This window comes from Molossus molossus, unplaced genomic scaffold (assembly GCF_014108415.1).
Source record: "Molossus molossus isolate mMolMol1 unplaced genomic scaffold, mMolMol1.p scaffold_m16_p_17, whole genome shotgun sequence".
NCBI lineage: Eukaryota > Metazoa > Chordata > Mammalia > Chiroptera > Molossidae > Molossus > Molossus molossus.
The window spans coordinates 40989532-41566247 of NW_023425352.1; the positions used below are offsets into that span (position 1 = coordinate 40989532).

At 40.9% G+C, this 576716-nt stretch overlaps 2 protein-coding genes, 1 long non-coding RNA gene and 3 pseudogenes across 3 annotated transcripts; 2 read left to right on the forward strand and 4 right to left on the reverse strand.

Annotated features, from left to right (window-relative positions):
* Window positions 1–15732: 15732 nt before the first annotated feature.
* LOC118632734 lies at window positions 15733–17135 on the reverse strand (annotated as a pseudogene).
* Window positions 17136–35743: 18608 nt separating this feature from the next.
* LOC118632722 lies at window positions 35744–35956 on the reverse strand (annotated as a pseudogene).
* Window positions 35957–106513: 70557 nt separating this feature from the next.
* Window positions 106514–362470, forward strand: BICC1 (BicC family RNA binding protein 1). The gene is made up of 21 exons (XM_036265773.1): window positions 106514–106703; window positions 189306–189352; window positions 255056–255125; window positions 327184–327263; window positions 328744–328902; window positions 330863–330916; window positions 331912–332106; window positions 332559–332810; window positions 335040–335171; window positions 337265–337451; window positions 339292–339453; window positions 340044–340240; window positions 340371–340503; window positions 341014–341170; window positions 343798–343957; window positions 346457–346496; window positions 347048–347202; window positions 350254–350410; window positions 352385–352545; window positions 354915–355014; window positions 360065–362470. The coding sequence occupies exons 1-21, from the start codon at window positions 106514–106516 to the stop codon at window positions 360193–360195; spliced, it is 2919 nt and encodes a 972-aa protein (XP_036121666.1). The 3' UTR covers window positions 360196–362470.
* Window positions 111096–111373, reverse strand: LOC118632645 (small nuclear ribonucleoprotein E-like). The gene has a single exon (XM_036265873.1). The coding sequence runs from the start codon at window positions 111339–111341 to the stop codon at window positions 111096–111098; it is 246 nt and encodes an 81-aa protein (XP_036121766.1). The 5' UTR covers window positions 111342–111373.
* On the forward strand, window positions 192199–197909 carry LOC118632565. The gene is made up of 3 exons (XR_004960045.1): window positions 192199–192216; window positions 195914–196090; window positions 197786–197909. It is a non-coding gene; the product is annotated as an uncharacterized LOC118632565 (long non-coding RNA).
* A 41831-nt stretch (window positions 362471–404301) lies between the features above and the next one.
* Window positions 404302–408007, reverse strand: LOC118632736 (annotated as a pseudogene).
* Between the last annotated feature and the right edge of the window lie 168709 nt (window positions 408008–576716).

Here is a 576716-nt window from a genome sequence, read left to right on the forward strand (position 1 = left end):
GAGAAACATCAATGTGTGAGAGACACATCAATTGGTTGCCTCCTGCACAACCCCTATTGGGGCTGGGGATCGAACCTGCAACCCAGGTATGTGCCCTTGACTGGGAATCGAACCCATGATCCTTCCGTCTGCGTGCCGATGCTCTAACCACTGAGCCAAACCGGCCAGGGCTAAACTCTGTTTTGCACACTCACAGCTGTAAACCCACTTTTGCTCCACCCTCTTTAGCAATAAAGTCAATAAAATATGTTCCAAGTTTTTATAAGTATTAAAAAATAAAATTTTATTGGAAATATGAAGAAGAATAAATCCCTACTCAAAGTAGTAAAAGTCTCTCAATTTTTTTTAATTTTTGTTTTTTCTTTATTGAGTTTTAGAGAGAGAGGAAGAGACAAAGAGAAAAATCGATGAGAGAGAACATTGATTAGCCACCTCCTGCATGCCCCCTCACTGGGGATCAGACCCACAACCTGGGCATGTGCCCTGACTGGGAATTGAACCAGCGACCTCTTGGTGCATGGGTCTATGCTCAGCCAGAGCCACACTGGCTGGGCCTGTCTCTCAATTTTGAACCAAAGCTAACAGGGCTGCTGTAGATTCATGCCCACCTCCTCCCCTATCTCATTTCCTAGTCCACCTAACTCACCTCATTTTACCCACTTCTCACCCACCAAGCCATATGCCCACTCCTGGAGTATACTTTTCTCTCTTCTTTCCTTTAAGCCTTCTCCCAAATGTCATCTCTTCAATGACAAGAACACCCTTTAAAATGGCAACCTGTGCCCTGGCCGGTTTGGCTCAGCAGTTAGAGCGTCGACCTTCGGGTCCAGAGAGACCCAGGTTCGGTTCCCTGTAGGGGCGTGTACCTCGGCTGAGGTTTGTCCCCGGCCCTTGTTGGTTGTGTGGGTGGCAGCCACTTGATGTGTCCCTTTCACGTCGATGTTTCTCTCTCTCTCTCCCTCTCTCTCGCTCCCACTCTATCTGAACAAAAAATGGAAAAATGTCCTTGGGTGAGGATAAAAAAAAAAAATGGCAACCTATATCTCCAGCCTCACACTCCCATCTCCTCTGCTCCATTCTTTTTTTTATTTTGTAGACCTCAGTACCTTCTAAATACTGTATAATCTACTCATTATGTTTAGTATTTATTGCCATTAAGATTTCTGTACTTTGTTTTGTTCTCTGTTGTACCTAGAATTGTGTCTGGGTACTCAGCCCTCAGTAAATGCTGAATAAAGGAATGATTGAACGTAGACTTAGAACTGAAGACTGTTAAAGTTAGTATATATTTGTGTCTACAGTTTCTCTCATTAAACATTTTAACCCTTTCTTGGGATTTTCCTGAGGGTACCCTGTCTGAAACAAAACCAAAACCAAAAACCTTTCAGTTCCAAGAGGTTGATTCAGTGTTTTTGAGACAAAATCAGAACTTTCTATATATGATGGAATTCAGGAATACTCAGTGTAGCCACTGGAGGAACCAACTCCAGGGATAACACAGGGTCTAAATAGGAGACAGAATTCTGTAAAGCTAAATACTCTTCTTCCTTACAACGAGAATGCCAACATTAGGAGGGAAAGTAAATTTAGGATGGGTTATATAGATGCGCTGTTGAGTTGCCCAACTTGAAGTACAGTACCATTAGGGCAGAAACGAAATTCTTACAGCCACTAAATAGATGGTTCTTCACATAAACCGAAAGGGCAGAGCAGATGTGGAGCAGAAGGGGAGACAACTTGGAAGCAGGAGGTGTGGGGGGAGGATGTTAACTTTCCTGTGCAGCTTCTGTTACCTTTCAGCTCTTTCTTTGTATAATGTGAGAGCTGTATGCTTTCAGTCACATCATTGAAACTGTTTCTCGGAGCCTCTCTCATCTCCAAGTCAGAGGAAATGTGTTATAGCTTAGGTCGATTTCTGTACTGCTTACGTTAGGCACCCAAACCCTGGAAATGGAGGTAGAAAGAACTGGGTCAGAGGAAACCGGCCCAGTTGTAGGGTTATTGTCAACATTTATTTTATTTTTACATCATTTTTAATTTTTGAATTACAGTTGACAAACAGTATTATGTTAGTTTCAGATGTACATACCCGTGATTAGACATTGTAAAACTTACTAAGTGATCATCCTGAAAAATCTCATACCCATCAGACACCATACATAGTTATCAGGATAGTATTGACTATATTCCCTGTGCTGTACTTTACACCACCATGACTACACTACAACTACTAATTTGTACTCCTAAATCCCTTCACCATTTTTGCCCATCCCCCACCCCCTCCCATCTGCCTACCATCAAAATGTTCTCTCTATTTATGAGTCTGTTTCTGAACTGCTTTTTAAATATCTAAACTAGATCCTACAAATCTCCTATTCAGTATCTTTGCCTGTTAAACAAAGTCAAATTTTACACCGGCATTCTAGTGTAGAGTTTGAATTTGTTTCTACTTGGCATATATATTCTACTGGACATATATAGTTCAAGGTTTCCTAATGTGTGTCTTTTTAAAAAAAATTATTGTTATTAATTTATTTTTGTTATAGATGTTTCTCCTTTTCCCCTATTGACACCCTCCTCCCGATCCCCTCCCCCACCCCATCCCCAGCACTGTTGTCTATGTCCCTTGGTTATGCATACATGCATATGGGGTTTATATCTTTCCTCTCCACCCTACAGTTAGCATTTAAAGGGGCTACTGAACTCTGGAATAAATCAAGTAGACAACAGTCTCTTAGGAGGTCCAACCCAATGACTCAATTAAGGGTGATGGTGAAGGTGAAATGTACAGTATTCAGAAGTAATGTAGACAACAGGCAATACTTAGAGATGAATTGAAGCAACAGTAATCCTCAGGAAGCCAGACAGAGGTAGGATAGACAAACACCCAAGAGAGGGTTTCTTGGGCAAAGCCTTGGCAACAAGTCAAGAGAGGCAGGGTGTAAGCAAGGACTCCAGTTCCAGCAGGGACTATCAAGACTCTATGCATTTGCAGGGACAGACCTCTATGCTTTTTCCTATACCACTACATATCATTCTCTCCATCAGCTCTAACAGTACTGGGGAGGCCACAGAGCATTCAGATTTGAGAGCCCTTGTTCTTAAAATTAACTAGGATATGGAGATTTCAATTCAAGATGGATGTCAATTAGGATCAGAAGTCTAACTTTGACAGCAATATTGGGAATCAACATGGCATAGCTGACTTATTTATAGTATTAATTGAAATTTAAATTAGTTATATTTATAAAGTATTTAGAACAGTACCTTACTACACTATATATCAGAAAACATGTGTCTTATAATAGTACAGCATTTTGTGAAAATGTAGTACCTAAGTTCTCACCAGTCTAGTATGTAACAAAGGTTACATTGTATTTTTCTGAATAAAATATAAATTTAGGAAATATATTAAGTAATTTGAACTCTTTAAATTGCAAATGAAACTATGACTATTAATGGATTTGAAAAATATTATAGAGCTGATGGAGAGAATGATAAGTAGTGGTATAGGAAAAATGCATAGAGGTTGCCTGTGTGTTTGCACCTATTTTGCCTGAATCACATCTAAAATCAAACAAAGAAGTAAATGACAAAATACAATCAATGATGCAATGGATGATAAGAAAATAAAGATAATTGACAAAACAAGTTACAATATTCTTGTATTGTGCACATGAACTGCAGTGTATACAATACATAGAATAGTATTATTGATTATGTAAGGGAATATCTATTTCATGTTGTTCTCTGAGAAGAAACATGTAAATAAAGCAGATAAAACATCCTTAAGCCATAAACTTAGCAACCAGTTGTTTTGTGCATATATATCCAGCTTTCCATCTGTGAATAATTCTGGGTAATCTACAGTTATCTAGGTTACAGTTCCATTATAATTATTAGAAAATAATATAGATAACCTCAAGCTCATAAGGACCACAGTATGAATATTCATGGAGGGGCTTGCTTCCAGAAACAAATTTGCCAATGAAAAGTAGCCAAATTTTAAGGCTCTTTGAAGTTTTAACTTGAGACCGAATGGCATCGCTGGATCCCTCTCTCATAGATCCTGGATCGGACTTCAACTCCATGAGAAGACTTCAGTTCATCCCACTTGCTAGTTCTGTGAGTATGATACCATTGTTTCTCAAAGACTGGGCCAAGGGTCTGCTGTATCACAATCACCTTTTGTGCTTGTTTTTTTTTTAAAAAAAATGCCAAATGGGCATAAGATTTTAACACATAACTCACTGAAGAAGGAATACAGATTGGCAAATAAACACATGAAAAGCTGCTCCTTGTCAAATGTCATCAGGGAAATGCAAGATACAACAACAATGGGACACCACTACATGCTTAATAACATGGCTGAAATCCGGAGCACTCATGGCACCAAATGCTGGCGAGGATGTGGAGCAACATTGCGGTGGGAATACACAGTGGTACAGCCACTTTGGAAGACAGTTTGGCAGTTAATGTTGACAAAAGTACTCTCACCATGCAATCTAGCAATCGTGCTTTTTGGTATTTGCTCAGAGGAGCTGAAAATGGATCTCCACACACAAGCCTGCACATGGATGTTTATTCACAGCTATTTGTAATTGCCCAAACCTGGGAGCAACCAAAGTGTTCTTAAGTAGATGAATGGATAAATAAAATGTGGGACATCCAGACAATGGAATATTATTCAGTGCTAAAAAGAAATTAGTTTTCAAGCCATGAAAAGACATGGAGGATACCTAAATGCATACTACTAAGTAAAAGAAGCCAATCTGAAATGCTACATACTGTATGATTCCAACTAGGTGACATTCTGGAAAAGGGAAAACTACGGAGACAGTTAAAATATCAGTGGTTTCCAGGGGGCAAAGGGGAGGAAGGGATAAGAAGATAGACCACACAGGATTGTAGGGCAGTGAAACTACTCTGTATGATACTATAATGATGGATACATGTCATTATACATTTGTCCAAACCCATAGAATGTGCAACACCAAGAGTGAATCATAACGTAAACTATGGACTTTGGGTGATAATGATGTGTCTCTGTAGGTTCATCAATTGTAACAAATGTACTGAGGTATTGATAATGGGGAAAGTCTTGCATGTGTGGGGGCCTGGGATATATGGGAAATCTCTGTACCTTCCTCTCAATTTTTCTGTGAACCTAAAACTGCTCTACAAAATAAAGTCTGTTTTAAAAACAACCAACCCCCACCCCACCCCCGCCCCGCCACCAGTTCCAGGTTCCAATCCCAGACCTACTAAGTCACAATCTCTTAAGGATAGGTCCTTTAAATCTTCATTTTCAGCAAATAATCCAGATGATGCTTACGTCTACTAAAATTTTAAATCTACTGTGACGGGTGGGTACGGATGAATCTTCCTCAGCTTAGGCTGCACACAGTTCAGGAACCGCTCAGTATCCACTGGCTGAGGCTGAAGGCATCTGAGGTGGACAGCAAACTGGATTGGACTCTGGATGTCTTTCATCCAGCGGATATTCTTCCCAGGTCCTCTCTCTCACTTTTTAACCTCAGATTGTAGTGTAATATGCATACTATTCTGCACCTTGTTTTTTGTTATTATTGTTTTACATTTAGCAGTATATCAGGACATACAGAGATGCTACTACTTTTTTTTTTAAGGCTGCACTCTACTCCATTGTGTGGCTATACCATAACATCAGAACTGGTTCCCTAATGATGGTTTCTAAACATTTGCTTTACCAAAAAAAAAATGCTTCCATAAATAGCGTGGTACATGTTATTTTGTACCTCTGCAAGTATATCTGTAAGATATATTCCTTAAAGTGGAATTATATTCCTTAATGCTGGATTAGAGGTGTAGGTATTTATACTTTTGGTTTGTGGTGCCAAGTTACCCTCCACAGGTATAGTACCAATTACATACCTGCTAGCAATATGTATGTACTATATAATTTTTAAATGGCTGGATATTATTCTATTGCAGGGATTACCATAATTTATATAATCTGTCTCCTGTTTGTGAATATTAAAACTGATTCTCTAGCCCGCATTTATTTAGCTCTCAAAGCTACATTATTTTATTGTGCTATGACCTAACTATTCAACGTGGGACATTTGACACCCTTGGGAGGGTTTTTGACGTTGACTTATTATTGTTGTCATTATCATAACAACAGCACTGCAAACTCTTTTCTAAGTGTTTCTCCATCTCTGATCTCACTTTTGTGGCAAAACCTCACCTCTCGCCCCTGGGAATTTCTTCTGTGAACCCAGCAGGATGACATCCCTTAAGTCAAATTCCAAAGCTTTGAAGTTGATCAGCAGATCAGGGCCCCCTAATGACTGATTACACACAGCCCTGACCCCACACAGCGTCAAGCTTGTTGTTGTCCACAGCCTTTCATCCCTACGTCCTGAAGATGAGCCCATCTTTTCCCCAGTGGGAAAGCAAACAGTGGAGTGGGCAGAGCATGATGCATGTCCCCAGGCTGTACAGAGGGGAACTCTCTGATCTCTGCAGTGACTTGTTTGCAAAAGCCTTTCCCTTCGTGACTGAGGAGGACCCAGCGGGGAAGAGGGAATGGGGACAGCTCTGGCATTGGGAAGCAGAGGCTTATCTGTATGAAGCAATGTAAGAAGTGGTTTCTGCAGAGCGTCTCCAGCTTGTCGTATTAGTTCCGCACTAGCCTCAAACTTGGATGGCTTTGTACTGTTTGTCAGAGTTCCCAAATATTTAGAAGTTCTCAGGGATGGTGGTCTTAGAGACATTTTTCAAAAAGAGTGCTACAACACCAGTCATGATAGCCTTTTCTCATTACCTTCCTTGGCTTCTCTAGCTTGGATCCAATTAGAAATCAGAGTGAGACTGAGATGCTACTAGAAATTATTTTGGCCAAAGACCCATGAATATTTAAATCCTACTAAAGAGTCACCAATAAAGGCATAGAGTCAAGGAAGATTAGCAAAAGAAAACAGAGTAACGCTTGATTGATAAATGTGCTTTTGGCTCCCAACCCCATTGCAGACAACTCACATAAAATTGTCTAAAGAGAAGGCCTATTCTAACCCAGCTTCATGCATCTAAGGGTCCCAAACCAAAGTTCTGGTTTACCACAAGATGGCTGTGAGGGAAGGAGAGGGGGAAGAGGGAGATGACTGATTGACTCTCTGTGATCAGGGACCCTGGACCTTAACATTTTAACAGCTTGGAAGGAAGACAGGAGAGAGCCACACTCCCATGGGTGCGACACTGGGGAAAAGCGTGTTCCAAGCATCTTGTTAAGATAGATTACAAACCAAGAACAGTCAAATTAACAATACTGACAATCAGTTAAACTCTTTTATTGGGAGTTCTCACTTTGATCTATAATTTGTGTAAATGATTCATAATTTAATTGATCATCTGTCTTCTTGATCATTGCATGAACCACCAGGAATACGTAAAACTTCCCCACTCTGATTGTGAAGAAAAAACAACCTATATCTAGAGATCTGAGCAATGACACCTTGGCAAACTTGATCTGGATGGCAACTGGCCGCATCAGTTGGAAGTACTTTTGGTGTCTAATTCAGCGTATTTTCCCGTCTCCATGAAGTTTAGACAGCCATAGCTGTTTACCCCGGAAAACTACATCTCGATGCATTCTTTCATCAGGCTGTGCTTCAGCATTTCTCAAAAGCAGTTTATCCCACAAACATCAGAGGGCAGCATTTGATAAGGATTCCAGGAGTTTGCCACTCTCCAGGTCAAACCTGCCTGAATGCTCCACTGGGCTAGGCTTTTCCTTCTTTTTTTCTGGTTCTACTTTGTTTTCAAGCCAGGAAATGCCTTCACCTCTGGTTTTTTGCTACCTCTGCCCCTTCTTCCTCTAGGACACAGTGCTGGCTGGGGTTCAGAGTGGAACAGCGCTTCAGCATCCCTTCTCCCTCCTTTTGGGATGCCTCTCTGTACCACATGGGCTGAAAAGCCACAAACTCTCTTCCCTTATAGTTAAGGTTCCAGATGTGATTGAATCTTGATCAATCAGATGCACTTGTGGGACATCTGGAAGACAAATGTGTGCATGGAGAAGTACTGTTGCTGCTTCTGTTTCCCGCAGGCTCGCCTGGGGTGCAGGTGTTGGGCTCTCGGCTGTAGCATCACAAGGTCCAGTCACCAGTTAGCTGCATGGGTGTCAAGGCATCAGTGCTGGACATGCAGTTTTGGCTGATGCCAGTCTAGCAGGAACAGTGTGACTCTGGAGGCAACAGCTGCAGCCGTGGGGCATCGTGATTTCCAGCTACTGTTCAGCCTGTGAGTTTCTGGAGCTAACAATTCCAGGACAGTTTCCTGATTCTCTGTCTTCTTGATTATGGCAGAGTAGCTGGTTCCTTGGCAGGACAGTTCTGTCATTTGGGAGCCATCCCTGGAGGGCCCACCTCAAATTTGCTTCTCCAGCCCTTCCAATATTTTATGTGCTCTCAATTCTTTGCATTTCTTAAACCCCTTCCTGCTTAAAATAGATGAAGTGGTTTCTTTTTTCTAACTGACCCCTGAATGATGCACTGGCTGAAGGTAAGCAACAGCTGCAGCCTAAATACAGCACCGTGACCCCTCTCTCTCTCTAATCTTTGCAGCCATCAGGTGAATTGAAATGCAACACCAGTGTGAAATCCCTGGCGTTACAAGTACCTTCTTCCTGTGTGCCTGGGACAACCCCCCAACCCCCGCCCTCCAATGCCACTAATATAATGGATATGAGGTGGTGATCAAGCTCTCAGCTATAATCCGTTCAATATTCATTTACCTAACATGACATGAGACCATTTAGAAAGGCTCATTAGGAACCTTCCTAATCAGGGCAGCTTCCCTGGTCCCACAGATACAAATTGGCTGAGAGGTTGTGAAATCAGTGGCTTGAGGAACCTACAGATCCAAGGATGCCTCAGCTATTCTACATACGTGTATTCTTTTTTTTTTTTTATCCTCACCCGAGGACATTTTCCATTTTTTGTTCAGGTAGAGTGGGAGGGAGAGAGAGGAACAGAGAGAGAGAGAAACATCGATGTGAAAGGGACACATCAAGTGGCTGCCACCCGCACAACCGACCAGGGCCGGGGACAAACTGCAACTGAGGTACGCGCCCTTAGCGGGAACCGAACCCGGGTCTCTCAGGACCGAAGGCCGACGCTCTAACCGCTGAACCAAACCGGCCAGGGCTACATACGTGTATTCTTTGTGGGTGAGGCAGAGCTGGGATATGTTCCCTGACTCTTCTCACACACCAGCATGAGAAATCTCTAAACCCATCTGGCTCACAGGATAGCTTTTAAACAAAGTATATTCTACTTCTCTATGCTTTTCAATAGCTTCTCTAGGGCTATTTGAAGTCCAAGGGTCCTTTTTGTGAATCCCTAGGATACCACCACTCTTAGATGGCACCCAGTCCCTCTAGCTGGTATATTGAATATAGAGTCTCTGGGTAAATGGACTCTTTAATAATAAACATCCAGATTTTACATAAGATACTTGGAAAGACGGCAAATTCAACCTCCAACCTCAGAGTTTGATTTTCAAGGAGTCACAAGTGGAAATTCCTCAATTTTCTGTGACTAGCATTCTCTAAGAATCCCTAACTCTTGTAACTTTAGGGCTGAGATTGCTGTAAGAATTGAAAAGGAATAGGAGATTTCCAAGTACTCAAATCCCTCTTAAAAACTCACCATTGAAATGTCATTGCATACGGAAGCAGGTCTATCTTCCTTAGCTACAGAAGCACTCTTTTGTTTTTTTGCCAACCTGGAAGCTCTCTTCCAGGGGGAAGCTAATGATCCCCTTTATGCTACATCTATTTTCAGCAGGTTGGGGATTAGGACCAGATCCCAGTTTTCCTGGGATTATAGGCGAAGCTGGACACTTCAAAAGAAAGTTTACATTCTGAAAAAGTTGTACCAATGGGCTAATTTATACCAGCAAAAATATGGTAAACACTTTGTTTAGGAATGGATATTGGGGTTACTTGGCTCAGAAGCATAGATGATACTTTTAGAGAGGGTCAAATTTGTTTGTATAGGTCCGTACCCTACAGTTTGCTCCCTGGAATCAATGTTCATATCTGTTAGGATTCTTCAGTCGTAAACAACATAAATCAACTCTGGATAACTGGAATAGTATGGTGTTTATTAAGTTATGCTTTCCTGGGGACAAATTCTGACTCTTTAACTTACTAATTAATGTCAACCAAACTAATCTCCATCTGCTCTTTGTAAAGGGGATAATAAGAATTCTACACACTTCATAAGGCACTGTGAGGAATAGGTGGAGAATTTCATGTGAAGAGTCTGGCCATAGTAACTATTTAGTAGATTTCAACTGTGATTTTATTTCTAGCTGGACTTCCTTAAATCTTTTCAAAGGAATTGTTAATGATCATTGAATAAGTAAATCCCTGATAACAAATAAGCTGTTTCTATGTGAACACTTGTAATTCGCAGTGTTGGCCCTTGTGGTGTTGAATTTAGAGATCATACTTCAAACCATTGGTGTCATTTGGGTCCTAGGGTAAGCAGACCCTGAGACAAGTTTTGGAGTGCAAGAAGTTTATTGGAAGGTAATGTCTGTGAAAGATAAAGGATAAAAGAAGTGGTATTTGTGATGTAGCTCTGACACCTGTGAAGGGAGAGGAGGAAGAAGCAGGATTAGGTAGGGAGAGCCTCAGACCATGATTCAGATTTTCTTTTTTTAACTTATTTTTATTGTTGCATATATTACAGATGTTCCTCATTTGTCCCCCATGACCCTCTCTACGCCATTTCTGCCCCCCTCCTGCCTTTCCCCACACTTTTGTCTGTGTCCATTGGTTATGCATATATACACATAAATTCTTTGGTTCATTTCTTCCCACCCCCAACCCCTCTTGCCTTTGAGGTTTGTCAGTCTAACAACCAATTTGTAATTCTTAATCCCTTTACCTTTTTCACCCATTCCCCCAACCCCTCTCCCATCTGGCAACTAACAAAATTTTTCTGTATCTATGAGAATGTTTCTGTCCTGCTTGTTCATTTTGTTTGTAGATTCAATTGTCAATAGCTGTGTATTCACTGCCATTTTGTTTGTTCATATATTTTATCTTTTTCTTCAAGAAGACCCTTCAACATTTCATATAATAATGGTTTGGTGGTGATGAACTCCTTTAGCTTTTCCTTGTCTGGGAAACTCTTTATATGGCTACTGATTCGAAATGACAGCTTTGCAGGACAGAGTAATCTTGGTTGTAGGTTCTTGCTTTTCATCACTCTGAATATTTTTGCCACTCCCTTCTGGCCTGCAAAGTTTCTTTTGAGAAATCAGCTGACAGCCTTATGGGAACTCCCTTGTAGGTAACTAACTGCTTTCAAGAGTCTCTCTTTGTCTTGAACCTTTTGCATTTTGATGATCATGTGTCTTGGTGTGGGCCTCTTGGGGTTCATCTTGTTTGGGACTCTCTGTGCTTCCTGGACTTGTGTGTCTGTTTCCTTCACCAAGTTAGGGAATTTTTCTGCCTTTATTATTTCAAATAGGTTTTCAATTTCTTATTCCCTCTCTTCTCCTTCCGGCACTCCCAAGATGCAAATGTTGGCACGCTTGAAGTTGTCCCAGAGGCTCTTTACACTATCCTCATTTTTTTGGATTCTTTTTTCTTTTTGCTGTTCTGATTGGGTGTTTTCTGATTCTTTATATTCCAAATTGATGGTTTGCTTCTTGGCTTTACCTACTCTACTACTGAATCTGTGTCAATTATTCTTTATTTCAGTTAGTGCCTCCTTCATTTCTGACTGGTCCTTTTTTATGCTCTTGAGGCCCTCACTAAGTTCACTGAGGTTCTCACTATGTTTATTGAGCATCCTTATAAACAGTGTTTTGAACTCAGCATCTGTTAGGTTGCTTATCTCCATTTCGCTTAGTCCTTTTCCTGAAGTTTTCTTCTGTTCTTTCATTTGGGACCTGTTTCTTTGTCTCCTCATTTTGGCTACCTCCCTGTGTTTGTTTCTATGTATTACTTAATGAGAGGTATGGGGATAGCTGAGACCAGATGCTGCTTGTTTGAAAGAATTTAGGAAAATGTGAAGCAGGATCTAAGATAGGCCAATCCTATGGTAAAGCAACTGGCCACAGCTTGGGTGGGCCTGAAAGTTGGGTGGGGCTGGGCCTCAGGGAATCACCGGGTGAGGCAAACAGTGTGAGCCAGGTTGCTGGAGTCTCAGATATGGTGGCTGTCTGCCATCTCAGGGAAGGGCTCACCAAAGGAACAAAGGCCTCTGACAGCACGTCTGTCCAGGAGAAAGCCGCCTCTCCAGCCCTTGCTCCCATGCCAAACAACTCATTCTTCCCCATATGACTCTGGTGCCTTTCAAGCTGCCTCCCCTACACTGGAGTCTGGAGGATGAGAGTCCGAGTGAGTCCATGCGTGGGCCCGTTAGGAGCTGCCTGGGGGCTCCAGCTGCCTCAGCCTCAGTTCCCACTGGTTTTTCAGCCAGAAGTTATGAGACTTTTCTTCCTGGCACTGGAACCCTGAGCTGGGCGCCTGGTGTGGGAGGGGGACCCCTCGGTCCTCAGGGAGGACCTTCCCAGCCGAGGTGTCCTCCTAGTTTTTATCTGCCACAAGTGGATGTGGGACCAGCCCATCGTGCCCACGCCCCTCCTACCAGTCTCGATGAGGCTTCTTCTTTAATTTTGTAGTTGTAGGACTTTCATCCAGCTTGATTTCAGGCGGTTTTGAATGATGGTTGTTCTGTAGTTTAGTTGTAACTTTGATGTGGTTGTGGGAGGACGCGATATCGCGTTTACCTACGCCGCCATCTTGACCGGAAGTCCCATGATTCAGATTTAACAAAACCTCAGCCAACTCAGCAGGGATCTGCAGAGCAAAGACTGTTCATTACATGCTGAAATAGCCAGGCCCCAAGTGTTTCCTCTGCACTGTCATAGGCTGGGGAATGCTCTGGAAGAGTGTGGCTTCATCTTGAAAGTTAAAGCAGATCCTGAAAGCATTAATAGCTGAGACTGCCAGCAAGTTCTCTCTTGAAGGGAGATTGAAGCGGCAAACCCCCGTGGTTGCCACAGTCCACCTCTGTGCTGCATGGCAGCAGGTTCTCCAGGGTTCCAATGAGTCTCCCTTCCTCATGGGGAAGTCAGGGGCTCCAACTGATATCCATCATCTGTCCCCCTAGCGTCCATTCTAAATTCCCCTCTCCTTCAGCTGCCACCTTTCTGGTCTCAGTGGCTTACTTATTGGTTTGATCCAAATACTAACTCCTACGGAGTTTGAACCTCAGGGAACGATATTCTTCTAAGGTCAGGTTTGCTGCACTTGTCCATTCACTGTCACAGTTAGACAGGGAGTGACCGGAGTGCCCTGGTGGATCACCTGGGTTCCACACATTTCTCCCTGTCCTAATTGAGTAACAACAGTCCCATCTTCTACTGATTGAGGACAATAACCCCTGTTAAGGCAATAAGTCCTGTTTGTTTCCGATGGTCCTAGATATGAGTCCAAAGTACCCAAATCACAGCTGTGTTTTATAGACCAGTGGAAGCCTTGCTAGGTCCCTTTGCGAGGATTTTTTGGAACCAAGATCTCTAATCCAGCAGAGCCTAGCACTGGGACAGAAAACACAAAGTCCCCTAGTGAGTCATTGCAAATGATGTTAAGCGGGGTCATGCCTGTTTCCACCCCTTGTTTCTTGGCCCCATGAATTCTTCATATTGGGGATATAGCACCATATAATCTTTGATGCAATGTGTACACTAAAGTAAAGAGGATGGTACCCTGTCCTTGCAGAATATTGCCTGAGTTAGTACTTCAGCAGGTCATTTTATTATTCTATCTTCTGTATGGAGCACTCTGTGATATGTGGATCACATGGTCTTGGCCCTCTCCTCTACCTTCAGTGGGTTACCTGACCGGATGCTATATTATATAGGACTTTAAGACTGTAGATCAGCCCTGGCCAGTTTGGCTCAGCGGTTAGGGCGTCGGCCTTCGGTCCGGAGAGACCCGGGTTTGGTTCCCGCTAAGGGCATGTACTTCAGTTGCAGTTTGTCCCCGGCCCTGGTTGGTCGTGCGGGTGGCAGCCACTCGATGTGTCCCTTCACATCGATGTTTCTCACTCTCTCTCCCTTCCTCTCTCTCCCTCCCATTCTATCTGTACAAAAAATGAAAAAATATCCTCGGGTGAGGATAAAACAACAACAACAACAACAACAACAAGACTGTAGATCAGTTGTTCCCTAGCCATACCTTTCGAATCTGACTCCTTTTTTTTTTTTTTTTTTACTCATAGACTCCAAGGTTGGAAAAGACTCAGAAGTCATCTGTTAGTTCAGGTTCTATCTGATCCATGTTTCACATCACAACACCCTTGATAAGAAATCAATAAGCCCAAGGATGACAAAATCCATGATACCAGTGCCATTGTTCCCCCTTTAATGTCTCATGGTAGAAATCACTAATTTTTTTCTTGTATTAGTTTCAGGTATGCTGCTTAGTGGTTAGGCAATCATATACTTGAGAAAGTGTTCCCTCTGATATTTCTAGTACTCACCTGGTACCATACATAGTTATTACAATATTATTGACTATATTCCTTATGAGGTACTTTACATTTCCATGACTATTTTGCAATTATCAATTTGTAGTTCTTAATCCCTTCACTTTTTCATCCAGTCTCCCAACCCCCTCCCCTCTGGCAACCATCCCTCTGTTCTATGTATCTATGAGTCTCTTTCTATTTTGTTTGTTCATAAATTTTGTTTTTTAGATCCCACATATAAGTGAAATCATGTGGTATTTGTCTTTCTCCGACAGACATTTCACTTAACGTAATACTCTCTGGGTCCATCTATGCTCTTGCAAATGGTAAGATTTTATTTTTCTTTATTGTATATATATGTACCTCCACTTTTCTATCCACTCATCCATTGATAGGCACTTAGGTTGGTTCCATAGCTTGGCTATGGTAAATAATGCTACAATGAACATAGGGGCACACATATTCTTTCGAATTAGTATTTTGGGTTTATTTGGATATATGCTCAGAAGTGGCATTGCTGAGTCATAAGGCAGTCCATTTTCAATTTTTTAAATTCTTTTGCACAGTTCTACTACATTTGCAGTCTTCCCCCTTCTCTCCCCCACCCCCCTGCCCCATATTGCATTGCTGCTCTTCTGCTCTATGTTGGTTATATAAACCTGTATTGAGAGAGTTGAAAACGTCCCATGGCTGACTTTGTTGTTATTCTTATGGATGTTGAGCACTTCAGCCTGGGCTAAAGTTCTTACATATATTAAAATAGCTACTGGTCACAATATTGTCCAGGAACTTGAGCCCTGTAATCTTCAAAGAATGATGTGTCATTTTGGCTCTGTGACTAGTATGGGATCCCTAAATGTATCTGTGATCTTTGGTTTTATGAATATGGTATTTTGGGTAGGAAATGCATGGTTTGTATACAAGGAGACCAGCTTACACAGTCCATCAAATACTTCTGCTTCCCATAGCCAAGGAGGTATTCCACCTCCTACTGGAATATAATTTAAGGGAGAAGTACATTGTATGAAGTATACGCCCTTGCTTTGACCTGCTGCCAACATCTTGAGAAGCATTATTTGTTTCTAATAAAAGTAATGGCTTCCTCAATTAAAACAGCCATTTTAAACTAGATAGGTAGTTTTATTAAATGCTTTATCTTAAGAATACTCCTTCAATTCCTATTTCTGATGGCCTACCCACACCCACATTAACAAAGTACCATGTCTTCTTAATGGTGTAGAATGACATTGTCATTATTGCCCTGTAGAGCATGGAAATGGGGGACAGCTTGATTGGAATACAGACAGCCTGGGGAATCGCTGGGTCAGCTGCATGCATTGGTCCATTGGTGCTTCCATGAAAGTATAATTGGAGATGTTAAGGGAGGTGGTCAAAGAGAAAAGACAATCTCAATGACAATAATTTGCTATGAACCCTTTGGTGGCAATGATTACCACTTGTGCCAACCCAGACCCCAGAAACTGATGAATAGCTGGTGATAATGGCAGCGGTTCTTGCAAGAAAAAAAGGAATCACTGCCATTATTGGTTCTTTTTTTTTTTTAATTTATTTTTGTTACAGATGTTTCTCCTTTTCCCCCCACTGATTCCCGCCTCCCCCTCCCTCCCTGCCCTGTCCCCAGTTTTGTTGTCCATGTCCATTGTTCATGCACACATGCATATAAGTTCTGTGGTTTATCTCTCCCCTACCACCCCCTTTTCAGGGGATTGTCAGTCTGTACCCCACTTCCACGTCTCTGGGACTACCTCATTCCTCAGACTGTTATGTTCATTATATTCCACAAATAAGTGAGATCATATGATACTTGTCTTCTCTGGCTTGTTTTGCTTAGGATAATACTTTCCAGGTCCCTCCATGTATTCTCAAAGGATAAGAGATCTTTCTTTCTTACAACTGCATAGTACTTCACTGTGTATATGTACCACTGCTTTTTTATCCATTCATCTACTGATGGACATTTGGGCTGTTTCCAGATCTTAGCTATTTTAAATAGTGCTTCTACAAACATGGGGTACATATATTCTTTCTGATTGGTGTTTCAGGCTTCTTAGGGTATATTCCTAGAAGTGGGATCACAGGATCAAATGGAAGTTCAATTTTTAATTTTTTGAGGTAACACCATATTGTTTTCCATAGTGGCTGCACCAGTCTGCATTCCCACCAGCAGTGTACTAAAGTCCCCTTTTCTCCACACCCTCACCAACACTTGTTGTTTAATGATTTGTTGATAGTCACCATTCTGACAGGTGTGAGGTGGTACCTCATTATAGTTTTCATTATTGGTTCTTAATGGCAGGGATGGCTTCCCTCTGTTCTTGGGAAGAATAGTGGCACTGCTCAGGGGTGAGGGTCACCACCAGCAGGGAACCATGAAGACAACATCTAGTCTGGCACAGGTGTCCTCAAGCTGAAAATTCACCCCAGAATCTCTGTGTCCTTTGACCAGTATCTCCAGGAAAAAAAGCCTAAGTTCTTCTGGGGGTTATTATTCCAATCCTTAGCCACATCCAACAGGTTGAAGTAAAAGACACCTTGAGTCCATGTTACTGTTCTCACTAGCTGCACCAATTGCATCCCCTCCAACAGTAAATAAGGGGTCCCTTTTCCCACATTCTGGCCAATATTTGTTGTTTATTGATTTATTGGTGATAGCTATTCTGACAGGTATGAGTAATATCTTATTGTGGTTTTAATTCGCATTTCTCTGATGATTAATGACATTAAGCTTTTTTTTTTTTTTTTATCCTCACCCGAGGACATTTTTCCATTTTTGGTACAGATAGAGTGGGAGGGAGAGAGAGGAAGAGAGAGAGAGAGAGAAACATCAACGTGAAGGGACACATCGAGTGGCTGCCACCCGCACGACCAACCAGGGCCGGGGACAAACTGCAACCAAAGTACGTGCCCTTAGCGGGAACCGAACCCGTGTCTCTCCAGACCGCAGGCCGACGCTCTAACCGCTGAGCCAAACTGGCCAGGGCAAGCATTTTTTTCATATGTGTATTGGCCATCTGTATGTCCTCTTTGGAGAAGTGTCTATTTAGCTTTTTTGCCCATTTTTTAATTGAACTGTTTTTTGTTGGTTATTATTATTATTTTTTTTAGGTGTTAAGTTGTGAGTTCTTTATAAATTTTGGATATTAACACCTTAACAGATGTATCATTGGTGAATATGTTCTCCCATTCAGTGGGTCATCTTATTCTGTTGATGGTTTCCTTTACTGTGCAAAACCTTTTTAGTTTGATGTAGTCCCATTTGTTTATGTTTTCTTTTGTTTCCCTTGCTTGAAGAGATATATCAGAGAAACTATTGCTAAGAGAAATGTCAAGGATTTTACTGCCTATGTTTTCTTTTAGGAGTTTTATGGTTTCAAATCTTACATTTAAGTCTTTAATACATTTTGAGTTTTTCTTGTATATGGTGTAAGTGGCTGAGTTTCTTTCCCTCCCTCCCTCCCTCCCTCCCTCCCTCCCTCCTCCCTCCCTCCTTCCCTCCCTCCCTCCCTCCCTTCCCCCCTTCCTTCCTTCCTTCCTTCCTTCCTTCCTTCCTTCCTTCCTTCCTTCCTTCCTTTTTAAAATTTGTTTCTGTTATAAATGTTTCTCATTTTTCCCCCATTGACACCCTCCTCCCCTTCCCCCCCACCCCATCCCCAGCTTTGTTCATTGGTCATGTATACATACATGTAAGTTCTGTGGTTTATCTCTTCTCCCCCAACCTCCCTTCCTCTGAGGCTTGTCAGTCTGTACCCCGCCTCTATGTCTCTCGGTTAATTTTGTTTAGCAGTTTGTTTAGTTCATTATATTCCACAAATAAATGAGATCATGTGATATTTATCTTTCTCTGCTTGGCTGGTTTTGCTTAGCATAATACTCTCCAGGTCCTTCCATGCCATCTCAAAGGATAAGAGATCTTTCTTTCCTTCCTTCCTTCCTTCCTTCCTTCCTTCCTTCCTTCCTTCCTTCCTTCCTTCCTTCCTTCCTCTCTCTCTCTCTCTCTCTCTCTCTTTCTTTCTTTCTTTCTTTCTTTCTTTCTTTCTTTCTTTCTTTCTTTCTTTCTTTCTCTTTCCTTCCCTCCTTCCTTCCTTCTTTCTCTCTTTCTTTCTTTTTGTTGCATGTGTCTGTTCATTTTCTCAGCACCAATTATTAAATACTGTCTTTACCCTATCATATGTTCTTTCCTCCTTTGTTATATATGAATCGACCATATAGGCATGGGCTTATTTCTGAGCTCTCTATTCTGTTCCATTGATCTATATGTCTGTCGTTTATGCCAGTACCATACTGTTTTGATTATTATAGCCTTGCAGTATAGTTTGATATCAGGTAGCATAATACCTCTGACTTTATTCTTCTTTCTCAAGATTGCAGTGGCTATCCAGGATCTTTTGTGGTTTCATAATATTTTTAATTTACTTGTTCTAATTCTGTGAGAAAACTCTTTTGGTATTTTAATAGGAATTACATTGAATTTATAGATTGCTTTGGGTAGTATGGACATTTTAATGATGTTAATTCTTCCTATCCATGAGCATGGTATATGCTTCCATTTATTTGTATCTTCAGTTTCTTTCTTCAGTGTCTTATAATTTTTTGAGTACAGATTTTCTACCACCCTGGTTAAATTTATTCCTAGGTATATATATTTTTTGATGCAATTGTAAATGGGATTGTTTTTCTATTGATATTGATAGTTTATTATTGGTGTATAAAAATGTAATCAAGTTCTGAATATTTGTTTTGTATCTTGCTACTTTACTGAATTCATTGATTAGTTCTAGTAGTTTTTTAATGGAGTTTTTATGATTTTTCTATACAGTATCATTAAACATCACTCATTTTTTACAACATTTCTTTTTTCTGCTGAGTCCAGATCGGGCTTTAGAATTCTTTTCAACAAATTCTGGAAGCAGATAACATTAAACCACCTGGTCTGTCACAGAGTTTAAATCTATGAGCTGTTCTGATCTAGCCTTTTACCCAAGAGCCAAAGACTGGGAATGCATTGCTATTTGCAAGAGCTAGCTTCATTTCTGTAAGAACATACTGTCTTGTTTCACTTTTGAATCCCCTATAGTATGTATATAAATGCTTAATACTTGTACAATGAATGAATAATATAAGAGATTTACAGAAGTGTTTCATAAATTGCTTCAGGTCGCCCAGAAACTTTGTTGATTCATCAAACATTTATTGAGATCTAGGAGCTGGCAGATGAATTGAGATTAATAACACAGACAAGATGCTTATCCTCATGGAGCTTATACTCTGGTAGGTATTGACAATAAAGATAATGAGAATAGGTAAAGAACAAGAAAGTACAAGTAGTAAAAGTGCTATGGTGGAAATAAACATGATTTTGTGATAAGAATGATTGGGAGTATGGTTCTTTTTGTGAGGTCTTCAGGAAAGTATACAATAAAAATATGCTTTTTTTTTTTTATTGTGGTGAAATATACATAACATGAAAGTCACCATTTTAACCATTTAAAAATGTACCGTTTAGAAATTTTCAGTTATCACTACCACAGAAGACAAGCTCTCCCATTCTCCCTTCTAGCCATAACCCTAGTGGTGATCTCTATCCTGACTTCTAATGGCATAGATGAAGTTTGCCTAGTTTTAAACTTTATATAAATGAAACCACACAGTATTTACCCTCTTTTTCTATACTTTCTTTTGCTCAATATTATGTTTGTGGTATTCATCAGTATTGTTGTATATAGCTATATCTCTTTTATCCTCATTGCTGTGTGGTATTCTACCATGTGAATATATCACAATTTATTTATCCCATTCTGTTGGTAGGTACTTAGGTAGTTTATGTTTTTACCTATTATAAGTAGTGCTGCTATGATCATTCCTGTACATGTATTTTGGTGAACATATGAATGTATTTATATTACCTATATTATATATTATATGCATATATAAAATATATGCATATAGACTATGAATATATAATATAAACGTAGTTTACATAAATGTGCATGTACATATATATTCAGAAGTGGAAATGCTGGGTCACAGAGTATGTATATGTTCAGCTTTAGTAGCTTTCCAAAGTGGTTTATCCATTTAGAAAGGGTCCCATTTAAGCTGTGGCCTGAAGGACAAAAGGGAATGGAAGCTGCGTTGCGATGTCTATACTAACATGTCCCCACTACTCTGCCGAAAATGTGTCCTTTCTTAAAGTGGTTAGAGTCGAAGGGGACAAGTCCTCCACCTCTTTTCTGCTGTGGTCTCCCAGTGACACTTTAGTGAGGGGAGCCTCTGTCATTTTGGTCAGACACAGGGAGACAGAGGATGAGGACTGATGACTCAGCCTCCTCGGCTCCACTTCCCAGAGCTCCACTCACCACATCAGTGTGGCTGGCACTGGGGGAGACATAAACACAACCATGGTGTTGATATCAATTCTAGCAGAGATGTCAAGAGCCACAGCTTGAGAAGAGGAGGAGAGAATCAGGTAAATCTGTCAAATGAAGGCCTCTATTGCTAAAATAATCAGTGGTACCTGTTTCAGATTCCTAAGAATCTTTATGTTTTTGGGAGGTCTTGGGATTCAGGGCTTTGCCAATTGTGTGTGGCCTGGGATGAAAACCATAAAGAGAAGTTGAAATTTTGGGCTTTCTTCTCAACAGAAATGAAAAGAGGTCAAAAAAAAAAAAAAAAAGGAAGAAACTTGGCCACAGTAATGCCTATGGAATGCTGTGAGGGTATGAGGGTCTGCCTCCTGTCCTAGTTCATGAAGTATAAACAAAACTGGTAGAAATGGGTCATTTTGGGGAAAAGTTTCCAGTGGGAAAGAGGAGTCTAGTTGCATGGACCGTCAGTGTTTTAAACAGTGTACAGAGAGATTCCAATGAACTTCTTTCAGGTGCTGCTCATTAAGTCCTGTTCTTTAAAGAAAAGAAACGGGGACTTCCGGTCAAGATGGCGGGTAGGTAAACGTGGTATCCATCCTCTCACAACCATATCAAAGTTACAACTAAACTACAGATCCACCATTGTTCAAAACCGCCTGAAATCAAGCTCAATGTAAGTCCTACAACTGCGGAATTAAAGCAGCAGCCACATCCAGACTGGTAGGAGGGGCGGAGGCGCTATGAACTGGTCCCACACCCACGTGTGGTGGGTAAAAATCAGGAGGACACCTCGGCTGGGAAGGTCCTCCCTGAGGACTGAGGGGTCCCCATCCCACACCAGGTGCCCCGCTCAGGTTTCCAGTGCCAGGAAGAGAATCCCCATAACTTCTGGCTGGAAAAACCAGCAGGAACTCAGGCTCAGGGAGGCTGAGGTCGCTGGAACCCCAGGCAGCTCCTTAAAGGGCCCGCGCATGGACTTATCAGACTCACTCCCTCTAAGCTTGGAGGGGAGGCAGCTCGAGGGGCACCAGAGACTTACAGGGAAGAACTGAGCTATTTGGCACTGGAGCGAAGGCTGGAGAGGGGGCTTTCTCCAGGACAGGAATGCTGTCAGAGGCCTTTGTTCCTTTGGTGAGCCCTTCCCTGGGGCGGCAGACAGTCGCCATATCTGGGACTCCAGCAACCTGGCTCACACTGTTGTCCTGCCCTGGTGATTCCCTGAGGCCCAGCCCCACCCAACTATCAGGCCCACCCAAGCTGTTGTCAGTTGCTTAACCATAGGATTGGCCTATCTTGGATCCTGCTTCAGGTTTTCCTAAATTCTTCCAAACAAGCAGCATCTGGTGTCAGCCAGCCCCATACCTCTCATTAAGTAATACACAGAAACAAACACAGAGAGGCAGCCAAAATGAGGAGACAAAGAAACAGGTCCCAAATTAAAGAAAAGAACAAAACCCCAGGAGGAGAACTAAGCGAAATGGAAATAAGCAACCTAACAGACGCTGAGTTCAAAATACTGCTCATAAGGATGCTCAATGAACTTAGTGAGAACCTCAGTGAACTTAGTGAGAACCTCAGTGAACTTAGTGAGGGCCTCAAGAGCATCAAAAAGGACCAGTCAGAAATGATGGATGCACAGTCAGAAATGAAGGAGGCATTAGCTGAAATAAGGAATAATTTACACAGCTTCAATAATAGAGTACGTAAATCCAAGGAGCAAACCATCGATTTGGAATATAAGAAAGCAAAAAATGCCCAATCAGAACAGCAAAAAGAAAAAGGAATCCAAAAAAATTAGGATAGTGTAAGGAGCCTCTGGGACAACTTCAAGCGTGCCAACATTCGCATCTTGGGGGTGCCGGAAGGAGAAAAGCGAGAACAAGAAATCGAAAGCCTGTTTGAAACAATAATGGCAGAAAACTTTCCTAACTTGGTGAAGGAAACAGACACACAAGTCCAGGAAGTACAGAGAGTCCCAAACAAGATGAATCCCAAGAGGCCCACACCAAGACACATCATCATCAAAATGCAAAAGGTTCAAGACAAAGAGAGAATCTTAAAAGTAGCAAGAGAAAGGCAGCTAGTTACCTACAAGGGAGTTCCCATAAGGCTGTCAGCTGATTTCTCAAAAGAAACTTTGCAGGCCAGAAGGGAGTGGCAAGAAATATTCAGAGTGATGAAAAGCAAGAACCTACAACCAAGATTACTCTATCCTGTAAAGCTGGCATTTAGAATCGATGGCCATATGAAGAGTTAAACAGACAAGAAAAAGTTAAAGGAGTTCATCACCACCAAACCGTTATTATATGAAATGATGAAGGGTCTTTTTGAAGAAAAAGATAAAATATATGAACAAACAAAATGGCAATGAATACATATGTACCGACAGTGGAATCTACAAACAAAATGAACAGGCAGAAGAGCAACATTCTCATAGATACAGAGAACATATTGTTGGATGCCAGATGGGAGGGGGGTTGGGGGAATGGGTGAAAAAGGTGAAGAGATTAAGAAGTACAAATTGGTTGCTAGACTGACAAACCTCAAAGGGAAAGGGGTTGGGGGGTGTGAAGAAATGAACCAAAGAACTTATATGCATAACCAATGGACACAGACAATAGTGTGGGAAAAGGCAGGAGGGGGGCGGGAGTGGGGAGGAGGGGGTCAATGGGGGAAAAATGAGGAACATCTGTAATACACTCTATATTCAACAATAAAGATTAAAAAAAAAAAGAAAAGAAAAAGAAATGGCAAAAATGATTGGTGTGGCAAGGTGAGGTTTCTTCTTATATACATGGGGCCACAAGTGACTCATTGCTGATTGCTTTTTGGATTGCATGCTGTGTCTTTAAGGTGGCCAAACTTCCTTTAACCACAAAGCCCAGAGCTAGAAGGGATTTCTTTTGGTTATTTTTTTTTCCCCCTTTACTATGTACAATAGATAAGATATTTTTAAAAATTAAAATAATTAAATTATAAGTATTGGGTGACAGTTAATAAAAGTATATAGTTATCAAGTGTATATTCTATATATATTATCTGTACATTGCATTATTTGTTGGCCACCCAAAGTATCTCAGGGTCATCATTCTGAACTTTAGTTAAGTGTTCAAGGATATATTAGAGTTGTAGATGTAGAAAGTAGTGAATGGTGGAATGTATATATCCTTAACAGTTGTGTATGTGTGTGTTCTAATAGAATTTCTTGTATGGGGTAATTCTCTTTGATTTATTTGTTTTTCCTAAGAGTTCTCTGGGAATATAAAAATTAAGTAACAAAAATTCTGATTAGTTGGATTCCACTTATATTGGTTTCCATGAATATAGGGATACAGAAGAGAGCAAGGGAGAAAGCCCATTTAAACATGGAGCCCCTGGTCCAGTTTGTGTGATGCCTCACATTCAAATAAGCATAAGTTTGACAACTGAAACTAATCACAAGGTAATTCAAATATTTACCAGGGGCTTTCAAAGAATGTCAAAAGAATATCTAAGGGAAGTTTTAAAAATGATTTCTTCATCTCTTATTCTATTCCCTACCCACTCTGAGGTTTTTCCCAAATACTGTCAGCACACCAGATTTCTTTCTTATCCCTGCATGCACCATGCACTCAGGGTTCTGGTCTTTCTGCCCCCCTTTTTTTTCTCTTTCTGAGGGGAAAAAAAAAACAAATACACATACACACACACACACACACATACACATATATATGTGTATACACACACACACACACATATATACACATAGATAGACACAGATACACAGATACACATACACACCTTTAGTCTGTCTCTTATCTTCCAATTTTCAGATCTTTTATCCATGGTTCCTATTAACTTCACTGAAGGCCTGGAGGCAAGCACATAGTCAGAGAGGGGCAAAGTTGTGAACTCTTTTTTTTTTTTTTTTAAATAAATATATATATACACACACATATATGTATATATGTGTATATTTTTATTTTTTATTTTTTTGCATTCATCTTCAGATAGAGTGGGAAGGAGAGTGGGAGGAAGAGAGAGAGAGAAACATCGATGTGAGAGAGATACATCGACTGGTTGCCACCCACATGACCCCAGCTGAAGCTGGGTGTGTGCCCTTAGGGGAACCGAACCCGGGACTCTCTGGTCCACAGACTGACGGTCTAACTGCTGAGCCAAACTGGCCAGGGCTAACGTTGTGAACTTTTATACAGTAATGCTTTTAGCCCTGACTGAAGATTGAACCCGCAACCTAGGTATATGCCTTGACTGGGAATCGAACCCTAAAGGCTCCAGCCAACTGAGCCACTGGGCCAGGGCAGGACAATAACTTTTTAAATATAATTTATACAACAGACCATTTTCCAGTAACTAAATGGCAAGACCTTTTTTTTTTCAATAAGTGGAAAGGCCAATAGAGTTATCAAAATCCACATTTTTGAAGGCTGGAGGAAGGGATGAGGGAAAGAGCTGAAATGTGGTATAAGAGGAGCAGCATCTTCCCGCAGATGTACAATTCTGCCTAGACCTGCCTTGTTCCCTCCTCTGATGACATCACACCTGCTGATGATGTCCCCTGGAAGCCCTGTTTCTTGATCTTAGGATTGTAAACCAATAAACCATCTCCTTGGAAATTTACTTACTTTTTAAGAACATAATTTCAATGTCAAGTTTGGCCATTTCTCTGCTACCTCATGTCTACTGCCTGAGAATTTCTTCATGAGGAACCCATTTCTTTGTTAAAAATCAATCCAGGGCTGGGATGGGCCAATGCCAGCATTTAATACTAACCTGAAGCTAGGACAGCTAAGGTGCTTTACTGCACCATCCAAAAACCAGAGAGGCAGAGCAGAAGTCTAAGAGCCTACAAGGTAAAAACATATAAATAGTATGATTCAATAAGATATAAGCTCGCCCTGGCCCATTTGGGTCAGCAGTTAGAGCGTTGGCCCACAGACCAGAGAGACCCAGGTTCAGTTCCTGCTGGGGGCATGTACCTCGGTTGCAGTTTGTCCCCGGCCCCGGTTGGGGTCGTGTGGGTGGCAACCAGTCGATGTATCTCTCTTGCATCGATGTTTGTCTCTCTCTCTTCCTCCCTCTCTACTTCCCATTCTGTCTGAAGATAAATGCATAAATGTCTTCATGTGAGGATTAAAAAAAAAAGAAAAGATAAAAGCTCAACAAATGTTAGAAAAGAAAAAAATATTAACTACATGTTCAATAAATGTAACTATGATGAAGAAATTGCCAGGTAAGAGTGTTTTCATAGTATTGCAGAAGAAAGAAAAATGTTTCTTCAACAAATGGTATAGTTAGGAAATTTCCATGTCATTTGTACTTGTCTAGAAAGAGTTATTTCAAAAGTACTTAGATGTCTTGGAATTAAACTGCCCAGCCCTTAGGGAAGGAAGCAGTTGCTTCTTCATTCATTAATTCATTCATTCACTAAAAGTTATTTAAATAGATTTACTATGTACCAAGCACAGTATTAGGCACTAGGAATGGGGCATAGAATATGAACAACATGGTCCTTACCCTCTTACAGACATTGAATAGGTTATTACTCATTCAGACATTGACTGTATGCATTGAGGGTTATGATGGAGAAGAGCCTGGTGTTAGTGAAGCTGGTCAGTTAAGGAAGACTTTATGGAAGAATATGATTTTAAAAAAGAGGACAGAGTTGTCTTCCTTTCTTCCTTTCTTTGACATATTAAAACAAGTGAAGATCTGTTGAGCAATTCAGGTGCCACTGGGCATGGTCATTCTCTTTTGCCTGAAAAGAATATATTAACATCAGATTAAGCAAAGCGCTCATAAAATGCATGACGGCACACTGACCAATCAAAACATACCAAGCATTCTTTTCCAGGGGATTGGGAAAGAGATTCATTTTGAAATAATTATCTGTAATAGGTTCAACCTGAAAAAAATAAACATGAAGCCATAATTATTTTTCAACAGAAGGAGACGTCCTCATCCTATTTTCTGAAGTTGTATATCTATTTCATAGCTCTGGAAGCTCAATGCCATGTTTTATGTTCTAAGGGTAAAAACATGATGTCTGTTTTATTTCACAACATGAATTGAAAGCATTTGTGGGGCAGGATGTTGTTTTGGTTCAATAGGTTGTTCAAGGTTCCTTCGGAGTATATCCAGTAACTGCTTTCAGCTTTAAGATATTAATGTTTCCATTTGGTTTTCAGATCCAAAGACTGTGTAAGCAGATTTTTCTGTTTTTGATGCCTTATCCTATTCCTAGTACAGTTTAAGGTAATCAATCATATAACTGAGAGTAATAAAGGACTCTGGCTAAAGGTTTTTACACAAATCACACTTGCATTGGTTTGAGTGGGGATGGCGATTATTCAAGGATTGCAGGAATAGTTTGGAGTCAAACCTCAAAAATGTCCCAGATTTGCAGCTCATGTGCTGGCTGGGAAGGCTGTCCCTCATGTTAATTCAGGTAAGATGCTGGCGGGGCTCATGCTAGGAAAAGGAGAGTACCGGCTGGGAACAATGAAAATGACTGACTCCCTTGGGCTACTCAACAAGTCTCTCCCTGTTTTTCTGCCAAATTCCAGGAGGAAAACCTCCTCTCTCCAACCTTTCTCTGGAGACCCAAGTCCAGGGTTTGTGTTTAGGAACACAATGAAATAAGTAAAGTCTGTCCTAGACTCTTCTCACATCGATGTTTCTCTCTCTCTCTCTCTCTCCCTCCCACTCTAACTGAACAAAAAATAGAAAAATGTCCTCAGGTCAGGATAAAAAAACACAATGAAATAAGTAAAGTCTGTCATTGACTCTTCTCTCAGGGCCTCTTCCGGTCCCCTTCCTTTCCCCTTCATGGATCGATTGCTCCTCTCTCCTAGTACTAAGAACTTTCCTACTGCCCTCTAGAGGGCCCCTAGAGGCCCTGGGTTCGCCGCTGTGGAGAATGCCAGTCTAGAGGCTTCCCTCCAGGCTTGTAGCTCCCTTCCCTGTTCAAAGCCAGCAACAGACCTTTGAGTCTTTCTCAGGTTGTATATTTCTGAGTTTGCTTTTGTCATCACATTTTTTTTTTTTTTTATCCTCACCTGAGGACATTTTTCTATTTTTTGTTCAGTTAGAGTGGGAGGGAGAGAGAGAGAGAGAAACATCGATGTGAAAGGGACACATCGAGTGGCTGCCACCCGCACGACCAACCAGGGCCAGGGACAAACTGCAACCGAGGTACATGCCCTTAGCGGGAACCGAACCCGGGTCTCTAGGGACCGCAGGCCGACGCTCTAACCGCTGAGCCAAACCGGCCAGGGCTGTCATCACATTTTACTCTGACTCCCACTTACCTGCTTTCACTTTCATGTATTATCCTTGTGATTACATTGAGCCTACCTGAATAATTTAGGAGAATTTACCCTGTTTTATTTCTTTATTTTTAAATCCTCACCCTAGGATATGTTTTCTTTATTGTTTTAGAGAGAGAGGAAGGGATAGGAAGAGAGAGACAGAAACATTGATCAGTTGCCTCGTGTATGTGCCCCAACCAGCAATCTAACCCACAACCTGGGTATGTGCCCTAACTGGGAATTGAACCCAAGAGTCTTTAATGCATGGGGCAACGCTTCAGCCAACTGAGCCACCCTGGCCTGGGCAGTTTCCCTATTTTATTTATTTATTTTTATTTATTTATTTTTTTGGTACGTGCCCCTAGTGGGAACCGAACCCAGGACTCTCTGGTCAGCAGGCTGATGCTCCAACCACGGAGCCAAACTGGCTAGGGACAGTTTCCCTATTTTAGAGTAAACTAATTAGCAACCTTAATTCCCCCTTGCCACATAACAACATATTTATAGGTTCTGAGGATTAGGACATGGACATTTTTATGGGGTCATTAGTCTGTCTACCACACTCACCTTCATTTCTACTATAAAAACTTACATTTATATTCTTCAATGACACTCTACTAATCTGAAAAGTAAACCTGATAATCGAACTCAACAGAAGATGTTAAGGGCAAATATTGTTAATAGACTAGAGTTAATAAAATTGTACTGCATATTTGAAAGTTGCTAAGAGAGTATATCTTGAGTGCTTATCACAAGAAAAAAAATGTTTGTAACTATGTATGGTGACATATGTTAACTAGACTTATGGTGATCAATTTATAATATATTAAAGTATCAAATCATATATTGTATACCTGAAATGAATATAATGTTATATGTCAATTAGACCTCAATTTTTAAAAAAGGCAAATATGGCCCTGGCTGGTTTGGCTCAGCGGTTAGAGCGTCCGCCTGCGGTCCGGAGAGACCCGGGTTCAGTTCCCGCTGAGGGCATGTACCTCGGTTGCGGTTTGTCCCCGGCCCTGGTCGGTTGTGTGGGTGGCAGCCACTCTATGTGTCCCTTTCGCGTCGATGTTTCTCTCTCTCTCTCTCTTCCTCTCTCTCCCTCCCACTCTATCTGTACAAAAAATGGAAAAATGTCCTCGGGTGAGGATAAAAAAAAAAAAAAGGCAAATATGGCCCAGCCGGTGTGACTCAGTGGTTGAGTATTGACCTGTGCACCAAGAGGTTGCTGGTTCAATTCCCGGTCAGGGCACATTCCCAGGTTGTGGGCCCGATCCTCAGTGGGGCGCATGCAGAAGGTGGCCAATCGGTGTTCTCTCTCATTGATGTTTTTATCTCTCTCTCCTTCTCCCTTCCTCTCTCTCTAAAAATCAATAAAAAAAATTTAAAATAATAAATAAAATAAAAATGGCAAATATGTTGGACATGTCCTTACTTATTCTTCTACATTTGTTTACATACCATGTGTCAATTGTGTTCTTTTTCTATACTGAATCTACATGAGCCTTCAGAATCCTTTTTAACAGAGTATTCTTGGCAACCACTTCCAATTGATCAGATTTAGCATTAAGATGAAACTTATTTAATATCACTGCTTTAATGGGCCACCTTTTCCTTGTAATTGAGAACTTCTGGAGCTATAATGTTTTAACCCCAAAGAATGCTTTGAATGTTGAACTTTACAGCACCAGTAACTAGCCTGCAGAGACAAAAGTACTTGGGAGGTTTTCCTAGAATCTTTCAAGATATAATGTATGTGTGGCTTCTAGTTCCCCCTCTTCCTAAGGTAACCACGGCACAGGGAATGGGAATGGATGACCTAGCACAGGGTGTCTCAACCTAGCACAATTAGGATGGAGTAATTCTCTGCTGTGCAGGCCTGTCCTGCACATTGCAGGAAGTTGCGTAGCATCCCTAGTCTCTACCCACTCGATGTCAGTAGCACTCTCCAGTCAAAAATGACTCCAGGCATTGCCAAATATACCTTAGGCAGCAATATAACCCCCAGAGGAGAACCACCACTCTAGTAGAATGAAGTATTAACTACCTATTTCTGTCATTAATCAGTTAGAAGGATATACTTTTGTTGTGCGTGTGGTTTTTTTTTTTTTTTTTTTTTTAACTTCCCTTTGGTTTGTATTTAATGGCATTCCTTTGCCAGTGGAAGACCTCACTGACAATAGCATTTATCCAAGTCCTCATTTCAGATATCCAAACCGCAGATCAGAGCAGAAGGCCTTTCATCAGCAAGGACTCAGTGTAGCATGAGAAAAAGTACTGCTTCCACCCATCTTTAAGGCTCAACTCAAGCCCACTCCCTCCAGGAACACTTCTGTGCCTACCTCTTTGGGAGCACCAAATTCCGCTTCTGAACTCCTGTTGGCTAAACCTCCATCGACAGTTGTCATACAGCTGGTATCACTGGTCATTTTATTTATGGATACATGTCTGATACTTCAGCTAGAATGCCCAAGTTATAAGGGCTTGGAAAATAGTTTCTATATTGTATTATATATAGTGCCCTACACATAACTCGGTACTTAACAGTTACTTGAAAGACTTTAAAAAAAAATGTTTTCATTGATATTTTAGAGACAGAGGAAGGGAGAGAGAGAGAGAAACATCAATGTGAGAAACATCTATCGCTGTCTCCTGCCTGCTCCCTACTGGGGATCAAGCTCTAAACCCAGGATTTGAACCAGGACCTTTCCGTCCATAGGATAACGCTCAATCCACTGAGCCACACTGGCCAGGCTTAAAAGAACTTTTACATTATTTCTTTTAACACAATTGAAACTCAAATAAATCCCTGAGGTTTGTTTATGGAAAGTGAAAGGCCTATTCCTCTCTCCTACCCCTTACCCCATTCTCTAAAAACCTAGGTATTTACCTCCATGTTGCTAAACAATGTAAATGTATCGCTACCACTTGATTTTTCAATTTTAGGCGATATTTATATAGCTATTTATTAGCTTTATACTATTTATTAGCGATATTTATTAGCTTTCTTTACATACATACAAACTTACAAACTTCAGGAAATGAAAGTTATTAAAGTGTACTCTCAGCACAGTCTTCCCAGTATGGTTATACCATTGTTTTGAGTTGACTAAAATTCAATGTTAATGTTATTGTTTCTATATAAATGCTGTCCACAGCGGAACTGCATAGAATATGATGATTACTTTTCTTTTATGCATATTTTTAAAATTAATACAAGTTCACAGTTTCTTATTTGTAAATCCAAAATTCAGAAAACTCTGAAAACCAAAACAAAATGAAACAAAATTTTATATTGGTAGCAAACTTTGTATTGTTCTTTAGATTCTATATAAAAGTGAAGTCATGTGGTATTTGTCTTTATTTCATTTAACATAATACCCTCTAGGTTCATCCATTCTGTCACAAATGGTAAGATTTTATTCTTTTTAATGGCTGAGTAATATTCCATTTATATATGTACCACCACCTTTTTATACACTCATCTATTGATAGGCAGTTGGGCTGTTTTCATATCTTGGCTATTGTAAATAATGCTGCAATGAACATATGGGTGCACATATTCGTTTGAAATAGTGTTTTGGGTTTCTTCAGATATATACCCAGAAGTGAAATTGCTAGGTTATAAGGCAGTTCTATTTTTAATTTTTCAAGGAAACTCCATATTGCTTTTCATGGTGATTGCACCAATTTGCATTCCCACAAACAGTGCACTAGTGTTTCTCTTCTCCACATCCTCACCAACATTTACTGTATGTTGATTTATTAATGGTTGCCATTCTGACAGGTGTGAGTGATATCTATCTCATTTGGTTTTAATTTGTATTTCTCTGATGATTATTGACATTGAACATCTTTTCATATGACTATTGGCTATGTGTATGTCCTTTTTGGAGATATGTCTATTTAGGTCCTTTGTCCATTTTTTAATTGGATTGATTTGTTTTTTGTTTTTTTTTTCTGTGTGTGTTTAGTTGTATGAGTTTTTTAAATAAATTTTGGATATTAATTCCTTATTAGATGTATTATTGGTGAATATGTTCTTCCATGAAGTGGATTGTATTTTCATTTGTTGATGTTTTCTTTGCTGTGCACAAACTTTTTAGTTTGATATAGTCTCATTTGTTTATTTTTTCTTTTGTTTCTCTTGCCTTAGGAGATATATCAGAAAAAATATCATTAAGAGAAATGTCCGATTATTTAACATAATACTGGAAGTCTTAGCCACAGTAATCAGACATGAAGAAAAAATAAAAGGGATCCAAATTGGAAAAGAGGAAGTGAAATTGTCATTATTTGCAGATGACATGATACTATACATAGAAAACCCCAAAAACTCCATAAAAAATTTACTAGACTTAATAAATGAATTTGGAAAAGTAGCAGGATACAAAATTAACATCAAGAAATCAATGACATTCTTATACACCAATGATGAACTCACAGAAAGAGAAACTGATAAAACAATCCCATTTACCATCGCGGCAAAAAAATTAAGATACCTAGAAATAAACTTAACCAAAGAAGGACCTATTTGCAGAAAACTACAGGACACTGAAAAAAGAAATAGAGGAAGATATAAAAAAGTGGAAGCACATATCTTATTCATGAATTGGAAGAATTAACATCATTAAAATGTCCATACTACCCAAAGCTATCTATAGATTCAATGCAATCCCAATCAAAATACCAACAACATACTTCACAGAACTAGAACAAATACTTCAAAAGTTCATATGGAACCAAAAAAGACCTCAAATAAACACAGCAATCTTGAAAAAGAAGAACAAAGTTGGAGGGATCACATTACCAGATTTCAGGTTATATCACAAAGCCACTGTAATCAAAACAGCCTGGTACTGGCACAAGAACAGGCATATAGACCAGTGGAACAGAACAGAGAACCCAGAAATGGACCCAAGGCAATATGATCAATTAATATTTGACAAAGGTGGCAAGAGCATACAGTGGAGTAAAGACAGCCTCTTTAATAAATGGTGTTGGGAAAATTGGACAGCTACATGCAAAAATATGAAACTAGACCATCAACTTACACCCTATACAAGAATAAACTCAAAATGGATAAAAGACTTAAACGTGACTGATGAATCCATAAAAATCCTAGAAGAAAATGTAGGCAATAAAATTTCAGACATCATACACAGCAGAATTTTCACTGATACACCACCTAAGGCAACAGAAACAAAGGAGAAAATGAACACATGGGACTACGTCAAACTCAAAAGCTTCTGTACAGCAAAAGATACAACCATCAAAATGGAAAGGCAACCCACAGTATGGGACAGCATAATTGCCAATGATATATCAGATAAGGGGTTAATTTCCAATATATAGAGAGTGCTCATACAACTCAACAAAAGGAAGACGAAAAACCCAATTAAAAAATGGGCAGAGGAACTCAATAGACACCTTTCCAAACAGGACATACAAATGTCTAAGAGACATATGAAGAAATGCTCAACATCACTAATCATCAGAGAGATGCAAATTAAAACAACAATGAGGTATCACTTCACACCTGTCAGAATGGCTGCCATTAACAAATCATCAAACAACAAGTGTTGGTGAGGGTGTGGAGAAAAGGGGACTCTAGTACACTGTGGGTGGGAATGCAGGCTGGTGCAGCCACTATGGAAAACAATATGGTGTTACCTCAAAAAATTAAAAATTGAACTTCCATTTGATCTCGTGTTCCCACTTCTAGGAATATACCCTAAGAAGCCTGAAACACCATTCAGAAAGAATATATGTACCCGCGTATTTGTAGCAGCACTATTTACAATAGCTAAGATCTGGAAACAGCCCAAATGTCCATCAGTAGACGAATGGATAAAAAAGCTGTGGTACACATACAAAATGGAGTACTTTGCAGCTGTAAGAAAGAAAGATCTTTTATTCTTTCAGACAACTTGGAGGGACCTGGAAAGTATTATCCTAAGCGAAACAAGCCAAACAGAGAAAGACATAATCTCACTTATTTGTGGAATATAATGAACATAACAGTCTGAGGAATGGGGTAGTCCCAGAGATGTGGAAGTGGGGTACAGACTGACAATCCCCAGAAGAGGGGGTGATAGGGGAGAGATAAACCACAGAAATTACATGCATGTATGCATGAACAATGGACATGGACAACAAAGCTGGGGACAGGGTGGGGAGGGAGCGGGAGGGGGTAATCAGTGGGGGAAAAAAGAGAAACATCTGTAACAAAAATAAATTAATTAATTTAAAAAAATAAAGAGAAATGTCCTAGATTTTACTGACTATATTTTCTTCTAGGATTGTTATGGTATCAGGCCTTACATTTAAATATTTAATCCATATTGAGTTTATTCTTATATATGGTATAAAAAAGTGGTCTAGTTTTATTTTTGTAACTGTCCAATTTTTCTTGCAACATTTCTTGAAGAGACTGTTTTCACCCCATTGTATGTTCTTGCCTCCCTTCTCAAATATTAATTGACCATATAGTCATGGGTTTATTTCTGGGATCTCTATTCTGTTCCATTAATCTATATGTCTGTTTTTATGCCAGTACCATGCTGTTTTGCTGTAGGATATTTTGGCCTTATAGGATATTTTGATATCAAGTAGCATGATTCCTCCAACTTTGTTCTTCTTTCTCAATACTGCTGTGGCAATTCAGGGTCTTTTGTGGTTTCATATAAATTTTTTGGATTATTTGTTCTAGTTCTGTGAAATACATCATTGGTATTTTGTTAGAAATTGTGTTGAATCAATAGATTGCTTTGAGTAGTATGAATATTTTAACATTGTTAATTCTTCCTATCCATGAGCATGGTATATGCTTCCATTTAGTTATATCTTCAGTTTCTTCAGAAAATTTTCTTATAATTTTCTGAGTACAGATCCTTTAACCACCTTGGTTAAATTTATTTCTAGGTGTGTTTTTCTTATGCAATTGTATTTAGGATTTTTTTTATGGTTTCTCTTTCCCATAGTTTATTATTCTTGTATAAAAATGCAACTGATTTTTGGATACTTATTTGGTATCCTGCTACTTTACTGAATTTCTCAGTTTTCTGATGGAATCTTTAGAGTTTTCTATCCAAGAATGTTTTTTGTAGTTTATGGATCCAGTTCAGAATCATGCATTTATTTGTCTAGTTACTTTAGCCTCCTTAAATTCTGAGTTCCTCAATCTTTTCTTGACTTTCATGACTATGACAGTTTTACTGATTATATATGCCAGTTATTTTGTAGAATGTCCCTCAATTTGAGCTTATTTGATGTCCCTATTAATTAGATTTAGTTTATGCATCTTTGGCAAGAAAATTATGAAAGTTATGCTATGTTTTTTTATTGCATTCTATCAGGTGGCACATAATTTCTTTGTTCCATTATTGATTTCTTGATTAAAGTGACTACGTCAGCTAGACTTCTCAACTGTAAACTTACTCTTCCCCTTTATAGTTAAATTTTTTAAAAAACATTTAATACAGTTCAGATCAATGTGTCTGGTTCATTTCAGCTCCTTCACTGCCAAACCTGTGGGCAAGGACTGCTTCAGTTTCTCTGCCTTCTCTTTGTCTGTAATGACCAAGGTATAAAGGTTTCTGCTGCATCGGACATTAAACTTCACATCAAACTTATTTGTCTTGATCTTGACAGACTTGGCATCCTTTCACCAGACTGTGAGCAGGAAGTCCTTGACTTCCTCAATTTTGCAAGACATGGCTACAAGGTGTGGAGAGAGCACGGCCAGCACAGCAAGCCTTGAGAAGTAAAGAAGATGAAAAAGCTCCCTTTATAATGAGTAGATATTTGGTGGGGAGATTTTTTTTTTTTTTTTGCATTTTATCTTGATATATAGAGTGGGAGGGAGAGAAGGAGGAAGAGAGAGAGAGAGAAACATTGATGTGACAGAGACACATAGAGTGGTTGCCACCCACATGAACCCAACCGAAGCTGGGGACAAACTGCAACCAAGGTACATGTCCTTAAAATGAACCGAACCCAGCCTCTCTGGTCCCCGGGCCGACGCTCTAACTGCTGAGCCAAACTGGCCAGGGCTGGTGGGAAGATTTTTATTTTTATTTTATTTTTATTTTTTAAATCTTTATTGTTGAATGTATTACAGATGTTCCTCATTTTTTCCCCATTGACCCCCTCCTCCCTACTCCTGCCCCCCTCCTGCCTTTTCCCACACTATTGTCTGTGTCCATTGGTCATACATATAAGTTGTTTGGTTTATTTCTTCCCACACCCCAACCCCTTTCCATTTGAGGTTTGTTAGTCTAGCAATGAATTTGTACTTCTTAATCCCCTCACCTTTTTCACCCATTCCCCCAACCCCTCCCATCTGGCAACCAACAAAATTTCTCTGAATCTATGAGAATGTTTCTGCTCTGCCTGTTAATTTCATTTGTAGATTCCATTGTCAATAGATATGTATTAATTGCCATTTTGTTTGTTCATATATTTTATCTTTTTCTTCAAAAAGACCCTTCATCATTTCATATGATAACGGTTTCGTGGTAATGAACTTCTTTAACTTTTTCTTGTCTGTTCAACTCTTCATATGGCCATCGATTCTAAATGACAGCTTTGCAGGATAGAGTAATCTTGGTTGTAGGTTCTTGCTTTTCATCACTCTGAATATTTCTTGCCACTCCCTTCTGGCCTGCAAAGTTTCTTTTGAGAAATCAGCTGACAGCCTTATGGAAACTCCCTTGTAGGTAACTAACTGCTTTCAAGAGTCTCTCTTTGTCTTGAACCTTTTGCATTTTGATGATGATGTGTCTTGGTGTGGGCCTCTTGGGGTTCATCTTGTTTGGGACTCTCTGTGCTTCCTGGACTTGTATGTCTGTTTCCTTCATCAAGTTAGGAAAGTTTTCTGCCATTATTGTTTCAAACAGGTTTTCAATTTCTTGTTCTCTCTCTTCTCCTTCTGGCACCCCCAAGATGCAAATGTTGGCACGCTTGAAGTTGTCCCAGAGGCTCCTTACACTATCCTCATTTTTTTGGATTCTTTTTTCTTTTTGCTGTTCTGATTGGGTGTTTTTTGCTTCCTTATATTCTAAATCAATGGATTGCTTCTTGGATTTACATACTCTACTATTGAATCTGTGTAAATTATACTTTATTTCAGTTAGTGCCTCCTTCATTTCTGACTGTGCATCCATCATTTCTGACTGGTCCTTTTTGATGCTCTTGAGGCCCTCACTAAGTTCATTGAACACCCTTATAAACAGTGTTTTCAACTTAGCATCTGTTAGGTTGCTTATCTCCATTTCGCTTAGTTCTTTTCTTGGGGTTTTGTTCTGTTCTTTCATTTGGGACCTGTTTCTTCGTCTCCTCATTTTGGCTGCCTCCCTGTGTTTGTTTCAGTGTATTACTTAATAAGAGGTATGGGGCTATCTGAGACCAGATGCTGCTTGTTTGAAAGAATTTAGGAAAACCTGAAGCAGGATCCAAGATAGGCCAATCCTATGGTTAAGCAAGTGTCGACAGCTTGGGTGGGCCTGAAAGTTGGGTGGGGCAGGGTCTCAGGGAATTACCAGGGCAGGGCTACCAGTGTGAGCCAGGTTGCTGGAGTCCCAGATATGGCGGCTGTCTGCCGCCCCAGGGGAGGGCTCACCAAAGGAACAAAGGCCTCTGACAGCACTCCTGTCCGGAGAAAACCCCCTCTCCAGCCCTCGCTCCAGTGCCAAACAGCTCAGTTCTTCCCTGTATGTCTCTGGTGCCCCTCGAGCTGCCTCCCCTCCAAGCTTAGAGGGAGAGAGTCCGGTAAGTCCGTGCGCGGGCCCTTTAAGGAGCTGCCTGGGGCTCCAGCCACCTCAGCCTCCCTGAGCCTCAGTTCCTGCTGGTTTTTCCAGCCAGAAGTTATGGGGATTCTCTTCCTGGCACTGGAACCCTGAGCGGGGCCTCTGGTGTGGGACAGGTACCCCCAGTCCTTAGGAAGGACCTTCCCAGCCGAGGTGTCCTCCTGATTTTTATCCGCCACACGTGGGTGTGGGACCAGCCCCTTACACCCCTGCCCCTCCTACCAGTCTGGATGTGTTTGCTGCTTTAATTCCGTAGTTGTAGGACTTGCATTCAGCTTGATTTCAGGCAGTTTTGGATGATGGTTGTTCTGTAGTTTAGTTGTAACTTTGATGTGGTTGTGGGAGGATGGATACCACGTTTACCTACCCGCCATCTTGACCGAAAGTCCTCCTAGTGCGGAGATTTTAAAAATTTTTTTTTTTTTTATTGATTTCTATAGAGAGAGGAAGGGAGAGGGAGAGAGAGAAAAAAACATTGATGAGAGAGAACATCAATTAGCTGCTTCCTGCATGTCCCCCACTGGGGATTGGGCCCACAACCTGAGCATGTGCCCTGATCAGCAATCGAACCGGGACCTCTTAGTGCATGGGTTGACGCTCAACCACTGAGCCACACCAGCCGGACGGTGGGGAAATTTTTTGATGACATGAAAGTATCCCTTTTAAATATCCCACAAAACTTGCATCATTTTTGTTTTTAAATTTATATTACTTTTGAGTCATGATTTACAAGTTTACTCAATAGGGTATAGTGCTTTAATATATTATTTATCGTGATGTTCAAATTGTTTCAGACTTGACCAGTGGGAGCTCTTTAGGATGGTTCTTTGCAGTTTTGATATATCGTTATCATACTTTGAGCAGTTCCGTATTTCCTGACACAAGAAGAAAGAATGTTCCAGGATAATGTACTTTCCCTGACTTCACCCTGGAACTAGCTATTGCTCCAAGAAATTTCACTCCAAGATTATATTTAGTAGATGTTTAGAGAAGAAGATCTGGACAGTAGGTGTGTGCTCATTGCCATTGAAGATGTTATTGCTCCCATACCCTTTTAGTGGACACAGCTAGAGAATATATGTATGTGTATACATACATTTACATGTATATATATGCACATATATGTATGTATAATATAGGTCTATATAATATTCACACATAACATTTACACATTTACATCTATATTTATGTATATTTATCTATATTTATATTACATCTAAATCTACATGTTAAAAACTCTGAGTTCACAATGATAACTCTAATTTTAATTCAACATCACAGAATTCATTCTAGTTTTCTCTCTTTCTACATTTTTACTCCCTTTCTCCTAACAGGAACTACTTCCCATTATCCATAACGGATTTACTTCATTGATCAATCTTTTGTCTGCAACCAGTCTCCCATCACTGCTATTGGTCCCTTCCCCACCTTTAAGCTCTCATCATTTTACTGGTGCTCTGACACTGGGCAGTGAGTCTGTGACCAACATTATGACCCTTTGTGATCCCTCCATTATCCCCCTCTCTAAGCAACTCTATAGATTAATTTGAATATTTTAGATTTTAATGTAAATGGAGTCATACAGTGTATACTCTTTCATTCAGAATAAGTGATTTAAGATTTACCCATGTTGTCATGTCACTAGTTCATTCCTTATTATTGATGAGCAGTATCCCATTATATGGATATACCACAATTTGTTTATTTGTTCACCTATTGATGGATTTTTGAGTTGTTTCTATTATATGACTATTAAAAGTGAGGTACTATAGCCCTGGCTGGTTTGACTCAGCGGTTAGTGCATCAGCCTGTGGTCCAGAGAGACCCGGGTTTGGTTCCCGCTAAGGGCATGTACCTCGGCTGCAGTTTGTCCCTGGCCCTGGTTGGGTCGTGCAGGTGGCAGCCACTCGATGTGTACCTTTCATGTCGGTGTTTCTTTCTCTCCCTCCCACTCTATCTGAACAAAAAAATGGGAAAATGTCCTCAGGTGAGGATAAAAAAAAAAAAAAAGTGAGGTACTATAAACATTCACGTGCAAATCTTTGTATGGACATATACTTCCATTTCTCTTGGGCACATACATGGGAATCAAATGGATGGATAATATTATATATATATATATATATATATATATGTTTAACTTTAAAAGAAACCAGTCTCCCATCACTGTCATTGGTCCCTTCCCCACCTTTAAGCTCTCATCATTTTACTGGTGCTCTTCCAAGGTGATTGTACCATTTTACATCCTACAAGCAGTGTATTTCAGGTTTTTCTACATCTTTAACCATACTCGGTAAGGTCAGTCTTTTTAATTTTAGGCATTCTAATAGGATGTAGTAGTACCTTATAGTGATTTATATTTTCATTTTACTTATGACTAATGTAATTGAGCTTATTTTCATATGCTCTCTTTATATGCTCTTTGGTGAAGTATTTAATCTATGGTGATAAGAACTTTAAAATAATTTTAAATTGTGTTGTTTGTTTTCTTATAGTTGAGTTTTGAAAGTTCTTTATATATTTTGTAAACAAGTCCTTTAGCAGATCTATGCTTTGCAAAGACTTTTCCCACTATGTGGCTTGCCTTTTCATTCTCATCAAAATAAATTTTTTTTCTTTATTGATTTTAGAGAGAGAGGAAGGGAGAGGGAGAGAGAGATAGAAACATCGATGAGAGAGAACATCGACTGGCCACCTCCTGCATGCCCGCCACTGGTGATCTGGCCCACAACCCAGGCATGCGCCCTGACCAGGCATCGATCCAGCAACCTCTTGGTGCATGGATCCACACTCAACCACTAAGCCATACCGGATGGGCTTATTTTTTAATTTCAATTTCATTCTTTCATTTTAAAAAATCGATTCTTTAAAGAGCAAAGTTTTAAAATTTTGAGTAAGTCCAATTTATGAATTTCTTTGTTATGAATTGTGTTTTTGGTGTCATATCTAAGAAATCTCTCGTATTTCAAGGTCACTACAAATATTTCATATTTTTGTTGTTGTTATAATTGGTAATGCTTTTCAGTTTCCAAATCCTTTTTGCTAGTGTATAGATGTATAATAGCTATGTAGTCATCTCATTTATGTTAAGAGGCACTTACTGCCTACTCTTAGTCATGCTAAGATTGGAATTTAGATAGTGTCAATATGATCTATCCATTAAAAAGTTCCCTGTCCACCTTTCACTTAATATTTCTGGACCTCTTACATTGCCTAGATGAATTCTTCCATTAGGGGTTACAAACTGGTGGTTTTCTAATGTTCTTTCTAGCTTTATAAAAAAAAAACTTTGCTCGGTCTCTTGTTTTGTTAGCCTGAAGTACCGTGTAGGAAAAGCAGTGTAAAAACTTTATTCTTTCCTTTTATTTATTATTTTAGAATGAAGATTTTATGCTCTAGCAACTTCCAAAAGTGATTGATGAGTTTTTATTTTAGTAGTATCATTGTGAACACATGGATTTGTGTATATTTTATGTACTTTGACTCATTGGAGCCATTATTTTTTAGATGCTTGAGTTGTCCCTTCTTTGGCCAGTATGAGCCCCTTCTAAGTGGCTCCTGTGTACTTTCAGTATGACTCTAGTAACTATTATTAACTTTCTTGCTTTCAGGCCAGACAAGATGTCTCACCTTCATCCTGTATATTTCCTGTTACCGATTTGAAATTGTCGTTTCTATCAGGTGCCCTGGATGTCCCTAGATGATAGAGACACTCATTAGTCCAGGATTGTTGTGTTTCTTTTAATAGTGTATGTTCATAAACAGAAGTATTTAATTTAAATTTTGTCAAATGTATTAATATATTTTTAATATTAACTTTATCCGTTTTTGTGTCTTGTTTGAGAATATTTCTTTATGGTAAAGTTCTAAAAATAGTCTCCTATATTATTTTCTAAAAGAGCTTTTTGTTTTGCCTTTCCTATTTAGCACCATGGGCTCACTGGAATTGACTTTACTGCATGGTAAGTGTTCCAGTATCACTTCTCACAAAAATAATGCTCAACTTTTCCACCATTACATATTAAAAAGCTCACTCATTTCTAACTACTTTGCAGTACTCCCCTTGTCATAAATCAAGTATCTATATATGTGTTGGTCAGTTTCTGGAGCACACACAGTTCACTTTATTGTTCTATTTGTTTGTCCTTGCACCACTACCTCATTCTTTTAAATACTAGAGTTTAATGTCTTCATTTCCAGTAGAGACAATCTTCCTACTATAATGAGTTCTTACGTGTTCTCGATTTTTTGTATTTTATATATATTTTAGAATTGGCTTGTCAGTATCCCTCCAAAAACCTATTGAGATTTTGATTGGATTGCATTGATATTCTAGATAAATTTGTGGAGAATTGTTATCTTTACAATATCTTGTCTTCCAATCCCACTCCATAGGCTATCTCTTTATTTGTTTAGGCCTCCTTTAATTTTATTAAAAATTTTTAGTCTTTGCCATGTAAGTCTTACAAATTTTAGGTTATAGGTATTTCTAGTTACTTAATATTTTTGGTATTATAATAAATGGCATAGTCTTTTAACTTTTGTTTTCTAAATATTTGTTGCTCTATATAGAAATAACAAATTATATTGATTTTGTATCAAGCAACCTTGTTAAACTGAATTAATCATTTATCTCTAGATTATTTTTAAATCAATTATATTACCTGCAAATAATGCCATTTATATTTCTTGTTCAATCCTTATATATCATATTTCTCTTATTTTATAGTTTTGGCTAGGATCCCTAGGGCAATGTTGATAAGAAGTGGGATGGTGGCATCCTTATTTTGTTTCTTATATCAAAGACATAATTTTCAGCATCTCCTCATTAAAACTTATGTTTGCTTGTGGGATTTTAAATCTCTGTTTAATCTCTTCTGCTTAGAGTCTGCTCTACACATACACAGTTCAAGGATCAGCCCGAGATGCAGGGAGAATTTATATGTAGAATCTGGGACTCTCTCTCTATGGACCTCTTCTTTCCTAGATTTCTCCCCTCACTTTTCAGCTACTGTGTTGGCCCCAAACCCTGTTCTTTGTTTTTCTTTTCAAACCATTGAGATTACAGATTTATATTAGAGTTTTAGCCAACTAATACTTGCCCTCATATAAAAATTTATTTAAAAATGAAAAAGTCATCAGTTCTATTACCTTCATCTAAATGTAGACTCCTCATCAATTTCTGCCTGCTTTTAGTTGCTTTCTAGTTCTTCCAAGGAGTTCTTTTTTATAAATTTTTCCAAAATTTTAGTTGTTATATTTGAAGGGTTAGTCCAATAGCAGCTATTTAGTCATTACTGGGAGCAGAGTATCCATATTTTTTTTTTATTTTAGATTGTATTAGTCTTACATCTTGTATAACAAGTCCCCTCACCTTAGTCTTATTCTCCAGAAGTGTCTTAGATATTCTTGTGTAAAACTTATGTCTTCCCGCCCTGGCCGGTTTGGCTCAGCGGTTAGAGCGTCGGCCTGCGGTCCTGAGAGACCCGGGTTCGGTTCCCGCTAAGGGCATGTACCTCGGTTGCAGTTTGTCCCCGGCCCTGGTCGGTTGTGCGGGTGGCAGCCACTCGATGTGTCTCTTTCACATCGATGTTTCTCTCTCTCTCTCTGTTCCTCTCTCTCCCCCCCACTCTGCCTGAACAAAAAATGGAAAAATGTCCTCGGGTGAGGATAAAAAAACAACAACAACAACAAAAAACTTATGTCTTCCTTAGTACACTCCTCTGCCTCCCAGGTATAAATTAAAGGACTTTGGTATTTGTCATGTCAAATGGAGAATATGCAAAATATAGGGAAGGAAGCTGATTTTTCATGCTTTGAGAGGCTCAGACATGATATACTTGTGCATGTCTGGTGTGTTAAGGGAAGGCCATTTAATTACCAAGACAAAATATTTGAGGACAAGGAGTATTTTAGGTGAATGGGAAGCACCTGAGAAGTCTGAAAATGGAAAGATTGATGAGTTAGTAGGCTAGTTCAGGAGACCGGTGGACTGAAAAGCTGAACTCAACCAGTGTCAGTGGGAATGCAGAAAGGGACCAGATACAGCAGAGGATTAAAAATGAATAAATCTTGCATTCAATAATATGGTGAGAAAGGAGATATGTATAAGGATAAGAAATATATTCTCCCACCACTCAAATTACAGCATGTGTCAACCTCTTACTTTGCTTACACATGTAATAACACCATAGAAAGTCTAGAAAAAGGAAAAAACCCCACAAAATTCTACTATCCTTATAAACCTACAAATATTTTATATTCCCTTCGAGACCTTATTCAGAAACAAACTTTTTTTTTTCACAGATGTAATCATATCTCATGTTGAAGGTCTTTGATACATCATAATTTTGTATTATTTTTATCTCATACAAATAAGCAGTTCTCTCCAGTCTTCATAATTCTATCCATTTTAATGTCTGCACAGTATTCCATTATTTCATGCACCCCAACTTTTTGAACTATTATTCAACTTGTTGGAAATTTGTATTGCTACTAACTCTATAAATAATGCTTCATGAACATGTTTATGTATATAATCCATCTTTCCCTTTTGTGGGGGATAGATGGTCAGCAGTAAGATACTGTGGTACAGTATATTCATTTAATATTATTTTATCTATATTAATATTTACTCACTAGAGCCCTGATATTACAAAGCTTTAGAGTGATATGTGTGAGAATCTCTGTATTTCAGGTCATTACCGAGAGAAGAGACTTTGCCTTGTTTATGATTGTAGCATCTAGCATCTAGAGTAGTGCCTATTATTAGACTCAGAATAGCTTGTTTGGAATGAATAAATCAATGAATAAGTAGATGATTTATTCAGTTGCCTTGTGAGGAGTTTCAACCTGTTGCTTGCCATATAGTGCAGAATGCAGTTGGATTTCAAATGGACTCTATACTATTGGTAAGATCTTTAGAGCCATTTAGATAAAGAATTATTCCTGTGAACTGGATTTTACAGAAATCTGGAATGTCGCTCTGAGAACACAATCTACAACAGTATCTGTCTGGGATTTTTGCTTTTGCTTCCTGGATGACTACAGACCCAGGAATTTCCATAGGCTCCCTTTTCTTTCTGAAGGGAACTTTCCCATTACTTTTTACCTCAGTGCAACAGGTCCATGCAGGGCAGGCTAAACTTGGGCCAGAATATTTGAGTGTCTTGGTTCTGTTCTGTCCTGGGCTTCAGAAAACAACTAGGTTCATGCTCAACTTGAACTCAATTACTGTTTCTGTTTTGTTTTGTTCTGTTGTTTGATGACTTTTTCTTTGTGAAGGGAGAGAAACAATTTTGGTTCAGACCAAAGTGTAAAAGAGAAATTTGGTTTGGGATTTAACTAATCAGAGTCATAGACTTATGGAAAGGAGATCCATATCAACATCATTTGTCTTTTACTAAGAATAATAATTACTTTTATGGCACTTTGGCCAGGCCCTATTCTAGCACTTTCCTTACATTTCTCACTTAATCTAATTATCACAACAACCCTATGAAGTAGATATTATTTCCATGTTGTAAATTAGGAAAATGACGCATGAGGATCCGATGTCACCTTTCCATAAGCACACAGTAGTGGAGTCAGGATTCAAAGCTAGGTTCGTCTGATACCAATGTCTATGTTTGTATATCCACGTACAAAGCACTTTCATGTACATTCTACTCTCTAATTCATAGTTGCAACATTAGGAAGGAGACCGTGATGAATCCTGCCTGGCAGAGGTGGAGACAGAGAGTCGGAAATGATGTTATTTGCCAACCAAGTTCACACAAAGAAGCGTTATTAGAGCTGGGATGTGAATGTGGACTTCCTGGTCCTCACCTCATGCCCTTTCCACTGCTCCCACTGCCTCCCTGGAGATCTTCTCTCCACATCCCTCACTTTATAGTTGAGGAAACGGGCTCAGAATTCTGCAATGATTTACCAAGGTCATACAGCTAGTTAGCAAACTACAACTAGAGCCCAGATTTTCTGCCTCCCAATCTAGTGTCTTTTCTATTATGTCTACATGGCAAATGAAAGCTCATTGTTCAAGAATGTTCAATGTGAGTTATATTCCAAACCATGAAAGACATTAACACAGGCCCTCCAGTGCAGAGAACGTCAACTCATCGTTTTATTAAAATGTCCTCCATCATTTGATATACCTAGTGAATCTGTTAATCATCAAATATATACCGAATGACTTGTGTATGTGCTGAGCACTGGGGGCCAGCCCCTAAGTGGGGTCTCGGTTGTCAGTGTATGAAAAGTCGCAGGATTAGCAACTCTCCCTCTCCCAGGGTAGACCTCAAAAGAGCCAAAGTAAATAGAACTTTCCGCCTCAACAGCTGTATTTATTTTGGGCTGTGTCTTCACCTATAACACCCATTTGCTGTCCTCAGAGCTTCTGAACCTGTTTATTTTCAACCTCCCAGAGACAGCCAGCTGTTGTATGCCTGTGTCATTGCAGAAAGAAATCAACAAGTTCTTCTGGAGGAAAGCAAGCATTTCAAGAGCTTAAAGGCTATAACCCAAAGGCAGTTTACCAACTGCAGCTATTTTCTGAGCAAGACACCAACCCTACTCTCAAATGTCCCTTCAAGTGGCCCAATAAGATAAAATCAGAGACAGAACTTGAGCATTGAAAATTATACAACAATTAAAAAAATGCTAAGGAGCAATAGAAGCTCCATGTCTAAGTGATATCGAGTAAATACAATTGAACAGACTCCTAGTCAGTGGGCTGGAGCAAGCTCAGAAATATTTTGTTTGGGCTCCAACTTTGTTTATGTATGCTTGTTGTTCAGTGAGCCAATATTTAAAAATTGAGAACTTTAACCTCCAGATTTCTGACTTCTTTTGAAAAAACAGAGGATCTGTTCATATGGCTTTGTCTTCATGTGGGACAAATATGGGCTGGAGTGGTGGGTGTGGTAGGTGGAACACACACCTCCCAGTTTGCCACAGTTCTTAACACTCTGTTTTCTTCCCAATGCTAAAGCCAACTCCCAATTGCCTTATATCCTGAATACGGCAGTGTTATTTTTCTTATACTCACTGACTTCAATTATGTGCTTGGCCCCATGGGCATCTTAACTGGGGTCATCGAATTCCATAAGCTCAGAGGCAGATGAGACCCTTGAGGAATGGAGTGGATGTCACACTTGTTGAGTGGCTTCTATAATGTGACAAACACTATGCTGAACATAGTAACTCATTAGCTACTCACAGCAAACTCTACCAAGTAGGTATTATCATTCCAATTTTACAAATGGGAAAAGTGGGGCTCACAAGGTTTATGAGGTGGGCCAGAAGTCATCTAGTTAGTGAATAGGTAGTATTCAAGCTAGGGATGCCTCAGGTCATTCCGTCTATGGGCAGCCTCCTGGAGAAGTAGAAAGTGATAAAGCCAGGCCTTGAAGCCAGACAGTCTGACCCCAAGCCTAATCATTGCCATTTTAAAATGTCATACTACTCCAGAGGCTCAGACTCTGATGTATACAAAGGAGATAGCAAGCAAATACCTTGTGATGAACCAAGAGCAGCAAGAAGAAAAAGAACCATTTCTGGGAAATGACTTACATACCCAGCAATAACTTCTGAAAATAATATATTGCGACAATCCTTAAGTTGTAAATAGACCAGCCCATCACCAAGCAGTTGGCCTGTGCTTCACTGAGTATTTTGATAGGAAGGATTAAATCTTGTGAAGAAGCTAAATAAAGACTACAAATTCCAAATGGTTTGGGCAGATAAAAGAGCAGTAAAACCTATATTCTAAGCCAACTATTACCTGGGCAGCGGCCACCAGAAGCTGGACCTCAAAGAGACTGGAGCTCTGTGTCAAAACTCATCACTGTACTGAAAGCTTATCCTGGGTAGTGAAAACAAAAGATTCAAATATCATTTATTCTGTTCTATGTATATATTTTTTTAAGTTTTTATAAGTTTCAAAGCTTGGGTTCAAATCCAGGACTTTTTGGGTTCTTTTCATTATAAGCTGCCTTTCAAAAAACAGATGGTAGAAAGGGGAGAGAAAGACATTCCAGGTAGAGGATGCAGTGATAGGAAATTTCTGATTCTGTTTGGGCAGAGAACTAAACAAAACAGCAGAGGTCGAAGGCTTTGACAGCGGTCACCAACTTTGTCATTTACCCTGTCACCACAGATTGCAGAGGACGAGCCCTGCTGCTCCACTGAGATTCCCAGGGACCACATCTCTAATGACCACTGGCCTTTCCCGAGCCATGGCCATTTGCCCCACCTGCAGGATCCATCCTACTCCAGGCTTTCAGATAAATCCTCTTCCCGGTCAGGTAAGTTGCAGGCTAGTAGGTAAAGCATAAGGAAGCTTTAATTTGAGTAATGTTTAACAATAGCAACAAAAACAAAAATGACAATTACTATAACCATAGTAATAGCAATTACTTTTACCATGCTATTTTTGTGTTCTAAAGACTTTAAAAATATTTATATGCTTTATTCTATTTAATTATTATATCAGCTTGTGAGGTATATATTGTGGAGAGACAATTCTCTGTAGGTCTCTTGCCTTTCTGCACATCTTTTTAGTGAGGCACTGGCTCCTCTTTGTTCCAGATGACTTTTTTTTTTTCCTAAGTATTTAATTACTTTTTAAAATGAAATTTAATCATTTTATTTTAGATGACTTTTTTGAAGGATGCTTGTATGACAAATAACCTTGGAAGGTGGACATAGTGTTTTCTGTCAGAACAAAGGACAGGAATGTTTATTGACCACTATAAAAGAATCAAGTTCCTTAAACTCTTGGTTCCTTTTTGGTAACACAGCCCACTTTGCATCTCTCTGGGAAAGGGGCTCAAGGAGCCAGCACAGAGATGCTGATCCTCTGGCTACTGCTGTTGCCATATATCATAAGTGGTCCTTTGTCTCTGACCCAAGAATCTTGTATCTTCCACCAGCATTCGTGAAACTGAGGTAGGCTAACCTATTAACTTGCAAATAGGAACTCTACATGGCCCTCTGAAATATTCTATTCTTCCCATTTTATAGACTAGAAACTGAGATTTGAGGAGCAGTGTTCAACTGCTAGTATTATATTTGATCTTTTACTTCAGTCTACAGCTTGGATATTCTGCCTTGCAATGGAGATTAAATCCCCATTTTGAAACATTTCTGACAACCAAGTCCTAGTTTTAGTCTCTGTTGATGAGATAGCATCTGTCCATCTAGCTCAATATTTATTCAGGATGTAATATCCATCTTGTTCTCATCAGTTCTATAGGGAATGATCTTTCTTTGAACCCCAATTCTTATAACTTATAGGATTGTGATGGAAATTAAATAAAAATAATAGATATAAAAACATCTACTACAAATGATTCTCAAACTTTACATTTCATCTGAAATACTAGGATACATATTTTTTATTGAATTTATTGGGATGATATTGGGTAATAATATACAGGTTTCAGGTATAAAATTCTACAATACATCATCTGTATATTATATTGTGTGTTTACTACCCCAAGTCAAGTCTCCTTCCATCACCATTTATCCTCACTTTACCCTTTTCTACCTGGGATACTTCTTTTAAAATATAGAACCCCAGACCTCATCCTTGGAGATTCTGAATCACAGATCTGGGTTAAGACCAAAACTGATATTTTTCTAAAGCAAGAGTCTCAGGTAATTCTGGTGCATTTGCATCCTAGGCTTCTTTGAAAAGCACTGCTCTGTGGGATAAAATGAAGCTCCTTTCCAAGGCACTCCAGGATCCTGCTATCCAGTCCTTCCTTAACCTCTTATCCCGCTGTCATCTTGTGCTTCACATTCTGGCAACTCCTAAGAGTTTGTAATTCTTCCTACTTCTACTCTTCTATACTTTGGTCATCTTTCTTCTCTACCTAGACTAGCCAACCCCTACTCATTCTTTAGCTCAGGTGTCTGCTCCTCTAAGAAGCCTTCCCTAGCCCAGATGAGAAGAGATCCCTTTCTTAACCTCCCAAACTTTGCTGTGCTTTCTTCTGCCTTTTATTAAAATGATCTGTTCATGCGTCTGTCTCCACTACCAAATTAAACTATTTGAAGGCAGATGATGTATCTTCTTTATTTTTATACTTTATATAGAAGGTGTTTGTGGGGTAGTACAATATCTCGTTAACAGTAGGCATTTGAAATCAATTTTAGTTAAATGATTGAGAGAATGAATAAAATGCTTGAATGAATGAAGCCATTTGTTTGCAGATAGCTTTCAACATAAAATCCTATTAATGATACACTCTTGATTTTCTTAAAATCATTGATTTCTTCTGACATAAGAAAAGGAATGTGGGGAAAGGGGGAGAGAATGAAGTTAAAATTTAGCATGGAGTAAAGATTATATACCCTGACTTCCCCATTTTATTGAGAAGCAAACTGAGTTTCAGAAAGGATAAGGGAGTAACTCAATCTCACACAGCTTGTTAGTGGCGAAGCAAGATCAGAAGTTTTGTCTCTTGGCTGTCAGTCCCAAACAACTCTCTCTAGACTAACCACAGTTCCCCCCTTATACTAAGTTATGACCCTAGTCAAAACCCAACTAAAGTTTTCACCTTCTGGCTTTTATTGACCTCATTTGATATTGATAATGCTGTTACTTCACATTATCTGAACAATTCCTATACCATGTTTTCATTACATAAATTTGCTTTCTCTGATGTATACCCACTTTTGGGGGTATTTTTTAAAATATTTTTTATTGTGTTTATCCGTACTGTTTAATTAGATATTTTAAATGTGTGTCTCAAATTTGCTTCTTCATCTTGACTGACTAGTTTTGATCTGCTAGATTGCCCTAAAGAAATATCTCTTTCATTAGGTATTTAGGGAAGGAAAATGTGGTATATTAAAGAATAACATCTCCTTGGTTTTCCAAATTCATCCAAAGCACAATCAATCATCTCCATCTGTGTTTCTTCTTTCACTTTTTATAATCAGACGTGGAAAATATTTAACATCCCATTGAGTCCTCCAGTTTAAATCAGTACACATGATAAATTGCAAGGGGGTATTTAATTTGCTTTGCAGTGGAAACCTTTATCTCTGCCCTGCGGCCTGACTGTAGTTCAGTAAGAGACAAGCCCTTTGAATAATAGATCTTGTGCAATCTGGGGGTCCCAACTAGGTCTATGAATAATTTATTAGGCATGGATCTCATTTCTGTTTATGAAATAATATTCTGGAGACCATTAGGGCTAGACCTGTGTAGTAGTCACAAAGTCCTTGAGTTCCAGCTAGGAATGTGCAGAAAATTGTTGTTCTAATTCATCAAACATATTGCTAAATTCAGGGAATCTGTTAACTTCTTGTGTTGCATCCAAAAGTTTCCAATTATCAACAAATGATGGCATACCAATCCAATTACTCTTGATGGATTCCGGTTAAGGATTCCAAGTAACCATAGTTGTGTGGGCGTATGTGGTCTGAAATAACAGGAATCAGTGAAAACTTAAAGGGTAAATACACAACGGAGATCATTTACATATCACAACCAGACAAATGTATCCCACTGAGCCGAATGTGCTTTTAACAGGAAGCAGGCATTTTTGGGCCTCCTCCCAACCCCGATTCCCAGCAGTTGTAAACTATTTGAGATACATTTTGTTTCCAGTTTTTCAACAGACTTCTCCAACAGCTTATTTGCTTCATGTGTCAACAAACTTCAAAAAAAAACGTGTTGCCTCTTACATAAGATCATCAGAAATGTGAAAAGCTATTGTTAGTGACCTGGTTACCCTCAAAACTTGGACAATGATATTACAGATCATGCTGTGGAAGCCGTCTTATCTCAATGAGCCTTATTCTATCCCTTTAATTCCTAGACAACTCTTATATTCATTGGAATGAGTTGGTTTGGGATGTTTTCAAAGGTTGTTTATATAGAGTAACTCTCTGAGCCAATACAGCAAAATAAGAAAGGGAAAAGAGAACTTTGCATAACTTCAGAAAAATAAACGCTGTCTGCTTTGGAGGCAAATCATCCCCAGGGAGGAGGCCACAGGGAGAGTCCTGAAGGCAAAGCCCTGATGGCCCAGGTGCTGTGGCCACACACACCATTACCTTTATCTTTCCAGATATCAGCAGAAATTACCAAGCCTGTCTGTGAAATTGGCAATAATTCAAGCTTGATATTCCCAAAATGCAGCTCGGATTATGTCACTAAATATTTATGGTTCTTCCTGATTGATAAAATCAAGTGCAAACTCCCCAGCTTGGCTCTCAATGCCTTCCCCAAATAATTTTACAATCTTATCTTCCATGAATCATCCCAATTCTCCTAAAACCAGATTGCTGGCTAGTTCATGAAATAGCCCGTCTTCCCTGTTTTGTTGTCTTTGTTCATATGGTATTACAAGTACTACTGATAGCAGTATCATTATTAAGTGTAGTACTAATTTGTTGAGTACTTACTGTGTGCTGAGCACCACATGATGACTTTCTATGCATTAACTTATTTAATTCTCATAACAACCTATAAGGTAAGGACATAAAATTACTAATTAATTGCTTAAAATCACAGGACTAGTAAATTGGCAGAGTACTGCATCTGAATTTATATCTCTAAGAGTTCATTTCCTCTATCATTTAAAAAAATCACTTAGCACCCTGGCCAGTTTGGCTCAGCGGTTAGAGCACTGGCCCATGGACCAAAGAGTAGAAGGTTCGATTCTGGTCAAGGGCATGAACCTTGGTTGCGGTTCGGTCCCTGACCCTGGTCAGGGTTGTGTGGGAAGCAACGAGTTGATGTGTCTCTCTCATGTCGATGTTTCTCTCTCTTTCTCTCTCTCTCTCCCTCCCACCCCACTCTATCTAAAGATTAAAAAAAGAATCACTTAGCAACCTTCTGATCCCCTCCTTCACTACATGGTGAGCTGGTAGAGAGTGGGGATCACAGCTTTGTTTTTCTGTATCCCATGCAACACCAGTCTTGTGCATAGTAGGTTTTCCATTGGTTCTAGACAAACTACCTGTTTACCTGGAGATTAGAAGAGGACTCTGAAAATGAAAGCAGAAGGAGGAGTTGGTGAGGCTGGTCTCTGGCATCCCAGCCTTCTCTCTCTGTGTCCCTCTTTTCCTCCTGAGAGAAGGGCCCACTCTCCAGGGTGAATTGGGAGGCAGAGGATATTAGGGTTCTATCCGGTCCAGGCAGTGGGGCACAGAAGCTGGTTTGTACCAGCTCATGTGAGTCAATAATAAGTATGCTTTCTAAATTTCATGTTTAATAATGTAACTTTGGAAATTTGAAATTGGCTATGTGGTACTATTTACACCATGGAAATCAGCAAACACTGTGAATCAGCCCCCACCCCAACCCCTCTACGGAGAGCTGGTTTGCCAATACACCAGGGCCTGCACAAAGACCAGTAGGACCCATGATCCCAATTGCCTCTTGTCCTTTCCCTGCTTCCTTTGATGCCCTCAACTTTTGGATCCATATAATTTTGTTAAGCAAATACTCTGCCAGGTGATATAAAGAACACCATGATTTCCCCGCCAGTGTGGCTCAGAGGTCACCAGTTTGATTACCGGTCAGGGCACATGCCCAGGTTATGGACCCAATCCCCAGTGGGGGGTGTGCGGGAGTCAGCCAATCGATGTTCTCTGTCATTGATGTTTCTCTCTCTCTCCCTCTTCCTTCCCCTCTCTCTAAAATCAATAAAGAAAAAAAAATTAAAAAAAAAAAAGATACCATGATTACTGCCATCTGGTTCCTCACTGAGGAACAGCTTCATCAGTGGGAAATAACAAATACACAAATAACATGAATAATTGCTAACTGATGATCTCATTTGGCTGTTTTCACCTCATTTGTTTTTAAATTTAAGTATCCAAATTTACACATATGAAAATATAGAAAAAAAAATGTAAGTGCCATGTAGACAGGAAATTTACCTTTTACTACTCTTGCCCAAGTGCTAGAACAGTGTGAGGCGTGTGGTAGGTGCTAAACAAATGAATGAAATTATACATTAACAAACTAAGAAGACTATATTAAAATACTAATGATGCTTATTGATAAATAATGGGTCATGGGTCATTTTAATTTTCTTCTTTTTTCAGGGGAGTTGGGGACCTTGCAAATTTTTAGTAATGTGTATGTATTAGATTGGAAGCCAAATAAAGAGAAATAGCACCAGGAATTTTGCAAAGTGGCAAACTTAAGAACCAGAAGGCATAACCCTCACTGAAGTCCAGTTGCAGGAGGCTTGCAGAGAGGCTTCTTGAAGGAAGTGACGCTTGAGAGGTTTAAAACCTCTTTCCCTCAGAGTCATTTTAAGCTAGCTGTTACAGAAGAAAAACCAGGTAAAATAATTCACACGGAGAGCTGAGAGACTGGCAGCTGATGACACCATCTTTCCCAAGTGTCAGGAATCCAAACTGGTGGATTATGTGGTGGCAATTTTTTATTCACTTCACTTACCAGTCACTGAGAAAGGGACATTTAATCTCTCATATGGTAGTGGATTTGTTGGTCTCTCCTTCAAATAAAGTGCTTCATTCTGTACAATTTTTTCAGATCCTTTTTCCAAGTCACTAATTCTCCCTTCACTTGTGTCTAAACCAATGCTTAAAACTAACTTAAAAAAATTTTTTTTCTTTATTGATTTTAGAGAGAGAAGAAGAGAGAGGGAGAGAGTGATAGAAACACTGATGCAAGAGAACATCAATTGGCAGCCTCCTACATGTCCCCAATTGGGGATTGGGCCCACAACCTGGGCAAGTGCCCTGACTGGGAATTGATCTGGTGACCTTTTAGTACATGAGTTGATGCTCAACAACTGAGCCACACCAGCTGGGCTTAAACCTTCCTTTGAGGTTCACATTTTAATTATTAAATTTTTTATCTTAAGATATTTTATTTGGTCTTTTTTCACTTTGGCTCACTAATGCTGATACAGTAAATTCTTTTATAGTTCTTTAAACTCATTTTATCAGTAGTATCTGGTAGTTCCATGCTCTGCTGTCTGTCTGGGGCTGATTCTGCAGTTTTTTATTTCATGATAATTATAATTTGTTTTCAAATATGCTGAGACTTTTTAACTTTTGTACTCAAATTTCTATGGGACAGCTTTAAGGCCTGTCTTTAAGTGAGTTCCCCAAGAAAAGATTGTCTTTTGCTTCTTTCAGATGTTTTATAATGCCCTCAATCTGAGCCTGGTTGGATAGTATTAAGTTCTAGGTCCAAACCTGTTTGAGGGTGGGCTCATGGTCAAGTAGGAATTGTGAGGGAGATCATTTTCTTTTATTCTGCTCTATCTAGAGTAGGACTGAGATAGCCAAGTGTTCCCCCCACTCATCTCTTTTTTTCTTTTTGCCTTCTTCTTCTTCCTCTTCTTCTTCTCTCTCTTTTTTTTTTAAATAAATTTATCTTTATTGTTAAAATACTACAGTTGTCCCTCCTTTTTTTGCCCCATTGACCCCTCCTTTCTGCTCCTGCCCCACCCCTATCTTCACCACACTATTGTCTGTGTCCATTGGTTATGCATGTAAGTTCTTTGGTTTATATCTTGTTATTTTTTATTTTCCCCTCTAGTTTATTTATGTATTAAAATATGAACTGTGTATTTTAGAATCATTTTTAGGTGTTCTATACTGGGAGGGCTTCTCTAGAATCTAGATTGCCTTAGTGTCAAAAAAGGATGTCCTGTGTCCAGATAGCAACTTGCTATCTTGGGTAAGAGGAATTACTGTCCTTATCACCCTTTCCTCCTCCACAAATTTTATCTGTCTTCATCTTCTCCTCCTCATCTAATCTAATCCAACTAATAAATAAAAAGTGCTTCCATTTATGTGAATACTTGCTATGTGCTAGTCACTGGTCTAAGCTCTTTACCTGTTTTATTTAGTCTTTAGAGTAGTCCTGTGATGTAGGTAAAGTTTTAATCTCTATCTTGCAGAAGAGGAACCTGAGGTTCAGAGAGGTTATATGTTTCCACAGGAGTCTGCATGCTTTTCCATCAAACCATACTGTCTGTCATGACTAGTTGATGAGCAAACTGATGTGATATTCCCAAGTGTTTTGAACTCAAATAAGTTTAGAAAACACAGTTCATTAAAATTAAATGGTTTTCTTTGCAGAGAAATCTCAGAGCCCTTAATATATTAAATGTGCACTGTGATTCTTTAAGGGAGTAGGTCAAGTGTGTAGGTTTTCCCAAACTCTTTCGACCAACATCTTTTGGGTCAACAGAACTCTTTTTCCCCCCAACATCTGCCATAGAACACAATTTCGGAAATGTTGCTCCTAAAATAATGAAATTTAATCCTCTCCTATATATTTAAGCATCAAAATTTTGGGAAAATCTGGAGAAAGATAAAAATAATCTTTAACCTGTGTAGTAATAGTGATGATGCTAATGCTAATGACAATAAACACCAAATTAAGGTACCGCGCTTGATCATTCTTCTAGTCATGTGATTTATTGTAAAATGATTTTACAATATTCACAACCAGCCTCATATGATTCACTACCAAGGGCATTCAAAAGACGGTCAGTCTATAGGGAATTAGTTACTAAAGGGGATTACCTCAACTTCCTAGCATATGGTCAGCTCTATTGGCACAAGTACAAGCCTCAGAGTGTCACTGAAGGGGCAACCCTCCCTGGGAGATATATGTTCAGTGATGTTAAAACCCTAAGAAGTCTCAGCAACAAGAATACACAAAAATATTAATACTGATTATCTTTGTGTGGTAGGATTACTTTTTCTTTAAATTTACCGTGTGTATTAAAATTTTTTTTCTTTATTGATATTAGAGAGAGAGAGAGGAAGAGAGGGAAAGAGAGATAGAAACATCAGTGAGAGAGAACATCGATTGGCTGCCTCCTCATGCCCCCCACTGGGGATCGGGCCCACAACCTGGGCATGTGCCCTGACCGGGAATTGAACTGGCGACATCTTGGTATATGAGTTGATGCTCAGCCACTGAGCCACACCAGTTGGGCTACTGTATGTATTTTTAAACATTTCTACCATATTAGGTATTATTTTTAGGATAAGAGAAGTATTTTTCAAAAAGGAATCTCATAACTGCTTAAAAGGGAAGATGAATTTTTAAATTGAGGAGTCTGAAACTGAGAAAGGAAGGTGATTTTTCCAAAGTCACACAGTCTGTCAGTGGTCAAATTGGAGTTCTTGGCTCCTTGACTGAGACCACGCATTGTCCAATAATCACCCAGAGTGAGCCACTGCTGGGGCTGTTTCTCCTCAGGAAAGGAGTCCCCAAAAGAGGAAATACATGGGTCTTCTGGGCAAGTAAGTTTCCTCTCTCTCTGGACAAACAGGGCGCTATGCTGCAAATTCCATGGGGTTCTCTTCATGTGCTTCAGTGTTTGCTACTAATTTTCTCACTTGGGGAGGGTGTCGTGACGGAGGGGAAGGGCTCACATTAGGAGTGTGGGAGAATTACTCTCTTTCAAGGAAACCAACCTATGATCCATGGAGCATGGTTGCTGCTGGGTTTTTTTTCAGGATGTTTATTGCTATTGAGCACCCCCAGAAGACATGGAGAAAGAATGTCACTTGGCTCCTCCCCTAGGGAAGAGTGGCTGAAACCACCTAAGATGAAAGTTTGCAAATCTTTGGCTGGTGAGGTAGGGTGATTGGGAGGTCTGTGGTGATTCTGGAATTTATTTTACAAAATAGACAATGAAGTAATTGATTGGTTCACTGTTTTCAATTAAGACTGCATTTTTGTGGTTTTTCTTGTGGAAATAAAAGCTCATAGGGATGATGGTGTAACACTGGAGAAAGGATTTTGTAACCTCGCCCACCTGTATCTGCCTTCCTGTACAACGTGAGCAGTGGACGCTGGAACGTGGGGGGTGAAATGAGGACTGGGAGCAGATGTCTTCTCTCACTGTGACATAGGATTGGAAGGGGCACTCTGAAAACTGGGTGTCAACCCTGTCATTTTTCATATGGGGAAAATAAATTATACAGATGAGAAAATGGTAAGTATTTAAATACATACTGAGTATCTAGTATGTACTAGATACTAAGCTAGGCATTGAAGAAACAGCAGAAAACAATGTAGATGAGCCTCTGCCTTCTGCAATCTAGAGACCCAGGAGATAAAATTACAAAACAAACTCCCAGCCAGATTCCAGATCTCTTAGGTCCTAATTGGTGATTTTTCTTTTTAAAATATGCTTTTATTGATTTTTTTTTTTTTTTTTAGAGAGAGAGAGAGAGGAAGATAGAAACTTCAATGTGAGAGAGAAACATCTATCAGCTGCCTCCTGCATGCCTCCTCCTGGGGATCGAGCCCTCAACCTGCACATATGACCAGGAATCAAACCAGGATCTCTCAGTCCCTGAGCCACACTGGCGGGGCCTAATCAGCAATTTTCCTTACATTTTCCATCTAATATACTTTAGGCATCTAAGATTTTCTGTATGATTTTGGGCACTCATTAAACACTTGTAGGCTTCAGTCTTGATACATACAGAAAGAAATTTACACATTACCTGTTAGATTTTTTTTAAATCCTCACCTGAGGATATTTTTCCCATTTATCTTCAGATAGAATGAGAGGGAGAGGGAGGAAGAGAGAGAGAAACATTGATGTGAGAGAGACACATTGACTGGTTGCCTCCCGCATGACCTGAACAGCAACTGAGGTGTGTGCCCTTGACCGGAATAGAACCTGTGACTCATTGGTCTGTGGGTCGATGCTCTAACCACTGAGCCAAACGGGACAGGGCACCTGTTAGATTTTTATTTACCAAATAGTTACTGAGAACCCTCTATATCCCAGCCATACTGCTAACTGAACTCATTAGAAAATTTTTGCAGAGAGTTAAATTTTCTTCTGTCGCCTGGTCTGTGTGGCTCAGTGGCTTGAGCATCCTCCTATAGATGGAGAGGTCCAGGTTCAATTCCCAGTCAGGACACATGCTCAGGTTGCAGGCTTGATCCCCAGTAGGGGGCATGCAGGAGGCAGCTGATTGATGTTTCTCTCTCTCCCTTCCTCTCTTTCTAAAAAAATCAATAAAAACATATTTTAAAAAAATTTTTCATTTGTCAGCCATTCTCTCCGAATAATAACCAACAGATAGTTGGAAATTTCAGTGTTGGCTAAATTTTCTTTTTGCTATTCAAAGTTGGCTTCCTTCCCCAATTACCTGACTTGCAACTCGATTTTCTTTTTCCCTCCTTCTTTCCTCCTCTCCCTCCCTCCCACTCTCCCTTCTTTCTTCCTCCTCTCTTTTGTTTCCTCCATCCCTTCTCTCTCTTCTTTCTATTTGTCCATCTTCTTTCTGTTAGAAGTATAAGCCTCAACACCAGTGAATTTATTTACAACAAGAGATTTCAACATCAGAAAACTGGACACTTGCATTGACACAGTTAGTATATTCTTGCTTTGCAGCTGCTCCACAATCATGTAACTTTTAGTTATTATTCCCAAGTGATAACTTCTCCTAAGTCTTACGATTTTATTTAGCACAGTGGATGTCAATACTGGGTTATATCCACCACCATTTCAGGAAAACATGTTATTGGCATGAATCCCAAAGAAGGCAAGAGCAAGAGGGAGAAAAAGAAAAAAAATGCAAAATGACATGACTGGTTCTTGACAAGTCTAGATAAAAAGGAAGAAAAAAGTACTGGTCCTTATCAGGGCAAATATTGTTATCTCCCACAGTACATAAGAATTTTCAATATTAACCAACCTGTACCCTTCAAAAGACATTTTCTCATAGCTGAAGAATCGCACTCATGTTGGCAGCTGATTTACAAGTGCAGGAATGTGGTTTCTTGGACCCTTGCCTCATTAGAATTGAGAAAGTGTAGAAATAAGTGGTACTCATCTGTTCGCTTTTTTCAGTTCACTTGCATGCAATTTTTTCTGTCAACTTTCAGGAAATGTATGGAAAGTGGTTATTTGAAATTAGCAAGAGTTTATGGGCATACCACTAAACACGGCATAGCAGCCCTTTTGGGGTTTTATTTCAATAACCGAACATGGTACGCATTTTTTTTTTGACAATCACTGTTACATCAGCCCAAAGACTGTCCACCTCATTGAGACATTTCTCCTGTGCAACTGGGAGCTTTCTCAGGCACTCTGTATCCATTCACTGCTCATGGTGTGTGTGTGTGTGTGTGTGTGTGTGTTTCAGAAGGCACCTGGGGCCTTCAGCAAGTGCAGATGAGGGATCTACGGTCTAATTGTTGGCCCCCTGTCTTGGTGGGATATTTTTGTGGGAAAAAACAACACCACGACAATTCTTTTGGTCCCATTTTATCCTAGAGCAGAAGGCTCACACCTAGACACTCGGCTGGGAAGAAAACGGTTCTTCATAAAATTTCACTTGATATTCCAAGACCTGTGTTTTCATTTCACTCTTTTACTTAACGTCTGTACTTCTGTTTTCTCATCTAAAAAACTGTGCTCTCGTATTGTATATGCAAATTCTTTTGCAGAGTGCCACAGGTAAGTGTATAGTATCTCTCAGCCACATTTACCACTACTACTACCAATACTACTACTACTACTGTTACTATTACTGTTACTGTTACTGCTATTACTCCACTACTGCTATTGTTACCACTGCTACTACTGACATTCTTTCTAATTACTGCTCTGGGCATCTCAACAGCTAGAACTGTTTAGACACCCAACAACTACAATATTATTTTGAACTCCAGAAAACTATGATGTGTTGGAAGTCTGTATTTAAGTAACAGAAAGCTCAACTCAAACTGGCTTAAAAACAAAAACAAAAAACCCTAAGCATTACAAGGCTAACAATACAGTGAGCTAAGAGAACCTGAAATCTTCCCACTACAAACCAAAAGAAAAGCTGGATACACTTTCCCCCCCAGAAGATCTTAAACTATGAATTCAGCTTCTTTAATAGTTTTGAACTAATCACATTGTCTTTTTCATTATCAAAGAGTTTTGTTTTTTGTGGCTTTTGAGGAATTGGTCCGTTTCATCTAAGTTGTGAAATGTTTGTGTGTAGAATTTCTTACAGTATCACTTCATTCTGTTACTGTCTACAAGGTAATAGTGATATTTTCTCTTTCATTTCTGATATCAGTAATTTATGTCTTCTTTCTTTCAATGTCAGCTTTGCTATAGGTTAATTTATATTTTATTGATCTTTTTACAGAACAAGATTTAGTTGTTTTGACTTTTTCTATTTTCCTCTTTTCAATTTTATCGACTTCTGCTTTTATCTTTAGGATTTTCTTCCTTCTGCTTGCATTTGATTTATGTTTCTCTTCTCTTTCTAGTTTTTTAAAAATATGTTTTTATTGATTTTTTAGAAAGAGAGATAGAAACATTGATGTGAGAGAGAAAAATCGATTGGCTTCCTCCTGCACACCCCCCACTGGGGATTGAGCCTGCAACCCAGGCATGTGCCTTGACCAAGAATCAAACCGGGACCTCTCAGTCCATGAGACAACTCTCAGTCCACTGAGCCACACCAGCTGACCATCTTTTTCTAGTTTTTAAAAGACCTTTCTATGAACATTTAATGCTATGAATTTCCATCAAAGTACTGCTTTAAATTATCACACAACTTTTATGTTATATTTTCCAGTTTAAAATATTTTCTAACTTCCCTTGAGACTTCTTTGATGCATGAATTTATTTATAAGGGTGTTGTTTAATTTCCAAGTGTTTGGAGTATTTTTGTTATCTTTCTATTATTATTATAATTTCTATTTTAATTCCACTATAGTCAGAAAATATACTGTTTATGGACTTCCGGTCAAGATGGCGGCTTAGGTAAACGTGTCCTCCCACAACCACATCAAAGTTACAACTAAACTACAGAACAGCCATCATTCAAAACCGCCTGAAATCGTGCTGAATGGAAGTTCTACAACTACGGAGTTAAAGCAGCAGCCACATCCAGACTGGTAGGAGGGGCAGGGGTACAAGGGGCTGGTCCCATACCCACGTGTGGCGGATAAAAATCAGGAGGACACCTCGGCTGGGAAGGTCCTCCCTGAGGACTGAGGGGTCCCCATCCCACACCAGGTGCCCCGCTCAGGGTTCCAGTGCCAGGAAGAGAATCCCCATAACTTCTGGCTGGAAAAACCAGCGGGAACTCAGGCTCAGGGAGGCTAAGGCGGCTGGAGCCCCAGGCAGCTCCTCTTAAAGGGCCCGCGCACAGACTTATAGGACTCTCTCCCTCTAAGCTTGGTGGGGAGGCAGCTAGAGGGGCACCAGAGACGTACAGGGAAGAACTGAGCTGTTTGGCACTGGAGCAAGGGCTGGAGAGGGGGCTTCCTCGGAGACAAACGTGCTGTCAGAGGCCTTTGTTCCTTTCATGAGCTCTTCCCTGGGGCGGCAGACAGCCACCATATCTGGAACTCCGGCAACCTGGCTCACACTGGTAGCCCCGCCCTGGTGACTCCCTGAGGCCCCGCCCCACCCAACTTTCAGGCCCACCCAAGCTTTTGCCACTTGCTTAACCATAGGATTGGCCTGTCTTGGATCCTGCTTCAGGTTTTCCTAAATTCTTTCAAACAAGCAGCATCTGGTCTCAGATAGCCCCATACTTCTCATTAAGTAATACACTGAAACAATACACTGGAGGCAGCCAGAATGAGGAGACAAAAAAACAGGTCCCAAATGAAAGAACAGAACAAAACCCCAAGAAAAGAACTAAGCGAAATAGAGATAAGCAACCTAACAGATGCTGAGTTCAAAATACTACTTATAGGATGCTCACTGAACTTAGTGAGAACCTCAGTGAACTTAGGGAGGGCCTCAAGAGCATAAAAAAGGACCAGTCAGAAATGATGGATGCACAGTCAGAAATGAAGGAGGCATTAACTGAAATAAAGAATAATTTACACAGATTCAATAGTAGAGTATGTAAATCCAAGAAGCAAACCATCAATTTGGAATATAAGAAATCAAAAAATGCCCAATCAGAACAGCAAAGAGAAAAAAATCCAAAAAATGAGGATAGTGTAAGGAGCCTCTGGGACAACTTCAAGCGTGCCAACATTCGCATCAAGAAATCGAACAAGAGCCCTGGCCGGTTTGGCTCAGTGGTTAGAGCGTCGGCCTGCGGTCCCGAGAGACCCGGGTTCGGTTCCCGCTGAGGGCATGTACCTTGGTTGCAGTTTGTCCCCGGCCCTGGTCAGTCGTGCGGGTGGCAGCCACTCGATGTGTCCCTTCACGTCGATGTTTCTCTCTCTCTGTTCCTCTCTCCCCCTCCTACCTGAACAAAAAATGGAAAAATGTCCTCGGGTGAGGATAAAAAGAAAAAAAAAAAAAAGAAATCGAACAAGAACAAGAAATCGAAAGCCTGTTTGAAACAATAATGGCAGAAAACTTTCCTAACTTGGTGAAGGAAACAGACATACAAGTCCAGGAAGCACAGAGAGTCCCAAACAAGATGAACCCCAAGAGGCCCACACCAAGACACATCATCATCAAAATGCAAAAGTTTCAAGACAAAGAGAGAATCTTAAAAGCAGCAAGAGAAAGGCAGCTAGTTACCTACAAGGGAGTTCCCATTAGGCTGTCAGCTGATTTCTCAAAAGAAACTTTGCAGGCCAGAAGGAGTGGCAAGAAATATTCAGAGTGATGAAAACCAAGAACCTACAACCAAGATTACTCTATCCTGCAAAGCTGTCATTTAGAATCGATGGCCATATAAAGACTTTCCCAGACAAGAAAAAGTTAAAGGAGTTCATCACCACCAAACCGTTATTATATGAAATGATGAAGGGTCATTTTGAAGAAAAAGATAAAATATATGAACAAACAAAATGGCAATGAATACATATCTACCGACAATGGAATCTACAAACAAAATGAACAGGCAGAGCAGAAACATTCTCATAGATACAGAGAACATTTTGTTGGATGCCAGATGGGAGGGGGGTTGGGGGAATGGGTGAAAAAGGTGAAGGGATTAAGAAGTACAAATTCATTGGTAGATAGACTGAGAAACCTCAAAGGGAAAGGGGTTGGGGAGTGGGAAGAAATAAACCAAAGAACTTATATGCATAACCAATGGACACAGACAATAGTGTGGGAAAAGGCAGGAGGGGGGCGGGAGTGGGGAGGAGGGAGTCAATGGGGGAAAAATGAGGAACACCTGTAATACATTCTACATTCAACAATAAAGATTAAAAAAAAGAAAATATACTGTTTATGATTTCAATTCTTTTAAATGTGTTAAGGTTTGCTTTATGAAAGAGGATATGATCTATCTTGTGAGTGTGCCACATGCACTTAAAAAGAACATGTATTTTGTTGTTGGTGGTGGAATGTCCTAAAAACTTTAGTGGGATACAGTTGGTTGATGGTGGTATTCAGTTTATCTGCATCCTTGCTAATTTTCTATTAGTTCTATCAACTACTAAGAGGCAAGTTGAAGTCTCTGACTTATAATTGTGGATTTGTCTATTTCTACCTTTAGTTCCATCAGTTTTTGCTTCATGCATGTTGAAGCTCTGTTAAAGATACAAACATGGCCCTGGCCAATTTGCTCAGTGGTTAGAGTGTCAGCCTTTAGACCAGAGAGTCCTGGGTTCAGTTCCTGCTGAAAGCATGTACCTTCATTGCAGTTTGTCCATGGCCCTGGTTGGAGTCTTGTGGGTAACAACTACTTGGTGTGTCTCTTTCACATTGATGTTTCTCTCCCCCCCGACTCTATCTGAAGATAGATGCAGAAATGTCCTCGGGTGAGGATAAAAAAAAAAAAAGATATAAACATAGCCCGGCCAGTGTGGCTCAGTGGTTGAGCATCGACCCATGCACCAGGAGATCACTAGTTCACTTCCTCGTCAGGGCACATGCCCAGGTTGTGGGCCCAATTACCTGTGGGGGACATGCAGAAGGCAGCCAGTTGACTCTTTGGTGTTTCTGTCTTTCTGTCTCTCTCTCCCTCTCCCTTCCTCTCTCTCTAAAATCAATAAAGAAAAAAATATTAAAAAATATTTTTAAAAAAGATATGAACATAATTAGGACTGTTACAATTCTTGGTGAAATGACCCTTTCATCATTACGTAATGTCACTCTTTATTCCCAGTAAATTACTTTGCAGTCTACTTTGTCTGATACTAATACAACCACTCCAGCTTGCTTGCCTTCCTTCCTTCCTTCCTTCCTTCCTTCCTTCCTTCCTTCCTTCCTTCCTTCCTTCCTTCCTTCCTTCTTTCTTTCTTTCTTTCTTTCTTTCTTTCTTTCTTTCTTTCTTTCTTTCTTTCTTATCCTCACCCGAGGATATTTTTCTATTTTATCTTCAGATAGAGTGGGAGGGAAGAAGAGAGAGAGGGAGAGAGAAACATCAATGTAAGAAGGACACATCGACTGGTTGCCTCCTGCACGACCCCAACCAGGTCTGGGGACAAACTGCAACCGAGGTACGTGCCCTTGACTGGAATCAAACCCGCAACTCTTTGATCCACAGGCCGACGCTCTAACTACCGAGCCAAATTGGCCAGGGCCCAGCTTTCTTTTGATTAGGGTTTTCATAGAATTTCTTTCTCTATCCTTTTACTTTTAACCTAACCTATATCATTACATTTGAAGTAAGTTTCCTGGAAACCAGCATATAGTTGCATCATGGTTTGTTTGTTTGTTTTTTTAAAATATGTTTTTATTGATATTTTTTTTTTTAGAAAGAGATAGAAACATCTATGTGAAAGAGAAACATCCATTAGCTGCCTTCTGCATGGCACTTACTAGGCATCGATCCCACAACCCAGGGAGGTGCCCTGACCAGGAATCGAACCGGTACCTCTCAGTCCATGGGGCAACACTCAATCCACTGAGCCACACTTGCCAGGCACATCATGTTTTTTTCATCCACTCTGACAATCTCTGACTTTTAGTTAGTATTTTTCAGCTGAGGATGTTTTTGACACTTCCTTCATAGTGACAAACAGAAATGTCTCGAGATATTGTCAAATCTTCATCCCTCTCTCTCAATCTCTCTCGGTGACATTTATTTATTTATTTGCCAAATATCTCTTGATGGACGAAATTGCACCCAGTTGAGAACTATTGCTGTAGAGATTTTTTTTTTCTCTTTTTAAATTTTTTTATTGTTGAAAGTATTACTGATGTCTCCCTCTTCCCCTCACTGACTTCCTCCTTCCTGCTCCCACCCGCCTCCTGCTATCCCTAACCTAATGTCTGTGTCCATTGATTTATCTCTTTTCATCCCTCCCACCCCCTTCACTCTGAGGTTTGTTAGTCTGTTCCCTACTTACATGATTCTGGATCTCTTTTGGTTGACAGCTTATTTTGTTCATTATGTTCTACAAATAAGTGAGATCATGTGATAATTGTCTTTCTCTGACTGGTTTATTTTGCTTAGCATAATACTCTCCAGGTCCCTCCATGTTGTCTAAAGGGTAAGAGATCTTTCTTTCTTACAGCTACATAGTATTCCATTGTGCAAATGTACCACAGCTTTTTTATCCACTCATATACTGATGGGCACTTGGACTGTTTCCAGATCTTAGTTATTGTAAATAGCACTGCTGTGAACATAGGGGTGCATTTATTCTTCCTGATTGTTTGAGGCTTCTTAGGATATATTCCTAGAAGCGGGATCACTGGGACAAATGGTAGTTCCATTTTTACTTTTTTGAGGAGACACCATATTGTTTTCCATAGTGACTGCACCCACCAGTCTGCATTCCCACCAGCAGTGTACTAGAGTCCCCTTTTCTCCACACCCTCACCAGCACTTGTAGTTTAGGGATTTGCTGATGGTCACAATTCTGGTAGGCGTGAGGTGATATCTCAGAGTTCTTTTAATTTGCATCTCTCTGATGATTAGAGATATTGAGCATTTTTTCATATGTCCTCTGGCCATTTCTATGTCCTGTTTGAAGAAGTGTCTATTCAGGTCCTCTATCCATTTTTTAATTGGATTCTTTTTCTTCCTTTTGTTGAGTTGTATTAGTACTCTATATATTTTGGATATAACCCCTTATCTGATGTATTATTGGCAAATATGTTCTCCCAGAGAGTGGGTTCCATTTTCACTTTGATGCTGGTTTCTTTTGCCGTGCAGAAGGTTTTTAGTTTGACGTAGTCCCATTTATTATTTTTTTCCTTTGTTGCTCTTGCCCTAGGTAATGTATCAGTAAAAATTCCGCTACGTATGATATCTTAGATTTTTCTGCCTCCAATTTCCTCTAGGATTTTTATGGTTTCATGGGTTACATTTAAGACTTTTATCCATTTTGAGTTTATTCTTGTGTATGTTATAAGTTGGTGGTCTAGTTTCATTTTTTTTTTTTATCCTCACCCGAGGACACTTTTTTTTGCATTTATCTTCAGATAGAGTGGGAGGGAGAGAAGAAGGAAGAGAGAGAGAAAGAGAGACATTGACGTGAGAGAGACACATTGAGTGGTTGCCACCCACACGACTCCAACCGGGGCCAGGGACAAACTGCAACCAAGGTACATGCCCTCAGTAGGAACCGAACCCAGGACTGATGCTCTAATCATTGAGCCAAACCGGCCAGGGTTAGTTTAATTTTTTTTTGCATGTAGCTGTCCAATTTTCCAAACACCACTGTATGCTCTTACCTCCTTTGTTGAATATTAATTGTGCATACTGTCTTGGGTTCTCTGTTCTGTTCCATTGATCTATATGCCTGTTCTTGTGCCAGTACCAGGCTGTTTTGATTATGATGACTTTGTAGTATAACTTGATATCTGGTATTGTGATCCTTCCCAATTTGTTCTATTTTTTTGAGATTGCTGTGGCTATTTGGGGTCTTTTATTGTTCCGTATAGACTTTTGGAGTATTTATTTCTAGATCTGCAAAATATGCCATTGGTACTTTAATAGGGATTGCATTGAAGCTGTAGATTGCTTTGGGTAGTATGGGCAGTTTATTTTATTAAAATTTTTTTTTTGCTTCTAAAAGTATTGACTTTTAGAGAGAGAGGAAGGGAGTGGGAGAGAGAGATAGAAACATCGATGAGAGAGAACATCGATGGGCTGCCTCCTGCGTGCCCCACACTGGGGATCAGGCCCACAACCTGGGCATGTGTCCTGACTGGGAATCGAACTGAAGACCTCTTGGTGCATGGGTCAATGCTCAACCACTGAGACACACTGGTGGAATGCCAAATTCACTTATTGTATCTAGTAGATATTTGATGGAGTCTTTCGGGTTTTTTATGTACAATATTATGTCATCTGTGAATAAGGACAGTTTCACTTCCTGCTTTCCAATTTGGATCACTTTTATTTTTTCTTCTTGTCTAATTGTTGTGGCCTTTACTTTTTCTTTCCTTCTACTTGCTCTAGGTTTTTCTTTTTGTTTACTTTCTAGTTCTTTAAGTTGTGGGTTAGATAGTCTATTAGAAATTTTTCTTGTTTCTTGAGGTAGGCCTGTAGTGCTATGCACTTCCCTCTCAGAACCGCTTTTGCTGTGTCTCAGAGATTTTGTGTTGTGTGTTCAGTTTCACTGATTTCCAGGAAGTTTGTTATTTCTTCCTTGATTTCCTTGGTAACCCATTAATTATTTAATAACGTGCTATTTAGCCTCCATGTGTTTGAATGTTTTTTAGTGTTTTTATTGTAATTAATTTCTAGTTTCATGCCATTGTGATCTGAGGAGATGCTTGATATGATTTCATTCTTCTTCAACTTGAAGAGACTTAGTTTGTGTCCTAACATGTGGTCTATCTTTTAGACTGTCCCATGTGCACTGAGAAGAATGTGAATTCTTCAGTTTTGGAGTATAATTCTCTGTAAATATATATTTTTTAATTTTTTTATGTTTTTGTTTTTTTTATCCTCACCCGAGGACATTTTTCCATTTTTTGTCCAGACAGAGTGGGAGAGAGAGAGAGGAAGAGAGAGAGAGAAACATCTACGTGAAAGGGACACATCGAGTGGCTGCCACCCACACGACCAACCAGTGCCAGGGACAAACTGCAACTGAGGTATGCGCCCTTAGCGGGAACCGAACCCGGGTCTCTCTGGACCGCAGGCCAACGCTCTAACCGCTGAGCCAAACTGGCCAGGGCTGTAAATAATTATTAAATGCATTTGATCTAGTGCATCATTTAGAGTCTCTGTTTCCTTGTTAATTATTTGTCTAGAGCATCTATCCAGTGATGTCAGTGGGGTGTTGAAGTCCCCTGCTAAGATTGTATTGCTGTTGTTTTCTCCTTTGTGGTCTTCCAGAAGTTTTTTTTTATTTTTTTTTATCCTCACCCAAGGATATTTTCCCATTTTTTGTACAGATAGAGTGGGAGGGAGAGAGAGGAAGGGAGAGAGAGTGAGAAACATCGACGTGAAGGGACACATCGAGTGGCTGCCACCCGCACGACCAACCAGGGCCGGGGACAAACTGCAACCGAAGTACGTGCCCTTAGCGGGAACTGAACCCGGGGCTCTCTGTACCGCAGGCCGACGCTCTAACCGCTGAGCCAAACTGGCCAGGGCTTCCAGAAGTTTTTAAATATATTGTGGTGCTCCTATATTGGGTGCCTATGTGTTTACCAAGGTTATATCCTCCTGTTGGATAGATCTCTTCGGTATTATGTCATGGCCTTCTTTGTCTCTTGTTATGGCATTCATTTGGAAGACTATTTTAAATTTATTTTTTATCAGATATGAGTATTGCTACCTTAGGTTTTGTTTTTGTTTTTTTCATTTCCATTTGCTTGAAAATTTTTTTCCATCCCTTCACTTTCAACCTGTGTAAGTCTTTTGTTGTGAGGTGTGTCTCTTGTAAACAACATGTATATGAATCATGCTTTCTTATCCATTCAGCTACTCTGTGTCTTTTGATTGGAATATTTAATCTATTTACATTTAAGGTTATTATTGATATGTACTTATTTATTACCATTTTAATTTATTATGGCTTTATTTATCTCTATTTCTTTTGCTTATTACAGCAGTACTTTTAACATTTCTTGCAGCTGGTTTGGTTCTTATATATTCTTAGCCTTTTTCTTTTTGCCTGGGAAGCTCTTTAGTTTACCTTCTATTTTGAATGACAGCCTTTCTGGATAGAATAGTCTTGGGTTCAGATCCTTGTTTTTCATTACCTTGAATAATTCTCTTCTGGCCTGTAGTGTTTCTATTGAGAAATCAGCTGATAGACTTATGGGGGCTCCTTTGTAGATAACCTGTTGCTTTTCTCTTGCTGCCTTTAAGATTCTCTCTTTGTCTTTAATTTCTGGCATTTTAATTATGTCGTGTTTTGGTGTGGGCCTCTTAAGGTTCTTCTTACGTGGGGTTATTGTGTTTTTATTATAACTTTATTATAACAATCCTCTGTGGGCTTGTGTTGTTGTTGTTGTTTTTATTGATCACCGTTCCTACTTCATTGTATACATTATACATTTTGACTATATCAGCATTGTGTATAAAAGAACTGGGGACACTTGCAACGATATCTTCCACTAGTGAGGAATCCTCTTTTTCTTCTTTAGGCAGATAGGGCCAGGGCTAACTACCTCAATTCAATCATATAGACTGAGTTGAGGTGAGCTGGATTTACAATTTTAGCAAGATTCAGTCCACCCTTGCTTTCTCCTTGTCCTTTACTCATGATTTTACCAGGCTTTTGATTGAGAGCCTGGAATATTTATGTCTTCCCAGCCCTAAGAAGGGTTTTCCCCCTGGACTTTTAGTTGATTTAATTCTCCATAGCTCTTTGATGTCTTTAACATGTTCTTTTTTTTTTTTTTTCAATTTTTAGTTGTTGCAGCAAGAGCTTTGACCTGCTTTGACCGCCTGCCTTGCATCTAAGAGCAGAAGTGTATTTAATCTGTTATCTAACAATATTTCAACAAATAATCTTACACATGCTTTGTTTCATTCAAATTCAAGTACAGTTATGGGATGAAGTCTTAGCTCAAAGATGTGTGCATTTTTTCACTTTGGTAGACATTGTCAAACTGCCATCCTTAAAGATTGTACCACTTTGCACTCCAACCAGCAATATCTGAAAGTTCTTGTTTCACAACATCATTACTTACACTAGGTGTTAACTTTGCAGATTGTGCGCATAGGCGTGGCATGATCAGAGCTTTGCATTAAGAAGGTCGATTCAGGGAAAATCTGAGATTGATGGGTAGAAAAAGGCCAAGGACAACATTTACTTACCTCATAGTTTTGCTTTTTTCCTAATCATCTATCAAGTGAAAGCCAAGTATATTCATGCTTGAAAACATTCCCCCAACTTCTCCTATCAGGCTTCTTTTTAGCTAGAAAGTTGATAGCTCAAAGTCCTTTTGTGGGCTCCCTACATATGTTAGAAGATTTTTAGGGGCTGCAGTGTAATACATCTGTTTGTCACAACAATCTCAGCACCGGAGTCAGGAACAGCCAGTTTGGTGAGTCAAGAATAGAAGAGTTTCCCCTTAGGGCTTTAGCAGAGGAGACAACCTAGGGACAGTACAGATCACGAGGTGGTATCTTTTTTAGAAAGAAATCTGTTCCTGCCTCATTCTTGGCCCCAAAAGTCATAAGTCTGATAAAACAATGTTGCATGTTAGTTTCAGGAATGTAACTCAGCCATTTCAGTGTTTCCTTTCTGGGTCTCTGTGGATTTCTAACCCTCACTTTAACAGTAAGGCTATATTATCCTCATTTTCTCCTGCCATCATTCGGCTGTTTTTCTTTCTCCTCGGTTCAGTGAATCATTTCCTCAAGTCTTCCCTGGTTTGGATTCAAATATTTAGGATTATCATCGAGAGCTGTCTCTCTCCCCTTCAGGCTTGAATTCCTCTCAGTGTTTGAGACCTTTTGCTTCCCAGTGTCTGAGGTGGGTAGGCTCCAGCTAATATCTTGCCTTAAATCTTGGTATGTGTTCTAGAGACAGCCTGACAGACAGATCTTGAGAAAGAGGTTACAAAATGAATGCTTCAGGGGGATGGTGGAAGGGAGGGACAGAGGGGGCGGGAAGAAGGGGGAGGGAGGGAGAGAGAGAGAGAGAGATCCAGACCCAAGCTTCATCAAGTCACTGATATGGGTGCATTATTAAAATACTTAAACTAGTGGACATTTCCTTAGAATAACATAAAAACTTTCAATCCTTTATGAGAAACTTGACATATTTTTCTATTCTGCCTTCTAGGTATTCATATATATATATATATTCATTTAATATATATATTCATTTAATATATATATTAATTTAATATATATTCATTTAATATATTCATTTTATATATATTCATTTTATATATGTGTGTATATGTATATCTACATATATACACCTTGTGTACACACACACACACACACACACACACACACACACCCCTAGTGTAGTTGTTAAGCACTTGAGTCCTGAAATGAGACAGATGTAGGTTCAAATACTGTCACTACCACCTTCTAGCTAATGACCATTGGACCAGTGGCAGCTTATTTGACCTGCATGTGTTCGCATTTTCTTATCTGAAAAAAATGGAGAGTACAATACTATTCATCTCATAGGACTGGTGGAGCAATCACACGAGGAAGCCACATAGGAAGTGCTCCATAAATTGCAGCCATTATTATCATTCCTATGGGAATTTAATCTATGCCTACCATTTGCTCTTATGTTTTTCTGGGATTTTCACATGGTATTTAATAAATAACTAGTTCGAGATCCGGTGTCAACAAACAACAGCTCACTGGCCAAGTCCAGCCCTCACCCTATTTTTATAAATAAAGTTTTATTGGAATGTATCCATATCCATTTGTCTGTATCATCTGTGGCTGTTTTGGCTCTGCTGTGGCTCAGTTGAGTAGGTGTGACAGAAACCACATGTCCCTCAGTGCCAAGAATATTTACCACATGATTTTTATTGGAAAATGTTTGTCAGTCCTTGATCAAGATGGTTATATTTTAAGTGTTTTAAAGCAAAGAAATAGTTATGGACATATCTGTAATTCTGTGTCTCGGTTTCGCTCACCGAAAGATGCATATATGAGGTAAAATGACTCCTAAATTGGATCTTTCTAGAACTATTGCTGTGTCATTGTAACTTGTAGAGCCTGGGAATTTGCAATTGACTTGGTCTTTCTGGTGGGCTCTTCTAGAAGCTGAAAGGAGAGATAAAAAAACAGAAAGCAACCCTCAGTAACTTAGATGTCAAATATCATGTCAAATTATGAGAGGCGATTTATTCCAGAGAGAGGGAGGCAGTTTTGTGAGGCTTTAACGTTGTCCCCTGCAGCCAGGTGCAGGAGATCTTGGTAAGTATTGGGTCCCTTCCTGCTGGTTTAACAGTTTTCCTAATTCTTTGGCTTTTTTCTTTTTTTAATCATTCTTTCTGTCTCCCTACTGCCTACTCTCCACATCACTTCCTCTCCAGTCTGGCCCCCGCCTTTTTGTTTTCCAGCCTGACTTCTTTCTCCAGTGGTTTCTCAGCTCTTAGTTCTCCACCCTTTCACTCCCCAAAAGTGAGGGAGGTGGGCTGCCAGGTCTCCCAGCCACCCTCAGCCTCCCATTGTACCGCTCCCCACAGGGCCTCAGCTCACAGGGGGACCAGCGAGTCAGAGGAAAGGGAAATACCACCCACGGGTAACTGTGTCCTTTGAGGCTTAGGGCTGGGAAGCAGGGGAGCCTGGGAGGTGTTTGACAGTTTGCAGTAGGTGCCTGGGGATTGGCCTTAGGCCCCGAGACAGGACGCTGTTTCAGTTTAGCTCCAAACCAAGTGCAGAGCCCTTGGGTTAGTCCGTTGTTGTCCTGCAGCCTTGTTTCTCTTTCTAAAACAAAAATAATTCCTTTCTTGCTTTTCTCACAGGACTTTTATGATAGTCGTGTGTATGTGGAAGAGCTTTCTTTTTGTTTTAAATCAATATTTGATTTATATTTTTTCCACTTCAAAATCACCTCATGCTTATGTCATAGAAGGATACGGCCACCCAGCAGTATCCACTACCTTTTACTCCAGAAACCTGATTTCCTTTGGGGAATGAACCTACCACCACTGTGTATAATCCTTTAAAAAAATTTTTTTAAATCCTCAACTGAGGGTATGTTTTTTGTTTTTGAGAAATTGGAAGCGGGAAAAAGAGAGAGGGAGAGAAACATTGATGTGAGACAGCAATATTGATCAGTTGCCTCCCATACATGCCTGGACCGGGGCTGGAACCTGCAACCTAGGTATATGCTCTGACCAGAAATCAAACCTACAGCCTTTTTGGTGTAGGGGACGACACTCCAACCAACTGAGCAACCCAGCCAGGCCACTGTGTATAATCTTACTAGGATAGAAAACCCAACTGCTTGTGCCCCAGAGATCCAGATTATTCCTTTCCTGCCTTCTGCAGCTGGGAAGGTGGGCAGTGTCCTCACCGCAGCCCATGGACACTCTCTGCTGGGGTTGTGTCTTTGTGTGAAGTTGGGTGAATGCAGGGGTTTTCATTCTTTTACCCTGGCAGTAACATCCCTACCAGACGGCCTCACTACCAGACCAGTCCTATAACTCCCGCTTTCTAGCTCCTGAAGCTGAATTGCTTTCTCCCTATTTCTAAGGCCAGTTCTCCAACTTTTCTGCAGTGTTCTCAATGAATTTCCTATTGTTTAAGTTGGCCAAAACTCATTTATGTCACCTGTAATCAAAAACTCCAAATGGTATACGTGCTCTATGTGGAGAACCATTTAGGGAGCACTTCTTATGTGTGGGGTGATGTAGTTAGACCCCACATATACAATATTTAAATTTATTGCATGTATTATTTAAATCAATCCTCACAAAAATCCTAACAGGTAGACATTATTATTTCCGAGTGACAGATGAGGGAACTAAGGCGCTGTGAGGCAGAATAATTTACCCACATTAGTATAAGAAGCCAGAGACAGAACTGGGTGTTGGAACCAAGGTTTGAACCAAGATGTCTTTGTCTCCAACATTTTAACCCTTATGCCATATTAAATGGTATGATAGTGGGCATTTGGTTTTGTAGTCTGTGCTTTGGGATTAGCAATTTATTATGAACATCCCCATGTCAATTGTGTTCTTGAACAATAAGGCATAGCATGACTACCTAAAAGGCCATTATCTCACCAAAGTCATAGTGTCAGACATTATACAATGCACTGTAGTAAATAGTCTTAAACATTACTTTTTATACCTATTGCAATTTTTTTCTTTAAAATAAGTGGGTTTTTTTATTTTTTTAAATTGATGTTATAGAGAGAGAGGAAGGGGAAAAGAAAGATAGAAATATCTATGAGAGAGAACACTGATTGGCTACCTTCTGCATGTCCCCCACTGGGGACTGGGCCTACAACCTGGGCATGTGCCCTGACCAGGAATCGAACCGGCGACCTCTTGGTGCATGGGTCGATGCTTAACCACTGAGCCACACTGGCTAGTAAAATAAAATTTTATATATGAAATTTGAGGTTTAAAGCTCCTGCATGATACTAGAGTTTTTGATGCATTTTGACACATTGCCCACCAGAGATTTTACCAAGTTTTTTTCCTGTCTACAGTGTGTTCAGGTGTCAGTGAAAGGGCTTTCTGATGGAGGAAAGTGCTAAAAATAGTTGCTAAAGACCACATTAATGAATGCCTCTCCGAATTATATCTACTACAATGAATCAATATAGAAATAAAAATAAATAAAGGTCCAAAATTAAGGTACAATCTGAAATGAGATTAATATTCAAAGTGTAGGCATTGGGTTCCTACACAGATTACAGAGGAAGGGAATCACTTTCATTCTGGAGTGGGTTTTTTTTAGCAGCCAATTCAAAGAGGGAAGCAGGAGGATGAGGATTATGATGCTAATGGAGAGGAAGAGGAGGAGGATGCCACAGTGTGGCTGTGGTGGTCTAGTAGCTGCTTGGATTGACATTGCCTCTGCATTCCTGCAGGAGACATAGGAAAGTGAGGTTTCTCCCCAGACTTTTTGTAGCCCCTGTGGTAAGAAGGCAGTTGGGCCACCCAGGCTTACATATTTGAGGCAATAAATAGTGATCAAAGCAGTATGATTTGAAGGGAACAACACTCTTCCTCTCTGTATACCACCCTCTTTATTCCTCAATAAATGCACATTGGTTTCTTTTGTAAGAAAGCCTACATTTAGATGAAAATCTGATATCTGAACATTTTACTGCCCACTATGAAAACTCTAGCTATAATTACATCATAAATTTTTTTCCAATCACTTAGTAAGACCTAAGAGACGGAATTATTTTCAAAGGGATAGGGAAACTTGAAAAGTAAATATTATCATGGTTAGGAGTAAGAGATACTTCTGGAAAGTTTTATAGACATTTGGGAATCAGGTGGGAGCTTGAGGCTTTGGGAGCCTGGAGTGGGGGTATGAAGAGCAGTGGATAGATAGAAAGTGGGATGCAAACAGGGAGAAATAAGAAGGAACTTTCCGCTATGTGATAGAATAGCACAGGTATGTTGTAGCAAATGCCAATAACGTGTCAGGGTTTAATGTAACAAGTAAGTCTCCCAACAACCTCAAACACTGCATTTCATTGACTCTAGGACCCATGGTGCTTTGCAATTGAACATCTCTGAATCTGGCATGCATCATACGATCAATGGTATGTCATGCTTTAGTTGGCAGCATTTTTTCTTTATTCATGGTACATAAAGAAATGGTGCATATTAAAAGCATTGTGTCTTCAACTTGTGTGTGTATGTATGTGCACACGTGTGTGTGAGGGAGAGGGAGAAGGAGAAAGAGAATACTGTGTCATTACAGGAAATGTCTGAAAGATTATCTGTTGACTACTTACTCCACTTACCTTTAATAGTTGCTATCCTATTTACTTACTTATTGAGAAACAATCTTAGTGATCACTGAACCCAATGTTTTCATTCTACTGATTTTCTTTCTTTTTTTTTTTTTTTTTTATCCTCACCCGAGGATATTTTTCCATTTTTCGTACAGATAGAGTGGGAGGGAGAGAGAGAGAGAAACATCGATGTGAAGGGACACATCGAGTGGCTGTCACCCGCACGACCAACCAGGGCCGGGGACAAACTGCAACCGAAGCACGTGCCCTTAGCGGGAACCGAACCCAGGTCTCTCCGGACCGCAGGCTGACGCTCTAACCGCTGAGCCAAACTGGCCAGGGCCATTCTACTGATTTTCATTCTACTGATGGAGAAATGGGCCTTTCATGGTAGGTAACTTTGTCCCCATCACATGTATTTGGGGAGCAGTGGGTTGGAATGAGTATTTAGAGCACATCTAAGTGTTCATTACTTCCCCCCCAAAATTATGCTGGGTTGGGAGCCCCAAGCAAATGGATCTGTTTGGCTCTGGAAGGACCAAGAGTTATGACAGCTGTGTCCTGTGAAAAAGTGGTCAAGCCACAGACAGGGATAGAGGAGGGAGACACAGATCATGGCCCGGGGGAGTCAGCAAGTATTAGACTGGTTCAGTTTTGCTGACAGAACATTTTCCCCTCTCTCCTTCCCGATTTCTCTCCCTCCCCCACCCTTCTCTCCTCCCTCCCTCCCTCCCTCCCTCCCTCCCTCCCTCCCTTGTCTTCCCCTCTTCCTCCTGCTACTCCTCATCCTTCTTCTTCTCCTTCTCCTTCTCCTTCCCCTTCTCCATCTCCTTCTCCTTCTCTCTCTCCCTCCCTCGCTCCCTCCCTCCCTCCCTCTCTCTCTCCTTTCATTTTATTTTATTTTATTATTATTATTTTTTTATCCTCATCCGAGGACATTTTTTCCATTTTTTGTACAGACAGAGTGGGAGGGAGAGAGAGGAAGAGAGAGAGAGGGAAACATCGATGTGAAAGGGACACATCGAGTGGCCGCCACCCGCACGACCAACCAGGGCCGGGGACAAACTGCAACCGAAGTACATGCCCTTAGCGGGAACCGAACCCGGGTCTCTCCGGACCGCAGGCCGACGCTCTAACCGCTGAGCCAAACCGGCCAGGGCTCTCCTTTCATTTTAAATGGCTGTGAGGCATGATAAGATAGTGGATTTAGTTATCCCTAAAGGAGAATGAATGCCTTTTGCCTTCTCCGCCACAAAGGAGACACCTGTTGTCCTGTTCTCTCCTTCCACTTGTGGGAACAAGTCAGAGTTGCGCTTGTTATTTCAATGTGGACTTGGGTTCAGATGAGACAGAATGGTCACATCTTCCCTTCCAGAGGGCCCTAAAAGTGTCCTACCTTATTTTTAGCCCTCTCACTGCAATGGATATTTTAACCTTCCTTCCTCATGGTTTCTCTTTCCCAGTTAGATGGTACCTGCCATTCTCGAGTCACACCAGGGCCCCGCCGGCCAGCGCCTGAGGATCCCGTTTCCAGTGCTGCTCCGTTGTGTGCACAGGCGCTGCCTTTCAGCCACGCGCTGGGGACGAGACACGGTTTGCTCGCCAAACGTAGGGATGTTAAGAAGATGAATATAACGATGCCCCTAGGTTTTTCATTTCACAATGCCAGGCACATAACAAATATTTAATAAATGGTCACTTTTTACAAATTAGTTTCTTGTGGTAGTCCCTCTTCTCCCTCATCAAGCACTGTGTTACAATTCTTTCACCCGTATAACAAAATGTATTCTCTGTAAGTGTATAGGCGTTGATATTAATTACGGCTAAATGTGTGCTTTTAAAGTGTTACTCTCCCAAGCATTTCTTTACTTCCATTTATTTTCACAGAGCATAATGAGCCTGCTTGTACTGAAAGAAGTTCAGTAAAGTCATTTCATAGGGTCCATTGGGGGGGGGGGTGTCTCCCCACTTATTCTCTCCCACCTCCATCTTCATTTAAGACTGATCCTGTTTCTACACAGACGTTTCCCCTGGTTCTCAACGCCCACTCTGTGACAATCCCAATCTTGTGTACACGGATTGTACCTCCTGTCTTCCTGAAGGTAACTCACATTTCACTCCTCTGTTCCAGAAAACCATTCTAGGTCTTTGAAAGCAGAAAACTTTTATTTATTTATTTATTTATTTATTTATTTATTTTTCACTACCACCGACTTCCTTTCTCCTGATGATGATAACGCAGCCGAGATTCCACTCTGATATTTCCACCTCAGACACATCTCTCACGTAGCTCAAATCCTCTTTTTTTTTTTTTTTTTTTTTATCCTCACCCGAGGACATTTTTCCATTTTTTGTTCAGGTAGAGTGGGAGGGAGAGAGAGGAACAGAGAGAGAGAGAGAGAAACATCGATGTGAAAGGAACACATCGAGTGGCTGCCACCCGCACAACCGACCAGGGCCGGGGACAAACTGCAACCGAAGTACGTGCCCTTAGCGGGAACCGAACCCGGGCCTCTCAGGACCGCAGGCCGACGCTCTAACCGCTGAACCAAACCGGCCAGGGCTCAAATCCTCTTTACCCCTCTCTTTCCATCTCTGCACAATCAAGTGCACTCTTTCTTTTATTTGTGAATCAAAAAATAACTCTGATTATAAATAATGAGTACAAGAGACTGTGATAAGACAACAGTACCCAGGGAAAGGAAACTGAAAATATTTTTGTATTTTTATTGCTTTTATTCAGATTATAGGAGTAATGCGTGGTGGCTTAAAAAGTTTAAACACTATAAAAATGTATGAAGGAGAAAGAGAGAGTCTCCCATGACCTCCCCATCAAGAGGCAACTGCTAATAACAGATTGGGGCTTATTGGTTCAAGGTTTTTTTATGGTGTTAACTTTTGGGGTATAGTTAGGCATAATGGGGAAGAACTGGTTTCCTGAAAGTCTAAAAACACTTTGAAAATACAGACGAATTCTCAGGAATCAGCACAAAACCTCCAATAAAATCTGTTCTTCCTCAAGCCAAACATCCAAAATACATAAAAAGAGTTCTTATTTGATTTACTATTTTGTTTAATAACTATCATTACTACAGTATTGCATTGCACTATTTTCTTAAAAAACAAAGAGGAGTTCAAATTTATAATAGGTAAAACAAGCCTCATCTTGAAATTCAGCCACCATTAAAAATATTATTTCTGTAAGAAAATGTGTACTGACAAACTTTGGGAGGATAATTCAGGCACAGCCAATATTTACCTCCAAGTGAGTGCAGCTTTGGGTCAGAAGTATGCAGAGAAGGACCAGATTTCACTTTGTTACGTGGTAAAGAAAACCTGGCTTAGGACCCAGCTCTGGCTTAGATGATACAACCTTGGGCAACTCACTGAACTTTGCTTGATTGTTTGGATCTTGCTATGTAACATTGTAGCAGATACCACAGGTCTTTATGAACGTTACATTGTGGCCACCAGAAAGGCAACTAATAATAGCTTGAGAATTGAAAATGGACTTTTGTTTGTTTGTTTTTGTTTGTAAGTTTAGTCAAATTATTTTAGAAAAAAAAAAAAAGAGTTGATTTTAGGGCTAAAACTGGCAAGGGGCAACAATTTCAGAACCATTGAGCTAAACAGACAATGGAAATAAAAACCTGGGAACTGAGGCTATCCCCCTCCCTTTCAAAGGCAGCATGGTCTGCCTTCTGTTCTCTGTTATTGGTACCCTTGCTCTCCCCTAACTTGAACTAAAATGTGATGACATTGGCTAGGAGCTTGACACTGATCCAGATATTAATGTCTTGGAAACTTGGCTTCCCCAGCTAATTGCTAGTCACGTTCAGCGTCCCGATTTCAAATTCCCAGGATGAAAAAAAAATGTGGTTGGCCCAGTGTCAAATGTCCACTCATAATCCAATCCATTGTGATTAGGGATGCAGTGGGGGCCGGGGCGGGGGGTAGATTCTCTTAGAAAAGTGTGTGGCTTAATGGCTACCATCTTTGATCTAACTTAAGAGAAAAAGAGAGGAAGGCTTCATATCTTCTAGTTCTAATTCTTTGAAGGACTGGTACTTCAATTTAATTCAATTCAACAAATACTCAGGTCTCTTCCATTCTAAGACACACTTTTTCATAAATTAATGTAACTGATATCTAGTCATGCCTCACAAGCAATGTGTTCATTTAATAATTTATGTTGTAGTAATTCTTCTTTCGCCTTCCCCACAGCCAAAAACTATTATTGAGCTGGTGAGATTTTAAAATCAAGGAAATAGAAACACAGCATTTATGATTGACAGGGTATCAATTTCTTTCCATGGAGGATATAATAAAGTTGCCATTAGATATGTGACTGGGTTGGGAGACGGGGAACTATTACAGAGGCTTTTTCCACCACTCCTCAAATCTTGCACCAAAAGAAAATACCTTTGCTTAAGAGATGAACTCCATTAAAGATTCTGAGGTGGTCTCAGGATTTACAGTCCTGAGACGCAAACATTTATTTTATAGAATAATAACTATCATTGCTGACCGAGCAGGAAGGCAATACGAGAGCATGTGTGGGCGCTAAATGTAGCTTTGTATGCAACCGAATTCCAGGCAATTGCCTCGTCTAATTCACTCAGAATTTTAAAAAATACTTCATTTGGAACTGATGTTCTTTCTACTTGGTTTCAGCCCAGAGGTGAGCATTTTTTTTTTTTTTTGAGGAGGTTAAATCTTTTCAGATGTTTTTGAGGTGTACACAGAGGAAAAGTTAAACCATCCTCTATTATGCATACTTCTAGCTTCTACTAACCAAATTGGTTTGAACTTTACTATTTTTATTCTATTTTGCCAGTCTCACGATCTGCTAAAAAAGTAGCTTATGGAAAAGAATTCTCAAATAAGTCTTGAAAGTAGCTCCTTTTGTGCTTGCTGAGAAGAGTAAACTTTTCAAACTATGTGAGAGGTACAATAAGGTAAGGCCTATATATAGAAACTCATCAATTGGAAAACTGGCAGATGGAATCTATTAATGTTCCAGAAAGAAAAAAACAAAACAAAACTTGAATCAAGTTTTAAAAAAATAGTTAACCTTTAAAGCATCCACAGATTGGAAAAACAGAGCATTCAAAATAAGTATTCAGGTTGCATTGTGTAGTGGGTCAGCTTTGATGCTTATGAACTGTGTGTGGTTGGTTAAATTGCTTTCCCTTTCTGTGTTTTAGGTTTCTCCTCTCATATAGAAGGCGGTCATGATAAAAGAATCTATTTCAGAAGGTTGTTGTGAGCAAATAAGTAGGTAATAAACATAAAGCACTTAGAACAGTAAGTGGCACATTGTAAGTTGTCAATAAATATTTTTTATTAATTACATTAAAATCTCCTTCTGATGCAAAAATGGTATCTAAGAGATACCATTAAATTAAGAAACAAACATTGTCCCTTTGGTGATCACTTGGTATTTTAACTCACTACTTTGTAACTCAATGGCCTTAAAAAAAAATCTCAGTGATTTCAAATTTTTCTTTGCAGATGGCGTAAGTTCTCCCTGCCAAATTGCAGATATTGGACCATCTGGACATGGGACAGTTTCTGAGTATAAACATTCAATATCCATAGTAAAATTCCATGCTACTCACTAGACTGCACATTTGTAGATCCTCTTCTGACATTTGATATGACTCTAGTAAAACAAAAGATGACTCATGGGTCATGACCACTCCCAGCAGACCTTCCTGGGCCCATCCACCCCCACTACCCCCAGAATTAGGTTTGCCTAAGAACCATAAAACGTGGGTCTCACAGATGCCACCACAACTTTAAAGGGCTTAGAAATTTCTTTTGTATGATGATAACAGATTCCTGATTTTTCATTTTAAGGCTGGCTAGGCCATAGCTCTGTGTTTATCATCAATGACTGTTTTGCAAAGTGACCTGAAACAAGACAGACACTCAATTTGTTCAATGTGGGACAGTTTCCGCTATGATGAATGTTAACTTCCATATTGTATGTGTTTCCCTAACAACTGTGCTGTGCACTAATTGTTTATAAATAAAATATGTATCATATTGCTGTTTCATTGACTTATAATTTCAGATAACTTATACTTTTCTACAAACATTGAACACTTAAGCTTTAAGCATTTCTTCCCTCTTCTTGTTTTGCAAGCTCCCAACACCCTCCTTCTCTTTTCTGTCCAGAAGTTTGTGATGCATGAGTACCTATCTCTTTTGAATTAGAATAATCAGCCCTCTTCCCCCAGATTTTAATTTTAGTTCTCGCAGATTTTAATTTTCAAGTGACAGCTTGTCTTAAAGTAGGGGAAGATTTACAAATATGTTTACAAATAGAAAATAAATGTCAAAGGTAGCTAATGTCTCAAATTTTGTAACCCTTAAATAAGTGATTAACAACAGTATGAGTCCTAAGGAAATAAAAGAAATTTTGGGGTAAAATCTCGTAAATGTAGCACACAAAAAAAAAACCTCGTTACATTTATGACACAAAAACCAAGCTACCTATTTTCCCTTGGCACTAATAATATGTGTTGCCTGGCTAGAAATGGTTGTAATTATGTGGTATACAATAAAAGGTTCCATTGATGCCAAAAACAGAAAAATGGGTGAACCAGACCAGAAGTCACATATTGAGTAAACAGCTTCCCAGACAAATGAATGTAGCTGATTTTTTAAAAACAGCGTCTTTTACTTTCAGTTTTATGATCTTTATGGATAGATTCAAACTCTTTATTAAAATTTTTGAGGTACAAGGGTCAGTATCTCATATCTAGAAACCATGAAACAGTGTAGTCACAAGTTTAACAGATTAAATGGACTACACTTTGGGATACTATTTGCAGGACTTTAAATACCAAGCAACTTAAAGCCAATCTTTGTACAAGTTATAAAACAGGGTAGGGAGCTGGTTGGATTATGCTTCAGGAATGATGACATTGATATCTTAGGGTTTTTCTGCTTTGCTTTTTTACTTCTCAGAAGAAAATTCTAATTCTATTTAATTATCTTTGGTAGGAAGATGAATAATAATTATGATTTTGCAAAAAGTCTATCTGATCATCTGGGATTCAATATGTATATGTTTAAAATTTAAAATTTAACATAATATATACTTTCTTCTTTTATTTTTTTAATTATTTATTTATTTTTTTGTTATAGATATTTCACCTTTTTTACCCCATTGGCACCCCCCTCCCCACCCCACCCCCGCCCCGGCCCCAGCTTACTTGTCCATGTCCATTGGTCATGCATACATGCATATAAGTTCTGTGGCTTATCTCTTCCCACCCCTCCGACACCCTCTTCTGAGGGATGTCAGTCTGTGCCCTACTTCCATGTTTCTGGGTCTACTGTATTCCTCACATTTTTATGTTCATTATATTTCGTATATAAGTGAGATCATTTGGTATTTGTCTTTTTCTGCTTGGCTTATTTCACTTAGGATAATACTTTCCAGGTCCCTCCATGTCGTCTCAAAGGATAAGAGATCTTTCTTTCTTACCGCTGCATAGTACTCCATTGTGTATATGTACCACTGCTTTTTTATCCATTCGTCTACTGATGGACACTTGGGCTGTTTCCAGATCTTAGCTATTGTAAATAGTGCTGCTATGAACATGGGGGTACATATATTCTTCCTGATTGGTGTTTCAGGCTCCTTAGGGTATATTCCTAGAAGTGGGATCACTGGGTCAAATGGAAGTTCAATTTTTAATTTTTTGAGGTAACACCATATTGTTTTCCATAGTGGCTGCACCAGTCTGCATTCCCACCAGCAGTGTATTAGAGTCCCCTTTTCTCCACACCCTCGCCAACACTTGTTGTTTGATGATTTGTTGATGGCGGCCATTCTGACAGGTGTGAGTTGATACCTCATTGTTGTTTTAATTTGCATTTCTCTGATGATTAGTGATGTTGAGCATTTCTTCATATGTCTCTTGGCCATTTGTATGTCCTGTTTGGAGAGGTGTCTATTCAGCTCCTCTGCCCATTTTTTAATTGGGTTCTTTGTCTTCCTTTTGTTGAGTTGTATGAGCACTCTATATTTATTGGAAATTAACCTCTTATCTGATACATCATTGGCAATGATGTTCTCCCATACAGTGGGTTGCCTTTCCATTTTGATGATTGTTTCTTTTGCTGTGCAGAAGCTTTTTAGTTTGATGTAGTCCCATGTGTTCATTTTTTCCTTTGTTTCTGTTGCCTTAGATGATGTATCAGTGAAAATTCTGCTCCGTATGATGTCCGAAATTTTGTTGTCTAGATTTTCTTCCAGAATTTTTATGGATTCACAGGTCACATTCACAGGTCTTTTATCCATTTTGAGTTTATTTTTGTGTATGGTGTAAGTTGATGGTCTAGTTTCATATTTTTGCATGTAGCTGTCCAATTTTCCCAACACCATTTATTAAAGAGGCTGTCTTTACTCCACTGTATGCTCTGGCCACCTTTGTCAAATATTAATTGAGCGTATTGCCTTGGGTCCATTTCTGGGTTTTCAGTTCTGTTCCACTGGTCTATATGCCTGTTCTTGTGCCAGTACCAGGCTGTTTTGGTTACCGTCACTTTGTAGTATAACCTGATATCTGGTTTTGTGATCCCACCTACTTTGTCCTTCTTTTTTAAGATTGCTGTGGCTATTCGGGGTCTTTTTTGGTTCCATATGAACTTTAGAAGTATTTGTTCTAGATCTATGAAATATGTCATTGGTATTTTGATGGGGATTGCATTGAATCTATAGATTGCTTTGGGTAGTATGGACATTTTAATGATGTTAATTCTTCCAATCCATGAACAGGGTATGTGCTTCCACTTTTTTATATCTTCCTCTATTTCTTTTTTCAATGTTCTGTAGTTTTCTGCAAATAGGTCCTTTACTTCTTTGGTTAAGTTTATTCCTAGGTATCTTAATTTTTTTGCCGCGATGGTAAATGGGATTGTTTTTTCAGTTTCTCTTTCTGTGAGTTCATCATTGGTGTACAAGAATGCCGTCGATTTCTTGACGTTAATTTTGTATCCTGCTACTTTGCCAAATTCATTTATTAAGTCTCGTAGATCTTTGATGGAGTCTTTAGAGTTTTCTATGTATAATATCATGTCATCTGCAAATAATGACAGTTTCACTTCCTCCTTTCCAATTTGGATCCCTTTTATTTTTTCTTCATGTCTGATTGCTGTGGCTAAGACTTCCAGTACAATGTTAAATAAGAGTGGTGAAAGTGGACATCCCTGTCTTGTTCCTGTTCTTAATGGAAATGTTTTTAGTTTCTGTCCATTGAGTATGATGTTGGCTGTAGCTCTTTCATATATGGCCTTTATTATGTCGAGATATGATCCCTCTATTCCCACATTGCTGAGCATTTTTATCAGAAATGGATGCTGGATTTTGTCGAATGCTTTTTCAGCATCTATTGATATGATCATGTGGTTTTTAGTCTTCATCTTATTTATGTGGTGTATCACATTTATTGATTTGCGAATATTGTACCAGCCTTGCATCCCTGGAATGAGTCCCACTTGGTCATGGTGAATAATTTTTTTGATGTATTTCTGGATTCGATTTGCTAATATTTTGTTCAGGATTTTGGCGTCTATGTTCATCACGGACATTGGCCTGTAGTTTTCTTTCTTCGTAGTGTCTTTTTCTGGTTTTGGAATTAGAATTATGCTGGCCTCATGGAACGTGTTTGGAAGTCTTCCTTCTTCTTGAATTTTTTGAAATAGTTTGAGGAGAATGGGTGTTAGTTCTTTTTTGAATGTTCGGTAAAACCCCCCCGTGAAGCCATCTGGGCCTGGGCTTTTGTTTGCCGGGAGAGTTTTGATTACCTCTTCAATTTCCTTAGTTGTTATTGGTCTGTTCAAGTTTTCTATCTCTTCCGGGAATAGTTTTGGGAGACTGTGTGTTTCTAGAAATTTGTCCATTTTGCTTAGATTGTCGAATTTGTTGCCATATAGTTGTTCATAGTAGTTGTTAACAATCTTTTGTATTTTTGTGTTGGTTGTTACTTCTCCTCTTTCATTTCTGATTTTGTGTATTTGGGTTCTCTTTGTTTCTTGGTGAGTCTAGCTAAGGGTCCATCAATCTTGTTTATCTTTTCGAAAAACCAGCTCTTTGTTTCATTGATCCTTTGAATTGTTCTTTTGGTCTCTATATCATTTATTTCTGCTCTGATCTTTACTATTTCCTTCCTTCTACTTGCTCTGGGGTTTTCTTTTTGTTTGCTTTCTAATTCTTTCAGTTGTGAGGTTAGACAGTCAATTAGAAATTTTTCTTGTTTCTTGAGGTAGGCCTGTAGTGCTATGAACTTCCCTCTCAGAACTGCTTTCGCTGCATCCCATAGATTTTTTGTTGTTGTGTGTTCATTTTCATTGGTTTCCAGGAAGTTTTTAATTTCTTCCTTGATTTCCTCGGTGACCCATTCATTGTTTAATAACATGCTATTTAGCCTCCATGTGTTGAAATGTCTTTGCATGTTCATGTTGCAATTGATTTCTAGTTTCATGCCATTGTGATCTGAGAAGATGCTTGATATGATTTCAATCTTCTTGAACTTGTAGAGATTTAGTTTGTGTCCTATCATGTGGTCTATCTTTGAGAATGTCCCATGTGCACTTGAGAAGAATGTGTATTCTGTAGTTTTGGGGTGTAATTCTCTATAGATATCTATTAAATCCATTTGGTCTAGTGCTTCATTTAGAGTCTCTGTTTCCTTGCTAATTTTTTGCCTAGAGGATCTATCCAGTGCTGTCAACGGGGTGTTGAAGTCCCCTGCTATGATTGTATTGTTGTCGATTTCTCCTTGGAAGTCCTCCAGAAGATTTTTAATATATTTTGGTGCTCCTGTATTGATGCATATATGTTTATCAAGGTTATATCTTCCTGTTGGATAGATCTTTTCAATATTATGTAGTGGCCGTCTTTGTCTCTAGTTATGGTCTTCATTTTGAAATCTATTTTATCAGATATGAGAATTGCTACCCCAGCTTTTTTTTGCTTTCCATTTGCTTGGAAAATTTTTTTCCATCCCTTCACTTTCAACCTATGTGAGTCTTTTGTTGAGAGGTGGGTCTTTTGTAAACAACATATAGATGAGTCATGCTTTCTTATCCAATCAGCTACTCTGTGTCTTTTTATGGGAGCATTCAATCCATTTACGTTTAAGGTGATTATTGATATGTACTTATTTATTGCCATTTTTGTTTAGTGTGGTTCTATTTTTCTTCCCATTTCTTCTGCTAATTACAGCCGTCCTTTTAACATTTCTTGCAGTGCTGGTTTGGTGTTAATGTATTCCCTTAGCCTTTTTTTGTCTGGGAAGCTCTTTATTTGATCTTCTGTTTTGAATGATAGCCTTGCTGGGTAGAGTAGTCTTGGATTCAGATTCTTGTTTTTCATGACTTTGATTACTTCATGCCATTCCCTTCTGGGCTGTAGTGTTTCTTGTGAGAAGTCAGCTGAGAGCCTTATGGGGTTTCCTTTGTAGGTAACCTGTTGCTTATCTCTTGCTGCTTTTAGGATTCTCTCTTTGTCTTTAATTTGTGGCATTTTAATTACTATGTGTCTTGGTGTAGGCCTGTTTGGGTTCTTCTCACTTGGGACTCTCTGTGCTTCTTGAACTTGAATGCCTTCTTCCTTCACCAAATTAGGGAAGTTTTCTCTCACTATTTTTTAAATATATTCTCTATCCCTTGCTCATTTTCTTCTTCTTCGGGGACTCCTATGATGCGAATATTATTACGTTTCCAGTTGTCCCACAGTTCTCTTAAGCTGTCTTCCTGTTTTTTAATCGTTTTTTCCTTTTGTTTTTCTGATTGGTTGATTTTTTCTACCCTGTCTTCTAATTCACTGATATGGTCCTCAGCTTCCTCTACTCTGCTTTTTAAACCTTCCAATGTGTTTTTCATTTCTGATATGTCATTTTTTATCTCTTCTTGATGGTTGTTAATTTCCAATGGGCTTATTTTCAATGTCTCTATGTCCTTACTCATGCTGTTCAGCTTCCTCAAGATCATGGCTCTGAATTCTAGCTCTGTTAACATGCCTAATTGCTCCACATTGATCTCATCTTTGGTGGAGGTCTCTTGCTCTTTCATTTGGCTTCTGTTTCTGTGTTTCACCATTTTGGCTATCCCTGTGGGCTTTGGAGCCTGTCAAGTTTTCCCTTAGGTGTTGGTGTTCTGCTGTTTGTGGCTCCCTCTCCTGTGTTTAGATGAGCGAGGGAGGACCCATGTTAAACACCACTGTCAAGTCTTACTTTCCTGGTTAAAGTTGCCAGCCCAGGAAAGGTACTGTTATCCTCCAGCTTTTTGCCTAGAGGCTAGCAGTCGAGGTTACTTGATAAGTTTTGGGTTGTCAGTTGATTGAAAAACTCCCTCAGGTGCTCAGCACAAGGGGATTTCCCGAGGGTGGGGCAGATGCTGGTTGTTAGTGAGCCTCAATTAGCACTTCAATGGCCCACAGGGTGGGGTTGGATCTCCGAGGGAGGGGCTGCTGCCTCTCCCCAGAGCCCTGGGAAGGAGCAAGATGGCCACTGTCCTGAGTGGCTGCACTCAGCCAAAGCTCTGAGCGCCCTCCAAACTCCGAGTGTCCCCACACAGCTCCAGTCCAGTCTGCCCTCCCTCTGCCGGAGCCCAAGGTGAGTGGCTGTGGCTGTTTCAGCCTCTGTCCCGGCTCTGCACTGTGGAGCCGCCTGGGAGTGTAACTCGAGGGCGCTGCTCCCAGCTGAGGCCGCTGCTGAGCTGCCCACCGTGGGCTCCCAGCCCCCGTCTCGCGCCTTCGCAGTCCTACCAGGGTCGAGTCAGTGTCCCTCGTTATATGGTCCTCGCAAGCTGATTTTCTGTTGGTTTTTCCCGTTGATTTGTCTGTGTTATAGTTGTAATTCCAGTTTGGTTCTGGGAGACGTTCTGTGTAGCTTCCGTTCACTCCACCACCATTTTTCTGGTCTTTTCTATACTTTCTTAAAATATAAAATAGAAGATACAAATATGCAAAACATTTTTTAAAATGTATAATCTTCTTCACCCAGAGATAATGTGTTAACTGTTATCTTTAATACATGTACATCCAACATCTCATTCCCCCACCATTTTACAATCAAGATTGTAAAGAATAGCATATATTTATTAACATAATACCATAAACATTGTTTTGAAATCTGCTTTTGTGACCTAACCTATACAGTATGGACATTTTTCCGTCACTCTTTGGAAGTGTTGGCATTTCCTTATTTATGTGCAGGACCCAGCAAATCTGGGAGAATTGGTGGCTCTGGACAGTTGGCATGAACATTAGCACTGAGGTGTCTTCAAAGCAGTTGTATGAGCACTAGACATGGATAAATGGGAGCTAGAACATCACCCTGTGGAAACCTCTAATAGATTGTGCCAATAGGTTGATGTGTGACCATGTATAATGTTTTCTTTGAGGCAGGACTTAAGTCCTGCTGTAGCAGGTGAGAAAGTGCTTGTTTAATATACATATGACCCCTATTTGCAGTCACAGTCAGCTGAATCCTTGTTTCCTTATGTTTGAATTATAAATTTCTCAACCACAATCAAATAAGTATCAGAGCCCAGTTAAGAAAACAAACACAGAAACAAACAAACAAACCACACTAGTTAATTTTAACAGAGGCTCTAGTCAAAGAAATTGATTAAACAGTATTGCACTCAGGCAAAAAGGGAATCTGCTTTTGAAATCTGCTTTTGAAATTAAGGCAATGCAGAAAGATACGTGGAGGGAGCAACCGTGACCCCCAAGGCGGGGGAGCAAAGGGAAGAGTTAGATTAGCAAAACCTGCAACTTGGAGCCACGCCTCCTCTCCCTTCCCCCACTGCTGTGTACCTGTGAGTATGAAGCTGGTGGAAATAGCTCACCAGCAGTGATGGAAATCGCTCAAAACTTGAACTAAACTGTGGTGTTGGAGCAAAGGGACATTGCTGGGGCAGTGATGACCGGAACAGGGGGCACAGGAAGGAGCAGATCCCTTCGTGCTCCTCCAGCTTTCTGGTCTCCCTCTATTGCTTCCATCTGCAGAACCTTACAGAGAGGGCTCTCACAAAAGAGAAAGGGCATTTGCAGAGCCCCTAGCTCCATGAAGTAGAATATAAAATGGTGAGTTTGTAGCTGAGAGACAGTAGTTTAATCCAGCACAGGCAGAGCTTGGACATAAGTGTGATTTCCATTTGGTAGTCAGAGGGTTCGGAAGGAAATCTGGACATTCCTGTTTTTCCAGCAATGAGTTATTAATTCACAACCACAAAGAAGTCCGGGAAAAAGACAAGTTGTTTCAGCAAGTAAGCATAAGTTCATGGTAATTGAGTTTTCTATTAATCTAGGCTAACTCTGTAAATTCAACTGAATTGTCAATACACTGATAGCAGTAGTTTCCAAAATTATTTTTAAAACCATGTTGATAGGGAAAAAAAAACCCCTAAAATTGAAAATATTAATATGTCAGTTTTAAAAATTAAATTGAGGGAACGTTTAATTATCTGACTTGAGAATTTGAACATTTATCCAACTTTGAATTCTACCAGACGTATCAAGCTGGGAATAAATGGCTGTAAAGTGTGACTGCGCATCACACTTTATGCAACGAGGGTTATCCTCTTTTTCTACGTCTGTTATTTAATTTCCTCCCTAAAGTGGCTCTCCTTTTAAAGTCCATAAAAGCAAAAAACAGCCAGTCACTTGAAGAAAAAAGCAAGAAAGAAATTATATTAGTTCTTTTAGGTTTGAATAGAATTCCTGATTTTTATTTTTTATTTCTTTTACTTTTTATTCACTGTGTTGGACAGTATACCATTAGTTCATTCACTTTATTGAGTGTCTTCAGTGTGTCATGTTTGTTAAGTGCCCAGGATATAAAGATAAAGATAGACCCTGCTCTTCAGGGATTTCTAATCTAATAGACAAGATGGGTATGTATACGGTAACTAATTGTCAGAGATACTATGACAGAATCAGGTTGACACTGCCATGAAGGCACATTCCACCTTTGGGGGGATGGTTAGGAAAGTCTCTACCGAGGACGTGACCTTTGAGTCTTAAAAATGAGACTATATCAAGCAGACAGTGAATATAGGTGAATAATCTCCACTAATTCTTCTTTCCAACACTCCCCACCTTTTTTTAAATGTGTGAATCAGATATTGTATGTGGAAATGTCAGAGGTATTGTGCGAGTGTAAGAGTAAGGACAAAACCATAGTGGTATCAGGGCCAAAAGAAGAATCCAGAAATATGAAGATCTTTGCCAAGCAAATCAAATTTTTTTTTTTGAAATTTATTGTTGGTTTTTATTTTTAAAAAGACTATGAAATTGGATACCTTATCACTTTATTAAAAGACATATTTCAGTGTGACTTGAGCTCTAGCCAGCAAGACCTGGGTTTAGAGAAAGGGATTACACCTGGACATGCCGATTATGTTTTGTTGGAGTAAGAATTTAGAATATTGATTTTCAAATGACTCTGGGCCTTCTGGAAAACATGTTACTATGTAGATTCTCAAGCATTCTCCCAAAATCTCCCACTGTGAGATTCAGATTCAACTGGTTTGGAGAGAGTCCCATAAATTTGCATTTTTTTTTCCATTTTTTGTTCAGGTAGAGTAGGAGGGAGAGAGAGGAACAGAGACAGAGAGAGAAACATCGATGTGAAAGAAACACATCGAGTGGCTGCCACCCGCACAACCGACCAGGGCCGTGGACAAACTGCAACCGAAGTTCGCGCCCTTAGCGGGAACCGAACCCGGGTCTCTCAGGACCGCAGGCTGACGCTCTAACCGCTGAGCCAAACCAGCCAGGGCTAAATTTGCATTTTTAATAAGCACTCCAAGTGATTCTAATAAAGGCAGCCTTGGACTATACTTTAAGGAAGGGATCATAGAAATTTGGAAATTTTCATATCTGAAATTTCTTTTTCATAATACAGAATATAGAGCTATCAACAGGCAAAAGACTTGCCCCGGCTGGTTTGCTCAGTGGTTAGAGCGTTGGCCTGTGGTCCAGAGAGACCTGGGTTCATTTCCCGCTAAGGGCACATACCTCAGTTGCAGTTTGTCCCCGGCCCTGGTTGGGTCGTGCGGGTGGCAGCCACTTGATGTGTCCCTTTCACATCAATGTTTTTCTCTCTCTCTCTTCCTCTCCCTCCCTCCCACTCTATCTGAACAAAAAATGAAAAAATGTCCTTGGGTAAGGATTTAAAAAAAAACAAACAAGGCGAAAGACTTGAAATAATTCTTAAAACTATTATTATCACCAGCTTACACTAAAGAAAGAGGACTTTCCTAGCTTAATTAATGCCTGTAAGCATGAGGGTGATGATTGTGTATGGTCTTGTTGGTTGTCTTATTCCCTTTCTTCTCTCTCTTTAGATTTTTTTTTTCATATATTTTCATTCTTCCTCCTTTCTTTCAGTTAGTTGTATTGTATTTACATTGTAAGTATACAGAGATATTGCATATTACATTATCTCCTTCATAACCATCATTTAATCTCAGTTCTACAGTCAATATATATTTAATATTCAGTCCTTATGTTGGATATCTCCCAAGTCATTTTGTGTGCTGAAAACTTAAAGTAGATTCTTTAGAAGATTCTGTTAAGAAGGGTTCATGGGAGCAGTGTTTCCTAAGTATATATATTCATAGCCGTTTATCTGTAGCCTTTTTATACTAAATTACTTTTTATAGTAAATTAGTTTAGCTAGAAATGAAATCCTTAATATTTAAGTATTCTTATTTTTTTCCTTGAATACTTTAATTTTTCTCTTCTTGAATACTTTAAATATACTATTCTTTTGTCTTGTGGCATAAAGTGTTGCTGTTGAGAAATCTAATGAGAATCTTGTTTTCTGAAATTACAGTTTTTAGTGTTTGTTCTGCCCTTTTGCTTTAATTATCTTATTCAGAGTCTCTCTCCCCATGTTCTGTCTCTACCTCTTTTAAAAATATTCCCTTGGCCAGTGTGGCGCTGTGGTTAGAGCGTCAGCCTGTGCACCAAAGGGTCATGGGTTTAATTCCGGGTCATGGGTTTAATTCCTGGTCAAGGGCACATACCTGGGTTGCAGGTTCGATCTCCAGCCTGGTCAGTGCACATGAGGGAGGAAACCAATTAATGTCAATTGATCTCTCTCTCTCTCTCTCTCTCCCCCTCCCTCCCTCCCTCCTCTCCTCTCCCCCTTCCTCCCTTCCTCCCTTCCACTCTCTCTAAAAATCATCCTATTTTTTATTTCTCTTCAGGTATTTTCCATCGTGTTCATTTGCTCTTTTGTTTCTTCTTAGTGTTAATACCTTAATTTAAACTTATTTATTTTAATTATTTTCTAAGTTTTTTATCCTCTCTTTCAAATCTCCATTTCCCCCATTTGTATTAGAGTTTTATCCATTCTGATTTATTCTTTTATGGCTTCTATTATTTAAAAACAGTTCTTTTTGCTTGTTTAAAAATTTTAAGTTAGTTTTCAAACCTTTGGAGGGCATGTCTTCTAGCATGTTCTCATTATCTTTATGAACATCTCCTACATTATTTGACTCCTTCCTTCCTTCCTTCCTTCCTTCCTTCCTTCCTTCCTTCCTTCCTTCCTTCCTTCCTTTTCTTTTCTCCTTCCTTCCTTCCTTCCTTCCTTCCTTCCTTCCTTCCTTCCTTCTTCCTTCCTCCCTTCCTTCCTTCCTTCCTTCCTTTTCTTTTCTCCTTCCTTCCTTCCTTCCTTCCTTCCTTCCTTCCTTCCTTCCTTCCTTCCTTCCTTCCTTTTCTTCCTTCCTTCCTTCCTTCCTTCCTTCCTTCCTTCCTTCCTTCCTTCCTTCCTTCCTTCCTTCCTCCTTCCTTCCCAGTTTATTTCTGTTGTGCATTTGTAAGTGAGAGTAGATTTCTTTAGCAAAGACATAAAAATAGCCCTGGCTGGTTTGGCTCAGTGTTTAGAGCGTCGGCCCACGGACCAAAGACTCGTGGGTTCGATTCTGGTCAAGGGCAAGTACCTTGGTTGCAGTTCATCTCCAGCCCCGGTCGGGATTGTGTGGGAGGCAACCAGTCGATGTGTCTCTCTCACATCGGTGTTTCTCTCCCTCCCTCCCTCCCTCCCTCCCACTCTATCTGAAGATAAAAAAAAAAAATGTCCCCGGGTGAGGATTAAAAAAAAAAGACATAAACATATATGGTTCCATACTTCTAAGACTTGCCTCTTCTGTTTCTGTCTGCTGTGTGTGTCTTGGCCTTCTTTTGCCCTTGCCCATGTCTCTGCCCTGCTTAATTTGATCCTGTTTTCAGAAGTTTCTCCTCAATACAGGCATTTGGCTTGGAAGAGCACGTTGCTTTCTTAGTTTTGAGCATTCTTGGGGTCCACTCAGTTCAGCTGAATCTCAGGTTAGCTCTCTGTGCCTTCCAATGAGTAGATGATGGCAGTTTTGTGTTTCTCTTGATACTGTCTCCATCAGCCTCTTTTCTGAAGTTTTTGGGGATACATAGTCATCTAATTTTCTTGTGTTTATTCTTGGTGGGTTTTGGTTTTTCAAATTAGTTGTTCTGTCTGGGTTTTTTGTAGGGAGGGGGCAGGGTTCAGGGAGTTTCAGAAAATACACTGCTAATCTCACCTTAATCTTTATTTATCTTTTTCAGGTATAGGGTTATGCCTTCTTTCCTCAAGCAGATTTCTCAATTTCTTTAGTTATGCGCAAAACAGTTATTAAAAGTAATACCCATTCATTACTGAGTGCTTACTATATTCTAGGTACTAAAGAAATTAAATGCTTTATAACATAGTCATTGATTTTTACAACAAACTTTGGGTGTAGCTACTTTATGCCCATTTTAAATAAGGGGTAACTGATGTTTGGAGAGGTAAAATATTTGGTTCCAGGTGGGGTAAGTTGGAATACTTCTAAGATGCCAATAATGATCTCTGCCTCCTGGTATTCATGCCTTTGTATAATCCCTTCCCCTCAAGTGTGGGCTGGGTCAAGTGACTTGCTTCCAAAGAATAGAATATGGAAAATGTGATGATATGTCACTTCTGAGATTAGCCCCCACACACATACACACACACACACACACACACGCAAAGATTGTGGCTTGGGCACTCACTCTCTTTTGTTTTCTTTCTTGCTCATTCTGATGGAACTCAGCTTCCATGTTGTTTGTTGCCTTAGGAGAGGCCCATGTAGAAGAAATTGAGGGTGCCTTCCAACCAACAGCCAGCAAGGAACTAAAGCCCTCAGACCAGCAGCCCAAGGGTAAGTTGATCCTGTTAATAGCCACACAATGGAAGTGGATTGTTCCTCAGTTGAGCCTTTGAATGAGACCAGAACTTCACTTGACACATTGATTGTAGTTTTGTGAGAGCTTTTGAGCCAGAGGGACCCAGCTAAGTTATACTTGGATTTCTGACCCACAGAAACCCACAGATAATGTTTGCTGTTTTAAATTGTTAATTTTGGGGTAATTTGTTAGATGGCAAGAGATAGCTAATACATAGTTCATAAAAGTAATGTGTCCCAGTAGGCCTGGAACCCATGGACAACCTCTGTGTGACACTGTCTTTGATTACCCTATGCCTTTATGAACTACTGTTTCTACCACATTGAATTCCGGTTCTTTGATTCTACTCATTCAAAAACCTTTTCTAATTAAAAACTGCCTGTTGCCGAGCGAAGTCATAGTGAGCACTTTCTTTAAGTCACAGTAATTGAGTTAGAAGAAATATGAAAATTCACATAGTCTAAATCAACCTGTCCCCAATTTTTACAAATGAGGAAATTAGGCCCAGTGACATTAAGAGACTTGCCTAAAGTAACAGAATTAGTGAAAGAAGGGGGATTAAAACCCAGGTTTCCTAATGTCCAATTTTGGGACAGTGAGCAGGTCCATACTTATAGTTCTACATGGACATAGCTCATTCCCACATCCTGAACCTGGAGTAGATTCAGTTTGATTCCCCTTCATTTTTACTGGACAAAAACACAGGGATTCTGAAGGGAACAGCTGATAGAAAATGCCTAGTATATTTCTTTCTTTTCCTCTTAGGCTCACTTGCCATGAAAGGGGGGTCAACAGCCTGGGTCCAAAGGAATGACTATCATCTTCCAATCCCTTAACCACAGCTCTGGATCCAACATGGCAATGAAATTCCATACTGAGAGCCAACTCTAAATGATTTGCCTTGGCTCCTTGGACTGCTCATTGAGAAGCACTTCCTGAGCCGGAGTAGAAGGAGACTGTGATCCACTAGTAATGTCAGCCATGAGAGGAGGTTGAGGGTGTGGTGGAGTGTGTGCTATTTGCACACTGGCACTTCTGCAGATTTGGGGCCTTTTCCTTCCTTTGATGACCCATTCTTTTCCTCCTATGAACCATTTTTGCCACACAAGCTGCCCGGGAAGGCTTACTTTCAATGCTCCATTGGCCCTCATTTCTGGAATCTTTTTCTTCTCATTTGATGTGAGGTTTAGCACATAAGTGGCATTAGTGGAATTTACCTTGTAACTGAGTGTAGTGTTAGAAGCAGAGCCAGTTCTCACATCCCTGATGGTTGGATGCTTTTATGGCTTTGTAGACATCTTTTTCTGGCTAGATCTAAAAGTCACATTGCCAGCAGACTGTCATCAGGAAAGAAAAAAAACGCAGGAAGGTAGAATTTTGCATATGCTTACTCTGTTGTCTTTTGAAGACATTACCTCAGTCCCAGGAGGTCACAAGAACAACTTTGCATGTGAGTGTTAGTCCAGGTATCCTGGATGACAGGGCAAACTATTGGAACTGTAGAGCAAACGCACAATTAACATGTGCTTGGACACTTGTGGACAACTGCGGAAGCTGGGAGGCTGGGGCTTACTTATCTCCATGGGTGGTGCTTTCAACATAGTACTGCTAGGTTTTTGTTTTTTTAATTTTGGCCAAGTCAAATGTTGGGCAATGTTAGAATTTAGGTAAGTGACTGGGAAAGTTTATTTCCTTCTATTCTTCTGCCTGCTGCTTAACTTTTTCTTCCATTTTGATCCATTTTAATCTTTTTTCAATGACCCATGTTTCTGTATTTACTATTCAGCATTGAGGTGTTGAGACTTTGATGAAAATTTTACTTTTCAGAATTTTTTTTTTTTTAATCAGAAGCCTAATTGTTTAATTGTTGAAATAGTAAGAGAGTCCTAGGATGTCCTAGATATCCTCTGCCTTTGACTCATGGAAAGCAAAAGCCCCCTCCCCTTGTGATGGAAAAGCAATGAAAACCTGCACATAACTTGATGCTTTGAGGTGTGGAATTTGGGCAAGTCAGTTTGGTTCTATTATATGAAAGAAAGAGACGAGAGAGAGAGAGAGAGAGAGAGAGAGAGAGAGAGAGAGAGAGAGACCCCTTTGGAACCCTGATTATGAAAGAAAAAGGTTGAGCTAGTGAGAATCCTCAGTCCTTTTTCAACCAGAACAACTTTGTAATTATTAGATTTCTGTAAGGGCTTTTTGCATTAGAGTTTATTTGAAAGGCAGTTTCTGTTTTTTAAATGTGAGCACTATCAAAATCAATGAGCTTTAGGCTCCTTCCACCTCTAACGTTTTACATTATCTGCATGTAATCAGGTAGCCCCAGAGCAAGCCTGTGCAATGGTTAAGAGTATCACCGCTGTTAACTGGCTCTGTTTAAATCACAACTACACCATACTGTGGGTCTCCAGGCATGTTATGCTCTTAAGACTTCAGCTATTCTCTTCTTTAAAATGGAGATAATAGCCCTGGCCTGTGTGGCTCAGTTGGTTGAATGTCGTCCCATGCTCTGAAAGGTCACCAGTTTGATTTCTGGTCAGGGCACTACCCAAGTTGTGGGTTTGATTCCCTGGTCGGGGTGTTTATAGTATGCAACCAATCAATGTTTCTTTCTCATTCCCTCTTTCTATAAAATCAATGAAAACATATATAAAAAATTAAAATTAAATGGAAATAATAGTTATATCAATCTCATAAAATTGTGGTGAGAACCAAATGAGATACTTAACAGTGTCCAGCAAATTGTAAATATGCATAAATACTCAATAAATATTAGGCATTATTATTAGTCTGAATAAACAGTAGCATTACACATGGTACGCTCATCTTCTTTTACTACTTCATTTCTGTTTATTTTAAATAAGCCTTCTCCTGCCCTGGCCGGTTTGGCTCAGCGGTTAGAGCGTCGGCCTGCGGTCCTGGGAGACCCGGGTTCGGTTCCCGCTAAGGGCATGTACCTCGGTTGCAGTTTGTCCCCGGCCCTGGTCGGTTGTGCGGGTGGCAGCCACTCGATGTGTTCCTTTCACGTCTATGTTTCTCTCTCTCTCTCTCTGTTCCTCTCTCTCCCTCCCACTCTACCTGAACAACAACAACAAAAAAAAAATGGAAAAATGTCCTCGGGTGAGGATAAAAAAATAAATAAATAAATAAATAAATAAATAAATAAATAAGCCTTCTCCTAGAACCAACTCTAAAGGTATTAAAATTGAATATCTAATACTTTGCTGCTCTTTTAACTTGACATTGCAGGAAAAATTTATATGATTTTAGAATGTTTGCTTAAGAGCAAACTGATCTCCAAAATATACTGTACCATACCATGGCTATGTAGATTTTTGGCCAAGAAGTTTCAGTAAAAAATTAAAATGAAAAAAAAAAAAGTAAGACACACACACACAAAAAAGGTTTCTGTGGATGATACTTTGCCCAAAAGCAGCTATTTTATACATCGTAAGCATTTATTGGCCTCACTTTATTTTTCTTTGAGTCTTTGGGTCTCATTTTCTTGAGCTGTGAAGTAAGAGGACTGAACCAGATCATCTCTCAAATTCAACACTGATGATTCTGTTTATTTTCATGTAATGTGGCACTGTGATCAATTTGTCTCATTTCTCCGGGCGTCCGTTTCCTCGGGTGTAAAGTGAGAAGAATGTTTCTACCTATCAACTGCCTTTAATTCTAGCATCAGAGGGTTTTGTTGTTGTTGTTGACGACACTATTACAGATGTCCCCCATTTCCTCCCTAGCATTAGAGTTTTAACTTTTTTGTGTGTGCTCCTCCCCAATTTAGTTAGAATAGTTAGATCTCTGGTTGCACAGTCATCCAAACTGTATCACAAAATAATTCTAAGCACATGTTTCTAGGTGCATGGTTAAAACCCATACCAGGCTACTGCTGGGTGCTGGAGACACAACAGTGAAAAGATACATTTTCTACCTTCAGGAACTCTGACAGTAGACCTCTAGTAATGATGATGATTATTGTGATAATAAAGGTAATAAATGCAAAGACCATTGCTTTAATGGGAATAAGCACAGCATTCACTGGAAACAGCAGATAGAATAAAACTCAGCCTAGCACCAGGTGTTTGTGAAGGTCAAGGTAAGAAAATGGGAAAATGTATTCAAGGCTGGAGGGACACTGTACAAAGCACAGCATCTAGATGAGAGAACAGGACTAGACCAGGAATTACAAACTGTTCAGCATTATTGGTGTGTGAAATGGAAAAAGAGAGCATGGTAGGATTCTAAATAGGGGCCCACTAAGAGCTTTGTATGCCATCTAACTGAAAAATAGCTGGCCATATGTTAGGATTATTCAAACATCATCGTCATGTAAAGGCCTTAAATTAAAATAGAAAAGTATATTTAATGTACACTTCTGACACTCTTAAAAAATGCATAAGTTCAGGATCAATAGTTTTGTATTTTGCCTTAGAAGAAACTGATTCAGGGGAACTAATTAAGAGTGCCTGTGCATGTATGCGTAACCAGTGGACATAGACAACAATGCTGGGGCGGGGTGGGATGGGGAGGGATGGGGAGGAGGGTGTCTGGGGAGGAAAAGGAGAAACAGCTGTAACAAAAATAAATTAATTAATAAAGGGGGAAGAAAAAGTGCCTGGAAACAAACACCAATCCATTTTACTTTATTTTAATTATTTATTTATTTTTGGTGGTACGTGCCCCTAGCGGGAATCGAACCCGGGACTCTCTGGTCCACAGACTGACACTCAACCGCTGAGCCAAACTGGCCAGGGTGCAATCCACTTTACTTTAAAATGTTCCCAGAAGAGTGTTTTTTCCCCATCAGATGAGCATGTCTGATGCTAGAATTAAAGGCAGTTGATTGGTAGAAACATTATCTTCTCACTTTACAGCCGAGGAAACAGACTCCTGGAGAAATGAGACAAATTGATCAGAGTGCCACATTACATCAAATTTAGACATGTATTTCCAGAGAAAATCTAAGATAAAAATTACTTCTTGTTTTTTAAAATTTCATGGATTTCCACATTTTTGTGAACCTGAAGATTTAATGTAATATTAGTTATTTAAATTTTTCCAAATGATTTTTCTTTTTGAGAGCCTTAATCTATAAAAATCTATCTATCTATCTATCTATCTATCTATCTATCTATCTATCTATCTATCTATCTATCATCTATCTATAATTGATTACTTGACATTTGACCTCTTCCTATACTACTTTGAATAAATTGGAAATTACATTTTTCTTAAATGATACAGGAAGATAAAGACAAAGCAAATATGCTTTATGAAAACAAAAAGATTTTCAATTATGCCAACTGAAATTCAATTTTTGTAGAAAGAACACAGGACTCTGAAGTTGTGAATTCAAGGTTCTGTGATTTGTTTATCATTTCAATAATGATATTACAATCATTTGTTACTTAATTTGCTTTTCTAAAACTTATATAGCCACATGGTTTAAAGAATCAAATTGTTCTAGAAGACTTGTATAACAGCCAGAGCACCATATGCCTCCCCCGCCCCCCGCTCCCCGTTTCCCACTTTTACAGGCAATCACTTCCAACACTTTCAGCTTGACTCTATTTTTACTGCTATATCTCCAAATAACATGTTTATATGGCCAATGTTTGATTTTTAAAAAGTTTTAGTCATTCTATTAACATTACCCTAAAGCAGATGAGGTATCACTGTTTCACCACTGCCCCACCCCAAAAGCCCCCATTACACACACGCACACTTTCCCATCCTCCAAAGTCCTAATCTAGTTCTATTTATAGTTTAGTTTTGATCAGCATTCATGGTTTACATTACTACAACTACATAAATACTAGTTACAGCTCAGCCAGGTAGCATATTCTACTTTGACTTTGTTACGTAATATTTTGTTATACTTAGAGTTATTGATTGCCTTTATTTTTTGTACCATACTTTTCTATGAACCAATCATGAATTTAACTCCAAAGTCTCCCACCCACTGTCTTAATCTGCTCTGAATATGTTCTTACTCTTCAAGAAGTCTATCTATTTAATCTAGAAGAAATTTCTATCCTGAGGCTTCTGACTTATTCCGATTTTTGTTCTCCTTACACCATCATCCTGAGGAACCCCTTTGCCTCTATCATGTGCTGGATATCTTGTTTTCCATGTTTCATGTTTTTCTCTTCTTGATTTACTCCCTTGTTTTAGTGGCACAAAGTCTTCAATAGCTGGCTCAGGTAGAGTATAACGAAAGTAATATTTTTTGAGACCTCCCATCCCTAGGAATGAATTTGTCCTCATGTTTGGTAGTTGTGCTGGGTATATAATTCTATGTTGAAAATTATTTTCCATCAGGCACTACTCCATTACCTTCTAGCTCCTGGTGTTTCACTCATTTGGCAGGACTCTTATGTTTTCTCTGCGCCTTCACACAAGAAGCTTAGCACTGGTAGAGAAAGTCAGGACAAGCAGGCTAGTCCCAATACAAATTTATGACTACCAACATCAACTGGACTCTCAATAGTACCAATTCATTCTTTTTCAGATACAAATCTGATTTTAAAATCTCTGAAAACAAACAAAAGAAACTTTTCTACTTTCCTCAAACCTCTGGCAGCTCTTCTTCCTCTACACTTTCAACAGATAACTTTGACTTTTACTCTTTTGGGGAAAACAAAAGCCATCAGATGAGATTCTTTGTGTTCTAGAAATGAAACCTGCAAACTGACCTACATTTATACCCTTTGTTCATCTTCCAATGAGCTGTTTCTCCTCTACTTGTTCATGCTTTCAAAGCCCTGTGATACTGATTCCTCCTTTTTCTTTTCTTATATATTTACTTTTTGTTAACTGGATCAATTCCAGTGCTCAAATCTCACACATTAGATCAATCACTTAAGCTACCAAGCCAATCAGCCTAATAAACAATAAAGAGCTCTTTCTTCTTTTTTTGTTCAGATAGAGTGGGGAGGGGGAGAGAGAGAGAGAAACATCGACGTGAAAGGGACACATTGAGTGGTTGCCACCCGCACGACCCAACCAGGGCCGGGGACAAACTGCAACAACCAAGGTACTTGCCCTTAGTGGGAACCGAACCCGGGTCTCTCTGGACTGCAGGCTGATGCTCCACTGCTGAGCCAAACTGGCCAGGGCAAAGAGCTCTTTCTTTACCTGCATTATCCTTCAGCTTTTGCTCTCTCCTCCCTTTTTCAGGGAAACTTCTCCAAAATCGTTGTCTGTATTCCTCATCTCATTAATTATCATTCAGTCTTTCACCACTCTATTCTGGCTTTCTCGCTGAGATCCCAATGACCTCCATCAACTTGACCTCCCTTACTGTACAAAGATGATCATACTTTTCTTTTGGAAATAGTCTTTTTCCTGGGTGTACATGGCAAAACTTTGTTTTTCTTCTCTTACTAACTCCCTCTAGATCCGTTCCCATTATACTGTTATCTACTGTTAGAATTTGTATAAGTCTCTTTCTTTGATTCTCTTTTATTTTCCCAGACTGTCCTACCCATGCATATGGTTAAAATGACCATCTACAAACAACACATTTGAATTACCGGTCAAGATCTCTTTTTCTGAACTCCAGACCCATATATCCAATTGCTTACTTGACATACCTTCTTGAGGGTATCCATGGCACCTCAAACTCAGTATGCCCAATTCAAGTTCATCTTTCCTTCAATATAGTAAGTCCTCTTCCAGTGTTTCCCATTTCAGTTAGTGGTACCTATCTTTCTACAGCTGTGTTAGCCAGGATCTTAGAGTCATTCTTGACATCTCCCTCTATCACCTTATACTGAATCCGTTACCAATCTAGTTGGTGATATTTACCATAAAAATATTTCTCAAATCCTTTCACATCTCTCAATTTTTCACCACTCTAGGTAAGCTACCAGTAGCATCTATTATCTAGATAGTCTCTTAATTGGTTTAACTACTTCTGTCCATGTCCCCCAACCTGTTCTCTATACTATAGCCATAGTTATTAAACAAACAAACAAACAAACAAACAAGCAAACAAACGCAAGCAAATCTAAGTACACTATCCTCTATGTGGCTTCCTTCTGTTCTAAGGGTAAAGATAACAGCTCTTTAACTTGGTTTATAGGGCTACATGCTCTACTCTTTATCTCTCCTGCCTTAGTTAGCACCATCTAATTATTTGTTTTCTTATACCAACTATAGTGGTCTTCTTTTAGTATCTTCATGGAAGAGTGCATACTGCCTCCTCCAACCACAGGATCTTTGCTTATGCTGATCCTATTAAGAGGCAATATAAATTAGTGACTAAGTATAGAGCACCCGAAGTCTAATTTTCAAAGAAGAAAGCCTGGGTTCAAATCCTGATTCTATAACTTAGTTGTGCAACCTTGGCTAAGTTATTTCGCTACCTGTGCCTCAATTTCTTCAACTGAAAAACAAGGATAATTGTAATATCTACCTTTAGGGATGTCATAATTGAATGATCATTTGCAGGGAAGGCTCTTCCTTCTCCTTTCTCACCTAGTTAATTTCTTTGCAAACTTCCATTCTCAGCTTCATAGTCACTGTTTCTGAGGAGCCTCCACTGACCTCTCTGAGGTCAGTCCAATTACTCCTTTATAGGATTTCTCATATCTTGAGTCTCTTATTTGTAATGCTTAATGTAGGTGCAATTTAATATTTTTCTGAGTTATTTATTTATTTCTGCTTAACATTCTATCTTTCTCATTAGAATATCAGGAATGGTGTTTGCTTTCGGTCACTATTCTTTGGGCTTAATACAGCGCTCAGGACATAGTACGTTCCCATAAAATATTTGTTGCCAGAAAAGATGGTAAATATCCCTGATGCAAGGCTCCTTGGTAACTTCTTTTGGTGCTTGAATTAGTGCCTTGCATAGTAATTAATAAGTTCAGAGAAGGAACATATGGTGGTGAATCAAGCAGTTAATCTGTACTTCTGCTCTGGGTTCTTCAGCAGGTGACCAAGCCGGAGGGTTCTCTGCTCAATAAGGCAGGGTTTGTGAAAATTGTGTGTCAAATACACACACCTGGGTTTGATTCTTAGTTTTGTTAGCTGTTGCTGTGTGACCTTAGTCATGTCTTTTGACTTCCCATAGACCCAGTTTCTCATTTGTCAGTTACTACACCCTTGTACCCAACCAGAGTCAATTGTTAACCAGACAACAGAACCTGTAAGAATTTTGATCAACCTTAAGCATAGTACATGATTATCCATGGGCCCACGCCAATGATATGGCTTGCCTCTCATGTATGTTAGTAAACTTCCCTCTGTGGTACAGTGAAAATCTACTATCCAATACCCCCTTAAAAAAAAAAGTAATATCTTTGGCTTATGGTCACAAAACAAAAGAGGGTAGGAATCAGTTGAACTAGAAAAATAGAATTCCAACGGCATTCCTAATGCAAACAAGTTTTTTCTTTCCTGATGCTTCCAGTCCAAGTTTGAGAGTGGCAGTGAGTGGGCTGGCCAGGACAGGTAGGATCAGAGGTTCATTTCTGGTTATCATCTATGGCTCTGATCTCGAGAACAGAGAAGAGCCCTCAGTCCCTGACAAGACAGCCCTGGGTCCAGCTGATCATCACTGCCATCTCAGAGCCCCCGCCCCTCTTCCTTTTTAAATCAGCTGAATCCATTCCTTGGGAATCACATAGAAAACGACTCCATCCTCATCTCATTCAAGAATAAATTCCCTTTGCTGGCAGTAGAAAGAATAATCCTCTTGTCCACCTCTTGTGCAGCTGGCCACTTTGCTGGGATGAGTGAGAGGAGCGATCTAAGTTTGAACCCTTAGTGGAGGAATTAACTGCTTGGCAGCAATGACCATAGTGATGCCTGTGAGAGACGACTTTATTTCTCCTGCAAGCCTTCTCCTTTTCTCCCTCCTGTTTCCAACTTGTGGGGTGGACTGGGGTTCTGGGTTTTAGGGTGTAATGTATTGTAAGTAGAAGAGAAATTGTGTGTGCACTTCATGTGCGTTCAGGAGGCTTGCTGTGCTTGAACTTGGCGAGTATCTGTGTTTGCAGCATTATGAAAGTATGTGCGTGGGACAAGACCTATACGTTTAAGTGCAGAAAAGTGGTAGTGCGTACGTGCTGAGTGTGTGTGCACGAGTGTGTACAAGCGCCAGGGGCCGCCCGCCCGCGCGCGTCCGCCCGCCCGCCTCCCCGTGGGCCGGCCGGGCCAATGAGCGCGCGGCTGCAGGGGCGGCGGGCGGGAGGGCGCGCCGGAGCCCTGCGGATGGATGCGCGGGCGGCGCGGCGCGCTCATTTGGCGCGGGCGTTGCTGGCTGGGGGCGGTGCAGCCACTGGCCGAGGACCGGGGCCGGGACCCGGGGCGGCAGGCGGCGTGGGCGGCGCCCGCGGCTGGGATGCGCCGGGGACTCCGTGGCGGCGGCGTTGGCGGCGGCGGCGGCTGCGGGCGGACGAGGTAGCGCCGCGGCGCGGGGAGCCAGACGAGCCCGGCCGGCGAGCGGAGGCGGCGGCGCAGGCACAGCGGCGGCCGCAGCCCGAGCCCGAGCGCCGCACGCCCACCATGGCCGCCCAGGGCGAGCCCGGTTACCTGGCGGCTCAGTCGGACCCGGGCTCCAACAGCGAGCGCAGCACCGACTCGCCCATGCCTGGCTCCGAGGACGACCTTGTCGCCGGGGCGCCCCTGCACAGCCCAGAGTGGAGCGAGGAGCGTTTCCGCGTGGACAGGAAGAAACTTGAGGCCATGTTACAAGGTAGGCATCCCCCTGCGTTCTCGGACTCCCCATTTGCGCCCCCATCTCCTTTCCGGACATCCCCGTCGCGCGCCCCAGCGCCCGCCACTCCGGCCCACAGCCGACTTAGTTCCCCGGTCCCTTTCCCCGCGGACCTGGGGAACACCCAGGGAGTGGAGATCTAGCGGGACTCTCCACCCGTCCACGCTTCTCAGGTCTCTAGGCACCGGAACCCTGTGTTATTAACTTGCCGGCTTCAGAGAAGCCGAAGGCCGACTTTGCACCGCGCCCAAGTTGCATTCTGGACTTGGAAGATACAGCTTTAGTCCGGACACCTGGGTTGTGCCATCCGGACCCACTCAGATCGCACAGAGTACGTGGGACTCTCTCCCCACTCTCTGGCAGCTTTGAATTCTAGCTGTGTGTCTGTATCTGTTTCTGTCTTTCCTCTTGTCAGTATCCACTTCCTCCAGCTGAGGGGCCTTGCCTGGCTATTGAAAACTCTCTGCAGATGTCAAGGCTTAAGACAGGAGTTCCCGCCCCCCATCCTCCACCCTGGAGTAAGAGGGGCCAGGATGGGGGTGAGCATCCAAAGCTGGGGATTGTGTCAGGGCTGTGCTGCTGGGTTGGAGGACAGTGTGTGTTCATCTCCCGACAGGCTTATAAAACACATCTTGAGTTACACTAAGTTCATAAAAATCTTCCTGTACTATGGGTGTCCGTGTCTTTCACAACTTGGGTTTCTTTTTTTGTTTTTGTTTTTAACTCCCTAGTTTCTTTGGTACTTTCCCATGCGTAACAGCTTAACCATTATCAGACTGGAAACGAATTCTGTATTTTAATAGGAGGATTGGGGTTCTCAGAGTGAATGCTAAAATGTCCAAGGTCATTTTGGCCCTCCTTAAAATGATAATGACTAGCCTAACTGTAGCCACAGATGTAGCTTGTTTCCTTCACCTGGAGAAAGAAGGTATTTTGAATGACAGTCATTCTTAAAACACTGTAGAGAACCAGGCATTAGTTTCACTAAGGGCAGTAGTGGATTCATTCAGTAGCTGGTGTTCTTATAACAAGGGAGCGTTGGAGCTTTCCAACATTTTTGTGTGGCTTTATGCATAACTTACTTTGACTTTATCAGTCCATGCATCACAATATGGGAGCTATTTAGCCCCTGGAAATGCAGTGGCTTTTTAGAACATTTAAGCAGGTTATTTTAAGAGAGAACAACATGTTTTCCAAAACAATAACTTGGTGGAAACAAATAGCAGGAGTGTTTGGCAGGCGTTTTTGGATGAGCTACAAATTCATCTCCCTTGCTGCTTATTTTTATTGATAAACATCCCTAGTGCTTGTCATGTCTCTCTCTCTTTCCCCCCTTAAATTATGTGACTTTTTAGGAGAGTTAACTTCTGTGATGAACTATTCAAATAAAAATATTGCGGAGTGGGTTTGGAAATTAAAGCCCCAGTTGCATTTTGATAACCCATTTTAGTTATTTGTCTTATGATTTTTTTTTTTTGGCCTAGTTTCTGGTTATAAAACAAAATGTCACATTTATTCAGAAAAATATTGTTGTGAGGTTGTTTGGATTTAACGGGTACACCACATACCCACCTTTTCAACAAGTTTCCATTTTGGTTCCTACATGAATATGGAGTGACGGTGATGTAATAATACTACGGCTTCCTTACCTGTTTTTCCCGTGTGTATATATATATATATAACAACAGTGATGTTAGCTTCCAGGAAGCCCTCATCCATAACTTGATTTGTAGAAGTGGATTTCTTTCTTGAAATCATTAATTTTCATGTAGAATACAATGAAATATGGGTGAGGCATTTTAAAAATTTGAAGGTTCTCCCCTTTGTATATAATGGTATTGTGACATGAGATGGTTTAATACTGCTTTGCAGTGATAAGGTTTTATTTACAGAAAGTGTTAACAGAGTTAACATTTCTTCACCAGCCAATATGTAATAAAATATTCACATGTTAACCCCAAAAGAATTATTTAATGATTGAACATAGTGCTTTAACTTTCCTAAATTACCAGTAAATGAATTATGCCTTCTAAGAAAGTAAATTTTGAATACGTTTGGCAATGCAACACAGTGCACAGTGTACGAAGGCATTTTGTGATGTGTGGTTTCTAGTGGCAAATTATGTAGAACCACCATATTTGAAGGAATAAGACTAGTTTTTGGAACCAAACATAATTATATGCCTTGTTGCTTTATATCAGGTGGTTATAGCAAATGTAGGCACTGGAATCACACAGACCTAGGTTCAAATAAATCCCTGTGGGACATTGGGACAGTTCCTAGGCCTCTATTTCAGTTATCCCATCTGTAAAATGGGCCTGAAATTAGTATCTTACCCTTAGAATTTTGTGAGAATTAAAAGAGATAATGACCAATAAACCAAAACTTGCCACACTGTTTGGCAAATGATAAGAATGTAATATATATCTATTTTATTATTATTAATAATAAATATTACAAAATGGATTCAAAAGATTTCTAGTGCCCATCACAATTTCTGACATATATATATATATACTTAAATAATGGGAACAGAAGAATTTTGCAATTTCATAATTGCAGAAATAAAATAGATACCAGGTAGGGGGTTTGGCAAGTCAACAGATATTATAATAGTGTTAGCTGGAAAACCTTTCATTTGAAAAGTGTTAAGTAAAGTCTGCATTTGGTTGGGTTTCTGATTATTGTGAATTTGGATTTGCCGTTTTTCTTTTCAAGTTGCCTTAAACTATGTGTAGGCTTCCAATTTAAATCAGGATAAATACGATTATCTGCCTTTCAGTCTACATAGTGCAAATTGGTGATTGTAATGCTTGGAATTTGTTTCCAGAGAGAGTGTCCTGGGGGCAAGTTAATCTTTAATGGGTTGTATTTTTATTAGTAGAGAAATTCTTCTACGCAATGGACCAAAAATTCAGTGAGGTTAAAATATGGGCAGTGGAGTAATGGTCAAAGAAATGAAATACCATTGTTGGATGATCATTGAATCCCCAAAGATTTAATACACATAAACCACCAGGCTGGAAATGTAGGGAAGGAAAATCACTAGTTTTTCTTTTCTTCTTCTTTTTTGACTTTATAACTACTTTGGAACAGCTATACAGAGTAACAGACATTTTTGTTCAAATCTAAATGAAGATTGTCAGTTTTATTAGTCAACAGTTTTGTAAATGGGAATTTATTTTTAAGTTTAGTTTAGACATTCGATGGGTATAGTCAGCCTTGGGATGGATACCATGGACAACATTGTTTAATGATAAAGAAAAATTGTTTTTAACTTATTTACTGTTCATCTTCAGAATTTAGATTTTATGCTTCATGTGAGACCATAGTGTTGATTCATGTAAGTCAATTAATGAGTTATGATATATACAGAGGAGGAGAAGCATAGGGGGAAATGTGAGAGAGGTAGAAAAAAAAAATGGGTCAAAAGAGTCAGAAATAGTCTTAATGTGTTTGCCAGAGTCCTGAGAGGCAAACATGGAATTTGTATATTTTAATTTTAATTTTTTTATTTTCTCTGGTTGTTTACATCTTATTGTTATACTTTTCTTTTTATGTTGAAAAACACACATGTACAATTCAATTAAAAATTCTTACATAAAATATAAAGCACAGGTATTTTCAAAGTTCTGAATCCCTTGAGTTTCATCATAGAAAGAAGGAAGTGTTTAAAGGGGGGAAATGCCCTATTTTCATGAATTGAGGTTGACATCTGCTGGGCTTTTAGGATATTGCTGTTAAAGACTTTAAAAACCGTGTTGCATTTTTACAATACTAGGCACAACTGGGGTCATTTACTGCTGCTTGCATGAGCCGCAGAACTAAACAGGCTATCACACATCATTGATTAAAAGTAAGAGCAGCAGTTGTGTTATCTCTTTAATTTGGCAGAAGATTGTCCTATGATTTGTGAATAGATATTTTCTTTTAGATGTTTTGATGAGAGTAAGGAGAAATAAGCAAAAGTAAATGAAAATGGGGGAGTACTGGGCATGAAGATAAAATAAGAACTGAGCTTAATATAGTTTTCTAGCTAATGTTTGATTAATGCTAGTAAACAACATGAACAAACCACTTTCTGATGCTTAGTGGTTAAAAGTTCAGTGCTCTGGGCCGCATCTGGATGTGAATCTCTGTGTTTCCTTTTAATAGGCTAGCTCGGGAAAATTTATTACCTATAAACTCATTTCTTTTCTTTTTCTTTTTTTTTTTTTAAATAAAAACAATTTGACATCATTTATTGTCATTTGGTAGTAACATACAGGTGATGAAAGCAATATGAATAAATGTTTAAGAACAGTACTCCCAGCAAAGGACACCTGAAAAACACAAGCTGTATTGCTTCTCAACAATTTCTCACTTCATTAGTCATTTCTGGTTGGAGACACTTTGTAGCAGAGTAATATTATCTCCTTTTGGCATGATCCGATCTAGTTGTATCCTTGACTTTGTTTTAGAATGACTCTCTTCTGCATCATCTAATATGAAGTTCATAACCTCATCAAAACCAATGATACAGCCCTCTATCTGCATATTCACTCGCTCATAAAGCCACACCTGAATCCGAGATCTATTTTGCAAGTATCTGAAGATGAAGTTGATGGGCTGCACCATCCCTCCTGCTCTTTTTGACCCTGGCCATGGTACGCCAGCCATGGCAGAAGCTAACAAAGAGCACGCCGAACCGCGCACAACCTCAGAAAGCCACTTCTAGAATCTGTAGACTCATTTCTAAAAGGGGGTGTTGATAATAGTGCCTGAATCCTTAGGGAAGTGCGATAATTAAGAGAAAAAAGATGTATGTAGAACATCACAGTGCTGGCCACATAGGAAGTTCCGAATACATTAATAATAATCATATTCATTAAACCATAGTTCATAAAATTCACATTCTTATATTGAAAATGAAAATCAACTATGTTGGAAAATGAATTAAATGGTCTTATGATAAATGGACATTCTCAGCTCTGAAAGTATTGTTGACCTTCCAGTGGCATAACAGTGTCCCTTGTAAAGGTGATTGAAAACATACTGAGTAAAAGTATATTAAACATTAGTGTGGAATTCTAGATTTTCCTCAAGATGGGAAGGCGTTACATCCTCTTTAGTTATAATTGTTCCTGCCTTGAGTATATTTCATTCTTTGAACAGCCGTGAGACAATCACTTCTGATATTTTTACTAAAGACTAGCAGAAAAATCAGTGAATTTCCCTTCTAATTTTATGTTGCCCTGAACTTGTCATTTACAGGTGTCTAGAAAGAGACTTTTCAAAGAAAATGCTGTGCCTGGGCTAATGTGTTGTCTTTGCTCACTCGTAAGGTGGGGACAGTGGTAGTGCCATCTTCTGGGATGCTGTGAGCACCAAATGAGAGACCCTTGGCCCAGTGCCAGCCAGGCACATGGTGCTTGGTGGACATTAGTGCAGTGGCAGCACGTGCCATGTGATAGGTGAAGATTTCAAGACACTAGGAAGCAAATGTTTGTCAGGTTTGGTTTTTTTAACTGCATATGAATCCTTTTTTCTTTAGCATAAGAAGTGATTTATTTTTTAGTGAAAGTCTTCTTCCAATTCGAAAGTTTATTGGGACAGTTGCAGTTGAGTCAGAGAGCAGAACTGAAGGTTTGAGATTACTTTACAATCTAAATGAAAAAAATGCACCCGAGATTGCGTAGCTTGGCAGTAACAAGCTCAGAAGCTGCCACCAGACCGCCTTGGCTGGGGGTCCTAACGTTTGCCTCCCGTGGAGCCCTGTGAAGACAGAAGGAGGTGGGCATTGTAGCCCTGCACACACGGGCACGGTTTAAGCTCCCTCAGTAACTGTATAAACTTTCAGTAACTTATCTCTGTGAAGACTTGCAGGGGTTTGGTTTAGTTGATCATTGATGAATTAAAACACTGAAAGGTTTGTCATATCAGTGAGTTTAACAGGCAGGAATGTGTTTGGCTGCGATTAACAGAAAACCCAACATAGAGTGGCTTAAACAAGTTGGAGGTTATTTTCCTCAACTAACAAAATCTGGGGCTAAGAGGTCCAGGCCCTGCCCCCACAGCTGCTCAAGAAGCCCAGCGAATCCCCTTCTTGCCTCTGCTGCCCTGAGCCTGTGGTCTTTAGCCTCATCATTGTAGTCTGGCTGTGCGGTGCCTTGAGTTGCACTGTGGTCTGTGCAGGGAAAGGGGCGGGGGCGGACAAAAATTGTTTTCTGTTCAAGGTTTTGCCTGTTTATGTAATACAGAGTTCTCTCTCCTGGAACTTCCATCTGTATTTTTTTGGCCACTCTTTGCTACAAGAGATTCTGGGAATGTAACTTCTTTTCCAGCTTCTCTAGCAGTAGGCAAGGAAGAAGGGTGTCCAAATGGGTGCTGAGTGATGCAACGCAGTTTCCCTACATGGGCAAAGCAGAGGGCATTGTGACAAAAATTCCAAGTTGTGACTGAAGCAGAAGCTTACCTTACTGGACACTTTGACATGTATTGTTCATCCCTTGAAATTTAGATTATTTGGTAATATTATAAGTGGATGGATTTTTTTTGGGGGGGAGGGGTGTGCATATTCCAGGAGTAGTAAATCTGGTTGCTCTCATCTTGTTACCCCTTTTACAAATAGGACCTAGGGTCACTAAGTACTGTAACTGTCTTTTTTCCCCTCCACTGTTTTCTCCATATCAAATTTCTTTTTCATTGAAAATTACACAATATAAATGCCCATTTTACCTTTTATTACTCTACGATATTCTTTCTTCTCTCCCTATTCCTTCCCACCCATCACCCATCTCAAATTACTGTTAGAATCAGCAGGTTCAATGTAGTTCAGACTTCTGCCCTTTGGCTTTTTTGTAGATTGTTCACTGAAGTATAATCTGGCCAACAAAGTCAGAATTTGTTCAGAAGATGAAGTCAATTTGGAGGCAGTTTGATAGTAGAATTATCAGATTTGTGCCATGTTTTGCTGTTTGAAATGGTCCAGAATGATGAGCTAATTAAATATCACAGTTGGCTCATCCTGGGTTTATGCGAAAATACAGTTCTTAAAAAAAGCATGGGATGATAGTGACCATGTAGATTCTTTGATGTAAAATGCCTATTAATAAACTACCAGAGATGAGGCACAATTGTAATGCTAATTTATAATGGCTTTTGCAACTGTGTGGGGATGATCTTGGCAAGAAACCCTCTTGTTGCAGAAGCCGTCACATTTGGTTTTTAATAATTCTTGTGCTAGCATTTAGGAGAGTGCACAAATCATGGATAGAAACATTATGTAGATGTTATACATTTCTAAATCCATTTCTTCCCCACTAAGCGACTAATAACTGTATACCTACAGTTAAACATAAAGGTATTTATGTTTATAACAAGTATAAATCCCATTTCATTTAGGATACTGGCATATAAAAAGAAAATGATCACTTTCTAGCTATGAAGTAGTTTCTTTGTTATAGTGAATATAGTAAAGCACATAATTAGTCTGCGTGTTGAGTTGGTCTGGAACTTGAACTACATCTCATGTATAGGAAGGTGCTTAAACATAGGAATTGAATATTAGCCATTACTTTTATTTGTGATTATAAAAGTAATACAAACTTATTACAGAATGCTTAAAAGTACAAGCAGATGTAAAAAAGCAAAAGCAAAAGTCACCCCTAAGTCCCCAGTCCTGCAATAACCACTGATAACATTTTGGGCATTTTTTTCCCTGGTCTTTAAAAAATCTGCCTGCATGTAATTTATTTTAGTGATAGATATTGATATGTCATGTACAGTGTTAGGCTTTGGAGATGCAGACAAAGCTAAGATAAATGTAGTCCCTACCTTTGTGTGACAAGGGTCCCTTACATTCTAAACTGGGATCACACTTCTCTTCTTTTTCACTTCAGATTGCATCATGGGTATTTCCTATGTTATTCAAGATTCTTGAAGAACATGGTGTTAAGTGACTGTATAATAATATTCCCTTGATATATCACACTTTGCTTCAACTTTACAACATTTTATAACACTTTTTAGGTGGGTAGGCAGTGGGAAGAGCCTGATGTTTGGACTCCAAATGCCTGAGATTCAGACCCTGGCTTTGTCATTTATTGGTTGTGTGGCCTTGGTTCACGTTAATAACTTCAGTTTTCTCATTTCTAAAATGGGGGTTAAAGTAGTTTCTAAGTTGTGAGGGTTACAAATACTGTATGTAAAGCATCCACCAGGGCCAGATGCAGTGTGCATATTTAAGAAAGGGCAGATAATGAATATGAGTGCTGCTGCCTCAGACATTTTGCCTAATAACCTTTTTTGCATCCTTGATTATTCTCATAGGAAAAATTCTTACCGGTGAAATGTTTGGGGCAAATGGCACGGACATTTTAAAGCTATTGATACAGTTTGCAAAATTATTTTTGGGGGGGAAAGATTCACAGGTTAGGCAGAAGAGACAAGAGATTTGCAGGACATCTGTTCCTTTTACATTCCCACAACCTGGTTTATTTGAGCTGGTGGTTGTGAGAGAAATTAGGAAATAATTGAATTACCAGTTCAGAGTTAGAGTTCTGTTTATTTTCTTTTGCTGAAAATTTTGAATGATGTCTGCGTATCAACAGTTTGTAATATTTGTGCACAGAAAAACCACCCGAGGAGATTGTGTAAAATGGCAAACTCTGGGCCTTTCTCAGAGATTCCGGTTCTGTAGATTTGAGGGTTGTTGGTGGTAGGAATCTGGATTTTGAAAAGAATCTTGTGTGAATGTACTGTAAATGGTCCTCGGACCACACTTTGTGAAACATTGCTAGATAGAGAATGATTGAAATTAAGGAGTGCAGATTCTTTTCTTTCTTTGATCCCCTTTACTCTTTTTTTTTTTTTATCCTCACCCGAGGACATTTTTCCATTTTTTGTTCAGGTAGAGTGGGAGGGAGAGAGAGGAACAGAGAGAGAGAGAAACATCGATGTGAAAGGAACACATCGAGTGGCTGCCACCCGCACAACTGACCAGGGCCGGGGACAAACTGCAACCAAGGTACGCGCCTAGCGGGAACCGAACCTGGGTCTCTCAGGACCGCAGGCCGACGCTCTAACCGCTGAGCCAAACCGGCCAGGGCTACTCTTGACACTAGTACTTTTTTTTTTAAAAATCCTCACCTGAGTACATTTTTTTTTTTTTGTATTTATCTTCAGAAAGAGCGGGAGGGGGAGAGGGAGAAAGGGAGAAAGAGAAACATCCAAGTGAGAGAAACATACCGACTGGTTGCCACCCACACAACCCCAACTGGCGCTGGGGACAAAACTGCAACCAACGTACGTGCCCTTAGCAGTAACCAAATCCAGGTCTTTTTGGTCCACAGGCTGACACTCTAACTGCTGAGCCAAACTGGCCAGGGCTAGTATGGACATTTTAATGATGTTAGTTCTTTCCATCCATGAATATAGTATGTGCTTCCATTTATTTGTATTTTCTTCAGTTTCTTTCTTCAGTGTCTTATAATTTTCTGAGTACAGGTCTTTAATCACCTTGATTAAATTTATTCCTAGGTTATTTATTTATTTATTTATTTGAGGCAATTGCGAATGGGATTGTTTTCTTAGTTCCCCTTTCTGATGGTTCATTATTGGTGTATCATAATGAGACTGATTTCTGGATATTTGTTTTGTATCCCGTTCCTTTACTGAATTCATTTATCAGTTCTAGTAGTTTTTTGGTGGAATCTTTAGGGTTGGGTATATGCAGTATCACATCATCTGCAAATAATGAGTCTTACTTTTTCCTTTCCATTTTGTATGCCTTTTATTCTTGTCTAATTGCTGTGGCTAGGACTTCCAGTACTATGTTGAATAAGAGTGGTGAAAGCGGACATCCCTGTCTTGTTCCTGATCTTAAGGGAAGTGCTTATAATTTTTGCCCATTGAGTATGATGTTGGCTGTGGGTTTGTCATATGTGGCCTTTATTATGTTGAGGTATATTCTTTCCATTCCCACTTTGCTGAGAGTTTTTATCATAAATGGATTTTATAAGCTTTTTCTGATTCTATTGATATGATCATGTGGTTTTTATCCTTCATTTTGTTTATGTGGTGTATCACATTTATTGATTTGAGGATATTGTATCAACCTTACATCCCTGGAATAGATCCCTCTTGATTATGGTGTATAATCTTTTTAATGTATTGCTGGATCTGGTTTGCTGGTATTTTGTTAAGGATTTTAACATCTATATTCTTCAGGGATGTTGGCCTATAATTTTCTTTCTTTGTAGAGTCTTTATCTGGTTTTGAAATTAGGATAATGCACCCTGGCTGTTTTGGCTCAGTGATTAGAGCATCGGCCCACCGACCAAAGAGTCGCAGCTTCAAATCCGGTCAAGGGCATGTACCTCAGTTGCGGTTTGGTCCCCGGCCCTGGTTGGTGTCATGTAGGAGGCAACCTGTTGATGTGTCTCTCTCACATTGATGTTTCTCTTTCTTTCTCTCCCTCCCTCCTTCCCCCTCTATCTGAAGATAAATGGAAAAAAATATCCTTGGGTGAAGATTAAAAAAAAAAAGGAAACTAGGATAATGCTAGTCTCATAAAATGAGCTTTGGAGTCTTCCCTCCTCTTGAAAATTTTTTGGAATAGTTTGAGAAGGATAGGTGTTACTGTATTTCTTCTTTGAATGTTTGGTAAAATTTCCCTGTGGAGCCATCCAGTCCAGGACTTTTATTTGTTGGGGGTTTTTTGTTTTAATCCTCACCTGAAGATATGTTGATTGATTGATTGATTGATTTTGGAGAGAGACAGAGAGAAAGAGAGAGAGAGAGAGAGAGAGAGAGAGAGAGAGAGAGAAAGAAACAGATCAGAAACGAGAGTATGTGCCTCAACCAGAAATTGAACCTGCAACCTTTCAGTGTATGGGACAGTGCTCCAGCAAACTGAGCCATACCAGCCAGGGCTGTGGGGAGTGTTTTTTATTTTTATTACTGCTTCAGTTTCATTAGTTGTGTTCTGTCTATTCATATTCTCTGATTCTTCCTGATTCAGTTTTGGAAGATTGTATGTTTCTAGGAATTTATCCATTTCATCCAGATTGTCCAGTATGTTGGCATGTAGTTTGTAATATTTTCTTACAGTCCTTTGTATTTCTTTGATGTTGGTTTTACTTCACTTGTTTCATTTCTGATTTTATTTATTTGGGTCCTCTGTCTGTTTCTTGTTGAGTCTGGTTCAAGGTCTGTCAGTGTTATTAATCTTTTCAAAGAACCAGCTCTTGGTTTCATTGATCTTTTGTATAGTTTTTATTTTTAGACTCTATTTTGTTTATTTCTGTTCTTTATTAGTTATCTCTGTCACTCTGGGCTTGCTTTGTTGTTCTATTTTTAGTTCCCTTAACTGTGAACTTTGTTTATTTGAGATATTTTTTGTTTCTTGAGATAGGCATTTAATGCTATGGATTTCCCTCTTAGGATTGCTTTCGCTGTGTCCCATCGATTTGGGGTTGTTGTGTTCTCATTTTCATTAGTTTCAAGATATCTTTTGATTTCTTCCTTGATCTCATTGTTAACCCATTTATTGTTCAGTAACATGTTATTTAGCTTCCATGTCTTTGTGTGTTTCTCATTTGTATTCTTGTGATTGATTTCTTGTTTCATACTAGTATGATTGGAGATGATGCTTGATATGATTCCATCTTCTTAAATGAATGAGACTTGTTTTGTGTTATTAATGCGTGGTCTATTTTAGAAAATGTTCCATGTGCATTTTTTAAAGATTTTTTTTTTCCTTTATTGATTTTTAGAGAGAGAGGAAGTGATAAGGAGAGAGAGATAGACACGTTGATTGGCCGCTTCCTGCATGCCCACCAATGGGGATCGGGCCCACAACCTGGGCATGTGTCCTGACCGGGAATTGAACCGGTGACCTCTTGGTGCATGGGTCGATGCTCAACCATTAAGACACACCAGCCGGACTCCATGTGCGTTTGAAAAGAATGTATATTCTGCTGCTTTGGGGTGAAATTCTCTGAAGATATCAATTAAATTTATCTGATCTAAAGTATCATTCAAGGCTGCTGTTTCCTTGTTGACTCTGTCTGGAAGATCTGAGGTGTTAAAACCCCCTACCATGACTATATTAAGTAAGGTCTATCTCTTTCTTTATGTCCATTAAGATTTGCTTTATATATTTAGGCGCTCCTATAGTAGGTGCATAAATGTTTACAAGGGTTATATCCTCTTGTTGGATTGCTGCTTTTATCATTATGTATTATTCTTTGTTTCTTACCATAGGTTTTGTTTTAAAATCTATTGTCAGATATAAGTAAGGCTACCCCAACTTTTTTTAAATTTCCATTTGCATGAAATATCTTTTCTATTCCTTTACTTTTAGTATGTGTGTATCTTTTGTTCTGAGGTGGGTCTCTTGTAGACAGAATATATATGGGTCTTGTTTTCTTATCCATTCAGGTACCCTATGAGTTTTGATTGGAGCATTTAAACCATTTACATTTAAAGTGATTATTGATAGTTCTGTATTTATTGCCATTTTATACTTTTAACTATGTACCTCTTCTTGTTCTCCTTCACCTCCTCCCCCTCCACTTTCCACCTTGAACATCACTTGTAATACTGATTTGGCACTAATGAACTCCTTTAATTTTAAATGATAGCCTTGCTGGGTAATATAGTCTTGGTTGTAGGTTCTTCCTTTTCATCATTTTGAACATTTCAGGCCGATCCCTATTGGCCTGAAATGTTCCTGTTGAGAAATCAGCTGTCAGTCTTACGGGAGTTCCCTTGTTGGTTACTAATTGTCTTTCCCTTGCTGCTTTTAAGAATCTTTCTTTTTCTTTATCCTCTGCCACTTTAATTATGATGTTTCTTGGTGTGGGCCTCTTTGGATTTCTCTTGTTTTGGCCTCTCTTAACTTCCTGGTCTTGTGTGTCTTTTTTCTTCACGAGGTTAGGAAAGTTTTCAGTGATTTCTTTAAATAGGTTCTTGATTCCTTGCATTCTCTCTTCTCCTTCTCATACCCCTATAATGTGGATTTTATGCTTCATGTGGTCCCAAAGACCCCTTCTACACACCTTATTGTTTTCAGCCACTTTGTCTTGCAAATTGCTGATTCTATCCTCTGCTTCATTCAATCTACTATTTATTCCTTTTAGTGTATTCTTCATTTCAGATACAGTGATACCTCGGTTCTCGAACATAATTCGTTCCAGGAGGACGGTCGAGAACCAAATTGTTCGAGAACCGAAGCAATGAAACCCAATAGGAAATAATGGAAACTGGATTAATTCGTTCCAAGCCCCAGAAAATGCCTATTTACTGGCCTAATTTGTATATAATATGTAGAAAAACATAAGTCTAAACAAGAAATAAAAGTGTACAGTATGTATTAAAAAAAATAACAGCTTTATTCTTAAGGAAAGTAGAGATGGTTGATTTTGGCACACCATACTCAGCAGACAGATCCGAAACACGTGTGCCCTGTTCATATTTGGCAATGATTTCTTTCTTCAGCTCAATAGTTGTTCTCACAGCTTTCCGCTTACCTTTGTCTGCATTACCACTTCTGGCTTTCTTTGGACCCATGTCTAAGGGTTAAATTCAGTGTAAAGCGTGACTCTCTCCACAAAGCGTGACTCTCTCTGCACTCACACTGATGACGCAAGCAAGGCGCGCTGGGCTGAATGAACGCCATTCGGCTCAACTCGGCTCATCTCGGAAGTTCGAGTTCCAAATATTTGTTCGGATTCCAAGACAAAAGTTTCTCGAATCTCCTGGTCGAATACCGATTTGGTCGAAAGTCAAGGCGTTCGAGAACCGAGGTATCACTGTACTGTGTTCTTTGTTTCTGACTTGTTCTTTTTTATGGTTTCTGTTATTTCTCGTGCTGTTGTAGTTCTCACTAAGTTCCTTGAGCATCCGTATAACCAATTTTCTGAACTCTATATCTATAAGTTGCTTGCCTTCATTTAATCTGACTCTTTTTTTCTGGAGATTTCTCCTGTTCTTTCATTTGGGGCATGTTTCTTTGTCTCCCCATTTTGGCTGCATCTTTGTGTTTGTTTCTATGTATTAGGTGGATCTGCTACACTTGTCAAGGTGGGGCCAACATAGTATATTAGGCACAAACAGACCAAGATTTGGCTGTGTAAAGGCAGGGTTCTGCATCAGTGAGGAGTGGGTGAAGGTGGAGGGAGTGGCCCCTTCTTCATAACCACACAATGCAGTCTGTCCTGGATTCTGCCCAGCCCTGGGCATGGTGGAGTCACCAGGAGTCAGGAGGGTGGGGCTAGTAGATCTCCCCTGAGGGGAGGTACCAGTCAGGTTCATGGTAAGGTGGGGGAAATGGCCTCCACCCCAAAACCATACAACTCAATCATTGACACCCCCTGAGTTGCTCACATCTCTTCACCCAGGCCCAGGTAACTGATTCAGCAGAATGTGAGCTCTGCAGCATGGGGTGGCAGGGAGTCCAGAGTGTTGGGCTGTTGCATTCCTCCAGGCTGATGCCGTATGGAGGGGAGTGCCCCACCCAGGAAAGATGGCATCTGTGGTGTGGGAGAGGGACCCAGCAGAGGGATCCTGGTGGCTGTCCTTTCCACTTTCTCCCCAGAGCCACAAACCCTAGTCTTTCCTCATGCGATTCCAGTCTGTTCCTCCCTACCTCTGCTGGAGCCCAGGGTAAGTGGATGTGAATGAGATTTTGTGTGTTGGCCCTTTAAGATGGTGCCTCTTTCTCTAGCAGACTCTTGCCTCTCCGACTGACAGAATCCCCACTGATTTTTATAGCCAGCTATTATGTAGGTGCCTCTTCCCAGCTTTGGTGCCCTGGGCTGGGGAGCCTGGCTTGGGGTCGAGACCCCACAATTCTCAGGAGGAACCTTTGCAGTTTAGTTATCCCTCCTGAATCTCAGCTGCCGTCCATGGGAGCGTGGCCAGCCCTTTTCACATTTCCGCCCTTCCTACCAGGCTCTGTGGCTTCTCTGTGAATCCTTGCTTATAAGACTTCTTTCGGCTAGTCTTTATTTTGTTGTTCAGGTTGATTGTTCATTAATATGTAATTCCAGTTTGGTTTTGGGACGAGGTGAATGTACCTTCCACCTACTCTGTTGCCATCATGTATCTTTGATGAGAGGATTTTTTATTTTTATCTATTTATTTTTTAAATTTTTATTTCCTATATTGATTTTTTAGAGAGAGAGGAAGTGAGAGGGGGAGAGAGAGAGATAGAAACATCGATGAGAGAGAACATCGATTGGCTGCCTCCTGCATGCCCCCCGCTGGGGATCTGCCCAAGAATCCATCCGGTGACCTCTTGGTGCATGAGTTGATGCTCAACCACTGAGCCACACTGGCCAGACAATGAGAGGTACTTTTAAAAAGAAAAACAGTCATGAGTAATTTGACCATCTAACAGATATTTTCATTTTTCTGCCTTGTCTAGTCCTTAACTGTTTACATTGAGTTTATGTAGTTGCTCTTATAGCTTTAACTACTGTTTTGTGTTCAACATGTTAATCTTATATGTTATATATTTTTGTATTTCAAAGTAGTTTTCAGAAGTAAAATTTTATGGCTGAGTCATAGTACATTTATCCATATTTTTTTTTTTTTTTTTACAGTTGTAGACCACGTCATAGTGAAAATGAATTGTGTGGCTTTTCTTTCCTTTGGAACTATATTTTGAGGAATATGGTTACTGAAGAATGGAGATGTTTTTTGAAAGTAGTGGCTGACGTTAACTGAGCACCTACTGTTCTGTCCTGTCATCTTAGTCTCTCATTCACCAACTGGTGAGATACAGATGCTGTTGGGATCTGTGTTTTCTAGACAAAGACGGCTGTAAATCCTTTAAGCTTGGACCTGGATTTCTTTTTAGAATTCTGAGTGGATCTAAACACTCATTTTCCTCTTTGGATTATTACAGAGCTGAAACTCTTATATAGTATGGAGACCTCAAATTTGAATCTAGGATGATACGCTATACTCCAGAATAGATCGCTGTGCTTCCCCAGTTGGAAATGCGGTGGTAGGCACTGAGGTGGTTAGAGTTCTCAGTGAGGATGCAGACTGCCACAGTTCTGCCTTCTCCTAGCTTTGGTTCAATTTTCTCAGGTTTTTCCGTCGTGGAACTGGGGATAATAATACCACTTTCCTAGGGTTATCATGCAGATTATATGATACTGTGTATAAAGTTGACTCATAGTTGGTGTCCTGTTTCAAATTCATCTCCAGCTTCTAGCCCAGTGCTATGAAAATATCCACGCTGCGTACAGAATAAAAGTTCCATGATGGATCTGAATTAAAAACTGCCCCATTCTGAGCTGGTGGACTTCATGGAACTTTAAAGCTAGGGCATGTGCTTGGCCTTAGGAAGCACCAAATAGTTCTGCCTCACATAGTAAGGAAGAGGAATAGCCCCATGTGAGGAAGTGTTTTTCTACTCTCAGGCTAGGGGCTGTATAGAATATTGAACTCTTAGTGATAGTACATTAGTGTGGAGCTCTGAAAGGATATGCAGAATTTAATTTAAGTGAGGTTAATGCTGAATAATTTTTATTTGTGTCTGGTCTGTGTTAGTTTTATAAATAGAAATTTATCAAGGTCAATACAATTTTTTAAAATTTTATCCTCACTTGACATTTTTTCATTTTTGTTTTGTTCAGAAAGAGTGGGAGGGAGAGAGTGGGAGAGAGAGAGAAAGAAGAAACATCGACGTGAAAGGGACACATCGAGTGGCTGCCACCCGCACGACCAACCAGGGCCGGGGACAAACTGCAACCGAAGTACATGCCCTTAGCGGAAACCGAACCCGGGTCTCTCTGGACAGCAGGCCGACGCTCTAACCGCTGAGCCAAACCGGCCAGGGCGAAGGTTAATACAATTTTTAAATTTACTTGCAAGCCCTGGGTTATTTTACTCTTACAATAATACGCCTCTGGATACTTGTTTAAATGTGATTTTAAAACATCTCAGATAAGAGATGATTCACTTTTAAAAGTGCTCATTCATGCTAGTTTGCTTATTTCCCTAGGATATTCATTGCAATATTATGGGTTCAAAGGAAATAGTCCAATCCTCTCAGTGGAATGGGAAACTGGGAGTCAGGTGACTTGAACTCGTGACCATCTGGCCACTGACGCTGTCATCTTGGACAAGTCATTTAACCTCTCAGGGATTTGGATTAGTTGCCCCTAAAACCCCTGCCAGCTCCAGTGTTCTGAGTCTTTGGCACAGTAAACAATAGAAGACCAATAGTATTTGGCACGTGGTGTTGGAGGCTGACTCAGCTCTACATAGTGAGTACTTTTGGAAGGAATTTGTCTTATTTTGTGCCCCACACATGAACGTTCATGGCAAATGGGGAAGGTGGTAGAATGAGGACAGCTGGAGTGTCTTGGCTTTGGAGGATCAAGTACTCCCAAGCTCTGTTTTCTGACACCTTGGCAGTAAGGTTGCAGTGCCCTGTTTTCTGTGGGCTACACTGTAGCTAATTTAAGGTTTTCTACAGTAATTGAGCAGGGATGACAGTGTAAATCATAGTTGAGACCTGTTGGCGTTGACATACTGTGTTAAATGAGCAAAGGAGATTGTATGCTTCCTAGAGTAGCATCTTTTTGTCACTTTTTCCTTCCCCTCTGCCAGCATGTCCAGTTATCAAGGTACATGTGCCAGGATTATATCTGTCATCCAAACCACTAGAGGAACATAGCAGGGAAATGTAGTAATGTTCATTAGATTAATATCTCAATTTAAAAGACGTTGCTGGCCTTGGCCGGTTTGGCTCAGCGGTTGTTAGAGCATTAGCCCATGGGCCAGACAGACCTGGGTTTGGTACCCACTAACGGTACATACCTAAGTTGCAGTTTGGCCCTGGTTGGGGTTGTGTAGGTGGCAACCTGTCAGTGTGTCTCTCTCACATCGATGTTTCACTCTCTTCCTCCTTCCCTCCCGCTCTGTCTGAAGATGAATGCAAAAATGTCCTCAGGTGAGGAATTAAAAAATAAATAAATAAAATAAAAGACATTGCTGTGTCTGTGGCTGAGTGGCTTAAGTGGTGGGAGCATCATCCCATACACCAAAAAGTTGTGGGTTTGATTGCTGGTCAGAGCACATACCTAGGTTGTGGGTTTGATCCCTGGTCAGGGCGTGTAAGAGAGGCAACTGATCGATGTTTCTCTCTCTCTCTCTCTCTCTCTCTCTCTCTCTCTCTCTCTCTCAAATCAATCAAAACATATCCTCAGGTGAGGATTAAAATAAATAAATAATAAATAAGACATTTCTATGTCCATATTTTAATAATTTTCAGGATTATTTTAATTGCTTGTTGGTTATTCAGAGCCAACACAGTATTTCTGTTATCTTGTACAGAAGACCACTAAAGCTTATATTATCTATGTCTTGCATTGATCCCATATTCTAAGCTTTTGAAGTGCCATTCAAAGCAAAGTCAATATTTTGGTAAGATTTTATTTTTTAAATTGCTTCATTATAATGATTTAATTAAAAAGCCAGAAAAACATATGTCTAGTGTAAGTGTTACAGGAAGACTCATATAAAGAAGTATTTATTTTCATCCAGGGTGAGTGTTCTTCTTAAAATATTTTTTATATGGGAAAAGGAAACTCAAGATGAGCATAGATTTATAGAATTTTAATTTTTTTACAGGGATCTAAAATTCAGTAAAATATTGGTGGTAGTCATATTGTCACCTAAACAGAAATCTTGTCTTCAAAAGTATATTTAATATTAGTGAATGAACATCTGGGATGCATTATCTGTGGAAAGTATATTGATCAAGTCAAAATAACCGGGCTTGAGCAACAAAATATTATAAAAATGGATTTGAATTTGATGGAAGTTCTGTATAAGTGATTAGCTTTTACGCTTATGAAAATTGTCTCATAAATCATTTGGAAATAGTGAGGCCATCTGAAAAATCCAATGGGAAATTGTATGTGCTTAAAAAATCTTATGGGAGGTTGTATTATGAGTACAGAAGTGAATATGGCCTTACACCTTTAAGAGGAATACTGTCTAGTGTAGGAGAGGAAACCTATTTGTACTTATTAACAGAAAGTGAAAGGAGGTCCCGTAGAGCAGGGTGGAGAATGTCTGGCCTGCGGGCCATAAAGGCCTGTGAAATCAATACCAGCTAACATCACACGCCTCACCAAATTAGCCTGACCAAATAGAAAGGGCTAATTTTTAAGTTGATAATTTTGTATGGCCTGTGAATGACTTAAATATCCAAATGGCCCTTGGCAGAAAAAAGGTTCCCCACTCCTATCATGGAGTAAGGTCCTACTTAATGTGTGCCTTAGTCTGAGGCCGCTTACCTCTATCCCACAAGACAAGGGCTTGACAGCTAGTTTTATTTAGAAAGTGCTCCTAAGGAGCAGAAGTGAGGGAATAAGGAGTCACACAGAGAAGAAGGTAAAGCCAATGCTATGATGCATTATTGAGTTGGTTACCTCTGAGGGTGACTGAGTGCTGTTTCTGGTAAGTCCCAGAGACTGCATCCCTAAATCATTTATCTAAGTGACTAAAAAGAGAAGCATTTGTTTATCAGCTTCTGTCCCTCTTTGAAGAGGATTGAGGGTTGCCCCATGGGAATTGCTTCCCCTGCACTTCTAGGTTACATACATATAACACCTACCAGCCCCTGCAGGCGACCAACCAGCTCCCAGAGCTGGAAGTGAGAAATATATCTGGTGTAAGCTTGCGATGAGGTATTATCAGCACAAAGTGGGTTGTTACCTGCACAGAACCATGTACTGTAGCCTGGCTGGAATCAGAGATGAAGCTAGTGGAGGTGAGGTGGTGTGCACAGTTCACTATTTTTATATACTCGAAATGCAAAAAATAAAATAAAATTCAGAAAGGGAGTTATAGAAGTAGGTGTTTCAGATATTTCATACATTTCTAAATCAAAAAAAGTCTTTACTGTAAATTTTTGATGAGTACTGTTGTGTGTTTCTGTTGTTTGCTGTAATCTGAGATTATAGAAATAAACCTATCTGTGTTCAGCAAGATGGTAGAATAGAAAGCCCCACACCTTGCTCCCCCATGGAAAGACCAACTTAATATATAGTCACCCAGATTGAAAACCAACAACAGCTGCATTGAAATGGGTAAGAAAAATAGGTTCATTTCATTTGCATGAGTTTCTCTCCCAAGTCAGCAAAACTAGCAATTGAGAAAAATGCCCAAAGTGAGACTTCTCCCTTCAGGAGGAAAGAGAATAGTGAAATGTACATCTAATATTCCATCTCTTTTGGGGGCAACCCTAGGGATTGATTTATATTTCACCTGACTTGGAGTATTGGAATAAATGCCTGGGGACCGCTGAGAAAAAAAGGAAGCGTAACAGCTTGTGGCGGTGCCGCAGAACCTCAGTACTGCAGATGGACACCAGAGGTAGCAAGAGACTAAAGCCTCATGGAGAAGAAACCAGCAAATCCTTTCCATTTGGAAAATTACACAAACAAGCCCAGAGAATCCTATGCAACCTTGTAAAAGATCTGAGAGACACCCCCTCCCCCCCCCCCCGAATCTCTAGCTGGGCTGATTGGTTAACATCTTCCTCTGTATGAATCCAGTCTGTAAAGACTGGGAGAGATGGCTGTCTATTTAAATGCAAAGATCACAATAAAAAATAACAAGGCACATGAAAAAGCAGGGAAACATCACATAATCAAAGGAATAAAATAAATCTTCAGAAATGGACTCCAAAGAAATGGAGATCTATTAACTACCCAACAGAGAGTTCAAACTAATTGTCCTAGAGAAGCTCAGTGTGCTTCAAGAGAACACACATTAAATAAGCAAATGAATTAAGGAACGCAAAGAATGACCAGAATGAGAATATCAACAAAGAATAGAAACTATGACAAAAGAACCAGACAGAAATTCTGGAGCTGAAGACTACAGTAACCAAATTGAAAAATTCACCAGAGAAGCTCAGTAACAGACTTGATCAAGCAGAAGAAAGAGTCCATAAACTTGAAGACAGTTCATTTGAAATTGTTAACTCAAAGGAATGAAAAGATAAAAATGAACAAAAGCAGAAATAGACACGTGGAGCGACATTAAACTTAAAAACTTAGCTGCAAAATAGTCAATCAGCAGAGTAAAAAGGCACCCAACAAAATGGGAGAAAATGTTTACAAACTATATACCTGATAAGCAGTTAATATCCATAATATATAATGAACTGCTATAACTCAAGAACAAAAATCATTGTAATCAAAAATGGGTAAAGGAGCCCTGGCTGGTTTGGCTTAGCGGTTAGCGTGTTGGCTTGCAGTCCAGGGAGACCCAGGTTCAGTTCCCGCTAAGGGAACGTACCTCGGTTTCAGTTTGTCCCCGGCCCTGGTTGGGTCGTGTGGGTGGCAGCCACTCGATGTGTCCCTTTCACATTGATGTTTCTCTCTCTCTCTCTCTTCCTCCTACTCTATCTGAACAAAAAATGGAAAAAAATGTCCTTGGGTGAGGATTTAAAAAAAAAAATGGGTAAGAGTTGAAAACACATTTCTGCAAAGAAGATATAAAAATGGCCAACAAATATATAAAGATACTCAACATCAAATAATCATTAGAGAAATGCAATTCAAAACAATGAGATATTACCTCACATCTGTTAGGATAGCCATTATCAAAACACCAGAAAATAAGAGTTGGCAACAATGTGGAGAAATTGGAACCCTTGGGCACTATTGTTGGGAATATAAAATGATGCAGCAGCTATGGAAAACAGTATGAAGGTTCCTTGAAAAAATAAAAGTGTTAATTATGTGATCAAGCAATCCTACTTCAGGCTATATATTTGAAGGAATTGAAAATAGTGCCTCACAGAAATACTTGCACTCCCATGTTCATTGCAGCATTATTCACAATAGCAAGAGGGGGAAGCCACCCAAATGTCCATCAATAGGTAAATGGAGAAAGAAAATTTGGTGTTGACATACAGTGGAAAGAAGGAAATCTTGACATGTGCTGCAACAAGGATGAACCTTCAGGACATTATGCTAAGTGAAAAATGAAATAGACCATCACAAAAAAGACAGAAACTGCATAATTCCACTTACGTGAGGTATCTACAATAGTGAAACTCTTGGAAACAGCAAATAGAACTTGCCAAAGGCTGGGAGTTCGGGGAGGAGGGAAGTTGTTCAGTGTATTGAGTTTCAGTTTTGGAAGATGAAAAACTTCTAGAGATCTGTTGCACAACATTGTGTGTATAGTTAACACTACTGTACTGCACACTGAAAATGGTTGAGATGGAAAATTTTATGTTACATGTTTATCACCACAGTAAAAACACAAAAGAGAAAGAATCCTGTATGCTGTTACATGATTTTTTTACCTGGTGGGACAGATTTGCCTTCATGAACAGGCATGATCTTTTAAAAATGGTTCACAAGTTTTATAAATAAAAGAACAAAGGCACTTGAAGAGTCAAACTGGTTATCTTTTGCTAATAGTTTAAAAGGGGAGCACTTTCCATATTTCATAAGGGTGAGAGCATTCATCCATTGAAACCTAAACCATCAGTATTTCCTTCTGAGAGATGCATAAAAATAAGTCTGTGTGAAGGCAGAATCCTGTGGTAACTGGAACCTCATAATAGCATTTACATTTGGGGTTACCATGCACATAACAGGAAAAAAGGATTCAATTATTTTCAAGTTCTCAAATCCCAAATGTGCTGAATAGACATTTCCTTTAAAAATAAATATACAAAATGGATTTGTGTGACTTGAAGTTTAAAAGAAATGTTCTTGCATTCCATAGTTAACAATTGTAACAGTATCACTTTCTCAAGTTTCTGTATTTTTAAAGTGGACTATCATGGTTTGGCTCAGCTACTAAATTAAATTATTGCTGGCTTGCACATTCCTGTTGGTTACACTGTAATCTTTACCTCCATTGGAAAATATGCCCTATTTTGAATGTTTATTTCAGGCTTCTTGGCTTGAAACACCTCTGTTTAGCAATAACGCATGGATGTATATGTGTGATCTGTGTTATTTATCTAGAAAGAAATAGAAATGTGGCACACTGTGTTAAAAATACACATTAGGAGGGCTACAAGGTACTTAAAAATGGTATGAAAAAATTCAGTGTAATTCTCAATAATTGATAAGAATGGTTCTAGTTATATACATATGTATATATAATATATATACATACACTGTACACACATACATATTTTATGTTATAGAGGGAATTATGTCCACCCAAAATTCATATGTTGAAGTTCTAACCCGCAGTATCTCACAGTGTGACCTTTGGAGACAGAGTCTTTACATAGGTAATCCAAGTAAAGTGAAGTCATTAACACGGGCTCTGATCCAGTGTGATTGGTGTCTTTATATAATAAGGGAGATTGGACGCAGTGACACATAGATGGAAGACAATGTGAAGAGACGTGGGGAGAAGCTGGCCATCTCTTACAGCGCCTTGATTTTGAACTCTCAGCCTCCAGAACTGAGAGTCAGTAAATTACTGTTAAACCATTAGTATGTGGTACTCAGTATGGCAGCACTAACAAACTAATATGACATATTCCTCTATTATGCTATAAATCAGGAAACTCATTTAGCTGTAACAGATAATTTAGTCTTTGAACAGTTTAACATTTCTTATTATCTTGTAAGCACTCTTAAAAATTAGTTTTCCAGTTTTGCAAGTTGAGAAATTAAGGTTGACTGTGATCATGAAGCAGTTAGATTTGCAAAGTGGATCCAGGACCTCTGACCCTACTCTGCATAAGGACAAAGACCTTTTCTTATTCAGGAAATTATTGAGTTTGTGCAATTTGTAGCAGAGCCAGAGTCCACCAGAGACCTAATAGGTTGGAAAGGTGGGATCAGCAGCAAACAAACCTACTCTCATCCACCACCAAAATTAAAAAACAATTCTTAAAAGTACTCGTATTGGAATGAAACTATCTTGAGATTCGAAACAGATGTCTTCAAAAGACCAGTTTTCCACTGCCCCAAGGTGTAGGTGACTTTTTATTGCGCTCATCCTGTTGACAGTAGAGGGACACGTGAATTCAGCGCTGGGAAAAGTGGAGACGGAGCGTCCCTTCAGCTGTACCCTCTGCATTCCGGGGCCTGACCAGGCTTCCTATACCTGAGTAAACCCATGTGTGGGTTTACTACTTCCAGCTGGTGGGAGAACACAGCTTGCCTACTCAGACCTCTCACTGGGGAAATTGCAGTTAATGATAAAGAAGAAAGCTATTTAAAAACGTTATGTCCTTTTGTTGTTGCTACGGAGGTTAGAAGAGGTTACTCTTTGGGCAAAAATGTTGTCTAACGACTTGAATTTTGTAGACAAATGTAGTGAAAACTGTTAAACTGGCCTGACCAATGATTTCCCCAGTGATTGTTAATTAAGAAAACAAAAGGAGCTGGGGTATAGAAAGCTAGCATTCTTCCAGTCATGTCATTGGCTGTTTATGTTGTCCACTATTCTAGTAACTCAGAATATACCAAGGAGTGTCATTTAAAAGTCTTACACTGATGTTTAATATAAAACTACACTTTTTGGAGTAATAAAGAACCCAAACCTTGTGGAGAAATTGACTTAGTCTTTTATTATCTATTCCAAAATGTAAATTTTATATTTAGAAAATAGCTAATCAAGGGACATTATATAACTTATTATGCTTATGAATTTTTTTGATACTAAATTTTGGGCATAGAATTATTCTGTGTTTTATCACCGTATGTATTCTTTCTAAATACATATGTTTTTTGTTCTTTTGTTATGACTATTTTTATCCTAACATTTCTTAACCCGCAGTGTTTAGTTGTAAACTAATGTAGTCAGTTCAAAGTAGTTTTTTGTTTTTGTTTTTAACATTTTATTTATTTATTTATTTATTTTATCCTCACCCGAGGACATTTTTTCATTTTTTGTTCAGGTGGAGTGGGAGGGAGAAAGAGGAAGAGAGAGAGAAGAGAGAAACATCGACGTGAAAGGGACACATCGAGTGGCAGTCACCCGCATGACCAACCAGGGCTGGGGACAAACTGCAACCGAGATACGTGCCCTTAGCGGGAACCGAACCTGGGTCTCTCGGGACCGCAGGCCAATGCTCTAACCGCTGAGCCAAACCGGCCAGGGCTGTTTTTAACATTGTGAAGTATAACATAGGTACAACAAATGTAGCAGGAATGAACAATAATACATTCCTTACACCACTCACGTCAAGAAAGACGACATTGTTAGTACCCCAGTGGCTCTCCATTCACTCCCACCCTCACCTTTGGAGGTCACAGCTCTCCTCCTCTGTGTGGTAATATGTCTTAGTTTGCCATATAGTTTTACCACCTACAGGTATATGAATCCCTAAATACCTTGTTAGGTTTTGCTGTTTTTGAAACTTCATGTAATCATACAATATATAATCTCCCTCAAAATTTGAAATTCATCCGTATGTATATTGCTGTAGTTTATTGATTTCCATAACTGGATGTTTTCAGTGGTATTAACATACCACAGTTTATGCTTTCCACTCTGACCATCCTTGCCTTTTGATTGGAGTGTTTAGTTCTACATATATTTAATGTAATTACTGATATAGTTGGATTTAGATCTATAATTTTGCTGTGTGTTTTATGTTTGTCTCATCTGTTTCTATTTTATTTTGTTTTAATTGTCAACAGACGTTTTTTTAGAGCAGTTTTAGGTTCACACAAAAATTGAACAGGGAGTACAGACTTTTTCCATGTATTTTCAGTTTCCACACGTGCATAATCATTACTGACGTCTCCCACTAGGGTGGTGCATTGGTTCCGATTGCTGAACATACACTGACTTACCAAAATCACCAAAAGTCTGTAGTTTACATTAGGATTCACTCTTGATGGTGTATATTTTGTGAGTTTGGACAAATATATAATGACATATTCTCTGTTGTTGTTTTTTTTGTCGAGCCACAGTACACTGTTAACAATTTTTTGTTTTAAATAGCCATATGCATTGTAAAGAAATTAAGAAGAAAAATGTATTTATGAATTGTTTACATATTTACACTCCTTCTAGAACATTCAAGTTTCTCTGTAATATTTACCTTTATTCTGAAAAAAAAATATGTCTTTAGTATTACTTGTAGTGCAATTTCTACTGGAGACTAGTTTTCTTAGTCTTATCTGAACATGTCTGTTACTGCACATTTGTTCTTTTATTGCTCTGGAGTATACCGTTGTATGCATATGCCACAGATCATCTATTCTGACAGTTATTCACGTTATTTTTATTGTTGGCTATTATGAATAAAGCTGCTATGAATGCTGTTGTGCATACCCTTTAGTCGACTATTTTTTATTTTTTTTGGCTGTGTACCTAGGGTTGAAGTGATATATACTAAGAATGTTTTGTTTTCTATCCTCACCCAAAGATATTTCTCCATTTATCTTCAGATAGAGTGGGAGGGAGGGAGAGAGAGAGAAACATCGATGTGAGATACACATCGACTGATTGCCTCCCGCATGACCCCGACCAGGACCGGGGTCAAACCGCAACCGAGGTACGAGCCCTTGACCAGAATTGAACCCGCAACTCATTGGTCTGTGGGCCTATGCTCTAACCACTGAGCCATACAGGCCAGGGCTTAAGAATAGGTTTTATTTTAGAAGGTATCACCGATGAGTTTTCAAAAGTGGTCTGCGATCTTGCACACTATCTGTAATCTACGAATTTTTCAGTTGTTCCATAACCTTGCCAGTGATAGGTATTGTCAATCTTTTTCTTTGTAGCCATTCTGATGAGAATTTCACTGTGTTTTGAATGTGGCAGTATTTGATTTTGTTTTTTTATTTTATTTTATCCTCACCTGAGGACATTTTTCCATTGATTTTTAGATAGAGTGGAAGGGAGGGAGGAAGAGAGAGAGAGAGAGAGAGAGAGAGAGAGAGAGAGAGAGAAACATTGATGTGAGAGAGACACATCGATTGGCTGCTCGACCCTGACCAGGGCTGGGGATTGAACCTGTAACCCTGGCACTTATGTGCCCTTGACTGGAATCGAATCTGTGAGCCTTCGGTCCGAGGGCTGATGCTCTGCCTGCTGAGCCAAACCTGCCAGGGCTGATTGTGGTTTTTTTTATTTGTTTGTTTTTAATCCTCACTCGAGGACATTTTTTTTTGATATTTCGTTCAGATAGAGTGGGAGGGAGAGAGAGAGAGGGCCGGGGACAAACTGCAACTGAGGTATGTGCCCTTAGTGGGAGCTGAATCTGGGTCTCTCCGGACCGCAGGCCGATGCTCTAACTGCTGAGCCAAACCAGCCAGGGCTGCTTGTGGTTTTAATATGCATGTCCTTGATTACTGATTGGGTTGAGCATCTTTTCACATGTTTGCTGGCTATTTGGATGGGCACTTCTGTGACACACATGTTCATTACGGTGTAACCTCACCTGACTCCAATGCCTGATTCTCTAGCTTCTGAAAGCTGAGAGGTTGTCAAGAGCATGACTTGGGTTCTCAGATGCCTGCCCCACGAATCAGAACATCTTCCCATGGAAAAGCCCCCAAATGCTGCCCTCACCTCCCACTGTATCCTGGCTTGGCAATTCTTCAATCTCTTGTAATTCTCGAATGCCTTTAAGTATGTTTTTCTTTCCTTTTCTTTTTAAAAGTATTTTCATCCTCTCTAGTTAACCACATGGGAGGGGTCCATATTACTTTGGTCTGTCATTACTGGAAGTGGAATTTCTCAGAAGTCTCTTATTTTATTTTATCAAGTGATCCCATTTTTCTAATCTTAATTTTAAAGATATGGAAGAAAACATAATGTCATGAGACATTAATTTTTACAGGGAATAACTTTTAAGGGAATTTATTTGGAACTTCATTTGTGGTTTTGTTACGAATTATTCCTTGGCTTTGAAGGAATTTCTCATAAAATAAGCCGTACTTATATTTTTGTTTTCATTTTGCAACCTTCTTGATGTTTTTAGAAAGAAAAATACTTTGGTTAGAATTGAACTTTAAAATAGTCTAGATATATAATCAAGGCAAGAAGTAAAACATATTCTTTCATAGTAACTTATTCTTAAATATCAAGATATCTGCCCTTTCAGTTGATTTGATGTTGTGTGCCTATTTAGGCAGACATGGACTGTGTTCTCGTGGTACTTACAAAATTAATAGAGTGGCCTGGGGGAGCTGGAAGGGAGATGGCAGAGGAGACAGCCAAGGGACCGGTGTCTCCTAGACCACAACTGCAGCAGCAGAGTCTGTCAACATGGATGAACCTTGAATACACTGTGCTAAGTGAAATAAGTCAGTCACAACAGGACAGATGTATAATTCCTCCTATTTGAAGCACCTAGAGTGAAGTCAGAGAGACAAAGTAGAATGGTGGTTGCCAGGGGTTGTGGAAAAGGGAAACCGGGTTAGTGTTTAATGGGTTGAGATTCAAATTGGGAAGATGAAAAAATCTTAGAGATGTTGGTTGCACAACAGTGTGAATGTACTTCATGCCAGTGAGCCGTACTCTTAAAAATGGTAAATTGTATGTTATGTGTACTTAACCACAATTAAAAAGACATTTTAAAATGTAATCCCATGCATTAGAACACATATTATTAACTCTTGTTCCTCAAATATCTAAATTAAAGCATACTTTTTTCTTTTTAATCCTCACCTGAGGTTATTTTTCCATTGATTTTTTTTTTTTTTTAAGCTAGGGAGTGGGGGAGAGGGAGAGGGAGAGGGAGAGGGAGAGAACTATTGATGTGAGAGAGACACATTGATTGGTTGCCTCCTGCATGACCCTGACCAGGCCTGGGGATCAAACCTGCAATCAAGGTACGTGCTGTTGACCAGGAATCAAACCCATGAATCTTTGGTCCGTGGGTTGACACTAACCACTGAGCAACCACCCAAGGGCTAAATTAAGCCATAATTTGAATGTATTTTATGATGTAACTATTTAAAGAAATCATACAGCGAATATTTTTCTAGTAAAGCCTACTTTTGGAATGGAAACCCATGCCTAATTTTTGTGTTTGATACTTTTATATATTTAGTTTCTGTAAGTGGGACCTGTTGTCTTGATATGACATACAGCTCTTTTATGTGATGAAGTCTTCTCAAGCTAATAAATTAGTCCTTTCCTGGTTATAAATTATTGCAGAAAGCTCTTTCTAAGTTGTAAATTAAACATGGGATATTGTGTTTGTGCATTCTTGAAAATGGTGTGGCCATCGAGAAGATTGTGTAGCATGTGTAGTGCTACTTTTCCTAACCTGAAAATATGCCACCTTAATACTTTTTCTGGAGAAACTGTATAAAGCCTAAGCAAATGAATGAATAATTGAAAAACTTGTTGGTTAATCTAGTACCAAATTTAAAGCTCAGAAACAATTTACTTTGAAAATATAACACTGAATTAATCAGTGTCTCTAGGTACTGCAGGCTTTTTATAAATTACACTTGTTTTACTGTAAAAGTAGTATATGGCTAATGTATGGCTATTCTGCTTGCTTTAGCTTTTGCCTTTTAGATGGTTTAGTCATATTTTACTTTAAGACACATAGGTGTGTTATTGCAGTATTGTTTTTTATTTTTCAATTAATTATTTTTTTAATCCTCACCCGAGGATATTTTTCTATTTATCTTCAGATAGAGTGGGAGGGAGGGAGGGAGGGAGGGAGGGAGGGAGGAAGAGAGAGAGAGAGAGAGAGAGAGAGAGAGAAAGAGAGAAACATCGATGTGAGAGAGAGAAACATCAGTTGGTTGCCACCAGCACAACCCCAACCGGGGCTGGGAATGAACTACAACCAAGATACGTGCCCTCGGCTGGAATGGAACTCGGGACTTTCGGGTCTGTGAGCCAATGCTCTAACCATTAAGCAAAACTGGCCAGGGTGCAATATTGTGTTTTAAGTCAATATTGTAAATATTATATTTATGCTTTCATAAATCCCCTCTTGCAGGTTGATTTAAAAGTTATCCTTTTAAATGTGGATATATTTTTAAGAATAATTTTATTCTTTGAGAAGTAGAAAATTTCAGCTTTGTTGTCCTTAGAATATATATCACCCTGACCATGAGTAGTTTTGCTATTTTGTGACTCCTTTATTAGATGTGAAAGTACATGTTTCTATATTAACTTGCAGTGTTTTTCTGCATCCGAGATTTGCTCATGGGCCTCTCAGATTTGAATAGTTGTAACGAACTTGAACTAGTTTGACTTCAGATGTTTTCTTTACATTTATGGGAGTTATATAATAGAAGTAGATAATGTCAAGATAAGTGGGTGCTCCTTTCGGCTTAACGATTTGGCTCATATTCTTTAGATAATTGTTGGACAAACATTGTCTGGAGAGGTGAGCACTGCGTGGGGGCAGGGTGGAGAACTTAGCCCTCTGCTGGCAGCTCCAGGCCTTCTCAAGACGTTTTGCTGAGGCCCAATTCACATATTCCCCCTCACGAAACAAGCCCACCGGCCCTAGAGGACTCTCCCTAGAAAACTCTTTAACAGGTCCTTTGTGGAGTTCACTGTCTCTCCAAACAAGATTATTAAGTTATTCTCTCTAGAACATACAGCATTCTTTCTGAGTCGGGCTCTGGTAAATAGCATTTTCTGTGTTTTATGCATTTGCTGATGTGTTAGCGCATTAGAGATTCAGTCTCTGAAGGGGTAGCTCTCTCTAGGCAGCAGCCCAGTTTGGCTGCCCTTTATTTCAGCTCTAAGAGAAGAAGTCTGCACAAGTGACCGGGGTTCTGTTCCTCTTTGTCTCCTGACCATCCATGATTTGTTCTAGATTTCTAAAGGTATATGGGAGTTAGCAGTGTGTGTATTTGTATCTTGTTTTATCTGTTACATATCCATCTTCATCCATGATTGTTTTCCAGACCCAGAATTAAGTGCTAATACTGTCTTAGCACTTTTAGTAGGGCTGCCCATTATTACCTATAAATTTAGAATACTTCTGGGTTATGAAACAAAAATAATATTTGTATTAGCTGACAGATATTGTCTCCATTTATTGTTTTTCTAACCCAGCAGGAATAGGGTGGAAGGTTGTAGAGACATAATAAGCAGTAAGTGAAGTGGGCTGGGATAGTAAAAATAGGGAGTGGTGGGGTTAAGGGAAAGTGGAGAGGCTGTGCCTGACCTAACGGTGCTGCCTCTGCTATATCAGGTTGTTGCTGTGGGTATGCAGGCCAGGTGTGGCCATAACATCCTATTGTTTAAATGAAAAGGTAGAAATCTGAATTTTTACATGCAGTATCCCAATTTTTATTATTGGCAACAAGTTTATATTAAAGAATATATGGACCAATTAAAATACCACCTGTTCTCAGCCTCCATTGTAGAGTATGTGAAATCAGCATGTTGCTCCTTTAAGTAGCAGGTGATGCTTATAGAACATCACCCCCACTGAGGCATCATGGACTAGTCCTGTTGGAGTCAGCTTGAGAGGGTCTCAGTATTGAAAATGACTTATGTAGTTGAAGGAAAAACCCACATCCAAATGATACCCCCGGCTGACCTCTGTTTTTACCTAAAATGAATTGTGCTCTTATTATTGTAATTTATTTTGTTATCCTGTTATCAGTTCCAAATGCTCAAGAAAAAAATCAGTATTAAAAAGTGTCAGTTTTGTAATCCAGAGAATGTTTTTAGTAAAAAAAAAAAAAGATAGGGAGACTTAAAAAAAAAAACATATTGGCATCCTGCCTAGTAAATGTATCAGCTTTTATTTTATTTTTAACTACATAAGGACTGAATCAGAGGTTCAGATATGCTAAGTTAATACCTAGAGAAATAATGGAAGATTCTTATTTTCTTCACTGGTAAGAATTTGTAATTTATTCTAATAGAATTTTTTATTTAAATAAACTTTATTTTAGGGCAGTTTTAGATTTACAGAATAGTTCCAAATATAGTAAAGAGAATTCCCATACATCCCACACCCAATTTGCTCTCATTATTAACATTAACACTAGTATGGTACATTTGCACAATTAATGAACCAGTCAAGATGCATTATTATGACCCAAAGTCCATATTTTATTTAGATTTTCTTTCTCTCTCTCTCTCTTTTTTTTTTTTTACCCAGATACCACACTACATTAATTGTCATGCCTTTTTAAGCTCCTCTTGGCTGACAGTTCCTTGGACTTGTCTTGTTTTTGATGATTTTGACAGTTTTGAGGAGTACTGGTTAGGTATTTTGTAGAATGTACTTCAGATGGAATTTTTCTGATGTGTTTCTCATGATTCCACTGGGGTTATGTGTTTTGAGGAGGAAGACCAGAGAGGTGAAGTACCCTTTTTATCGGATATCATATCAAGATTACACACTACCAATATTACTTGTTACTGTTGATGTTAATCCTGATCACTGTTTCTTCATTGTAATGGTATTCTTTTTAAATTTTCCCTTTTCCATACTGGACTCTTTGGAAGGAAGTCATTCTGTGCAGTCCACACTTGAGTAAGGAGTTATGCTGTACCTCCCTGAGAGGAGAGTACCTATGTACTATTTTGGAATTCTTCTGCATGGGAGATTGGTCTCTTCTTTTATTTATTTATTTATTTATTTATTTATTTATTTATTTATTTATTTATTTATTTATTTATTTTATACTTTGGGTTATAGTGCAATTCTGCTTAGTTTTACTGCTCAGGTTGTTCCAGCTTTGGCTATTGGGAGTTCTTTGTCCTGTGTCCTTTCAGCATACCCCCATTGTTGTGCCTTTCTTTTTTAAAGCACTTTCTTACTTTCTGGCACTACAAGATGGTCATGCATATATTTTATATTCCTTGCCCAGCCCTAGAACCAGCCATTTCTCCAAGGAGCCCTGGTTTCTCTTATTGGAGAGGTATTGGAAACCAAGATCTGGTGTGCTCATTTCTACTGAGATGTGGTGCTTCCAGGCTTTTTCAGCTGACTCAGCAAAGACCTATATTGTGTATGGTGACCCATGTATATACACATATTTATAAGTATTTCCATTTGTGGAAATGTACTTATGTTTAGCTATACATGAGTTTATACTGATCATTCCAACTCGAGTCTATGACCACATGGATTATTGGAGCGTTCTTCCCTTGCTTGTGTATAAACTCCTGTTCCAACATTGAGAAACCTGGCTCCCACGGTCCACCATTAATCTACTTACTTGTTCAATTCTAGTATACACTATATAATTGTTTAGAATTATTTGCTAATACCCCCTGTGAGAAATGATTTTGTCAACAGAGCTTATGTGCTTTGCCTTCAGCCTTATACACTGGACTTACTCCTAAGGATACTTTGGGTAGCATCTTTCCTCTTCCCCTTTCTGTGAGTTTATTTCATACATTTTAAAGATTCCTGTGTCACAGTCTGCATTCCATCCTGGGATTCCGTAACCTCCTAAATAATTTAAAATAAGCACACATTAAGGTTTGCTCTGTATGCTTTGACAAATGCATGATATCCTGTATCCACCATTATAGTAATACAACTTTACGGAAAAGTTTTCCCACCCTAAAAAGTTCAGTGTGGGTATTTACCTAGTCATCTCTCATCTCTTCCCAACTCCTTGGCAGTAACTGAACTGTTTACTATCTTTATAATTTTGCTTTTCCCCCCTAGAATGTTGCATAAATGTAATCATGTACTATGTAGCCTTTTTAGACTGACTTTTTTTACTTAGCTATATGCATTTATGATTCATCCATGTTTTGGCATGGCTTTATATATTTTACTCTTTTTACCCCCTGAGTATTCCATTGAATGGAAGACTACAGTTTGTTTATACATTCATCTATTAAGATTGTGTTCATTTTTTGATCATTATTAATAAAGATTCAAAAAACTTCTGCATGCAGGTGTTTGTGTGAACATACATATTGTTTATCGAAGACTTTTTAAAAATAATTTTTTATTTTTCAACTATAGTTGATAATACAACTGTATTAGTTTCAGGTGTACAACATAGTGATTAGACATTTAAATAACTTATGAAGTGATCACCCCGATAAGTCTAGTACCCATCTGACATCATACATACCTATTACAATATTATTGACTATATTTCTTGTACTGTATTTTAACATCCCCATGACTATTTTTATAACTGGTAATTTGAACATCTTAATCCCTTCCCCCTTTTACCCCTCCTCCAAACCCCCTCCTATTTGGAAACCATCAAAATGTTTTCTGTATCTGAGTTTATTTCTGTTTTGTTTATTTTGTTTTTAATTTATTTATATTTTTTAAAAAATGTTTTTATTGATTTTTTTTATAGAGGAAGGGAGAGAGAGAATAACATTGATGTGAGAGAGAAACATCGATTGGCTGCCTCCTGCAAGCCCCCTTCTGGGGTTTGAGCCTGCAACCTGGGCATGTGCCCTGACCAGGAATTGAACCAGGACCTCTCAGTCCACTGAGCCACATTGGCTGGGCTGTTTATTTTGTTTTTTAAAGCTCCACATATAAGTGAAATCATGTGGCATTTGTCTTTCTCTGTCTGACTTATTTCACTCAGCAGAATGCCCTCTATGTCCATTCATGTTGTTGCAGATGGCAAGATTTCATTCTTTTTTTATGGCTGAGTCATATTCCATTGTATATATATGTACCATATCTTCTTTATCCATTTGTCTGTCAGTGGACAGATAGGTTGATTCCATATTTTGGCTATTGTAAATAACACTGCAGTGTACACAGTGATGCAAGTATCTTATTGAATTAGTGGTTTGTATTTCTTCAGGCAAATCCCCAGAAGTGGAATTGCTGGGTCCTTCTTTCTCTTGCTATAACCTTTGTTTTAAAGTCTGTTTTGTCTGAAATAAGTATTGCTAATTAAGCTTTTTGTTTGTTTGTTTCCATTTGCATGAAATATCTCTTTCCCTCTTTTTACTTTCGGTGTCAGTGTGGGCAGTATATGTATGGGTCTTTTTGTAAAATCCATTCAACCACCCTGTGTCTTTTGATTGGATCATTTAATCCATTTACATTTATAGTAATTATTGATAGGTAGGTAGTTACTGCCATTTTATTATTCATATTTTTTATTTATTTTCTTTTTCTTCTTAAAGAAGGCCCATTAGCAACTCTTGTAATACTGGTTTGGTGGTGATCAACTCCTTTAGCTTTTTCTTGTCTGGGAAGCTCTTTATCTGTCCTTAGATTTTAAATGATAGCTTTGCTGGGTAGAGTAATCTTGGTTATAGTTCCTTGCTTTTCATAACTTTGGTATTTCTTGCCACTCCCTTCTGGCCTGTAAAGTTTCTGTTGAGAATTCAACTGACAGTCTTAATGGGAACTCCCTTGTAGGTAACTGTCTTTCTCTTGCTGCATTTAAGATTCTTTCCGTTTTTAACCTTTGGAATTTTAACTATGATGTGTGTTGGTGTGGGTCTCTTTGGGTTCCTCTTCTTTGGGACTCTCTGGGCTTCCTGGACTTGAATGTCTATTTCCTTCACCAAGTTAGGGAATTTTTCCATCATTATTTAAAAATTTTTTTTATTGATTTTAGAGAGAGAGGAAGGGGGAGGGAGAGAGAGATAGAAACATTAATGAGAAAGAACATCACTTGGCTGCCTCCTGCATGCCCCCCACTGGAGATTGGGCCCACAACCTGGGCATATGTTCTGACCAGGAATCAAACTGGCGACCTCTTGATGCATGGGTCGATGCTTAACCACTGGGCAACACTGTCTGGGCTCCATCATTATTTTTTCAAAAGTGTTTTTAATTCCTTCTCTTTCTGGTACTCTTACGATATGAATATTAGTATGCTTGATGTTGTTCCCTTAAACTATATATTTTTGGATTCTTTCTTCTTTTTGCTGTTCTGATTGGGTGTTTCTGCTACATTGTTTTCTAAATGGCTGATTCAATCCTCTGCTTCATTTAATCTTTTGATTCCCTCTGAAGCATTCTTCGTTTCAGTTATTGTATTCTTCATTTCTGACTAGTTCTTTGTTTTCTATGTCCTTTTTTGTGTTTCCTTTCTCTTTGTTAAACTTCTCCTGAGTTCATCTTCTTCCCTTAAGTTTTTTGAACATCCCTTATAACCAGTGTTTCGAATGCTGCACCTGGTAGATTACTTGTCTCTGTTTTGTTTAGTTCTTTTTCTAGAGTTTTGTTCTGTTCTTTCATTTGGGACATGTTTCTTTGTCTCCTCATTTTGGCTGCTTCCTTGTGTTTGTTTCTATGTATTAGGTAGAGCAGTTATGTCTCCTGGTTTGGGTAGAGTGGCCTTATGTAGTAGGTGTCCTTTGAGGCACAGTGTGCAGTCTCCCTGGTCACCTGAGCCAGGTGTTCCAGGTTTGTCTCTTGTGTGGGTTGTGTGTGCCCTCCTGCTGTAGTTGAGCCTTGATGGCCATTGGCACATCAGTGGGAGGAATTGATCCTCAGGTTGATTGGCTGTGAGGAGTGGCTGTGACTAGCAGAGAAGCTGCTGTGTAGAGGCTGATTCTGTGGAGCATGATTCGCTTTAGTGGGGCTCTGGTGTGGACCAAGTCTGCCCCTTGTGTGTGTCAAAGTGGTTGGGTGGTCCTCTGGTGTGGTTTGAAGCTGGCTCCTAGGTGTGTTGGTTCTGGGGCTTCCTGGGAGGGGCTCTGGTGCAGGCCAAGGTCAGCCTTTGCCTGTGCCCAGACTGTAGCAACCTGGTAAGAACTAAAAAGTGATCTGCAGGTGGTTGCTGCTGGTGCTGGGCTTCGAGGAGCCTGGGAGAGGCTAAGCTGTGAACCAAGGCTGGCTTGGCACTAGTGCCAAGCTTAGGGCTTCTTAGCAAGAGGGCCATTCCAAGGTCATATGCTGCTTGTTTGGGTTTGTGAACCTTTGAGATATTTTAGGAGAGTTCGAAGCACAAGCCAAGGCAGGCCATTTGTGTGGAAAAGCTACTGGAAACGGCTTGGATGGGCCTGGCAGCTGGGTGGGTTGGGGTCTCAGGAAGTCATCACCGTGAGGAGAACAGTGTTAGCCAAGTTGGTGGAGACTCAGATATGGAGCCTGCCTGCCGGCTTAGTGGGCAAGAGCTCCGCAAAGGAACAGTGGCCTCTGCCAGTACAAATGGCTGGGAGAACGCTGCCCTCCAGTCTTTGCCCTGATGCCAGACAGTTCCGTTTTTCCCTGTATGTCTCTGCTGCCTTTTGAACTGCTGACGCATTGCTGGAACTCAGAGTGAGTGAGTTCGAGTACGTCTGTGTGCGGGTCCTTTAAGAGCAATGTCTGGGACTCCAGCAACCCTCTGCCTCACTCAGCCACAATCCCTGCTGGTTTCACAGCCAGAAATTATGGGGACTTCTCTCCCAGGCACTGGAACCGTGGGCTGGGAGGTCTGGTGTGGATCTGGTACTCCTTAGTCTTCTGCAGCCACGATATTTCTCCCAATTTTTCACCACCATGTGTGGGTGTGGGACTAGCCATTCTGCATCTTTGCCCCTTCTCCCAGTCCCGACTTGGCTTCTGTGTATCATCTCTGTTCAGCTAGACTTCAGGTGGTTCTGTAGCGTGGTTGTAATTTTGATGTGGTTTTGGGGGAAAGTGAGCACAGTGCTTACATACTTACTCCACCATCTTGACCAGTGTGGACATACATTTTCAAATGAATTGGGTAAACACCTAGGTGTGCGATCACTGGATTGTCTGATAACACTACGTTAAGCCTTATGACATTGCCAAAGCGTATTTCAAAGAGGCTGTGGACTGGTTTGCCTTCCCAGCAACAATGAAGGAGAATTTCCGTTGCTCTGCATTTTCACCAGCATTTGGTATTGTCAGTGTTTTATATTTTAGCCGTTCTGATAAATGTGTAGTGGAATCTTACTGTTTTAATTTGTATATCTTTAATGATGTGTAATGTTGCACATCTTTTCATATTTTCCATCTGTATATCTTTGCTGAGGTGTTTATTCCGCTCTTTTGCCCATTTTTAATTTGGGTTTTTGGTTTTCTCATTGTTGAGTTTTAAATTCTTTGTATATTTTGTATTCAATTCCTTTATCAGATATGTGTTTTGTGAATATGTTCTCCCAATGTTTGCTTGTCTATTCATTCTCTGAATAGTGTGTTTCACAGAGAAGTTTTAAATTTTATCAAGTTCAACTTTTTTTCCATAGAGCGTATAGTTTGATATTGTGACTAAAAACTTATCACTTAAACCATGGTCTGTCGATTTTCTCCTATGTTTTCTTCTGGAAATTTTATAGTTTTGCATGTTACATTGAGACCTGTGATTGATTCATTTTGTGTTATTTTTTGTAAGGTGTAAGGTCTTAGTCTGGATCCTCCCTCCCTCCTTCCTTTTCCTCCCTCCCCCCCCCCCCCCCATATGGATATCCAATTGTTTTAGCACCATTTGTTGAAAAAAGACTACCCTTTTTCCATTGAATTACCTTTGTACCTTTTTCAAAAGTCAGTTCCTATATTTGTATGGGTCTATTTCTGGGATTTTTTTTATGTTTCATTGATCTATGGCAGTGATTTTCAACCAGTGTGCTGCAAGAATTTTTAAAACATGCAATACCTGACTGTATTGTATACGACTCACTACTCATCAAATAAAAATTTGACAACAGTCAACACAACAGTAGCTGTCCAGTGTGAATGAATAAAATTATACCTATTCTTTTTGTCAGATCAGCAAAAAATGTAATATATTTTTTGGTGGGCTGCAGAATTTTAGTAATTTGTTTATGTGTGCCAAGAAATGAAAAATGTTGAAAACCACTCATCTTTGTGCCTATTCTTTTGCCAGTTCCACACTGTCTTGATTGACTTAGTTTCAGAGACTAGATAATCTCTTAAAATCTCTAAAATTCTGATTGATAATGACTTCATTCCTTGTGGCTTATTTTACGAGATGTTTTCTTCAAGATGATATTTGAATATGTAGAGTATTACATGGCTGCTTGTGTCATTTTCAAGGCTAGCTTTTGAGAAGTTTTGCAAATAAAGTACAATTAAAGTACAATTATAAGAAATTTGGCCCTGGCTGGTTTGAGTCAGCAGTTAGAACATTGGCCCATGAACCGAAGGGTCTCGAGTTAGATTCCCAGTCAAGGGCTCGTACCTGGGTTGCAGGTTTGATCCCCAGCTCTGGTTAGCGCTCGTGCGAGGGGGCAGCCAATCAATGTGTCTCTCTCACATCGATGTTTCTCCCTCCCTCCCTTCCACTGTCTAAAAATCAATGGAAAAATATCCTTGGGTGAGGATTAACAAAAAACAAGAAATTTGAATTTGTTGGTCTGTTGGGTCTTGATGAAAGAGAGTTCACTACTCAAGTGATAACTGTTTTAGCTTCTTGGTTACATGAAATATTTGGGGGGAATTGTGATCGATAGAATTAAAAATATTGAATAATTTATATTTGAATTTGGACTAGGTTGGATAGTTTAGAATAAGGTTTTATTTTCAAAGTAATTTTAATTTAAAAAATTAATTTTTATTATGTATATTTAAAAATAGTTAATATTAAAATGAATTATGTTTTCTTGACATTTTAAATGATTTCTTATTGGGTGACAAGTGAAAGGCAGGAATTGATTGAATTCAGAATGCTATCTCTTATTAGAATTAGAAGAAGCTATGAAGATTTGTAGAGGTCGTACTAATTCCATGTTAAGGAAAACTGAGATTCAGAGAGGGTAGTTTAAGGAATTAGCTCACGTTATCTTGCTTGGCTTATTGTATAGAATCCTGAGCAGAATTTAAGTTTCCGGGCTTTAAATGCAGTCCTCTTTTCCTGTCTTGCACACAGAGGTAAGGGAAAAATTGGAAAATTTTAAGCTATTAAAGTTGAACATCATTGCTTCAGTCAATTGTGTAGTTAGCGTACTTTTTTTTTTTTTATCCTCACCTGAGGACATTTTTCCATTTTTTGTTCAGATAGAGTGGGAGGGGGAGAGAGAGAGAAACATCGACGTGAAAGGGACATGTCGAGTGGCTGCCACCCACATGACCAACCAGGGCCGGGACAAACTGCAACTGAGGCATATGCCCTTAGCGGGAACCGAACCCGGGTCTCTCTGGACCGCAGGCCAATGCTCTAACCACTGAACCAAACCAGGGCAGTTAACGTGCTTTTTATAAAGAGCCTGTAGTATATAGGTTCTCTTTCAAATATATATATATATATTTTTTTATCCTCACCCGAGGATATTTTTCCACTTTTTGTACAGATAGAGTGGGAGGGAGAGAGAGGAAGGGAGAGAGAGAAGCATCGATGTGAAGGGACACATCGAGTGGCTGCCACCCGCACGACCAACCAGGGCCGGGGACAAACTGCAACCGAAGTACGTGCCCTTAGCGGGAACCGAACCCGGGTCTCTCCGGACCGCAGGCCGACGCTCTAACCGCTGAGCCAAACTGGCCAGGGCTCAAATATATTTTTATAATACAGGTGCCATAGAGCATTCTTATTTTATTCTTCAGTTTCTGAATTTTCTGCTTTTTGTTTTTTCTATGATGTAACTAAAAATAGCAGTAGTTTTGAAAGTTTAAAGAAAGGGCAAGAATCAGGCAAAGTGTTGATTTGTTTCTTAGGACAGCATGTACAAAATAGGAATTACGTTGTGTTTTGGACTCATAAAATATGAACATTTGATATGGCAAAAATGAAGGACCTGAAATAAGAACATTTGATATGGCGAAAATAAAGGACCTGATTGTAAAACTTAATGTTGGATTAAGTATCTGATTTTTAAAGTTCTTGCATGAATTACATGTGAATTTTTTGCTTCCCTAGCTTTGTTAGAATTATATTTAATTTTACCATAAATTCTTCTTCCTCTGTAATGCATATTACTATACTATTTCCTCACAAGATTAATTCTGTTGTTTTTTGGTCTTTGTATCTGATCACGAACATAACTGTAAATTCTGAACTCATTATTTTCAATTTGCATGTTTTTCCAGATTTTGTGATATTTTAAAGGCCTTCTTTCAAAAGTACAAGTACTAATAATAATAAGTAACTCACACATATGGGGAGAGTAAAATCATTATTTAGTTAAATGGATTATCTCTAGGATAATTACTTGGGGGAAAAAGGCATTTTTGAGATACTTTTCCATATTTTTGCTTGAATTACCTTTAGAAGCAAACTTCTGAAACTTGATATAATGCACTTTCTTGATTTCTGTTGTGACCACTTCATGGATATTAGAATTCTGTTTTACAGCTGAAGAGAGTGGAGGCTGCTGGGCATTTTGTTTGTTTGTTTTTTTTTAGGTGGTTGGCCCTAGGACATGAGTAGCATACTGAGTTGCAGTTTGTGGTCCTAGATATTTCACCTATTTGATTGAATCCATTAGTCCTTAACAGCATTAGCATTGCTTTGTGTAGTGTCAGGGAGTAAGTCGACCACCCAGTCCTAAAATCGTCATTGTAAATAGGCACAATTTCTCTTCTGATCCAGATCAGAAAAGGGAAGTTGAGGTCTAGGTAATGAGATTCTCTGTCTGTGGAGTCAGTTAATTTTAAGAGAGCAGATCAGCATTCTTATCTTTTCTCATGATAATGATTAGCAGCCCTTGGTAAGGGAAGTTTCAGTGAGTGCTTGCAAAATGTGGGTCAGTCAGGTCTCTCACGTGAAACTAAATGTTGTTCTGGCATCTGTGGAACTCACAGGATGGCCAGATGGGTTTAGCCTCTGTTAAAGAGTTTTAATCATTAATTGGAAATGGATGGAGTTGAAAAAATATAATAGCTTCAAAGCCATGACGTTGGTTTTTAAATAGTCTCTAACTTTGGTTACAGGCCAGTCAAGTGACTATTTTACCACAGGTGTTATCACTAAAGAGATCAGTTCTGTAAATGGTCCTAGTTTCTCTAAACATGGTATTCTACATTAATGATCAGAACTGCCATTTCCAGTTAGGTAGCATTGGGATGGAGACCCAATTCTATTTATTTGCTTAATTATAGTTATTTAGACAATTTATAGAATATAGAATGAGAAAGCCTGTTTTTAAGGCTGTGGAGCCCTGGCCAGTTTGGCTCAGCGGTTAGAGCGTCGGCCTGCGGTCCAGAGAGATCCTGGTTCGGTTCCCGCTAAGGGCATGTACCTCGGTTGCAGTTTGTCCCCAGCCCTGGTTGGGTCGTGCGGGTGGCAGCCACTCGACATGTCCCTTTCACGTCTATGTTTCTCTCTCTCTCTTTCTCTCTCTCCCTCTCACTCTATCTGAACAAAAAATGGAAAAATGTCTCGGGTGAGGATTAAAAAAAAAAAAAAGACTGTGGAACTTGTATTTATGTGTTTGGAGATGGTTAACATTTTGACAAATTATTAACTTGGAATGAAAGTTATACCTCCTAGATTGTGTTCAAAATGTGTCTTTTATTGCTGCATGGAAGCCTTGATTCTGTCTAATTTTTATTGGCATGTATGCATGCAAGTAGAGAAATGATTAATTTTACTCATTTGCAGCCTTTTAAATTTGAAATCACATTACCAGTTCTAAAATAAATATTATAATAGGTCAATTTCATCATGCATTGAAGCATTTCATGTAAGGAAAAAATGTCTGTGTTAGATTTACTGAAATTCTTGATGGGCCATAAATCCACGTAGCATAAAAGTATGCAACTTGGTTAAGAGTATGAAGGGGAAACGAACTTTATCAAGAAATACTGCTTACAGAATATTGACGTAGATTTAAGCTAGCTTGATTTTATTCTCTTTAATGCCAAATGTATCCTTAGAATTGAAAGTAATTTGATTGATAAACATTTGATGCAGGCAGGAAGGCAGGCACCTTGGGTTTTTTAAATTCACTTTTCTCATTGCTTGAGTATTTTTTAAACGGCATTTACAGTATTATGGTTATGTAAATATTGTTTGCTGTAGGTTCAAGGAGTATGCTCAGAGTGGTTAAGAAGAAAACAATCTTAATTTTTTTTCTTTATTTTTAGAGAGGAAGGGAGAGAGAGAGAGAGAGATTGAAACATCGATGAGAGAGAGCATCGATTGGCTGCCCTCCTGCATGCCCCCCTCTCGGGGTTTAACCCACAACCAAGGCATGTGCCCTGACCGGGAATCGAATCGGCGACTTCTTGGTGCATGGGTTGATGCTCAACCACTGAGCCACACCAGCCGGGTGAAAATAATCTTAAATTACTAAATCTGTAGGTCAAAGGAGAATGTCCCAGGCATCCAAATTCAAAGGAGTCTTACTTAATTTTTTTCATGTCTGTTTCTTCTGAGCCATTTTCAGCTTCCATTTTTTAAAAAACCGTGTATTTTCATGCATTAGTTTTTTGTTTTGTTTTAGTGGAGCATCTTTTTGAGCAATTTCTTCATATGGAGTATGTAGGAGACAGAATTATAGCCTCCAACCACTCCTCACCCCAAAGATGTCTGTGTCCTCATTCCTGAACCCTGTAAATGTTTCCTTACAGGTGTGATTAAGTTAAGGATCTTGAGATGGTGGGGTTATCCTGGATAATTATTTTTCTTCTATTATTTGAAGAATTTCCTTTAACGTTTCTTGTCCTTTAACTCTTATTTTGCCTTAATTTTTGAAAGATATTTTCATTGGGTAAATAATTCTACATTGGTAGTTTTTATTTTCTTTCATTACTTTAAAGACATTCCATTATCTTCTGGCTTATTTTGTTTCTAATGAGAAATTGGCCATCATCATTATCTTTATTGCTCTGTAAATAATGTGTATTTTTTTCCTCTACTTATTTTAAAGATATTCTCTTGAACACTGGTTTTGCGTTTTGATGATGATATATGTCAGTCAGTATTGTTTTATTTATGTTTCTTATGCTTCTTGAATTTATGGGCTTATAGTTTTTATCTTTTTTAGAAAATTTTCAACCATTATTTCTTCAAATATATTTTTTTTCTTTTTCTACTCCTTTGGTGACTCCATTTACGTGTACATTAATTGCTTGAAGTTGTTCCAGAGCTTACTGATGGTCTGCTCTTTTTGTCCGGTGTTACTTAACACTGTGTTTTATTTTAGATAGTCTCTGTTACTGTGACTTTAAATCCACTCATCGTTTTTTCCCCTGCAACACCTAATATATTGTTAATTCTATCAAATGTATTTTTTTTGCCCCAGACACTATAGTTTTTATCTGTAGAAGTTCAGTTAGGATCTTTTGAGTATGTCAAAATTTTCAAATTTTCCTTAAGCTTTTTGAACACATAGCCGTTTTCTATGACCTCATATTTCAGTTCTAACATGTAACATGTCTGGTTCAGATTTACTTAATTGATTTATCTCCTTATTATGGATTGTGTTTTCCTGCTTTTTTATATGATTAGATGCCAGATATTATGGATTTTTAGCTTGTTGGGTGCTGGATTTTTTTTGTAATTTTCAGCTATGTTATGGGATGTAGTTAAGTTTCTTGGAAAGGGATTGAGCCTTTCATGTCTTGCTTTTAAGCTTTCTGAGGTGGGACAGAGCACCATTAATCTCAGGCTAATCTACTGAGGTAATATTCTGCCCAATGTGCTGTTAATTACGAAGTTTCCATTCTGACTAGTGGGAACAAGAAGAGCTTTAGATTGCTTCCTCTAATTCTTTCAGGTGGTTCTTGGGTCATTTTCTCTCACACCTGGGCTGGTCAGCTGAAGCCTTGCGGAACCCCAGCACCTCTGCAGAGTTCTCTGTCTTTGCAGCCTTCTCCTCTCTGGTCTTGGGCTCTGGGAACTCTGGAGGCTTTGTGGCCCCTTGAACTCCCGTCTTCATCTCAGCGAGACCCCAGGCTCTGCCTGACTCCCTGCTCTTAGTTCCACCGTCTGGAAGCTTTTCAGGCAGTAAGCTTGGTATGGTCACCTCGCTTGTTTCCTGTCTCTCATGAGTCACTGCCCTTTGTTGCTCAATGTCCAGTATTTTAAAACTATTGTTTAAAATGTTTTGTCCATTTCCTCAGTTGTTTAGAATGTGTGGATCTGGTCCCTGTTTCTTTATCTTGGCTGGGAGAGGATGTCTCCTGCCTGTGAGATTTTAATGATGTCCAAGGAGTACTCCTAGGATTGCCTTTGTGTCGTCGTTAACTTCATAATGCATCTTGTGTAGTAAAAACACCCAGACTTTTACTTGGGGCCTGAAAAATAATGTCTTTCTATATTTAGGAGGATTTATTGTGAGTTATCTGAAGGTCTGTAAAATATAGTAAAAAAATCTTCAGAATTCAGTCATAATGGTGAAATGCATTACATTGTGAGTTCTAAATGACTTATAAAATAAAAGAAATGGTAGCATATCTATTCACTTAAAAAATTAATATTGAAATGCAGCCATTACATGGGTTGTATGTATCTGTTTTCTGGAATACATGAAATTTTAAATTCAGAAACAATGGTGTATTTCAGAGTTTCCTTTGGCGTCTCTTAGCAACAGCAAACAAATAATTTTCTTTGGATTGCATTTTTATAAGTGATAAAATTTTTAGTGATGTGACGAGGTTATTGAAATTTCTTGAAAAAAGTTGCCAGTTTTTTTCCCTAATGTATGCTATGAGAAATAGGTTGTATATTTGAATACCCAAAGACATGTATTTAATTATAGAATCTTGTGCCACATTTATTACATACAACTTTTTCTTTTGGCTTTTGTAAAAAAAAAAAAAAAAGAATAAAAGCTCCGCGCTATTTTGTGATAACTATATGATCAAAGTGTGAGATGAGTGAAAGCTGATGACATATTTTAGGCTGATTTCAATGAAAAATCCCTTTGTTTTAGCTTTATATTTTCATTATATCTAAGCACAGCCCAATAATTTTGGGTCATTTTCAATCTTCCTTTTCCCTCTCTCTTTATGGGCTGTTTTAAAAATTAAACAGTTTTGAAGCAAAGTCTTTCATAAAGTACTTTGCTCTCAGTTATTGTTTATTTGCCATGGCTCTAAATCAAGTCCATAAATGAGAAAATGGTTTTGGCTCCCTGAGTGAGGCCAGAAGTGCCGATGGCAGTGTCTGAACCAGCGGGGCTCTGCTCGGCTTTGCGGGCGGCGGGCACTGCATGTCGGCCATCTCCCGGTTACAGAAAGGGACCCGATCCTCCGGGAGGTCACAGTGAGCCATCCCCTGGGTCACTCCACTAGTGAAGGGGCTGACTCTTTGTGGACTCGTGACACTCAGGACAGCATGCTGTTTTCTACTTTTTTCCTTGCGCACGAGTAGAGGCAACTATTGGCTGTCCTGGTGGCCCTGGTCTGTTGCCATAGAGGCCACTGTGTCATCAAGGATAGCGCTGGCAGTGCAGGGTCTCCAGCTAGTCTGTAGGGAAGCTCCGCTGCTCTAATAACCACTATACCTGAGTTTAGAGGTAAATGTGGACGTGAATGTTTCTGGCTATTGACTTACGAAAAATCTGTCAAGTGTACTTTTAGGAATAAAGAATATCTATAAAATGACATGCTTTTAGATATAATTTTGTCCTTCCCATTTTAAACAATATTGGATATGAGAGAGGGGGACTAGGAAAGAACCACCTATTCAAGAATGCTGCCCTGGCTAGTTTGGCTCAGCGGTTAGAGTGTCAGCCCTCGGACCGAAGGATCTTGGGTTCGATTTTGGTCAAGGGCACATACTTAGGTTGCAGGTTTGATCCCCGGCCCTGGTCAGGGTTGTGTAGGAGGCAACCAATCGACATGTCTCTCTCACATCAGTGTTTTTCTCTCTCCCTCTCTTCCACTCTATCTAAAAATCAATGTAAAAATAATCTCAGATGAGTATTAAAAAAAAAAAAGAATGTGGATGCTGGCTATGTCTGACACCCTTTTAAAAAATTCTTGTTCAATTTACCTATGTACAATTTTTGCTTCAACTCACCTAGCTGTTGGAAAAACCTTTGCTGTAAAGCAAATCTTTCATCACTTTTCAGTCACTAATTCGTCTTGCTTCAGAAGGTGATACCATGATAGGTCCATTTTACATTTAGGATTTTATTGACCCTTGTACTTAATATATGGCATTTCAGAAGGTAGGTACATGTGAAGGACCTGTATTGATCAATCATTAGATATTGATGTTGTATCCATTAAGTCCACACGTCCAGGAATACAGTATGAAGACGGCAGATGTGGCTGTCATCTCCAAAGGCTTGTTTGCAGTCATGGAGTGCGGGAGTCTTAGAACTTGGAAGAGATGCTGAGCAGAACCTCTTTTCATCCTGTTGTCAGGAGAGCGGGTCAGTTATGTGGACCAAGATGCTCTGCCTCTGTGCAGCCTGTCCCTTGGGGGTTTAAGAAAGAGGGCAAGCCTCCAAACCAGAAAGCAGATCACCCCTCATCCTCCCAGCAGCTGGACACTACTGTGCCCCTGCCTCCCACTGCCTGCCCCAGGAGGACAGTGTTAAATGCTAATGGAAAGACGCTTCTTTAACTGGGAGAATTTTGTCATATTAAGTAGATCTGTCTTTGCTTGGGGTTGTAAAATTGATGACCATTCTGAGGGTTCCTGATAGGTCAGTCAGTGCTAGCTTCTTTTGGCTAACCTATAAAAGAAGGGGGCACGTGGCAGTTTAAAACGGGGGTTACAGTGAAGGCTGGTCCAGGTGAGTAGGGCAAACCTTGATTTTTTCTCTTTCTCCTTCCTTTTTTCATTTTTTTTCTTCTCTTATTCCCGGTTTTCTCCATTTTTTCTCTCTCTCCCTTTCTCTTCCCATAAAGCGAGAGAGATAAGAAATGCATGAGTGGCCTGGCCATTGTGGCTCAGTGGATTGAGCGTCATCCCATGGACTGAGAGGTCCTGGTTCGATTTCCAGTCAGGGCACATGCCAGGGTGGCAGGCTCGATCCCCAGTAGGGGGCATGCAGGAGGCAGCTGATCGATATTTCTCTCTCACATGGATATTTCTACCCCTCTTTCTCTAATAAATAAATAAATAAAAACATATTAAAAAAAAATAAAAAGAAATACACGAGTGTTATCTGTTCTGTAATCCCCATCTGTGAATGGCAAAGTAATGCTTATGTGAATGAAATTTCAATGAGGAAAAAAGTAGGGATTTATTTAATTATCTTTTGGGGGAGTGAATATACTAATGCTAAGCTTACTTATGTTTCCGTTCTTTGGACTGTGTTTATTATTTGAGTGTGATTTGCACACATAAAACTATTAAATATTGTGTATCTGTGCGTACATGTCTGATTATAATTGTATTAAATTTTTTATTTATAAATGGTCAATGATTAAAATACCAATTCCAGGCTATTTCCCAGAAACTCACAGGGTCAATTAGTAAATTAATAATCAGAATGTTGCTTGGTAACATAATAGAACAGATTTTTTTTTTTGAATCCTCACATGAGGATATTTTTCAATTGATTCTTTTTAGTTAGAGTGGAAGGGAGGGAGGGGGAGAGAGAGTGAGGGAGGGAAGGAGAGAGAGACATCGATGTGAAAAAGACATCGATGTGAAAAAGACACATGCATTGGTTGCCTCCTGCATGACCCCGATCAGGGCAGGGATTAAACCTGCAACCCAGGTATGTGCCCTTGACTGGGAATCAAACCCTCGACCCTCCAGGCCAGTGGTTCTCGACCTTCCTAATGCTGTGACCCTTTAATATAGTTCCTCATGTTGTGGTGACCTCCAACCATAAAATTATTTTCATTGCTACTTCATAACTGTAATTTGCTACTATTATGTCTTAGGCGACCCCTGTGAAAGGGTCGTTCGACCCCCAAAGGGGTTGCGACCCACGGGTTGAGAACCGCTGCTCCAGGCTATGGGCTGACTCTGTAACTACTGAGCCAACAAACAGGCCAGGGCTATAGAACAGATCTTTAATTTAAACATAAAATTGGAACAGTTAATAAACTAATGTGGCCTTTTAGCAGAAAGGGGTATTTAGTAAAATCACTGTTAACCCTTGATTTTAGCTTAATAGTGTTAATTTTTTTTTCTTTTTCTGTGACCATACATATACTTAATGTACAAATGTCAGGGTCCTATTAAGCATATTGTAAAACTTTAAACAAATGTATTTTAGGTGCCCCTAAAATTCTTTATACGCATCTCTGCCTTCCTGAAAGCACTAACTTTCTTATTTGAAGATCATTCTTTTTTACTGTGTGGTTGGTGTCTGCCATTTTACTTTTATCTTTCCTATTCTGATGTTACTCTGTCTCCTAAAGTTAGGACCCTAAGGTATCCTCTCTTCTACTGAGTGGTTCACTTGTGCTGTGACCTTGTTTAGCAGGTAATTAACTACGTTTTTTTGGAATGTTATTGAGTAAGATTCAAAGAGAGGATATAAAGAATAAAGAGGAGAGTTCTTGCTGAGATTCGTGGTTTTATGTCCATACATGTCCTTGTGGGAGGCTGAAAAATAGCCCTCCAAAGATGTCCATGTCCTAATCTCTAAACCTGTGAATGTTACCTTACGTGGGGGACTCTGCAGATACAATTAAACAAAGGACCTTGAGCTGGGGGGAGAGGCCTAGTGTAATCATCAAGGTCCTTGTAAGAAGAGGGGTAATAGTGATAGGGAAGGGGACGGATGACAGCGGAGGTTGGAATGACCTGCTTTGAAGATGAGGCAGAGGCCATGAGCCAAGGCACATGGATGGCCTCTGGTTACTGGAGAAGACAGAGAAATGCTTCTTAGAGCCCCAGAAGGAACATATGTCTGCCAACACTGCGATTTTAGCTGTAAGAGCCATTTAGGATTTCTGACCTCTAAAACAGATAATACATTTGTGGTGTTTGAAGCCAACTAAGTTTGTGGTGATTTGGTATAGCAGCGATAGGAAACTTAATATACTCTCCAGACAGTGAGGTTTTTGGAGGGAGAATGTCTCTCTTACATTTTAAAATTCAATATATAATTTAGTGTATGCTAACTAAAGGTACAAAAGAAAAAATTGAGCAAATGAATGAATGAATATTGACTTCAACACTTGACTTTTTAATCTTAGAGTCTTGGGGTTGTCCAAACTGACAAGAATGAAAGTGTGCAGTAGTGAGTTAAAAAAATAAATAAAAGCCTTCCTTAAATTTAAAGGAATTAGTAACAGATAATCTGTCAATTTATTGAAACTCAGCTGTGCTCAGGGATGTAATTTCCCTCTTTAATTAAACAATGCTTATTTATTTTACAACACCCTTGCAGCACAAAAAGTGAAACCCTTTTCTCAAGGGAGAAAATTCATATGAATACTGACTTTTCTTCAGTCTTACCAAGAAGTGGCTGGAGACACCAAGAAGGGAACTTAGTCATTGCCAGCTGGTGCATAATCACTATCAATAGCTGTAGCCGGAAAATGACTCTCAACACATTCTCCTGTTTCATAGGTCAGTTGAATTACCTAAGCCAGAGTTCTGTGCTGTAGTCACCATCCATGCCTTTGCGATTCTGGCTGCGGTGAGAAGTGGTTAATGGGTGACGGTGCCATCGTGGCATGGCCACTCCTCGCAGTCATGTACTGTCCCCTCTGCTTGTCCTGTTGGCAGGTAACCCTTTCCTACCCATTTATTTATGAGAAAGTCACTTACTTGGAACCTGTGTGTATTGTTATTCACAGTTTCAGCGGCTTTGTTTACTTTGTATTTCAGTCCACAGCCAGCTAGAAGTGGCATGTTGGAAGCTCGGAGAAGGGATACTTAGGCCAACTACTCTGACATCATCAGCATGAAACACAGTTGCAAACCTGCCTGGAGAATTATAAAAGGTGTAAAAACTGACGGTAGTCTGGGGCTGCTGCTGCTCACACCTCTGAAAGCCCTGTAGCCTTGTCATTCACGTTCACGACGATGACCTGGATTAGACCATGTCTCCTGCACCTTATGAAAATGGGAAAAAGTGTTTTACATGTTCATCGAACATTTTCTATTCGTAATGGCTAATTAAAATTTTTTCTTAATCCTCACTGAGGACTTGTTTTTATGGATTTTTGGAGAGAGAGGAAGTGAGAGAGAGAAACATTGATGTGAGAGAAACATTGATTGGCTGCCTCCCGTATGCACCCTGACCGGGTGTTGAACCTGCAACCTAGATATGTGCTCTGACAGGGAATTGAACTCACAGTCTTTTGGTGCATGGGACGACACTCCAACCAACTGAGCCACTCTACAGGGCAATGAGTAATTTAAATTTTGTTGTTTTAAGGGTTAAAACTTCAGTTAAGGGTATAAACTTTAGTTTTCTATGATGATCCAGTCCTAGAAATTCCCCAAAGCTTTTATCATAAGCCCTGAAAAATGATTTGAACTCTTTTCTCCCTTGAGGAGAGCTATGAAGAGAGAGAGAGAGAGAGAACGCGAGAGGGAAAAGAAAAAAAAGATTTGTCATCTCTCTCTTTTTTTTTATCCTCACCTGAGAACATTTTTGCGTTTATTTTCAGATAGAGCTGGAGGGAGAGAGGGGGGGAGAGAGAGAGAGAGAAAAACATCGATGTGAGAGAGAGAGACATCGACTGGCTGCCACCCACATGACCCGAACTGGGGCCGGGGACAAACTGCAACTGAAGTACATGCCCTTAGCGGGAACTGAACTTGGGACTCTCTGGTCTGCGGGCTGACGCTCTAACTGCTGAGCCAAACTGGCCAGGGCAGATTTGTCATTTCTTAAAAAGTATGTATTTTCTCTCTCTCTCCTCCCATTGTTTTCTTATTTGACTTTAATGCTGCGGTATTTGGTTGATTTTTTTTTAATTTAAAATTTTTATTTATTATTTTATCTCCTGCTGAATGTTATGACCAGAGTTGCATAGCCAACTAAGTCTTAAGATAGGCATGGGCAGTTTCAAGCTGAGATTTAAATAAATTGCTTATAGTTCAAGACATAATTTATAATAGCATTTTTCAAGTTCCTGGTGACTGCGGGTCCCCTGACCAGTGGGGCCCGGAGGGGCCATGAGGGCTGCTGGGGAGGAGATAACATCATGTGATTCTGAAGTAAGCTTCTTAAGGACATTCAGGCAGAGAGGCACCTTCCTCAGGAAAAAGACTGGGGTGTTGGAAAGGGCATGGTCTATTTGGAGAATACTGAGAGATATTATATGATCAAAGTACTGCAGGGAGGAAATCGGAGGGGGACAAAGGAAAGAAAAAGTGAACCTTCCCTCCTGGAGTGGGAATTATGCAGGCAGTGACATCTAATCCTGACATCTTTTGAGCCGTGTGAGTTTAGGTAATTGATCTAGTGTCTCTACCTTGGTTTCATCACCTGTACAATTAATGGTGCGCAAAGTGTCCGTAGGATAGCTCTTGTAAGGACTAGAAGCCTCCAGCACACTGCCTGGAATGGAGTCGTCTACACGAGATGTCCTTCCTTTTCCTCATTCTCCTCAGGACCCCGAGTGGTCATCCCTGCTACTTTCAGGAGGCCAGTCCCGACTGGCAGGTGCCAGACCAGTGCCCCATGAGGGGAACAGTCTGGCCTGAGAATGCCCTTACGTAAGCAACATTTGGTTCCTTTCACAGAGGAGTTCCCCTTGAGAGCATCACAGCCTACACCCAGGTCAAGTTTGTTCCAAGGCTTTCTAAAGTGAGTTCTGTGTTATATAGCACAGATTTAAATGTTCTAGCAGGTTATCTCTTCACCCCAAAGTTTAAACTCAGAAATCCTTCTGGCAAGGCTGAAAGGAAAGGAAGAAAGATCTCTGGCCAGCAAAAACAGAAGAGAAGAGAAACTTGTGCACAGATCACCCACATCAGCACACCACATCCACTCCAAGGAGGCAGGAGGTTTCTCAATCCCCAAAATCCAGCCAGGGTTTTTTTAGGTAAGGATTGGTCTTTGTGTTCACTGTTTGTCTTGGACTTCTTCAGACTTTTTCCTATTCCTGCTGCTCCATCCCCTTCTCCCCCCCTCACCCGCCTTCTCTTAACTCAGTGGATTATCAGGAGGGAGAAGGGAAGAATCATGTTTGAACACCCTTCGTAAGAACTACATGAAAACACCAAGGCCTTTCTAAGGAAGGGGAATTTCGCCCCACAGTGCTGGGCTTTGGCTGGCCATGCAGTGGAATGCAGAGACTGCTCAGGCCTCTCCTACATTACCGTCTCTTCCTAAGGAAAGAGTTTTGTAAAAAAAAAAAAGACAAAGCAAGACATCACTTGTTAGGTTATGCTTAAGAATTCTCAGTTTGAACTTGGAAAATTTTTCCCTTCCCAGTAGCACAGGTAGGGAAATGAACCTGGATAGATTTGGTAAAAAGGTAGTACACGTGCTGTGTGTGTGTGTGTGTGTGTGTGTGTGTGTTTTCATGTTACCCTGAAAGAGGGTGAAGAGCGCATCAAGTCAGGTGTAGAGTACATTCATTTGGAGACGGTGTAACTCAGTGTTTGTCTGCACAGTGTCCTGGAGGTTTTCCAGTCTCCGCCTCTTTAGTGATACTCTGTTGTATGTTTCTTCTTGTTTCTGTTCCCCTCACCATAAGGAACATGAGTCCATGTCATAATATTTAAACATCGTTTGAAAGCTCTAGACGTCAATTGAAATGGAATGTCAGGGATCTTTTTCAGGGAAGTATTTATTTTTAGGAATATCCTTCAAGCCTATGGCTTTGGGAACTGTGACTTCTTAATCATCTGTCGTAATCAGTAATCAGCAACATGATTGCCTAGCAGAGAGCAATGAGATGAATGTCTATGCATTCCTTGGTTCCAGGAAGCACAAAGCACCTTTGTAGGAAAATTTACTTGAAAAGAGTAGGTGCAGTGTCTGGTGCCGATGTCAGGGTTCAAGAAATTGCCTTTGTCTAAGGTTATCTTCTGTCTTGCAGCATTGAAATGCATGCTGTAGGGTGATGCCTGCATGCTCTTTTCCTGGCTTGCTGCTCTCGTAGGTTTAGCCCTGGTAGACTTAGCGGTTCTCCAAGTTGGCCAACCCTCAGGATGAACTCTCGGAGTGTGATAGGCTGGAATCGGTGGCAGGAGCAGCCAAGATGACTGCAGCTATGATTCTGGTGTTGAAAGAGGATGAAATGGAGCTGTTCAGAACAGATGCAGAGTTACTTGTTTCAATTGATCCCATCTTTGTAGGCTTCTTTTCAACTTTAGAACTGCTTCTTACTTTGGCTTTGTATGTTTATCTTTCCCTTAACTTTCTGGGCATAACCTCTTTGAGCCAGAGGGACTTAGCATTTGTGTGAATACAGTTTGGAAACCTAAAGGTCCGGAAAGTTATGTGTCAATAGGAAATTTAACCTAAACCAGAACTGTGTGTGTATGTCCCAGATCTGAACCCATTTAACCTGGACTCACTAAGCCAGCTGCTAGTTTAGTATTGGTACAGCCTAATCAGACATAAGGGGGTAGCGAGCATTGCTATGGACAGATGCTTCTGCTTTATGTGAAATAAAAAGGGGTCTTAATCACCTTTGCTTGTGCGGTGTTTCATAACACCGTTCCTGTTTTGGGTTTGTCAAAATACTGCTGTTGATCTTATTTTGTTCTTACATAGAAATGTTTGCTTGATTCTGGTTATTTGTAGTGACCAGCAAAGGTATCTGCTTCACCAGTTTCTCATTTCCTTTATGTTCATCTGTCATTGCTATCCAGTACATTTTAGACTTGTTTGTAAGCAGTACATCGAACAATTTAAATGGCGAGTCTGACTTCCCAGTTTTATTATTTCTGCTTTGTATACTGCACGATTTTAGAAAGGCACAGATTGGTCGAAGCTGCCCACTTCAGAATGAAGTCACAAGGATTTAGAGATGTGCGTGATTTTATTGGAAGCAACATTTGTCTTTCTATTGGGCCTGTCAGAATGCCAGCTAATGGAAAATGCTGCATTAAATACTTGTCGAATTGAACTGATCTGGTCAGCCAGTGCATGATTTTTATAGATGTACTTTATGGAGGCCAGATTTATGGAGATTACCTGGAGGTGAAGATTATATTACTTCCATGGCACTTCTATTAATCTAATATAAAAAATTGTTGCCCTGGCTGGTTTGGCTCAGCAGTTAGAGCGTCGGCCTGCAGTCCAGAGAGACCTGGGTTTGGTTCCCGCTAGGGGCACATACCTCGGTTGCGGTTTGTCCCTGGTCCCGGTTGGGGTCATGCAGGAGGCAGCCACTCGTTGTGACCCTTTCACATCGATGTTTCTCTCTCTCTTCCTCTCTCTCCCTCCCACTCTCCTGAACAAAATAGAAAAATGTCCTCGGGTGAGGATAAAAAAAAATTGATTTGAACAAATTTTATTGAAAATAGTGTGTGTGTATTTTTTCTCACCCAAGGATATTTTTTCAGTTTTATTTATTTGTATCCTCACCCGAGGACATTTTTCCATTTTTTTTTTTTTTTTTTGTGTGTGTTCAGATAGAGTGGGAGGGAGAGAGAGGAAGAGAGAGAGAGAGGAACATCGACGTGAAAGGGACACATCGAATGGCTGCCACCCTCACGACCAACCAGGGCTGGGGACAAACTGCAACCGAGGTATGCGCCCTTAGCAGTAACTGAACCCGGGTCTCTCTGGACCTCAGGCCGATGCTCTAACCGCTGAGCAAACTGGCCAGGGCTTTAGTTATTTTTAGATAGAGTGGAAGGAGTGGGGGTGGGGGAGAGAGAGAGAGAGACATCGATATGAGAGAGACACAGCTATTATTTGTCTTCTGCATGACCCCCAACCAGGGCCAGGGTTTGAACTTGCAACCCAGGAACATGCCCTTGACCAGGAATCAAACCTGTGACCCTTTGGCCTGGAGGCCAATGCTCCAAACCACTGACCCAAACTGTCAGGGGCATGTAATTCTTAACATACTTTGTGCATTAAACTGAAAAGTAGAAAAAGTCTCCCTTAAGCATTTATTTCTCTCATATGTATATCTGTATTTACATATAGGTATTTAGCATATGTATCTGTATTTGAATATATATAGAAAAAACTAGAGGGACAGAATATCAACGAAGGTTATCTCTGGTATTGGGAAGTGTGAGAAAAACAAACAGTAAGAGGAGAAGAACACCATGCTGTATGTAGCTGGTAGTGTCCCCACCTTTTGGGGAGGGATGGGGAATGCAACATGGTAGACATTTTTCATTCTCATTTGGTATTGATGGTGTGTTTTTCTGTTATATGGTATTCCATCATATGGATATTTGGTTTATTTTGGTTATCTTCATCAGTGTTAATGACATAAAACCAAAGCAGGTAATTCATATTTTGACTTTGGATTCTATATTACCTTAAGTTTGGGCCTCAGTCATAATAATGACACAACTTGTGAGCCCTTCGAGGCCGCTCTTAGCAGTTAGATAATCGTGATGGACAAGGTGGAATAGGCATTTCTGAGGCCCAGATGCTCTGAAAGAGGTTGTGTTTATGCTCCGAAGCTAGTTTGCTGGTTGATAGTTTTTTAGTTCTTTTTGGAAGGGATTCATAGCCTAGTAGATAGCACAGGTGAGGGCTGTAGGTTTTCTCCTCAACAGCCTTCATACCAAGTAATGTGTAGCGACTAAAACAAGTTTCACATGGAATTCTGTCTCATGTGCAAATACTTATTAATGAGCAGGGACCAGTAGGACTGCTCCATAAGCTCAGCGAGGACATAGTTGTCTGTCCTTTTGTCTTGTAGGGGTAGGGGATGCTCACTAGAGGCAGAGGGGAGTTGTTCAGGCCCCCTGATTGCCATCTGCTCATCCCTGATACTGGAAATCCTAAGCCTGGGGGCGATCCAGAAGGGGTTGGGCCATTGAGCTCTCACATGGGCAGGAGTACCCTACAGTATTTCTAGCCAGTCCACATTTAAAAACATTCTATTTCACCCATGAAAATAATTTTTCACATCCATTTTGCTAATTAACCAAGCCTCTGGTATTTATGAAAGAGAAAGAAAAAAGTCAGACTCCTTCTCTGGACTCTGGAGTGTGTCCTTCTGAGTGGAGGCTCTCAGATGCTAACGAGCATTCGTGGGGTGTGTTCTCAGCTGGAGTGACCACCCATTCCTAGGGTGGGGATCAGAACCCACCAACACGCATTTGTCACAGGAGCTGTGCTGAAGTCTTTTAAATATAATTACAGACAACACAATAGGAGGATGCTTTGTGATTATTCTAGTGTGTGAGAACCAGATTGGGAGATGCATTTGGACACAAAAATGTTGAAGTATAAGGAACATTTTTGTGGTTGATGGGAAAAATTGGAAACACATTTGACATTAAGACGGGCCTGGAAAACCTGGGACACATGGTTGCCAGAGGACTGGCCCTTTCCATGCTTTTTCCTGGGCAGAGGCAACTTGGAAGTGAGATAAAAGCACAGAGTACAGGCTAGTACACTTCTTCTTTGCATAAAATATAAATGCATACTAAGGTAATATGTATTAATAAATACAAACTTGATCATGTGTATGGATAGCATATTAAAGCACACACAGTCCTTTTACCCTCAGCAGCAGTTTTCAGACATTTGGTCTTATGAGGCTTTTACATTTTAAGAATGATTAGGGACCCCGAAAGAGATTTCATTCGTCTGGGTTGTAGCTATTGATATTGACTGTGTTAGAAATTAAAATTGAGAAATTTTAACGTGTCAGTGCAGTTAAACATAACTCTAAACCCATTGCATTTAACAAAAAAATTTTTTTTTCGTGAAAATGTCTCTATTTTTTCAAAAAAGAAAGTTAGTGAGCTGCATGACCATTATGTTACATTTTTTCAAATCTCTTAAGTATCTTGTGGATTCTCATGCCTATTTCTGTGTCCAATCTGTCGCCCTATTTATTCCTCTTCAAGTAGCCTCTGGAAAACTCTAGTGCACATTTGTGAGGAAGTGAGAATGAAAAAGGCAAAGAATGAGTTAGTAGAATTATGAAAATCGTTTTGATCCCACAGACCCCCTGAAAGGATATTAAGGTTTCCCAAGGGTCCTGGACAACAGTTTGAGAACCTCTCCTTCAAAGTTTCAAACTGCACTTTGTTTGCTGTAATTTGTATCTGCCTTTTATGCAGAGTTCAGGGAGAGTGAAACATTGCTCACTATGAGATAAGTTGTTTGCAGAGCATTATAGTTTTGGGCAATTTTTCAAACACTCTCATGTTAAGTTTTCAATGTAGTATTTTTATCTATTATCTATCTATCTCTCTATCTCTCTATCTCTCTATCTCTCATCCGAGGAAATTTTTCCATTTATCTTCAGACAGAGTGGGAGGGGAGAGGGAGAGAGGGAGACAGAGAGAAGGAGAGAGAGGGAGAGAGAGAGAGAGAAACACTGATGTGAGAGAGATGCATAGACTGGTTGCCTCCCGCATGACCCCAACCAGGCTGGGGACTGAACCACAACTGCGGTACATGCTCTTGACCGGAATTGAACCCACGACTCTGGTCTGTGGGCCAGTGCTCTAACTACTGAGCCAAACTGGCCAGGGCTTCAATATAGTATTTTAATGCTTGATGAACATTATGACAAGAGTAAGTGATAGTGTTTACAGTGTGTTATTTTTTACTGTATGCTTTAAATATGTTATTTAAGGACAGTTGTTTTATTTTCTCACCTTATGTGGATTATATTTCACACCTTAGGAGCAAGTGGTTTTGGCAGTGTCGCCTGGCTCCTAATTAACTATATTTACACTCTCCACAAACTTGTATCCTTCATGGAGGTCAAAACAAGTCTCTCTCCCAAGTCTTTCACGAACAAATCTATTGTTTAACATCTGTGTTTTGAAATTTAAAGTTGCAGTGGACTGATACTTTTTGTTCAGTGAAGATGAATTGTGAGAAAAATGAAAATTGCTGGAAAAACAACAAAGGCAAGCCCCATTTTTTAAAATTCTTCTATTCCATATATATGTCACTACTCTTTCAAGTTGCTGTAAAGGTTTCTAAATGTTTGCCCTCAATTTCTGCGTTATCTGTGTTGTTCTGTGCTCATCCCCTCCCTGTCTGGGAATACCCAGTTCACATAGCGGAGGACCGACGTCCATTACAGCCGCCGAGCCTTCTCATGTAATTCAGACCTGGACCTTGACCCATTTTGCTTCCTGCCTCCCACCCTCAACCTCAGTTTAAATGAGAGAATTCTTGTTTATTATTTTTTGCCTCCCCCAACAATATTTTAATAGTGTTGTACATTGCAAACGCAAGGTATTTATATTTGAAGTATAATGTTAAAAAGGACTATTACTATTACAAAAATACACTCAAACATAAGTTTAAATAACATTGTTCTGAACCTTATTTTCTGACTTAACAAGCTACCAGCTCTGACTTATTTGTTTGAAGGGACAGAATAACAAGTTAGAGAGAAAAACACAGTTGTCCCAGATCACTGAGTCAAGGGACAGAATGAGTGGTCTCTCCGTTTCTCCTTATAGGTTCTTACATAGTTGTTTTGTTGATTTGTGGATGAGGGGAAGAGAAGACTACAGTAGGTCAGAGGGGTAGCAGTTGGGAAAAAGAGGGAAAGCAGGAACAAACAGGTCTCCCCGGGGTAGAGGAGGCTGTAGTAGGAAAAGCCACGTTGGTTTCCAGGTTGTCCACTGTCAGCTGGATCTGTGGTTATCACCCTTCGTGCCGGAGTTTCTCTGGGCACTTAGCATTTATTGGGGGCCTACACTGTGCCAGGCAGGGGGCTGGTTCCTTTTCATGTAACCTCACTTACTCCTCATAATAGATCCAAGAAGGGAGATAAGAGGACAGTGAGGCTCAGGAGGTAAAATATTTGTTCAGGAGCACGCAGCTAGCAAGTAGGGAGGCTGAGATTGGAACCCACAGCAGCGTGATGCCAAAGCCCCTGCTTTGTCCAGATCTGCTGCAAATGTGAAAGACCAGGAGCTGAGACTGAGGTGGGCCCCCAGGAGAGCTGCGGCGTGTCTGGGACTTCGTCACGGCAGTCCAGTTTCCCACCAATTCCTGCCTACCTTCTCCAGATAAAGAAGATGGAAGATCGTGAAGTATCTGTTTCCAGAAACATTTTTAAGGAAATCAGAGAGAGGCCAAAAGGGACTTAAGTTTCTCCAGAGAGGAAGTTGAGAAACTCAAGTATAGCAAACCACTAATGCCAGATGTTATTTATCCAAAGGTTTTTGGCTACATTGCAGTACTTTCTGGATCTCTGCTAGTTCTCCGCAATCTTTCTGAAGCTGCTTTGAGTTTTAAAAATATACGTACCTGAACTTGAAACCATGGTCATTTACTCCAAAATATGTTCCTAAAACCCTAAATTCTTGTAATAACAATGGTGGAAGCACACAAGGAATCATTCCAAATGATTATTGGAAGTATTATTTTATTCCAAGTGGAAAAACATATTTCAGAATTGGCCCCTATTTCAGCTAGAGTAAGCTGTGTTTTTGCTTTTTAAAATAATCACATTTAGCACTTTTTACTACATGCACAGGGAATGTTGCCTACTTAAAATTTTGTTTTATTCTTTACAGAAGGCTAAAAGGAGATTTCACCGTCTTTGACTTTTCTACTTAACTGGTAACAAAAGCTTTTATATTTGGTCATAAAGCAAAAAATAGTACTGATTCCCCTGTGAAGGGTGTGGAGAGGTGGATGGGTTAGGGCAATTACAACTTTCATGTATGAGAAAGACTCTTGATTTGTGATCTCAATTCCCTAATTATCCTTTTCCTGTATGATATTTTCAGTAACATTCCAACTTTAATATCTTTACTTTGCACCATTTTTCTCTTCATTTAGAGAGTATTTCCCGGTTATTATTTTTTGTTCTTGAGACATTAGGCAAAGATTGGTTTTTATTTTTCTACCAGGACATTCTTCATCCTGCCTTTCTGTTCTCCAATACAACCATACAGCCCCTGGTCTAGGGCCCAATTTATATTCCAATACACCTCCCCAACTGATTAAAAAAAACTTGGAATGTGTTCTTCTGGCTAATCTGCTTTCTTAGTAAAGAGTGATGCAGAGAATTTTTTTTTTTTTTTTTTTGTCTTCTTGACTCTGGTGTTGAAAATGTTCCTAAAATAATAGCCCACATTCCTGCCTTAGTGAGCACAGTGGAAATGATTGTCTCCTGATGGCTGAAAACCTTGTAGTGTCTGAGAGCAACTTTCCAGATACCACGTCTTGCTGTGTGGTAAATGGAGATTTGAAAGGAGCCGAGAAGAGCAGCTTCTGACGTAATTGCCCGGAGGCAAGGGCTCTGGTTGCCTGTCCCCTCCCCTCCATCCCAGGAGCTCCCTCCCACCTGCGTGTGTAGGCGTTGCCGGCGCAGAATTCTCTCTGCTTCCCTTTGCTGCTGCCTTGGGGAGCACGCATCCCCTCTCCTCCTGTGCGTGTGAAGGAGGGGCGGTGTGCCTTGGCAGGGCCTCTTTACACACTGAATGGCCAGGAAGTGGTTATTTTGAAATCCATCTTTTAAGATCCCAAGGTTTCTTATGAGTTGATGCCTCAGGACAATTGGGCTGATGAGGACCTGATGAAGAGCCCAAAGCTCCCCTCACACTGGACTGTTGATGGTCAAGCACACTGAACCCCCATTGTGCTGCTCCTGGGACCAAAGGGCTGCTTCCTGGTGAGCTCACCCTTTCTCTGGGCTGCCTGTGCTGGGTCATGCCTCTGGCTTCACCGGGACTTCCCTCACAACTGGTTCCAGTGAGCGCAGTGGGTGTCCACAGGGGACCAGTCTACTCCATGCTGCGGAAACATACTTGAAGATCTTAGTCACTGATGGAGTACAAACGAGAGAAATGAAGCTCAGTGCAGACAAAGCGAGTGGTTTTTCAAGGTCACACAGTGTCAGAGGAATTTTGTGTTTGGGTTTGTATCTGCTTAGGGTGTCAGTCATGAGAGTAAACAAAAACTCATGTGACAGCTATTGAGTTTGATTTCTGGAAAGGTTGTAATCAGGAGGAGAGATGTGTTCAAAATTTGAAGTTGAGGACTTTTAAGATCTACTCAGCAACTTACAAATATGCAGTGCAGTATTAGTAACTGTAGCCACCATGCTCTGTTATTTTCCTTTTAAAAAATACATAGTGGCTTTATTTCTTGTTGCCCTGAAATCAGTAAACTTTTTTCTGTTGTCCATACTCATTAATTAAAAGAAGTAATAAGTATCTCTTTACAGTCCTGTTTTTATAAGGATGATACAAAGTCTCAGATAATTGTGCTCCATAATCTTGAAGGTTTTATACATTGAAGCATGTCTTCAAGTGTTAATTGAACTATTTTTAATAATAGTGCTTTCCCTAAATTCGATTACTTCATAGAGCCACAAAAAATTTAAGTGGTAATATTTATATTTAGGATATTTATTAGTTTATAATGATATTAAGTTATTCATGGCCAACTTCTTTGCTATTATAAACTTAGTACTATTTTTAAATGTTTCAGTTTTCTCGATGCACAGGTATTGATTGATATGGTCCTTGAGAGAAAATATAAAAAATACTCCCAAGTTTGTTTCCTTCCTTCCTTCCTTCCTTCCTTCCTTCCTTCCTTCCTTCCTTCCTTCCTTCCTTCCTTTCCTCACTCAAGGACATTTTTCCATTTTTTGTTCAGATAGAGTGGGAGGGAGAGAGAAATATCGACGTGAAAGGGACACATCGAGTGGTTGCCACCCGCACGACCCAACCTGGGCCGGGGACAAACTGCAACCGAGGTACGTGCCCTTAGCGGGAACCGAACCCGGATCTCTCTGGATGGCAGGCTGATGCTCTAACCGCTGAGCCAAACCGGCCAGGGCTATTCCCAAGTTTTTTTAAAAAAACTATTATTATTTGTTAATCCTCACCTGAGGACATTATTTAAATTTTTATTTTCACTTTATTGATTTTAGAGCCAGAGGAAGAGAAAGAGAAACAGCCATCCCTTGCCTCCTCTGTGTTCCCCAACCAGGAATCAAACCTGAAAACTTTTGGTGTAGGGAACAATGCTCCAGCCAACTGAGCTACCCAATCATAGCAAAAATAAATACTCCCAAGTTTTTCAAAGAAGTCATTCAACTTCTCATGTGCCTCCATTTTGTGATTTAAAATAAAATAAAAACAAGCAAGGGATGGATTTTGACTGTTCATTGTACTGTATTAGAAATAAGCAGGAGAAAAAGTGCTAAGGGATCCCTTTCCCTTTCATTTGGGGAGATTGGGAAAAGCATATCTTTTTGTTTCGAATGGGTCGTAAATACACACGACAGATTTCAAAAGATAAAAAAAATACACATTAAAAAGTATAATCTCTGTATTTCTTTAGTCAACAAATTACTCAGCCCCTCCCCCCTTTTAAGATAACTACTTCTGTCAAGTTCTTGTGTCCTCCCGCCCCACCCCTAGGTCATCTGTGTATATATAAGCATATCTTTATATAACCTTGTTTGTTTCCAAACAAAAATTGTCGCATTCTCTACACACTTTCCCTAGCTTTTCATTTTTCACTTAATATCTAGAATATTGTCCTTTATCAGTACTCACTCTTTCTAGTGTCTGGCTGGATGTGCTAATGTGACTGAGCTGGTGCTGCGTTGGTGGGCATTTCTGTTGGGTTCAGTTGATTTTACGGAACGTGTGTAACAGTTTCCAATGATGTTACAGAGTGGCGGTCCACGGATTCGCCAGTGTATATTCACGGCAGTAACGTGTGAGATTGCCTGGCTTCCTGCATTCTCACCAGCATTTTGCAGACTGATTTCTTGACCTTTGTTAATCTGGCAAATGAAAACTCGTATTTCATTGTAGTTTAAATTGGTATTTTCTTTGAGTGAGGTTAAACATAAAAGAATACCTTTGACTGCCAAGATACTAGATTTGATCACCAACCTCTTGGGCCCTTTTCTTTCTAGTTTATAGTCTCTGCCTAGATGATGATATATATTCCTATTCAATTATCATCCACTTAGATGTCTCAAAGGCCACTTGTATTTGTTTCCTATTGCTGCTGTAATAAATTACCACAAATTTAGTGGTTTTTAAAACAACCCACATTTACTATGTTACAGTTCCGGAGGTCAGAAATCCAAAACTGATCCCACTGGGCTAGCAGTGTGTTGGCAGGGCTGAGACTCTTGTAGAGGTTCTTGGGAGAATCTTCCCTTGCCTCTTCCAGCTGCTAGAGGCGGCTGCATTCCTTGGACTCGGGCCCTCCCTCCACTTTTAAAGCTGGCAGCGAGGCCTCTTTGACTCTCTTACTCTGACCAACTCTCCCATCTTCAAGGACCCTTGTGATTGCATTGAGCCCATTCAGAGAATCCAGAGCAATCACTTTATTTTAAGGTCAGCTGTTAACATCTTAATCCCACCTGCAACCTTCATTTTTTCTCTCTGTGGAACCTTATATACCACAGGTTTCAGAGGTAGAACTTGGGGGCCTTTCTTCTGCCTACCGTATCACGTAAATCCCACAAACCGAAATAGAATTCATGGTTTTCCCACCCTATACTTAGTCGTCTTCTAATGTTCTGTGTTTTAGTAAATGGCTCCACTATCTATCAGTTGAGCAAAGAGATACATCAGAGTTATCCTTGATTCCATTTTTGTTTTCCTCACTTTTCATATATAATTTATCATCAGCTTTTGTGGATTTCACTTCCAACACAGATTTCAAATCAAAGAAGGACATCTGTTTCCACAACAATATTAAGATACCTTTGATCTCTCTCTCTCAAACCACTGTAGCAACTTCCTAACTGGTCTCCCATTTTGGTGGTTTTTATTTTTTTGTTGTTTGCTTTTCTTTGGTCATTTTGATTGCTTTCCACCTTATTATTTAAATTTTCTACAACTGGAAAAGGATAGTTTATACATGCTAGTAGTAGAAATTTAGTCACATGCAATTTTCTTTGAGGATTAAATCCATTGTAAGTAGAATAAACAGTTATTTCTTAACCCATTACTCATTCCTTCAGCCATCCACTTAATGCGCATTATATGTCTCCTCCATTTCACATACTGTCATGGATTGGGGGATGAATGAGTAAAAATAAAGTGACTCATTTGATGAATTTGTTTTGTCCAGATGAATTCAAGCTCCACAGTTGAATAATATTGGAACCCTTTTCTGAGAAGCAATTACTGAGGACTTTCTGGGTCAGGCACTGTTAAGTGCCCAAAATACAATGGGTATGAGATCTGCACAGATTTCCTTTTCTCACATGACATATAGTAGAGATAGACACACAACACACACATACAGATATATGCACACACTGCATACATATATACATGCACATATGTACATAGGCACACAAGCATATAATTACATACACATAAACATGTGTATACTTTGGAAAGGGGTGTGTGTTTAAATGGATGAGTTCATTGAATTGTGGGTGACTTCCGGAAATCAGGTATCAGCCAACATAAGTAGCTTGAAGCCAGGGTCAATTCTGGTCTAGTTTCCAGGGTGTTCTCCCATCTAGTTTGCCCAATTGTTCTCTGTGGGGGAGAGACAGGGATCTGCCAGTTAGCCTGTTGACAGTTGTGTGTTTAATTTCTGTGTTTTGTGCAGAGGAAGAGAGAGAGCGGGGGTTACCCTGGGTGGCGTGTGTAAGACCTCATGAATATCGAGTGCCACATGTCTCATGTACAATTTATGCGCCATGAATAGTTCGTGCCTCATGAATTTTAGGTGCCTTTTGGTCTTCCATCTCTTTCTGTGCTCACATGTTCAACTTGATCTAACATGTCTTATTACCCATCTATCCTTAGCAAAACATAGGAGTTTCTTCTGTCCTTTTACTTTCTTGTGTTATTGGGTAGATTTTCCTGCCCTGTTGAGCAGAATTGAATTTTCTCAAACAATATAGCAAGTATACATTACAGCTGCCCTGTTATAAAGTTCCATGAGCTACTGCCCAGAAACTTCAGGGAAAGGAAAAATATTTTTCATTTAAATTCCAAGTCAGTACATACACTGTAGATATTTTCCAATGTAGGAATTTTTTAATAAAAGCTTGAATATAATAAAGCTAAAAAATGAATTGAAATTTTTATGAAAAATACAATATTCTTGGCAGTAATTGATAAGATGGTTTGTTCTGTGTACTGTGGGAAGTAGTTCATTTCATTTCATTAGTAACTTGTCAGAAAAGGACCTACAGTCTGCATCTTTTCTGCCACCTTCTGAGAGGGTCTCACATAGATTGTTTGCCAAGGTATCTTTGAATAGACACACCAGCCACCCCACATATACCTAGAGAAGTGTTTGTATACAATACAAGTACTGTTCCTATATATTTTAAACCAAATAAACTTGGATACATGGGGGAATCAAGTATACAAACTGTAGTCCATGGCTCAGCGGTTGGAGCATCAGCCTGTGGACTGAAGGGTTGTGGGCTTGATTCTTGGTCAGGGGCACGTTCTTGGGCTGCAGGTTCGGTCCCTGCCCCAATCGGGGTCATGCAGGAAGCAACCAATTGGTGTGTCTCTCTCACATCAATGTTTCTCTCTTTCTCTGTCCCCTTCACTCCCTTCCATTCTATCTAAACATCAATGGAAAAATATCCTTGGGTGAGGATAAACAAACAAACAAACAAAATACAGACTATAAATATTATACTCTTGAAATATATACATTTACCTAATTTTGTTTTGTTATAGGGCTAAGGCCTTTTCTGCAAATGAGGGACTGATTAGAAACTCATGGTTTGGAGATTATTTATTTGACAAATACATTGGGAAGAAGGGCAGTGATGTGGAGGTAGATTAGGAGAGCTGCCTCTGCTGTGTTTGACACCTTCATTTCTCTTTTGTGTCTAATTGAAGCTGAGAGTCTCTGCTCCAATCAATAATAGAGCAGGTGAGAGCATTTACTGTACAAGAGGCTCTCTCTGGTGGCCTGAATGGAGTTATCTAGCAGACTGAGCTCGAGGGTGCGATGCCCACCAGGTGGCACAGCATGGCACAGGCACTGCATGTTGCCCGTGCAGGAAGAGCAGGTCATGATTCTCGCGTGGCTTTGAGTGTACAAGAAAACCTACCATCCAGCACTGCCTGAGTGCGCCCCGGCTGAGCGCTCTGCGTGGAGGAGCACCTCTGATCCTCGTGAGCCCTGCCCATACTTCTTGCCACTCAAGCACCGGGTAGGGTGACCAGCTGTCCTGGTTTGTTGAGGACTAGGGGTGTTCCTGGGAGTCTGGGCTTTCCGTGTTGAAACTGGTTGGTGAGTTGGCCCATCTGACTCCTGTGAGTCCTGCCCGAGGGCACCTCGTTGAAGGGAGCTTACTCGTATCAGAGGCACCTCTGAAACAGTGACAGGCTAGAAGTAGTGGGTGAAGACCAGCCTCCGAGCCCCTGGGGGGCCAGCTCTGAGGCATCTCCGCCATCTCTGAGAGGGCCCCTCCGAGCTGGCCCTGTGGCCGCAGAGGGAGCCTGCTCACACACCCCTCGCGCTCCCTGTTCACCGTCCGCCCGTGCACAGGCTCCCCCCTGCCAGTGCCCTGGGACCAACTTTTGCATAAATCACTTTCACTCAAAGACTTGTCACTTGCTTCTGGAGAATCCAGTAGAGAACATATGAGTAGGAACTGTTTTTGCCCCCATTTCACATTAAGAGGAAAGCAAGGTGCAGGGAGGTTAAGTCCATGTGCTCAAAGTTGTCCAGCTGGCACCTGGCAGAGCTCATAATAGACTCCTAATGACTACATTTGACACAGCTGTTGCCCCATCTTCACACGTTTGTCATTATCTCCAGATAATCTGACATTTTACTTATGTATACGCAGTTAACAAGCAGCCATCAGCCCAGGGGATTATGGATGGGATGCTGGTACTCTGTTGCCCTTAACTTTATCGCCAGAGGATTGAGTGTGGAGCAGAAGACAACTCAGAGGGGTTTTGGGCTGTTTTTACTAAGGAGAGATCCATCTGCTCTCCATAGAGTTTCCAAACCCAGCGTGGTTGCTGACTAAGGGTGCAGTGCTGACCCCCGCCCCTGGCCGCGAGCAGGGCTTGGGCCATCTCCAATCAGACGGATGTACACTGCCTGGTTGTGCGAAGGAGCTGTGTCTGCTGGCTCTTGGCTTTCATCCTGGAGTTCTCTATCTATGAGATGGCTCATTATAAGGAAGTCGATAGCAAACAAATCTCTCCCTGTTTTAGAGCATCTCTTAAATGTTTTTCCTTAATTAAAGAATTTTGGTGCTTTCAGTTCCAGTTACTGCCAAGAAGTGTCGTATGCATTGAGGAAGGCTGTGAGCATTGTAGTACTTGCATTTCTTGTAAAGGTGGGTGCTTTGGAACATGAGTGTATTAACCTCTTCCTTGAAAAGCAAGCAGCTTGGGAGTTATACCAGATGTTAAAAAATTTTTCTTTCCCCAGAGTCTAAACAAAAGTGTCCCAAGTTTCGCTAATGAGAAATAAAAATGAATCCACTTATCTGCGCATTTAAGATTCTTTCCCATTCTTGCCCTGACCGGTTTGGCTCAGTGGTTAGAGTGTTGGCCCGCCAACCAATGAGTCGCAGGTTCAATTCCGGTCAAGGGCATGTACCTCGGTTGCGATTTGTCCCCGGCCCTGGTTGGGTCGCGCGGGTGGTGGCCACTCAGTGTGTCCCTTTCACATCCATATTTTTCTTCTCTCTCTCCCCCCACCCCTCTCTCCCACTCTATCTGAACAAAAATGGAAAAATGTCCTCGGGGGAGGATGAAAAAAAAAGATTCTTTCCCATTCTCAATCTTACAGTTTTATTTAGATTATCTATATTTTTTAAAAGTGGGTTGGCAACTGCCTGGCACATGATCCACAGAACTAAAATGAGATTGTGCAGAAGTATAGAATATAACCACAAGCCCATGTTTAGGTATCTGGGGGAAATATTTTACTTAAAATTTTTTTACTTTAAAACAATTTTGCTGTAGAGAAACGGATCTTTGACCAGATCTGCTCAGTGTGATTGAAAACGGGCTCGCCTTTTCTAGTCTGTTGATCTCCTCTGCTTCTTCCTCCCGTCCAGGATCTAAGCAGACACTGCCCAGTGTTGGAAAATCTCCCCTCGTTATTCACACCTGACTCTGCATTTCCAGCTCCATGCCTACTTTGCATCCTGCAAGTGCCACACACACACACACACACACACACACACACACACACACGTGCTCTTTCACATGGCTTTATGTGCTGTGGAGGCATGAGAACACATGCGAGGAGGGTTCAGTCTGGTGTAGGCAGGACGTGAGGCCTCTTCCCTTGATCTTGGCTGGAAAACACATTCATTTTACCTGTTGCTTGGTAAATAGTGTGGGAAGTTAAGCCCTGGCCGGTTTTTTCAGTGGTTAGAGCGTTGGTCTGCGGCCCAGAGAGACCCGGGTTCGGTTCCCACTAAGGGCACGTACCTCGGTTGCCGTTTGTACCCGGCCCTGGTTGGGTTGTGTGGGTTGCAACCACTCGATGTGTCCCTTTCACATCGATGTTTCTCTCTCTCTCTCCTCTCTCTTTCCCTCCCACTCTATCCGAACAAAGTATTGAAAAATGTCCTCGGGTGAAGATAAAAAAAAAAAGTATGGGAAGTTAAGCTTAACTGGTGGGAGGTTCTAAAAGGCAGAGAGATAACTATATTGCCAGGTGCTCCGAATATTAGGCACGAAGAGTTATTTTATAAAGGCTGATGTGACCTTGGGAGTAAGAGAATATTTTCTTATGAGAATATTCCTTCATAAACTGAAGCTACCTGATTGTCTCCCGACCAACACTCTGACTCGAACCAATGCAAATCTGATGGTCTTTCACAAGATCTAGTAGAAGAGGGATGGGAGGGAACACCTGCGTCTCTCGATAGTTTGTCATCCGTTACATTTTTGGAAGTCCTTTGGATAAACGTTGCTCAAGAATCGCTTCAAGATGCATCCACTGAAGCTCAGGTTATTGTTTCCTCACTGCGGGCGGTGAACTTTTCCTCCCTTTGCTCTCCTTGTCCCTGCAGGTGGGTGTGAGGGGGTTTCTCATGCTTCATACAGCAGCACTATTTTGAGAAGTTGACTCCCAGACCGTGCTGTTATAACAGGCACATAACATAGCACCCCATTTTTCAAAATCGTTTTTGTTGGCTTGTGATTGTGCTTGTAAAAGGTGCTTACTTGGAAGCCTGCAGCTGTAGTGTTCTGTTATAACCTCTGAGTAGGTGCAGTTAAGCCGACTGAATTGCACATGGGGAGAGCTCAGAGGGACGCGGGGCCAGAGAGTGGGGAGGCTGAGGCTGTCTCAGCACCATGGTGGGAGTGGCTTGGCAGCACCTTCCAGAAGGCAAGCCTTCTAGCTCAGGTAGATATTTGAAGAATTTGGGCAAAATCTACTGTTTTGTATATTTATTTTGGCTTTGAAATATCCTTTGGAAATCAGACTTTACTGGGGTTAGATATATGAGAAAATACAAATTCATAGAGTTACTGGGGTTAGGTATATGAGAAAATACAAATTCAGAGAGTTACTGGGGTTCGGTATATGAGAAAATACAAATTCATCGAGTCCTAATTTTCTCACAAATACTGTAAAAATGATAAGACTTAATGATAAAAATTTTTAAGTGGCCATTACTTTTATGGGTTTGAGTAAGCTATATCCCAAGAAAATTTGGGAAATAAAGAAAATATAATTATACTCTTTCTTAGTGTACACATTTTGCCTTAGTTTTTGTGTGTTTATTTAAAGAATAATAGTTACAATCATATTGCACATAGTTTTATGACCCACTTAAAAATCATACCTTCTTTTCTTTTTTTTTCTTTTTAACTGGATAGTTTATTATAATCATTTTTTTTTATTACTACTTTAAGATTTTACAAATCACAAAAATTATTTTTTCAAATGACCATAAAATATTTGAATAAGCACCTATATCTACATTTTTTAAATTCTCATATTTTTACTTTAAAAAATATTTTCATTGATTTTTAGAGAGAGAGGAAGGGAGAGGGAGAGAAAAACATCAATGTGAGAGAGAAACATCGGCTGCCTCCTGCACACGCCCCAGCCGAGGATTATCCTGAAACCTGGGCACATGCCCTGACTGGGAATCGAACCGGTGACGGTTTTGGTGCGTGGGACAATGCCCAACCAACTGAGCCACACTGGCCAGGGCTCATGTTTTTTGCTTTTTGTAACTGTTACTAAAATGAACACTGTGTCAATAGTTTTCCCTTTATCTTTCATGTTTTGGATTATATTCTTAGGACCTTGTCTCCTAGAAATAGAACTGCTGGGTCAAGTACATGGAAACTGTAGTTTTTCTTTATATATTCCAAATTATTTTTCAAAATGTTCACATGAACTTACACTTTACCACTGTACAAGCACTAAATTCTTATTTCTGCTTACAATGTTACTGGATTTTAGGGTTATTATCATTACATAAATTATAAAATCTTTACCTAATATAAACATTTTTACTTTTCTGTAAAATACGCTATTTTAAAAAAGGATGGAGTCAAGTATTGTGTATGACCTATTCAAGATCAAGATTTTATTTTCAAACCTTTCTGGAATTAACCTAAACAGATGTAGCAGAACCGGGAAGCTGTTTCAGAGAACCTTTATTCAGCCTGTGTGTTGTGGGGTAGATGCCTCAGACACGAGTGCTCGGGGCGCGACGGAGCATTGCCGAGTCTCAGCCCAGCAGGGGCAGGACTTTGCATTATCTTGATAGAAAGGCTTGGATATTTTGAGACTGGTGAATGATCTAGGCCTGAGACATTTCAGGTCCTTGAACTTAAGAAAAATGAGTTTAAACTTGCCAAAGAAAACAGAGTACAGCTGAGAAGATGAAACTGTTCAGGAAAATGAATCCTTACAGGCCCACCGGGCTATTATAGCGGATTCATTTTAATGGAGATAGAATGTGATTCCTGAACCCAAGTTGCAATTCTGGGAATAAGAAAAAAGCTACGGCTTAGAATGTGACTACTGTGTTTGCATCGTAAACATACACACGTATTTTATGAAAGGAAATCAAGGTAACGATATCTGTTACAACTTTTATCGTTGGCCAACAACAATTACCTTAAAATTACTCTTCAAGCATTGTTGAGATGAAAACCACATTGAAAGGTGGTTTTCTGCCTCCTGATGAAAAATGAATTCATGTTAACAAACCAAGGACCTTAAATGGAATAAATTATAATCAGATGTTAGGTTTCAATTAGCTTCAACAAAAACAAATGATTCTTTTCAGAGATGAGAATTGATGGCTTAGGTCTCAAAGAGTTTATCATTTTTCAAACCAAACGTCTCGCAAGGAGGCGATCTGCTTAATTTCATGAAAGTGGGCTTGTGATTTATTAGCAGCAAACTGCTGAGTTTAAGAAATAAGAGCTCCCCTGAATGTTTTCCTAGGTCTTCTGAATGAGGATGCCTTGATCTCTAGTGACTTGATTATGCAACGGCCCGTTTTGTAGAAGGTTGAATTGTGCAGCTAGCAGGACATGGTGGGAGCGTAGGTCAGCTCCCCTCTGAGCAAGTACCTTTGCTGCCTTTCTTTGCATATCTGCACTCATTCTGTAAACCTGTAGATCATCACCTTGGTCCTCTCAAGGGGAGAAAAAAGTCTGCTAGGACCACTATTCTCTTAGCCCTTTAGACCTCTTCTAATGAGATGTAGTGTGAGGCGGTCTCGGCTCCACAGGCTTTGAGTATAGCAAGTTTAGACAGGGGCAGAAACAGTTTTAATAATAAAATGTGAGTCAGTAACTGCATCCTTTGGTTAGTTCTGAAAAGCAGCTTCTCTAACTGTAATAATTATATAATTGTAATGGATTATGTTAAATACCCAGAGCACTGACCTGACCTTAATGCCTAGATTGGTTTATATTGTCGTACTTGAACCCTTTACATGTCTCAGAGTAGTTGTATTTCTCTGTAGTCTTGGGGTTGAGGTGAAATGCTGTAGTCAGCGATGGGCAACTGGCTAAGGTTATAGAAAGCCAACTGGACTGAGATTTTGGAAATAAAACATCAACCTCACCATGTGATTCTAGTGATGTCACGATGCCCAAGACTTAACTGTGCATGTTTATAAAAATGCAGATTCCTGGGCTCTCATAAAGATTACAGTTCAGTGGGATCTGTGGGTGGAGCCCAAGAATACGATTTTTTTCATGGCCACCCTCTCTTCTAGTGCATCAAAGTTGGCATGCCTGCAGTCAACTGGAGTGTTGGGAACACTTGTCCTATTGGACAAGGTATGTCTGCTTAAGCAGACCTATCTCATTGGAACTAGTGGGATCCTGCAATGAAAAAAGATTAATTTCGTGATAGTTAAATTTATTGACAACGGCCAGGGTATGGAAAGATCATGAGACTTAACTGTGTGTTTGGTGGTTTCCTGGAAGTATAGGAAGAAGTGGCATAGGTCCGTCCTATTCGAAGATCTTTCACTGGAGAAAGGCCATTTCTTAGAGAAACTCCCTGCCAGTCTTGCTCAACTAGACTTGTCCAGTGGGTCGGACAGTTCTTTATTGAGCTGGACCCTGTGTGACTGCCCCGGCCATGGACACTAAACATCTGTACTGTTGTCCCCCAAAACTCATCTCGTGACAGCAACCGCCATCACCACCACCCCACATATTTCCAAACAGTCCTCTTAGGAGTAGAGCTTCCTTGGGTAAAGAATCAGTGTGAACCAACCTGAGTTATTCGTATCTCCAGTCGCTGGGGCCTCCCCTCCCTCTCTGCTGTCCTGATGGCTTTTTCTAGGCACAGGTGCCATTTCTTTCTTTCTGTCTGTCTTTTTTTTTTAAATCCTCACCTGAGGATATTTTTTCATTTATCTTTAGATTGGGAGAGGGAAGGGGGGTGTGGAGAGACACACACACACACACACATCGATTGGCTACCTCCCATACAATGCCGACCAGGGCCGGGGTCTAAACCACAACTCGGGTACATGCCCATGACCGGAATTGAACCCGCGACTCTTTGGTCCTGGGGGCCGATGCTCTATCCTCTGAGCCAAACTGGCCAAGGCCACTGATGCTATTTGAAGTGCTCTGAGGCATATTAAAGGGAAACTGAGGTTTTAGAAAGACAGATAGGCAGATATGGATATTCACAGCCATATCTCTCCCCAGAATTCACTTTTCCCATGTCTCCATGTCTCTATCCTTTTCCACTTTAAGCGATCAGCTCGGATGCGCTCTACAATATTCCTTTTTTGAATTCCTGTTATCTGTGACTTATGTAATGTTCGGCCTTTGGAGTCTTGCCATTTTTATTACTGACCTCAAAGAACTTACTGTTGAGTAAGACTAGAAGTCCTTTGAAGTCAAGGTTGCTGGCTTCCGTGTGTTAAATGCTTATAGAGTGCTTATTTGTACATTTTAGAGGTGGAAACAGAGCCTTAGGGAGGCTAAATCACTTGCTCGGAGTTATACTGCTAGTAAATGGCAAACCTAGCGTTGAACCCAGGTCTCTCTGACTTCACAGCTTTTATCTTCTCACGGTGTCCCTCAAGTGCTACATGAGTTTTGTTTAAGTGAATTGATAACTGAGGCTTCTAGCGTGAGGGTGAGCGGGAGTGTAATCCCGATGAAAGCACGCAGGCCTCTGCGCCTCCCACCCCTGCAACCCCGTGGTGGGGAGAATGGCAACCAGATCGCCTTGTCGCAGACGTCTGCGTAGAACCTGAACTTGAAACATGCCTGGAACACATGTGGTTCTGATTTCAAACAAGTTGGCTTGCCCCATGGCCATGTTATTACAAACACAAAAGAAATATAAACTTCATTCCATTAAATAACCATCCACATAAACTCTTAAATAGTTTCATGGTTTTGGACTGGGCCAAAGCTGGATATTAAGGAAATGGTTATTAACATTATATATTTTATTCAAACTACTCTAATTCTTTAACCCTCCCATAACCCTATCAAAATAACAGCTCACCTTTCTCTTCCTCCCTCAAGATGTTCCCAGGAGGTGAAGACAGAATCAGCTTTGATTTCAGCTGCTGACTTCTTGCTATTTTGGAAATTCCTGGTTTTCAGTCCTTTGTGGTGGGTCACTATACTCTCTGCTTGAATCTTTTCAGTCCTCTTTGGGTAACAGCTAAGTAAGTTATCTCCTATAGTAACACTGTCCAATGGAAATATAATGTGAACCACAAATGTAATTTAAAATTTTATAATCGCATGTAAAATAAAACAGGTGAGATTAATTTTAATAAAATCTTTTTTTTAACCCAATATATAAAAATGGTAGTGTTTCAACATACAGTTAAAAAAAAATAATGAGATCTTTACTTTTTCTGTACGAAGCCTTTGACAGCCAGTGTGTTTTCGCTGTTACAGCACATCTGGATTCAGACTAGCCACCTTTCAGTAGCCACAGTGGCCAGTGCAGCTCTATGGGAAGACTGACATAAGCTCACTGTGGGGTATTTAGGTATGCATAATTCCATTAAATGGTGCGAAGGCTATGAATGTTCTCTAGCTTTTTTTTTTTTTTAACCCTCACCCAAGGATATTTTTCCATTTATCTTCAGATAGAGTGGGAAGGAGAGAGAGAGAAACATTGATGTGAGAAAGACACATTGATTGGTCGCCTCCCGCATGACTCTGACCAGGGCCAGGGACCGAACCACAAGCGAGATACTTGCCCTTGAATTGAAACTGCGACTCCTTTGGTCCGCGGGCCGATGCTCTAACCTCTGAGCCAAACCGGCCAGGGCAATGTTCTCTAGCTTTCGATAAAGCTAGAAGAGTGTTGGTTTTTTAAAAAATATTATGTAAATATTCAGAGTTGTCAAATAGTGTTTATGACCCCAGGCCAGACTACGTGATGCTTCAGGGATTGCTTACCTAAGAAGGAATGGGATCTAAAATCAAGACATGTGACATGACCAACGTTTCTGTTAGTCGCTGGACTGAGATTTCATTGGTGGATGTTTGAGTTCCTCATCCACAAGAAGTCTTCGTTGTCACCCTAACAGATTTGAAGTCTGAATAAACTCTTGGCCCAAAGTTTCTTGAAGAGTTTGAATTAAAAGTTTCTTGAAGCAATTTATGTAGTTTAGATGTTCTCAGATTTTTGTGAATGTTTGTTTTCCTACATCTGATGGCAACAGATGCTTTCTTTCTTTCTTTCTTTCTTTCTTTCTTTTTTCAGATATAGTGGGAGGGAGAAAAAGGAAGAGAGAGAGAGAGACAGAGACATCGATGTGAAAGGGACACATCGAGTGGTTGCCACCCTACCACCCAACCAGGGCCAGGGACAAACTGCAACCAAGGTACATGGCCTTAGCAGGAACCGGACCCGGGTCTCTCTGGATCGCAGGCTGACGCTCTAACCGCTGAGCCAAACCAGCCAGGGCAACAGATGCTTTCTGAATTAAAAGCCTGTAGACCAGAGCAGCATTTTTCAACCTTTCCACCTTGTGGCACACATAAACCAATTACGGAATTCTGCGGCACACCAAAGAATATGTTTTTTGTCCATCTGACAAAAAAATGTATGCTTTTGTTTCATTCACATTGGATGGCTATTGTTGTGTTGGCTGTTGTCATTTTTTTTATTTGACAGTTTAAGGGAAGAGAGGGCAGTGTCCCTGATTAAATAGTCGGGTATTGCATATTTTAAAAATCATTGCATTTTAGAGAGTGCCTCTTTCTGTCTTTTGGCTAGCTATTAAATTTAGCTGTGATATACAGAGGTTTTCCAAATATTCAATTATTTAGTGTTTTCAGCTAGAAGCTACATATTACAGGCGTAAGTTGTTAAAATGTCTCCACTGAAAGTCGCATAAAATCAGTATTTCAGTCTAAAAAGTGCTAGTTTTATTAAGACTTGTGATGTTCTATACTTGGTGTGAATTTATTGACTGTCCATTATTCATCTCGGATAGTGCATTAGTCATTCTGTCTCTTTAGGTAGCTTACGTCCACATTTGACCTGCACACTTTTGCTAGATTGTGTCATACACTGTGGATTGACAATTATGCTGTGACAAACCAGTAATGGTAAAATTTGGTTCACTCTCACATAGGAAAAAGGATTTCAAATGACTTTTACCTGACTTTTTCCTAATTAAAACGTTCAAGCTATTTAAAGCATTCTGGAAAATACAAAGGAGAAAGTGATGAAAAACCCAATAATAATTTCACCACTCAAATAACGGTTAACATTTTGGTGTTTCTAGTCTTTCTCTAACACATACACTATATGTAACACACACATACCTACTTACCTATAGCGGTGAGATCATTCTGTGCATCCGGTTTTACAGTCTCCTTAAACAATTTATTGCATTTTTTAACACGAGAATTTTTTAAACTGCAAAAATAAAACAATAGTTAAGAACAAACTAAAATGAAAAAGAAAATCAGTCTTACATATCCAGCCACTGTTAAGGTAAAAATTACATTTATAGTCAGGCCTCGGTTTTCTAACATTTCCCATTGGAAACAATTTGCTTCTCAACCTGATAACCCTTTCATGCCGATACCTGTGTGGTCAGTCAGGCCTCTCAGGTGACAAAGAAAAGTGAGAATGCACGAGTGGGGGTCAGCTTACTGCTGTTAACACTTCAGGAAATTGTGCTGTGAATATTTTTGTGTTTTTTTTCCTGCTTATTATTAAATTTTCATTTATTAGTGTACATTTTATTTCCTTTTTGTTAAATTTTCATTTCATGTCCTTTTTGTCTTTAAAGTGCCTGTTTACAGATTAAACAGTACATTAGACATGTACTGTATATAAGAAAGGTTAAAACAGGGAATCATTTGGGGGTCTGGAACGGATTCATTCAAATAGCATTGTTTCTAATGGGAAAAAATCCTTCCATTTTTGAACAGCTCTCCGGAACGAATTAAGTTTGAAAACCGAGGTTCCACTGTATTTTCTGTCTGTTTCTTCTTGATTTTTCTCAACGGGCCACATGATGTGGAAGCAGGTAGGGAAGGGGTTCTTAGGTCTGAGAATCCTCACACCTGCTGTGATATACAACATGCACATGATATTATTTATTGACTACTGAAATTTAAACTTGAAAGTGTTCTTCAACTGGCTAGGGTGTTTGAATGGTTTCAATTGTGAACTGAAGATATTGTAAAAATAGGCTCAACATCTACTGTTTCTTCATTCAATTCTCTGAGCTTTGCATGCAGTCTAGAGGGTCATATATGATTCATTAACATGAAAAGTTCTTTGGGTGTGTCTGCACACGGCATCCTTGACATCTTTTGCTGGTTCCCCTTTCGGTAGAATTGGCCAAATTGTCAGGGAGCTTTTCTGAAAACAGAAATATACAGAATAAAATATACAGCGTAGCTATTTTAGTATATGGATTAAATTGATACCATAAGTGAATGTTTTAAAGTTTTAGTAAAATATTTTTACAGGAGAATCAGGCTACCTAATGATTACACATTTATCTTTCAGGTGACCTTAAGCTACAGCAGCCTTCGTACAAATGTGGGCTGTGTTTTTAAAAAGGGAGGAGTACCCTGAGTCTTTACAGATCAGGAGATTTATATCTCAATTATTTTTTTATAATTTGAACTTGTTTTTTTCCTGCTCAAGTTCCACAGGGGTGAAAAAACCCATTGCTTATCGAGGGAATGTTGAAAGTTATTCTGAACTGTGTTTTAAATATGAAATACATAGTCCTTGTGTTTTTAGATTTGGCTCCATAAAGCATAAGATGTTATAATGGAAAAGCATTTCAGAGGGAAAAGGATATTTAAACAAGTTTCCATATGCCCTGTGAAGAATTTTAAATTGAGCCCCCCACCCCCGCCTTTAATTCAGTAATTAACTAGACTTGCCCCTGTAGTTTGGGGGACTCTAATAGTTTACACCTGTTTCAACTTCTGCTATTTTTATTGGCAATCACTTTTGCCATCCCATATTTCTTGTGAAGCAAAAATATGAAATAAAATATGGCAAAGCACTGGAGAAATTATAATAAACATAAAAAATGAATTATTCAGCTAAAAATATGAAACGCTTTACCTGCACAACCCTTGAAGCCATGTTTCAGTAGTATTGAAATAATTTATTCTTTGTCAAAGACAATTGCTTTCATTGGCAAGAATAATCCAGGGTTTATACAATCAAACGATTAAATTTTGGAACATCAGGCAGAAGGCATATTGTAAAGACAGTTACCAAAAGGCTGCTAAATCATTATGTGTATTCACATTGCTGTGGAATAAAAAAGATGAGGGTGTGTCAGTGTATGAGAATGTGAAGACTCAGTAGAACTGTTATACCACAGAATAGAAGCAGACTTCAAAGGTCGGAATGCCATGACATCAAGTGGGTTGGCTCATTTCACAGGCAACATTTCCCCCTCCTAATACACTGAAGAGAAAGCCATTGAATCAAGATATTATCATACCTCCTGTTTTTTCTTGCAATCCAACTCAAGTGGGCCCCCTAGAAGCAACCTTTATTCTCCAGGCCTAACAGTAGCTGCCTAGCTCTAGTGTTGGGTTAAGAGTAGAATGACTAGCTTTTTAGTGATCTGTCCAGAATGAGAAGACTGTAGCTAGATTACAGTTCTATTAAGTTAAACGTGGGTAGAGTTGTGACTGTGAAAAGATCTTTGGGGAAGTTGTCAGTAGAACTGAATTCTAATTGTGGCTTTATCTCACTCGTTTGGGTGGCTTTGGATATATGGGCCAGGGTTGTAGTTAATGAGGGCATGGCCTGGCCTGTTTTGATTCACCGGTATAGGACTTAAATATTTGTGGAATGCAAGAGTGAACCTCTCTTTGTTCTTTTCCGAGTCTGTAGAATGAACATCCTAAATGCCTAAGTTTATGCTGAGAAAAAATTTCCTGCATGTCTGTTCACCCCAGTCTCTCACTTCCTCAGAGTTTATATTTTGACACTAAAGATTTTAAAGTTTGAGAATTGAAGTTTCTCATTTGAGTACAGAAGGGTTCCTGTTTGTGGGGAGACAACACTTCTGGTGAAATGTTCTCCCTTGATTGGCTTCTATGGCCTTGACAGCCTTGCTTGGGTGTGCTCAGTAGAAGTCCTGCAGAAGACCCAGCAGCCTGGGAATTAGGTAAGGACACTCTCTGCAAAGGGCCAGTGACTGGGACCAGCCATGGTTTGCACCTGAGACAAGGACCCATCTCAGAATCCAATCAGAGTCTTTTACCAGGGCATCTGTGGGCGTGGGAAAACCAGGTCCAAATCTGGAGTTTCTCACACATAAACATTTGGAATGATAAAGAACAACAGTTTTTGGTGCCAAAGAGTTTGTCATTTGGTTCATCTTATGATTTAGCAAATCATAAGGTTGCTAAAAGGTGCAGGTTTCTGGTTAAATTTTAGATGTTTTTCTGGAACATAGTTAATTATAGTTTGGGTGGAAATTTCCCCCTTTTTATTCATTCTGGGATTGAAAGTCCAGTCCAGGAAGTCTGTTCAGACTTGGAATGAAGGGGCATTGAAAGGTGGTGAATGAGTTTGTCATGAACGAAACAAGTGTCCTAAAGGAGGTTTCTGTAATAAAATATAGTTGTGTCATGAAATGTAAACCGATGAATCCTAAGTTGTGTGAGAGTTCTGTGTGGGTGAAAGGGGTGACTATCTGCCTTACTTGATAGGCCTTTGACAATATCTTTGATTCTGAAATTTCTTTCCAAAGGAGTGTTTCCTTGATGTCACTAGAACTTTTTCAAAACTTTGCACCCTGGTATGTGGTTTTCATTGCCAAGCAATTGTGTTATATATTAGGACCTGTTAAACTATTTTTAGCTGTAGAGGTAAAGATAGCCCAAGAGAAGAGGTGGCTGAATTGAAGTCCCTCCAAGGCACTTGATAGTAGGTTTGCGTTGCTAGGTTTGGGCACTGACATTTTATCTTGCCTGGGTGGCCCCTCTAGCCAGGCTCAGCCACATTTGCTAGTTTATTTAGAAAGAGTAAGCTTTGTTTTGTCGTCGTCGTCCAAATTTATTTTTCACTTTGTTTTTTTTTTTTAAAGGTAAGCTTTAATGTTGATATATTTTCAAGTTAGAGGGTGAAAATTTATAATCAGTAGAGTTAACCACAAAGAATCTTTTGGTGGAAATGTACACTTCAGTTGCTCACATCCATGTCTCTCCTCGGTTCATGCTGTTTATGGTGTGGGAGCTGTGCAGAAATGGTATTGGCATTACGTGTTAGTTTTTTGCTTCTGTAACAAATTCCCACAGTATGGTGGCTTACAACATTAATTTACTACCTTAAGTTCAGAAGTCTGGAATGGGTTTCAGTGGGCTCTGTCAAGGTGTTGGCAGGGCCATGCTCCCTCCAGAGGCTCCAGAGGACAATCCATTTCCTTGTTTTTTCCAGCTTCTGGAGGCTGTTCCTTGGCTCGCGGCCCCTTCTGCCCTCTTCAGAGCCAGACATATAACATCTCTGTATCTGTCTCCTCTCTCAAGCTCTCCGTTTGTCGTTACGTACCACGCTCTATCATTTTTTATTGTCACGTTGCTTTCTTGGACTCTGAGCTTTCTTCTTTCTTCTTGTAAGGAACCCCTGTGATTTCTGGGCCCCGCTGGATAATTCAGGATAACCTTATGTCGAGGTTCTTCATCACATCTGCAAAACCCTTTTTGCCATTGTAAGGTAACATATCGAGAAGTTCTAGGGATCCAGGACATGGACATCTTTAGGGGGGTGTTATGCAGTTGCACATTAGAATACAAGTTTTAATTCTTTAAAAATCTTTTTAGCTACTGTTTTCATGCATTTCATCAAATTGCCCTTAGTAACCACAGCGACCTGTACTCTGTGCTCTCCTTTTCTGGATGAAAACATACTGTAAAAAAATACACACACACACACACACGTTTGAAAAATTGCAGGTGGCTAGTCTTATATTAAACTGTGAAATTAAAGTTGGTGAAAAAAAATTATAATATTGTTATCATTTTGAGGGCAGAGAGAATTTCTTTAAGTCTTGAATCCTCCACCTAATAGAATGATCTGCCATACTTCTTGGGTCTTCGGGCCTTTTAACAAGTTCCAGGACTTGTTGCTCCAGCTCCTTTCTTTGTCCAGGTCAGGGAGTGGCTTCTCCAGGGAACCCCTGTTCCCCTCTGCATTTGAATTCGAGACCTGTTTGGTGTTTGCCCTCTGACGGGATGCACCTTGAGGCTATTGCAAGGAAGATGCTCTTGGCTTTTGTCCCCTCTCTCCCCTCAGTCACATTTCCCACCTCTCCCCCCAGATAAAAAAATAAATGTTCACAGAGTCTTAAGACTTTTGAACGCAGAGAATTCAGTTTGTCCTGTATTTATAGGCTGCCATTTAGATATAAGAAGACGGTTCAAATACAGTGACCTATTAATTAATCTCACATGAAGTTTTATTGTTGTCGGTGACTTGACTCCCATGAAGGAGTGAATTAACGTAGTATATGAGGCCAGCAGAAATCCAAGTAGAGTATGCAGTCATTGCCCAACATAAAACGGACCCAGCCCAGCAGGCCATGTTCCACGAGCCCCCAGCTGAAAAAGGCAGCCTCGGGCCTGGGATTGATTACAGACAGGAAGTGCTTAGAGCACTACAGCTGATTATATTGGTGGTTGCATTTGTTCATGTAGTTGCTTAACTATGAAAGATTACTTTCATCTATGTGTGAGCGTTGAGGTTTGTGAGACGTTCAGACAGGAAAAGGGGTTTGAAGTATAATTCATTACATAAGTGTTTTATTCTTTATCAATTTTACTTCCCTGATGAGGCCTGTTAGCAGGCACTGAGCTTTGGGAGAACAGGCATGGCATCTTGTGTACCTTTGTGTTCTCAAACCTGGAGAGTTTTTTGAATGTAGGTTGAAAAAAAAAAAGAAACAATTTTAAATGTATACATTTTTATTTACAGCTGCTGCCGAAGGAAAGGGCAAAAGTGGGGAAGACTTTTTTCAAAAGGTAAGTTGCTTTTTACTCCTGCCTTGGTGATATTTAAGGAGACATATACCTGTTTCAGTAGCTACAGTAGAAGCAGCTCTGCTCCCTTCCACGTGAAAGGGGGAAGGTTCTTGATAAGATAGCTGGAGATGCTCAGGGCTAGGAAAGGGGGGGATGCTGTTTGACATTTAACCATAATAAGAGCCTCCTTCTGGGCAAGTCTAATGATTGTTTTTGCTTGGAGACAAAGATACACAATGGAGTACTATGCAGTTATAAGAAAGAAAGATCTCTTATCCTTTAAGATGACATGGAGGGACCTGGAAAGTATTATACTAAGCGAAACAAGGCAAGCAGAAAAAGACAAACACCACATGATCTCACTTATTTGTGGAATATAATGAACATAACAGTCTGAGGAATAGGATAGACCCTGAGACGTGGAAGTAGGGTACAGACTGACATCCCTCAGAAGAGGGGTTGGTGGGGGGAGGGAAGAGATAAACCACAGAGCTTATATGCATGTACACATAACTGATGGACATGGACAACAAAGCAGGGGAAGGGGTGGGAGGGATGGGGAGGAGGGTGTCAACAGGGTCAAAAAGGAGAAACATCTGTATCAAAAATAAAATTAAAAATAAATAAATAAATAAAAATAAGTTTTAGAATTAAAAAAAAAAAAGAAGAAGAGGACTACCAGACATGCTGCCCGGATTATCTCCTTCTACTGCTGCTCCCTGTTTTCTTCTTCCCCAAACACACGCCTGACCGGGCAGGTAGAGAGGAGTCCCTCGCAGCTCTCCTCATTTCCTGCAGGTGTGACTGTGGGCGGGATGTGCCTTTAGACCTGCTTGCTCACGATTGGTAACCATGTCCCTTCTGTCCCTGGGTATCCTCTGAAAGTTCTGATCTTCAGTGGAGACAATGCCAGTCACATGTAGCAAAGGGAAATAGGAGTGGAACTTACTAAAAAATGAATATGAGAAACTACGAAGAGCAGTTGATTAATTCTAATCAGCTCTTGTTCTTAAATGTTTTATGTAAGGGACAATACCTATCATTTTAAAGAAACTGATTCAGGTTTATGCTCTTTTTTTCTTCTATTGGTTTTACTGTGTTTGTGTCTTTGCTCTTGGGGTTTAGGAAACATGTGAAGGAACAAACATATAGGTTCCTTAGGGGCCAGGAAGAGGGAAAATAGACCAGCAACTATGGATGAGATTAAATATTGCTGTAGAGGATCATCAAGCTTTTGGAAAACACCTGTGTGTAACCAGACGTGGCCTTTACAAACCTCTTTATTCTCTTGCCTTCTGTATGATCTTTTTTTTTTTTGGTCCACTTCATCTTTCATCTGCATTCTCTGCCAAGAGTATTAAAAGCAAATATTTTCAGAGCTGATACTTATATGGCCATTTCTTCATTCTGAAAATATTTATTTACCACCTGCTGTGTGCTACACACTGGAGAGACCAAAATGAGCAAGGCATCACCCCTGCCCTACAGGAATGAGTCTGGTGTCTGATGATATAGTCACAGAAATAGCAGGAGAGCCTGGGGCCATAGAGGATTAAGCATTTAGCTGGGACTTTAGGAGATTAGAAAGGACTTCTTGAGGTCTTCAGAAGAGTGGCTCTGAGCCACACCAGGAGGTAGGCTTGGGTGGGTTGGAAGGCGTTCTAGGCAAAGACCCAGGATGTAAGAAGGCTCAGAGGTGGAAGAATTTATGTGGCATTTGTTCTTCAAACATTTGTCTGGTACACAGCATGTGAGGGGTTCCTAGTGCAGAGTGAGCTACAGAATCCTATGTGACGACATACCTTCTTTTAGGGGGGCGGGGGCTTTCCTAAAGGATTTAAATGTAAAAAAATTAAAAAATCCCGTGTGGGCCAGACCGAATGTGCCAGACCACAGTTTTCCATATCTGCTTTAGGCTCATGCTGTTGAAGTGTATGTACTATGCCTGAAGCCCTTTACTTGGCAGTATCTGACATTGGTTAATATCCATCTTGTCCTTATTACCTGAACAGTTCGGAATGCTGGGCCTTGAGCTGGGGCAGGCTTGCCACAAGGGGAAGAAAGCAGAAGACAGAGCAGAAATCTCAGATTTGCCTTGGGTTGGCTGAGATGGGACAAATCGATGCTATCTGTGGAAGGAGTTTTTTTTTTTCATTGTTCTTTAACTTGTAGATAAATGTAAAAAGCAGACTGTTCAGCTTTGTATGACTCAGACATTTTAAAAGCTGAATCAAAACACAGCATATGTGGTCATAAAGGACCTTCATTCTTAGAAGATTTGCTAATATTTATCACTCTTTGTGGAGCCATATATACATTCCAGCAGTTTAAATGGAAACACATGTTTCAATCCAGGAACATGTGTGTGTCCCACAAACTGTGAGTTGGAATTGTGGATTCTGTTCTTGGTTACAGGTTAATGAGGTCCTTGAATAACTAAATGAGAATAGTTTTTGTCTCCTCATTTTCTTCTTTAACTTATTAGAAAGTGTCCTCCTGATAGACAAGTATCCATATAGGATTTGGATACTTACTCTGGAAAAAACCCTGTCACTTATTAAGAGGCAAACATCCCAGGTTCCAGAAGAGTAATTTTCAGTGTTTTGACCAGACAGAAATAGACATTATGGTTCATCTACAGTAGAATGAAGTAATGGAGAAGTATTGAATTGTCCTCCAGGAACTTTCTCCTAGTCACACATATTCCAGTTTCACATAATGACATTTGGGGAAACATTTAAGAATAAGAAATAGGTCATATTGCTGGTCATTAGCATCTTTGAAAAATACTTTTCTTCTTCCAGAGTAATGAAAATTCAAAGTCTGTGTATGCTTATTAGGATATTTTTTGGCTTTGACTCCAGGTGTGTATCACAAAACAAAATTAAAACCTCTTGAGCTGAGTTAAACATTTGACTGCCTTTACTATTTAAAATAACATCTACATCTGGAAGGATACCTTCCCAGCTTCATACTGGCTCTTCCTAAAGAGGGGATGGAGGAGGAGCATGAAACGTTTTCTATGTTACTTTGGTTTTTAGTAACTTTAAAATATATTTAAAATCATAGCAATATTATTAACCTAAATTAATTAATCTCACTGAAAAATTTTGGAATTAAAAAAATGAAAGAAGCACTGGCCAGGGTGGCTTGGTTGGTTGGGCATGGTTCACACTGAAGAGATGTTTTGCTCTCACGTCGATGTTTCTCTGTCTCCCTCCCTCTCTCCTTTCCGCTCTCTCTAAAAATCATTAAAATTTTAAAAAAATATATCTTTAAGAATAAGAATTGGTAGATTTCCAAAAGGGTTTAAATTATAGTTTAACAACTACTAAGATCATGAAATACATTGTCTCACATTTGAAGCTGTAATAGTTCAGTTTACTATATGTACACATAAACTTTCCCATTCAGTTATTGTTTGCAAGATTTACTTGCTTTACTGAATGTGTTTGAAACATTTTACTTCCCCCGATACTCTGTTAGGGCAAAAAGCTAACCTGTTATAGCAGAGAAATCCAACAATATAGTTGTTTAAGGAACAGAGTTATTTTACTTTCACATAACATTTTAAGGTGAGTATTCCCACTTGATGGGTGGCATTGTCCCCTACTGTCAGTCAGAGACCCAGATTCCTTCTGTGATGTAGCTCAGCTGTTCCTTAAGTTACCACGTCCAAATGCGAGCTGGTAGAGAACAAGAGTATGGAGGAGGCATGCCATGCCAGGCCTGGTTGTGACATATGTCACTCCTTCCATTCCCTGGGAGAAAACGTATTTGTGTGGCCTTACGAAGGGGAGATGGAACATAGGAAGGAGATGTTGACTTTGCAAGCATTATGTAGTGAAAGAGATTGTCAGGAAAAATGTACGTGGTCAGAGTTTTATGTCTTCATGTGCTGTGCTTTGAAACCTTTTATATTACTTTATTAGGGCTGCTGTAAAAATGTTCAACAACCTGGGTGGCTTAAACAACAGAAATGTGTTGTCTCACAGTTTTGGAGGCTAGAAGTCCAAGATTAAGGAGTCAACAGGGTTAGTTCCTCCCAAAGGCTATGAGAAAGATGTTCCATGCCTCCCTCCCAGCTTCTGGAGATCTGCTTGCCATATCGGGCGTTCCTTGGCCTGTAGAAGCATCATCCTGGTCTCTGCCTTCATCTTCATATGGAGTTTACTCTGTGTGTGTGTGTGTGTCTCTGTTTCCAAATTGCCCGTTATAAGGATACCAGTCATATTGAATTATGGCTCACCCTAAAGATTACATCTGCAGTGACTCTATTTACAAATAAGGTCACATTCTGAGGGTTTTGGATTTCAACATGAATTTTGGGGTGACATAATTCAACCTCATAATATCTTTTTTTTTTTTTTTAATCCTCACTGAAAGGCCGATCCTCTAACTGCTGAGCCAAACCAGCCATGGCTAACATCTTTTTTTTTTTTTAATGTTTTTATTGACTTTTTAGAGAGAGAGAGAGAGAAACATCAGTTGGGTCCCTCCTGCACAACCCCTACTGCGGATCAAGCCAGCAACCCTGGCATGTGCCCTGACCGGGAATTGAACTGGGACCTCTCAGTCCATGGAATGATACTCAATTCACTGAGCCACACTGGCCAGGCCTTATAACATCTTTTAATGGAGGAAATGATTTTGTAGAAAAATTCACTATAAACAGAAAAATTTGCTAAAACTATAAATTGTATTTATTATCGTTTGATACTCAGTTTGATTTATAGATTTTAACTGCCTAGTAATTTTTACCAAATCTGCTTATTTTTCATTGCAAGTCATTTCTAAATTGTATAGAATAAATACATAGTTGACATGCAAGAAAATGAAAAAAAATCTAATTTGTAATTCTACCTTTGAAAGACAACTACTGGTGTATACAACCTTAGTCTTTCTTTCCATTTATATTAAAAAATGTATGGATAAAGGGCCTTTTAATATTCTCTGATTGGCTGATAAGATTACACATTAGACTATTTGCATTGGATTTATCCCAAATATTTTTCTATGCTAAAACTTTGCAATTTCCCCAGTAATTAATTGTACTTTATTCTTTGGCTCTGACTACACTGACAAAAGGAGGAAATGGATACAACTTTATCAGTTGTCTCTAGTTCTTTGTCTACCCCTCGTGGCAACCGTAACTGAAACACATGGAAATGATCTGCTGGGATTTTTACAGTTCTTTGGGCAGTTGTTCATGGCTTACTCACTGTCTGTCCTGTTTCCTTTTAATCAGCGCCCCCCCCCCCCCCCTTGTGAAATGACTATGGCCAGATCTTGGAGGGGAAAATGTGTTGCAGTATATTAGGTGGGGATGAGTATAGTGATTGTATTACAGATGTGACTCATCAAAGCAAAAATGCTTTAGGAATCTCGAGTCCCAGTGGCTGAAGAAGACACAATCCAGTCAGCACTGTAATTGACGAAAGCCAATGTTTCCATTGCCTGGGGTTATGTACATACATGCCTTCTCCACAAAGTAGACAGCACATATTTTAAATGTGAGGATATTTTATACTCTGAAAATATGTAGGTTTGGAAAACGGACCTACAAACTATGGTTTTCACAAAGGCTAACAATATGACTAATATAAATAGGATACAGTTTGGTGGTTTATGTGGTATATTTTTATTACCCTCAAATTCATCCTTCTTTGGCAAACATTACTTTTGTCATTTTGAGATTGGAAAGTAGCAAGTGTTGTCTTCTGGGGAAAATGGCTGGGAGGAATAGTTGGCTCCATCTGTTGCTCAAAATGAGTATATTAGGTGGTCTTAGATGGGCACTACTTGAATCGTTTTATTGAGGGGGAGGCAGAAATCACCATTATTTAAATTTTTTTTTCTTTATTAATTTTTAAAGAGAGAGAGAGAAACATTGATGAGAGAGAACATTGATTGGCCACCTCTTGCATGCCCTGCACTGGGGATCTGGCCCACAACCTGGGCACGTGCCCTGACCCGAAATGGAACCGGCAACCTCTTGGTGCATGGGTCGGCGCTCAACCACTGAGCCACACCTACCGAGCAGAAATCTCTACTTTAAATAAAATTGCTGCTACTTTCTCCACTGGCCATTATTTTGTATATGTTGAATAGATCATGTTACTCTACTAATAGAAATAAGTTTTAATTATTTCAAAAAGAATTCAATAAACTATTGATATAGCCCATGATATACTTTTTCTAACACTGAGTCTCTACGCTTAAACATTTTAGGTCATATCTGATTTGAATAAAATTAGGAAATTTACATATTTCTTGTAAATCCTCACCTGAAGATTTTTTTTTTTTTTTTTTTAAGAGAGACTGGAAGGAAGGGAGGAAGAACGAGAGAGAGACAGACAGACATTGATGTGAGAGAGACATTGATTGGTTGCTTCCTGCATGATCCCAACCAGGGCCATGGAGCAACCCAGGTACGTGCCCTTGATCAGAATCAAACCTGTGACCCTTCAGTCTGCAGGCCAATGCTCTAACCACTTAGCCAAACTGGCCAGGCAAAATTAGAATATTTAAAAATTTTAATCTTAGTATTTGTTTCAATAGGTAATATATTCACACGGTTCACGATTCAAATGTTACTAAAGGGCACATATACAGTGAACAGTACAGTATCTGATGTCATGGTTCTGAAGATGTGCTGAGAAAGCTATGCAGAATTACAGTGTTGATTCCAAATTTAAGCAAAGGTTATCACCAGTGGATGTCATCACCAATGGACAGGTAGGCCTTAAAACTAACATTCAGGGACACTGAGTTCTTATCCTCATTGTGGCCCTGAGGATAAATTTCAATGCGAGAATCTGTGATCACGGTTCTCTTATACTACTGGCTAAATAAGGATAACTGAACACGTATAACACTAAGGAGACGTCCAAAAAAGCAGGTTGTCTGGTCCTCTTCTAGAAAGGTGTTAAAGATAAGAATTGAACCTATTTTATATCTTATCATTTGCTCTCTTTTCTTGTCAAGAGTCTAGCAAATAAAGGCCAATGAGAAAAGATTAAAAAAAGACTCAGTGATTAGTTTGTCATCCATTCTTTAGTCTGCTAAGTTCCTTGTGTTCATTTGGATGTGAGAAGCCTGGGTGTCAGACTGTATTCTCAAGCATGCTGTATGTCACCTGTAGAGTTCTGTCATAATGTTTTATACTCGGCTTTTATTTTGGCAGTCACTTCACACATTTGCTTTGTGAAAATCACATTTTCTGTTTCATTTCTCTTTCTGCAACCATGGAAGTAGAAGACGTCAATAGATTCCTTAAAAATGTGTGTTTGATGGTAGTGAATATACCCTAATAGCTACTGCAATTTTTAAAAGCAAATAATAAATTTAAATCAATATCTGGTGAAAGTTTGGTCGTTAATTGGTTAAAATCCATTTGCTCTTGTTTTGCCATTTGGACTTATAGGAAAATTTAAAGATGGTTTTTATATCTCTATGCCTTCTTTTCTTCAGATGAAGGATACTGTAGTCAAATTTATCATATGACTTAATTTTGAGACCCCCTCACTATTCTATTGACTTTAAAGAGTCATTAAAATGTCCCATTTTAAATGTGGCAGTGGTGTGCTGTTTTAGATGTAGCCTGACCAGTACAGTTACAGATAGTGAGGCCATCGTATTCACAGTATGGATGTGATCTAGACATAGCCCAAGATCATATCATTTTCAAGCACTGAAAATTCTTCATCCAATAGAAGAGGAAAGGTTGGCTTCAGTGTCATCGCTAGGTACGTAGTATAAAATAAGGATCCTTGATTTCAGACTGGCAGGCAGAGACCCACTTAGAGGTAACTCACATGTTCTGTTTCTCTGAGCTCTTGACCTGACATGTGGCTTATAGACCATGTGGCGCTATGGTTTCCAGAACACGAAAGGGTGGAAAGCATCCCCCTCAAAGATTTCACCTGGTTCTGTGACTCAGTCGGCAAAACTCCGGTATGGTTTTGTTTCTTCCTTGTGGACTCCATAGGGTTACCTGGGATGGAGGTGATCAGCCAGCCTCAGGATGATACTCTGTGATGTGAAGGCTTGTGCACTACCTTTCTGTGTGATTCAGGTGGAGCCTTGGCCGTCACTGAAGAGCTTTAAGCTCCGCAGGTTTACTGGGGGCTCACAGAGAAATCAGTGCGTTCTGGATGTGGGGCTGATGTCTTTTTCTTGAAAACAATAATCCGAATAGCCTTAGATTGAGATTTTTTTTTTTCAAGGTCAGACGGCTAGTTTGTGGCAGCCAGGACCTGAAGAGTGCTTTTTTCTTTTCTTTTCTTTCTTTTTCTTTTTCTTTTACTTTGTTTAACTAATGTTAATAAAACAGAAATGATTTTCTTTAAATCATCAATGATGCCCTTGTGGGTGGGCTAGGCTTCTATAATAAGAGAAATTTCATCTACAGCTGCCCATTTTGGTAAATAGGGCTCTGAACCAGGCTCGTTGTGGCACACCAGAGGGACAACCAAAAGGCCGGAGACAGATTAATGAAGTAACACAGTGGCATGGATTTGTCCCCCCTATTTTGACAAGAGTCAAGAGTTCAACATCATGTTAAGGTTTGGGCGTTCTAAAGTTCATACCTGATATTTTCCTCTTTTATTCTACCCATAAGACTTACAATAACAATTTGTTGTCATTCCATGAACAATCCTTTCTGTTTTTTATTTTTTGAAGTTCAGCCTTTTGCTAGATGTGTTTAATATTTTCATTTTATTTAGGCAAAATAGATTGCTTTAGAATTTATCCTCAGGCTAATTCGACTCTTACCTTACTTTTGTCTTTGAAGGCTGCTTTTAAATGTATGCACTTTGTGGTTTATGTGATGATATGCCTGCCTTCCCACATACCGTGCCCTGGAAAAGAAGAGGGGCTAGCCACAGTCAGTACTAACTGCTTCCCAGCCCTTCCAGCCACAGCTGATGGGCCTCGATGTGGGCAGCAGACCCAACGATTACCCTTCTGTGGACACTGGCCGTGGCTCATGTGACTGGCTCTGAAAACTCACTGAGCGAGATTTGTCTCTACTACATTGGGAAACTAAGTCCCCATGTAGTAGTGGGAAGGGAATGGCATGTTGGACGGGTCCAGGGAGAAGCCAGGAGTGACAGTGTTGGTCATGGGACACGTGGAGTTACAAAGGAGAAGCTGTGAGTAAGCAGAAGAAACCCACCCGTGGAAGGGAACTTGGAGCAAAACCCAGACAGCAGGTACCCCAGACATGAGAGACACCCCTGTGGAGCTGGCACAGTGTGTGATGCTTCTTGGGTTTGGATCTACGTGTGAACTTGCAGTCTCCTCCCCTTTTCCTGATGTAGTTGACAAACATGATGAGTCCTGGCAATTAAGAGTCAGACTAAAATACATAAAACGAATTCAGTGACTTGAGTAATTGCATGATCATCCTCTTCCAAAGGTTTATGCATTCACACTTTAACAAAATTTGGTGTGTGTGCATTCAGTAGCTTACCCCTCATTGAATGGCTCAAGTTACATCTTTAAAGGAGCAGTGCTCTTAGATAAGACATTTTTCCGCAAGCCTCTCATTAAAATGCGTAGATAGCAACAATACCACAGTGTGTTTTAAACCATGGGAATACATTGTTCCAGTGTATGATAAACACCCTCTCTGTATAATGTATATACTGTGTAAGAAGATTAGTCTCATTCAGGGTGTGTTCCTTTTTGCTAGTCAGTTGCCAGCATTATTCAAGGAATAATGGGCTCATTGCTATTAATATCTTAGGTGGAAAAAGTATGTATTGTCCTTATTTTCCCCAAAGATTTTGTTATGGGCTTGTATTGTACATAATACAATTTCTCCCTTCTCTGTGGCCATTGACATTAATATTGTTTTAGTCAATATTATACTTTTTGTGGGAAGTTTGTAGTCAGCCAAACTACAGTATGAAACATTTTCTGTTTTTCCTAATCGTAGTTAAGGAGAACACTTTGTTACTCCATGCCTCTTTCAGAAACATGATCCTTGAGTTAAATTATTAAATATCCTGAATGTTACTTTCTCCTTTTGTATGTTTAGCAGTTGTGGCTTGTCCTAAACTAGTTCTTTTGCAGTTTTTAAATTTCTTTGGATGTAAATTTCTTGAAAGAAGCTGCCTTTTGGCACTTTAAGTGGTGGAAAAATAGATTTTATTACCTCTCTTTTTTCTTGGTGAAATCAAAATGGTCCAGGAAAAGTATTTAAGTATGTCTTTCCTTCCTTAACAATTACCACTTTAGTACTTTTTGTCAACTGAGATTATCATTCAGTCATTCAAATTTTCTGCTTCTTACTGGTTAAAGTGATGATAAGGGGGGAATGAAGGAATGTAGCCAGGGATGAAACCGACTGCAGGCAAAAATACAGGGCTTTTATGTTTTCCTCTCAGTTTTCTTTCTTGAGCTCACCATCCATTAATTTTTTGAGAGGGGAAAAAAAAAAGCCAGCTTCACTTCCTATGTGCCTGTTTACCCTGGAGTTACCAGGAAACTTAGATCCCCTGTGAATAAGAAAACTTTAAACTCAGATACTCTGGAGTTGTTTTCTTAAATAGAACTTCTTCCTGTTATGATTTTCTATGGGATTTTCTAAGACAATGGTCCAAATTCATGTGTAAGTCAATAGGAGGTGCTGTTTGAGAAATTCCATGGCATAGTCCCTAGGTGGGTAGGTTTGGAGAGTCTGTGTTTTTCTTGGCTTCAGCTAGTACGTTGAGAGGGAGGTATTAACAACATTGAGGAAAGCATATTTTTCAGTACTTAATTGGAATGTGGGTATGTCTTCTCATTTGCGCATCCCTTCACTTTAGTATCCCTCTCAAACGTTAAAAATCTGGTGAGCTACCTCGAGACCCGTGAATCTAAAAACGCTCCTGTTGTCTTGTAGGTCCCTTGGGGATGCTGAAGTAGAAATCATTTCTACTTTCAAAGAGCTTTCAAGCTGAATGGGAAAGGTGCTTATAAGAAGGGGTTAAGAGTGGACGATTATGTACAGACTTGACAGAGATGCCGAGGACACTATTCATGAGACATTGACTGTCCTGTCTGTGAGCTTAACCCTGTGCAGGACTGGAGAGAAGAAAAGGTGGTCGTATGAAGGGTACACTCCAGAGGAGTGTGGCAAGGGCATATAATAGAGGACGCAGAAGGAGGGACTTGTTCTCCCTGGAAGAATCAAGGAAGGCTGCCCTGAGGAGAAAGGGTCTGAGTGGGGATTTCAAGGGCAGGTTAAAAGAGAGAGTGTAACTAGAATGTTGGGTAAGATTAGGGAAGGTTTTGTAGAAGAGTTTCTGAGGAGACAGCAGAGTTTAGATTCGTTCAGGCTATCTTCTACATCTGTGATTCATGACCTAAATGTCTTAATGGAGGCAAGATGGAGAGGATTTCTGGCAGAAAGAACCAACCCCGTGCCTTTGCAAAGGCAAAACAAGGGATGGAGGAGATTGTTCTCAGTCATCTAACCCTGACGACAACCAAATTAAAAGTTATAATACCATTATATTATTTCATCTGAGCTAATTATTCACAAATTCAAGCGAAAGGTTGAGAGGATGAGTGGAAGGACTTGAAATCCAGATTAAAGTTAGGAGGTTGTACTGTTTGTGTCCAGAGTCTACTCAAAGATGATGAAAATTAAAAATGATAGCCAGGATAACCAAACATTTTGCAGTGTGGTTTGTTTTGCAGCTGTGTTTAGAGATGTGTTATTACTTTTTTCTTTCCACTACTTTCCTGGATAATAAATGTATTCCCAGGAAGATTAACTTTTAACTGTGCTTTGAAACATGAATTTTCAGCAATTGTAATACCTTCATTGCATTTTGGATGATAAAGTTTCCAAGCTTGGAATGATGGCTATAAAATAAATAGTGAGCATCATTTAACTAAGTCCTGAACCTTTTATGATATGCAGTTTTAAAACATGTATTTTCCAGGAAGACCGTTTTGGCTTCGCAGTTTACTTCTGGCTGTGTTTTATGGGAATCATACTTAAAACTTCTGAGAAATAGGTACCCATAATTCAGGCTTGGAAGATAATAGAAAATTTGGTTCTATTTGTATAAAATTAAAGATTGCCTTGAAGAAGTTGTTGGCAATCAGTTTAGCATACACTAGTTATTAGCATTAAACCACAAATGTAATGATGAATAAGTACAGAGGAGGGAAGGCCAAGAATATATCAGGACTGGTGTCTATGTGCAGAATAAACATAGCCCATTCTCAGGTTTTTAGGGGCAGATTTTCTAGCTGAATTATTAACTGGAATTCACATTCCCTTTCCCAGTTCTCCAACTGTACCGTTAACAATTTTAGTGATAAAATAATACTATTAACATATAGCTGCATTCTTAACCCTCCTCCCTGTAGGTTTGCCTGAGTGTTACCAGCATTGGGGTTCTTGGCTTCCCCAAGACAGAGATCGAGAGGAAGCCCCAGAGAAATTTCCAGACCGATTTTATTAAGTTTTTTGCTCGAGCACAAGGGAGGCAGCAGAGAGGAAAGGAGGGGGCTCTGAACTGACCATGGCGCTGGCTCTGCATGGCCGATGCTATAACCTGGGGACAGGGCTGGCAGGCATTTTGACAAAGGCAGGCGTGAGGAGTGGTGCCTCTCAGGGTCCGGTGACTTCCTTTTCCAGCTGTGTTGCCTGGTAACTGTGTTTGCGCTAAAGCTGTAGGGGTAAGATGGCAGGCTGCTCATTCCCGCCACCCTGGGGAGGTCGTCAAACCTCGATCAAGGGCACATTCAGGTCAGTAGTTTAAGCAGGCAGTTAGCAGGGAGATGAAATCAGCTACCACTGCACTTTTGAGTAGGTAGCAGAGGGGTGGTGACGTTTTTGCATTCATTCTAGCCATCTGGTGTCCTTGGGATCCCAGGCCCAGGTCCCAGAGCTGTCTCATTTGGACCTTCGAAAAACTGTTGATGCCCAAACCAGAGATTCTGATTTAATTGTTCTGGAAATAAAGCTCAGGCATTAGTATTTATTTTGAAGCTGCCCGTGTGACTTTAATATGAAGCCAAGTTAAGAAACCACTGATGTGTGGAGTATGGACAAACGTAAAGAGAAATTGTTAAGTTCATGTTGGTCTCTGACACTGACTTAGAAGGGAAGGAATTTGATGTATTTTATGTTTGTCAGTTTCTCGTGGATTTGTTTCTGGCGAGTTTCATTCTCATAGGAATAAATGTTATATTGTGTGATCTACCAGAGGGTATGCTGTGAGACACTAGTTCCGCATGTTAATATGTGTCCAATTTTAAAAAGTTCTTTCCTGCACAACTGTTTACAGACTTCAGTGTGCTAGTCCTTTGCCTTTTGTGAATTTGTTAGAGGAATATATAACATGTAGCACTTCACAATATTGCTTAATCAAATCTTTTTTTTTCTTGCTGAAAATCTAGTCACCAGCAGCGATTTTGAACTTTTCATTTCATGGCACACATAAATTAATTGCTAAAATTCGGCAGCACACCCAAAATATTTTTTGGCTGATCTGACAAAAAAAAAATAGATATAATTTTGATTCATTCACACTGGAATGGCTGGCTATTGATGTGTTAGCTGCTGATTTTTTTTTTTTTTAATCCTCACCCGAGGACATTTTTCCATTTTTTGTTCAGATAGAGCGGGAGGGAGAGAGAGAAACATCGATGTGAAGGGACACATCGAGTGGCTGCCACCCGCACGACCAACCAGGGCCGGGGACAAACTGCAACCGAGGTACGTGCCCTTAGCGGGAACCGAACCCAGGTCTCTCTGTACCGCAGGCGGACGCTCCAACCGCTGAGCCAAACTGGCCAGGGCAGCTGCTGATATTTTTTAATTTGACAATCTAAGGGAAAAGAGGGCAGGGCCCCTGACTAGTCAGGTGTTGCATGTTTTAAAAATTCTGGCGGCACACCAGTTGAAAATCGCTGGTCTACAGAATTAAACAATCAGTGAATCATTTGAAACATTTTTTTCATTAACCAAGATCTGTGTTAGGGCTGGATGTGATTGTAGTTACACAGAGGAGTCTTTCTTAAATATATTTCTTTGGTGACTCTTACGATAGAGATAAGAGTGTATGTGTTATCGTTTTGTTTCCATGCTCAGAAGTTCTTTTTTTTTGTATTTATCTTCAAATAGAACAGGAAGGAGGGTGGGGGGTGTGGGGGGGAAATATTGACGTGAGAGAGACACATCGACTGGTTGCCACCCACACGACCCCAATCAGGGCCGGGGACAACTGCAACCGAGGCATGTGCCCTTAGCGGCAACCGAACCTGAAACTCTGTGGTCCGCAGGCTGATGCTCTAACCGCAGAGCCAGACTGGCCAGGGCTATGCTCAGGAGTTCTTGAACCCTTCTCCATTGCCTCCCCGATGAAGCTAAATGTCCACCTTTGGCACCGAGTGTTCATTACAGCATGGTGACTTCCTACTATTTAACTGTCTACCTTTGCCCCTCAAACCAGTCTTCCTGGAACCAGCCAGTGGTCTCCTGAAGCCACAGTTATTTCTGATTCTTGTGGCTGTAGATAGAAATATTTACCCACCTAGAAGGTCTTTCTCTGGCCTATATCTCTAATTCTCTCCACTTGTGTGTTGGCAAAAGTCCCACTCTTGTGTGGGATACCCTGGACTGGCTCAGTCCACATGGACGCTTGCCATTTATTTATATATTGCCCTTTGCTTAGACTTTATTTAAAAAGTTAATTTTCTTGCATTGTTCTGTTCTTTGGAGTTGATGTACTAAATAGTTCAACTAGTTTTTGAGCTCTTGAATTAAGAGACTGAAGGATTTGGGTGCCTCTACATTGCTGTGCATGCATGGTTGGGGCTCAGTAACTCCTTAGAATCATGATATTGTAGGATTGAAAGGGACCTCAGAGATCTCCTACTTCAGTATACATATGAGGAATATAAGACCTAAAGAATTTAAATGATTTGTCTAAGTCCTATAATTATGTAGTTGTTGATGCTGGGCAGGAAACTCAGTCTATCGTTCTTTTCACTAGGCGCAGTTAACATCTTTTAAAAATCCAGTTGTTCTTTCAAGAAAAATAAAAGTTGCTTGTCCTTTTTTTGGTACGTGCCCCTGGTGGGAACCGAACCCAGGTCTCTCTGGTCCGCAGGCCGACGCTCCAACCGCTGAGCCAAACCAGCCAGGGCATGTCCTTCTTTCTTAATGGAAAAACACATTAAATTAAATGTTGCTATTTAAAATAGGTCAAGGCAACAAGAGATAGTGCTGTCCTGTTTTTCACCCTCCCAACAGACAGAAAGATGCTGTCGAGGTTTGTAAGGAGTCCGGAACCCGGAGTTTGTAAAACGTGGATGTTCCAGAGATAATTATGGTTTACATTTCTTCATACATCACTGCCGCCTCCTCCTCTCTTCTTCCCTCCCCTGATTCATGCCATGCCATTGTTTTGAGTCAATCAGTGAATGAAACAAACAACAGATGTCAATATTATAACAAGCACTAAACTAGGAGTCATGAGATCTGGGTTCGAGTCCCAGTGCAGACGCCAACTATGAAGTCGTAGGAGTTATTTGACAGCTGACCTGTCCAAGTTCTATTTCATTTACAAAATGGGGACAGTTCCTCAGAGAAGTGGTCTAGGGGAGGAAGAGGGGAAACATCTGTAACAACAATAAATTAATAAAAATTGAAAAAAAAAAATCAGTTGAAAGCAAATACATATCAGTTGAAATGGAAAAGCATTGAACGAATGTGAGGGATTATTTGATTTTTCAGAGAGCCCCTTCCAGGCAGGCTGCAGGGCGGTTACTGTTTCAGGATGAGGGTTCCTGTCTCTAGTTGGTTAGGAAAACCATACACAATTCTATAATATTGTTGGCAAGTCTTCTCAGTTTAAAGCTGAGTGATTGTAACTTTTATTTGGGGATGGTACTTTCTGGATTCTTACACTGGGAAAAGATTCTATTGGTTGGTTTGTTTTTATTTAAGTATGCTCATATTTTTTTGCATTTTAGAGTAAAAATGTTTTTACCTCTAATGGAGATGTTTTCTTTTTTTTCTTTCTTGCGATCTTAAGTTCTTAGGCAGTACGATGGGTTTTCACGGTTAGAAATACTGTTTTTTGTTATGAAATAGAAAATTGTCAGGGAATGATAGGCTGTGGCCTGATGAGATTTGTTACCAGTGAAGAATTATCAGGGCAAACAGAACTTTCCCTTCAGATGCAAAAATATTTCTGCTTCGCTTGTCGGAAGAGGATAAGAAGAAAATCCAAGCACCTTCTTCATTCAGGAGCTGCCGGGTCCCTCAGTGGCTCCAGGACCCTCTCACGACTCAGCCACATGCATTTGCCACGTGAATTCTGATGGACATGTCCTTCCCTTCTCACGTGCCCTCTGCTTCAGCTTGTGGTTTCGTGGCCCTTTGCTGTGTGGCAGGGAAAGCCCTTCTAAGGGGACTGATGAATTCTCCTTTCTCCAGCCCGCTGGCCTGCTGGTACAGGTGGTGGGAACCGCACATCATTATCATTGTGGAAGTTTTTATTTGATATTGAATTCAGGGCACCATCAGGCATCTGCAGGGACATGGTTGGATAGTAGATTCTGTTAGTTGCTGAGTGGAGGTACTTTACTGGGGATCAATTTAGGTCCAGATGGTCCATCTGACAATGGAGTGGTACCAGCATGGTGGACCAGAGGGCAGTCGGGTGACTTAGTGCTTTGGTGGCCAAGGGAAGCCACTTAAATCAGACCTGTAAGATGAAGAAGGGCTGGGAACTTCGGGGAGGTATGAGACAGGAAGATAAATGGACTGATACGAGGATATAGGAATGAGGAATTTTGATAGGATCTAGTGAAATGTGGAAGAACACAAAAGAATTAAGGATGATGTTAAGGTTTCTAATATGAAAAGGACAGACATGGGAGGAGAGTTGTTTTGGAGAAAAATGAGACTTTGAAGTCAAGGTGGAGATGTTAGCGTGTCAGGAGAGAGCAGGGCTGGAAATAGTGACTTGTTAGAAATCCCTTGCATTCCAGAAATAGGGAAGTGGTTCATGTAGAATTGCCTATGTGCTGGGATTTCTCCTTGTAATCGTTGCCTTATTACTACAGAGAATAACAATGTATTTTATGTTACGTAATTACGGAGCTTTAGAAAATACCCAATAGGAAATGTGGGCATATTTCTTTTTGATATGCGGGTGTGAATTTGGAATAACTCAAACTGCAGATAGAGGAAGAAAGCTCCCTTTACTTGGCTCTTGCCTTCTTTGCTCTCTTCCCATCTCAGCCTCCTCTCCCCTGACTCCCCTGCCCTCTTGTTGGTCTCAGTGCTTCTGAGGGGTAGACCAGTGTCTCTCGGACACCTACGCATCAATGAGTGGTCACAGTTTACAGACTTAAAAATTCCTTCTTCCAGAGCAACGCGTGTGTCAGCCACACCAGCCTCCCCCGTGGTTCTGGGGCATGGTGGTGATGAGAAGGCCCAAGGACCAGTATTGTTAGCAGCTCGTTGCTCTGAAAAGGTCTCTTCTAGGTCTCGGGTTTCTTTTCCATACGGGAGGGGCAGAACCATCTAGTGTCTAAAGTTTGATAGTCTGTTTTTTTAGTGTCCATCTCTATATCCATACCGTAAGTGTTCCCAATAAATCAGAACAGGGTTCAAGTAGCAGCTCCTAGAGCGTATTTGTTTTTCATATGAAATTTATGTAGCATTCTTCAATTTGCCAAGACTTATTTTTCTAAACTCTACAGTAAATAAGGCAACAGGAAAGTCTTCAACTGTTACAGCAGCTGATAAGCAAACTGGCCATGGAAATTAATTCAGGTTAATCTCAGGAACCATGCGGTAATGAGAAATGGGGTCAGGTACCAGGGATTCGTGATTGGGCCTGAGCCTCATGGCAAGCTCTTGTACATGAAACTTTGGATGGAAATGGTAATTTTTCATTAAGCATAAGAAACATTCTTTTGTTTTCCTTTTTCTGGTGGAGGCAATATATAGTAAATTAAGCAATATGTGTCTCAGAAAGGATTGGGTTAGAATGAAATTGACTCCACAGTGTAAATTTTTTCTTTTTTAATTATTGACAATATTACAGATGCGCCCCCCCCCCCCCCCCCGGCCTTCATCACACTGTTGTCTGTGCCCATGGGCTATGCATATACACATATATGTTCTTTGGTTAATCTCTGCCTGTTCCCCCCACTCTCCCCTTCCCTCTGAAATCTGTTAGTCTGTTCCATGTATCCATGTCTCTGAATGTATTTGATTATCAGTTTATTTTGTTCATTAGATTCCACATATACGTGAGATCGTGTGATGTTTGTCTTTCTCTGACTGGGTTATTTCACTTAGCATAAAAATCTCCAAGTTCATCCATACTGTTGCTAAGGGTAAGAGATCTTTTTTTATAGCTGCATAGTATTCCATTGTGTAAATGTACCACAGCTTTATTTATGCACTCATCTACTGATAGGCACTCAGGCTGTTTCTAGATTTTTTGTTCCAGGTTTGTCATGTATGCCCCACCTGTGTTTAGTGACAGCGTTCCTTGTAGATTTTATTATTTGGATATTGAAAGGTGTTGGTTTTGTACAGATGAACCAAAGTTATTGTGGAACAATTGTACCAAAATGTTTACCTGTACACAGGTACGGCTATCAAGAAATGTAGTAACTAGTCTGTATTCATATCGAAGAAAGTTGTGTCGTAGCTTCTTTATGTGTAAAATTTTAAGGCATTTTAAGTCATTAGATTATAAGAAAATTACAGACTTCCATTCTCTCCTTTTTGTGAATTCTTTAATTCTAGAGATCAAAAAGTGTACATATGCAGTTTATAGACATTTGTTAAATCTTAAGATGGTTGTTGCAGCCATGGAATACATTTGCTCATGACATATTTGTTGATCAAACAAATGAAATGATGAATTTACTTATTATATATATTTTTGAGCCCTTTAGTGTGTGCCATGTTCTGTGTTGGGCCTGAAATACAATGGTGAACAATTCAGACACACGTTCTGCCATTAGGGGACAAATAGAAATTTTACTGAAGGATATAGACAAAATGAAAGGAAACAAGCAAATAAAATAATTACAGTACATCTAAGAAAGAAATATGCTAGGTGCTGAAATGGGGAAAGGCTTATTGGAGTGAATGAACACATGAAGAAAAAAGAACTCAACAAAGTTAGTTCAGGGGACAGCTGAATTTTAATCATTTGCTTTAAATACACAAACGCTTTCTTAAGTACTTCAGTTTTCAAAAGCAATTCTGTATGCTTCCACTTAGACCAACACATTTAAGAAATCTTACCCATTAAGGATATCATTGTATTTTCTTTCAGTTGTCTTTAATGGAATGCTTTTACAGTTCTTCCAAAACAACAATACATTCCTTAAAGCTAAACCTCAGGAGGAATAATGAAGTATCTCAGTTGATGTATTATTCCATTACCTATGATGTCAAGACAGTTGGTAAATAATTCTTTTTATAGAGCAACTACAGTGGGGGAGGGAGAGGGAAAGAAAGATTTAACGCCATCTAAGCAGTCTGATCCCAGGAAATGATTTAGGGCAGCTCTGTCATGTGATGGCTGCTCTTCATGACCAGCTCTGACTAGGGCTTTGGTGGCCTTTCAGATCAGGGCAACACCAGTATTGTAGTTGTGCTGTTTTGTCCTTTCTTCAGGTCGGAATTTTTCTAGGGCATGTTGCAAAGTGAGAGGCAGATGTTTGTCTTCTGGAGGTTCCGGGATGGTTTGGTGCCATCCAGGCTGGTGTTTGTGCTGTCCCTGAACACTGTTGCTGAAAAGTTTCAGGCAGTGACAACAGCGGAAAGGAAATGGAATGGTGGTACCCTCATACCCTGGGCCCATCGAATGCTGATACATCTTAAAGAGACTACTTATGGGTGATTTTAAGTTCTAATACAGTGGAGCTTTTCACTGACATAGGTTTTAGGAAAACCAATGACTTCTGCACTTTGCAGTGAAGAAGGAGTTGGCCATGTGGTTAACAACGTGGTTATATAGAGAGAACCGTATGTAAGGGATCTTTGTTGTCTTTTATTGTGATAAAGTACACGACAGTTTACCATTTTAACCATATCACCTACAGTTCAGTGTTATTAACACATTCATATTGTTGTGCTACTTAAGAGATTGTTGCTGTGAAATAGCAACCCACCTGAATGGCTATTTTAGCATTAAGATAACCATGTTTATAGAAAAAAAATTTATTTATTTGTTTATTTTTAGTATTTTTTCTTTACTTATTTTAGATAAAGAGAAAGGGAGAGAGAGAGAGAGAAACATCAATGAGAGAGAACATCGATTGACCGCTTCCTGCATGCCCCCCACTGGGGACCAGGCCCACCCACAACCTGGGCATGTGCCCTGACCAGGAATTGAACCGGCAACCTCTTGGTGCATGGGTTGATGCTCAAGCACTGAGCCATACCCGCCGGGCTAGGAAAGAAATTTAAATTGAAACACAGATACAAAATATTTTGCTGGAAAAACATAAGTTGAAATTGTAATAAAATTGCTGCAGATTTACGGTAAAACTGGAGTAGCCAAGGCTCTTTGAGGCTGGCTTTGCACACATAAGTGAATGGTAACTAGTCACTCTGTGGCTGGCATTCAGAATATTAACACGCTGGTAGGCACTGAATGCCTAGAAAGAAGCATGAGGAGGTCTCCGCGTTTTGCAAAGGGAGCGGTAGGCCCTACTATGGGTGAGTGAAAATGAACAGCAGCTACTCACCGTGATTTTTTATTCCCACGTTTTGAAAGAAAGACGCTAGTAGGCAAGAATAGGATACTGTCACATGTGGGACTCATCCAGTCTTCCCTAAAAGGTTTATTAAAGCTGTGTGTGTTCTGTTCCAGCATGGAGAATAGTGACTTTGGCAGGGCGGAGGAGGAAGTCAGAGAGAAGACTTCTAGGCAGACATTATTCCTGGAACTTTGTGGATCTTTTTCTGGAATGAGTTCCTGGTGACGTGCAGAACCTTGCCCTCCTGTTTGGGCTGTGCAGTCATCATTCTGGCCCGTCGTCCTCTGTATAGCCAGTGGTCTCGCAGGAAAGTGTGGTTGACTGCACAACCCATCACTTAATTGGACGTATTAGCAAAAACACCTGTGCACCTGAAAACATGGACCATTAATCTGTATTATTCTTCTACCTTAATGCCTATCATGTGAAATTTACTAACGGGCCTTGTAAACCAGATTTCTCTTCTCTCAGACACCACTAAATGAAGTTTTGTGTTCTGACTTTCTCAACTAATCACTACTTACAGGGAAGCTGAGTTGAATTCTGAGCTTGAAGACCAGGGAGTTGAGATCCCCGAGTCGGTCAGTCTTCTGACATCTTTGTGACGGTGCCTTTCAGACAGGGACGTGAGCATTTGAGGCAGTGATGATATTCTGGCTTAGTGACAGCTACATGTGCCCAGGAGCATTTGGCTACATTCAGTGATTTAAGTCACCCTCCTTTGATTACAGAGCTCTTTGCTGTCTTCTTCCTTTGTGGCTAATTTTGTCAGACTTCCCAGTTATTTCCTGAAGCCATTTCCTCCTGAGTCATCCATCACCATCTGTCCATCAGGGACATTTTTCAGTTGCCGCTAGACCGTAGCTTGACTGGACTCAATTGAACACAGAATTTTTGTGTTTTTTAGTGTGAATCCTGAATGGCAGCACAAGCTTTAAGATCTGTTATGTTATCCCTTGCTCCAGAAAAGGACTTGAGGTGCCTTCATAATCCACATTTACTGACACAGACTGAAAAATAAACACAAGAGGAAAGTCAGTGTGATGGGAAAATATTGTGACTGGAGGACCATTGGGGTTTGTATACAACACACACATCAGAGTCTGAGCTTCCCGACCACGGCCAAAGCTGCAAAGGAAACCTGGCCAGTTGTGAGAATCACAGGGCCCGTGCGATGAGACCTGAGTCGTGGCTCCGGAAGATCACAGGCCTGAAGCTACAGGAACCTCAGCAGAGCTGTGAATTTGCTGAAGGAGACCTGCAGTCCGTGTCTAGTTGAATATGTTGATGATATCAACTTCCCCAGCTGCAGTAGGGTTTCTTGTTCTGTTTCAGTATTGGAAAAATACAGTTGCTGCTATTTATGTGCTGCAATTCTACAAAAGTTGTACATTTAGTATTGTAGGATCACCTATACAATGATCAGACAGTCCTCCATGGATAGTATTTCTCCTAGTTGAGTTTGATAATTAGGGGGTTAATCTAGCCTTTATCATTTATTTTTATTATTACTAATAATTCTAACAATAGCACCACTTATAACGCAAGTATCTATAATATGTCAGACACTGTACCGAGGCACTTGCTCCAGAAGAGATCTCTTAATCCTTGTAGAAACCCTGTGTCTTTATTCTTATTTTAGAGAAAAGAAATTGGCTCAGAGAATTTGACTGACTTGGCCAGGTTGGCGAGCCCGCCGCCGCCTGTGCGCCTTGTACCGATTCCACTACCTGAGACCAAGAAGTTGTCAGGCAAGGAAGACAGTTTAGCTCTTGGGAGCCAAATCTCAAAAACAGCCTGGGGAGCAGCTTTTTCTCACATTGGGTCGTGCAGCGCAGAAAGAGACCCCTGGCCGCCCCCGCACCTGGGAGGTCTCTGTTCGGCCCTACGCGTGTTCTGTACACGCTTGTGGCATCGCACTGGCTCCCAGCATTGTGCACCCAGGGCCAGAGTGGGGTGGCTGGAAAAACTACATAAGAACAGGTATGTTCTCGCTGTGACTTTTAAATGTTCTTAAGCTCTGAAAATATAATTGAATTGAATTTGGCTAATGTTGTCAGGAAGGGAAATCTTATAAATAGAAAGAAAACCAATCCTTGCACATAAACATATTTGAAATCTGATAGTATTTCTGCTATGGCTGCTTGAGTACAAATTTAAGGTAAAAGCAATATAGATTATCTCCTTCCATCATTTTGCCAGTTGAGTATATGTTCAAAAGTATCTTAGATAATATGCCTGTATGTGAGTTTTTTATATCAAAGTTCATGGAGCTGGCTGGTTTGGCTCAGCATTTAGAGCACTGGCCCGTGGACTCAAGGGTTGCAGGTTTGATTCCCAGTCAAGGGCACGTACATGGGTTGCAGGTTCGATCTGCCGCCTGGTTGGCGTTGTGTGGGGTACAACCAGTCGATGTTTCTCTTTCTTTTCCCCCTCCCTCCTTCCCACTCTGTCTAAAAATCAATGGAAAAATATCCTTGGGTGAGGATTAACAACAACAACAAAAGTTCATGCAATAGTATCATGTCCACACTCTAAAAGGTTTAGTCCGTGCTTAAAGGAAGCCTTTGCTTTATATGGACAGAAAGGGAAGGCCTTCCACCCCTCCAAACACACAATTTGTTATACCTTAGGTCAAGGTAGGGAAGCTGATGATACGTTTTAAAGAGGGAAAAGGTATGCAATTAGAACCATATTGGCATCTTGGCAGGTGTTTCTTTTTCCAGGGTGAACGTGCTTGAAGAAATTGCCAGTAGTTGCTAGGCAGACTTCAACAAACACAAAGGACATTACCCCAGCATCCACCCTGGCTGCTTTCTCAATTTAAATTTTGTGATCCTGGCTCACAATGTAGTAAACTCTATTACTATTTGAATTTGAAATACAGAGTACTGCCAGCAGTCCCATTGGCATTCTGAGGCACTCTCGAAGTTAAATGTTCTCTCCCAGGAGGCCAGTTGACTGACTTTTAAGCAAGGGCACTCGGTCCAAGATTGTGGGCCAGACTGTTTGAACCGCCGCAACGGTGAACAGAAAGTATGTGAAGAAAGCCCCTCTCACCAGGAGTAGTCACCCTTTTATTTGGTGCTCTCCTTTCTGATCCCTGGGTTTTTCTGCTGCGTATATGCTGGCTTTTGTTTTGTTTTGTTTTCTTCTGGCAAAATTTTCACCCTCAGTCCTTAAGTAATTTCTCTAGATAAGTTTAGAGCAGGGCCAGTGAAAGGGAAGAAATGCATGCTTTTCTGGACTAGTGATTAGATGTGCAGAGATTTTAAAAGCTGGCTGTTTGACCATAGGTCTGTTTATTTACTTATTTTTGTTTTGTACTGCTTCTCCAGGCTAACTGTTCCTAAGGACAGTGCTGTGACATTTACTATTATATGTAAAATGCAGACTAGTTATGAAAGCTAAAGGTTTAGGAGACAGTACCTTTTAAAATTTTATTGATATATTGATTTGACAGAGACAGAGAGAGAGAGAAGCATCAACTGGCTGCTCCACTTGTTTATGTATTCATCTTGTATATACCCTGACCAGGGATCAACCTACAGTATTTGCATATCGGGACAATGCTCTAACCAACTGAGCTACCTGGCCAGGGCAAAAGACAGAACCTTTTAAATGCATGTCATGTCGGGAGCAAAATACTTATAAATACCACTTTTTTCCCACTTTTCTTTCAGTTTTCCCACACAGAGTAAACATGCACCGTTAGGATAATAATAAGAATGTGTAGCCCTGGCCGGTTTGGCTCAGCGGTTAGAGCGTCGGCCTGCGGTCCGGAGACACCCGGGTTCGGTTCCCGCTAAGGGCGTGTACCTCGGTTGCAGTTTGTCCCTGGCCCTGGTTGGTCGTGCGGGTGGCAGCCACTCGATGTGTCTCTTTCACGTCGATGTTTCTCTCTCTATTTCTCTCTTACTCTCTCTCCCTCCCACTCTATCTGCACAAAAAATGGGAAAATGTCCTTGGGTGAGGATAAAAAAAAAAGAATGTGAAAGGTGACATTTATATTGATCTATAGCAGGAGTGAATAACCTATTATTTATCTGGGTTAAATTTTCTCTTTTTTAAAATATGTTTTCATTGATTTTTATAGAGAGAGAGGAAGGGAGAGAGAGAGAAACATTGATCAGCTGCCTCCTGCACACCTCCTACTGGGGATCAAGCCTGCAACCCGGGCACGTGCCCTGACCTGGAATCGGACTAGGGCCTCTCAGTCCATGGGACGACACTCCATCCACTGAGCCACACTGGCTGGGCAGGGCTAAATTTTCTATAATGCACTCACAGAATTAGCTTTACCACGTTGCCTAGGGAGTTCTGACTATGATGTGTCCATCCAAAAAGGCCAAGGGTCTTGAAGACTGTCTGCATTATCTGTTTGGATATTGTTACATAGAAATAAGGCTACAGCAATTACTGTAAAGATGGGTTTCCTTCTGCTAATACCCTTTTTTGTTTACCCCCCCACCCCCCCATCTCTGAAACACACTGATAACTGTGTGCCTCCTGCACAGAACCTCTTAGGAAACTCATGGTAGAAATAATGGAAGCAGAATCTTATTTTAGGCTACATGAGATTGTTTTGTGAAAAATGCTGCAGGAAGCACTGCCATTTGGGAGACATATGGTATCTTTTGCCAGCTCCTGAATTAAAAAAAGCAGTTTAAAAACTACTACCCACTGTTTCAGGGGGTTTATGTGCTAGTTTTAAATACAAGAGGGAAGATTTATTTTCATAAGTTTATATTCTATTTGGAAAAATAGCCCTTCCTTCCTTCCTTTCTTGTTTTGTAAAAGTGGTGTGTACTCACTGAAGAAAGAGAGTACAGAGAGGTGCAGAGCAGGAACTAAGACTGGCCACACTCCTTTCCGAGGGTCCTGGGCACATTTTGCAAATATCTCTCTAATCATCATCTTACATACACAGACATACACACAATTTTTTAAAATTGTCAGTTGCTCTGTAAACTACTCTTCTGTGTTTTCTAGCCATCAACTTTTATTTTTAATAGATACAGATTTACAACATCCTGTCTGGTGAACATAGGGTCACTTAATCATTTTCCCATTAAAATATGAAAATGTTTTCTTTCATTGGAAAAGGAGCATTAAACATGGACCATTTGCCCGTAGTAACCATTGAAAAGAGAGAATGCCAAGTTTTTGCTGTAAAAAACTTAATTTATAAAGCATTGAAATTATATTGTTTTAGGAACCAGAGTGAATGTCAAAATATGTTTGCTGCTTTAGAGAATCAGAAATCTTTGGCCTTTAGCTTAATTCACGAATTTGAAAGCACTTAAAGATAATTCATGAGTGTAGGAAGCAGTTTAATACCATAAAATACTAGTTACTTGGAATCCAGGGGAATGAATCATCATGGCTATAGTATCAAAGACTGAAGAAGGGTTTTTTCCCCCCAAGGTGATTTTCCGTTCCTGAAACCCATCATCTTCACAGTAATTACAAAACCCTCTTTGGCTTCTCCCTCGTGCTTTCCTGTCTCGTTGACGGGGGTATAAAGACGATCCTTCACCCTGACGAGGATCTGTGTAAGGGACTGGAGGAGAGCTTTCTCAAACAAACAAAAACAAAACCCAAACCAGACTGTTGTGTAATCAGGGGAGAGAAGCCCAGCTCTGCAGCCTGAGACGAGCTCAAGTTTCCCCAGCTCCCTTCGGTGTTTGGCTTTGACTAGAACTACAGAGAGGAGTTGACGAGCATTGTGATCGAATGACGTTGTGAGTGTTGTACACTGTTCAGAGGATACGCTGCGTTCAGCGATGTATTTTCCAGAAATCACATCCACCTCCCCCCCCAGCTTTTGGACACGCTGAGTTCTTTTTTCAACTTGATCTAATGTTTTCATGGTTATTTTAATTTTAAAGGTTTTCAGAAATGAACATGACACAATCCGCTGCATTAAAAAACAACAACAGCTACTTTGCTTTTTTGGCAAGCTGTTGGGCCATCTCCAAGGGCAGTGCCTTTTGACTAGACCTCTCTGTCCTGGAACATGGCTGCTGTGGTCTGCTTTTGGAGCCTCTGGTACCTGGAGGTTTTATTTATTTATGTATTTATTTATTTTTTATTGATTTTAGAGAGAGAGGAAGGGAGGAGAGAGAGATAGAGACATTGTTGAGAGAGAACATCAATTGGCCGCCTCCTGCATGCCCCCACTGGGGATCGGGCCCACAACCCGGGCATGTGCCCTGGCTGGGAATTGAACCAGCGACCTCTTGGTGCATGGGTTGATGCTCAACCACTGAGCCACACTGGCCGGGCTACCTGGCGGTTCTAGATGTTCACTTTATATTCAAATATCCCAACAACAGTCCTCTCTGAGCTCTGTTCTCTCATATATCACAGTGCACATGGAGTCAGTGCTCATTATATTGATCCTTCAGCATTTTCTTGTGCTCATCCATTTTAAATGCCACTTCTTTCTGCCTTTTGCCAGAGAAACCTTTGAATCCAAGCCATAAAAGGCATGTATCATACCGTTTTATTCCGTGGCATGTACAGTACTCACGTGTGACTCAGTTTATTACTATAGAGATGTCCTATGATTGCCAAGGCTGTGGTATGGAGAAAACAGTGCATGCCATTCTCTCTCTCTCTCTCTCTCTCTCTCTCTCACGCACCCACCCCATTCTGTATCTTCAACTGCCAGAGCGCTGCGGTTCCCAGTGTTTCTGCATTGTCGGAAATCCTCTCCATTGCCTGAGCTTAAGACTACTTGTCACTCCTGTCTGTCCTCCTTATGTGGTGACTTTGCTTCTCTGTTTTTCTTTTTTTTTTTTTTTTTTTTTTTTTTAATCCTCACCCAAGAATATTTTTCTGTTTATCTTCGGATAGAGTGGGAGGGAGGGGGAGAGAGAGAAATATTGACTGGTTGCCTCCCGCATGACCCTGACCAGGGCCGAGGACGAACCGCAACTGAGGTATGTGCCCTTGACCGGAATCGAACCCGAGACTTATTGGTCTGTGGGCCCACGCTCTAACCACTAAGACAAACCTGCCCCATAAGAGATGAGAAGAGAATCTCTCGGGAAAGGGGACTTTCCAAGGAAAAGCCTCATAAAGATGGGGTACCTGCGAGAGGAGACCAGTGTTTCCTTACCGATGGCACACCGGTTAGGTGACAGCCCCCTGCTGTGCCCCAGTGCCTGGGTGGGATTTGAAAAGAGACCTGGAGAGAGAGTCTCCCCTGTTTAGTCTCCCACAGCTACCCCTGAAGGGAGCTGGCTTCACGTTCCCTCTGGGAACCCACCCACGAAGCCTGGCTGCTGGTGTCCAGGGTGAGGAGGTGTGGGGGATGTCGGTTTTCTCAGGTCAGCGAGGTGCACTGTGGGAGCCCTCACGGATGCCTGTCAGAAACTGGTACAGACTTTCCGCAAGAGACACAGCCGCAGACCTCCCCGCGCCACAGCCGTGCGGCTCGTCGGGCCACTGGGGGGCAGCGGGGAGGGCTGCAGAACCTGGCGGCGGGAGGCATTCGCTTCTCTCCCACCCCTTCTTCCCCAAACAGCTCATCTCCCCTGGCACATTCTGTAGGATTTCCACGTGTTAACTCTCCTAATCCTCCCAACAACCCACGATATGGGTTCTGTTACTGTTCTCATGTTCTATGTACAGGAAACTAAGACACAGAGAGACTTAGTACCTGGAGTTTGGATCCAGGTGGTTTGGCTGCCAAGACCATCCTGTAACCACCCTATTGAAATGTCCCACCGTCTGAGATGGAAAGATGTGCCTCTTTCTTTTTTTAATGTGACCAGCAGTAAGAAATGCATTTTACATTCAGACCTAGACTACACTTACATAAAAATGAGTGAAAAGAAAGGTTAACACATAATATAACCTTGTCTTTTTCTGTTTCCTTTTTTAAAAATGCTAGTTACCATCTCATAAATAGTTGACCTGGACTTCGGAAGAGATTTGCAAGGAGGAGCGAACCAGTGCCCCATTCCCGGGTGGCTTCTTGCTTTGCCTCCTCCTCTTCACTCTCTTCTCCCACGCCACACGGTTTCCCGAGCTGTGAATCTAGCTGCTCGCGGGAGGGGGTGGACTTGGACTTGGTGATGACAGTGGAGTGCTCCACTGCGCTGGACTAAGTTTCTCGTACTGGAAGTGACCCGACATTTATGTAGTCGTACCTTTCTGCAAGAGTTGGGGAAGAGCCCTGGCTGGTTTGACTTAGTGGTTAGCATCGGCTCTCAGGCTGAAGGGTCACAGGTTCAATTCCCGGCCAAGTGTACATCCCTGGGTTGCAAATTCAATTCCCCGCCCTGGCTAGGGTTGTGCAGGAGGCAACCAGTTGATGTGTTTCTCGCTCTCCCTTCCCCACCTCCCTCCTTCCTCCCTTCCTTCTACTCTCTCTAAAAAAATCAATGGAAAAAATATCCTCGGGTGAGGATTAACACACACACACACACACACACACACACACACACGAGAGAGAGAGAGAGAGAGAGAGAGAGAGAGAGAGAGGGAGGGAGGGAGGGAGGGAGGGAGGGAGATGGGGAAGAGGAATCCAGAGAGGACACACTGTGCTGATGTGATAGAAAGTATGATGACAGGATTCATGGTCTCTACCCCTGAATAATGATTCCTTTGTGAGCCGGTTATATCCGCCTTCAACTCTGGATGTGAGGAGCTTGAGATTCAACTAGGACAGCCGGGTCCTCCTTGGGTCGTGCCTGTGTCATCTGTGAGGCATGGGCCACCCTCTTCTTACTGCTGAGGTAGAGTTGTTGGGGTTCTGATTCAGAGCTCAAGCTATTTGGCATCACTAAACCAAAGTAGGTTTTATTGAAGCGTTTTATTCGGCTAATTTAGACTTATTTATCACTGCATTTATTACTCGAAGCATGTCATCTTTATTCATTCCTCCTTGGTTTATAATTTATTTTCAGTAAAATTCAGCCTTCTTGTATCCTTTCAGTAAGCTTTTAAAGTCAACCTGGAACTCCTTTTGTTAAAAATTAGTCAAGATGATCCCTGGCCGGTGTGGCTCAGTTGGTTGGAAAATCATCCCATGCACCGAAGGGTGGAGGGTTCGATTCCCGGTCAGGGTGCATGCTCAGGTTGCGGGTTTGATCCCTGGCTGGGACATGTGGGAAAGGGAACCGATAGATGCTTTTCTCTCTTTCTGTTTCTCTCTCTTTCTCTCCCTTACTTCCTCCCTCTAAGATCAATTCAAACAATTTTTTTAATTAAAAGAAAAAAGATGAAAAGATGTCTCAACAGGAAAAGAAAAAACAAACTGCAGTAAGTCCTTGAAATTTACAGGAGTGCAAATGTTAATGGCAAAACTTCTGTTAGAGATTGTTGAATTATACTTTCTAGACACCCCAAAATGACAGGGCCTCCTCTTCACACCACCTGCAACTTACAAATTACTTTTGTAGGCAATGAGAAATGCTTGCCTTGAACTCTTTCCAGGCTAATACGAAACTGACCAGGCTCTAAGCCTTGTGACCTTAGTCGCCCATTTGTCTGTGGGTTGGAGGGAAGCCCAGACTCTTTTGTAAGAGAGATTGGGCCTTCCTGGCATGTATTTCCATGCCTGGTGAGATGGGATGTCAGTCTTTCCTTTATTTGGCGTTAGGCCATTGGCCTGTAATGGGAGATGGTGAGCAGCAAAGACCAGGGATCAAAGGTGCTGCCCAAGACAGTGACCATTCAAGGCTGTGGTATGCAATTCTGTGTTCTGTTCCTCCCTTCGGCTTTTTTTTTTGGTACATGCCCCTAGCGGGAACCGAACCTGGTACTCTCTAGTCCACAGGCTGATGCTCCAACCGCTAAGCCAAAGGCCAGGGTTCCTTTTGGCTTAATTATTTTCTCATCCTATTTTTCCCCTCTAGTATTCTCTCGAGTTCTTGTTTGATGCTTTTGTTTCATACATGCTTTTAGAGACACTTCCAATCCTCATGGTGAAATACATCCATCCATGCTATTGCCAAGCAAATATAATGTGTTTTTAATGCTTCAGCCCATTTTAACTAATGCCTCAAATAGTGGTTGTGGTTGGAAATAAATCATGACTCCAAATTTATCGTGGAAGAGGGGGACCACAACTTTTTACAGGCCTTGGAATCTTGTTCTAGGGTAGGCATGAATAAGATAAAAGTGAATTTTTCTTGCGATAACAAGATGAAGATGAATGAAGGTCATGTTAGGTACTCAGCACAGTTAGCTGATAGTAAATTTCCAGAAACCACCCAGAGGACCATTCCAGATTCATGTGAAATGGGACAGAAAACCTATTTAAAATTCATTCTTAACAGTTCAGAAGAGAAAGGTAGAATGAAAATGTTGATACTCAGAAGCAAGACACCTATTAATGAATCGTGTAACTTTGAGAAGTCGTTTTCCCTTGTTTTACAATTGGTCATCTCATCTATAAGATGAAGGAATGAGACTAAAATGAATATAATTTTGCCAACTCTAAAGTTCTGTGATTTCCCCAATGCAGTTAAAATAGAACCTGGAAAAGAGAATTTACCATCACTGCTTGTGTGAGTGAGGATTTGGGAGTTTTGAGTTTAGTGGTAATTGAACCAACATATTACTACATAGACCCTCATTGCTGTCTCCTGACAATATCTGGGGCTCTAGACACAATATCCTGGTGTCTTTCTCATAAACCTGAATGTACGATAGTAATTTGTAGTAAAGCAACTCAAAGAAATTGTTTGCACACACATGCATATTTGTGCAATTACAGTAGTTACTCATAGCCATGTTCTTGGTGAGTTTCATTATGCGCATTGTAGGTATTTAGAAAATATTTATTGTTTTGACTTGGAGTTTTACAGCACTATCCACTTAAAATGGTCAGTTATCTAATGTCTTATTACTTGGCCTTGGAATTAATTTCTTACAGTGTGAGAGACATAACATTTTAAAGTTGGAGGGGGTCTTAGTTACTCCCTTGTTTAAACTGTTTTTGTCTCGTGATTTTTTGGGAGAAGGATGTTTAGTATTGATACTGTCTGGCAGGATGTAGCTTGTTTTTACTTATTTTTTTAGACAAGCATTGTGCCTAGCATATAGTTGGAGCTTAGTGTTAGTTTTTCCTTCTTTTTCTCAACTGAGTGTTTGCTATTAATGGAAGGCTTCATAATTTGAAATTTGTACACATGGAGGCTGTGTGCAGGGGTTTCCATGATAACCTGTTACAAACACTAGAACATTTTGGCCATGCCAGAGAAGATTTTAACCACTAACATAAGAGACATACAGAAAACAGATTCATGGACATGTCACACAGTAGTACATAGTTATTGCCTTATGGCCAATCATTGATTACTTTTAATAAGGTGAATGTAAACATTGTATTTAAAGGCTAGTTATTCTCTAAAATGCGGAGTACATATGAATAAAGAATCCTACTTTGCAGAAATTCATTTGTCGCGGTAGAGTCTGGAACTGATTAACCGCGATAAACGAGTGCCGACTGTAGATTTAGTCAAGGGGGAGGAATTCTGCTGGTTTGTTGTGCTGACGGTAGCAGCCATATTTCACAGAAGAGAATGCGTTTTTCACTGAGAAGGGCAGACTCTGCCCTGAGTTTGGCCAAGTAGCCAGAAATAGTTTTGGGATTCATGGAGTTGCCTCCAAAATTCCAGGGATATTGCATCATCTTCATGGGTCTGGTTTGTTTTCAGTTCATTTTGAAACTGAGCCCCACTGATGGGACAGATGCTCAGCAAATCATACCCATACTAAGACTGCACACCAGAGGCAGTAGCAGACATTTAAAGGCTCTTTCATAAGCATCAAACTTCTCTTCTGAAGTGGGGCTTTCTTCTTATGAATTTGTAGTTCACCATTTCTTCAAAGTATGCAAAGTTCGAACTCAACGTAGTCCAGCGTGGAAAACCGCTGATGTCTCGCCTTCCCACGCCATGTCTGTTGGAATCAGGACACTGGGTGTCCTTTACCAAGTGCCAATGCTCCTGTTGTTCCAGCAAGTGCCTGTTAAGCCCGACCGATCTAGACCTCAGTTAGAAAACATCATTGTTTAAATCATAGATATCCAAATAAGTTCGGCCTTTCCGGCTTTTTATTTATTAAGTTCCTTGATCTGAGAATAAAACTATCAATTTCTTCACGTTTTCATAGCCAGCTGCAAAAATGGAAATAAATGACATCTCTACACACTGCCAGGACTACTTCCAACCTTCATTATATGGCAGATGGTTAACTACATTGCATTTGGCATGCAGACCCCTTATACCTTGACAGTGTCTCCATCATGACTTAGAATGTTAAACATTTATTGAGCATCGGTTATGAGCCAGGCACTCACCTGGACCTGGGATTTGCCTAATTTATGCGCCTCTGCCTTCTACACCGGCCCACTTTCCAGCCTCTTCTGTCTCAGCCTCTCTGTACTAACCACATGCCGTTGCCAAATGGGCTGCTAGCTGCAACTTAGTTCTGCCATTCCCTCCGCCTGAACATCTCCCACCCCGGCTTTTACCTGTTGAGGCATTATTCTCGCAAGGCCAACTGAAATGCCATCTTTTTCGTGAAACCCTCTTTTTTATGTAATCTCCTTAGATCACTGGGAGCTAGAAGTGATACTTCAGATGCTGTGTTGTGCACCATTAATTCCTCATGGGAGGTTTTGTCCGCGTGCAGCCCTGCTTTGCGTTACAGTAGATGTGCTATGCCCAGGTAAAGGCCGGGATTGCTGTGTTGGCATTTTTTGTATGTTTTTGTGTCACAGGAGACAGGAGGAACTCAGTGTTACTGAAGCAGTGGATATTCCCGTGATTTAAGTGGCATGCATCTAATGTACACAGTGATTTGGGAAAAGAGCAAATGTAGTCTGGAGCCACCGAAGTTACCTTGTGTGGGACGATTTTCTTTCTTTCTTTTTTTTTTTTTTTTAATTAAAAGAATTTTTTTAAAAAATATGTTTTTATTGAGTTTTTTTTAGAGAGAGAGAGAAACATCGATGTGAGAAATATCCACCGGCTGCCTCCTGCATGCCCCCTTCTGGGGATTGAGTCCACATTCTGTTCACATGTGTCCTGACCCGGAATCCAACTGGGACCTCTTAGTGCATGGGATGATGCTCAATCCACTGAGCCACACTGGGCAAGCTTAAAAATTTTTTTTAATGTAATCTTATTTTTTCATCACCTTGTGTCCCCTCTGTGCCCTCTCCTACCTCCACCCATCCCCCCACCTCTGCATCAGCACACTGTTGTCCATGTCCATGATGACTTCCTGAATGTAAAATTCTGTGTGTATATGTTAATTAAAATTTTTACTTAATTTGCTTATAGGATTCAGGATTCAAAATGTACAAAAGTGTACATATAACATTAAAAGATCTTCACCCTCTTTTCCTTCCCAGCTTGCAATTAACATTGCCATTTGTACAACTTGCTTTATTATTAACTTGAAAAATATATGTGGGAACTAATTCCAGTGGATTATGTAAAGATTACTGTCATTTTTTCCCTTTCTGCTACAAATTGCATGTTGTTACATTGTATAGATACCGTATAAGTTATTCAACCTGTCCCCCACTTGGGAATGTGTACCTTGTTTACAACTAGGTATTGTTACAGAAATGAATTTTCAGTTATTTGCAAAACTACAGGGGCGGGTGGATAAAACTGGTGTATAAGATCCTGACCAAAGAGGAGAACATTCTTTGAGCATAAAAACAATTTTAATAGGTCTGACTTATTTTATATAAATTCTCTTTTTTTAGTTAAAACAACAACACTAACTAAAATTTAACTTTTAAAGAACCACTTTGGCACAAGGCAAATAGCTGTCAGTTACATTTGCTCGTTTGTTTCCTATTTAAATTGATATTTATAATTTCTGAGGATTCTGTGGACAGTCTTTGTAATGATTTACATCCTTATCTGAGATCAAATTCAATAATTGTTTTGTGATACTAATAAGCGTTTAAGAGACTGAAGACTTGGTTTTCTGTCATTATTCATGTTTTACTTGCAATCTTTCCAGTGGTGTCTCTGCTAACATTATCAATCTCCTCATGGTGGTCGACTTTGCAGCTCAGGATACGTCACAATTATTCAGGGTTGTCTTCTTAAAAATGTCAATATAAAGACTTATACTGACATGTTAGGTGATGCTAAATATAATAGTTTCTATTAGTCACGTAAATATAATAGTCACGTAAGGAAACATATGGTGTCAATCTGTTCCACCACTGGTGATGTTAACTGTGATCACCTGGTCAAGTTGGTGAATGCAGACTTTCTCCACTGTGAAATCACCATTATCCTCTTTTTATTTAATTAGTATTTTGTTAGATGGTACCATTTTATGCTTACATCCTGTTCATCAAATCCCCACATACAAGTCCCAACATTCATTAATGGCTCTTTCCTTTTTATTTTCTTAATATTTAAAAAATGTTTTTATTGATTTTTTTAGAGAGAGAAGAAGGGAGAGGGGGAGAGAGAGAAAGAGAAAAACATTGATATGAGAGAGAAACATTGATTGGCTGCCTCCCACATGCACCTAGACCAGGGGAATCGAACCAACAACCCCTCAGTGCACCGGATGGGATGTTGCTCAACCAACTGAGCCATACTGGCCAGGGCGACTCCTTCCTTTTTAGACTACCACTGTGATGGCTGCCAAATGGTAACTGTTTTTATTCCATCTTCATTTATTAACATTCTATCCTATTTATCAGTTTGTTTGTTTGTTTGTTTGTTTATATATCAGCATCGATTTATGGACTCTCATTTTAACCAATGGACTGTAACCTGAGAATCTCCTCATTTATTTTGATTCTCAAATTGGCCCAAATTTGTCCCAGATTTGTGCCCTTTTAAGTTGACTTTTCTGTTCTTTTGACTTGTTCCCATCCTTCTTTGAGCATTTTCCTACTTTCTGGCAAAACAAGATGTTCCAGGCTTATCTTGTACTTTCCCACCCTGGTCCTGACCCTCATTCTATTGCGTGGAAGATGGTGGCAGGAATCATGTCCGGGGTCTCAGTGGTGGTGTTGCTCCCAGGCGTGCTCAGCAGGCAGATGTAGGAGCTGTAGATGTGAATACATATGTACATACCCACGTGTCCATCTTGACTACTATTTCTGTATCTCTCTGCGTCTGTATAGCTTTAAAAAATGAGTTTATTCTGATAATTCAAATTCTAGCCCGATACCTCAGTATTCTTTCTAGGCTTTCCTCTTTTTAGAAATTGAGAAAAGTGGCTTTCCTCATCCTCAATATATTAATTTTTTGCACAACTAATCAATTCATTAATTTTGCTCAATGTAACTGATATTCCAACTCTTCAGGAATCCTCTCTCCTCTGACACCTGCTCCGCTACTGCCCCTCTTCTCGGCTGCCGGGCACACTACCAGTAAGGCCTCCACGTGACACCTCCTGCCTGTCATGCCTGGCCCCACCTCCTCGGGTTACAGCATCTCCATGCCCGGGGGAGGTGAAGGGAAGGGAGAGAGACGCTTCTGTTCCCCCAGGTGATTTAATGTTCTGCCAAGGTTGAAAACCACTGTATTCAACATTGTATCTCATTAAATATTTCAAACCACATACTCTTTCCTCAGGAAGTAGCTGAGATATAAGGAAAATGTATCTTTCTTATCAGCTTCTTTTTAAATAATTTGTCCAGTTCTCCCATAGGTTAAATAGAGGTGAAGTCGTACTCATTTTGAGACGGTAGTGGGATATCGATAGCTGGACTTTATTCTGTGTTTTTAATTTTCTTGATGGTAGTAGGGCGTAGTTTTCTAGATGACATGATGCGGTATATTGGTAGCAGCCTGGTACTGTCAGGTATTGTAGGGGGGAGAGTCTTTTCTTCAAATTTGTGGTTTTAAAAGGGCTCTATGGAGCTTTCATTTTTCTTGTAGTCTCTGAAGTCTCTCATGCCTCTGTCTGCCTCTGCTTCTACACTAAATCTGGAAGCATTGCTACCAAGGCAGTGTCATGTCCCTTCTCCCTAGAGTTTAGAAACGGCATTTCAAAGAGATCAGGCATCCCTAGCCTAATCCCACCTCCTCTAGGAAATCTGGAGGGAGAAGTGGTTGGGAGCCACTGGCTTAGATCAAAATAAAATCAGAGCCCCAAATCTGATTATAGTTAGAAGATCCTAGCAGTGATCTAAAGCTAAATTCCACTGCTGTGTGATTCATGATGATCTAAGACTTCTCATCTGTTTTTCATTTTCTGAAGATTGTTAAGTTGGTTGCTATTATCCACAATGTTTAGGTTTAAACACTTCAGATCAAGGTGTACTATTACCTCGTATGCTGTGTTCAGGTTTGGCTCATTTGTTGGCACAAGTTCATTCTGCAAAGGTTATGTGGCCCATGTTCACCTTAGATAATCTCTTACATAGTGGAAAATGTCTAAAGTTAGTTGGAGGGAAATGGAGTACCTTAAGTGAAGTTTCACTTACTTAAGAAATTGGATTAAGTATTATTTAATTTATACTGATTTCACATCTGATATAATTTGGATTTTAAAATATGAGACTTTGTAGTATTACTCATGAATAAAGATTAAATTTCATAACTTCAAGATTTGATGTAGTTTTAGTCTTTTTTTGTTGTTGTTTTTTCTTTGGTTAATCTTCACCCCAGGATATGTTTCCATTGATTTTTAGAGCGAGTGGAAGGGAGGAATGGAGAGAAACACTTGACATGAGAGAGACACATCGATTGGTTGCCTGCCGCATGACCCCCAACTGGGGCCGGGGTTGAACCTGCAACCTCGGTATGTGCCCTGAGTAGGAATTGAATTGAAAACCTTTTGGTGTATGAGACGTCGCTTGAACCTACTGAGCAACCCAGCCAGGGCAAGAACTACACTTTTTGAGAACTTCTGTATTTGGGGATTCTACGAAGTTATGAATCTTCATCTCTTATGTTGTAAATTTCTGTTCATTGTGTTTTGTGTTTTCTCTGTAATGAGGTCCTTGTGGTCAGCTCCGTCGTCTGTGTGTGTGCATGTGTATTGAGAGACACCTGTCATGTAGTGTACCTGAAGAAAACTGCACTGACTGTGGAGTTAGTAGTTCCTCCATGCCAAAACACCATTGACCCAGTTTGTGGATATATTCCACTAGAAGGGTATAAACATCCCCAATGGCTTACAAAAAAAATATTACGATAGCGCCAAAGCCCAAAATGTATAATTTGTTCTCAAATTTTCTGCATGAATTATACTGTCTAAGAGAGTGTCTTCAACACAATCCATTATAGATAGGGATTTTGGAGAATTTATTTTTTATAGGAATATTCTGTTTTAAAGGCCTGAAGCAAGTAAACCTTTGTAGAAATATTTTCATCATTTTCTACTAATGATAAAGAAGGAAGAGTTAAATAAAAGACTTTTAACTAAAAATGGGAAGAATTGAGTTGTCCTTTAGTTTTATTTTTTTTCCCCCCACTGGTTCCCCCTCCCTCCCCGCCCTGTCCCCACCTTTGTTGTCCATGTCCATTGTTCATACATACATGCATATAAGTTCTGTGGTTTATCCCCTCCCACCCCTTCTTCTGGGGATTGTCAGTCTGTACCCCACTTCCACGTCTCTGGGGCTACCCCGTTCTGTCCTTTAGTTTTCACATTAGAAATAGGAAACCGGCAGTCAGCTAGGTCTCCATAGCAATCATTTCTATTTATAAGATGAATAACACATTTCACTCCGGACGTTGGCAAAGTTCTTGAAACAAAACAAAAAAAAATAGTTCACCAGAAATCTCAGGTGTTTTGACCAGAAATTCAGTCCTGAATGATTTTGCATTACAATGAGAAGGTGCGACGGGGCTGATGACTTTCGCAGCTTTCTAACCTGAGTTCTTGTCTGTGGAAACAGAGGGAAGAACGGTTTTGTTGACTGCGCTGCAGTTTCTTAGAGTCCACCGTAATCTATCATAAAATGTCCGAGAAAATAAAGGATATCTGATAGCAATCTGGTTGGAAGATGGAAAAAGTATTGAGGTATAATTGATATCGTTCAATCAACATGTGGAAAACTTGTATTAAGTGAGTTTTTATGCATTTGTTCTTAGTTTTCTGAAAATTCAAACCATTTAACTAAAAGAAACTTTTTGGCGGGGTACAGTATCTAGAGTAGTACTCTACATTATAGGCGTAAGTAAGTATCGATTAAGTAAGTAAATCAAAGATATTTTTATTTCGAATTGGTTTTAAAAATTCAGGTTTGTTTTGTGTTTTGTTTTTTGTTAATCCTCACCCGAGGATTTTTTCCATTGATTTTTAGATAAGTGGAAGGGAGGCAGGGAGAAAAAGAGAGAGAGAGAAGCATCAATGTGAAAGAGACACATCATCAATTGGTTGCCTCCCGCATGACCCCAATGGGGCCTGGGTTTGAACCTGCAACTCAGGTATGTGCCCTTGACTGGGAATTGAAACTGTGACCCTTCAGTTCGCAGGCCAATGCTCTAAACACTGAGTAAAACTGGCTGAGCTCAATTATGTTTTACTTAAAAGAACAGTTTCTTTCCCCATAACTTGTAGTACCTGACAACCATTGGTATGTTTCTTGCCCTACAATTGCCTTTTGCAGAATGTCATTTAAGTAGAATCATATAGTATTTAGTCTTTTGTGTCTTCTTTTACTTAAATAAGTCTAGGTTGTTGGTGTATCAGTACTATAGTTTATTGGGTAGGTTCTGAGTAGTGATCTGTTGTATAGATGGATATACTACTCTTTCTGTTGTATATTCACCCATTAATGTGCATTTGAGTTGTTTACATTTTGTGGCTATTATACATGGAAGAGCAGTAAAATCCACGAGTCTTTGTATGGGCATATATTTTTATTTCTCTTGGATAAGTACCTTGGAGTGGATTTGCTGGCTTATAGGGTCGGTGCATGTTTCACTTGACCAGAAATTGCCAAATTGTTTTTTTAAGTGTCTGTACACACTTGGATTCTCACCAAGCAATGTGTGAGGGTTGCACTTATTCCACATTCTTTCCAGCATTTTATGTTGTCCATCTTTTTTCATGTTTGCCTTTCTAGTGGATTCACAGTAGTTTCTCCTTGTAGATTTATTTACATTTTTCTGCTGACCAGTGTGTTGAACAGGTAGTTGTTCATGTGTCTGTGGCCATTCATGTGACTTTCTTTGTTAAGTTTGTTCAAGATTTTGCTAAATTTTTTGTTGGGTTGTCTGTTGAGTACTGAGAGTTCTGGATATAGGTTCCTTTATTGGATGTATGTTGTGTAAATATTTTTTTTCAGCTCTGTGACTTTGTTCTGCATTTCATGTATTTTAAGTTGACTCTTTTTTTTTATCCTCACCCGAGGACATTTTTCCTTTTTTTTTTTTTTGTACAGACAGAGTGGGAGGGAGAGAGAGGAAGAGAGAGAGAGAGAGAGAGAGAGACATCGATGTGAAAGGGACACATCGAGTGGCTGCCACCCGCACGACCAACCAGGGCCGGGGACAAACTGCAACCAAGGTACGTGCCCTTAGCGGGAACCGAACCCGGGTCTCTCCGGACCGCAGGCGGGCGCTCTAACCGCTGAGCCAAACCAGCCAGGGCAAGTTGACTCTTTTTATATCTTTTCCATCTTGATGGTAAATCCCCCACCCCTAAAATATATATTAATCATTTTTTCCCAATTAGATCCTGTTTATGTTGATAACTATTTTAAATGTCCTGTCTGCTCTTTTCAGTATCTAGGTCATCTTAGAGTCTGGTTCTGTCGACTGTGTCATCTGTTAGCAATGGCTTTTTTCTTTTCCTTTTTTTGTGTTTAGTAATTTTTAAATCAAACGTCAGGTATTGAGTGCTAAATAATAATAGGGACTGAGGTAAATAATATTAGTACCCACAAATGGTCACTTCTCTTTTTCCTTCAGACTCTAAATTATGGGATTGTGTCAATATTTTCAGTAGTTGAGCCGGATTTGAGTTTCGTTGTTGCCTTAGGTACAATGAGTACAACAGAGACTTCTGGTTTCTCCAGTGGTGGACTGCTGCTGTCTCGATTGTGGAGAGCAGGAGGGCTTTCTCTGTTCCTGCCGCACTCCCAGGCAGTGCTGCATACTTGGGCCCCAGGGCACTCTCTGTGTTATTGTCTCTTACCCCGGAGTAGACGACTGCTTCCTGTTATGTGGTGCAAGGTTCATGGTGTATAGAGGCTGGGTTGCTGTTCACCCTTCTCCCCCAGCCTCTGTGTGCCTGAGGACAGAGGCTTTCTCAGTGTTCCTGCCCCTCTCATTATTTATTATTTTTGAAATTTGCATGATGGATTTTGATAGTATTTTGTTCCCTCAACATACTTTTGATAACTTCTCATATCTTTAAGCATAACTATTCTGTATTGTATTATAATATCTGCATTATTTTGGTGGCCTTTTTTTGTAGCTCATGTTTTCTATTGACTCACTACTCATAGCTTTTCCCTTCATATCTTCAGTGATTTTTAAAAATTTTTTATTGTGAGCTCATGTTCATTGGACTTTTATTCATGAGACTTCTTTGAAAATGATGTTTAAATTGCTTTGCTCCAGATAGTCTTTATGTCTTTATTGGCCCAAGAGGACAGTTTGGCCTAGGACTACTTTAAACTAATTGGTTTTGTTGGTGAATTCTGTCACCAAGACTGCGTGATATAGACTTGTGTTTAGGAATTCTCAGGGAAGACTTTTTCTTTCCCCTCATTTTACTCATCTCTGTCGATCACTCAGGGGAAGTTTCATTTTATTTTGACGTCTGGAGCTTACGTGAGTGTTTCTCATGTGAACTTTATTTTGTAGTTTCTGAACATCATTTGTTAAAAATTCAGGTAATAAGTTACCAGGTGATAATAGACATTTCCATGGCAGGTACTGGGTCCAACCTTCACTTTCCTCCTTTATTTCCTTCTTATATCTGATCTCTAAGGAATTTCCTTTCTTTTCAGAATACATTTTTGTATCTTCCTAAGAATTTTAAGTTGTTTTCTACTAAAGTGGTTTTATCTGAATATTCAATGTACCCTACTGCTGGAGCTGCAAGTTTTTTTTTTTTATCCTCACCCAAGGACATTTTTTGCATTTATCTTCAGATGGGGAGGGGAAGGGGAGAAAGAGAGTGAGAGAAACATCAATGTGAGAGAGATACAACGACTGGCTGCTACCCATATGACCCCAACCAGGGCGAGGACAAACTGCAACTGAGGTATGTGCCCTTAGCAGGAACCGAACTTGGGACTCTCTGGTCCGCAGACTGATGCTCTAACTGCTGAGCAAAACCGGCCAGGGCTGGAGCTGCAAGTTTTATATGCTATTTTCTCATACCTCTGGTGCAGTGGTTAATCCATTGTTGTCTTCTTCAGTTAACACTAGAATTATAGTAGATTGTTGGGTGTGACATTTTAGTTTTTGAGTCCCTGGCCAAGGCCAGAAAAGGTGGGAGGAGGTAGTATACAGAGCTTGAACTTATTATTCAAGTATATGTGGAAGTATATTTGAGCTGGAAATACATCATCAAGCATTTATTAGTTGTGTGACCTTGGGAAAATTAGCTCGTTTTAAAATCTCTTTGTTCATCTGATAAGATGCCTATCTTTAACACAACCAAATAAATAAACGATTTACATGAAACCTCCCACCTGACATGTCATATAGCAGTCATTAAAATGTTAACATTGAACTCATTTCCTCTCTTTTATTTATTTATTTTTTAAATTATTCCTCACCCGAGAATATTTTTCTACTTATCATAAGATGGAGTGGGAAGTAGGCCAGGGAGAGAGAGAGAGAAACATTGATGTGATGGAGCCACATCGACTGGTTGCCTCCCTCACGACCCAACCAGGGCCAGGGATGAACTGCAACTGAGGTACGTGCCCTTGACCGGAATCAAACCCATGACTCATTGGTCTGCGGGCCGACACTCTAACCACTGAGGCAAACCAGCCAGGGCTATGCCTCTCTTAAATACCTGAAGACTTATCCATTATGCACTTGCTTTTCTCTTGAGTTTTTGCTTGCAAGGAATTTTAAATAGGGGGTAAAAATATCTCAGCCATTTTTTTCCTATTTAACCTGTTGTGCCTATTTAATATTTAAACTTTTTGTCGTTGTTGTTACTCCTCACCTGAGGATATTTTTCCTTTTTTTTTAAGATTGAGTAGAAGGGAGGGAGGGAGGAAGAGAGAGAGAAACATCCATGTGAGAGAGACACATTGGCTGCCTTCTGCACAACCCCGACTGGGGCTGGGATCGAACCTGCAACCCAGATACATGCCCTTGACAGGGAATGGAACCCGCGATCCTTTGGTCCTCATGCCAATGCTCTAACCGCTGAGCCAAACTGGCCAGGGCAATATTTAAACTCTTTGGACAAATATACTAGAAGTGATGGCTTATTCTGACATTTCAATAATGAACTAGGTAGCAGAGGGTCCCAATTAGGCCAGATGGAAAAATCTCAATTCATGGCACCTTGGCAGTTTTGGGGAAGGTAGAGATTATTACCTGCCAGGCTAGAATTTTATTTTCTAACCAGGACTATGAGTTTTGTATCTCTGTGGATTATATACAGGATACAAACGAAACTACACGCTTAGTCTCCTAGGCCTTCTAGTCTTTTAAAACTAACTCATAAAGAATGACATTTAAATTTAGTCTAGATACACAGTTTCTCATTAGCTATTGATTATGCTTCTTTACCAAACTTGTTATTATGAGAGTACAATAATGATTTTGTTTTTAGTGAAGATGCATTTGAGGGAATTCTGTGATGTCAGTTTTCACTTGTTCACTGTAATCATGAAACATTTATAGCGTGAAGTGGACTTCTCTGATTGTAGGACGTGGTTTTAACTTGTCTGTTCAAGATTTTTTTTTCCTTTAAAAATCATGTGTTAAACAAAACTTTTAAGTACTCTTTTTTGGGATAGGCTATTGCCTGCATTCTTGTGGAATGGGTAAAAATGCTACAGTTGGATAAAGGCAGGGAATACAAGGTAGATAGAAGTGGAGGGGAAGAAATAAGTGATCATCCATCACCAGTCCTGAAAATACCAAACTCACTTTTTAAAAAATGTAATTAAAATGTTTAGTTGAGCCTTTTTATTTTGTATTTGAGGGAGTGACTTATATATGCAGAAGAACATATAACTAGTTAACGGCAAGGCCAGGACTGAAAGATGTTTGTGACTCATAGCTACACGATGCTAAGCAAGTTCTTTAATCTTGCTAAACTTCCTTTTCAAGTGTCAAAGGGGGGTTGTGCCTGCTTTATAAGGTGAGGTAGATGAAGTGGAGATCATGTGTGTGTGTTTATGAAGTGCTGATATATACCAGGTGCTTAATAAATAGTTTTCCCCTTTGCTTCATCCTAGATTAGTGTAACTTACTTTTTTTTTTTTAAGAACATAATGAATAAAAAAATTGGCAGTAAACACAGAATTAAGTATTTTATCATCTTCCACTTTTTTAACAAAATGCACAGGGTGCAGACTGGAAGGAAAACTTTTGGAAGGTTGCCTGAATCATGTGAGCTTGAAAAAAAAATTGGAAGTTTTACATCATGTTTAGATGCTCTGATGTCAGTCAGTACATTGTGGCCTCGGGTCAGGTACACCCGTTTATACCCAAAACAGTTTTGAAGACTTTTTCTTGCCCTTTCTTTTGTGAATTCCTCTTGGGTGAGCTTTTGATCCTCATTGAATGACCTTATAAAAGGAAAGGAAACTAGCAATAAAGTTTAAAACTTACACTTTCCACTCAATTTGTTTTCAGATGAATTCACAGCATTCTGAATCTCACCTTTAGGTCTGACCCTGGTTGAAAAAAAATGTCAAAATTGTGCTTTGGCGCTACAGCCAGTAAGGATCCCAACAGTCACATTTGTGCTTTACGCCACTCCGTTTGCCCTTTTACCAAACCCACGGACAAGGATTGCGTCATTTAAAATGGACAGACTGAGTAACTCAACCGTCTCTTATTTGGGAAAACTCAGTTTCATTGATGACATTGAGTTCTGGTGTTTGTTTACCACGTTTATTGAAAGCACCTTCCTCAGGGCTGGTTACGGTGTGCCAACCGGAACCCAGAATCTTGTAAAACAAGTTTTCTCTTCCCTCTCTGACTCTGGTGAGTGTGCCTAGTTCAACATTGTTCCTGATCAGACTAAACAAGAATTTAAAAATTAAGATTCGGGTCAAGTAAGCCTTGGGCTCACTTAGCTATTTCTTCTTTCTTTACTTGAAGCATGGGGCTCTAGGAAGAGATAGTGTCCAGATGTTTACTTGAGGGATTAATAACCCTTTCTCTTGGAGTGTAGAAGGATTGTAAAAAGTTTGGTTCAGTAAAGGCCAAGCTTATAGCATGCACAGTAAGGAAAGCGCCTTGCTTTCGAGTATTCACCAGATTGTATGTAAAAACCGTGTCTGCTAAAAATAAGTAATAAAATACCATTTCCCAAGCAGTGTCTATGAATAGTACTTGTGCTTACGTAATTATGTATAAATATGTAATTGCTTGTGCTACTAAATGAAAACTCTTTTCTAATACAGTATCTACAGTAGTGCTTGCCACATAATTAAATTCTCTGTAAGTATTGGTTGAATAAATGAGAGTTGATACCGAGAATTTTAATTTGTAGCTGGTTTTGAAAATACAGTTTGTAAGTTTTAATTGAAAGGAAAGTTTGAGCTAGGGCTCGAGGTGGCCTGTGGTCTGTTCAGCATTCGATACTAAATCTCCAGAGAAGAGCCAAGGAGAGGAAGAGGACAAAAGGTTGGCACCACAGCCCTGGCCGGTTTGCTCAGTGGTTAGAGCGCCGACCTGCAGTCCAGAGAGACCCGGGTTCAGTTCCCGCTAAGGGCACGTACCTCGGTTGCAGTTTGTCCCCGGCCCTGGTTGGGTCGTGTGGGTGGCAGCCACTCGATGTGTCCCTTTCATGTCGGTGTTTCTCTCTCTTCCTCTCTCTCCCTCCTGCTCTATCTGAACAAAAATGAAAAAATGTCCTTGGGTGAAGATAAAAAAAAAAGGTTGGCCCCGCAGGGTGAAAGGATTACCTTCTCTGCCTCATTCTCCACCTGCTGCTTCAAGGAAGAGGAGACATTTCACTGTCACTCAGGCTGGGAGCCACATGGGGGCGATCCTGTTGTCAAGCGGTGTTTGATAGAAAGCCTTCTGCCTCGTCATCAACCACAGCAGCCCCACTCGCGTCAGCATCCTCTTCACCCTGTCTGCCACCCTGGAGGTGGAAGCACAGTTTCAAAGGATGACATTGCTCCAGTGGCTAAAGATGACCGGTACCATCCATTCAGCAGGTGGAACCTGAAGAGAGAGAACCCGTGGCTTCCAGATGTCTTCCAGGAGTTCACAGGTGTGGGTCAGGCACCTCCAGGTCTCACAGGGTATGTGAGCAGTGCCAGTCACACCAGCTAGGATGATCCAATGAGGGTGGGCAGCACCTGTCACCTGGATAGCTTCGGTTTCCCCTTTGCTGAACAGGACTGTGTGCTCACCTTCAGTTCTTTCATCTAAACTGGTGGCCACCAGGCATAGGCCCAGCCTCTACGCGATGCCCAGTGGCCTTCTGGTTGTCAATCCAATCCTTCCATTTCTGCCTGTTTGCGGAAAGTGAGAGTCATGCCCAGTTCAAGACAACACTTTTAAAAAATACATATATTTTATGGATATTTTTAGAGAGAGGAAGGGACAGAGACATAGAAACACTGATGTGAGAGAGAAACTTTGATCGGCTGCCTCCTGCACGCCCCCAGTGGGGATCGAGCCCGCAACCCGGACATATGCCTTGAACGGGAATTGAAGGGGGAACTCTCAGTCCATCGGACGATGCTCACTCCACTGAGCTACACTGTCTGGGCCAAGATGACACTTCTGCTGGGCTGCATCGTATTTCTGCTCGTGGTGAACGACTGATTCCCAGCGACCATTCCCATCTCCCCCAGTCCCTTATTAGTATCTGCTCTGCCTTGTGTGAGGCTAGGATGGTGGTCAACCTGCTGGAGACCATTGTCATCACTTACCTGTTCTACCTGGCCATCATCCAGCCCCCAACCATGTCTCAATAGCTTTATTCCTTGCTTCTGCACTGCACCAGCCCCAGGAAATGCTGCCTGTTGCACCCCAGAAAGGAAATAAAGGTCTTGGTCTGACCCTCCACCTGCCTGGCCTGCAGGAGCCAGTAGAGTTGCTGGGGAAGGTGCCTGGTACCAGAGAGGCAAAGTTAAGTGGATGCACTGTGTGGACAAGGGCCCGCAGGGACATGAAACTCGGGAGCCGCACTTGGTGGACCTGTGGGTACAGTTCAACCACACGATGGACAGCCTGCTCTTCTACCTCTACCTGCTCCAATGGCCTCTGCCATTATCACGGTCATTGTCCTCTGGAATACCTCAGCAGACACCACCTGAAAACCCCAGCCTCGCAGCCTTGGCACCCACCATGTTTTTCACCCTCTGTGCAGACCTGGCTAGATTCCTATGCCCTCCAGCATGCCATCAGCTCCCCTCAGCCCCCCCTCCCCCCCCAGGAGTCCTACCTGACTACTCAGGATTCAGGTTCCTGCATTGAAGCACCCCCAGTCAACCCCTTTTCAGGAGAAGAAAAAGACAGGCTGGTGTTATGTTTTGAAGATAAATTAGAGTAAAATTGAACTAAACCTTTTATATTTTTGTAGTTTCTAATTTTTATAAAGAAAGACGTAGGGGGTTTTCTTTAAATAAAAAAAAAATACGTTTGAGCGTGGAAATTAAGGATATAAACACTATTCCTAGGGAAACATTAAAAAAAATTTTTTTCCCTTTATTGATTTTAGAGAGAGGAAGGAAGAGGGAGAGAGAGATAGAAACATTGATGAGAGAGAATATCAGTTGGCCACCTCCTGCATGCCCCGACTGGGGATCAGGCCCACAACCTGAGCATGTGCCTTGATCAGGAATTCAGCTGGCGACCTCTTGGTGCATGGGTCAGTGCTCAACCACTGAGCCACAGCAGCTGGGCATAGGGAGATATTTAAAAATACATTAATGAGTAACATAATGTGACATTTGGTATTTCTGTGGTAGTTATCTACTTATTAAATAGGTCTAAAGAACTACCAGAGTATGAAAGTAAGAAAACAATATTCCTTAAAAATGCTGTGTAATTTAGAATCATTTTCCCTGTATTAGCTGGAACTTTCCCCATCTTCCTCCCCCCTTGATTGTCATGATTACATTGCTTAAAATATGTTAAAATATTTCTATTTAACTCTTTTTCTGCAAAGTACAGTGATACCTCGGTTCTCGAACATAATTCGTTCCAGGAGGACGGTCGAGAACCGAATTGTTCGAGAACCGAAGCAATGAAATAGGAAAGCGTGACTCCACAAAGCGTGACTCTCTCTCTGCACTCACACTGATGACGCAAGCAAGGCGCGCTGGGCCGAATGAACGCCATTCGGCTCAACTCGGCTCATCTCGGAAGTTTGAGTTCCAAATATTTGTTCGGATTCCGAGACAAAAGTTTCTCGAATCTCCATTTGGTCGAAAACCGAGGCGTTCGGGAACCGAGGTATCACTGTACATATTTTGGCTCTTGATAATGGTTTCAGATGGCATTAAAGTACTAGTTTTCTTTGTGATTGAATTGGTTACCAATCTCTTTGTAGTAAACATTCATGGATTCGCAGTAGCAGTGAAGATGGGAGGGAAAGGAAGGAGGAAGAGTGTGTTTGTCTATACAGGGGAGGGCAAAAGTAGGTTTACAATTGTGAGTATCTGAAACAGTTTATTCTTGTATTATTATTTATTAATTACTGTATTATTTTCCATCCGAACATCTGTAAACCTACTTTTTGCCCACCCCTGTATTACTGTGAAGTTTTAGGTAATGCTTTTATTTTATTTTTAAATTTTCTTTATTGATTTTAGAGAGAGAGGAAGGGAGAGGGAGAGAGAGATAGAAACATCAATGAGAGAGAACATCGATTGGCTGCCTCCTGCATACCCCCCACTGGGGATTTGGCCCACAACCTCGGCATGTGCCCTGACCAGGAATTGAACCCGCAACCTCTTGGTGCATGGGTCGATGCTCAACCACTGAGCCACAGTGGCCGGGCTTAGGTAATGCTTTTAAAGAAATGAAGTTTGGTTAAGGCTTTCCTAACATTTTATTATAAAACTACAGAAAAATAGAAAGAATTATGCAAGGAATACCATCGACTCACTGCTTAAATTCTGCATCACATATGGATCCAGCTGTTTGTCCTGGTTGGTTGTCAACCCGCCTTGTTTTCTGATGCATTTCAGACCCACATGCAGGCTCAGCACAGGTCAGCCCTTCGCCTGGCACACCAGTAACTGCCGTTCGGTATTGTAGTTCTGTTGCTGTTACATTTAGTGTAGCATTCAGTGTGTTTTGACAAATGTATGCATCTGTGTAACCCAATGCAGATCATTGCCATCACCTGAGAAAGTTTCTTCCTCCCCCTCCCCCCAGATACCATCATGTCTTATAAATGGAAACAAACAGCATGCACTTTTTTGATGGAAGGCTCCTTTCACTCACCTGACGTTTTGGGTTTCATCTGTATTGTTGTGTAGATCAGTCTTCATTCCTTTTTATTAATGAGTTGTGTTGCATTGTATGTATGAAACTCATCACAGCTTATTCCCTTGTTTGCAGACAACTGGCTGTTGCCCGGTTTGGGCTATTATGAATACAGCTGCTGAGAACATGTCTGTTACTTTCTAGGTATTTCCACTTGATTATCTCAGGGACTTAAAAAATTAGAATGTTCAAAATGGAGTCTACTCCAGTGTGACTCTTTCTTCCACAAGTCCCTGTTTCAGCGAGTGGCCCCACCATTCGCTGTCTTGTCCACGTCAAAACCTGGATGTCTTCCTTCACTGCTCGCTGACCTCTCACGCACAGAGTCCTGCCAGTGCTGTCTTCTTCACACGTCCTCACTTTGCCACGTTCACTGTCCTGTTCGAGACCTCGCCACTTTTCATCTGGATTGCCGAAATAACCTCCTGCCTGGTCTCCTGTGCCGCCTCTCTTGGCCCTCACTCCGTTCCTTTCTCCAAACTACTGTCAGGGATCTTTGAAAAAATGTATGGTAGATCATGTTACCAGTTGTGACCCATTGCTCTTAGGATAAAAAAATCCTTATCCGCCCTGGCCGGTTTGGCTCAGCGGTTGGAGCGTCGGCCTGCGGTACAGAGAGATCCGGGTTCGGTTCCCGCTAAGGGCACGTACTTCGGTTGCAGTTTGTCCCCGGCCCTGGTTGGTCGTGTGGGTGGCAACCACTTGATGTGTCCCTTCACGTTGATGTTTCTCTCTCTCTCTCTTCCTCTCTCTCCCTCCCGCTCTGTCTGAACAAAAAATGCAAAAATGTCCTCGGGTGAGGATAAAAAAAAAAAAAATCCTTATCCTAGTTTGCAAGGAGGCTCTGTTTAACTCCTGCTGCATCTGCCCCAGTTCTCATGAGGGACACTGGGTGTGCGTTCCTTCATGCTTCTCACTTCAGGCCTTATGCCCTCCGCCGGGGACCAGTCTCGAATTGGATCGTCCCCATTTCCACACGCTTGTGTGCTAGTGTCTTCCGTATTAAAGACAGACAAAAACTGCCTGTGTTCGTTGAGATGTGAGTTGTCTGCAGAAACAGAAAAAGCAAAACCAAAATAATGGTGGTTGAAATAGGTTGGAACATGACTTCTCGTGCCCGTGCCCTCGACCCCAGCCCCTTAAACGTGTAGCAGGCAGGGCAGCCGTGGGGTGGCGGCAGTGCCCCGCGGAGGCCGCGGCAAACCCGCTGCGTCCGCTGCAGTGACCGCTCCTGTTACGGCCTTGGTCTGCAGAAGCCGGTGGGAACTTCAGACACCACAGTCCAGTCAGCAGGATCGAAGAAGGGACGGAAGGCAGTCACTGCTTGATGATGAGCCTTCCCAGAATCTAACAATTCGCTGGGCAGGATTCAGTTCCTTGGCCACACCTATCTTCCAGGAAACCAGGGTACTTACTGTAGGTGTCCATGTGCCCAGCTGAAAATTGGGGGGTTCTAATTTGGAGAATGTGGACATCGGGGTAGGCTCTTTGCAGCTGCCCTACCTCCCGTGACCTCACATTCCCTTCCAGCCAATGTCTGGTTTTTCTGCTTCCCTGACAGAGTCAGAGCTTCTTGAAAGGGTTGTCTGCTCATGATACTTGACTTCTTCCACCCTCCCTCTCTTGTCACTCAGTCCAGCTCCTGTGCTCTCCCTTCCACTGAAGTGGCTGCGCCAGGGTAACTCACGATCTCGATGTTTCAGAAACCCCAGGGATTCTTTCCGGTCCTCCTCGGATTTGATTTCCCGGCAGCTTTCACTGCTTTGCCTTTGTCTTGGAGGAACTCCCCTTCCTGGGATTCGCCCTGCGTCTGTCACTTGTCCTCTGTGACTTCATCATCACCTGCCACCGTTTTTCAGTATTAATTTTTTAGCATCTCCTATTTTATCCCATGGCTAAACATTGGAATTTCTAAAGGTTTAGTTTTTTTCTAAAGTTGTAGTAATAGATACCTAATATACACTGTACCATTGAATGGTTTTTAAGTGGCATTAACCTGTTAACTGGGGAATAACCGGGGAATTCCCTTTTTACTGTATGCAACGTTTGATGTGTTTATACGTCCCGCTCGGTTAACAGGTTAAGTGTATACACAGTTGTGCATCATGACCACCGTAGTGTCCAAAACTTCCTCAGTTTCACAAAGTGAAACTCTGTAACCATTAAACAGTGCCTGTCCCCTCAACCCCCAGCCCCTTAAACGACCATTCTGCTTTGTCTCTGTAAGTTCTGTTAGTTTTACATCTAAATTGGCAGCACCTTTGTCTCTTCTTCATGTCCTCCCCAGGTGAGAGCCTCAGTTTCCATGACATTAAATATCATCTCTGTAATTCCAAATTTATATTTCTGATTAGACCCCCCGTCACTAGATTCTTACAACCTTAGCTTGATATTTCTTCTTCCCCGTCACTAGATTCTTACAGCCTTAGCTTGATATTTCTCCTTCCCCGATCACTAGATTCTTACAACCTTAGCTTGATATTTCTACTTGGATGGAAATCCACTTCAGTGGCTCATAGACTTAAAACATATAACTTAACTAAAGCTTAACTCTTATTTTTTCAGTCTTAGTAGTTCTCCTTCTTTCTTCCAATCTTAGTGATGGCACCAGCCATCCAGTTGTTCAGCCAGAAACTTGGTTGATAACTTGATAACTCCCTTTCCTTCTCCCTTCCTCCATCAAATCAGTCAGCTTTCTGTTCTGCTCAGTACATCTTGATTTGATTCACTCTTCTTCACAGCTGCCTTCTCAACCCTTCTCCATGCTCCCGCCGTCTCTTGCCTGACAACTGCAGTGCCCTCCTCTCTCATCTCTAACCCAGCCCTGCTCCCATCAGTGTGATCTTTAAAACAGTCGTGTTCCTTTAATGCTTAAAACCCTTCATTTCCTTCCGAGTGCTCTTAGAGTAAGATCCTAAGTCGGCCCCTTGGCTGTGCAGGCTCTGCATGACGTGGTCCTTACTTCCTTCTCTGCCTCACCTGTTGCCACTTTCTCCTGCCATTCTGGCCATTTTCGGGTCCTTTAACACCGAGGTCCCTTAGGGCCTTCCTTCTCTTTTGTACTCTCTGCCTGCAGCGTTCTTGGTGTCCTCCAGGCTTTGGCCTGAGTGAACCTTCTCCAGAGAGATCATCCAACCCAGTGTATAAAGTACAACCTGTCTTTGCTCTGACTGAGAACATCCTGTTTTCTTTTAACGCCTCCCCTACTTTTAAAAAAGGATTCCTTCCCTCCTCGCCTTTTCTTAATTTCCCACAGTGGTTTATTTTTTCTTTTATTTGTCCGTTTTCCCCAGTATATTGTAGATGTGATCAGGGATTGTTTTACATACCGAAGGTTTAACGCAGTGACTGGCACCTATTTGGCATGCAGTAACTGGAAAGAACGGATGTCGACCCCTCTCCCTGGCGTCACTTGTGTGACCCCCTCTGATGTAACAGTGCCTCCTGTTGCAGTTCACCTTTTCCAGGTAGTCACCCCTGGTTGACAGACTATGAGGTTTCTCTGTTAGATGATATCATTGCAACTTTTGCAAGTTTCCTTCACTAAACTTACGCTTTGTTGTTATCCAGTGGTAAGGTTCCTTGGCCGATTGTTTCCCTGTCTGTACTGTTAGCCTGGCAAGAGCAGGGGCCACGGCTGTTTTTGTCCATCGTTGTTTGACACCCGTTGAGCATAGTGTCTCCCACTCATCTCGTTTAGTAAATGATTGCATAGTGGTAAAAATATACCCCGCCGACTGGGCACATTTCATACAACAGGATAATTATGTGCCACTTTTTCAGATGAAATTAGGTGTTGGAAATTGAGGATGTGTTAAGAGAATCTTAATTTTTTTCAAAACCAGAATTTGGAAACTTGAGAGGTTTTTAGTTGGATTCTCTTTTAGATGTTAAGAACCTCAACTTCACAAGGGAAAACTATTTTGAAACTTCTCCTCTAAGAATCACATGAGGACCTCTGAAATACCGCCAAACTCAATCCTGCACTGTTGTGGATTAATGAAATCTTGTACATCTGCACGTTTCTCTCTCCAAGTCTCCTTGGTGACATCGTTAGCGCACTGAAGCCTCCAGAGTAGCTTCTTTGGACATTTTCATAATCAATTAAATTCATTTTTGAAATGTATGAATGCTTGCAATATTATTCATAGCTTTTGATGGGCTCCACATTCTTTTCCTGTATCAGAGAGATGTAAAATTACGTTTGCAAAAAAGTGTATTTAGAGGACAGCAGATAATCTTCTGCCAGGCTGTACCAAATCAACAGGGTAACACTTTATTTTTCTGGCATCCTCTTGGAAGGAATAATTTTCATCATTAATTCAGGAAAGTTTAGTGGTTTTAAGATTCCAGCCATGTGCAAGAGGATTTCCATGTGACTTTGTGTGAGGCTTAATTTGCCTCAGTTTCACAGCAGCCTTTAGCCTTGGGCCTCCCCACTCAGTACCCCAGATTCGAAGTCGGGTGCTGGTGCTAGAGCTCCCTGTATCTTCTTCCTGATAAGATCCAAACCCAGCTAGTTATAAAATGCCTGAGCCCAAGATTTTCTGATTCCGGTAGAGGCACCATATACTCAACTCTTTTGCGTGTTACCACATTCCTGTTGTTTTTCTTTTAACGAATCTCAGGTAAACAGAAAATAAGTGATTAGTTGCTGGTTGTATTGGGCATGCAAGCATTTTGCATTTAGGCCATATTATATTCATCTGAGTAGTGATTTTGAAATAAGTTTATTTAGCTGCTAGCATTTTAAAGTCAAGGAGATTTTACATACCAATCTGATTTGGTAGCTCTTCTTGAAAAATCTGGAAGGCTGGCTGCCTTGGGCCACTTCCACGCATGCTGGTGGAGCTACTGAGAGCACCCTGGCAGGACAGGCGCCCTCCTGGTGGCTGCACCCCCTACCACTCTGGGTGATTTCCCTCACACTGAGGTCAAAGGTCAGTTACCATTTATCCCTGTTGTTGTGCTGTTGGTTTTCTCAGATGGAGTAAAATAATCCTTATACCCCTGTCTGTGGGCCAAGGGGAAGTATGGGGGAGGAGGGCAGTGAAGTCCAAGAAAATGAGAGGAGGTGTATTTATTTGAGAAAGGAATAGTTTTTGTTTGTCGGTTTTTTTCGTTTGCGGAATGTGTTATTTGAATTAAAAACATACACTGTGCCCATTCATTCCTAATTGTCCCTTGCCTGGCTCTTATAAACATATGAGTCAGGGATTCCTGATTTAGATGCATGAGCCTATAAAAAGAAAGTGATTCTTCCTTTGGGTACCTCAAAGGACAGTAGACCGTTATGGAAGCTCACAACTCTCTTGCAAATGAAATGCTCGGACATCTTCTTTGAGTTGTCAAGAGGGTAGCTGTTTTTGGCTTTCCCAGTAACTAGGCCTTGAAGACTTTGCCCTCAAGGATTGTATAGTCTTGATGAGGGATCAAACCAGTTTAAAAATAGTGATGTAACGTAGCTGGCCTAAGAGAGACAGCATAGAAGCTCTGAGCAGGGAAAGATTGCATCTGATATGGGGATCTTGAAGTCGTCATGTGGGTGGGGTTGAGCAATGGGTAGAAATTCAGCAGCAGGAGACAGTGGGACAGGAGAACAATTTGAATAAAAAATGATTGGACACGGATAGGACAGTGGATATTGACATTGATGAAATTAGGAGACTGAGGAAAAGTAAAACAGAAAAGGTAAGTTGTGGCCTGGTTATAGACGGTCTGAAATGTTAGGCCAAGAAGGTTGTGCCTGACTTAAGACTTTTGAACGAGGGGAGGGAAACAGCAGCGCTCATGACTTGATGGGGAAAAGCTGGAAGGGCTGCCTTTGGTGGTGCAGCCCTCTGTGGACGAGCTCACGAGTGGTCATTATCTGGATGGAAGCCGGTCTCAGACTTTGGACAGAGGATCACTAGGTCTGTGTAACTTACAGGACAGAGTAGTGTGGGCTGAGGAGTGATGAGGGAGAAGCTGTAGGAGAAGGGAGGAGACCACGTTTTGAACACAGATGTTGAAGAAAAGTATGGAGGTCAGGGGGACCTGGTTTGGAAGGTGTATCCAGTGGAATGCTTTCAGTTTCAGCTAACAGGCTGGCTTCAACAGTGTGAACCTGGACTGGCTGCCCTTACTGAAGAGTGCAGAGCAGGTGAGCTCCAGGGCTAGTGGGTCAGGAAGCTGCACGATGTCCTCCAGGCCCCAGGTGTTCCCTGACTCAGTTCTGCCTTCTGTGTTTGTGGCTTTACGTTCAGGCTGATTCTCCTCATGGTCACAGGAGGCAGGCTGAACCAGCAGGGCTCCGTGTTCACACCTTCGGAGAAATTTTCTTATAAAAGCCGGAATGTGTTATTCTCAAAGGCTTCCATCGAACTCCCTCTCAGTCGTCTTTAGCCCAGGTTGGCTCGCGTGCCTACCTGTTTTTATTAATTGTGGTAAAAGACACATGACATAAAACTTACTATCTTAACCATGTTTAAGTGTACAGATCAAGTTATACTCTGAAAGTTAAGTTTGATAAATCTCTTTATAACTACTCATGATACCAGATAGAGATCTGGTTAATTCTTAGGAGGAGTTAAAACAAAGTGATACTTGAAGAATCACACACATCCTTATGTTCCAGGGGAGTCAAGAAACTGGTTCTTCACTGACATTATAGGTCACGACAAATTACCCACCTGTGGCCCATGACAGCTGTCCTTGGTTCAGGCTTTCTTTGGCTCACAAAGTGTTTTCACGTATTGAAATTGATGTCAGTGTTTAGAAATCAGATTTAACAAAAACAAAAATCTGGCTCATCTTTCGTTTATTCACTATTTTAAAAAATTGTTATTGATTTTAGAGAGAGAGAAGGGGGAGGGGACATCAGTTTGTTGTTCCAGTTATGTATGCATTCATCGGTTGATTGTTGTATGTGCCCTGGCCGGGGATAGAACCCGCAGTCTTGGTGTATGGGATGACCCGCTAACCACCTGAGCTACCCGGCCAGGGACCTGGCTCCTTTTTTTAAATGGAGAGGATTTGGCTCTCCTGAGCCTGTGCCAGCTGTAGACTGGAGCAGAAATGTCAGACCTTGGGCTTCCGGTTTTCCACAGCCCATCTCTGGCCCAACTAGCCACTCAGTGTCCTTAACCCTGGCACTTCTGACATTTTGGTTAAAGAGTGTCTTTCTGCTTTATAATGCAAACATAGTCTGGGGAAATTAATGCTGTCATAATTTAGAACTTACTCTCAGTTGATGAATATTCACTCAGTTCAATTATTCTCATAAGCAGAATCCTCAAAAATAACCGCTTTCTGAGTGAGTTACGGGACTTAGTAGATGGAACGGCTGTGATCTATGACTCTCCAAGTGCCAGGTAATCAGAAAGTCTTGGGTAATTGTTGCCTCTTCGGTCCCCTTCATGTTGTCTCCTTCATCACTGTTACTTACTTTAACTATGCTTGTTGAGACCCTAAGTGTTAGATAATAGTATTTGAAAATGAAGAAGGTACAGTTGTTGGCCACCAGGAGCCCACATCATTGGTGAGATTGGTATAAAAAAAAAAAAAAAAGGCAAATAAATAAATACTATAATATTGCCACAACAAAGTGAGAATGGGAGGGGAGAGAAAGGGGACTGTGATGAGGGGGAGTTGGAGGAGTTTTCACAGTGGAGGGCACATTTGAACTAGGTTTTGTTGATTAGTAGGAGTTCTCTGAACTTATTGAAATAAATTAGCTAAACCTGCCTGTAGTGTGGAACAGTATGAGACCGCTTATTAGTGCTTCTTGGTGGCGTGTAAAAGGTAGTCCTTACCTTGCGTGGCAGCACGGGGCCATGAAAATGACCATGCAAAGCTGAATCAGTGCAAAGTGCTTTCAGTAATCAGTGAGAAAATCGAAATGCAACCTTTACACACTTTTGTCAAAACATTGAAAATTTCTCTATCAGTCATAAATATATAGGGAAATGAAAAAATAATACAACTAATATTTAGTGCACTGTATTTAAACGTTAGAAATATTAAGAATTAATGTGTGCCATTTCTTTGTTAAAGATTTGTCAGGAATAGTTGGGACAGTGCTGGATTTTTTGGTTGTATGAGCCCACAGCATGGAGGGCGCGTCTTCTCCTGCCTTGGGAATTGTCATAGTCCTCAGTCTGGAAGGGATTCCGACATTTCATCCTATGTACTTTCAAAGTTGTGAAATAACTCCCAGAGTCTCTTTAATGGGAAGTTGTTGTGTTTTTTTGCCAGCATCTCTCTGGAACTCACAGTCGCTTTTGTTATTGATATCAATAAGTTTGTCTTCGCTAAGATTTCTCTGGCTGCATATCCAGAGTCTCTCAAAGAGCAACCGTGTCAACATTCCCTTGGGCAGCTGTTGATTTTATACTCATTGACATTCGATTCAAATTTCACTTCCAGCAGTATCATTGTTTTGGGTTTTTTTTTCTGCACTTTTATCTCTATTGGCCAGTGTCCACTTTTGATTATCCATTTTTGAAATATGTCCTCGGCTTTATCACTGGGAGACAAGAAGTCAGCACAACTCCTTGCTTTGCTGTCTGTGCACGAACTGATAACAGATGTGCAATGAGTTTGCACCAACGGGCTTTGAAAGAAGCAGCATGATTGGTCACAGATCAGGGTGAGCATCTGTGATATATGTAGTGAGTTGCGTACTGAAGAGCTGGTAATGAGTTTGTATTTGATGCAGGTACTCACAGTTAATGCACTTGAGTGACTGGAACGTAAGCTTGTGTTGCTGAGGTGTGGGTGATGTTAGCTAAGGTGTGACACCTAAAATGCGTGCTTGTCGGAGCTGTGTAAAGCCAGGACGTCTTGAGTAGGTTGTCCTGCCCTTTGTTGGAAATTCGGCGTCGGTAGCCCTGGTCACTGAGTAGCAGTGTGGCCCTGTTTGTGTCACTGTGACAACCAAAATGTTTCCCACATTCTCCATAGGTTCACGGGGATGGGGATACTTCCCTGAAATTGAACCATTCTGGGGCCAGCTCTGGGTCAGTTTGTCATTAGCTTCTCGGAGAGTGTTGAGGGGCAGCCACTCTGCTGCTCACTGACTTCAGTGTTCATGGCCGAGCGTCTGGGCCGTTGCCCCTTCACGGCGACCTCCCCGTACGTTAGTGGTGCCTTCCGCTTCCTTCGCAAGCCAGCGAGGCAGAGGTGACCCTCTCCAGGGAGTCATGTGACGTAGATTCCAGCTGGACTGTGACCCACACACCATGTGCTGGCTCACCCTGTTTGAATCCCAATGTCCTCATCTGTGAAATAGGTTTCACATATCTGATTTACGAGATTATGGTGAGGTGCACAGGGGAGACGTGCATGAAAACTGTGTAAGGTGGAGGTGACGAGTAGTCTGGAGACGATGAGTAACTGAACCACTGAGGTGCAGTTCTTGGATTTAAAATGAAATATAACAGAGCCCTTTAATGTCTCAGCAAAAGCAACACCCTCAGCTTTTAGACACCCCCTCAAGTGAGAAGTTCATACTTTCCATCTCCACTTTGCAGTGTTCTCGAGCTGGCTCTTGGCTATTTAGCTCCCTTCGTGGTGAAATGCAGCATATTGGCTCACAGTCCACTAGTCCAAGAAGAAACTTGAAGCAGCCTCCTGCAAGAGCATAGACTTGCTTTCTCTGTTGATACAAGGGAAATAGAACACAAGTGGGTTGGTGTTTTGGAGAAGCAGGCTGCAGGTGGCCCCCAGCTGGTAGCCATTATGAATGATGCATTTTCAATGGTTTAGAGTCTAAATGTCAGGTTAGAGTTGCCCCGAGTGCCTTTCCTGGCCCAAGAATAAATACTTCAAGTACAGTCAGCATAAATAGACATGTCTTGGATTGATCTGAGATGCTGATTACTTACCTGTGGATTTTTAACTTGACGTCTGGATTGAAGAATTTGGTGAAATAAGCACGTTAGTAGAATGTTGTTGGTTTGGCAAAGGTTGCCTTCATCTGTAAAGTATTATCCTAAAATTGCTGCAGACCGGCAAGATGTGTAGTGGAGGGAACGCTGGTAGACATGTTCTCTTTCTGCATGGTGCGCTGATCTGGACTTCGTTGGAGAGGGGAAAAAAATCGATGACTGGAGCATTGAAGACTATGAAATTATTTTCTATTATGGATGAAACTACATGTAGAATTTGATTAGATTTTACTTGTCTGTCTTTTTATTCTTCGAATTTTGGCAAGTTATTGTAGGAAAGCAGAATTATTTAAATAATTCCATGTAAACCTGTGATGAAATTGTTTTTCAATAGCTGATAGAACTTTCTTCCAGCTAAAGAAATTTCCAAATTCCAGCTTATGTAAACATTGCCCTCCATTTCCGCCTCTCCCTCCATCTCCCCACAGAAACTACCCCTGAGACAGGAGCGTGGGTGCCCTTGTCATATGGGAACAACAAAGCAAGACGCAGTGCTGCTCCTTTAATCAGGGAGCATTGCTCCTGGTTTATGAAATGTAAATATGAATGAGAAAGTTAAACGACTGGTTAGCTTCCAAAGCTATTAAATGTCCACAGCATGCTGTCTTCTTCAGATTCTTTCATGATCAAAATTAACCTTTAAAGATGAACTATACAAATATATTTATTCTTTCTGATAGCAAAAATCTTGATTTTAATTACTTCATTTATTTCGAAATTGATGTTCCTAGGCCAGATACTTTTGCTACTGTGAATATTTGTTATTCATCAGATCTGAGATCAGCATAAGAATTACGTTACATTTCAATTATTAATCCCCTGAAAGGAATACATACAGTAAACCGTTAAAAATTTTAAATAGTTATTTTTCAGATGGTTATATATATATATTTTTTTATCCTTACCCGAGGATATTTTTCCATTTTTTGTACAGATAGAATGGGAGGGAGAGAGAGGAAGGGAGAGAGAGTGAGAAACATCGACGTGAAGGGACACATCGAGTGGCTGCCACCCGCACGACCAACCAGGGCCAGGGACAAACTGCAACCGAAGTACGTGCCCTTAGCGGGAACCGAACCCGGGTCTCTCTGGACCGCAGGTCGACGCTCTAACCGCTGAGCCAAACTGACCAGGGCCAGATGGTTATATTTTTGATGGACTTATCCAAAATCTCCTCTCTCCTTACGGCATATAAGATTGCTGTCTATTGTAAGACAGCAGCATAAGAAACCTAGAGAAATGGGTAGAATGGAGAAAAGACGCTTTTGACAATGAAGATATCCAGAAGTTGGAACTGACCTATTTCAAATGACATTAATATACAGCATCTAGAACTAAGAGTTAGAACAAGTCTTTAAAATATTTAGCGTCTTTGAATGCTTTTTGAAAACGATTCAAAACCAGACATTTGTTTTTTGAGGTTTGATTTCATGAAAGTAAAAACCAGGACGATAATTAGATGTAAAAAAAAACAACAACAAACAAGCTAGGACTGAGTTTAGGATTTTTTTCCCAGAGGCAGAAGATAGTCATTTTCTTCTCAGTGGTTTTGTGGCTTTGCATACCTAGGCATTCCTTAGCTTAACCAATGTCCTGGTATTTACAGTGTTAGTGCTGCAAGGAAGCACTAGTCATTCTAAGCATGCTTCCAAACTTTCAGTTCCTGTTTCATACAACTGGTGTGCATCAACATCTTATTTTTGGAAAGGGGCTGGTCAGAGTTGGCCACTTAATTGAATTATTCCTTGAATGCAAACTGTACACTTTGGACAATATCCTGACTTGCTTAAGAATTAGGGCCTGTCATGGGTCCCTGGGAAGTGATTTTCTTGTGAGATTTTGCAGGAATTATTTGGATTGTGGAAAATGTGTGATGTACTCTTGAAAGGTGTCCGTGTTTTCATCCGCTGTAGGATCCATAGAAGTAACTTGTTTCATTGTCCCCATTTCCATGATTTAACATAATAGTCACTTTAATCCTCATGGCTTCCTGTTAAACCTGTCTGGGTTTTGTGGAGATGGTAGGAGGCAGTTTGCCCTGCTGGTCTCCTTCCTGGAAGTGCTGAGCCCTTACATGCGCTAGGAACGCGTTACCTGCGCAGCCCGGTCTGCCCAGTGACTTTGGCATCACCCGTGTCCACATCCAAGCGCTCAACATCGCCTCTTTGAAAAGCAAAGTAAGCACTTAGGTTGGGGTTGTCTGGAAGCCCTGGGCAAAAATTTAAAAAACATGTGGATCTCACTGGTAAGCTTTCTAGTTCTTTCTTGCTTCTAGGAGAAATCCCAGGCTTACCTCTGACCTTTATTAATATGTACAGCATCCAGAATTATGATTTAAAACAAAAGCCTTTAAAGTATTTAAGGTATGATCAAACAATTATAGAAAATGATTCAAAAGTAGTAGTTCTTTGAAGTTGGGTTTTACAAAGGTGAAAATGGAAGCCATAAGATTAAAACCCAAACTACCTGGAACTTCAGGATTTTTTTTTTTCCCCCCTGAAACATAAGATAGTCATTTTCTTTTTAGAGGTTTTGTGGCTTCTTTGATTTCATCCATAGCTTTGTGACCTCACTTTTTCCAATTCCCTTCTCTACCTTGATTTACCTTCCTGTTTGTCTTGATGACCGCTTAGGACATCTTTTTCAGCCATGCTTTCTGGATACGGGCCTCTGACTTGCTTAGTGCCCTGATTTCTGCTTCTGCACTTCTAACTCCCTCTACCCCCCCCCCCCCCCACTTCTGCCAGGGGACATGCCTCTGCTCCCTGCTCCAGCAGTTCAGCTTCAGATTGGGGTTCCTGGGCCAGTCCCCACCCACATCCCAGCAGAGAACTGTGCGTCCTCCTCCTGCTCATGGGACAGCTTCACACCCTACCACTCCCATAACTGATAGTACTGATAGTACACTGTCTACACCATAGGAACTGACTTGGAGTCATTGCGGATGGTGGTTTGCAAAGCTTCACCGATAACTTCCTAGGAGGAATTTTGACTCTCTGAAAGTGAAGTAAGCAGGACCCCTTCCTATTTGTAGTTACTTCGCTGGTTCTCAGGGCTTATTTGTAGCAAGTGACAGCCAAGTGTAGGTACAGATGGCTTTGGTTTGTGTCATGTCTTCAAGTCTATGTTGAGTATGTCTATGTGCAGACCCACAAGAGGGTGGGGAAGACAAGACACTCTCCCCGTCCTGGATGGGTAAGGTGAGCCTTGAAGCACCTCGGCTGCGCTGAATTGACACCCTCAGGCCCTGTCCAGTACCTGCCTGCCCTCCTCCTACCTGGCACACTTGCTTCACCTTTGCCCGAGCTAGCCCACTTTTTCTCCTCCTCTGGGTCTCAGCATTATTAGGCATTTCCTTGAGCTGACTTTTCTTGACTACCCACAAGTGGGTTGAGATCTCTTCTCCACACTCTCATGTTGCCCTGCCCTGTTCTGAAACTTGGGACGCTTCACGGTGGTGGGCCGACTTGTTGTGTGTCCTTGTTAAACCGTGAGCTCCTGGTGGGAAGCGCCGTCTAGTTTGCTGTTGTTCCTAGTACCTAGAACAGTGTCTGCCCCAAAGGGATCAACACATACTTAAAGCAGGGTTAATATTATCAAGCACTTGCTATGTGCTACACTCTGTGCCTAGATTTTCCAACTGTTTTCTTATAAAAAACCTCACAGCAAATCTACAGTTAATTGTACAGAGGAGAAAAGTGAGGTTGACCGAAGTTATTGCCCAATGCAATAGCCAGGAAGCGGGTGGGCTGTTACTTGACTCTGGAGCCACCTGCCCATCATTGTTAGAGCGCACACAAAGGTTAGAGCACACACACTGGTTAGAGCACACACACTGGTTAGAGCACACACAACGACAGGTACAGAGACGTTTGAGGAGGTTCCTTGCAGGGACCTACAAGTAACCTAGTGAGTAACCTGTGTGGTTGGTGTTGCTGGCTACAAATGGTGTTTATTAGAGTTGCTTTTTTTCTGGTCGTTTGGGACAGGTCAGCTACAGGTGCCAGACTCCAATAAGTAGTCATTTATTTTCTCTAAAAGATGTGACATTTGCTGTAGCTCGTAGGACTCTGGAGATCACGTGGTGGTTGAAGTCTGGTTTTAGAATTAGGATCTTCCCTTCCCCTCACAGGCAGTGTTGATGTGGGTAGGTTGAAGGGAGTCTTTCTGAGCCTCATGGCCTCAGGCACAGGAGAGACGCTGGACTGGTGTGAGGCTTACTGCGTGCGTGGAGTAGGCATTTCCACCCGGTGTCCATTACCGACAGGCATGATATAGTCTCTGGCATGATCTTTTCTTCACGGAGCATCCACTGGTGTTTAATAAAAAGAGGGTCATATGTAGGGTGATTGCTTGGAGGGTCTACAAAAGATTAAGATTTCAGAAAGTTATGTCTTCCAAACGTGTTCACAAGGTGCTTCTCTAGTATAGTATTGTAATTATGACACCCGGCATAAACTACTGGATTATATGGCCACGTTATTTAATTCCGATAAAGAAAAGTATATGGAGTATTTTCTTACTACTTCCCTACCAACAGTCTTATAGGGTAGAGAGTTTATTTTTATTTTGCAGAGACAGACTATAAATAAGTAAACCCAGAAAAAGGAGAATTTCAAATTGTGATAAGAGTTAGGAGGAAAATAAACACAGTGAAGTGGGAAGAAGAATTCTGATTGGGGTGGTTTCGGAGTGGAGGGGGAGGTGGCGGAGAGGTGGCTGCTGGGACTCGAGAAGGGGTCCCCTGCTGGGCAGTTCTTGGGAAGGCCAGTATGGCTGGTGCAGAGGAGCTGGAGGAGGATAATATTTATTTTAATTTTAGATGCGGATTTAGAGTTAATGAAGCAATTTAATGGTGAAGACAGCTAAACACATTAACAAGGACAGGAGACGAGAGGAGAAGAGGCAGGGGCCAGGCCCTGTAGGGCTTGGGTAACAAGCTTGACTTAGTGAAGACAGAGTGACCTCCCTTTGGTTTTCGGTTTTTAACAGAGACACGAGTGTAGGGAAGTATTTCTCTAAGGAAAACAGCAGGGCAAACACCGTGATAAATGGCAAGTGCGACCATACAAATCTGACGTTAACAAAGGCAGAGGCTGCTGTCCTCAGTGTGAGAGACCCAGCCCGGCCTGCAGGGCAGCTGGGAGCCTTCTGGGCCTGACTAGAGAAAGCGTCTTCTCCTCCGTGCTAGCCAAGTGTGGCCATGTGGGGGTGGGGCTTGCAGGTGCTCCATCGGCCAAGTTTTACCGAGAACCAGTAATCTGAATTTGTATGGGAAATTCCCAGATTTAAAAATGTTGGCTCACATTTAAGAACAAAAAACTTTGGGATGGATAGACAAGATGCATCTGTGGGCTGCCTGTCCGAAACAGCTGCGGGAAGCCCTTTTCTGCTGTGATGAGGGGATTACATGAAGTTGGATACACGTTCACACATTAATCGTTTAGCCTTCACCCCGCACCTAGCCAATACTGAGGGGGAAGAGGCGCTTTTTATCAGTTGCACTGTTGACGAGTTAGTTGTCCTCCTCATTTGTTTAGTTAACTGTAAATCCACACTAAAAAGGAAACATGACCCTATTCCAATGTAAAGGGATTAACGTATGGTAGTCTCTGTTTTTGCCTATTTAGTGTGTCCGGCTGTTGGCTCTATCAGGTGAATTGCATATTCCTGGTATAAAAGTAAATGTCGGTCTAATCCGTGTGATACACATAGAGAAGAACAAAGGATGCACATGTTTGGGTGACTCACTCTGCTCTAGTCACTGTGTCCTTCCTCTGCGAGGCCGCCTCGCTGCCCTTCCTTGTGTTTGCACTTCGCTCGGCTGGGTGTCCGGCCTCCCGGCCAGTGTTGGCTGCATGTAGTGGGAAAGAACTGTGGCAAAAATGCCATTCCGGACCAGCAGAGGATGATGGGAATGCAGCCGTATGCCTTGATGTCATGTTGTGAGGCTTTTCATCAGTTTTAATGAACCACAAATGTGCTCAAAGCAAGTTATTTTTTTTTCCACAAAAAAAAAATCTTCATTTAGTATGGCCTAACCCTCATAGTTTTGTATTACAAGGATTATGTTTGGTGTGTTGCAATCCGTTGGCAATTGTCTTGGGGAATTTTATTCAGCACAAGCATCTCTGACCATTCTGGCGTCCATTTGGGTTAATTACTTGTTCATGTACTTTTTGGTCTTGTTTCTACATTAAAGTCCTGGAGCATCATGGAGAGGAACACTGGGAGTAACAAAATATACTTGAATATTTCTGATAGATAAAAAGCTTATAAAAATGCATCTCTTTTTTCCCCCCCAAGTTTTTTTGCATTGTTATAAAATGAGATCATTTTGTATCAACAGGAGACTTAAGACTTGAACATAATCTTTTTTAGAAAATCTTAGTTCTTAATTGAATCAGTATTTCTCTTTATTTTTGTTACAGATCATGGAGGAAACAAACACGCAGATTGCTTGGCCATCAAAGCTGAAGATTGGTGCCAAGTCCAAGAAAGGTAACGTGTGAGAGGAGGAGAATCGGTGGTTTTGATAGCAGACACTGTGCAATCTTTACAGGTTTGCCAGGGAGAAAATCAACCTTTATGTTTATCACGTTTACCCCCAAATATTTGTCAAGTAGCAATATTTGGGAGTTTTATCATAATTAAAAATAGTGTACTGTTGTTATCCAACAACAGAAACAACATAACATATTTTCAAGTATTTTCTTGTAATAGAAGATACCATAGCAGCTTATGTTTCAAGGATGCCCACTCATCCGATGGCTATGAGTCATGGGACCTCTCCACGTGGAATGTGTATCTTCAGTATGTAAACCCTCAGTGTGTACATTTTAGTCTTCTTGTTCATGAACCGCACAGATTTAATACTGATTTTTCCCCCCCTCTAATGTGATACAGACCTTAGGTTTTGTTTCTCGACTGATTCTTCTCATCTATCAGATAGTGCAAACCTCACTAGATTTCTCCTTTAGTATTTTCCTTGCCTGGCCTGTACTCAGCTTCATGGATGGGCAAAAAGGAAAGACTAGGCACCCTTCGATTTCTTTCAGGATTGCACAGTGTTTTCAAATGACCTGCCAGCACATATTTTTATGGATAGTTTTTCTTTCTAAGTATAACTTCAGTCTCAGTAAACTTTGTTGTGCATACTTCATTAAAAGTTGCACGTAGTCGTTAGGTGGTAATGAAAAACACCGACAAACGAAAAATCAGTGATTGTGCGAGCTGAGCATTACCCTTGGGGTCTAGCTTTTTTTGTTGTTGCTGTTTAGCTTTGTATTTGCCAACCCTTCTCCTTGTGACTTTTATTGCTAACTGATGCTGAACGCTGCAGAATTTCTCAATTTCCTTTCTTGTTTTAGTCCAGATTGCCTTCTTTTAATCTAATTTTATTAGAGTTACTCATCACATGGAATGTAAATTATTTTACAGTTGTTATGGGTGTTGTTAGCTGGACTTTAGTGGACTGGAGTTCGTACAGAAACTGATCTTGTTACTTTCTTATCTGTGATCATGGTGGCAAGGAATGGAAGCCGATGTGTTCAACAGTCATAAAGGAGACACGATGAATGTTCAAGTATAGTTTGATAACTTTGTATAAGTCTTGCATTTGCCGAGTGCTATAGGATGTATTCTCAGTTAATCTTGAGTGCGTTGAGGTATTTTATTTTCATTATGCAGAAGAAGAAACTGTCATTATTATCAACTTATTTGATTGTTTGCAGCCACTTAAAAATCCCTGCCTGCCAAAGCACTTGATCAAATTGGGACTTGAACATAAACTGGATTCTGTTTTCTTGTTAGGTATTTTTACTTAAAGAATGAAATGAGCCTTATTACTATCCTAATAAAAATATAATCTGCTCAGTGCTCAAAGAAAGTCCCCAAGGAAACAGGGATATTAAAACAATTCCAGATTATTTGGGATGGCTTATTCTCTTGCATTACCCATGCTACAGTCCTCCCTGCCCCCATCAGAAACGGAGGCTTTATTACTTTTTTATTCAAAATGTAGCAGCAGGTTTGGAGGTTTTAGATAATGTGGTGATGAATAGGTTAATATTTTAGATTAGTTTCCAGTCGTTAACACACTTAACCTATTCAGAATGGCCAGCTATCTTCCATAGTTTGATTATATGTTTTGCTCTGAAAAGAGGGATATTTGAGCAGTGCATTTGAGGGCACTTCACATAGCTTCCACATGATTTAAAGTTAACTTCTGGAATTGTTTCTAAGAATTGACCTCCTCAGGCCCAGGCCTAAAGACTCCATTACAGTCTTTATTATTTATGAAGTGTTGTGAATGTAGAAAATACTGGGTGATGAGCAGAATATGCCAAAAGAGAGAGACTGAGCTCCAGGAAGAGAGAAAAAGTCAGGAGTTTTCCTCAGAGGAATCGACTGTTCAGAATTTACTTGAGTTGCTCTTATTACTTAAACACACAGCTGCTGAGTCAGTTCTTGGCTGACATCCCTGTTATGTATATTCCTCTATTATTTTAAAAATGGTTTAATTCAGAGATGTTGTTTGTACTGAGTAGAAGTAAAACGAACATGGCAGGAAGAACTTGAGAAGGTAATTGCTTTTCATCTGATGTGCCTTCCGGCCTCTGAATGTTGCAGAGGAAAGAGTTGTTGGTCTTTGTTTTCAGCCCTTTCCCTCCAAACTTGTTACTCAGGAGTCCAAGGAGTATAAATGTATCTGTGGACTCACTCCGTGTTTTGGATGATGATCAAATTTTACGTCCCGTGGCGATGTGAAGATTTGGAGTCTACAGATAGTCCCCAGACTGTGCTGGGGAGACAGGACCGCCATGGATTTGTGCTGTATTTCTCTTGTAGATTTATGATGCTTGTTGGTGAAATAGTTGAGCCTAGACAAACATTTTTCATGGCTACTGTTACCACAGTCTGCCCCCTGTTTTACCTTATTGGAATTTAGGCCTCCGGTTTTTTAAATGACTTTCCAGTAGATTCGTCCAAACTTTATTTTTTAAGCCATCAATCCTTTATCAGAGTGGTATTTGAGCTGCTGCGTGGCTCCTTCGGTTGGCGTGCTGGTAGGATGCTGCCCAGCCGAGAGGCAGAAAGCCGCCAGCCTGCATTTGCCACCAGAAGACCGAGGTTCTTCTCTAGCGTTCAGGTTCCATAGCTGTGGGGTGGACTGGGCAGCCCCGTATTTAATCAGTTCTTCAGGTGGTTCTTACCGGTAAGCCGAGTTTAGGGAACCAAAATCTCACCATTTGACGCTGAAATGTGATCTAGTCACTAAGGAGACCATGTGTTCAACGGATGGTGACTGCTGTTGACAAATAGGAGGAGTCCTTCAGCAGTCACTTCTGGATGACGTCCATCTTGGTTTGCAGAGAACTTGCCTTACGGATGCATCTCAGGTTTATGTCATCTTGGCAGTCAGTTCACGTGGATGCGTTTCGAGTGGTCACAGCTTCATTGGTCTGTGCCTGTGCGAGTAGAATTTTGGGTAAAAGGCCATCTGGTGTGTCCCTCTCTCTGCCTGCTTCCTCCTTCACCATCCTCCTCGCCCTGAGTTTCCCCCTCTGCTTGCCTTTCCCTCCTGTCCCATTCCACCCCCCCCCATGGGGAGCACACTGCAAACGCAATGCAATGTTCATTTAGTAAGCTGGGCGTTTGGGGGAAATGCTTGTTTTTTTATAGAAACTAAGGCTGTAGAATTTTGAAAACATTCTCAAGTATTTGTAATTATGAGAAGATTGAGTCTTCATGAGAGCCACTAGGAACTAAGAAATTAAGATTCAATACAATGGATATTTAAATAGGCAGCTCTAGGATTGGCATAATGGAGGTCATAATTAAGAAAAATAAAGCAATGTGTGGTATTTTCTTCTGTGTGACATACATTTTTTGAGTAAAAGTAAATGAAACTGTTTCTGAGTCTTGGAGTCAGAATGCTAGAACATTCCACCTCACCTAGAAAAATCTGAGATTTGTGCCTGTCAGGCCAGTATTTATAAGGTGTTTAGTACCGTAAACCTTACTAACAGAATAACTTCAGGCACTCGTTAAATTTTTGAATATGCTGTTGTGAATCACAGCCTCTGTGAAAATAAATGCTATTTCATTAAAATGCAAATAGCATTTTGAACAAGTTTGCCTGTTTTGCTAAATTAAAGTTCTTCCAGGCCTGCTTTACCATGTAGACAAAAGTGATTTTTCAGGGGAGTTTGTCAGGCTGGTATGATTGTGCTGTGTGCTCCCTGATGCTAAGTGAGCCTATTCTCTTAAGTGAGGTGAATGTTTTTCTTCCAGTTGTCTTTTGGCTCTTAATTTGCTCATCATTTTTTCCCCTCTTAGACTGGCAAAGGTGAATGTGGGTAAAAATGGTTTAAAGTTTTTATCCCAAATTCCAAATAAACAAGGTTAGCATGAATAAAGCCATATCGCCTTTTGCTGGGTGAAGGAGTTGCCTTGCAGAGTTTAAGTGGTAGAACCGTACTCCACAAGTGTCTGCTGTTTGACAATTTAGGGTGCCCCAGGACTAGCAGGAATGAAAGGTGTTGACTGGATTGCTTGATGTATCCTGGATTGGAGGCAGTTTGGCCCCAAGTTTGGCCATTCTCTTCCTCCTAGAATAAACAAGAGAATCATCAAAATTCCATGAGGTTTTAATAATTTTGGTTGCATTCCATCAGAGTAAGAAGTATCTAATAGAAAAATCGTAGCATGAGAAAAACTATAGTGTTCACTTAATTTTTTTCAGGGGGAATATGTTTTGTGGAGGGTTCTTATACTTTTGTTGGATGTTCATGTTGGCCTGTGGAGGCCTTTAAGCTGGGCTTGCTCTCAGGGCAGAAGGCAGAGATGAGGCATGGCCGGATACACTGGACCTCATGTTTCCAGTGGGCTTGTGACCTATTAGTGTATCAAAAATTAATTAAGGTGGTCACACCAGCATGTAAAAAAAATACAGCTGGCCCTGGCCAGTGTGACTTATTTTGTTGGGCATTGTTCATGCACCAGAGGGTTGCTGGTTAGATTCCTGGTCAAGGCACATGTCAGGGTTGTGGGCTCAATCCCTGGTTGGGGACATGCAGGAGGCAGCCGATCAGTGTTCTGCTCTTGCATTGATGTTTCTTCCTCTCCCTCTCCCTCTCCCTCTCCCTCTCCCTCTCCCTCTCCCTCTCCCTCTCCCTCTCCCTCTCCCTCTCCCTCTCCCTCTCCCTCTCCCTCTCCCTCTCCCTCTCCCTCTCCCTCTCCCTCTCCCCCTCCCCCTCCCTCTCCCTCTCCCCCTCCCCCTCCCCCTCCCTCTCTCCCTCTCTCCCTCTCTCCCTCCCTCCCTCCCTCTCTAAAAATCAATTAAAATGTTTAAAATTAAAAAAAAAAATCACCACTGATCTCTCTATAACATTCCAACAAACATAAATACATTTTAAAAAACACAACTGGATTAGAAAAGAAAACATCAGAGTGTAAGAGTATTGGGAAACTTGCGGTCATATGTGTCACTGTTTACAAGTATGTATACAAACATATATACACACATATACATTAGTAGATCATGACATAAAATGAGTGACAAAGAAAGGTCAGAGAACACTGTTGGGGTGGTCGCTTCCCAAAGAGTAACATGCACATGCACTTTGTCCATCGCTGTAACCCTGGTACAGTAACCGGGACATCGTTGGCAGTCAGTGAATGTTTGTAGATTGTCTGATCTCTCAGTTCAGCTCAGTCATGGTTATAGTGGAGCCACTCATGAATATAGAAATACAGAATCTCTAAAGTGTGTAGTGTAGGAAAAAGATTTAGAATCACAGTCTTTACACAGGAGTGGCATTCGCTGCTATGAAAGCTATCTACTCATGATGTCTTTCTTTATATGATCAATAGTAACTCTTTAATGTATAAATTTAATAGCAGCATGACATCTCTTAAGAACTAATGAAAAGTTTTGTAAAGTTGGGAAGGGAAGGATGGAAGGGGGGAGGGAGGGAAGTTGAATTAAACAGTAAATTACACTCTTACTTCCCAGAAGGTACCTGGAGCCAGGTCTTGGTCTTTCTTAGCTCACCTGCCTCCACGACCACTGTTTCTCTTCTTGGGAGAGCTCCTTCTCCCTCAGTCTTGTTCCCGGAGCAGATGCTTTTATGTCTCTTGCCTTTAGTGAAGAAAGTGCCATCCCAGGATCCATTCTGTCTGTATTTCTTTCCCCTGGTAAACCCTATGAGTAAGGACGAAAATATGTTTATTTGCCTACCTTATCATAGACATTGGGCTAGGTGTGTGTGTTATCTCTCTTAATCCTCACAATAAACCACATGAATAACCATCATTGTCCCATTATACATATTAATAACTGATGTGGAGGGATGATATAACTTATTTAAAGTTATAGAGTTTGAAGTGATGGAGTTAGGGGACAGACCTTGATTTTAAAGATCCAGCTATTTCCCTCCACTCCATAGCGTGCACAGAGCACATTGGTGAATGTTGGACCACCGAAAGAATGAGGATTTACCAACATTCATTTAAGAACTCTCAAAATAGGTTTGACTGTCTTTAAGAACAAAGGCAATCCTGCTTTCTTACATTTTTGAAGTTTGCTGGATGTCTTCTAACAATGTTCAACCTAGATTTATTTTTGTCATTCTTTGTGCTTTTTGCAATATCTTTCTTTCCTTTTCTCCTTGTTTGAGACTCATTAGTAGTTTTTACTGGGATTTATATACGTTTATCTGGAGCAGTGCATCTTAACCTGGGACAGTTTTATTCCGCATACGGCATTTGGCAGTATCTGGAGATATTTTTGGTTGTCACAACTGGGAGGTGGTGCTGCTGTTCATTGAGTAGTAGAGGAGACTGATGCTAAACATCCTACAGTGCACGGGACAGCCCTCACAAGAGTTATCTGGTGTAAAATGTCACAGTTGCTCTGGCCAGTGTGGCTCAGTTAGTTGAGCACCACCCCATTCACCAAAAGGTCACTGGTTTGATTCACCGTCCGAGCACATGCCCGGGTTGCAGGCTCGATCCCCAGTAGGGGGCATGTGGGAGGTGGCAGATTGATGTTTCTCTTTCATATCCATATTTCTGTCTCCCCATCTCCTTTCCTCCCTCTCTAAAATCAATAAAGACATTGAAAAGAAAGACAGAAAAAGGCCATGCCGTGAAGTTGAGAAATGCTGAGCTGGAGGAGCAGGCGTGATTTCAGGAGACCTCTGTCTGCATAGCGCTGGATTCTTACTGGAACACTTCATGAAGACCAGTGCAGTGTGTAACTGGCTTCATTTTGCAGCATAAGTAACAGGAGAGTTAAAGTGGATTAGTGACTCCTAAAGGAAGAGTGTGCCTATGTAACAGCACAGGAGAACTGAACGACCTTTCGTAAAAGATAAAACGTTGTAGGAGGGCGGTTTGCACATTTGAAAAGCCAATTTGCAGTTAGTTCTGAATTATATAATCTGGGCAACTTTAACGGCTTGTTAATGCTTCATGAGTGTTTCACATTGTGCCTGAAGCTTCAGGGCTGGGCGGGCGGACTGGCTGCCTGTCTCTTCCGTTTCTCTTCTGGAATGTGTCATTGTGATAACCGTGACAGTTTCTAAGGATTATGGTCATATTTGAACACCATGGTGGTGTTCCTATCTTCATCTGGAGATGGACATCAAATTTTGATTGTTTCCCAAGCTATGTATGGCCTTACCCTGGCTTTTCTCTGCCCTGCCATGGCATTGCTGGACAGAATTAAGTGACATCTTTCAGGCCTGTCAGTACCAATTAAATTATTTCCATGAGGTCTTTTAGCAGTTGCAAACTTGCAGAGGCATTTCTCATTAGTTAAGAAAAACAACTTAAATTATAGTGGCATCTTCATTTCTTCAGATGTCTTTCCTTATGCCATTAAAACATGGTTTGTGGCTGATTATAACATTTTTAGACAAAACCTCAGTATTAACAGACATTTTTATCTAAAGATATTAGAGAGATTTCAGGAATGAAGAGTTGCATTCTCTTTGCATCTTGTTGCCAGAAATTACTCTTAAAGCAACAAAAGTCCTGCCTGAACTAAAAATAAAATGAGAACATAGCATATGTATGTTTTTAGCTGTTTGATCTATACAAATAGTTTTGCATTATTACTTTATGAAAATGGGCTCATGCTATACACACACATTTCTGCAATTGGATTTTTTCACGTAAAAAATGGGAAGACATCTGCCTTATAAGTGTTACCGGAGAAATCAGTGGGTCTAATTTCCCCAACACTAGTGGGAGTGGGCTCTTGGGGTGCTGCTGAAATAAGCATTTCCAGAGATTACCACAGGAGAATGAGATGTGGTTAAAGACTTTATTTGCATGGAGTTATATCCCTTGGGTTTCAAAGTCCCAGTTCCCTTAACCCAGTCCTGGGAGACATGCAGCTGTGGATTCAGCAAAGCTAGAAGCAGGGCCAGTGTCCAGAGATTTCATTCTATGGTGAAGCTGAGTCCAGTGTAGCATCAGGCATCAAGCAAGATTCAGTCCATCAGTCCGCTGTGTGGAGTCCACATGACTGTGAGCTACGTGGGTGAATGCAGAGTGTGAGAGTCCCACAGCCAGGAGTCAGACATGAGTGGTGTGAGAGAGACAGAGCTTTCTTTGTTTAGGAGTCTCAATATTTTAGGTTTTATGCCCTTGCAGTGGCCTCACCTATTCTGGCCAATTACCTGTTCCTAGGTGTGGCAGACAGTTAGGAAAGCACCTTCCCACATCACTCAGACCTTACAGGGCATGTGTCTAAACTGTCTTTGTCCAGTGTCTTCCCCCATCAGTCAGCAGCGGGGAACAGACCTAAAGAGTGTTAACTGCAGCTTCCTGGCAAAGCTGTATAAGTGGCATGTCTATACTATCCAGTCTCCCCTTTACTCCTTTCCTGTTATTAATAACCAGGTTATTGTAATGGTGTTATAAGCACATGAATAATAATACTATTATTTTTGTAGCCATATGAAATACTACTGTGTGTATGTAGGATATAGATATAGCCTATTTTGAGAAATCTGTTTTATTTACTTTTTAAATTATTTATTTATTTATTTTTATTTATTCATCCTCACCTGAGGACATTTTTGCATTCATCTTCAGATAGAGTGGGAGGGAGAGAGGGAGGAAGAGACAGAGAGAAACATCGATGTGAAAGAGACACATTGAGTGGTTGCCACCCACATGACCCCAGCCGGGGCCGGGGACACACTGCAACCAAGGTACATGCCCGTAGCAGGACCAAACCTGGGACTCTCCGGTCCGTGGGCCATTGCTCTAACCGCTGAGCCAAACCGGCCAGGGCAACAAATCTGTTTTAGTGGGCATTGGATTGGGTTCTATTTTTTTTCTACAATGAATTAAAATTTTTTTTTTTTATCCTTACCCGAGGACATTTTTCCATTTTTTGTTCAGATAGAGTGGGAGGGAGAGAGAGGAAGACAGAGAGAAACATCGACGTGAAAGGGACACATTGAGTGGCTGCCACTTGCATGACCCACCAGGGCCGGGGACAAACTGCAACTGAGGTAGGCGCCCTTAGCAGGAACTGAACCCGTGTCTCTCTGGACCTCAGGCTGATGCTCCAACCGCTGAGCCAAACTGGCCAGGGCTAAATTTAAAATTTCTCTGTCTACTTGCACAAGCTTACCTGTTGCATACGTACCACTAGAATTCTTAGGCGGCAGGTAATGAACCACTTTAGTAATTTTTAGGATTTCCCCCTCCCTTGTCCTCTCAAATGCCAGTTGAACTCCGAGCAGCAGGGACTGGCTTCTCAAAGGGGAACAGCTCTTCCCACATCTTTGCCAGTGTTGAGCTTTTCCCTCCTCGGTCAGTCTAAGTAGCGAAAAATATGTTGTCTCTTGTACTGCCTTCATAGAAAATCGAGCATTTCTTCATGCGTCCACGGAACACTTACTTGTATTATTCTGTGAATTGTCTGTCCATCCTTTTTTTTGGTTTATTCATATCCTTTCCCTATTCTAATGAGTTGGTCATCTTTTTTCGAATGAAATAAAGATATTTAAATTGTTTTTTTTTTCCTACTCAGAAGTTTAAGATTACGTATGCTTCTCGCTAGTTGTATTGTCTAAATGGCTCATTTCTCACCATTAATATTTATTTACAAGTAATCTGTAGATCATTTTTTCCCTCAAACTAGAAAAAGAAAAGAAAGGACCTTAAATAGTAATAACGTATTCATTTTTGAGTGTAGAAAAGTATGCATTAACTTTTAGAACATTGGATTTCCAAAGTAAACTGTGTAAAGACTAGAATATGCATAGCATGGACATTTTATATACATGCACATATGTGTGTGGATTGTGTGTGTGTGTGTGTGTGTGTGGCAAGGCATGACAGATACTTGCAATATCATACAAGGGTCATAGAATTTTTAAGTTTTCTTTGTGTAATAGAAACGAGACCTGGTAAGTTATTTGTCTGTGTTTTCGTGTATTGGGCTTCGGTTTTGTATTTTATTGGAAAATGTTTCTGAATTTTTTCCTAGTCCCTTCTGTTCAAAGGAGGAACACTTAAATACATTACTTTGGATTGACTTTTATTCCATTTCTAAATTGTCTCCATTTCTAGGGTGGGATCCATAAATAAGAGTATTTCATCTTTGGTATAATTTACTTCCTTTTCAACACTCAATTTACTTCCCAGAACAAAACCCACTTTTGCGTTGCTCTAGTTCAGAAGTGCCCTTTGCCTTCTTTGTCTGTGTGGTCCACTCCTCAAATCTGACATGGCAGCAAGGGTGCTGACTTACTTGACTGGGCTCAGAGGTAGGTGCGAATTCAGGACATGAGGAAGAAGAAAGAGGACTCTCGGCTACCAAAGATACACGTATTTGAGATGAAACAGCACGCTGTTCTTTTCTTTTGCCTTCACCATCAAATGGGTATATTCTAATCCTCTTGAGTTCGATTTTTCTCCTGCAGTCAATGACTAATAGATCTTTACATCATAAGCAAACTATGTAACACCTGCAAAATGTCATGTCCATATAGTCTAGGTTTGAAAAATCATTACATCTTATTGCAGAGTGTTTTTTAGTGTTGAGTAAAGTTTGTTTTAGCAACACTGACTTACGCTCTGTTCCCGATCCATTATGCGGTTTCGAACCTTTATGGAAGCCCTGTCGAAGGGCATCTTCCTCCTTTTCCAACTGGTCGACTCCTAGTCACCCTTCCAAACCCACCTCAGATGACGTGTCTTCCTGGAAAGCTTTACCCACCCTGCAGCTGGAGTTGACCCCTCTGTGCGTCGCACGAACTCAGAACCTATACACACATTTTGTCACTTTTCACGCTTGTGTTGTTTAAGCCCAGACATTTGCCTTTGCTTCTGGCCTGTGAGCTCATGGACCCGGGTCAGAGAACAACAGGTCTTATTCCCTTCTGTGAGAACGGTGCCTGCCAGGAAGGTGGACTTGTAAATTAGGGGTTCACGTTTACATTATCATTTAGGTTTAGAATAAAATTGAGATGAATTTGGCAATGATTTAAGTCATGCTGGCATCTTCTGATTAACTTTGAAGCAAGTAACAAATGGCCCTGGCGGCGAGGCCTCGGTGTTCCTAACTGAACATAAATACCTCTCACAGAGTATAAATAATCAGACAAGGCCACTCCCGAGTGTGTCTGAAGGGGCGCTGAGACCAGGACACTCTACAGCCACAGAGGTAAGTAAACATCCCTCGGCCCTGGCGTGAGTGATTGCCGCCGCCGTGCTGCTGATGACTTCAGCTCGGCTTCCATCCTCTGCCCTCTACATTACATTTGTAAGATACTGCAGTGTTTTCCTCCGCCTCCTGACAGCTCCCCATCCAAATGTGGTCTCTAGCTTCTCCAGTCCTCCTTGGACTCACCCAGCACAAACCCTGATTCCACAACAAGCTTTCTCACTTTTCTCTTCCGATGCCCCAGTTCCTCTGTACCCTGTGGTTGTTGCTGTAGCAAACGGAACGAAGCTCATCTCATTTACTAAACGTATGCTCCCGGTGGTCTTTGGCGCGTGGGCACCATAGTGAGATCCGGAGGAACTTGAGAAAGATGCACTGATCTCGGTCTCTGCCTCTGGGATACTTCGAGTCTGGCCAGGGATCCTGCCTCACTCCCTTTAACAAAAAAAACTGTAAAAACCGGCATTGTTTGCTGTCAGGGCTTGAATGGCTCAGAGGGGCAGGAGAGACGTGCAAGCTACAGACAAGAATGATGTGCTGTAGGGGTTGGTAGTTCCCGGTGTGGGCTTAGAAAGGTGGATGGGAGTGGGGCACTCCGTGGGAACGGCTCAGAGCTGGAGGAAGGGAGGAGGCTGGGGAAAGGGGGAGAGCTGGAAGAGGGGCTGGCCAGTCGGGTTCTCCAGGTAGGGCGGACCAGTGAAGGCCGTGGCCTCGTGAGAACCTCATCCATCCTGTAGGCAGCGGGAGCCTTGGGTGGTCACAGGGGATGAATTGATAGTGGTTGTGGGAAGACGGTAAAGACTGGAAGGTGAGTGTGGTGAATCATACTTGATGACAGTGGGACCAAGGAGACTTCCTGGAAGGGGAGTCAGCAGAACGTGGTGGCTGGATGAAAGCATGGGTGGGGGAGCTGGTTGCTCTGGCAGATGCTGTTGATACGCTCCTGGCCTACCTCTGAGTTTACCCGGGCGGGCATTTCCCACGCGCCCTGGCAGCTTCCCACCGCGAGCGCCGGGTTGCTGACCATCTCTCCCGAGCACTTTGTCCAGCACCGTGGGGGCTCACTTCTCAGTGCAGAGCAGCCTGAAGACCTGGTGATGGTGCCGGCCAGTGAACTCTCGGGGGCAGCGTCAGCCGTGGAGGACTGCAGTCAGGAAACAGATGTCCAGTTTCCCCTGCTCTCTGTGGGGCGATTCGAAGGCACATTATTTACGTCTCCTTAGAATGCTCCAGGGGGGTTGAGCCCCGGCACTGACTGCTCCGTACCACTCCCTTTATTGGCTTTCCTCTCTCTTCAGTCATATTTTCCTTCCTCACTGCGCTCCCTGGGATCACCTCCCAGATGAACCACCTCAAGTACCACACACTAACCCAGTGTCTCAGTGTCTTTTTTGGGGGGATCTCAGACTAAGATGAGTATCCTGGATGATTTGGATAATCACTACGCCGTGGACAAATGGACTTGGCGTTCTCTCCCAGTCATTAATTAACGGCTCTGTTGTTTAGTGAAAAAATGACTGCAGTCATTTTGTGTATTTATATATCATTAAAGAAATATGGCAAAATGATTTAGAGTTCATGGCTCTTTTCGAGAAAAAAAAAAAAAAAATGCTCCAGACCATCTGCAAAAGTATTAAAGTGATCCCTGGTGGAACACAGGCACTTGAAGCGGTTTTCAGGCCCATTAGATTGTTGTCAGCTACAAGAAAAATATACACTATGGGGAGCAACAAGAAGTGAGAAAGGGTCTGGGAACCCCTGATTTTAGCAGGTCTGGAAAAAGAACGTCAGTGGGTGAGCCAGCAGGAGCCCTGAGCTCCCTCGCCTGGGTATCATCCAGGTGCTTTAGGAGTCCCAGTCCATTGGCAGCTATGATGTGATTCTTGCCAGGTTAGAGCGAGTATTGATGACTGGTCACAGGGGAAAGGACCCAGCCATAGGCTCATCCTGTCTACTTGTACTCACCAGGAGTCACGGTTAGTAACTTGAGCCAAGTTAGGAAAAATATTTCCGGTACTAACAATATAGTTGTTAAGTGTGCTCTGTGGGGATTCAGAAATATTTATTTGATGGGAATAAGCATTCAAATTTCATCCTTTTTCTATTTTTCCTGAAGATCACGTTAGCCTTCAAAAGTGTTAAAAGCCAGCACTCGATGGAGTTTTATAGACAAATGGCAAGAAGATTGCTTGTAACTGAAGGAAGCGATGACTGCATCCGGTTTCCATGGGCAATCCTACCTGCGTTCTTCCGCCTTTGGAACTGACACCTGACTGAAAAGGTGCCCGCACAGGGGTGGGCCCGTCCATTACCTTCTCTTAGGAAGTGAAGCCCTGGCTTTCCTCAGTCCTGTGTTCTGTGTTCAGCCTTATTCTAGAAGGGAAGGAATAGTGTGTATTGATTTTTTTTTTTTTTCCTCCCCACATCTATCAGTTGGAGATTCTTAGTTCTGTTGAAATGAGTTTTAAACTTGCTGTTTTTTCCTTCATCATTTAATAAATTTTGGAGAGTTCATTTGAACTACCACTTTATAATTCAGTAATATGAATTAAGAAGTAAATGAATAAAACTTGAATTCTTATAAGGAACTTGTATTTTTTTTTTTTTATCCTCACCCGAGGACATTTTTCCATTTTTTGTTCAGATAGAGCGGGAGGGAGAGAGAGGAAGAGAGAGAGAGAGAAACATCTACGTGAAGGGACACATCGAGTGGCTGCCACCCGCACGACCAACCAGGGCCGGGGACAAACTGCAACCGAGGTACGTGCCCTTAGCGGGAACCGAACTCGGGTCTCTCTGTACCGCAGGCCGACGCTCCAACCACTGAGCCAAACCGGCCAGGACAGGAACTTGTATTTTTTAAAATAGAAAATATTCACCTCTATTATAGAAAACATCATACACAGGAAAATAAAATTAAGTAATGCCCATATTAGTGACCTTTGAGAGAGTAATATGATCTAGAATACTTTGATTAGGAAAGAGACAGCGACTCATATTTAAGGGTGCCTGTCTGTGAAGGAAAATGGTAGTGGAGAGGTTGCTGGACACATCAGTGGGTTGAGGTGAAATGAGTTTATTTTTCTTTTACTGTTTTGTTTTTTTTTCTTTTTCTACAAGAAGAAAAGTCATTTGAGTGAACTTGTAGGTTGAGAAAGTGTAAAGAAGAGATTCACTGGAGAGAAAACAGCAGAGCAGCGTTTAGGAGGAAGCCACCTCTTACAAGGCTAGATTTATGGTGACAGGTGTTGGAACTGGGGTTAATTAGCCTTGGGTTGCTCACCTCACCTTTTGAGTCTTTCTGTTGAGACTGCTCATTTTAAAGGATAAGATCTATTTTAATTTCTGGTTTCTATAGGCTTCATTAGACTCTGCTAGGTATGGTCGTGGATTTAATGACAAGTAATTGATTCTTCCAGGCAGTAGAATTCTTGGCTTATAGTCCGTCCTCAGTAAATGTTTACTGAACTGGTTTGAACACATTTTCCTGAGTTTGGTGAAAAGAAGAGAAAAGTAAAGATTATGATAAATTTTAGAGGAGGGGATAAAATTGAGTGTAAATTTCCTCTACCTTTCTTATTCTGTTTGGAGATGATGTCAGCTCCTGGGGCCACCGAGGGATGTTTTGGAGACTTGAAGAAACTGGGGAGGGTTCAGAACAGTTGCTTATGGAAAGTGCAATAGAGATTAATAAAATACTTGCCAAACCAAATTAGTGTCCAGCTGAGACTGCATAGTATGAATTTGTAGTCAAATTTTGTAGGACAGTTATACGCCTTTTTCCAGTTCTTGGGTCTCTCAGAGGTGGAGAACACAGCAGGTCACCGTTGGTGGAGGGTGGTGAGAGGAGCTGGGCGGGAAGCGGAGGAGTGGTGCTGACAAGGTGTGAGTTGAGAGGGTGGGGAGGTGGTCAACTGTGGGCTGTGATGGCACAGGGAAAAGTGAAGCCAGCAGGGAAGCCAGAGAGAGGGCAGGGAACTGGAAGTCCTAATAACCGAGAGAACTCGTAGGGTTGAGGGTATTCAAGAGTTGCCCTGGTAGGACTTTGTAGTCACAGAAGGAAATGACACATTAGGGCAAGTCTTGGAAGTGGAATGGTCTGGATTGTGATGTGGTCCAATTTATGGCTTGGTTTCTGAGTTACTGATATATAATTAGTTTCACAATTTAATAATTCTCAGGATATTTAGGATTGTCTAGCACAATTAAATCGGATTCTTGAAACAAGCAAAAAGAAACTTATTAATGAGTTAATACCAAGTAGGATGGAAACAGTGTCAAGATGACTCTAGTTTACTAAATTCAATGTGATTTTAAAGCGGAGTAGCTAAGTCTCCTTTAGTAATTTACTTTCATGTATGGAAGAATGACTTATGTAATATCCGATCAGTGTTTTTGCTAGCCAGTTTTAGAATGTTACATGTGCAAACACCTCATAACTTATGCATGTTTTCCAGTGAGAATTACATCATAGGTCCAAAGAAAATAAATGCATCCATGGTTCTTAGATGTTACATAATCTAAGAACTTCATAACTTCCTAGTTACATAATCTGAAGTCATTATATAATCTCATGGCTCCTTACAGGGATGGGAGTGGTATTTCTTATAGAAATTCAGTGGCATGATTGGCTAAAGAAGTGTGTGTGATTTTGCAAAGACACAAATACTACAATACTAGTTTGAATTGATCTGACCATCTCTGTGGCTACTCTGCCTACACCACCCAGTGAACATTTAGGTCACCTTTCAGTTCTACAGCATCAAAAGCTGTGGCCAGTGCTGGCCCAAAGCTATGCACAGGATTCCCTGGAGTGACAAGAGTGTGCTCCACCCTCCCAGCCATTCCTTCTGTTCTTGGCCTTGAACTGCCTGAGTGGCCACTTGCACTCAGCCCTACTTGCCCCTTTCATCATCACTGAGCTGGTTGTTGCAGAAGTCTCTTGGTGACTCGGGATGGGTAGGCTTTGGCTTACAGGCCAGCAGTCTCCAGAACTCGTCTGCCAAAGCCACGGCTGCCTCTATCATGATGAGGCAGGTGACACACCTCCACTTAGCCCATCATGGGGTTTGGCCTCCCTCCTGAGGAGGAAGTTCAGGAGACGAAGGCAGATGCGCCTCTGAGGCTCTTGTTGCCTGTCTTGGCTGTCTGTCTGATGCAGTTGTAAGCTGAAGCACCTTGCCTCCCTTTAGCATTCAGTTAACTCAAATCCCTCCCCGTTTTCAGTGAGAATCCAGAGTCCTCTGTAGTAATTTGGTGGAAGTAGGTTTTGAGAGACTTTCAACCAGTCATTTATACCTTACTTAAAGTATGGCCTAATTTTCTCTCTTGTGCCTATTAGTATGCATTAATGGCAAGGAACACAGCCTTTCCTTTGGGACTTTCCTTTTGCAAACATCACCCACACAAGACTTGCATTTGTGGCAGACTTAAATGGGTGGGGCGGCCTCCATGCTTCCTGGCAGCCCCCACCCTCTGCGGCCCCTCCTCCAGGCTCCGCCCAAATTAATAAAGCAAACATTTTAAAACATCAAGTTATCTGTCTGAGCTTATCTTCAGTCTGGCCCTCGTGGGCTTCTTTGGAGTATGACACATGTGCTGCAGGTGCTAGCCTGCGGAGTTACTTGCTCCTCCCTGGCCTGTCTGTGACGGGAAGGAGCACGGGGGAGTGCGTTTCGCCGGGTTCTTCGCCGGGCTCTGCGAAGGCAGCATCCAGAAGGCAGGAAGGGCTGCTTTTGGAATGAAGCAGCATGTGTTTTGTTTGCTTGTTTTGCCTTTTCCTATCCACGTGACTCTTTCAAGTTATGGACCTGTGGACCCTCATCTAATCCAGGGAGCTGTCCCAGCCACCTAGGGTTGGTTAGACAGCCTGGGTGGCTCGTCTTAATCCCGTAAACAGGGCTCTGTCTGAGGAGACATCCTGTAGGCCCTTGGTTTCCCAGAAACATATTTTTGGGGGAACAGTTCATAAAAAGAAATTTTTTTTAATGCTGAAGCAAAGTTTTGAAGACTAACTTTATTCTTGTTTTGATTGATGTTTATAACTACTTTGTGGGAAATGGTTGCACACTCAGTGCATTAAAAATGCCCTAATAATTGGGGGAGGCTAGGACGAACTTTATTAAAGACTGTTACTGCCGTTTTTTACTTATCAAATTCAATTATTAAAAATCTTATGTGTTCTCATATCCACAAGGGATTAGAATCTCTTCCTTGGGTAATACAATTTTAATTAGGCTGAAAATTCAGGAATTTGACCAATTCTTCTATTCCCATTAAAAAGAAAATCTTTGGAACCTTGAATAGGAAGACTTACAAATAAAAATAAGATCAGATGATCTATTTTTCATCCAGATAAAACTATATTACTATCCCCAATGGGTTTAATATTTTAACCTGTTTCAATAATAATAATTTAAAAACACCTAGTAAGTCAAGCATTGGATTATATGCATTTTATTTATTTTTATTTTTTTATTTTTTTTATCCTCACCGGAGAACATTTTTCCATTTTTTTGTTCAGAGAGAGTGGGAGGGAGAGAGAGAGAGAGAGAGAAACATCGACGTAAAAGAGATACATCGAGTGGTTGCCACCTGCTGGGGACAAACTGCAACTGAGGTACGTGTCCTTAGCAGGAACCGAACCCAGGTCTCTCTGGACCGCAGGCCAACGCTCTAACTGCTGAGCCAAACCAGCCAGAGCTATATGCATTTTATAATTTATCTCACTCTTATGAATAATAGTTCTGTGAGATGCACATCTCATCTCAAATGCAAAAACAGAGGCTCAGATAATTTATTACAGGAGTGGGCAAAGGTATGTTTATAGTTCATATGGAAAATAGTACAGTTATTAGTAACACAAGAACAAACGCTATTTCGCGTACTCACAACTGTAAACCTGCTCTCGCCCCACCCTGTATAGTTAGACACCTTATAGGTGCCCAGGCTGTGCAGCTGGGTGGTCCATCTTCACGGTGCTTAGAGCTTCTGGAGTAGAACCCCGGACATGACACTATACGGAGATAACACATTTTTTAGTACTGTAATAGCTAACTCTTTCTGATTTGAGCATACGCGTCACATGTACGAACAGGAGATGGCTTTGCAACCCCGTCCATCCTGTGTATATTACTTACACATTGGACAGAAATTAACTGGTTGCATTTTCTTTTGAAACAACTGAAATAGTCCCCACCCTCTCCATAGTTTTTTACTCTCACCTTAAAAATATACATCTATTACCACGGAATGTTCTCATTTGCCTCAAGGTTGATAACTCAGCTGATGGTAAATAGCTTTTAATTTGTGAACAAAGGAGCAGGTTTACCCCAGGGACAATCAGATCTTCAGACTTTTGTTATGTAAAATGAAACTTTTTTCCTCCCAGAATTTGGCAGCATTTAGAGTCCAGAAGGAAAAGAGTGCGAGTGTGGTGGGAGGTTGAGGAAATGTGGAGAAGTTGACTGAGAAATGTAAGCAATTGATTAAAAAATGCAAGCACCAGTGCTAATCTTACAGAGCTTTATCATTTTATCACACACTAACGTTAACAGTTGCCTTGAAAAGATAATGGCATTTAGTGTTGCTCTTTTGTTACAAATCCCAATGGAATGTTACTGAGGGAAAATGGAATGTTCCATGGTATAGTAGCAAAATAACATATACATGATTAAAATTCTAATTTGGGGCTATATTTTATGCATTTACTTTTTTCGGAGAGAGTATAATGCATGTGTCCAAAGTCTCTCTAACCAAATAATTAAAAAGGGGTTTTCATACTTTAGAATTGAAAAAGGAGTTATAGAAAAATTCTGTTAAAAAGTGGATCCCTTTTTGTATTGAAAATACAATCTTTAGAAACTGGATTTATATTCATTCTGCAGCACACCTGAGTAATACCAGTTAACAGCTTCTTAAATAAATTATAAACGTATAGGGAGATAAGATAGACAGGATGTAGCAAAAATAAGCATAACTCTGTAAACACCTGTAATTCTTCTAATTTTTATGAGTCACTGAGAATAGGACGAGTCACCAGCCCTTGAGGCTGGATCAGTGAGTTGATGTGTAAATACATGAGCTTAACACCTTCTTTTGCTGCCAGTGAATTTCTTACAATTCTATTCTACAACAGATTATTCCTGTTCTGTACCCTGTCTCCTTACCCTGGTATCCTTAGATTCATGCTCAGAGAACATGCTGGCTTAAAACTAGAATCATAATCCCAGGTACAAAGTTCTAATACATTTCGGTGGGGATTTATGTTATGGAGATGGTGTTGGTAGGAACCAGGTCTCACCTGGAAGAGCCTCAGCCCCTGATACCAGGGGATCTTCCTGTGGGTTGCTGCTGGTGGTGCTCAGTGCTATTCTCCTGGTGACCTGCTTACCCACCTTTCTAGATTCAGCTAAAGCCAAAGAAGTCACATGGCTAATTGACCACTGCAGTCTGTGCAGGGTCAGTCCGCCCGGCACTGTGGACGTGCGTCTGGCTGGCCTTGATTATCTTAGAAGTCCGTCCTTTTCTGCTATGAAGATCTTTGATAGTGCGGGGGAGTGTTTAGGAGCAGGACGCCTTGATCCAGAACTTCATTTGTTGGACTCCTGGCTCAGCTGCTTATAAGGTATGAGACAGTGGGGTCACTAAACTAGATTTCTCATCTGTAAAATGGGATCACAAGTGGTAGCTACCTCTAGGGGATCTGGACGGATCTCTGCCTTAGGTAGTGTAAGCTACACTTCCATCCATGGGAACAGCCATTGAGCGTCATCGCTACCCTGCACAGGGGTCTGGACAAAAGCGAGGAAGATTTTTAACCTGGAGCCACCCTGCCTTGGCTCATCTGCAGCTATTGGGGAGCAAACACCTCCTCTCTGTGACTTGCCAGCTTGGCAAGGACTTGAGGTCACTGTTTCCACCCAGGTGCCAATGTTTAATTAAACTCTTCAGAGTCTGTGATCATTATGATACAAATGTTCATTCTGGAAAGGTTTAAAAATGCTTTTTGGTTAGAATGGGATTTTTGGCAGGTTTTCACTGTGGTCTTTGGCTATGAATTCCTGAAATGCTGACCTAGTTGAATTTATTTTTGTTTTGAACACAATTGCTAACGTTTCCAAGCGTCCATATGGACTCGATAAATACTTTGCCTCCGCTCACTGTGTATGTGACCGGGATGAAGAGGAACGATTATGATTGGGGGAATCCTGCACATTTTTCTTCATTTAGCTTGATGCTGAAATGAATTGAAATATTTCTTTGTCATCATAATTTTGGGGTTTCAAAGTTGTGTTTGGATTTTCAGGAAACCGGTGGTAACTTTATATTAGCTGAGAAAAGTGAATTTCAAAAATTCTCAGTGAAGAGGGCAAATGATCCATTTTTCATAGGAAAAACTTCTCTTCCAAGGGATTTGCTGCCAGTTGTCAGCAGTGGCTTCGGGCAGTCATTACTTGACCTTTTGCACATCAAGAAATTGTTTTCTTTGTGTGACTATTAATTAAGCCAGTGTTTGGGAAGGCTGGGTACTCATGCACGTACTGCAGGAACACGAAACAGCCGCGTGTGTTTCCACATCTGCAAGCAGATTTGGTTCCTGTAGCTGTCAGTCAGCCGCCTTTGAGGCTGGCGGAATGAATTTTCACCAGCAGAGCTTATGGAATGAATTTTCATTCCTTTACTAGTTGCCACACAAATTTTAGTCCTCCAGGAAATAAATCACAACGGCCTTTCTGACAGAGGTAGACAGTGAAAAATGGTATGCTAATATGGTACATCCACGCTCAAGCAGAAGTAAATTGCATTTTTTGTTTCTTTTATACGATGAAGAAAAAAAATTGCGTGGAATGGTTTCTTCTAAACATATGTTATCTCTGATGTGATAGACTATGTTCTCCTCTTGGCTGTTTCCTTTATTTCTGATGGCAGCGGCTTCTATTGGGGACGTGTGTCTCCTGTGTGGATGTCATAGTGGGGCGGGGGTGTTTTCTTCTCCCTGCGTTGTGTTACTGGGAGTAGTGCCCTGTCTGCTTTAGCTGCTGCTGCCTGGAGGCACCTGCAACTGTGACATGCTGCATGGTGTTAGAGCCCTTTGATGCAGCCAGGATTACAGGGCACAGTGCCTCCTGGAGGCTTCTCATCAGCTCCTCCCACATGCACTCTAGCGTCTAACGAAGGCTTAGCACTGCTTGTGCTTAACACACATGTTCACGGAGGTAGCAAAAAGAATACAAAATGAACATTTCTTCTTTGTTTTAGTAGCTGTGCTCCATCACAGCCAACCTGCCGGAGGGGGGTACCACCCCCACTGATGAATGGGAGACTGACACTTGAGGTGCTTTGGGGAAAATTTCCAACTAATAGGTGCTGGTATTCACACTTGTCTCTCTTAGATCTAAAGCCCAGCTACTACATCTGTCACCTCAGTGTCTCAGTGAAGCAAAATAGTCAAGGTCATTAGAGAATATTGTCAAGCTGGAAAGAAATTCACAAAATTCCAGTTTGTGTCCCAGGCTACGTTCTTTGTCCCGTTAGGCGGCTGGATGGAAGTGGATTCATGGTTCTCCTTCCCTAAGTTTGTTTTTCCTTTCAGAGTTCCCCTTTCAGATCCTCAAGCCTGAACCCCAGGAGTTACCCTCTATCCCCCTTTTTCCCTTACACTCCACATTTCATCAGGTACAAGGTACCGTTGAGTCTACCTGTTGAGTGTCACAGTGCCGGTTGGAGGAATGCCAGTCCAAGCAGCAGGGCAGAGACCCAGGTCAGCCCACAGTTCAGATCTGACGCCTATGAAAGGAACCTGGAGGGGAGCTTGGAGGAGACAAGATTGGGCCAGGAGAGCCTCCGACTGTGATGCTACCTGACAATGCCTCAACTGCTCCAGCAGGAGCTCTGGAGCAAAACTTGTCAGAGAAATCCCCTTTTGAGCAGAAATGAGAAAATCCTAATAGACACTGTGCTCAGGTATAGGCTGGGGCTGCTGGTAAGAAGTGTGGCCTGGGCTTAAAAGCGGAGGTGAATTCTGAAGGTGCGCAGCTGGAGACAGCCCACTAGTCACACTCTTGCAGCTGTACTGCACATTCCTTCTTCAAGGGAGATCCCAATAGCATGCTCAGTGGCCACCACCACTGCTCTGTCTCTACTCCCCACCCCCACCCCAGTTTCATCACTCACACCTTAGTCAGCTGCCTTCTCTTCTCACCTGGACTACAATAGTCCCCCTGGTGGGTCTCCATTCTTGTTCCACTTGAACACATCTGCTATCCTACAGCTGTTTTGTTTTTTTAATCACCCGAGGGCATTTTTTGATGTTCAGATAGAGTGGGAGAGAGAGAGAGAAAGGGACGTGAAAGGGACACATCGAGTGGTCGCCACCCACACAACCCAATCAGGGCCGGGGACAAACTGCAACCGAGGTACGCGCCCTTAGCGGGAACCAAACCCGGGTCTCTCCAGACCGCAGGCCGACGCTCTAACCGCTGAGCTAAACCAGACAGAGCTGTTTTGTTTTGATTTTTAAGGAGGTGGCTTTATTCAGCAAATGCAAATATGTTAGAAAGTCACTTCTTCTTGATGGGATACATCTAGAAGGTAAGACTGTATTGAAAATGGATTTGTACTAGTCACATTGACTAGATTACCTGTGGCAGAACTGGGGCTTATTTGCTAACACATTTTAGGTAACTTACAAACCAAGAAGTAGAGCCCCCAGAGGAGTTATATGCAAAAATACCAAATGACAGCAATGGGGAGACCTTTTCAATAAATTTTCTCTGGTGTGACTTGTACGTTGCATGAGATGTTAATATTGCAAAGTCTTACTTTAACATGAAAAGATTTGTTTCTTTGTTCTTTCTTTTCTCGTTGTTATAATGTTTCCACCAGAAAATAGCTGCTATAACACATGCAGTGGGATATATTTTACTTAGGTTCTGTGGTTGCATATAAGATTTAAAAAAAATGAATACTATCTTAGGCCTGTAGTATTTTCAACCTAAGGCCTTGGAGCATTACAGTACCTGTATGACAGCCATGATTGGATGACCACCATATACAAACTGAGGTATATCCAATTGTATTGGGATTTCAAGACAGTTTCCTTTCCATAAAGGGCTTCAGGTAGGTCCACCTGATGATTGCCAGCCTCTTGGGGAGAAATTCTGCAGTGGATGATTATTCCCCGCCCCTCCCCAGCGTTTCCTTTTCATATTCTCTTGGACTTACCTTTAATGTAATAATTAGTGATCTTGTCACACCTTAATTGTAAACCCTTAGGTTGCATTCCAGATGGGGTCCTGAATGAGTTGCCCTCTGTCTGGCCTTTCATTCCAACACATACTAGATCCTGTGGCTGGAAAACAGAGTTTGAGATGGAGTTTCAGGTGCAAGACCTTTGTTGGGGAATGCCCTTGAGACCAACACCTGTGGGGAAGGAAGGGTGAAGAAGAAAGCGGGATCAGCTAGAGAAGAAGTTGAGCTGCAGTGTAGTCCCAAGAAGGTCTCCCTTTCCACCAAGGGAAACTGTGGAGTTGGGAGGCCCTTCAGAGCTGTTCAGGTTGGGTCAAGGGCCAGGCTTTTGTACCGAGTGGAATAGGGCTGGTATGGCACTCGAAGGAGGCATGAGCAGGCGGGTATTTCCTTCAGCAGAGGGAAGCCCCAAAGGAGGCTGGCATTGCAAGGCTGCTGGCCAGCAGCACTCCCAGCGTCTTGGGAGAACGAATGAGCCCTTTCATCCTTCAGGGCTCTGGTTGGCTCACTGCACAAGCAGGCGAGCACCTCACTGGCCATGCTTGACTTCTCCCTGCAGCCTCTGGGCCTTGTGTCTGTTACTTCTTTCATCTGGAAACTGCTTGTTTGCTATTTCCCCCCTACCTTGCCTACTTAACTCCTGTTCACTCTTCAGGTCTTATCTCATAGGTCTCTTCCATAGGAAAGTACTGCCAGACTAAAGTGTTAGGCAAATCTAAAGTGCCCTATATTTCTCCTCCTTTGTATGTTCATCACTCTTATGATATTTGTTTACTGTCTTTATGCCTCATGGCAGTCCCGCGTGTGAGGCAGGCTGGTGACATCGCCACTGCAAACACATGTGGACTCACTAAAATTTGACAGAGGCTTGGCTGGTGTGGCTCAGTTGGTTGGATTGTTGTCTCATGTACTTAAAGGTTGCAGGTTTGATTCCAGGTCAGGGCACATACCTAGTTGTGGGTTTGGTCCCCGTATGGAAGGCAATCAGTCAATGTTCTCTCTCACATCCATGTTTTTCTCTCTTTCTCCCTCTCCCTCTCTCTAGAATCAATAAGTGTATCCTTAGGTGAGGGTTTAGAAAAAAAACAAACACCTTGACAGAGTACTAAAATTTCTTTAAAAATTATTTTATGTATGGTGCCAGGTGGGTACTAGATTTATTGGAGGGATCATTTCATAAATTATATAAATGTCTAACCACTATGCTGCTATATTCTTGAAATTAATATAAAATAATATTGAATGTCAACTGTAATTGAAGATTTAAAAAATACAGTAATGTTTAAAATTGTTTAGATTTAAACAGTATAAAATATGCAGAATTCTACTATTACATTTGCTACTTTATTTATTCGGTACTTCATCAAATGTAGCATGCCGTTTTTTTCTTGAACAACTTATTGTGAAAAATGAAGTACCAGATAACTCAGGTGAGTCATCACAGGGTGAACATTTTGGTCAGTTTGCAATATTATGACTGACTAAATTTCTGTAAATTTGAGAAACATTACAATACCATCGTTCCATTGCATATTTCTGTGATATAGTGATGCATTTTTAGAAATTATAAACAAGCAAACAAATCTTAAAATTATCTCTATTTTTATTAAAGAATGTATGAAAATAAATATGAATTTACAAAGTAGTTAACTTCCAGGTCATTGTAATGGTGTAGAATTCTTGTGTTACCGAAGACTTTCTAAAGCACAGTACTTTTTATTTACCATTACCCAACTCTTGACAAAGAGAGGGCAGTCAAGTAGTTAAAGGGGCATGTAAACTTAAATTACCTGTCACGTTGAGCTAGGATGAGAATCATTAATTTAATGGAAGACACTAGAACTGGATTTACAAAACCTTGGTTTAGTATTTGATATACTTTTATTTACAAATATAATTGCTCTTCAACAGTTTTTACATGAACTGCAAGATTTACCCCTCTTGTTCATTTTTGAACAAGAGAAATTACACATAAATTTCAGCTTTGTTCTTACAGTTGACATTCCTTAAATTGAGTTTACAGTTTTGTCAAATTAAAATATATATACATATTTTTCTAAGAGAGTTTCATAGTTTCTACCTTTATGAGGAAATAAAAATACTCTTGATAACTTATTTTATATACTAATCCAGCAGATTAGTATATACATCTTAGGTGAATGGCTCATGTTAAATACCACTGGTTAAAGAAGACTGCCCCTTTGAAGATGATAGTCTGAGCAAGTCTTTGGTTATTTGCTCTACTGAGAAGCTGTCTGAACAGCCTAGATTGTGGTGCAGTATGAAGGTGTACGTGGGTCAGGAGTCGGAGGGTCTGGATCTGTGTCCTCCCTGGATGATGCCTAGCTGGGTTCACTCAACCTCTTTGACCAACTTCCTTATCTGTAAAATAGGAATAATAACTGCTACTTCATCATGGTAGCTGCAGGATTTAAATGCAGGAATTGCAGAGAGTGTCCTGAGGAGTCCTGGCACTAGGCCCCCAGTGAATGGTAGCTATTATTATTATTATTATTATTATTATTATTACCACCAGTGCCTGGAAATAGCATGTTTTTATTTCCCAATTTCAAAGTTAATTTTTAAAGTAAAGGTTTATTTCCCCATTGAATCCTAAAAGTTTTGCACATGTATAAAAAAAAGACTGTTACAATTTTAAAATTGTATTTTGGAAACTTATTAGACTCTTAAAATTTTTGGCTGTTCCCTGAAACTCCTTTGACATTTAAAAGTTGTCAAGACACCATCAGGTATTTCAGAATGAGGTCAGGTCTGATTCATTTGGATGAATCTGATAGTTTCTGAATTTATTTGATCATATTGCGGTTTTTTTGGTCTCAGAATTTCCCTGGATCGCGTGCACGCACACGTGTGTGTGTGTGTGTGTGTGTGTGTGAGAGAGACAGAGAGAGACAGAGAATGCATGTATAATCAAGAGAAACTATTGAGTGGCTGGGATTTGGGTAAAAAATTCTTTAGGAATTAATACTCTATAAATCACTATTAATATATTTTCACTTTTGTTCCTGAGTTTTAACAGCACCCCAGGACAAGTTTGAGAACAAAGTGCCGTGGGAATCCACAGGAGGAGTGACTAACACGCAGTCTGGAAGACCTCACAGAAGTGACATTTAGGTTGGCTTTGAAGGAGGATTGTTTGCCAGAGGGAGAAAGGGATGGGTGTGGAGGGGCTTTTGTAGACCAAGGGAGTGATATGTGAAAAGGCACAGCCTTGAAAGCACACGTTTCATTAACAGTGAGAAATTAGCTGCTGGGACTGTAAGAAATAATATGTGGATGCTGCCCCTAGAGCTGTACAGGGTCGCCTCAACTGGGAAGGGTGTGCATCCTAAGGAATTTGTTCTTTACCTGGAAGGTAGTTCTCATCTTTGGATTTTATAAAGGCTTCTGGGTGGAGGATGAGCTGGAGGGGTGAGAGAGATGAACTGTTGGAAAGTGTTGACCGTAATCCAGATGAGAGATGAACTATGGTGACAGAATAACAAAAGAGGTTAGGAGTGGGATACTTAGGCAATAGAATTATTTTCAGAAGGAGAAAGGATTTTAATTAATATGTATGGGATGTGCATGATATAACGTGAATTTTAACTTCTTAACAGCCCATAAACTAGGTTAGCTTTTTTGCAGCTGAATTTTTTTAGGAGAACTGTTAATTACATTTCTTGAAAAAGAAGAGTTTCGTCAAATAAATTAGGAAAAGAGTAGATTAAACAAAGTGAAATAGTTTTGCTGTAATTATTTCTGCCCTGGCCAGTGGCTTGCTTGGAGTGTTGTCCCATTCGCCAAAAGGTTGCAGGTTTGATCCCTGGACCGGGCATGTATGGGAGGCAACCAAATTGATGTTTCTGTTACATCCATCGATCTCTTTCTCTCTTAACATGTCCTCCTTGGGTGAGGAGTAAAAAAAAACCAAAGGTTATGTTAATTCTCATAACCTTTAATCTGATAATATTTTCTGCAACTTCCTATCTAGAATAATTAAAGTAGATCTCAAAACCTGTGTGTTTTATTTTAAATAAATTTCTTATAGGACTCATATTGAGAGAGCTTTGATATTCTCATTTTACAAACGGAAACACTGAGACTTAAGATTAAATATCTTGTCCAAGGATTTTATAGTTAGTAAGAATCCCTTTATATTTAAATCCATGCTGTTTACTTTTCATGATACAGCCTCCTTGTTGAAGTTGTTGGACTTAGGTTCTGAGGCTAGGAAACAAGTCAAGGCTGACTTAAAGGCTTCTGTTTGAGTTTTAAAACTGAAATAGGAAATAAGACAAAGGAGCAGTTTTGTTTTTGTTTTGTACATGTGGGAATGGAATGCATAATCTTTTGAGCTTTGGACTTGTTGCATTTGAGGCTCTTGATAGAGATGTCTAATAAGCAGTTAATGTACCAAAAAGTCAAAAGTATGTTTTTGAACTTGACAGACCTATAACTTTTTCTGTTATAAAATGGGCCATTAAAGTTGGGATATTCAGTTTTCTTACGACTTTAAATAAAAGTTTCTAAGTTGATGTATAAAACTGATAGTCACTTTGAAAAAGTTTGTTGCTTTCTAGATGCAATTATTACTTTATTCCCAAGTATCACATTTCATTTTGTGTGCGTGTGTGCATGTATGTGTGTGTTTTGTCAGAAAACTGTCTAGAGAGAACTTTAGGAGAAAAATATCTCTAATTTTTCTTTAGAGAAAATTATACTCTCTAGTTCTTGTGGAGTATTTTAAGGGTTTCTTGACACCATTAAACACCCATGTGAATGTACTGTTATATCAGAGTGGTTTACTCAAGAGTTGTTCAACCCTACCCTTCTGACCTGTATGATTTTTAAAAAAATTCCTGTTCCAATAGTGTGTGTCATACAGCTTGGCTTGATCTGTTTGAAGGTTTATACTTCAGTATTATTGAAATCATTCCTTCTATGATCATTATCGTTGTCCAAGTTACTGGAGAATTGTTAGATCAAGAGTTACATGCCCTCCTTAAATGGTCAGGATCGTGAAGAGGTGAGGAAGATTCCTAAATACTCGAGGAAGCATAAGTAAATGTCAGATAAGCAATATGAATAACGTAGTTATGTCTGTTAGGAAGGCACGGTTGCTGAGTGGGAATTGGTCATGGTTTTATAGATAACTTATTCCTATATGATGATGGCTCAAAGGGCCACAGGTGGTGGGTGTGGTGAGGGAAGGCCAGGAGAGCACACAGCATATTTATGGAATGACACACAGGCCAGTTTGGCTGGAATACAGAATTTATAGAATAGTGTAGCTGGAGACAGGTGTAAAATAAGGTGGCATGGGGCCATATGGTGGAGGATTTCGTGATATCTGATTTCTTAAAAAAAAAAAAGGTCTCTTAGTACTAGTCTGGGTATTACTCTTCTGCGGACTAGTTTTCAACTATGAGGCCAATAAAACCTGAGCTGATAAAATGGCATACATGTGCTTCCAACTAATTGGGAATCAGAGTCTCCTTCCCTCTGCCCACTTTATATTTTTATTACTCTTACACCATTTAATTTCACCATTTAGACAACTTCCTGAATTTTTAAAATTGATTTTAGAGCCCTGGCTGGTTTGGCTCAGTGAAAGAGCATCAGCCCACAGACCAATGAGTTGCAGGTTCGATTCCAACCAAGGGCACATACCTTGGTTGTGGTTTGTCCCTGGCCCTGGTTGGGGTCGTGCAGAAAGCAACCTGTCAATGTGTCCCTCTCATGTTGGTGTTTCTCTCTCTCTCTCCTTTTTTCTCCCTCCCACTCTGTCTGAAGATAAATAGAATAATATCCTCTGATGAGGATTTAAAAAATGATATTAGAGAGTGGGGTAGAGAAAGAGAGAGAGAAGTAGATTGGTTTCCTCTGGCACATACCCAACTGGGGATCAAACTCACAACCTGGGTATATGCCTTGACCAGCAATCAAACCCGCCACCTATTGGATGTCGCTCCAGCCAACTGAGCCACACATACCAGGGCAAATTATCTGATATTTTTATGGTGATTTTCAGATCAGTTTAAAGGAAAAGATAAAGTTAGCTGAATTTTGCCTGGCTGGTGTGGCTTAGTAGATTGAGCGTCGTCCCATGGACTAAGAGGTACTGGTTGGATTCCCGGTCAGGGCACATGCCTGGGTTGTGGGTTCGATCCACAGTGTGGGGTGTGCTGGAGGCAGCTGATTGATATTTCTCTCTCACATCGATGTTTCTATCTCTCCTTCCTTCTCTCTCTAAAAAAATCAATAAAAACATATTATTTTTAAAAAGTTAGCTAAATTTCTTTAAAAATATCAACAGAAGTAAAACAAGGAAACAGCAGCTCTAAAAATATGCCAGACTTTTCAGTTATGGTCTTATCATGTGAGTTTTGGTGCAGGCTCACCATGTGTACTTCTGTTTCCATGGCTACCTGCTAGGCAGCAGAATCCCCCAGGTTGGTATGTTGTAGCATCAGAATTTTTCATGGAAAGGAAATTCAAGACTTTACAAAGAGTGAAGTCAGAACTTTTTTTTTAAGTAGATGAGTTATACATTTTTAAGAAATAAAATTGATTACTACAGTGTTGATTTTTAAGTTGTAAGTGAAGTCAGACTTGAAGGCAGTGTTTTAAGAAGTTTGACATTCTGGCTTTTAAATGGTTTCTCCTAGATGGTCCCCATGACAACAAAACTCAGTGCAGGTATTATCATCTTTGCTGTGCAGTATTCATGCCACAAAATGCCTTTCAGCCTTAATGCTACCCTAATATAGTAGGGAAGGAGAATTTAGCTTTTCCAAGTGTTACATAGACAAACATTTCAAAATTCTTTTTTTAAGAGCTTAATAAAAATGGCAATTATAAGTGAACTGTTGATGATATCATGCTGCATTATATTCTTAAATTGATGTTCTAGTCACTTAAGAACAAGTAAATATTCCAATGGCCAATTGGAAAAAAAATAATATTGTTTTATGATAGAAAAATTTTAATTTTTTAAGCACTGCAGACAATTGCTGTTTTCATAATGCTTATTTTGTAGTGTGATAAATAACTTCTCTCAGTGTTCTGACCTACATCCTCTCCCCCCAGTTTTTCTGCCAAAGAAAAAATTTCATTTCAAGCCAGTAACTGATGAAGCTATACATTTGTTAAGGTGTGTAATTTAAAAGGTAGTTTTAATGTTTTGGTACAATGGCCATTGTAATGTGTGCTTTTTAAAGCTTTGTAAAGGACTCAACTGGTTCCCAGACATAATGAATGAGGTGCCATCCAAGGAATGAGCTGTTTAATCATTAACCAATATCACTTGAATTCTAATAGAATCGTTTTCTCTAAAAGTGACAATATTATTCTAGTACTTGTTTATTGTTAAATATTATATTTTATTTAATGGACTATTGAGGGGAAAGCATAAAATCTTAAATTTTATGATAACCTTTTTATGAGTTGACATCTTCTCCTTATCTTGGGAGGAAATCATTTGCTGATAAGCCCCTCCTTATGAAATCCAGACATCTCTGTCTGGTGTTCACACAGTCTCCACTTCTGGACCCCAGTTCGAAGAGAAGGATTAATGCTAGAGGTCATAGCAAAGACACTGGGAAGTGGGGGACTTGTAAAGATGGGCAGTGGTAACTTTATAGGAACCGAACCAGGGACAAGAAATTAATTACAGCAAATGGTGGGATGGATAGTCTAGAAGAAATGAGAAGAATAAACTAATCTTGACAGGTCTTACAAGGGTATTTTTATTGGGTCTATTTCCATAGATTCAGTGGGGCCTTAAAGTAGATTTTCTCTTATCTCCTGTTATGACCCTGTTCTGCCACGTCCATGTTCTTGGTTACATGTTATAACAACCCACTTCACTTCCTTTTACCACATGTTGACTCTAATCTTTGAATGACTTTCCATCGCCAAACTTCATGTTTTAACCACAGGATATGGTTGTGCAGGTGTTCTCTGGAGCATTGTATCTTTGTTGGTGTAAAGTACTGACTAAGGGTAAGGGGCACTGGAGCCTGATTATCTGGGTTTGAATCCTGGCTCCGCCACTTATCAGGTCTCTGACCTTGGGCAAGTTAATAACTTCTCTTGTCACAGTGTTTTCATCTGTGAAATGGGAATAATAATGGTACCATCCTCAAAGGATTATAATAAGAATTAATATATCAGAAATTTCTGATGTGTTAGTTTTCTCTTGCAGTGAAACAAATTAACACAAACTTAGTGGCTTAAACAACACAAATGTATTGTCTTACAGTTAAAATCAAGGCATGGCCTGGAACGGGTTCCCTGCGGAGGCTGTACGGGAGAATCCTGCAGCGTCTGGAGGCCGCCCACAGTCCTGGCCTCTGGCCTCATGCCTCCATCCTCAAAGCCTTTTTTCTGTAGTCAGTCTCCCTCTGGCTCTTCTCTTCTGCTTCCTCTTCTACTTTTAAGGACCCTTGTGATTATGTTGAGCCCACTTAGATGATCCAGAATAATCTCCCTATTTGAAGATCAGCCGACTAGCAACCTTAGTTAGTTATCTTTTGCCATGTCACCTAACCTGCCCTGGATCAAGGGAGTGATGATGTAGAAATCTTTGGGATGAGGGGGTCATTTTTCTGTCCCCTTCCACCTTTGTACCTCATGCTGTCTTGGTGTTATAGGGTAGATACTTGTATTTTCCAGTAATTCTGTTTCAGAACAGACATACTCCACAGGCAGATAAGAAGGGCCAAAGAGAGGGAGAAATGGGAAGAATTATGTGTTGATACTATTTTTTGTAGCCACATAGACTAGAGATAATTCCTTTGTCATATTTTTATAGCTGTCGAAATTGGCCTACCCTTTGGTTAGTGCCTCTGAAGTTTTGCTAACAGCAGTTAAGAAGATATGAACGACACTAATCCATTTATCATTAAGAGGTTGTTTTCCTACTGAAACTTTGTTATTTGTTTTTTTTACTTATTTCTATAAAATATGACCTAACGGTATCAAATATTACAATCTAGAGAGAGCAAAGACTCCAAACTGTGAAATAAAATTTATTAATATTTGTGAGCCGCGTGCCTCACAGTTTACAAATGTGTTCATAAAAACGGTTTCACGAAGCCTGTGAGCATTTTGAGAAGTCAGGCAGCTCCCATGTTTTCGACCACAGTCCATGTCTAGAGATTTGCTTGCTCATTGCTTCCGCCAGAGAAGACAGAGGCAAGACAAACATCTCCCTTTTCCCTTAATTAAAATTTGGCAGCGCGATGATTGGTGGGGAGAGATAAGCATGGATAGATGAGTTCCCCGTTTACAGCTGAGGAGACTCGGGCACAGGCGATGGCTGCCCCTGGCTGAGGCTGTGCTTTATCTCAGTCTGCTTCTCCCTGTTCTTCGGTGTGAATTCGTTTGCAGGGGTGCGGGGGGGAGGGGCATATTGTCCCTTTCCTGGGCCAGGCCAGGACGAGATTAAGCCGTTATTTTCTCGTTCAGTGTACATTTACCAACACTCTCAATGATTACATTTAATAAAAAGGGGGTGGAGGGAGAAATCTGTTCTCAGTTCATAAAACTCACTGAAGAAAAAATTTCAAGTCAGCTGATATGTCAACAGCAGCGAAATAATTCATGCTCTCTCGGAAAAATGAATGCCAGGAACAATAGCCAGGATTCTGGCAGTGGAGTGCTTACTGCTGAAGAAGGGTGACTTTCCGCTCTTGGCTACCTCTTTTCTCCCATTTCCAAAGGACATTCTCCCCAACAACAGAAACAAGTGATTTATCCTCGCTCATGTCAGCTGCCGAGGTCCATGGGACCACACAGTGTGGTTGGTGGGCCAGATTCGTCGTCCTGTGCCTAGAATCGCAGAGGAAGTATTGTTTTTAAAAAGTGATATATTTATTTGTTATTAAAGCGTTTTTGGATGCTGTGGAGAAGGTTAACTTTAGCCCCGAGGTGCCAGGGTAAACTTGCGTTTAATCAAGACACAGTCATGCCTACTACTGTCTCCGCGGCCCCTGAGTCGTGAGAGACTAGGGACATGAAGAGGGCAGCCTTTCCTCGGTGTCCACCTTCATTATATCTCTCAGTTAGAAAATAAACGAATAAAAAGGTACAGGTATGAACTTTATGTCGACCAACTTAAAGAAAACAAGTAAGCAAAAGATATTTAAATAATTGATGTAAGATATGTCTCTGCCACTTATTCTTTATTTTCTTAGGGAGTATCAATTTTAAATTACATATAAATGTGCCATCTCTATAAATCTATATTTGAAAACTTCTTACAGCTTTTAGTTTGTATCTGTCAACCGAACTAGATTTTAAAATATAAAACTAAAAGTTGTTAGCTCTGTTGCTTTACGCAGGGATTATGAGCAAACTGCATTCCACAGCCACATCTGGCCCGCCGCCTGCCTTTGTAAATACAGTTTCATCGAATACAACCACGTTCATCATTCACATACTGTCTGTGGTTGCTTTCATGCTGTCGAGCTACAGTTGAGTAGTTGAATTACAGATTATATGTCCTACAAAGCCTTAGATATTCATTATCTGGCCCTTGACAGAAAAAAAAAAAATCAATGACTAGACAGGTAAGGTATATCGCACCAGAGTAGGCGGTATGGGTTCAACAAACAGTTATTTAAGGCCGAGTCTCTAATAACTGACGATATAATTGGATAAAAGTCAGGTTTAAATTCCTTTCTTCATTGACCCCAGGTGAGTGCCAGGCAGTGTTCTCGGCATTCGAGTATTTGGAAGTAAACAGGACAACATTTCTGCCCTCACGGAGAGGGCATATTTTAGAAATGAACATACTCTACGGTATATATACTATGTATCTTATAGTACAATATAGTATAGTATAGTATACAGTGTCCTGTATGTGCTGCATTTTGGTATTACATGGAGATTCAAGCTTAGATCACACTCATGGTGGTGTCGTCAGCCATCAATTTCAGTTAATTTTTCTCAATATCTTAATCTCCAGTGTGCTTCAGATTTTTAAAAAAAGGAGACGGGATGGAAAATGAAAATAATGTCTGACCACTAATTCTTTCTCTGAGCTTTACACATTGTTCATACTTACACGTTGAGACAGAATGGCAGATAATACGTGCACATTTTTAATGGTAGAAGAGTATTTGATTGGGCAACAGGAAATCTTTGTGTTAGTCCCAGTTTAGTGTCTTTTTGGTTGAATGGCCTTGTAAAGGTTCTTCTGCCACGTGTAGGGGGGTGTACCCTGTCAGTACGTCTCACACTTGAGTGCGTATCAATATCACCTTCAGGGTTTCATGAAACACAGATTGTTGCCCACACCTCTGAGTTTCTGATTCAGCAGGGCCGGGGCCTGAGAAGTTTCGTTTCGAACAAGTTCCTGGGGAAGGGGAGCTGCGCTGCTGGTCTGAGAACTGCACTTAGAGAACCACTGCCTGCATGGTTGCGGAGGTCCTTCCAGGTCCTCCGCTGTTTCCCACTCCCTTTATAGTTCTCTGAACCAGACTAGGAAGATCCCACTGAATAACGGTGTGGCCAAGGTCACTACTTAATATTTAGGGCTGTTGACTGAGGAAGAACTTCCAAAGAAATGAGAATTTTTAAATACTTGTTATGGTCACATGGATTGATATCCAAATAATGGATTTTATATGGTTTCTTTGGGAAAATTAATATACACTAAGTTCTAAAGGTGGAGGCCATGGTTGTTCATGATTTCCCCCTTCGTATCCCGAGTCCACAGTATACGCTTAATACTGATCTGTTTAATTGACCTAAATTTAGAGATGGACAGAATGCTTTTGTTGTTGTTGTTGTTGTTGTTAATCCTCACCTGAGGATATTTTTTCCCCATTGATTTTCTTAGAGTGGAAAGGAGGGAGGGAGGCAGGGAGAGGGTGGGAGAGAGAGAGAAATATCAACATGAAAGACACATATCAATTGGTTGCCTCCTGCACCGCAGCTGGGGATCAAATCCAAAACTGAGGCATGTGCCCTTGACCAGGAATTGAACCTGAGTCTCTCTGATCTGCAGGCTGAGGTTCTGACTGCCGAGCAAAACTGGCCAGGACTGGACAGAATGTTTTTGCAGGTCATCTTCCAGAGTTGCTATTGGTTTTCTAGTAAATTTCATTTAGAATTAAGAAGCATCGATTCCACTGGTTGCCAAAACTCTAAAACTGTTTATAACATGTATTCCATTTCTGAAAATTCTTATGTTACTTTTTCTATAGCAATTCCCCAAACCTTCATTGATATTCAATCTGTTTCCTCCCTTGAGTCTGAATGTACAGCAAAACAAGCAAATTCAAAACAACTAGCATAATATACAAAAGTTCACCACATTTTCCATTCATGTAACTTTTTTACTTAATTTAGTATAATTCAAGACATGTATTTTTTTAAAACTGACTTTTACAGAGCCATCCCCCAAAGTTGTAATGTTATTAGAATTTATTTTTGAAGTAGATATTCATTTCAATTTCTGTTTATGAAATACCTGCTGTAGGTTTATAAAGATGTATAAGATAAACTTTCTACCATCGAGCGACTTCCAGACCCTTAGTCGGACAAGGCAAAGAGTACAAACTCAAATGTCTAAGGAGCCAGGCCCTTCATATTTGAAAGTTTGGGGTTTTTATGAGGTTTTTTGTTTTGTTATGTTTTTGTTTTTTACTGTTGGCTCAAGTTAAAAAGAAATAAAACATGATGTAGACCAACAAAACCTACTTCAGCTGAATTCTGACATCGGGCCTTCAGTTTGTGATTCTTAAGTATGGATCATGCAGACATAGTATTGGGAGTGTTCACAGGACTGGGGTGAGACCTGTGAAGAGATGAAGAGATTTTTAAAAAGCTGTTTAGAGAAAGTGGTGAATGCAAGTTCAAAGTCTAGATCAGCGTGAGGTTAGTGAGTCCCCGCGGGAGAGAGCGTGAGCAAGTACTTGAGGCGGGGAGATGGAGCAGATGGCCTGTAGCTCGCCAGGGTACGCCTGGTAAGCATAGTAGGGATTCTGTGTGGGGCCGTGATGGCGAGGGGGAAGCTTTTAGTCAGTTTGTTAGGCAACTCGACTCACCAGTCATGCATAAGGACTGTTCACCTGGGTTCTGTTTATGCCCAGTTCATTGACTCTACAATGCCACTGAATGTTGGAAACAGCACTAAGGAAGAAAAAATACTGTCATTTGCGCTGTGACCCAGAGCTTTCTTGGCATTTGGAATTATTACTTTAAATGTGTATGAACTCTTTTAGATGTATTTTGATGCAAGAAATGTGGACATACAGCCCTGGCCGGTTTGGTTCAGTGGTTAGAGCATCGGCCTGCGGTCCGGAGAGACCCGGGTTCGGTTCCCGCTAAGGGCGTGTACCTCGGTTGCAGTTTGTCCCCGGCCCTGGTCGGTTGTGCGGTGGCAGCCACTCGATGTGTTCCTTTCACGTCGATGTTTCTCTCTCTCTCTCTGTTCTTCTCTCTCCCTCCCACTCTACCTAAACAAAAAATGGAAAAATGTCCTCAGGTGAGGATAAAAAAAAAAGAAAAAAAAGAAATGTGGATATACAGACCTTTGCATCCCGGGTTGTGTTTGCACAGGCGATGGAACAGTGTCCTGTGGCCAGGGGACCAGGAGCTGTCAATTCTGAGATGCATCACTACATCATTGGTGTTGATGTGTGCACCCTACAGTCAGAGAAATACAGTGGGTGGGAAATCTACAGACTGGATATCATGCTTCTGCCTATAACCTGGATTGAGTAGAAGATGTTTTGAAACTAAACAGCTGGATCATAACTACCATTACCATCAGACAGTTATCACCTTCAAATGAAAAGTCTTAAGAAAGACCTAAGCGCTAGACATCTACAAGGTACCTGCCTTTTCACTGGAAACAGCCCTCTCTCGAAGCCACAAATATTTGCTTACATGAAGGGTTCTCCCTGAACACAGCTGATTCCTCTCTCATGTTTATATTCTTAGAAAAGTATTTTACTTCCCAAATTTTTCTTCCTCCCTTCACATAAGTGTTAAGTTTATGAGCTGGAAGCACAGCCGAGAGAATCCACTGTTAATCACGGGGCTGATGGAGGAGGTAGAATGGGGGGTGCACAGGCCCAGGGCACCAGCCGTACAGGTGGAGCCAGCTGCGCTTTCCAGAGACGCTTCCTCAGGCTCCAGACGACGAAGGTGGTGGTTCTTTTCTGCGTTAATTTTTTTTTATCACGCATTCCTACAACTTGACTGAAATCTCCTTTTTTATTTCTGCATTAGTAAAATAGTTCTTATGTAAGTGGTACAGCAGCCGAGACACTGACCACAGTATCCCCACACATGCTGTCAGTGTTGAGATGTCACTGGGAAGTATATGTAATAAAAATGTAAATATAAAAGAATGGTAAATCTAAGTCTTTCATTAATAATACCAGGGATATATTTTATATTTATGAAGTAACATGTCTCATAGAAATTCTTTCACCTTTGTGTGTTTGTGTGTGTGTGTTAGGAATGCAATACTTAGTTAAGATGAAAACTATTTTATTATTAGAGCAAACAGATCAATACAGCCAGAGAAGAATTAATTTGAGGCCCAGGAACTAATACAGCCCGAAATATAACTGGGGCTTATTACTAGTCAGAATGCATACTCTAATATCCCTTTATTGAACTATGAATACTTCAAATTTTGTTCTAAGAAGCAATTAAAGTTCAGTTTTAATGTGCCTGAAGCATTTATCCATTCACCTGTAGGTTTGGAACCAACAATCTATGGGCTCAATATTTTTAAGTGATCTAATTCCTTTGGGAATTGAAACTGTACATGTAACATGCCTATAGGGTGCACTTATTATTATTTTTTTCCAAAAAATCAAGTGAAAAAAAGGTGTTAGGATGGAAAAAAGCCCCCCTTTCTGTTATATTTCTCTGAAGTATACGTCATGATGATTTAACATGAGCCATGGACTGTTTGCAGTTTTGCTTATTTTCAGACATAGAATTCAGTGTTGTGTCCATTTTTTTTTCTTTTGTACCTCTTCAGGTAAGGAGGGAAAATGGCAAAGACAAAAAACAAAACCCAGTTTTGGTAAATTATAGTTCTGAATCTAAGGCATTTCTCAAAAGCATAAAGTCTGAAAGGGCTTCCCTGCGGCCTGGTTGCCCTGCGGTGGCATTTGGGTTGTTGTGAAGTTGTTGGTTTAAACATATACACCTAAGTTTTTGTTAAGAGCATTAATGGCATTTTCAGTGTATTTGGTATGCAGTTCTCTGGTATTAGACGTGCCCTGGGGGCAGAGTTCGAATATCTGTTTGCAGAAGATCTCAGTAGATGAACATGATCGTGTTGCACAAGTGCAAGGTTCAGACCTTCCTCAGCTGTCCCCTGCCCTTACCTGAGGCTGGCTTCGCCCGGAATGCCATCAGAGCCTGGGCTGATGAAAGGACATTTCCTCTAATGCCACGGTCCTACTTGGCTGCCAGACAACTCCTGTCTCTTCCTCCAGCATCTTCCTCTGATGCTCAGATCCTACGTTGATTATTTCAAGGGCACCATTGATTATAGAACTAGTTTTGATTATTTTCAAATAGACCTCTGCTCTGGATATTAGGAGACACTTTCAGAAACATAGTAGTGAGCATTGTTTTGGTACACAGCATTTACTTGACCATGAGTTTTTAGTCATGGCTGCAAAGAACAGAAACCTCAATCACTAGTAGTTTGCAAAAGCAGAGGTTCCTCTTCCTCACATCACAGGAGATCTGGAGGTCAGCCCAGGGAAGGTTCCCATGACTAATGATGTACGTGGCCGGGGCCGCAGGTGCTTCTCTCTCTGTTCTGTGTTGATTTTCTTTCTGCTGGTCACATGGACACCTCTAAGTGGTCAGGAAGGAGTGGAGAGGATGAAGGGCCATGGTCTGGCCCATCACTACTTCCTGGGCTGATGGACATTTAGACTGCCTTCCGTGTTCTCCACCAGTCCAAATGGCTCAAAGATATCTTCTTTTTTTTCCTTCTGCTTGACTTTCCCTTTCACATATAGATCTTTGATCCATTTGGCATGTATTTTTTTGTATATGATGGGAAATAGGGATCCAAATTTATTTCTAAAAAACAGGCCAGTTTTCTTAGAACCCATTTGCAGATGGGTCCTTTCCCACTGATGTGGGATGCCATTTCTCTTGCTGACCAAGTGGATGCGCGTGCACACACACAGACACACGCACACGCGTGTGTGCGCGCACACACACACGCGCACATGCCTTTCCTATCTTAAAATTGACAGTGTGGTAGTAGATGATATCTCAATATATAATAGGGCTTAGTTTTTATGTTTTTCTTTCACTAATTTAAAAACCAGTTTTGAGGTATTAGGTATATAAGAGGCTTAGATTCAACAGTAACACTTGGAAAAAAGCAGTATGAAAATCACAACATACTGGCCACTACAGAAGCGATTGGTTTGGTTTCACTTTGTTTTTTTAGTGCCAGGTGGGGCAGGTTCACCCACAGCTATAAATAACTGTACACTATTGCTGTTTTTGACTGTTGTCTCCTCACATCCCGTAGCTGACGAAAAGAATTAGTGTATTGGGAATTTCAAATGAATAACTTTGAGAGGAAGCATTTCTTTCTTTCATTCCAAGTAGAAAGAGGCTTTTCAGTTTGGTCGAATGGTTCTTGAAAGACTCTGAATAAATTTAGTAATTTCCATCAGCAAACTGGATAATCCAGAAGCTAAAAACACCAGGGTCTGCAAAAATCAGTCACAGAGGATTAAAGCACCTTTGATCACAAGTTGTTAAAAACAAACAAAAAAAAGGGGGGGGGTAAAAAAATTAAAAAAAACAAACAAAAAAAAACCCAACCTGCAGCTGTTTGAAAGTGGGCGTTTCCTCTTGGAGAGAAGTCCAAAGTCTCTTGGAGTTCTATTCTAATTTTTCCTAACTTGCCAAAGGTTGGCAACTTCTCCTCAGTTGATGTCCCACACTGCAGGGAGCAGAAGGAAAGTCTCATCCTTGTCTGGAGTGGGTGGTCCCCCCCAGAGGAGCCCAGGGATGCCTCAGGCGTGGCTGGGAAATTTTCCTTCTGTGGCCATCTGTACTGTACAGGCTTTAGAGACAAACGTGTGTGTGTGTGTGTCAGAGAGAGAGAGAGAGAGAGAGAGAGAGAGAGAGAGAGAGAGAAACCCTCTGCTTGAGCTCTAATTTCCAAGCTGAAATTGTTTACCTTCCAAATAATGGAGAGGGGAGAAAAAGTAGAAGCCTGGAAAGGGACTTTGAATGTGTAGCAGATCAAAATGGCAAGAGGGTCCCCTACAGACCTGAGGTTTATTGCTTGCAATACCAGATGAATTACAGTATGTACTGCAGTTATTGTGTTGTAGGTTACATCTGCTTTCTCTTAAAGTTCCTTGGTAAACCGAAACTGTGAGTGAGTAGAAGCCCGACTCTGAAAATTAAGAAAAGCAACTGTGTCCAGATCACAAGATTTCTCTGTTTTTGTTTTCATGGGGGAGTTGTTCTGGGCTTGGTAACTCTTTTATTAAAACCAAGTACGAATGCAGGGAGCTAAATAGACACCGTTATTTTAGCCTTAGGAACTTCGGTTTGTTTGATTCCTTTTTTTAAAAATTTTAAACCAACTATCATGGTACACATTTTCATGTCTCCCCAGCTTTCTGTCTTCAGCTCCACTGTTTTGCGTCTGAGCGTACTGGGGCGAGATGGAGATGGAGGTGAGAGCATTTACCTGCAGATCATACTCAGCCTCACAGCTTCCACGTTCAGGGTCCACAGACTGTGGGGCTTTCGGATTAAAAGGGGAAGGGGAATGGCGTCAGAAATACTGTGCTGAGCTTCCATGGTGACAGCTGACTACTAGAATAAGTGGGGTGTAAAGGTATAAAAATGTCAGATCACTATACTGTACATCTGAAATGAATATAATCAATATAAGATTTTATACCAACCAAATTTAAATTAATAAAAAAAAACCCAAAAAACTGAGAAAAGCTAGTTCCTCCAAAGCAGCTGAGACTCGGGGTGATTTTGCTCTGCCTTTGGCTGGGTTTCCCATTACAGGACATAACTGGTGTTTATTTCTTGGGCTCTGGCATCCCTGCAACACTTCCTCTGCGTTATATTTTCTGTCTGAGATCTTCAGGAACTGCCGCCGAGTTCGCGGAAACCCCAGATGTTAAGGAAGAAATGGAGAAACACCTTAGGCTAGAAAGGTGGTTTTTCAGTGATGTTCCTGGAGTATACGATTATGCACCCCCCTTTTTGTTGTGCGTATTAAATGACATCTGGAAGGTGAATGTACACTGGTTTGGGGACAGTCTTTGCTGCAGCGGTTGGGTTGGGAACGGATTGCACAGTTAAGGTGGACGCTCCTCTGTGTTGACGGCCACACCTGCCTTCAACCTGAGAGACGCTGCTCGGGGACGTTTTCCACGACCTGATGCTTAGTCACCTCTCAGGTCTGCTGTTTTCACCATCAGGTAATTTCACTTTCCCCTTTGGTGCTCGTGAGGGAGCCCCTTTGTCTTCTTCACCCGGCTCTGCTTTTTCCATTTTCTGCCAGGTTTGTTCCCCTCACATTTATTTTTTCTTTATTGATTTTAGAGAGAGGAAGGGAGAGGGAGAGAGAGGGAAACATCGATGAGAGAGGACATCAACTGGCCACCTCCTGCAGGCCCCCCACTGGGGATCGGGCCCACAACCTGGGCATGTGCCCTGACCGGGAATTGAACCGGCGACCTCTTAGTGCTTGGGTTGATGCTCAACCACTGAGCCACACCAGCCAGGCCCCCCTCATACGTCTGTCTACCTTTGCTGCTTTTCACCCTTCGAACATCATACCTCTGCTTGTTCCATTTTCACTTGTTCCTTGAAGTCGTGCATCTTTTTCTTTGAAAACGTTTCTTTATTTTCTTATGTAACCTGTTCCAACATCATCAAGGCGGGGACGTTTTTATCCCTGGTTCCCTTTCAGATCTTAGAAACAGTCGTTCCTCTCACTTAAGAGCCGTTGGAGAGGCTGCCCTGTGCTTGTCTGCCTGTGCTTCTCCCGAGTGGACTGCGGCACTCATCCGAGAAACCACGCGCGTCCCGTGCAGGAGGCGCGGCTTTGAGACCGGGCAGGGGGAGACGTGGTCACGTCTGCAGTCACCCGCCTGGCCTTTACCTCTCGCGGATTTCTGTCAGCACTTGTTGATTTGAAGTGGTTCCTCTATTTAGGGCTAATTTACTGAGTTTACCTCCTGTTCCCATTCTAGCAGGACCCCCAAGGGCACTGTTTTGTTCCAGTCCTGGCCCCACTCCACACATTTTCCTATGATCACACTCCCCTTCTCACAGAGGTTCTCGGGGTTCAGAACTCTTTAGCATCTACCAGTGTCTTTGCCAGAATGTTCTCCATAGTTACAGTGATGGTATATGGAGTTAGCAGTTAATTCTTTTGTGAGGAAAAGCAGAATTCAGTAAACAAAATTATCCTTGAGCAGCTAGTCCTGACTTTATCCTTCGGTACCATTGAGACGCCTTTTAGAATGGATCCATGCACAAACGGAAGAAAGCAGTCTCTGGACTCTGGGGCGCCGTGCAGGGCCTGCTCATTGAACTCACACTGTCTGGAACTGGGGACCCGACAGATTTGGATCCCACGATGTCGCTCGCAGGGGTTCGGCACTTCATAGACTTTGATAGCGAGGCAGGCTTGTGCCCTGTGTCTCGGATGTGAGATTAGGTGGGAACCTCACTAGGTGGCTGAAGGTTGCCGGATGATTTCTGATGCCCTTTTCCCCGACCAAAATGAGTCATCTTGTGCTGAATGAAGAAGTGGTGTTTGTGGTGGATCCTGGTAGAGGCAGTTATGTTGCTACCACGAGCACGATTTTCGGTAACAGCAGTCCCTGTCACAGAGTTCATCTAGTTTTCCCTCCCTTCCTGTTGGGGCTGTGACAAAAGGTGAGCCCGGTATTGCTCTTGCCCCCCATCTGGCAAGGACAAGTTTAGTCCCTATAACCAAACTGTCAGAGTAGGTGGTGATTCCATTTTGACCCTGTAGGTTATTACCCAAAGCTGTCAAGCATCAGAATTATCTGTAGGTCTAAGATAATGAAAAATGGGACTGGCTTCTTTGATTGATTACTTGTTAAAAATGTCTGCTGCTCTTAGGAATAAAAGCATTGATCAGAGAAAGGAAACTGAAATTAAAATAAAAACTGAGCCCTGGCCAGTTTGGCTCAGCAATTAGAGCGTTGGCCTGTGGTCCAGAGAGACCCGGGTTCGGTTCCCGCTAAGGGCACATACCTCGGTTGCAGTTTGTCCCCAGCCCTGGTTGGGTCATGCGGGTGGCAACCACTCGACGTGTCCCTTTCAAGTTGATATTTCTCTCTCTCCCTCCACTCTATCTGAACAAAAAATGGAAAAATGTCCTCGGGTGAGGATAAAAAAAAATAATAAAAAAAATCTTTAAAAAAAAATAAAAACTGAGCATTTATTCCAATGAGTTTTTAATTTTAATTTTATTTTAAAAGCTGGCAATTTGCTGAAAGCCAAATATAGATTCCAAGGACAGTAGCTTCAGTCATTAACATATTTAGAGAACTGTAAACATATTTCAATATAAATTTAAAAACTCTGTAAAACCTAAAATATTTATAAACTTTTCTAGAGCAAGAACATCAGGCTAAATATCTGGGCAGTAGGCATTTTGAGCCCTTTTGCTGGCGCATGGAAAAGATTAATGGATACGAACAGCATTGGGTATTTACTGTATATATTTATAGTGTCTTAAAACATTTGTCATGAAGCGACAAAGGAAGGAAGGAAGGAAAACAGCTAAATTGTCCTTTTATTGTTAAGACAGTACTTTCTGTTTACTCTTTTTGGTGGTGTGAAAGAAACTCAGAGTGGACCTTCTGTTTTGTGAACCTAAATGTAGAATTATATTAAGAAGGGCAAAGGAATGAGCATGGTGCTCACGTTTGAGAGAGTTGTGGTTATTTAGAATATGACCCGATGTTAGCTGTTTTCCATAAACACATTGTAAGCAAATGCACTCTCAGCTCTGTTTTTAGCTTTACTGTAAGTCCACTGTGAATCTGCGTATTGTGGAAAGAACGGATGGTGTGAAAAGAAGTCTGGTTGTCGCCAGGTCTGAGAACGGGAGTGGTTTTCTCAAGGAGCCCTTCTCCCCAAGGGCGGGAAGTTACTGTAACTCACAGTCATGCAGCGGATTGGCGAGTCCCCAAATGACAGTTCCACTATTCCCAGCTCCTTACTGTGTCTGTACCTAATAGTTTTCCCTCTTCTTAAACTGTAGAACTTATATATTATGTTTTCTTCCACAGAGAAGCTCACATATACCTTTTAGGTAAGATTTCAGCATAATAAATGCATCCCCACCAAACACCACAGAATAGATTTTCTAAGCCATTTATTTAAACTAATATCCAATGCAGAGGCATGGCCATGAGCAGCAAACACGCACGCACACAGTGCTTTTTGGAATATATTGTAATGAGATTTAAATTGTCCTTAGTAATGGCTTTGGGAATTATTTGTTTTACTGTTAAAGGATAGCTTTCCCAAGAAAGGGAAAGTTATTAGTCTCATACAGCTGTAAGAACACGTATTAAAGATTTTATGTCATTTTTAATGAGAGAACCAGGCAGGTGTTATAATTATTCAAAGGGGAAGCACACATTTATATGGAATAAAGAAATGTCGAATGAATTTGCAAATGGACATGAAACTGGCTTTCTCTGACGGAAGGGGAAGGGACAGCAGCAGGAGCACCAGGGGACAATTTATTTGCATGTCTGTGGACAGCGTTTGCTTTGCTTCGCTCTTACTTCAAGCAGAGAGAGTTAGAGGATAGTTTAAAGGCACTAAAAGGCTAGAATCAGAGAACCTGGAAGGATGTGGTCTAAATGATGCGTCATTGTCTATTAGAGTAATCCTTTTTGCTGTTCATTTCCTTACGTTAATTATGAGTGTGTACATGATGGGACTGGAGGAACTAGTTGAAAAGTAACACACAGTGTTCCTTTGGTTATTTTCTGACAGGTCAAAGGTTATTTTTTTTCTTTATTGATATTAGAGAGAGAGAGGGAAAGAGAGGGAGAGAGAGAGAAACATCGATGAGAGAGAACATCGATTGGCCGCCTCCTGCATGCCCCACAATGGGGATCAGGCCCACAACCTGGGCATGTGCCCTGCCCAGAAATCGAACCGATGACCTCTTAGTGCATGGGCTCAAAGGTTATTTTAATTCCATTATAGACAAAGATGTCTTCATTCACTGTTGAAAGGTGTGAAGTTTATTTATTTATTTATTTTTTATCCTCACCCGAGGACATTTTCCCATTTTTTTGTTCAGGTAGAGTGGGAGGGAGAGAGAGGAACAGAGAGAGAGAGAGAAACATCGATGTGAAAGGAACACATCGAGTGGCTGCCACCCGCATGACCGACCAGGGCCGGGGACAAACTGCAACCGAGGTACGCGCCCTCAGCGGGAACCGAACCCTGGTCTCTCAGGATCACAGGTCGACGTTCTAACCGCTGAGCCAAACCGGCCAGGGCTGTGAAGTTTATTTTTAAGGGTGCGGTTTACAATAAGGTAAGAGACTAGGCGCTGATGCCTGGAATGCTGGGTCTGTGTGGGCCTCCCCGGTGGGGAGCGCGCCGGGGGTCACTCACCTGCACCAGCGGTCTGGAAGGGGGAGGGGCCGGAGGAAGTTCATTTCTTCCTAATCGAGAGAGGAGGTGTACACATCTTAGGGCATGGGTCAGTGACAAGGCTTAAAGTCTGCGTGAGAGAAACACTAAACATGAGTCTGTGAAAGACTTTGAGCTCCATGGGGCCTCAATCAATCTCCATCGAAAGGAACTGGCGAAATGTCTGTCAATATAGAGTTACAGAGATCGTTTATTGTGATTTCCCTTGTGTGTTAATTAGCTCCATCTGTCTCCCTTTCATTATATTCATAAAATCGCTTAGGAAAATGTAGATGTATTTGTGAGCTTAAATGTTATAAAATACAGCGGGAAAAGGAGTTGTGTTCCTGTAGATACGGGTTGTTGGGAGTGGATGACAACAGACAGTGCAGGGTACCACTTCCGGAAATATGTAAAAGAAAAAATCACACTGACAGAAGAAGGTGATTGGGCTGCCCTTCTGGATACAGACTGCAAAGCAGGCATTGGCTTGGGAATCTTTGCTTCTTGGGACTGTATCATCATCTTCCAGAAGTCTGTAGTAAGCGCCTTTACAGTCCTTTGCATGAACACAGCTCAAGAGGTGATGGGTTTGAGGTTCCTATCAGTCAGCCACTTCCTTAACTTTTGTGGGGGATGAAATTCTTAAACATTTCTATCAGGAGACAGCTGGGAGCCTAAAGTCAGATGAAAATCGGTCAAACTGGAGAGGTTAACTTTGTTTTGTAGGTGCGAGTCCAGGATTCCGTTCAAAAACAAACTCCTGTTCAGGTGTTTGACCTTGGCATTGCTTTCCCTCGCGACACGCGCTTCCCCACACGACCTTGTTGTTGATGCATGTCGGAAAGAGCCTGCGATGCCGCTCGCCCAGCCGGCTCGGCCAGTTCCTGCCCGCTCAGATGGGCCTTCGTAGCCAGGAGACTCACAGAGCTGATCAAGATCGAGGCCAAGTAACTGAGGAATGGACAAACATAGAAAAGTAAAAATCTTGGAAACTTGAAGAGGACAAGAGGATGTCAGGATGCCACCAAAATGAGGAAAAACGGTCAGACATCGAGATCTGATTTGCAGCCACGCTTGACGGGAATGTCTGTGAAATGTTGGAGAATGTAGCTGTCAGGTTTGAAGAGTTTGAAGAATACAGCAAAAGGTGTCTAAGCGTACAGGGGAAGCGCCAAAGTCAAGATCCGTACGGTTTCTGTGACATATTATAGAATAACATCCGGCCCAAAATGTAGTCCAGTTCGTGTTCTTTTGTTTGTCCATGCAGTGGTGTAAGAAAGAGGACTAGGTGATAGAGTGGCCACATTCCTCTTTGCAGACGCCGCCGTCCGAGGCAGCTCTGTGCAGGCAGGTAAGGCCCAGCCTGTCTGGTTCCATGAGGGGATTTGCTGTGTGATGGGCCAGTTCATGTGCCAGGTGATGTACATGGCATTAAGCTTCCGGACATTCTCTTTTCAAATTTTTCTTTTCATGGTCTTGAGTTTTTATTGCGAGATGGAAGTTAATAGGCCTTGTACTTTGGAAACCTTAAAAAACAAGGAGTGTTTAATCTCTTTTCAAATTAATTCTGCATTAAGTACTTGAGTGACTTCTTCTTGAAAGAAAGGATGTTCAGCACGTTCTTTTCATTGAAACAGCAAATCCCCATGGAGTGGTCAGACTCAAAGGAATAGAAAGTCTGTCTATTAGAATTTCATACTTTCTAAATATGAACTGGAGCCGGCTGGGTTATGTGACTCCCACCTTTGTTGGTGAGGAAAAGCCAGGGAAGCCGTCGAGTGTTAACATTGTCAACGCCACATGATTTTCCTCCTAAAATTCAGACATAATTCTGTCAAATCCTCATTTCTACTGTCTTGACCATCTCTATTACTGAAAAAAATGAAGTAATAAAGTCTTCCAGTAATGAGAAGATACGGTAGTTACTTTAAAAATATTGGAGACTTTGGGAAAAATTATTGCCTTAAATGTGTGTCATCTTTTTGTTTGTTTAAGGTTGTTAGACACAGTGTCAGGCATCAGACACTGTAGCTGATAGCACAGGTGGGTCAACCTTCAGAGGTGACTTAAAAACTTTGACAGAGTAGCCCTGAGCTTTCCCTAAGCTAGCATCCCAAATGAAAGTCACATCTGGTTTAGATGGAGGAAGAAAACGCTTTCGAATATGTAAGGAATCGGGGGCGCCGCCGAATAAAACAGAGAAGAGACTGGAGAGCCACTCAGCCGAATAAACAGGGATCAGGCTTTATTGGGTGCACTCCGGGTGGGTTCACAGACTCCGGGGGTCGAGTCCTAGAAGCCGCGCTCAATGTAGGGGCTTGTGTCTTTTATATCTGCCTGTTGTAGCTGGAATTTGTCCCTTAGGGTTTGGCCCTGCGGGGGCTATGCATGGAGCCTCTGGAATGTGAATCGATAAGAGCAAGATGGGAGTTAATCTACAAGCTCGAGGCAGGCCGTTCAGGGTGGGAGGCAAGGAGACAATGGTCGAGCACTTTGCCTGGCGCCAGTCCCCAGGCTATCGGACAGAATATAAGTAAACTCAATACATTTTGGAATCATTCAAAGAGGAAAATAAGCACAATGATTCCTAGCAGCGGACAGTGTCACACTGGCCGGTGCCACTGAGGTCGAATCACACGCGTGGGGAGATCCAGGATGGGCTTAGTTCTGAGCACGACCAGCGTTTGTGTGACAGTAGGACAAGATCATATGCAGACTGTGATCTGGTGGTGATCTTCGGACTGCTTTTTGCACAAGCATTTTCCTTTCTAAACTGTGCCTATCCCCAGTCCTCCCAAAAGTAGAGAGCTTGGTAATGGTGATGAATTTTGGATCCGCCGTCATGCTGAAATGCAAGTGTGAGGACAGTGAGAAGCTGTTTACCAGGTGTCTGGAACTACAGAGGCCCAGACTGAGAAACCAGCATTGGAGAGCACCAGAGTGTTGGATGGGAGGTAAAGGTACGCGAGTAGATGGATTATCCAGGTCAATGACAGAGAAGCATGCCAAAGAGGGTTCCTGGGCACAGAGGCTGAGAAGGCAGGAAAGAGACGAGAAGGACACCAAGTGAAGGGTCATCAAGTTGCTGTGAGTTTAGTGCTGTTGGGGGGCCCCCATAAGGTACAGGTGCAATAACACCTACTAATGTTTACCAGGCACGTATTATGAAATAAGGAGCATTATGAAAACACTGTATAAGTGAGGAACCTGCGTTCACGTCAGTTAGAACCGGGACTCAAACCTGTTTTACTTTGATAATAACCAGTTGCCTCCTTTAGGCATTTGAATGTTTAATTAGACAGCTGATTGCCCAAAGAGAGCTAGAAATGACTACACATTGCCAGAAACACAGTTCCATTGAGGATCTATAATAATTCAGCTTACATACCCAGAGACCTCAGACTGAGCAGCAGAAGTGGAAAAAATCTGCTTTATATGACTATGGAGAAAATTCTGTAGCACTTGGAACGCTGCGCCTTGTTCCGGACACCTCACTGGCAGAGGGATCTAGTAACTTGGAAGGGACCTGAAATGCACTGTGGATGAAAAAGTGAAAGAAATGAATGCTTAAGGCCATAAAAGTACACAGAAAGTAAAGAAGGTGATACATGCGCGCATGCTGATAGGGCAGAAGGGCGAAAAAGTCTGCGGAAGCCTAAAACCCACTCCCGGCTCAGGAGGAGAAACCTGGAGCCTTGAGTTGATCAGTAATGTCCCTTTTTTTGTTTCAGGTTGGGCGTTTCCTACTTTCTTCCTCCTAAAATAGGAAAAGCGGTTGGTTTTCCATTTCATGCCTTTAATTTTCTTTAACCTTTGCTTGGTGGAGATAAAATATAAAATCAGTGGCTGAAAGTCAGGGGTGCTGAGGCAGGGAAAATGGAGTAAGAAACCCCGGCAAGCTCATCAGCCTGCCTGGAATAATCAGTAGATTACATGAGAACAAACGTTTCAGTCCAGCGTCACTAATCGGCAATAATCCAGGTGTTATCTGTGTCAACCAGGGGACATTTAGAATCCAAAGCTGTTATTAGAAGAAAGTTTTCTTTCCTTCCATTGGATTGCATAACTCAATCATGGCCTAATATTCCTAGGGAGGAATATTAGTGATTAGTTATTATGATTTTATAGGTAGTTTGCAGTTTAAAATGTATAAATTTGGCTTAGAAAGGAATTGATGGTGTTTGAATAGCATTTTTCTTGCCCCCAACATTTTTATTTGCATTTATTTATGTATCAAGCACTTCTTCCTCTCCAGAGTCAGGGTACATCCCAGCCTGGCTCAGAACGTTCATGAGGTGGCTCATTGACATTTGTATTAATGAGGCTGTACCTAATAAACCCCGGTGTGAATCACGGAGCCTGTTCTCCACCAAGGACAGGAGAACCCCATGAATGCCTGAGATCTGAAAAGTCACCTGAGGGACATTTCCAGAGAGGCCGGAGCACAAATGACGCGGTCTAACCTTTCTCCAATTCGAGTTTGAATTCTCAGAACGAACCCAGAAGGGGAAAAAGACTTTTCTCCTGCTCTAAAAGATTACTTCTAATGCTTCTGCACTTATTAATAATCATGTCAGAAAAGCTGATGGCAAATCCATCTCTCTTCCTGAACTCTTTTAAAGAGAATAAGTCCTGTTAAAATTCAGTCACCAAATGCTGGTGTTACAGAGTAGGTCCGCTGAAAGCTGCCAGTAACTCCAGCTGTTCTCTCTTTGCCAGGCACACAGTAAAGTTGGTCCACAGGGCCTATGAAATCTCTCCATCCACAGCAATAACATTAGTATATGTAGTGCGTTATTGGATGCAGCACAGAAATACTCCTTTTGGTGCTGTGCAGTTCCTAGTCATCCCACCACCACCATCCCCCTCGCCAAAAAAAAAAGGCTGCCTCCTGCTAGTTTGAAAATCTTGATGGTTTCTGGCAGGACAGTACTACCAGTCTCTGACTATACAGTTGCAGAGGTGGATCATGCTGCATTATGTTCCAAGAGAAGCCAATTTGTGTACCAGATTAAGGCAAATCTAGTCTTGGGTGTAGTACCATGGGGTGGGGATAGAGGGGGCTGGCGGGGCACTGACTAGCCAGAATGCTGGAACTGGATGGAGTAATGTAGTAGAAGAATGACCCCATGTGTCCTATTTTTTTGTTTTATTCTCTTTAAGTGGAGTGGGGAAAGTAATTGGGTGTGGGTGAATGAAAATGTTTTAACTTCCTTAGCATATTTTTGTTTGTTTAGTAATGTAAATCATAAAATTTGGATCATCTCAGAGTTATTAATTGAAGGAGGTAGTAAGATGTCTTCAACAATAAAAGCTCAACATTTTCAACATATTGAAAATACTTTGCATGCCCATATTTCATTAAGGAAAGATTGTATACCATGGTGAATAAAAGTGCCATGTCTCATATTTTCTTTGATTTTAAATTTCCTATTTGTCTCTAGCCCTTACCTAGTATCCTCTGAACTGCTGTTGGCCCAACTGTGTGTGTGGTTTTTTCTTAATCCTCACTTGAGGATATTTTTCCCTTGCTTTGTAGAGAGAGTGGAAGGGAGAGAAGGAGGGAGGAAGGGAGGGAGGGAGGGAGAGGGAGAGAGAGAGAGAGAGAAAGAGAGAGAGAGAGAGAGAAAGAAACATCAATGAGAGAGAGAGACACATAGATTGGTTGCCTCCCACACGACCCCGAACAAAGCCAGGGATTGAACCTGCAACCCAGGTTCACGCCCGTGACTGGAATCGAACCCATGACCCTTCAGTCCGCAGGCTGACACTCCTAACCACTGAGCCAGACTGACCAGGGCCCAACTAACTGTGTTTAATAAACAGTTCTGAACTCAATGATGTAATAATTATTCTTTTTTGGGAAATATTTTTGTGAATGTATTTTTTAATTTTTGTGAATATCGATGGCTTTTTATTTATAAGTTTCACCTTTTTATATTGTACTTCACTAACTCTGTCATGTTTATATTAGCTCTAGAGCTGAGAAGGTCACAAAATATTTAAGATTTGGGGCCTGCATTCCTGGAAGAGGGTGGTAAAATACGAAGTAGTAAGTAGTGCGGTTTGCGGACTTCTGTTCTGAATAGTAAGAACATTTGAAAAGTTTGAAAGTAGAGTGGCAAAGTGTCTCCGAGTTACAGGTCTTTATTATATGTTTATTCAGAGCTAGCTGAGTCAGCTCTTATGTTTTTATAATGGCAAGCTGCAAATTTAATAAAATTTCCTGAGTGATCTTTTATAAAATACTTAGCAGATATGAACTAGTATAACTTTTTTAGAAGTCTTGCTTAAACCTGTTTTTTCCTAACATAAAAGTGACACAGAGGCTCTGCTGTGAAAAGTACTGTAGAGATGTTACGGATTTAGGCTGAATTAGTCCAGTGATTTCCAGGTTTTATAACTCCTGTCATTGTCATAATGATCTAAAATGATATTTTGTGGTTTTGTTTCTTTTTTTTTCTGTCTTTTTCCTTTTCACTCTTTTGGGAGGAATAGTGAGATGATGGCAAAGCTAATACGTCCCGTTTTTATCCTTGCCTTTCTCTCCCAATTGTCACTCTCTCACAGCTACAGAGAGGTCTTCACTAAGCAGTTGCATGCTAATGCGTTGTCCATTCCTAATACTCCTTTCAAGTCAGGGAAAGTAAACATATCAAATGTCAAAACACATACGAATTTTTCTAAGGAGCCGGGAATAGAAGTTATTTTTATTCTCGTTTTTATTAAAGTAGTCCTGTCTTTATGAGGATGACACTGACAGTCCAACAGGAGTTGCCCATTGAGAAAAACCAAACAAAAACACAAGCACTGCCATGCTAAAGCTAACCTGGGACTTTTTTGTTTTTTTTTTTATCCTCACCCGAGGACATTTTTCTATTTTTTGCACAGACAGAGAGGGAGGGAGAGAGAGGGAAACATCGATGTGAAAGGGACACATCGAGTGGCTGCCACCTGCACGACCAACCAGGGCCGGGGACAAACTGCAACCGAGGTACATGCCCTTAGCGGGAACCGAACCCGGGTCTCTCCGGACCGCAGGCCGACGCTCTAACCGCTGAGCCAAACCGGCCAGGGCAACCTGGGACATTTTACAGCAACTCCTAGTAAAGCCGTGGTAAGAAAGAAGGGAAGTGTTTGCGCTCGATGGAGCTGGCCTGCCCAGGGAGGTGTGAGAAAGGGGCGTGAGAGCTGTGGGCTTTGGTCAGTCTCTGCGCCTGCCCTGATGTGGCTGCGGTGCCCTTCGGAATGCCCTCTTAGGAGCTTTAACAGAGGGCTCAGGAGCTTCTATAGATCTGCTGAACTGTGCTGATCAAAGCACATCTCTACAGGAGATAAGAGGAAATAAAAATGTGTCTCGAGAAGAGCTCGAATGGCAACTGGCGTGGTAATCCTTCATTCAATAATAGTAACTAACATCCATGCAGAAGTCAGACACCGTGCCAGGCCATTATATTATCCCACTTACTATCACTTAATCCTTACAACGATCTGTGTGGATGGGATACCTGCTTCATTCCGTAACCTGTGCCAGAGACTGAGGACTCCAGAAATTAAAGCTGCTTCTCCCAGAGTCAGTTCATAGAAAGAAGAACTGAGGCAAGCGGGCGTGGTCGCCAACAATGAAGTGATGGTGAGCATAGCTGGTAGCTTGCCAGAGCCTGAGGGCCTGTCATGGGCGTGCCAAGGAGAGTGGGCTTTGCAGTGTGCAGGAAGAGGTGAGACATGCATAAGAAAGACTGGGAAGCAGACATTGGCCACTGTAGTGAAATCCAGGAACTTATCTCACACCTGTATTCTGAGATCCAGTTAAGTAGTATGTTCTGTGCAGATGTAAAAGTTGGATACAGTGGCTCCCATCAGGGCCAGGGGCCGGCAGACTAAAGGAGGATGGTGGGGATGTAGCCAGCAGGGTAGCCTGCGTCAGGGCGAGTAGAGGAATGGGCAGTGATGGGAGAAGCCAGCAGAGATTTACTTTGTGCCGGATGGACCTGCTGAAACGCGACGTTTAGGTTGACCTGGAGCTGGTGAGGATTGGCAGATGGGGCTGAAGGCAGGAAAAGTGCAGTGTCCGGTGGCTGCAGGCACGGAGGCTTGGGGTAGGAAGTCGTGGGACATTTTGGTGCAGACACTGGTCAGTGTGCAGGTTTGGCTGTAGTGGGAGCATATAAAGGGAAACCTGAAGTGAACGCTGCACAGCTGGGCACTGCCCTGATCACGAGGGCTTTGCAAACCACAGGTAACAGTTTGAATTTTTAATTCTATAAGGTCAGGGAGTCCTTGAAGGTGTGTATTAGAAAGGTGGTTTTCAGGAATAATTTTAAGAGCTAACTTTTGCTTTTTGGGTAAAGCGGTACACTTTCTGCCACTTGGGAGGCATGTTAATGTAGAAGAAAGAATCCTGGGAGGGAGAAGTTTTGCAGTCACTCGTACAGCTCGGGCGGTGGTGTCATCTTTGCGGTAGCTGAACTTCATAGGATGCACTGATGAGGGAAGGGAAGGAAGACCAGAACTCGGTTCCATCCCAGGCCTGAAGTTCTTTGATATAATTCTGGGAGTTATTCTGAAACAAGACTTCATATCATCTGTTGAATAAAGATCCATTTCTATAGCAGAATGATGAAGTTATAGGATTTTACTTTAGCAAAATGTATATAGGATTTTTTAATACAAGAAAGTTAAAGAACTTGATTCAATTGTGACTTTTCTCACAGACCTTCCTGTCTTTCTGTGTGTTACTGTTTTCTCCTGTGTCTTTTACAATAACTGAAAAAACTAATGCACGTAAGTTTGACATCATTGTATTGCTTAGCATTCATGTTTAAATATAATTGCTGAAGCATATTAAAAAGTAATTGTTGAAAACTCCTGAATAGAAGTAAATATTAGCCTGCAGTAATGCCAAACCCAAACCAAAGTGGAATCCTGGAAGTATTTAAAAATATGCTCTCTTACTGTCTTTATAAAACTCCATACTGCTTCAACGAAGACTTCTTAAACTTTTCAGCCTTTTTGAGAATCTGTAGATCCATTCAGCAAATCGTCCCAGCGCATATGCACACAGTGTTTGAATGCATTACAGGCAGGTTCACAAAGATAATCAATCCATAGACTCCCCCTCACCCCAGTGAAGAACTCTGACTTCAGAATGATGCAGTGGTTTTCAGCCACTTTGTAGACTTGAAGTTGGCATAATGTTCCTATATATTTAAAATAGTGGAAGTTTTTTGGGTGGAACATACAAACAAATGCCTTAAGGGGTAAAAAGTTGTGTGAAAGCCAAGAAAATATTAAAGAAATTTAAAAATTCTGCTGAACGCACACATATTTCTCAAAGGTCCTATAAACATTGCAACACACTTATCAGGGAACATCCGAAGGTGCCAAGATGCTTTCAGTAATGCACCAGAATATGATGAAAATGCATTTGCATAGGCCGTGGAGGGCAGGGGAGTAAGGGAAGAGGGAAGAAGGAGAGAGGAGAGAAAATAAAGAGAAAATTGCTTTATGGTTCTCTACCAGAGTTGTGAAATGGACTTTTTTTCCAAAAAGTGTCTGGCCCTGACCCACCGGTGTGCTCAGTGGTTAGAGCGTTGGCCCACGTGCCAAAGCGTCTTGGTTTTGATTCCTGGTCGAGGGCACATACCTAGGTTGCAGGTTTAATCCCCAGCCCCGGTCAGGGCATGTGCAGGGGGCAACAAATTGATGTTTCCCTCTCACATCCTCACATTGATGTTTCTCTCTCCCTCTTCCCTTCCCCCTTCCTCCCTTCCACTCGCTCTAAAAAAATCAATGGAAAAAATATCCTCGGGTGAGGATTAATAAGACAAAAAGTGCGAAGACCTAAAGAATATTATTATTAACCTGTGTGAGGCATGGAGTCCGCTCCCTACACGGTAGTGCTTTTGTGGACACTTTGTCATCAAGAGAAGAAAGGGAATACGTGGGAAAGATGTTTCATCATTAGTCTTAGACTGGCAGAAAACAGAATTAGCTCCAAAAGATGTAAATAAACTCAAACGAAGGAGCTGCTTACAGTAGAAAGGGTAAAGGGATGAGCAAATAGTGATGAACAGATGACAAGGCATAAAAACTGGCAGTAGCTGGAAACGCTTATCACCCACAGGCTGAAGGAGCGAGGGGAGGACAGAGCCTCAGGAGAGCCCTGAGAACAGGGCACCGACGAGAGGTGCCCAGTGGAGCTGTAGTCTGAGCCCTGCAGCTCCGGTCAGAGATGCTGCCGCAACTTCCTGGGCACAGCAGGGCAGAGCCGACCTCAGACGGGCCCCAGCCTATCCAGGTCCTTTTTTTAACTTTGGGGGCTTCTCTGCTGAGAAGACACAGAAATTGTTATCGCCATCCTGGTGAAAACTATTTGTATGAGGCCACTGTCCGTTAAGGTTATTTACTGAAATTATCGGGTGGTTTCATCACAGCCTCAGAATGATATGCAAGTAAAGCTTTTCTAAATGTCCTTTCGGGGGAACTTTGAACACTCTTTCAAGAAAGAGCACCGTAGCCCCACTACAAGATTGCTCTTGTTTCCATTTATTTTGGAAACAATTGCTGAAGAAGAAGAGAGATGTGGCCCTAAATGTTTGAAAGAATTTCGTGAGTAGTTAGTGGTGGCCATAAGCATGTGGCCTTCACCAGCGATTTGGACTCCGATCCGGCAGGGTCTCCCCTGCAGCTGAGCCCCTCATCATGTGTTTTTGCTCCGGTTTCACTGGGAAGTCTGTTCACAGCCAAAGCATGTTGATAAAATACGGAGTGATGGCACAGCAGATAACTGAAGTTCACAGACTGCATGGCAAAAAGGCGGTCACAGAATTGTAGACGAGAAAGAAGGACTTTCTCAGTGAGAAAGCACTATTTAATTATTGTTGACATCCTCAAAAGGTCTTGGGTTTTTAAGGGGATTCTTGAAACATTCTGCATGGAAAACAAGGCATTCTGACTTAAATATATTTTCTTCTTTATTTTATTTTATTATTTTTTTGCCTTTATATTCAGATAGAGCAGGAGGGAGAGAGGGGGGAAGAGAGAGAGAGGCATCGATGTGAGAGAGACACATCGAGTGGCTGCCACTCACACGACCCCAACCCGGGCCGGGGACAAACTGCAACTGAGGTACCTGCCCTTAGCGGGAACTCTGGTCCACAGGCCGATGCTCCAACCACTGAGCCATACGGGCCAGGGCTACATTTTTTTTTTAAAATAACTTCATTTTGCCCTGGCCCGTTTTGCTCAGTGGTTAGAGCGTTGACCCGCGAACCAGTGAGTCATGGGTTCAATTCCAGTCAAGGGCACATACCTCAGTTGCAGTTCATCCCCGGCCGTGGTCGGGTTGTACGGGAAGCAACCAGTCGATGTGGCTCTATCACATCAACATCTCTCTCTCTCTCTCTCTCTCTCTCCTTCCCACTCTATCTGATGATAAGTAGAAAAATATCCTTGAGTGAGGAATAAAGAAAATAAACAAAGTAACTTCATTTTTATTGTTGACACTATTGCAGATGTCCCCATTCCTCCACCTTTGCCCACCTCCACCCAGCTCAGCCCCTCCCTCCTCTGGTCATCACCTCACTATTGTCTTGTGTCCCTCTCACGTCGATGTTTCTCTCTCTCTCCTTTCTCTCCCTCCCACTCTGTCTGAAGATAAATGGAAAAATATCCTCAGGTGAGAATTAAAAAAATAAATAAATAAAGTAATAAGGTATAATTTGTGCAAGCTGATTTCAGACTTAAATGACATAAATAATCTCTGAAGGTAGGAGTATTTTTCTTTTCTTTTAAATATATGTTTATTGATTTTAGAGAGAGGAAGAAGAGAGAGAGAAAGAAACAAACATCAGTGTGAGAGAGAAACATCACTCGGTTGCCTCCCTCAGGCACCCTGAAGGAGCCACTGGCCAGGGCAGGTGTGAGTATTTTATCTACATTATAAATTTATACTTTCCATGGTAGAAAATACAGAAGAGCTTGAAACATAAAATAAAATAAAAATTATCTGTGGCCCTATTACTTAGGTAATCACTATTAATTTGGTTGTTTTCATTTTTATTCTGCTGAATGTATGTGTATCTTTAAAATGAAATTATGATATTATGAGTCTTCAATAATATTTCCAAATTTCTCTTCAGATATTTTGCACCAATTTTTTATTTCCATCAAGAGTATGTTAGTTTGTCTCATTATATCCTTGTTAGCCATATATATATATAATTTAATAAAATGTTTCCCAATTTTATAAATAAATAATTAGTGAGGTTGAACTTTATTCAAGTTTATATATGTATTGACCATTTTTCTGTTGAATTATTTATTCATCTCTTTTTTCTTTTTTTAAGGGAAAATTAGGTCTTTTATTCTTGAGTTATAGGAGCTCTTTGTCTAGAAAATTTATTTAAGATCAAATTTCTTGTTAGAAAGGATAGGACTAATTGGTCACCCTTATTAGGTGATGTTTATTTCTGTGATTTTTGGTGAGAAGCCCCTGCCTTCTTGCTTTTAGAAGAAAAGCCAGTTTTAAAATACTGACCTCTGAAATTTTTTATTATTTAAGATATTTAAACAGGAGTAATTCCCTTGGATATATATTTGGTGAATCCTGACTGAGAAATTGTTAGGCTTTAAGGTAACTTTAGATATTTTGTTGTCGTTGTTAATCCTTACCCAAGGATATTTTTTCCATTGATTTTTAGAGGGAGTGGAAGGGAGGGAAGAAGAGGGAGAGAGAGAAACATCTATTGGTTGCCTCCCATTTGTGCCCGGACTGAGACTGGGTATTGAACCTGAAACCCAGGTATGTGCCCTTAACTGGGAATCGAACCCGAGACACTTAGGTGCACAGGCCAGTGCTCTGACCACTGAGCCATATAAGCTAGGGGTAGATATTTTTGTTAAGAAAAATAGAGAATCTGGCTGGTGTAGCTCAATTGATTTAATATCATTCCGTTAACCAGGAGATCTCAGGTTCAATTCCCAGTGAGGGTACATGCCCTGGTTGTGGGCTCGATCCCCTATAGGGGGCGTACTGGAGGCAGCCGATCAATGTTTCTCTCTCATCGATGTTTCTCTCTCCCTCTCCCTCCCATTCTCTGAAACCAATAACAACATATTTAAAAGAAACAAAGAATCATTTTGAAATTAATTTGATAATTTAAATTATACCCCCCCCCAATATAAAACTCTTAGAACTGAGAAAGTGAGATCTTTGTTCCCTCCTAACTCAAATAGTTACCAAAAAAAGTATGGGAGAAACAAATAAAGTCCAGTTGGAGACAGAGAGATGTTTCCGGTGAATGTAGCTGCGTGAAACAGCTATTAACAGCTGTCAGCCAGGCCACGGGGAGCGGAGTACGGAGAAAGGATCGGCAGATCAGCATTTTCTGAGTAAATTTTCTTTAAGACTCATTTACCTAATATTAGATACATTTAATTTCTGTGAAAATTACTACCTTCTTGGGAGGATGAACGCTCCTGAAACAATCTCGAACACCCAGAGTGGGTGGACCCTCCCAGCTGCTTTCATTGCGACCAGTGACCCCTTCTCGCTGCATCTTCCAACACAGCTGGGAAAGGTGGGGAATTTTAATGCTGGTCTCAAGCTGCTAAGTTATTTTTAGAACTGAATTCCTAAGAGTTTGACTGTTTCTTATGTACGCCCTTAGTTGTGCCTCAGATATCTTCAAAAGACAGAATTTCTGGTTTTTAAATGGCTTCTCTTCGTGGGCCAGGAATAAAACAAAGAGATCATGTATGTGGTATGAAGTGATCAAGGCTTCATTTACAGGACTTTCCTTGTCTAACACGTGTGAACCCTTAAGTGCATGGCAGCTTTTCTGTCACGGCAGCGAATAGTCCCAGCTGTTGTAAAAGGGGACAGACAGTCTGCGCTGGCCAGAGACGACGGTGCATACCGCTGGGAGCTGCCCTGTAGGCTGCGAACATCAGTCCTTGGAGAGAGAAGGAAGATTAGTCACTTCTGGCTCCTAGAAATTCTTGCGTAACATGCTGTTATCTCAGCAGTTTTCTGGGGATGCTTTATCCCTGCACACACCTCCGTCCCCACGTCAACGCTCTGTCCTTTGTCAGTAGGTTTGGGACTCCGGTTCCGTCCCCAAGGGTCTGTGTTCAGTTCAGCTCTCTTGTACATGCTCCTTCCTCCTCCTGGGTCCTGTGTTATTGCTTCTCTCGTGCCGTGTAGCCTGGGTTGTGTTCCTGCTGTCACAGGTGTGTCCATCTGTGGCTCCTGCGTGTGTGAACTTCGTCCCTCATGGTCACCTAGCACTGCTCATGCTTTGTGCAGGACCTGCTCTAAGCAAACCACCCAGAGAGTCCAGCTCTCCTCCTGGCACTCCGTTCCCTTTCCTCCCCCTTCCCAGAATCCTCTTCCTTATCTCTGGAGTATAGAGCTTGGATGCCAAAAGGCTTCAAGAAACGGGCTGAGTTAGGCTTCATGCTCTTAACATTCTTTTTCCACCCTCTGTGTTCCATTTCTCTAGTGCTTTGAGATTTTTCTGCCTGCCGTCCACCTGAACAGCAACTCTGCGGTTATGCTTGGAGTTTATTTTACTCTGCGTAAGATAAGGTAGTTTATAAGATAAGGTAGTTTACCCTTTTCCAATTCTCACACTCCTTAAATACATCTGTTCTTGATTATTTCATATGTTATGTCTTGAGTTTGCTTATTACTTTGTTTGCATTACGTTGTTCTTCTGCAAGATTATTTCTAGGATTTTGCTGAGTCCCTAGAACTCTGCTTCTAATTAAATAAACAGCTTTGACAAGGCACATACGGAATCTTAACAGAGAAGAGGTGTGTGCCTGGTTTACCTCTCCCCTCTCATTCCTCATTTCCTCCTAAAGTGGAAACATCAGTGGAGACCCATTATAATAGCTTACTATCATTGTATTCTGAACTCTGTTGTTGCTGGTTGTGTTGGAAATGCCGGCATCCCATCAGCAAAAAGCTCGTACACGTCTAGCTAGCTTTGAGTTTTCCCAAGCTGATAACTCTTTTCCACCTAATCGATAAAGGTGTCCACAAGTTCCTTCTTGCCACAGGAGTACACCCTTTCCTTTCATTCAGCAAGAACTTGCCTGCAGTGTTGATTACCTCAGTGGTGAGGGCAGCTCACCCCCCCCCCATCATTGCCAAATCGTGGAACTGAAACACATCTTGAGGAACTTGCCGTACTTGGCGTTTGCTCGTGTCGCTCATGCTCCTGGCATGGCAAGCGTACACTCTCCGTTGGGTATTCAGTTTCCTTCTGCCGAATGGAGTTTTGATAGGAAGTTATCTCAGGGCCTTACGGTAGATAAACTGATTGTGGGTACCTATGGAAATATTTTTTTCTCATGAAAACTAGTTTTCCTTTTTTTAAAAAAAATGTAAAATACATGTGGCTTTGCACTTCTGCACTGTCCACTTCCCTTCTCTTCTAGGGAATGAGTAAGGAGAGTAGTTGGTGCAGGACGTCCACAGCGGGTGGGCTTGTCTTTGCTCCACCTGGAGGTTGTATCCTGCTGTGGCTGCTCCGGGGCAACATTGGGCCGTGACTGCATAGAGCTCGGGCTCGTCCGCCGCCGGCCGAACGTACTCTTTGCTCGTCTCCTCTAATGCCGTTACTGGAATCCTTGTTGTCAAATAGCATTTCTTTAAAGAATCTGGATTCCCTATTACGGGCTATAAAATAAGGTGAAAGTACATTGACTTCCTGTCATTCTGTTTTGTTCTTGTAAAGTCATTTCCAGTCGGGTTTAATGAGTCAGTTTAGGTTTTCTCTGTTTCTTGATAAAGCGCATTATCTTCCCTTACAAAATGTGACATTGGCCCGGCAGGTGTGGCTCAGTGGTTGAGCATCGACCCATGCACCAAGAGGTCTCTGGTTCGATTCCTGGTCAATTCCCAGTTGGGACACATGCCCAGGTTGTGGGCCCAATCCCCAGTGGGGGCATGCAGGAGGTGGCCAATCGATGTTCTCTCTCATCTATGTTTCTATCTCTCCCTCTCCCTTCCTCTCTCTAAAAAAAAAACCACCAAAAAAACAAAAACAAAAAACAAAAATGTGACATAAGTTTGTTATTTGACCTGTATAACATTTTTTTGTTGCTTTATAAAGGACAGTCTAGCCTGGCCAGTGTGCCTCCCTGATTGAGCCTCGATCTATGCACCAAGAGGTCGCCGGTTCAATTCCCGGTCAGGGCACATGCCCAGGTTTTGGGCCCAATCCCCAGTGGGGATCATGCAGGCGGTGGCCAGTTGATATTCTCTCTCATCGATGTTTCTATCTCTCTCTCCCTCTCCCTTCCTCTCTCTAAAATCAATAAAGAATAATAATAATAATAATAATAATAAAGGACAGTCTATTTCTTAAGAAGTCAGAGAGGAAACTCTTTTGTTTCACAGGAAAATATGGGCCATGGCCAGTTGACTATGAGTTGAATTCATTTTGCTGATCAGCATAGTGACTTGCCAGGCTAAAGGAAAAGTGATCAAAATAGCAGATGTATTGGATGGTATTCAGTTTTGAACTGTGACATGGCTCAAATAGGGTTTGAAGTAGATCCCATCTCTGTACGAGGTTCTCAGTGCATTTGTTTTGGTCTTGCAAGTTGGAAATGCCAGTATTTTATAAGCAAACATTATTTGGGACATGCTAGTGGGCTGACACTGGATTCATCTACTTTGTTTGTTTGTTTTTATTTTTTTTTATCCTCACCCGAGGACATTTTTCCATTTTTTGTTCAGGTAGAGTAGGAGGGGGAGAGAGGAACAGAGAGAGAGAAACATCGACGTGAAGGGACACATCGAGTGGCTGCCACCCGCACGACTGACCAGAGCCGGGGACAAACTGCAACCAAGGTACATGCCCTTAGCGGGAACCGAACCCGGGTCTCTCGGGACCGCAGGCCGACGCTCTAACCGCTGAGCCAAACGGGCCAGGGCTGGATTCATCTACTTTGGTATAAAACTGCCTATTGCTAGAGCATGGAAAACAAAAGGAAAGCCCAGCCTGCCTTCTCCGAAGCCAGTGGTGGGACTTCACTAAGCTCAGAGGCTAATCTTCGCTCAGAAGCAGCTTGCTATTTCAGACACGTTTGTGTGTACTGCCGGCAGCTTAAGGTTCTTGGAAACATTTCAGGTTGTGATACCTTTGGTGAGCTGCTTATCATGAGATACCAAAAAATTGGAAAGTAAAGTAGCTTATGACGTTAGTTTTATTTAAGAACCTTATAGTACTGCTTTATATTAAAGAAATTTAGACTTATAAGAAAGTATAGGAAGGATATGACCAAATTTTCTCTCTCTCTTTTTTTGAATAAACTAGACTCCAGAGATTCGGAGACTTTTCTTGGTAACAGAGTTTCTTTATGGCTTAATTGGGATCCAGACCTTATTATCATAACTGCAGAATCTACATATTTTCCCCACAACAGGAAGGGACTCTGTAGTCTGTTGCAGAGTCAAAGTCATTAACACTTAATACAATCTGTGGCTGGCTTTTTGTAGCTTTTCCTTGTGTGATCCAAGTCAGCCAGTGCCCTTGAGACAGTCTGGGGCTTTTGCTGAGACTTGATGTATATTGGCTGTTTGACAAAATCCTTCCCTAGAGCCACAGTCTTCCTTACATAAAAAATTGATCTTTTCTACTTTGGAACTGCTTGCCAACTGTGGACAAATTCACAGTGGTTAGAGGGACTTCAGTGGAGGTTGGAGATGCCTCTCTGCCTGTGAACACTGACCAATCCCAACAGTGTCGACAGCCCGGCCCTGGCCCCAGCCCCGGCCCCAGCCCCAGGCATGCCTTTCTTGGTTGGATAGTTTTAAAGTCTAAGATTCATTAGGAAGAACTTGAAATAAAAGTGAAGAGGGATCTAAGCCAGGAGAAAGTGAATTCTGCCCACTGGTCTCTTCTTAGGGATCTAAGGCTGGTTTGGCGGTTTTGTTTACATGCATTCTGTGTACCAAAGCCATCCTCAGTTCAGGTCATGACGTGGAACTTCTCCCCATACACAGAAGTGCAACTCCAATACGATGTCTTTTACTTGTGGGCATTGTGGGTGGGAGCGGTTGGGTTAGTCAGACAAAGAATTTGCTGCTGTTTTCTCTCTCCAAGGGAACATGCTGAGAATGAAAGCACTACTTTGAATTTGGGGGGGTTGAGTCTTTCACTCAGCAGCACTCAATCATGGAGACAGGAAAGTAGCTACAGATTGTTGGTGGAACATCGAAGGTTTAAATTCATCTCATGTCAATAGGACATTACTTTTTGTAGCACAGTACATACATGAAATGGCTGATGCGACCATTTTCTATAGCTTTGGTATGGGAAGGGAACGAAATGGGAAGGAGGTTAAGCTTGAGGAGAGGAGGAAAAGGCAACAAAAATGTGTATGAACATTTCCAGGAATGGGAATGTTTCTAAGGATGGGAAACCAGAGAGCAGAAACCAGGGTTCCAAGAGAGAATCTTTTATAACTGTAACTAAAATTTCACTTAGGTTCATGTAAACATCCACACTATTTTTACTAAAAATATGGTTTTTAGCATGTGTTCTTATGAAAACAGTTGTTGCTTTATCAAGTCCTAACGAATATGTGGAAATGATCAGACCTTTTTGCTCAAAGGTTTAGCTCATTTTGAGTATACACATATAAACTACCCAGTTCTGCCCTTGTCCACGTAGCTTCTTCTTACTCAGTGAAGGAAGACTGGATCACCGCCTCCTGTTCCTCTCTTCCACAGAGATGTCAGATTGATGGGACAGGAATTTACAAATCTAGATGAATATCTGAAAGTTCTCTGTATTTTTATAGTGGTAATAAGATCAAATTATTTGCAGTCAAAACTGGGGAAGTACTTCATACATGAGGTTTAGCTTCTTCTCATAGATTTTCATCTCCTCCCTCTGTACTAGTTATTTCCCAAAATAGGGGGGTCGTCAGTCCACTCAACAACAGTTTACTGAGTATCTGCTACTTGTTCGGCACTGTGGAAGTTACAAAACTAATTAACACAACCTTTGTATTCAAGGCGTGTGAGGGTTGATTGAATATTATTTTTAGAGTAAATGTCTCAAAACGTTCATGCCCAAATTGGAATTGTCTTTCAAAGCAATTAATTGTGGGGAGGGGAAACCCACACACTTATTGTCGGTTTCTCTGTCATCTTCCAACAGTCTTCGTAGCTGACATTTTCCTTGTTTTTATGTTTATTCATATGGTTAATACTTTGACTTTTCTCCATCAAGTATTTCCAGAGCGAGTCTGAGTGAAACCTTAGTTTCTGGGGTATTATGTGGACATGCTTGAACTGTGAGCTGTGACGCTCAAATAGGAGAGAACCGTGTTTCAGGATCTGAAATGAACACATTAAGTTCAACATGGAGTAAGAGCTCACATCCTGCACTGGCCTGTTTGGCTCAGCGGTTAGAGCGTCGGCCTGCAATCTGGAGAGACCTGGGTTCAGTTTCTGTTAAGGTCATGTACCTCGGTTGCAGTTTGTCCCTGGCTCTGGTTGGTCGTGCGAGTGGCAGCCACTCGATCAGCCACTCGATGTGTCCCTTTCATGTCAGTGTTTCTCTCTCTCTCTCTCTCTCTCCCCCTCTCTCCCTCTCTCCCTCTCTCCCTCCCACTCTTTCTGAACAAAAAATGGAAAAAAATGTCCTCGGGTGAGGCTAAAAAAAAAGAGCTCACATCCTGTAGGTTATATATATTTTTTTATCTTCACCCAAGGATATTTTTCCATTGATTTTTTTTTTTTTTAGATACGGAGGGAGGGAAGGAGAGAGAGAGAAAGAAACATCAATGTGATGAGAGACACCTCGACCGGTTACCTCCGGCACAACCTCAACTGGAGACAGGGATCGAATCTGCAACCCAGGGACGTGCCCTTGACCAGGAATGGAACCTGTGGCCCTTTGGTCTGCAGCGGGCCGGCGCTCTAACTGCTGAGCCAAACTGGCCAAGGCACCTGTAGATATTTTTTAAGCAAGAACAATCTGGGGAATTAAAAAGACACCACTACCAGCTGCTTTGAAATCTAAACCAGAATTTTGTCATGTTTGTTTTTCTCTGTACTTATGAGATTTGATTATTTTATTTACAGGACCATTTTCTAAACAAGTGCTGCTTTGGTCCCAGAGATAAGTTTGATGTTACATGTTGGTGACTGTGTGTGTGTTCCTCTCTCTATTTGTATCCTGTGATGATTTACATTTTTGGTCACTAGATGGTGCTCTTTCACTTTAAAATACAATGTATTTTCATACATTATTTAAAAAAATTTATTGAATTCATTGGGGTGACCGTTGGTTAATAAAATTGTATAAGCTTCAGGTGTATAATTATATAACACATCATCTGTATGTTGTATTGCGTGCTCACCACCCTAAGTCAAGCCTCCTTCTATCACCATTTACACCCCCTTTACCCTCTTTTTACTCCCCCGACTCCCCTTCCCTCTGGTAATCACCATACTGTTGTCTGTGTCTGTGAGGTTTTTTCTTTGCTTAATCCCTTCACCTTTTCCGCTCAGCCCCCCAACACTCCTCCCCTCTGACAGCTGTCAGTCTGTTCTCTGTATTTACGTTTTTATTTTGTTAGTTTATTTTGTTCACTAGATTCTACAAATAAGTGAAATCATATGGTACTTGTCTTTCTCTGACTGACTTATTTTACTTACATTAATACTCTCCAGGTCCATCCATGCTTTCACCAAAGGTAAGATTTCCTTCTTTTTTTATGGCCAAGTAGTATTCCATGGTGTCAATGTACCACAGCTTTTATATCCACTCATCTACTGATGGACACTTGGGCTGCTTCCAAATCTTGGCTATTTCAATACTGCAGTGAACATAGGAGTGCATATATTGATTTGAATTAGTGTTTTGGGTTTCTCTGGATATATTCCCAGAAGTAGAATTGCTGGGTCATAAGGTAGTTACATTTTAATTTTTTTAGGTAACTCCATACTACTTTCCACAGTGGCTACACCAATCTGCATTCCTGTCAACAGTGCACAAGGGTTCCCTTTGCCAAGACTTGTTGATTTATTGATGATAGTCATTCTGACAGGTGTGAGTAGATATCTTATTATGGTTTTAAATTGCATCTCTCTAATGATTAGTGATGTTGAACATCTTTTCATATGTCTATTGGCCATCTCTTTGGAGAAGTGTCTATTTAGGCCCTGCAACCATTTAATTGGATTATTTGTTTTCTTGGTGTTGAGTTGTATGAGTTCTTGATAAATTTTGGATGTTAACCCCTTATCACTGGCGAATGTGTTCTCCCACTCAGTGGGTTGTCTTTTCATGTTGCAGATGGTTTCCTTTGCTGTGCAAAAACCTTTTGGTTTCATGTGGTCCCACTTGTTTATTTTTTCTCCTCTTCCTCCTGCTTCTTTCTTCTTTCTTCTTCACCTTTCACATTTCTTGGTGGTAATGAACTCCCTTAGCTATTTCTTGTTTGGGAAGCTCTTTATTTCTCTTTCAATTCTGAATGATATTCTTGCTGAGTAAAGTAGTCTTTGTTGCAGGTCATTGCTTTTCATCACTTTGAATATTTCATGCCAGTCTCTACTGGCCTGAAGTGTTTCTGTTGAAATCAACTGACAGTCCCTTGTAGGTAACTGACTTTCTTCTGTTTCTTTTAAGATTCTCTCTTTGTCTTTAATCTTTGCCATTTTAATTATGATGTATCTTGGTGTGGGCCTCTTTGGGTTCTTCTTGTTTGGGACTCTGCATTTCCTGGACTTGTGTGTCTTCTTCCTTCACCGGGTTAGGGAAGTTTTCCGTTATTATTTCTTTAAATAGGCTCTTGATTTCTTGTGTGCGAGCGCGCTCTCTCTCTCTCTCTCTCTCCTCCCTCTGTTACCCCTATAATGTAGATGTTGTTAAACTTCATGTTGTCCCATAGGTCCCTTATAATGTTCTCATTAAAAAAATTTTTTTAATTTTTGCTGCTCTGATTGGGTGAGTGTGTTCTGCTACTTTGTCTTCCAAATCGCTGATTTGATTCTCTGCTTCATCCATCCTACTGTTTATTCCTTCTAGTGTATTCTTTTTTTTGTTTTCAATCTTCACCCAAGGTTATTTTTTCCATTTATCTTCAGAAACAGTGGGAGGGAGGGAGGAAAAGAGAGAGAGAGAGACAGAGAGACAGAGAGACACATCAATGTGAGAGAGTCCCATCGATTGGCTGCCTCCTGCATGACCCTGACCAGAGCTGGGGACTGAACTGCAACCAAGGTACGTGCCCTTGACCAGAATCAAACCCACAATTCTTTAGTCTGCAGGCCAATGCTCCAACTGCTGAGCCAAACTGGCCAGGGCTACTGTATTCTTTATTTCAGTTATTATATTCTTTTTTGTGGTTTTCATGTCCTTTTTTATGCTGGTGTAGTTCTCACTAAGTTCCTTGAGCATCTTTATAACTTTTTTTCTTTTTTTTAATTTTGTATCTGATAAATTGCTTGCCTCCATTTCAGTTGACTGTTTTTCTGGAGATATCTTCTTTTCTTTCCTTTGGGGCATGTTTCTTTGTCTTCCCATCTTGGCTGCCTCTTTTTTATTTTTAATCCTCACCCGAGGGTATTTTTCCATTTTTTGTACAGAGAGAAGAAGGGAGGGAGAGAGAGAGAAATATCGACGTGAAGGGACACATCGAGTGGCTGCCACCCGCACGACCAACCAGGGCCGGGTACAAACTGCAACCGAAGTACATGCCCTTAGCGGGAACCGAACCCGGGTCTCTCCGGACCGCAGGCCGACACTCTAACTGCTGAGCCAAACTGGCCAGGGCTTGGCTGCCTCTTTGTGTTTGTTTCTATGTATTAGTTAGATCTGTTCTGACTCCCAGTCTTGGTAGGGTTGCCTTATATAGTAGCTGTCCTGTGGGACCCAGTGGCGCAGTCTCCTTGATCACCTGAGCTGGGTGCTCTAGGAATGTCCCTTGTGTGGGTTATGTGGGCCCTCCTGTTGTAATTGAGTATTTATTGCTATTGGCCTGTTTGTGGGTGGGATTGACTTTCAGGCTGGATAAACTGAGGATTGACCCAACCACCATGCTGGTGCCTGCTGATGCTCTGGGCTGGGGAGCCTGGCACGGGGTCAAGACCCCACGGACTTGTCAGGGGGAACCTTGCAACTTAGACATCCCTCCTGTGGGAGCAGGGCCAGCCCTTTTCACGTCACTGCCCCTCCTACCAGTCTCAATGTGGCTTCTGCAAATCCATGCTTATAAGACTTCTCTTCAGCTAGTCTTCAGTTGCTTATTCAGGTTCATTGCTCTGTTTTCATTGTAATTCCAGTTGGCCTTGGGAGGAGGTGAGTGTAGCTTCTACCTACTGCACCTCCATCTTGGATCTCTAAAATGTGTTTTCTGTTGAGGCTTTTCCTTTCTGTTTTCTTGATTGTTCAGCTGATGCATTGATGGTGGAAAATCAAATTCTTTCTTAAATTGCATCTGAGGTTTTCTCTCCCTCTACAGATGCCTAGGAATTTTAATGTGATTATCCAACCCATAAAGAAAAAGGTTTTCAAATGATCATATCACTCAATATTTACTGTTAATTTCTTTTGTGAGAAATTACACTTTTTTTCTTGCATTTAATGTTATGTATATTTGGCTTATACATAAGACACTATCATTACATTTCTTATGTGGTTTAATCTGCTCTGTCCTTTATTTGATATAAGCATCACTTGGGAAACCAATAAAATGCGGATTGTTGAGTCCTGCAGACCCAGGAACTTGTATTTGAGCAAGTGCTCCGAGTGTGATGAGCAAGCCTGTGTTTAGAAGCACCCAGTTCTAGTCCTGGAGTAGTGAGCATTTTCAGTAGAGATCAGCATCATAGTCAGTCAGCCTATTCAAAGTGAAGCTGAAGATAGCTGAGACCAAAATTGTGAATGCAGACAGCTGTTTATGTAAATATTGTCTAGAGGGATTATAATGGATATAGTAAGAATTATTGAAGAAAACGCTTTGTTTGTTTACATAAGTGTGTGAAAGTTGGCAGAGTGTCTCAGCAGAGATCACACCTCCTGTTAGGATGCCTTAAGGAACGAGCACCGAGCACCGGGCACACCCCACCATGACGCCTTACCCTGGGGGCGCTCCCAGCTTGTGGTGGTTGGACATTCACTTTGTTGGACTTTTAAGCCCTCCTGCTTTATAATACCTAACACTGAAACATTTCAGAGAGTTTTAACCAATCTTAAGGTTCTTTGATTTTCACAATGTCCCTTTGACAGGGCAAGTGTCAGAGGAAGATTCAAGAACAGGTTAAGAAGGGCCCAAAGCCAAGAGCAGCCACCAGGAGACTCAGTCTGGGGAGATAGATGGTGGGGGCCGGAGTTGATGGCACTGTCTCAAGTTAAGTACAGCTGCTGGGACGTCTCCCCAGGAGGCAGATGCATTCCTGAACTCTGAAGCTATTCCTCCGTCCTGGTCCTAAGGGCGAGTAGCTTCAGAAAATGTGTTTTCTCCCTCCCATCATTATTATTATTATTTTTCTCTGTGTGTCTCTCTTCAGTAGCTCTGCTGCACCTTGTGAATAGGCCATACTCAAAATGCCATTGATTTTCAGATGGACTGCAGGATGGGGATGGGTACGTACTATGAGGGCACTGTGTGTAATTTGATTAAAATTTTCACCCGGCGACTCTAATGTCTTATCCTAGAGAATTGATGGTTTAGGAACCAGGCAGAATTGCTGTTATTGTGAAAGATGCTCAGCTACATTTTCCGATGCTGTCCCGACCTCAGGCGAAGGACGGTATATGAGGGCTGAGCAGAGAAGGCAGTGTGTTGTAGGCAGTCAGTACGGTAGGCGTCATGAAATGGTTGTGATGGTGATGATAAAGTATCTCTGTTGTTCAGCTTTATCACTAAAGCTGGCGGGATAGAACTTCTGGCCTATTCCAGAATGGTCTTGGTCTCTCGGGCTCACCTGTGAGGGAAGAGAACACCTAGGTGGCAGGGGAGACTTGAAGACCTGGTTACAGAGGGAACTGCCGAGGCTCGTCCCCGTCCTGGAGCTTCGGCTCTGAGTCTTCTTCCGCTGGAAGAGTCCAGCGTGGCCAGCGCCTCGCCGCCTCTGAGCCGCTCCTCAGACCTCACTTCTCAGTGAGGTCAATGCCCCTCCCCCTCCCACAGCTGGCACTCCTGATCCTTTGTCTCGTTTTTTTAAATAACAGTTATGTTCTGGTATACTAGATAATTTGTTCATTTGACTCATTTTCGTCTCCTGCACAAGACTGTGAACTCTCTGTGGACAGGGGTCTTTGTTCCTCACTGATATGTCCCCCAGCCCCTAGAATAATGCCCTCAGGTACAGAGTAGCGGCTGAGAAACTACATGTCGAATGAATGAAGGCTTTCCTATACAACATTCCATGGCAGTAATAAACAATAGATATGACATATATTAGTCACTTCCTACTGATTCTGAATAAATATTAAATATTTCTGAACGGAGATTAAGTTGTTTTTTTTCTTCTGTTAACAGTAGTTGCCTCTGTAAACAACTTCACAAAGAAAGCTCTGGGTTAGAGTAAATGAGTTAATGCACTTCAAGCGTTACAGCAGGGCCTGGAGTGTAGCAAGAGATGGGTTAATAAATGGAATTTGTAGACTCCTCACTTGTTTAAAATATGATATGATATGCTTGTTTTTCAACTAAGTCTAACATTAAATGGTTTAACCCGTTTTAGGAAGGAACAGAGCCATAGATGAATGCACAGTTTGGGTATTTTTTACATTCTTGTCTTTATTACAGTGACACACTCAGTCTGACAAATACTGAATTTATTATGCAATCTCTTGTAATGTAACATCAAGCTTAAAACAGAGTTTGGGGGTTTCACATGAGCCCTTTGTTTTTGATTTCTTATAGATCCCCATATTAAAGTTTCTGGAAAGAAGGAAGATGTTAAGGAAGCCAAGGAAATGATCATGTCTGTCTTAGACACAAAAGTAAGTGAATGTTAAGGACACTCAGATGTCAGAACCTAGTCTCTGCAAGGGCTACTTCATGCTGTAATGAAAGAACCATTTGGAGAAGAAAAACCAGGAGAAAGTAATGGTGGGTTTTAAAATAAGCACATGTGATTCTACAGTGGGTATAAAGTTCTGCTTAAAATCTGAACAGGTTCTCTCTTGCTGGGCAATTGAATGATATATCTCTATGTGTCTATATATACACACACGTGTATGTGTGTAAATGTGTATATATGCACATATGTATATATGTTTGTATGTATATGCCACCTTCAGAAATAGTCATTGGTCCTAATTTGCATACAAGTAATGAAGGTTATAAGAATGAGTATATTTGCCTTTATGATGCCAGTAGAAAACCAGAATGATCTTCTGCATAGCTCTGTGTGTGATGGCATGAAGTTTGACACTTTTCTCTTGTACAGTCTTTCTCTGCAAGCATACGTATGCAGATTATAGGGATATTTAAATATTTAAAAATGTGTACCCATTTGTGCGTATTTAATTTTAATAAACACTTTAAATCACTTACTATATGCTAACATTTGGCTAAGCACTTTAAAAATGTTAATTGTTTAGTCCTCATAACTCAGCACAGAGATACCAGGGAATTTAACCAGGATCCACTAGCTGATAAGTGGGGAGGTGGGATTTAAATCCAGGCTCTCTGGTTCTTAACCACTCACTGTGTTCTGCCTCCTGGTATTTCATTGAAATGGTTTCCGATCACTTACTCTTTCTTTTCTTGTCTTTATTTTTAAGCATTATTTACCTTATAAATCATTAACTATTTTAGAGTTTTCTCCAGTAAGGCCATACTTACTCATTATGTCTTAGAATGTTGCATTTTGCTTCAGTATAACTAATCTCATACTTTGTATTGTTTTGCTTAAGCCATTTTACTGTGAGAGGTCATTTTGCTGCTTTGTGGTCTCTTCCTCTCTCTTCTTCCCAGAGAACAACAGCTCTGCTCTGTCAGGTCTGACGTACAGTAACAGACAGGTTGTGAAAATGCTTCTGAATACTTCTTTATTCCGTGTAGAGATTTAGTTTTATTTCTAGTTTCCGATTATCTTAGTTCTACAGTCCTAGTAGCTTATATACATTCAGTCTTGTAATTGTTTTTTCATCTGTTTTTAGTCATTTGAAGTAAATGTTTAATGAATAATGTCTATTAAAGAAAAAAAATAAGTTATTTATTTGTAATTGTAGCTAATTTTATTTAAAGGCCACTTTCCAAAAAATTATCTTGGTGAAGAGTATATCTTTCTATTTATTTCTGACAAATTTGTCTTAAAATTAGAATTTCTTTGTTTTACCACCAAAGAGAAGTGGATAGAAATCAAACATTCAGAGATTAAGATGATCTGGTTAAGAATCACTTTTTGTTCATTCCTTTGGGGGAGATGTTTTAAGTGGCTGTTCCTTTTTAAAATAATACATTATTTCCACGTAGAGCAATCGGGTCACCTTGAAGATGGATGTTTCACACACAGAACATTCTCATGTAATCGGCAAAGGTGGCAACAACATTAAAAAAGTGATGGAAGAAACAGGATGTCACATCCACTTTCCAGATTCCAACAGGAATAACCAAGCAGAAAAAAGCAACCAGGTGCTTTGTCTTTTCACATGAATTTTTATGTAACAGATTTTGCACTCTTAATTTTCTGTAAGCACATCTTTTTTGGGAGATGAAAGGAAAAAATAAAAAATAATGGAGATGGCGTATAGTGTAGAGTGTATGACCCCATGAAGGAGTTGAAAGTGCTCTGCCTTTTTTTTTTTTTTGAATCCTCACCCGAGGACATTTTTGTATTTATCTTCAGCTAGAGAGGGAGGAAGAGAGAGAGAGAGAAACATCCACGTGGGAGAGACACATCGAGTGGTTGCCACCCACACGACCCCGACTGCGGCCAGGGACAAACTGCAACCGAGGTACATGCCCTCAGTGGGAACTGAACCCGGGACTCTCCTGTCTACAGGCCGATGTTCTAACCACTGAGCCATACTGGCCAGGGAGAAAGTGCTCTGTTTTTTCTTGTTGTTGTTGTTACTCCTCATCTGAGGATATTTTTTCCATTGATTCTTAGAGTGGGGAAGGGAGGGGGAGAGAGAGAAACATCCATGTGAGAGACACACATCGATCAGTTGCCTCTCACACGCGGATGGAACCTGCAACCCAGGTCCGTGCCTTTGACCTGGGAATCAAACCCAAGGCTCTTTGGAGCGAGGGCCAACTCTCTAACTAGTGAACCACACCGTCAGGGCAAAAGTGCTCTGCTGTTTTAGAAGGGACAAGTTATAGGTGGGCTGTACCCTCTTGATCTCTAAGTGGTGGGTAGAAGAGAGGGGAGGAAGTGATGGCAACATGCAGAGACGTCCCGAAGGAACAGCCCAGAGAGCACGTGAGCCCGGAAAGGACCTGCCTTGTCCGAGCACCGTCTGCTGCTGGGGCTCTGTCTGCAGCGTCCCGACACCACATCGCCTTCTGAGAGGCAGTTCCTGACTGAGTTATGTCTTTCTCTTTTTAGAAAAAATATTTTTTAAAATTTTATATTACAGTTGACATACACTGTTATCTTAATTTCAGGTGTAGAAGCCTGTGGTTTGACATTTATATGACATACAGAGTGATCACCCTGATAAATCTAGTCCCCGTCGGACACCACAGAGTATCACGGACTGTATTCCCTGTGCCGGACTTTCCATCCCGGGACTGTTCTCTAACTACCAATTTGTACTTTTAACTCCGGTCTCTCCTTAGTTCAAACACATTTTTCCTCGTTCCTGTGTTTAGAAACAAATGGAACACACCTGTTCACATGAAAGCATTTTAAGTACTTGAAGAATAGATCCTATTATTTGTGTTAGATGTTTTCTCTCTTCTAAACTAGTCACGATACTAGAGACTGTCGGCCATGAAGATAAATTAGTGGGGACTAGTGGGACACATACATAAAGAACTAGATCTAAAGCCATGATAAAAAGCAAGGGCAGTATCCAAAATATTTGACAGCTAGTATGGCATAAACATGGGATCTTAGAGCAGTGTCCTGGGGCCCCACACCCTAATAACAAGATTAATTCTTTAGTTGGTGGATCCGGGAAAGTCCAGGGGGTTCCAGGAGAGGACTGGAGGTGGGTGTTAGAACAGTGATTTTTTTTACCCACTAGCACAGAAGTAGCTCAGCATGTATAGAGTCTAGTGCAGTAGTGCCATTGCATATTGATACTCATCCAAGTCTGCAAGGAGTTTAAACAAAAGGGAGAAAAGGCAGTGAACGAGCGAGTTATAGATGAGGCAGGATGGCTTCACGGGGGCTGTGAGGTTTCAGGTAAGTCCAGCGGACGATATAGATCAGTTGACACATACTACCTGAGGAGCTCATTAAAATGCAAATTATGATTAAGCAGGTCTGGGTTGGTGCCTGTGATCCTTCATTTTTAACAAGCTCCCAGATAATGCCGATGCTATGTTCTCCTGGAGGACACTTTGAGTAGCAAGGATGCAGATGAAGAGCGGGCATGGGTTCAATTAAATTAAATCTGACTGTATTTCCTTATCTTTGCAGGTTTCTATAGCAGGACAGCCAGCAGGAGTAGAGTCTGCTCGAGTTAGAATTCGGGTAACTATTACTTTAACCCCATAAATCATTGTCAGCAAAGCTTTCATTATAGCGTATTAAAAATATAATCATGTATCAATTTGTAATAAAATCATGTGTTCAGTACATAGGAGGTAGAGACTAAAGTTGGTTTAATGCATTAAAGAAGTTTTTAGAAACGTTCTGGATTTTACCTGACTCAGTTTTTCTGATGGTTTTGAAATCAGAGTCCAGAGGAAAATGCCACAGGCAGTTAAAGCTACAAACTTTCAGGTTTCATAAAAGGCTCCTATCATTCAAATTTCTTAAAGGTATAATTTTATTAATTTTTTTTAATTGAGTAATACTGTACTCCAAGTAAAAATAATTTAAAAATTTGTCCTTCACAGGAGGAAAATGTTGTGAAATTCAAATAAAATCTATAGTTTAATAATATTGTACCAATGATAATTTCTTATTTTGATAAATGTGCCATTAGAGGAAGCAAGGTTAAAGGTATACAGAAACTCTGTACTATCTTTGTAAGTCTTCTATAGATTTAAAATTACTTCAAAATAAAAGGTTTTCTTTTAAAAATTTTTTAAAAAAGGGGTCCTGCCCTGGCCAGTTTTGCTCGCAGTTAGAGCGTCGGCTTGCGGTTCAGAGAGACCCGGGTTCGGTTCCCGCTAAGGGCACGTACCTCAGTTGCAGTTTGTCCCCGGCCCTGGTTGGATCGTGCGGGTGGCAGCCACTCGATGTGTCCCTTTCATGTCGATGTTTCTCTCTCTCTCTCTCTCCCCCCCCCCACCCTCCCACTGTGTCTGAACAAAAAATGGAAAAATGTCCTCGGGTGAGGATAAAGAAAAAAAAGGGGGGTCCTGTCATTTAAGAAACTTTATATATTCTACCCAAGCTTATGTCTATAATAAAAGAATTTGCGTTTTAAAATTCCATCCTCAGAAAAGGATGAATGAATTATACATATTTCTAAATGTGTAACAATTTATCTGCTTTGGGTTCTCAAATTTTTATTTTAGGAGCTGCTTCCTTTGGTGCTGATGTTTGAGCTCCCGATTGCTGGAATTCTCCAACCAGTTCCTGATCCTAATTCCCCCTCCATCCAGCACATATCACAAACATACAACATTTCAGTGTCATTTAAACAGCGTTCCCGAATGTATGGTGCTACTGTCATAGTGCGAGGATCTCAGAATAACACTAGTGCTGTGAAGGTAAGTGACTGAGATGAGGCTGAGATAAGTGTACAAGTTATTCAAGTTTTATTTTTAACGGATTTTAGACTAGTTTGTTTTCCAGAATTTTCCCTTGTATTACATTCTGGTTTATAGACTGTGTTGTATTTTTTTCTATAGCTGTTAGAAGTACACTAGAACCCTGGCTGGTGGAGCTCAGTTGGTTGAGTGTCGACCTGTGAACCTAAAGGTTGCCGGTTCGATTCCTGGTCAGGGCACATGCCCAGGTTTTGGGCTTGCTCCCCGGTAGGGAGCGTGCAGGAGGTGGCCAATTGATGTTTTGCTCTTACATCAATGTTTCTCACCCTCTGCCTTCTTCTCTCTCTGAAAATCAATTTAAAAAAATTAAAAGAAAAAAGTACACTAGAATCTTTCACTGTATGTGGACAATTGTTTTATACGAGTGTTTCTCTCCCACCCTTTTCTCCCAGGAAGGAACTGCCACGCTGTTGGAACATCTTGCCGGGAGCTTGGCATCTGCTATTCCCGTGAGCACACAGCTAGACATCGCAGCTCAGCATCATCTCTTTATGATGGGTCGTAATGGAAGCAACATCAAACATATCATGCAGAGAACGGGTGCTCAGATCCACTTTCCCGATCCCAGTAATCCACAAAAGAAATCCACCGTCTACCTCCAGGGTACCATTGAGTCTGTCTGTCTTGCGAGGCAATATCTCATGGTAGGTTTAGTGAAATTAGTGTTACATTTTTTTTCTCTACCTCTTTGGGTACAGTGTATATTGCTGACACACCTTAATAATGTGGTATATTTGGAAGCCTGGTCCAGTAAGGAAGTTTCTTGGGAAAAGGAACTAAAAAAGTAAGGTAGATAGTGCCCCACAGATAGTAATGAAGGTCAACTTTCATTACATGGGTGAGACATTTCCTCGCAGGACTTTTATTTTAAAACTTAGACTAAACACAGAAGACATTCAAATGAAATAACTACTTTGTGGAAGGTGACAGTCTTCTATTTAAACAGAAAAGTAAAATTAGATTTTAAACATTACCCTCAAAGACATAAATGTCAGTAGCATGAGACATTTGAACATTTCATAAATCTCTGATAAATAGTTTTTAAAATGTCATGTACTTGAGTGTCATGCATTGAAGAAAAATAGCAGTTATATAATTCAGTACTATTCCAGTTTATAATTTGCAATATGTCTATTCTTCCTATACATTTGGTTAAAAACCCAGAGTGTAGATTGATATATAGTTACTAAGTGAATTGACATAATGTGGATTCAAATAGTTTTATTAAAAACACCATTGTATTCTTCTGTTCAGAACTCGACTTTTAGTGACATTTAATCAGTAAGCTTCAGGTATGGCCTTTGCTATGATTAACTCGCAGAATTCATTTTTGAGAAACATTTAGAAAATCCAGTTTTGTGCGGTTGACTCCATTTCTCTGACAAATGAGAACTTGTTGTAATCACTACGGATTATAATACATAATTTTATGAAATTTATTTTGTTGTGAATGATTTTTTTTAGCCAAATTTACTTTATCAGGCTATTTTTAATATATTACTAATCACATAGCATATTCATACCCAAAGATTACTGTGTTTATTGTTCATATTTTATTTTTTCTGCTTTTCAAATTCTTTAGGTATTATTTTGAGTTCAGTGAACTTTTTCAAGCATTCTGCACAGTTATGAATTTATATTCATACTTTGGCCATACCTGCCAAAAATATAGATGTGCAATGAGACATAATATTGTACAATATTAAAAGAATGAGGGAGGGAGGGATACATATAAAGGATATAACCTGTTTTTTAAATACCATCACCTTTTTTTTATAGCCATTTCCTTACAAAAATCACTTCTACCCACAAGAGAAGTGAAGCACAGTCCTTTCACTTTAATTCTAGTATGTTTCATGATACTTTCTCCCAGTACTTATGTACAAAGCCCGTCAATCATTAGGCTAGCAGTGCGTATCCAGTGCATCAGAAAACATGTGACGTGGTTTCTAGACTCAGTGGAGTAGGGGCCAGAAAGAAAGCATCAGAGAGAAAAACAAGTACCAAACCCCGCAGTGCTAAAAAATGAGATAATTAGAAGAAGGGACAGTAGTAGCAATGGACGTGAGGGAGGAAGCTAGTGTTGAGCTGTCAGAGAGGAACAGGCTTCAGTTTGGTGAGGAAGCCTGCTGATGAGTTAAGCTGCTGGTGGACAGTTTAAAAGACAGTCGCGAGGCTGGTCTCCCCGGAGGAAGGGGCAGGCTGGCGTGTCGACCCACAGAGCAGGCCAGAACGTGGAGATCTCTAAATGTCGGCAACGTGTTTGGGTTTTATTCCGGAGACCAGCAAAAGCCAGCACTGTCCGTCTTTGAGCACGGGCACAAGATGAGTACCCTCGATATGGCTGTTGAGTCCCGTTTCTGGCATCACCGACGCAGCTGAAATCAGAGAACAGAGGAGTTTCCCAGGTGGACAATAAGTGAAAATTCAGGGTCAAAAACGGAAACTTAAGACACATACAATTTTGTCATCCAAAAAATAGTTTCTGCCACTTAGCACTATTTTCACACAGCCCTCTGAGTTGTGTGAAGGTATATAATTTACCTTTAATGCTTTGGTTGATCCTTTTTTTCTAAGTTTCAGTTCTATAATACACATTTGGATATTATGTTGAGTGTTGACTAGTCCAAGTCTTCCATCACCATTGGTCCCCCTTGTTTACCTCCCCTTCCTCCTTTCCCTCCGGTCATCACCATATTGTTGTCTGTGTCTGTGAGTTCAAGTTTGTTTTGTTTTGCTTAATCCCTTCACCTGTTTCACCCAGTTTACTCTTTAGATCTGTAAAATATTGCATTATTGGTAGGCATGTTAAATTATTAGATGTTTAAGGGAGTAACGTTTTAACCTACGCTTTCTACTGTGACATTTCCTAGGGTTGTCTTCCTCTTGTGTTGATGTTTGATATGAAGGAAGAAATTGAAGTCGACCCCCAGTTTATTGCTCAGTTGATGGAACAGCTGGATGTCTTCGTTAGTATTAAACCAAAGCCAAAACAGCCGAGCAAGGTTGGTTCAGAGTCTGGATCCAGAGAACGGGGGCATATCACATCTGTTTTATTTGCCTATTCCCGGCACTAAATAGCCTACGTAATACGTATGTCACTATATATTATATTTAGTTATTTTATACAAGTATAATTTTGTAACATTGATCACCATTTTCTTTATATGTATGTTGGTTTTTGGAGTCAATTTTTAGTGACTGGTGTTGTTTATAAATATGTGAGAAGGAAAGAGAAAACCTTTTAAAATTAATTTGCAAGTTGGTAACTTTAAGCATTACTAAGTTACTAGATAATTAATATGGCTAAATGTTGTGTTACATGCACATCTCAATGCAGTTACAGAAAGATACCTAGTTAACTTACTATTTGTGAGCCACTGTGCCAGCCCTGGAGATTTTAAGAATAGGTGCCTCATTCTCTTCAATAATAAATATTGTTAGTAATGAATTATACCCAGCATAACCTTCTTGGAACCTCTCCCGTACGGTGTTGCAAAATTTCAGTAATGACATGTACAGTAGAACTGTAATGGGATAACTGATGGCATTACGTGCTAGTGAGGAAACAGGAGTGTCCCTCTAGTAATATTGTGTAAATTGTCACAACCACTTTGAAGAGCAATTCGAGACCATTCGATCACACTAAAGATACTAAAACCCTACCCCCAGCAACTCTACTTCTAGTTATACACTCTGAAGAAACCTTTATACCAGAAGTTGAAGCATAAGAATGGTGTTGAATAAAAACAAGTAAGTTGCGTATCATGTACTCAGTGGTAACATTTATGTACATTTTTATTGTCATAGGTAAAACACCAAACATTCGTGCCTTCTATTTTAAGTTTCTAAATTATAAGTCTTATCATATCTGCACAATGGTATATGTATAATATATATTAGATACAATTTTGTATATAGGTAAATAATGTGGTATTCAGTGTTCAGCTTAAGACAGTCATGCCTTTCCTCATAAGAATACTTTAAATGAAATGATAGCATTGCTTCTGAATGAACTTGCTATAATGAGTTTGAAGTTAGAGAGCTGGACACCAATTTTATGTATTGTGAAGCTTCATGCATGCTTGGCTAATTTGAGTTGACAAGAGTCACGGTAGACACCAGGACTAAATGATAAAGACAGAATAGACGATTGAGGACTTGCGCGTATAAGGGCAGACACGAGAAGAATTCCTGGAGCTCAGTAAGAAATGAGCAGAAGTCTGGGGAAGATACACTGTAGGTGAGAACTCTGAAGCCTGCAGCATCCCAGGGCCTTTCCATCATGCCTTGCTTGTCCCCTGCTCACAGCAGCTTTAACTGCTTTCTCAGCCAGCAGTTTTCTTCATTGCTCATTGGAGGCTTCTCCCTTGGTTTCGCATTTCCAATTTTCTAGATGAGTCCATTGAGAAAAAAAGATGTATTGTTTATTTTACTATAAGCTTTGCCATAGATATGTCATCAGTGAGGAATAGTGGTGTCTCAGGGTCTATTAGCGAACTAGTAGACCATAAATGTCAAATGTAAGTGACTATTATTAAGCAGTACATATACTGTAGGGAGACAAGTTTGATTGGTTTTGCAAAAATGAGAAAAAGGGAGGGAAGCTTGAATGTAGGGGCAGGAGATGTGAACGAGAATGGGCTCTAGAGATGGACCCCAGTTCCAGGCCTCTGGCTGCCCTCACAGCTGAGCTGTGACGTCGGGTGAGTCCCTGTCCTCACAACTTTCTGGACAGTATGAATGATAATGTCCACCCCATGAGAAGGTATGGTGGGAATTAGAATATATGTACAACTTCTGTTACAGTGCTTGGAACACAGAACACACCCAGTGAATGGTAACTAACGTTTTAAGGTTTTACCAAAAAGAGGTAATAAGTGGTTATAATTTGCTGTTGATTTTAAAGCAGCATTAATATTTTTGAAGCACGTTTAATAACATACATAACTACAATTAATTGAAAAAAAAAAACAGCATTAATAAATTCCCTAAATGGAATTCTTATCACCGTATTCATTTCTCACTCACCTCCCCAATTCATTGTCGACTACTTGCATGTCAATTTTTTTTTCTTTCCCATTATGTGTTTTCATAGTCTGTGATTGTGAAAAGTGTTGAGCGAAATGCCTTAAATATGTATGAAGCAAGGAAATGTCTCCTCGGACTTGAAAGCAGTGGGGTTACCATAGCAACCAGTCCGTCCCCAGCATCGTGCCCTGCCGGCCTGGCATGTCCCAGCCTGGATATCTTAGCCTCGGCAGGCCTTGGACTCACCGGACTAGGTATAACCTTTGTTATTATGGCACTTCTTAGTCACTGGGCGATGGCTTCTCCGGGTCCCTTTCTGCCATTTGGGACTACAAGTTAAGGGCTGTGTTTCTCCCTCTCCAGGCCCTGAGGTCAGGTGAAAAGCAGCAACACTTGAATCATCCCATTTCGGTTTTTTTGTTAGACTCCGTGGATTTGCTTCCCAGATTCTTCTTATTTTGGCATAAATAATCAAGGACTGACTGTTTTATTTTCGGCTGTGTTTGTTCTTCTAAATTAAGAATGCCACCGAGAGTGAAGTCAGCAGGCTGACTAATTTATGTGTTTGTTCTCTCGTTATTTGCAATGCTGCCATCGTTCCCTGGAGATAAAGATTATCTAGTCTGCGTTTCCAAGAGGAATTGCAACGCTGTATGAGAGAGGGGGAGGGGAGAGCCAGCTGAACCCCCACTCCCGGTGGGTAGGCCTGCTTCGCTCCTCAGACACAAAGAATCTAGCCTGCAGCCACCAAGGGGGACACACGGACCTGCATTCATATCCAAGGCAAAGGACAGGGAGGAGAAAGATCATCATCTCAGTGCTTTGGTGTTCTAAGATAAGAGCGAGCCGTTTTAATAGTCATGGGGATATTTATTGCCTCATTATGGATTCCCATCTTACAGGCGGAAGGCAGTTGCCATATTGAATTATGCTGGATTCACAACTTTCTGGTACATTTTCTCAGTAGCTTTTATAGAAAAAGTGAATGCAGTAGCCCTAGCAAACCATTCTGCCTCGTTCATTGTTGACTTGAGACAGAAATAATACTCTCAGCAGTCTTTAATTTTTTTCTAATAGCTATTTTTGTTTTTTAAAAAAATAACATGTTTAAATAATATGATTAATACACCAAGTAGCCTTGCTCAGACACCATTACAGGAAAAGGCAGATTTTTTTTCTCTTTGGCCCATTGTCTCCCCAAGTTGTCCCTTCCAATGGAGGTTTGAACAGGCATAACAGCAATGCATCTCGAAATGCCAGTCCCAGGACTCAGCAGGAACTGAGTTCTCGCCACACTAGAGAGAAAAAAAGGAGCGTGAGCAGAGATTCCTAGTTACTCAATTTTTAAGATGTTTTTAAGGCTGCACCTGTCCTGTAATCCCTAATGCTTTCATTGTTCCTGGAAACGTGTATAAAACCACATTTTACTTTAGAACATATTTTAAATACCAGAAGGAAAATTTCATTGCCTGAATCAAGCATTACATCCTTAAAACAAGGGGAGCATTTTTTTTCTCATATGCATTGAGATGGAGTGCAGAGAAGTCGTGTGTGTGTGTGTGTGTGTGTGTGTGTGTGTGTGTGTGTGTGTTGACTTCGTGTGAAAGCTGATGCAGGTAGCTACGCCCATCCACAGAGGGCCTCATGGAGCCATCCTACTGCAGAAAAACATTCCCTTAGTCACCGCTAATTGTAAGTGGTTTAGAACGTTTGTTTGAAAGTGTATGACAACTGAGTTATGCAGGGAAATAAAAATGGGTTTCCACTTGAGCAGAATTGTGTTCATCTTGGCTAATGAAATGAATACAGAGCAGCTGGCGTGCTCAGCGACCCTGACTGCGTGCCTGGTCTGGGCACACACCTGTCTTCCATTTCCCCATCAGCATCTGTTTGTGGGTCAGCTGGGTCCTGTGTTGAAATTATATCATGCAGTATTTCATGTGAATACTTGAACGAAGGTCATCTATCACTCACATTTTGTATTTAGAAAATATCAGATTATATCAGTGTGCATTCCAAATGGCAATATTGGTGCCATCTGTTATTTTAAAATCTTGAATTTATGCATATTGACTTTACATTCATTTATTACAGGTCTTTTGGGCCCCACCACCTTATCTCTAAACACTTCGACAGCCCCCAACTCACTCCTGAATGCTCTTAATAGCTCTGTCAGTCCTTTGCAAAGTCCAGGTTCTGGCACCCCCAGCCCCACATTGTGGGCACCACCTCTTGCTAATACATCAAGTGCCACAGGTCAGTACCATTTAAGTACAACCAAAGGTATGTCTTTGTAGGTATTAGCAGTTTTAAATAAAATTCATTAGTGATTCCATGTCCTTAGGGGAAAATTATAGTTCAAAGCATACTGCAGCCTAACATTTATTTCCTAATGTGCAAATTAGTTAAAATGATACACAACAAAGCAGTGAGTTTTCCATAAAATATAATCCTCAATTGTGACAAAGCAGATCAGGACAAAAGCATGGTGTGCAGGGAGCAGTGGCAAAGTCACATGAAGGTCACTGACCTGATCATTAGGAATCAGAGGTTCTAGTTGGAGAGATTAGAATTGCTTGGTGGTCGCATGCTAAATCTAGCTTGTTTCTTTGTCTATACCGTGAGGAGTTTGGACTAAATATTCTCTGGAGTATTGTTCCATTTTAGCATTCTTTTGTGTAGTAACATTAAACCTAGTTGCAGAGAGTTATCAAAATTGGAATCTCTTCTGAATTTGCAAGTACAGTACCACAAATTATGTTTTTTTGTTGTTACTGAAAATAATATAATGCTGGTTGATTCTGAGTTTTTCCCTGTCTAATTTCTGTCTTCATGAAATGTTCTAGGTTTTTCTGCTGTACCACACCTTATGATTCCATCTACTGCCCAAGCCACGTTAACCAATATTTTATTGTCTGGAGTGCCCACCTATGGGCATACAGCTCCATCTCCCCCTCCTGGCTTGACTCCTGTTGATGTTCACATTAACAGTATGCAGACAGAAGGCAAAAAAATCTCTGCTTCTTTAAATGGACATGCACAGGTAATGTCCGTCAGCTAGACTAATATGATCTGTGCTGTTTGTAAGAGATAAGCCACTAGTAAAACTTTCATCTGAAATGAATTTTAGAATTGTAATCATATGTGCATGTCGTCTTCTATTATTATTTCAGCCTCCGAATATAAAATATGGTGTAATATCCAATTCATCACTTGGAGAAAAAGTTCTGAGTGCGAATCATGGTGATCCATCCAGACAAGCAAGTGGGTCTGAGCAGGCATCTCCCAAATCAAACCCTGCCGAAGGTATTGTTCCTTCTGGACTTCAGCCGGTCTCATACTTGGATAAAGGGGGTTGTAGAAAGTCCATGCAGTGATCTTGAATGGGTTTTGCTAACCTGCCTCAAGGGTGAAGAAAGATATCTTGAATGAAATTCCAAAGAACATGGTGAAAGATGCCCAGGAAGAATGGCTTTCCCATTACACTGGAACTTCCTAAATTAAAGGGAATGTAATTGTGTAGCAGGAAAGCATCAACTTACTAAATGTGTGTGGGTATAATATATGTATATAATTTTTTTCTAAGTAGATTATACCTTCTTTTAACCTTTCATCCCTAACAATCTTTAAGAAATATGAGGGTCTTCTCAAATTTCATCCTGAGTTTTTGAGGCACCTGAACATGTTAGGGTGTCGTCTCTGCAGCTAAAAGCTAGTGTCTGTGTCTCCCTAGGCTTGGATTCTGGTTTGTTTCCATTGCAGGTGACTTGATGGGAAGCAGATGTTTCCGATTTTCACATTGTCTCTTCTCTGCAGGTGGTAATGATGCTTTTGTTGAAGTGGGCATGCCTCGAAGTCCTTCTCATTCCGGGAATGCTGGTGACCTGAAGCAGATGCTGGGTCCCTCCAAAGTCCCCTGTGCCAAGAGGCAGACAGTCGAACTACTGCACGGCACGAAAAACTCCCACTTGCAGTAGGTATTTCCATCTTAAAAATCCCTGGGTGCTTTGAAACAAGCTGGATTTGTTTAGCAGTTAGTACTCTTTGGTTTCAGTGAGTGAGTTTTTTCATGTCTCTTTATAATTACCTTTCTTTTGCCTTTAAAATATTTTTATTGAAGTTACATTGGTTTATAACCTTGCATGACTTTCCGGTATGTAGCATTATCATTTGACATCTATGTATGCATCTTGCTCACAACCAAAGTCCATTTTCCATCTGTCACCATACAGTTGACCCCCTTGACCCATTCTGCCCCTCCCCCACTCAGCCTCCCCTTTGGTACCATGGATCTGTTGTCTGCCTCTGAGTCTGTTTTTGTATTCCACATAGCAGTGAAATGAGACGGTATTTGTCTTTTTCCATCTAACTTAATTCACTTAGCATAATACCCTCAAGGCCCATTCATATTGTAGCAAATGGCAGAATTTCATCTTTTTATGGCTGAGTTGTATTCCATTGCAACCTTAGTGATGTTTTTGTGGGTAAAGTTTTTATTAAGGAAAAATATCTGGTCATTCCCTCCCATATATCTTATCTAGAGTGGATTTATATCTGGGTCCTCTAAACTCTCTATGTTGCTCTGAAACTTCTCACGTTCTCTCTGCTCTTGGTTATCAGCAGGGCAGTCTACTCTGATTATTGCTATGAGGTATTTTCCTGCTGTGAATTCTCTTTCATTTGCCTTTGAATTTCTAACTTAAACCATGGCTCCCTTGTTCCAAGGTAGTTAACTGCTTGCTTTGGTAATAAATACTTGACGGTACATGATTTCATTTAGTACAAATCACAGTGACTATAAATATATATATTGTATTAAACATAACTCTCCTGTACCATAGGATAGTTACAAATGTGTTTTCCTTATTTTCTTTTCTTTCTCATTTCTCTTCCTGTTTCAAATAGGTGGTCCATGTTTTTTAAAAGAAAAACTGTGGAAGGCTCTATGCTGGAAGGTGTTGCTCCCGTCTATCTCCCGGTTTTCTCTACTGTCCTATTAGTTTTCTTGTACAGTTGGCCCTCGAACAGTGTGGGGGTTAGGGACACTGCCCCCTGCGCCTAACTTTGACTACTCCAAAACTTAACTACAGTTGTCCCTTGGTATCTATGAGGGATTGATTCCAGGACCCCCGTGTGCCTAAGTCCTTTATACTAAACGGCATAAAACAATGCATACACTTCCCTCTGCCTCTGTAGGTTCCCAACCATGGATTGAAAATACTGTTTTCAATCTGCAGTTGGTTGAATCTGCTGACGTGAGACCCAGGATATGGTGGGCTGCCTATATATTTATCGAAAAAAATCTGCATATAAGTAAACCCGTGCAGTTCAAACTCATGTTGCTCAAGGGTTAACTTTACGTCCTTACAGAGGATCATATCTATAGACAATTACTGTCTATACATTTTCCTCTTTTTCTCACCAAAATATGACTTGCTTTTATAAACTGTTTGGTTGATTAGTTACTGTTGTTCCCATTTTGTCCAAATCTGCTTTATCTGTTGTTGCTTTTTTTTAACATGGTACTAATAATTCAAATTAACAGTATTTACTAAAGGTTAGAGAAATGATTTTGCTTTTTCTCCATATTGAAGCATTTGAAGTCTGTACCCAGTGCTTTCATCAGTGAGGTGTGAACTCCTCGTCACACCTGAGTTGAGCTGCATCTCCGGAAGGGTGGCCCTGTCTCCAGTGTCTCCTCAGCACAGTCAGGCCTTTGTTTTGTTCCAGTGGTTATTTCGAAAACATGAGTCGGATCTGAGCACACTCTGGCTTTAAAGCCTCCAGTGGTCCACTCTGCGTGCTTCCTTCTCTTCGCTTGTGCTGTTCCCCCTGGTTGCTGCCCTGGCCTTTTGCACCGGTGAACCTGCCCTTTCAATTCCACGTTAACTGTCCTCTGTGAAACTCCTGGAAACTTGTGTCTGGCACACAAGTTCATTGCTCCTCCTTGCGTTTCCAGTAGCCCTCTCTAGATCCCTCCGGTGTCCCCCAGCACAGCTGAGGGAATGATAAAAGGATGAGGGAAAATCGGCTCTTTGACCAGTACTGTTCTTATTTCTCTTGTCGTTGAGCTTGAGGTGCACGTATAGGGCATTACCAGTCCGTGATTCCAACACTTGCTCCCTTATATTTTAAGAAGCATTTTCATGCTCTTCTCATATGCCCTGAACAGGTGCGGGACAATATTTCTTCTTTATCTGCCACCTTCATCACAGCAGATCTGTTAGCAGTCTCGTGTGCATTCTGCCCACAGGGGCTCGTCTGCGTGCCTTCAGTTCCCCGCAGTCTCGTTAGGCTGTTTGCGGGTCATTGATATCTCCTTGATGTCTGTCTGCATGTGTATTCCATATATACCATGGACGGTATACCGCAGATACTGGATATATGTGTGAAAATATGTCCTGAAATAGTTTCAGCGCCAGCCCTTCGGGTCAGAATGCCGGCGTTCAGATCCCAGCTCCATTTGCCAGAGGTCTGAGCTCGGGCAAGGTCCGTCGTCTGTAGAATGGAGTGATAACATGGTCTGTAAGCGTGGCGCGCACACATTCAGCGCAGTTGTGCGTGGGCGCGGAGCGTTCAATCCCCAACTCTGTTCCACAGCAGCGCTGACAGGTTGCTCTCGGACCCGGAGCTGAGCGCGGCGGAAAGCGCTCTGGCGGACAAGAAGGCCCCGGGGAGTGAGCGCGCGGCGGAGAGGGCGGCGGCCCAGCAGCACTCGGAGCGGGCCCGCCTGGCCTCGCGGTCCTACGTGAACATGCAGGTAAGGGGAGGAGAGAGGAGGGTGGTTCACCCGGCTGGGGGCCGGTTCAGTGAGTGGTGTAACAGGACAGCAGAAATGCAGTCAGAATTAAATTTAAATATATAGGCAGTCGTTAGGAATTGGTTTTGCTGTAAACTTGAAAATGAAATGCAGGATTTAGCGTGATTAAGTTCTTTAAAACCTAATAAGAAAAATGACATTATTCATCTGTTATATACAATTTTACATAAATGTCAGAGCTGTTATTTCTAAGTATTACTGCCTCCTGACAGTCTTGGATAAATAGATATAATATCCTTCTATCTATAAAATGGAGACAATAAGTTTGTTTGCTGTCATTTAGACAGTTATAAAAAATAGCTGATATGAAGCTTCAGTTTTTTTAAAGTAGATAAATATTGATGAGTATATTGGTTCACGGATTTTTGTTATGATTATTTTAAACAATTACTTTAGCAGGGATTTTCTATATATCTGCACTAGACTAATTATTCAAGATAGCCTATTGACCATGAAATTCAGAAATCTAATTTTCCTATAGATGACAGTAGGAAAGATAAGGATTTTGTGCTTTCAGAGATTCCTATAAACATTTGATTTTGGTATCAGGATTCCTGGGTAGACCGACTGACTTCCTAGAAGGAGATTTATCATCGCCATTGCCCCACCTCCAAGAAAGGGAAAAACCCTTTCACAAAGTCCTAGAAACAAAGCTGTCACAGATATGCAGAGAAATTAATTCATGAGACTAAATTATGCTTCTATAATTCTGGCAAGAACTACAGTTCAGTTGCTTATCTGTTCTTTTAATCCTTTGCATTCAAACATTTCCATGGGTTTTTAGATAAATCTTTTTTCAAAGCCATGGCCTTTGTAATGTGTCAAAGTTAAAAAAAAAATTGATATATTTTAGTCTGCAGTTAGCTATATTTTCAGTTAATGTAAATTAAAATTCCCTCCTCTAAGAAGCATCAAATCGCTTTATGATCCCTTTATGATTTTTGTCTGTCTTGTGGTGCTTATCTCTCCCATCATTTTATACCTAGTGAACCATTTCCATGTTTCTTTCTTTTAGGATGGATAAGAGATGTTCTTGGTGATACAGTTTCAACTTAAATAGATGTGTTTGTGCCATTAGTAAAGAGCTGACTTTTAAAATCACTAAGAAATCAATGATAACAGTCACTGAGCGTTGACAGGGAGAAAGATTGAAGACCCCCGATTCCTTCAGCTAAAAATCATCTGTCTCTGCTGTCCTTGGAGAGCGGGAGATACAGCTCTCGTTTCACACTTATCTCACGCTCTAATTTATTTTGTGGTTATTTCTTTTCCCATCCCTGCTAAGACTTCGCATACTTTGAGGCTATAGATTATTTTTGATGAATTGTATTCTTCCACAAAGTGCAGCACAGTCTTTTTAACCAGAGGCACTCAATAAACATTTATCAAACAAGTGATTTCAGGATCTTCCCACACCTTGCCCTTAGGCATTGGCCATTAAACATTGACTTTAATTTCCAATGCCATTTGAGACCCAATTTCAACCACATCATCTAATTGTGTTCACTAAAAATCTGGCTTTCCCAATTTGCTGCCATGTTCTCAGAGTTAACCACACATCCTGGTCTATGTGGGTCAGCCCATTCATTTGCACTATCATGATCTGATTATTATTTGTGGCACATTCACTCTCAGAAGTATCCTGTTTCATATCATACTGTAAATTACCTGGGCACACACCCTACATAGGATGATACAGTTCTCTTGGGAAAAGGGTCAAACAAGCTCTTGCCAATTGGTTCTCAGCCCTTCTGGTAGGCCTTTAAGACACTGTTGTCAGGTCTTAGCTAGTCCCTACCATGGGCAGTTGAGAACACTGGGTCAGCGTGTGATATGTGGTTCTAGACTGCTTTCTTGAAAACGGCCTACCTTGGTTTCTGTGTAGACCTGACTGCCACATGGCACTTAGTCATTGTGAATGGAAAGGGTGGGTAGTGCCACCTGTGCGATGAAAGGTAACCAGGTTTAATGTTATTGCAATGCTTACTGTTATCATAACTTAAAGCCAGACACTTGCTATTTATCTCATTTCAAAAGCAAAGACCATTCCAGTTAGGCTAAATAATTTCTTAAGCTGTCTGAACATTACACCACTTCAGGCCATGCTTTGAAGAGGGGATTTTGAGAAACCTGAAAGCATTTTCGTAATGCATTATTTTCATACTTAGCAGATCTATTATTAAGTTGTTTACAATACTTTAGCATATTCTTATCCTGCTGTTTTCATAGAAAGTAGAATTTTTTCCTTTGGATGGAATATTTCTAACTCTAGTTTAGAAAACATGTTTAAACTTATCAAGCTTGCACTGAATTAATGGCGCAAAGCTTAGCAGATTCATGGGCTGTAGTCAGAATCTTGGTTTTCTAATCATGGAGTATTGGCATGACATTTGGATATCAACTGGCAGTAAAAATATGTTCTCTCTGTTTTATTTTTAGGCATTTGACTATGAACAAAAGAAGCTATTAGCAACCAAAGGTATATGATATGTTAATGATCTATACTTTGATTTTTTTCCCCCATAGATCCATAAAAGGTTTTCCAGTATTCACGTTGAATTGTGAAATTTGAACCTAAACTTTTTTTTTAATGAAGGTCCAAGTTGCACAAATTTTGTTGAGGTTGAATGTATTTTATTGAATGGATTAGCATTAGATAAATTATTAAATGATGTAGCATTCTAAAATTTGTATAAAAGTGTTATGAACATAATTTAAGGTATTTTGTGTTAAGAAATAATATTCAGGCCCTGGCTGGCGTGGTTTGAGCACTGGCCCATGCACCAGAGGGTCTCAGGTTCAGGCCCCATCGGGGCACATGTAGGAGGCAACCAGTCTGTGTGTGTCTCCCCCAACCCCCTTCCACTCTCTCTAAAAATCAATAGAAAAAATACCCTTGGGTGAGGATTAACAATAAGAAATAATATTCAACTAAGATTTCTTTACTCATATCAAAGAAACAACACTCATCAATATTTTAAGAAATATATTAAAAATACCAAGCACTCGTTTTATATTCTGTTTCCAAAGCTATGTTAAAGAAACCAGTGGTGACGGAGGTCAGAACACCTACAAATACCTGGAGTGGCCTCGGGTTTTCTAAATCCATGCCAGCTGAAACTATCAAGGAGCTGAGAAGGGCCAACCATGTGTCCTATAAGCCCACAATGTCAACCACTTTTGAGGTTTGTAGAGTCTTCCCTACCCATTCTTCCTGTCTCTGCTCAGTGAGAGAGGGCAGTCATCTCCCTCACAGTCTTTAGTTATCTAAGGAAAAGTCATTAATGGGGATATGTTTTGATTTTTATTCTTATAAACACATGGCTATAACATTGATGCAGTCTAGGATACTATGCTCTTTTACTTATCTTCTGTCAAAGTTATTGATCAGCTGTTAGAGATGTAAATTCATAAATGTGTTTTTGTTAGTGGGAGGGTGTGATAAATGCTAGAGCAAGGCTGAGATTAAGCAAAGGACAGATGTAGTAATATTCCATAAAATGTATAAAGAACCCTTTTATCCAGGGGTATCACTAGCAAGTCCACCATAGGGGGAAAAGGCAAATATTCAATAAAAACAAGTTTTCAGATAGGAGTTAAAAATTCAGTGTGTTCAGTTGTGCCAGGAACACAGCAGGAAGTATCACAAACAAGAGCTCCAAAATTTTATGTTTCCCAGATGTTGGCTGCACTGTTCTGAGGGAGACTGGGAAGCTGGCATCCGTACCACGTGGAGGAGGATCCAGCGTTCCCTGCCTCCCGGCCAGTCCGCACACAGCTCACTCCGCAAGGCCTCTGCCGTGTGAGAGCATCAGAATTTGGCCGCAGGCCTTTTGCGAGGGGGGTGGAGTAAGAGAGCACACACATGCACACACAGCACTGGGGACCCTGGACGAACAGGACTGGTCCAAGAATCACAATGTTCAACCAGAACACTGCAGACTGCAAAACAAATACTGGTGGAGGGTTTCACAATTGTTAGTCTAATAACCAGAATTTGTAGATTGACCTTCTTTTCCCCACCTGTTTTTTTTTTTTTTTTTTTTTTTTTTTTTTTTTTTTTTATCCTCACCCGAGGACATTTTTTCTATTTTTTGCTCAGGTAGAGTGGGAGGGAGAGGAACAGAGAGAGAGAGAGAAACATCGATGTGAAAGGGACACATCGAGTGGCTGCCACCCGCACAACCGACCAGGGCCGGGGACAAACTGCAACCGAGGTACGCGCCCTTAGCGGGAACCGAACCCGGGTCTCTCAGGACCGCAGGCCGACGCTCTAACCGCTGAGCCAAACCGGCCAGGGCCCCACCTGTTTTTTTTGTAATAAATTAGACTGTTGGCGAAGGGTAAAAGCAGACATGTGCATTCTTTCCTTTGTCTTTTTGAGTCAGTGAAAAAGAAAATACGATTGAAATACAAAAGAGAACAGTCTCCTGTGACTTCCATTGTCGGGCCTACAGTAGCAACCTGGCAGGCCGTGCTCCACCACTGAAGTGACTGTCAGCAGCTCGAATGTGGGAGCCGCTGGGGAAAGTTTCGAGGCTGTAGGAGGTGCACTCTGCTTTCTGCCATTGGAGCTCTGAGAGAAGCCAGGCATCTTTTGTTGGCAGAGAACTTAAAACTGCTGATTCTTTTAGCTGACACACCTACCGTCTTGTCCATTTCACCCACCTTTGCTTTGGTGGAGTGGAGTGTTGGGTGGTTGTGTTCCTACCCTTCCAGAGGTGAAATAATTCACTGTAGAGATGCTAACTCAGTTTTCAAAGACCAGTAGTGTGCCGATTTGAAAGGGGGTCCAGCGCAGGGGTGGCAGGGTCTGACAACTCCACTGACAGATCTACGAGTGACTTCCCTCCTCTGAGCCTGTTTTCTCATTTGAGTTGTTTTGTGGATGACAGGGAAGAGGGCGGGGCACAGCGTACGGGAAGTTCTGAGTGATATTTAGCAGCTCCTGTTATTTGCACTGGATAACTTTATCCCGAAGAAAATCAAGGGCTTGTTCGCTAAGGAGGCTGCTGGTGACAGCTGTGGAAATGGAGAGAAGTAGGTAGACATGGGGCGTGTTTAAGATGACATTGACGGAACTTGCCGATGGACTGGATGTGGGGAGGGAAGGAGGGTGCCTTGAGCAACTGGGTGAGGGGTAGGGACACTCACTGAGATGTGGGAATTCTGAGAGGGGAGTGGGTTTGGTGTAGCTGTTGAGGACAGGTGCACAACAGTTTGATTTCAAGCACTCTAAATGCAGAATGCCTGCGAGACAGTGACATGGAGGTGTCAGCCTGGCAACTCAGTGATACTAAATTTGGGATCCATGGACGTAGCTACGTCTTGAAAGAGGTTGAGATTACTTCATGAGAGCGTGGAGAGAGAAGAGAAGGAAAGCTAGCATCAAGCCCAGGGTAGCTTGACACTAGGAGTGGAAAGGGGAGGGAGAGCCTGGGAGGCCGCAGAGGAGTAGGAGGAAACGGGGCAGTGTGGCGTCGCGACGCCTTGCAGAAGGAGGTGTGACGGGAGGGCGCGGTCAGCCGTGTGATGCTGCCGCAAGACTGGACTGAGTGAGCTTATTGAAATGGATAGTAAAGGATGCTCTCGGAATTCCTCAGTGCTCATAAAACTGAAAGTCAGAGAGTCTTGACTTGAATACTCTAGATACAGTACAAAGTAGGGTGTCTCTAACGTGGTGATTAAATACATAAATAAATAAAAGAACAAATAATCAGTGCAGAGTTTGAGATCTTTCAAATGCTTGTTTTTATTTTGATTTGGGGGAATTAAGTAAGGTAGATTTTTTCCAGGTATTTTTAATTTGTTGGAAAGATCTTATTTAGATGAGACCAGCACCGGAGAAATGCCAGATCTCTCTCCACCCTCTGACTCTATTAGCCTGGGGTCTACCTATTCTTCTTCCCCATTATTTGTCCTTATGTGATACAACACAGAGACTCTTTCATAGACTCTTACAGGAGTAAGTCTATACCAAGGACACTCAGAACTCTGCTGGGCACTCGGATGATGAAGGACAAAGTCTCACTGTGTATATCACCAAGTCCTTGGCGGCTGGTAGTCAAAGGATCCAGACAGGCCCTGCAGCATCTTTGCAAGAGAAGCGGCCTCCGAGGGAGACTGCTGTGGTTAGCAATAGAAATAAATGGTGGTGGTCTCATGGGGGTTCTCTTCCTCTTCCACCCTGGGAAACCCACCTTATTAAACATTTCCTTATCTGACTTTGTTTACAGGGCTCATCAATGTCCCTTTCGAGGTCCAACAGTCGTGAGCACTTGGGAAGTGGAAGCGAATCTGATAACTGGAGAGATCGAAATGGAATAGGACCTGCGAGCCATAGTGAATTTGCAGCTTCTATTAGCAGCCCCAAGCGTAAACAAAACAAGTCAAGTGAGCTTTGACTTTTAATCATACTTTTAGATGTAATCAGCTTGAAATTTCTTTGGTCAAGGGTGATATTCAAGTATAAATTCTGGACTCCATGCCTTCAGGTGTTTGTCATAACTCACATGCCACCTCCTCTGGGAAGCCTTCCGTATTTTTCTCGGTGAAGCAGATCAGGTGGTTTTCTGTTTTCACCGAACTTTGTATATGCTTTTACTTTAGAACTTGTCATGCTGGAGTGTAATTATATGTTAACATAATCGTCTCTTCCTGTAGAATTTGAGCTCCACAGCCAGGGATCGAGGTTACACATTCAGTAAACACTTATGTAGTGCCCACATGCCACCTGTTAGCCTTATTTGTTATTTCTTCCCAAATGTCTAACAGTGTGTGACACCTAGTAGGTGCTAAGTGCTTACTGAATCAATGTATGAATGAGTCATGCACATACAGACATTCAGGAGATGGTTTTTCTTATCAGGAAAAGACAGGGACACAAAGCCATTGAGCAGAATGGGATCAAATTAGTATCTTGGACAACAGAAGAAAGTTTGCTCAATGGGTAGCTACATAAGGTGAAGAGCAGCACTTGATATTTTAAATGGACAAGAGGTAGCTGAATTGACATCAGTAGAAGAAAAGTTTAAATCATAGAGGTTCTGACTTTAAACAAATATGGCTAAGACTCAGCACAAGTCCAATGGCTTTGTCTGTAACGGCATCCATATTTTGGGTGCTCACTGGTCAGTCCCTGTCAATCTTTATTTATGACATTGGGGCCTTACCTTAAAATGGTGGCGTGGTCCAGGGCTGAAGACCTTCAGGGTTTGGTCCTGGATCCTCTTCACAAGAGATGAAAGATCTATTTTTAAGAGAAAGAAGCCTTATTAAGAAATTCCTTCCACTCGAGATATGTAAAGGACTTCTCAATTGGGAGACAAAAACAACCGAAGAATAATTAGTGGCACCGAAAACAGTGCAGAACAAGATCCTTAGACTGGGTGAATGTGTTGACCCCAGAGGAGATTAGATGGATCTGACTGGCTCGGTGAGTGTCTTCCTCCCTCCTCTCTCTGGGACTCCCTTGTGAAGCTGCATCTTTGTTTAAGAAGATTGAATTCCCACATGTACAGGAGCCAGTTGTTTGGGGATGTAGCAATAGCTGCACAGCTCTGCTAGAAGAGCCAAAGCAGATCTTGAAGAGTGTTTAAATGTTTGGTCAAGTACTTGGCATGGCTCACGAGTCCATCACCCAGCTGTGCATGTCACTGCGCCCAAGAGCCATAGACGGCGTGGAGAACTCTTTGCCCATCAAATCAGTTGCAGAGCCAAAGCAAAGCTCAGCATTGCTGTCTCAGGATTTTTCTCTAGAGACATATTTGTTTCTGTTATAAATTAACTCCAGGAATTCCAGCATCATTCTTATCTCGCTTTACGATACTCTTAATTTTGGAAGCACTCTGTTGTGTGAGCTTACGGCCCAATTGTATTTTTGTAGGGAAGGAGATTTATAGGGTGCACTATCATGGAATTCCTTTGCTGCAGGTCAGCACGAGTGTGGCAACAGAGAGCCATCCAAGGGCGCCTGGACTTCCAGGAATTTTCCATACCTTAATTGTGTCCTAAGGATCTTCCTCCAACTCCTTGCTCAATTCACATGCAATCAGTGACAAGTGCAGATGTTTCTGAACGCTCCGGGAGAAAGTGATTAATGATTAGTAACTGCAGAGGCACCATTGCCGAATTGCTGCCTCCCAAGTGTAACCTTTTAAATGGCACGAGCCTCACTGAAAGCAATAACCAGCATTTCGTTAATGAAAAGCCAATGTTTCATTCGGCAGAGGGTTGCTCCATTTCTGCAGCTACTGTTTTATTCATTCCAACAATGAAGTTGAAATATTTGAGGGATTAAAACTTTTAATTAAACCTTGCTCTCGCTGGGCATTTGCACTTCAAGCCTGTCTCTCATTTGCCCTTCAGCGGAACACTATCTCAGCAGTAGCAATTACATGGACTGCATTTCCTCGCTGACAGGAAGCAATGGCTGTAACCTAAACAGCTCTTTCAAAGGCTCTGACCTCCCTGAGCTCTTCAGCAAACTGGGTCTGGGCAAATACACAGACGTCTTCCAGCAACAAGAGGTCAGTCAGTATTTATTTACTTTCCCCCGGGCATCTTTCTTTGGGTTGTGTGTACGACGACTAGAATGAAATCACTCTCTAACCTATGACTGCTTTCACTGAGCATTTAATTCAAGTCTCGTAGCTTGTTTTTGCTGCTAAGAAAACGTGATCTCATTTCCTATTTATTTAGTGCAACTAGTGAACACAGGATAGCAGAAATATAGAAAATGGTGTTCACCAAAACATACCTTCAACAGTTTTAACTAAACAGTGTATTGATTCATTGGAATTTTTGATTCATAGCTCTCTATAGGTCAGCAACAAGTCCATATTTAATATGATTCCACTCTTTAATCTGTTATCTTTATTTGTGGCACTTAAATAACAGTATCTGAAATAAATGTTTGGTTTTGACCCCATCCTAATCATGGTACTGAAACCTCTTCTCACAGAATATAATGTACTCTTTGTGCATGTTAATTTATTCATTAATTTACTGTTTGGGTTTTGCCTAAACCAAGACAGAACTAAGATGTCTTCGAAACCATCTCTACCATGGATTTTGGTCTAACTGGTCAGCACTGACACAATGAAAAGGGCACATTCTTTCTAGTAATGCTGTCATTTTACAGGGCACAGCTAACCCAGTGCAACAGGGAGTTAGAATAGTTCTCTACGTGTATCTATTTGAGATAACATCTAATTAAGTCAGTAATTCCCAGATATGTATCAGTGAATGAGGAAGCTAGAATTTATTAGGTACTTTGTATCATAAATTTAAGGTATAGCCCATGGCTCAATAACAAGTTTGACTGCAGAACTTTTTTGCCCTTTTTTATACGAAAGAAAGGTTACTATGTATATATTGAAGTTCAGGATATTAGTTTTGTTTTCTTTCCCCTACATCTAAATTAGTGTTGACTTAACCAAGGATTTTGTAAGTTGAGTAACATTTTCATCATCAATGTTTCAAGGAATTGTATTTAGTCTTTTATTTCATCTTGTTGGTTAGATGAGGGTGGCTAAGTAGTTCAAGGGCAGAGGTATTTTAACTTGTCCAGAAACAGAAGGTCTCCAAGTAAGAGATTAGATATTATTCAATAATATTCTGGGTTTGTTTTTAATCTATATTATTTCCTATTTGAAGAAACATAGAAATACATTTATTATAGATACTTCTTATGCACTTATTTCAAAAAGAAAATATTTATTAATGAGAGCAGTGGTCAGCAGACTGCTACCTAATTTTGTAAATAGAGTTTTATTGGAACGCAGCTGCACTTATTCATTTACATACACATATTGTCTATGATTGGTTTTGAGCTCAAACAGCTGAGTAGTTGCAGCAGAGACATGGCCCACATAGCCTGACATAGTCTCCATTACATAGAATTTTTAAAGACACAGCTTTAGACCTATGATAAATGATCATTATTTTGAATGATAAAAAGGTTTTATAAGGTCTGGCTATAACTTCTAAATCAAAACAGAAAACTTCAAGATTTCTTATGATTGAATGAAGAGTATGTATTACTGTTTTCAGGTATGTTGAAATTTGGTACTGCTTCCTTCATTTAGGATATTTTCTGATATTCAAATATGACTTAATAGGAATCCACCATTAATTAACCTTGTGAAGATTTATTTAGCAATTTTTCCAGATATGTCTATACACTTATTACCAGCCATAGCTGCCCGTTATGTTATCCCCACAATACCCCACCTGTGTACACACATAGGTACTATCAGAGTCAGAACCCAAGTCCCTCTGGCTGCAGAGTTCATTGCCTCTCTGTTCTTCCACACTGTCTTCAGAGGGAGGGTGAGATCCTTGGACAGCTGCCCTCCGCACTTTGTTGCTGATGCCAAAGAGTACAATTATACTGTTCCTGGAAATACTCTTGCCACTTTCAGAGACAGTCTGTGGGGCTCAGCTGAGTGAGTCATGGGTCTGATGTAGTCTGGGAATTCTTATGGATAGCACAGAAGATACCATCTGTGATAGTTATTATTTAGTTTCTTTTTATAGAGATATACTTAACCAATTCAGAATTCAAAGCTAAGAATTTCCTCTCTCCTGAACAGATATGTATTTTTCCTTTTATCAGTTCACAGAAAAACATACAATTCTTATTTCCCTTTTTGTCCTGGCTGCCAGGATGCTCAGACCTAAGTTTTCATCTCAAGTGCAGTAAATTAGACTAATCACTTTTGTTTCATCCCCTTAGTTAGTTAACTCTTATTCCTTAGGTTTGTGACACCACTGTTCTTTTGGGAAGTAGGCAAAGCGTAATTTAAAAAATAAAATAGGTATGACAATGAGTTGAACCTACAATGAGGAAGAAAATAAATATTATATTGGTTATAGATTACTTTTTCGCCCACAGATCGATCTTCAGACATTCCTTACTCTCACAGATCAGGATCTGAAGGAGCTGGGAATTACTACTTTTGGTGCCAGGAGGAAAATGCTGCTTGCAATCTCAGGTGAATATAGATGTTCATGCTCATATTTTAAAATACGAATAAGCTCTGCCAGTGGGGCTGGTTCTACCCATTTACCACTTGCTTACTGCCCTGGCACCTTGGTGGTTGTGGTTTCAGAGTGTTTCCCCTGCTAACAGTGTCAGATGCTGAGAACATCCCACTCTTTCATCAAGACATTGCCTGAAAACCTTCTATGACAATGTCATTCCTGAAAGCAGATTTCTTCAGAAAGCTCTAACCAAAATTGCCCTTTGCAGAACACGAGGCTGGGGGAGCAGTGCAATTCTCTTTTCTTGTGGCTGGGTTAATGAATAATTATTCTGGACTGGCTGTCATGTTTCGAGTGCATATGTCCTTGGATACCAACAGAGGGTCATTGCACCAGAGGAAAAAAGAATGCTCCTTGGCAGAGCTGGAGCCTGGCAGTATTCCTTGTCTTAATGCTTTTGTAAGTCGCAGAAGGGTGCAGGATCCTGAAAGTAGCCACAGGATGAAGGAAAATAACGTTGTCTGTTTCCCAGACTGCCTTCTGTACGCCTCGGTTCATATTCTGTGTATTACTAAATGTTCTCTACGTATTTCCTGGGTACCTCCTATTTGAAAGGAGTTGAGCCAGATAATGAGTCAGAAGTCAGCAAATACATAACAGTGTACCTCCAAAAGGTATTTAGAGAAATATGAGGAAGAAATTGGGGGTCAAAAATGGGGTTACCTTTTGAAGACTTTCTGATGAAGTTCATGAATGTCCGTTTTGTGTGTGCCAGCCTTTCAACAAGACAGAAGCCAAGGGTCAGGTGCGGTGAGAAAGTGACTGCCTTTTCAGGACTGAACTTGCAGGCTGTGTCTTTTTGAGGCTAGCAGTAGCATCCAACTGGTGGAAGTCCTTTCCCAACAGCATCCACTAATCAGATCAGCGAACAAAATCTAAGCCTCAGTGGTTTCCATTTTGTTTCAGCGGCAGATTGCATCCCGCCCCCCTTCCCCACAGGACATCTGATCTGTAGACCTGCTCTCTGAAGCAGACACAAGCAGAGCAGCCTTGAACTAGGGGTGGGAATTCAGCCATCAAGCAGGCTCTTAGGGTCCTGCACACATCAGTTGGAGTCGTCCTCCACTCTGTGTACCCAAGCGGCTGCATTAGTGGAGCTCCACGGGGCAGACGCTTTTTCTTCTTCACTCTTAAGATCAGCTTGGTCTTGTGCAAAGAGCACTGTATTCAAACAAGGAGATCAGGGCTTTGCCTCTGCCAACTCATGAGTCCTTGGGTGAGTTTCCAAACCATGCAGGTGGATCGGAATAGAGGATCATGTGATGTGTCATCAGTGTTCGCAAGGGGCCTCCCATTTACCCTAAAGCTCAACCTGAGTGCTATTCCTAGAACTAAATTAACTTTATACTTTCACATTCTTTTATTAATTTGAAAATGAAATGTATACTACTTGAAATTTGATTAATGCACAGAATCACCACGCTTACATTATTAAAGTACACCCGTGGGCCACACGTTTATAGAAGAGGAGTGTGTTCCAGAACTCCATAACCTTTCTCTGGAGGTTCCTGGAATGTCGGTGACAGAATGCAGTGCAGTTGTTTCTTTGTGCACCAACCCAATTCCGAACTCTAAGACTTCCAGCAACAGGCAGACACCTCTGAATACGTTCATAGGTTCCAGATGGACTGTTAGGATCTCTACTTGGAACACATTTGTGAGGTATCCCAGGTGGGTTTGGGGGAGCAGAGTGGGAGAGAGTAGAATTTCTCCAGTCGTCATCCTCAGTGTGGTGCTGTGGAGGTTGTATGCTTCTCTAGCTAGCCTGGGTGGGGCTCACAGGTCTTGGCTCTGAGAGGGAGTTAGACTTTGAATGCTCTGCACAGCAGGAAGGATTTGATTATTTTAAGAATCATTTCACCTTACTTTGTTGAGTGCATTTGTTTGAACCTGGTAAATTGTTTTCTCTGCAAGTAATAAGCTTTTATTGAGAAGCCCTTCATCAAAAAGCTGCTTTTTCCAGTTCAGCCCATCTGATAGCAGACATCCGTTTGCAGTCTCGGAACATCCCCCTTCAGGCAGATGCAGGAGAGCTGGGCAGCCTTGACTTACGCTGGTCTGTGGTTACAGAGTTCGCTCATAATTCATTTTGTAAATGATGGAGAGTTTTACTGTAACTTACAATCAGAATTCTTTCTGTGTAAGGTTTTGGTTCTATTTTTAATTTTGGGCCAGAAGACATGTATTTTACTGTTAGAGGAGTTGAGAGTTCTCTCTAGAAGAACTGGATCAGAGAAAAATTTGATTTTTTTTTTTTCCCAAACCCATGATTTTTTGGAAACTTTTAAAATTTCTCTCAGAGTATTTTAGTAAGTAGTTAAGTAAATGTGCAGGGACTGAGTGACAGGAAGTTAGCGTCCTGTTGACAGGCTCCCCACCACAGCCTCAGGTAGATCTAACATCTCCCGACCTATTCTTTTAGTTTGTGACTCTGTTCAGATCCGCAACAAGATCCTGAGAGCTGCCAGGATTGTGTGAACCTTCGAATTTCAAAGAAAAAGGTTGGTATTTTCCCAAATTATCCCTTAGGCTTACTGGAAAAAAAAAACAATCAGAGGAGAGAGTCTGCTTTTTACAATTTAAATAATAACAAAAGCTAAAATCTCTTCAGGAGGACCGGATCCTTATTAATCTCTCTGGAAGATTTATCTCTGTGCTTCTCATTTGGAAATACCGTAGAACTTATATTCTTAGGGAATGGCCAAATTCCTTCTCGATCATTTTATTCTTTTAAAAATCTAATTGATAAGACTTTTCAGAATAAAGTTTTCAGTGCCTATTAAAAAATGTTTGTCTTCACTGGCCCGATTGTTTTCACGTGCTCAATTGGCTATGTTGTATGTAAATAGGGTGTTTGACCTCATTCATTCCTTTCCTTCTCTATAGTATGGGAATGCATGTCCCGATGTGTGGGTTCTTCTCCCTATGAGAAAAGGAAGGCCAAACAGTGTTTTAACCTGAAGGTGATGAAACTTTTCCAGGACGCGTACTTGAGAGGATTCATTCATCTTCACTCTCCCACAACTGCCTTTAGATATGTTCAGTCTTGATTTCTGAATTTCTTTTTGTGTTCCAAGTTTTACTAGGAATGTCATTGCTTCTGTGTTTCTGCAGAAACTTGAAACAGTAGCCACCTGTAAGCATGCCTGCATGTGTTTTTTGTTTGTGAGGGTATCTTCCCTGCTTCTTTGAAGTATTTAAGCTACATTTAAAAAATTTTGGTGTAATGAACTGTGAAGTAAAGCACTGCTCTCTGGCATACGTGGAACTACAAGTTTCTCAAATTTGTGTTCCTGAAGCTTTGGTTGGTCTTTTCTGCACAGTGGATGGATCCCTGCAGCCCAGAGTGTGGACCACTTACTTATCTATCCCTTAGGAGGATTTAAATAGTCCATTCCAATTTACTGTGGCTATTTTGTCACAAATTTAAAGAAAGAGCTAAAATTCATATCTAATAATTAGGGGGAAAAGAGTCACAAGTGCTCATCTTATTTTAAGATGCAAGTAGAGGGATTATATAGTCAATATGCCTAAAGTTGTCTTGTCAGGATGGAGCCCGTGTTGAACACCTTATATTGGCACAGTTGAATTGAATAAGTTTAAAATTGAACATCTTAGATTTTCCCTGAAAATTGAGAGTCAAGTATTGGTTGTTTTCAATTGTGTTTATTTGCTAAATCGTTACTATTTTTACTAAGTTGAAAAGTTTTCCCGTGGGCGTCCCCTGTCACATAAACTCTAATAAATCACTGTTATTTTTCTTCTCTCCTAAGACTTAAATGTGAAAAAAAGAGAGATGCCTCCATTCTTGCACTGCCTCTCTGGGGCACACATTTACACTTTGGAAGGCTGTGAGGTGAAACATGAAGGATGTTGGTCCATTTCCCAGAACTCGGGAGACCGGAACACTTCTGGCCGTGGTCGCCTGTGACCTCTGCAGCCTGTGTTCTCAGTCTCAGCGATCCTGGAGAGGCCAGAGCTTGCGGCGCGACTTCAGGAGAGGGTATCCGTGTGTGGCTGGAAAGTACCGAGTACTGTGCCAGTATAAGGTGCTCAGTCACTGGCTCCCCCCAAAAAAGATAACTCTAAGCACATGAACTATATAATCCCTCTGTTTGAAATTGCATTTGGTGGCTATGAGAACCCTAATTTCCAGAGTCTGACAATTCTGTCGAGTTCACCATAAGAGTCCATCATTTGGCTTGAGGATCTGTATATGGGTGGGGATGGGAGTCGAGTGCTTGCAGAGTCATAAATCAGGTAGGCTGCTTCTATTACGTTTTTCCCTTTCTGGTTAATAACTTTCAGTTGGAAAAAGACAGTGTTTTCTAAGTACACTCATTTCTTTAAAATTGATTCTACATTTTTAGGGAAAATCTAAGATGCTCAAGTATTGGTTGTTTTCGGTTGTATTAATTTCTTAAATGGTTGCTGTTTTTACGAAGTCAGTGTTGTATTCAAGGACACCTCCTGCTGCTGCTTCTGCCACCAGGAGCACAGGCCACGCGCTGGTGGGGCCGTGGCCGAACACTTCAGTGTGCTCCCCCCGCATTCTCGTGTTTCAATGTGGGGTCTTTTTCTCATGTGTGACTTTAATAATCTAATGATTTCCGTATTTGACATGGGCAAGTTCAACAGCTGGAATGATTTTCTGTGTCGTGGGTGATACATCCTCTCCTATGCCCTTCACCACCTTTGGGATAGGTCATCCTGTTTAGAGTGTATGACCAGAGTGTAGAGGGTTCTCAGAAGGACATAGCCCCTAGACAGCTATTCCTGCAGCTTGGAAACTTTGTTGTCCATGGGTATCTTGGCTACCGACATGTTGCCTTTAATATCAGACTTTCTAGCATTTCAGAAATGTCTTGACCATCAACTAAAGGTTTTCCTTTTGCTACCAGATCTGACTCCCCCTACCCCACAGCTACCATTGTTACCATTTTCTGTAGATTATAGAAGTTCTCCATTGAGCTGCTAACAATTCTCTCTTTCTCTCTCTAGAACTAAATAAAAACCGAAGAAAGCTTTTTGAACCGCCCAGTGCACGCACCTCTTTCCTGGAAGGCGGCGCCAGCGGGCGGCTGCCCCGGCAGTACCACGCGGACATTGCGAGCGTCAGCGGCCGCTGGTAGCGGGACTCCTGGGGACGCGGCCGCAGCTCGCAGGCGGGACACAGCAGCTCTGGGAACGGCCTTCACTGGTGGCAGGACCAAAGCATCTCTTCACACCTGAATTTTGTGCCAAAAAGGAAGAAAAGAGAAGATGTTCTGCTGTCATTCAGAACACATGTGGATTACTTTAAAAACAAAAACGGTAATTGGACAGAATTTGCAATATGAGGGTAGGGCTTTATTTCCTGTTCTTATGTACCTATATAACATATGCACTGATTTTGTTTTTTACTTAAAAATGAAGGATGATTTGACATCTGGGATGCCAGAAAACATTGAAGTTATTGTTTGCTTGTTTTGTTTTGGTATTTGGGGATTTAAAAAATAATAATCAAAGTGGAATTTTCTGGTACTGCTTTAAAATAATTATTGAGGTCTTTCAGCACTTTACACTTTCTTGTCCTGTGGAAATGATCTCTTTCTCTCATTTTTATGTCACCTTATATAATGGTACAAATCAGATTTAGTCACATTTTTCTGACTGCGTTAAATTTTTATTTGAAATGGTACTGGATTATTAGATTTCGGGCAGAGTATTCTGTGACTTTGGGGAATGTGACTCCACTTGGTTCTGGACCAGTTCTGTTCATTTATGTCAGCATTCTAGAAACAATTAGCAATGAACCTAGTTCACTGTAACAGGTGCAAAGAAAGACCAAATGGACTTTGCAATATTAACCCTTTGCAGTCATCATATTTAGCTGCTGCCTATATTGCTAAAATGATTTTAATGGTTGTCTAAAGGCAAAGGGCTATTTTTAGTATACTGCCACTAAAGGACACTTATTTATATCAAACTTTTTATTTTTAGATATTATAAGCATACAGTACATAATTGATTAAATTGATATCTACTAGAGGTTTATGGTAGAGAATGGACGGCATTCAATAACTGGAGCCCTAGATTGTCACTTTATTTAAAAAAAGACAAATAATCATCTGACAAGACAGCACTGTTGCCATTAGGAAGAGAGGTAGATAACTGTCCTTATCATGTACACATTAGCTGTGCTCCCTATGGTCAGAGACTTTCCTTAAATCATATATGTCTGCTTCAAGTAGACTTGGGAACAGAAAGGCTTTATTTAAGTCTCCAGGGTGACAGTTCATAAAGACAGTGGAGTTCTGAAGGAGGGAAAAAAATGACTATTTTCTAAGTGGCTAGACTCATTGTTACAATCGTATACTGTGAAAGTCCAAGAAATCAGGCAACATTGTTTCCTGGGTCTTTTCAGACATCTTATTGTGGATTTATGAAGGGTTTTCAATTCATGAAGAAAATCACTAAGTGCCTCTCTTTCTTCAAAGCAATATTCTTTCCAAGTGTATAAATTTGTTGGAAAACTTTCCCATAGGAAATGTTGTGAATTACGTGTACTGTAATGACTTATTTATGTTCATTATTCAAGATTTTCTACATGGACATAAACCACTGTTGCATGCTCTTAGCAGAAGGCATTAGATAAGCATACATAACAATTGGGGACTTTGATGCAGAATCAGAAATACTTGCCTGACATTTTCTCATGGCTAAATCTTACCATGAAAGAATAAGAAGTGAAGAGAAATTTTGCACACAGAAAAATTTTCACTTTAAAAAATAGTAGTGGTTACTTTGAAGGCATAGATAATGGACTCGTCATAAAATTAACAGTCATAGCAGCACTAAAGAGATGCCCATTCCTAAACTAAACTGTATCTGCTTAAGGATGTAAAACTAAATTGCTCCCTTGGCTAGTACACTAGAGTCATCCTGTGCACGTGCCATGTGCATACTCACATGGCGCTGTCCATCTTATGTGGCTGTGTGTTCCTGTTCAACAGTGCAGTGCTCTGAAGTGTGTCATTTCTTTAATAAGATTTTCTCAAATAAAAAGCTGTAGGAGCTCATTTCCCAGCCCTCGACCATATATTTGCAACACCAGGAAGATGGAATGAATTTGTAGTATGAAGTTGATGGTGCTATGCACAGTGCTTTATGCCAAAGGGAAAATTGTCCCAATTAAACTAGATCAAATAGGGTGGTTAAAAATAAATAAAAACACTGGAAATTACTTTTCTCACTTTCTCTCGATGTAAGGAAGGGAATATAACACTATAGTACACAGTGTTGTCCGTGTTATATGATGCACAAAATATTTGGATTATTTGAATAAATAGTAGTTTTTAATCAGTCTGTGCCTTAACAGTGACCAATTATCTGTAAATATAGAACAGATACAGATTGTATTTTTTGTGTGGGTTTTTGTCCTTTTAGTGATTTTTAAAAAAAAAAAAAAAAAAATGAGAGATGGAATTAAACATTGAAAATGGGAATTTTTCTAAACTAATCAATTGTTATATGAAAAATAAATTTATATAACCCCTCTGTATTGCCCTTGCTAGATGAAATGCCTTTTTTAAAAAAAAAAAAATCTTTACATAAATTCTATGCCTCTCTTTGTTTTTTAAGAACACGGTTGTTTTTATGTGGCTATCTTCAGCACAGTTGGAAGACGTTTCTGCAGTAGAATTGAATATAGTTTGCATTGACAGTCCTCATGCCACCCAGAAGCCAAGGCACTTTACTTCAGCCAGTGAATCCAGGACCAGTAATCAATCATTGTTTCAATGGCCACCCATAGGTACATACAAGAGGAGGAACATTATGGAACAGGTTTTATTCTTGTTCTCTCTTTTACAAAAGCCCAAACGTGTGAGCGCTTTGACAGCCTCATCCATCAGCAGAGGAGCTCCTTACGGAGGGGATGCTGGCTTCCTGACCCAGGCTCCCGCTCCAGGGCCGGGCCACTGTGCTGTCACACGGAGTGCTCACTGCGCCTAGCCCTGAGCGTGACCTCGAACGGAACTGGTGCCGCATTCTGAGGTCTGACTCAGAGGAAGCCTAACCACCCGTTATGTGCCCACAAATGTTCCACTTGAATTACTTGTGGCAGTGGTTCTTAAAAATTGTTTCTAGTACAAGAGGTCTTCTAATCACAAATGTTACCTGGGAACCCAATATTAAATTATCATCCGTCCATTCACCCATTCATTGTATAAATGCTTAATGAGGGCTTAGTAAGTATCAGGGCCTGTTCCAGGAACAGCAGTGAATGAAACAAACCCTTGCCCTCACTAAGTGTCCATTCAGAATGGGCGAAGTCAGGGCTGGTGAAGAGTGATCCGAGGACGGACTGTCCCCACCCTTCCACACAGTGTCCCTGGGAGGGAACTCAAGTGCTGTTTAGAAACCACAATTTTTGACAAAACTCTTGAAAGTACCCATCTCGTGGCAATAGGCCTGAGCTTTCAAATGCAGAATATTCCTCTCATCTGCCAACCCCCCTTTTTCTAGGTTTCATAGATTTAACCACATCTCAAAAAAAGTGTGTGGCCGAAAGGGTTATGAATCAGTTTTATAACTACCCTCTAAATGACCCATAACGTCTCAGATTTGACTCCAAGTGACTTTGCAGTATTTAGAAATCAGGTTTACCTTGAAAGGATGAGTTTTCTGCCACTGAGGATATTACAAGAATGTAGTAATAGCGATGTCACCAAGATGGTGTCATAGGTTATTCCTGACTTTGTTCCCCCTCACAAGAACAACTAGCATGGACAAACACCACTGAGAGAATCCTAGAACATAGGCATGAGGCTGAAGTGACCCCCTGCACCAAGACCGAGACAGCTGCAGTAGAAAGGTAAGAGGAATGACATCCTGCTGGCTGCATTGCCCCGCCCCCAGCCAGTACAGCACCATGCCTACAGTCCCACCAGTGGGAAGAGAGCCTGGGATGACATCTAGCATTTTGGGTCACTTCAGGGGAGCCTGTATACTCTGGTTTTACTTCTGGGGATCACAGGGGAATCTGCAGGGCTCAACCACTGGGAATCTGACTGGCAAAAACAGGGACGCCCTTCCAGCAGCTAGGACTTGGATCTTGGCAGACGGTTCTCCTTCCCACATAGGCCAAGAACTAATCTGCAGAATCAAGTCGGTGGTGCAGTCTCACCAGGGAAATTAGCAGCATGCAGGTCTGCCTGATTTGGGTCTTTAAATGAGTTTTGCAGGCCCTGGAGCCTGGTCTGTCCATGCCCAGTCAGAAGGGATGAGTCATAGCTCTACCCTCTGCAAAGCATGGCTCCCTTCTGACCATAAGCACATTTGGGAAAATTTGGGAGTTAGCTAACATGCGCCCTCCCTCCCAGTTCTGCCCAGGCAGGAGCATGGCCCTAGGCCTATATGACAGGAAGAGCTGGCTAGAACCTGGAAGCTGCTTTGTAACCCAAGATATGGGCAGGCAGAAATGATTGTCCCCAAAATAAAGCCAGTGCCCCCATTCAGCCAAGGAACTTGGGGCATGGATCAGCTTGAATCAAGTACCAAATAAAGAGCCCGAGTGGTCTTAGAGATACTTCTGCTGTTGTACTGTGCAGGGAAATTAATTCATAGCCTGACTCACTGCTGTATATGGCCTTTAGCCCACCCAAGCAGAGCACATGAGAAGCTACATGGACCCTCCAGCAGCCATCCTTACAGTGATCTTGAAGAGAGAGTACAGCCCATGGCTTCTCCCATCTACACAGCCAAACCAGTGGCCTCACCTGACCAGGGAATTCAGTGTACACCCTTAACCAATTTGAACTCCCAAATAAGCTATGCAGATCCTGGGTCCTATCCCACTGTCTTGCAAAGGTAAGAAAGCTCATTCAAAGCCCTGATTGCTCCTGAGGATAATACCTAGTCCTTTACCATCTAAGTAAACCTGAGCAGCGAACCTTGGCAACTTCATAGCCCTTTGTACAGCCTCACATGGGCAGGGAACCAAGCCAGCAGCCCTATCCAACCTTTCGCAGCCAGTGCTCACCCTACTACCCCCTCCTGCCCCAACACCCCAGACATCAGAACTCAAACAATTACCTTGTCAAAAATAGACCCCAAAAGCAGGCCCCGCCCGCCCAGAAACATTACCAGCAGATCTATCCAGAAACTGAGTATTGAAGGACTGTCTCTGCCAAAGTGAACCTGCATATGCTGGAAGAGGAGATTAATTATGCAAATGCATGGGTATCACATAAGGAATCAAAGATGACAAAAAACAAACAAACAGGTAAATATGACATCACCAAGGGAAACTAATAAAGCATTAATAACACCTTAATGAAATGGAGATCTATGAACTCTCAAAGAACTGAGAATAATTCTCTTAAAGAATTTGAGTGAACTATAAGAACACACAACCTAACACCTAAACAAAATTAGGAGAACAATTCATGAAGAAAACAAGTTCAACATAGAAAGAGAAACCATTGGACAAAAACACTGAAATCCTAGTACTGAAAAATATAACTAAAGAATTTAATAGAGAACTTCAAAAGCAGATTCGACTATGCAGAAGAGTCAGAGACCAGGAAGGTGGGACCTATAGGACACAATGAAAAGAAACAATATTTGCATTATGGGAATTGCAGAAGGAAAAGAAAATGAGAAAGGGACAGAAAGTATATTTAAAGTAATATATGGCTGAAAACTTCTCAAACCTGGGAGAGAAATAGACATCCAGGTCCAAGAGGACCGAAACATCCCAAATAGGTAGAACTCAGAGTTACACCAAGACACATTATAATGAAAATATCAAAAATCAAAGACAAATAATATTAAAAGCAGCAACAGAAGAGAGAGGTTTCATTCAAGGGAACCCTCATAAAACTATTGGTGGATTTTCTCAGCAAACTCTTCAGGCCAGAAGAGAATGGGATGGCATATTCAAAATATTGGGAAAAACAACAAAAATGATCAACCAAGAATACTATACCCACTGGAGCTGTTCAGAAATGAAGGAGGAGGGATAAAGACTTTGCTGAACAAACAAAAGCTGAGTGAGTTCATTACATGCCTTACAATAAATGTGAGGGGAGTTCTTTGAGTGAAAATAAAAGGATATTAATTAACACCATAAAAACATAAGGTAGGCCCAACCTGTGTGGGTCAGTGGTTGAGCATCCAGCCATGCACCAAGGGGTAGCTGGTTTGATTCCTGGTCAGGGCACATGCCCAGGTTGTGGGCCAAATCCCTAGTGGGGGGCATACTGGAGGTGGCCAATCGATGTTCTCTCTCATCGATGTTTCTGTCTCTCCCTCTCCCTCTCTCTTTAAAATCAATAAAGAAAAAAAAATATTTTTTTTAAACAAGGTAGTATAAAACTCACAAGTAATGATAAAAATTATAGTCAAAGATAGCCTGTAATGTAATGGTAGTACTTAACTCATTTACAAATCTAGTTTAATAGTTAAAAAAACAAGTGTAGTAAAAATAACCATAATAATCTGATATTAGTTACATAATATAAAAATATGTAAATTGTAACATGAATAACCTAGAATGTGAGGGGGAGAAGAAGTAAAAGTGTAAAACTTAGGAATTCTACTGAAGTTATTTAAAATAGGGTGTTACAAATTTAAGATATTTTGTGTAAGCCTCATGGAAACCACAAGAGGAAAACCTCCAGTAATTACACAAAAGAACATGATAAAGAAGTCAAAGCATAGTGATACCAGAGGACATCAAAACACAGGGCAGGATAAGAAACAAGGAACAATGGATCCAAAAAACCAGAGAACAAATTTTAAAATGACAACAGTAAGTCACTACTTATAAACAATTACTTTAAATACAAATGGAGTAAGTTCCCCAATCAAAAGACACAGAATGACTAAATGGATTAAAAGCAAAAACAAAACAATACCCAATGCTATGCTGCCTATGGGAAACTAACTTTATTCTTAAAGACACATAGACTGAGAGTGAAGGGATGAAAAAATGTATATCAGCAAATGGTAACTCCAAAAAAGCACCAATAGCTATATATGAGACAAAATTGACTTTAAACTGAAAAATGTTAAAAAGAGACAAAGAAGGTCATTATATAATAAAGAGTTCAATGCGTCAAAAAAGATATAATAATTAGAGGTATTTGTATGTCCAAGTGAGAGTACTTTAATGTGAAAGCAAAATCTTACAGAGATAAAAGGAGAAATAAACAGCAAAACCAAACAAATGGAATAATAACTGGGGACAATGAAACTATTAGACATATACATAACATTCTATCCAACAGCAGAATATACATTCTTTTCAAGTGCACTTGGGACATTTTCTAGGAAAGACCATTTATTAGACCACAAAGCAAGTCTTGGCAAATTCAAGATTGAAATCATTCCAAGTATCTTCTCTGACCACAATTGTATGAAACTAGAAGTAAGACAAAAACTGGAAAATCCACAAACATGGAAATAAAATAATTCTCTCCCAAACAAACAATGGATCAAAGAATAAATTAAAGGGAAACAAAAAGTGTCTTGAGACAAAAATGGAAATAGAACATACCAAAACTTATGAGATGGAGCAAAGGCAGTTCAAAGAGGGAAGTCAATAGCACTAAATGCCTACATTAAGAAGCAGAAGAGACCTCAAATAACCAAATTCTATGCACTAAGGAACAAGAAAACAAAGACTAAACTGAGCTCAACATTTGCAGAAGGAAGGAAATAATAAAGATTACATAAAATGAATGAAAAGGAGAACCGGAAAACAATAGAAAAGACCCACACTAAGAGTTAGTTTTGAAAAAATAAACAAGATTACAAACCTCCAGCTAGAGTAACTAAGAAAAAAAGAGAACTCAAATCAACAGATTTATAAATGAAAAAGGAGACATTGCAACTGATATTACAGAAATACAAAACATCATAAGAGGCTGCTATGAACTGGACAACCTTAAAGAAATGAAAAAGTTCTTAGAAATGTACAAACTACCAAACTCAAACAGGAAGAAATAGAAAGTATGAATAGACCAGTTATGACTAAGGAGATTTAATTGATAATAAAAAAAATCTCCCAATGAAGAAAGGCCCAGGATCAGATGGCTTTAGTGGTGAATTCTACCAAACATTTAAAGGCAAATTAGTGCCAATCCTTCTCAAACTCTATCAGAAAATTGAAGAGTAGGAACACCCCCAAACTCATTTTATGAGGTCAACATTACCCTGATACTGAAGTCAGAAAAGGGAACAACCAGAAAACTACAGACCAATTTTCTTGATGAATATAGATGCAAAAATTCTCAACAAAATACTAGCAAACCAAATTAAAAGAGATCATTCACCATAATCAACTGGGATTTATACTTTGGATGCCAGGATGTTCAGCATACAAATTAATCAATGTAATATATTGCATTAATGGAATGTAAGAAAAGAAATATCTTGATTGAAAGAGAAAAAGCATTTGATATAATTCATTTCTTAATGATAAAAAAACAAACACTTAAGTTAGTTATATAAGACACTTACCTCAACATAATAAAGACCATATATAAGGAGTCCACAGTTAACATAATGGTGAAAGGTTGAGAGCTATTCCTCTATATAAAGGAACAAGACAAGGGTGCCCCCTCTCACCACTACTATTCAACACAGTATTGGAAATTCTCACCAGAACAGTTTGATAAGAAGTAGACATAAAAGGTATGAGAGTTGGAAAGTAAGAAGTAAAACTGTCTCTATTTGCAGATATAATTTTATAACATAAAAATTTCTAAAGACTCTAGCAAAATGAACTGTTCAATTTAATGAATTTGGTGAAGTTTCATAAAACAAAATTAACATACAAAAATCAGTAGCATTTCTGTGCACTGACAGCAAATTATCTGAAAAAGAAATAAAGAAAACAACTCTATTGACAATAGCACCAAAAACAATGAAATACTTACAAATAAACTTAACCCAGTAGGTAGGTGAAAGATCTTTACTCTGAAAACTACATGACACTGGTGAAAGAAATTAAAGAAGACACAAATAAATGAAAAGGTATCCCACGTTCAAGGATTGAAGAGTTAGTTGTTAATATGTCAACACTACCAAAAGCCATCTATAGATTCAGTGCAATCCTTATTAAGATAATAATCATATTTTTGCCATACAAAAAACAGTCCTCAAATTTGTATGGAACCACAAAAGACCCCAAATATCCAAAGCAATCCTGAAAAAGAACAAAGTGGGAGGCATCAGACTTCATGATTCCTAGCTATATTATAAAGCTATAGTAATCAAAAAAGTATAGTCCTGCCATAAAAAGACAGAATGGAGAGTCCTGAAATCGACCTAAGGATATACTGTCAAATATCTGAGAGGGGAGCCAAGAATACTTAATGAAGAAGAGACAGTCTCTTCAATAAATCTTGCTAGGGAAATTGGATATTAACTTGTAAAGGAATAAAACTAGATCCCTATAATACACCACTAAAAAATTAACTCAAAATTTAATAAAGACGTAAATGTAAGACCTGAAGCTATGAAACTCCTAGAAGAAAACAGGAAAAAAGTTCCATGATATAGTCTTGGCAGTGATTTTTTAGACATGATTTTGAAAGCAAAGTAACAAAATAACAAAATAAAAATAAACAAGTAGGACTACATTAAACTAAAAAGCTTCTGCACAGCAAAAGAAACTGTCCGAACAGGAGAAAATATTTTCAAACCATATATGTATCTGAGTGAGGATGAATATCCAAAATATATGAAGAACTCACAAAGCAAAAAAGCAGATAATCCAATTGAATCAGACAAAATACCTGAATGGCCATTTTTCCCAAAGAAGATACATGAATAGCCAACAGATACTAAAGAGATGCTCAACATCATTTGCCATTAGGGAAATGCAAATTAAAATCACCATGAAATATCACCTCTTGCCTGTTACCAGCCATCATCAAAATGACAAAAGATAACAGATGTGATGAGGATGTGGAGAAAAGGGAATCCTTATGCTCTATTGGTGGAATTGTAAGCTGGTACAGCCACTATGAAAAACAGCTGGAGGGACCTGAAAAAATTAAAAATAAAACTACCATATCATATAGCAATTCCACATTTGGGAATATATCCAGAGGAAATGAAAACACTAACTCAAAAAGATATCTGAATCCCCACATTTGTAGCTGCATTATTTATAATAGTTAAGACAAGGTAACAACCAAAGTGTCCATCAGTGGATGAATGAGAAAAGAAGTTGTGAACTGCTGGCCAGCCAAGATGGCTGAGTAGGTAAATGGTATTCTCACTACCTCTTGTGGCCCCATCAAGATTACAATTAACTTATAGAACAGCCATTGAGAACCATCTGAAGACTAGAAGTCCTATAACTAAGGACATAAGCCACTATGAGACTTGTAGGAGGGATGAAGACATGGACCAGAGAGGTTGCCCACTCACACTGTGGCAACTAAGAATTGGGAAGGATCTCTTGGCTGTGAGGTTCTCCCCCTGAGGAGTGAGGGGGTTCTCAGCCGCCCCGCACCCATCTCCCCAGCCTGAGGCAGCAGTGCTGGGAAGAGGAGTCCCCTTAACATCTGGCTGTGAGAACTAGTGGGGTTGTATGAAGTGAGAAAAAGGGCCTCTGGAGTCCCAGGCACTCTGGGACCCAGTGCAGGAAAGCAGCTTGAAAAGCACCAGGGATATATGTGGAAGCACTGAACTGACTAGCTTCAGGGAAAGGGCTGGAGGAGCAGGGATCCGGGTGCTGTCAGAAATGGTGCCTGACAGTATTTCTGTTGTGGTGGCAACAGAAATGCTGTCAGGCACCACTGCTCTTTGTTGAGTCCTCCCTCATTCCAGGAGGCAGGTGCAGGTAGGTGCCAAATCTGAGCCCTGCCCTGGTGATTCCGTCAGACCCTGCCCCACCCAATGTGCATGGTTGGCCCAAGATACTTCCTGTCGCTTTTCCACACAAGCAGCCTGCTTTGGCTCAAGCTATGGACTTTCTTAAAATATCTCAAAGGTCTACAAACACCAAACAAACAGTGGCTGGCCTTGGTGTGTCCTGTACCTCTTCTTAAGTGGCCCCAAGGCTGGCACAAGCAGCAACCAAACTGAACCTGCATTGTAATTCCCATTAGGTGGCCCCAAGCCTAGCATGAGGTGGCCAGTGTTGGCTTGGAATATAGCTTCAGTTGAGCAGCGACAACACTGACACAAGAGGTGGCTGAACTCAGTTCACATTGTGGTGCTCACCAAAGGGTCCCAACCAGCACTAGTCACAGCCAACCTTAGTTCACAGCACAGTTTCTCCAAGCTCCTCCAAGCCCAGCACAAGCAGCAACTAACTGCAGATCGTTTTGTAGCCCCAACCAGGTAGCCCAGAGATGGGCACAAACAGCAGCTAACCTTAGCCTGCACCAGAGTCCCTCCCAAGAGGCTACAAAACCAACACACCTGGTGGCCAGCTTCAGGCAATACCAGTGTGCCACCCAAACAGCTCCACAAAGAACACACCTCAAAGGTAGACTGGGCTGGCACCAAAGCCCCAGTAAAGTGACTACAGCTCCTTGGGGTCAGTCCCTGTACAATGTCTTCTCTGCTATAGTCCTGGCCAGCAGCACATGACTGCATCCAACAGCAATCATGGCTCAACTTCAACAGGAGAGCATACAACCCACACAATGTGTTCTTCTGGAGCACCTGGCTCAGGTGAAAAGGGAGACTGCATCACTGGGCTTCACAGAACACCTACTACATAAGGCCAATCTGGCAAGACTGGGAGATATAGCACATATACCCAATATATAGAAATAAACCCAGGGAGTCAGCCAAAATGAGGAGACAAGAAACATGTCCCAAATAAAAGACCAGGACAAAACTTCAGAAAAAGAATTAAATGAAATGGAGACAGGCAATCTACCAGATACAGAATTTAAAACTGGTTATAAGAATGCTTAATGAACTTAGGGGAAGAATAGATGAGCTCAGTGAGAACCTCAAATAAGCCAAAGAAAAGAACCAATCAGAAGTGAAAAACACAACACTGAAATGAAGACTACATTAGAGGGAATCAACAGCTAATTAGATGAAGCAGAGAACTGAATCAGTGACCTGAAAGACAAGGTAGTGAGAAACACCCAATCAGAACAGCAAATAAATACCTGGTGAGGGTGAGGGGAGGTGGAGGAGGGTATAGAGGGTATAAACAGTGATGGAAGGAGACTTGACTTGGGGTGGGGAACACACAATACAGTGTTCAGATGATGTGTTGTAGAATTGTGCACCTGAAACCTATATAACTTTGTTAATCAGTGTCACCCCAGTAAATTCCACAAAAAGAAAATAATTAAAATTGAAGAGTAAAGAGCTTCCCAGACAAGAAAAGTTAAAGTTTTTTTTGTTTGTTTGTTTTTTGTTTTAATATTTATTGATTGATGTTTTAGAGAGAGAGAGAGAGAGAGAGAAACATTGATTGGCTGCCTCCTGCTTGCCCCCTACTGGGGATCAAGCCTGCAACCTGGGCATGTGCCCTGACTGGAAATCCAACAGGGACCTCTCAGTCCATGGGACAAGGCTTAATCCACTGAACCACACTGGCCAAGCAGGAGTTGTTTTTTCCTTACCACCAAACCAGTATTACAGGAAGTTGGTGGTGGTGGTGGTGTAGAAGGGGGAGGGGGAGGAGGGGAGAAGGAGGGAGGGAGGGAGAGAGGGAGGGAGGGAGGGAGGGAGGGAGGGAGGGAGGGAGGGAGGAAGGAAGGAAGGGAGGGAGGGAGGGAGGGAGGGAGGGAGGGAGGGAGGGAAACACAGAGGAACATAGTTAAAAGGATAAAATGGCAATAAATACGTACCTATCAAAAATCACTTTCAATGTAAACAGCTTACATGCTCTAATCAAAAGACGGTATGGAGTCACCGCAACAAATTAAGACTACCTTATGAACCAGCAATTCTACTTCTGGGAATATATCTGAAGAAACCCGAAACACTAATTCAAAAGAACATATGCACACCTATGTTCATTGAAGCATTATTTACAATAGCCAAGATTTGAAGTTACCCCAAGTGTCCATCAGTAGATAAATGGATAAAAGAGCTGTAATACATTTACACAATGGAGTATTATTCGGCCATAAAAAAGAAGGAAATGTTACCCTTTGCAACAGCATGGATGGACCTGGGGAGCATTATGCTAAGTGAAATTAGCCAGTCAGAGAAAGACAAGTACCATATGATTTCACCTATATGTGGACTCTAATGAACAAAATAAACAAACTAGAAAGCAACTCATAGATACAGAGAACAGGCTGTCATAGGGGAGGTGCTTGGAGGGCTGGGAGAAAATGGTGAAAGAATTAAGAAAAGAACAGCACAGACAATACCATGGTGATTACCAGATGGAAAGGGGCATGGAGGGGGAGCAGAAGAAGGTAAATGTGGGGGGGATAATGGTGATGGAAGGAGACTGGACTTGAGGTGGTTATCACACAATACAATATACAGATGATGTATTATATAATTATACACCGGAAACCTGTATCATTTTATTAACCATTGTTTTCCCAATAAATACAATTTTTAAAAATCCTAAAAAAAATAATAGCAAACTGAATTCAGCAATGCATTAAAAAGATCATGTATCATGATCAAGTGGGATTTATTCACAAATGTAAGCTGGGTTCAATATCCACAAATCTATTAATGTGATACACCACATAAACAAAATGAAAGATAGAAACCATATGATATCAATAGATGTAGAAAAAGTATTAGACAAAATTCAACATCCATAATAAAACTCTCAGCAAAGTAGGGAGAGAAGAAATATACCTCAACACAATAAAGGCCATCTATGACAAACCCACAGCTAACATCTGCTCAATACTGAAAAGCTGAAAGCTTTTGCTTTGAGATCAGGAACAAGGCAAGGATGTCCCCTTTCACCACTTTTATTCAGCATAGTATTGGAGGTCCTAGCCACAGGAATCAGATACACACAAAAAATAAAAGGCATCCAATTGGAAAGAAGTAAAACAAACTGTCATTATTTGTGGATGACATGGTACTATATAGAGAGAACTCTTAAAAATCCACTGAAACTATTAGAACTAATAAATGGCCCTGGCCAGTTTGGCTCAGTGGTTAGAGCGTCGGCCTGCGGTCCAGAGAGACCCGGGTTCGGTTCCCGCTAAGGGCATGTACCTCGGTTGCAGTGTGTCCCCGGCCCTGGTTGGTCGTGCGGGTGGCAACAACTCAATGTGTCCCTTTCACATTGATGTTTCTCTCTCTCTCTCTCTCTCTCTCTCTCTCTCTCTCTCTCTCTCCCTCCCTCCCTCCCATTCTATCTGAACAAAAAGTGGAAAAATGTCCTTGAGTGAGGATAAAAAAAAAAAATAGAACTAATAAATGAATTCAGTAAAGTAGCAAGATACAAAATTAATATTTAAAAGGTTGCATTTTTATGCACCAATCACAAACTATGAAAAAAAGAAATTAAGAATACGATCCCACTTACAATTGCATCAAAAAGAATAAAATAACTTATGAATAAATTTAAACAAGGAAGTGAAAGACGTGTACTTGGAAAATTATAAGACACTGGAGAAAGAAACTGAAGAAGATAGAAATAAATGGAAGGATATACTGTGATCATGGATTGGAAGAATTAACATCATTAAAATACTACCCAAAGCAATCTACAGATTCACAGACACCCCTATCTAAATACCAATGGCATTTTTCACAGAATGAAAATAAATAATTCTAAAATTTATATGGAACCACAGAAGATCCTGAATAGCCAAAGCAATCTTGAGAAAGAAGGTATCACACTACCTGATATCAAACTATAATACAAGGCTTAAAGTAATCAAAAAAGCATGGTACTGGCATAAAAAACAGACAAATAGCCCAATGGAACAATATAGAGCTTAGAAGTAAACCCACAACTATATGGTCAATAATCTATGACAAAGGAGGCGAGAATATAAAATGGGGTAAAGACAGTCTCTTCAATAAATGGTGTTGGAAAAACTGGACACATACATGCAAAAGAGTAAAACTGGATCACTTCTTACACCATTTACAAGAATAAACTCAAAATGGATTAAAGATAAATGCCAAACCCAAAATTATAAAAGTCCTGGAAGAAAACAGCCAGTGAACTCTTTAACATCACTGTTAGTAATGTTTTTTTTGTATATGTCTCTTTGGGAAAGGGAAGCAAAAGAAAAAACAAATGAGACTACATCAAACTAAGAGTTTTTGCACAGCAAAGGAAATAATCAACAAAATGAAAAGACAGTGTACTGAATGGGAGAACATATTCATTAATGATACATCTGAAAAGGGGTTAATATCCAAAATGTATAAAGAACTCATACAACTTAACACCTAAAATAACCTGATTTAAAAACGTGCAGAAGACCTGAATAGACATCTTTGCCAAGTGCACATACAGATGGTCAATAGACATATTAGAAGATGCTCAACATCACTAATTGTTAGGAAAATGCAAATTAAAATCAGAATGAGATATCACCTCTCACCTGTCAGAATGGTTATCATCAATTAATCAACAAACAAGTGTTGATGATGTGGAGAAAAGCAAACCCTACTGTACTGTTGGTGGGATTACAAATTGGTGCAGCCACGATGCAAAACACTATGGGGGCTCCTCAAAAAATTAAAAATAGAGCTACCATGTGACCCAGCAATTTCACTACTGGATATTTACCCAAAGAAATTCAAAACACTAATTAAAAAAATATATATGCACCCCTATGTTCATTGCAACATTATTTATAATAGTCAAGATAGCAAAAGAACCTATGTGTTCATCGATAGACAAATGTGTAAGGAAAAAGTGCCACATATATACAAAGAAATATTACTCAGCCATAAAAAAGGATGAAATCTTGCCATTTGCAACAACATGGATGGACCAGATTGTATCACACTAAATGAAATCTAAAACAAAACAAAACAAAACGAACAAACAAAACAGAAACAAACTCATAGATACAGAGAACAAATTGATTGTTCCCGGATGGGAAGGGGTGGGGGGACAGGTGAAAAAGGTGAAGAGATTGAGAAGCACAAATTGCTAGTTATAAAAATAGTCATGGGGATGTCAAGTACAGCATAGGGAAGGAATATAGTCAATGATACTGTAATAACTATGTATGGTATCACACGGGTGCTAGACTTATTGGGGTGATCACTTCATAAGTGATATAAATATGTAATCAATATGTTGTACACCTGAAACTAATATAATATTGAATATCTGCTGTAATTGAAACATATTTTAAAAATTAAATTTTGGGCCCTGGCCAGTTTGGCTCAGCGGTTAGAGCATCGGCCTGCGGTCCGGAGAGACCCAGGTTCGGTTCCCGCTAGGGGCATGTGTCCCTTTCATGTCGATGTTTCCCTCTCTCTCTCTTCCTCTCTCTCCCTCCCACTCTATCTGTGCAAAAAATGGAAAAATGTCCTCGGGTGAGGATAAAAAAAAAAATAAATTAAATTTTGGCATATACTTATAATTGAATAGTACTCAGCCATAAATAATGAGGAACTCCTGTCATTTGTGACAATATGGATAGACTTTGAGAGTATTACGTAAAATAAGTCAAAGACAAATACTGTATAATCTCACTTATATGTGGAATCTAAGAAAAACTAAGACAAAACTAAACTCATAAAGAGAGATCAGATTTGTGGTTACCAGTGGTGAGGTGGGGGAAGGTATGTGGGGAAAGTGGGAACTGGAGGAAATTTCCATTTGTAAGATAAATACGTACTAGAAATGGAATGTAATGGACAACGTGATGACTAGTTACCATTGCTGTATGATATATAGGAAAGTCGTTGAGAGAGTAAATCCTGAGTTCTCATTACATACACACATAATTTTTTGGGGGGGGGCTTTTAATTGAATCGGTATAAGATGATGGATACTAACTAAACTTATTGCATAATCATTTCACAATATATGTATATTGAACCATTATGCTGTACCCCTTAAATTTATACAGTGATGTATGTCAATTACACCTCAGTAAAACTGGGGGGAAAGAATGTGGTAATACTCAGAAGTTAATTTCAAAAGTAGACCCCCCCAAAGACTCAACAATGAAATAAATGGTCTCTCTTTAATTTTTTTTTCTTTATTGATTTTAGAGGGAGAGAGAGATAGAAACATCAATGAGAACATCAATTGGCCACCTCCTGCATGCCCCCCACTGGGCATGTGCCTGACTGGAAATTGAACTGGCAACCTCCTGGTGCATAGGTTGATGCTCAACCACTGAGCCACCCCGGCTGGGCAAACGGTCTCGTTGTAGATGACTGTTTTTAAGGGAACTTCACACTCTTGTTTATGTAAATCCTAGTATATATTATAAAATAGCTCGGAATTTGTCCTGTCTTAAGTACTTATTAATTTCATGTAATCAAATATGTTAAAGTACATTTAACCTAATGTATATAATAAACTGATGTTTATTCAACATTACATAATTCCAATCATCGCCAGAGGCCATGATTCTGATTTCTCCTACAATCCTGCTCCATGTAAATCAGCTTTCTTCCCTCACCTTCCATAGACTTTGAGATAACTTGCAGGTAATGTGACCTGGAGGTGAAGAGGTTAGATTTTGTATTTTGACAAACATGCATTTAGATCTTGTGTTTAGATCTCAGAAGAATGACCTGTGCCTCAGAGTCCTCATTTATTAACCTCCCAGAATGGTTGAAAGGGTAAGTAGAGGCCATGTGTAAATGATCCCACATGGTACATGGTACACAGTGAGCCCTGAATCAGTCACAGCAGCTACTGATTCAGGATGTTCCTTTCACCACATTGTGTTCCTTTGCTCACCGGGGATCTTTACTGTATCCATCCGACTTCTGCATGAAAGGAGAGCCCATGTCCTGTGCCAGAATGTCAGTCATGAGGAGATCTGTAAATTCAAGTCTCAGGGACCTGTCTCCAGACTGATAAAGTAGAAATCAGAACACTCTCCTGAAGGTGAAGATCAAGGGCCTCTTATTTTGCACACAAATCTGTACCCTATTTGATTGGTTTTTACTGTGATTCTTTTACATCTTTGACTCACCAGAGTATTGATAACACATTCTCCATATGGGTAGAGAGGGTGAGTAGCTAATTTTCACGGCCATATAGTTTGTGTCTAATCGTGTTCCCAGAGAGTACACGTTGCTTCCAGATGGCATTATTTCCCCCTAAAGTTATCTCAATCCTGCCCCCTGGTTTTGCCCCATTTCTCCCACTTTTGCTTCTTGGAATATAATACCAGTTTCTTTGTGTATAATGAGCTTTTATTTTCTTTTGGAGGGAGCCATTTGCCCATATTTGTGCTAAGTTTAGTTGTTTTCCACTTTAAAAAGTTAACTGCATTAGATAATATTTGACCGTTCCTCCAGACATGGCCAGGACAACTCACAAACACCTCATTAAGGGATTTCACATTTTTGCCGCTTTTTAAAATACCTTGCCTCAGTCTCGAAGTTCTGTTTCTCAAGGGTTAGGCCATGACTGTGTTCTGGAAGAGATTTGGGGAATTGGATTTTGAATCTAACTTTGGAGTCAGAATTCCAGTGTGGGAACCAGGACCTTCAGGGAAAAAATTACAGTAATTGAAATGTTTCAACTTCATAATAGAATGTTTGGAGGCAGAACATGAGGAAACAAAGAGCAGCTCAACAATGTGTTGTGTGTGGCCTTCTTGCCCCCCAAGGCCAGAGAAAACAAATGACTGAACGCACTGTGTTCAGAATGTCTTAATCCCTGATAGAGACACAGTGGGAATAAACATTAAAAGAGTTTAGCAAAACATCTAGAAAACAATTTATATTCAAACAAATTTTCTCTGAAAGACAATTGACTCTTTGTCCAAAGTGCTGATGCAATTGGATACAAAGTCACTATGAATCAAATTTTCCAGCTTTTTAAGTTTGGTGGTGTGGGTGGATGACACTTCCTGTCCCCCTCCCCCTTTGCCAGAATCTTAAAACTGATGTTAGTAGCAGCCAAACGAAGTTGCTCTACATAAATTCTTCCTGTGAGTTGAAAAAGGTCCACAATGAAAAGCTATGCTACCTCCGTTTCACAAATCTGAGTTACATTTCTAAATGAGGGAAATTCCATTCCATTACGTTCTTGTTATATTCAGAAACTTTTAAGAACATAGAACCACCTTAAGTATTTCTATCAAAAATGTGAGGACCAGGTGGTTTTGAGAAGAATTATAGCGTTGCCTGTCATGTAATATATTTTATTTTTTTAATAAAAATTTTAATGTTTAATGTTAAAGGTGTTCCCCTTTGCCGCCTCCGTGCACCCCTTGCCCCTCCCTTGGCCTTCACCACACTATCGTTGTTGTCTGTGTCTGTGGGGTATGCTTATGTGTTCTTTAGCTAATCCCTTCACCTTCTTTATCCAGTCACACCCCTACCCCAGCTTGGGCCCCGGCCAGTCTGTCCCACGTATCCATGCTTCTGGCTACAGTTTGTTCGTCAGTTTATTTTGTTGATTAAATTCCACATGTTAGTGAGATCATATGATATTTGTCTTTCTCTGACTGGCTTATTTTACTTAGCATAATTCCCTTCAGGTCTATCCATGCTGTTGCAGAGGGTAAAAGTTCCTTTTAAAAGGCGTAAAACTACCTTAAATATTTTCATCAGAAATATGTGAGGACAAGGTGGCTTTAAGGAATATTACAGGTTTGCCTGTCGTGTGATACATGTAATATATTTTAAATCAGGCACGCTGGTATAATAAAGGTGTCTTTAAAGAACTGTCTTAAAACAATATCAGAGAACATAGAATTGCACTAGAAAAGAATATCATAGTAATAAGGGTAATATTTATCTCCTGTGTATCTTTATAAGCTTAGTATGAATAGAAACTCTTTGGACTATTCATGTACTAGGAAGTGTAAATAGGAAAAATGGATCCATTAGTTTCTGGTCACACTACTTTCAAGGTTATGATAAGTTAACAGACAGAGAAGCCAGTTAAAGTGTTAAAGAAATAAGCTGCCCTGGCCGGTTTTGCTCAGTGGTTAGAGCGTTGGCCCACGGTCCAGAGAGACCCGGGTTCGGTTCCTGCTAAGGGCGTGTATCTTGGTAGCAGTTGGTCTCCGGCCCCGGTTGGGGTCATTTGGGTGGCAGCCACTCGTATCTCTCGCTCGTCAATATTTCTCTCTCTGCCTTCCTCCCTCTCTCCCTCCCGCTGTGTCTGAAGATAAATGCAAAAAAAAAAAAAAAAAGTTAAAATAAAAAATTCATACGTCCTCTTTATTCAGTATTCTGTATTTCTGTCAGTTTGCTGAATACAATTAAATCTAGGTGCTGCGAATATGCCAGTCCTTCTCAAACCATGTGGGATAAAAAGCCAGTTTTTCCCTCCAATATATTTTAGATTAATATATTTGTAAAATACCAAAAAAATGCTGTGGCAATATAAAATGCTATAAAAGTTTATAACTGCTACCCCCACTTTCTGTACTCATCACAGACCAAGAACAAAAAATTCTCGAATTCATACCTGTCCATAGACTGCTCCAAAGCAGTGATATTTAACCTTTTTCATTTCATGGCACACGTTAGCTAATTACTATAATTCTGTGGCACACCCAAAAATATATTTTTTGCCAGCCTAACAAAAAAATAGATACAATTTTGATTCATTCATACTGGACAGCTGGTGTTGTGTTGGTATTGTCATTTTTTTATCTGACAGTCTAATGGAAAAGAGGTCAGTGCCCTGATTGGTCAGGTATTGCATGTTTTAAAAATTCTCGCAGCACACCAGTATTCTGGGTCACACAGGTCTAAAATCACCGATCTAAAGCTTAAAATTGTATTTAAAAAATATGCATGGAATAATCGGGTGCCTCCCGCACGCGTTATCAGATGCACCAGCCTCGAAAGAAGCTGAATGTGCTTTCAGGTGTCAGAGACAGTAAGTTGTGTCAGTCTCCTGGAGAAATATCTACATGTGCCTCCCATGCGTGCTCAACATAAATGTGCCTTTAAAAAAAAAAAAAAAAAAAAAAAAATTCTGTTCTTTTGCCAGCCCTGTGGCTACTACTGCAGCTTCCTGTGTGTTTAATGTATCAAATTCTCCTTCTGCTGGTTTCTCCATCTCACACTGTCCCGTTTATTTAGGCTTTCCCACAACGGAGGGGAAATAGCATTTTCAGTCCCTTGGAGGAGAGTTTATTTTGCGTGGCAGCACCTCTAGGAGCTGGCATGGCTGAGAAGTGGAAACTATTTCCTTTGATGTTTCGAGTTTGCAGGGCCCACTGTCGCAGACTCGGGAGGCCGCCGCTGCCATTCCACCCGCCAGGCTGACCCGGCGGCTTTGTTCCCAGCTGGTCTTTACGAGCAGATGTGAGTGCCTGACCTCTTTAGGATGCTCTTGGAAGCTGATTCTCACGCTCTGCTAAAGCACAGGGATCGTCCCAGTACGGACAGCAGGCAGTGGTGGAGATACACTGTCAGCCGCTGAAAAGGTCCAACCCGAACAGTGGCCGCCGGCCTGCAGCCCGAGGAACAAGCCGATGGCCCGGGAAGGGGTGTCCAAACCCATGTGCCCGCTGGAACCAAACAGAGCGGCCGTGTGGAGTGATGGTCGCAGACCAACTACAAGCTGCTAGGGGATTATGAGGACCAACTCTTCACACAGAAGGGAAAGGAACCAAATCAAATAGTAAAAAGGAAAGAGGGAAATTGGCGGAACCTGCTGCAGCAAGGCCTGCAGGCCGCAGCACAAAGGAATGAACTGCCGGGTCTGTGGACCTTGGATGTGTTCTGCTTCCGGACCCTCCAGCCACTCAGAGGCACTGCTTCCGCCCGAAACAGGGCCTCCTGGACCACAGGGCTCTGTGAAGTGGCCGCTCAGGCGTCCAGGACGCTCCCAGTTAGTGGAGGGAGAGAGGACAGACGGGAGCACACCGCCCGTGATGGGGACGCAGGGGAGATGCCGAGTGTGAAGGCGAGCCACTGTCAAAGACTGGGCCCCAAATCTTCCCTTATAAAGAAATTCACGCCTCGCCAGTGTGGCTCAGGGGTTGAGCGTTGACCCACGCACCAGGAGGATCCCCGGTTCCATTCCCGGTCAGGGCACATGCCCAGGTTGTGGGCCCGATTCCCACTGGGGGGCGTGCAGGAGGCGGCCAATCCATGTTCTCTCTCATTGATGTTTCTCTCTCTCTCTCCCTCTCCTTTCCTCTCTCCCTACAATGAATAAAGGGGGAAAACAAAACAAAACAACGAAATTCACACCTCACAGCCACACGTCCACAGTCCTACCTCTTGTGCGTGCACGGCCTGCCTGAGCGGTGGGGGTGGGTCTCCCGTGACGGCCCTCCCCTGGCTCTCAGCCCCGGTCGCCAGTGTGACAGAGACTAATTTCAACTCTGTCCTGGTTTTTTGACTTGTGGTGCTTTTGTCCATGCATTTATTTTTAATGTTTATTAAAGTAAAACCAATAAGTTTTACAGAATTACAGATCCCTCAGCTTCAGCCTCATGATTGAAACATTTCTGAGAAAAGATTCAGAACATCTGTATTTCCCAACAGCTTCCCAGATGGTTCTGTCGCATCGGGGCTAAAGCCTGTCTTTGGAACGATTGGAACGGATCATGGTTACATGGTCATTTCCAATGGAACACTTTTCTGTGGTTCTCATCCAAGTCTAACCCCATCTTCCAGATACTGGGTAAGGCTGCAGGTGGGAGATGAACTGCAACTTGTGTCGGTTTGGCAAATCCATTCTTCAAAATGTAAAGTAAAAGAGGGCAAGTAAGAGCTCTGAATGGGACAGTCCTGAGGAAAACACACCTTAAGCTCCCTCAGGTTTAAAAACATCTACTGTCTTATACATCAGTTTTAAGATCATCAAAAGCCAATCACAGATTCCCTAAGGACTTGCATGAGGCAGTCTGAAGACTAGATTAGCAGGTTGGACATTGTACTTGGAAGAATAAAATTACATTATTAGAATTCTACCCTTCAGACCGGCCTCTTTTCCCCCAAAGAGTGAGTCCCCCCACCCCCCCACCCCCCCACCACCTTAGAATTGAAGTTCATGCTACTCAAGTTCCTTTCATATGCTAAAATCTAAACCTTCATGTTCTTACATTCATCATGGGAGTAATTATTTGCCATATAATTACCAGAGCCATTTGCTTTCCTAGCGAAGAAGGATGTTAGTAGTGACCTACAGAAAGAGTGGGCTCTCAGGGTTGCACACACTGAAAAGGCAGCTCCCCTTGTGGGTCTGGGAGCCCACTCTCTGCTGGGGCCCTAGAACTGGTCTCTTCCTGGACAGTCATGGTACCTGAAGTCCACCTTTAAATCCGCCTCTTTGGGCTAAGACAAATATGTCCCATAGCATACAACGGGATGTGGAAATAGGGATCGGACCACTGTGCCTCCTTTAGTCCGTCCTCCCTTGTGGATTCCTCAGTTCTTCATGGACACGTGGCCAGTACAGCCACACGGGGTCCCAGGCTTAGACGGACGCTGTGCTGGGTTTATTGTTCAGCTACTGCCTTCTTGAAATTCTTCATTTTGAACAAGAGACCCCGCCTTTTCCTTTTGCACTGGGCCCACACATTAGGCAGCTGCTCCGACTCGAGGGCTGAAGCAGCTCCCTACGAAGGCTCAGAAACACTTGGCAAGAACAACTTCCTTTCCATTTCTGTGGCTGTCACAGTAAACTGCGCAGCAAGATGAATGAGGAGAGGTGACCTGATTTGGGGGAGGAGACACGGATCTTCTCACTGGGCAGTGATGGGGAGAGTGCTTCCTTTGGCCCACTGCCCGCTTGGCAACGCCTAGAACTCCCTCTGAGCCACACGTGACCCACAGACTGGCCTCCACTCAATAAACAGCCTATTCAGCATATAACTTTATCATTATTGTTTTTGTGGAGAGCTTTAGGAAAGCTAGAATCATAAAAGAATCCATTCTCGCCAGCCTCCTGCTTAGGCCGGGGAACAGTAGGTGTGTGTGAGGTGAATGATGTCTTTAAGGGGCAGGCGGTCTGGCCACTGTGGTTCAGCTCGTGCTAACCCGCCTGCCTTTGTCAAGGAGCCTGCAGGCTTACTCCTCTCCCCTCGTGGGTCCTCACCTGCCGCTTTGGTGATCTTGACGCTAAGACTCACTTCATTCCCCCTAACCAGCCTCATGCTCCCATCCGATGGGACCTCAGGAAAGAATTAGGGGTGAGAGTACAGGAGGAAAAAAGATGTTGACTAGGACAGAGCAGGTCAAAGGAGAAGGAAAAGTGTTTCCTTTTGCTTAGGGTGTCAGGCAAGAGGCTGGTCGTGCTTTACTAATCAAATGAAGGTGAAAACCCTCACCCAGAGCTGCTCCCTGAATTCTCTAGCCCACAATTTACATGCTAAGATGTCCTGGATTTGTCATGGTGTGTGTCAGGGAAGGTCTGGTGAAATAGTCAACATGACAAGGCGGCAGGGCACTTGGGAGGAATAGTACCTAGCTAAATTCTGTGAGCTGCAGAGATCCGAAGCAACTCAAAGAGAAAAGAATGCTGTAGGCGTTTTTGTATTCACCATGTGGCGGCCTGCAAAGGGGTCAGTCTCTTCCAGCATGCTTTATGCCCATCAGGACCTGAAAAATGGGCTGGTAGCTATTTACCGAGCTCTTGCCATTACCATGTGTGCACCGTGCTAAGTACTTTATGGAGATGATCTCACTTACTCCTCACAATAACCATGAGAGATAGTGCATTAGTCAGCACTTAGGTTGCAAGTGACAGAAACTCATCTTAAATGTGTTCAAGCAAAAAGGGGGACTGCATTGGCCCATATAACTGAAAAGGCAAGCAGAGGCTTCAGGGATGGCTGGGTCCTTGTATTCAGTGTTCTTGGGAATCTGTTTTTCTCCAGCTGTCGGTTTTGCCTTTCTTTTTGTTGGCTTTGTTCCTCAGCTCCCCACAAGATGGTCACGAGCAACTCCAGATTTATGGCGTATGGCAAGATGTCTTTCACAACATTCCAGCGAAAGCCCTGAAGCAGGTGTATGGGTTTACGTCGGATCACGTGATGATCCCTGACCTTGTCTTTGGCTCTGATTAGCCAGTCTTGGATTACACACCCACCCATGAAGCCTAGTAGTGAGTGCAGCCCAAAGAACTACATAGACTAATAGGGCAGGGGTAGCTGCCCAAAGGAAAAAGAGGGGCTGTTATTGGGAGAAAGTAAAATAAATTATAGTTGGTAAAATAAAAACCTTCCATTATAGGGAGGCACTATTTTTTTTTTTAATCTTTACCTGAGGATATTTTTCTATTTATCTTCAGATAGATTGGGAAGGAGAGGGAAAGAGAGAGAAATATCAATGTGAGAGGGACACATTGACTGGATGCCTCCTGCATGACCCCAACCAAGGAAGGGGACAAACCGCAACCAAGGTACGTGCCCTTGACCAGAATCGAACCTGAGACTCATTGGTCCGCAGGCTGACACTATACTGCTGAGCCAACCGGCCAGGGTGCATGCACTGTTGCCATCCCTTCTTACAGGTGGTAAAACGGAAGCAGTCACGTTACCCAAGTTGCCCAAGGTCATACAGTCAGTGGGGTATCAGCTGAGGTTCAGACTAAACTCTTCGACTCTAGAATTGGAACTCATCTCCACTATGCTGATCTGTAAAAGATCTGGGGCATGTTGGTCACAAGTTGCCTATTTGTTTTCAGAGGAAGAGAAGATTGGGAAAAGACTTGGAAATAGAACCTCTGTCTGTCTCTGGGAATAGACAGGAGGGTGGGATTCTGTGCAGCCTGCCTGCCCCCAGCAATGCAGTGAAGTGTTGCTGAGAGCTCTTGTATAGGCTTAGAAGTAGTGCGCCGCCTCTGGGCTGCGTGTTGAAAACCCCTGACCTGGAAGAGTCACTTGGGGTAACTGTAGAAAAGTGTTCTCCTAGCACTTGAGTCCTCTTAGGGGGTTCCCATGTCCTGTTCTCTAATTGCAACAAAACCTAAAGAAACCTCAACATGGAAAACAATGTGAGGGCTGTGACCTTTACACGCATTGTTTTCAATCATTCAAGAAAAACCTGCACTCTTTTCAACCAATCAAGAAAACCTGTACTCTTTTCAACCAATCAAGAAAAACTTGTAATGATCGGAGGAAGGCGGAAAGGAATGTCAGGTCTCCCCTGTCCCACTTCTACCCTACTCTCCATCACCCGCTCCTTCGGGATGAGGGAACAGTCCTGTGTATCTCTGAATTCCGCCAGTGGCATTGCTGTGGAAGTAACGGCACATATTCTGTGTGCATCTGGTCCCACTAATGTCTGATGGAATTTAGCTTTACCACTGACTAAATGTTGACTCTGGGATTTAGCCCACTTATCAGCTCTTCATTGCTTTGGGCACTCAGCCTCCCCATCTGTAAAATGTCATTAACAACTGTCTACTGCCCAAGGTGATCCTGAAGATTAATTAAGACAATTTGGTTATGAATCTCAGCCCGTGCCTTGTGATTAACTTGTGCTCAGTAAGTTTCCCTTTCCTCTTCCCTCCTGCCCTAGTTCAATGATCTCTCTAGGGCAACACTTCAAAAACTGTTGGGGAAAAAACAATTACTAAAGTTATTTGCATAGAAATGACATGTTTTATAATATGACATACAGAGTTTCTTGCCTCTTCTGAAGTCAACTTGCCACATCAGGTGTTGATGCCCTCCAGCAGAGCTCCGAGGACCACCCCTGCAGCTGACAACCGGGGCCTGTTCCCCGCTGCAGGGAAGGAGCACAGAGCACGGGGAGCCAGAAGGGCGCCTCGGGGAGCGGGTGTTACAGAGGCCTTCTAGGATTTGGGCTGGTGTCAGGAGATTTGGAGAATGGATTTAAAGGAAGAGAGATTTGCTCTCAGGAACCAGGGGTAATTCTGAATTCTTAATACTTCTTATCTAGAAGGCTGTAAGATAAAGCTGTAACATGTAAGTAAACAACAGTCACTCATAGGAGACGGGGTGTTGGGAATTTTGAGGTTTGGACAATGTTCCGACTTTGTCTGAGTTCAGACATGATTATGGAATGGTCTTGTTTCTGTCTTGGTCCGTCACAGTCACACAGTGGGCTGGCCTGATATCGATGCAGACTTGTTCGTGTTCAACAGGAGAACACCAGTGTCTGGCTGTGAGTGCCGGCCAGCTCCCAGAGTCAGGGCTGCTTTTCTCTTTCTGAGCGTGTCAGACACCAACACATTTAATCCTCACAACACCCTTACGAGGGTACTTTAAAAAAAAAAATCCTCACCTGAGGACATGCTTAGGAGGAGGAAAGAGGGAGGGAGAGGGAGGGAGAGGGAGAGAAACATTGATCAGTTGCCCTCTGTATGTGCCTCTGTTGGGGACTGAACCCACAACCCAGCCATGTGACCGGGAAGAATTAAACCAGCAGCCCTTCAGTGCACAGGACTACACCCAACCAACTAAGCCACTTCAGCTGGGCAAGGGTGGTATTTTTGTCACTCCCATTGTACAGGTGAAGAAACTGAAGGTCAGAGGGGTGAAATAACTTGCCCAAGGTCACACAGATCCCGGGGGACAGAGCTGGGATTCGGCCCAGGGCAATCCGGTTCCTGAGTCAGAGCTCCAGTCCTAAGGAAGACAGGATTGCGTTTGTGCTGGGAGGCAGCTATCAGGGTCCCTCCAGCAACCTTTCCCCTCTGCTCCACCCTATGAGCTTTACCGGCTTGCCCTCTGGTTGGTTAACATGGTGTTTAGGAGGGAAGAAATCTTGAGGCAGCATTTCCTATGCCCCAATGTTTGGGAATAATTCCTCAGAAGTAGTTCTGGAGGAGCTTTGGAGAGAGAGGCCAGAGGACAGAAGGAGAGTCAATCACAAGGAGTTTTCATGGTTTACTTGGGTTTTAAAGTCATTCTTTGAATGTTGCTAGTCTTTGAGCCTTCTCATTCTATTACTGATTCTAGATTCTCTGCGTTTATTTATTCAAAAATCTTGACCTAGTACATACTGTGAGCACATGGGTGTGTGTGTGTGTGTGTGTGTGTGTGTGTGTAGCCCAGATGTTGCCAGGCCTCCTGTGGGGAGTCTCCCCTCTCCCCTGCACCCATGCTACAGAATTTGCACCCCTATACCTGATTATGCCAAAGCAAGACACAGGTCCTCTCATGCTTAGTTGTTGGCAAGGAAGAGAGTGATTCTTGAGGGCATGTCAAGTAGCAGACAACACCTGAACACATCGGGGGAGATGTTCACATCCTAGAAAGCACTACAACAATTCCAGGTGTTGCTTAACCACAGCAACAGAGTGGAACATGGATTTGTTAGGTTGGCTGATGCAATGCTCACTACTATTTTGATGTTGGGGTCAGAGACAGTGGAAAGAGGCTGGACAGCCTTCCCACGTGGGTAACGGACACAGTGGCATTTACCTGACATTTCTCTTGGCAGAACATCCTCCAAAGAACTAAAATTGCAACACCCCTGAAAGCTACAATCTAAGACCATCAGTGATTTCTGTTGTTTGTATTGTTTCTCCAGAACAAAAAGTGCAGACAAAGGCCCAGAAGGAAATAGGAAATACATGTGGAAATGTGAAAGACAAACTCAAAGCTCATAAGGACGTGGGATGTTTGCTTCCAGTACAGCTGTATCAGTGAAACAAAAGCCCAACCTCCCTCCTATAGCCTGTCTGGCAGGAACCATGAGAAGGGATTTCTTCCTTATATCCCACTTAAGTCTCTCATGTTATAAACGTCTTTGCATGCTTAGTCACAGGAGAAAAAGTTACCTGTGGAATAAATCCTTTAATCTCTGATAGGCTCTGCCTTGACTTTCCCTCGGTCTTCTAGGAGCCTCGCTTCCCTCCTAGGTCTACTTTCGTAGGCTCCCCATCCTATGTTCCCTTCCTCGACTGCTCTCCTGGCAGTTGTGACCCTGAATAAGGCTCTCAGTTCATCCTAGGACGACAGGATGGGCTTAGCTGCAGTTGCAACATGGAAGCCTACTGTGTTAGACCTGATGATGCGCACACACAACAGTTTCCTTCACAGTGTTTTTGCTCCTCGTTTAAGCTCCTACCTGAGGGTAAATTAGTTTTGTGTTTTCTTTTGGAGAGAGAGGAAGAGACAGAGAGAGAGACACAGAGACATCAGTTTGTTGTTCCACTTCTTGATGCATTCATAGGTTGATTCTTGTAGGTGCCCTGACCAGGGATCAAACCCACAACCTTAGTATATTGGGATGATGCTCTAACCAACTTAGTTACCCAGCCAGGGCAGTCTTAAAAGGAGGGTCATCAGGAGTTCTGGTCAAGATGGAGGTGTAGGTAAATGCGATACTTGGAACCTCCCACAAGCACATCAAAATTACAACTAAGCTGCAGAACAACCATCATTCAGAACTGCCTGAGATCTCGCTGAACAGAAATCCTACAACTCAGGATATAAGGAAGCCGCATTGACCGGTAGGAGGGGCGGATACACCGAAGAGGCTGGTCCCACTCCCACCCGTGGTGATAAATATCCGGAGGGAGATCTCGGTTGTGAGTTTCCCTCTAAGGAGGAAGGGTTCCTGGCCCCACATCAGAACCCCCAGCCCAGAGTTTGGTGCTGGGAAGAAAAGCCCCCATACCTCCTGGCTGTAAAACCCAGTGGTGATTGAGGCTGACTGAGATGGAGGCCTCTGTAGCCCCATATTTGTGTCTTAAAGGGCCTGCACGGACTTCGGGAACTCGCTCTGGGCTCCAGCACTGGGGCTGCGGCACAAAGGGCACCGTGAACATAAGAGGAGAACGGAATTGCCCGGCATCGGGGCAAGGGCTGGAGGGGCAGCCTTCCCCCAGCAGAAGTTCTGGCGGAGGCCGCTGTTCCTTTGCTGAGCCTCCCCACGGAGCTGGAGGGCAGGCGCCATGTGGAGTCTCCGTCAACCTGGCTCCCGCCGCAGCCCCACCCTCGTGATCCTCTGAGACCCCACCGGCGTGCAGTCTCACCCGAGCTGATTCCAGGGGCTTTTCCGTACAAACGGCCTCTTTTGCCTCATGCTCCAGACTTTCCTGACATCTCTCAAACAAACAGTCCCCGGGCTCTGCACACCTGGACCCCTGCAGTGTGGCGCGGGCCTCTTCTGGGCACTCCCAGCAGCAGCCATCTGCGCGTCCCTCTGTAGCTGGTGCCAGGGGGCCCCGGGCAGGGCACAGGCAGTGGCTGACCTTGTACCTCCGGGAGGCCCCAGCGTCATTACACCCAGTGGACAGCTTCAGACCACGCCGAGTTACTACCCTACCAACTCCACACTCAAGGGGTGGACTCGGGTGGGCACCAAAGCCCCACTGAAGCACACCCTGCTCCACAGTGTTGGTCCCTGCACAGCAGCTCTAACTCCGTAGCTGCAGTGGGTCCTTGCAGCTGATCAGCCTGGGGGTCAATCCCTCCCAGTGATGTGCCGACAGCAATCAAGGCTCAACCTCAGCAGGGCAGTCCACACAGCCCACACAGGGGTGGACCTGGAGTGCCCAGCTCAGGTGACTGGGGAGGCTGAGCCACTGGGCCCTACAGGACACCTACGACGTAAGGCCACGCCACCGAGTCTGGGGGATGTAGCATGAAAGGCACTTTGAACATAAGAGGAGGAATTAAATTGACTGGCTTCTAACACACAAACAAACACAGGGAAGCAGCCGGTATGAGGAGACCAAGAAACAGGTCCAAATGAAAGAACAGGAGAACTCTCCAGAAAAAGAACTAAATGAAATGGAGGCAAGCCGACTATCAGATACAGAGTTCGAAACAATGGTCATAAGGGCATGCCAGGAACTTAGTGAGAACTAAGATAGAAAGAGAATCTTAAAAGCAGCAAGAGAAAAGTAGTTAGTTACCTGCAAGGAAGCTCCTATAAGATGTCAGCTTATTTCTCAAGAGAAACCTTGGAGGCCAGAGGGCACGAAATATTGAAAGTGATGAAAAGCTAGAATCTACGGCCGAGATTACTCTCCCCAGCAAAGTTGTCATTTAGAATTGAAGGACAGAAAGAACTTCCCAGACAGGAGAAAGCTAAAGGAGTTCTTTACCACCAAAGCAATATTATAATAAATGTTAAAGTGTCTTCTTTAAGAAGAAGAAGAAGGAAATAACGATTAAAAATATGAAAAAAAGAACCATAAAAAAGAACAAAATCATACTATTTGTGATAGCATGGATGGGCCTAAAGGCTGTTATGTTAAGATAAATAAGTCAGTCAGAGAAAGACAAACACCATATTATTTCACTTATATGTGGATTCTAAAGACTATAAAAACAAACACAACAGAACCAGACTCATAGATACAGAGAACAGACCTATGGTTGCTACAGTGGAGGGGGTTGGGGGACTGGGTGAAAAGGTGAAGGGATTGGGAAGCACAGATCAGTAGTTACAAAATAGTCATGGGGATGTAAAGTACAGCATAGGGAATATAGTCAGTAATATTGTAATAACTATGTATGGTGTCAGTTGGGTACTAGAAATGGAGGGGTGCTTTGTAAAGTATGTGATTGTCTAACGACTATGCTGTACACCTGAAGCTAATAGGAAATAATATTGAGTGCACACTGTAATTGAAAATTAAAAGAACAAAGGTACATAAACTAGAACAAAAGAGAAGGATCATTAGGGATGTGGCATGAAGACATTTACACAATACATTGGTGACTACAGTAAGAATGATGACAAATTACAAGTAGAAGAGGGGCTAAATCTCTACTGGTGGTTGTGGCTCCCTTATCTTGGGTCTCCTGCAAAACAGGGAAACCTTTTGTGTTAACAGTCCACCGGGAGTGAGTGCACTTGCAGGCAAGTCGTGAAGGGAAAAGGGTTGTGAACCAGAGAAGGCAGGATGGCAAAGCTAACCACAGTTTTGTGACAAGATGACTGCAGGGTCTTAGAGGAAGTCTTCCCAGAGGCCATACAGATCGCCTTCCTCTCTGAACCAGCCTTTGGAGATGCCGGGTGAGAAGGAAAGAAGAATTCATCTTCATCCTGTATGCTGTTGGTCAGATTTATGTTCCCCTGAGCACCGATTCCCACATGCTTCTGTGTTACACATGCATGGGTGTCAGGAAGAGTTCCTTGTTGTCTCGTACCTCAGGGGTGGCAAGCAACCCCCAAGCAGATGGCACACAGTGTGGTCATGAGCAAGAGATTATCATGACATTGTCAAGAGAGACAGAAGGATGGGACCGGTCAACCTTGCAGGATCTGCAGTCAGTAGAAGGAGACAAGGTAGTAGCAGAGACTTGGTTTCTTGACCACTAGAAAAATGCAAGCAGATGTTAGGGCTGTTCAAACTAGAAATCAAGGCAAGGGTACAGATCTAGGGTGATATGTTTCTCATCTTCTCCCAAAACCCTGGAAGGCACTCAGATGTAATGAAAACAAGAAAGTTTGTCTTTCAGCCCCCAGGTAAACAAGCTTCAAGAAAGCTTAAGTTTAAAAGAGGTAACTCAACAATTAAAAGCACTCTAGGCAATGGCAGTACATTCATTGTTCAGAACAATGGGATAAAAAAGTTGATCCAAGTTATTGAAGACGTAGCTTTCAATGCACCAGAAGAGTCCATAAAAGATGTCATCTTTTGGAAGAAGGGGTTGGCACAGTTAATATTTTAAATAGATTAGAGGGAGGGATTATAATAACAGACTTGTCATAATTCCATTAGTGTTATATTCTTTTTGCAATGTAATATAAGGGGAAAAAAAGACAAAAATAATAGACAGGAAAGAGATCATGAATGGCACCTTTTTGGGGAAAGCTAACATATTTAGGTAGATAGCTGGGGTCTATGGAGAAGGGAATATTGGTCAGACTGGTAATTCTGAGTTAGAAGGGGAAATGTACCAGGGTGGGTAAGGACAGACATGGGTGGAGTGGGTCGATTCGGAGCAATGTATATGGACTTTAAAAAGACCTTGTGGAGAAACAAAAAAGGAGAGGGATCTGCAGAGTATTTGAACATGTAACCCGAAAGCAAAGTAAGCCGAGAACACTGTGAAGGTTGAGAGGAGAGAGGCGCTTCTGCTTTAAGGGGAGGACACAGCTGACAGGGGGACTGACACTTGTGTTGCTGACACTATCATGAGAACAGAGCCCACGTGCAAATGAAGTTAATAGTCATTAGGGTGTCACCACAGGTGGGGATTCTGGTTATGGATTTGAGAGCTGTTTATCTGCAGATAGGAAGAATAAGGTTAAGGGGAAGAATATGAGTTCTACTGAGTTAAAACTCCTAAGTTGCCTGGGTACATCGCACAGTCTGGCTTTCTCTGCTGTTGCAGAAGTCAGGGTAGGTATTACAAATCATGTAGTTGCATACCCATAGTTCTTCCCTGTTCTACTCACCAGCATGCTTCCTGAAAGAACCATGGAACAAGGAAGTGATGGACACTTTCTCCCCTGGTTTGTAGCAAAAGGGAAATCAGAATTACAGCAGCTCAGCATAGATTTTCCCTGTTCTATTAACCCTCAGGAGGATGGTTTGATCCTCTGAGAAGGGAAAGTGAGAACAGATCAGGAAAGCCTTGGGAAACAGTCTCTAAATGGGAAATTAAGTGTTTCCTTTGATTAATAGCTAGGTACAAGTCTAATATCAACTGTAATTCCCCTTCCCAAAGAGGGATTCTCTGATAAAACAGTTTGGGAATAAGGTCGAACCAAGAGGTAGAATCAGGTATCCATCATTCCCTCCCCTTTGACACTGGATGTCTGGGTTGATGAGCATAGTCTACGTTCATTCCTAGAGGTCAGGTCCTGGGTACTCATCACATAGTCACAGAAAGTGGGAAGAGGAAGTGAAAAGAGAGCCCAAAGGGCAGGGACCAGAAATGCCAGAAGCAGGCTGAGGTCTGGATTCCATCTGCGAAGCTTGGCCCCAGTCTATTATGAAAAACAGAGTGGATGGATGCCATCGGCTTTGCCAGTTATATTTGCAACTTTACCTTTTGTTTGGAGGAGCCATAGGGAGAGATGGATAATGGGAAAGAATATCTACGAACACTTCCCTAGATGTGATCCTACCTAGAAATATGAGGTGACACAGAAAATGGTTCCCACCCCAACACTCCCAGTTCCCTCAGATCCGTTGACCCTACAAGTCCTTCATCATAGTTTTCAAGACCAGCCACACTCCATTTCCAGCCTCATCTTCCAAGACTCATGATACACATCCTCTGTCCAGCCTAATTAAACTGCTAGTTTCCTTGAGCACATTCTCCATGTTCACGAGTTTGCTTGGGTTGTTCCTTCAGCCTGGAATGCCCTCCCTGACACTCTCTGGTTGTAGAAATATTGTCTACCTCTGTGGGTTCAATTCTAATGGCAGCTCAACCATACAGCTCTCTTGATTACCCAGGCAGAGGTACCTTATTCCTTCTTTGAATCCCTGTAACTCTGTGTACATCTTTCCCATGGTTGATTAAATGCTGCCTAAATATACAAAGGATACATGTTAGCTTTCATTCTTCTTTCTATGACCTCATTGGTACCTTGGATTGAATCTAAGATAATGACTGTGGAATAGTAAGAATTCAGCAAATATTTGCCAATGTAAATTGAGTTCAAGGGTACTTGGTGGGAAATAAGGAGAGGCTAGAAAATACAGACAGACAAGCATACATGACCAGCATTTCTTTCTCCTCTGCTGCTGCTTAACAAATGTCAATTCATCTCCCGTCACAGTGGAGAAGGTCCTGGAGGTGACTGAACGAAGGCAGGAAGTGGAAGGATGGAAGACATGTGCGATCCAATTATGTTTCTTCCAAAAGCAGAGTCTGTTTTCGTCAAACGGGCAGAGCGTGTGCTCTGCTGCAGCTCAGTGTCATCTCACGGCGTGACCCATCTGTTATCACCGCTCTGTGCACAGTTGTTCTCGTATTTCATTTGATGTGGGTGTCAAAGACCAAATAATAAGACCAATGAGAGTTGGGGAGAAGAGCCTCAAACTGAAGGGGGGAATGACACTTAGAATAGAAATGAAACTTAAGTGGGAGCAATTGGGGAACTGGCTGGCAGTTGAAGATCATTCTGTAGTGGGTGAGGTGTCAGATCTGCTAACAGGACTTGCATTGGCCCGAGAGGAGGTTTGGCACTAGAAACGAGGATTTGCATTGGCCCGAGAGGAGGTTTGGCACTAGAAACCAGGAAGTCCAAGCTCTTTCCATTCATCGCCAGCACGTAGCTTCAGCTGGCCTTAGGTTTTCCATCTATGAAATGGTTCTGAGATACTGCAAAGTGTCCATCTCCCAGAGAGTATGGAGCACACAAGAGACACTTCTTTTCCAATTCGTCTCAAGAACCACTGGCCTTTAATTCTATTAGAACGACAGTTCATTCAGGACAATACATTTGTGTCTGTCCATTCAAAATACTTCATAAGTAGCTACCGTGTGACTGGCTCAGCAATATGTCCTGGGAATAGAAAAAGTGAACAAGATAGACACCTTTGAGGCCAAATAGCATTTGATGTGGTTCTAGCCACGTCTGCTTTAGGTGTGTGACGTTGATCACCCTGCTTTCCACCTCTGAGCCTGTTTCCTCATCTGTAAAAATGAGAACAGTATTCAACTCAATGACTTCTTTTTACATGAAATAATAAGACCACTAATTGTTGTTGTTGTTTTTTAAACTCCACTATTACAGCCAAAAACATTCTAGATGATCTTGAAAGTTTCCTGGACGAGATAAGAACTAGGTCTTGAAAGACGGCAGAATTTAGGTGGCATAAAGGAGGTGGGGAGACCTTGTGTGGGAGGACAAGCAAAGGCAAAGAATGGGAATTAGCCCGCCCGAGTGGCTAGTGGGGAGAGGACTCTTCAGGCTGCAGAAGAATGTCGACTGGAAAAATTACACCTTTCTCCAAACTCATAGTATTTATTCTTAATGTGTGTATGTGGATTGGCAAATATTTACTTGCAGATTTCTGCTGAGAGGAGAAACGTGGTTGGCTCAGGTGCCCACCATATGAAGGCCTGCACAGACTTTCCCTACTCGTGCCCCTGGCCAGGCCCCGCGGACCTGGACTGGGTCTTACGGGGAGCGGCTGCAGGCAGAAGCTGAAGGAAGTGTTCTCATCGCGCGTTCTGAGACTGACCAACAGCACTGCTTCGGTTTCCGGGTAACTTGACTCCACAGAGCTGTGGTGATGGCAACATGAGGGCAGCGTTAGCCAGATCTGGGGCAACGGGGGCATGCGCTGTGCTCCGACAGCGTGCCCTGGAGGGCATGAGCAGCTGTGCCCGGTGAGTCACTCTTCCCAAGGGACTTCTCTCTGAGTTTCCACAACATGGGCAGGAGCCAAGGGAGAAAGCCTACGTGAAACACATATGAATTCACTTGAGACAGCCCCCAGGACATAGAAATGACAGTGTGAGACTCAGGAGAATGAAGTCCACTCTACAACTAGGGGCCTGAGTCTATGAAATGGCAGTCATTGCAGTGAATGTGGCTCCACTGGACCTCCTGGCAAGGGAGGCTAGATCGGGTCTTCCATGTTCAGCGCTAATGATCCTTTAAGGCTGATGAGTCTTTGTTGTGAGGTCTGTGCTGTGCTTTGTGGGATGTTTAGCAGCATCCCCAACCTCTACCCACTAGATACCAGTAACAGACCTCCTCCTGACTGTGACAACTAAAAACATCTTCAGACATTTTGGGAGCCACTGGTCTAGAGAAACATGGAAGAGGGAGGGAGGGAGGGAGAGAAGGAGGGAGAGGGGAAGGGGGAGAGGGAGAGGGAGAGAATATATATCTGTTAGTCATTTACACTTATATTTGTTGATCATTTAGATTTCTACCTTTTCATTTTTAAAAAAGCTTCAGTGAACATTTCCTTAGTTTATTTGCCAATATCTTTAATTATTTTCTTGGGATAAATTCCTAGACATGGGGTTGCTTGAAGAAAGAGTGGAAGTTTTAGAGGGTGTGTGTGTGTGTGTGTGTGTGTATAAATGTATGTATGTATATGTGTGTATATATGTATATATATACATACACACACACACACATACATACATACATACAAAGTGGCCTTGAGAAATATTTTTCTAATTTAGATTCCTATCAAATCTAGCACTTTAAAAATATCTTCAGAATTTAGGACCTAGTTTCACACATGGTGGTGCTCAGTAAACACTTGTTAGTTAGCTGACTATGGTAGTGAATCTCCATTCCTCTTTTCTCCAGCAAATACGGTGCTTCACAACAGTATCTCTAGAGATGGGCTGGGTCTGCGGAAGGTACTTGCCATTGTTCATAAAAAATACATTGTTACATAGAATTACTTCCTGTAGACCCATGCCTCCCAAAGTGTGGTCCCTGAGCCTGTGGGCCCCAGTAGGGATGTATTAGATACACCAATTCTCTGGTCTTACCAGACCTACTCTGTATTTTCAAATCCCTTCAGATGATCCTCTGAAAGCTGAAGTTTGAAAATGACTACAAGAGACAAGAAAAATCAACAAAAGCTGCTCTCATGGAAATAGCTATTCCTTAAAGCATTTGCTCTATAATGGCATCCCTGTGGTGGGAGACGGCCAGCCTGCCCTTGGTTCATAAGGGGTTGTGAGCCTGCACAATCTAGTTGTGTGTCCTCCTACGTCACTCCATCTGGGCCCTGGTTGGTCTCTGAGAGCCTCTTCCCATGCTATTTCCCTTACACGAAGGCCCAACTCAGCCTGTCTGATGGCCCGTGGCCTGTGAGCCAACAGCTGGGATGTTTAAATGAAGAACGATGCCTGCATGTTCAACCTCATTTGCTATATTGCTCATTAGATAGATAATGCCCTATCTTGGCCAGATCTGAAGTCCATTGTGAGAGAGGTGGCCATCTGTTCAGAGCTGGATCCTTCTGATACAATCAGATTGCAGGGCTCCAGCAGGCACCTGGGCCAGAGAAGAGAGCAGGGAGCTCCCCAGGGCTAACCTGCATGGGTGTCAGCGAGCAGGGTAGAGGGGAAGGCGGAGGTGACACCCATCTATGAAGGCTGAGTAAGCCTTTACTCCATGTGGGACAACCCCAGGGCGACCAGATGCCTTCCCAAATGTAGAAGACACAAAGTCAGGAGGCCAATTTGGAAGGGAACAGCTGTAGTTGGAGGGGACTCAGGTGCTTGAACTCACACCTGGTTCCTTTTCTCCCCTGTGGGTCAGAAATAAGTTTCTGTACTAACAGTTCTTGACATCTGTCATCCCTGGGGATTGCAGGATTGTGTGTGTGTGGGTGTGTGTGCAGTTCCCCAATTAGACTGCAGCATCTCAGAGACAGGAACTGTGCCTCCCGCCACATGTCCAGCCTTGCTTTAAACGAGTTTTTAAACAGGACAGACTACACCAGAAATGCTCGTGCACAAAGGCACCTCGTTTCCCAGTTTCCCAGGTAACATCAGTGGTCCTGCCCACAGACACATACTTCTGAGCAGCTCATTAGATAAGGGATTAAAAATCTTAATACAAAATTAGTCAAAACTTTTCACTGTGGCCAGTTGCAGGTACTGCTTTGTAACTAAGGATTTCTTAAACGGTGAGATGCACCATTATTCATGTCTGACATCTCCCTCCCCGGGCAAAAGCAGTTTGCCCAATTCAGACATTCAGCAGCTCAAAGAAATGGGCCCACCTTTCAAACAGGCCAGGGAATTCTGCCTCTCTTCTGGCTGAGGGGGCAGCGCCGAGTGAGAAGCAGTCGGTGGGACTGGCGGACCAGGCAGCGAGGAAGGCAGCCGCTCGTGGATGGAGATGGGCGCCCAGGCTGCAGCGCGGGCTGAAGTGGGAGTCACAGCACAACGCTCGCGATCGGAGCACGTTCGTGCGACTGGGCGCCCGTGTAGCCGTGAATGGCACCGCAGGCACGAAGGGAATGTGCTGGAATGAAGAGGAAGCCCAGCTTTCACTCAGTGTCAGGTTGTCTTTTTCCTCTTGCTCCAGTACCTTGGGAGTACCTACCTTTCGCTCCATTTCTCGCTGTTTGAGTGGCTAAGCCATGAGACCCTCCCCGACCCACAAGTGAGATTCTTGCCCCTACCATGGTTCCAAGGAAAGTCCAAAGCTGTCCTGGGGTACCCCTGAGGCGCGAGGGAGCCCCATGCCAGTCACCATTCAGGAAAGGTCAATAGCGTGACTATCTTTGCCTTATATGAGTACTTCCTTTCTTTTCACCAGCATCCATTTTTATCAGAATGCCAGGAAAACAAATCACGGGTTGGAGACAATTGTTCTAAGCCAAATTCCTGAGCCTCCAATAGATCACATGGCATCATTTGCATTTTTTTATTACCTTAAACAGTTTGCACTTCTGGTTAATTTATTTTTATTATTAAATTTTTTTTATTGGTTTCCAGAGAGAAGGGAAAGGAGAAGGTGAGATAGATAGAAATATTGATGAGAGAGAACATCAATTGGCCGCCTCCTGCGTGCCCCCCACTGGGGATTGGGCGCACAACCTGGGCATGTGTCCTGTCCTGACCGGGAATCGAACCAGCGACCTCTTGGTGCATGGGTCGATGCTCAACCGCTGAGCCACACCAGCTGGGCACTTCTTGATTAATTTATACGAAAGGAAAGCTAAAGAAACATGGTGTTTCATGGGTAGGAGATCCTGCCTCCTTGCCCACTGTTGGATGGAACATTGTCACCTATAGTATGCCATACCTGTGCCGCACCCTGTGGGAGCAGGTCAAATAAGGTCTATCTGCAGCATTTTCCCATGGTATTTGCATTATGGTGAGGGCAACAGATTTATCAGTGATGATAGGACCACACAGTAAATCTATGACAGAGGCCTGCTGAGGGGAGTTCTGGTTGGGGGGGTGGCGGGGACAGAGGAGCTCACAGTCACACTAAATGACTGGAGCAGAGGTAAGCCACTGCTCTATGCCTTAGGACCTCTGCAACTTTCACACGAAGGAACACAGATCCCTCACTTTCCCATAGTGCAATTAAAAAATGTAAAATCTCTCTTCTATAGAAAGCAGTGACACCGTTTTGGGGAGTTTGCTCCACCCTATCTTCAGGCATGACCTGTCATGTTAGTTTTCAGTTCGTTCCCCACCAACCCTTCATGACACTACGGTGGCAGCTGCAGTGGGTACCCTGGGTCTGAACTTCAGAAGACATGCTGTTTCTGCGCTGCCCATGCCTTGGCCCCGCTCAGGGAGTCTGCGTCAGGAGGACAGGGCAGGCACGTCCCACGAGGGAAGCGTTTTCTGCTTGGAGAGCTCAGGCCCTTGTAAATGTCAGGAGCGAGTGCTGGGCAGGCACGGGACAGCCTAAGGGTTTGGGGCGCCAGAGGAGTATAGGAAGAGAGGAGGAGGGAGCTTATTGGGAAATCAGGCAGCTTCCAATATAAACTTGTCCTTCCTTGGGGCATTTTTGTGGGGCTCTGATGATGTCACCAGCTAAGTTGTTGTGGCCAAAAAAATAAAATGAAACAAGGCCTTAGCAACACCAACACTTGCAGTGGCACTGAAGGACTCCCTTCCAAATGACCAGCTCTGTCCTTGTTTTCTGGAAATAGTCATTGTTCCTAGAAAACTGAAAGCCCTCTGCAGTTTCTAGGCCTGGTCCTGACTGCGTCTGCGGCTTCAGGGCTGCTGAGCGACAGGTCATGAGGAGGCGCTAAGATGTGCCAGCAGCTGGGGTGTGGGCGCCACTATCCTCTGGGGTCCAATTTCACCCAAAGTTCTGTAACACCGGGTTCTTGCCCAGACTTCACTGGCTGTTTGTAATTATAACCAAGCATTATTTCGAGTCCGAGAACCTCAAATAACCTTACACAAAATTCAAAGCTGGGATGAAATTTTGAGTCCAGCATTAGAATGTCTTATGAGGGCTTATTAGAGAAAAGGTTGCGTCCTCTCACAGTTTATGCTTCAGGGAAGTCCAAAACAAAAACCACAGACTGTTTGTCATTATTAAACAGTGTTCTGGTACATGCCCTACTCAATGCAAAACAAAATGCAATTTACTCCATTACCCTGAGAAATAAAATAAAGCATTTTGCAGTTATTAGCAGAATATGGTATGGGAGAAGATTGAAAGGAATTTTTTCCTTTTAGTTAAAGTTATCTTTTCCAGTGTGTGCACTTCAAAACTATGTAAGAGATACCAATTCTAATTATCTTAGTCCAAACAGGGAGGAAACAGTGGATGAAAATATAATTTTCCTTCTGAGGAATAATCCAATCAAAAGAATGTCTCACAATGATATTGCTATCACTGAAATCACGTGGGATCGTAAAGGGCTATACATTTAAGGTGGTATGATTATGCAAGAAGAAAACAGAAATGACACTAGAAAGAATAGTTCATGTATTTCCGTAAGAAGTTTTCAAAGGATGTTTCAAAAACATCTAAGGGAATAATTCCAGCTGACACTTCAGCACCTACAGAACCTGTTCTGTTTCTCCCCCTGTCCATCTGTCCTTGAGGCAAAACAAAGATTTCAGTCCCTCTTCTAATGATTGATCTATTTTTTTTTATTATTATTATTTTTTTTATCCTTACCCGAGGATATTTTTCCATTTTTTGTACAGATAGAATGGGAGGGAGAGAGAGGAAGGGAGAGAGAGTGAGAAACATCGACGTGAAGGGACACATCGAGTGGCTGCTACCTGCACGACCAACCAGGGCCGGGGACAAACTGCAACCGAGGTACGTGCCCTTAGCGGGAACCGAACCCGGGTCTCTCCGGACCGCAGGCCGACGCTCTAACCGCTGAGCCAAACTGGCCAGGGCTGATCTATTTATTTATTTAAAGGGAAGCCTAGCTGAGGAGGCTAGCTGAACATCAGGCACTTAGTGTAACCTCCAAAAGAAGGGGAATCAGGAAATAAAATAGGGAGCCCCTTGAATCATGACAAATATATTGGTTAAGGAAATCTCGGCAGCTCCTGCTCAGACACTGAAAACAGCAGGCCCTTACCTGTTCTCTAATTATGAAACTGTTTCTCCACACACAGCCTGATGGGTCTGGGAAAGCTGAATTCTCGCTGGATGGTGTTTCTTTCCTTCTCACGTATCCAGAACTCCCTCATGGGCATAAACTACTTTCCTTCTTGGCTGGTGACCTCTGGTAATTACAAGGACTTGAGGATGATACAGCTATGGTTCCTGTCAGCCCTCTGATTGCCACAGTTGATGTGACTGATACGTCCTCTTCCTCACACCCAAAGAAATCCTCCTGAAGTTCTGAGAGGATGATTTCCCAAATAGAGGATTACTCTTCAATAATAGGCAAGCTATTGTAGCACTTGACAGTAAGGAACTTTGTATCAACTGAACCATCACTTTAAGCAGAAACCATCAACTTAAGCAGGAAAATACAAAAGAACATTTTTATGATCTTAGCAATGGTGAGGAAAGATTTTTACATAAGACGAAACGCACAAACAATGCAAGATGATGGATACATCTGACTACAATGAAACATAATTAAAAATGTGTGTATCTAAAGACCCCAGAGGCAAAGTAAAACTAACCATAAACCTTAGGAAAATATTTGCAAAATATATACTCAACAGAGGATTAGTATCTACAATGTGTAAAAAACTCCTAAAAATCAGTAAGAAACAGTTTATTTCCCTTTCTCCTCTTGACTTTTGAGCTATTGTCATACATTTTGCTTCTTCATGTTCAAACCAGATGATACATTGTTGCTTGCTTAAAAAGTCAATTATCTTTTATAGATGTAAATAAAGAGAAAAAGGTATTGTTTATTTATATGCATATTACCATTTTTGTTGTTCATTTCTTTGTTCGGATCTCTGGTATCATGTGGTATCATTTTGTTTGTGCCCAAAGGACTTCTTTTAACACTTCTTTTAGCGTGGGGCTGTTAAAAAAATGCTTTGTTTTGTATGACCCAACAAACCTTCATTTTACCTTTGTTTTTGAAGTTAATGTTTATTAGATATGGAATTCTAGGTTGTCAGTTTTTTTTAGTACTTTATTTATTTTTATTAATTTGTTTTTGTTACAGATGTTTCTCTTCCCTCCCCCCCATTGACACCCTCCTCCCCATCCCCCCGCCTCATCCCCAACTTTGTTGTCTATGTCCATTGGTCATGTATACATATAAGTTCTGTGGTTTATCTCCCCTCCCATCAGTCTGTACCCCTCCTCTATGTCTCTGGGTCAATTTTGTTCATCAGTTTGTTTAGTTAATTATATTCCACAAATAAGTGAGATCATGTGATATTTGTCTTTCTCTGCTTGGCTTGTTTCACTTAGCATAAAACTCTCAAGGTCCTTCTATGCCATCTCAAAGGATAAGAGATCTTTCTTTCTTACAGCTGCATAGTATTCCATTGTGTATATGTACCACATTTTATTTTATTTTTGGGGGGGGGGGGGTTGGTACACATTTAGTTTTATTGTAACAAAGCAACTTGTACACTTTTAATATTTAAAACTGAGCATCATCTTTTCTTTCCAGTGAAACAAAAAGAAAATTTAAAAATAGACAGGAACAAAATTACAACAGAAATGTCAATTCCAAATAAGATCCTACAGGTTCTGCTGATTCTCCCATCAAGTGGCAGGGCTCAAGTCATCATTAGGAGAGAATTTTAAAAGTGTCATCTTAAACTGCAATCATGTCCATTAAACATCACAATTAAACATGCCAAATGAGAAACCATGTTGTCAAAATGTCCACTTAACCCACCCAAACATCTCAAACCCACCCTTTGCTGACCTTCTATAACCCCCCCTTTTTTTAAAGTTTTTTTTTCTTCTTTTTTTTAAACAAGAGAAAGTAGATAGATATGTGTTGGTAAATGCTAACTGTCCATATTCACATAGAGACACAGTGTAATCCCTGAGCCCAATATACAGAGAAAGGAGGAAAGAGCTAGAATTCTGTGCACTACTACACAGGGCCCAGCACCCTCCAGCTTCCAGCAGAGCTAAGGGAGCAGGTTTTCCTTTTTTCCCACAGAGCATGGTGGTGTCAATTTCATAATGTTTCATGAGACAAGAAGGGCTAAAATTGAATTTGGAACCAAAAGGGGCAGAGGTTCTTTTCCCACTGTATTCTGCTCAAAGTACACCCTCCCCCCGCAATAAGGTAAGAACCGTCGTGTAAAGGAGAGAAAAGAGACCTCAAAAACAGGGTGACTGAGCACAAGACGAGAGGAGGAAGAAGAGACTGCAACTTGCTCTCAGGGACTGGAGACAATTAAAAAAGGTTGGAATCCATCAGTGTTCCATTAGTCATCTTCTTCGTCTTCCTCTTCTTCCTCCCCCATATCTTCCAACCCTTCCTCTTCCTCATCATCATCATCTTCCTCTCCTTCCCCTTCGTCATCATCCATGTCAGGAACCAAGTAGTACTGCAATGGTTTTGCCCAAATGTCATCTTTGATGACTTCTCCTAACTCATCTGCACCTGCATCAGAGTGGTCGGTAAACCAGGTAAAGAAACTCTCTGGTTCCTCATGCTGTCTCTGCTGGCTTTATTCTGTGTTTGACTTGAATGTTTCATCAAATCCTTTCCAGATTTCCATTTGATTTCAGTGGACTTTGAAGATGGATCACCACTCTCATTCAGATGGAATTCTTTGGAGAGAACTTTATTTTCGAAGTAAGGATTTTCATCAAAATAAAAATCTATTCTGTAACCTGACTTAATATCTTCAAATTCTGTCACTTCAACTCTTGTCAAATAATGCAGCACCTCTTCATCTTCTTCCCCAAGCAGTGCAGACACTTGTGGATGGTTGACAAATGTTGTTACCCCAAAATTTGGGATTTTGGCGATCAATTCTGACCTCTTCTGAAAAAATGGTTAGTGGAGTTTGTTATATTTCTGTTCTACTTTCAAAATCTCCTCACTGGCTTGTTCATTAAGTCTGTTTATTTCATTTTGTACTTCATCAATATGTTCGGTTGCTTCTTGCTGTTCTTTTTCTCCCTTTGGCAATTCCTGAGGGGCTGACTTCTTCTCTGCTTGGGGGCAGGAGGCAGTTGCGGTTTCTTCGTTTGAGCTGGCAGGGAAGACTGGCGTTTGGGGGCCACGCTGTGAGGGGAGTCGGAGAGTGAGACGGAAGGGAAGTCCCACGGTTGGAAGAAGCTCTGAGAACTCTACCACGGCTTTTTGATCCATTCGTCTACTGATGGACACTTGGGCTGTTTCCAGATCTTAGCTATTGTAAATAGTGCTGCTATGAACATGGGGGTACATATATTCTTCTGATTGGTGTTTCAGGCTTCTTAGGGTATATTCCTGGAAGTGGGATCACGGGGTCAAATGGAAATTCAATTTTTAACTTTTTGAGGTAGCACCATAGTGTTTTCCACAGTGGCTGCACCAGTCTGCATTCCCACCAGCAGTGTATTAGAGTCCCCTTTTCTCCACAACCTCACCAACACTTGTTGTTTGATGATTTGTTGATGGCGGCCATTCTGATAGGTGTGAGGTGATACCTCATAGTTGTTTTAATTTGCATCTCTCTGATGATTAGTGACATTGAGCATTTCTTTATATGTCTCTTAGCCATTTGTATGTCCTGTTTAGAGAGGTGTCTATTTAGGTCCTCTGCCCTTTTAATTGGATTCGTTGTCTTCCTTTTGTTCAGTTGTATGAGTACTCTATATATTTTAGAAATTAACCCCTTATCTGATGCATCATTGGCGATTATGGTCTCCCATACAGTGGGATCCATCCCTTGTTGAAGGTTGTTTCTTTTGCTGTGCAGAAGCTTTCTAGTTTGATGTAGTCCCATGTATTCATTTTCTCCTTTGTTTCTGTTGCCTTAGGTGTTGTTATCAATGAAAATTCTGCTGCATATGTCTGAAATTTTGTTGCGTGCATTTTCTTCTAGAATTTTTATAGATTTTTTTTTTGGTACTTTAACAATGGTTGTTCCAATGTCTTGTTGCTGGTATTGTTTCCAAGAGAAATCTACTTGTCATCTTTATCTTTATTCCTCTGTAGGTAAGACATGTTTTTATTCTGGATGCTTTTAAGAGATTATGTGTCTTGTTCTAGTTTCTTTCATGTTTCTTGCACTTGGAGTTTGTTGAGTATCTTGGATCTGAGAATTTATAACTTTCATCAAATTTGGAAAATTTCAGCTATTATTTCTGCAAGTATTGTTTTTCTTTACTCTCCTTTCTCTTCTCTCATCCAATTACACATATGAATGCTTGAAACTGTTGCACACACAGCTCATTGATGGTTGTTTATTTCTTTTTAATTTTTTTTTAAATTAGCCTTTTCTTTCTGTTTCATTTTGGATAGTTTCTATTGTTGTGTCTTTAAATTAACTAATCAACTAATCTTTTTGCCCACAATATCTGGTCTATTAATCCCATCAAGTGCATATTTCGTCTCCTGCATTATAGTATTCAGCTCTAGAATTTAAATCAGGAAAGTCTTTATTCTTCCATGCTTCTAATTTTCCTCTAGCTTTCTGAACACGTGGAACAATTATAACAGCTTTTTAAAATTGTCTGTATACTAATTGAAACATTTTTGTATGGGTCAGTTTTGATTTTTAATTTTTCTTATTGAGGATATTTATGTTGTTTCTCTTTATTGCTTGGAAATTATTTAATCAGATGCTAGGCATTGCATGTTTTTACCTTGTTAGGTGCTGTATACTTTTGTATTACTGTTGGAAAGTTTGATAATTTTAGGTGTTACTTTTAAATTTTTAGGTGTGACCATAAGGACATTTATTCTAGAGATAATTAATACCCACTGCTGAGGTCAGAGCCTTCTGACTACTTTACCCAATTTCCTCCGAATTATAAGGTTTTCTAGTCTGGCTGATGGGAATAGGAGTCAGGAACCGATGCTACATAAAACCATGTTACACCATCAGGGCTTTCTGAAGAAAGACTGCTGGTATCTGGATCAAAGGATGTTTAAATGTCAAACAAGTCTTGGGAGTTAAAGATGAAGTCCCCTGGAACAATTTATATAACTGACTTAGGGACCGTCACCCTTTATCTCCCAAACAGCATATGTTTATATTAAAAAGTTATAGTCTCCCTCTCTCTGGAGGGGGGTGGGCAGGTCAGCACTCTTGCACAAACCCCAAGCACACACAGGTGATTTCTGCCCCCCTACCACCACCCCACCCCTGTGCATTGCCCTTTGGGGTATCAGACTATGAGGGACAGACAAAATATATTCAGAGTAACTAAAATTTTGTCTCTGATCCAGGAACCCCATGTTTTCTGTCAGAAAAAAACAAAAAACAAAAAACAAACATACACACACACACACAAAATCGCAAGCCCTATTTCCAGTCCTGTGGGAATTCTAGTATGTCTTTTAATAATCTTTTTGCACAGTTCATTCCCAGCCATCAGTATTTTTTTTCTTTATTGATTTTAGAGAGAAAGGGAGGGAGAGGGAGACAGAGATAAAAAATTGATGAATAAGAAACATCGATTGGCCGCCTCCCGCATGCCCCCCACTGGGGATCGGGCCCACAACCAGGGCATGTGCCCTGACCGGGAATCCAACTGGTGACCTCTTGGTGCATGGGTCGATGCTCAACCACTGAGCCACACCGGCCGGGCCCCAGCTGTCAATATTTTAACAGCAAGCATGTGCCGACCAGAACTCTGCTGCATCCTGCCGCAAACCTCCAGAGTCCTCCCTGTTTACATTTCTCCCCTCTGTCATTCTGTCCTGTGAACTTTACTTTCTTAGGGTCTGGAGCTCTCAGTTCTATTTCCTCAGCCTCCAGATCTCACCAAGCTTTGCCCAAGTTACCCCTTCCTGAGGCAAGACGTGTAAATTCTCTAAAGGCAATAAATCAGGGCACCAGAGGGGTCACCTCGTTTCTTCCTGGTGTCTCAGGATCACTGTTCTTTGTTGGCTGATGTCCAATGTCATATTATATATATTTGGTCTAGCATTTCAGCTGTTACGGAGAAAGGGTAAATCCAGTACTCCATCTCGGATGAAATGGGAAGTGATACTGCATCATTTTTAAGAGAGAAAATCATGAAAAAAACCAACTGCCCAAGTCAGGAGAATAAATAAATGAATTTTTGGATAACCTTACAGTGATGTACAATCCAGCATGAATTTTAATAAAAATCTCATACATAATATTGATCTCCAGAGACTTATATACAACTGCCTCCTTAATAATTCCACTTAGAAGTACAAAAGTAAGTTGTAGAACAATACAAATCATCATACAAGATAAATCTGCATATGTGCTGCCAACGTGAGTACATACAAGATACAGCTGATTTAGAAAGATGCAAATCAATACTACATATTAATTTTGAACATGGACACATGGAGAATGAGTATAAAAACTTCTTTCTATTAGAATAATAAGCTGCCAACAGAAACATGTTAATCAGTTACCTTTTGGGAATAGCATCTATTTACAGTTTTATTTCCTAAGATGGCTGATCAGCACATACATATCTGATGTGGCCAGAGCAGCAGCTCTCTTCAAAACGCAGCTTTGTGGCGCTGTTTTGGAAAGTGATTCCAGGAAGCTCACATTGTAATGTTTAACAATGATATTGTAATCTATGTAATATCCTATCAAAATCCCTTTCTGCTTAAACTAGTTAGAGTAGATTCAGGTCGCTACCATTAAAGCTTGATGCATATAAAATATCATCCAAAAAAGAAAGAAATGGGCCAGTAAGGCTGTGTAAATTTAAATAGGTAGAGATGGGGCTAAGACATTTTAGGTAGAGAAAGAAAGTAGAAACAAAGGAACTGGAACCTTTCCATTCACATTTAAATACTCTCAATTCACTCATATCTTAGACGAATGGCCCACTTTCCCCTCAACACACACACCTGCTTTTTCCAATTAACCTCCATTCCATTAAAATTATTGGACAATTTCTGTCTTTAATTTACTTGACCTCTACGTATGTTCATTATTTCCACTTGCAACATTATTTCCTCTGGGCTTATAATACTTTCCTCTGCTGGTCTCCCCCTTTCTCTGGCGTTCCCTTCGGGGCTTTCAATACAGAATTCCGGCTCATGTACCAGACCACTGACTATTCCAGGTCCTGGAATTCTAGCAGTTGGTCCTTTTCTCAGCCTACTCCATACTGTCTCCCTCAGGAATATGATTTATGCCCCCAGTCTCAGATATATTTATGTAGAAATAAATTTCAAGTTTCTACTTCTTGCCATGACACCTTATGAGACACACATATATACACACAGACACATACAACTACCTACTTAGAAAATGTCTGCATTTAGTAAAGGTTCCTCAAACTCAACATGTCAGAAATTGAAAACATAATATTTTACTTCAGCCAGCTGTGCAGTTAGGCCCTACTTTCACAGATGAGGATATTGATACTTGCCAAAACCAAGTAGTTTGACAAAGTCACATGCCCAGGAATGTAATGAGAAAGATAGATCTTAACATTTTTCATTATTGGTTTTTTATATATATATCATGAATGTATAGATTAAAACCTCATTTAGAACTGATCACCACCCTATAAAAGTATAATTATTGGTGCAACAAGAAAAGTTGTTGAAATTCTATGAGTGAATTATAATATTTAAATGAGTGAAAATCATCTAAAGACATAAATGCACACATCTTTAAATGGACATCTTTTATTATTATTATTATTATTATTATTATTATTTTATTATCCTCATCCGGGAACATTTTTTTGCATTTATCTTCAGATAGAGCAGGAGGGAGAGAGGAGGGAAAGAGAGAGAGAAACATCAATGTGAGAGAGACACATTGACTGGTTGCCACCCACATGACCCCAACCAGGGCGAGGACAAACTGCAACTGAGGTATGTGCCCTTAGCAGGAACCGAACCCAGGACTCTCTGGTCTGTGGGCCCACGCTCTAACCACTGAGTCAAACTGGCCAGGCTTTTAAAGGAACATCTTTAGGATGACCACTCCCTCCACTTTATTTAATATAGTATTGAAAGACCTAGCTAGAGCAATTAGGTAAGAATAAGAAATAAAAGGCATCCAAATTGGAAGGAAAGGAGTAAAACTGTTACTATTTCCAGATGACATATTATATATAGAGGACCCTAAAGACTCCACCAAAAAATGGTTGGAATAAATAAATTCTTAAAGTTGCAGGATACTAAATCAGTATACACAGAATACTGCATTTCTAGACACCAATAACGAACTATGAGAAAGATAACTAAGAAGAGTCTCTTCAGTACATGGTGCTGGGAAAATTAGACAGATACATGCAAAAGGATAAAACTGGATCATTTTGTAATACCATATACAATAAACTAAAATGAATTAAAGATTTAAATGTATGACCTGAAACCATAACATTCCTTAAAAAAACACAGGCAGTAAAATATTTGACATCGCTTTTAGTAATATATTTTTTTGGCTATGTCTCTTTGGGCAAGGGAAATAAAAGAAAGATAAACAAGTGGGACTACTTGAAAGTAAAGAGTTTTTGACAGTGAAGTAAATCATCAACAAAACAAAAAGACAAAAAGACAACCTACTGTATGGGAGATGTTCACCAAAATTATACATCTGATAAGGGGTTAATATCCAAAATATATATTTAAAAAACTCATACAACTTAACACCAACACACACACACACACACACACACACACACACACACACACCCCAAACAACCTGATTAAAAATGGGCAGTGGACCTGAGTAGACATTTCTCCCAAGAGGACATAGAGATGGCCAATAGACATATGAGAAGATGCTCAACATCACTAATCATCAGGGAAATGCAAATTAAAACCACAAAGAGCTATCACATCACATCTGTCAGAATGGCTATAAGTCAACAAAAAACAAGTATTGGTGAGGGTGTGGAGAAAAAATAAAACCCTCATGCACTACTGGTGGAATTGTATATTGGTACTGCTACTGTGAAAAACAGTAGGCAGTTTCCTCAAAAAATAAAAAATAGAACTACCATATGACCCAGCAATTCCACTTCTGGGTATTTTTCTGAAGAAATCAAAACAGTAATTTGAAAGATATATGCACCCCTATGTTCATTGCAACATTATTTATAATAACCTAAGTATACACTGACATATGAATGGAAAAAGAAGAGATGAAATATCTATATCTATATCATCTATATCCACACACACACACACACACACAATGGAATATTATTCAGCCATAATAAAAGAATAAAATCTTGCCATTTGCAACAACATGGACAAACCAGAAGGTATTATGCTAACTGAAATAAGTCAGACTGAGAAATACAGGTATCATATGAATCTGAAAAACAATAAATGAACAAAATGGGAACAAACTCAGATACAGAAAACAAACTGATAATTGTCAGATAGGAGGAAGTTTGGGAGGATGGGTGAAAAAGATGAAGGAATTAAGAAGTACAGATTGGCAGTTATAAAAACAGTCACAGGAATGCAAAATACAGCATAAGGAATATAGCCAGTAATATTGCAGTAACCATGTATGGTGTCAGATAGATATTAGACTTATTGAGTGATCACTTTGAAAGTTATATAAATGTCTGATCACCTTGTACACCTGAAACTAATACAATATTACATGTCAACGGTAATTGAAAAAAAAATCCTATTTATAATTACATCAAAATGGATAAAATATGTAGGAATAAATTTAACCAAGGAGCAGAAAGATCTACATACTGAAAACTGTAAGACATTAACAAAAGAAGTGGAAGAAGACACAAATAAATGGAAAGATATTCAATGCTCATGGATTGAAGAATATTGTTAAAGTGTCCATACTACCCAAAGAAATGTACAGACTCAGTGCAATCCCTATCAAAATTCCAATGGCATTTTTTGACAGAAGTAGAAATTATAGTTCTAAAACTTGTATGGAACCACAAAATACCTCAGAGAGCTAAAGCATTCTTAAGGCATTATGCTTTCTGATTTCCAGTCATGGAAACAGTATGGTGTTGGCATAAAAACATACACATGGATCAATGGAACAGAATTAGAGAGCTCAGAAATAAACCCACACACTTTTCGTCAATTAATTTATCACAAAGGAGCCAGGAATATACAATTGGAAAAGAACAGCCTTTTGAATAAATGGTGTTGGAAAAACTGGACAGCCACATGCAAAAGAATGAAACTGGACCACTATCTTGCATCGTGGACAAAAACTAACTCAAAATGGATTAAAGACTTGAACATAAGATCTGAAACTATAAAACTTCTAGAAGAAAACATAAGCAGTAAACTCCTTGACATAGGACTTAGTGATGGATGATTTTTTTACTCTGGCACCAAAAGCAAAAATAAACAAATGGGACTATCTCAAACTAAATAGCTTCTTATAGCAAAGGAAACCTCAGAAAAACAAAAAAGAAAACTATGGAATGGGAGAAAATAATTGCAAATCATATATCTGATAAGGGGTTCATATCTGAAATACACAAAGAAGTCATACAGCAGCAAAATAAAAATCCAATCCAATTTAAAAATTGGCAGAAGATCTGAGTAGACATTTTTGCAAAGACAGCATATAGGTAGCCAACAGGTACATGAAAAGATGATCAGCGTCACAAACCACGAGTTATCATATTATACCTTTTAGAATGGCTATTATAAAAACGATGAAAAATAACAAGTGTTGGCAAGGATGTAGAGAAAAGGAAATCCTGTGTACTTTTAGTGAGAATGTAAATTGGTACAGCCACTGTGAAAAATAGTGAAAGAAAACTTTCCATAAAAAGTTAAAAGTAGCCCGGCCAGTGTGGCTCAGTGGACTGAGCATCGTCCCATGGACTGAGAGGTCCTAGTTCAATTCCCGGTCAGGGCACATGCCAGGGGTGTGGGCTCGATCCCCAGTAGGGGATGTTCAGGAGGCAGAGATCAATGGTTCTCTCTCACATTGATGTTTCTATCTCTCTTCCTCTCTAAAAGAAAATCAATAAAAAATACTTATAAAAAATTTAAACTAGAACTCCCATATGATCTAGTATTTCCATTTCTGGTTACTTATCCATTGGAAATGAAACAGGATGTTGACAAAATATATGCACCCCATGGTCATTGCAGCATGACTTACAGTAGCCAAGACATGGAAGCAACCTAAGTGTCAAGATGGCTGAATGGATGAAGAAAATGTGATTTATATACACAATGGACTATTATTCAGCCATAATAAATAAAATCATGCAATTGGCAACAACATGGATGAAACTTGAGGATATTTTACTAGGTAAGTTAAGTCAAACAGAGAAAGACAAATACCATATGATCTCACTTATATGTGGACTATCAAAAAGATAAACCCCCAAACCGAACTCATAGAGAGCAAACTGATGGTAGGAAGAGGCTGGGGAGGGGGTAGGAGAAATGGGTGGAGGTATGGCAAAGGTACAAACTTCCAGTTATAAAATCAATAAGTCTGGAGATGTAGTGTATAGCATAGCAACTATGGTGAATAATACAGTGCTGTGTGTTTGAAAGTTGCTAAACAACATGTTCCACCCCAGAGGACTGTCAAATGCTTTTATGTTCTTGTATGTTACCTTATCTCCAAACAATTTTTACTGTTATAAAATTCCAAATTCCAATCTGTAAAATGAGAATTTTTTTTTTCTGTAAGTGCAATAAATTCTTTTCTGCAAATGACCAAAAAAAAAAAAAAAAGAGAGAGAGAGAGGGTTGCTAATAAATAAATCTTAAAAGTTCTCATCACAAGAAAAAATTTCTGGATATGGTGATGGATGTTAAATAGACTTATCTGGTATTCCAATAGTGAATCATTTTGTTTACATCTGAAACTCATATAATGTTATATGTAAATTATCTCAATGAAAAAAAATTCTGCCTGGCTGGTGTGGCTTAGTGGTTAAGTGTTGACCCTTGCACCACGAGGTCGCTGGTTTGATTCCAGGTCAGGGCACATGTGCAGGCTGTGGGCCAAACTCCCACAATGGATGTCCTCTCTCACAGGTGTTTCTCTCTCTCTCCCTCTCCCTTCCTCTCTAAGAATCAATCAAGAAAAATAAATGTTGCCCTGACCGGTTTGGCTCAGCGGTTAGAGCGTCAGCCTGTGGTCCAGAGAGACCCGGGTTCTATTCCCGCTAAGGGCACGTGCCTCGGTTGCAGTTTGTCCCCGGCCCTGGTTGGGTCATGCGGGTGGCAACCACTCAATGTGTCCCTTTCATGTCGATGTTTCTCTCTCTCTCACCCTCCCACTCTATCTGAACAAAATATGGAAAAAATGTCCTCGCGTGAGACTTTAAAAAATAAATAAATAAATGTTTCCTAATGTAATATTATTGTGTATTATAAAAAAATGTTCCATTCTAGTAATCTGGCTAATAAATAACCTCTTATTTCTGTTAGAAATTATGGAAAAATGGAGGTTTTAGGGGTGATGAAGGATATTAATACTGTTGGAATCTTGCCGAAATGGTGGCCTGAGCACACACATCTCTCTCAAACACCCCACATTACTGCTGAAACAAGAGGACTGAGAATCCATGTGACTACAGGGGTCTGGAATACAAAAAGTTATTAACAGTAAACCAGAATATTTTGAGGAAATCCTGGAAATAAAAAGTAGATGGAATCAAAGAAAAATTTTAAAAAGATCAGGAAATGCCGCCGTTTACCCCCAAACGGAGGTAAGAACACTCCTTCTCTGGGGGTCACTCTTAGCACTCAAGGTCAGGGAAGTGCTGGGTAATTAAAGACCTACTCTCTTAGCCCATTGGGGCCTCTATAACAAAAATATAGACGGGGTGACTCAAAAAACAAACATTTACTTCTCTAAGTCTGGAGGCAGGAAGTCCAGAATGAAGGACACCTGGTGTCCAGTGAGGACCCGCTGCCTTGCTAGTGGCGAAAGGAGGGACAGCGCTCTCTGGGGTCTCTCTCCATCCTCATAACTAATCACCTCCGAAGGCCCCGCCCCCAAATGCCACCACACAGGGGATTCGGGTTCAAGATGTGACCTGGGGGAGGGCACACATATGCAGTCTGCAGCACCCATTCTCTGAAAGGCCCGGCCAGTGGACACTCACTCACCCCTAGCAAAGGCCTCCAGAAGGCCCTATTAATTTATTCTACAACAAGTTAAAGCTCAAGGATTCTTCTCTAGAAGTCCTTGCCTACGAGAATCTCCCGAGTAGATGTTATGGCCTGAGAGAAACACAGAGTAAAATTTAGGTAACTGAGGAACTACATATAAGAAACTATTCTTTTCAATTACAGTTGACATTCAATATTATTTTGTATTAGTTTTAGGTGTACGGCATACTGGTTAGACATTTATATAATTTATGTCATCTTACGGAGCGATCCCTGCGATCGTTTAGCGCCCACCGGGCACCCTCATCGTCATTACAATGTTGTTGACTCTGTTCCCTGTGCCGTGATCTATATCCCCATGCTGTTGTAACTCCCAACTTGTGCTTCTTAATTCCCCCCCACTTTTCACCCGTCCCTCAAACCCCTCAGTTTGTTCTCTGTGGCTATGAGTCAGAAGAAACTGTATTTAAGTAAATTCTTTCAGGAGCAAAATACTTCGCGTTCCTCTAGCACGGAGCCAAGTGCTCCTTGTTTAGGCAATTTGGGGTCCACGGTCTGCCTGTCTTCTCCACTCCTGTTGCTGTGTTCTGCTCGCTTACTTAAAACTCAGCATGAGTCGATCTTTCCCTTTCACAATGCGTTCCGAGTGCCTAGCAGGCATAGAGGAAAGACAGACAGCGATCAAAGCAAGCCAGTATATAAACCAGAAATTCAGATTCTGAGATCTGCTGAGAAGGAAGTAACCGGGACAACGTGGGAGGTGGCGCATGGGCTGCTGCAGACAGTGTCAGCGCAGGCCTGAGGTGACAGGGAGCTCTGGAAAGGGAACCAGGCACCAGGAGAGCCTAGTGGGTGGCATTCTGGGCAGCTGGAGGGGACAGAACCGACCAGCTCTCCTATTCTGAAGGGTGTGTCGAGGAAGCAAACCTAGACAAAGAGAAGGTGGTGACGTGTTGGACTTGGGTTTTTCTGTCAACCTTCCTTTCAGCCCCCCTTTGTTTCTCCCTTTGGGGATGTTACACGTACCCCCACCCCCGACACACACACATTGGTGGGATTGTCAACCATGGGGAGCTTCCTCTCCTGCCTGCTAAGAGGTGAACCTATGGCCCAAACAGCAGCTTTCTCTAGCAATTTGTATCCTGAGTGGCTTCAGAAGCGTTTGCTGCTGTCCTTCAGGAGGTGGCTGCTTTAAGCAGGCTGCCCATGGCTCTCTGCACCTTTCCTTCCGAGGTATCTCTATCTTCAGTTCGTGGCCTCTCTGAATCCTCCCCGCGAATTCCTTATTCCTCATCTGCTTAAGTTAGCCGGAGCTGATTTCTGTTTTCCGTAACCAATTTATCCTAACTTTACAGAAAACCAAGAAGACAGCTAGAGTCATCAGCCTAGCTTTTTTAAAAACAAAAACCTGACAGCCACAGATCACATGACAGTTGGAGAAAACGAACAGCAGAAAAGATAACCAAGGTGAGCAAACAGAAAGACTGACCTCAGAGTTAATAGAAGCACCAAATACAGTTATAATCATAAAACATCAATATTATAACCTTGACCATTAGATATATAATAAAAATAAGGCTAGAGAGGTAGAAGTGGTTGGTGGTATAATGTGTTCAATTTCTCATCTTTCATAGTGGGAAGTCAACAAACTCCTTAAAATAGATAATTCAAGCCAGAGAAGTACGAATATATTATTTAAACTTATAATAGTCAACACCAGAAAATCTAAAAACCAGGAACTACTTACAACAACTATTTCAGGGAGCATGGATTTGAAGGTGGAACAATTTTAGACTCCTCTGCACAATTTTAGTTTTTAAAACTACATCTACACATTACTTTAAAAATTAAACCTCGTTTAAATTTTTAAATATAATTTGTATTATACAAACGATGCATATTATTAGTTAACACCTGCCTATGTGTAATTTTTAACATAGTATGAGTATGCAAGGCAAACAGAAAGCAAAGTAACACTCTGGCCTTCGCTGTGGCCTTATGTGGCAAGCCAGTGCTCAGCACAGCGACACTGGTTACGTGAGCTGTGACACACTCAGTAGGCACTTTCTTTCTTAAATACCTGGGAGTTAGTCACGTAGGCTGTAAGGCAGGCTTGGTCTGTTTCTTCCTGCCTATATTAGAGTCATATCATACATGCTAGTGGGACAGAAGTCGAATGCTAAGCCCACCTGCCATCACCAAAGCGTTTGAAGTCTCAAACCAAAGCTCAAAAGAGAAATAATTCCTCTCCTGCCAAACTGACGCCAGGAGGGGAAGCTTACCTGGGAATAGGGAGCAGTCTGAACCTCCTCCACTTTGAAGCAGCCCCCAGCCCCTCCAGTTTCTGTCCCATGGAAGCAAACAGTTGGGAGAAAAAGGCAAGGATTCCACCCACGTGTGCTGACCTTTGAACCCAATGGTTCCCAGCCTGGTCATACACTGAAATCACCTGGGAAACTCTAAGGCTGCTAAGACCTGGGTTGCCTCCCCAGAAACTAGTGCCATTGTTCTCAGGTGCCTTGAATATTAGGCAGCTTAACTTTTCCCCAGGTGGGATAAGGATTAAGAATTCTGAAACTGGTTTTTCTGTGTACTGGAGTAAAAAAGTAAGAAATGCATGGTAGATGGTGGCAGTCTGCTTTCTCAGTCAGAGAGAGAAGTTACAGGTGAGCACGGAGGGATGGCTAGAATGAACCTGTGGTGCTGGAGTTGGAGATATCAGTATGAACTCATGTTTACACACACACACACACACACACACACACACACACACAGAGCTACAGATGTGTTTATACACAGGCTAATACGCAAATGTACATTACCTCGCTCTGTTCTCTGAAAGCAATGACACTTCAATAGTAATGAACATTCCCAGTTCCTAGATTCTGGTTTCTAATTATAATTCCCCAACAAAAGGAACCACTTCTCTTTGGAGAAATGGCTGGTTTGGGGGCCAGAGCAGGGAAAGCACAAAGCAAGCCTGGAGCATCCTGTACTGCCATGAAGAAAGGCAGTGTTACAAAATAAAATAAAATAAACAAAAGGTCGGGGTCACGTCAAAGGGACATAGGACCAACCCTAAGGATCTCCCAATGGCCAAAGCTGGAAATACTTGAGCAACAAAATAAATAACATAGTATTGGACTATAACCCAAAGTATAAAATAAATATGAGAGTCCATAAAGATATAATTAAGTGACAGAATTGATAAATGGGGAGAAAGAGACAAACCTCTCCTACAGAACAGTTCCAAGTAATTTATGTAGATACTTCCCCTTCCATGAGGGGGAGCTCAGGTTTTCCCCTCACCTGCCTGAGAGTGGGCTCGACGTTGTGACTTGTTTCCCAAAAATAAAGTAGGAAAAAGGAAAAATAGTACCTTTATGGTGGAGGAACTAGGAAAACACTAACCAAGTGAGGAAGGTTAACATTGCCTGTGATGGCGTGTGGTTGTCATGGATCCTGTGCAGGGATGAGAAGGGCATTTCACCTCTGTGAAGTAACTGCATACTTCCGGTATAACTATGAAAAGGACGAGACATGCCCATATTGAAGAACATTCCATAAAATACCTAGAGTACTCCCCAAGGCTGTCAAGGAAAGGAAAGAAAAACTGAGAAGCCCTTACAGACCAGAGGAGATTTAAAGACATGAAATCTCCGTGCAATGTGGTGCCTGGGACTGGATCCTGAAGAAGAAAAAGGACATAATGGGAGAACTGCTGAAATCTGAACAAAGTCTAGATTTTAGTTAATAGCAATGCACCAGGGTTGGTTTGTTAGTTTTGATAAATGTACCACGATGATGTAGGATGAGCCCGTCTGGAGCGGCTCAGTTGGTTGGGCGTCGTCCTGTGCACCGAAAGGTTGCCAGTTCGATTCCAGTCGGTGCACATACCTGGGTTGCAGGCTTGATTCCCAGGTGGGACAGGTACTGAAGGCAACCAATTAATGTTTCTCTCTCTCTCCCTCCCCCAACTCCTTCCTCTAAGGATGTCCTCAAGTGAGGATTAAAAAAAAAAAAGTAAGATGATAATAGAGAAGAAACCTAAACTGGGTCAGGGGTGCATAAGAATTCTGCATTATCTCTGTAAATCTAAAATTATTTCCAAATAAAATTTGTTAAACAACAACAACAAAACAAGCAGATAAAGCAGTGGCCAATAACGCCCAGGGCAGAAGTAGAGAGGTGTACAATGATCCTAATAAAACAAAGCTCTGGTAACAAGGGGAAAACACATTTTAATTTTGACCAGATTTAGAGCCTTTGTTTGGACCCTTTTGAACGCGTCCTTTTCAGAACACGTGACCAACCTGGAGTCTGACTTTCACACACAATTCCTCCTCCTGAAGTGGAAAGAGGAGGGGGCTTGGGGACGTGAAGAAAGGGTCTTCGAACTACTTACCACACAGGATTGTGGGTATTTAATTTTTCTTGGTTTTCACTAAGTAGGTCCTTCAGGCGTATTTAGGAAACATGGAAGAACTCAGGGTTATTTCCATCAGTGTAAGGAGATCTGGAGAAACATCGGGAGGGCGTGCTATGCGTGGTCACTAGCCAACATCTCCCTGTCGTGCACAGTGAAAGCAGTCGATATATGTTTATTACATAATGGGCCTTCCAGCAGCCAGTGCAAGAGATGAGGCAAACAAAAATTTCTTGATCCCGAATCACTTGTGAACGATACTTGTGAACGATATAAAATGTCAGCATGCCCTTTAAAAACTTTAAAAGATATACCATTTTGGCATAAGTTAAAAAGGCATAACAATGTCCCATTTATATGACTTTAACCAATGTTTACAATTATGTACTGTACCGTGGAAAAAAGAAGAAATGCTCCTAAGATGAGAAAAAGCTACTTTTTGCTTCTTTTTTTTTTTTTTTACTTTTTGCTTCTTGAGGATTTATTTAACTTTACTTCCTGAGGGACAGAGGTATTTTCAGAAAGCACAACCTTCCCTCGTTACGTGTCAGTGAAAAATACATTTTCTTAGATCTCAAGAATTCCTGCCATCCCCTGGGAAACGTGGTCGGGCACTTAAAAACTTTATTCTCAAGGCCAAATTCATCTTGGCAGATGATCTCATGGCCTGTGTTTTCTGTGGGAGAAAACAATGCTGAAAATACGTCCGAGAGAGGACAGGAGACGGGGGTGGTGAGGAGTGAGCGGTGAGCGGTAAGGGGAAGAACCAGGTGGCTCCGAGGGAGACGAAGAGTCCGCCTTTCGTTCCTATCTCAGGGACACGTGTCCTGGCCGAAGAGGAGGTCTGGAAAGGACAAGCAGGGAAAAAGCCTGAAGGTTTGGTCCAGGACCTCTCCAAGGAAAATATTTGAGAAAAGTTAAACAGCTGAGATTTGTCATTCCCCGCGGGGCCTTTCGTTCTGTTGTTTTGTGCTGAGAAAAAGGGCTGAGGCAAGGTAGGCCTACCACAACCAGAAGTGCTCCAGGCTGCCCACTCCCGTGGGAAGCTGGAGTGATGGGAAACGGAACCACGAACGAACTCAGGGAACAAGGGTGTATTTATCAACCTCAAAGTAAGCACTGCCAAAAGTGTCTTCTCAGATCGTGACCATACTGGAAAAAATATTTTGTTATCAAAAATAATACCTAATAAGTGGCTCCTTTTTTTTCACCATTGGCAACATTTTTCTTGACATACAGTAAGCTGTACATAATTCATGAATAGTTTGATGAGTTTGGAGATAACTGTACATTCATGAAACCATCGCCACAGTCTATGCCATAAACCCATCCATTACCTCCAAAAACCTCCCTCCTGCTCTCTTTATTATTTTGTGATAAAAACAGTTAACATAAGATTTACCCTCTTAGCAAACTTTTTAAATAATAAGCGGTTCTCTATAGACCAGGGAACTTGGTTGAATGGAGGTCTGAGTGCTAAAATGATTCCGTTAACTGCATGGAAAGACTGGTGAAATCTGAACAGCAATGTGAGACTCCACGGGATATGAGTCAGTCTTTCAAGTGAGGATAAACTGGAAGCAGGCAATTTCTTTCCTAATCAAAGCTGAAAACTCTACTCACTTGTTCCAAGTATCCTACCCCACCCCCTTTTAAAGGCAATTTGGCATGCTTCAAAATTCAAGAGGAGATTCTATTAAATCACAATGGGGCTTAAATACTACTCTGAATCTATTAGGCTTGATTAATCAATAATTATTTATTGGTCTCTGGCACTATCTGAGGCACTGGGGATACCTGGGAAAAGAAGAAAGAACATGACCTCTGCTCTCCTAGCTTGTAGTTATGTCCCAAGTAGCAGCAGATTCTTTGAGAGTGACACGGATTTAGCTCTCATTTCAGAATGTATGCAAAGTGCAGCTCTGAATTTCTGGTAATGCATATCTGAGCATCTGACCTAACCCTATGGTAAGACCAAGACAAGTATTATACTTGGAGAAAAGGTCTGAGTTATAAAAGGATGAAATGTATGCCTTTATTCATCTGCAATAAGAACATAGACATGTGGGAACTGTGCAAGTGGTAAGAAACAAGACCAGGCTCTGACATTTTAGAGTAAATATTAATTTTGAAGATCGCTGCTGTCTTAAAATAAACCTGTGGGAGCATGTGAAAGTATGTATTGTCTGAGCCTCAGTTTCCTGGTCTGTAAAATTGAGATAATACCTACTTTTCAGAGTAGTCATATGAAAAATCACAGTATCTGTTCAGTGCTCAGTAAACAGTGGATCCTCAAAGCGGTTGATTTCCTCCTTTTTCATTTTTCACAGTTAAATGGCTGATTGATGAAGGGGCAATTCCTCTATAGCTGGAATGTTCATACCTGAGAGGCTGAAATGAGTAGCAATCGACAGATGATGTAGAGACAAATCATTCATTAGAAATGACTGGAATGCACCTGAACTGTTTTCCAACTCAGAGAGTCTATATAAGCCTTGATTAGATGTTGCCATGGAACTGTGGCTTCTTCTTCCTTAATGAGCAAGTGGGGATCCCCAATCTACTTTAGAGGTGCAGACGGGTCTGGTTGTTTATTAAGCATCTGATGTGGGAGGCACATCCCAGATGCCTCCAATATGTTGTGGCATTCAATCCTTCCGACACCTGGTGGGAAAGGGCTTTTAAAGACGTGAGAAAAAAGGCTCAGCGAGATGAAAATCCAGTGTAAGTTCAATCTAATCATATTTAATGTAAAAACTCAGCATAAACTCAACGAGTGAAAGAGTGAAGTAAAGTTTAAACTCAAGACTTTCTGTTCATTTGAATCCACATCTTTCCCCCTCTACGACATTCAGGTTAAGATGCGGTTAAATGAGAACTTGATTTGGCAGAAGAGCCGTAGGTGATGGGTACTATTTAACTTCTGGTCCCTGGTAGTCAAAATTTGCATATCCCCGGCTAATGTCTCCCTATTGCTGAGGCCACTTGGACAGCATTTTAGCCTTTAGGTTCTGGAAGCACAGGTGTGGGAATACGAGTAAAGCCAAAAATCTAACAATTTCAAACTTCCAAAGGAGGGGGCTCTGGGCTCTCAAGCCCTCCACTGAAGACAGTGGAAATAATGAGAAGCAGCTGCATCATTTTCCAGCTTTTTTAGGTTTTAGAAGGGTGCTGGGCAAAGGAGGTTACTGTAAGCCATGTGTTTTTGTAAGTCACTAGCTTATTAGAAAAGACCTTTGAATATTTTGTCATGTCATAGTTGAGTGTGAAATGTGAATTGCATTGAAGTTTTCTCATCAAGCCCGAAGAGAACAATTTTGCCCAAAGGCATCCATCTGTAAGTTTAGCAAAGCAGGCACCAGCTCCATTTCATAACAGGCTGAGAGATACCCCAGCAAACAAGGGCATCCTGGCAGAAGTGCTAATTCTCATTAAGTCAGCTGTGAATGATAAGAATTCCCCCATGAGCCTGTGTGGCCCATTTATCCACAAAAGAAGTTCAGTCTAACACTCTCTTTTCCTAAGTGACCAGCAGAGGCTGGAAGAGTTGAAAACAGAGGAAACCAGGTCTCTTCTCGAAGGTCTGTTGGGCTCTAGCTGTTAAAGCTACAACATCTAGCAGTTTATTTAGAATCTATTTTGCATATTGAACTCAAGCTTTGCGTTAAATATTTGCAGCATTGGAAGGCAATTATATGTAGAAGAGAAAGCCCCCAAACAAAAAAATCCTTTTCTGCCATCTAAGAAGTAAATGAATCCTATCCCAGGATTTGCTATGATCTGAGTGTCTGGGGAACCTTGTGCAGTTACTGTGGAAATGCCAGGTCTAAAAAAAAAGCTGTAATTTCTTAGTGCTGCAAAAATGACCCCACTTAGCACTGTCAATTGATTGAACCCTGCCCTGTAATTTGGTAGTAGGAGCAAAGGTCTCCAACCTCGTTCACTGTCCTTCTTATGAAAAGAAGTTGGCTTGAATCGCTTGTGTTAGAGATTATCAAAGAAATACAGTGATTTAGATAAAAGCTAGAGCATATATTTAAGGCATCAGAGTTCTTTAGAATTATAATATCAAATGATAATTCATTTATATTTATAGGACACTTAGGAATGTGAAATGGTTAGCCAGCCTCAACTGGTAGTATGTCATGCAATTTTTTTTTTTTCTCAATGAGAAATTATCACTCGTTTTCCATTGCAAAGTTCTTCTGATGATCCAAAGTAAGCAGAGAAAAAATGTTTAGAGTCTGGGTCACATTTGCATTGGCTAGGAAATCACAGAAGCAAAATAGATGAGTTGTTATCAGATTTGATATTTACATCATATGAAATGTCTAAACTCATTACTGTTCTGACTACACATTTCATCAAAGGAACTGACATGTAAATTATACACCTCGGTGATTTGAATATTAGAGACGTGAGATTCATGCTTTCCTGTTTGCTGATGGGTATTGAGCTGTCAGGGAGGCAAAGAACCCTGCTAAGGAGCGAGGGGAGAAATGTTTTGTTTTGAGTTGCATTGTTTGCTTTCATCCCTGGGCCTCACAGCAGCCTCCCTACTTACTTTAAGGATGTGATCTTTCTTTGTCCTTCATTTCATCACGAGCCCCCGACCCTTGTCCCGTGCCCCATCCCTCCCTACTCAACACAGACCTATTCAAATTCTACCCCTTCTATAAATCCCAGATCAGATTGCAAGCTTTTTGTGAAGCTGTCTCAGCTGGTCCAGCCAGCATCATTAAAATTTCTACAAATAAGTTTTTTTTTCCAAACCATCAAGCCACTTATACTCGATGGCATTCATTGAATTTTCTCCCAATGAATCCAATAGCCTCTTTTTAGTTTTCAGTCCATCAGTATTTAGCACCATTCACCAGTCATCTCTGTCTACGTTGTGGTTCTGTCCTCTCTTGGTTGCTCCTTCTCTCTCTTAATGCTCCTTCTCAGCCCCGCTGCTGTCTTACTTTCCTTTATACATTTGTTCTTTTTCATTAAAGAAACATTGTTCATTTATTCATCAAACAAACATTTACGGGGCACTTATCAAGTGCTGAGGATCTGCAGATACAATGATGAATAAAGTGTGTTCCCCTCCATCAAGAAGTTTACAGCCTAATGAAGAAGAAAAGTCAGCAAACCAGCAACTGTAGTTTGATGATTCCTTTTGTAGACAGGTGTAACTCCACTGCTGAGAGCATAGAGTAAGACCTTCCAAAATCCAGGTAGGAGAGTGAACCAAGGAAGACTTCCTGGAGAAGGTGACCCTTGAGCTGAGTCTTGATGAACGGGTGAAGATTATTCAGATGAAGGAGGGGGTGAGTTTTTTAGCATGTGATATGGCACGGATATTCAAAATAGCAGGTTTGGGAAAATAGGAGCTTGTGGGTTGGGAGGCAGTGTGGTACAGTGGGGAGGATTACAGATCCTGAGGTGAGATATGGGATTGTATCTTGGCCACATGACCATGGGCAAATCACTTAATTTCTGAGAGCCTCAGTTTTGTCATCTATATAATGGGAATAATAATATCTAGCTTGTGGTGTTTGGTAGGGGTAGTTTAATGAAAAATAACATAAGGCTCTTGGTCATGCATCACAACATAGTAGATAACCAGTAAATTGTAACTATGGTTATTATGGTGATGATGGTGTGATGGTTAATTTTATAGGTCAGCTTGGCTGGGCACAGTGCCTAGATATTTGATCAAACATGATTCTGGATGTTTTCTGTGAAGGTATTTTTTGGATGAGATTAACATTTAAATTGGTGGACTTGAGTAAAGCAGATTACCCCTCATAATGTGGGTGGGCCTTTTCCAATCAGTTGAAGGCCTTAAGAGAATAAAGATTGCTGTCCCCTGAGCAATTCTGCCAGCAGATATCTTTGGACTTGGACTGAAACTGTTCCTTGAGTCTTCAGCCTGCTAGCCTACCCCATTAGAGTTTCAATTCATCAAGCCTCCACAATCATGTGAGCCTATTCCTTAAAATAAATTTCTTTCTCTCCCTCCCTGTTGGTCCTGATTCTCTGGGGAACCCCGACTACTACAGATAGCTTAACTGAACCCATATCAAACTATCTGAAATCTCCACTTGGATTTCTATTAGGCATTTCCAGTTTAATATGTGCTAGACTGAGCTTCAGATTTACCCTCTCCAAACCCTACTCATCCTGCAATCTTTCCCATCTCAGTCATAATCAACTCCATTCTTATAGTTGTTTGGTTCCAAACGTTGATGTCAGTCTGAACTCCTTTTTCTCTCTGATTCACTGGCAAGTCGTGTTACCTCTACATTCAAAACTCATCCAGAATTCAACCACTTTTCACCACTTCTACCACTAACCCCAAGGTCGAAACCACCTGGATTGTTGGAATACCTTCCAAAATGATCTTTCCTTACCCCCTCCTCAGAAGCCATAGAGATCCTGCCTTCCTCTGCCCAAAACCATTCACAGCGTCTTTGAGAATAGAAGGCCTGAAGTCCTTTCCTGGCCCACAGGGTCCTACGTGGTCTGGCCCCCTTTCCTTTAGCCTCATCTCCTGCTCTCCTCCTGTTGCTCATTGTTCTCTGCCACTCTGTCCTCCATGTTGTTCCTCAAACTCACTACATCGCAAACATCTGAGGGCCCTTCCACTTGCTATTCCCTCTGTCTGGAATGCCTTTCCCAGATTCCCACATGGCTCTTCCCTTCTCTCCTTCAGATCTCGGCTCCAAGGCCTTCCCTGAAAAATTCTGTCTAAAACCGCAACTCCTTCTTTCAATATTCTCTCCACGCACAATTCCTAGCCTCTTCTTCTGCTTTACTTCTCTCCTTAGCACTAATCACACCTAACCTACTAGGTTGGACTTCTTTCCTTCTTTACTCTCTCCCCACTAGAATTAGCTTGCATGGCAGCAGGGCTTATGGTGTCTTTTGTTCAGAGCTGCATCCTCCGTGCCTAGAACAGAGCCTGGCACGTCATAGGAGTTCAAATAAGTATCTGTTAAATGATCAAATGCTCAAGATGATGACAATGAGGAGGAAAAGGAGAGGGGGTGGATTCCTAAAATAGAGGCCAGAGAGCTCATGTGATGTGTTATTTGTGATAATAGGAACATGTCTATCTCTCAGACCTCCCACTTTCAGAAAATTCAGTACCTTGATGTTGGGCCAGGCTCCCCTTCCATTTCCAACAGTGTTTATTTAAAAGTGCTAATCTCTGGGTTCTGCTTTTGGAGATTCTGATTAAGCAGGACTGAAGTAGGTCTGTAAATCTCCATTTTAAAAAATGGCATTGATGCAGGTGGTCCTTGGACCATACCTTGGGAACACTGACTAGGACTGAGTCCCAAATTTTCTAAGCCACGTCTGGCTCACAGATGTATTTTATTTGGTCCAGAAAGTGTTGGCTCACAAAATACTTATGAAAAAGTACCTTACTTACCAATATTTTAAAGTGAAAATATTTCCTATATCATTCCTACTTCCAGATTTCTATTTTAATTTGATGGCTTGGCAACAATGGACATATATTCCAATATGGCAATTATTAGCTGAAGATGGATGGCAGTTGCAGATTTCTTTCAAAAGGGACATGTGAATTCAGGTTACCACAGATCCCACCCCTTCTTATTATGCCTTAAACACAGCATTCATCGTTATGACTTACAAAGCCCCAGAAGGCATTTGAGTCTGGGACCTTCCGCCTAACCAAACCAAGTCCAGGGTGGGGGTGGTCTCAAGTCGACCTAACTCTGTATACATCCTAAAGCTCAAAAAGGCTGTTGGCTCCTGCCTGAAGCCAGGGACCCCAGAAAAGGAAGCACAAAGACCATTTCTGTGGGGAGCATGAAGAAAATTGCCTTTTTATTATGTTGCTGGTGGTTCTGTTCTAGAGGGAAAATAAACCACTTGGTGATTTCTATACCAAACTTTTAACACATTAGTCGTTTTATTGGTTGAGGAGTAATTACAGTAGTTTTACATAAAGATATAAACTACCTATATAAAGATGCACATTGAGTTTTTCATCCGTGAGAAGCAAGTGAGCAGGTCTGGGCTCCTGGAAGGACCCCGCTTGGCTCACAGTACGACTTCCGTGAGGCCGCACTCCGGGAGGAAGAGGCCGAGTACCTTGGGCACCTGCTCTGAGGAATCAGCGTTCTCTCCCAGGACACTCATGGTCAGCTAGGAAGTACAGTTTTGGTTGTGAGCTGGGCTGTGCTACTCTAATATAATCCAAACCCATCTTAAGTAAACTTGTCCTAATGGCCTCTAGAGTGGATTAAAAGAAAATAGGCTCCCACCCCCTGGCCAGCCCAGGGTAAACACACATACCCCAGCCTGGAACCGGAGCTCCGAGGGAGTGGCCGTCCTGTGCGGGAGGTGCCACGGCTGTGATACTGAAGGGTCATTATTGGCAGAACTGGCGGCTCACCGATCAGGGTGACAGGCAGTTTGGCAAAATGTGACTTTCTTTTTTTTATCCTCATCCGAGGATATTTTTCCATTTTTTTGTACAGATAGAGTGGGAGGGAGAGAGAGGAAGGGGGAGAGAGAGAGAAACATCGACGTGAAGGGACACATCAAGTGGCTGCCACCCGCACGACCAACCAGGGCTGGGGACAAACTGCAACCGAAGTACGTGCCCTTAGCAGGAACCGAACCCGGGTCTCTCCGGACCGCAGGCCGATGCTCTAACCGCTGAGCCAAACTGGCCAGGGCTAAAATGTGACTTTCAAGTCTACAGTCCACAAAGATAAGGGCCTCTCGGGGGCACGCCAAGGCATTCGGGACCATGCTAAAGGAAGGGAGGATACGGGGGCGTACAGTGACTAAAATTAATGGAGACTTGAAGATATTCTCCACTGTCATTGTTACCCCTGCCTTGACTATCCACCCCAGCTTGTAAGGCCCAGCAAGCAGTGGCTGCAGAGACAGCAGAGCCAGCCTTAAAGGTGAGCGCCTTGTTCCTTCCTTTTGAACAGTACTGGTCCATTTTTAACAAAGTTAACAGTATTCGTCCATGTCAAACCCACTGTGTTAAAATGGTTCTTTATATTTTCAATGCCCACCTGTCTCTTGTAGACTCCCTGAGACTACTAAGTGCATTGGATGAGTGTCCAGCCTGGTGTGATCCTCGGCCGTAGCCGGCAGCCCCACCCGGCCTGTTGATGCACAGATGTGTGCCATCTGCATGCTGTCATTGGTCAGGACAGGAACCCAGCGGAAGAGAGGAGACGTGAGAGGAAGGACGCTCCACTTCCGGAAGAACAGCTGAGGATGAATGACTCGTTTCCTGCTTCCAGACCGAAGAGCAGCATGTTGGGAAGAGCATGGGCTTTGAGGGTTACAGGAATCAGGACAAGATTCAGAGAGCCTCTAGCACTTAATTTGCTCTCCTGAGCTTCAGTTTCCTCATCTGTAAAATGGGGCTAATAATCAGGTTTGGGCTCAAATGAAAAATACCATGTTCACTGCCTGACTCACCAAGGCTCCGGGAAAGTCACTGTTGTGGTTGTTGCTGTATGAAGAATATCATAGGGAATCAGAGAGCCTTAGAAGTTTTCTAATCCTACTCTCTTTAAGAGGCACAAAGGATTTCAGATGAGGGATGATCCAGCTTTTACTTCAAATTGTCACTTTCATTCATTAACATTAATAATAATGTCACCTAACTCTGTACTGACAATGGGTTAAGCTCTGGTATGTAATGTTCACTCTGAACATATGACATGAGCAATATTACTATTATCTCCCTGCCTTATAACTGAGCATTGGAGGCTAAGGGAAGGTCCAAACTGGCCCAAGGTCACGCAGCTGGCCTTGACCCCTGACTACCATTCTATGTTGTCTCCCATGTTCAGACTACCAAGGTCAGTTTTGCCACCCACACAAGTCCTTCCTTTTCTTTGTCTTTCCGCATAAAAAACCAGGCCAAAGGAACACGCACATCTTCCAGGCACAGAAAGCCCTGCTGACACCAGAGCCACAAAAAAGTACACACACCTGTACCTGACTCATCGCCCTTCTGTTTTATGACGTCTTTTCTCTCTAGCTCGGTCCCACCAAATTCAGAAGCTAAAACATTTTCAAATACTGCTGGCTTTTTCCGTGATGATGTGCAATCAGGCACCCTTTCTGAAATCTCTGCCTTAGAGATTCTGGTTAAAGGTTCCACTTCATAATTTTACAAGTCCAGGGGCTACATGACTGTATCTGGGGTTATTCCAATGCAGGTCTAGTGGTGACACTGTTACAGGTGCAGCTATAAAAAGCTAAATGGGGAACCTGAGGGACAAGGGGAACCTGGCGGAGCCCTTTGGGGCGGAGTCTGGTTACAGAGATTCTAGGGGTCAGGTCCGTCTGGAAGGAGGTAGTAACTTTGAGGTTCTGTTGCTGGTGCATCGGTGGAGTCTGGGTGGCAGAGGGCAGGCAGCTCTTCTGTAGGGACCTTCTGTGTCTTCAGCTTCAGGGATTCAGATAATCAACAGGAATAGTGGTCTGGCTCTTGGGGGGAAGTGTGTCTGACTTATATCGATAATATGTATGCTATGAATATTAGTAGGATCAATGAATAGGAGTAGCTGAGGAAGGGAGAGAGATGTGAAGACAAGGAGAATGAATGGTCTTACCAGCAGTGGCAGCAAAAAAAGGGAACAGTTTTGGGGTAACAAGCAAGCAGGAGGTGACTCTTCAGGTCAGCTGGCCAGTTTTAAATGAGAAGTTAACTACAAAAACATGACACAAAATTCCATATTAAGTTTTGGATGGATAAGTGGACGGATCCATGTAGAAAACGTTTATCGTGTTTGTAACTGTGGGGTGGGAATTACAGATGATTTTCTTTCTTGCTTTTTGTGTATCATTGTTTTATTACTTCATTTTCTTATTCAGGTTTGCTAGAGTTAGTTGACCTAAACAGTTTTCTTGGCTTTGCTGCATCTCACACTCAACTCTGACAAAGCTTTATCCTTTCTCTCATGGGGAATGGACTGAAATCTGTAGGTCAGTTGAACCTTAATGAGGAGACTTTTTGCAACTTATCTAAAGTTTGTTTAACTTTATCTACACCATCCAACAATTAACAAATTTTTTTTAATTTAGTTTTATTTATTTTTAAATTAAAAATAAAGTATAGTTGACATACAATAAATATAATATTAGTTTCAGGAATACCACATGTGCTTTGGCATTTATATACTCTACGAAGTGACCACCGCAATAAGTCAAGTAACCATCTGCCACTGTACAGTGTTGTTATGATATTGTTGACTATATGCTCTATGCTATGTGGCTTTCTTAATGAGTCTTTAGGTCAGTTCTTCACAGTCCTTGTTTTGGGGGCCTTTCTCAGCTCTCCCAGACATCACTTAGGAAATGAAGATTTATACTAGTTCTCTGAATGGACAATGCCCCATTTTCTTTCCTTCTATACAACTCCACAAATAATAATATCTTATTGCAAAAAAAAGCTTGCAAAAAATCTTTTCAGTAGCTATGGCAAATACTTTAACAACATTATAAGAAAAGCTGTTTTCCAGCCCAAGTGATGGGAGAATACTTTTGGCTCTGCTGGTGAAATGTATCTAGCACAAACCTTGTCTTTGTATTTTTTTTCCTTCTTTGTCTCTCCTTCCTGCTTTTAGCCATAGAAACAGCGTCACCTGGGGCTTGAGGCCAACCTCTTGGTGCTCAGCGGGATAAAAAGGCCTGGGGAGAATACTCTCTGATATTAAAAAGGTTTCAAGTTTATTCTCTCTGAATGTGCTGTTGTGTACAGAGCAATCACACTACACCCTGCCGACTCCCTTTTTGCTTGAATTATGTCTTGGCTCTGATTTATCTGATGTTTATCTACATTAAGCCTCCTTTTCTCTCTCTCTCTCATTCGCACTTTTGTTTCTTTCATAAATAAAATATATGAAGAAAACAGAGGTGAATAATAGGGGTGGGGAGGCACGGGTCTGGAGATTTTTCTGTATGATTATTATGATTTGGGGAACAGATGTGGGGGGACATTCCACTGCTTTCTGTTGAATCTAAAATTCACCTTGGAATCCATGTAATTTCCGTTCTTAAAGAATAAAGTCCTGATGTAATCACCAGCCACGTTTTATAGTGAACTCTCCGCAATATAAGTGAGGAGTGACCACAGTTCAAAGTATGAAGTAGTGGGTTTGGTTTGCTCCCTCTTGGTCTTCCCTTTCTACCTCCTCTTTCCTTCTCCAGGGCGCTCCTGCCCTCATCAAGACCTGCCCTCGGGAGGAACTGGTACCCGGCACTTATACCTCAGTGGGAACGCAAGTCTCTGGCTTAGCATCTGTCGGCATTCGGAGCCTCGTGTCTCATTTTGTGTCAAAAGCTGGTACTCTGAGAAAGCAGTTAGGAAAAGATACGACTCAAGTCTAATGATTAACTCCTCGAGACCTTGGGTCTGTTAAAGCAGCATCTATCAAGGGAGCAATGGGTAGGTTCTGGTCAAGGGCGGATAAGTGAGAAAAGCAAGGCTATGACCTTCTCTGGTGCGTTTTTTTTATACAAAACAAATTGCATACCAAGAAAAGGATACATGTTGATGAACTTCTTTCCCGATCACAAGCCAAGCACAAGAGCAAGAATGAAAGGAAGTGTAACCCTTACCTAGAGTTTTTGTTTTTCTATTTCAAAGTGATAAACAACACTAATCTAAATATTTTTTATACCCAGAAGAACATTATTGATATATATATATAGATATATATATCTATATATATATCTGTATCTGTGTGCTTTTTTGTCAGGAATAATAATAATATGTTTCCCCTTTCCCTTTCCCTGCTAAAGAAATTTTATTTGCTCATTCCTCCTCTCCCCCCGCCCCCAGGCCTCTAAACCTCTAATAAAAATTCCCTTTGAGTGCTGAGTTTATGGACCTTTGTAATACACAAAGGAACTGCATCAGAAATGGCCAGTTTCACTTTCAAGAGTAATAATCTCAAGGAAAACGACTGAGGCCAAAGGAAGGAGAAATGAGGAAGGTTGGGGGCGTGGAAAATAGGGAGGGGGTTGAGAAAAAGATTTGAAAGCACAGAATTGGGAAAAAGAACTTTAAGAAGTAAATTGAGTCTGACCGATGTAGCTCAGTGGTTGAGCATTGACCCATGCACCAAGAGGTTGCCAGTTCGATTCCCGGTCAGGACACATGCCCAGGTTGTGGGCCAGGTCCCCAGTGAGGGGCATGCAGGAGGAGGTCAATCAATGTTCTCTCTCATTGATGTTTCTATCTCTCTCTCCCTCTCACTATTTCTCTCTCTCAAATCAATAAAGGGAAAAAAAAAAGTTTTTTAAAGAAGTAAATTGAGTTATATAGATGTCCTTTGAGAGAACAGAATAAAGATTTTTATTCATTTTATTTATTTTAAATATGTTTTTATTAATTTTAAAGAGAGTGGAAGAAAGAGGGAGAGAGAGAAATATTGATGAGAAAGAAATATTCATGGCTGCCTCCTGCATGCCCCCAATGGCGATCAAACCCGAAACCTGGGCATGTACCCAACCAGGAATCAAACCAGTGACCTTTCAGTGTATGGGATGATGTTCAACCAACTGAGCTACACCAGCCAGGTGATTTTTATTCATATTGATAGGGTGTTTTCCTTTGAATACAAAATAGTAATAAGAAAGAACCACGATAAATCCTCAGAAATATAATTAGAGCCTCACAAATGTATGCATATATATTCTGTATTCCATGTAATCTGAGATGACCATCTGCTCTGTGATTATTGATACTAAACACACCATTATTTCATATACCTACATCTAAGAGGGAAAAACACTTCCAATCACTATTTTAACAAGTCAATTATAAGATGCATCTTTTTCAGATATTTTAAAATGTGAAAAATATGTGTATCAATAAAAGAATATGTAATATTCTAGGATAAAATACACCAAAATATTAAGAGTACTTATCACTAGATTTTGAAATTGCAAGCTACTTTTGTTTACTTTATTCTTTTAAGTGTTTTCAAAGTGTTTTACTCTGATCATGAATGACTTTCCTAACTAGAACTCAAAACATGGTTTAGATGTAGTTTTGCCAGAAGTTCACAAAGAATAAAGCCCTTTACTTCTTGGACTTCTGGCCTCATTGGCAAATCCTACAACTGCCGCCACTATCAGATATTCTGTTCCCAGGTATAACACGGGAGTCTTCGAAGTTACTGTTACAGTATGTTCTCTGGATTTCCCAGGACCTCGTGGGTGTCCCTGCCGATGAAACAAACGTAACTCTACATAGCATGAGTTATCTGTGTGCATCTGTAAATGTAGGTGCATCCATTTACAGGATGTAATAGTGGGTCAGTTTCTAACCAGTGCAGTGTGCAATTTCTTTCCAGTGGCCGGTAGAAAGCTAGTCTATCAACGTTCCCCAGGCCTCTCTGCCTCTCATACTTCCTTTAGCTCATCTGATGGCCCTATGAAGTCAAGGTTTGAAGATTCTGCCATGTAACTTGAAGGTTTAACTGCAGCCCCCATCCACACTGATGGATTCTTCTGGAAGACTGGGACCAGAGGGGCAAAGAGTAAAGGTGCCATCTACCGCCATCCGGTGTAAGAGAGAAACTTAATCAGAAAAAAGCTTTCATGTTTCCCGTGGCAGGATTTCCAGCCTGAGCCAAGCTGTGTTTGCCTGAGAATACAGACGAGTTTGAGTCAAAGGGAAGCTTGGGAGGGAGGAAGATAGAGATTGCATTTCTGAAAAACTTTCCCCCAAATTATCATCTTGTAATAATTTTTAAAAAGATTATCATCAAAACAGCTCTAGAAAAGAGCTATTTGAAATATGCAATAAAACAGTAACAGTCAGACAGTGAGACACGCCGTCCCGGGGCGGCGGCTGTTTGGTGTGCTCGCTCCCCACCTACAGTGCTCACTCCCAGGACCGGCAGAGCCTCACTTGCCTTGTGGTCTGAGCATGTCTGGAGGGCCTCTCCCCAGAGGGCCAAAGAGGAAAGACTCACCCATCTGGAAGAGGGAGTCAAGTTCATAAGTTTGAGCCAAGAAAAATAGGTTGGAGTTAGAGGGCAGAGGTAAATTTGCGTACAGTGTTGTATCTGCCTCTCAATATGTCCTCTGGTCATCCCTTGCAGAGGGAGTCATGGATTGTTTCTAGAGAAAGAGTACTTGAGTAAGGAGGAAGTTTAAAGAAAAACCAACTCTAGTAAAACCTCAGTAGGGCCAGGAAGGCGGACGTCGATGCTGTTGGGCTGAGTGTGCACGTGGGGATGAAGGGAACTTTCTGACACGAGGAGGCCTTTGGAACATGGAAGAGACAAGCCTACATTTCTCGTGCAGGTGAGGAGCCAGGGAGATGAGCATTGGAGCAGCAGCCACCCAAGAAGCTCTGCGAGACAGAAGAGTTTCTCTCAATAAGCTGAGTGGCAACAGAGAGGACAGATCTTAAATTGTAGCCGGAAGGGTGGGCTCGGGAACATGTGACACCTTTCCTAAGCAAGTTTAGAGAGGGGTCATGGCAGGCTAGCAGTGCGTAAACACCAGCGAGGGTAGAACCAGAGGAATACTGTTTGCTGTTCTTTTAATGATGCTGTTGAACTTGAGTTATACACCTGCACTACTCCCCTAAATGTGGCACAAAGTGACCTCTGACTTTTCAATTAATCACTTATGCTAGAAACCGTACCTGTCCGTGACCTTATCCTGGAGTGGCATTCTGTCTCGGAGATGAGATGCCTCCCTTCTAATACACGAGGCTGCAGGACTTCAAGACGCTAAACTTGGCATATATAATGAAGAGTGCCCCAGATTTTCATGGGTTCCCCCGCCTTCGGAAGGAATCCTTTCCCCAAACCAGTATTCCAGTTCCACCTGGAGAACCATGGTTCCTCCCCTAATGGCTTTCTATTTCCAAGCATTTCCTGGGAATTTCCAAGGAACACTTAAACACTCTAAGTCCGGCTCTTGTCTGTCACCTGAGAAGAGAGCTATAAAGCAGGGGGAAAAGTTTAGAACTGGACATAGACATCACTCTTTCTAGAGCCCTTGGAAATGCCCCTCCACAGGGCCTTTTGTTGACATTGGCCTGCCACCGGGTTGCCGGGGGGCTAAGCCTGCCTTCGCCCAGAATGACCCCTTTGATCAGAAGATCTCAGTAGCAGGCTGGACAGCTCACAGCTCCGGAGGAGCACATCATTCCCTCAGGGCTAAGGCTCATCCATTTTCTCTCTTCAGAAGTTTGACAGAGGAGACATAGATAGTCTTGAGGGGACTGTCCCTCTTGTTTATAGGATGTGGTCTGGTCCCCAAGCCATGGGATAAGGCAAGTGAAATACTTGGCAAGAGTTGGAGTCAGACGTATGCCACTTTTGAAAGGTTTCAGACTAACAGAGTGAGAGCTGGTCGATCGCATTCAGTCTCTTTCATGATCTAGCCCCCAGCAGGAAGGAAGACACGCCGGATGTGGTGCCTCATTCCTGCATCAACTGGTCTCAGCTCCTAATTCTTTTTTTTTTTTTTTATCCTCACCCGAGGATATTTTTCCATTTTTGTACAGATAGAGTGGGAGGGAGAGAGAGGAAGGGAGAGAGAGAGAAACATCAACGTGAAGGGACACATCAAGTGGCTGCCACCCGCACGACCAACCAGGGCCGGGGACAAACTGCAACCGAAGTACATGCCCTTAGCGGGAACCGAACCCGGGTCTCTCCAGACCGCAGGCTGACGCTCTAACCGCTGAGCCAAACTGGCCAGGGCTCAGCTCCTAATTCTTGTATGTTGTCCTTAGATATAACACACACACACTCACAAGAACAACACAATACATTATAATAGGGATATCTGGATAAAAACAAAAAGTCTTAATCTGTAAAAGAACAATGATACATCTAATTTATACAGTGATACCTCGGTTCTCGAACGCCTCGGATTTCGACCAAATCGGTATTCGACCAGGAGATTCGAGAAACTTTTGTCTTGGAATCCGAACAAATATTTGGAACTCGAACTTCCGAGATGAGCCGAGTTGAGCCGAATGGCGTTCATTCGGCCCAGCGCGCCTTGCTTGCGTCCTCAGTGTGAGTGCAGAGAGAGAGTCACGCTTTGTGGAGAGAGTCACGCTTTATACTGAATTTAACCCTTAGACATACTGTACACTTTTATTTCTTGTTGAGACTTATGTTTTTCTACATATTATATACAAATTAGGCCAGTAAATAGGCATTTTCTGGGGCTTGGAACGAATTAATCCAGTTTCCATTATTTCCTATTGGGTTTCATTGCTTTGGTTCTCGAACAAGTTGGTTCTCGACCGTCCTCCTGGAACGAATTATGTTCGAGAACCGAGGTATCACTGTATTACTAATTGCTCATCAGAAACGGTGTTCTCCAAGAGAAGTGGGTAGGTACTTCTGTTATATCCACACAGCTAAAAGCCCCTGCCCAAATGCCCTTTCTCACAGACAAATTCTCATTTTTACTACAGGAGTAAAAAAATGCACTGACGCCCTGGCCGGTTTGGCTCAGCGATTAGAGCGTCGGCCTGCGGTCCAGAGAGACCCGGGTTCGGTTCCCACTAAGGGCATGTACCTCGGTTGCAGTTTGTCCCCGGCCCTGGTTGGGTTGTGTGGGTGGCAGCCACTCGATGTGTCCCTTTCACATCGATGTTTCTCTCTCTCTCTCTCTCTCTCTCTCTCTCTCTCTCTCCCTCCCACTCTGTCTGAACAAAAAACTGGAAAAATGTCCTCGGGTGAGGATAAAAAGAAAAAATGCACTGAGAAGAGCAGTGCCTAGGGTGCCAGTGGGGTAAAAAAGGAGAAATATCTGTAACAAAAAAATAAATAAAAAATTAAAAAAAAAAAAAGAGCAGTCCCTAGCATTGACCATTCAAATTTCCGTCCTCCACTGGCATCTTCCTTAAAAATACATAAATTAATAAATACATCAAAAAAGACCTTGAGAGGCTGTTGACTTTCAAACAATTCTAAGGCTTTGTGGAATGATTCTGGTTAAGGAGACTCCACTAAGATAAATATTTGGATGAAAGTGGTGCTCTCCTGGCCGACTTCATTTCCATAATATTCTGAGTTAAGATCCACGAGGCGGGATGGAATACGCATTTGATTTCACTCTGGAATAACTTTCTCACGAAGAAGCAGAACTCTGTGAACTAACACATGTTTCTATAGCCACTACTTTCACAGTTAGAAAGAGCTTTCTTCTTGTCTTTTAAATGTTTGTTTTGTTTTTTGGGGGGGTGGGGGTGGGGGGGATATATATTTTAAATCTTCCTGAATCTTTTTACTATTCCAATTCTTAGCCTGATCTTTTGAATCTCTCCTTTATGGTTTACTTCTGGGGTCACGTTTTTCTGTTTGAGCATCCACAGTTCCAACCTAGTAAAAAGTTCATCCAGACTGAACTAGCGAAGACCACGGAAATGGCAAAGTAACTGCAGTCCTCCAGTTGAATGCTCATCGGGACATGAAGGAACTTCTGATGCTGTGCCACCTGGACCCCTCATGGCCTTGGAGATACAGTCTCTATAATTTTTTTATTCCGCCTCCTAGATTTCAGTCTACTTCCATTTTTGTTCCCCAGTCCTCTTTCATTTCTCAGGTATTTTCCCATCACTTACATGATGATATATATCCTAGACATTATCTCTCAGATAATTATATTGCTGCCCAATTTTACTGTATTAAATAAACATATATATGTTTTGCTCATTTCCCCTTCCCCCGAGAAATTGCCTCAGTTTTTCATTCTTTCTCCTTTATCTAGTAAAGACTTCAAAGAGACAAAAGAGCGGCCCTATGACTACATGGTGAGAACACTTTCCAGAAGAGGAATCAACAAGTCCAAACCCCCGAGGAGGAGCATGGTGTGACTGGCAGGAATTGAGTAAGGACAAAGGGCTGGAAAAGATGAAGTTGGAGGCCAACTAGACCTTTGAAAGCACATAAGGGCTTTGGCTTTTACTCTGAGTGAGATGCAAAGCCATTGGATGATGCTGATCAGGTTCAACATTCAATTTTAAGAGGCCCATACAAGTAGATATGCTGAGAATATATTATGAGCAACAGAGACAGAAGGTAAAGAGTGGGAGCCACACATTCGTTTATTGGAAGTGATCCAAACAGAGGTGTGTGTGTGTTCATTTAATTTTGAGATGTTGAGTGCACCAGATTGACTAAAAGGGTAACATATTGAAGGAGCAAACTATATCGAGATTTGTTAGAAGGAATAAAATAAATTAATTGATGAATCTCCCCGAATCCTTGTGAATAAACTGATGATATTGGGTGAGGGATTGTGCAGAACATTTACTTCTTGCCACCACAAGAGTGAGAGAAACTAGATACTCTTACAATCTAGCCAGATGGAGGAGACGGTTGGCTGACTGCACAAATGCCATTCCTGGTTGTCTTCGTTACGGCAACTCCTAACACATGCAAATGAAGTAAATGGCAATTAGCAGTGAAGCAACAGGTGACTAAGCCTTACCTTGGAGGAAGGTGGTGTGGCAGGAAAAGAGTAAGGACAGGAGACAAGGAATCCATTGTAAATAACAAGGGCAACATTGAGGCTGCCTCAATGTTGAGGAATCTCTCAGTGTGACAGGATTTTTGCATCTTCCATGAACTTTAGTCAGCCTCAATGTAGAAAGCCTGCCCTGGCCGGTTTGGCTCAGCGGTCAGAGCATTGGCCCACGGACCAGAGAGTCCCGGGTTCGGTTCCCACTAAGGGCACGTACCTTGGTTGCAGTTTGTCCCCGGCCCTGGTTAGGGTCATGAGGGTGGCAACCACTCGATGTGTCTCTCTCATGTCGATGTTTCTCTCTCTCTCTCTTCCCCCCTCTCTCCCTCCTGCTCTATCTGGAGATAAATGCAAAAAAGTCCCTAGGTGAGGATAAAAAAAATTAAATAAAAAATAAAAGAAAGCCTGTGGCATTGCTACCCTGGTCCTAACTGATGCCATCGATGATCAGAAAGGCACCCTAGGGAGAACAGGGTGGGTGGGTAAACAAACTTATTTTTACAAACCTTTCTTCTTAGAAATGAAAAAGAACATTCTGAAATGCACACAGCATTTTAGCATTAATTTCCCTGTAAATCTCTGTGGGTACATACTCCCTGACACTAGCTAACTATTATTCTAAGAAAAAATGAAATGGAAAATAAATCATTGAATAGAATTTATGATCATGGTTCTGATTGCTTAAACCTTCATTATAAATTCATATCTCACAAGTCACATAGGTGAGAGTTAAGGAATGAGAATGTTACTCTTGTTGCAGGTTGATCTGAAACAACTCAGAATTCCTTGGGAAGCCTGGTCACGACGAAGCCTTCCTCCTTGCCTGGAGCGCGTCCCTTGGTTAATGAAGCCCAGGAAGAAGCCTGCACACTCACTGTCAGGGTCACGCACAGCCTCCCAACTTGGAGCTCTCAGAAGCCACAAGGAGTAACCGTGTAACAGCTGTGGCTCCTCCCGAAGGCACTGGGAGCCGATTTGAATTTTATTCTTCTTCCTGGCACAAAGGTACTTTGGAAGCTATAATTTGAACATTCCAATATCGGATTTACAGGAATCTTAAAATGCTTTGTGGGTTGGGCTGAGACAATAAAGGAAGCAAGGAAACAAGAAACCGTATTTCTGTTTCAAATGTTGATATTCTGCCACATGGATAGAGCATTCATGAGAGGGCAATGGTGGATGAACAATGTAGATTTGGGCAGCAAAACTGGAAAGTCGATTGTTTGTTCCATGTGGTTTCATCAGAGGAGGAAGGTGCGCTTGCCCAGCAGCATCAGGAGGGGGCCCCAGACCGAAGCACGCACTCACAAGTGAGGGCCTCCTGGTCCTGCGTTCACGCAAGGGCAGAAGCGCCGGCCCTTAGCACAAGCAGATGGCATTTCAATTTTTATTCTTGCCAAAATAACGAAGTCAATGCTTAAAAGCTTTCCAATTATGCATCTTCAGGTACTCGCCCAAACATCAATTCTTCCTGTTAATGTTTGTGCCGACAGGAAGAAGTACCTTGTAGCTCATTAAAGCCCACAGATAGACAAGTCCCACAGTACATTCGGGATGCTCTGTTTAAGGGAATACTTTACACAATGGGTGTCTGCCTGGCTGGGGCGGCTCAGTGGATTGAGCGTCGTCCCATGGACTGAGAGGTCCTGGTTTGATTCCTGGTTGGGACACATGCCCGGGTTGTGGGCTCGATCCTCATAAGGGGACGTGCTGGGGGCAGCATTTGATGTTTCTCTCTCACATCAATGTTTATATATCTCTCTCTCTCAACAAATTAAAAATAAATAAATAAATAAATAAATAAATAAATAAATAAATAAATAAATAAATGAAATGAGGTCTCTCTGCCATGACACAATATTTCTTTTCCCACTGTACAATCTGAGCAAGAATACCAACAACCTGCCCAGAAATAACCTTAATGACTGCTTAAAAAATCCATACGTATAAAAGCTAACTGCTTTGAGAAGACATTTTTAATAAAAGCAAACAAAAGCATTTGGAAATCAAAGGCAGAATTGTATTTTCTTTAAGGGTTTGTATCATCCACTTTATAATTAGCTTTCACACTAATTGCCTTGGTCCACCTTCTTGTTGCCTGAGAGAACTTAGCATAGATAGTTTTCTGACTAAACTTAAGAAAGTTATACAAATGTTTCCTATTTAGAAATTACTGTAAATGCTTGTTATTTAGATCTTGTTGTTTAGATCTATGTGTAGGTCTTGTTATTTAGTATGTTAAACATATATCACTATATCATGAATTTGATTTTTAAAGATATTTTGTATTTGACCAAAATTGGATTCCTTTGTGATTTTACCTATTTAATTTTATAAATAGGGCCTTTTTCTGAGAAAGTTATAGGTCTCACTGGAGTGCGGGAGGGGGTGTGGCATAAGAAACGGTTAAGAACTCTGATAGTCTTTTTTTGTAGTTTTTGTTTTGTTTTCCTCATGCCTTTGTTTTGGGAGGATTTTCTTTTTTTCCTTTTTCTTCTTGCTGGATATTAGGCTCTAGATTCTTATTATTTTCTTTCAGCATTTTGAATATATCTGTCTTTTGGCTTTCATTATTGCTATTGAGCAATCACTGCTAATCTAATTGTCACTACTTCAAAGATATTCTCCTTTTTCTAACTGCATTTTAAGATTTATTTCATTTTTTAATTTTCAGTGTAATGGGTTTAGATGTATTTTTCTTAATTTTTTAATTTGTCTTCTTAAAGCTATGGCTTGATGTCTTTCAATAGTTCCAGAAAAACTTTGAAAATTATCTTCAAATGTTGCCTCTGTTCCATTAACTTATTTCTTTCAGGGACCTTCTCATTCCATGCTCTGTGTCTTTCACCCTTTCTTCTGTATTTTACATCTTTTTGTCTGCCTTGAATTATTTGGTTGTTTTTCTCTGGTCTACCTCCCAGGTCTAATTATTTCTTCAGCTGTGACTAATCTGATGTTATCACTGTCCACTGAATTCTTAACTTGGGTTACTGTATTTTATAAATCTTTGTTCTAGAATTTCTATTTGGTTTATTTTCAAATCTGTTAAATCACTATCCCAGAGTCTGTGAGTTATGATTTTTTACCTTTCTACTTTCTCTTTTCTAATCATGTTTTCTTTCCCTACATTATTGATCAGAGTTGCATGTAGATTAAAAGGCACAATTAAACTTTACTTTGAAAAATAAGTTTAAAAGCATTGAAGCATTACATTAAATAGAACTTAGGTTAGTGGAACTTCTCCCTGGGCCTCAACTTCTTCATCTCTAAAATGAAGGGATTGTGAAAGGTCAGTGGCTTCCAGAAACTTTGGATTTTACAGGCCAGTAAGATTTACAAAAATAATTTGGAATGCATTAAAGGATTGCCAAATTTTTATGTTTCTAAATGAGGATATTTGCAAAACAACCATTACCATTATTTCAGAAAACAAAGGCATTTAATAAAAATAAATTGTATAATGATCAATCCTTCCAAAAGAAAATCAGCTTTATTTGCTATATTGTCCTTATTTTTCTCATTTTCTGCAGATCAATCCTGACAAAAACAAGTCCTTAGACCTAAATTTTGGAACCAGAGGTTTTAAGGATATGAAGTTCCTCCCAGAATTTACATTCTCTGATTTCTAAAATAAAGAGCTAGTTATATAGAATTGTTAAAGAATGCAATAAGCGATCCAGAAGAGAGAAAATATGGCCTAACTTTGCTGAGCCGAGTTTCATCGCCAAGTCAGGACTTTCACTGGAAGTGGTCTAGTTCTGCCTAAGAATGATCCTCTAAGTTTAAAAATCTCAAGTCTTAGGCCAATGCCATTCTAACTTAATTGGTCTTGGGTAGATCCTTGCATAGATAGTTATTGTTTGTTTGTTGATAGTTCCCAGGTGTTGGGAACCACTGTGGAAACCTCATGGGCTTTGAAATCAGAAGGTTTGAAATTTAGGCCTAATCTCATTACTTACTTACTAGGGGACCATGTCAAGTTATTAGAACTCTCTGGTCCTTAGTTTCCTCATCTTCAAAGTAGGGATTATAAAACCTATTCCAGCCTGGCCAGGTGGCTCAGTTGGTTGGAGCATCATCTTACACCAAAGTTTGCGGGTTCCATTCCTCGTCAGGGCACATACCTAGGTTTTGGGTTTAATCCCTGGTTGGGGAACAAATAGGGGAAAACTGACAGATATTTCTCTGTCACATCAATGTTTCTCTCTCTCTAAAAACTCAATAGAAACATATCCTTGGGTAAGAATTAAACACAAAAACCAAAACCAAAAAAACTTCTTTCACTGGATAAAATAAGGTAAAATGAGATAATATATGAAAACCCATTGTAAACTATAGAATACAGTGTAATAAATGATGTGATAATGTCATTAGCATTCATTGTCTCAATGAAGGCAGACAGGCCAAAGAGAGCTTAATGTGTATATAAGGCTGGCTGTAACGGGAAATGGTAAAAAACAAAGATTGACCTTGTGTATTTGGCAGACAGGTTTCAACTTAAAGTAAAAGTTCTGTATTACTCACTAGGATGTTGATACTCTGCATGTATAAGAGCTATGATTGGGGACCTTTTTAAAAATTGGGTACCTACTACCCAATTTGATCCTTGGTGCTTTACCTACATTATTCATAATCCTCAAAATAGCCCTACAAAAAAGATTTTTTAATCATCATTTTACAAATGAGGACACACCTCAGGTAGAAAAAAAAATTATTATCCAAAGGTTACCAGAACACAAAGAGCAGAATCAGGGTTTGAACTTGGGTCTGTGTTGCTCTGATCCTATGCTCTTTGTGTATGTCAGGGCACAGAATGGCAACTCTGTTGTGGTTTGGTTAACAATTACTTCACCACCTTATTTTGTAAGCTAAGCTGTTAACTCTTAGAAGAGGGGAACGTATTTTAAATCAGATAATGCAAACTAGGTGAAAGTATGATCTGCAGGTGGACAGAGCCCTGGTGTTGAGTGTGGCCAAAGTTTATAGGATCCTTCCCTCCCCCAATCAGACAATCCTCCAATTAGGGAGGTTTTCTTCATCACATTCTCAAGAGTTTCACCAGCAACTAAACAAAATAAGAGATTGCTTGGCAACAGTTTAAAATGTTTCCCTTCCAGGTGTACTGGCATTTTAACAGGCGTTCACCAAGCTTGAAATACCTTCAGGACACAAACAAATGAATCACCTGTCATCAAGTTCAACAAAATGTGGTCAGCAGTTAGGGAAAATATTTTAGGACAAAATAGTTTTATTGAGAGCCTCTTAAATCACACCCCGTACATGTACAAGAAAATACATAGTTTATTTCTAGTAATAGTGGTTTGTTAAAAGGAAAAAAGAAAAGAGACATGAGAAACATTTCAGGATTAAATAGTTAGGCTTCAACAAAAGTAAAGATAACACTGATACAATTTAACATACATGAGTAGCCACAGGAGTCTGAAGCCAATGCCATGATATGACCATGACTATGATTTCTAAAATAAAGTGCTAATTATGACTCAAATAGTGTTCAGTGCTCTAGAGTGAACTCTTCAGTCTCTGCTACTCTCCGTGGGCTGCTGCCAACTAATTCTCTCTTTCTCTCTATTGTTTCTACTTGTACTTCTCTCTCTGGGATTTTCTGCTTGGTGCTACTTTGCTTACTGCTTACTCTCACTGTGAATTCCATATGAATTCTCCAAATGATGATTTGACTGATTTGAACTGTTACCATCTGGTATGAAATGCCCCGGCTGGGAAAAGGTTTCAAGGTAGACCACCTCAAAGGCCCAGGCCATAGATAACTGTCTCTAACTCAGATGTCAACCCCTGGTCAAATTGGGTATGACCAGATTAGCTAGAACCCATGATACAAAGTGGGTGACTTTTGGGTAAAGAATTACTAAAAAGGGACTTATAGGAATGATAGGCACTTAGTACAAACTGTTAAATACATACCCTATGTAGACACAAGCTTGTTCAACTTCCTCATTTTTTGTTTGTTTTTGGTTAATACTCACCCAAGGATGTTTTTCCATTGACTTTTAGATAGAGTAGAAGGGAAAGAGGGGAGAGAGAGAGAGAGAGAGAGAGAGAGAGAGAGAGAGAGAGAGAGAGAGAGAGAGAGAGAGAGAGAGAGAGGAGAGAGGAGAGAGAGAGAGAGAGAGAGAGAGAGAGAGAGAGAGAAACATCAATGTGACAGAAACACATCAATTGGTTGCCTCCCACAAGACCCCAGGGTCCGGGATGAAACCTGCAACTCAGGTATGTGCCTTTACCAGGAATTCAACCTGCGATTCTTTGGTCCTTGGGCTGACACTCTAACCGTTCAGCCAAACCAGCCAGGGTACACATTCTTCATATTTGATTGTTGTTCAGATGTCCTACTGAGCAGGGTTGGGATTAGGATGAGTCAAGAAAGGCTTGGGTGCAGAATTTTAGGAGGCACTCATTCTCAGGGTCATACAAGGGTAGAGTCGGCACCCAAGAGTAAGTGCCTCTTTAAATTTTGTACCTTATACACTTCATTTGCCTTGCCCTAGTCCTGGTCCTGGTCCTGAGAGATCCTTTCCTTTGTCACGACTTCCTTTTACCTTCTAGTACTTGAATTTTAGTGCTGTGTCTACCATTAACACTGCTATTTCCAAAATAAAAATCCATAGGTGTTCCAAAATCCTGTCCATAGGGTTGCATTTTCTGTGGAGAGGTAGTATTTAGTAAGTCTTCCATAAAAAAAAAAAAAAAAAAGGAAGAAGAAAAGAAAAAAGACAATCAACTGCAGGTTTTAATTCACCTTGTTAAGGTTAATTAACAAAAGATAGTTTAGGAATTTTGCCATCAATTTTGTTTTCTCCTATATTGAAAGAAATACAACAAGCAGTCCATCTAATTATTTTCTGAGTGGAGCTACAATGAACCTCACAAATTTGAATTCTTTCAGAGGTGAAGAATGAAATATCTTGTGGGCGAAAGGTCAAATATTCTTCACAGAACAGAAAAACAAGGATACTTTTTTTCCCAGTGGATTGCTTAAAAATATTTGAATCATGTGTTCTGCAACTAGAATTATTTGCATTTAGGCTGTAAGCTGTTGGCCATAACCATTGAGTTCCTCCAAGAATGAACCTTTGCATGACAGCGTAAGAGGCACATCTCAAACATATTGGACTTGAAAGTAAACCAAATGGCAAATTATAGGGCAAGCACTAAAGGCAAATGACAATTTCCTTCCCTAGTAAATTACATATGGACCATAAAAGCTTTCTTTGGTCAAATAAGACCTATAGTGAATGTACCAACCAGATCTCTTTTTTGGCATTGGTTCCTCCAGCTGGCAGGACTCTTACCAGCTGAAGGTTCATGACTATGTCCCCATTTTGGGAATTGCCATCAGCCTACTGAAACTGTCTTGCCCATGGGTATGCCCCCTCCAAGGGAGCAGCCTGCATTCAATAACTGGCCAATGTAGGGACACAAAAGCCTGAACCATGGCTTCTACTACAGACATATCTAAAGGGTCATCCCATCTTCTGAGTTCTCAGTAGGACCCACTGAGGAAGTTGTAATTGTATCACAGTTCAACTTATTGCCCAGAAGATAATCTATTTATCAATGACATAAGACACACACAAATGAAAGGGGAAAAGCACTGTTAAAAAGCTTAGTTATGACCCTCCTCTGTAAGCCATGGGTGATGGAACGAGATGCTGTGTAGAACTGGGTCCCCCATCAACAATGGAGTTGATAGAAGTGTGATTTCTAGAGAGTGATTAGTATATTACTAGCTTCAATTCAAAATCAGTGATAAAGAAAAACTTCAAGTATTAAATTAGATCAAGTGTCCAATCATTTCATAAACTGTAAATGTTATTTATATAAAAATCTAGAGTTTTTATCTATTAAATTATGAGACTAAGTGGTATTAACTCTGTATCTCAGTCAAGTATCACAGTGTGTGGAATCTAGAAGGGGCTTAATAAAGCTCTGTTAATTAAATGATTATGAAAATTGACAATAATATGCCAAAAATCTCAAATATGTTGACAATCTGAAAGAGGTAAAACACTTATATTTTATTATTAAAGTTACCTGGCAATAATCAATCCACATGCTCATCATGGTTGACTCAATTCAGTAAATATAAACATGTGATTTTTAATCTCTACCTTTGAAGACAAGCTATAGTTAGAGACTATGGTTGGAGAGACTAAACAATAAAAGAATAAGACAAGAGCGCATTCAGTGTTCTGCAGGTCAGAGACTTTGGTGCTCAACGCAGGATAAAATGGCCATGAAGCTTGTAGGAGGAAGTGGGATCGGGGTTGGGTTTAAACGAGAAAGGAGAACACTGGGCAGAATGGGTGAAGTTGGGGTGGTGGTGGGAAGAGATAGGATGTGAAAGGTCAATGAGATTGAAGGCCTAGGGGCAGTGTTGACCTGATGAGAGAAAACAGATTCCACTGGAAACTGGTAGAGTGTATGTTAAAAACACTGGAGGATTTGCTATGGTGAGAAATGAGGAGTCACTGGACACTTTTTAGCATTGGTGCTGTTTCTAGCTCAATCATATACTCATATCCCTGCACGGTATTTCTCAGGCGACTCCAGTCACCAAGATAACGCAGCGCATTTAAAGATTTCACTGTATTTTTCCTTTATGTATGTGGCTTTTATGATGATGCTTAGTCCTATATCATTCAAAGATAAAATTACTGTATTTTCTCTATTTCTTCAGTATCCTGCAGCTCCTCTATAAAGATGTGCAGGGAAAGACACTTAGCAGCCATCTCTGACCTGCTTCACCAGATTTTTCTCCCTGGCTGAGTACATTCCTATTTATAACCAATCATCACTTTACAATTGCAATGAACTCGTTTTGATCTAGTTATTATTCTTTCTTTCTTTGCATTTTCACTAGACTTTTTGGGGTAAAACATTTAAGGGTTTATTGAAATTTAGAATGGTCAATGTCTACAACAGTCATTTGAAGTTATAGAAATTATTTTACTAGCCAAATCGGTTCTTCATATGTTTAAAATATGCACCCTATTAATTCAATTCCTTAAGCTTGCATATTCTGTAGAATATATAATTCAAGAATAAAAATATTCCTTTATAAATATCCTGAAACTTAACAGCAGCTTTGCTTAAAGAAAAAAAATAAAAGAAGGAAGGAAAGAAGGAAGGAAGGGAGGGAGGGAGGCAGGAAGGAGAAGGGAAGGAAGGGCAGGGAAGGAGGGAGGGAGAGAGAGAGGAGAAAGAGAAAGAGAGAAAGAAAGAAAAAAGAGAGAAAGAAAGAAAAAGAGAGAAAGAAAGAAAGAAAAAGAAAGAACAGGGAAGACTGGAAGCAAAGGGAGAGAAAGAGGATAAAGGGAGGGAGGGAGAGATAAAGAGTCATATTTGACATGAAATCTGTCAGGCCCCTGCTATTTTTTCCTTATGTGTGGCTATATGTTGATCATTATGTATTAAGATTGCACTTAGAAAACGAATCCTTTAGTGGCTAGTGTTGCATAGGCAATATTGAGGAGTTTGTTTAAGAGACATCTGGTGAAAGATTTCGTCTTTTTGGGGTAGAATAACTTTCTCATTTCAAATTATTTCAGGCATGAAGGGTAACTGAAAGATACCAAAGTGTACACTTCTGTGCCCAAGCATATTAAAAAAAAATTAAAATGTAGTCCTTTATTGTCTGAATACTATTAAACTGGGAAAAGATAGAACATGATTTAAAGAAATGCCATTAGCAGGCACAAATTGGCATATTCTTTAATCTCAACCATTTAAATTACGGATCATCTCAAACAGATAGCTTCTGTGATCTAAGCTATAAACTGCTAAACCTTCATGGTTATTACTCTCTGGTATAGGCTTTCTTCATTGGGTGGGTGACAGAGTTCTTTCCAGCTACTTGGTCACTTACCTTTCATTTGTTTAATTTCAATCACCTAGCGTGGACCCTGCCTATACATGTCATGTTAGTGTGGGGATCTGAGTGGTTTGCGGAAGAAAATGCATGTTTATGAATTTCCTATTTCTGTTCCCTCTGATTGAAATTTTCCATTTTATAGTTTTCTACCTCAAATAATATGGCAACCCATAGAGGAGGCAGAGCATACGGAAATTCTAAACTGATGAAGACCTTTAGACATCTATAGTTTGTATCTTTTATTTATAATGATAAATGAGAGACCAAGATCTATAGATTTTTCCCACAGAGATTGGAGAACTCCTTGGTTAATTGATCTTTCCTGTCTTTTTTTTTTTTCTTTATTGATGTTAGAGAGAGAGAGGAAGGGAGAGATAGAAACATCGATGGGAAGCCTCCTGCATGCCCCCCACCAGGGATTCGGCCCACAACCTGGGCATGTGCTCAGACCGGGAATTGAACCGGAGACCTCTTAGTGCATGGGTCAATGCTCAACCACTGAGCCACACCGGCCAGGAGATCTTTCCTGTCTTTATCTCTCCTTTACTTACTAAATGTTTGTCTTCGACTCATTCTCATTCGCATCACCACTGTTAAAATATTTATCTTGGCTCATTCTAACTTAGCCTTATCAAATATCAGTGACTCAGATACATTTCTATTGGAATATTTTCTGAAAAGGGCCTCCCTGGCGACCATAAATTAAATATACACTATTTATAAACAATATACAATATATGAGGATTATATGTGACTTTTTTTTTTTACAATAGTCTACTCACAGAAAGCTATTAATGTGCTTTTTAATTAAAAAAATTTTTTTTCTTTATTGATTTTAGAGAGAGAGGGAAGGAGAGAGAGAGAGAGGTAGAAACACTGATGAGAGAGAACATTGATTGGCTGCCTCTTGCATGCCCCCAACTGGGGATCCAGCCTACAACCTGGACATGTGCTCTGATCAGGAATTGAACTGTGGACCTCCTGGTCCATGGGTCGATGCTCAAACATTGAACCACACCAGCCAGGCTATTAATGTGCTTTTTTATTCTGATAGCCTCAGATAATATTTTGCTTTTTATTTTTAGGGTCCTATTTTAACTAATCTTTATAAGTTGAATATCTGTTAATATTAGGTTGCCAAAACTAAAGTGCTCTTTTATTTACTTGCCTAGTGCTGATGAAGCATAAACTAGGATTATTGATTTTATAAAACTTCCTTCCCTCTCAATTTTAACCATTACTTAGGACTAGTTAAATATATGGATCTTTAGAATTTTGGTATTACTGACAGAAGACAAATTGCTTTTCATTAACTCCACCGTTCTGGAATAGCTAGCTCCTCTATGACTGCCTTTCGTGTCTACCAGAGAACTTTTTCATTTTTACTTTTAGTCCCATTAACCTTGAGTCACACTGGCCCAGGTCAACTATGTCAGCAATTCAATGAATTCCAAATTATACCTAGCAGCTAGATTGAAAGAGCGTTAACTGAAATAAAGTGCCCTGGGGTTACAGGTCTTATAGGGGAAACAAGCAAAAGTCACAGTTCTAGTCCAGGTCCAGGTCCAAAGAGCCTCCTTGATTGAAATTCTATCAGGTTGTTCTACCCATACTAAAGACCATTTGGCTAGGGAAATAAAAAAAGCTAAAGTACATATAAAGCCATATATTTGAATACCTCTCTGTTGTCCAGTAGTTTAACACCATAATTTTTTTGTAGAGTTACGGGTTTCTTTAAATTAAACTTTTATTAACCAGTTTCACAGGCATTTCTATGAATATGAAAGTAATATATTTTCTTTGTACAATGTCAACAATAGTTTACTGAAAAACATTAGATAAATCATTTATAATTCTATCATTCAGAGATAACAATTGGTAATATTTTGGTGTATAGCCTTTCTGACTTTTACTATGCACAAACACGTTTGTGGATATTACAAAAAAAATGAATCATACTATAAAAATGCTATTTCCACTTTTATCATCTTTCTATATCAAAACTATTCACGCAGATGGCTTCGTGAATCATCCCGCTGAACTCTATTTTATGAACATGACCTACTATCATTAACGTGTAAGAGTGCAGTGACCATCCTGTTTACTCATCTTTGCCCATTTGTTAAATGCTTTCTTGGGCTTAACTTCTGTATGTTGAATTTCTGGATCAAAGGGAATATACATTTGAAGGGTTTGGACGTCTACTGTCAAATTGCCTTCCAGAAGGTTTGGGCCAATTTAGACTTCTGGCAACAAGACCCTCTTCTTCACAGCGCACCCTTTCATCTTTGCTAATGAGTTAGCATCCCTTTCACCTTCGCTACTCTGAGAGGTGATTGGGAGACTGAGAGGTGATTGGGAGACCTCCCAGTGATGAGCCTCTTCGAGCACTAGGCGATGTTTGTTGGGTACTTGTTTCATGCTAGGAATTTTTTCACTTTTATTGCATTTAGTTCTCATAACAATACTGTGTGGAGGGTACACTGTTTTAACTGATGCTCTGAAGCTCTATGTTATTCTGGCATTTTATATGCACACATACCCAAGAAACCTTTGTGGAAAATTGTTGATAGGAGCTTCCTCTATACTAGATGTTATTAACAAATATGTTTTACTATTAAAATAAAATTAATAAAATGGTTTCTTCTTAGAAAGCTCTTTTTAGAAAATATTTTAAATGATTTTAATTTTAATTCTGATTTAAATATAGACATTTCAATATAGGTATATGTCTGTATAGTATAACTAAAATTTATAGTGTGCATTTGGGGTTGACTACCAGAAGTTTCAGAAATACAGATTTTCAACTTTCACAAATTTCGATAGTTTAGGCTGCGCTGAAGCCTTCACTGGAAAACAACGTCCTTTGTTTTGTTTTTTTGCTGACCTCTTTTCTGCCCACTAATGAGCTAGTTTTCTCTTTCCATAAGCACCAGAAATTTCAAGCTCAGTTGCTGTTTCTTGAGATTTGGAATGCATACCAAGAGTATAAGATTGAATATATAAAACAAGGGTATGCTTAAAAAATATTTAAATGCATAAGCAAATACGTGTGTGGTTGGTGATACATAAATAATGAAAAGGCTGCTACCATGAATGACAGGGAAAGTCAGAATGAAAAATTACTTAATATTGGCTTATGGTAATAAGGATTAGAAAATGAAAAACATGGTTTTGATTTAGAAGACCAATCATACAACAAACACCAGAAAATACTACTTATTGACCCTAACCCAGTACAAAGTAAGAGACCTGAATTCAGATGAGCAGAGACCTTTTGTTAAGATGAAGCTGTGTAGTTCCTGTCATTTGGGCCTTACCTAGTGCATTAGTGCTTCCTACACTTCTGGAAATGGATCTTTTCTTTGGGCTTAAGAGGCTTTGATCTAACCTTTGCCTGACCTTGGTGGGATTACTATTCGCCGTAAGAAAGGGGGCTCTGTTCTTTTGTGACAGTGATGCTTCATTTCTGTTTGATTACAGATCTGAGAAAGGCAGCAGGGGATATCTTTTGAGTACCAAACAGTAGGATAGTTAACCTACACTAACTCCATGGTAGGTTATAGTATAGTACCCTCATTTACATATGAGGACACTTAAGTTGGCGAGATGAGGTCCCTGCATTCATGGAGCAGAAAGATCACTTGGGAGAGTGACAGGTACTCCCTTCCCTGCTGACTTTTAAATACTTGCTGCTAAAAATCTTGGCCATGAGAATGTGGTAAATGCAGCAAGAACAAGAAGGAAGACAACTCTGATACCCTTAGAAATACTTTCATTATCTTACTGAGCTCAGAAGATGTGAATAAGATGCAAGGACTGTCAGTTAAAATTTTCATTTTTTACAAGATGTATATTTCAGTTAAGATATGAGCTTCATACACATTCTCTTCCAAACTGCAATTAATTCTCCCCTCTTTATGCCACAAAGCTAGTTAAAATGTGAACATTTAAACAGTCATCTCTGTTCTCTCATTTTATTTTATTTATTTATTTTTTATTTTTATAGTTCAAGAATCTCCTTTTCAGTCTCAATATTACAAAATAATATATATATATATATATTTTTTTTTATCCTCACTCGAGGGCATTTTTGCATTTATCTTCAGATAAAGCAGGAGGGAGAGAGGGAAGAAGAAAGAAAGAAACATCGATGTGAGAGAGGCACATTGACTAGCTGCCACCCACACAACCCCAACCGGGGCCGGGGATAAACTACAACCAAGGTACGTGCCTTTAGCAGGAACCGGACCCAGAAGGGTCTGATACGTGGGCTGACGCTCTAACCACTGAGCCAAATCAGCCAGGGCACAAAATAGTTTTTTATTGCTTTTCTTTTATTGTTATGATGAGATGGACATACAGAAGTTGTGAGCATTAGCTCTTCCATTTTTCTTTTTCCCAGAGTGCTAATAGCAACAACAATAACCAACATCTGTGTATGTAGTGCTACTCTATGTTCTAAGTGCTTTATGTATATATAACTACAAAACCCTTCTCTGATGCAGCTTTTGAGTCCCAAATAATTCAGTATGTGAGAGAAGCATGATTAAATGGTTTCTGTTAGCTGGCGAGGAATTCCCTGGGACGGTGATAATCCATCTGTGTGCTGGCCAGGGACTGATGTCCTCTAGGAGCAATGATTCTGGGTCCTGAAAACCTGGCTGAGGCTGCCGGGACCGAATCCAGGAATCTCCCATTTAGGTGACACCCGTGTCTTCAGCCCAGCCCTGGGGTCGGTGGCCCGTAGATTTCTGGGGACACGGGCTGGGCTGTGAAGATAGGAGTATCAGGTCATGTATGAATATGCATTATCATGGGAAGCAGTATTCCAGAAATTTTCTGTATTAACTCACTAAAATCCTAAGGTAAATATTATTGTTATCATCCCATTTTTCAGATTAGGAAATTGAGGCACTGAAGGTTGAGCAAGTTGCTAGTAAGGGCAGGAGCTGGGATTCTAACCCAGGCAGTCTGGCTTTATTTTACTGCCCCCTTGTCTTCCTCTACACTATGGCTCCCAAGGACAAACCACGCATTTCCCTTGTGAACTGCTATCCAGCACACACCCACCAGTGTTCTTCAAGTGTTTTGGTAATGGCAGAGGGATTTACTGTTGATTCAGGCAACAAGAGAAGACTGCATCTCTGAGCAAGGCAGAGGAGGAGAAACAGTCACCTCCCCAATACTAACACCTGAACAGAGCTTTGGGAGAGCGAGCACTGGTGAGGACTGACTGGGGAAGTCTGTAAAAGCCAGTTTACGAAGAGTCATGATCCTGCCACTGGTTAGACCACAGTCCCCAAAGTCAGTCCCATCCATATCCCTGCAGCATGTCAAACCCAGCATGCTAACCAGGTAATTATTACTGTACTAGGGCTATTTTGGTTTTCTCTCTCTGCCTGAAAAACATAAATGAAAGTGCATTGCCATTCCTTTTATTCTGATGTCTTCTTACTGTTAGGTTCTGTCTTTTTAGTCTTCCCCTGCTGTTAGCAAGATGAAAAAGGCAGTGCGTTCTAAGGCTGTCTATTGACCTTCGAGACTTAGAAGTCTCCCCACAAGGGAGTGAAAGCATCCCTGAAAAAAAATGTGGATTCAAAAAATATCTCAGGCTTGTGGAGGAAACAAATGGATAGATTCCTTTCAACACACAGCACACAGCAGGCAGAAAAGCAGCAATTTGAGATTTCAGTGAGTCTGGGAGTCTCACGGAGATACTGCTGAGGGTCAGCAAGCAGTCAAAGGAACTGTGAAGCATTAGTGCTGCAAGTTCAGAATGTTCACGCTTCCCAGGGTTTGCAAAAATAAGGCATTTAATAAGCTTATTAAACACAGGCTGTCCGTGGGACTTCTTTTTAATTTATCAATTTGGGGGGGATTTCCTTTCTTTTTCTTATTTCATTTTAACAAAGAGACACCACCAATCGTACTTATTCCTAACGAGTTCTAGAGAAATGAAAATGTGTTGCTGTTAAGGAAAGGCACCATCACATAGTGCAAAGGTCATCCGACAGGAAGGAAGACAGACTTGCATTTGAACAGTGGATTGAATGATTACTAATTCTATCTCCTGGAAGTCATTTAATACTGTCATTGTCACTAAATGAGTGCAGTCGACTCCCAGCTTGTTTTCCTTCTACTCTTACCAGTCACACTTTCGATTAAATGTAAAGTTAAGGACAGCCATGGCCTGTGTGGGTCAGTTGGTTGGAATGCTGTCCCATACATCAAAAGGTTGTGGGTTCGAATCTTGGTCAGAGCACATACCTAGGTTGAGGGTTCAAACCCAGGTCCGGGCACATATAGGAAGCAACTGATTGACGTTTCTCTCTCACACTGATATTTCTCTCTCTGTCTCTTCCGCTCTCTCTAAAAATCAATAAAAATATATCCTCGACTGAGGATAAAAAAAGAAAATAGTTAAAATACTAAGTCCTCACTGAGGTCTATGAGGATCTCTCTCTCTCACTTTATTCCTGATCACCTCCCTTCTCCCCCACTCCGCTCTCACCACACGGACCTCCTTGTTTTTCACACACACTAAGCACAAATCCACCTTAGGGCTGAGGACTTGCTGTTTCCTCTGCCTGGAATCAGTCACTTGACTGCTGCCTTCACAGCATTCGATTCTTTTCTCAAGTTCATCTCTTCAGAGCAAGCTTCCTCAAACTAGTTACCTAAAAAGATACTTTCTCCTCAATTCCCTTACTTTGCTTTATTTTTCTTCTCAGCTCTTATCAATGTCTGAAGGTGTGCTGGTTTATGTTGTTGCCAGTCTCCCCCACTACAATATAAATCCCACATGGGCACACATCAAGTCGATTTTACTCGCTACTTCTATCCCAGGCGTCTAAAGCAGTGCCTAATACATAAAAGGCACACAATAATTATTTATCAGATGTCTTGGTGTCTCTCTCTTTAAAGCGGAGATAGAAAAAACATCCTTGCTGTGTCTGTAAAGATTATAAATAATGTATTAAGTGCAATTTCTAAGTCCCCTAGCACATTGCAGCAGAATCTGTCTGTTTTCTTTTTTTTTTCCCCGAGACTTTACCAACTGTGTGTACTGTGGCAGACTTCTAACTGTCAATGTATCCTGTTCTGTACCCGAGGGCTATTTCTGAAGCCTTGGAAGAACACAAGTACCTGGGAAATAACACTCTCACTCCAGAAGTCCTCCAACTGTGACTCTTAGGTGTTGGTGTACAAACACCCCGGTCCCCTACCCCCGCATAACTTGGAGCATAACTCCAAGGCTGGTGTTTTGCATCCTTCCCAGGGTTTCTCCAAAGGATCAAGCTCTAGCCAATCACCGTGGTAGCTAGCTCAATAATACATTTATTAGCTGCCTTTCCCTTTCCTTTATCATTTCTCCACTCCCCTACTGTTGTTTCCTAATAAAGTAACTGCATTGAGTCATTGTCTCAGGGTCTGCTTCTGTGGGAACTCAACCTGAGATATTTAAAAAAATGGTTATTAATATATAATGACTTCTAGCGTACCATGTAGAAGTCAGACCTTTTAATATCAAATACCTATCGCTGTGTAAATGTATGCCATTCTATTAATAATTCTTAAAAATAATAGTGTATTTCTCTGATGTGTAGCTCATTCCCAAATATCTTACATTGCAGTCCTCACTCCTGTATTGCGTATTTATTTTCTTATGCTCCTTCCACAATGATTAAGCATGTCTGATCACTTATGGCTGGAATTTCCATTTGATGGTTACATGTTTCTTAAAACTAGCCCTGTTCCAAAATAATCCATATCTTTGGGATTGGGGATCAGGTATGGGTACTTAAAAAAATTTCCCCATTTTCTCCTGCATAACTAATGTGGCCAATTCTGGTAAGTCTTCCATCATTTCTCTCCATTTCACAGTTACAATAATTTTCTTATTTTTCTTTAGAGTCTCTGCAGTTCTGTATGACATAGAGATTTATTTTGATCTCAAAAGCCTCTTTTCCCTGTTTTGTTAGCATTTGTACGTGGGATATCAGAGTTTTACATTCAGCAGTTTTTAAATGTTACTTTAATCATTTAAATCTTTGAGTCTTAAGATTTTTTAGCTTAATAAGTTATTAATTTCAAAGTATATGAAATACATTTAAAGTTAATTTACAGCTATTTTAACCTTCATTAAAAAATATGAAGCATTAATACAATGGTATTGGCATCAGGATAGAAATACAGATCAATAAAAAATAATAAATAGTACAGAAACTAATCAATATGATGTTCAGCAAAGATGTCAAGGCAATGCAGTGGATAAAGGAGAGTCTTTTCAACAAGTGGTACATGAACAATTGGATATCTATCTATCTATCTATCTATCTATCTATCTATCCATCCATCCATCCAGGTTTGGCCCTGGCAAAAGGCTGCTGTTGGGGGAGACCACCAAAGATTTTGGTATTTATGCAGGACAATTGAATCAAGCTGCCTCAAACTTACTGCTGGTGCCCCCCTCAAATGTTTGACACATTTGCAGCTTTGTCAGAAGGCTAAGGAGCAAAACTGAAAAACTCTGAAGGATAGAACTCATGAAATCTTTAGCAAAACTAAAGTCCTTCTCGATTCCTGAATGGATTCAGGTGAGTAGTCCCGTACCTTATTTAACAAAGGAAAGAAAAACTCCTCTATGGTAGGATCTAACATCATATGGGAACTTTATGGTTCCTTCATACACATTCTGTGGCATATAAGAAAAAGTATGAGACCTGTGAAGAGGTAATATCATGTAATAGATCATATAAAAAAAACAAACAAGTCAATACAAGATCAGATACTGGAGTTAGCAGATGAGAATATAAATTAACTATGATTAATATGTTCAAGAAAAATGAGAGAAAAGAGAAATAAAATAGATGAAAGGTTGGAGAATGTCACCAGAGTATTACAATTTTAAAAAGTGAAATCTAATGTATATTTTAGAACTAGAATTATAAAACATAATTACTGCAATTAAGAACTGAATGAATAAATTTAACAGTAGATTAGACAAAGAAGAACACAGGATCAATGAATAAAATGGGTCAGTAGAAACGTGTAAACAGAACCAGAGAGAGAAAAAAAGAAAACTCAGATGTGACATAAAAGTAGGTGACATACACGCAAAAGGTCTAATGTACATGTAATTGGAGTCCCAGAATAGAGAAAAGCAGAGTGAAATGGTAGCAATATTTTTAGGTATTTTATCCAAGAACTGCACTAAACTGGTAAAAATTGGCAACTCACAGGTTTAAGAAGTTTAGCAAATGTACAGCAGAATTTTAAAATAGAAGCCTAGACATATCATAGTCAAATTCCTAAAAAACAAAGATAAAAAGAAATTTTAAAACTTGTCAGAACTTAAAAGATAAATTAACTGCAAGGACTGACAGGTTTAATAGCTAATTTCTGAACAGAAACAATGCAAGCCAAGGAAAACATGAGAAAAGCCTCTTAAAAGTGCTGAAAGAATTAACTGCCAACCTGGAATTACATACTTAGCAAAAGTATCCTTCAAAAATGAAAGTAACATGAAAACGTTTTCTGACAAATACTGAAGGAAAGTATTGCTAGTATGACTATATTTAAAAAATAAGAAATGGGGATTTTTCCAATAGGAGGAAAATGAACATAGACAAAAACATGGAAATGCAGGAGAAAATGGAGACTGTCCAAAAGACTAAATATGCAGAAGATATAACTAAATATTGACTATTATGAAATAATTGTAGTGTTTATATAATTTAAAATAAACTTAGAAGAAAATGCATGACAATAATAATAAAAGAGGTAATGGGGGATTAAAGGAGTGGAAATGTTCTAAAGTAGAACTGGGAAAGTGATAATTATTTGAGTTAGCCATAATAAATAGTTAGAATGCATACTATAATCTCTAAGGTAATTAAAAAAATAAAATAATTTTTTAGTACATATCTACTATTTAAAAGAGGAAAACTGAAATAATTATTGATTGATCTAAAAGGACAGTAAGCCCTGGCCGGTTTGGCTCAGCGGTTAGAGCGTCAGCCTGAGGTCCAGAGAGACCCGGGTTCGGTTCCCACTAAGGGCACGTACCTCGGTTGCAGTTTGTCCCCAGCCCTGGTTGGGTTGTGTGGGTGGCAGCCACTTGATGTGTCCCTTTCACGTCGATGTTTCTCTTTCTCTCTCTCCCTCCCACTCTATCTGAACAAAATATGGAAAAATGTCCTCTGGTGAGGGAAAATAAATAAATAAATAAATAAATAAATAAATAAATAAATGGACAGTAAAAAGGAAAAAAAAAGAAATGAAAAACATGAGTAAAAGGAAGAAATGGAAAAATCATAGCTATAAAATCAGTTACATCATTATATTAAATACAAATGGATTACTACTAAGTTTAAAAACACAAAACCATATGGAACCAAAAAAGGCCTCAAATAGCCACAGCAATCTTGAAAAGGAAGAACAAAGTTGGAGGGATCACAATACCAGATTTCAGGTTATACTACAAAGCCACCATAATCAAAACAGCCTGGTACTGGCACAAGAACAGGTATATAGACCAGTGGAACAGAATAGAGAACCCAGAAATGGACCCTAGGCAATATGCTCAATTAATATTTGACAAAGGTGGCAAGAGCATACAGTGGAGTAAGGACAGCCTCTTTAATAAATGGTGCTGGGAAAATTGGACAGCTACTTGCCGAAAAATGAAACTAGACCATCAACTTACACCCTACACCAAAATAAACTCAAAATGGATAAAAGACTTAAATGTAACTCATGAATCCATAAAAATCCTAGAGGAGACTGTGGGCAACAAAATCTCAGACATCATACGCAGCAGAATTTTTACTGACACATCACCTAAGGCAATAGAAACAAAGGAGAAAATGAACACATGGGACTACATCAAACTCAAAAGCTTCTGCACAGCGAAAGATACAATCATCAAAACGGAAAGGCTACCCACTGTATGGGAGAGCATAATTGCCAATGATATATCAGATAAGGGGTTAATTTCCAATACATATAGAGTGCTCATACAACTCCACAAAAGGAAGACAAAGAATCCAATTAAAAAATGGGCAGAGGAACTAAATAGACACCTCTCCAAACAGGACATACAAATGGCTAAGAGACATATGAAGAAATGTTCATCATCACTAATCATCAGAGAGATGCAAATCAAAACAACAATGAGGTATCACCTCACACCTGTCAGAATGGCCGCCATCAACAAATCATCAAACAACAAGTGTTGGCGAGGGTGTGGAGAAAAGGGGACTCTAGTACACTGTTGGTGGGAATGCAGACTGGTGCAGCCACTATGGAAAACAATATGGTGTCACCTCAAAAAATTAAAAATTGATCTCCCATTTGACCCAGTGATCCCACTTCTAGGAATATACCCTACGAAGCATAAAACACCAATCAGAAAGAATGTATGTACCCCCATCTTTGTAGCAGCACTATTTACAATCGCTAAGATCTGGAAACAGCCCAAGTGCCCATCAGTAGACGAATGGATCAAAAAGCTGTGGTACATCTACACAATGGAGTACTATGCAGCGGTAAGAAAGAAAGATCTCTTATCCTTTGAGACTGCATGGAGGGACCTGGAAAGTATCATCCTAAGTGAAAGAAGCCAAACAGAGAAAGACAAATTTCATATGATCTCACTGATTTGTGGAATATAATGAACATAACAGTTTGAGGACAATCCCCTAAGGAGTGGGGAGGTGGGAGAGGGATGAACCACAGAACTTATATGCATGTATGCATGAACAGTGGAAAATGGACAACAATCTGGGGAAGGGGCAGGGAGGGAAGGGGGAGGGGGGAATCAGTGGGGGGGAAAAGGAGAATCATTTGTAACAAAAATTAATCAATAAAAAAACAAACAAACAAACAAACAAAAAAACCACAAAACCCAATCACTTGCTTACTATGAGTGAAAGAGTGTATTTTAAATAACATTAAAGAAAAATAACCGAAAGGATGGGCATGGGGATCTGGAGACTACAAAGCGTGTTACTCCCACGATTAAATAAGAATATGAAAAGCGGGGTGATTTGTAAGTTCACAACTTTCTTTGAATTCATCAGAGCCCTAGCGTTGCAGGGTCAAAAATGAACCTGAAATATGGACGGAGATGGAACATGAGAGGTTGCTCAACTGAGCAGATGCAGCCAGACAACAGTAAGAAGAGTTCGGCTAGAACAGCTGAATTGGCAAAGACAAGTGGGGGCTAGCGGGAGAGCTGAAGACCTGAGCTGGAAGACGCCGGGGTCCACAGATATGGGCGAGGGGAGGAATTTACACTCTCTTGCAAGTTTTTCCCTGCACATCTCTACAAATCAGGCACTCACCGGGAAGGCTGGGGAGAATCCTGAGAAAGATGTCTTCGTGAGGCAGACCAGAGAGAGAGGAGGAGGTGCTGTGCAAAGAGCACAGAACTCCGCCTACACCTTTCTTCCCCGTCTCCCCGAGCTCCTCTAGGGAACAAAGCCCTAACACACGGAGGGCAACACACATTGTGGTCTCTAGGATTATGATAAAAACTCTTTGCGGCTGGAGGGAAAAAAACAAAACAAGCAAATACCTTCCATTCGTGAGGGAGGAACTATGCTTTTCACTATGACATATTATATAAGGGAGGTGACTATCCTCAGATTTTGGTGTTCACAGGGTTCCTGAAACCAATCTCCTATGGATACTGAGACTATTGTATATAGTGGGCCCGGAACTGGACCTGGAGATTAGGAAGAGGAATTTTAAAAGGATAGGAAGAGGATTTTAAAGAACATACTCCCCAAACCCACGGAAACAGTACCTATCTGAGACGGGTTTAAACAGAACGTTAGAGTGCTCGCTTCGGCAGCACATATACTAAAGAGAACATCAACGAATGCACCCCATCCCACTCCCTCCACAATGCTGACGAGCACTGAGGAGAAGAAACAGTAGACCGCTGGCGGGAGAGCCGCGGTATTCAGACCCTCTCTGTAGTACAGTGTAAATGGAAGGTCTAAAGCTGAGGTGGAGCAGATGATGGGAAACACACTGGCCAACCCGCCCTCAATATGAACACAAGTTGTCATTAGGGGAATCTGAAGTCTGGCATGGACTGAAACTAAACAAAGCAAAACAAGCCTCAAACCCAAGCTGACTCTTTGATTAGCACAACCCCCCCATACCAAAGGCCTAGCAGAAGAAACCCACTTACGTCAGTCTCTATTGTCCTACACAAGTGACACACACACACACACACCCCCAAGAGGCAAAATAATCAACAGAATGAAATGTGGTTGTTATACAAATGTTAGACTTGTCTAGCAGAGAATTTCAAATAACAGTGATTAATAAGAAAAACTTCAGTAGAAAAGTTGGACAATGTGTAAGATTATATGGGTGATTTCAATCGAAATACGGAAACTAGAAGAAAAAATCAAAATGGAAATGATAGAAATCAAACACGTGGTAACAGAGAGGAAGACTGCCCTGCATGGAGACATAGTAGGCTGGACATAGCCAAGGAAAGAGTTAGTAAACTTGAAGAGATGCCAATAGAAACGACCCAAACTGAAAAGAGTAAAAGGTACAAAAAGAAAAACAACCAGAGCATCTAAGAACTGTGGGATAATCTTAAATTGTTTATATAGATTATTGAAATGCCAGAAGGAGAAAAGAGAAAAATGGACAGAAGAAATAATAGTTGACAATTTTCTAAAATTAATGATACTGAACCACAGATTCAAGAAGTTCAGAGGACAACAAGCAGGATAAGAAGCAATCAGACAAACAAATAACAGCATACACTATGTATATCAAAGCAAAACAGTTGAAAATGAGAGAAAATGTGAAGTTAAAAGAAATGCATTACATACAATTGTACTTTGACAGCCAAAAACAAAAGACAACTCGAAACCATATCTTATGTCTCAAACAAAAGCTAACTCGAAATGTTTTATATATATAAATGTAAAATATAAAACAATAAAATGTCTAGAAGAAAACTTTGGTGAAAAATATTTGTGACCTCAGGTTAAGCCAAGATTATGTTTAGATATTATACCAAAGACATGATGCATAAAAGAAAAAAATTATAAGTTGGATGTCACCCAATTTAAAAACTTTTGGTCTGTGAAGACATTAAGTACATGAACAGATAAACTTTTTTTTTTTTTTATCCTCACCCGAGGACATTTTTCCATTTTTTGTTCAGGTAGAGTGGGAGGGAGAGAGAGGAACAGAGAGAGAGAGAAACATCGATGTGAAAGGAACACATCGAGTGGCTGCCACCCGCACGACCGACCAGGGCCAGGGACAAACTGCAACCGAGGTACGCGCCCTTAGCGGGAACCGAGGTACGCGCCCTTAGCGGGAACCGAACCCGGGTCTCTCAGGACCGCAGGCCGACACTCTAACCGCTGAGCCAAACCGGCCAGGGCGAACAGATAAACTTTTAATTGGGAGAAAATTTTGCAACTCACATTTCTGATAAAGGTCCTGTATCCAGAAAACAAATAATTCATAAAACTCAACAGTAGGCCCGTTTTTTAAGTTCTCCAGGTGATTCAAACATATAGCCACATTTGGAAACCTCTCTTCTATAACATCCTATTTCACTTTCTGAGAAACATAACTCTCCTGTCTTACGTCAGAGTTGGCTAGGAAACAAATAGAAACCCCAGTCTCGGTCATTCTCATCCTCCTCATTTGCGTGGCTTTCTGGTGTGTGCATCAGCAGCCTATAGGCAGCTGGACTGATATTTCACTTCTGGTTCTTCTGTCACGTCTGTTTGTTCTATTCTTTCCTGGCACCTGTAGTTTATATGTGGTTTGAGATATCAGGCAGGCATAGCTCATGAAAGGCAAAACATAAAATTCAAAACACTGATATTTGCTTTAAAAAGGTTTTTAAATGAAAACTCATCTCAACTTGTCTGTGTAATTTCTAAGTTAATGAAGTTAATACACCTTTGAGCATCTCTCTAGGAGCAACTGGGCATGCCCTCTTCATTCACGATAGACCTCCAGGCAAATCCACCGAAGGTGCATACGTTGCAGTAAGTTTATTCTTCTGATATTGATTTTTATGATTTGCCCACCAGTTTGTTTCTAAGGAAAAAATATTCTGTTAGAGTGATGATATTCACATTTTAGTAGGCATGAAAATCATCTAGGGAAGAAGCTTTTACAAAATGCAGATTCTGAACCTCAGAGATTGTGTGTAGTTAACATTGGGGGAAACCCCCCAAACCTACATTTTTATTTTTTATTTATTTTGTTTGTTTGTTTGTTTTTTTATCCTCAAAAATCCCAAGGACATTTTTGCATTTGCCTTCAGATAGAGTGGGAGGGAGGGGGGGAAGAGAGAGAGAAACATCGATGTGAGAGAGACACATCCACATCGACTGGTTGCCACCCACACAGCCCCAACCAGGGCCGGGAACAAACTGCAACCAAGGTACGTGCCCTGGCTTAGCAGGAACCGAACCCGGGACTCTCTGGTCCACAGGCCAAGGCTCTAACCGCTGAGTTAACCAGCCAGGGCCAAACCTACATTTTTAAATAAGTACCTTTCCATGATTCTAATGCAGCTGGGGCCATAGAACACCCCTTAAAAGTCCTGGGTTAGATCATCCCTGAGAATTTTACATGTTTGTGTGTATCCTGTAACTGAAATCTAGCACAGATGTCGAACTTCACAAACTCAAACAAAATAAAACTGCTAAAATAGAAGGGGAGAAAATCTCGCTTTGGAAATGAGCTTTCCTTTCACTGCCCTTTTGGGAGGGGGGGTGTAAATGACAACTTCTGTGAGATGACTCACTGGAGAGTTATTGTGCATCAAGTATGATAAGAGTCATTAATATTCTGGCCACAACTGCAACTCGTTTGGTAAATGCCAGGCTTTCTGAAGCATGAAGTGCCCAATGTAATTGCATTCTGCAGTAGGATGTGCAACAAACCCGTGTGGCCATGTGGGTCTCTACCTCTAAGCATTGGATAGAAACTCAATGTGTGGCCCTGAAGTGGAGCCATTTCGGTTCCCATTCTTCCTCCTGCCCCATTTTCTTTCTTTCTTAAAGAATAGTTTATTGATTTTTAGAGAGAGAGGAAAGGAGAAGAGAGAAACATCGAGGTGAGAGCATAACATGGACTGGCTGCCTCCTGTATGCCCCCTACCGGGGACTGAGCCTGCAACAGGGCATGCGCCCTGACTGAAAACCAAACCAGCAACCTTTCCATGCACCTGGCCGACGCATCAGCCAGGGCTTCAACCCATTTTCTTTCAGACTGCTGAGTTATATTCAGAATCAAAAAGGAAAGAATATATTTTTAAAGTTTTTTCATCTTAAGGTCCTAATAGAATGTGAAAATATTCTGGCTGTTTAGAAGGGTAGTGTAAAAAACAAAAAAGGCCCTCACATGTTTGTAGCAACTATTATAAAAGCAGCAAGGGATAATATGAAGGCCATTTGGTTATCACCACAGTATTGCTTTTGCCTTTTCCTCAGATTTTAGCCTTTTGTTTAGAGATGAATTGTGGGAAACACTGTCATTATATCTACCCCTAAACACTTTCTCCATCAAATGCATTTTCTTTTTTCCTTCATTTGCTATTTAGCTTTTGCTAAGTACAACTGGGAATGGCATTATGGTCTCAGATAATAGAATAAAAATTAAATGTGTGTTGAAAAGCTCTCTGGTGCCTTTCCCAGAAGGGTGAGGCTCATTGTCATGCATGAGCCTATTGGTTGACTTCCAATGGAGGACACAGGAGTGTGATTCTAGAAAATCCTATTGTGAGTTTTGGGAGCTCGAGCCAGCCAACCAAACAGTTGCTACTGCTCAGGAATCCCATCCTTTGCATTTGTAAAATTGCATTTCTCATTAGAGATAACACTTGTAACAAGTCAGAGGAAAGTAGGTCTTGCTTCAGCTTAATTTGAGAAAATTGATTAAGATAAATTTAAGATTGTGCCCATCTTGGAGAAAAAGGAAATAAGTCATTATGAAAAGAATGGACTGCTTGCTATTATTCTGATAGAGAGCAATTTAACAAGCAAATTTATGCACTGTTGAAGCCAGCTGCTTGGCATTTGCATTTTGCTTGGTGGTTCCTAAAGAAAAAAATTAACCCACATTAGGCAGTGAGCAGATTTTGACATAAAAAAAAATTGGAAAATGTACAAAATTATAAAAGAAAATTAACGTTATTGTTAACATGTGCTTTTAGCCTGCTTTCTATGTGTGCATATGTATGTTTTTGGCATCGTATTACATACATTGCTTTGTATAATGCCTTTTATTTTACCTATTCTTGGATTGTAAACATTTCCCAATACCATTAGAAACGTTTTACAAACATAGATTTAATGTTTGTGTAATGCTACCTTTACTTATGCACTATAATTGAATTAGCCATTCTTTTATAATTGGACATTAAGTTTATCTATAATACTCTAATAATCTTGGTCCATCATAGTAATGCCATTGTCATTAACTAGTTATTAACAATAGAAAAGGAGCAAAGGAAAGGCCAGACATTATAAGCATGCCATTTGGGCAGCTTCACCAGGAAGCTGCAATTTTGCACCCCCCAGGAAACCACTGGCCCATTCCTTCCTGATTACTGGGAGAAGGGACTGGACAAAGAGGAAGTGGGCACATGCACAGTGAAGTTGGGGTGGCATGGGGAAGATGCCTGTCACTCAAACCTGGGGAAAGAGATTATTGGCCTGAGCGGGAAGGGTCACTGCAAGCCTGTGAAAATTTGGGACTACATAATCCCCTATACAAAGGAGCTCGCTCTCTTGGCTCTCTGGTTCCTTTGGTTTTACTCCTGCTTCCTTGAATTCACATGTGTTCCTTTCATGGCCATGTGGACCCCACAGACAATGGATTACAGACTGCAGCTGGGAACACAAACTAAGCTAGTCTGATGCTGGATTAGACTGTGTCCCAACATGGAACAGAAACTCTGGGCACTGGCTTTGATTTTAGCTCTGCTGAAGGCAAAAATGGGACTTCTTCCTTGGTGGGACAAAGGGAAATGGGACCTTGGAAACTAAGGAGTGTAGCTCCATAGAAATGAAGCTTTCTACAATACCTCATCCTCCCATGTGAGTCTCAGAAAATTCCTCTTCTAGGATGTCTCAAAAGCACACTAGCAATCGGTGGAGACATGAAGGTCTCTCCATCAATAACAATAGAAGGCCTAAAATATTTGTGGAAAATCCCATATTTCCATAAATAAATTAAATGGAAGATGGTGGATTCTGGATCTCTCTGTTTATAGTAACTAACTAACTTCTTTACAAATTTTTAAATGTTGACTAGGATTGCAAGCCTTAAAAACTCATTATTTGGGGAACGTCTTTGTGTTACTTTGGGGGTTGTTTCCAGAGTTGCCTGGATGTTTGAGGTCAGTGGATTAAAGAAGGAGTTCAATCTTCTCTGCCCCAAGGGCAGGATGGAAGGCAGGAAAGAAGGGATAGGTTTATAGCTCCCAGTTTGCAAAGTCGCGGAAATTCATTGTGAAGTCTGAGCAGGGTTTCGAGGAACTCTGGTCTCAGTACCTTCTCTGATTAGGGAGGGAAAAGGAGCATGGTCTCTGGTGAAAACATGGAAGTTGATAAAGTGGCTAGGGCTTGACACAGAGATTCTTTGGGAGAGAAGTGATAACATCACTTTTTACCAGATACACGTTTGAGATCTTCTGACACTACAGATTTTGGCTGGTCATGTTAGAGGCTAATTTTGGAGTAGGGAGGAGGACTCAACTAGAGTTCCAAACTGAAAGTCTGAGTAAAGTGTTGAGCATCATGAATAAATGAACGAATGAACGTCTCTGATTCTCCAATTCTCTGACGCAAACTGAGTGTCCAACATTTCAATTCAGACCCCACGGTTAAGGATTCAGTCTCACAAGATTGCCCCCCATTTCAGATGCCTGTTTGTAATGAGGTTACAACCAGGCTATCTGCACTTTTGTCCAACTGGGCTACAAATTAGGGGATCCCCACAACTCCCTCTTCAGATTTGCTAATTTGCTAGAATGACTCACATAACTTAGGAAAATTCTGTACTTACTATTATAGTTTATGATAAATGATGAAAATAGCCAGGTGAAGAGGTACATAGGGTGAGGTCTTAAGGGTCTTATGCACAGGAGCTTCTGTCTTCATGGAGTTGGGGTGCTCCACCCTTCCTATGCCTCAATGTGCTCATCAACTTGTAAGCTCTCAGAACCCCATCATTTAGGAGCTTTCATGGACATTGCATAGGAATGATGGACTAAATTGGTCATTGGGGATTAAACTCAATCTACAGCCCCTGTCTCCACTCTTCAAAGGGATTTTATGTTAATTGAGAAAGCAGCTTAAGTCAGTTAAGCTTCACCGTGTAAAAAGTCCTTGAGACTGCCCTACAGCTACCGAGGGGACCTTTCCCTTCTCAAACCCATGTGCTCTACCTCAGGGGCAGCAGTTCTTGCTTTGATGCATCTCAAATAGGCCTCTTGCTAGCACTTGGGTCCCAGGCTTGATTCACTCCACAGGGAGGGTTCTGGATATGCCTTTGGCCCACACTCTGCAGCCACTGGCAAGCTCTGCTCCACGCTCACCCCCGCCCCAGGCTCCTATTCCCCACACAGATCCAGTGTCTGGGGCCTTGTTTGTCCAGGAAGGGAGAGGGGAACACATGACAAGTAGCAAACAGAACAAGTTCCATTCAGAATCGCAAACTGGCACTTTGCCATAATAACAATATTAATAACAACATTAAAAGCCAAAAATATGTATAAAAGCTTAATATTTATAAGTGCCAGGTAAGCACTTTATATGCATTATTTTAATACATTCTCACAACAGCCCTGTACGTTGTCATCACCATTTTACAGTGGGGAAACTAAGTTACAAAGAGGCCTATTCAAATGGTAGGTGGAAAGACTGGATTTAGACCCAGACATTCTGACTCCTGTGCCAAGGCCACAGGAGACGACACTGACAGATCAGAAAAGGAGAAGAATGAATGAAAGGTTCCCTGGAGGAGGGTTTGTAATTTCTCTAAGCAGAAGTCAGAAGCCTGAAGACAGGATGGGGGTGGGTATTCCAATTCAAGAAAATACTGTGTATCCATGTTCCCAGAACCTCCTGTAATTTCTCTCTCCTTAATGTCTTTGCAAGTGCTAGTTTCCATATTTGGAATCTTTTTCCTGTTTATTCCTTTGACTAACTCCTATACATTCTATCAAACTGAGCTCAGATACCACCCTGTCTTGAAGCCCTCCTGCATGTAATGCTCTTAGTTTATTGCTCCCTATTCATCCTGTGCTTACTTCTGTTAAAGATTGTGCTAGACTGACTGTTTAAAATGTCCTCTATTTGCCTGGCTGGTGTAGCTCACTGTTTGAGTGTTGACCCATGCACCAAGAGGTCGCCAGTTCAATTCCCGGTCAGGGCACATGCTCAGGTTGTGGTCCAAATTCCCAGTGGGGGGCATGCACGAGGCGGCCAATCCATGTTCTCTCTCATTGATGTTTCTATCTCTCTCCCTCTCCTTTCCTCTCTCTCTAAAATCAATAAAGAAAAAATATAAATAAATAAATAAATAAATAAATAAATAAAATGTTGCCCATTTTCCACCTCTCACTGCATCCATGCCCTCTGCCATGTAACTCTGTGGTCCCATCAGGGGGGGTATCTCTTTCCCCTGACTCTTGAGCATGGGCTGCCCTTGTGACTTCCTCTTGCCAACAGAAAGTGGTTTGGAGTGATGGTGTGCCTGGTTTCAGCCTGTACCCCCGGAGATCTTGTGACCTCTGGTTTCTTGGAGCCCTGCCTGTCCCATGAGAACAGGCTGGGATGCCCTGCTAGAGGGTGAGGAAGCATATGGAGGAGAGCTGAGCCCACTCCCTGGAAGCAGAGCCCTTGGCCAACCGGCCAACTGGTTGTAGATGCAGGAGGGAATACAAAAGAGACTGTCTAGTCAGGCTCAGGTCAGCAAAACTGCTTAGCCAACATGGAAAAGCATGAGAAACAACAAAAAGTTACTGTTTTACGCTGGTAAGTTTAGGGATGGTATAATTGGACAGCAATTACTGACAGATATAGAAATTGATGCTGATAACAAAATCCTGAGCTTTGTGTCTGAGTGGGGAGTGGCGGCTAAAAACGTGGTGTGCAAGCTAGGCTTAGGCTGGAAAAATGGCAACCCCTGTCATACAGTAATGAAATGGCTAGCAAACTGTAGTGCCTTGGAGGCTGGAACACATCCCTGCGAACTTTCGGACCTGGCTAAGAAGATCTCTAGGCACAATGTTAAAAGTATCAGTTGGTTGCTGCCTGATGAATATGACAAGGTAGAGAAAGAAGATGAACTGAAAAAGAACTGGTCAGGTTGCATATTTGAAGTTTGGAAAACAAAAATGTTTCATATTTCCAACCTCTCAAGCCAATGAAAGATCAAATGTAGGGTGTGCTGCAAGACACGGCCTTGGGGTAAACAGGACATGGAAACAGGGAAGTATTTATGGACTCTAGGTAAACACAGTTTGATCAACTGAAAAAACAATTGGTGAGTAGTGAGAAAATAATATGCAAGGAACCTAGAAAGCCCTGAGATAACATTACGAGTGTGAACATGCATTTATTCTAAATCTGCCAACTTATTTTCTCATTTTTATCCCTAGAACTGTCACCTTTTTCTCCTTCTCCTTCCTTTGATCTATTTCTTTTTGTTTACTCTTTTCTTATCTCTCAATGAGGAGCGACATAGAAATTTAAATATAATGGCCTTTGTAACATTTCCTAAACCATCCTTTTTATGTAACAGATTCTGCATGAGCTCTAAACATAATTATGATCATTGAATACCTGGTAATTTGTGTCACTGAATAAATTTATACATTTAAAGAAGAAAGTATAACTTAACACTCAGATATTACTGTGGTGGGAAAACACTTTTTAAATAGGAATGTGTCAACTGAAAGTCCCTTAAAATGAAATATTATGGACTTCTTTCCTTTTCATTTTTTGGTAAGTAAAAGAGATTTAGAGGGTTTTTTTTTGTTGTTGTTGTTTTCCCCCCTTTTAACCACTTGTAGAATTGGGTATAGTTTGAAGCCTAGTCTTTTGGGCTTCTGCTTTCTACAAGTCACTGGGTGGAGATGTTTGTGTTTCCCAAAATTGAAAAGGCCAGAATAAAAAAAAAAAATCACGTTGCAATATTCTGTTCCCATTGCCAAAGCAGGCTCAGTTCCTTCCTGGTTAGATGAGGTCAAATGGAGATCTCCTACTGAGTCACTTCCAGAGAAAGTTGTTTTTAGTCTCCGCACATTTTCAGTGAACAGATGATGCTAATGATGCTGCTGCTGCTGGTGCTGATGATAATAATTAAGACTTTTCTGAATAATTCTTAGAACACAGTTTTCTGCTGTACAAAATGAATGAAAGATACAGCACTCAGATTCAGAATAGTACTCCCTGGTCGCTTGCAACGCAGAAGGGATCGTCGGATGCCTCAGTACAAGAAGGATCTGTAAGATATAAGCATGTCTCTCCTTCCATCCCTGCCACGACTCGAAGTTCACAAACTACCAGCCAGTCCTGAGTCTCTGTGCTCTGGAAGCTGTGAATATGTTGGAAGGCTGTAGACACAAGAAGACAGCGTCAGAAGTGGAGTCTGTAAGGGTTTTAAAGAAAGGATTGAAGAGTATCTAAGACTACTAAGAGTATTTGAATGTCTGCTGGTCACAAGCACTGGGTAAGGAAGAATTTCTTGACCATTAGGATTTATGTTTCTGCCAAGATGGAAAGAGACTTGTATCAAACTAACTCTCCTGCCAAGACAAACTATAAAAGCTGGATAAAACAATAGTTTGAAAGCACTGAGGAGCAGCCAAGTCAGCCAGGAACTCTGAGAGAGGTGGGGTGCACTGGGGGAAGCCCACATTTACTTCCATATATTCTCTTGGGTCATCTGCCAATTTATAGATCAGAAAATAGAAACCTCACAGGTAGAGGCAGCTTAGGGTTTTGACATTCTCATTAAGTGAGGAAACAGATGTTGGAGCTTGAGGCTGCCAAGGTAGCAAGGAATTGAAGACCTAACGTCTTGGAAAGGAGGGACTCTTGGAGAACTAAGTCTTAAATTCTGTGTGAAATTTCCCCTGAGGCATTCACCAACTCCTAGCTGTACTCTCATGAGATAAATAAGCCAAATCTCTGAAGAAAATAGTGAACAGCAGCAGCTGGGATGCTAAGTAGCTGAGCAGAGACTTTCGGCAGTCATCTAACACTGAGCAGACAGAGGCTGGGGTTCAGGGCTCAACAAGGTAGAGAAACCCTAGGAAATACGCTCATAATTTTAGCTGAGACTCCAGAAGAGGAATGCTCTATGTGTTTGGGCTAAGCCATAGCATTATAAGCAATCGTGAAATAGATAATGTTTGCATTATCTATTATTGTTTTGAGGCTTAAGATAGTAACTTATTATCTCTCACTGTACTAGAGGTTGACAGATTCAGTTGGGTGGTTCTTGATTAGTGTCCTTTCTGTGTAGCCAGACTGTATTTGAGGCTGGACTCATCAAGCTTCTGCAGTCAAATACCTGGAGCCTGGGCTGGGAGGTCTGGAGAGTGGCTGAGTCGAGCATTTATCTCTGTAGGGTCCTCACCACATGACTAGTATGGGCATCTTCACACACAGTAGTCTCAGTGTAGCTGGACTTCTTATATAGTGGCTGGCTTCCGCCAGACTGGGACTTGCAAAAAATAGGAAGTAGCCTGGCCTGTGTGGCTCAGTGGATTGAGCGTCTTCCCATAGACTGAGAGGTCCGGTTTGATACCTGGTCAGGACACATGCCCAGGTTGCAGGCTCAATCCCCAGTGGGGTGCGTGCAGGAGGCAGCCGATGTTGATGGTTCTCTCTCTCATCGATGTTCCTATCTCTCTCTCCCTTCCTCTCTCTCTCTCTAAAAAATAAATAAATAAATAAATAAATAAATAAATAAAAACATTTAAAAAAAGAATGAGAAGTAGAGCTAGAAGTCTTTTAAGATGTGGGTTCCAAAACGGCACAGCATCACTTCTGCCATATTGGTCAAAGCAGCTTCCGAGTCTACCTAGTTGTTAGAGCAGGAGACCTACCCTCTCAGCTCAATGGGAGGAGTGTCAAAGAATTTAAGGTCATCTTCAATATGCCACAAACCAGATCTAATAAAGCTTTAGGCCAGGCTTTGACTGGATGAAGTTGATCTTTACATGCTTACCTTCTTGTCAGAAAAAAATAAGTCCTCCAAGGGGAAAGAGTACTTCATCCAGAGATTCTACAAGTTGTTCATACACAATGTTCAACATTTAATGAAAAATTACTAGTAAGGCCAAGAAATAGAACCAGACCAAAAAGAAAATGAAAAAGCAAACAATAGAAACAGGTCCAGATGTTGGAGTTATATTGCAGGGAATTTGAAATAACTATGACTAACATAATCGAAAATTTTTTTTAAAAGCTGGAGAGTTTTGCCAGAAAACTGGTATTTATAAAAAAATAATAGAGACAAATGAAAATTCTAAAACTTAGAAATACAATGTCAGCTATTATGAATTCAGCAAATCAAACATGAAATAAGAATGGGTCATTAAACTAAAATATAGATTAATAGACAATATCTAGATCTAAACATACAGAGAATAAAAGAATGGAATATACAGAATGAGTGTAAGAAATATATTATAACCTGGCTGGTGTGGCTCAGTGGTTGAGTATTGACCCCTGCACCAAGAGGTCGCTGGTCAGGGTACATGACCAGGTTGTGGGCCAAATCCCCAGTGTGGGCATGCAGGAGGCGGCCAATCGATGTTCTCACTCATTGATGCTTCCATCTCTCTCTTCCTCTCCCTAAAATCAATAAAGAAAAAAGTTTTTTAAAAAAGAAATATATTGTAGATGATTAAAATGACCACCAAATGTCGTTGGAGTTCCAGGAACAGAAGAGATACAAGGAAACAGAAACAACTCATTTGAAGTAATGCTGGCCAGAAGTTTTCCATAAGTTGGAAAACATCAAGCTTACAAAACACAAAGGGCTATAAAATTCAAGAAGGATTAACACAAAGGAGACCACATTTAGACACATATTATTCACACTGATAAAAACAACAAAGCATAAAGAGAAAAATCTTTAAAGTAATAAAAAAGACGCCCTCTTTCAAAATAAGACTGACAGTTGACTTTTCAATAGAAATGTTGAATTCCAGAATTCAATAGATTGGTTGATTTTTTTAAAGTATCGGAAGAAAATAACTGCCAATTTAAAGTTCTATATGTAGAAAAGCTATCCTCATAAAATAAAGCAACATAAGGACAGATTTAGACAAATAAAACATAATTCGTCTCCAGAAGACCAGCACTAAAAGAACTACTGAAAAGAAAACTTTACTCAAAAAGAGAAATATATGATCTCATATGGAAAACAAAATAATGCAGGAAGGAAATAAAGATCACTATGGGTGGGGAGATCTAAACAAGTACTGATGATTAAGAAAAATAATGACAAACTATTTTGTGGTTTAAAATATCTAAAGAGTTATACTACATGAGGACGATAGCACAGAAAGATGGGGCTGATGGAGCTGACGTGTGTAGACTGCGTGGTCTGGGAAGCAGCGAAAGAACTGTTAGGAAGGCACATAAGTTAAAACTGCATCTTAAAATGTTTAAGATAATCACTAAAATCACTGCTAGGGAGAAAGTAGAAAAATGGTATTAAAGATACTTGATTGACTCAAAAGAAGACAAGAAAGAATAACAGTAATAAAATTAGATTCAATAAATAGAAAATAAATAATCAGATTGTAGATTTAAACCCAAATGTAGAAGTAATTATAATAAATGTAAATGAACTAAAACACTGATTAAATGACAAAGATTGGTAGAATGTTTACAAAAAACAAAAGCCAACTATATATTTCTTGAAAAGTATGAACAGTAGCCTTGGCGGTTTTGCTCAGTTGTTAGCGTGTCGGCCCGTGGACCAATGAATTGCGGGTTAGATTCTGGTCAAGGGTCTGTACCTCAGTTGTGGTTCGTCCTGGCCCTGGTCAAGGTCATGTGGGAGGCAACCAGCCGATGTGTCTCTGTCACATCGATGTTTCTCTCTATCTCTTTCTCTCTCTCCCTTCCTCCCTCTGACTCTATCTGATGATAAAAAAAGAAAAAGAAAAGTATAAACATTAAATATAAAATACAGAGTAAAGCATGGAATAAGAATATCATGCAACACTAACCAAAGAAAAGGCTAAAATAATGATTCCATTATAAGACAAAGTAAACTTAAGGCAATAGCATTACTAAAGAGGTATTATATCATAAAAAGATAGGCACACATTATACAAAACAAAAATCAACAGATAAAAAAAGAAATTGAGAAACTCAAAATTATAGTTGAATATTTTAACCCAGTAGTTTCAGTGTTAAAAAGAAAAAGCTGACCAAACAAACAAACAAACAAACCCAGAATGCAATGTGAACAACATATTAACAAATTCGAACTTAACTGGCCTATATAGAACAGTACACCACAAACTACAAAAAAAAGAAAGCATTATTTTCAAGCCCACATGAAATATTTGCTGAAAGAGACATATGTTCAGCTATAAAGAAAGTCTTAATTTACAAAAGGATAAAAATTTAATACAATGTACTGACAGGAGAGGACCTAAGCTTGAAATCAAGACTAGAAAAAAATCCCCACCCAAATTTAGGAAATTAATTAACACATTTCTAAATACTTATGGGTTAAAGAAGAAATTACAATTTGTTAGAAAATATAACTGCATAACTAAAAATACAACATGTCAAGACATACGGATATAGTCAAAGCAAAAACAAAGTACAGCTTTAAATGTCTGTGTTAGAAAAGAAGACATTTTGAGAATCAATTATCTAAGCAAACATCTCAGGAAGAAACAGAAGAGCAATCAAAACTTATAGAAAGTGAAAAGATGTAAATAAGAAGGAAAAGACTAAAAATCAATGAAATAATAAACAAATACACAATAGATCAAGTAAAAAAAGAACGAGTCTTTGAAATACTAATAAAATTGATAAGCCTTAGCAAGGCTGATCAAGAGACAATACAATTATCAATCAGGAAATAAAGGGAGACTCAATACAGATCCTATAGACATTCAAAAATAATAAAAGAATATTACAGCAACTTTGTGCAGATACATTTCACAATATAGATAAACGTGCAAATTTCTTGATAAAAAGACCTTCCTATTACTAAAAAAGAAAATTCCAGACCCAGATGGTTTCACAAGCAAATTCTACCAAACATCAAAGAAAATCAGCATTGTTGTTACCCAAACTCTTCCACTGATGCCCAGCACTCTTAAATGCTGAAAACGTGAAGAAGAAGACAAGGTCCATACCCTCAAAACTCTATCAGGGTAACAGACCTGCAAACAAATAATTATAATAGATAGTGTAGACTACTGCTGCAGAGACACAGGAATAGTGTTTTGACTGTATGCAATTGATTTGTTTTGGGGGAATCTGGACAGCTTTGCAGAGAAGGTACAGCTGAGTTGGGTTTCTAATGTTAGGTAGCAGAATCTGCCAGACAGACACAAGGAAGAAGAGCTGCATTCCAGGAAGAGAAAATAAGAGCAAAAGGCTTATCTTGAGGGATCGTGGTGTGTTAAGATCAGAGTGAGCAGCTTGATGTAACAGTCTGTGGCGTGAAGCAGGGGGTAGTAAGGAAAGGTGATCAGTGAGCCTACCCCCACCCCCCGTCTTACTTCCTTCACTTGGACTCTCCAGACTGCTATAGTGGAGTTCATTGCTTTTTTCTATATTCCAGTTTGAGGCAAAGCAAGAAGCATTCAAATCACCTAGGCCAGAGGCAGGAGTGTAGGAAGCAATAAAGGGAGAAGTGTGGTATGAGGGTGGAGGCTCTCTCAGAAGCGGGGAGAAGACAGACAGCTGGCAGCTGCCTCTGCCCCAGGTGTGATCCTGCTACCCAGTGAAAACTATTTCACTCTGGTACTGATGCAGAATCCCAGCTCTCCTCACTCCTGTGTGTTGCAGTTCCTGCAACCTGGCTTCCAGTCTTTTCTTCCTACTGACTTGTGATCTTTTCATGCCCAGTCTCCTGAGAACTAGGGCACAATCTGCCAGGGTTGGGCTGAAACTGCCCTGTTATCAGATAGATCACTGGAATGACATCAAGGCCCTCAAATTGGAGCACAGTATTTTCACTTTGTCCTTAAGTTGTGGCAAGACAATCAGTTGTGCTGGGCAAACCAGACCAATAACCATAAGAGGACAAAACAAGGTAGCGTATAATTACGCTATTCTATTGTTGATACAAGATTCTGGTCATGTGGAACACAATCATAGAGGAGAACAAAGCCTTCTGAAGTCAGGAAAGGCCTCAAATGGGCGATAGTTTTCATCATGACCACGCAGGAAAAAACACAGCATAAACAAAGTTAGAACACAATGGGGAGATAGCGGGAAATACTGGCTATTCCTATCACTTTGGCTATCTTGATAGAAAAACAAAACAACCAATCAATGTAAGTCGATACAATGTTAAAAGAAAACATCAAGCTTGCTGCTTAATCAATTTTGTTATTTGACTGAGTTTGACAAGACATTGAAGAATCTCGTCTTCAGAAAACTGGGATATGTTTAACACCACTCAAAAGGGTTAGTTTCAAACAAATAGTTTGAAAGTCTCAGAAGTGAGGGGAGAAGTAGAGCCAAAGACCTTGAATGCTCTCTGTGATTTTTCCCTTAATTAACTGGCCTCAGCCAGACTTTTGTTGTGTTTTTGTCTGGGGTTATTTTGGATGACATTTCGCTTGCCACATACTAAGACATTCTAGTGGGATGCTGCTGGGTTCTTACTAGTATCTCCTCAAATGCTTTCTGTGTGACATCATTTTCTCTTCCTCCCAAAGATGAATTCAATAAGCCAACTGAAATGTCAAGAATATTGTGTGTAATTGGCATTAGGAAATGCTTGGCTTCTTTTTGACTAGTCGGCACCGAAGCTCTGGACCAAAGTAGTCAAACTGCCTGCAAACATTTTGTTGACCTGAGAAAATTTTGTTGACTTGAGGGAAAATAGGTTCATGGAACCAAGTTACAGTTTCTGAGGGAGAAACACTGTGGTAAAAGATTTGGGTTGGTCATTTCAAAAGTTTTGGTTCTCATTTACTGGTCAAATGCTTAGTGAGCGCCTACTATATATTTCAGTATGATATGCTTTATGGGAATATTCAGGGCGGTGTTTTCAAAACTGAATATCAAAGAGGTTCATAGATGTTCCTTTGACAAAATGGTTTCTGGCTAAATAAATTTAGAACATAAACTTTCCTGTGAGAGTCGCAGAGCATATTGGAATAGTAAAGTTTCAGATTAACAAGCTTCATTTTACTTTTTTGGTTAACCCAGTATTTTTTTTTCTTTAATTATTTCTGATCAGGGAATCCCTTATTTTGGAACATCCAGTAAATCTCATGGGATACAAGGGAATTCTGAGAAAAGTGGATTCTGTCTCTTCTCTGCCTCCCTCCCACAATTATATTTACTGGGGACTGGAAATTGAAGACCTTTCATGATACATCACATATTAGACAAGTTCCCAACAGAAATTAGTTGTTATAAAGAAATTATAATAAAATGTGTTAATGACAGGAAAAGACCCATGTAAACATTTAGCCAAATTATTTTTTTCTCTCTTTTTTCACTCTTCATCTCCTTGTCCTAATGTGTCACCTTTCGGGGCCTTTGCCACAGAGAGGTGGTAGTTCCTTGCTCCTGAACTGTCCTATCGGTGGGCATCCTGCTCCTTCTCTTTCTTCCTGTTTCTTAAATGACTTCTGGTGCTGGACCTACAACCTATGTGAAAAAGAGGTTTGGCTTTACCTTCTCATTCATGATGCAGAGCCAAGCCTCATCAAGTCAAACGTTGACTAACTGACATGAAGGAGATGACTTTGCAGATGCCCATTGTGGTTGATGGGTGTGCCGCCAGGAAGTCTGTCCCAGTTATGAAGAATGTCTTGAGAGTGGGTAGAAGACCAGAGAATTGCCCCACGTGCAAGATTAGGTGAGGTATTCCAAGAGTGAAGGGATCACTAGTCCTCGGGCGAGTGAGTGATGCTCTGGTGAGCCTGACAGCACCCCTGCGTGCCTGGGGCATACTGAGTGGAGAAGAGCGTCTGAGCTGAAAAGAAGAACATTGGTAGCTCTCATAATTGTGAGAGAGTGAACACATTTCTCTGGAAACAAAAGTGTCTAAGTTCAATTTTTTCTCAACTTTGGACTTAAAATACAAACTCTAGAATAAATCTGCTTGTAAGAATGTGCTCTTTCTGTGAGTGTTCAGGTGCCTCCAAGCATGCGGGTGGTGATAGCTTATCATCTAATAATGTTCAAAGCCAGATACAGCTGAGCTGAGCAACTGTTTTGAATGTAAAATAAAACAAAACAAAACACTCCCTCCCCACACTTAACTAATAGAATGCCGTATTGCTAGTAAATTGGGAGCACTTAACATTTGCTATCCCATTTGGTTTGAGGATATAATTAAAGATCTGTTTCCCCAAACTTGGTCCTCATTCGTGTTCCATCATGGACCGAATGATGGGCCGTTTGCTAGGATCCCAGCCCTGGAAGGGCATCCCTCCCGAGGGGAGACAAACTGCAAACACACACTTTCAGTCAGTGCTGTGATAGGCATTTGCACATGGCGTGGTGGGAATAGAGATGGGAATGATGGGATCTACCCTGGGTTTGGGGAAGAGAGAGATAGTTCTGGGTATCTAGGATGGTTCTCTAGAGGAGCAGATGCTTGAGCTAAGTCTTACTAGAAGAGCAGTTAAGTTGCAGTGGTGAAAAGAAGAGGTTGGGAAAGGCATTCTGGGTATAGAAAGCAACATAGAGCAAACACAGAGGCAGGAAATCTATCAGTCCTTTAAGACTGCATAGGACAGTACATTCATTTTCTAATCCTGCCATAACAAAGTCCCAGAAATTTAGTGCCTTAAAATAACTCAAATTTACTATCTTACAGTTCTGAGGATCAGAACTTCGGCAGGGGTGTCTCTGGGCTGAAATCAAGGTGCGGCTGGGCTGTATTGCTTTCTGGAGACTCTCTTTCCTGGTATTGTCCAGCTTCTTGAGGCTGCCTACATTCCTTGGCTTGTGGCCCTGTTCTTAGATATCCAAAGCCAGCAACGTAGTATCTTGTGACCCTGATTTTTTGCACATCTATTTCTCTGACCAAAGCTGAGAAAGATTCCCCGCCTTTAATGATTCATGTGATTAGAACGGGCCCACCTGGATAAATAAGGATGATAACCTTAGGTCAATGCCTGTCATCACATCTGCAAAATCCTTTTTGCCATGCAAGATAACATATTCACAAGTTCCAGGGATCCGAGTGTGGGCACCTTTGGGCGTGGTCACTATTCTGCCGACCACGGGTGGGATGACTCTGATGAGGGAGCCAAGGACCACATCATGGGTGGAAAGCTCTGTATGCCTGCTGTGCTTTGGAGCAAGGTTCTTATTTCTCTCTTCTAGTTTGGATTGACTCCCTTGCCAGTGCTCTGCTATCTGGGGGCTGGAGCTGGTCTCTGATGTCTGTAACTCATTGACAAAGTGATTGAGCCCAGCCGGTGTGGCTCAGTGATTGAGCATCGACCTATGCACCAAGAGTTCACCGGTTTGATTCCCAGTCAGGGCACAGGCCCAGGTTGTGGGCCAAATCTCCAGCGGGGGGCATGCAGGAAATGGCCAGTCGATGTTCTCTCCCATTGATGTTTCTATCTCTCTCCTTCTCCCTTCCTCTCTCTCTCTCAAATCAATAAAGAAAAAAATTAACAAAAAGAAAAAGAAAGTGATTGAGGACTGATTATTCATTACCCTCAATGGTGCCCCTGGCCCCAGGCAAATTAATCCCTGTACAACAGTAATTAAAAAACTACGTGTCGCTTCTTCACTGTTTACCTGAAGATACCCACCAAGATAAAAGGAACCTTGAGTTCCTGCCGGTTCTACCACGCCCTTGTTTCTGCCAGCCACTGTTATCCTTTCCTTTATATTAGATTTGTAGTTATGCATAAAAAAGATATGACAGATTCTACACATATTTCCTTCAACTGAACTAATTACGTAAATCAATAAAGGTGAAATTGGTACAAAACCAGTTCTTCAAATGATCTCATTATGTAGCTAATAGAAGAAATCTTCGAGAAAATCCAGTATTTCTCAAGCTTTTCTTCTCTTGCCACACTCTTGTCCCATGCTCCGTCTTCCTCAGTAACATCTCTCACTAAAATGAGCGATTGTTAATGGATCATAACCCCATTATGAGAATAGCATACATAGGCAAGCCCCATAATTTTATAAACCAGGGGACTGAAATTTGGATAGGTTGAGTGTGACTTGACCAACATCAAATAGACGCTTAGCTGAAAATCCAGGATCTGACCCCAGTACCACTTCTGTCTACACTTTAAAGTTTTGGACTTTACCTCCATTCAGTTTCCAACTGAACTTTATCTCAGGCTTTCCAATTGTGCAAAATACCTTTTGCATTTCAGTCTCTCAGTGTTTCCCCACTTAGATCTCTATTTTAGTATTTTAGAGGCTTTACTCTCTTTACCAGAAAGGTAACATTCAAGGAAGGAATATTGGCATGCAGTTTCTTTTTATGCCCCACATCATTCTCCCCCCCCCCCCCCTATTTTTTTGGACAAGGAGAGATTAGCTTTGTTGGTTCATCTTTCCTTTTTTATCTTGTTCTTTGTATCTTCCTTGTGAGACTCACACTCCCCTCACTTCCTCTCTACTCCTAGTTCTTTCCTTTAATAATACCCCACTCTCTACATGCCTCCTTGTTTCCTCCTGGGTCTCAGGCTAACAGCGGGCGGACATGAATAGCTGCAGAGGTGGATGCTGATTTAATTGCTTGGTCATATTTTTACTTGGGTCTTCTCTGAGTCTTTCCTCCAGATGCTTACCCAGTTTTCCTCCTCTTTGCTCTATTTTTTCTCCTTCTAAATAAAATGTACCCTGCTCCATCCACCTCACAGGTTTCTCAGCACAGGCAAGAAGTTAGCTTCCCAGAAAAGATGGCTATATTGAGCAATGATGTAGCACCTTCCCCCTCAGCAACCTTCCCCAGAGAAGAGAGATGCCATCTCTATCACGCTGCCCGTGAGAAATGGAGGCAGGGAGTAGGAGGAGAAGGAGGTAGGAAGAAGATATATTATCTGTTACACTTTACAGATGGAACAACCCAAGTCCAGATTAGATCTATCCAACTATTTTCCTTTATCATTTGGGGCCTTAGGGAAGTCATATTGTTGGAGCATTGATCAGCAAAAATCAATCCATTCCGCCAGTGAAGATACCTGAAATAGAGACCGACACAGTCCACAGTGTGCTGTTCAGGCAGAACCAGGGACAACAGAACACACCATAGCATCATACTGAAAGGCACTGTGTGTGGCTACTATGTCCCAGGTTTCGACCTTATTCCATCCCTTTCTCCTGAATCTCCACGAGTCTCCATTGTCTCATCTGCGAAATGGAGAAAAATAGATATGCATTTCAGTGTCATTTCCAAGTTTAAGAGATGAAAAAGTCTTGAGCATATTTAAAAGCTGATGGGAAGGAGCCAGTATAGAGCAAAAGATGTAAGAGAGAAGACAGAGAGGATCATTTATAAAGCAAGGCCCCCCTGATAAAGCAGGCGGAGGGCTGGTGGAGGGACAGCCTCACTTAGAAAGAAGGACCCCTGGTCTGCAGTGGCAGGAGGCAGGGTGAAGAACGGCTGCAGGTGTGGTGGAAAGCTGATGATGTCCCCTCCGAGGGGCCTCTAGCTTCTCTGTGAAGTTGGAGTCGATGCCACCTGCTTTGAGTACTGAGGGATGTGAAGATGTTGGAGGGTTGAGGACAGAGGAGAAACGATGGAATTCTCACTGTGGAGAATAGGAGAGAGAACGGATAAAACTCAGTAGACAGCAGTTAGAGCATAGGCCCACGGTCTGAAGGGTCACAGGTTCGATTCTGTCAAGGGTACATATCTGGGTTGCAGGCTCAATCCCTGGCCCTGGCTGGGGTCGTGCAGGAGGCAACCAATGTATGTGTCTCTCTCACATCCATGTTTCTCTCTCTCTCTCTTTCTCCCTCCCTCCCTTCCACTCAGAAAATCAGTGGGAAAATATCCTTGGATGAGGATTCACCACTACAACAAAAAACCTCAGCAGAACTTTTTGGCAGTGTTTCAAGTCCCATTGCGCATGCTGACCATGAACTCCTAATGACAACACTCTTCCCTGTTGCTTTTTCTGCAGCGATGCTCAGCGACCTGGGCCGATGCCTGGACTCACGTGAGAAAGGCCAGTTGGGTGTGATGCAAGAACAGCGGGCAAAGGACCGGAGGGAGGTAGAGCGGTCCACGTCACAGAGTGTCGCCTGCGAGTGCAGGATAGGAAAGGCAGGGAGGGGAGGACGCTGACACGTGAGAATTGTGAGGGTGGCCCCATGAATTCAAGCAGCTGCTTAGTAGAAATAACAAATGGGGCCACCTAAAAGAATAAGAGTTGTGAGGTGTCCGAGTTCTTGATTTTGAAGGCAGAAGAGCTGTTCTGGGTGATAACAAGGTCCAGAGAGTGGCCATGAAAACACACGACCAAAGTTGGGAGTGGAGGAGAAGAGTTCAAGGAACCCAGTAACCAGGATGTTGGGTGTCGATATAAATGTTGGTGGTAGATGATAGTGACAAAAAGGAGCAGAGACCAAGATTTGGTAGATAATAATACCAGAGAGGAGAGGATGGTAGGTAGACTCCAAAGCATGAGTGCTGAGAGAGCAGGGGTTTTCACAGGAGGGGCAGCAACAGTCGCGTGGCAGTAGCAACATGGAACAAGCGGGAAAGAGCTTCTGCCCCAGACGCTGGGGCGTGTGGTCCAGAGAATTCTCCTTGAGAAAGCTGTGTAGGGAGTTATACCTTCAGGAGAGAGCCAGCATTCCACGAAACTGGGACAAGACACCTACATCCTGGGGTAAGATTAAATGAGATAGTATACCTTGAAATGCCTGCCATATAAAATGATCTCATATATTTTTAAAAATATAATTTACAATGGACCAGATATCACGCTAAGTGCATTTTGTGCATTATCTCATTTAATCCCGACAGTCTGATAGGCTAGTACTATTACTATCTGCCTTTTATAAATGAAAAAGCTGGGATTGGGAGGGGTCATGCTACTCGAGCAGGTCTCCCAGCTCAGAGGTGGCAACTGCGAACCCAGGCAGTCTAACACCACAGTCCACGCTCGAAACACTATTACACTATTTTCCTTTGAAAACAACCGTTATCAGATTGTGTGAATGAACTTAAGACGTGAGTTTGAAATCATTTAAGGTAAGCCTAAATTAAGTCAGGCTAAACTTTTCGGTAAATATGGAAATTCTCAAATGTGTAGAATGAAAATCCCATGACCACAGACCCTCCTTGTGGGGAGGGGGATTAAGACCAGCAAAAAAATTTTTTCAGCCTGGTTGTCTCAAGGCAAAGTCTGCAAGCCTATTTTAGATGGTTTGATCTTGATTGATGACTATGAAATAACAGTGTGAGTCAGGGAAGAGATAAAAATGAATTGGGAGTTAATGTAGCTAAAAGTAGAAATAGGTGGAAATTAGAGGAATTGTGTTGGCAGGTGTGGAATCACGGGAGGGCTCAAAAGGAACGAGGTTCTGGTTACTGCATCTTCTGTGGATCAGAGAAAGGACGGAGGATGGGGCTGGCTGAGTGCTCAGTCCTCCGTGGGTCTTGCAAGGGGAGGGCTGTCACTTGCATTGAGCATGGTCTCCAGGCTATCAGGGACACCTGAGCTCTAAAACGTAGAGTCCAATAACTCTTGAGTGTGTTCCTAAGAGGAAAATGGTGGTGGTGGTGATAATCAAATCACAGGAACCTTCACCTGGCCTTGGGTATTCATTTGAACCTCCTGGTGCTCATATAGCCCCACACTGAATTTCTGCACAGACGTTCTCCTCCTTCCCTTCTCGGAGGAGCAAACTTCCATGCAGTGCTCTTCAGTTCTGCCAGCAGGACGGTGCCCTTGCCCTCAGTCATGGGCACTGTGTTGAGATGAAAGAGATTCAGACTCAAATTAAAGACATTCCAGATCACATCAGGAGAGGGGGTGACGGTGACCATGACTCCCCACACTAGTGGTTGAAGCCGGAGGTGAAATTATCGCGAGACAGAACTGAGTGAATACTGACATGCCATTTCCCTTAGCATTTTCTTTCCTTCTTTCCCAAAGGGGACATTTTTATTTTTTTGGTTCTAACCCTGAAGGGGGTAAAATAGTACCTGACTTGATTTTTAACCCACTGGGGACCCTGTACTATGTTCCTTACCAGGTTTGTCCCAGGGGTATGAGGTAAAGGTGTTAGTTTTTCAATTTATGAAACAAAATGACCAGCTCGAACATGGTCATGAGCGAGTACAGAAGATTTGAAACAGTACGTTGGGAGCCAGCGTTCCAGGGAAATTTTCCCAAAGTACCCAGTGAGAAATTCCAGGCAGCCACATCTTTCCTTCATTTCGGCAGCCCAGTCCCTGAAGTGCTTGGTTCTGAGAATCATTAGGGAAAGACAAAAGTCCTCCTGGCAGGTACTGAGATGTTTGGTTTGTTTTAACTTTGCATTGATCCCAGGAATGTTAAGAGGCGTTGTTTTCATGCAAACCACACTTCAATAAAAAGATGACTATGGTTAAATCAGTCCCGTGGGGTAGCTAAAAAATAAAAAGATGCATATGTTAGCAGACACGGTGCTTCTGTAGCCAATTCCACCAGGTTCACAGAGTGGGCCTTTCTGGAAGGTCTTATGTCACTTCTGTTTATTCTGATCAGGGTGGCAGTTTCTAGCTTTTTCAATTATGACTTGTCAGTTTTTCCGCTGAAGATTACAGTTTCTCGGAACACAAGCTTCTGGTGTGTTTCTAATCCCTCTGAGTCTCGCTGATGGCGTGCAATCCAATGGCATGCAACACATATCCTGCGCCATATCTTTGCCTAACTTTTTGGTGTGAAATTCCAAGTTTTGTAAGTCTAGTCTTTCTCATATGACCCTGTGCAGCTGTCTTCAGATCCAGGAAATACTTGGACAGAAAACAGAAACTCAGATCCTGTGCTTTTTGGAACGTGACAAGCTTTATACAAGGGGGCAAAAGATTACTGGCATGCAAATGAGAACAAGTCTCAACTGTTCCATTTCCTCTTGGAGAAAGTCAGCATTGCTGACCAGATGTGCCTCTGCTAGCATCCAGAATTACATATATACTTATAAACAGAAAAGAGCCTGATTTTGTCAGAAAGCCTAGATGATTCCAGCCTTTTCACCAACTAGCTGCATGGCCCTGGGTGATCATATTCTCTCCAAGGGAAATGGATTCCCCTTTCGTAAAATGAAATGGTTGGGTGTGTTGGAATCTACACCCTTCTTAGCTTTCAAACCCAAAAGATTCTGGAGAAAATGAAAAGGTCTCGTTATGGGTTTCACAGTACTACCCCATACCACCAGTAGATGGCAGACGTGCATTGAAATCTGAAATTGATACCGCGATGTGATACTGGTAGTACCGATGCTGACCATTAAAAGGAATGTTGTTCTTAGCCAGCAGATAGATTCATGGACCCCCATGAAGATTCTGTTCCCGTTAAACCTGACGGGGTCTCCACACTTGCATAATTGACATCCTTTCAAATTATACTTTCTTTGGAAGGCAACATATCCACCAGAACAAACCACGCATTTTTTTTTTTTTCTCACTCTCACTTATTATTTAATTCAACAACTATCTGTCAAGTCCACTGTGTTCCAGATCCTGGGCTAAGTAATAAGGATACAGAGATAAAAGAGATACAGTCCCGCCCTGGCCGAAGAGACCAGGGTTGGGTTCCCTCTAGGAGAACGTACCAAAAAAAAAAAAAAAAAAAAAGAGAGAGAGAGAGAGAGAAACAATCCCAGTTTCCAGGAAGCTCACCTTCCAGAGATGGACGTGCCATCAAAGAGTCACCGTCATTGGTAAGAGGCTACAGAGAAGCACACAGTAGACCACCTAACGGGCTGAGGGGGAAAGAACAACGTATTCGGTGAAATATTGATTATTTGAGAATGAGTGAAGTTTGGTTCAACAAACAGGAAGTTAAACGGGGGAAAAAGTGGGCCAGGCAGAAGAACAGCATGTTCAAAGATTCTTAGTTAGGAGGGGTGAGGAGCATTCCAGCAGCTAAAAGAAGCCAGAATGACCGTTATCACAGAACCAGGCAGAGTGGTATGAGATGAAGAGACTAGATCTCATGGGGCCTTCTGGCCACGAAAGAAAGAAAACTGGGATTTCTTTACGACTGCATTGGCAAGGATAGTTTTTTCAGACCAGTTAGCTGGCATCTTGGTGGGCAGGGAAGCCTGGTCCAGTAGTAAAAGAAAGAACAGGCTCATCTGACTGAGAAGTGGAGGAGAGGAACATGGACATCTGAGAATCAAAACGGGATCAGTTTAAATCAAAAGAATACTCATTGCATTTCTAGGGTTAACTAATCTATCCCTTGCTAGCTAACTGCATCCAATATGGCAGAACTAGCCTGTCAACATGGGGCTTTATCATGTCTGTGTAACACTGGCTTTATTCTCTAATCATAGCCACCTATGGGCCAGACACTGAAATTGCCACTTTCATGACAAAAATGTTCACCATCATGCAATCACAAGCATGGCTGAAGAGGCCTGTGTTACCCTTCATGTGCCTACCAGCCCCTCACTCCTCATGACTCTGTATCAATTAAGCAACTGTTTTTCTCTGAAAATCTCAGCTCTTCAGTAACATGGCTGCTCAGCAAATGACACTGTGAATTAGCCTCTGGAGTTTTTCTAACACCGTGGAGGGAACAAATGACATGTCATTTATGGATTTTCTGGCCGTAAAACACCAAGGCAGATATTGGATTTTACAGAATTATAGGCCGAAGACAGGCTATCACTTAATTTGAAAAGCGAAGTTAGGTTTGTGGTCTGCTGTGAACCTTGGTGCGTCCCTGAAGTTGAAGGCAGGCAGAATGATATCTTTGGATTCACATGAGTAGTCCATACACTGCTCTCCTTCCCAGTTCTGTTTAAATGCCCAGGATAGTGACTATCGTGTACCTAGACATTACTTTAAAGCATGCAAAATCCACCGTTAATGGCTCTTTTTCTCACTGCCTTTATGTGGATATAGGCACATGAACATAATGCAGTTCTGTGTGTGAGAAATCAGAGATGCTTTGGGGCTCCTGGAAATTTTTCATTTAGCTTGTAGTGACATTCTTAGACCACCCAGTGGGGGAAAACACAAAAAATCAAGAACTATTTATTTTCAGGGCCTGGTTGCAGTTTGGCAGAATATTGCTTGATCTAACCATATGTCTAATTGTAGGTCACTATAAATATAATGAGGATCTATTTAGGTACGTGAGCCCAAGGTCTTAGACAGTTTTATTAGTACTCATAAACATTTATGTTCCAGATATAATCATATTATTATAGTTTTGTATATACTCATACATAAAATTCATGAGGCTACTTATTTTATCAACTCAGCCATGCTGCCGGTCCTAGATAGCAAAATATATTAGAGATGATAAAAATAAGGACCTGTCAGTAGTTTGGCTACATTGCTTCAAACAGAACCCATTTCTTAGAACCACAGTGTTTAGGGTTAGCCCGACCCACTTGTGGGTCCAAATGCCCTTTCCTCCCCAGAACACTATCCTCTCCTCCTGGCCTGAAGTCCCCACCTTTAGAGACCATCAGAGATGGTACCATCAATTCAGAGACTGTTTTCCACTGGAGGAGACATGAGAAAAGACCTTCTCGTGTATCACACACAACCATGGGCTACCCAAAGTTACATGCCATTCTCAGTGCATTAATTACACTCCACTCTCTTTCTTCTCCACTCAAAAAGTATAATTGTATCCACTCTGATTTATATAAACAGTGAACTATCAGCAAACCAATACATAAAGTAGTAGTAGTAACAAGTAATCTCTGACACATCCCATGTTCTTGATGGCCAGTCAGTGTTCAAGAGGTCCAGAGTAAGATTCCAGAAAGGAGCCCACAGGACTTCATCGACCATCTGAAGAAGAGTGGACTTTGTAGCAGGAATGCTGAGGGGCAGGGAAAGAAGTAGCACTGGGAGCTTCTTAAAGCAGAAATGAAGATCAAAGAACTTTCTCAACCGAACTGTGATCATCAAGACAGTGGAGTTTTCTCTGCACATGTCCAGGTGCCCTTAGCTGGACAAAATGGGGCACACATATTAACCAGATGACTTTGGAAGATACAGGAGGGACCAAGAGAGCCATTTTCTATGTCTTGTTCTATCAAGGCTCACAGAATGTTAGAGCTAGGAGAGACTTAGTTTAAGAAGTTTCCCTTAGTTTCCAAGTAATTGAACCATACAGAGTTGTGACACAGACCTGCTAGGTCTGTGGCTTGAACCTACTTCTCCTAATTACCAGTGAGGTCCAATTTCCTCCATACTGCATAGTAAAACAAGCTGGAGAAGCACGGCAGATAAAGAAACAACAGTTCAGTTGTATGCCTAGGAATTCCTTAGCTTGCTGAAATGGATACTCTCAGGAAAGCAACTCTCCTGAGAAGACGCAGGAAAATGCTATCCTCAGATCACCTTTGCCTAAATGATGTCATGGACACGGAGCTTTCGGTGTGACCTGTTGGATACAGTCCTATCTCTGAGACAGTCTATGGGCAAGGATCTGTTTCACACACACACACACACACACACACACACACACACACACACACACAATCCTGGACTCCATGAGCCTGTTGGAATTCTTCACCCATGCTTGTTCTCTTCCTTCTTTTGGCCAAAACAAACAGTTGCTTCCAAATGAAATGTGTATCTTTTAAATTTTGTCCTTCAAGGCCAGATGTCTTTTTCCCAACAGGTCTCTAGCCGTATGATGTTAACCTACCAAGTTGTCATGCTGAGGGGTCTAAAAGGCACTCCCAGAACCATCCTTCCTTACCTGCCACCGTGCGTCCTATCTGTTCAGGAGCATAACGGAAAGAGCAATGGGAAGACAGAACTAGTCTTAGCTGTATGACCTTGCGCAAGACTCAATGTCTTTGAACTTCAATGTCCTCATCTATAAAACACAGATGAAAATCCCCACCTCTCCATGCTTTACAGAGTGGTGAGGTCCAAATGTGGAGAAGTATGTGAAAGAACTTGATAAACTCAAAGCACTTTGTAAATTCATGCATTGTTAGTAGCTCCTATGAGCGACACTATGGTATGAATCTGAAGCCCCGTATGGAGAACTCCCAAGTGTTCTCAAGATAATGACCCGGGGACTCCCTGCTCAACCTGCCCGTGGATCCGGCAGTGCTCCTGGGTCTCATAAGAGAATGTCTTCACAGAGATACACATTTTACCTCATCTTTAATACAATGTGGAGATAACCTCTTCCCACTGCTGCTACTAACCCAGAAGCACAGGTAGTTCAGGAAAGAATCAAGATTTTGTTTGTTTGTTTGTTTTTCATTATCAGGCAGCCATGTGGGTCATCCTTGTGGTATTTTTCCAGAAGATGTTTGTCTGGTTCCACGGAACTCTCCTGTGGCCTTCTTGGCTATCTTGCTAACTCCTTGACAGAATACTTCATCTGGGATCCCCCTTTTACTTGCTATGTGCGCTATGCAACAGACAGATTTTTTTTCTCACTGCCTTTTGAGCCAAGAGTTAAAAAATTTGGTCCCTGCATTTTTCTGAACAGATTTCCTCTGAAACAAATCTTTGTAGTGAATCTAGAACCCGGCATATCCTCTTCTTGAACCTGGCGTATCATTTTCTTTTCACACATTTACCCTATAAATTCCCATCTCTGTTTTCTCACCCCTCTGACATCGAGACAGACGGTGTGATATACAGAGTGAATGAAAGCTGCTCTGCCTTTGATCTCCATGGGGTGCATAAGCCAGGCACCTGCCCTTTCTCACTTGTGACGTTTATGGCAAGAGCTCCATCAATTAGCTGTGTTTGCCTCCTTCCAAACCCATGTGATGCTTGATAATCCTGTAATACAAATTAGGTCACATGTCGAGCATCTGGCAGACCATTTGAACTGCCAACTCAGTTTTGGGAAATAGGCATTTAAATGAAAGGATTTGAAAAATATTAAAAGTTTAGGTACATGAAAGTATTCTGTAGGTCCAGTAAATGTTAGAGAAGACCTGGTGGAGTTCAGGTCGTAGCCCAGAAGGTTGCTGGAGGCATCCCGTATCTTCTACTACATTTAACCAAAGTTCTGAGACTATGATTTTTACTCTTTTTGTTTTTTGGCCCCTCAAGAGGATAAATAGAACATTCCATAACAAAAATTTTATACAGGGATTGGATATTTCTAATTACAACAAACTAAAAAGAATGTGCAGTGGTAGTCAATTTCAGTTTTTATTCCTCTTATTGAGGAAATGATGGCTAAGGGAACAGCTTTTATTATTATTATGATTATGATTTATTTTTACCCCAACCTTTAATTTAAAAAATTCCCAGGTCTACAGAAAAGCTTATAAAAAGTGCAACTGGCAATTGTTAAATTTTGTTGCATTTTCTTGATCTCTCTGTATTTCATTATTTCTCCCAGACCCATAAGTTGTAATCATGATCCTTCACCCACAAATATTTTAGGATATTTCTCCTAATCACATTATCATTATTTTTTTCTACAGAATTTAACACTGATATAATTTTTAAATAAATTTTTATGGAGATATAATTTACATATAGAGATATACTCAGATTATAATAAGCATACAGTTCAGCTGGTTTTGACCAGTGCATATGATCCATGCCCCTACCGAGATCCTATCTAGATAAAGGGCGCTTCTATCACCCCAGAAGATTCCCTCATGCTCTTTCCCAATCTTCACTCCCAGCAGCAACCACTGGTCTGATCTCTGTCATCACAGATTCATTTTGCTATTTCTAGAACTTCCTATATATGGAGTCATACAGTATGCATATTTTAGTTGAGCCTTTTCTCTCTCAATGTTTCTGAAATAGTCACCTCTGTTGTAGGGTATATTTGTAGTTTGTTCCTTTCTACTGTTGATCAGTATTATGTTATCTAAATATAGCAGTTTGTTATCCATATCCTCTGAGCTGTTTTGAATTTTTAGTTATTATGAACATTGTTGGGCAAAGTTCTGTGGACACATTGATACAATATTGCCCATTATACAGTCTATCTTCAGAATATCCCACTTGTCCCTCAAATGCCCTTTACAGTTTGTTTTTTTTTTTCATTCCCAGATCAAATAAAGGATCACACATTACATTTGATTGTCTTTTCTCTTTGGTGTCATTTGATTGAGCATAATCTTACTTTTAAAAATATCTTTTTATGACTTTTTAAATTTTTAATGCTTGAGATAATGGTCTTGTAGCATGTTCGGCATTTTGGATTTGTTGATTATTTCCTCATGATTAGACTGAGTTTAAACCTCAGATAACATATAGTAATACTATATATTTCCCACTGAATGACCACAAGCATCAAATTTCATTGCTGGTGGTGCTAAGTTTTATCATTTGGTTAGATTAGAATCCACCAGGCCTCTTCATTGTAATGTTACCTTTCTCCTTTGTAGCAAATAAGATAATCGGTGGAGTGATGTTTAAGGCTGTGTGAAGATGCTGATTACCAACAACTTTTCACCCAGTGGTTTTAGAAACATTTATGATCTGTGTCTGAATCAATGATTATACTGATGTTTGAAAATGCAGATTTTTCTAATTAAATCATTCCTTCTACATTTATTACCTGGCATTCTTCTATTTAAAAAAAAAGCTTTCTTCACACCTTGCCAACCCCATCCTCCCACCTCTTTTTTCCCTCTTGAGTACCACCATCATTAAATCATGAGTATGGACTTATGGATTAATTTTCATTCAATGTATTATAATCCCAAATCATCATTTTTCTTCACTTACTTAAATTTGGTCACTTGGAGCTTCTTCAAGGTATCTCCTGCGTTATTTGGAATATCCACACTAGTCTTCCAGCATTTTGAGGGAATAATTTTAAACTGGTACAGGTTAGATCTCTCTGTAGATCCCATAGTCTACACAGCACTGGGGTTTATGTTTCTTGTGTCAGGTCCCTTATTAATATTGCAGAATTCATTTAAACAAGTATTTGTTGAGTGTCTACCAACTCCAAGTATTGTTCTAGGCACTGAGGATATAGACCTAGATAAAAATGTGAACAAAACAGAAAGAAAATTCCTGCCTTTATAGAGTTTACATTCTAGTGAGAATATTCTCACATTTTACTTATGTAAATTTTCAGGTTGTTCCAAAGACCAAGGTTTCATCTCCTGCTTCTGTGAGGATTTCATTTTGTACTCTTTCAGGGTACCCATAGGTCTCTCACATCTGAGTTCTTACGTCTGAGTTCACTTTGGCAGCTTGGTTTTCTCCATGGGATCAGCCATTCTTTGGTGCATTATTACAATGAAAGAAGCCTTTGGACCTTCTGGACATGAGAAAAGTCATTTCCATTTCAGAGTCTAGCTGAAACTAACTGCTGTATTCTGCTTCTTCTTGATACCTCTTATGTAACACCATTAACTCTCTCCTAGAAGCAGTAGCCTAGAACATTACTGTTTAATCAAATAACTCTGATAGTGTGTGGGCTGCCTGAGCACCTTAGACAACACTAAGCACGTAGTCAAGGCGGAGACGATGCCTTCTGAATGCAATTTAATAAACAGAGGTTAATGACTGAATCGACTGACTATAAACATAGCTTGCTCTTTTAGTGTTACATAGGTTTTTTATTTTATGTTGAAGGTTAAAATCCTGCCCAAGCCCATGGCCATTTGAGGCTTCTTTCCTGTATGGAAACTGCTAATTCTAAGAAATAAAAGCTCTAAATCCCTTTTCTGTTTTCTTTAAAGATTTTGTATCAATACCTTCTTCCACCTTCCTTTACCAGTGGTTTTCAACAGGGGGGCCACCCCCCCCCCCACAGGGGACATGTGGCAATGCCTGGAGATATTTCCAGCAGCATGACTAGGGTGCTACTGAGAGCACTACAATGCACAGGACAGCGCTCAACAAAGCATCACCTGGTCCAAACTGTCCATAGTGTTGAGGCTGAGTAATCCTACTCTACACCCTTGGTGTGAGCCACTGTGTAATATGTAAAAGTGCTAACCCAGAGTATAAGAGGGAGTTGACTAAGTGATGCCTGAGTAACACAGGCAGTATGACTGTTAGATGTAGCAGAATCTAATTGCAGGCGCAAGGGAAAAATACGTGAGCTTCTGGGAGAACTGAATTCCTCAAAGAATGATCTAGAAAGCATTTAAATTTGGGGGGAGGGGAGTAAGGGAATTCTACCCCTCTACCTGTGCTCTTTCTTTCACTGTTTCCCTCTTGAGCACATTTGGGGAGGAAGGGTCCAAGGACCCAGCAAATGATGCCTCGATCCTCTCCTTGCTTTGCAAAGCCTTTGTTTCCTTAACCTGGCTTGGCCTCACAGTCCTCACCTTCTGAGCTAGACAGTACCAACTCCACTGCCAGCCCCACTCCTCTTGGGACCCTGCTTCTGTCACTGGGCCATCAACTGCATCCATGGGCAGTGAGCAAGTGAGGTCACACAAGCTGTGGTGGCAGAGATTAGCCCAGTTTTTTTGCATTTGGCCTGCAATCCCATGGGGGCATTCAATCCCCTCTCCTGTGGTGTCTTTGTGGGCCATCCCCTAACAAATGCCTATTTGTTCTTCCTCAAAGCTCACAGGGTGTCAGAAGCCAGGACTGAGCCCTCGTTTGCATTCCCAGCGCCCACTGGCATGACCTCAGGAATCCTGCAGCTGCAGCATGAATGGGACCATTTGATGGTTTAGCCAAGGGCTTAAGTGGAGCTGGATGGCACAGAATCCTCCTATTAACAGCACTGTCAAATCTTCAACCAGACTCAAACAAATACTTTTTGGAAAAATCACTTGCTTGTCTGAGTTCTCCACCTTGCAACTCTTTGCAAAGGGACTGGGATTCTGCTCCTCCAGTACCAGCACTGGGTACAGTACACAGTGCTCAGTAAATATTGGCTGAACTAAACATTGAAAACCCAAGTGCCAAAATGAAGTCTTAGAGACTGGTTGATACTGTAAGGGAGGAAACAAAAGAAACCTTTTCCTCTAGCCATTTTAGCTTTTCTGGCTGGGGCCCTGTAAATTAGTCTGACAAAAGACAGATCACCAGGAGAAAAACAAACAAGTTCATTAACATGTGCCTCGTGCATACACATGGAGGACTCAGAGGTGAAAAAGTCAAAAAGGTGGTTAAAAATTGGGCTTATAGAGCATCTTAACAGAGGAACATAACACTTTAAGAGAAGAAACAAAACAAGGGGAAAGACTTTCAGTTTCAAAGGGGTGACAAATTATGAGAAGGCAAATATATGGAGAAACTATGGATAGATAATCTTAGTAGATTCTTAGTAGATTCCTCTAGTGCTGCCTCTGGGCTGATAAGGCTCTCGATTTATCTCAGGTAATGTACTGATGTCCTGCTTGGTGGAGATTGGAGGGGAGACACCCTTACAAATTTATGTCCTACCTCTAGGCAAGTAGGAGAGGGCAGAGGGTTTTTCTTGTATCTGATTCTTCTCAGTTGCTTTCAACATAATCCTCGTGCCAAAGTGGCATATTTTGGGGGTGACATATTCTGCTACCCTTCAATACTATTTCTATTGGTCTCGGCACCTATCCTTTTGCCCCCATCATTAGTTTAAAGAGCAGTGTTTCCTGAAAGAAATAATTTTCAGTAAGAGCAATAATATGCTTCTTTGTAGTGGAAGAACTCCTGGACCTAACACCACACTCCCAAGTTTATTTCGGAAGGGCACACAAACTGATCATTTTTTTAAATGCAAACTCCGTGTGTCCACCCCTCAAGGAAAACCCAAAGGCTTTAGGTTCTGAAGTCTTCCACCACAGGCCTCTGTAACCCTCTTCTCCTTTCTAACACTATACTCTGAGTTCATTAAACTCTTTTCATTCACGGAACCCACTGTGTTGTCTCTCCCACTGAGCCTTAGCACATTCCGCGTTTCATAACACTCTCTCTTCCTGCCTTTCTTTGTGGGACTAACACTTGGTCCAAGATGATTCCAACGTGCAACCCCATTGGAGAAACAGTGGTCTAGAGGGGTGTTTTTCAAACTTTAATGTACATGGGTATCACTTGACTCAGAAGATCTGCGGAGTGGCTTCATATTCCACAGTTCTAACAGGTTCCCAGGTGAGGCCCATGCCGTGATGCTGCTGGTCTGCAGACCATACTTTGAGTAGCAAAGGCTTCATTTCCTCTGGGACAGTGGTTCTCAAAGTGTGGTCCCCAGACTATCAGTATCATCTGGAAAAATGGTGACTATTCAAATTATCAGGCTTCACCCTACATCTACTAAATCAGAACCTCTGGGTGAGTTGTCCGTGTTTTAACAAGCCCTCCAGGTGATCCTACTGCTGTTCTAGGAAGTATGCCTGAAACCCCAAGTTGCTTTATCTCTCTCTAGCCTTCTCTGCTTTTCTAGAGCATTCTGTGCTTTCCTCTGCTGTAGAACCCTGTATGCGTATTGTTTAATTGTCCGTTCACTGGCCAAACTGGAGGGAAAAGTCTGTGACTGTTGGGCTGATGGGATTCCCACGACCTAGCATGGTGGCTGGCATCTAATAGGCACTCCGTAAATATTTGTTGAATGTATTAGAGAAAAACAGAAGGTTAAACTACACCTTACTGCATAACCTTTGTGGCTAGACATAAAGAATGGGGAAGCCTTGACCAGTTTTCTCAGTGGTTAGAGCATTAGCCTGCTGACCGAAGGGTCACGGGTTCGATTCCTAGTCGAGGGCACATACCTGGGTTGTAGGTGTGAGCCCCAGCCCCAGTCTGGGTCATGCAAGAGGCAACCAATCTATGTTTCTCTCACATCAAAGTTTCTCTCTCTCTCTCCCTCCCTCCCTACCATTCTATCTAAAATCAATGGAAAATTATCCTGGGGTGAGAATAAACAAACAAACAAACAAAAAGAATGGGGAAAGGAGAAAGAACAAGGTTATAAAAAATACCATCAAGGTCACCTTGGTGCCTACACTCTGTCCCAAAGAGTGACCCTCAGAGGGCTAGATCCAGGTTTCCACGATTCCTCTCTCTAGCAAAGCAACACGAGGCAGTTTAATAAATGCTTTTCTGGGAGAAGGCTGAGCCTTGCAAAAATAAAAATTGGAGAAGGGGAAAGGGTCACTGTCTGGTAGATTTTCTGCAGAATTACCTGGCAGTAGTTTCTTCCCTGTTATGCTGCAAAATGATGAAAAGAGAAAGTAATTCAGATTCCTTTCAAATTCTACTCTCTGAGGTTTCTTCCCTTACCTGATGGGGTCATCTCCCTGATAGTCCTCTCAACAGCAACATCTCCATTTCTGTTAGGGAACAAAGGTGAGGACATGCAGGTTGCTAGTGCCCATAAACACCACTGTTTTAGCAGTAAGATAAAAGGAGAGAGACTCTTGCCATCCCTTAACACAGCTATCAGCAGGTTTCAGGGAGTATCCCTAGCAAATTCATTTGGGTTGGTATAATTCTGCTGGAAGACGTCAAATTGCTTCTAACCTACCAGGAGACACATAGCAGGCATCCACAAGTCTCCTTCCTGGAATCACAGAATCCCAAGGCAGATGTCCAGGCGAACTCTGGACCAATGAAATCAGAATCTCTGAGAATAGGCCTGGGCATCTGCATTTGTAAAGTAGCCCCGGTGATTCCAATGTGCAGCCTGAGATCCACTGGCCTGATGTTAAGACCAGATAGGGATTTAGTAATCACCCCACCCAAAGCCATGCAGTTGTTAAAACGGTTGGACTAGACCTCTACACAGAACAAAACATCACAGTATGGAGTGGGGAAAAAATTACAGAATAGAAGCACAGAAAGATACAAATTATAAAATGTACTCTCAATGTTATATCGTCCCTATATTGTTTATGTGTAGGCGGACCTCTGCAAGAGGACTAGAAGGAAGTGCTTCAATTTCTTTCAAGTCCTTGCCTCTGGGTCAGGGACTGAGGAGAGCAGATAAAGGCCCTAGAAGAGGCGTCCATCTTATGCTGTACTTCACTTATATTTTATAAAAACAGGTCTTGAAACGAACATTACAAAATGTTAACAATGGTCTCTGTTGGCTGGAAGGTATATATGTAATTATTTTCTTTTGTGCTTTTCTATTTAAAGAAATTCTCAAAATCAAAATGATGATTAATTTAAAAGATAATAATAATAAAGATCTAGCCCCCGTGTTTTTCTAAATGCCAACTATGAGGCCCGGCAGCGAATGTGGAGCGATAACCCTGCCAGGGTCGGGGTCGAGGCTCTGCTCTGCGCTCCCTCCCACCGGAAGGCTCTGCCCCTGACTTCTGCTGAGTCACGGTCGCCTGCCCGGGAAGCCTCTCCTCCCGCCGTCTCAGCATCCCCTTCGACTCCGAGCAGAGGTTCACAGCCTCCCCCGTGCAGGGGCTGCTGCCTTCCCTGTCTCGGCCCCTTTCCGGAGCAGGGTCGGCAGCGCTGTGCGCTCAGAGCCCGGAGCGGAGGCCAGCTCGCCCGGCACCAGAGTGACCCCGCAGGCTCTGCCTTTGCTGCGGCAGCGCGGGCGCTCAGGTGGGCGTTCCCGGCGGGAACCCTGCAAGGAAGGCTAATCAGCCGGCTTGTATCCACGCTGAAAAGCCCCTCCGAAGGCAGCGACTCAGACACAAAGCTTGGATGAATGTGCTCCGCTGCAGAGCGTGCAGCTGGATTGCTGACTGGGGTTGAGGAAGGCGTTGAAATGAAATCGGGAGACTGCAGAGATCTGCTCGTTTGATATCTGCTCATTTGATTCGGGCTCTCCCAGGATTTTGCAGGCTCCAGATGGCCTTGGTCCAGAGCAAAACACCTTCCTGTGATCCTAGCTCAAATTTTGGGAAGCCATCTGCATAAATCATTTTCTCTTAACAAAAAGCAAGCACACAGTTGCACATGCTGTCTCCTCCCTCCCCCTTTTTTCATGTGGCTGGCTCACTTGTCACTGAGCTGTTTGAATGAGCTGGGTTTTTTCTCTTTCCTAGCAAGCCCTTGTGTAAAAGCAAGCCAGTGCCTAAGAGCAATTGAGGAGCCATGTTCCTGGAGTCGGAGTACTCTGCAATTATGCCAGGCAATCACAGGCCTTAATGGATGAACGGCTGTCAAAGCACCCTGGGTGTTTGATAACCTCTAAGGCTGCTTATTGTGAGTGGAAACCACAAGGTGAAAGAAAGAGACAGGGATGGATGAGCTTCCCCCCCCTTGCCTTTGAAGAGTTTGACAATACTGCCCAGTACTCCCTGGGGAGGGTGCTCTTGGGGGCCCAGCAGGATTCTGGTTTGAGGAAAGAGGAAGAGAGCCATATAATTAAGGAAGAAAAAGCAGAAATTGGGGTCAAGTGTGCCCATTTAATGCAGTAATTCAAAGCACAGAAGTACCATAGCGGGAAAGAGGGAAGAAGCCACGTTATCCAGTATCCCCCATAGGAGGAGCTGGAGACAATAAGGTAAGAGTCCGCTCCACTCCCACCCCAAGGTCTCCAAACAGAAAATAGGGAGATGGGACCAGCAGCTTCACTTTTGAACCCGTCTCTCTCAGGGTTTTGCCAGCTCCAGAGATTGAACTCAAAGTGGTGTTCTAGGCATCAGAGTGTTTTATGGCTGGATTGCAGTAGAAGGAATTTTCCTTAATGCTGGAAATAGGAGGCATTGACTCTATAATGCAGGAACATCAGATAGAGCTCCATTTGTTTGCCAACTCTAGTTGAGTGGCAGTGGCTGGCTGGAGGTTTCAGTTGGGAAGGGTTTTAAGGCCAGATCGGGCTCTGAGGCGGAACAGTGCTTGATTGATTAGTGATGCCTGTCTTGGGTGAGAAATGGTTAGGGAAGTATGTACGCTTCTCTGCTTTGTGATGCTTTTCATTGTGTAGGGGCATCACCACTGACATGTATGTAATAATATAGTGTAACAATCTTTGCTTTAGATTTCTCTGCTAAGGAGCTTTCAGCCAAAAACAGAAGGCAAAACAAATCAGCAACATTTTTTCTAGATCCTCTAGGTCTTAGGAATTGACCAAATGTATGACTCAGTTGGCATTGAGATGCTCCTCCACTGCCTTGCCTCAGTTACCAAAATGCCTAGAGACCTTATGTCAGAGAGAACTGACCTTTGTTCTTAGGGTCATCCTCTGAAAATTAAATAGAACTAAGCTTCCCAAAAGTAAACAACCACAAGTTTGCAATTAAATGGCTAAAATAAATGTTCAGTGACTAAGACTTCTTTTAAAGGTCTCATGTAGGTAGTTTTCAGCACAAACCCAATTATGCAATAGGTCCTCAGGCTTCTTAAGCACTAATAATGCTTATGATGAAATAAATAAGGATGAGTATCTGAAACGGAACCCTGACACCAATGTCTTGCTGTCTGAGAGGAAGGAAGAGACCAGAAAAAATGACTCAGACCTTGAACCCAGACAGAGCTGAGTGGAAGGACAGGACAGGGACTGTGGAGACAGGAGAGAGAAAATATTGTAGGAGGCATTTGCAGGTGTGATTAAATTAAGGTTCTCGAGATGGTGAAATTATCCTGGATTACCTGAGTGGGCTCCATGTAATCACAGGGTGTTTATAAAAGGGGTGCAGAACGACCACAGTTGGTGAAGGGGATGTGATAATGGAAGCAGAGGTCGGAGTGACCAGAACCATCAGCCAGGGAATGTGGGTGGCCTCTGGAAGCTGGAAAAGGCAAGAAGAGATTCTCTTCTGGAGCCTCCAGATGGAACACAGTCCTACAGACCCATTTTAGGCTTCTGACCTACGGAACTGTAAGAGAATAAATGTGTATTTGTTTAAGCCAATAAACTTATGTCAATTTGTTATAGCAGAAACAGGAAACTTAAGACAGAGCCCCTGGCTGAGTTATGCAGTGTCTTCTCCATCCCTCCGGCTTGTAGGCATCCTGAAGCCTCACTCCCCTAAAAAGCTATTCTTAGGCGAGAAGATCCCATTATGTGTTATTTATAATGAGTTCTAGTTATACATTTCAGTCATTCTCTGCAATGTTTAACTAATGGAAAACTTTGTCTATGTTAACAGAATTCTAAGCGCAAAAGTCTATTCTGAATCCCTCTACATATAAGGCTACCTGCTTAGCACCAAGGAATTATTTATGTCCTGGATAGGAAGATTCTTTAAGGTGTGGTAAATCCCTAAAACCCCAGCCTGTGAACTATGTTTGCCATGATAGGGTATCAGATCCACAATTTAAAATAGTTTTTTATTGTTCTGTGTCAGTTACAAGGCTATAAGACTTGTGTTTATATCAGCCCTCCGATCTATCATGATGAGGAAAAGAATGATTTCAATTGGGCATATGGACTAAAAGCATCTGTATCTTTTGAGGCTAAAGTGAAACCCACTGAAAACTTCTTTCAGAGAATTAGGCTGTAGGCTCCATGAGGCCAAGACCAGGGCCTGTCTCTAACCATCAGTGAATTCTAGCCACTAGCACAGCACCTGGCACAGAGTAGACATTTAAGCAATAGATCTCAGTTGAATAAATGAATGATCTATAGAATTAATAATCTTTGATGGTGACTCTTCACTATGTGAATTTCCCTAAGGCTAAATGACACATATAGAAAATACTAACAGCTATTGCTGACTTTTTCAAGAAGTAGAGTGGTCTTTAAAATGGAAGGGGGAAAAAAAAAGATTTCCCTGCATGTGGCCCTTGGTATAATTACAGGAGATTTTAATGTTCTCCTTTATCTTTGTCTGTGTTTTTAAATGTTGCATATTGAATGTGTTTTACATGTATTATCAGAAGAAAGTTATTTTTTAAAAGTAGATTCTTAGAGAATATGGTTAGTTGGCTATAATTGGATGGCTTTCCTTGGGGATGGCTTTAACTGTCAGAGGGAGGCACTAAGCACATAAATATAGTTGATTATTAATCCCTGGTTTTCTCACAGGAAAGTGAGACATGGAAAGAGCCAGGAGATACAATTTAATATCATGGCAAAGAGTGATGACTTGAGTCAGACCTTGAGTTTGGCCCTTGCTAGTTGTTTGACTGTAAGCAAGTTACCTAGCTTCTCTCAACTCTGGTGATCTCATCTGTAAAATGGGATAAATAAGCCTTACAGGACTCTTTGGAGGCTAAGTGAGATACAGGTTATAAAGCATTTAGCCCCATGCCTGGCACATTATAAGTACTCAATCCATGTCAGCTCTTATTATTTTTATTATGAACAAATTAAACATCCTTGGCCTTGACGCCGACATTTCCTGCTGACATGCAAACTGATTTTCAGTGCACACAAATGGAGGACACTGGGAATTCCTGGGTTTTTCCCCAGCAATAATTAGAAATGACAGAGTCATTAGGTGGTTGGAGGACATAATTAACCTCTCTGGCACTCAGCGCTCTCCTTTGTAACAGAAGGGGATAGAATTGGAAGACCTTTAAGAATCCTCCCTGCTCTAAGATGTTATGTTTAGAAGATTTGTTTTTGCATTGAAAACACTCATTTGAAGGTTTGACTTTTTGTAAAATTCACTTTTTTTTTTTTAAATGAACTGCAATTTTGTCCCTTCTACAATCCATTGTCCCAGATGAATATCTGGAAACATAAGAAATATTCTGGTATCTGGCCGATTGTCTTTGCGTGCCATGCACAATGCTAGAGGCGGGTTCTAATTTTTGTTGTTGCTTGGAAAAATTAAATTATATTTCTCTTGGAAATGGACTGGAGGGTGAGGAGGGCTGAGAATTTTAAATAACCATGCATTGTTAAAGAGTGTGAGAACTAACCATTTTAAGGTGAGGCATGGCTAATTTTGTGATGGAGAAATTTCAGATTGTGCCTGACTAAAATGACTAGTAACTGTTTGTTTTATAGATGACTGCCCCATGGCTGCCCAAGGCTACCAATTATGGCATCACCTCGTCCAGCCTCTTACTCTGTCCCTTTTCCTCCTCATCAAAACTTACCTGCCCAATGTTTCATTCCCACCAGGGCAATGCTTCCAGTTGCCATGGCAACAGCGAGCTAATCCAAGCTTAAAGGGCCTTTCCTGCCTTCTCAAGCAAGGGAGACTTCTGGAGACAATCTCTTCCTGAAACTGAAATGACACTAATGGGGAAATCTCACACTAAGACTTCAGACTGATATTTTGCAACAGGTAGCCTGGGGTACCTCTCAAATTACAACATAGAAGCAGTCTTCCTCCCTCCCTACCTTGTTAATTTTGTTATTTCCTTTTGGTAAACATCAATGTCCTGTCTGATGTGATAACAGTGACATGCTGGCTGGCAGTGGTCTGTCTTAGGGAGAACTACTGAGTGTTGTCACGGTACAAGTGATAATCAAATCCATCTAGCCAGCACCTTTCCTGGACTCTCATTAATGCAGAAAAATACCACACTAGAGACAAAAACAAAAACAAAACACAAAACTAAAACACCTCTGGCAATTTCTCAATTTTTCATCCTGTGTTTGATTGACTTCTCCGACACTGAGAGAAGTATTGTCAAACCACCAGTCCCCAGACCTGTGCTGTATTGGAGATGCTAAATTGCACAGGGAAAACATCTGTGTGAAGAAGGATGAAGAGAGCTCTGGATGTGAAATGCTTACGAGGTGGAGTAACCTTTGCAAGGAATTAGAGACGCAGAATATTCAATAGTCCAATAACCTAGAATGAATTCCATCTGCACTTCTGTATTGGGGCAAGTTATTTAATCTCTACACTTTCATTTTCTCACCTGTATTAGGGGATCATAATTGCTCCTACCTCATAGATAGAGGTTGTTCAGAAGATTAAATTATGTTATCCATATAATGTAAGCTCTAAGGGAAGGAAATTAATACTGGTTGTGGAATTTAAGACATTCTTTTTTTTATTTTTTCTTTATTGATTTTAAAGAGAGAAAGGGAGAGGGAGAGAGAGATAGAAACATTGATGAGAGAGAACATCGATTGACCACCCCTTGCATGCCCCTCACTGGGGATCAGGCCCACAACTTGGGCATTTGTCCTGACTGGGAATTGAACCAGCGAACTCTTGGTACATGGGTCAACGCTCAACCACTGAGTCACACCGGCTGGAAAATTCTTTATTCATGTATTCAACAAATACTTTTTGAGCCCCTGTCAAATGTGTTCAGACACTGTTCCAAATGCGGGGCTGGGAGAACAGAAGTAAACAAGAAGAACAAATGCTCGGCCATTACTAAGCCTACATATTAGAAGGGGAAAACAGGGAATAAACAAAAACATGCATAACAGAATTCCAAGTAGCGATAAATACCGTGAAGAAAACTGAGCAGAGGAAGGGGATAGAGTGATATGGAGGGGGCTGTTTTAGATAGGATGGTCAGGGAAGATATCCCTGAGTGGAGGACATGTGCACAGGGCTTTCCATGAAATAAGTGAGTGAACCAGCGGAGGCCCTTTTGGAAGGAATTGACGAATCAGTCTTGTTTTGTTGGACTGTTTGTTTTTCTGGGAATTTCCTATTACCTGTAAAATTCTATCAATAGATGGAAATTTACTTAGCTAAAGGTAAGATCACTCTTGAATCTGACATTAGGGCTAGATAAAAGAAGGAAACCAGCCCTAGCTGGTTTGGCTCAGCGGTTAGAGCGTCAGCCCACTGACCAATGAGTCGTGGGTTTGATTCTGGCCATGGGCATGTACCTTGGTTGCGGTTTGTCCTGGCCCCGGTTGGGGTTGTGTGGGAGGCAACCAGTCGATGTGTCTCTCTCATGTTGGTGTTTCTCTCTCCTTTTCACTCCCTCTCTCTTCCTCCCACTCTATCTGAAAAAAAAAAAAAAGAAAAGAAAAAAAAAGAAGGAAACCAGAATTTGCCGAGTTCCTATGATGTGCCAGGGACTGCACTCACTGCTTCAGACAGGCTCACTTTGTCCTCTAATCCCTTAGTCACTCTGTCATTTTCATAAAAGCCTCTGATGAGACTATGTGGAAACTGAGCTTTAAGAATTTTCAGCAACTTGACCCCAAATAACAAGGGGGTAAAATGGAATTCAGACAGATTTCATAGATCACAAGTAAACTCCCCAAACAGTACCATGACACAGCAGGACTGTGCCTTGGAAAAGCAGCCCACTTCTCCCTCCTCCTCCAACACACACACATAAAGTCTTTAGAAAACATTAGCTCTCATACGGTCACTGAAAATGTATCCAAAAGCTCCAAGCCTAAAGTCTTCACTCAGCACAAGCATAGAGTACAGTAACTTGGCCTGGAGCCATCTTTGAAAGAGTATGCTTCCTATTTGAAAGCCCAGGGCTGCCCATTTCTCAGTTCCCCCAGGGCAGAGCTGGGATGTGGGCTTTCTGTTGCTACAGGGTGATATTCCATTGCTACTTTCCAGCCCCAATATTGGATATTGGTGGGTTCAAAAAATTCCACAGAAGACCAGCTGCAGTTTGCAGATGAGTTAATGATTTTTCTAATGTGCAGTTAAGTGGCAGATTGCCAACCCACCGGTCTTTGGTCCCCTGTAGGAGGCATAACTATAAAGAATATCACCTTTTTATTGTGTAAATGAACATACAAGGAAATCAAAGGTTGACTCTTGGGAAACTTTCCACTTATTTATGATGCTACCTTTGCTTAAAGTATTCCACTGGCCATTTAATGTTATCTATTTAATCTACAAGGTAGATGATTTTATCCCCTTTATGCCTATGGGGAATCTGAGACTTGGAAATGTTTGTTGTTTCTTAATACCAGCCATGAGGCAAATTTAGATTTTAGTCTCTGCTCTTTCAATTAAAGCAACTCTCTCTTTTGGAATTTATCTTTAGAATCGGCAGCATATTCTTTCAAATAACCTAGCACTGGTAGTTGAGCTTTGTCCTTTCAAGCTATAATTTTGAAGAGTTAAATTCATTTGAAATCAAGACTGAGTGGATGACTTCACTGCATGATGTCAGTTTTGTTATTTTGATTAGAAAAATTAAGAAAGGACAAGGCGAAGCCTCCTTTAGCTTTGCTTTCCTCTATCACAAGTATTCCATGCAATCGGTGTATATTTTTTATTTAAAATTGTTTGTTAAAATGTAACACACTGACCTATCTATCATCAGCCATCTATACCTAGTATTACCTTGTTGATCAGATTTTCTATTAGAAAGGAGGATGCTGAAAGAATAGGATACAGGGCAGGTGAGTTTTGATGGCGGCATCAGGATGCACAAAGGTGAAGTAGTTCCAGGAAGGGAGGTGGGATGGCTAGGGGGTGAAGGGTGGGGAGGCTGCGAGTTGTGAAGGCTGGGGAGTCTATGGGTGGTGGAGAGTGGGAAACTGGGGGTGAGAGAAGGTAGGGAGGCCAGGGGAAGTGGAGAGTGGGAAAGCTAAGGGGAGGAGGCGAGGAGGCTTGGAGTAGAGGGTAGGGAGGTTGGGTGTCAAAAATTGGGGAGGGTAGGAGGATGGAACTTGAGGGGTGGAGGCTGGGGGAGGCTGGGGAATGTATAGTGGAGGATGGGAAACTGTGGGTGGTGGAGGGTGGGGAGGCTGGAGGTTGGAGGTAGGTAGTTTGGGGAGGGGAGGCAGGAATAGAAGAGCAGGGATACTTGAGATATAGGATTAGACCCCAGAAATGGGGCTGGAGGGGAGAGCACAGAAGACTGCTTTCACAGTTTTATGAGAGAAAAGCACTCTGGGAGTAAAATACAATAAAATGTTATATAAAATTATACTTTTAGGAAACACGTAGCACCTTGGAAGATATCATGGTAACCTCATTTGCCTCAGGGAGAGCTGAGTATTTATCTCAGTTGATTCATCACACATTACCTCCAGCTAAAATATAAATCCCTCTGTTTTCTGAAAGCCTTAATAACCTCCCTGCCTCAAATGTAGTGTGGAATGATGATCTACCTTTAACCTCATCCATCACCAATAACCAGCATAGGGAAAGTAATTAATAAGTGTCTGAATATGCTCTAACTTCTTCAGGCTACTCAGCTTTGTGAGGTAGAGATATGCCGACTTCACTTTTCAGTTAAATATTTACTGAAAGTAGGTCCACGTTAAACCATGGAATTCTAAAATCATACACATGGAAACATGTACATTTTACCTTAAGTAGGGGATAATTCTCAGACATGGAACTTCAATAATGTAGCTACCCTCATTTGTGCATCAATAAAAAGCAGCTCCAATGTTAGTGAGGCACCTAGAATATGTTATAGAATGTCAGCATACAATTAATTCAAAATGCTCTGTCATTAAATCATGCAATGATGCTTTGTGAGCGTACATAAGCTTAATTGGCAGTAATGATACTAAGGAGATTGAGATCCGGAGTGCCGTAAATAAAATAACAGTTAACAGCTCCTGCAGTATAAATTTAGCTCATCAGGTAATCTTGTAAAGTTCCCAAGGTTTGTTCTGGTTGACAGTCTCTCTCTTCTATGTGAAGACAAAGAAAGATGACTAAGACTCCTAAGTGGAAGATCTGAATAGTTTCAGGCCTGTGGGATGGCTCTGTCATTAGTACGTAGAGGGTTTGCATGTCAGCTGACCCAACAGACGGGGAGCTCCTTCCAGTTTGCAGTGGATGAGTGGGTACGGCACACTCAGAGGCCCCTTGAGGGTGGCACATTACCTTGTAGTAAAAAGAGTTCAGCAGGTTCAAGGGCAACATATTTGACCTCAATAATTTGTTCCCTTATCTGTAAAATGGGCAGAGTGATACCTGCTTTGTGGACTTTTTTTGAGGATAAAATGAAAAAGTTCGTGGAATGCCTGACATCGTGCCTAGCGTGAGGGAGGTGTTCAGTAAACACGACTGGTTTTCCTGTGCCCCAGCACAGAGTGTCCTGCACAATGTCAGAACAATGGATCGTTGTTGAACTGACTGAAGGGTGCCCATTGAGATGAGTTCCCCAAAGGGGTGGCCTGTATTTCTAGTCAGACACTGAAAAAATAAGTGGAACTCAAATTCAATTGAAGACACAGTCACATTAATGGCAACAGAGAGTACCAGAATAAAAAAACCACTGGGTCAATAGTGGTAGCAGGTCAAATCCTTGCTTTCCCATGATGGGATCCCAAAGCTGAGGGCAGAAAAACAGACACGTGGCATTGACTCTGCCATCTCTCCTTTCATGCCCACGCAGCCGTCACTGAGTGTAGAGTCTGCCGTCTCTACCCAGATGGGTCCTCACATGCCTCCACATTCATAATCTGTTAGTGTTGGCACTTGTGATAAAGTCTACTTGCTATTTCAGCTGCATAGTGAAGCCTTCTGCCTGATTGACCCTATCATTTGAATAACAAGAGGAGATCAGCGAAGCTTCTCTTTCTGCCCCCTTTCTGAATCCCTCCTAAAGCAAGAGGAAAGGGCTGTTTCTTTCTCTTTGTAGTGTGACTTTTTAGTCTGTGATTCCTTACACTTGCTATTTGACATTTGGATATTACTTTAGTGTTTAATTCTGATAATAATCATGGGTGAGAAGTGGGTTACATAGTATTAGCATTACTGTATATAGGAGAAAATCAAGACTCTGAGAAGTTAATGAACTTATCTAAGATGATAGAATCAGTAAGTGCCATAGCTGGAACTTGAAGATTGAGATGCCTGACTCCGAAATCCGGTAACTATTTAGAGACAAATGTTACTATTAATAAGTAAAGTGAGGGAGAAGACAGTAATAGCACATGAATGCATCACAGAGGATGCGCTGGTCTTCAAGGAGGGGACAAGATTTAGAATTGACAAGACGTAGAAGGATGGCATGCTAGGCAAGGTACTGTGAGCAATGCTGCAGAAGGTCTACTTTGCAGGCATGGCAAGCAGTGGTGGCATGTCAATCACAGGATGGAGACTGCCATGACTGGGCTGGGAGGCCACACAGGGACGCTCAGGAGTATTACAAGATGAGTGAATGAGGAAGCTCTGTCCTTCGAGAGAAGGCTTTGAATGCAAGGCTAAGCACATTGCATTATTATTTTTTATTATTGAGCTATAATCTATGATTTTATCTAAACTCTTTGGAATCAATTATATATTCAGTTTGTCAAATATGGTTCCTGTCCAAATTTCCTTGCCTTGATCCTAAAATAATACCTTTTAAGATGCAAGGTGGAAAGGAGAATGCTAATATTCTTGAGTTGGCAAAAAATTTCTGTATCTTTTTCCTCCCATTCCCTTAGTGACTTTTCATGCTGCTGTTACTTGGGGCCATTGGTCTTTCCTGGAAAATAAGAATACTGCATATAAATTTGATATATAAATCTCAATAAGACTTATATATATATATATATAAATACCAGCAAGTTAAATTTTATAAGGGAAGAAAAGATCTCTTTTAAAATATCAAAGAGAAAAAGACCCCAAACCTATGAAATAACTAAAAATTAGGCTTACACAAGAAATGTGCAAGATTTGTGTGAAGAACATTTTTAAATAGTAATAAGTGACACAAAATATGACTTTGACCAAAGAAAATACCTTGTTTTTAAAACAGTTCATCATAAATATATCAATTTCCCTTAATTTAATGTACACATTTAATGTAATCATGATAAAAACACCCTCACGTTTGGGGGGAACACTTTGTAAAGTATATAATTATCTAACCACTATGCTGTATACTTGAAACTCTGAAACTAATATAAAATAATACTGATTGTAAACTGCAATTGGAAAATAAAATAAAAAATTTAAAAATACCTTTAGGATTTCTTTTTAGAACTAGATAAGCTGAGGCTAAATCCATATGGAAAAATTAGGAAGCAATAATAGCCACAAAAATTTATGAAATATAAGAGTAAAGAGTTAGGCCTAGTCCTATCAAATAGTAAATTATGAAAAGATAGTAATTAAAATAGACCAATTAATGGACTAAGATATAGGCAGAAGTAGATCCAAATACATACTTAGTATATGATAAAAGTGGCAGTGCATAATTATCAGTGGGAAAAGGGGATTGTTCATTAAGCATTTTTTTTAAAGTAGAAAAAGAAAAGAAAAATCAGAGAAGTAAATGCTAGCAGGAAAAAATATATATATTTGCAAAGAGGAGAAGATTTTGCTAGGTATAACACAGAAATCTAGAAATCATAAAACCTATCAATATATTTATTGAAATAAATCTTTTAATCTGCAAGGAAAAGAACAGCACAAATAATGTTAAATGGACATCTAAGAAAAAGTATTTGTATCATATCTCATAGACATCAGACTCATTTTCTTAATTGATTAAATATAAGTAAATATGAGAAAATCAAAATTCGATGGAAGAAAATGGAAAAGCCATGAAGAAATAAGTAGTTCATAGGAAAATAAAGTGTTCTTAAACATATGAAATGATGTCCAATCTCACTGACCATGAAAGAAATGCAAATGAAAACCACAGTGATATTCCATCTTCACCCATCAGAATGGCAAAGATAAACTAGTTTGCACTGCATTGTATTAGTGAGATATGAGGAACAGCCCGTATCAGACAGACATCAGTGATGGGACAGTGGCTGCTGCAACTCTGTGGAAGCTAATTTGCAATATATTTCAAAATTATAAACTTCTTCTATCTCAGAAACTTCACTTCAAAGAATTTCTCCTACATGTACACCAGCATATACATATGTAGAATATGTAGAAACATATGCATTCCATGATTGTTTATAATAGTAAAAGATGGAAACAACCTATCTGCCAGTACAGTGCTGGTTAATTAAACTTAGTAAATGCATACACTGAAACAATGTGCGGCTATTAAAAATTAAAAGTAATGAATTTTAAATATTCACTCCGTTTTTACCACTGCACAGCAACAAGGTCTCTTTTCTCTTTGTCAAAAATCTCAAAAAATTGTCAGGAAAATGAGAGAGGCTATGACTGGTGACTTCTTTCTCCAGTTAAATTCATTATAATAAAGAATAATTCATTAGAAGGATAACTCGCTAAATTTTAGACAGGCAGAGAAGACTCAACTGTGGCTTCCCTTTAATGTATGTCCCTGAAAGTAAAAACAAAAGGATGAAAAAGACAGTTGTATGTCATAGTCAGGAATGTTCCTGGAAGATCCCAGGAGACATAAGTAGAAAATTCTTAGATTCAGTTGTACAAGAGATTGTCTAACCTGCAACACAGACATAGAACAAGAGACGTCCTCAATTATGGCATAGCAAAATGTCAGGAACAGGATCCCAGAAATTAGGTCTGGGGAGCGTGGCTTGCTGAGAGCCCAGTGCTTGCCTGCCTTGTAGCCTAAGATGCTTTGGGGTGCTGGCGCAGGTATGAGGAGGGGCAGGGGTAAAAGTCTGGGAGCCCTTTGCCAAGAGCTTCTCAGCCTTGGTGGATTCCTTACCCCACACCCAACATCTGTCCGTTGCCACCCCTGGGAGCACCCTGTCACAAACTCACTTGGGTTTCTTATCAGGCTTATGATGTAGAGAAAGAGAGATGGCAAACAGAGAGAGGAATCACTGAAAAGTAAATCTGACTGAGAAATGCAAAAGAAAAAGGGAGTGGAACCGAGAGGGAAATGTTGAGGTCTTCACTCCCCAACTCACTCCAGAATCTTCGAGCACAAACTGTAAGTTTGAAAGCTCTGATCTATTGGGAGATCCATTTAAATTACAGTTAATGAGGGAGCAGATAGGGATCATTTGCTGACTGGTGAAGGGCAATGGAACAAAGGGTTCCATCATCAAAGTCACTTGGATTTAGCAAAGTAACTTGTGTAGGCTTCTTGGATTTTGCAAAAACAACCCCATGAAACTGGAAAGCTTTCATGAAAATCAAAACCTAACTGCATCGACTTTTTAGTGGCAAACCTAGCTGAGTTGGGCACTCAGAATGAAGCTCATCAATGATACCACTCATTAGATTTAGGGCCCATTTTAATGTAGTGTGACTTCACCTTAATTGCATCTGCAAAGACCCTCCTTCCAGATAAATCACATTTACAGGTACTAGTGTTTGGTACTCCAACATACCTCCTAGGGAACACAATTCAACCCCATTGCAGACACCTTGTTTAAAGCCATCTTCATTTTGGTTAAACCTGTTTTACCCATTATACTAGCAATGGCCACACTTCTGAGATCCATTTTTCCACCTCTTCATTTACAGACCTATAATATTCTTTTCAGAGTTAAACTTCCACTTGGTATAAGTATAGTTAAGGAGCAAGGGATGGTGACGCCGCATCACTTTCTCTGTCACCAGACTTGGTAGGCATTAAATTACACTGACAAGACCGATGCCCTGGGAGCAAATGGCCAGTTTGTAGAGAAAAATGAGTAGCAATCAAAGTACACATGAAGACAGCTCATTTTAGAGATCTTTTCCTAGCCACACATTGGGATACTCATTTGACAAAATAACAAGAAGTTATTTGCTTCACATAGCCATCGATTTGTTCTGTCTCCAGTACCTGAATGTCTGTGAGAAAGTACAGAATTCTGGAATTCTGTAGGTGGCCTCTTGGGATTCCTTGGGAACATTTTGATCTTTTTTTTTTTTCCTGTTAAGAAATTTTTGTAAGAAAGCTCCCCAAATCCAGTTCCAACCCAACTGCCTTTAAGTCCATGTAAATACCTCAAAACAAGGAAACATCTTCGCTATTTGGCCCTTGATTAGGAATAGACTAAGTTCTTACTCAATGAGCTTTCATTTCTACTGGGGATTGTAGGCATGATATATTTTAAGTGCACAACTGTAATTCCAAATTGTCACTGAAGAGAGCCTTTAGGATCAGGTTGCTAGGATCTGGGATTAGGATCACAGAGATAAGAATGTATAGAAGAGAGGGGAAGCAGAGATAAGGAAGTGAGGTCAGGAGCAACAGGCATCAAAATCAGAGGGCTGAGGAAGCAGGGGCTCTAAATTGGATTGAGGCAGCGTATCTTCACTGAGGAGACTTCCTAGGCCTCCCACGCTTGGCTGGACCTGGGCACATGGCCTTCCCTCCTACAGTGCTCAGAGGTGGTTTAGGAAGTTTTACTAAAGCAGTTCTTTTTGTGGGAATCCTCATGTGTACAATGTAGATTTTATTCCTCTATTTGAGGGAGATGCTATAGGGTTGGGAAGAGATGAAAGAGGATTCAGGACGTCTGTTCCTTTGCTGTTTTTAGTCGAAATACATGCATATGAAATATAATATGTAAAATTATTGTTTCTAAATGAAAAGATGTTATTTCATCACTTTCCAGCCCCACCCTACAGGTGCATGATCCGCAGTTATCTTTTTTCTCCCATCACGTACAAATGTTGTAAAGGAAGTTCCCTAGAGATAGAGAATACAAGAAGCAATCCACTGAATAGCTGGAGAGTAAAGGCAATTCAGACAAATTCTGACTCTGGCTGTGGAACGAGTGTTATGGAGAAAAGGGGCCATTTTTCTCGGCAGCTTTCCCCCTCCCAACAACAGTCTGTGCCAACTGTTAAGAAGTCATCAGGGCTATTATGTGGGTTGGGGTCTCTGTGCTGATGCAAATAGAGGGCTTAGAGTTAGCTGGCTTCTGCGATCGATTCCTGCTACTAGACACAATTACTTGATTCATATTCCTCCATGGCCTTAGAGTCGGGCACATTAGTCTAAAATATTGTCTGTTGGAAAATTATTGAGCTGTCTAGGAACAAGAGAATATGTATAACTAAGTACCCTCAGTTATGCCTACATCACCTGAATGGGATAAATATACTGAAAAGTTTTATTGTAACCATGTTGGCATTGTACTTAGAATTGAGAGTTTCTTACATATTGAGATTTAAGGGGTCTTAAGACCAGGTACCACTCAAAAAACTTTTCCACTAAGACTGTAAAATTCTCACAGCCTGCACTTCCTTGCAGAAAGTCAGGGCTCCCCAATTAAGAAACGTGTAGCTACTGAAGTTTGCAGCCTACATGGTAGCCTTCCGCGCCAGTCATCATCACCATCTTCTTCACTGCTGTTCTGTCTCCTCTGGTAGGAGACCCCAGGGAGTGTCATGCAGGAGCAGCACTGCCCTCTCACCTGTTCTATTGACTGGCTCCCTGTGAACACCATCCCTCCAGGTTTTCAGGAAATGAACAGAAGCTTCTCCCACACAAGAAGGTTAGGGCCTTTTGAGTTAAAGCATTCAAGCTAACTGCTAACTTTATATAATATGTTTAAGTCTTAGCATTCTTTGATATATTAGTGTAAATTCAGAACTGACATAGGAGCAGGTGGACCTAGACTTAGGGGAAAGTCCCAAATTTAAATCTCAGCTTTTCATATCATGGCTGTTATAACTGGGTTAAGTTACATAACTTTGTTGAGGTCCATTTTCTTCATCTGTGAAAGTAAACATATTTACTTCATAGAATTGTTCTAGGGTGGGATGTTAAGCTATAGCTGGAACATAATAGTTAATAAATGCTTATATACTAAATAGATCATTACTTTACACTCTTCAAAATACTCTTTTTTAAGTTTTTTTTTTATTGACTTTAGAGAGAGAGGAAGGGAGAGGAAAAGAGAGATAGAAACATCAATGAGAGAGAACATCAATTGGCCACCTCTTGCATGCCCCCCACTGGGGATCGGGCCCACAACCTGGGCATGTGCCCTGACGGGAATCGAACTGGCGACCTATTGGTGCATGGGTCGATGCTCAACCACTGAGCCATACTGGCTAGGCTCAGAATACTTTTATACGAGGGTGGGTAAAAGTAGGCTTACAGTTGTTTGTATGGAAAAGCCATGCAAGTTATGATTATTATTACAAAAGTTTTATTAATTTTGTGTTTTTTGTGCTCACAACTGTGAACCTACATTTGCCCACCCCTGTATCTTATCTACTTGTTCTAATACCCTAATGAGGTAAACAGGGTAATGTGGGCAGGACCAACATTAGAATCCAGGACTTCCAACTTCCCAAGAGTACATCTGGTGTTTCTCAACAGTGTCAATCCAGAGGGAATAATGGGATAGCATATCCATCTACTTAATTACTTAGGACTTTAAAGAGTTGGATTGAATCAGTCATAGGATGAATGGACATGCCATTTGAATAAAATATTCACTGTCACTCCTTAATTGGTAAGTAAATTTATTTATTCCCAAGTATTGGGTTCAATTCAAGAAGCTCATTTCAGGAGCTTAGCCCAGCAAGTTTCCTCTGTGTACGTCCCAAGAGGCCACCTCAAGAATCTAGACAGTGTGGCTTGAAGTCAGTGCTGGCAGGACCCTCTGGGCAGGTGACACAATGGCTGACTTACTCGCTGCCAGCTCATCTGTATCAAGTTACAGGTTTTCTCGAATCCCAAGATGGACTCATGGTTTTCCTGCAGGGAATGTGTATGTGGAACAGTTCCTTTGGAGGGATGCTGGTCCTCTTCCTCACCCAGGAGATGCAGAGAGATACACTCATGGGTTCCAACCTGAATTGTTATCTTTGCTGGAAATGGTTATTCTCTTCAAATGCCATCGTGAGCAACCAGGAATAATACTGCCCTATTTAAGGTATCTCATAAGTGAGAAGTGTACCTGTCCCATGGAAAATTCTCTTCTATCTTTAAATTACAAAAATTTACGTGACTTAAAGTATGTGAGTATATCAATGTGCCTATGAATCCAGCTTTAGGAATATTTAGTTAATTGGAAATGAGGATTTATCAGGTAATCCCATAATGACATTGCAAAGAAAAGGGGGGGGGGGAGTATTTAGATTTGTGAAGAGATTTTCATTTTAAAGACCAAAAATGAAAATCTAGCAAAAAATCTCAACATAAACTTTTGTTGTTCTCTTTGAAATGATTCTAAATAGTGCTGGAAGTGTTTCACTAGTTTCACGATGCTAATTTGAGCCTCAGACAGCTGCAGTGGTTATTAATATGAGCACAATGGCTGACAATTTGACAACAGCCACTAGTTTTCATTTACTGCTTTCAGACTCAATGCCCCTTCTGTGCACAGGGCGTAAAACCCACAGTCAGATGACTGACTTGGGAGACACGCCTGTAATAATGACCAGCATCTGAGAGCTCCTTTTTTTTTTTTTTTTTTTTTTAAGTGAGTGATACTACTCTTTAAATAAGGAAATTGGTAGTTGCAAATTTCATACTAGAATAAATCTTTAGCACATTATTAGTGTTTCTACAGTGCAGTGAAAACTCAAGGAGATGAAACTTATTAATAAACTTAGTGAGGAGTGATGTGTTCTTCACGTAGATTTACTCTAGATAAATTGACATATGAAAGCATCATGGTACATTGACCTAGAATTAGAACACATAAGTCGTTCTCTGTCATTCATCTGAAATGTGATTTAGAGGAGAACATTTTAAATCAAGTTTACTTTTGCCTGCTTATTCTTTGTCACTTAACAGAAAGTAATGTTATCTGAATGAAAACACAAACAAGACAATAAACAACGGAAATGTATCTGATGGCATGTACTTCCTTTCCTTGGTTGGGCTTTATGAGTGTGTGCCAGACTGACATGTGCTATGTGTGGCCTGTGAGTTTTCTCAGAGAAGCATTTTGCTCTGCTGAACTTTGTTTGATAGATGCACAAAGGCTTGGGTCATCTTGGGGGCGTCTCTCCATGCGTCACACTCCGTTGACTATCTATCTAACTCTGTGAATATGTTGCTTTGGCCCTGGCCGGTTTGGCTCAGCGGTTAGAGCGTCGGCCTGTGGTCCAGAGAGACCTGGGTTCGGTTCCCGCTAAGGGCACGTACCTCCGTTGCAGTTTGTCCCCGGCCCTGCTTGGGTTGTGAGGGTGGCAGCCACTCGATGTGTCCCTTTCACATCGATGTTTCTCTCTCTCTCTCTCTCCCACTCTATCTGAACAAAATATCAAAAAAAGAAAGAAAGAAAAAAAAAGAATATGTTGCTTTGGAACAATTCAGCTAATCCATTGATTTAAAAACAAATAACCAACTAAATGCTTAAAGATATACAATTTAATATCTCTGACCAGGCTGAGCCAAAAGCAGAATTAGGAAGTATAGGAATTTTCCTATAGTGTGTGCTTTCACAGTTAAAACTGAGTATCTTAAAAAGTGACTATAAAGAGACTGATTAATTAAGAAACACACCTTGTTTCAAATTCAAGCAGCCTGTCTTCCTGGCCAGAAAATAAACTCTACAAGGCTAGAGACTGTGTCTGTTTTTTCATTCTGAATCCTCTGTATCTGGTCTGGTGTCTGTTACATGAATGAATGAATGAATTCTTATAGGACTTGAATATTGATGCATGACTTGAATGTAAATTGTTTCTTGTAAGCCTCACCACCAATCTGTAAGGTAGGTATTCTCAATATCTGCATTTTACAGAGAAAGACATTTAAGCTCAGGTTGCAGTGACTGCCCAAAGTTATCCAGCCAGGAAGGACAGAGGAGAAGCATGAATCCCTGTCTTCTCACTCTCAAATCTAGGCAATTTCTAAGTCTGCATAATGTCAAATCTCTGTCCTTAGAATGTATTTCTGCTCCTATGTTGATCTTATTATAAAACATCCTTTATTCTTTAGGTGTAGGCAGATTTTCTGTGAAGGAACAGAGAGTAAATATTTAAGGTTTTGCAGGCCGTATGATCTCTGTCACACAGCGGCTCAATTCCGCCATTGTAGGACAAAAGAAGCCATAGATCACATATATAAACAAAGGAGCATGTATGTGCGCCAACAAAATTTGGTTTATAAAGCAGGTGATGGACTGGATTTGGTACATGGGTTATAACTGACAGTCCCCTACTAAGACACAACAGAGGACCATTCTCCCAAAATATCAGAAGAGCTAAGTTCTAGTGCAGGTTATATTATTACAAATGCAAATAGTAAGACAAAAATATCAACTGCTAACATTTATTAAGCAATTCAGAAAATATAATGTGCTTGATTCAATTTATCTCATTTTGCAAACCAAGGCACACGAAAGTTATGCCACTCAGTCAAGGTCATTGAGATAGCAGTTACAGAGCTGGGTTTAAACCATGTCTGCCTGCTTCAGAATCCCCTCAAACCTTCAGAACTACGATAGGAAGCTCTTGCTCTAAAATCAAACAACAATACTGCAGGATCTAAAAGAAGTGAGCCATTATCTTTGATGACATGAAATCCAGGAAGGAATAATGCTTTGCAGTCCCACAGGCTGGAGAATGGGGACACTGTGGCTGCCCAGCACGAGCCCATCACTGCATGAGGCATCCACTGGTGACACAAGCCTCTGGAGAGAGCAGGCTCTGAGTGATGCCTGCTGCTCCTCTTGGCATTTATCAACTGCTCTCTCTGGGCCCTGACTGCTGTCTAATACAAAAATGTAAACGTTTTCCTTTCTCTGAATATTTAATAAAGAACTTATTTAAATAGAATGTTGCAAAGATTGTATAAGGCAGAGTAAGACAATGTCACTGTGCCAAATTCAAAGATGTGCAAACTTGCACCCTGGGCCATAGCAACTTCCCACTCTGTCGTCTTCGGGAATGTGTGCCTGGTGCCCGGAACGGACACCCTCACTCGGTGGGCATGGCCGCAGGACGAGTCTCCCGGACTGATAACCCACATGGAGCTTTGAAAGGCTGCTGTGGCGAGGCTGCCGGGATGTTGTTTTAGTTGCAGGAGAGTGGCTGGATGGCAGTGAGGATTTTAGACAGGCAAGACTCATTGCTCAACAGATGAATTATCTAAATTAAAAGCTTTCCTTCACACAGGCAAAGTATACAGGTAAGTTTCCAGCAGGACACAAACACAGTCTTCTCCTGATTCTCTTCCACTGGCGATCCTGCCTTAGTGCTTGAAGCCATTCAGCTGCCAGTGTGAACAGTTCAGGGAATGTGGGATGAAATGAGGTAGAGAAACATTTCCTGAGTGACCCAAGGAAGAGTAAGGGTTGTGGAGCAGTGACCCCAAGCACCAAATCCCTAGGTGTGACAAGATTAAGAGGAGTTAAATGTAGTTGTAAGTCAGGAAACCTGATCCACCTGGACTGCCAGATGTCTCCAAGGACAGCGGTGGAAGTTGGGGACCAGGCTGGTGAGCGCTGTCAGTAGTGTGTACTAAGAATTCCTATTTCACTTGAGGCTTAGGCAAGGTAATTCACCTTAGTCTCCTTCCCAGTAGTCTCAAGTTTGGTTTAACACTGGCTGTTCTGTTGTAGAAACATGCATGATAGAGCTTTACAAAACCTTTTCTCCCCCCACTGGCCCTTGGCTTTTTTAAATGAAGTTTTACCAGCACCTACTGCGCGTAGCGTAGAGCTGGGCGCTGAGAGAATACCAAAAACGTCCTTGTATGTCTCCTGGCTAAGGAGGCAGGAATGAAAGTGTGTGAGCATACACAAACACGTACACGTACACGCACAAGCACGCTCTCACACGTGTTAGTTAAGCACAGTGCAGGGCAGGTACATTCATAATTACCAAACACATAGCCTGGGACAATCAATGCCTCAGATGTGAGAGATCAAGGTAGGTGGATAAAGTCAGTGTTTCCTAAACTTTAAAGTGCCATCTAATCCTCTAGGGATCTTGTTAGAGTGCAGGTTCTGATTCGGTAAATATGGGGTGGGCCCAAGATCCTGTATTTCTAACAGGCTTCTGGTTTGCTTATTCCTCTGTTTGTTCATTACTGAATGTGTCTCCCCCCACACATTGCACAATAAGCCAGGGATGAAACAGTGACTAAAACATACAGCCTTTCCCGTAAGAAGAGGGCAGGTGGAGGCGATAACTTCGTAATTGATAGGGATAGCCCCAAGGTTCTTTCTGCGTCCAGAGGCATTCAGCTGGGGCTGAGTTATGAAGGACAGATAAGGGTTTCTGTGATAAAGGAACTGCCATGGAGGATGAGGGGAGGGCTTCAGGCAGGAGGAACAGCATGTGTGAAGGCCTGGAGGTGTTCAACGGTGTTGTTAGGATTGTTTGAAGTCTTGTGATATGGTCAAACCAGAGGCCCTGGGTGGAAAAGTGGAGAGAGAAAGAGCTAGACTGTGGTGAGGGGTCAGGCTGTGGGGGATCCTGTGTGCCACGTCAAGACGTTGAGAGCAACATTCTGAAAGCAAAGGTGAGCTGTGGAGGAGTCTAGAGGCAGCTCAGAAGCCCCATGTCCCGATGGTGTCCTCTGTCCTTTCACTCAGAGATGACCATGCCAACACCTCTCCAGGATCATATTTCACCTGATTAGGTGCCTACCACCCACTCCCATCCCAAACACGTGGACATCTGCTACTCTAGTTTCTGTGGCTCTACTGACTTTCTGTAGAAAAGGTTAGTAATGCAAAAGAAACAAAACTGATTTGTCCAAAACAGGGCCTTTCAGAGGTTAAGGATAGCTCCAGCAACTCTCAATAAATGAGTCTCCTGGTTTATTTTAAAAATAAACACATCAAAATGAAGGTGACAAAGTTTTCAGTCTATTTTAAATATTTCCTTAAATAAGCTAAAAACTTTTACCATAACATGTATGTTGCAAGCATATGCTATTTTAAAAACAATTACAGTTTATAAACCTTAAAGCACATTAGAAGCAGAATGGGGCATACAAGTAGTGCCTGACTTCAATTCTGTATCACTGAGATTATATTTATAACCTAATTAGAGACTAAAAGGGAAAAAATGCCATCCCCATCCCTTACTTTACTTACCCATCCACCCGCATAGGCTCTGATCCAGTAGCTTCTATTTTCTTGTTTAATTACTGGAAAAAGAGTTCACTAAACCTCAGAGAGAAGAGTAATGCAGTGACTAAAAGGTATGCAAGGTGACCTGTGAGCAAACATCAGTGACCTTCAAAAGCCACGTTGAGGGCCGACCCCAGAACCCACTCTGTTGCTCTAACTTAATGCCAACATAGACACATTCAGCAAAATGACAAACACCACTGAAGAGGAAATGAGCATGTTATCATGTGAAAGACACACTAGCTGGTCCTCTATCATCCCTCTTTTTTTTTTTTTTGCTTAGTAGAAGATTTCCTGATTTGAAGAGACAGGTTTACTTTGGAGACAGTGAAACACAAATGAATACACAAACTAAAGGTATATCCGGCAGCATATAAAGCAGTCTGCAGTTCAAAACACAATGAGACAAACCAAGTTTAGCTCCCAGTCCCACCAGCCAAAAAAGCAGCCGTGGCATGTGCCTGGCAAGCCTCCTGCAACATGACCTTCCTTCTCTGCGGTGCCTTTGCTGATCCTCTGCACCAGGAGCGCACGTCTTTGTAGATACCCTGTGCTTGAATGATATTTTTTAGAAAAATAAAACAAAATCTGGGTCCCTATAGACTCCGATCAGAGAACTTACTGAGAGGAAAGGGCAGTGTTGTAAGTTACGAAGAGCCAAGGTGCACGCCAACAGGGAAAAGAAGATTAAACTACTGTCTAGTCACTTTGATAAATTAAAAATGTTCCAGCCTGGCCAGAGTTAATCCTGGAATAGAACTTTATGATGGGTCTTTTAAAAGCCATGAAAATCAGCGAGCATGAAGCTGACAGGACCTCGCAGGCTTCCGTGAGAACAGGCTGTCCCTCTCGTTTGTTTAGGGAACACTGCCCCTGCTCAAAGGCCCGCAGTTTGCTGTGCCAGCCAGTCTGGCTTGGGCCACGGAGCGCTTGATGCAGTCTGGTGGGAAGGCGGGGTAGCCCAGGGAGCACTGAGAGAGAAAGGAGTCTGCTCTAGAGAGCCACAGGGGCCACAGAGCCACAGGTATTGGACCTGGAGGGTTCACCATTTTTTCCCTTTCCATTGTAGCTGAAGGATTGCTGGCATGGCCAAGAACGTAAACTTCTGCCCCCGAGAATTCTGAACTCTCGTTTTTGAAATGATCTTTTCAGGGACTGACAAAGTAGGTTAAATCAATCACTTTGAGCCCTCTGTGGTGAAATGTCCTATACGATATCGAGGTATCTGGTCCAGAGGAGAAAGAAGGTGGTTGGAAACCATGGTTGAGGTGGGAACAGAGAGGCTCATACACTATGAGGATCTCAGAGCAGAAGGGGCTTTAGAGGTAACTGGACAAGATGCCCTAATTTATACATAGAATGCAATGGAGGGAGAGACCCCATGCGATCGGCTTAGGGCCACACAATGATATGTTGTTGGATGGAGAATTTCCAGCAAATAGAACTGATTCGTGGGAGTGTGGCAGATTTACTACTGCAAAAGTAGTCCATTTATTTTCCTCTCCTTATCCCTCCCCAACTGGAGAAACACCAGCCAAGCCCGGCCACGATCAGCAGAAGCAGTAGGCCAACTGGGGATTTGTGAGCAATAATGATGGATATTGTTCTAAACTCAGTTTCGATGCGGTTTGTTTGTGGCATTCTTGTGGCAATACGTAACTGCTTGGTGGTATCGTGCTGAGCGGTCTGTCTTTGAAAGGAGAAAGAAGGAACAGATAATCTCCCAACCTGTTAAATCCTGCAGTTTCTATGATCTGAGAATAGGGGCCAATTTAAAGGATGAGAATATATCCTGGAAATGGAATCCCAAGAAACTCTCAGAGCCACTGTAGCATTGTGCTCCCCGAATGCCACACAATCCCAAGCTTGCGTGTCATTGCGTCCTGGAGCTGAAACAATGCTGGACACCTTCCAATTCTGATTTTACCAATGAGAAAAAAGGCTGCACAGTGTGGAGACAGAACTGACCCCATGGCAAAATGAAAATGTGGATTCTCTTGTTAAAAAATTAAGAATTTGCCCTGGCTGGTGTGCTAAGTGGTTAGAGCATTGGCCTGTGGATCAGAGTGGATTCCTGGACGAGGGCATGCAGCTGGGTTGCAGGTTCGATTCCTGGCCCTGGTTGGGGCACATGAGGGAGGCAACCAATCGATGTATTTCTTTCACACCGATGTCTCCCCCCCACCGCCCCCGCCCCAGAACCCTCCCTTCCACTCTCTTTAAAAATCAATAGAAAAAATATCCTCTGATGAGAATAAAAACCACCCACAAATTAAGAATTTCAAGATAACAGCAGAATGTTAAACCAAGTATAGGGCTTTTCTAAGTGTGGGCTCTTCTCTGACTACATGGGTTGAGCACCCTCAGGCCGACCTGGAGTTAAGCAATTGGTCTTAAGAATGTACATTCAGAAGTCCGTCTGGTTAACTTTTATGAAAAAAAAAATGTAAGTCCATATATTTGTTTACAGCTAATTCAAGGGTGAGAACCCAAGCTCTCTAGTTCCTGCTCCACCAATTCTTGGGTTTTTGTCAGACTAATAAAAAATCTAAACCAGAAACAATACGGCTAGCTTGATGTCTGATGTGGAGAAAGAATTTGTAAGTCTTCATAGGATGTATTTAACATGGGAATTTGGATTCAAGCAAGTAAACTCTGAAAATACAATTCTCACATCAAGTATCTGCTATGTCCTATTATATCTTTATGATATTTCTTTTGTTGAAGTTGATTGCTATTCATTACAATAAATTACTTAAATTAGCTGTTTGCTTTTTTAGCTTTTTATTTCTTTTTTTTTATCCTTACCCGAGGACATTTTTCCATTTTTTGTTCAGATAGAGCAAGAGGGAGAGAGGAAAGAGAGAGAGAAACATCGATGTGAAAGAGACACATCGAGTGGCTTCCACCCACACGACCCAACCAGAGCCGGGGACAAACTGCAACCGAAGTACGTGCCCTTAGCGGGAACCGAACCCGGGTCTCTCTGGACCGCAGGCCGACGCTCTAACCGCTGAGCCAAACTGGCCAGGGTTTTTTTTTAGCCTTTTCTTTTCTTGTCTTTGCTTTCTTTCTTTTCTTTTTTTCTCTTTTATAAGTAGAAAATTCTCAGGTGCTAAATAACAAGAATTTTAAGTTTTTAATTCTCCTAAGTTTTGCCTTATTTATACCATTAACAATTTTTCAGCAACTCTGAACTCGTCTCTTTCCTTCAGAGCTCTGGAAAATGATAGCTCAGTATGTGTATTACCCCAACTTTGTCACTATTTTGGACATTCTTCTCTGTTGTTGTTGTTGTTTTGTTTTTTGTTTTTTTGACTCACCCAAGACACTACAGTTAAGTAGTATTGGAATCTTTGTTTCTGTAGGAAATCAGTCTCCATTATTTTATTGATAATTAATTTTTTTAAAAAAATGAAACTCTGGGCTTCCATAAGGCTTTCTAAGTTTTTCTCAATGGTTTGTGAGAAATTTTATTTTATTTTTTTAAATCCTCACCCGAGGATATTTTTTAATTTATCTTCAGACAGAGTGGGAGGGAGAGAGAGAGAGGAAGAGAGAAACATCAATGTGAGAGAGACACATTGACGGGTTGCCTCCTGTATGATCCCACTAGGGCTGGCAGCCAACTGCAACCAAGGTATGTGCCCTTGACCCCTGACTCTGCCTTCAGGCTAACCCTCTCACCGCGGAGCCAAACTGGTTAGGGCAGTTTGCGGGAAGTTTTTAAAAGGGCCTCTTAGATAACAGAGAGAGAGGTTTGTGAATTTAAAAAAATTCTTTTAGAATAGACAAGGTTTCTATGACTTCCTTTTTAGAAGACAATGAAAACGACAAGGTAAGATTTTAGATGTTAAAGGTAAATCCATCACTAAAGGCAAAAGCCAGAGATGAGAAATAGAACACACGGAAAAGCTATGAGGGACATGATGAGGCACAGAGCTCAGTTTCACACAAAGACCAAGCTAACTAAACCAATGCTTGATGCCAGGCAGAGTTCTCCCTGTGTAGAGGTTGACTGCCTTCCGCATTAACACCAGTTTTTCTTGCTTTAAGAATTATAGTTGACCCTTGAACAATGTGTGGTTAGGAGTGTCAACCCCTGTGCAGTAGAAATAAGCATATAACTTTTGACTCATCCTGAAACTTAATAGCCTACTGTTGACCAAAAGTCTTACTGATAATGTAAACAGTCGGTTAACACATATTTTGTATATGTGCTATATACTGTATTCTTACAATAAAGTAAGCTAGAGAAAAGGTTAAGAAAATCATAATAAAAAGAAAGTAGTTTTAGTATTTATTGAAAATAAATTGCATATAAGTCGACCCATGCAGTTCAAACCCATGTTGTTCAAGGCTCAAATGTTCTGTTTTTTTTTTTATCCTCACCCGAGGACATTTTTCCATTTTTTGTACAGATAGAGTAGGAGGGAGAGAGAGGGAGAGAGAGGGAAACATTGATGTGAAAGGGACACATCGAGTGGCTGCCACCCACACGACCAACCAGGGCCGGGGACAAACTACATACCCTTAGCGGGAACCGAACCCGGGTCTCTCCGGACCTCAGGTGGACGCTCTAACCGCTGAGCCAAACTGGCCAGGGCTCAAATGTTCTTGCTAGCTCACAAAAGACACACGTTAGCCTGTTGTCTGCTTCCTTCCTTTGTCTAGGCTTCATCGGGCTTCGCCTATGCAGCTGCATATGAAGGCCACGTTCTCAGGCATTTGTCTCCTCCCCACTTCTTTTCCTTCAAAAGTCACCATTCAGGGCTTATATTTGGCCAAGGATCTCTAAACCAGGATTAATGAAATGTCTAATTTAATTTGGAACAGTGAGCCTATATTCTACTTTGGCTTATCTGGGTTCTTATTGAATCAGAATAAATGTTCATGGTCTTTAGGGAAAATGCTTACTTTCTCCATCAAGATGGCCAAAGACTTCATTTACCAAAGAGGTTTTCAAGCCAGTTTCCAAAGGAGGTCTTACAGTGGTCCGGATTGGTCAAAGAACTAGGTGTCACGATTATCATGACTTGACTCTGGTTATTATCTTTTGGGGATGGTTTCTCTTCCTCTATCTGCTGTTTCCACTCAATCTATTTCTTACCCCTCTCTCACTTTCTTCCCTACATTTCACCCCAGATGCCAAAGCTGTCATCCTTCTTAAGTTTGCCAAGGTCCCACTGGCACAAAAATCTTTCTTCAGGCTTACCTTGAGGACAAGCTTAAACTGAAACTTTCAGTACTCAGGCTAAAAACTATATGTCCTCTAGCTACTTGGCTTTTGATTGGATTTTATTTTCTCTTCCTCTTTTACTTACTCTCTCTTCTTCTCCCAAATACCAATTGCCCTAGATTCCTTTCTCTGTCTCTCTCCTGCTTTCTTTCATTTCACCCTGAAAGAAAAAGTGCTGATAAGTTCTTTTTCTTTGCCTCATTAAAATATTGCCATAAAATTTATAGTTGGCTTAGGCTGGCCATTACTGATCTTCTTGATTTAGCTATTGCCAAGGAGTGTTTTATGATTATTCACTGACTTATTTGCAATAAACACAACAAAGTCCTTGGTGGTAGGAGCCTGTATAGATCTTATTTGTTTGGACTGGGAACTTTAAGTTCCCTATGCTGAATAGGGTGGTTTGGGTTGTCTGACTTGCACATCTTACATGGGAAGACAAAATCCCCAAACTTTAATATGTAATGACATCAAATCATTTTGCTGCTGTACAGAAAATGTATATAGCCCCGAGATAACACAGGAAACTTTCTGATACTTCCTTAAACATTAGTTTCAGGAGGCCATTAGTGAGGCTGGTAATTGAAAACAAATTGTGTTGGTGATGTTAAAATTGTCTCTTGGTGGAAACTGTTCGACTCTAAAGATAATGAGGTTAACTGATTACACAAAAGTGATTTAGAGGCTGATATAAAAACCGAGTCTGCTATTTGAAGAATGAGTCTGAGCAGGAATGACTTACATGTTTGAATCATTTGAATTGTGTTGATTGCTCAGTTGTGCATTTGAAATATATGAAAGTGATCTCTTTTCCCTGTGACCCCCAATTTCATCCTGGTCACTTCGTGAATTTAAGGTATTCAGTAGTACTCAGACTCTCTAACAGGTGATGTTTTGTCTGAGCAAAACTGTATTGACCTGGTACAGATCCATAAAGAAGATTTCTGGTATGTGTTTCCAAGGGGAAATCTCGACTGTGCCTTTTGGAAGGGAACCCAAAACTATGGTGCCAATGATTACTTGAGGTCTTTACCATCATAAAAGAAATTTGGTGTCTGAGGAACAGTTGTAGTATTCTGCCTTCTTCAGTCACTCTCTCCAACCTGGCTAAGGCTAGGTTTGGGATCCGGGGTAGTGACAATAAAGACTGCCTACAGCTGCAGTACCGACTATTTTATGTTCCCTGGATGAGGCTGAAGCTATTTTGTGGAGAGTTGCTGGTGAACAAGAGCTTGGTGGTGAAGGTGATACATACTGAAGCCAGGAGGAGGAGGAGGGATCATTTCATGGCGAATGTGGCAGCTCTGTTAGAGAAGCGCTACTCAATAATTCAGAAACGTGGCTGCAGGAACCAAGTATACAGACTGGGGCCAACCTGGTCCAGTCTCCACAGGGTGCTCCATTCAAGAGCACAGGCCAGAAACCAAAGTAATAACTGAAAACGAATTGTTGTTTTTATTTTGTAATGATCCCGAAAGTAGATTCAATTTATAATCACAGTAAAGCACCTTTAAAAACTTCTTTTACTTCCTTCTCAGTTTTTCAGACTCCAAATCTTCTCCAGAGATCCCCAAAACAGTTTTCTCCTATAACATGTGGCCTTTCACCCCCCACCCCACCCCTTTAGCTCTTCATTTTGCAGGTCTACTCCGCTTCTCTGTTTTTTGTTTGTTTGTTTGTTTTCTGTTGTTTTCCTGTCTTTGGTTTTGTTTAATGTGTTCCTGCTTGTTCTTACAAAAAGGTTAGAAACTAGTTTGGCAAAATTCTCTTAGAGCGTAAGGTAAAGGGAAGGGACGAGTTGGAGCAGACAAAGACCAAGTTCTCTTATTAGCTGAGATGGGAGCAGAAGTCTCAAATTACTGCCAAGATTATAGTTAAGATGTTTTGTCCGTATCATATTCTACAATAAGAGCCAACATTTATTAGTAGCTAATAGGTTGCATTCGTTTTGCTAAGTGTTTTTACATTATGTCATAATAACTCTAATATTATCTTACAAATTTGTAATAGTGCCACAAATAAGGAGATGGTACTTTAGGGAGGTTGAGCGAGGTCACACTGATGGTTAACAGCAGAAGAGGATTTCTTGGCCTCGGTCTCCTTACAAAGCACCCTGTTCTTAACCATTCCAACCTGAGGTATCAGCATGCCCCAATGGCTGAGGTTATACTGAGAATAAAGCAATCATTTAAACACGAGGGCGCTAGTTTGTATACAAGAAATATAATTTACCTTCACCCTTTATTTATTTATTTTTCTTTATCACAAAATTTTCCAGCTGAATGTGCTGTTTGGACCTAGATCTATATTAACATGCTGTTACCAAATGTTGAATACTTGTCTACAAATTGGAACTTCCCAACTATAAATGCTTGTGATTTGGGAAAGCAATTCAAAATTCAAATTGCTGTTAATTTTTTAAAAACTATTTACTGTTTTCCTCCTAAAAGACCAGGAAGCCCAGCACTATAACCTTGAGTCTGTTTCCTCTGGGCAGGTCACTCATCTCCACTGTGTCTCATCTGTGAGGATGAAGGAAGGATTCAGGAGGGAGATTAAGAACTCATCAGAGCTTGACAGTGAAGAGTGGTACACAGAGTGCAGTAATAAACTCCAAATGAAGTTGCCAGCCCTACTACTGAATATGCAACCTTAACAATGATCTCGCATTAAATTCCTACTTTTTACACAAATTTCCCTTTTGGTGTAAATGTTTCCTTTCTAGCTTTGCAGCCTGACTGAAAGCAAAATGTTATGCCCCTGATGAGATTCGTCATTCTTCTTTGGAAGGTAGGTCTTACACCGACATTTCCCATTTTTCTCTTTTGGCAGCTGCCTTTAAGCTGGAGTGCATGACTTGAGTCGATCACTTTCCTTCTCCATGTCTGGAATCTGTGTTAACTCACCATCTTTGTATAAGTCCTGTGTCAACTCCCTGAGCTGCTGGTTGGCTCTCTTTCTATTACAATTAGAGTTTGAGCTAATTATTCAGAAGAAATGGAAAAACAGAGAGATAAGGGAAGCTGAACATAGGACTCTAACCTGACATTTGGAAACACATGCCTTTTTTTTTCTCGCATTTTTTGTTCAGGTAGAGTGGGAGGGAGGGAGAGAGAGAGAGAGAGAGAGAAACATCAATGTGAAAGGGACACATCGAGTGGCTGCTACCTGCACAACCAACCAGGGCTGGATACAAATTGCAACCGAAGTACATGCCCTTAGCGGGAACCAGACCCAGGTCTCTTGGGACCTCAGGCGGATGCTCTAACCGCTGAGCCAAACCGGCCAGGGCAGGCCTTTTGAATTAAACACTGGAGCTACAAAAAGAAGCATTCAAAGTCAACTGTCCCCAACTTCTTGAACCTATTACAGAAAGGGTTTATGAATTTATTACAAGAAATCTACACATCCCTATGTAGACTGAATACATAATACATCTTGTACACATACAGGCACTATTAATTTTTCATACGTAAATAGATGCTGTTATAATGAATAAAATACAAATTATTTAAATAATATTAATATTAATAAATTTGGTGGTATATATATTTTCTTAGTATACTAATGTAGGTAAGAAATCTGACTACTCTCATTAGACATTTATAGACTCTTATGTTAGAAAGGAGTTCTTATTTTTAAAACAGTTGGGGATTACTAATCTAAATAACAATGGTTCCCAACTAGTCAGCAAAATGGGAAGAAACACGAAAGAGGTCAGAATTATGAAGGCATTCCCACAAGAAAAAAGAGCAGGAGCCCCTACCCTAGGTGATCGGCTCCTGTAGGAAACTGGCTGAGACGCCCTTTCTTTCCCTGAGCTAGGGCAGCCTGCCGCTTGGTTTAGCGTGGGTGTTGGAGCACACCGTGTCAGCAAACTCCCGGAAGAACTTGCCATTTGTACTGGCGTTCTGTCTAAGTTTCAAAATGGCATAGCACTTGGGTGCCCCCGTGTATCATTACATCTTTGACATTTTCCTGAGGAAAAATCATTGCTTATGAGTCAATGTGCAAAGGAGAGAATTAAAGTCTATCTGGGTGTAAAATTTCTGCTTTTAGTTGATGATCAAAAGAATCATCCAAAGGGCATAACAGTTAACTCTTGTTTTGTTGCTTTTTCACCTGCTCCAATTTTCTCTCTCCTGCTTCTGGTGACAGAATCTGTTTTCCTTTAAAGAATCATCTGTATCCATCGCTGAACACATAGCCTAGACCTGGTCTCAAAACTGCTGCAAAAATTATCGAGAAGGAGCCGAACTCCTCTGGGTGAGGTTTTGAAGTTGGTTAGAAATCAGTTTAGGCTGCTTGTGGTCATCTTTGCCATCGCTGGGGAGAGCCTGCCTAAGAATAAAACAATACAGGAGAAAGCTGGCCAGCAAATGGAAAAAGAGTCCAAAATATACTATTTGAACATCTGATCCAGATATTCTTGATTCTGAGCTTTGGGTTACGTGAGCCGATCAAGATTCCTTTGTTGCTTATGTGTTTGAGTTAGGGTACTGTCACTGGTACTATAAAGAAACCTGATTAATACAGGGTTGTCCTTCATCCTCTGATGGAATTTTCCATGCTCTTTGTGTTGTTTCTTTCCAAGTCCAAAAAAACTTTATTCTGCCCTGTCAGGACTGCCATAGCCTCACTCCATGATGGACCCACTCAGTGTGACCTAGAAAGACTTTCCTTTAGCGTATCAGCTGGCATCTGAGGACAAGGCATTCTCAGCCACACTGCGAGGGTCCGAAAGGGGAAAAAAAGGGAGGGGGAAGCAGAGGCCCTGTAGTTCTCCTGGGGAAATTGACTCTCAGCCAAGATGGAAAAGTCACCTCAAACTAGAATGCATTAAAATGCAAACTAAAGCGTTCTTTCCAACTGGCGATAAAGAGTGAGTGATGCATGCAGTATACACAAGTTGCCAATTTTTGATAGAGCAGCTTAGTAGCTCAGCTGGGGATTCTCTAAAAGGGTAGATTAGAATAAGTGTTGTTTTATGGAGATGGGAGTATTTTGATGCTGACCCTTTGTTTTGCATCTACTTCCTTTTTTTTTCTCTGTTTCTTTTGTCATTCTTGTTTCTCCTGCTGTGTTCTTTTCCCTTGTAGCTCTTTTCTTTGTCTGAAATTGGACCCACAGAAATGAGCCTGTAATAAGGAGATACGAGAATCTCTAAATTGTTCTCATGTTGATTTTTCTTTATTAATGTTTCAGTTTATGAAACACACAGGAAGTATTTCAGCTCACTGGCCCTTCAACTTCGTCATGCTCCTATCTAAACCACTGCATGGGAGATTTGACTGTGCGTCATAGCATCTAAAACTGACATTTCTAAATCTGTCTGTGGTATATTATGTAGAAAATTACTTCAATCTTACTAGTACTTGAGAAGTATTTATCATACATCATTCCAACATCCTAGGGGGAAAAAGCAAGTAACGGGTATTGTATATAAGGGAAAAAGGGGAACAGCAATATTTCATGCAACCCACTGATAAAAATTAAATTGGCTTCCTTAGCTTAATTGGTCATGGCTTATTTTTTATTTTTGTGTCTCCTTGGGCTGCTTAATATACAATCAGATAAGATAAATGTCCTTTAATAACCTTTGTATAGGAGTGAAAAAAAGTCTGAGAATAAAGTCTTTGTAAACTTTATAAAGTGTAAATGGTTTCTTTTTCTCCATGAAGCTTTCTGTACTACTCCTGAACAAATTCAAGTCTTTTTTTTTTTTTTGTACATTTTGTTGTAGTGTGTTATTACTTTTATCCTACATACCAGGTTATAATATACTACAGAACCCCTAACACACATGATGCTAGAGAACTTACTGCTTCAATTGTTACTGTGTTTGATATCTGATTTCCCCATTGGATCATAAGTTCTTGGGGGGCAAAAACTATACTTTTGTTTTGCTTTTTCATCACTGATTCTCTTGTCCTTAGTATAATGTCTGGAACATAGTTAGCACTTGATAAATATTTGTTAAATAAGAGAATAAATAAATGAATGAAACTGCTCAAATTAAAGTGATTGTCACTGAATATTAGAATGGCTCAATAAGTAGTTAGCAAACTACACATAACAGGTAAATCTAAAAACAATAGTGACAGCAACAATAACCTTAAGAATAAAATAGTGTGATGTACTACTTGGAAAGAGAAGAGAATGATTTATTACTGAGAACCTATTATTTATCGAGTGAGTAGGACGCAGTGTATGACTTTTTTCATAACCCACAGCAAGACCCACAACACATGCACACACAACTAAAACAAACTTTTCACAGAATATTCATCTTTACTCTGTGGGGCATACTGATATTTCTCTTCTAACCGACTTTATGCTTTTTCTTCAATTTCATTTAAAAATGCCGGTCATGCCCTGCTAAATTGACCTCACGTTTTTTTCTCTCATGGGTCTGAAGAACTCCCTGTAGTGGTGAGACATGTGGGATCTAAATTCATAATGCTTCCTGGCTCAGCCACTTACTGGTGGCGGGACAATGGTCCAATCATTTAATGTGGTGAGACTCATTGCTCTAACTAAAAAATGCAGATGGTGTTAGTAACTACTTCATAGGGTGGTTGTATGGATTAAATAAAATAATGAATGGAAATCACTTACCATAGTGTCTGGCACAAAGAAAATTCTCAATAAACATTAGCCACTAACCTGCACCGGGCGCTATATGCATGCTTCTTGGGCATCTCTTTTATCCTCTGAAAAGTCCCATGATGTAGCATTATTATCCTCATTTTACAATAAGGAAAGTGAGGTTTAAAGAGGTTAAATAAATCATCCAAGGTCAAATGGTTAATAAGTGACAGAGCTGGGGTACTCAAACCAGGTCTGTCTGACTCCAAGGACCATGGTTTTTCTAGAAAATAGCAGCAAACACTCAAAAAAGGCTTCATGAAAATGGTGGGACTTGAGGTGGCCTTTAAAGATGAGTGACTGGTATAGAACAACATACCCAAATGCTATTGCATGTGGTTGAAAGGAGGTAGGGTTTAGGATCAGCCACATGGGTTCTATCCTTGACTCCACCACTTACTAGCTTAGTAATTGGGTGTAATTTAATTTCGCTTCCCTGAGGCTCAGTTTCCTCAGCTCTATGCTGTTGATAAATACTAAACATGCAGAGTTCTTGTGAATAATGACCTACACATAATACATTTTTAATTGTCTGACAATTAGTGGCTCAACAAATGGAAGCTATTTTTATTAGTTAGAATTTGCTAGTAGAGTATGTGAGTCAGGACTTAATCTTTTACCCAGGGCTTAATTAAATTTGTAATTTGAAGGCTTAAATAGATGCAATTTGCAGCCATTTTGAGTGCATGGGTAAAAATATACTGTATGGATGGGTTTGTTAAGTTTTATTAATCATCGTATGCAGTTCCAAATGGAATGACCATGAGTGACATTGAGATTGCAGCTATTGATTTTACTTCTAGTGGAAGAATTTGTCCAACATAATCTCTTCCAAGTTACTGGCAATACTGTTTGACTTCCTGGGGTTAATGTAAAGTACATTTGCCTCACTCAGGAGCCATCAGAACTTTCCAGTGGCCTTTTGACAAGTATCAGAGTATCAAATGACAACAGAGGCATTGTTCATTTCTGTCTCAGCTTAATTACTACCTCTACTGCCTGCCCCTTACACCTTGGGTCCAGAAATGAATCAAATACTGGAAGTATAAATTTGGCTTCTTTTCCTGCCCCTTTCTACCTTTGTGGAACTGAAGTCGGAGAAAGACAAATTTCTTGCCCCCTAGGGTACAACTAAAGGTGTGTGTTACGACTTAACTGGGCATGTTGTTTCCACTGCTTTTTCAGCTCTGGTTACTCTGAAATCATTTAGTTTCATATCTTCCCAGGGGACTCCATGGTGTATTAGATGGTTGCTAAACCTCTGGACATCAGAGGTGGAACACAGCTGTGATTCTAAAAGGCTCACTCACAGCTGGAGAATGGTGATGGCTGAGCTTATGAAGTTGGGACACCCTGTTAAGGCTGTTAGCTGCTTAACCAACCCTGGATAAATTCTATCCTGCAAGTGAATTATAGAGATGCAGGGAGAATGAATGTTTTAGTCTCTAGGGCAATTAAAATAGTCCTCAGACACAACTACCAGTAGAGTGGAAACTGTCAGAAAGGCAATTTTATACACATTATATTTTCTTAAGTAGATATGATTCCACATATCAAAGAGGGTCCTGAGAAGTTTTAGTTTTTGTGTGTTTGGTGATATAGCAAAGAAAAACAGTTTTAGTAAGACATATCTCAAATAGTTTAATTATTAATAAATAGCAATGAAAAGCCCTGAAGTCAGGAGAAGAGAATTTGAGTCCTCATCCTACTGCAATGGTTTGTGTCGACTCAGGTAAATCACTTACCAGATTTCCAGACTTGGTTTTTTGTTTTTTTCCCCTTAATTTGTAAAATTCAGATTTATGTCCATGGAACAGAGTCCAATTCTAAGATTATAGTCCAGTCCTAAGATTATTTGCTTGAGGTTCTGAAAGTCTAATGTGACCAAGCTGAAATTCTTTTGTTGGGATTAAACTACATTAACCTTTCTTGAATAGAAGGAATCTTTTACACTATGCAAAGGGTCTCTACCCACATAAGTTAGCATGTGACTTGCCAGATAAAAGAACTATGTATGGAATACTTCAATAAAATATACACCTTCAAATACTGTATTTATTAATTATTAAAAATAAAAACTAGAGTGTTCAGGATTTTCACACATCTCATTTAATCTTGCTAAAAACTTGTAAGGTAAGTCATCATTCAAATTTAACAGACGAAAAGAACTGAGATTTTAAAAGGAGTTGTTTCTTGCCCATGTTTACATAATTAATAAGTGACCGAGATGGATCTTAGCATTCATGCTCTTGACATTTACTCCACTGTGAAATGCCAATGGTTATGAAAATATTAGGAATTCTCTGGTACCTTTCAACTTTCATACTCATGACCATATACATTTTGGGATAGCTAAAGTAGAAGCTGTAAAACTGAGATGTAGACCTTTAGGGAGGTAATTGAAAGGTTATTTCTAAAGACATTTGAATCCTCATGGACACAAAGCTGTATCAATTTACCAAAAGTCTTAGTCAGTTTGGGCTGCTATAACAATGTACCATAGGTTGGTTGGTTTATAAACAACAGAAGTTAAGTTTTCACTGTTATGGGGGCTGGAAAACCGAGATTGGGGTGCAGGTATAGTCGGGTTCTGGTGAGGGCCCTCTTCTGGGTTGCAGTCACCAAGGTCTTATGTTATCCTTCCTGGCAAGAGCGGAGAAAGCTCCCTAGGGTCTCCTATAGGGGCACTGATCCCATTCATGAGGGTTTCACCGTTCTGACCTCATTACCTCCCAAAGGCCCTTCTTTTAATATCATTGCATTGAAGGTTAGGAATTTCAACATGTGAGTTTTGGGGGACATAAACACTCAGTTCATAACACGAAATAAGTAATACCTCAAATATATGTGAACAAGCCTATCATTCAAATATTTCAATACAGTTTAATTATTAAAACAAATACATAAAAATATTATTGAATTAGTAGTAATTTTCTAGCACTATATGTATTTGCTCAGTCAATGGATACTGAAATACAGCTAATACTGCTTGGACTCTGAAACTTTGGATATTAAAACGAGGCTCTGAATGCTCTGAGGTTATGGAAATGTTCTGTATCATGATTTGGATATTGGCTATATGGGTGTACACATTTTTAAAATGCATTGAATTATATGCTTAGAGTCTATACATTTCCCTATTAAAATTAATACTTCAATTAAAAAAAAATAGGGATGATGGAAAAAAAGGCGGTGGAGTGAATGGAAGCTACACAGACTGTGTTCCAGGACCAAACTAAAATTACAACTAAAATAAAGACAAATTGACAGGAAAAGACAACAGAAAAGCAGCTTGCAAAGATCATATAACCAGGGACACTGACTCGATCCTGGTAAAATTGCGGAGGCCCAAGAGGGGGGCTGAAAGCCCACAGACAAAAGCAGCCTTAGCTGGGAGCAGCACCCTCGGGTTTAACTCCCCAGCGGCTCCACAGTGCAGAGCCGGGACAGAGGCTAAAATAGCCACAGCCACTCACCTTGGGCTCTGGCAGAGGGAGGGTGGACTGGACTGGAACTGTGTGGGGACACTTGGGATTTGGAGGGGGCTCAGAGCTTTTGCTGAGTTGCAGCCACGCAGGACTTTAGCCATCAGCAGCCCCTCCCTCGGGGATTCAACCCCACCCAGGTGGGCCATTGAAATGCAAATTGAGGCTCAATAACTAGCAGCATCTGCCCAACCCTCCTCGGGAAATCCCCTTACAGTGAGACCTGAGGGAATTTTTCATTCAACTGAAAAACCAAGGCTCTTCAAGTAACAACTACTGACAGCCTCCAGGCAAAAAGCTGGAGGATAACTGTACCATTCCTGGGCTAGCAACTCTAACCAGGAAAGTAAGACTTGACAGTGGTCCTCCCTCGCTCATCCAAACCCAGGAGAGGGAGCCACAAGCAGCAGAACACCAGCACCCACAGGCAAAATTTGGCAGGCTCCACTGCCCACTGTGATAGCCAAAATAGTGAAACACAAAAACAAAAGCCAAATGAAAGAACAAGAGACCTATACCAAAGATTAGATAAATGTGGAGCAGTTAAGCAAGTTAACAAAGCTAGAATTCAGAGCCATGATCCTGAGGAAGCTCAACAGCATGAGTAAGGACATAGAGATGTTGAAAATCAACCAACTGGAAATTAAAAACCACCAAGAAAAAATCAAGAATGACATATCAGAAATAAAGAACACATTGGAATGTCTAAACAGCAGAGTAGAGGAAGCTAAGGACTGGATCAGTGAATTAGAAGACAGGGTAGAAAAAATCAACTATTCAGAAAATCAAAAGGAAAAAATGATAATAAAATAGGAAGACAGCTTAGGAGAACTGTGGGACAACTGGAAACATAATAATATTCACATCATAGAAGTCCGTGAAGAAAAAGAAAATGAGCAAGGGGTAGAGAATATATTTGAAGAAATAGTGACAGAAAACTTCCCTAATTTGGTAAAGGAAGAAGGCCTTCAAGTTCAAGAAACACAGAGAGCCCCAAGTAAGAAGAACCCAAACAGGCCCACACCAAGACACATAGTAATTAAAATGACAAAAATTAAAGACAAAGAGAGAATTCTAAAAGCAGCAAGAGAGATGCAACAGGTTACCTACAAAGGAAACCCCATAAGGCTCTCAGCTGACTTTTCACAAGAAACACTACAGGCCAGAAGAGAATGGCATGAGGTAATCAAGGTCATGAAAAACAAGGATCTGAATCCAAAACTACTCTACCCAGCAAGGCTGTCATTCAAAATAGAAGGTCAAATAAAGAGCTTCCAAGAGGAAAAAAAAAAAGGCTAGGGGAATACAGTAGCACCAAACCAGCACTGCAAGAAATGTTAAAAGGACTGCTGTAATTAGTAGAAGAAATAGGAAGAAAAATATAATCAAACTAAACAAAAATGGCAATAAATAAGTACATATCAATAATCACCTTACATGTAAATGGACTGAATGCTCCGAAAAAAGACACAGAGTAGCTGATTGGATAAGAAAGCATGACTCACCTATATGTTGTTTACAAGACACTCACCTCACAACAAAAGACTCACATAGGTTGAAAGTGAAGGGATGGGGAAAAAATCTTCCAAGCAAATGGAAAGAAAAAAAAGCTGGGATAGTAATACTCTTATCTGATAAACTAGATTTCAAAATGAAGGCCATACCTAGAGATAGAAAAGGCCACTACATAATATTGAAAGGATTTATCCAACAGGAAGATATAACCTTGATAAACATATATGTACCCAATATAGGAGCACCAAAATATATTAAAAATCTTCTGGAGGACTTCAAAGGAGAAATTGACAGCAATACAATCATAGCAGGGGACTTCAACACCCTCCTGACACCACTGGATAGATTCTCTAGACAAAAATTAACAAGGAAACAGAGACTCTAAATGAAGCATTAGACCAAATGGATTTAATAGATATCTACAGAGAATTACACCCCCAAAATACAGAATTCACATTCTTCTCAAGGGCACATGGGACATTCTCAAAGACAGACAACATGATAGAACACAAACTAAATCTCTACAAGTTCAAGAAGATTGAAATCATATCAAGCATCTTCTCAGATCACAATGGCAGCCCTGGCCGGTTTGGCTCAGCGGTTAGAGCGTTGGCATGCGGTCCGGAGATCACAATGGCATGAAACTATAAATCAATTGCAACAAGAACATGCAAAGACATTTAAACACATGGAGGCTAAATAGCATGTTATTAAACAATGAATGGGTTACTGAGGAGATCAAAGAAGAAATTAAAAACTTCCTGGAAACAAGTGAAAATGAACACACAACAACACAAAATCTATGGGATGCAGCAAAAGCAGTTCTGAGAGGGAAATTCATAGCACTACAGGCCTACCTCAAGAAACAAGAAAAATTTCTAATAGACTGTCTAACCTCACAACTTAAAGAATTAGAAAACAAACAAATGAACACCTCAAAGCAATTAGAAGGAAGGAAATAGTAAAGATCAGAGCAGAAATGAATGACATAGAAACCAAAAAAACAATTCAAAGGATCAAAGAACCAAAGAGCTGGTTTTTTGAAAAGATAAACAAGATTGATGGACCCTTAGCTAGACTCACCAAGAAACAAAGAGAGAGAACCCAAATACACAAAATCAGAAATGAAAGAGGAGAAGTAACAACTGACACCACAGAAATACAAAAGATCATTAACAACTACTATGAACAATTATATGGCAGCAAATTCAACAATTTAAGTGAAATGGATAAATTTCTAGAAACACACAGTTTTCCAAAACTGGACCAGGAAGAGATAGAAAACTTGAACAGACCAATAACAACTGAGGAAATTGAAGAGGTAATCAAGACTCTCCCAGCAAACAAAAGCCCAGGCCTGGATGGCTTCATGGGGGAGTTTTACCAAACATTCAAAAAAGAACTAACACTCATTCTCCTCAAACTATTTCAAAAAATTCAAGAAGAAGGAAGACTTTCAAACTCGTTTTATGAGGCCAGAATAATTCTAATCCCAAAACCAGAGAAAGACACTACAAAGAAAGAAAACTACAGGCCAATATCCCTGATGAACATAGATGCCAATATCTAGAACAAAATATCAGCAAATCGGATCCAGCAATATATCAAAAAATTATTCACCATGACCAAGTAGGATTCATCCCAGGGATGCAAGGCTGGTACAATATTCGCAAATCAATAAATGTGATACACCACATAAACAAAATGAAAAATAAAAACCACATGATCATATCAATAGATGCCGAAAAAGCATTCAACAAAATCCAGCATCCATTTCTGATAAAAATGCTCAGCAATGTGGGAATAGAGGGATCATATCTCGACATAATAAAGGCCATATATGAAAGACCTAGAGCCAACATCATACTCAATGGGCAGAAACTAAAAGCATTTCCCTTAAAAACAGGAACAAGACAGGGAGGCCCACTTTCGCCACTCTTACTTAACATAATACTGGAAGTCATAGCCACAGCAATCAGACAAGAAGAAAAAAGAAAAGGGATCCAAATTGGAGAGGAGGAAGTAAAACTGTCATTATTTGAAGATGACATGATATGTACATAGAAAACCCTAAATACTCCATCAAAAATCTACTAGACTTAATAAATTTGGCAAAGTAGCAGGATACAAAATAAACATCAAGAAATCGACGTCGTTCTTATATACCAATGATGAACTCACAGAAAGAGAAACTGAAAAAACAATCACATTTATCATCGCAGCAAAAAAATTAAGATACCTAGGAATAATCTTAACCAAAAAAGTAAAGGACCTATTTGTAGAAAACTATAGGAAATTGAAAAAAGAAATACAGGAGGATATAAAAAAGTGGAAACACATACCTTGTTCATGAATGGGAAGAATTAACATCATTAAAATGTCCCTATTACCCAAAGCAATCTATAGATTCAATGCAATCCCCATCAAAATACCAATGACATATTTCATAGAACTAGAACAAATACTTCAAAAGTTCATATGGATCTAAAAAAGACCCCGAATAGCTACAGCAATCTTGAAAAAGAAGGACAAAGTAGGTGGGATCACAATACCAGATATCAGGTTATACTACAAAGTAACTGTAATCAAAACAGCCTGGTACTGGCACAAGAACAGGCATATAGACCAGTGCAACAGAATAGACCTAAGAAATGGACCCAAGACAGTACACTCAATTAATATTTGACAAAGGAGGCAAGAACATACAATGGAGTAAAGACAGCCTCTTTAATAAATGGTGTTGGGAAATTTGGACAGCTACATGCAAAAAATTGAAACTAGACCATCAACTTACACCATACACAAGAATAAACTCAAAATGGGTAAAAGACTTAAATGTGACCCGTGAATCCATAAAAATTCTAGAAGAAAATGTAGGCAACAAAATTTCAAACATCATACGCAGCAGAATTTTCACTGATACATCACCTAAGGCAACAGAAACAAAGGAGAAAATGAACACATGGGACTACATCAAACTAAAAAGCTTCTGCACAGCAAAAGAAACAACTATCAAAATGGAAAGGCAACCCACTGTATGGGAGAACATCACTGCCAATGATAAATCAGATAAAGGGTTAATTTCCAATATATATAGAGTGCTCATACAACTCAACAAAAGGAAGCCAAAGAACCCAATTAAAAAATGGTCTGAGGATCTGAATGGACACTTCTCCAAACAGGACATACGAATGGCCAAGAGACATATGGAGACATGCTCAACATCACTAATCATCAGAGAGATGCAAATTAAAACAACAATGAGGTATCACCTTACACCTGTCAGAATGGTCGCCATTAACAAATCATCAAACAAGTGTTGGCGAGGGTGTGGAGAAAAGGGGACTCTAGTACACTGCTGGTGGGAATGCAAACTGGTGCAGCCACTATGGAAAACATTATGGTGTTACCTCAAAATATTAAAAATTGAACTTCCATTTGACCCAGTGATCCCTCTTCTAGGAATATACCCTAAGAAGCCTGAAAAACCAATCAGAAAGAATATATGTACCCCCATGTTCATAACAGCACTATTTACAATAGCTAAGATCTAGAAACAGCCCAAATGTCCATCAGTAGATGAATGGATAAAAAGCTGTGGCACGTATACACAATGGAGTACTATGCAGCTGTAAGAAAAAAAAGATCTCTTATCCTTTGAGATGACATGGAGGGACTTGGAAAGTATTATCCTAAGTGAAACAAGCCAAGCAGAAAAAGAGAAATACCACATGATCTCACTTATTTGTGAAATATAATGAACAGAACAGTCTAAAGAATAGGGTATACCCAGAAACGTGGAAGTAGGGTACAGACTGACAACCCTCAGAAGTGGGGGTAGTAGGGGGAGGGAAGAAATAAGTCACAGAACTTATATGCATGTACGCATAACCAATGGACATGGACAACAAAACCAGGGACGGGTTCGGGGGGATGGGGAAGAGGGTGTCAATGGGGTAAAAAAAGGAGAAACATCTGTAACAAAAAAAAAAAAAAAAAAGTACATATTAGAAAATGACAGCTGAAAAAAAAATAAATAAGGCCTTCGGTACTTGGAAAGTTGACAACCCAAATGTACAGCAATCACTAAAGTCCAAATTAGCTTTCCCCTTGTAGGTAGTATTTGGAGTAATAGGAGGTGCCTTTTACTGTGTTTCCCTCTGTGAGCTAAACTACTAAAAACACCACCAGTAGGTGAAATTTGCCACCTGTGAGTGCAAACCAAGAAATTTCCTGTGTCTAGAAAGTGTGAAAACAGCTGTAATGTCAAGCAAGATGATCAGGACACAGATTTGTGAAGGCAGAAAGAGAATGCAATTCCAATTTATGAAATGGAATCTAACTATGTTTGGAGAAATAAGAGTCAATGCAGGTGAGGGGTAGTCAATCTGAAGCATTAAAAAAGAAGTCTGGCCCTGGCTGGTTTGGCTCAGCGGTTAGAGCGTCCGCCTGCGGTCCGGAGAGACCCGGGTTCGGTTCCTGCTAAGGGCATGTACCTCGGTTGCAGTTTGTCCCCGGCCCTGGTTGGTCGTGCGGGTGGCAGCCACTCGATGTGTCCCTTTCACATCGATGTTTCCCTCTCTCTCTCCCTCCCACTCTGTCTGTACAAAAGATGGAAGGATGTCCTCGGATGAGGATAAAAAAAAAAAAAAAAAAAAAAGAAGTCTGAGGATTATCAAATGCTGCTGAGAGGAAAATGTCCTGAATCCAGTAGATTCAAGGTCAGATGCTCCTCTCTTGGGCAGCAATATGGATCATAAGACTTTATCTTGGTGCAGATAAAATAGGTCAAAATTAGCCACCTTTCTTTGTTCTGATTCCCAACCTTTTGTTTGCTGATTTGGCTTTTAAAATGACCCAATTCTGGGAAGTTAGTGCCCTAGGTAGAAGATGTGAATATTTTATTTTTTAAGATTTTTTTTCATTGATTTTTAGAGAGAAAGAAAGAGTGAGAGAGAGAGAGAGTGCAAAACATCGGTGAGAGAGAGAAACATGGGGTTTGGGGCTGTAACCCTGCATGTGCCATAACTGGGAATTGAACCAGCAACCTTTCTGTGCACAGGACGATGCCCAACCAACTGAGCCACACAGGCCAGGGTGAAGATGTGAATATTTTGGATAGTTGCAAAGTTCTATTAAATTAGTGTTCTGTGTTATACATCAGTCTTTTTTAAATTTGGTTAATATAAGTCAATTCCTTTGTGTCTGATCATTTCTAAAGACCTCAATTTTAAGTTTATGGATCTCCAAGACTATGATAACCCCCTGAATTAGTCAAGAATTTTTGGTTTTCAAGGGACAGAAACATAACTCAAACTTGCTTAAGCAAAAGCAGGAATTTACCAGCTCGTTTAACTTAGAAGTTCCAGGTGGCATGGCTTTTGGGAGGGCAGAAAGCAGGGGCTTGAATAATTTGGTTAGGAATATTGCATTTTCCACTGCTAGGCTTAACCTTCCCTAAGCTCCATTTTCATTCAGACTTTATTTTTGTCCTGACAAAATGATTATCAATAGATCTAAATTAGTCCTAAATGTTAAGACTTTCCAGCGAGAAAAGAATCTGTTTACAAATGTTCCCCCCAAATCCTGAACCAATAACTTATTGGCTTGACTGTGTCAAGTGGCTATGCTTAAACAAATTACTGGGGCCAGGGAAACAGAATGTGTAGATTGGCCTGAGACTGGGTCCTAGACCTCCACTGCATCTGGGTCGGCCAGTTCCCAATTCATGAAGACAAAGAATGGGGGTAGGAGAGTTCTCAAATAGAAAGTAGAGGTACTAATGTCAGGTGAAGGAAGAACGAAAGCTAGGCAGGGTAAACACAATACATAGCTGCCACACCACTCAAAGTCACACTGGTCTTGGAGGCTTTGCCTGGCCTTTTAGCCAGTAATGCCTGACCCATCTTGTTCCTTTTCTCCTTTATCCTCTGCCCTTCCTCCAACCAACATAGGAGACTAAGCAAAATCAGTCGTCATGGTTTTTAAATGTCTTTTAAAAAACCAATCTATTCTAAATGTAATTTAGGAAGCAAATCAAATCTAATGTGGAGCTTGTATTTTAAAGGCATGCCCCGATAGCCATCCTTAAATGAATATGGGTCTGCTGAGAGCAAAAAGATGTCCTGAAACTGAAGTAATCTTTTTTAGTCATGATCTGCTTTAGATTTTCTAGTCTCCTCTAGTTCACTGGCTGGGATGTGGGGTTCTGGGGTCATGATAAAAATAAACAAACAAAGATTGCTTTGTACGATGGGTCATCTATTTATTTTTTAAAATTCTGTAACTGTTTATTAAGCAACTACTGTGTGCCCAGAACTGGTCCTTGAGAATCATCTTATTAAAATTCCACTTATGTGATTGATAACCAGAGATAAGTAGAGATAGGAATAATTTTGGAGGACATTTTGTCAATGTCCAACATGATCTATTTATAGTTAAAACAGTTAGGAATGGAGGAGGCTGGAATGACTCAATCAATATTTGTTAAACACCTGCTGTATGACCTATAAGTAAAGGCACAGACATATGCCATGCTTATGGAAATATAAGTTGTTTGGCATGTAAGGTGCATGACTAGATTGGTCCCTATTGCTGCTGTAACAAATTACCACAGGATTAGTGGCTTAAAATACCACAAGCTTATCTTCTTATAGTTCTGGCGGTCAGAAGTCTGAAATGGATCTCAGCAGACTAAATTCAAGGTATCAGCAGGACTGTATTCCTTTCTGGAGGCACTAGGAGAGAATCCATTTCTTTTGCCTTTTCCAGTTTCTAGAGGCTACCCACATTCTTTGGCTGATAAAGGCCATCTTCAAGGTCAGCAATGGTGGTCAAGTTTTTGTCACATCATTTTAGATTTCCCTCTTCTTCCTCCCTTTAATACTTCTAAGGAGTCTTATGATTACATTGGGCCCACATGGATAAAACAGGATAACCTTCCATCTCAAGGTCAGCTGAATAGCAACCTTAATGCCGCCATGTAACCTAACAGAGTCACAGATTCCAGGGATTAGAATATGGACATTTTTGAGGGGGGCATTATTCTGCATACCAAAGCAGCCGATCTGGATTTGGAGATCAGAAAAAGCTTCCTAGAGAAATTGATACTCAAGAAGAGATGTAAAGAATGCATAGGAATATCTACTTCGGAAGAGAAGAGGAATTTTTGGCCAGAGTGCAGCTGCTGGGAGTGCACCAATCAGTCCTCCCTTCATGAAAGAATTTGTTCAGCCACAATGAGTGGGGTGTTTGAGTGACCAGAAGCAGCATCTTCCAGATCTGCCTTAGCTTTTGAGGGCAAGTCACGCTCTTTTCCAGGTAGCGCAGTCAATGACTGAGTGCAGCAAGAGTACTGAGGTCTGGCCATTTTTACCCAATATGGGACTCTGATAGGTCATAGTTGTTCTGGAGCTCCCCATTGGGTTGACCAAGACTTTGTCAACTCTAAAGCCTTACCTGTCCAATCCTATTTTCTTTCACAGGTGTCAGATCAGCCTTGTTGTTTTAGGGTTTCGTCTGGTCAACTCTGCTTCCTCCTCTTCTATCATTCAAAGGTATTGTCCTTGTGAGCTGCTTGCATTCCTACCTTGGCATCTGTTTTCTGGATAACTCAACTGAGAAAGAGAGGGGCAATGCTAGCAGAGGGTATAGGAGAGTGCAAGACCTATTTGCAAGTAGTTCAGTAGAACAAGAACATAAGATTCCAAAATGGACCTGGGCTTGGAACTGCATGTGCCCATATAGCAGTACAGGCTGCTATAACAAAGTCCTACATTTCTGTGGTTTATACAAAAGTATTCTTTTCTCTCCATTCAACAGACCACACAGTTGTTTCTGGTCAGGTACTTGGTTTTGGGGTTCTGCTTCAAACAGCAACTATGGAACCAAGGTTCTTTTTGTCTTTTTACTTGGCTCTCTCTAGGATCTTGAATCCTCCCCCTTTAGCCAGTGGTTGGGAAAACAGACTGGGAGGATGACGATTGTGAAAGTGTTATAGATGAGGCCAGAAAGTGGTACATCTCACATTTTTGATGAATGACATGGATCCCTGCAGTCACAGGACTTACGTAGGCCTAAGTGAAAAAAGACCCAAGCCAACTATAGGTGAAGAAAGAATACTGACATATCATAGTACATGGACATTCAATAAATATTTGTTAAATGAGTCACACAGACCTGAATTCAAATCCCAGCTCTATTACTTGGCCCTAAGCAGGTTACTGAGCTTGAAGCCTCTCTAAGCCTCCTTTCTTCATCTATAAAATGAGTGTAAAATGTCTATGTGAAGTTATTATGACATGTCTATGGGCTTGATCATATAATAATTATAACTAAAACTCACTGAGAGCCAAGCATATTGAGGTGACTAATATTTAGTACTTCATTTGATTCTCACTGAAACCCTAAGTGGTGGCTGATATTATTATGCTCATTTTGTAGATAAGAAAACTGAGGCATTGAGGCATTATCTTGCTCTAAATCACTTGGCTAATAATTGGTAGAACTACAATTGTCAGTATTCTTAACCACAATACTATACACTACTTGTAGTAAGTTAATTGCCAATTTTGGTGTCTGGTACATAATTGATTCCCAAGAAACTGCAGGGCAGAATTATCAGCAGTAAGTCCAGGAGAAGTAGTGTACTGTGATCCAGGAAACAGGCTAGTCAGTGATATTAGCAAGTCTGGACAGAAAACCCAGGTATGTGGTGAAAATCTAGATTTTAGGAGGGTTTGACGGGAATAAAAGTGAGCTTCCATTTTGGAAAACCTCTACACTGTAGAGATTCTAAGCATAAAGACTGTAGCACAGGGAACCAAAAAGGGGCCCAAGTTCTGGAATAATGTCACAAGGTAGAAATAAGCAAGGCAGAAAGCAAGCAACTGAATTATAGATCATGCTCAGAAATGGATGAACAGAAAGCACAGCATGATTCCGTGTCACCTGGAGAGCTCTGACCAGCACAGAGTCAGCCTGGAGGATACTGAGCTGCAGCTTGGCATCCAGAGGCCTCCCTGAGGAGCAAGAGGAAGGCGGTGGGAGCAGGCATCAGGCAGGTCATCACAGCCATGCTTATTGAAGAAAGTAAATTGCTGGCTTAGCAGTACTCTCTCTCTCCCTTCTCTCTCTCTCTCTCTCTCTCTCTCTCTCTCTCTCTCTCTCTCTCTCCCCTCCCTCCCTCCCTGTAAGTGTCTGTTAATCAATTTTCTAGTGTGCATGGAATTATTTTTAGAGTGCATCCTCCTTTGGATTCCTGAAGCATTTCTACAGCCACCTTATCAAGATGATTCTCCAGAAAATTAGTCTTTTTTTCTCAACTACAGGATTTCAAAGGAAAAATCTGGCTGGACTTAAGAAAGGAGCACTGGATGCTGTTTCTTTCCCCTTTCTTTGAAGGAAAACGTGGTACTTAGCTAATGCCATCGGTGGGGGTGAAGGATGGCTTTATTTCCGTTCAAGTTCGCTTCTATTTCAAACTCACGGCACAATAAATGTGTGTTCCTTGGGTACCTTACTAAAATTGAGGCTTTTTGAGTCTTATGTAAGTTTCCCAAGAATGAGTTATTAAGGAATGAAAAAAAATCTAAATTCTGGTCTGTGATCTATTTTGGCAAGCATTTTATCTTTTCTAGGCCTGTCATTTCCTCTGCAAACCAAACAGTTTTGATGAGATTCAAATTTTCACAAACCCTGGTACTTTGGCTAAATATAGGGAACATGCCCACATATGGCAAATTAAAATGAAGCAAAAATTATACCAGTTTGAATCCTATGCTCCATGAATTTAAAAAAAATCTGCAGGTATGATTAGGAGACTCCAAAAGTAATTATAACAATGTTAATGAAGTACTAGAAATAAGATTAGGGGTGGATGTCACAATATTATTTTTCCTTCCTTTGCATGTCGCTTTTTCTGAGGCACGTCAAATCAGGCATTAACTTTCCACCTCCAGGGGGCGACGTACAGCGCTCTGGCTCATATACTTGAGCCAGTAGTAATAATAGCAGATATTTCTTACCCTATGGCAGGCACTCTCCCAAACAATGATTTCACTGCATCCTTAACACATCCCCCCCAACACACACACCACTTTACAGATAAGGAAAATGAGGCCCAGGACTAACAGCAGAGCGACAGCCTTGAGAGCGGAGCCTGGTTTGTTGGGCTCGAAGCCTGGGTTCCGTCCAATGTGCCGTATAGCTTCAATACTGCAAATGTGTCCCGCACTGAAGGGAAAGCCAGAGTGTAATTTGGTAAATGAAGAGGACAATGAGGCTGCAAATAGAATGAGAGCTGTTGCACAAATATATAACTTATTAAAGATTTATTTCACAAAAGCTCCCAAAGCCTAAGTCTTTTTTTTTTTTTTTCCAAAACAACTCACAGATCCTTAGCAAGCATCCAAGGAGGCCCTGAGAGTTACAAGACAATTTTGAAAATCCTGATCTAGATGATCCTTAATTAAGGACCTTTCAGTGTTAAACCTACATCTGTTCTTTGCTGATCTTCAATTACTCATATAGGATAGTGCCTATTTTTAGGGGGCAGATATGTTACCCTTACTAGTCTTCCTTCAATGGCCCTACCCGTCCATCGGAGGTTTGTCTTGTGATGATGATCACAATGTAAACCCAGGTGAAATCTGGGACCGGTAATGCAGGAAGAGGAGAGATGAGCAGTGGATTTAACTGTTGGCTTAGGAGTGAAAAAGGCCAGACTAAGCAAATGACTCTCTTCAACCCAATCAAACTCCCTTTGGATGGAGGAATTCTCTTGTAAGAGACCGGCCAGGTCTATCCATAGAAGGGGGCTGGATCTAGGGCTGAAAAAGAAATTGAATATCTGCCCGAGACACCACCAGGGGCCGTGCCTGATGAAAGAACCTAACCAAGCAGAGACAAAATGCTGCCAATCCCTGAGGAGCAAATCCATTCTTTCTGGGGTCTGGGCCCTGACGATGTGTGAGGCCTTTATTTGAAAGGTTAAGTCTTAAGAATTACTTCTTGATCCTGTATTCCTAATTGGCTTCTTAAGTCCCAGCTTTATTATGGGGTAAGCCTGGCAGAGGTTCAGTTGTTTTGAGATTTTTCTGGCACATGGACGTGTAGACTGTTGCATTATCAAGAAAAAGAATGCATGTATATATGTATCTATCTATAACATTTCTCTCTCTTTTTTCTCTCTCTACACACACATGTACATACACATGCATACACACATGCACATGTGCACACACATAAACCTTGTTTTTTCCTAATACTCATTCATATCGAAAACAACAAGAGAGGAAGGAGAGGTCTAGAGGTAAAAAGAAGTCAAGGCTTCCAGGCTCATCCTACCAATAATTATGTGTGGCCTTGGATGAGTCTGAGAAGTGACCTCCTCTTGGTGTAGCATGTTATGTGACTGGAAAGATTGAGTGCTGAAAAACTGTATACTCAAAGTTCGACACTACTTTTCTATTGATGACCCACCATGAATGCAACATACCTGGGAAGTGGAGGGATTAGAACCTTGACCCAAAACAGCTTTGGCTTTTTCTTCAGCTTCACGATAGGTCCATTATTTCTGCTTGTGAAATAATCTAAGTCCAAGAGGCATTTTGTATTGTCCTAATCTTCAGTGCTCACATCTGTGAGTGTGTGTGTGGCTGTCTTCTCTACACAGTTGGAGCCTGTGTGTAGCCTCTGCCCTCCCCCGCACTCATCTTGTAGCGTTCAATACACAATGAGCAATTGCCATTTTACCGATTATTTCAAGCAGATGAGAGGATGGGGTGGAAACTGCCTCAAAGAACACAGCATTTTGCTTTAAAAATTTCTGTTCTCTATCTAGCTTCTAGCCAAATCCTCTCCCCAGTGGACGTATTTCCCTTATGTAGGCAGCTCTGCTTCTCTTCTCAGTTTATAACTATCAAAATTCAGCCTCCTCCGCCCCAAACAGCTTCCACATAAAATCCAGGTGAAGGAAGGAAAATGATTTTGCCAAAAGTATTGTATACGTAAGTGTATGGATATACTATTTTTTGAGAACTGTACTCATACTGTCTACTCTCATCTTCTTTTTTCACTGATACATTCTGTTCATTTCCTTATGTCATTAAACATGTTTCAAGAAAACAATTTCACCCAGCCGGTGTGGCTCAGTGGTTGAGCATTGACCCATGCACCAAGAGGTCGCCAGTTCGAATCCTGGTCAGGGCACATGCCTAGGTTGTGGGCCCAATTCCCTGTTGGGGGCATGCAGGAGGCAGCCAATTGATGTTCTCTCTCATTAATGTTTCTATCTCTTTCTCCCTCTCCCTTCCTGTCTCTCTAAAAATCAATACAGAAAACAATTTTCAATGGTCTTCCAATGAGAATGTGAACTTTTGACATAAGAAAAGCAGTGTGGATATGACAAGGACTCTGGGAGATGTAAGATTATCCTCACTGTAGGAAACCATGCGGAACTTTATCTCATACGATGCTGCTTGAGGACACTGAGCTTTCCCTGGGAGAGAAGGAAGGAGACAGGGAATCGAATACTGAGACTTTTTATGGGCTTTATATTCATTATCCCATTTAGTGCTATAAAAACCTTATGAACTATTAATATCTCATTTTGCATATAAGGAAACCGAGGCCCAGGGAGATCAAGAAAGCTAATAAGAAGTAAATCTTGGATTTGGAAGCAGAATTGCCTAGTTCTTTCTGTTTCACTATGCTGCATCTCTGAAAGGCAAATGGAGTCTTAAAATCAAGTCAGATAAAGTGCCTCATGAAAGCACACGAATACTTTTTAAAAAATGTAGCCTGGCCAGAGTGGCTCAGTGCTTGAGCGTTGACCCATGCACCAAGAGGTCGCCGGTTTGATTCACAGTCAGGGCACGTGCCCAGATTGTGGGCCAAATTCCCAGTGTGGGGCATGCAGGAGGCGGCCAGTCGATATTCTCTCTCATCCATGTGTCTGTCTGTCTCTCTCTAAAAATCAATTTTAAAAAATTCAAAAATTAAAATGCTATGAGTGAGAATAGATTATTTGGTTACTAAGAATCATAAGGACAAATGCAATGTTAATGTGTTTCATATTCAGTTCCCTGAAGCCTAAAATAGAAGTCTTATGGCCAGGCAGGGATGCCACTCTCTCCTTGGGTGATCAGGGAGCAGGGAGACTGGACAAGGATAGAGTAGCTGCTGAGATAATGTGTAGCTCATGTTGGGAGAAGTGGAAGAGAGGATTGAGAATTTTTGTAAATCCTGCATCAATTCTGAAAAGTAGATTTGCTGGTCTAATTAATATTAAAGCAATGTAGGGCTGAGGGCATGAAGAGAGGTCTTTGAATATATGTTAGCCAAATGTCTCAGGCAATATTTAATAATCTTGGCAATAGGTTCCGTACTCTGGAAAATCATAATTTCTTAAGACATTTAAAAAGTTTTTATTTGTTCAGTTCATACTTTTCCTCTCTGTCTCTGTTGACCTACCATTTCTAGCTAGGCTAGACTCTCTGACACAAGTAGAGAGCAGGACAAGCATTCAAGTAAGTGAGCTACTGCGAAGGCTAGCAATCCAAGCACCTGCCAAGAGCCACCAGGAGATTCAGACCCCTGTCCTCATGCCAGGATTTCTGTCTTCCTGAAATGGTGGCAAGTCAAATGGACAATTACAATACCATTAGACTTAAGCTGTTCCTTAGGCCTATAAAGAAACAACAGGCAGACATGGTGTCTCCAAAATTTCAGTGTGTCACTCAGGGTATCCTCTTTTATTCACAGCTCAAAATGTTCTCTATCGACTCTCAGTAATGGGGTCCAAAGTCCCTCCAAACCTACCATCGCTCTCTATATAATTCCTTCTTTAATAACCCTGTGTACCTAGTATAGGGTGGGGAGACACTCTTCTTACCGATGAGCTTATTTTTGCCGAATTCTACTACCTTAACATATTTAATCCTATCAAAATCATATCATAAAATATTTCCAAGTATTAACAACCACATGAATTATGTCTTTTATAGAACCCAATAGAATATATATTTCTCATTCATATTGCTTGGATCTCTCTCTATCAGAATACAATCAATAGCACTACTACAATCTGCATTCATCTTTACTGAATTAAGGGATAAGGTAGCTAAGAGTAAGGAGATCAAAGCTGTACTGGGGGAGAGGTGTTCAGTGTCAGTTTGGACTCAGGACAAAATCGGTGGTATTGGGACAATTCCTGAAGTGCACTTCTGGTAGTGAGGTGGATGGGAGGGACGCCCTGTACTTGTGAACATCCTTAACAACTGATAGCTATCCTACACCACCAACTCCACTCAAACCTTCCCTTTACTTTTCCCTTAGAGGCTCCTGCTGCCTGTAATGATGGCCTTAGCAGCTGGCAGGGTCAAGAAATGAGCACAGTTATACACCTTCTTCACCTCTTTCTGAGATCTTACCTACTCTTGTAATCTCTTGGGCTGAGCAGAACATCCTGTCAAAAGCAGGAGGTGTCAGAGAAAAAGAGGCAAAGACAGGTTAAAGGGCAGACTCCTGGTTCCCTCAAGCCTTGTCACTGATTTATGCCATCTAGAAATAATCTGAGCACCCCCTTTCCCAGCCTGCCCTCTACCAGAGACACTCACATCTCTGTGGTCTGGACAACAATTATAATGAGCTGCAGGCATGCAGATCAAGGGGGGACTGACAAGAGTAACCTCATGTCATAAGGACAGGGCTTCCTTTACTACAAAGCAACATTTTACTTCCATTAAAAGATCAGTTACTTAAAATTTACACCTAGATATACACGGAAAAGAATTGAAAACAAGGATTCACAAAGATACTTGTATGTCAATGGTCATTCCATTATTCACAATAGCAAAAGGTAGAAACAACCCAAGTGCCCATCAACAGAATAATGGATAAACAAAATGTGGTATATACATACAATAGAATATTATTTAGCCATAAAAAGGAATGAAGTTCTAATATATGCTACAATATTGATGAGCCTTAAGAACATTATTCTATGTGAAATAAACCTGACACAAAAGGACAAATATTGCATGATTCCACTTATATGAAATACGAATCTGAATAGTCAAATTCATACAGACAGAAAGTAGATTAGAGGTCACCAGGGGGTAGGGGTTGAGAGAAATGGGAGGTATTAATTGCTGTGGAGTTTCTGTTTGGGGTAATGAAAAAGTGTTGGAAATGAATAGAAATGATGGTTGCACAACACTGTGAATGTAATGCATGCCACTGAATTGTGCACTTAAAATGGTTAAAGAGGAAACTTTCAGGCTATATATATATACCACAAAAAGAAAGATCAGTTACTCAGTGAACACTTGTTTTTTTTCCTTGTTATTCACAAAATCTATTTTGATTTTGCCAAGTTGCTGAAATATTTTTGATGTCATCAAATTTGCACATATTTTCTTTTCTCTTTCTGCATGACCCTATTGTCTGCTCTTCTGAGCAACTATTAGTACAAATAATTACTTAACATTTGTGGAGTCCCAGGAACTGTTCTGTTCTACATGAATTAATGAATCTAAATCATGTGATAAGTACTACTATTATCATCCCTATTTTAGAGAAGGAAAAGCAAATAAATATCTTTCCCAGTGTCACCCAGCAAGTAAGCGCAGAGTCAGAATTCCATCCCAGTCAGGCTCCAAAACTCACATGCTTATCCGTGAATCTATGGCATCCCTGGAAACCTGCAATAGACACTTTTAGGGAACGTGTAAAAAGTCAGACTCATCATCTACCTCATTCTGACTGAATCAGAACCCTTGGAGGTGGGGCCCAGGAATTTACATTAAAAAAAAAAAAAAAAAAAAAAAAGATTCCCACACGTCCCAGTATCAGAACTCATAGAAAAGCTACAGTAGCCAGTGCCAGTGTGCTGCTGGCATAAGGACAGACACATAGACTAGTGGAACAGAAGTTAACCTGCTCTACACTCTGGCAGAACACAGAGGATGGGTTGACAGTGGTTGGAGGTGGTTCTATGAGATTGTGGGAAGAAAAATTCTTAGAAAACTACAGTAATTGATCTAATTGAGAGATGATGAAAACTGAATTATGACAAAGGGTGAGAGAGGCATGATTTAAAAATAACTCTATGGTATCTTGCTTGGTTGGCTGGTATTAGAATAGTGCCATTTTCTAATAAAAAACATGGGAGAAAGAGCAGATATTTGCAGATAAGGAAGAAGATGCGTGATTTCAAAATTTTTTGAATTTAAGGTGCTTGTGAGACTATGCAAAATGGCTTGCCAATACCAGTCAAGAGCTTTGGGCTAGAGACACAGATTTGAGATGCAAGTGATCGCAAGTATTCATGAAAACCAGGAGGAAGTGAGATTCTTTAAAAAGTTCAGAGAAACAGAGAGATGGGTTAAGCACAGAACATTAGGGAATAACTTTATTTAAGGAACTGGCAGAAAAAGAGGCACAATGAATGGATATTGAGGAATAGATAGAAATATAGGAGAAGAGCTTAAGAGTGCAAGGCCAACATTTCAAGGAGATTTGCACCTGATGGACTCATCAATGAAGTACTATGATACTTTTGTAATGTGTCAGCAAGATAACCAGAGATGCACAGTCAAATTGTAAAGGAGCACTTCATTACACCAGCGGGCTGGGGTGGGGGGTACAGCTTCCCCAGATCCTCAGCCACTTGAGCTTACCTAAATAGAAAAGGAGACTTTAATAGTAGGGTTAAGGAGTGTTGGACTCATTCTAAAGGAGACAATGTGGCTGAGCCTCACAGGAGGCTGGAATCGGGAACTGGATAACTGTCAGGAACCAAGGAAGATACCTGCTCATGTCACTAAAAAACTGCTTCATTCATCTCTCTGCAGTCTCCTTGCTCTTGCACATCTCACAATGCCTGAATTACACATTGAGTAGTTCTCTGAATCCCAATCCCAGGTCACTAGAAAGAGAATCTGATTGGCCTCAGTTGGGTCAGGTGTCTACCCATGATCCAGTCAACCATGGCCATGGTGGGGATGGGGAAGACACACAGAACAAGCATGGCAGTCACAATCCACTTCTGTGAACAAAGGGAGAAATCCTCAGAGAAGGACCACTATGAATTGGGAAGATACCCTCTAAGATATCTACTATAAGATCAATCACAATGACTGCACAAAAATTTGGTTGCCCTTTCATAGAGGCATCAAATAGAATGAAATTTGTGAGAACCCCGATTCCATTTTTCTCTTCTCTGTTCGTGTTTCCTCTGCTAGCCCAGAGGGAAAGTTGTATTAATGTCTGTGTTGATTTCTCCTTAACAAAAGCTTGTGAAATGTCTTGACGTTTGCAGGTCAAAGGATATACAGAAAAACAGAAGATTTTAAAAATTATTTTCTAGGGAGAGCTAGAGCTTTTTGGTTGTTTTTGCCTTTGCTCGTGTCTCATGATTTTCCAAATTGTACAAGCTGCTTTCTGGCTTTCATTAATCAAACTGCCACCTGTGATAGACTGCTGGTCCCTTGTCTCATTTTGATTAATTCCATTCTCACATTCATCTGGATGGCACAGTTTGCAGTGCCAGGGGCAGAGGGGGATGGGAGGTGACTAGAGATTTGGAGTAGTGGAGTCATCTCCTGAATCTGACTGAGTCGATCTGTTAACAGAAATATTTTCCATCCCTCATTCCTTCCAGCTCTAAGAATAGCAGTGCCAGCTGTACTTGCCTGAGCCATATCTAAATTAATAAATAAAGTGGGATTATTGACATTTTCTTGCTTCAACTAGCAAATGTGCATCTTTGAATTTTTGTCAACTAAAATGCTCTTATAATGAAACAGTCACAGGAATAGGCTTGACATAAAAATGATAATGCATACTTTACTCATGCTAATTATGCATTTATATTCCTCTTACTTATGTTGTCCTTTTATCTATTTTGCATTTGAGGAATTAGTATTAAACTGAGGCAGCGAGAAGAAAGCAATGTAGCTTAATAGTCAGGAAAGGGGTTTTGTGGTCAGACTTGTTCTATTCTCAGCTTGGTTATCTAAGTCCTGGGTGACCTGAGGGACATTTTAATCTTTCTGAAACTCCATTTTTATATCTACACAATCATGGTGTTTTGATTTTTAAATGAGGTATACATAATGCATCACAGTATCTGACACATAGCAAAGGCTAATTAATATTAGTTCAAAAAAGGTATTTTGAGGGGAGAGTGACTTCTCTGCCACACTATTCTGAATCATTGCTTCAGACATTGAGGTAGAGGAACAGCTTCATGTGTGGATAAATTCCGAAGAGACCCGGGAGCCTGGTTTAGGAGGTAAACACAGTGGACTTGCTGGTGGGAATGGGTCAAGGGTCGTGCTCTCTTCTGCAGCCGCAGCTCCTTCACATCACGTAGGAGAGAGTGACAGATTAACCAGCTGAGAAGCCGTGCGTTGGTTCTCTACACCTGGGATAGAGCCCATGGAGGTCTCTGGGCCGATACGCTGCTGTCTATTCACAGGAAGGCACAGGGAGGCTCTTGGGCAAGAGCTCTTTAGGCTTTAAGGGACTGGAGGCCACAAGCCAGGTTCAATAAAAAGGGCGATACTGAATACATCTGCTACTCGAACATCCTGTGGTCCAGACTATGGGTCTCATACCGGAACTAAGACGAAGAGAGAGATAACCTTTATTTACACCCTTGCGGGGCATTCGGAACACAAGCCCATATGGCTCTGAAACTAGCATAACACTATACCTTAGAGTGAATCAAACTTGTCCTTCTTGAGATAACCCCCAGAGCCTAAAATTTTAGGGCAAGGACACAGCGACCTGAGCAGTATGCTTGATTACTCAGAAGATGAAACAGCTAAAGAAGAAATAGCTGAGGGCCCTTAGTGGCTGGGAGGACTAGCTCACAAACACAGGAAAGACCCAGGGACAGAGTTACCTTGGTGGGGGTAGGGGCAGAGGGAACAAAGTGCCGTGATGCTAATTTTACCCTCTTGTGCTGTAGCCTGGGAAGTAATCAGCATGTAGTAAATGTCTGTGGAATAAATTCATACTAATTAAGCAATTTATATGCATCATACTTGTGTATTGTCCTTTTTTTTATTTTATTAATTTTGCTGCTAGGGATTAATATTGAAGTATAAAAGTTCAAAGGCGACTGTGTGGGCAGAAACACACGTTTTGGCATCTAAGAGGGACTTTGGCCAGTTCCTTTATGTCTCCATACCCTTTTTATTTCATCTATAAAATAGGATTATTGGGAGATCCAACTGGACAATGTGTGAATGTGTGCCTGATCCTAATAATGACGTTTTCTACATCGCAATAATAAGCCATAAACTGCTTAGCAAGAATTCATGTATACAACTGCATTCTTTTTCTCAGAGTTGAAGTCAGAAACATAAAAGGGAGCTTTCAAAATTAATGAGGAAAGATATCTGCAATGAGAAGAGCAATTGGATTCACCTATGTGATAGATTATGATTATTTAATTGAAAAGAATGTGTCTCCTGCTCGTTCCACACGTTCCAAAGTTTTTAGCACAGCTCTAGATCCATTTAGGTGGGTGCTCAGTAAATATAGAGTAGTGTATTAACTTGGGGTGCCCCTCCCGATTTGGTATAATAATAATGCAGCTGTAAATCCACTGGACTAGAGGACTTGGGTCAAGACCCAGTTTTGCCACCAATTAGCCATGTGACCTTGGATAAGTTTCCCTGAAGTTCTTTCCAGCTTGAGTGTTCTATATTTTTTACATTGGGTTCAAGGACCTAGAATAATGTCCTTTATGAGGGACAAGAGGAGCGTAGAAATAAGTACATAGGAAGACCCAAATATGAAAATTCATAGTATCATGGGCAGTAATACTATGTGAGAATCAGAGAAATGGTAACAGCTTTAACAACAATTTGAGTGTCTATCATGTTTCAGGCACTGTGCCAAGTACTTTAACTACATTATTTCATTTCATCCTTAACAATAACCCTTGAAATAATTGTAAATATTCTCACTTAAAGCTAAGGAAACTACGGTTCACACACAAAATTTTTCCATTCTTAAGTAAGCTAGCATTTCAGTGACTACTTGTCTTTATTCTAATCTGTGGAACTGGTCTGTCCTTAATAACAAAGAGAACTGAAATTCAGTGTTACAATTATATCCACAACTTTGGTTTGTTTATGGTCCTTAACTTTTATTGAATTATAAGTCCCTTTGGGGATTTGATGAATGTTGTGTGGGTGGCAGCAGTAGTCACAGATGCTTTGAAGTACATTTATGGTTTAGAACAACTTTTAGATAGAGTCAAATTCTGCCCACAATCTTCAATGGCAGCTCAAAAGAACCTAAAAGCATCTCAAGTAACTGTCTGGAGAGTGATTCAAAGGTCTAGCAATGTGACAAAAATCCTTGCCCCGATTATCCTTTCAGGATATCATATTTTCTCATTTCTTAAGTCTTCATTCATTCACATATCTATTTCACTGCGGCTAGCGTTCTTGCCTTGGAACAATAAAATGTGACTTATTTGCCCTAGATTTCTACACTGCCTTTGATCTGCTTTTCACTGGGCTTCCATTCTGGATCTTCATCACATTCCCCTCACCCCCCCGATCTGATGGGTAAAGATGATCACTGAATACTTAAAGGGTATTTGGGATAAGCTTGGCGATAGCACTTTAGCCTGCTTGTTATGTCAACTGCAATCTGTCCAGGCTGAATTAGATGATCAGGGCCTGCATCCTGCCATTTAAAGATCCTTCAAATGAAAGTGGCCAAGAGCCAGATGATGCAGGACCTTGTTTGCATTAATAAGACGTTTGAATTATATACTGAGGGAAACCATTGGAGGGTTTGAAGCAGGGTAAAAGAAGAAGGGTTGGAGAAGATTAATAACTGGCATAATAAACCATGTAAGAGACACAGGTAATCCCCAGTTTTCCTTTGAGCTCCTTGACTCTCCTTCAAGGAAAGAACTTGTCAGTCTTTTTCATGGCGGTATCCATATCACCCAGCCCAGAGTCTGGTACAGGGACTCTTCATTAGCCAACGAAGAATGTTGAATTAATCAGTAAATGAACACAAAAACTAAAAGCTCCTTGAAGGCAAGAAGAGATTTTTGTCACTGATCAGTTTGTGATTACTACTGTTTACAGGTTGCTCTTGGTGCAGAAAGCACCCAATGGCCCGGTGTCCTTTTCAATAAACTATAAGCGACTGAAAGGCAGCAGACGTAACTGTTTTTCTTTGCATCTCTGCTCGCTCTTCCTCCTAGTACCTAGAACAGTTATTTGTAAAGAATAGGTCACTAACAAGTGTTTATTGAATTAAAAACTTCTGTTTGTGGACTAATTGAATTAAAAAACAAACAAAAAGCAAACTGCTGAAGCAGCATTTTCAACATCCTTTGTACAGTTATCAGTGCCTCTGAGGGCGACTGATTCTGAGGGCTATACCTATGAACAACTGAAAGGAGTAGAAACAAACAAACAAAAAGTGACCAAACTGGAGAAGGCTTTAGAGGTCATCTGATTCACCTCCCTGCACTGTGTGCAGCAGTATAGCTGCTGTAGGTATTGCTATTTTGGTCTCATGGTTGACCCCTGCCTGAGCTCTGTCCTCAATTCTTCCCTGCCATACACATTTGCACGACTCTACTAAATCCATTTGAAATGTAAAAATAGAATGAATTCCTGGTGTGATTAGTGAGTATCATTCATCCTGGCTCAGATTAACGTCTTTAGCATTACTTAAAGGAGAGCCTTCTGGGCCAGAAAGCGCTGGGAGTTCTAGAAATATGAATGTACAAGCACTAAGATGTTTGGGGCATCTTAGTGGGATTTTGCAGTATGCCACTTGCCCCTACCAAGCACCTTGATAAGCAAAGAAAAAGTAGGCAGAGTGGATGGTGGGATGATGTAAATTCACTGTTTAATAACTTTATCACTAATGTAGCATTCCTGGGGCTCTCCATTGGAATTGTATAGCTCTACCTATTTGCAACATGCTTTCATATATTTTATTGCTCTTTGTGACTGTTTATCTTTCCATTTAAGTTCTTCAGAATAACCCTCATGAACACCTACTCTGTGACAAGCACTGTGTTTGGGACCATACAAAGAGGTAGGGGATTGGCCCCTGCAATAGCCCGTTGTCGTAGCAACAGAAAAATGACTCACTTATTGCAAGGCCATCAGAGAAAGGCTAGAATAGCAGGCTTGAATCAGAACACGATCTGGTTGATTTAGGGAACCAAGGTAGCAGAAGGTAGACAACTTCCCCGGGTCACTGCCACTAGAATAAATCAACTGTTTTCCCTACGTTTGTGATACTCTGTTCAAGTTTCAAAGCCCTGGGAGAGACATTCCAACTAGCCCTTGAGTCATTTACTTACCCTTAGGAAAAGGAAGGGCAGAAAATTTCGATGGACTGCCCCATCAAGACTGCACACAATAGAAAAGAAGTAACTTCCTAAATGAAAAAAAACAAAAAACAAAAAACCCACGAAACTACTGTCGCCAAAGTAGCAAAATGGATATTGAACAGCCGAAAAACAAACATGTGACTACTACAACTGGTTTCCCTGAAGATTTTCCAATAAGGCTTGGAAGATGTCACATTGTGTCCATGAAGAGTTAAATAAAGGGATTAAGGGTTGAATTGCCAAACAAAACAAAGCACAAATACCTCAAAGTAATAATCTGATTAAGTCTCACATGAACGGTGTTGCAGATAAAGGCTGTGAGTCTGGAGGAAAAGGAATGCCTAATCAGACAGGAAAGCCAGGCCGTTCTCACAGAGAAGGAGCAATTCAAGCTGGGCATGGAAGGTCAGGTAACGTTTGATTAGGTGAGGTATTGTTCGTCATGCATTCACTCCTGGACAGGTTAAAAATAAAAGGTCCAAGGTATGCCTCCATTAGAATAGTTCATGTAATTAAGTGCAAAAACTAATGCGTGAACAGCAACACATGAGACCTATAACATACTTAGAATACGTTCTTTCACATAGTACTTAATAAATGTTAACTTATTGTTATCAACATTATAAATCTAACACTATTCTGCTCTTTAACAAATTACAAATATTAATTTTTATAAATGTGTCTCCAAAAGGCTGGCATATATCTCTGCCCTATGTTACAGAGTCCAGTATGAACATCTACCAAAGACTGATCTCTGGCACTCAGATTTACAAGTTAGGCAGGGCAGCCACAACTAGATCCTCACCTACACGAGCCAGGACATTTTTAGATGCACCCAGGTTGGTATAATCATGCTGTTATAGTGTTATCAGTCTCTTCAACAAGACGTTCTTATTTGTGTCAAATCAAGTTATTTTGCTGTAATATCCACATGTGCTAACTCTAGTTGAAACAGAAAACAACCTGTCAGCCTCTTCCTTATAATAATAATTCTTACACTTGAATGCTATTGTCACTTTTCAGCTTCCTATATTCTAAGCTAAAAACACTCTGACTCCCTTCATCTTTTATTATAGCTTCCTAGCTTTTAAAAATGCCTTTGTTGTTGCCCCTCCCAGTATCATTTCCAGTTTCTCCACATCTCCTTTTGTATTTTCTATAGCAAAATTGCATAAATCAGGTGATCATAGGGAGTTCCGATAAATAGGGCTGAGATCTCTCAAGAAACAATGAACAGTTGTGGAGTGCTTATTATGTGCCAGTAATTGTGCTGAGCAATTTGTATGCATTCTTTAATAGTCAGATTGCTCCTCGGAATTACTATCCCTCTTTCATCCTTATGCAGGGTTTCAGAACTGGTACATGGCATAGAGGGGACAATAACCAGTTCTGTTCAATACCAAACCATGTGCTCTTAACCCCCATGCTATATTACAGCCCACTGAGTTTGGAACCACGGTAACAAGCATGATTAGATGATTGAGGCCCCAAAGTGCTCCACCTCAGAGCAGTGCTTCTCCAATATTCCCTCCCCAGTATTTAGAAGACATGGAGAGATCACATGGTAGTCTAGCAGAAATAGGAGAGGTTCTTTGGGAACTCATCTTTATCTTTAAAATTCATGTATGTTTTGCACTCCATTTAATAATATATTCATGTTTATTCATATATCAAAAAGTTAAAATTATAAACACCAAGTAAAACTGAATGTCCAAAAAGATGCATCATATTTATTCTATTACTTCAAGTTCTCCAGGACTATGGAAAGTACAAATTGAGAATTAGAGCTGTAGCAATGGCTCTAATGGAACATTTCAAAGCAGTTGTAATACTTCTCCCTAGAACCTACTTCCCCAAATCGTCTTAGTAATGCACCGTAAGAGACCACTCAGAATCATATCCTGATGTGTCCTCTAATACACAGTCAACTAACGGTCTGCTAATGTAGCTCAGTGTCTATGGTATGGGGTTATTTAGAACAATCCAGGCAAAATTTTTGGGACATCTACCTAAAATGATGATTTTCATTTTGAAATAACCAATCTGCTGCCTTTCATTCTGGTAATAATTAAATATGATAGAGGAAGTTGCTGTTTGTTAAGCTCATTCTGAGTTTGTAACAATGGACTATGTCAACTGCATATAAGACAAGGCTTTTCTTTCTCTTCCCTTATATGTGTGGGGGTGGGGAGCCCGACAGTGTATCATGCTTATCCAACAGTGTAATAAAATAGTTATTATACGCAGTTAAAAGAGAAAGAAAATGTTTTCTGCTTCATCAACCTAACTTTCAGGGTAGTATTAGTGGTATCAGAAACTCTACATGAGTATCAGTTGTTGGAGAGGAGAGGAAAGTCTGCACTGAACTCCTAAAGTTTGGCCCAAAGCAAGGGTGATCCTGCAATTTATCATTCAAACTGGGGCACTTTGGAGAAATAAAGGGGGCACTACTAAAGGGTTAAGCTTAGGCAAAGTCATCAACTGGAACTGTCTTGGGCAAACTGGGACACATGGTCACTCTACCTATAACCAGTTTCTCACATGGAGTTAAAGGCCAAGGATGGTGGATTATACTAAAAACCTAATGCTATCCTGTCTAGCCTCAGGTTGCTTTTTTGGTGACATTCATGATAATTTTTAGATGTGGGTAAAAGCTGTGAGCTCTCAAATTTAAAAAGTCCTTCCCAACTCTCACCTGTACCATTCCTGCACCAATGTGAGGTACTTCTTCCTGTACCTTAGGTGTTTGTGTCCATGTCTATTTACCAACAATTACATCTAAACTAGCAACATGATTGCCTGTTCATATCCAACTTATGCTCCATTTTGATCAATGTATTTTTTTCACAGCAATAAACTGTTTAGTTTCACATAATATATCTGAGTATGTATGTGTTCGTTCCTAATTGTATGCTGTATAATTATTGAATTTCTATTTCATTTTTGTAGCCCTCCCCAAACAATTTAGAGTAAATTTGAGTCCTGTCTTTAAAAATGTTGGCAGCTCTTGTCAATTCAACCTAGCTGCCACCTTTATTAACGGTTGTTGTATCAATCACAGGACTGCTTAGTGTGACACATAAACAAGGCTTCTATGGTCGTAACAGATAAACTCTAAAACCTCAGCAATTTGACAAGATAGAAGTTATTTTTCTACTCATGTCAAAACTCAAATGGGTATTCCTAACCAGCAGGATGACTCTTCTCAGAGGACTGACTGAGAGCTCTAACTTCATTCAATCTTCTTGCTCTTAGCCTAGGCATGGAGATGGTACACATCCTCATTTCTTAAGTTCAGGTGAATGTGTCCAGCACCATTCCTGAGACATAGAAAGCTCTGGTGGTTAAGATGATTTCTTATGGCTTCTTACGGCTTCCTAATGGAACGCGCTATGTACCAGTATTTGATTCATTGTAGTTTTGTTTTGTTTTTATAGTATCTTTTCTACTAAGGAAGCTAAATTAACTGCTAATTTAATGGACATATCCATCGTAAGGCATATGTTACCCTTCCCAATGTCCAGGGCTTCCTTCAATCCTCCAAGAGTTATTAAGCAATAACTGGTGGCCCAAGTGCCACATTGATTATCCTATTGATAATCCATCATTCTCATAATTATGTATTATTCTATTATATTAATAAACTACAATTTATTTTTTTCATTCTACTATTGCTACATTTTTCATTATTTCAAATTTGGTACTACTATGAATAATGAAGCCATAAAATTGTTGTACATTTTTTTGTGTGTGTGTGAGGATGTGACATATTTTTGTTAGGTACATAGCCAGAAGTGGGATTTCTGGTCCAAGGTTATATGTAAGTTTGAGCTTAGTGGATATTTTCAAACATTTTTCAAAGGGTTTTGCCATTTTATACTACTATCAGAAGCATGTGAGTATTCCAATTTCCCTTCCTCACCAACACTTGGTATTGTTGGTTGTTTTTTTTTTTTTTTTAGCCATTCTGGGGAGTGTGTGAATTTAATATGCATTTCCTGGGAACTAATCCCTGGTCACATTTGCCTGCTCTGTTGCACAGAGTTAGTGTCAGCATCCGCTCACATATCAGGTAGAAGTCTGAGCATCATCTTCCTTATCTATTTAACCACACAGATATTTTTCAAAACCTCAGCTCACTGCCATCGATGAATGCTAAAACATTTATTCAGAGCTTCATTTATATCTCAGTTTGTCTACCTCCATGGCCTACTAAGCAGTTTCACCTTATCTTAGTCCCCAAATAGATCTTCCACAAAGCCATCGGATTGATACACCCTAAATCTGCTGTTTCTGCCATGTTTAACCATTCCCGTGGCCTTCCACCTCCACTAAGGGAAAGTCTAAGTCTCTTAAAACAGCTCATCATTGTTTCACTAGCTCCACACTCTAGCCATACCAAATTATCTGCTCATTGTCTCTTTTCCTCCAGAAATGCTATTCTTCAACTTTCTCACTCCAAAAATCCTAAAAAATTTAAAACAGAACTATCATATCATCCATCAATTTCACTTTTGGGTATACATCCAAAGAAAATTAAAACAGACTATCGAAGAGATACCTACACTCCCATGTCCATTGTAGTATTATTCACAACAGCCAAGATATGGAAAGAACCTAAGTGTCCAACAATGAATAAATGTATAAATGTGATATTACATATATATATATATATATATATATATATATATATATACACACTATATAATATAATGGAATATTATTCAACCATGAGAAAGAAGAAAATCCTGCCATTTGTGACACCGTGGATGGACTCTTGTGGGGATTGTGCTAAGTGAAATAAGCCAGGTAAAGAAAGACAAATTATTGCATGGCATCACTTATATGTGGAATCTTAAAATAATTCAAACTTAGGATTTTAATTTTTTTTTTCATCCTCACTCGAGGACATTTTTCCATTTTTGTTCAGGTAGAGTGGGAGGAAGAGAGAGAGAGAAACATTGACATGAAAGGGACACATTGAGTGGCTGCCACCTGCACGACCCAACCAGGGCCGGGGACAAACTGCAACCGAGGTATGTGCCCTTAGCGGGAACCAAACCTGGGTCTCTCTGGACCGCAGGCCAAAGCTCTAACTGCTGAGCCAAACTGGCCAGGGCAGGATTTTAATATTTTAATGGATGATGAAAAATACAGTGTGTAATTGTGGAATTTCTAGCATTGGTTTTCCTGTGAAAGAAATAAAAAATTACACCATAAAGCCAGCTTACAGCCTAGGTATAAAAACAGTTTTTTGAATAACAATCCTTAAGTATATTTAGAAAAGAATAAATCTGTATCCTTATATAAATCATTACATTAAATTGAATTCCAGGTGGATCAAAGATTTAAACATAAAAAAAAAAAAAAAAAAGCAAAAGAATGTTAGAAAAAAACAGCTTTCAAAATAATTATATGAGCTTGGCCAATGTGGCTCAGTGTATTGAACGTCCACCCATGGACTGAGAGGTCCCACTTCAATTCCCAGTCAAGGCACATGCCCAGGCTGTGGGCTCGATCCCCAGTAGGGGGCATGCAGGAGGCAGCCAATCCATGTTTCTCTCTCACACTGATGTTTCTCTCTCTCTAAAAAAATCAATAAAAACATATTTAAAAAATAATAATAAAATAGAATAATTATATGATAGGAAAAGCCTTTCTAAATATCATAAAAAGGAATTATGAAATAAACAATGACTACATTTGATCTCATTAAAAAAAAGAAAAACATGAATGTAAAAACAGTCAGTATAAATATGGTTGACAGACTATGGTAAACTGGACATGGCGCACTGGGTTCTCTATACACAACATTGCCCACTCTAATCGGTACATCCTTTGTGGAAAACAGTGTGGCAATTTGTGTTAAAAGGTAAAATGTTCATTCAATGAGCAATCTCACTTTAGAGCCATTAACATGGCGATCTATACTGATGGAATGTTTATGGCTTATTACTGAATGAAGAAATGAGTAGATTACAAGCTGATTTAAAAATTATATATAATCTAAATATTTTAAAAATTATCTATCTATGCATGTGTGTGTTTATGCGAAGAGGTGAAGGTCTTAAAGACCATTAGATTCTAAGGTATGAGACTGTTCTCTCTTGCCCACTTGAAAGTGCAGTGCCTGTTACATAGTAGGTATTTAGTAAATGTTTAAGGGAAGAAAGGATGTAGCAAAAGAAGGAAAGAGGGAGGAATGGAAAGATTATTTGCCAAATTATTTATAGTTGTTTATGGGCTTTGGGTTGTTTTTATTTTGAACACTGTACTTTTCTGTATCTCCACGATGTTTTTCTTTCTTTCAAGGAGCATGCATACTGCAGTTAGAAAAACATTAACAAAGCTATTTAAGAAAAACATTCTTTTTAGCTGGAGATATATACACATACACATACACATACACATACACATACACATACACATACACATACACATACACATACACACAAATGAATATATATATCCATATCCATCTGTGAGAGATCCTGTAATTCATTTCAATTACAGTTTTAGTGTTGCTTGCCACCAAAAAGGTAATCATTTCATCCTCCCGTTGAAAACAAGAGACTTTCACCCTAAAATAAACATGGCAAGTAGTCCCCAGTTTCCAAAGCCTGATTTCCTATGCTGGTGAAAGCACCTTGAGCAGCCAGCCCCACCTCCGCCTCCGCCTGCAGGCCCTTTGTGCGTAGTATTAGCTCTACCCATGGGATTTGCATTACTGATCCAAATTAGAAGTCCTCTCTGCCCTCCTTCCTCTCTCCATGCCCTGGTTACCTAACCTCCTTTGCAGTTTTTCCATCAAGTCACTGATTTCCATCTTTTGGGTGTCCTAGGCACATGATCCAGTTCTAGTTTCTGCAACAGACAAAAAGAAAAATGCCTGCCTGCCAGGAGAGGAAACAGGATTCTGAAGCGGTGCCTCGTCTGCCCCACATAAAGTGCTTCTGTCTGGATCTTCTCCCAGGATTCTTGAGAGAAGAGGCTGCTGCCAGTGGGGTGTGCTTTTTCAGATGGGGTTTGGCAAGTCAGAGATGGTCTCACTTCCCTCTGTGCCGTGGGAACACTCAGGCTAGATTACAGGAATGTGGTCTCTTTGGGGTTTGCCCTCCAGAAGCTGAGGCCAGCGCTCTGGTGTGTATCTGCCTAGGGCGGAGACAGACAGGCTCCAGTCAGCTAAGATGGGTAACTCAGCACTTTGCTTGCAAAGGCCTTTCCAACCTGACCCCTCATGTTGACAGAGGTCACCTATTTCTAATGGAACAGAAGCCAAGTTTAGTTTCAGGGGCCTTTTCAAGAGATTGGTCTTTGGCCTGCCCTTGGCTTAATGTCTTAATGTATATGTTAAATATTTATTTCTGTTTGGTCAACACCTTTTTATTTATTTTTTTGAGACAAGCATGTTTCTTTCCCCTTCTAAAGTATTATTTTACTAAAAATTTCCAGTTTTATTGAGATATGATTGACATATAACATGGTTTAAGTTTAAAGTGTATAACATAATGATTTGATATTTGTATACATTGTGAAATGATTACCACAATAAGGTTAGTTAACACATCCATCACCTCACAAAGTTACAATTTGTGTGTGTGTTGTGAAAACTTTTAACATTCACTCTCATAGCAACTTTCAAATATACAACATAGTATTGTTAACTATAGTCACCATGCTGTACATTACATCCCGAGAATTTATTCATCTTATACCTAGAAATGTGTACCCTTTGACAAGCGTGATTTCTAATTCTTGTACCTCTGCACTGGATAAAACCAATTTATACTGTAAAAATTAATAAACAGAAACCTCATTTAAAATGGAATCAGGCTTGAAAAGAGAACTCTTAGGCTTTTATCACTCAACCCACACTACTGACCCCAGCAGGAAGAGATATACCTTGCACCTCCAACAGGAAGTATTACCAACATATTTGCTTTATTGAGTTTCACAGATAATGTGTTTTTTACAAATTGAAAGCAAGACCCTACACCAGCACAAAGACTATGACTTGTTTTATTGTGGTGGTCTCCAACCAAACCCTCAATATCTCAGAGGTATGCCTATACTTCTTTGTGACCTCAGCAAGAAGAAGAAAAGTTTCCTTTTTTGCCCAGTAACAGCTTAGCCAATGGGAGACTGTCATAACTCAGCAATGCAAAGTCACTATACTTGGAACTTTTTTCAGTTTCCTCCAATGGACTCTGTTTACAACAGCCCCCTCCCAAGTCCATAAAACAATGGTCTCTTCCTTTGTTTCTCTGAGCTTCTCTGAATGTGGTTGGCCATTAGACCACACGTCCCGAACTGCAATTCTTTGTTGTTACAGAATAAATCTACTTTTTCTGGAAAAATATCTGGTGATGTGTTTAAGATCAACAATACTCACTTTGGAGAATTATAGCACAGTGATTCTCCAAGAAGTAAACCAGAAATATATTAAAATGCACATCTGATCATGTTATGACTGCATTAATGTGGTGGAAATAAAGATCACAGACAATTTTCTAAATTGGGTCTCTGTCATCTTCAAATAGGTAGACAAAATGGGAGAGGCTCACAAGCAACATTGTTCCTGTCTGCTCAGTGTTTTGGTTACAATTGTATTTTTATTTGCTTCTTGTGCAACTGGCTTTGTAGCTTAGTAACAGTCATGGATATCCTTACACCTGACATTTTTTGTTGCTAGGTGTCTTCTTCTAAAAATGGCACTTTTTCCTAAATAAAGTATTTTTTTCACATGGAACTTTTGTACAGAGGTTTATTAAGACATTTGGGGCTTTCGGCAAAGTTCCTCTTTCCATACATGGTGGGGAGCTGTGGGCATTTCTGGTAGAGGAGGGAGTGAATGAGGACTCATCATTCGTCAGTGTGCTTAAGTATTCCTGCCAAAACCCTATTCAAAGTTGCTCAGGCAATTAGAAGCCGTGGGTTGGGAGTGGAGGTGGCGGGTAGTGACGAAGAACAGAAGAAATTCCTGAAGGATCAACCAAGTTTTAGGAAGAGGGGACCTGGACAGCTTTGGAGACTTCCCAGTCCAGAAAAAGGACATGGCATTAAAAGCTGTCACAAGCCCTGGTGAATTAGTTCAGTTGGTTAGAGTGCAGCCCCAACGTGCCAAGGTTGCAGGTTTGATCCCTGGTCAGGTCACAAAGAAGACACAACCAATGAATGCATAAATAAGTGGAACAATAAATCGATGTTTCTCTCTCTAAAATAAAACAAAAAACTGTCACAATTCTCTCTCTTATCTCATATTTTTGCTTGTTTCATCTCATGTTTGGCTCGTGGTTCTGCTTTTCTGTTTGTGCTCAAAACTGTATATTTCTTCCAGACAGAAATGATTTTTTCTACCAAGTAGGGCATTGTCCTCTGGCAGCACCACCCTGTGTTCCCAACTTTCTCAGCATCAAATAAAGACTGTCTTCTCTGAGCCTGTGTTATGCACCAAGCCCTGGTCAATCACTGAGCTGGGAGCCGGTCCTGTGACTGGTCAGTCCTCCACCCCCCAGGCTGCAGAGGAGGGTCATGAGGTCTGTGAGAAGATGGCTGCTCTCATTTAGCCGATTTGTTAAAGCAGTTCCCTAGGGATAGATAGGGTGGTGCTGGGTGGACTTCGAAAGTCCTCTGCAACTCTCCTACAGAACAGTCTTCAGCGGCGCCTCACTACATGATGCTCCCCACAAACACACTCGCCCTCTAGGTCTACCTCTGTGTTTCATACCTCATTCTGTGGTTCTGAACGAATTTTCTTTCCTCAGCGAAGACGTCTGCACTCCCGGTTTTAGCCAACTCCTATTTAACTTTGGAGGGTCCATTCTGATGTTAGGTTCCTTGGAGAGACATTGCCTTCTCATCACCCTTCCCCCAGGCCGTTCCTTCCTCCCAGTCGCCATAACTTCCCATTCACTTTACTGAGGTTCTCAGCACTCATAATAGTTTGTTTATATGTTTTTCTTTCTCCTCTGCAGATTGTGGGATGCACTGGGTTCTATTCAGCTTTTACTCAGGGCCTAAACCAGTAGCTGGCATTTCATAGATGTTTGTAGAATGAACTGGTGAGGAAATTAATGGAAGGGGAGGGAGGAAGAAAAACTCTTTAAATCTGATTAGGTATATAAATACTATAGAAAAAAATTTATAAAGGGCCCTGTAATTCCAAAGCCTGCATCATCAAACCAATTTGTATTGGAACCATGTTTGTAAATTGGAGGGTTGTAGTGGCAGAACAATCTCCAACACTGTATTTAAATTAATTAAGCTACACCTAGCAGCTGGTATGCTGAGGGGAGGGAGAAAGGAGAGGGAGCTTGAAACAGCTGAGAGGTATAATTGAGGGTAAGGAAATCACAGGATTTTACACAGAGGAAAGCATATGTTTTGAATTTTCCAGGGAAATTCTGATTTCAAAATTTTTGTCCCATTGTCTCCTTAAGTATACTAATTTCGTTAAGATTGTGGTTCTGATAGCTGCATAGGGAAATGTAACAATAAGCAAAATTAATCTCTCTGTCTAGTTCCTAATAGGAAAGAAAGGCATGAAAGTTAAGGCACAAAATAACTGAAGGGAATGATATTCATTTCTCCTAATTTGGGCCTTTAAACCTAGTCAAATAGTCTGATACAAGGCTGAGAAAAGAAAATCTGTGTAAATTATTATACATCCAATGCTATCACTTTCTAATGAAGCATCGGGGTATTGCATTTTGTTGAAGTACTCGATATCTTAAATAAATGTCCATTTTCATGAAAGCCTAGTGTTTCCCTCTGGTTTTGCCAGATATATGGGAAGCCTGGCCTCCAAATAAAAAAATCAGTTCCCATATGTTGATAACACCTTTTAATTTTAAGAAAAAATACACTTAAAATAGTGGTTCCTACTCCTTGACGATCTTTTAAATCTACCGCAGGGATCCTCTACCAGTCTCCCACCTTCCGTTCGTTCTGGGTTCTGGCCCTCCATAGCTCTGGAGTGGAACATATGTGACGGCTTTGAAGTAAAGCATCCCAGGCATTTCCAATTTAGAGGGCTGAGCTTATAAACTAGAATTTCTATGGATATGGTCCTGCTTTAAATCAATCAGAATCATTTGACTAATTAAGAGAAAACTAATTCCCAGGCCCTTCCTGGGACCTATTGAATCAGAGCTTCTGGCTAGAAAGACCAAGAATCTGCATTTTAATTACCCCAGCTAAGTCTCATGCACATCTATGTTTGGGACCCACAACTAATAAGTTTATGATTTAGAATAAAAATTGATGACTGCTTCCATCTACCTAGTAATGTATGTTTTAAAATATCTTGATTAAGAATAAACTCAAAATGGATAAAGGCTTAAATGTGACTCATGAATCCATAAAAATCCTAGAAGAAAATGTAAGCAACAACATTTTGGACATATACGCAGCAGAATTTTCACTGATACATCACCTAAGGCAACAGAAACAAAGGAGAAAAATGAACACATGGGACTACATCAAACTCAAAGCTTCTGCACAGCAAAAGAAACAACCACCAAAATGGAAAGGCAACCCACTGTATGAGAGAGCATAACTGCCAATGATATATCAGATAAGGGGTTAATTTCTAACATATATAGAGTGCTCATACAACTCAAAAAAAGGAAGACAAAGAAACCAATTAAAAAATGGGCAGAAGACCTAAATAGACACCTCTCCAAACAGGACATACAAATGGCCAAGAGACATATGAAGAAATGCTCAATGTCACTAATCATCAGAGAGATGCAAATTAAAACAACAATGAGGTATCAACTCACACCTGTCAGAATGGCCACCATCAACAAATCATCAAACAACAAGTGTTGGCGAGGGTGTGGAGAAAAGGGGACTCTAGTACACTGCTGGTGGGAATGCAGACTGGTGCAGCCACTATGGAAAACAATATGGTGTTACCTCAAAAAATTAACAATTGAATTGCCATTTGACCCAGTGATCCCACTTCTAGGAATATACCCTAAGAAACCTGAAACACCAATCAGAAAGAATATATCTACCCCATGTTCATAGCAGCACTATTTACAATAGCTAAGATCGGGAAACAGCCCAAGTGTCCATCAGTAGACGAATGGATAAAAAAGCAGTGGTACATATACACAATGGAGTACTATGCAGCTGTAAGAAAGAAAACTCTCTTATCCTTTGAGATGACATGAAGGGACTTGGAAAGTATTATCCTAAGTGAAACAAGCCAAACAGAGAAAGACAAGTATCATATGATCTCACTTATTTGTGGAATATAATGAATATAACAGTCTGAGGAATGGGGTAGTCCCAGAGAGACGTGGAAGTGGGGTATAGACTGACAATCCCCAGAAGAGGGGGTGGGGGAGAGATAAACCACAGAACTTATATGCATGAATGCATGATCAATGGACATGGACTACAAAGCTGGGGACAGGGTGGGGAGGAAGGGGGAGGCGGACATCAGTGGGGGGAAAAGGAGAAACATCTATAACAAAAATAAATTAATTTAAAAAATATATAAAAACATTTTTAAAAATAAAATATCTAGCTGAGATCTATAGAATAAAAAATATATATACAATATCTTGATGAACTAGAATGCCCAGAGAATTGGGAATTCTGGAAATTTTAATTTTATGGTAAATTCATCTTTAACTGAACTAGGAGAGCTTCCATCTTCTGTGCCTAATGATAAATACTGAACTCTCCAGAATAAGCGTACCATGATTTTACTTACAAGTAGGACACATGGACCTCCTGGGAACGAACACCCTAAAGGAAGGGAGGTTGGAGAAACCATACTTGGTTCAAAATCAATGGACTGATGCCAGCAGGGAAGGCAAACAGGGAGAGGGAGGTAGTAAAAAGAACTTTATTCATCCAAAAGAAAAACCAGTAAACTCTCTAGAATACACAAGATAATGGTCTATATCACAGGCCAAACACAAAGGGGACGAGGGATGGTCTTCACTGTTGAGGTGGCTGGTTAAATGCACGCTAGCCCAAAGAGGATGGTGGCTTGTGCCAGTCACTGAGATTTCAAAATGGGAGGAGAGCCACACTATGAGCAGAGAAGTCCGTTGTGGCTAGAAGTTGAGGGGAAGAGCACAGTGAGTGCCGTGTGATGTGCTGGAAGGATAACTTTCTTCCTGGTACGTGAGATACAAGTGCCGAGAACTCCCTGACATTGTTATTAGGGGAGATTTTTGGAGTGGGTCGCTTTCTTGTAGATAGAGGATGGGCATGAAAATGGAGAAATCTCCTTTGTTACTGTTTTTATGAGATTCATAATGCTAGGAAACAGGGCTTTTAAATGGTTTCCTTGATGGAAATCCATCTAAAATGCGATGCCATAGTAATTGGAGCAGAGAAGTCCAACGTGCATGATAAGGAAGATCACTAGGCTGGACATCAGAAGCCCAGTATTTTAATGCTGTGGCTCATTCTCTGTGGTGTGACTGTGAACAAGATTTAGATTCCTTTGCAATCTACAACTGAGGGTTCTGCTGTGATTAAATAATAAATGAGAAAGTGTATACGAAGGTAAGGTGTACTGACTGTAATTGAATTTGCTCTTGATTGCGGAGCCTTGGTGATGAACAGTTTTCTGAAGCAGTTGTTCTAGGGGTTGTACCTAAATGCCTGTAGGACTTTTAAAAATATAAAGTATACCTTGGCTCTGCCCCTGGATATTCTGTTGTGAAGGAGGGACGCCATCAACATATATTTAGAATTCTTTGTGTGAGTCTTCGGCACATCAGAGGCTGACAACCACTGCTTTAGTGTGAAGGTCGGTGGTAAGTGGACAGAGCCCTGGCAACCTGAGTCCTGGCTTTGTCCCCAACAAACATTTCTGTGATGTGGGAGGAAGCTTGGCAGGTTGAAAAGGTCATTAAAATCTCCATGCTTCATTTTCCTGATTCATAAAATGCAGAGCTGGACTCACACACACACAAAAAGCAAAATTGCTTTGATTTCCAGTCAGCAGCCCCCACAGGATTTCAGAAATCATTGGCCTGGATGGTCGATAATGTCCCTTCTAGCTCTAGAATTCTATCCAAGGCACAGAAAGTGTTCATAAATTTGTACTGGTTCTATTCAGGAAGCTGGACATTTCATGGTATATATATTCTGAGGCCTGGGAGTTAAGGCAAGCAGGCTGGAAGAGCTGGAATTTTACCTGTTTGCTGTCTTGTCTTTGTCCTCTCCTGCTCTGTTTTTCAGACCACTTGTCACTGGCTGCCAGCTAGGTTTGGCCAGAAGGATGCACTGGCAGAGACTGGAGGACAGGAGAGAATGTAAACCAGAATATTTCAACCTGTCTTTCTCTGTGTTGGGTGATGCCTCTGGCAGACAGAGGTTTTTATCCTCCTTCCAGAGTTGGTCTACGGGGGACAAGATTCTGCAGGTACCCCTAAACTCTAGTAACAACTCCTTCCTACTGTCCCACCAGCCCTAGGGATGGAAGCAGCTTCTATATTTGCATCCTATTGTCTATGTAGCCTTAACACCACTCCCTCTGTTTTTCTGACTACATCCTGACTGATAGTGGTGTGTTGGGATTACAATATGAGGACCTTGAAAAAGATGCTAAGGAGTTTGCATTTCATGCCTTAATGTTGGAAACTCTGTGTTTAAGTCCCAGTGTGGATATTGGACTAGAAAAACCAATGAGAGGACATGAGGAACAACAAATATTACCGTAGTACAATGGAACTGTTTTACTATTCAACTTCATCATGAAATATTTTATCTATTTCCAGTAATGTTTTCTCTTGGGGAAAATTATTTTCTTAGCACCTTAGACAATTCTGCCTCTAAATATCTCTTGGCTACCTTATCCACTCTCTTTTTTCATTTTGACTTTCGAAAGGAGTCAGATGTCATGTAGGGTGACCTGAGTTACCAGGGTAAAGAAATTCTACCATGGTAAAGGAAGTGAGCATAACAAGAAAAGCAATTTCCACTCCTTGACATATATCCAAGAGAAATTAAAGCATACATCCATACAAAGATTTATGTACTAATGTTCTTAGTAGCATTATTTATAATAGTCCCAAACTAGAAACAACCTAAAAGTATAGCAAATGGTGAAAGGATGAACAAAATGTGTAAATTCATATAGTAGGATATTATTAAGCAATAAAAAGGACAAAACTACTGATACATCCTACAATACTGATGAACTTCAAAAACATTATGCCAGGTGAAAGACACAAGAGACCACATATTATGATCCCATTTATATGAAATGTCCAGTGAAGGCAAATCTATAAAGAAAATCTATAAATTCGTGATTATCTGGGGTGGTATGGGGGATGGAGGTGGGGATTAACTTATAAAATGGCATGAGAAATCTTACTGGGGTGATGGGTCTATTCTAAAATTGATGCATGGCCCAGCCAGTGTGGCTCAGTGGTTGAGCATCAACCCATGTATCAGGAGGTTGCCAGTTCAATTCCCAGTCAGGGCACATGCCCAGGTTGTGGGCTAAATCCCCATTGGGGGGCATGCAGGAGGTGGGGCCAATCGATGTCCTCTCTCATTGATGTTTCTGTCTCTCTCTCTCCATCTCCCTTCCTCTCTCTCTAAAAAAAAAAAAAAATCAATAAATAAAAAAACTTTTTTAAAAAATAAAAATAAAATTGATGTATATGGTGGTAGCTGCCTCACTTGGGAAATATACTAAGAAATCACTGAATTGTACTTTTAATATGAGTGAATTATATGTAAAAAATACCTTAATCAAAGTCATTTTTAAAAAGCAGAAAGGTAATAGACAGCAGCACTGTTATTAATCTAGGCCTTTTTAGAAACCAATTCTCTACTATGTCACTTTCAACTACGTTTTCCACATATCTATGTCGTTTTCATGGACTTTCATCCCCAAACAGCATTGAGAGCTTTGCTGAAGTCCGAATAGTTTACCATTAGTCTGGGTCTCCTACATACCCATTCAGCTCCATCAAGAGAGATGATGTGGTTGCATGTGGTTCAGGCTCTTAGAAGTGTGTACCGATAAAAAAGGGGAGAGGGGATATTTTCTTGAAAATTTAGGACTTTAAATGTCCACCATCGTCTAACCCCAAAATGGTTCATAAACTGGTAGTCTAATACCATTCCCACCAGAGATCTGGGGAAATATTAACTGGTGCCGGATCGTCTACACACAGAGGTTTAAAAAAGAAAGTGTACCTTTGTTCTATGTACCCAAGAGCTGCGATATAACTGATAAACAAATGCTTTAAAAATAATTTCTGCCCAACATGGTAATAGCTTTAATTCCTGTGATCTGAAGAATAAGAAGCTCTGTTTATCTTGCTGCGTTGTGGCAATAAGGTGCTCACTGTGAAAGGCCTCAACAAAGCTCAGTGACTCACATAATAATCAACTGATTCTCCCCACACTGGGTTTGCCATTATCTTCCGATTAAAGCCCCCTTTCTGATTTCAGTGTTCGCAGATCTGCCGTCAACAGCCCAGTGACTATCGGACCACAACCTTTGAAATGATTGAGCTGGGTATTTAGTTTCTTAGTTTTATTATTCTCTCATGCTTTCTCTCTGGGAGGGATCTCCATCTCTCCACACCCAAGCCTGTACCTCAGCATGACTAAGAGAGGCGGATTTC

What these genes read in the sequence shown, in the direction of transcription:
- BICC1 (XM_036265773.1), top strand. Translation starts at nt 106,514, where the DNA reads ATGGCCGCCCAGGGCGAGCCCGGTTACCTGGCGGCTCAGTCGGACCCG. An exon ending in AAGCAGAAAAAAGCAACCAG is followed by an intron (nt 328,903 to 330,862) that starts GTGCTTTGTCTT and finishes TTATCTTTGCAG; the next exon opens with GTTTCTATAGCAGGACAGCC. An exon ending in AGCCAAAACAGCCGAGCAAG is followed by an intron (nt 335,172 to 337,264) that starts GTTGGTTCAGAG and finishes GTGTTTTCATAG; the next exon opens with TCTGTGATTGTGAAAAGTGT.
- LOC118632645 (XM_036265873.1), bottom strand. Translation starts at nt 111,341, where the DNA reads ATGGTGCAGCCCATCAACTTCATCTTCAGATACTTGCAAAATAGATCT.